We start from the raw sequence: 522,335 nt of genomic DNA, 5'->3' as shown, positions 1-522,335 counted from the left end.
GAGACTGCTCTGTCGGCACAGCGATTGATGAAACAGCAGGTAGGTCTCCTGTCTCAGTGAACACAGCAGGGTGGCAGTCTGTTGTCTCCAGCTGAGTGGTCACAGGTGAGCTGGGTGGTCAAAGGTGAGTGCAGCAATCAGTTCCTAGCCTAAGGAAAGATGCTTATGCCTAAGAAAATGCCAATGTGGGGGGAAGTCGCACCTTTTATCTCAAGGGCCTTTGTTCTGGCCATAGGAAATGTCTAAGCAGATGTACAATGCGTGCTCAACAGCCACAGTCAGGCCCTTTTGGAAAAAACAAAGTCAGGCCGAATTAGGCTTATACCAAATGGCTTCCTCATATACTCCAATATATCTTAGTGCTTGCCATTTTTATTTGTCACAGAGAAGATTTTTGAAATATGTTTTGTTCTGACTTTCCATGCATACACAGCCTTTATCTAAGTAAAGAGGCCCCTTTTCTGATCCCAGGAGACAATTGAGATCCCTCGAAACCTGAAGAAGTTACTAGAGTTCCTGATTACCATTGTGGAAACACTTGGTTTCCCCATCAGCACAACTATGACTTTGCTCTTGCAATCATACACAAAGCTCAGTACTTGCAGCAGTCTGGGCTAAGCCACTAAGAATTAGTTTGTACTCCTACACAGGAAGGCACACAGGAACACCCCATTTCAGGAGCAGTCACACTTTTATCAGCCTCAGGTACCTGACACACAACCACAAATCTTGAAATAAGTGAGGCAAGTTGCTGTCACTTCAAGCACTTGCTTTAGTCATCAAATTGTGAATAAAATGAAGGCACTAGCAATAAGCACAGCTATCTGTTTTCCCCCAATCAATTCTTTCTTCTTCGCCATTCACTACTCTTGTTACCATATTTGCTCGCTTCAAAACTTACTAGGTCTGGCCTGTAGATTCCTTGTCAAGAAGGAGGAATAATAACCTACTACAGGGTTCTTATGAGGATTTAATTGATTAATACATGTAAAGGGTTTAAGACAGTGTCAGGCACCCAGTAAGCACTAAAATAATGTTTGCTATTATGATTACAGGAGCCAAAAAAGTAAATCCCTCCAGATACGTAAAATGAGTGAAAAAGTCTAGATGAAGATTATGTCTGGAGAGCAGGCTATATAAAGAGAATAGCTGGTAATTCAGCTTCAGAGACTATAAGGAAGTGTGAATCCAGTGTTGAAAGCTCTTCTATTTTTCAAATAGGGGATAGAAATCTTGATTTTTGTGAAAATTTCTGACCACTAAAAATGCAAATGCATTCATGACAAAAAACATTCAACAAACTGGGAACAGAAGGAAACTGTCTCAACGTAATAAAGGCCATATACGAAAAACCCACAATTAACATTATACTCAATGGTGAAAGACTAAAACCTTTTCCTCAGGAATAGACAAGGATGCCCGCTCTCACAACTTTTATTCAACATAGTACTTCAAATTCTAGCCAGAGCAATTAGACAAGAAAAAGAAATAAATAGCATCCAAATTGGAAAGGAAGAAGTAAAATGATCTCTGTTCACAGACAACATGAGTTTTACGTAGAAAACCCTAAATACTCCACAAAAAAAGTGCTACAACTAATAAACGAATTCAGCAAAAATTGAAGGATACAAAACCAATGCTGAAAAATCAGTTGCATTTCTATACACTAACAATGAACAATCTAAAAAGGAAATTAAGAAAACAGTTCCATTTAAAATAGCATGAATAAGAATAAAATACTAAGGAGTAAACTTAACCAAGGAGATGAAAGACTTGTACACCAAAAACTACAAAACATTGCTGAAAGAAATTAAGAACATAAATACATGGAAAGATATCCCATGTTCATGGACTGTAAGATTTAACATTATTTAAGATGTCAATACAACCAAAGTGATCTAGAAATTCAATGCAATCCCTATCAAAATCCCAAAGACATTTTTACAGAAATAGAAAAATCCATCCTAAAATTCATACGGAAACTTAAGGGACTCTGAATAACCAAAACAATCTTGAAAATGAAGAAGAAAGTTGGAGGTCTCACACATCTGACTTCAAAACTTACTACAAAGCTACAAGAATCAAATAGTGTGGTACTAGCATAAAGACAGACATATAGACCAATAGAAAAGAATAGAAAGCCCAGAAATAAACCCTCACATATATGGTCAAATGATTTTCGACAAAGGTGCAATGAGGAAAGGACAGTCTTCTTAACAAATGATGTTGGGAAAACTAGATATCCATATGCAAAAGAATAAAGTTGGATCTTACACCATATGCAAAAATTAATTTGAAATTGATCAAAGACCTAAATGTAAGAGCTAAAACTATAAAACTCCTAGAAGAAAACATAGGGCAAAGCTTCAAGACATTGGATTTGGCACTGATTTCTTGGATGTGACACCAAAGGAACAGGCAACAAAAGAAAAGATAGATAAGTCGGACTGTATCAAAATTAAGTGTCTTTTGTACATCAAAAGACACTATCAACAGAGTGAACCAAGGCAACTCATGAAATGGGAGAAAATATTTGCAAATCGTGTATCTGATGAGGGATTGATATCTAAAATATATAAAGAACTCTTAAAACTCAACAACAACAACAACAACAAAACTGCTTAAAAAATTATCAAAAGATTGAATAGACTTTTTCTTCAAAGAAGATATACAAATGGCCAATAAGCACATGAAAAGATGCTCAATATCACTAATCATTAAGGAAATGCAAATCAAAGCCACAGTGAGATACCACTTCACACCTATCAGGAAAATTATTATTTAAAAAAATGCAGAAAATAACAAATATTAGCGAGAATGTGGAGAAATTGGAACACTTGTGCTTCGCTGGTAGGAATGTAAAATGGAGCAGCCACTGTGGAAAACAGTGTGGCCATTCCTCAAAAAATTAAAAATACATCCCTCATATGATCCAGCAGTTCTACCTCAAATATTTGTACACCCACATTCATAGCAGCATTATTCACAATAGCCAAAAGGTGAAAGAATCCGTGTTCATTGACAGATGACTGGATAAACAAAGTATGCCATATACATACAATGGAATATTGGTCAGCCTTCAAAAGGAAGGAATTTCTGACACATGGTACAACATGGATGAACTCTAAGGACATTAGGCTAAGCAAAATAAGCCTGTCACAAAAGGACAAATATTGTGTGATACCACTTACATGAGGTACCTGGAGTAGTCAAGTTCATAGAGACTGAAAGTAGAATGGTGGTACCAGGGGGAGGGGTGGAGGGATGGGAGAATGCGGCCTTCACGTTTAACGGGTACAAAATTTCAGTTGAGGAAGATGAAAAGTTCTGGAAATGGATGGTGGTGATGGTTGCAAAACAAAGTGAAGATACTTAATGCCATATAACTGTACACTTAAAAATGGTTAAAATGATAAATGTTATGTATATTTTCGGTAATAAAAAAAATGTTGATTTAAAAAAATGCAATGCAGGGGCTGGCCCCATGGCCCAGTGGTTAAGTTTGCGCACTCTGCTTCGGCAGCCCAGGGTTTCACCCCGTGGGATCCTGGGCATGGACAGGGCACTGCTCATCAAGCCATGCTGAGGCACCATCCCACATGCCACAACTAGAAGGACCCACAACTAAAAATATGCAACTATGTACCAGGGGGCTTGGGGAGAAAAAGGAAAAATAAAATCTTTAAAAAAAAAATACAAATGCAGGAGGCCAGCCCAGTGGTGCAGCGGTTAAGTTCACACATTCCGCTTTGGTGGCCCAGGGTTCGCCAGTTGGGATCCCAGGTGTGGACATGGCACCACTTGTCAAGCCATGCTGTGGTAGGCATCCCACATATAAAGTAGAGTAAGATGGGCACAGATGTTAGTTCAGGGGCAGTCTTCCTCAGCAAAAAAAGGAGGATTGGCAGCAGTTAGCTCAGGGCTAAACTTCCTCAAAAAAACCCCAAAAACAAAACACAACAAATGCAAATGCATAAACACTCTGTCATCGCATCCACAACTCACCAAATGTAGTACTCCCAGATAAAAATATGGGCTTACAAAAAAAAATGAAAAATCACATGAAGAATCACCCATAGGGAGAGTGACACATGCAACAGGGAAGACTCTCTCTGGCCCTGCTTGGTTCTCACTGGCCCTACTTGAGTCTATGGATCCCTTGATGTCTGGTTGTGACTCCTAGAGAATTGCCAACCCAGGTAATTTGTCTTCCCCTTTCGGCTACAAAGGTCACTTTACTGCCACCGTGGCAACCCTCTGGCCACACCAACTCACACCATCAGCTACTTTCTATATCCCTCATAGTGCACGCAGGAAACTCTGGATCCTTTCATCCCATACAGGAGTATGAGTGGAGTCAGGAGTGTCAACTCAGCTCTCACTCTGCCTTGTCTGTGCCACCCTGCACTTCACTCTGCTGCAGCCTTCCTATGCGGGAGCAGAGCCACCCTGTGAGGCTTTCTCCTCCCACTTTTCCAAACAGAGAGTAGACCCTAAACCCTCTCTACTTAAAGTCTTCTCCACCGTCTATTTAACAGCCCAACTGGAATTTCCGCCTGGAAAATTAAAGTCACAGTACAGAGTCTGCCTCCTTACTCCCACTCTCTCTCTCTCTTTTTTCTCCTTTCTGCTCTCAAGTAGAAAATTGAACTTTGACTCCTTTTTTGCTCATTAAATTGCTTTCTTAAGGAGTCCTAATCCTCCCCACCCTCATGGTCAGTAGATAGCTCTGGTTGACTAGAGAAAAGGTCATATACATAGGAATGCCAAAGCGAAGAGCAGGTTGATAGATACTTTCAAATTAAATAAGATGGATTGATTTGGGCAAGAAGGGGATATAATTGCTCATGTAACGGAACAGTCCAGAGTTTCAGGCCAGACTTTATCCAAATGCTGGAATGATGGGATCAGGACTCAGTTTCTCTCTGCTTCTTAAATCCACTTCTTCACTGTTGGCTCCATTTTTGGCAGGCTTCTCCCCTGGTGGTTTCAAGATGACTGCTAGAGGCTCCAGGACCCACAAGCTTCCTTGTTCACATGAAAGGAAGAAGAGCACTTTTTCTCTCCCACTTGTTGAACCAAAGTCCTGAGCTCAGCATGGCTGGCCTTGCCCTTCCCTGATCTAATCATTGTGGTGACTGGGATGGCGTTATTAGCTTAAGATAAACATCATATCCCATATCACATATCCCATTCCTAAAGCAGAATAGGCATAACGTCACATTCCCCCAAAGCCCATGGACCTTGGGAATAAACATTAGATACCATTGCCAAGAAAAGGAGAAATGTGTGTTGCCCACTGCCTCCCTTGTCTACCAGATCTGATTTGACTTGCTGCTCAACAAGCATTTATTGAACGAAATACTGGAAAAAAAAAAGAAGAAGAAGAAGCAGAAACACCTTAATCTCAGCAACGCTTCTCCGCAGCACAGATTCCTTCTGACTCCTGATTCTCGCTCCGGGAAGTTTCTCTTTACATAACACCCTCGTGTCACCCTAGTGAGCAGGCTACAGTCTGCACATCCACATCTCCCTAAAGATCGTTAAAGGGGTTCATAAACCACCTTACAGCTGAAGCAGAATTCACTCTAATTTTTATCGCTTTGATTATTATCACATATAATGTATGTAATAGAGGGGTCTCTGCTTAGATTTGACTGTGAAATTACTCACAAGCAGAAGGAGGAAGGGATCTGCTAGGAGGGAGGCATCACCAGGGTTAGGCCCACTGGAAGTGCTGGGGTAGAGGTGGTTCACACCGGCTTCCTGCCTTTGCCCCTCTGCCGTTTGGCTTTGTCACCCCTCTGCACTCTCTTTAAACACACATGAAGAGCAACAGCCAGCCTGCGCCAGATTTCCTACATGCAAAATAACTTCTCTCTTCTTTTTCCGTTAATCCTCAAAGACTTTTTTATTTTAAAGATTTTTTTTTTTCTTTTTCTGCCCAAAGCCCCCTGGTACACAGTTGTATATTTTTAGTTGTGGGTCCTTCTAGTTGTGGCATGTGGGATGCCACCTCAGCATGGCTTGATGAGCAGTGCCGTGCCTGTGCCCAGGATCCCAACAGGCGAAACCCTGGGCCACCGCAGCAGAGCACGCGAACTTAACCACTCAGCCACAGGGCCAGCCCCAGACGTTTTTATTTTAAAACTTGAGATGTGATTGCTCACACTCGGTATTTAATATTATATGTAATAATAATCAGTGTGATAGAAATTAGAGAAAACTCTGCTTCAGCTGTAAGGAGCTTTATGAACCACTTTAATGATCTTTAAGGAGATGTGGACATGCAGACTGTAGCCTGCTCACATGGCAGGTGGTGGTGGGCACAGGCTCCTGACTGGAGCTGGAAAGCCTGAGTTCTATTGTTAGCTCTGCTGCTCTACAGCTGTGTGACCTTGAGCAAATCAGTTAACCCCTCTGGACCTACCAATTCCTCAACTCTAAAATAACAGTTAAACTCAATGTTCTCTAAGCTCTTTTCACCTTCAGCATTCTAAAATTTTCTACAAAATCTATTTTGCTTTTAAGAGTTCACAAATGAGAAGTTATCAGTAAAGAGTTAACTTTTCGAGAGCAGGAAAGATTGCCAGGGACACTCATTCAGGCTGAATGGGGTAAAGGAAGAGGCATCGTACAGACAAGAGGCTGCAGAGTGATCAGGATCTTAGACAACAAGATCCTGCGGTGGGTCCTGACACTCCTCTGTAGGGTCTCCAAGGAGCCTTAAATGGCACAGGTATAGCCTCAGGAGGCTGGTGGATTGAATTGCAAGAATCCCCGTGCTCTTTGCCCTGGGGAGAGGTTAAATCTTCTAGGTTCACAAGATTCCCTTCTGAAGCTCCTCCAAGGACCGAGAGCTCTCCCCCGCTACCTCTGTTTCTCAGATGAGGGCCCTAACGAGGGTGGAGCTCCCAATGTTTTGTCCCATGACACTCCAATTAAGATGACAAATAGAAAGTATGAAGTAACCCCCACTCTTTCTCAAAATCTCACTAAAACAACCAGGAAGGGATATATATATATATATTTTTTTAAGACATAAATCCACAAGGACAAAGAGAAAAGAAGAGGAGACACAACAACTAAATTTTGGAAGTTAGAAGCTGCGTGGACTGGTAGCTAGCCTAGCAGACTCTAGTAAACTGAATCCAAGGGCAGTGGTGGCGAAAGATGTGAAGCAGTTTGGTTTACACTGCAGGACCCGAAGGGCTCGTGAGTTGGCAGTACCAGGTACCTCTCAAAGTGGGGTTGAAGTAAGGGCTTAAGATAAAAGAAACTGATTGGAAATTCTTTTAAGAAGCTGCCAGGTCCCCCGATGCCCTTCCCAATCCATCCAACTGGGAAGCTCCCTCTCCGCAGCCCTACTGGGAGATAGAGACCTTTCCTCTGAGCGTGGACAGGAGAGAGCTCTCTGAAGAAGGAAAATCTGAGAGCCTCTGTGCTGGGGGACATCAGGCCCAGCCAAGGATAGGGAGATCCAAACAGAAGACAGGAAGATGTGGTTATTTACATAGGGAATGTTGGAACCACCAGCCCGCTTCTCCCTTTCTGCTCCCAGAACACTCGCAGCCAGGCCTGCACTGACCAGGAGACTGGAGGATCCTTCCCTGAGCATCCTGTCAAGCGCGAGAGAAAGACGTCAAAATTCTGACAGAGGTTTTCTACCTGATCGGCCCCACTGGACCACTGAACAGTGAAATCCGTAACGACAAGCCTCAATCCAGGCTCTCAGAGCTTCCAGTCATCTTTTTATGCCCCATCCTTAAATATGAGCAGAGGCCAAAGATCGCCACACATCTGAGGAAAGCCTCAGAGAGACCAAAACACACAAACAGATAAAGATAACTTTGAGGAAACAGAGCCTATCCAGGGAGAAAAAAACATTTTTAAAAATCACCAAAATTCTTAGACATAAATATTAGATCAACGAAAGACAAAATGGACATATTTATAAAAAGGAATATTCAGAGAACACAAAGGGAGCCTTGAAAATTTAAAACATGATAGTAGAAATTTTTTTAAAAAGTCAGAAGATTGAGACAGTCTCCCATGATATGAAGCAAAAGCACAAAAAGAACATCTTCAAGCTTCTAGAAAGAAAATAAACAAAAGCAAAAAAGATTTTTTTAAAATAGGCCAAATAAAAATTTCAGGAATCAGAATTCCTGGGGCTTCTTGGGCTGTCCTTAGAGCTTCCAACCAAATCTTCAGTGTTCCACTCTTAAATATGAGTTAAAGATAAAGTCCAAAGGAAATTTGTAAACGATGATTGTGAAAGACTGAGCCCGGTATAAAGATCTAAAGCTCCCGCCCCTCTCCACTATTCCCTGAAGAGCAGTGGGATGGACAAGCCAGAGCCAAGGACCTACCTGCCCAGCCATCCCTTTACTCTTCCCTTAGGCGCCACCTCCACCAGCCCACCCTTCCCTATTCACTGCCATCATCCTCTCTCTCTCTCTCACACACACACACACACACACACCCACACACCCACACACCCACACACATACACACACAGAGGCTTGATTTGGAGGCATGCATCATGCTGTTTTTCTTGATAACAAACATTGTTAATTATGGCTCTGCCCAGGAAATAGGCAAAGATCCCAAGAGCTCAGGCCTTGACAGTAGGGAGCTGCACTTCTTTCTGGACAGTGTCAGACTAGATTTAGTGACAAATTCTAAATTGGCATGAGCCTTTCCCGTTTCCTTGAAGCACAATGCTCCATTGATTGCAAGCTGAGTCATATATTGAGTCTGCTTCTCACACTGTCAGCGGGAGGTGTAATTCCTGAATGACTCCCAGCAGACATTTATAGATTTTTCAATCTGTTGAGTTATAAAAGATACCCATCTTTTTTTTCCTGAGGACCTTTAAATAAATCTTGATCTCAACAGCTAACTCATTAAACATAATCATATACAACACATTGAAGTAATCTGCATAGAAGCAACAGTTGAAGTAATGAGGATAGAAAAAAAATCAAGTAAGTGTGTAAAGAAATAAGAACAGAGGACTGAAGACCTGAGTCCCACCTTCCAGTTTGCTCTTGTTTAAGAGGTAAAAGAAAGAAAAATAACTCTTCAAGGAGACCGAGAAGGCAAAGATGGGAATAAGAACCCAGTTAGGGTACCAGGACAGAAATCATAGAAAGAGAGTACTTCAAGAAAGGGTGATGGGCAGAGTAAAATATGTTGGGGAGACCAAGAAGGCATGTGGCAGACCCAGTCAGTGCCCCATCCTTATCCTCTCAGGTCTTACAGTTACAAGGCAGGACTCCTAACTCCAACTATCTAAGGGTCTTTGGCTGCTAGAGCCCGCTCTGCCCCAGCAGTGGCAAGCCAGAAATGCTGGACAATTAATGCTTCCCCATCCTCACTCCAATGCAGCAGCCCTCAACCAGTGACTGACTAGAGTTGGCATATAAATACCCCAGATTCCATACTCCTTAGGTAGGATAACTCTGAGCCCGTGCTCTACACTATGCCCCTACTGTCTGTCTACCCTATGTTTCCCAGAGTTCCTCAGCAGAATTAAGTTCTGGTTACTCCCAGTGGTAACTGACTCAATAGGACACCATTTATTGACTTTCTTCCTTTTTCTTTCTCACTTCCCTACACCACTACGGGTGCTTCCTGACATCATCTCCAAAAGAGTGGGATGATAAAAGGCCCTTGATCAGATAGCCTGAAGATCCTTGAGAGGTCAAGGTCAGTAGAATGGAAAAGACAGAAGCCATGCTGCTGGATTGTAAGGGGAAGTGGAGAATCAAAGACAGAAACGGAAAACAATTCCAGAAGTTTAGCATTTAGAGAAAGGAAAGAATGGGGGAGTTATTACTGGGGCAATGGAATTGAGCAAAAAAATTTTGTTTGCATCTATCTAGGGGAGATCCAAAGCATATTTTTAATTTTTTAAAAAATATTTCATTTTTATTTTTCCTTCTTCTCCCCAAAGCCTCCAGTACGTAGTTGTGTATTTTAGTTCTGGCTCCTTCTAACTGTGACATATGGGATGCTACCTTGGCATGGCTTGATGAGCGGTGCCATGTCTGCCCCCAAGGTGCTAACTGGTGAAACCCTGGGCCACTGAAGCAGAGCACACAAACTTAACGACTGGGCCACAGGGCCGGCCCCCCAATGCATATTTTTAGACATTTGACTCTAGGACTGTTTAGGTCTTCCTGGGAGCTCCCCTGTCACTCTAGGTCCACCTTCTACCTCTCCTCTGTTTTTATCATCTCTTTGGCTAGCTTCTCTTGTTTGTCCAGTCTTAAGTATTTGTTTTTCTGAGGGTTCTGCATTTGGTACTCTTCTCATCTTTTTCTACAGTCTCCCTCTGGGTAATCTAACCCAAGCATGGCTTGAACTTCCACTTATACACTGACAATTCCTAAATTTGTATCTTTAACCCAGGACCCTTTCCTGAGCTCCAGACCCATGTACTCAACTGCCTACTTTATAATTATTCCTGTCTACCCAGCAGGCACCTCAAATTAATCATGAAAAAAACTGAACTTGCCATCTTCTCCTCAAATTCATTTTTTCTTTATATTTGATTGGTGAATGATACTACCATTCATCTAGTTACCCATATCAGGAAAGTGGGACTCATCCTGAACCCTAGCCTCTCTCTCATCACCTTCATCCATTCAGGCGTTAAGCCGAATAAGTCCTTTCCTTTCCTTTAACATCTCCCTAGTCCATCCATTCTTTTCATTCTCTGTTCCTGCCTGAGTTCAGGCCATTGTCTTCTGTTGCATGGACCATATAGTTCTCTTAAGTGATCTCTCTGCTTTTAGTCTTGGCCCCTTCAATACGTTCTTCACACTCCTGTCAGATAGATTTCCTGCCACTTAAAACATTTCCAGGCCTTAGAGAGAGTGTGTGTGTGTGCACATGTGTGTCACTTTAGAGGGATGTTCACGGTCAGAGTTGAGGAAAATTGTGCCTAGGACCCAGCTTGAAGAACATCGGACTTCCGGGTCCATTCCCATTTCCCTTTCTGTAGGTTCAAAACAAGAATCTGCCCACCACCACCAAAGATAATGACTCCCTTGGAATCTTTTCCTGGGGTCAGCCTCTGTGAATCAGGGTAGAGACAGGAAAGTCATCCCCTATTGATGACAGCCACCAATGGAGGGCCCAAGGTTACGAAGTAGAGCTGAAGGAGGGTCATGATACAGAGACAGAAAGCTCAAGGTGCAGGAGCCCTCCTAAGGCAAGCATCTTCAAGGTTAAGTCAAAGGCCAGCAAGGCAAGACACAAGAAAGGGATTTCTTTCTCCTCAGAAGAGCCTTGTTTAGAAAGTTCATTCTGGACCTTGGAGAGAGACATTCCGTCCTAGCTCCCACTCAGGACAGCAATAACGTCTCCTAAGACAGTGGTCTACAACCTGAGGTGCGTGCAGCCCTCGAGGTACATGAAGACTTTCCAAGCCGTTCAAGGGCGAGATGGTTCTAAGAGAATCAATTTTCAGATCCTTAACTTCCTTATTTCTTTTTTTTATGAATGATTGATGTGGGTTTGTGACCTTCAGGTTCTCCTTTCCTACCTACAATTTTGCAATTATCCTTCTTCCTCTTCACAAAAGAAAGGTACACCCCTCACCTGTCCTGAATCTCACTGTGATGCACCAAAAAAGAAAGTGAACGTGTTAGGGGCGTTTGGTATTTTGATGTTGATGCTGAGAAGGTGAATCACTGAAGAACAAAACTTTTTGTAAGCCAGGTGTTTCCTATTCTTTCTTCAATGAAATTGAAGGAGGCTCTAATTCAGTTATCAGCTGATAGCTCAACAAAAACAATTTTTTATAATACATCAGTCTGTTAATTTTGGGGAAGCATTGAGCAACATTTGTTTATGACAAAATGCCTTCCATTTCTATCATCTTACTTCTTTTTTTCAAATGTTTTTATTTTTATTTATTTATTTACTTATTTATTTTTTGAGGAAGATTAGCCCTGAGCTAACTACTGCCAATCCTCCTATTTTCACTGAGGAAGACTGGCTCTGAGCTAACATCCGTGCCCATCTTCCTCTACTTTCTATGTGGGACGCCTACCACAGCATGGCTTTTTGCCAAGCAGTGCCATGTCTGCACCCAGGATCCAAACCTGCGAACCCTGGGCTGACGAGAAGCGGAAGGTTCGAACTTAACCTCTGTGCCACCGGGCCGGCCCCTCTATCATCTTATTTACATAGATAAGATTTCTCAGGGCTTACATATATATAAACAAACTAACAAAAAATATGATTGATGTTGAAAGCTGTCTCATTCCAGCAATAAATAATTTCCATCCATGTATTCATGGACCAATTTTAAAAAATAGCCATCCGCCTCATTAATAAACTTATTTCCAATAAATTTTAATTTTTGTTTAATATTACTTATCAAAGTTTGAGATATATTTATGTTGTTTTGATCAAATATGCACTTATATTAATTGCAATGATAACCCAGAAGAAACGTTTAAATAATTACAGTCCAATAGTCATAGCAAATGTTTTAAAATTCCATTTCAATTTATATATATAATTTTTATCACAAAGAATTATGCTGGTTTGATAAATAAAAGACTTTCAAACATAAAAACATATTAGGATAAGATTTTGTGGAAGAAGTGGAATGGAAATATGAATTCAAGGAGAAAAAAGAATGATATAAAATTTTCTACTTAAAAAGAAATTGTGTGGGGCTGGCCCCATTGCCGAGTGGTTAAGTTCATGCGCTCCGCAGCAGGCGGCCCAGTGTTTCGTCGGTTCGAATCCTGGGCGTGGACATAGCACTGCTCATCAAACCACGCTGAGGGAGCGTCCCACATGCCACAACTAGAAGGACCCACAACGAAGAATATACAACTATGTACCAGGGGGCTTTGGGGAGAAAAAGGAAAAAAATAAAATCTTTAAAACAAAAAAAAGAAATTGTGTACTTTTTAAATGGATATTGGTTGGAGGACAGTATTGAATTGCTTTGGTATTTAGATTCCACTGGATTCATTTAAAAGAGTGATATTACAGTTTATTTTAAATGTCAGTATTTATAAAGTGCCAGAAAGTATATCCTTTGCAATGATTAAACTTATGGTAAACATTTTAAAGATCAGCTTAGAAATATGCAAAAGGATACATAGTTTTCAAATTATTTTAGGGAACATAGGAGCAAAAATGTTTGAACAAAACTGAGTTAACAATTTTGCAAGTCAAGCCAGTTTTTGTTTTGTTTTAAGTTAACCAAGACCCAGAAGGACCACCATCACCATAAAAGGGCTCCTGGTCCTCATGACTGCTCCTTAGCCCTGCAGATAAACTTCTTAACATAGAGCCGAGTTCATAAAGCTCTCTCAGCACGCTTCAGAGTCCATCGGCTTCATATTTGACCAGCCACCCCGCTTCCCCTGACTTTCCACTCTGCCTTCTCTCCCATCTCCAAACGAGCCATACAGCATCCTTGCAACTCCCCCAAACCACCACAATATTTCATGCCTCAGGCCTTTGCTCAAGCTGCTCCTTCTACCTGGAATGCCCTTCACCTCTCCCCTCAGTTCCCCTTCTCCCTCTAATAGGGAATTTCTCCTACAAATTGTCGCTCATACCTGGCCCTTAATTTAGGGTGACCAACCATCCCAGTTTGCCCAGGTCTGAGGGCTTCCTTTGGGATGAGGGACTTTCAGTGCTAACACCAAGACAGTCCCAGGCCAATCAGGATGGTTGGTCACTCTACTATTGTATGTCCAAGGGACTCACAATTTGTCCTGCGAAAAGTGACCCTAACATTCAGGTGTTAAGTTATGTCTTCTCCCTACTGACAGATCTCTCACCTGGGGAAGAAAATCACTCTTCCAAATTCCAAGAGCACTTTCTTAGGATAATGCTATTCAAATCCTTCAAGCATTGAAGTTACTATAGTCCCAATTACCAGCTCATACTTCAAATAGTAGTTATTTTGTGATCTTAAAAGAAACCCTCTCTGATAATTCATTAAACTCATTAAGCTTGCATATTTGATTTCTGCCAGTGCATGCTTTAGATCATCCGCTTCGAAAACATTCATCTTAAAGATCAGGGCTCCTAATCTCCTAAAAATAATGGGTTTTTAAAAAAGATTTTATTTTTTAATTTTTATTTCTTCTTCTTCTCCCCAAAGTCCCCCAGTACATAGTTGTATATTTTGGTTGTGGCATGTGAGACGCCACCTCAGCACGGCCTGATGAGTGGTGCTAGGTCCACGCCCAGACCCGAACAGGCAAAACCCTGTGTCGCCAAAGCAGAGCATGTGAGCTTAACCACTCAGCCACGGGGCCGGCCCCTCCCAAAGATAATTTTGAAAGAAGCATTTTAAATTTCCTATGAATGTATAAATGTGTGTTTGGGGAGGTGGAAGATGGTTCTAACCCTTAGGAGAGTTTTCCAGAATTTCCCCAGGTCACAATGTGGTCAGGAACAGAGAGGCCATAAGACATGTTACCTGACTGAGCCTCAGTATCCAAACTGAACAGTAAGCACAGCACCTATTGTGTTGAATTATTGAGAGGATTAAAAGAGACAGTGTAGCAACTTGGTTAGGAGCACAGATTCTGGAGCTAGGCAGACTGGGTTTGCTTTTTTGTCTCTATAGCTTACTAGCTGTGTGAGCTTGGGCAGGTCACTTAGCATCTCTGTACCTCAATTTCCTCATCTGTAAAAAGGGGATAACAATAGAAGCTGCCTCGTAGGCTTATCATGAGGATTAAATGAATTAATATGTGCAAAGTGCTTAGAACAGTCCTGGCACATAGTAAGTGATATATAAATGGTTGTCAGATAAGTGCCTGTCAAGTGCCTGGGGCACTAATAGGTGTGTAGGAAATGGAAGCTATTACTGTATTAATAGGCATTCTTTCTTATTTGGAATCTCTAAACTTTCAGAGAATAACTGGATTCAACAGAAGCTCAACAAATTACTGAACCGTGAGAATAGATTTTCCAACTCTCCACTGAGAGTCCTTTGTTCAAATTATTCAGGGCTTGCTGAGAAAAGACTTTGAGAGGACAGGTTTTTTTTTGCATCGATAAGAAAATCTGACAATTGACCACAGAATTATTTTAAATAAATTGTTTTATATTAGCCAGGGTGTCTCTGAGGTTGTCATGGCAGGTGTTTTATTTCCGTTACTGTTCTGCTTGCCCAGAAGGAGGCCAGCACATGCAGCGTGGTCAGAGTCCAGGTCAGCAGGCAGCCTTCCTCAGCAGGGCTCCCCTTGGTATACAGGACTGTGAAACCAATTTTGGGTTACCATGGTAACGAAGGGAGCTTCTAGAAAATTTTCCAAATGAAACATTCATTCAGGACGTGAACAGGCATGGCTTGGGGGGAGGGGGAAGTGGGGAAGAGGATAAAATGTCCTGTCCCTGACCCTCTCAAGCTCACAAGTCTGTTGGAGAGAAAGAGTGTAAAAAAAATCATTGCCTTAATTTCCTCGATTTAAAGATGTCTTTTTTTTTTTTTTCATTTTAGATCTTCTGAAATCAGATGTGTCAATGGATGAGTTCATTTAACAATGGGTCCCCCTGACCCAGATATCTATTACTAAGTTACTGGGTTAAAAGATGTCTTACAATCTACAACTTTTTGGAACTGAAGAAATTTGGTATACTAGTGTGCCATGTGCTATGACAGAAGGACGTACAAAGGACAGACGGGGCCGAGCAATGGGGGGGCAGGGAGAAGCAGCACGAGTGTAGTCGAGCTCCCTAGAAGCTTTTTGCAAGCTTCTGCCTTGGTTCTGAACATTTGGATACAGAAAAAGATACAAGACTCTATTAGCAGAAAGCAAATCAAATTGCCTTCTTTCTCCCTCCATCTGACTGTCTTTTTTTTTTTAAGATTTTATTTTTCCTTTTTCTCCCAAAGGCCCCCGGTACATAGTCATACATTCTAGTTGTAGGTCCTTCTAGTTGTGGCATGTGGGATGCCGCCTCAGCATGGCCTGACGAGCAGTGCCACGTCCACCCTCAGGATTCAAACTGGCAAAACCCTGGGCCGCCAAAGTGGAGAGCGCAAACTTAACCACTTGGCTGCAGGGCTGGCCTCTGTCTCTTAAGTAAACAAGGCACACCAGTCTGACCTTATGACACACAGGCGACAGAGAAACGAGTGGAACAGGACTTGGTGGTGGCAAGGCTTGTGCCCTCTGATAGCCAGCCCATGAGCACTGAGTCCTGGCTCTTCCAGTTACAAGCCCAGGCAGCAAGGAGCAGACGTGGTTGCGGAGACTCTGCCTGTAGCCCTGGCTTTAGCCTGGCTGCTCTCAGGGGCGCCTCCAGCCGAACTGATCAGGAACTCTGCAATTGGGGCCATACACCAACCGAGTAGCGCTAGCGCTATGCTCCTTCTTGAGGACTGGAGGGATAGGACTGTCCAAAACCAAGAATAGCAGACACTTACACAGCCCTTCTTATTGAGAAACTCTTAGCCTGTTCTAAGAGCCTTCCACAGTTAATTCACCTAAGCCGTGCAACACCTTTATAATTAAATACTGCGTCTTACTACCCCCATGTTACCCATGAGGAAATTAAGGCTTAGAGAGAGAAAATAACCTGCTCAAAGCCCCACATTCCTTAAGGAGCTGAGATGTGAACGTGCTCTGACTTAGAGTCCATGTTCTCTACCTTCTGCTGCCTCTCGGCCTCACTGTTAGTAAGACAAGTGAGTCCAGGAACACAAACACACTGCTCTTTACTTTGACTTTAAGGGTATATTTCCACCCTCAGAGAGTGGGGGGCAAGGAGAGAGGTGAAGAGTGGGAAAGCGTATTAAATTTCAACATCTAGCCACCCACAGGTATGGGATCAGGCAGAACCAGGGTGCCTGACTCTCAGGCCACCCAATGTGGCCAACTGCTTGAAGACAAAAAACAAACCTCTCCCCTTTGCACCCTTTCCAGTTCTCCACCCACAGGCCCTTCAACCATTTACCCAGAGGCCTTCAGGGGGCTGGAATGTAACATAAATAGAGGAATAAAGAACAGATGCTGCAATTCAAAAAAATTAAAACCTATGCCTGACAAAGAAAACACTGGAGACAGAATGAGGACTGTGGAAGTTGCCCGTTTACGACTCTCGGTCTATTCTCTTGTTCCCCACTCATGGCATGGGCCTCACCTCTTTTTGGTGCTCAGCCTCCAGGGAATTGGCACCTAGTCATTCTCACCCCATCCTAATCCCTTGTGGGGTATACCAAAGGAGGCTTTGTTGATCTGAGTCTTGAAGGATGAGTAGGAGTTTGCCAAGGAGGACAAGTGGGTTCCAGGTAGAAAGAGATAGCAAGACCAAAGGCTGAGACATGGAAAGCATAAGAGACCTCTTGAGGATCTGTGGGTAATTTTATGTGGCTGAAGAGTATGGGCACCAGATGTGGCTGGGGAGAGTGGCAGAGCCAGGTGTCAGAGGATTTCAGGATCCAGTGAAGAAACTTAGTTTTTACCTTGGAGTCGGTGAGAAGCCCTCAGAGATTTTAAGCTGGAAAGTAAGATGCTGTGATTTGTATTTAGAACCTTCATCCTGACAGCTGCCAAGAGATGGCCAGAGCCAGTGGCGGGGAGTGGTGAGCAGGCCAGGCTGCTTGAACCAAAGCAGAGGCTCTGGGGATAGACGGCAGAGGTCCCAGGGATATTGAGTTGTAGAAATGATAGTGTTCAGGGACTGGGGAGGGGAGAGGGAGAGAAAATTACAGAGTGGATAATGTTAGAACTGGTTCAGGAAAACAATCTCAAACATGATACTGATCTTGAATTTCTTCTTTCTAGTTCTATATCATTTTGACTTAAATTTATCCTTGAATTGTTTCAACCTACTATGAACAAAACTCCGTAGAATCATTTAAAAAGCTAGTTCTGTTCTAGTCCAGTCGTAACTGAGATGTCTAGTATAGGAAATACAGAACCCACTATGAGGAAATGTGGAGGTAACTCAGGCAGTAACATGACGTGGCAGGTGGGTACACAGCCTGTGTTACCTCCTGGTTCCTGGTTCCCATGTTCTCTTGGTTTCTCTCTTTCTCCCTTTCTCTCTCTCTCTCTCCCTCCCTCTGTCTCCCCCTCTCTCTTTCTCTTTCTCTCTCTTTCTGAAAGCTTCCAGCTAGCACTTCCCCTCTTCAGTCCTCCAGCCTAATTAATTAATTGATTTGATCCTCATAGGCAAGCACCTCTGGACTCTCTAATCAATGCCCTGAAAAGGCAGAACAGCATCTTGTCCAGGGGACTCTGTAGCTCCAGATATAGGACAATCACCAGGAGAGAGAGGGGGCAGACAAGTGACAGGGAAAACTTCCCTTTGAATCAGGTTCACCCTGAGGAGATGTGTTGTGGGTGACTCAGTGCTCAGAGGTTTTGTTCAGATTGAACCACAAGGTGATGGATTGGGAAGCCTGAAGTTCAGCTTCAAGCCAGTTCACAACGGACAGCACCTGGGCACTGGAGAGATGACATTCAGCAAGTAAGAAAAAGCTGCAGCCTTTAACCGCAGGGTTAGCAAGTCTAACTGTCCACAGGGACAACGTGAGAGTGAAATGGGTTGGGGAAGGCTGTGCGCCCTGGAGCATGCATGCCTCGTCTAAAACGGGCAGCTCCAACTCGCCTCCACCCCAGACCGTGTGGGAACACGGGACCAAGGAGGGAGAGCCGCCAACCTTTCAAGAGACGGCAGAAGTTCAGAGTTTTATGAGCCATCTTCTGATTTTGGGGTGTTGGCAATTAATTCAAAGTTTAAAAACATTGAGCAGGCCAAACAAAGCTCACTTCTGGCCAGATTTGGCCCACCAGCTACCAATTTGCAACCTTTGCTCTGAAACTTGGACATTAACCTCTGAATCCCAAAATCGAGAGCTAGAGCAGGAAAAACACAGAGCTATTAGGAAGCTGGAAATAGGTAAATGGTTCCTTGGAGCTTAGGGGTCATTAGTCCAATTCCTAATTGCATAGATGGGGAAACTGAGGCTTGAAAGGAGAAGAAGTGCCCAAGGGCACACAGTTTCAGGCAACAGATGGCACTTGCAGCGAGAACAAGGATACTCAGGTCAGGCTCTTGAAAAGTAGCACTCAGCAGCCTGGCTGGCATTCGCTCCTCTCCCCGCCGTCTCCCAGTTGCATATGTGTTTCTGTTCTCCAGTTTGCCACTGTGACGGATACATATGTCCTCTACTGAACTCTAGATTCTCCCCATTGGACCCCTGGGGACTGTCCTGGGCTTCATCTGGAGTCTCTGCCCTGACCTCTTGGCCTCGAGCTGGTGCTATTTCTGAGTCTGCTGGCACTGCCCTCCTCGGGCTCCTTGCTGGGCCTGACTGAGCCCCATCTATGCTGGCTGTAATCCAGCCAGTCAGGGGCAAAAATAGGGCTTGATCTCGGTCTGCCTGAGTCCTGTGTTCTGTGCACTCAGGCACACTGCTTCCCAGGACTAATATCTCCCTGCAGAAACGAAAGGCAAGTTTGAATGTCGTTCTGTGTGTGTGGACTACGAAGTGAATTTGGGTGCATTTCAATTTTGCTTTCTTGCCCTTTTTGGCCATCTAATAGTCAGGGCCAACTTATCCATTAGGCACAGCAAGCATAGTGTCTGCGTCCATGATACTTTTAAGGGCCCACAAAAGTGTTTTAATTTTAATTTCTTTTAAAATAAGAATAAAAATAAGTAAATATAACAGTAGTGAATATACAAAAATAAATCCAGGGGCCAGCCCCATGATGTAGTAGTTAGGTTCAGCGTGCTTTGCTTTGGCAGCCCGGGTTTGTGAGTTTGGATCCCAGGCATGGATTTACACCACTGGTCTGCCATGCTGTGGCAGTGACCCACATACAAAATAGAGGAAGACTGACACAGATGTTAGCTCAGGGATAATCTTCCTTGAGCCAAAAATTAAAATTAAAAAAAGGAAGATTGGCAACGGATGTTAGCTCAGGGTGAATTTTCCTCAGCCAAAACAAATAAATCCAATGTAGTTAATACCATTGAATTGTGCACCTAAAAATAGCTAAAATGGTAAATTTTATGTTATGTACATTTTACCACAATAAAAAAAGTGAATTCAGCCTGGATTATATTCATCGTTATAGCAACACAGTAGCAAAATATAATTTTTAATATTTTTTATGGAGGAAAGTGCCTACAAATTCAAAAGTGCCTGGGGCCCATGAAAGTCATAATTCAGCCCTGCTAGTAATGAGTAGTTGGCTAATTCATGTCAATGATAAGTTTTATATCTATGGGCCAGATCATATGGATGGCACCTCTCTCATCTGTCCATGGCTTCAAGGGCCTGCCTGTGAAGGTTACACACCATGACCCAGGTTCCTAATATCTGCTACCTGGTGATATCTACAGAGATTGTTCAGGTGAGATGCTGAGAACAGTGGCTCTGAGAGCCTTGTTAGTTTCAGTCTCCACAGTATGGGTCCCCTCTTGGCTCAGTGAAGCCAGACACTTGGAGGTGGTCAATTTTACTCCAAAGGGCATTTTGATGCCTTTTTTTTTAATTAACAAATCTTTTTCTTGGACTACCAAAACAGCCTTCTGGTGGCTCTCTCTGACTTGACTTTTGCTTCCATCCAACCCAGTGAGATCTTTGTAAACATGCATCTCCCTGGAATAAGATTATTCTGTGACTCCCAATATTTTCATTATTTCAAAAGCTTGATGGAAATTCCACTTTTATTCATGGCAAATAAAAGAAACTACAAGTTGCTTTAGTTTGAGATGGAGTTGTATGAACATGCTTGGTACAATTAATAAATATTGAGAAAACAAATGGATTTTTCTTCCAGATGCATAGTTTGTGTTGCAGTGAGGTCTTGTGCACATGGGCCCTTGAGGGAGAGATCCTGAATGGATCCTTGCAAGCGAAAAGGCATGGGAATCCCTGGAAGCGTCTCAGCAGAGTTTGCCTGACCCTTCCGGGAGGGCAGTGTCACTCCAGCCACAGAGAAATTCCTTACTAGCTGACTATGGAAGAGAGTGTGGGGAAGATGAAAAAACATCACATCGAAATTCAATGCAAAGTGAAAGCTTGACTTGAGCAAGGGTGAGTGACTCAGCAAGAAACCTGTCTCCAGGATTTTAGTTACTGCTTTCTGTGATTCCTATATTAAATAAAAGAACAGATTCTCATTATCTACTTGAAGTAATTCCACTACTCACCAAATGACAAATAAGCAACAAACACATTTCTTAGAATATTTTTTAAATCCTAAAGTAAAAACAGTACTTAGGGTCACAAATGCTTGGCACATCTGGTCATTGAGAGGAGCTTGGCCTTTCGCAGAGTGAAAGAGGTTTCAGGTTTTAAGTCCAGTTCTGCTTGTTTGTTCGTCTCTATTGTGCATAGTTATCATTTCACACACCTACACCAATCCCTTTTCTTCTGGTAACAGTCACCTCCATTTTCTTGGGAAATAATAAATACATGCACACTCAGTCCATTCTTTCTTTAATTTATTTAAGTAATATTTACGAATGCCTACTTTGTGCTATCCTGGACATAGGAGCTACAGCAGTGAACAAATAGAAGTCGTTGATGAAACACATTCAGGAATTCAGCTCTATGTGGTATAGGTGGGGATGTGACCTGGATTATCCTTAGCATAATCTCTCCCCTTAACCATTCATTCAGCAACTGATTCCAAAATGTGCATGTGTCTTACATGGGGTTCTCCAGAAGCAGAGCCTGAGGCAAGGATTCAGATGTAAGAAAGACAGAGAGGGCTCTTAGCACAAACATGTAAGGAAGTGAGGGAAGCAAGATAGAGAAGAGGAAGGAGCCAAGCAGAGAGCTAATGTCAGGTAAAGTCCAGATTTGACCTGATTTTCAATGTGGAAGAAGAAGCTTGCCTATGGAACACAAAGTGCACTACAAAGTTGTTTCTGCCTTGAGGCAAGGGGGCTGGTCTTTTTAACTCTTTGTCAGTCATTGGTCTAGACATATAGGCAGTGTAACCTCCTAGGCATCCCTGGGCTAGGAGGTTCTTATCAACCAAGGGCAACACTCATAATTCAGGGTCACAGGTCTAAGCTGCTAGCCACAGCCTCAAAACAGCAGTGGGTGGTAGGAGAAGGGGTAAGGAAGGAAAGGAGTGCACTGTCTGATTTAGGCGATCCGAGTGGAGCATCAAAAGCATCTACCACTGCATGTGTCCCAACCAGGCTAATCTTAGACAGCAAGAATCAATTCTGGAACTTCTGTTGGAACCACTGGGAAAATAATCTCTCCTTTTGCTCATTGTGAAATTAGTAGGATGCCTTCCTGCAGCTTCTTAGGCCCAGGAAGAGTCAACTGAGAGCAAACAAGTGTAGAGAAATGTAAAGAGACAGAGTCCTCATGACATTGTTTGGGCCTCACAACCAGCTGTACAAACAGGCCTTTGGCCTTGGCCGCAGGTGATGTCCAGTTGGGCAGAGTGTGAAAGCTGATGAGTTCCAGCGTCACAAATATTTAAAGAGAGAACTGAAGAAGAAGCACTCAGGAGGATGCTGGGAGGTTGGAGAAGAGGGAGTCAAAACTGAAGAATAGGTTTTGAGCCTGTGTCAGTAAGATTTTGCACAAATTTCTTTGGGGAAGTAGCTTTGTGGAATATTTCCAGGTGACACATTCTTTGTTTTTCTGGATCTCCTGAGACCCTGAAATGGACATGTTCATTTTTGCCTCCAAGCCAACATGGCCTTCCTGGAGATTCTGACCCCTTGCACAGCTCCTGCTCACCCTGTGATCCCACCTCCCCTAGTCACATTTTATTAGAACCAATGGAAACCAAGCCAAAGGCAACCAAATTCTCTGGATAATCTAAGCCGAGAAGCCCAGTGATTGTCTCTGATGGACCTTTTAGTTAAAAAGCCATAGAATGTGGACTTAATCAGCACAGGGACAAGCCAGCGCCACAGCCAGTAGGAAGCTAAAATAATGGGAGAAGAGGCATCTTGGGAAGACAGAGGAGACTGGTCTTCACAGAGAAACAGGTTAATAAATCAATTATAAAAGAAGCAGAAACCAAGAGTCATGCAACTTTGTGAGAACTGGAGGGGTAGCTTCACACCCTGACTTTTTAGTTTCAGTTCTGTATCACTAGCACAGCCTCATTTGCTGTCCTCAGATGCTTAAGACATTGTCCATTGACCTTTTACAATAATGCACCTTTCACATAAGCTAAGGCAAGTGGCCTTCTGCTCTATTACCAGTCCTATCTGAAATACAAGACAAAATGCCTTATCACATCTATGTGGCCCATTAAATGGATGTGTATTACATCTAGACAGTATGGTAAATCAATTTATTGGCACCAATTCTTCACCCTTGCCTGAATCCACACCCTTTGCCATGTGACTTTGCAGTTCTCATTAGAGGCAGAATGTATTTCTCCTTACTGGGTGCAAAGCCTTATAACTTGCTTTGGTCAAAGGATGTTAGCAGACATTATGCAAGCAAAAGCTTGAAATCGGCTTGTGCAATTGGGCTTGCCCTCTTACGCCTCTGCCATTGCCATGAGAACTGTCCTCATGCCATGAGAACTGTCCTCAGAGAGCTAGGGCCCCATCAGCCTGAGCCCCAGATTGAATACATACAGAGCATTTATGAGGCTATTCTTAAAGAGGAGCTAGGCACAGGTAAACCCACAGCTTGAAGCAGAGCCAGCCAGCCAAAGCCAGCCTAGATCAGCCAACCCCCAGACACATAAGCAAGAATAAATGAGTTTGGGGTGATTTGCTACACAGAATTATTGTGACTATAGCTCACTGATATGTACACTGATAATTCCTGGAAATCCAGTCTAGCAATCTTATTGCACTCTTCCTACACTTACTGAAACTTCCTTGGCTTTGCCCTCAGTTCAGAGGGGGACCTGTGTGGTGGGCTCAGCTTTGTGCATCAGGCCTCCTAGTAGCCCAGCTGTCATGAGGCTCCACCGGACACATGGACTTTGGTTCTCTTCAGGGCCCACTCTAAAAACATCATTCTTCAAGGTTATGGCTCAACCCTAGCAAGGCCGGTGGAGCTTATCTACAGCAGGTGCTGAATTTTGGAGCCTAATAGCAAAGCAGTGCCAACCCCCCTCTTTCTGCCACAGCTAGACCAAGACATAAATAAGAAAGCCACCAGGCACTGGTAGGTAATTTACCTAAATTATCTCATTTAAGCCTAATAGTAAGTCTTGAAGTATGTATTGTAAAATGTTATATTATCTCCATTTTCCACTGGAGATTGAGAGACTTTAAGTGATATTCCCAAGGTTATCTAGCTGGTTAATGGAAGAATGAACCAGAACTCAGGTCTCATAAATCCTAGTTGGTATTCTTTCCTTTGCGTACCCGTGTGTCCTCCATCCCAATGTATCTAGTTCCCTTTGGCACACATCAGCTTCACCCAGCTGGGAGGGAACTCAGTAGCCATGGAGTCCAATTCTCTTACTTCAGAAGGGAGATTAAGGTGGCAGAAGATTGGGGATTAGAATCGAAACCTTGTGACTAAAACAGAGGGCATGTTCAGGGCACCAGGTTGCCCCAACTCTTGGAAAGGACTAAAATTCCTTTGCCAGGGAAAAGAGTATTTATTTTATAAGGTCAGCCACACTGTCAGAGAAACACAAACAGAAACTCTGCCTGGTGACTGTCCAGTGTATCCCAGTTTATGGAGCATTTTCACATCCAAGATATCCCTCGAGACTTCCAGCAGTCCTGGAGGTCACCAAGTCCTGTTCCCTCTGCCACTTCTCCCTGAAGACTCAAAGTGGTTGAGTTTTCCATTCAAAACAGAACTGGGACAGGATGAGGGCCAGCTTCTGTCCCCACCTGTCAGTTCTACCTCCTGGCTACATACAAGCCAAGAAAGCCCCTTCCCAGAGGACGCAGCTGAACTCTGATTGCAGGCTGGGCTGCACTCACTCCACTGGCTCTGTATTTCTTGCATTTCAAGGAGCCAGAAGGCTGAAGATCAGAAGATCCCATTAAGGAAGATGAAAGATATGCTTCACTGCTTCTTTGTTGCTGTCAAGAAGACTGAAGAATTCACCATCAATAAATTTCTGGGAGTGAATGAGGATAGCGTCAGAATCAAAAGTGCAAGAGAAAACACCAATCTAAAAGAAAATTACAAAATTCAAGTTTGAAGAGACTGTAAAGTTTCAAGCTGTTGGCCAGCTGGCTAGCTTGGAGTGACTCCTCTCTTCCTTCTTCATACCTCAAAGTTTGAAAATGTTATTTTGAGACATATCTTCCAAGTGTTTATAATATTTTTGTGTGACTAGTCAGTGATGCATCAGAAATTAGAATCGAACTTTAAAATTTTGAAGTTAGTATTTTCCAACTGTATTTTTACTTTTCTTAAATACAATGTCAAAGTCTACACCCTTCCATCTGGACAGCTGGGCCATCTAGCTCGGGGAATTTCTCCTTTGTGAATGCCATGGACAGGGTGATATGCCACTCAGATCCCCTTCAAGGCAGGATTGCTGCCCCAGCTGCTGGGACTGCTGTTGGCAGACAGCCTTCAGCCATCAGCCCCTCACGGATTGTCTCATCTGTAGAGATGGCCCTTACCCAAGGCCAGCCTTCAGGGCTGGCCATATCCAATGAATAAAGATGCAGGAAATAAAGACCTGGCAGCCGTAGCCTAACTTGGAAAGACTCTGAAGAGCTGTTCTCTCGCTGAAACTCCCTCTGGAGGAGCCACGGCCACTGTTGGGCTTGCATCTCAGTTTGATTTCTCCCTCTGTCAACTCCCGCTTCCTCGCCCTTCATTCAGCCGAAGTTGATCCAAAAGGCTCTTTCCAATAAACATCCTGCACACTAAACTCATCTCAGATCAGCTTTCTGGAGCAGATATAACAATATTTAATAATTTGAGATATAAACTCTTCCCATATTTTTTCAACTTTTAAGTAGATAATTTTTTAGAGAAGGTTTAGATTCACAGCAAAATTGGGCAGAAAGTACAGAGATTTCCCACACACTCCCTGCCCACCAGGCACACAGCTTATCAAAATTCCACACTACAGTGATTCATTTGTTACGATTGATAACCTACATTGGCACATCTTGATCACCCGAACTTCATAGTTTATATTAGTGTTCTATAGGTTTTGACAAATGTGTAAGGACATGTGTCCACCATTACCATGTCATACAGAGTAGTTTCATTGTCCTAAAAATCCTCTGTGCTCTGCCTGTTCCTCCCTCTCTTTGTCATTTATCCCTGGTAACCATTGATCCTTTTACTGCCTCCACAGTTTTGCCTTCTCCAGAATGTCATATAGTTGGAATCATACAGCATTTAGCTTTTTCACGGGTAGTTGTACATTTATTGTGTCCACGGGAGGAGGTGAGTTCAGAGTCCTCCTATGCTGCCATCTTCCCAGCAATCCTTCCAGTATGTGGCCTTTCATATTGGCTTCTTTCACTTAGTAATATGCTTTTAAACTTCCTCCACATCTTTTCATGGCTTGATAGGTCACTTCTTTTTAGTGCTGAATAATAATCCATTGTCCGGATGTGCCACAGTTTGTTTATCCATTCACCTACTGAGGAGACATCTTTGTTGCTTCCAAGTTTTGGCAATTACAAATAAAGCTGCTATAAACATTCCTATGCATGTTTTTGTGTGGACATAAGTTTTCAAATTCTTTAGGTAAATATCAGGTATTGTGATTGCTGGATCACATGATGAGAGTATGTTTAGTTTTGTAAGAAATTGTCAAATTGTCTTCCAAAATGGCTGTATCATTTTGCATTTCCACCAGCAATGTAAAAGATTTCCTGTTGCTCCACCTCCTCACCAGCATTTGGTGTTGTCAGTCTTCCAAATTTTGGCCATTTTAATAAGCGTGTAGTGGTACCTCACTGTTGTTTTAATTTGTATTTTGCTGATGACATATGATGTAGGACATCCTTTCCTATGCTTATTTGCCATCGATACATCTTCTTTGGTGAGATATCTGTGAAGGTCTTTGGCCCATTTTTTATTTGAATTGTTTGTTTTCTTACTGTTGAGTTTTGAGTTCTTTGTATATTTTGGATAACAGTCCTTTATCAGATGTGTCTTCTGCAAATATTTTCTCCTAGTCTGTGGCTTGTCTCCTGATTCTCTTGACATTCTATTTTGCAGAGCAGAGTTTTTAATTTTAATAAAGTCCAGCTTATCGATTACTTTTTTCATGGATTGTGTCTTTGGTTTTGTATCTAAGAAAATATCACCATACCCAAGGTCATCTAGGTTTTCTCCTTTGTGATCTTCTAGGATTTTTATAGTTTTGCAATTTACATTTAGGTCTATGATCCATTTTGAGTTAATTTTTGTGAAGCATGTAAGATCTGTGTCTAGACTCTTTTTTGTTTTTTTGCATGTAGATGTTCAGTTGTTCCAGCACCATTTGTTGAAAAGAGTATCTTTTTTCCGTTGTATCACCTTTGTTCTTTGATTATATTTCTAGGGGTCTATGTCTGGGCTTTCTATTCTGTTCCATTGATCTGTTTGTCTAGTCTTTTGCAATTATCACACCATCTTGATTACTGTCGCTTTATAGTAAGCCTTGAAGTTGGGTAATGTCAGTCCTCTCACTTTGTTCTATTCCTTCAATGTTGTATTGGCCACTCTGAATTTTTTGCTTTTCCATATACACTTTATTTAAAATTTAAAATTCTTAATTTTATTTTTTCCAGTTTTACTGAGATATAATTGACATAAAACATTACGTAAGTTTAAGGTGTACAGTGTGATGATTTTATATACATATATACATAATTACCTTTTTTTGTTTTTGTTTTCTTATGGTGAGGACATTTAAGACCTCCTTTCACAGCAACTTTCAGGTATAAATACAGTATTGTTAACTATAGTCACCCTGCTGTACTTTAGATCCCTGGAACTTACTCATTTTATAACTGAAAGTTTGTACCCTTGGCCAACATCTCCCCATTCCCCGCCCCCCCCATCCCCCTGGTAACCATCAATCTACTCTCTATTTCTATGATGCCACTGTTTTTAGATTTCACCTGTGAGTGAGATCATGCAGTATTTGTCTTTCTCTGACTTATTTCACTTAGCATAATGCCCTCAAGATTCATCCAGGTTGTTGTAAATGGCAGGAATTTTTTTATGGTTGAACTAATATTCCATACAGTTATATTATATATATGAAATCACATTTTCTTTATCCATCCAAACTTTGACGGACACTTAGGTTGTTTCCATGTCTTGGCTACTGTGAATAATGCTGCAATGAACATGAAAGTGCAGCTATCTCTTCAAGATAGTGATTTCATTTCCTTTGGATATATGCCCAAAAGTGGGAATGCTGGATCATACATACCTATATTTTTAATTTTTTGAGGAACCTTCATACTGTTTTCCATTGTGGCTGCGCTAATTCACATTCGCCAACAGTACGCCGGAGTTCTCTTTTCTTCACATCCTTGCCAGCATTTGTTATCACTTCTCTTTTTGATAATAGCCATTCTAACAGGTGTGAGGTGATATCACATTGTGGTTTTGATTTTCATTTCCCTGATGATTAGTGACGTTGAACGCCTTTTCATGTACCTCAAATGTCTGTTGAGGTTTTTTCCCTTTTTTAAAAAATTTTTATTAGGATTATGATAGTTTACAACTTTTTCCCATTTTTTTTAAATTGAATTATTTGGTTTTTTTCTATTGAGTTGTATGAGTTCCTTATGTATTTTGGATATTAACCCTTTATCAGGTATATTTTTTTTGCCAATATTTTCTCCCATTCCTTAGGTTATCTTTTCATTTTGTCGATTGATTCTTTTGCTGTACAGAAGCTTTTTAGTTTGAGGTAGTCTCACTGTTTAGTTTTGCTTTTATTGCTTGTGTTTTTGGTGTCATATCCAAAAAATCACTGCCAAAAACAAAGCAAAGAAGCTTTTTCTCTATGTTTTCTTCTAGGAGCTTTACTTTAAATGTTTCAAGTCTTATGTTTAGGTCTTTAATTCATCGCAAGTTAGTTTTTGTGAGTGGTGTAAGATAGGGGTCAAATGTCATTCTTTTTTAATGTAATAGCCAGTTTTCCCAACACCACTTGTTGAAGAGATTATCCGTTTCCCATTGTATATTCTTGGCTCCCTTGTCAAATATTAGTTGACCATATATGCATGGATTTATTTCTGAGTTTTTGATTCTGTCCCTCTGGCCTATGTGTCTGTTTCTATGCTAGTACCATATTGTTTTGATTACTATAGCTTTGTATTATAGTTTGAAATCAGGAAGTGTGATGTTTCAAATGTTGTTTTTTCTCAGGATTGCTTTGGCTATTTGGAGTCTTTTGTGATTCCAAATTAATTTTAGTATTATTTTTTCTATTTCTGTGAAAAATGCCATTGGAATTTTTATAGGGATTCCTTTTAATCTATAGATGGCTTTGGATAGTATGGACGTTTTAACAATATTAACTCTTCTGATCCATGAACAAGAGAGAGCTTTCCATTTATTTGTATATTCTTCAATTTCTTTCACAAATATCTTATAGTGTTTGGTTTATATACCGTTTACTTCCTTGGTTAAATTTCTTCATAAGTAATCTATTGTTTTTGATGCTATTGTAGATGGGACTGTTTTCTTTATTTTTCAGATAGTTCATTGTTAGTACATAGAAATGCAACTGATTTTTGTATGTTGATTTTTGAGGTTCTACTGAATTAGTTTCTTAGTTCTAACAGTTTTTTGTGGAATATTTAGGGTTTTCTATATATAAGATCATGTCATCAGCAAAAAGACAAATTTAATTCTTTCTTTCTGATTTCGTTGCCTTTTATTTCTTTTTCTTGCCTGATTGCTCTGGCTAGGACTTCCAGTATTACATTAAATAGGAGTAGTGAGAGTGAGAACCCTTCTCTTATTCCAGATCTTAGAGAGAGAGCTCAACCTTTTACCATTGTATATGATGTTAGCTGTGGGTTTTTAATATATGGCCTTCATTATGTTGAGATATGTTCAATCTAAACCCAGTTTTCTGAGAATTTTTATCATAAAAGTATGTTGAATTTTGTCAAGTGATTTTTCTGTATCTATTGAGATGATTATAAGATTTTTTTCTTTCATTCTCTTAATATGGTGTATCACATTTATTGATTTGTGCATGTTGAACCATTCCTGTAACCAGGCATAAGTCTCACTTGATCATAGTGTGTAATCCTTCTAATGTGCTGCTGAATTTAGTTTGATAATATTTTGTTGAAAATTTTTACATCTATATTCATCAAGGATATTGGCCTGTAGTTTTCTTTTCCTGTAGTATCCTTATTTAGCTGTGGTGTTACAGTAATGCTGGCTTTGAAAAATGAATTTAAGAGTGTTCCTTCTTCTTCAATTTTTGGGAAGAATTTAAGAAAGATTGGCATTAATTCTTCTTTAAATGTTTGCTTTATTCACCCACGAAGCCATCTGCTCCTGGGCTTTTCTTTTTTGGGAAGACTTGATTACTGATTCAATTTCCTTATTTTTTATTGTTTTGTTCAGATTTCCTATTCATGAGTCAGTCTTGGTAAGGTGAATATTTCTAGGAATTTATCCATTTGTCCTGGGTTGTCCAATTTGTTGACATATAATTGTTCATAGTATCTCTTATGATCTTTTGTATTTCTGTGATATCAGTTGTAATCTCTCCTCTTTCATTTATAATTTTATTTATTTGAGTCCTTTCTCTTTTTTCTTGATAAATCTAACTAAAGTTTGTCAGTTTTGGTAATCTTTTCAAAAACCTACTCTTAGTTTCACCGATCTTTTCTATTGTTTTTCTATTCCCTATTTCATTTATTTCTGTTCTGATTTCTGTTATCCCTCTCTTTCTGCTAAATTTAGGGTTTAGTTCTTCTTTTTCTAGTTCCTTGAGGTGTAACACTAGGTGGTTTATTTGAGATTTGCTACAAACTTCCCTCTTATCACAGCTTTTGCTGCATCCCATAAGTTTTGGTATGTTGTGTTTCTATTTTTGTTTGTCTCAAGATGTTTTTTGATTTACCTTCCAATTTCTTCTTTGACCTATTAGTTGTTTAGTATTGTGTTGTTTAATTTTCATGTTTGTGAATTTTCCTGTCTTCCGCTTGCATTAATTTCTACTTTCATACCATTCTGGTTGAAAAAAGATATTTGGTATGACTTCAATCTTTGTAAATTTGCTAAAACTTGTTTTATGACCTAACATATAATCTGTCCTGGAAAATGTTCCATGTGCTATTGAGAAGAATGTGTCTTCTTCCACTGTTGGATGGAATATCTGTCAGATCCATTTGGTCTAAAGTATAGTTCAAGTCCAATGTTTCCTTATTAATTTTCCATCTGGATGATCTTCCCATTGTTGAAAAGGGGGTATTGAAGTCCCCTACTACTACTGTATTGTTGTCTATTTCTCCCTTTAGATATGTTAGCATTTGCTTAATATGTTTAGGTGCTTCAATGTTGGGTGCATATATATTTATAATTGTTATATCTTCTTGATGAATTGATTCTTTTATTGTTATATAATTATCTTCTTTGTCTCTTACAGTTTTTGACTTGAAATCTATTTTGCCTGATGTAAGTATAGCTACTGCTGCTCTCTTTTGGTTTCCATTTGCATGGAATATCTTTTTCTATCCCTTCACTTTAATCTTATAACTTGAAACTGAAGTGAGTCTCTTATAGACAGCATATAGTTGAGTTTTTTTTTTTATGTATTCAGCCATTCTATGCTTTTTGATTGGAGAATTTAATCTATTTACAATTAAAGTAGTGATAGGTAAGGACTTACTATTCCCATCTTGTAAATGTTTTCTGGGCTGTTTTGTAGTTCCTTTGTTCTTTTATTCTCTCTTGCTGACTTCCTTTGCGAACTGATGATTTTCCTTAATAATATGCTTTGATTCCCTTGTCTTTATCTTTTGTGTATCTATGTATGTTTTTGCTTTGTGGTTATCCTGAGGCTTACTTGAAACATATTATATCTATAACAATCTATTTTAAGCAGATAACAACTTAATTTAAATCGCATACAAATACTCTTTTTTTACTACCCTCCTCCATTTTATGTTTTTGATGAACAATTTACATCTTTTTATATTGTGTATCCATTAACAAATTATTGTAACTATAGGTATTTTTAGTACTTTTGTCTTTTAACCCTATTCTAGATTTAAATGGTACACACCACCATATTAAGGTATTAGAGTATTCTGAATCTGACTATATACTTATCTTTTCCAATATGTTACGTATTTCCTATATTTTCATGTTACTAATTAGTATCCTTTTGTTTCAGTTTGAAGAACTCCTTTCATCATTTCCTATAAGGCATTTCTAGTGGTGATGAACTCCCTCAGTTTCTGTTTGTTTGGGAAAGCCGCTATCTTGCCTTCACTTCTGAAGGATAACTTTGCCTGGTAAAGTATTCTTGTTGGCAGTTTTTTTCTTTCACCACTTTGAATATATCATCGTGCTCTCTCTGGCCTGCAAGATTTCTGCTGAGAAATCCACTGATAGCCTTATGGGGATTCTCTTATATAAAAGAATTTTTTTTCTCTTGCTGCTTTAAAAATTCTCTTGTCTTTCATTTTAGTCAGTTTTATTATAATGTGTCCTGGAGAGGGTTGTTTTAGATTGAAATTTTGTGGTGACCTATTATCTTCATGAACTTGGTTATCCAAATCTCTCCTCAGATTTGGGAAGTTCTCAGCCAATATTTCTTTAAAGAAGCTTTTTACCCCTTTCTCCCTCTCTTCTCCTTCTGGGACTCTAATGATGCATAGATTGTTTATCTTAATGGTGTCCCATAGGCTTTCTCCCTTCCATTTTATTATTTTTTCTTTTTGCTCCTCTGACTGGATAATTTCAAATGAACTATCTTTGAGTTCACTGCTTTTTTTCTTCTGCTTGGTCCAGTGTGCTATTGAAGCTCTGTATTGAATTCCTCAGTTCAGTCATTGTATTCTTCAACTCCAAAATTTCTGTTTGGTTCTTTTTTATATTTTCTATCTCTTTGTTGAACTTCTCATTTTGTTCTTGTATTGTTTTCCTGATTTCATTAGATTATCTCTGTTCTCTTGTAGCTCTCTGAGCATCTTTAGAACAATTATTTTGAATTCTTTGTCAGGTAATTCAAATATCTCCATTGCTTTGTGGTCAGTTATTGAAAGTTTACTGTGTTCTTTTGCTGGTGTCATATTTGCCTGCTTCTTTATGATCCTCCTAGTCTTGTGTAGGTGTGTGTACATTTGAAGAAATGACTGCTTCTTCCAGACTTTATGGGCTGACTTTTTGGTAAGGAAAGATCTCTACCTGTGGGTGGGGGACACACTGAAGCATACTCTGAACCCAGGTCTAGTGGGTGTTACATACAAGGGCATGTGGTGGCTCCACGTCCAGCGGGGCATGATGACAATGGCTCAAGCTGCTGGGGTCCATAACATCAACAACTGTGTGGTCTTTGGTGGGTGCCATGGGGAGTCCACAATGGCTACACATCTGTTGGGTGCCTCCAGGTCCAGCAGCTAGAGACCAGGGCAGGCATCAGTAGTGGGTGGAGTGGGTAGTGTGCACACACAGCTGTGGGAGCCAGCTACAGGTGCCTCTGTAGTGGCAGGGACTGGTTGCAGAAACAACTGTGTTGGCAAAGGCCAGAGCCAGCAGCAAAGACCAGGGCCAACATCAGGCACACTAGCAGCTGTGGGAGCCCTGGCTGTCGGTGTGCACTTCTGTGGCCACAGGGTCTCACCACAGTCATGCAAAGCATGTGGAGGCTGATCACAGGAGTTGGGCCAGAGTGTGTAGTTGCACAGCAGTAGAGGCTAGCTGCAAGTGAACTGAGCGTTGCAGGTCAGTGACAGGAAACAGGGCCTGTTCTTTGCTGACAAGCAGCTGTAGCAGCTCTGGATGATGGCCTGGGCTCCTGCAGCTGTGGAGTCTTGCCACAGGCATATGGCAGTGGAAGCTGATGACAGGACATAGAGAAGTTGGGTATAGGTGGATAGCTGGAGGGGCTAGCTGCAGGTAAGCCCAGCAGTACAGGCCAGTGACAAGAGACAGGGCCGGATCTGAGTCCACAAGCAACTGTGGAGGCTCCGGCTGTCGGCATGCACTCCTCTGGCTGCAGAGTCTCACCACAGGCACATACACAGCTGTGGAGGTCAGCTCTGGGGGCTAGGCTAGCATCTTGCACTGACACAGGTACAGAGGCGGGGACTGGCTGCTGGTGCAGATCCTGGGCTGAGAAGGAGAGGAAGCAGGGGAAGAATTGGGAAGAGATTCAGGCAGCTGGCATCTTTGAATGTGAAAACCTGCAAGGTGAAAACCACTGAAATCTGTAGGGGGTCCTTGGGGGTTGGACTGGCCATTGATTTCTTCAGTGACAAAAGCTGCTGTGGTCTTCTGCAGAGTAGGTCACTGGGAACCTCAGTGGTTCCCACTGTGTGGCTGATATTGGTAGCCCCTGCTCTTCTTCCTTGTTCCTATTCATCTCTATGCACCTCAGCTTTGCTGGTCTTTAGGTGGGGTGAAACAAAAGCACGTCCTTCATGTATTGCCCCAAAGGCTGGGGATGCTGATTGGTCATCCCACTCTCCCTTTGCTCCTGAGGGGAACTCTCTCTTGATGGGGATTTCTCTCTTGGCACTGTGCTTGCCTGTGAGGCAGGATAATGCAGGCAGAATGAAGCTCTTCTTTCTTTCCTTTTTGTGCAGTTAGTCTCAGATTTTTTGTCCCACTGTGTTGCTGAAGTTTCTCAAGTGGATGCTTGAGCTCTCCCAGAGCTGTTTTTGTTTGTGGATACCCATCTAACTGTTGATTTTTATGCGGGCATGGAGGCTGAGGTTTCCCACATTGTCAGTTTGGTGACATCACCCCGTGTAAAATTTAGAATTGGTTTGTCACTAAATCTAAACTGCATGTTCCCCCAACTCAATGTCCCCTTAACCGGATCCCCCCAAAATAGCTACTCTAACACTACACAACTCAAGAAGTGTGACACGGGAGAATTAAAAATGGAAAATCAGTCTCTTATTTTTGCAAGGTTCACAAAAACATATCACTATAAAAACATGCTGCTAGGGTCCTTCCTGGAGCTCTGGAAGAGTCCTGTGTGTGTCCCTTCAGAGTCCCTGAAGCTTAAGTTCTAATGATTTCACAATAAACCGTGAGGACCTCAACCCTAATGTCAATCAGGAACTCATCACATGATCCTCTGACCTGCTTGCTCCTACTTTCTCCTTCATTTGCTGGTCTTTTCTCTCTCAGATGGATGTAAAATTCCACCATAACAATATCAAAATCAGTGGATACTTCAAGAATTTCTGCCTTATGTCCCTGACCACAGCCCTGTTCTGATTAGGTTTATCATGATCTTCTTCCTGAGTCTCTATAGTTTGCATTCTGATCATCCCTCACTATTGTCACAATAGGAACCGACACCTTTGTCCATCACCTCAGACACTTGAATAGACTCCAAAAGAGGCAGAATCACAGAGGAGGCAGAGTCTAGGTGACCTGGAATAAGGAACCATAACCAGAAACACAACCAGTGAAGTCAGGAGGCAGAGTTGCTGGGTTTAAATTATGATCTTTTTATTTATTTTATTTTTATATAAAATGTGGTCCTAGTGAAAAGTGAAAAATAGAATAGACAAGTTTAACATAAAAAGCAAGAATCTCGGGGCTGGCCCCGTGGCCAAGCGGTTAAGTTCGTGCGCTCCGCTGCAGGCAGCCCAGTGTTTCGTTGGTTCGAATCCTGGGCGCAGACATGGCACTGCTCATCAAACCACGCTGAGGCAGCGTCCCACATGCCACAACTAGAAGGACCCACAACGAAGAATATACAACTCTGTACTTGGGGGGCTTTGGGGAGAAAAAGGAAAAAAATAAAATCTTAAAAATATATATATATTTAAAAAGCAAGAATCTCTCCCACTCAGAAACCCTAATCTCTTACCCCATAGTTAATCAGTGACTGTGTTTAACAATATCCTCAGTGTGTGCATTTGAAGGATTGGTTTTAAGGGAGAGATGATGACTCTGGCTTGAGACACATTAAGTTGAGGATTATGATGTTACATCCTGGTGGCAATGTTCCAAGAAACAGCTGGATATTTTAAATAGGCAGCTGGAGAAGTGAGAACTAATGAAGTAGATCTGGAATTTTTTCTGCATTGTTAACTACGTGAGAGAGAAGGAACAGTGAGGGAGAGAAAGGAGAGGTAGGAAAAAAAACAGATCACAATTCTCAACACTAGGCAACACCCACATTTCAAAGGTGGCCAAGGAAAGTGCGGCCCTTGGAGGGGACAAAAGCAATGGTCAATGAGGCAAGAAAAGTTAAGAAATGCTTCTGTGTTTGAGTGACACGTAAACTCCACTTCCCTGTGAAAATGCAATATAAATATACTTGGCACCCAATATTTCTACTGACAAGAAAACTTACAGCAAACATAAGTAGATTTTTGCGATGTATTTTACTGTAAAAGTTTCCGCTGCTTACTTTTGTTCACCAGTCTCCTACTCTGTGTTTCTATATGCTGGATTTTGGGCCTCCTGTCTACCTAGACATGGGGGGACCACAATCTCTCCCCCTGTCTCAGCTTTCTTTTCAGTTCTGCTCCCCGGCTGTGTGAAAACCTCCCTTCTCTCTCACTGTGGTAGGCAGACTTCTAATATGGCCCCCAAAGATTCCCAACTCTTGGTATACATACCCTTGCATACTTCCCTCCTCTTGAGTGTGGACTGGACCCACTGAGTTCATTCCATGGCATAGGTGATGGGATGTCACTTCCATGATTAAGTTATAAAGATGTAACTGCTATCTTGCTAGGAGACCCTCTCTATTGCCTCTGAGCTTGAATATTTTCAGGAATTAAGCAGCCCTGTAGTGGAGGCCCCTGTAGCAAGGAACTGAAGGGAGCTTCTAGCTAACAGCCAGCAGGGAATTGAAGCCCTTAGTCCAACAGCCCATGAGTAACTGAATGTTGCTAATAAACACTGAGTGAGCTTGGAAGATGATCCTCCTCCAGTTGAGCCTTCAGATAAGATCATAGACCTTGGGCCAACACCATGATTGAAACCTTGTGAGAGACTGTGAAGCAGAGGACCCAACACAGCTGTGCCCAGATTCTTGACCTATAGAAACTATAAGATGATGTATGTGTGTTGTTTGAAGCCACTAAGTTTTGGGGTAATTTTTACACAGCAGTAAATAACTAATAAACACACCAACACTAGGGATTATGACAACCCCTAGTGCTGGTTGTCAGAAGTGTCCCAAATCTCAAATGTCAATTTCTAGGGGTGCAGGAAGGCTAGTCCAGGAGATCCTGAACCAGGACAGTGACCGGGGGTACAGAGAGGAGTACTGTATAGGAAGCAGGACCAGCTGGACTTGATCAACTGGATGGTGGGGGATTAAGGAGAGGAGTCGACCTGGGCTCCCAGGTGGAGAAAGGGATTGTTCACTGAGAAAATGGAATTAACCTATAGTGACAGAAAGCAGACCAGTGGTTGCCTGGGGATGGGATGAATAAAGGGGCAGGGGGAGTAGATTACAAAGGGCTATGAAAAAAAAACCCGAACAAAAAAACACAAGTATCTGCCATATATACTAGTAGGTGCTCAATGCATGTCTACCTAGGTGTCATTGACAGAAGATATTTGTACTGAGTTTTCAGTCATTGACTGCTTACATTGGTTCAGAAAGAAAAATATGCAATTCTGATCCTGGTAACTTGTGATTAAATGCTTATCCCTAGAGATGTCATGATACTAAGATTAAAGAAAAGTCTAAAAGCTTCTGGAAATGGAAATGGAAAATGGAAATAACAGTGGCTGCCTCTGGAGAAGAGAACTAAGACGCCAAAGGAAAAGGATAGGCAAGTAAGCCCATCATGCATTCTCCTGGGAAAAAGGCAGTGTTTTCTTCTCAGAAAGCTGATGGACCTTGCAAAAGTAAAGTGAACGTCGCTTACCAAACCCAGAGATATGCTCAATTCCACCACTGCCCTCACTAACTCTCCTCTCAGGTGCAGAGAGTATCTACTGCCCTGCGGCTGAGTCCTTGCACTGGCAAAATATACTAATAGCAGTGGCATGTTGGTAAATATTTAACAACTGGCTCTCAAGGTCTGGAGTGGGGGATAATCACTGTAGCACTTGCCAGTATCTGTGGTGTAAATCCCAATTTCAAGTTGATGTCACAGAACACAATTGGGAAGACGTGTTCAAGTAGCTCTTGCAAGCAACCCATCCTCTTCAGATCTCAGCTAAAGCATCATTTCTTTGAAGTTGTCTTTCTGAGAATCCTCATGCCAGTCAGGTGCTCCTGCTACGTGGCTTCATAGAATCCGGTGCTTTTTCATTGCACTTATAACAATTAGAATAGTTATTATATACCTAGTTGTTTGTTATCCAAGTAGTTATTATATAATTAGTGGTTTAATGCTTTTATCCTCTGCTAGAATGTAAATCTCTAAGGGGGCAGGGACTGTGTCTTGTTCATCATTGTCTCCCCAACACCCTACATGGTGCTTTCCATATAACAGGCACTCAAATGCATTTGTTAAATAAATGAAAGCAGGGCTTGTGGGAACTACTCCATTCTCAGGTCCTCCCAGCCTTCTGTCAGAAGGGAAATCTCTTTTTCAGGACTTGCAATCCATCTTGGTCTCAGCTTCTGGGAGGAACGTGCAGAAGGGGCCTCACTCTCTAGTCGGAAGCCTTATGGACTTTGGTCTCAGGGTCTCTTTCTAGTTCTAGCTGTCAACTTATAGCACATGTGCTAGAGACTATTCATTTAAAAGAATCTTTCAGTGCTTTAGCTCTAAGTTAAAAGAATCTTTTTGGTAGTGAAAATTAAATGCAACTATTTTTAATAGCTCTTTAATTATTTAAATATTAATATTAACATTTTAATAAGTCATCTCCCTTTATGGTATGCTGTAATAAATTAAATGTAATTATTTTATAGCCTTGGAGGTAAAATACAAAATGATGTTTGCAACATTATTTAGTTTCTAGAAACAAATACATCAAAATGTATAATACAGTGAATATTGTTTAGTTTTAAAAATATGTTTATTTTTTCTCGGATTATAATAGTCTATGTTTACTACAGAAAATTTGGAATATGAACAAAAAATATAGTAAGAAAATAAATATCACTTATAATATTAATACCTTGAGAAATCTAGTGTTAACATTTTTGTATAGTTTCTTCTATTTATGTTATCCATATCATATAGTTTAATTTTTAGGAAAAATGAAATCATAGGCATTTTTAATTTTGTATCCTCCTTGGGTTTTTTGTAGCTTGCAGATATAAGTTGGTGTTCTCTCTTTGAAGGGCAATTAAAAATGATACAAATTTAACATTCACGTACTCTTTGACTAGCAATTCTATTTATCTTCCATGTATACCCCATGTACATGAAATATACCCCACGTGCATGAAATATGATGGATATATAAGAATGTTTTAACAGCAAAAGACTAAAAACAACCTAAATGTGCACATGGTATAGCCATACAATGAAATACTATTCAGCCATTAGAAAGAAAGTGATACATATAGATAAATAATCCTCAAGCTCAACTGTTAGAGAAAAAGGAAGAGGAAGGACAATGTTGATAGTATACTCTCTTCTGTGTACAAAATTAAAAGTGTAAAAGGGAGATTATGTACCTTTATGCTAATATAGGCATAGAATATTTCTGGAATCAGATGTAAAAATAATCCTCTGGGGAGGGATCTTGGCATCTGGAATGTGAGGAAGGGTTAGTTTCCCTTGCACATACCCTTTTGCAAGGTAATTTTCTTCTTTTTTTTAAGATTGGCACCTGAGCTAACATCTGTTGCCAGTCTTTTTGTTTTCCTTCTTTCCCAAACCCCCCCATTACATAGTTGTATATGCTAGTTGTAGGTCCTTCTAGTTGTGCTATATGGGATCTTGCCGCAGCATGGCCTGATGAGTGGTGCGAGGTCCACGTCCGGGACCCGAACCAGCGAAACCCTGGGCTGCCAAAGCTTGAGCATGTGAACTTAACCACTAGGCCACGGGGCTGGCACCTGTAATTTTCTTTTTTATAGCTATGTGCATGCATATTACTTTTTTTAATTAGAAAAAGTTAAAGATTTTTAAAAGGACTTGCTATTCTAATATTCAGAAATATCTACTGCCAATGTTTTGATGTATTTTCTCCCAGTCTTTTTCTTTGTGTGAGTATATGTATGTGTGTTTGTGGATACATATATAACTGTGTATATAAACTGATAGGAAACAGTCTCCAAGATAATGTCAAAATTGATAGCAAACTGTATATATAATCTTATATATTAATTTCTACCATTTACTGTTATTATATTGTGATATTTTTTCATGTCAATGAATATTCTTTGAAAACAAAGAATATTTTGAATGGCTATAAAAATTTATATACACATATATCTGTGTATGTGTATGCATTGTTTATTTTTTCCTTTTGATTAATGTAAGCAACGCTGTAATAAATATCTTTGTACATATTCAATTCCATTAATTTATTTAATTCAATTTTAAATTATTTTCTTAGGATAAATTCCTCAAAGTAGAATAACTGGGAATTAAGGGTCTGTATATATGGTTAAATTATTTTACAGAATGTCTATACCAATTTACTGTCCCACGTATAGAAGAGATTATCTATTAACTATAATGTTGATTTTCCAAAATTAAAATAGCTTTGTTGCACTTTTTAATTATAAAATTAATATGTACTAAATATGCTAATTCAGAAAATATATGAAAGTTGTAAAAAGGAAAATAAAAATCATTACCCAGAGATACTCACCATTAACACTAACATATACATCCAAATTTTTCCTAATATATATTAACCTGATTTTGTTTAACTTCATGTTTCTTTCCAAGTCAATAGATTATATGGAGGTACCAGTACCTTTTTAGTAGGTACATAGTAATCTGTTCTTATAAGGATATACTGTAAATGGCTGTCTCAGATTGGGTTCCCTGGGAAACAGACTCTGAGATGAATTTTAACAGGCAGGATATTTATTAAGGAGTGCCCTTGGTATCAATATCTTTGAAAGGGAGGGGAAAGACAGAATTGAACAGAGCAAGAAGTTAAACTGGGATGCAAGCCCAAAGAGAGCCTGAGCTGACCTCACAAGGAGCTCTGGTGCTGGAATGGCTCCTCAGAGTTATCCCAAATTGGACTGAGATGGCCAGGCCTTTTTATACCCTGGCACCGATCAGTCATTGGGTATGGGCCATCCCGGAAAGGGCATGCCTCTCTGCAGGTGAGGCAATCCCCGAAGGAGCTAACAGCATTCCCAGAAGTTGGGGTAACAAATCCTTCACTGAAGAGGGATTTGGGTAGCATATCTCAGTGTCCACTGCAGTCTACTGTTGTTTTGTTTGGATATACTTCTTCATATATGTTCTGGGAGCAGCAACACCAGGATTAAGGTAGGCCTCCTTTTCTGTGGGAAACTCTAAAAAGGAAGGTTAATGGAACAATCTACAACCCCTGGCTCTGCAGCTGGTCTCAGGGCTACAATTGATACTCATCATCTCCCTCTTCTTCTATTCACGCTAGATTCCCCTTACCCTCAGCTATCACTCCTGCAGATCTCAGTGGCTTACCTGGTGGCATGACCCAGACATTCATCCTTGAGGGTATGAACCCCCTGTCACTATGTCCTACTTGGACTAAGATTGCTACACTTCTCCATTTATGCTCAAAATTGGGCAAAGGTGCACCAAGAAGTGTCCAGTTGGATCAGCTGGATGCCAAACATATTCCTCCATGCCTCTGTTGTGTAACCTTTTTTTTTTTTGAGGAAGATTAGCCCTGAGCTAACATCTACTGCCAATCCTCCACCTTTTGCTGAGGAAGACTGGCCCTGAGCTAACATCCATGCCCATCTTCCTCTACTTTATACGTGGGACACTCGTCACAGCATGGTTTGACAAGCAGTACGTAGGTCCACACCAGGGATCTGAACCAGCAAACCCCAGGCTGCCAAAGCAGAACATGCAAACTTAACCGCGGCGCCACCAGGCTGGCTCCCATCTGTCGTGTAACCTTTTGATGCCAGAACAGTGAATCCTCTTTTTGCCTGCTAGTCTCTGGACTCAAAGAACACAAAGAACTTAGGTTGGCAGCCACAGCTTGTAGCTCAAAGGGAGTCTTGCTGTGTTCCCTGGTAAAATTGTGTTCCCTTTGGAGACCTGGACCAGCCCTGCAGAGCTCAGAGTTGGGAACTAATTTCCCATGGATCTCTTGTGTTTCTGCACTTCTTGCAAGCACACACCAACAGCTTTTGTTCTGAACGATCTTTCCAAGGATGTTTGTAGAGTGAACAGCTGTAGAGGATAAAGATGGGGTCTCTCTTCAGAACAAAAGACAGCTTTGTTTACTGTCCAGTATAATAAAGATAATGATTCCCTCTGGGGAAAAGTTTGGGCAGATTGTGTGATAAAATATTTGGGTTCTCTAGACTCAGTGTCCCTCAGCCATGATGCAATCCTACTGCACGAACAGCATCTATCTAGACCACATTACATCTTCCTCATGGTATTTGGGGAACAAGGGAAATCAAGACAAACATAAGCCTCATGCTGCTTGCTTTGCTACGAACAACAAAGTCTTTTGCCTCTGACCTAGGAGTCTCATGTCTTCTGCTAGCATCCATAAAAGTGGCAGGCTAATTTGTGAACTTGTAAATAGGGTAAAATCTCAGACCCTTCATAGTTCTTGACAACTATGTTATTACCAAGGGTGGGAGAATTAACACAGCCTGGGGCAGAAATTTAAATGTATATTGTTATCCATCCCATGTAAACGAGAACTGTTTCTGGTTCTCTTGTCTGAGAGAGATGGAAAAGAACATATTTGTCAGATTAATGGTCACATATCTTGTACCCGTGTCTGTGTTACTCGCCTCTAGCAGACACCACATCTTGTATCTCTTTCCAGAATGAGTCTGGTTTTTCTAGGGACCAAATTGGTGAATAAAATGGAGGCATGATGGGGATCACCACTCCTGCATCCTTTAGATCTTTAGGAGTGGCACTAATTTCCATCATTCCTTCCAGCAATACTGTTTTTTATTTATATCTTGGCTAGCGGAGAGGGCAGTTTCAAAGGCTTCCAGTTGGCCTTCTGCATCATGATAGCTGTTATTTCATAGGCCAAGGATCCAATGTGAAGCTGGTACTAGGAAGTATATCTATCCTGATTATATATTTGAGGACTGAGGAAATGACTAACGTGTGGGTCTGTAGATCAGTGGACTCAGTATGACCTGGACCTTGGGTAAGACTTCATTTATTACTTGGCCCCCATAGGCACCTACTCTAACAAGGGTACTATGACAATTCTTTGTGTCTCTGAATATCAATGTCAATTCAGACTCTGTGATCAACAAACCTTGAAATGTTTACATATTCCCATTTTCCAAGTGCACAGTTATCTGAGTAAATGGCCTTAGGTCCAAAGGTTCTGGAATGACTTTTGGGGAAGGACTGAGGAAGTCATTACCATGTACATTTGCCTTTGTGTTGCAGGTTCCTTCCTCATGCGGACCTCATCCCTTCTTGGGCTTCTAATGGTCTCCAGGTCTAAAAACAGATTCATGTTCTGAATCTTGGCAAAGAATTGTGTTTTTAATTGAAGTGACTGCCTTAGTCTCCGACTATATATCTTTGAATTCATCTAATGATACAAACTGAGTAGTACTCTCATTGGCTGCCCATCTATTTTTCCCCCAGGGACACCATATTCTATTAATTATATCCATAATTCTCTGTGGGTCACTTCCCCTTGCTGCTTTCCTGACTTTATAGTACAATAATTGTTTAACTTGGCTTCTGAACCTTAAACACCAAAACCTGGCTTCTATCATTTTGGGGTCCTATTATCCCTATTGCTACCAGTAAATTTAGTTCTTTAGTGGCTTCCTTTACCATCAGCTCTGGCTTATAGAAAGTCACCAATGAGCCTCGTAATGAGACTGGTGCCCCTCACAAGAGTACATTTCTTGTGTCCTTGACATATGGTGTAGTCTCCTGGCCTTCTGTAAACTAATCATCTTGTGGGTTTTCCATCTCTACATAGTATATGGTCTCCAGCATAATCAACTGTCTGATCCTTTAAATTCTTTCTTCCTCTCTCTGCCATGGCAAATATGGCACTTTAACCTCACTTTGTATGGGCCATAATTTTTTCCATGCTTCTAGAAACCATCCTAGTAACAAATTCACACTGTGTCTTGAGTTTCTTATTATGATGTTAATACTGGAGTACAGGGAGAGTATTCCCAAATCTAACTTCTTCCTTATCCATCCTCACGTTCCCTGTCTTTTCATCAAGCACTCTCAAAACTCAATCCCACACATACTCTCTCTGTTCATGATGGTTAGATATTGAAGCTCCTGTCGGTATAGTTCCTTTCCTCCATTATCAGATCCAGCACATTGACACTTAACATCGAAAAAAAAAAGCCTACTGCACAGGAGACAACCTGAGAGCAATCTTAAGAGGAGGGCACTTGTTGTCTTGGGAAGAGGTCTCTGCACCATCTCTGAACAATGCGGAAGGGATAAGTCTTAATAGGGAAAGATGGGCCTCTTCTGGGAATATCCTCCTCTAATATGTCAAGCCTCATTCTTTCTCTACCAGGGCCTGACCTTGGCTTAGTATATCTGTCTTGATTGGAAGTTTAATCTTTGGAGATAGCCGCTCTGACAGAGTTTATTCTTTAGTTTACTCTAGTCTCTCACTGCAGGAGATGAGAGCCACTTTGTATGCTATCAAGGAGACCTTGTAGTCTTCACTTTTGGCTTTCAATTGGTGATTAATCCCTCTTAGGTTTTCATTATCTTTTCCCAGTGCAACAATCTGGCTAAGGAATAGCCACCTGTCATAGTCAGCTGGAACTGCTGTAATAAAATACCATAGACTGGGTGGCTTATACAACAGAAATATATTTCTCACAGTTCTGGGAAGTCTGAGATCAAGTTGCATGCCTTCTGATTTGATTCCCAGTAAGAGCTCTCTTCCTGGCTTGCAGACAGCTGCTTTTCACTATGTCCTCACATGGCCTTTCCTTCAGTGTGTATGAGCAGAGAGGAGGAGGAGAGAGATGCCTTCTTTTTCTTATAAGACCACCAATCCTGTTAGATCAGGGTCCTACCATATGACTTCATTTAACCTTAATTACCTCCTAAAAGCCCTATCTCCAAATACAGTCACATTAGGGCTTAGAACCTCAACCTAAGGATTTTGGGGGAACACAATTCAGTCCATAGCACCACTCAATTTCATTGTTCTTATAGTTATTATTTTCCCCATATTTCTTTAGTATCTGATACTTCATACCAGTTAATACATACCCTTCCACTGGTATACCAGCCTGATTCACCACTCATGAAAGTTAATAACTGGATGGTAATCTTATGATAGAGGTCCTCATTGTCAGGTGGGCAGCTAATGATCAAGCTCCAAAACCCTATCTTAGTGCCTGCTTCCTCAGACCTCACTCTTGGTGCCAACTGTCACAGGTTGGGTTTTTGGGAAGCAGACTATGAGATAGAATTTAACAGGCAGGACGTTTATTAAGGAGTTCCCTTGGAATGAGCACTTGTAGAAGGGAGGGGGAGGAAGCAGGATTGAGCAGAGGGAGAAATTGAGCTGTATGCAGGTCCCATAAGGAGCTAGGGAGATAAAGTTGACCTTCAGAGTGGTCCTGAGTTGGCTAAGATGGTCAGGCTCTTATACACCAACTTTGCTCAGGAATTGAATGTGGGACATCCTGGGAATGGGCCTAACCCCAAGCAGTGTAGTTTTCTGCAAATGTAGCAATCCTGAAGGTACCAAAGACTGCCGACAGCATTCCAGTACCTGGGACAAGTCCTTATTGTAGGGGGATCTGGGCAGCGCATCACAATGTCCACCAGTGGGGGGAAGTATTTGAATCTCTCACTTCTTTTGCTTTCACAGAGGGGAGAGAATTTCCACACCCCTAAGATAAAAAAGAATGAGAAGTCTTCCCTTTTCCTCAGTCTCCCTCCCCAGGGCAGTAGGAATGATTTCTCTGATAGATGAGATTAGAGAAGGAATCAAGCTTGAAAGGCTAAACACTTTCTGGGCTTTTTCTCTTTCTGTCTCTGTCTCATTCCTTTTCTCTGTCTCTTTTTATCCCCAGTCTTGTCAGTAGGATTCAACAAATTCTCTCCTCCTCGATGTTATAAGCTTATGGAGCAGACCTGAATCCCACAGGACAGCCTGAGAATGTCCAGTTTTGCCTATGACTGGGTGATGTATTCAGTGATGGGTTTGGATGAGGGCATCATTAGCAAGCCCATTTGTCAAACCAAGCCCCTTTCTCTAATTGCCTTTATCCAAGCTAATTTTTATAAATTGTATTTATTATGAAAATTTCAAACATGACCAAAAGGAGAGAGGATGCTAGTACAATGAATGAACATATATTCAGTACCCAACTAAACAAATGTCAGGATTTTTATTCAAGCCAATATTTTGATTTCCTCCTGTCTGATTCCTGAATCTTATTTTTCATTTGTTTCCATACTTAGGAAGGGAAGAAAATAGTGTCATTTTAAAGATTCTTTTCAAAAATCAAGAAATTTAACATAAAATCTGGATTTGTGACTGCCCTTGGGGAAAATAAAAAGGAAAAAGAAAAACTGGCAACACTGGACAGCTTGGCAATAACCAGCTGGCTCTGAGAAGCAGCTACCTGCTTTAGACCAGGTGTGAGCACTCCTGTTTGTCATGATCTCCTCCCCTCCCAACAGAGAGGCCAAGTGTGAGTTTGTCATTCACCATAAGGCTTAAACTGTTCCTTTTACGCATCGAGTTTCCCTCCTTCCCTCTACTTACTTACGTTGTCTGTCTGGCTCCTGCAGGCATTTGAATTTTTGGCCCTTGCTCTACAGACAGCCTCTTTAAGTCTACCGAAGGACCAAATCCAGTGAGACATACTCACAATGTCTGAGTGTTCATAACAGCTTTACTATAAGACAAAAACCATGTGCAAAATGTCCATCAGCAGGTAAACAGACAAATTGTAGAATAATCATACAATGGAATACTATAGCAGCACTAAAAAGGAATGAATAATTGATATACACAGCAACATGGATGAATCTCAAAATAATTATGCCGAGTAAAAAAATAAGACAAAAAAGAGTACATAATCTATTATTCCATTTATATAAAATTCTAGAAAGTGCAATTAACCTATAGTGACAGAAAGCAGACCCGTGGTTACCTGGGGATAGGATGAACAAAGAGAGGGGATGGATTACAAAGGGCTACGAGGCAACTTTTGGAGTTGATGGATATATTTATCTTGATTATGGTGATGGTTCCATGGATTTATATATATGTCCCATTTCATCAAACCATTCACCTTAAATATGTGCAGTTTATTATATGTCAATCAAACCTCAATAAAGCTGTAACAATAACAACAAGAAATAAAACTCAAAACAAACAAAAGACCACACCAGGTACCTGCCATACATACTAGTAGGTGCTCAATGCATGTCTATGCAAGTGTCATCAACAGACGATATTTATATTCATTTTTTATTCACTGATTGCTTACATTGATTCAGAAAGAAAAATCTGCAGTTCTGATCCTGATAACTTGTTATTAAATACTTATCCCTAGAGATGTCATAATACTAAGATTAAAGAGAAAGTCTAGGGGCCAGTCTGGTGGCTCAGTGGTTAAGTTTGCACGTTCTGCTTTGGCAGCCCAGGGTTCGCCAGTTCGGATCCTGGGTGAGGACATGGCACCGCTAGGCAAGCCATGCTGTGGCAGGTGTCCCACATATAAAGTAGAGGAAAATGGGCACAGATGTTAGCTCAGGGCCAGTCTTCCTCAGCAAAAAAGAGGAGGATTGGCAGCAGATGTTAGCTCAGGGCTAATCTTCCTAAAAAATAAAAGAAAGTCTAAATGCTTCTGGAAATGGATAACAGTGGCTGCCTCTGGAGAAAAGAACTAAGATGCAAGGTGAAAAGGATAGGCAAGTAACTTTTTACTGTTTGAATTAGTCACATGTATGTAATAAGTTCTATTTAAAAAGTTCCTTTTTTAGAAATAACTTGATTACAAAAACATGCAGTAAAAGATCATAGGAAGTGATTTGAATATGGTTCCATAAAACATTTTAACCCAGAGATAATTTATAGCTAACAAAATTAATTAAACATATGTAAGCTTTTGGTGGTGATGAGAGAATTAAGGAACTAGTCATCTATTAAGAATAAGACCACATTTCCAGCCAACTTATCAGTACCACTGAATACTAGAATACACTAGACAATGCCTTGAGAGTTCTGAGGGAAAGTAAATTCAGCTATACTGACCCAAAGAATAAAGAGCCTTTCAAATATTCAAAAACTGAAAATTTGCCTTCCATTCTTTCAGAACTAGTTATCAAGGATGTTCTCCCACAAAACAAGAAGATAAACCAAGGAAGTAGATATGAATTCTAAAAGAGTGGCTCCAACGTTGGAGCACAGTAAAGGGAAGTTCTCAGCAGTACAGCAGAGTTAAAGAACAATTAGGCTAAGTGAAGGCAGAAGGTCAAAGTTTCCTGATGGGCAATCACCAGGGTGCAAAAGAAAGAAAGCATCTCTGTAAAAGGAGAGAAAACGGAAAAAGTTGATATGATAAATTAAGTAAAATAAGCAAGGAAAAAAATGCAATTTGAAATTCCAGGAAAAGTAAAGCCATACAAGAAGTGTGTGATCCAAATATGAAGCACAAATATTTGGGCAATTGTTAATAAGGGAAGAGAATCCATTTGATCCTGATGCTCTGCACATTTTCCTTTGAGTAGCTTTCTAGTGGTTGTGACAGAGGTCTTGTAGAGAAGAAAATGTAATTCTGGACTCTACTTAGTCTGGAAGTTGGTTGTTAATTTTGAGTCAGCCTATGGACAAAACACAAAAGACTTACTTGACTGTGTTTAAGGGAGGTGAGTAGAAGGTGAGAAGGAAGAATAGTGGTATTGGTATTGGAGAGTTGAAATACCAAATAAGGTTGAAATATTATCTAGAGTTTCACAACAAAATAATTTTTAAATTATTAAAAGTTACAAAAATAAACAACAAAAGAGCTAAAATTAATGTAATAGTTAAATATTGGAGGAGTGGATGTTAGCATAATCCTTCTTTTTCTTTTCTTTTTTTTTTTTTGAGGAAGATTAGCCCTGTGCTAACATCTGCTGCCAATCCTCTTCTTTTTTTTTGCTGAGGAAGACTGGCCCCAAGCTAACATCTGTGCCCATCTTCATCTACTTTATATGTGGGATGCCTACCACAGCATGGCCTGTCAAGCGTTGCCATGTCTGTACTCGGGATCTGAACCAGAGAACCCCAGGCCACTGAAGCAGAATGTGTGAACTTAACTGCTGTGCCACCAGGCCGGCCCCTATTTTTCATAGCAGATAGACATTAGATATTGTCTAAAGCTGATGTGAACATATTTAGAAATACTGAAGGAATTACAAACAAACAAAAACATGTAAAAGAGGCTGTCCCTGGGGTTTAGTCCTAGAGGTAGAAAGGGTTAGGATGAGATTCGTTGCTTTTCATCATAAATTCTTTTGTGCTGTTTAATTTGTTTCCTTTTATCTGTTGCTAGGTGTGCATTTCTTTGACTGAAAAAAAAATTAGAGGCTGGCTTCTCTGTTTACATGGAAACAATATTTTAGACATCTACCCTATCAAGGATGACTCCCTAAAGCGAGTCCGGCCTCATCCCAGATCTTTCAGAACAAGCAAGGAGGAGGAAATTCCAAGGACACCAAGAACCTTGGACTAAGCAAATGGTTCTTCTCCTCATACTTTATTCTCTACCCTAAATGATATTTAAGAACCCTCAGTTCCTCTTACACTAGTTTCAACCCTCTACTTGTGAAATTTCTTTTTTTAAAGTGTCTGAGTAGTTCTGGTGCTCCATTTTTTTGGGGGGATAGGGTTTTGCCTGCAACAAGGTTACTGATTCTGAAAGGGGAGGTATTCTGTCTTCCTCTTATTACCAACTTTGGGACAGAATTGATTGCTCATGTTTAGAAAAAATTGTGTTTTTAGTATTGAAAAAGGAATGAGAAAATCATGGTTTAATCTAGTAGGTAGGACACCATTACTACCACCAGTTAGCAACACACCTTAATTGTAAAAATAGAAAAAAATGGAAAACCATTTCTGGTTTTTGAAAAGCTCTAGCAATATAAGCAATAGCAAGTATCCTATAACCAAGTGAAAAATGCAAAGGAAGAATACTTAATTTTGGGAGAGTAAAATGAGACAGTTGTCTTGATCCCTAAAATACTATGCTACAGATATTCATGGGGTTTGTAGAGGTAGTGAAAGTAAAGAATAAGAAAGCAAAATCAGCAAATCTCTCTTTGGTCTAAATTTCCAGTTGCTGCACCTGGAACTCTGTAGAAGGGGTGGGGAAGGGAAGAATCATGAATCAAATGTTACTGAGAAGTCTTTCTTACAAGATCTATATGAGGAAAACTACAAAACTGATGAACAAAATCAGAGAAGAATTAAATAAATGGAGAGATATTCCATGTTCATGGATAGGAAGACTCAATATCATCTAGATGTCAGTTCTTCCCAACTTGATCTAAGGATTCAATGCAATACAAATCAAAATTCCAGCAAGTTATTTTATGGATATCAACAAACTGATTCTAAAGTTTATAGGGAGAGGCAAATGACCCAGAATAACCAGCACAAAACTGACAGAGAAGAACAAAGTTGGAAGACTGATGATACCCAACTTCAAGACTTACTATAAAGCTACAATAATTAAGACAGTGTGATATTGGTGAAAGAATAGACAAATAGATCAATGGAACAGAATAGAAAGCCCAGAACTAGACTCCCATAAACATAGCCAAGTGATCTTTGACAAAAGAGCAAAGGCAATACAATGGAGTAAAGATATTAACAAATGGTGCTGGCGCAATTGGACATGCACATGCAAAAAAAAGGAATCTAGATACAGATCTTACATCCTTCACAAAAATTAACTCAAAATGGGTCATAGACCTAAATATAAAACACAAAACTATAAAACTCCTAGAAGATAACAGGAGAAAACCTAGATGATCCTGGGTATGGTTATATATTTTCAGATACAACACCAAAGACATAATCCATGATATAAATAATTGATAAGCTGCAATTCATTGAAATTAAAAACTTTTGCTCTGCAAAAGACAATGTCAAGAGAATCAGAAGACAAGCCACAGATCGGGAGAAAATATTTGCAAAAGACACATCTGATAAAGGACTGTTATCCAAAATATACAAAGAACTCTTAAAACTCAACAGTAAGAAAACAAAGAACCCAAATAAAAAATGGGCCAAAGATCTTTTTCTTTTTTGATTGATTTATTTTTTTGCTGAGGAAGATTCGCCCTGAGCTAACATCTGTGTCAATCTTCCTTCATTTTGTACGTGGATCACCGCCACAGCATGGCCACTGATCAGTGGTATACGTCTGCGCCCAGGAACCAAACCCATGCTGCTGAAGTGGAGCATGCCAAAGTTAACCACTAGGCTATGAACCTGGCCCCTGGGCCAAAGATCTTAACAGATCACACCAAAGAAGATATACAAATGCAAATAAGCACATGAAAAGATGTTCTACATCATATATCATCAGGGAAATGCAAATAAAAACAACGAGATAATACTATACATATTAGAATGGCCAAAATCTGGAACACTGACAACACCAAATGCTGACAAGGATATGGAGCAACAGGAATTCTCTTACATTGCTGGTAGGAATGCAAAATGGTACAGCCACTTTCGAAGATAATTTGGCAGTTTCTTAGAAAACTAAACATAATTTTACCATATGATCCAGCAATCACACTCCTTGGTATTTATCCAAAGGAGTTGAAAACTTATGTCCACACAAAAACCTGCACAGGAATGTTTATAGCAGCTTTATTCATAATTGTCAAAACTTGGAAGCAATTAAGATATTACTCAGTAGGTGAATGGATAAATAAACTGTGGTACATCTGGACAATGGATTATTATTTAGCACTAAAAAGGCATGGCAAGACATGAAAAGACATGGAGGAAGCTCAAACGCATATTACTAAGTGAAAGAAACCAATTAGAAAAGGCTACATTCTACAGTTTACACAGTATGCTTTATATAGTATGATTACACAGTATTACATAGTATATTTACATAGTATGACTCCAATTATATGACATTCTGGAAAAGGCAAAACTATGGAGACAATAAAAAGATCAGTGGTTGCCAGGGTGAGGTAGGAGGGAGGAATAGGTAGAGCACAGAGGATTTTTAGGACAATGAAAATACTAGTATGATATTATAACGAGGGATATATGTCATTACACATTTGTCCAAATCCGTAGAACGCACAACACCAAGAGTGAACCCTAAGGTAAACTATGGACTTTGGGTGATTATGATGTGTCAATATAGGTTCATCCTTGGTAACAAATGTATCATTCTGGTGAGTGATGTTGATAAAGGGGGAGAGGCATGCCTGTGTGTGGGCAGGGGGTATATGGGAAATCTCAGTACCTTTGTCTCAATTTTGTTGTGAACCTAGAAAAAACTAAACTAAACTAAAACTGCTCTAAAAAATGAAGTCATTAAATGAGGGCAGCCAGGTGGTGCAGCAGTTAAGGTCGCATATTCTGCTTTGTTGGCCCAGGGTTGGCCAGTTTGGATCCCGTGTATGGACCCACACACCACTGCTCAAACCATGCTGTGGCAGGCGTTCCACATATAAAGTGGAGGAAGATGGGCACGGATGTTAGCTCAGGGCCAGTCTTCCTCAGCAAAAAGAGGAGGATTGGTGGCAGATGTTAGCTCACGGCTAATCTTCCTCAAAAAAAAATAAAATAAAATAAAGTCATTAAAAAAAGTCTTCTGTAAAAGAAACAGCATCATTATTGTCATGAAAACAAGTTGGCTGAACATATCTTACTCTAAGCAGAAGTCTAAGGTCAATGGAATAACTTTGAAATCTTCTTCATTCTAAAATTATCCAGAGAGGAAAAAAACACAAGTTTAACAAAATTTTTAAAGAAGGTCTGTCATCTAAATAGTCACAAACTAGCTCTGTGAGTTATAAGGCAAAATTCTTCATGTTGTTGGTTAATAAATGTGTAACTGTAGGCCATCCAAGACCAGTTCAACTGACCTTATCTTTTCAACAGAGTAATTAAGAGTGGTTTTTCAGGAACTGAGACCCTTGTCCAGTTCAGGTTGGTTCAGACCACAAATCCATCAACTGGGCCCAAGCAAATACTCTACAAGTGACCCTCTTGACGTCAAGGAGCTCCACCTGCAGATCATGGTAATGCTGCCATTTTGTGAACACGCCTTCTATGAAGAGGCATGAAGCTTGACTATGCTTGTGCAGATCATCAATTACCTCACTTCTCCTTACTTCCAATCATCTATCTCCACACTTCAGACCACCTTGCCCTGCTACCCTGTAAATATCCTTGAGTCCCCATTTTCGGGAAGGCGGATTTGAGACTTGTTCTCTTGCTTCCTCACTTTGCTGCCTTGTGATTAAACCCTCTCTTTGCTGCAATTTCATTGTCTCAGTGATTGGCTTTCTGATCGATAGGCAAAAATGAACCTGGTTTGGTTACAAATGTTAACCATTTATTCTGTAATGTATTTATATTACATTTATATTACATTAATATGTAATTCTATAAATGCAAGTTTTATATTTGTAATATTAAATATCTACTTTTGGACCAGGTTGGCTAAGAGATTGAGTTGAAATAATAGTCTAAAGGGCATGTGTCTTCTTCTTTAGACACCTAACCTATTGAGGATGAATCCCCAAAGTGGGCTAGGCCACATTTCAGATCATTTGAAATGAGCAATGAGGTAGCAATTCCAAGGATACCAAGAAACTTGGACTACACACAGCTGTTCTACTGATACTTTATTCCCTATCCTAAACAATATTTAGGACCTTTAGCTTGTACCTACACTAGTTCCAGATACATTTTTTGATATTTTGTTCACACCTATGACTTGAATCTATTCATGAAAACTGCGGTGTTTGAAAATCTTTGCCAAGAGATATGGAATCTTGATTAAGAATCTCATGAAAGCAGAGGCTCCTGGGAAATATGATCCTGTAACAGAGTCAATACATTATGGGACATATTACTTGATCTTACCAAATAGCTAAAGGTTGACTGTATCTGCAATTTGCTTACATTTATGATTTATCAGAGTAGATCAACTAATGTGAAGAATTTGTGACAAAATAGAATCTGGAAAAGAATCAAGGCATATTTTGAATGTCATTAAGTATTTTAGATTATATTTTGTAAACCATAGGAACCACAGAAAACTTTTGTGCCTTTTTAAAGGGAGGTGAATGAAAGACAAGGACTTTTCAGAAGGCTGTTATAATTTTTCTCATGTAAGGCAATGGGAATCGGGGAGGGAAGGGCTTAAATGAGAATAGAGCAGAAAAAGCAAGGGATTTGAATGAGGATATGGTAGGACTTAGGCTTTTTTGAAGGAAAAGAGTCAAGTCTACAATGTAGACCCTAGGGAACTAGGTAATTATTTGCAAACACCAGCTCAACTATTGATTAAGTGAGAGGGCAAAATAAAGACAATTTTAAATCTCTATAAACTCAGAAAGTTGACTACCCAAGCCCTTGAATATTTTTAAAACATTGCTAAAAAGTTCTAAGCAAGATAAAAACAACAATGTAACTAATACCAATGGCATTTCTATAAAAGTCTTAATTCATTTAACATTCATATCAACTCTATGAGATAGGTACTATTGTTATTTTCATCTTACAGTTGAGAAAACTGAGGCACAAAGAGATTTTCCCAAGGTCACATATCTTTCCAGAGCAGTCTGATTCCAGAGTCGATGCTGTTAATTACTACACTATGCTGAAATTACAAGGCTGTTAAGAGAAATCAGGAAATTCGAATAAGAAAGATGCCTTATTTTAAGTGTTGAATTTTGAGCTGGAGCTTTCCGGCAAGTAAGCTGAACATGAGGAATTACAGTTAAGGAAAAATCAGGAAACACAGTAATTTCGGGAGACTCTTGAAGAGAAAGAACGTAGCAGAGAACAACAGAGAGCTAGGAGTTTAACCATGGGATGGAAGAAAGAGGAGCTAGCAAAGGAATCAGAAGACCAGTAAACCAGGTAGGTTTAGATCCCAGGAATTGTCTTAAAAGAAAGGGAAATAGGGTTTCAAAGAAGAGAGAGAAACTGAGTGTGCCAAGAAAATGAAGACTGAGAAAATGATTGGAAATTAGAATTCTGATAACCTTAAAGTGTAATATCATTTTGCTGTTATGGAGTCAAATTGATAAAAGCTAAGAAATGATAAACAACCAGCAATAGGATATATTGAAGTATCTGAGGAAGCCATTTTGTGTAAAATTAACTAGGCCTGAACTTGTTTTTCCAAAAGAGCCTGATGTGGTCATTGAGCATGCCTTGTATATCTGCTTTAAGTATTTACTATGTCCCAAAGACAAGAACAATGTCCTTAAAAATGAGGATGAAACATCCTCCACATGGGCATATCCTTAAGGATAAGCATCTCTCCCTAAACTAAGGATTGATTGCTGACCTGCTGTGCTCACCTTGTGACCACCCACCTCAAGACCACAGACCTGCTGTGTTCACTGAATTGCTGTGCCAGCAAAGCAATCTCATGACTATTGTAAAAGGGATATTCCTGTCATATGTGATGTATGTTCCAAGACACCCCACTTCTTTGGTGCCCTTCCTTCCTTAAGGAAGGAAGGCAAGGCCCCAGGCTAGTCCTGGGATCTGGCTCATAATAAACTCACACCAATTTTGATTTATAGATTATGGATTATTTGCGTTGACAGGAATAAGGTGGAAATGAAGGAAGTGACTGCTTCTTTTGAGAAATGTGAGTGAAAGGAAGGTTGGTAGTACAGTAACTGGAGAGACTAGCAGCACTCAGTTTTTTTAAAAGAACAATGGAATCTGTTGAAAATAGAAAGGAAGAAGCCAGTGGATAAGAAGATATTGAAGATAAGAAGACCCTGTGAATGTAGTGGTAGAAGGAGGAAGTGGGAAGGGAAAGCATATTTAGGCAAAATTACTGGCTTTGGAGAGAAGGGGAGAATGGGTTAATTTGGTGAAAATTTTTGAGATCATGAACAGGATGTAACTACAGATATTTTAAGATGGAGAGAATATCAAACCAGAATTGGAGTCCCACTGCTTTGGTCCCAGGAAACCAGATGAAGTTATCTATTAGTATGGATTGGGACTGGCACCTTTTATAACAAGGAAACATAGGAATAGTCTTTGCGGAGAACATGATAGGAATTCAGCCAGAGATCAGTAAAACAAATTATATTCCAGACACGAATTTATAACCCAACCAGGTCGGTTGTGACTTCCTCCAGTGAAAAGCTATAAGCCTTGTGACTTTTGGGAGGGAAACCAGAAATACGGGTGAACTAGTGGAGATTGGCCCTGAAGACTATTTAGAAGTTGGGCGATGCTAAGGCAATACTGAAACAGAGCTGGCTATAGCAACAGAGAATTTAGTCATAAACGGGGTTGATGACCTGGGGCATTAAGGATTCTCCTTTGTATTGACAAGTTGTGAGCAGGTGAAAGCTAAGAGCCACGGCCACGGACAGGCTGATGGTTAGGGAAGAGGCCACATTCAACGGGATATTTTGGTCACGATCTCACGTTAGTCAATTATTTCTTTTTTGGAAGCTACAAGGCTAGGATTCTCACGTCCGTTTCAGAGCCACTGAGAGAGTCCTAGGCTGTGGGAGGAGAAAGCTAATTCCAAAGCTGAGGCTGTATTTTCCTAGTCTAACTACATTGCTTTCTCACTAACTAGCCAATGCTGCCGCCTTATGCAAAGCCGGCACCACGGAGAGGATGCTGCTTTAGAGAGGCAGGGACGACGCCAATCGGCCCGGGGCGGGCACTGTAGCGTCCAGATCGGCGGCGAGGGAGGTCCCAAACAGCTCTCGCAACCTTTTCACCCTCGCCGGGAAAGTGCCTCGTCAACAGTCAACAATAAATCGCTAATACAATGCTAAACTCTGAGGCCCTCGTTAACCCCTGGAGAGGCAGGATCAAGGTTTTGTGTCTCTACTCCCTCCCGTTTCCGCGGCGCCCGTCCTGGGCGGGGGTTGGGGGCACCAGGAGCACGGTGGGACTGCAAAGACGCGCCAGTCGCGCGACGTGGGGAGGAGCCTCCGCGAAGGAGCCGAAGGCGGGTTTCCCTCCCAGGTCTAGAAAAAGCTCCAAAAATGGCGGGCGGCAACTCGGTTAGCCGGGCGCGCAGGCGCCGCGTTGGCCGTCCTTCCGCCCGCCTTGTGAGGCCCTCGAACTGTCCACAGCGCCCTCATCGAGAAGTACCCGCCGCTCGCGATTGGCTGAGCTGGGCTAGCGCTCCGTGCGGGGGCGGGGCCGCCACGCAGCGGCCACGTTTCCCGCGCCGCTGGTGCGCGTGCGCGCAATCCCCACAGGAAAGCGTTTGCGCGCGTCCCCGCTGCGGCCCCCAGCTCGCGCCTCAGCTCCCTCCCTTTTCCGGGCAGGCCCGTCCCGTCAGCGAGGCAGTAAGCACCGCGGCCAGCAGAGGGCGGTCCGGACCCAAGTCTGCAGCGGCGCCATTGGCGTGTGGAAAATGCCACCAGATGGCGGGTTAGGATTGCAGCTCCGTTGAAGGCGCGGCCCCCGCTCCCGAACCCCCGGCGACCACCCCGTAACAACCCCCCCACATCGGGAATAACACACCGGAGACTTTTGGGGGGAAACTAGGTCGACGGCCGGCGGCGCCCGGATGGGCAGCTGAGGTGAGTGCGGGCGGCGGCGACGGCGGCGGGGGGCGGGAAAGAGGGGGAATGCGGCGGCAGCGGCGCGGGGGTTGGAAGCGCCGATCCAAGATGGAGGCCGGGCGAGAGCGAGGGAGCGCGAGCGGGGAGCGGGCGGGCCGGGCGCGGGCCCCGCGCGGGGGAGGGAGGTAGCGCGGGCCTGTGCGGGGCGCGGCGGTCGCCGGCCGTTCGGGCGCCCGGGGGGGCGGCTGTGGGCGCGGCGGGCACCCCGGAGCCCTCGTCGTTCCCCACCCCTCCCGCGGGCCCGAAAATTGTGCCCCCGCCCGCTCGGGCACTACGGCGACGGGCGCGGAAGCCTTTGTGGCGCGCTCGGGCCCGCCGCCAAGCCCGCCCTCCGCCCCCCCGCCCGGACTCTCGGGACTCGCCCGCGCCCGGCGGGGCCGGGCCGAGGCGGGCTGCTGCGAATGCCTTCCGCCGCCCGCCGCCCTGCGTTTCTGCGGTGTTTTAGCGGTAGCGTCGTCACATGACGACGAGCTCGCCTCGGCGCAGAGGCCTGGGGGTGGCTGGCCGTGGCGGCCGGCCCAGGCCTGTTGGTGGGGTGGGGCAGGGGGTTGGCGGCCGGGGCAGAGGGGGCGTCGGGGCCGGGCCTCCCCGCTATCTGCCCTCCCCGCCCCCGACGGAGGCCTCCTTGTGAAACGTGTCCAGAGGCCCGAGCGCTGGCCCGCTAGTTTGCCAGTCCCCCGGGAGACGAGGCCAATAAAAGTTGTTTTCCCTCCTTTCTTGGGGTGGGGGCGGGGTGAAGAGCTGGGAAACTGGAGTGCCTGGAGTTGGACCAGGGCGTCGATTGGAGAGTCCGAACCGGCTGCTTCTGCGTGCTGTAGGGACGAAGAAATTTTCGAGTGTTAGGATTGTCACGTCACCCCTTCTACCCACATTTGAAATGATATCGATTCTCTTCACATTGCAAAGAATCGTGCCCCGGGTATATAAATCATGAGGTGGTTTTGGAAGCTGATAGACTCAAAACAATGCTATTTGTATGGGACGATAGCGAATTATTTGCTGTTAAAGTTGGTGTTAAGATGATGAGTATAGTTTGTTCCTTCTTGTAGTTGTGACTAGAAAAGACTATATTTTGCATCTTAGCAAATGTAGTTAGTGTTTGTGAAAGTATTTGAATTGGCATAAAGAAAGTTGCGTGATTTGTAACTCATGTGGAATTTGAATATGACTCCACCTTTTAGTTTTCTGTGTTTTTTAAAAGAAAATTGCAAATTCTGATGGTGAAGCACTTAGGGAAATATGCACAACGCTGAAAATAAAAACGACTTGTTTATTGTATGGTGTATTATTGTACCGCGTTCTCATATTTATGATGTATAAAGAATTCAGACTAGAAGAAATTTGCCCGACGGGGGAAATATTGAAAGATCCGGAAAGGTTGTTTACTTGCTTTTGATTTTTGAGAATGCTTATAAACACAAATTGTTTGCTATCTAAATAAAGTTGTAAAAAACCTACAGGTGTTTTTGTTAAATTTTTTTTTTTACGTTTTCAGAATGTACTTTAAATTGATTCGAGTGGTCTACCAATGGTCATTTTTACATCCAAACTGCTTTTGAGTAGAAATTTCATCCACTTTAGTTTTGAAGTTCTGACATTCTAAAGATGTTTGAAGGGATGTGAAGTATGGAAAATTGTTACACTACTAGGATTGCTTCCTTTGAAGACAGTAATAAAATTACTGTTGATTTGCATGGCTCTGTTAAAGCCTTAAGGCGGCTGTGGTGTAGGGGAAAGAGAGCCCTGGCCTGAAGTTACTTTAAACATTTCCTAGATTTGTGATCTTTGGGATGTCGCTCTTTGAGCCTTACTTTCCTCATCACTAAAATGAAAGCAATAAATTATATGGTAGTTGTTTAAGAAGATGTGTGTGGAAAAGACACACATCTTTTTTACCTAAGACCTTAAATACATACGCAAACACACACATCTTTAATTGTTAAAACTTTAAAAATTTATGCAGTTTTATACAGTTTTAGTCTTTTTTTCCTCGATTCTGGATCTGTGTATCTTCATAATCAATGCTGTAAGGAGATATAATGCACTTTGGAAAAAAAGATACATTTCTCTTCCTCCTTTTTTTCCTTTGCTGCTTTGTCCTATGTTGAGAGAGTGTATTAGTTTTCCTTTGATGTATAGCAAAGTACTACACATTTAGCAGCTTAAACAGCACCCATTTATTATATCACAGTTTCTGTAGGTCAGAAATCTGGGTACTGTGTAGCTGGGCCTTTCTGTTCACCATCTCACGAGGCTGAAATCAAGATGTCAGCTGTGGCTGCATTCCTCATCTAAGGCGCAGGGTCGTCTTCTATGCTCACTACTTGTTGGTACAGTTAATTTCCTTGTGGCTGTATGACTGAAGTCACCATCCTGCTCGCTGTTGGCCAGGGACCATTCTCAGCTCCTGATGAGGTGTCCACATAGACACTTTACAACATGGCTATTTACTTTCATCCAGGTAGGCAGGAGCCTGTCTCTGACTTCCTTTGTCTCTAACCCTTAGATTTCCTTTTAAGACCCCTTTTTAAAGCTCATCTGATTAGGTCATACCCACCCAGGATAATCTCTTTTTTGGTGAACTCAACTGATTAGGGACCTTAAATACATATGCAAAAAATGTATTTGCCATATAATAATCACAGCAGTGATATTTTAATTAATTAATTAATTAATTTTGAGGAAGATTAGCTGTGAGCTAACTGCTGCCAATCCTCCTCTTTTTGCTGAGGATGACTGGCCCTGAGCTAATATCCATGCCCATCTTCCTCTACTTTATACATAGGACGCCTACCACAGCATGGCTTTTTGCCAAGTGGTGCCGTGTCCGCACCCAGGATCCGAACCGGGCTAACCCTGGGCTGCCAAGAAGCGGAACATGTGAACTTAACCCGAACTTAACCGCTGCACCACCAGGCCGACCCCAGTGATATTTTATTGTATCTACAGGTCTCTCCCACACTCAAGGGAGGGGATTATACAAGGGTGTGGGTCATTGAGGGTTCTTAGAATTTTGCCTGCTGTGGGGAGAGAAATATCTTTACATTTTCCTCTTTACAATCGGGACATACAAGGAGAGCACATAGGAAGAGTAATAATCTCACTTGATAAGTTTACTTGTACTTATTCTGTCTTTTCTTCATGCTTTTTCCTTTCCCGTATTTCCTGGTACTTCAGTTTAAGTGCCTCCTTGTATAAAAGTATTTTGTTTCACTTAGAGGAAATTAAAAATAAAAACTAAAATAAAACTTGGGTAAAAAGAAGGAAGGCAATAGGAGAGATTATGTAGTTCTCACTGTTCTTTGATACCTGTTGTTTTGCCCATTTTAGAGATGAGATTGAATTTCAGAGAAGTTAAGGAATTTAAACTCTTAACATCACACTCCTGTTAAGTCACAGGTTCACACACTCATTGCACCAGACAGCTGCTTTGGTGCGATTGGTCCAGCAGCTTGTGAGGAGGGAATTCTTATGAAAAAGAATATTTATTTGAAAGTGGCAGAGTAGGGAAGTTATTGATGGAAGGAAGAAGGTAGCAGAAGTTTGGTCATGCTATGTGGGATGCTTTAACAGTCCAAGAAGCAAAATATTTTCAAGAGGAGGCAGTTAGGACAGTTTTAGTTAAGGATATTAAGCTTTAAAGAATATAACCAGGAATTAAAATTGTTAGGGAGATATAGCTCAATTTCTTAATAGAGAGGTGATATATTAGGGCCTTGGTAAATCTTTATCAGCTGAATAGAAATATGAATCATTAGAATTTAGATGATTCTTGCTACTGTGACGCTCTGTAGGCAAAAGTAGGGAGCAGAGACCTAAAAGAAAGCTGTTGCATAAGCCCTAGAATGAAATGATTCTTGAGGAAGGGTTTAGGGTTGTGTCTACAGAGGAGGAGGGATCAATTTTCTGTCGTTTTGATAGTTAGGAGTATAGGATCCTAGCTTCCTGTCTTTTAGTGCTGAGTGAAACCTTGTCTTATTGAGAAATGTGATTCTTTTTAAGTGAGCTTTAAGTAGGTCATAGTTAGACCAGTTGGTTTTATAGAATCTTTTCTCCATATAATACACGTCTTATTGCTTCCATTAGGTTTTTTTCCCTTTCTCTTCTAGTTCTCTGTTCTTGTCAGTTGGTGCTTGAAGGATATGGCAAGTCCTACCTTCTTTATATAATGCGTTCCTTTGTGCTGTGGGCCTAATTGATGCACCAGTTAGTTGCCCAAATGTCTCTAAGGAGTTTTGCTGTCATTAAACAAATATCATAATGGCTTGTAACTTCTTAGAAGCTCACAGTTAGAAAAACATTTTACAATTTGATCTAGTACAAACACACAATGGAAATAAGGGTTTCATGAAATCGCAATTGACCTTTATGCAGCGCACTCTTGATATATTCTGATTTTTTAAAAAAATTAAGACTGCTCTTTGCAATTCACCTGTAGGATATCATGACTCACAGTAACCTACAGTTGGAAAAGCGCTGAATTACAATCTCATTGGTAATCAGGAGAGTGCAAAGTAAAACCATAAGAAGAAACCATTTCACTTCCATCAGATTGGCAAACATTAAAAATTCTGCTGATATCAAGTGTTAGTGAGAATGTAGAGAAATTACACTCCCACTCTTGGCGGGAGTGTAAATTGACACAGTCATTTTGCAAAGGAATTTATTTTATGTAGTAAATTGAAGATACATGTCCCTTAAACCTAGCAGTTGTACTTCTGTCTTTACATTCCTGATGAGAAGAATGCTTGTATACCAGGATATGTGAACAAAAATGTTCACAGTAGCCCTGTTTGCAGTAGCCAAAATTTAGAAACAAAGTATCCATCAGTGGTAGAATGGATAAATAAATGGTAGTTTTCAAAAATTAAAATAATCTTGATTCCTAGGATAACCTCACTTAACAGTGTATTGTCTTTTTTATATTTAATGTTTTGTTAGGGGCTTGGGAGTATTCTTCATGAGGGATATTGCTTTGTAGTTTTCTTTGGTTGTAATGTCATTGTCAGGTTTCAGTATTAAGATTATGATGGCCTCATAAAATAAGTTGAGAGGTGTTCCCTCTGTTTACTGAAAGAGTTTGTGTAATATTGATGTTAATCTTCCTTGAGTATTTGTAAAAGTTCATCAGTGATACTATCTGGACTTGGAATTTTCTGTGTGGGAAGGTTTTTGGTAACAAATTTAAATTCAGTTTTTTTTAGTAGACATAGGGCTATTCAGATTTTGTTTCCTCTTATGTCAGTTTTGCTAAGTTTTATTTTTAAAGAAATTTGTTTGTTTCATTTCATTTGTTGACATAAGTTGTAAGGTTCTGTTGTTATCCTTCAAATGTCTGTAGGGTCTGTGGTGATAACTCCTCTTTAATTTCTGGTGTTGTTAATTTTTTTTTTCTTGATCAGTCTGATTCCTGGTTTAATCAATTTAGATATCTTTTTGAATAATAACACTGCTACTTTTCTCTGTCTTTTCCATCTCATTTGTTTCTGTTCTTTATGATTTTCTTTCTTGCATGTATTTTGCTCTCCTTTTTCTAGGTCATAGATTCCAGACATTTCTTTTTTTCTAATATAAGCATTCAAAGCTATAGATTTTCGTCTGAGAACTGTATCCCACAGATTTTGGTATGTTATATTTTTATTATCGTTCACTTTGAAATAATTTCCCATTTGCTTTGATTTCTTCTTTGACCTTTGAATTACTTAAGAATGTTTAATTTCAAAATATTTGGGATTATTTTAGATATCTTATTGTTATTGATTTCTAACTTAATTTCACTTTGATGTCAGAGAATATAATATACTCTTATGATTTTAATCCTTTTAAATTTATTGAACCTTGTTTTATGGTCCAGCATATGGCCTATCTTGGTAAATGTACCTTTCACACTTGAAAACAATGTGTATTCTGCAGTTGTTGGGTATAGTATTCTGTAATAGTCAATTAGATAAAAGGTTTTTTTGTGTGTGTGGTGAGAAAGATTGTCACCGAGCTAACATCTGTGCCAGTCTTCCTCTATTTTGTATGTGGGACGCCACTACAGCATGGCTTGATAAGTGGTGTGTAGGTCCACGCCTGGGATCCGAACCTGGGAACTCTGGGTCGCCAAAGCGGAGGGCGTTAACTTAACCACTACACTGCTGGGCCGGCCCCTAAATAAAGGTGTTTTGATGGTATTTTTCAAATCATTTATGTCTTTACTGTTTTTTGGTGGGAGAGGGGGTCTAGTTCTATCAGTTGCTGAGAGAGATGTCAAAATATCCAACTATGACTGTGGAATTGTCTGTCCCTTAATCCTGTCAATTTGTGCCTCGTGTTCTGAAGGTTTGTTATTAGACACATAAAATTTAGGGTTATTATGTCTTCCTGATGAATTGACCATTTCATCATCATGAAATGTTCTTCTTTATCCCTGGTGATAGTCTTTGTCTTGAAGTCTACTTTATTTGATATTAATATAGCCACTCTGACTTTTTTGTTTTATTGAGGTTGTATTGGCTTATAACATTGTGTAAGTTTCAGGTGTATGATGTTATATTTCATTTTCTGTATAGACTGCATTGTGTTCACCATCAACGGTGTAGTTTTTCTTCATCATCATACATATGTGCCCCTTTACCCCTTTCAACCTCTCTCCTCCCACTCCCTCCCCTCTGGTAACCACTAATCTGTTCTCCTTATCCATGTGTTTATCTGCCACCTATGAGTGAAATCATATGGTATTTGTCTTTCTCTGACTTATTTCACTTAGCATAATACCCTCAAGGTCCATCCATGTTGTTGCAAATGGCACAATTTTGTCATTTTTTATGGCTGAGTAGTATTTCATTGTATATGTGTACCACATCTTTATCCGTTCATCTGTTGATGGGCGCTTGGGTTGCTTCCCTGTCTTGGCTATTGTGAATAATGTTGCGATGAGCAGAGGGATGCATAGATCTCTTTGAATTTTTGATTTAATGTTCTTTGGATAAATACCCAGTAGTGAGATAGCTGGATCGTATAATTCTATTTTTAAGTTTTTGAGAAATCTCCATAGTCCTTTCTGTCTTGGCTGTACCAGATTGCATTTCCACCAGCAGTGTATGTAGGTTGCCTTTTCTCCACATCCTCTCCAACACTTGTTATTTCTTATCTTGTTAACTATAGCCATTCTGACAGTATGAGGTGATATTTTACTATAATTTTGATTTGCATTTCCCTGATGATTAGTGATGTTGAACATATTTTCATGTGCCTCTTGGCCATCTGTATATCTTCTTTGGAAAAATGTCTGTTCATATCGTCTGCCCATTTTTTGATTGGGTTGTTTTTTTTTTGTTGTTGAGTTGTGTGAGTTCTTTATATATTTTGGAAATTAACCCCTTGTCAGATATGTGATTTGCAAATATTTTCTCCCACTTGCTGGATTATCTTTTCATTTTGTTGATGGTGTGCTTTGCTGTGCAGTAGCTTGTTAATCTGATGTAGTCCCATTTATTTATTTTTTCTTTTGTTTCCCTTGCCTGAGTTGATACGGTGTTTGAAAAGATGCCACCAAGACTGATGTCAGAGAGTGTACTGCCTATATTTTCTTTTAGGAGTTTTATAGTTTCGTCTTACATTCAAGTCTTTAATCCATTTTCAGTTAATTTTTGTGTACAGTGTAAGATAATGGTGTACTTTCATTCTTTTGCATGTGGTTGTCCAGTTTTCCCAGCATCACTTATTGAAGAGACTTTTCTTTTTTGATTTTATGTTCTTAGTTCCTCTGTCAAAGATTAGCTGTCCATGTTTGTGTGGTTTACTTCGGAGCCCCCAGTTCTGTTCCGTTGATCTGTGTATGTGTTTTTCTACCAGTACCATGCAGTTTTGATTACTATAACTTTGTAGTATAGCTTGAATTCAGGGAATGTGATACCTCCAACTTTTACTTTTTTCTCAGAATTGTTTTGGCTATTTGGAGTCTTTTGTTGTTCCATATAAATTTTAGGATTTTGTTCTATTTCCGTGAAGAATGTTATTGGGATTCTGATTGGGATTGCACTGAATCTGTAGATTGCTTTAGGTAATATGGACATTTTAACCATGTTTATTCTTCCACGCCATAAGCATGGAATATTTTTCCATTTCTTTATGTCTTCTTCTATTTCTTTCAATAATGTCTTATAGTTTTCAGTGTATAAGTGTTTCCCCTCCTTGGTTAAATTTATTTCTAGGCATTTTATCTTTTTTGTTGCAACTGTAAATGGGATTGTACTCTTGACCTCTCTTTTAACTAGTTCATTATTAGTGTAATGAAATGCATCTGACTTATTTTGCAGGGAAAGATGTGCCCTGAGCTAACTTCTGTTGCCTATCTTTTTTTCTCCCCCTCCCAAAGCCCCAGCGCACAGTTGTATGTTCTAGTTTAAGTCCTTCTAGTTCTTCTAAGTGCGCTGCCACCACACTGTGGTAACTGACAGATGGGAGGTGTGGTTCTGTAATCGGGAAATGAACCTGGGTCATTAAAGTGGTGAGAGTGCTGACCTTTAACCACTAGGTCGTCAGGGCTGTCTCACAACTGATTTTCGTATGTTGATTTTGTACCCTTCAGCTTTGTTTTAGTTATTGATTATTTTTGATAGTTTTCTAGTGGATTCTTTAGGGTTTTCTACGTATAGAATCATGTCATCCACAAACAGTGAGAGTTTTACTTCTTCCTTTCGAGTTTGGATCTCTTTTATTTCTTTTTCTTGCCTAATTGCTCTGGCTAGAACTTCCAGTCCTGTGTTGAATGAGAGTGGTGGGAATAAGCCCTTTTGTCTTTTTCCTATTCCCAGAGGAATGGCTTTCAGTTTTTCAGCATTAAGGATGACACTGACTGTGGGTTTGTCATATGTGGCCTTTATCATGTTGAGGAACTTTCCTTGTATACCTATTTTATTGAGAGTTTTTATCATAAATGGATGTTGGATCTTGTCAAATGCTTTCTCTGCGTCATTTGAGATGGTAATGTGATTTTTATTCCTCGTTTTGTTAATGTGGTCTATCACATTGATTTGCTGATGGTGAACCATTCCTGTATCCCTGGAATAAATCTCACTTGATCATGGTGTATGATCCTTTTAATGTGTATGTTGTATTCAATTTGCTACTATTTTGTTGAGGATTTTTGCATCTATGTTCATCAGTAATATATGGCCTGTAATATTCCTTTTCTTTGTTGTCCTTGTCTGGTTTTGGTATCAGGGTAATGTTGGCCTTGTAACATGAGTTAGGAAGTATTCCATCCTCTTCAGTTTTTCAGAATAATTTGAGAAGGATAGGAATTAAATCTTTGAATGTTTGATAGAATTCACCAGAGAAGCTGTCTGGTCCTGGACTTTCGATTTTCAGGAGGTTTTTGATTACTGTTTCAATCTCTTTGCTTGTGATTGATCTATTCACATTCTCTATTTCTTTTTGATTCAGTTTTGGGAGGTTGTATAATTCTAAGAATTTATTTCTTCGAGATTAGTAAGTTTGTTGGTGTATTGCTTTTCATAGTATTCTCCTATAATCCTTTGTATTTCTGTGGTGTCTGTTGTAGTTTCTCCCCTTTCATTTCTAATTTTATTTACTCGAGTCTTCTCTTTTTTTCTTAGTTAGTTTGGGTAAGGGCTTATAAATTTTGTTTATCCACTCCAACTTTTCTTGAGCTTAATGTTTCCATAGTATATTTTTTTCAATCTGGTTACTTAAAACTCTTTAATTTACATTCAAAATGTACCTGTTGAACACAGCATATAATTGAGTTTTGCTTTTTCAGCCTTCTTGACAATATGGAAGTGAAATCTCTTTTTCAATTGTAATAAACATTGGTTATATGTTAATGCCTGTCAAGAACTGTGGAGGATCTGAGATTTTACCCTTACTTGTAGGCTTCATAAGTTAACCTGCCACAGTTTAATGGATGCTGATAGGAACCATGAGCCTCCTTGGTCAGAGATTAAGAACAATGCATTATAGCAATAGGAGTAGGCACAGAATCATCATTTGCGTCAGATCTCTGAACCCATTTGCACAGGGTAGTGTGAAGATCTGATACCTGCATGTCGAGTGGATTGTGTTACAGAAGAGGAATTCAAAGCTTAGAGAAACAGCTCTTTATAATGGGTAGTGAGGATGCCTCTCCTTTTCTGTGATGGAGAGGTTATGTCTCTTTTCCAAGACTGTTCGCTATATAAATATCCTTGAAAAGATTGGAACAAAGGCAATTGGTGCTTCTGTTTTCAAGACATGCAGAAAAGTGAGAGACCCATGGAGATTAGTTTCCCAAAACTGCCCATTGAATTTTCTCAATTTTGTATGTGTTATTTACTTTTTAAGTTTTTCTTCTTTTTCTTACATGGCCCCAGCCTAGCTTTCCAGCTCCATCTCTGCACTGTGCTTCACTATGGGTTTTAGGCTCTCACCAAATTGGATTACATACTTGTATGTGTTCTTCCCCCCATGTCTGTGTTCTGGTGTATATGTGTGTAAGAAAAAACTCATTGAGCATTTACTGTGTATCAATAAACACTTTACAATATCTTTGAGAGGTAGTTATTGTTACATTGATAACATCTGTGTTACAAGTTAAATTTATTTAATCTCAAATTAATTAAATTTATTAGATTAAACTTTCCAAGTTTGTGATGAGGGAGGGGCACATTGTAGAGAAGCTTTTGCAGCATTCTATTTCTTGACCTTTGTGTAGTTACATGGAGATTTTGCTTTATGATTCTTTAGACTGTTATCTAGGTTTTATGTGTTGTACTGTATAATATAATTCATAAAGAAAGGAAAAGCAGAAAAAGCCAATAAATACTGAGTTGCAGGATCTGTGTAAAATCTTTCTTGATAACTTCACCCAGCATTTATCACCCTCTGTGTATTTTCATTTATTGCAAATGCACTATTGCATTTATTGTTGGCACCATAAGATTTGGTAAGTAGTGGTTTTCATAAGGCATAGTATCCTATATAATGTTGTAGACTAATCATCCAAAGGCCACACAGCCAATAAATGATAGATCCAGGATTTAAACCCAGGTTTACTCTCAGAACCCAGACTCTAAATCTCTTAAAAGGCCATTTTTCTTTCAGCCTCATTTCTGCATGTTGAAATCCATTGCACTTTGAAGTTTATTTTACAGAGATTTGGTTTTCTTCCTTGTTCCATATAATTGTTGTGTGATCTTTGGTGGGACATTTAATTTCTGGAGCCTCAGTTGTCTCAACTCCATCTTGGGAACCAGTTAAGGTTCTTTCAACAAATACCTGTATGGGTGCCTACTCCCTGGCTAGTGTACAAAGTTGATAAATACATAGGTTTTGCTTCTATTCTGTTGAGAGAAGTTAAAAACCAAAACAAAAACTCCAGAGCAACAAAACAAACTAACAGGAATAATACATGAAATGTTGTGGAGGGGGTTAGGTTCGGGTTACTTTGGAAGCATAAAGTGCAAAGGTAAGAGGAGATGCCCCTTTCCCTATCAGGTCAAATAATTTTTATATGTCAGGAGGTAACAAAAATGAATCAGAATTTTTCTGCAGCGTTCTTTTATTTTCTGATCAAGATAATATTAATAACTAAATATTAACTGCACTGTTATTAGGCCCTCTGGCAAGATGTCTCTTCATAGTTGTTGAACTGGTTTAGAGATCCAGGTAGAGACAACACTCACCATCTCCTCAGTCTTAGAGAGGCAGAAAAAAAGTATTTTATACATAGTCAAGTGTGAGTATGACCTGGTTGTCTCTTTTGAGGTACCGATTCCCTCTTTTATCCTAAAGTTCTGTTGACCCTGATTATATCGGGTTATTATTTTTCCTACCTCATTTACAGCACTGAGAGGCAGGCCGCTTTTGTTCTCCACTAGAACAAAGATACTACAAAGTAGTACAAAGAGATCGTACAAGGTAGGAAATGTGCACAAATTCTTATGACATAATGCAAGATATAAAAGCTAAACAACATCTTAAGCTGTGTTCTACTTTATTGTTACAGCCTAAATTAACTTTTGGGAAGAAAATGCTTTATTGTTTACCTTGTACTGCTAGGGATAGTTAAAAAGTTTGTATGTTCATGGATTCTGGAAGCGCTGTCACATGATAATTGGCTAAGAAAGCCATTGTCCATTGTCCAAGAGAATTCCTAGCACCTGAGTCACACTGCTTGTGTCAAATTCTAACTCAGCCCCTTCCTAGGCCGTGTTAACTTAGGGAAATTCTTTAACCTCTCTAAACCTCGGTTTTCTCATATGTAACATGGGAATAATAAAAACATGCCTCTGGATGGGTTGCTGTAGAGGTTAAAAAGTTAGCTTTTTTAACTATTAGACTATATTGCATTGTACATAAATACAGGGGACATTGATCTTAAATTTAAAAGGTGGATAAGATTATAATCTAGATAAATGATGAGGTTACTTTCCATAAGCAAAGAATTTTAATTAGTTGGTTCTTATCAGCACTTAGAGCTAGCAATAGATTAAAAGTTTATTAATGAGAATGGCCAGAGGATGAGGTACTCTGGTTAACTGAGAGATGAGGGTTATAGCCAGAGTTTTCTGCTTATTGTTAAACATATTTAAAAAATGAGGCTCTTTTTCTTTCTTTAGGAAGTGCTACATCCTGGAAAGGCATTGTAATGCTTTCTTGTTAGTTGAGAAATTTTGATGGCTGTATCAAGCTTATTATTTATGAATATTAGCTTTGCATGTATAATTTTCAAATAGAGAGACTAGGAATGAATCTTTATCAAGAGCAAAACATATCCTGAAAATGACCTCTTTGAGTAGGTTCCTAGACAAAATAAGATGATAGATTACTGCTTTTTCCTCTCATAAAAATGGGGTACAGAGAACAAAACTCTGGTTAGTATGAGAGTTTTTAAGTTATGGATATTTACGATTTTATTTTATAAATGTAAAAACAGTGTGGTGTAGGAGAGAGAAAAGTAATATAGGGCCAGAGACCTGAGTTTTAATTACAGCTCTACCACTAAGTAGCTGTGTGTCTTTTGAGTCATTATCGCTCTGAGCCTCAGTTTCTTCATTGTAAAATTAGTGTCTTGGACCTGGTTACTAAGATTCCTGTAAATTTTTTAGTCCATGTTGAAAAAATCAAGAAATCAACTCTGAATCAAGTAATGGAGAGTTTTTGATTCGAAAGTCATTTTTTTTTTTGAGGAAGATTAGCCCTGAGCTAACCACTGCCAATTCTCCTCCTTTTTCCTGGGGAAGCCTGGTCCTGAGCTAACATCCGTGCCCATCTTCCTCTACTTTTTATATGTGGGACGCCTACCACAGCATGGTGTGCAAGCGGTGCCATGTCCGCACCGGGATCCGAACCAGTGAACCCCAGGCCTCTGAAGTGGAACATGCGCACTTAACCGCTGTGCCACTGGGCCTGCCCCTCGAAAGTCTTTAGTTTTGAAAAACGTAAGTGTGTCATCAGCAGGTTTCTTTTGCCTCATCTCTCAACTGATTATTAGGATAATTCGTGCTTTCCCCTAGCTGATGAGTTTACAGATCAAATACGTTGATATTTAGATAGTATTTATAGTTTTTGGTGCCAGCTATGGGTGCATGTTTGCTTCTTTGGTGAGAAACAGATAGATTGGCAAGTGTTTTCATATAATTTTATTCATTGTGAATCATTCAAACTTTTATTGAATATCTACAGTGAGTCATACAATATGGGTATAAAGACATTAAAGCACAGTTCTTGTCTTCCTGATGTACAGAGAGGCGATTCATGACTCAGAACTTAGGTGATGCCTTTTCCAGAAATCCTTTCCTGATAGGCTTATTCCCCCTTCCTCCTTCTCTCCCTCCCTTCCTCAAATCCAGGGTTGGTCTAAGTGCTCTTTCTTTGTGTTTTAGAGGTATTCTGTGCCAGAGCTGCCCTGGCTAATTGCAGAATTGGTGCTCTGCACAAAGGTACCTGCCCAAGGGCATAGGTAGGGGCTAAAATCCAAGTTTTATTCTGCTTGATAAATGGTTCATTTGCCTTTTTCACATTTTTCTAATTCACCTGCCTAAAGGAGGCCTTTTTTCTGAATTCTTACAAAAGAATCTGAATATGCTAATAGATATCTACCCTGTGCATCAGTATACCATTAAGAACATTCTGTAGTGTGTTTTTTTTGTAGCCAAGTTTTATAGTAGGTAATAAATGCCTTGGGATGGTTTGTTGAAGCGAGCAAATGCTTCCTGTAGGTGAAGTCTAATGTAAGTTTTGAAAGAAAAGTGAAAGTTAGCCAGGGAGGAGTGGGATGATGGAGATGGGAATGGCATTCCAGGTGAATGGAAAGGGACAGGGTTATGATCTAGTCTTGTCCAGTGGTTCTCAGAGTATGGTCCCTGCACCAGCAGTGTCAATATTACCTGGGAACTTGTTAGAAATGCAAGTTCTTGGACCTTACCCCAGTGATCAGAAATCATGGAGATAAGAGACCAGCAGTTTGGGTTGTAACAGGTTCTTCAGGTGATTCTGATTCAAGCTGAAGTTTGAGAACCACAGGTATAGTCCACTTCTTTTAAAAAAAAATTATTTATTTTTCTTTTATGTTTTTGGTGAGGAAGATTGGCCCTGAGCTAACACCTGTTGCCAGTCTTCCTCTTTTTGCTTGAGGAAGAGTGGCCCTGAGCTAACATCTGTGCCAGTCTTCCTCCATTTTGTATGTGGGATGCTGCCACAGCATGGCTTGATAAGCAGTGTTAGGTCTGTGCCTGGGATCTGAACCCATGAACCCCACGCTGCCAAAGCGGAGAGCACAAACTTAACCACTACGCCACCAGGCTGGCCCCTATAGTCTGATTCTTGAGGAAGCGTTAGTTGAGTGTGTTTCAGAGCATGGGGTAGCTGTAGAGGAGTGATTAAAATATAGAGCTGTAAGCATTGACCAGAGTGCCTGGTGTGCAAAGGAAAGGGTTTCAACTTCGTCCTTAGGCCACTGGCTGCACTTTAGAATCACCTGGGAGCTTTAAAAATATGTGATATATACACAATGGAATATTAGCCATAAAAAAGAATGGAATCTTACGTTTGCAGCAACATGGATGGGCCTAGAGGGTATTATGTTAAGTGAAATAAGTCAGATACAGAAAGGCAAATATCATATGATTTCACTTATATGTGGAGTCTAATAAACAAAACAAACTAACAAAATAACAGAAACAGACTCATAGATACAGAGAACAAACTGGTGGTTGCTAGAGAGGAGGGAGTGGAGGGGTTAAGAGAAATAGGTTAAGGGGATAAAATTTCCAGTTGTAAAATAAATAAGGGGCGGGGATGTAATATACGGCATAGGAAATATAGTTAGTAATATTGTAATAGCTGTGTATAGTCACAGATGGTTACTAGACTTAACTGTGGTGTTCATTTCATAACATATATGTGTCGAATCACTATGTTGTACACCTGAAACTAACATAATATTGTATGTCAAGTATACTTCAATTAAAAAAAATGTGTACCAGTGGTTGGGATACCAGTGGTTGGGATCTATCTCAGACCAGCTGACACCAAATCTCTGAGTTTCTGATGCACAGTGAGGGTTGTGAACTATATAATCTACAGAACTTGGTTACTGATTATAATAGCATTCACATTTATTGAGTGTCAAATACTGTATCAAGTAGTGTGGTAGTAATTAAATAACACAGCAATCTTATAAAGGTGGTATTCCCATTTCACGGATGAGGTAGAGAAGTTAAGTACCTTTTTCCAGTATTACCTAGGTAGGAAGGTGGTGGTTTTGAGTCCAGCTTTTTGTGACACTAAAGTCTAATGTCTTAAGCAGTCTTTTTTTTTAACCTGGGTTTCATGAACTTAGATGGGAAAATAATCACATCTTTATTTTCACTAACCTCTAAGTGAGATTTAGCATTTTCTTTGACTTTGAATGTAGGCAGCAAATCACAGTTGTATTAGCAAAGCCTGTGTCTTTGTTACCAATAGAAATTGGAACTATTTTCATATTAAATTACAAATGTTGCAGATATCTCAAGGTATTATTTATCCTAATCAGTACTTTAAATTTAGGCTAATTGTTAGACCCACCTCTAGATCTTTTATTTGTTGCATTAAAGAAACAAATATATTTCTTTATCACAAATTTGCTTTTTTAATATGTTGATAATTGTATTTGAATATAATTAATATTTCCTTTTCTAAACATGGTACCATTTGCTGAGAGAGAGTTTAGTGGACAAATTGATGTAGGATAGACAGGGAATAAAAAATCCACTTATTTGGTTATCTCTCAGAATAGAGATCCTTTTAAAAGAGAGAGTCTCTCTTTCTTTCCCCACTCCTCTTTTATTTGCCTTGTTAAATAGGACTGAAACCCAAGTTGTTAATGTTAAATGTCAGAGTCATTAGATTAAAAAATACTTTGGGTTTAAAATACTTTTTTCTAAGCACTTCCTAAAAAATTAGAGAAGAAGATGATATGCATTATCTCACTAGCCATTCTAACTATCCTGTAGTCTGATACGGTGCTGTTCAATAGAATTTTCTGCAGTGGTGGAAACATTTTGTATATGTGCTGTCTGGTGTGGTAGCTATTAACCACAGTGATGCAAAGAAACAAAAGAATGTAACAGTTAATGGCAATATAATATTATATAATAGTATATATAATAACATTATATAATAATAACAGTACTTGTTATATACCAGGCACTGTTCTAAGAATTTTACATATATTCACTTATGTAATCCTTACAACAATCCTATGAAGTGGGTACTATTAAGTCTCAGTTTACAGATGAGGAAACTGAGGCACAGAGAAGTTAAGTGATTTTCCAAAGGTCATGTAGCTAGTAATTAACAGAACTGGGATTTAGACCCTGGCATTCTGATTTTCTTTATGTTCCCTTTATAATATTGTCCTTTATCACTTTCCTCAAACCCCCAAATGTATACACAGAATTCTGTTAGAAACAGTACATTAAAAGGAATTTAAGATAAATCATTTTGTTCTAATTATTAACTAAGAATTGTACAGTACTTTATAGTACTTTGTCCTTTGTTATTATTTGAGTGTAATCATGGACTCAATTTACTATTTTATTTCCTGTAAGTAAACTTGTGTTAGATGTAGTAGGTATTTTTAGTAACTAGCACTGATATTGTTAAACAGTAATTTAGACTTTTTTCCCCCAAGATTAATTTAAAGCTGGATTCAGAAATTGAATATTAATATGGTTATTTTGTTTACTGAAACTAATTGAAGTGTAATTGTGAGGTTATTTTGTGATGAATTGGCTTTGGTTAATGGATATTTGACTTTCCATAGTCAACATATATGAATAACTAACCTACGTTACACCTAGTGTGTTATTTTCCTGGAGGCTCAGAAGGGGAAAAGTCTCTCTTAGGTACAGAGTTCGATTCTTATCATATTCAGGGCAAGCTGGTGGTAGAGTGAGATTAAAAGGGGCAGGAAAACTGTCATTTTTCACTAATCAGTTATAGGCATTGTGCTTGGTGCTTTACATATGTAGCCGTCATTTATTGAATACAGGCTGTTTATCACACCCTTCCGGTGCTTTAAATTCATTACATATGTCTTTTAGTCTGCACACAGCCGTTTAGACATCGTGATGATGGCAAAGATATTTTACAGATGAGGGCTTTGTTAGACTCTTCCTCTTCCTTCTACTCTCCTCCCTTCCACTTCAAGGGGAAATGATCATAAATATAGGTGGGGGTGAGGTTATCATTGATGCCAGCCCATCTAGTACTTAAGGTTCTCCAGTTATAAATTTGTTCATTTCATTTTGGCTAGATGCTGGAAATAAGGTAAACAGGTATTTGTTTTCATGTGAGAGCAGTCAATAATCAGGCAAACAAAATAATCATAGACTGTGATAAATGCTATAAAGGGAATAAATGAGGCACTGTGATGGGTAGTAACAGGATACATACGTAAATAGGGTGAGTCAGGGAAGGCAGCTTTGAGGATGTGAAATTTAAGCTGTGACACACACAGAACCTGGGCAAGAATGGTCCAGGGACAAGGAAGAGCAAAGGCAAAATCTCCATAGCAGAAATGGCTGTGGTATTTTAGGAAATGAGAGAAGGTCATAGTCACTGGAGGGAGCATATGCAGGAAGAGTGTCGCGGCATGACATGAGATTAGAGAGGTGGGCCAGAGTCTGGATTATGTAGGGGTATGTTTGGGTTAGTAAGGCCTCTAAGGAGTGCAGATTTTATTATAAGTAAAATGAGAAACCATTGGAGAGTTTTAAGCAGAGGAACATTTTAAAAACATCCCTCTAGCTCAGTAGTGATTTTCCGAGTGATTTTGCTCCCCAGGGGACATTTGGCAATGTCTGCACTTTTGATTGTCACAACTAGGGGTGATGGTATATGCTACTGGCTTTAGTGGGTAGAGGCCAGGGATGCTGCTAAACCTTCTACGATAAACAGGACACTCCCCTGCAACAAGGAATTATGGACTCAAAATGTCAGTAGTGCCAAGGTTGAGAACTACTACTCTAGCTGCTGTGTGACTATTGGATTGTGGTGGGGGTAGAGTGGAAGAGGGGAAGGTTAGGTTGTTGTAGTGTCCAGGTGACACTTGATAGTGCCTTGGACCGTGGTTGTAATAAAGGTAATAATGAGAAGTGTTTTGATTCTGTATGTGTTTTGGAGATAGAGTAGACAGTGAGGGAAAGGGGTGAGTCAAGGATAATCTCTAGGTTTCTGACTTTAATAATTGAGTGATGGTGGAGGGGAAGACTAGAGAGAAGACCAAGGATAAAGTGTTTTGATTTTTAAAATGTTATTTCATGGAACTTGAGTTGCTGTTAATAGAAGACACACCTGTAATTTATGTACCGTAAGAAGGAAACAAATGCCATATGCCTGTACAGTCTATAATTGGTCACACCAGCCACTTACTGCTTTGAACTCTTTTATCTATTCCCAGAGATTTGGCGATTTCTTCTGCCTTCCTTTGCGTTGCTGGTCCCGTAAATCACTTTATTGTTACTTTGCAAGAAAACATGAAGTTGGAATTATTACTAGCAATAACAAATATTTGATTTGCTAATTTCAATTTTTGTACCTTTGTATGCAATAACTTCACTTTAATGCCAAATTATAGAATAATATTTTAGAAGACGTTTTAAAGGTAAACCTAACATACATGAAACTAACAATGCAGATAACTCAGTTGATGACAAAGTGAACAGCTATGACTGAGTTCATGGATGAACAATGACAGCTATGTTTGATTACTGTATGTCCATTTGTAGTTATAAGTTATGTTGTAAAATGCCAGTTATAAAATGCTGTTGATTGTGAGATGCATCTTTACTTCAGAAGTGTTAAAATAAGGAGAAAAAATGTACATGTTAGTGTGGGTGAAATACAGTAGTTGGTGAGAAGCTTCCCATAGCAGCCCATTTAACATGATATGGGTAGAAATGGATGAATAACACTACTGATGGTACTTGTGTATGGTACAGTATAGTATGAATGCTTTCTGTGTTATGGAAGCTCACCTTTTAAAGGAGACCGCTGGCAGGTGAAAATATGCATTTGCAATGAGCTATTCAGACAGTGGTAGAATTTGTTGAAAGAATGAGTAAAATGGGTGACAAGTAAGACATAGTTCTTAGGCGATATTGTGTAACCTAAGTGATGAAATTGAAGCAACGAAACTCTGAGTATATGTGTGTTTTGAGGGTTTGTGTGTATGCCAGTACTAGCAGTACTATTAGTACAGAGTAAAGTTAGAGGCATGTGTATCTTAATTTTGGCCAGTTAAAGAACCTAATTGCCATTTTTTCACATTGCACTATAAGTTCTAGTTTAATTTACATAGCTTTGGAAAACGGTTTGCCAGTAGTTTTGCTGCATTATATTAAAAGGACAGTAACCATAACCTAAAACAGATACTGAAATTTTATTAACCAAAACAAAGTTCCCGTGTGTTTAATGGTGTCCTCGTGTGTGTGTGATTATAATTTCTTTGACATAAAAACCCCAAATCTTTTACCACAACCACCCTTCAGCGGGAATGCAGCTGTGGCTCTTTAGTCTAAGCCATAGCCAGATATCCCAGAAACATCAGGTACTCCTTTCAGATCTGATAGTGATTTTTTTTTGTGGCTAATTGATTTCCCCAAATGATCATTTCTTTCTGAGATTACCTTAACAAAGTAAAATAGTCACGTTGGTTAAGTTGCAAATACTCTGCGATGGTTTTGTTTTACTTGTTTGGGACTTAATTAAATACTACTTGTATTGTGATAAACTGTGAAAATTCAGATGTGGCTTTCTTTTCTATAGTATTCAATGTCGTTAGGGCAGGGACATGTTGCTTTTGTGTGCTCTGTAGCAGCAGAGCACAGTGCTGGGCAAAATAATAGGCACTCAGTAAAATGGTACTTAAATTCAGCCAAATTGAATAATTTAGATTTGTACTATAGACTAAACTTAATTGTTATACTTTAAGACTTTTTATTAGAGATTATTTCATTATAGCTTCAGGTATGCTGATAACATTATTCTTTACTTTAATTTCTTTATTGTGCTATTTGTTCCTAAATCTTTTCAGCCACATTTTTACTGTCTCATTTATTATTACTTCATTCATTCATTACATGTTGTTATTGACCACTTTCATTCTAAGGTTCAAGCTAGACAGAGCTTGCAAATAGGAAGTAGTTCTTTTGTCATACAACCTCACTTTAAGCAGATACACACAAATGCACATTAAAAAAAATCTTGTCTATTAAAGGGTGATATATTGATGTGTGGGGTGACTGATTTGCTTACAGTAAGATTTTTGGTAAAGGTTCACTGATTCACTAAGATACGTGGAAGCTTCCTTAGTTGATTCAAAATACCATTGGAAAAAATATCATTGGATTTACGTAGAAATGTTAAGGAACATATTGATTGGCACTTATAATACTTTAAATGTTTGACCTTTTCCATTGGAACCTCCCTAGTTCCCTTAAAAAAGGGAATTTGAATTGTTAGGCAGGAGCATTCCATTTTCTAAAAAAGAAGAAATGATACTTCACTATAAAAGACCTATTCATGAATTCGTGCATATGTTGTTGAACTTTTTGATTTTTTTTTTTTTGAGGAAGATTATCCCTGAGCTAACATCTGTGCTGGTACTCCTCTATTTTTTTACATATGTGGGATGCTGCCACAGCATGGTTTGATGAGTGGTATGTGGATTTGCTCCCTGGATCCAAACCCGTGGACCCAGGCCGCCAAAGCGGAGTGCACAAACTTAACCACTATGCTACTGGGCCAGCCCTGGATTTTTTTTTGAACATCAACATTGACAGTTTTTTTTTTTCATTTGAATATAGACATTGGCAGTTCTTTTCTATCTTGTAGAGCCCTCTAGTCTTACGACACCTCTTTTGTTGCTCTCCTGCCTTAATTTTCTTATCTAGCCTCAAGCCTTATTTAACTTTTGAAATAGGTTGAGCTGCTTTGCACTTTTGCCTCTTCATCTCATCTGTCTAACCAGTACCCACCACAGATGAGTTAATTTTTCTGATTTCAGTGTACCTGGCTCTGAGCTGCTGCGCACATCTGGAGAAAATCACAATTTTGCAGACTGGAGTCACTAAATATTCATGCTTTCCAATCTTAATTGGACCCTCAGCATTACCCATTAATCCTTCCTTGTTCCTAGTTAGTTCTTTCTCATTTCTGATACCAGTTATTTAAAAGTTTCTACTCTGTTGAACACACCTCACCTCGCCAGTTCTTCTCTTTCTCAGTAGATGACCGTATTTATTCATTGAGAAACTTGGATTTAATTATTATTTTACTTCTAGAAGATGTTGAAATGATTAAAATGAGGCTACATAGAGATTACCCTGACTTTTGCTATGCCTAACCCTTGGAGGCCTACAGCAAACTAAGATATAAATTTTAGAACAAAATTTGAAAAATGTATTTTTGTAATAATTTTGGTTGAATCTACTTTGGGCTAATTTTAGTATAAAATCACTTTTTTCAATTATAGTTACGTTTTTGGAGTAGTTTTGTGTTTTGAAATTTAAGATTAACGGAACTTCTGTGTTGTGTAAAAGATTCCAAATAAATATCTTTTGCCAACTTTTTTTTATTGTAGTATAACATATTAACGTGTAAGTACACTACTCATAAATTTGATGGATTTTTACCCATATAACCACCTCCCAGATCAAGGTATGAAACATTTCCAGCACCCCAGAAGGTTCTCTATATCTCTTTTCCGTTCTCTCTCCCTTCCTCCCTTCCCCCCTTCCAACTTTTGTAGACATCAGTTAATTTTATACTTTATTGCCTGGCTTCTTTTGCTTAACATGATGTCTGTGAGATTCATCCATGTTGTAACATGTATTAGCAGTTCTTTTTTATTGCTATGCAGTGTTCTGCTGTATGAATATACCGGAACATATTAATGCATTCTTTTGCGCATGGACATTTGGGTGGTATTCAGTTTTTGGCTGTTAGGATAAAGCTGCTGTGAACATTCTTCTACAAGTCTCTTAGTGAACATCTGCCCTCGTTTCTTTTGGATATATATACCTAGAGTGGAATTGCTGAATCATAGTATACTTATTAATACCAATTTTGTAATGGAACCAAATGATTAACTTTACCTCTACCTATCTGTAAGCAATTTTATTCCTTTTGATAAAGAATACAAAAAGAGCATTGCTTTTTCTAACAATATTCTAAAAGAAGGCACTTCTTTGTTTTCGTTTATGTATAAAATTAAAATTCATTTGGTTTTAAATTGAAGTGTTTGGTCCTGTTAGTACTTCCTTCAGTATTCTTTATAAATCTTTTATTTCCCTCCTTTATTCAAATTTGACCATTTCTTTCTGTGATAGTCTGTGTTGATCTCTGTAAGATTATCTTTCTTATTTATTAGAGAATTTCTCTGACTGCTCCTAGACTGTGGAAAATAATCATTGGTTTTCCTGGCAGAAACATAGGCTTCTTAATTTTATTCAGTTGGCCTTTTAGATACTTGCACTGTCTAAAGTAGAAGGAGCTACTGGGTTTGGAGACCAAAGACTTAGATTCTAATCCAGGTTTGTTGATTTATTAGCAGCATGTCCTTTTGTAAATTACTTTTACTTTACTGCCTCATTTGTGTTCGTAATAAGCACGTATGTACTGGTCTTCTCAGAGGATGTTGGCTAGTAAATGAGCTAATGTAACAGTACTCTGTAAAGTATGAAATATGGATATAAGTAGTTGTCTTTTGGAGGGGACGTTTTGTACATTTGCAGATTTCTAAACAGCATTCATCCAGTTTGTAAAACAAAATACAAGTTGCAGTTTTCAGAGGCATGCAGCAGGGCCGAAGAGTGTCTCTAGGGAAGGCTGACTGCCTGATGAGTCAGTTTTTAAGTGTGGCAGAAACTGATGAACTGTGTACCAGATCGGGTTCTCAGAATTGCTATGTTTAGAAGTTTAATTTATTATTTACATCTAGGAATAACTTAGGTTTAAGGTGATTTTGAGTCTCAAGTATAACTAGGGTGTCAGATTATTGATACACGCTGAGAAGTGTAACTTTCAAGTGAAATGGACTGTCTGTGCTCACCAATCAGTGCATTCTCCTCCTGTAGGAAGATCTATATCAGACACAGATTATAATCTGGAGATTGACCTGGAATGAACCCAAAGTGAGTCGAATCATCTTAGTTGTCAGTATTATGGAGCTGTGATAGACTGATAAATCTGTCTGCACTACAGCAGATCTGGGTTAGGACAGTCTATCTAGGGAGTGTTGGAGGCAAACTGCCAAGTTTAATTTGTTTGAACACACTTTACTATTCACTTAATTTGGTTTCAGCTTTCAGTAGTCGTGGACAAGATCTGTGTCCTGCATCCAAAGCCACGTTGTTTGGATTTTGTGTTTTTACTTTCTTCATTATACAGATGATTTATCTTTTTTTGTTTGATTCTTCCTAATTTAATTCTCACCATAACTTTACCTCAGTTTTAAAGGAACCGTTTCTGTGTGTCCAGTGTACTGCTTCATTAGTGGATTGAATTAATCCTTGCAAAATTGAGTAAGATAAATATTGCTTCTTGTGCTTTTGGTGCACTCTTCTGGGTGTAGGAAGAACGTGGCTTTTGACATCAAGCCTAGATTTCAGTACTGACTTTGCTATCTATTTGAGACTTTGGTTAAGTTCTTTAAGATCCATTTATCCATTTATCCATTCATCCATCATCCCAGAGGCACTATAATCCTCCTGCTCCTCCTTGCCTCCTTCCCCTTCTCTTTCACAGTCATATTGAGGTATAATTTACATAACGTAAAGTACTCTCTTTTTTAAGTGTATAATTCAGTGATTTTTAGTTAATTTGCACAATGGTGCAACCATTACCACCGTCTAATTTTAGAATCTTTCCATCACCCTAAAAAGAAACTGTGTGACTATTTGCAGTCACTTCCCATTTCCACCCCAACCCTAGATAACTACTAATCTGTTTTCTATAATATCTATAAATTTGCCCTTTTTGGACATTTTGTATAAATGGAAACATATAATATGTGGTCTTGTGTGTTTGTCTTCTTTCATTTAACAGTGTTTTTGAGGATGGTCCATGTTATAGCATGTTTCAGTACTTACCCTTTTATTGCTGAAGGGTATTCCATTTTGTTTATCTGTTCACCAATTAATGGTCATTTGGGTTGTTTCCACTTTTTGGCTGTTGTGAATAATGCTGCTATGAACATTCGTGTACAAATCTTGGTGTAGACATTTTAATTTCTCTTCTGTTTGATACCTGGGAGTGGAATTGCTGGGTCATATAGTAAATTTATGTTTAACGTTTTAAGAAATTGCCTAATTTCTAAAATGGTTATACCACTTTACATTTCTCCTTATCAATGTATGAAGGTTTCATCTTGCCTCTTCTTTTTATCTGAATGTTTAGGATATCTATTTGATTAGATTTCAGTGTCACACATGACATTAGCTGCTATCAGCTAATAAGAATCATAACATCACAGGTTTTACTACTCCAGGTAGAAAAAAACACTACAATTCTGCTTATGTCAAATGAAAAAATATAATGCTTAATGTTTTACAAACCTAGATTTCTACTTGGTGAATATGATTACGTGAAAAATTTCAATACAGCAAGATGAAGCACTCCATAGAACAGTGGTCAAAATTTATTGCTTTATTAAAAGTAACTTTTAATTATGGAAAACTGAAAACATGCAGATGAAGACAGAATAGTTCAGTGAATCCTCACATTTTCATCACTCAGCTTCACAATTATTGTCATGTCCAGTCTTGTTTCATCTATACCCTACCCATATTTCTCTTATTTTGAAGCAAATGCTAGACATCTTAAACATATTACTATTTTCTTACTTAAACCATTAGTAATAATTCTTTACTAAGAATTTATTACTTTTGAAGAGTGAGATGCAGAAAGAAAAATTTAAATATGTCTACCTTTATTTAAAAATGGGAACACTTAAAAATAGGTATCCATTCTCAGGTATTGAAGTGCTTTTATATAAATACATGAGTTAGTGTGTCTATGTGTGTGTTTTTAAAGAAATGTCTCCTTTTTAGGGATTTTAGGTTGAATGTCTGCCTTTCCTCCCCACTAGAAAAAAAAATCATAACAAAGTTTTGAGGATGTGTAAGCTGAGGTTATGTTTTAATTTGATCCATTTACTTGCAAATAAATATCTTTGGAATATGGGGTGACGTTAGAAGGAATTTGCCACTTCTTATTGGAATTCACTTTATTGCTGCTTTAAGGAAATTATTTTTATCATTTACATTCAAAGTTCAATTGCTTTAAAAATTAAATTCCTAAGTTTTACTTTCTATAACATGTTTACTGATTTGGATTGTAGATCCACTGGATGCTCTCAGATCCATGGTCATTTTTTTGTTCTGTTTTTGGAAAACACTACAATTTTTCTTTTCCTGATACGTAGAATTGATTTCTTACTAGTGTTAAAATGCCTGTAACATCGAAGTCAATGATAGCTATTTATGGTGAATGTGGGCTTTAATTTTAGTTCCACCACTGATTTATATGGACTACTTTGTTTTTTTGAGCCTCTGTCCACATGTGGAATGAAGATATTATAATAGCTGTTCTTTATTCGCTTATGATTGTCCAAAGGATAAAATGAGAAGGTTAAGTAAGTTCACGTGGATTTTTTTAGGGATGTGGATGTTGGGGCAAGGGTAGCAATACTGTATAGCTATATGCTCCATGCATTTACAAAGAAGAATAAACAGAAATGGAGAAACAGAGGGCAACTATTTATTAAGTGCCTATTATGTACAATTCATTGTGATAATCAGTTTACATAAATTCCCACTTAATCCTTAACAACAACGCTGGAAAGGATATATTATTATCTTCATTCTAAATGGAGACTTGCAAATGTGAAGTAATTTGGAGAAGGTATATATTGTTATCCTCACTATATGTATGAGGAAACTAAGGCTTAGAAAAGTGTAGTAATTTGCAGAAAGTCTTGCAACTAGTTAGTGTTGTTGAGCCCAGGGCAGCTTTAATTCGAAAGTTTATGCTTCTTTCTGCTATGGGCAGTTGTATACTGGGGAGAGAATGCACAAATGTTTCTACTCTTTTTTTTTTTCTTTTAAACATTGAGATGTTAAAAGCTGCTTTGGTCAGAAATCTAACTAGAATATTGTTGTAATATAGCCATGTTTGTGGGTTTGGTCAGTAATTTTATTTAGGCTTTACAGAACAGTAGAAGTTGTTTGAGTTAGATTCTGTTGTGTACATGGCTAAATTGGATTTGTAGGATAAGCATCCCAGAAGCACCTGATCAAAGCTATGGGGCATAGCAGTGTTTTCAGAACTTCAGTTATTCAGGTATAAACGTCAACAATTTTGCCATATGTATTTACCACCTTTACTATTATTTGCTGGGTTTTTTTTTTTTTAATTAAAACATTTTTAAATGTCATTTTCCTCCAGAATTCTTGTGGAAGGAACTAGAATATTATGGCAAGTGGGAAACTGTCACTTGCCATAAAAAAAAGTAACTGTTAAAATCATTAAACAAGTCTTAGATTAAAACCTTTTGGTTAGTGTACCACCTGAAACTATTCCTTAGCCACTAGTAGTGTGTATATCACTCATTGGAAAACTCAGATTTGGAAGATTTAACCTGGAGAGTTTTATCTTTTTCCAAGATAAAACAAGCTGATAGAGCATGATTGAGTGAAGGAAGATGCAGGCATTCATACTAGGCAACAGTAAGACCAAAACAGAAACCATTTGTGATCAGACCAAAAGTGACTTGTTTATCTAAGTAATGTGAACTATTAGAAGTGATTCTTATCAATTTATATATACTGTTTATATATACCTTTTTTAGCTACAGTAATTGTCTAAAATATCTAGTAGATTTTTCCCATTTATTTGCCTTTTGAAAAGAACTTTCAATTGTGATATAAAACACATAAAAGTGCATCAAGCATAAATTACTGTTTAAATAATTATTATAAAGTAAACACTGTAAAACTGTAATTTGGTCAAGAACCAGAACATTGTTAGCACCATAGAAACTCCTCCACTGCATGCCCATTTGTCTTACAGCCCCATCCCTTTCCCCAAATGAACCATCATCCTGACTTTTTTTTTTGAGGAATATTAGCCCTGAGCTAACATCTGCTGCCAATCCTCCTCTTTTTGCTGAGGAAGACTGGCCCTGAGCTAACATCTGTGCCCATCTTCCTCCACTTTATATGTGGGATGCCTACCACAGCATGGCTTACCAAGTGGTGCCATGTCCCCACCCAGGATCAGAACCAGCGAACCCCGGGCTGCCAAAGCTGAACGTGTACACCCAACCACTGCGCCACCGGGCTGGCCCCTATCCTGACTTTTATGGTTATAATTTTCTTGTTTTTAAAAAATATTTCTACCTTCTAAGTCTGTATCCCTAAATGCTGTAGTTTGGCTTTTCTGTTTTTGAGTTTCACATAGACAGAATCACCCTCTATTTTTTGTGTCTTTCTTTCTTTTCTCAGTGGTGCATTTTTGAGATTCATCCATGTTATGTGGACCTGTAGTTTATTTTTGTTACTTTAATATTCAATTATGTGATTATGCCACAATTTATCCATTCTACTGTTGATGTACATTAGATTATTTTCAGTTTGGGGCCATTACAAATAATGCTTCTAAGAACATTCCTGTATATGTTTTTAATGCGTATGTGCAGCTGCTTCTGTTGGATCTATATTCCAGGAGTGAAATCTCCTGCTCCTAAGATACGTCATCAATAGAAAATACCAAGTTGTTTTCCAAAGTCATTTCAACAAAATTTACTTCTGCCAGTAGTATGTGAGAATTCTCTTCCCTTCATATTCTCCCCTGCACGTATTGCCAGTTTTTAAAATTTTTATCTCTTTTTGAGGATTTTAATTTGCATCTTCACTGGCTACTAATGATGTTGAGCACCTCAACTTTGGCCGTTTAATATCCTGTTTTGTGAAGTGATTGTTCTTATGACTTGTCCATTTTTCTACTGGATTGTCTATATTTTGATTCATAGGAGCTCTTTTATATATTCTGGATATGTCTTTTGTCATTTTGAATAGATTACTAATATCTTCCATTCTGTAATTGCCTAAAGGTGCCTTTTTAAGTGGTATCTTTTGGTGCAGAGAAGTTCTTATATAGTTACATTTATCCGTCTTTTTCTTTATGCTTAGTGCTTTTTGTGCCTTGTTTAAAAAAATCTTGCCTTACTTGGAGATCATGAAGTTACTCTCCTGTATCATGTAGAAGCTTTATTTACCTTTCCCATTTAGGTATGTACTTCACCTGGAAATGATTTTTGTGTGTCTGTAGTGTTAGGTCAAGTTTTAACTTTTTTTCATATGGATATCCTGTTGTCCCAGCATCATTTATCAAACGAAAAATCAAAAACCTTTCCCATTGTTCTGCAGTGTCATCTTTTGATATAATTCATGTCCATATATGCTTAGTCTGTCTCTGTCTCTCCATCCTGTTACATTAGTCTGTCTGACTATCCTAGCACTAATACTATTGCCTTATTTATTGAGCTTAATGATAACTCTGAATATCCTGTAAAGCAAGTCTTCTTACCTTGTTCTTTTCCAAGACTTCCTAGTCTATTTATTCTTTTGCATTTCCATGTGCATTTTAGAATCACCCTGTCAGGTTTCCCCCACCAAACAAACAAACAAACTGATAAAACTCCCAGCCAAATCAGAGAACCTGTTGGGATTTTGACTAGAATTGCGTTGTTACTTTAGGTCAGTTTCTGGGTGGGGAGAAATGACATGCATTATAGCCTTCAGGATAGAAGTCATGCATATCTTTTGTGAGTCTTTTTCTTACATATTTGATTTTTTTTAGTGCCATTGTAAGTGCTATGATTAATTTTTTATTTAAATGGACTCGCAGAAATTGGGATACTTTAATCAGGAGTTTTATAGCTAATTTTTTGTTAACAAAATGTCATTCTAGCTCTAAGTCATATTGTCCAAAGCATTCCAAGCCTGAAAGAATAAAGCCTGAGAGAGTCCAAGAGGCTACATAAAATAATTGCTTCTGATGATGTTATTTTCAGTTTGTTTTCAAAGAAGCTGGACAAAGGGATTTTTGTGTCTTGTAATAAAAACATCCTTCATATGACCGTTGGACTTATCTCAGCTTGGTTGAATAGATTGTATTTTTCTGTAGTTGGCTTTTAGGTGCATTTATGATTTTAAGCTACTAATAAAAATAGTTGCTTAAATAAAGTGATTTATTTACTGTTTTTTAGTTTCAGATTTTTCTTTTTGGCAAACTACTTTGCATTAAATAGCAACTTCTTGTACATGGTTGCAGTGTGGGTAGGAGCTATGACCTAAATAAACATTAAAGTGAAGTACATTTTGCAAATTGCAAATTTGTCGCAATGGATATGAAGTGTAAAAATACTTTTTGAAATTCTAGGACTGGGGAAAGGAAACAAAATTCACTACAGGCTTAATTCTGCATACTAGTGTGTGTGTGAGAGAGAAAAAAAGTAGACAGGAGCCCTGGAGTTAGAGCACTGGAATAGAGGGTAAGGGAGAAAAGAAACAGAATAAAGGGAAAATGAAATATTTTGGAGAAGGGAATGATAAAATAATATTTGAACAGCTTAGGTGTTCTTGGAATAGTATTATGAATTTAGATTTCAATAATGTGAGAAAATTGATGTTCAGAAATAAGCATTTTAATAAGAGCTTACGTTGGAATTTTGTGTGGGTGAATTTTTCTAGGCCTTAAAAGCAAAATATCCAGAAAGGGAGGAAAAAGAACAAAAACCAGCATATTTCTGGGGATATATAGGCCAAGAAAATGTTACATTATGTTTTATGAATAAATTCTGTTATAATTATCTGGAGTTCTCAAATCCTTGTTTAATTAGGGAAAAGTCCATTTAAAAGGAAAGAAATAGTCACAGTTCATCTGTGTGAATTATACTGTAATCTGACTTTCCTAGATCATAAATTCTCTATCAGGGTTGGTTATAAAGTAGGCATATGCTTATAATTGTAAGGATTTATCACACACACACGTTTCAAAGATTCCGTGACACTCTACTACACATTCTTTTTTGGGGTGTTGGAGGAGTAAACTAAGTACCTAGGAATAGTAAAAATACCAATATGGTAAGCAGTGAAACTGTTGCCTATTAGTGTTTGATAGTTTATATTGGTTCCCCAACATTAACCTTTACTTTTATTTTTAAATTGAGGTGAAATTCACATAACATACAACTGACTACTGTAAAGTGTACAAATTCAGTGGCATTTAGTACATTCATACTCTTGTGCAACCACCACCTCTGTTTAGTTTCAAAATGTTTTCATCATACCAGAATAACACCCCATATCCATTAAGTAATCACTCCCCATTCCTCCCTGGACCCCTCAAAAATCAATCCTCTGGCAACCACCTGTCTGCTTTCTTTCTCTGTGGGTTTGCTTATTGTTGATATTTCGTATATATGGAATCATTTAATATGTGTCTGGCTTCTTTCATTTAGTATAATGTGTTCCAGGTTCATCCAAGTTGTAGCTTATATCAGTACTTATTCCTTTTTATGGCTGAGTAATGCTCCGTTGTATGCATATACCACAATTTGTTTATCCATTCATCTGATGAACATTTTGGCTGTTGTCAATAATGTTGCCATAAATATTTGTGTACAAATTTCTGTGTGAACGTGTTTTCATTTCTTTTGGGTATTTACCTAGGAGTGGAATTGGCTGGACCATATGTTTAATTCCTTGTTTAGCCTTTTGAGAAATTGCCAAACTGTTGTCAGCAGTGCCTGTGCCATTTTACATTTCCACCAGCAACGCAGGATTCTTACTGCTCCACGTCCTCACCAACACCTGTTATTTTTATTTTTTATGGTTTTGGTTAGGAAAAAAATGACTCTCTATTACCATAGCTTTGAAGTAAGTTTTGAAATTGGGATGTGTGAGCCCTCCACCTTTTTCTTTTTCAGTATTGTTTTGACTTTTGGGGCTGCTTGCAATTCCATATGAATTTGAGGATTGACTTTTCCATTTCCATACCCTAGTGGGTGTGAAGTAGCATCTTATTGTGGTTTTGCCTTGAATTTTCTTAATGACCAATGAAGTTGAATATTTTTCATGTGCTTGTTGGCCAATTGTATATCATCTTTGGAAAAATGTCTTTTCAAGGCCACTGCTCATTTTAAAAAATTGAATTTTTGGTCTTTTTTTTGTTGAGTTGAAATAATTCTTTCTATATTCTGAGTACTAGATCCTTATCAGATATATAACTTGCAGATATTTTCTCCCATTTTGTGAGTTGTCTTTTAACTCACTTGATAGTGTCCAAAGTTTTTACGTGTGATGAGGTACCATTAATCTATTTTTTCCTTTAAGTACTTGTGCTTTTGGTGTCACATCTAAGAGACCATTCCCAATTCCAAGATCATAGGTTACCCTCTGTTTTCTTCTAAGAGTTTTATAGTTTTAGCCCTTTTATTTAGGTCTTTGGTCTGTTTTGAATTGTTTTGTTATGGTGTGAGGTAAGAGACTAGATTCCTTCTGTTTCATGTGGATGTCAAATTATCCCCGCATCTTTTGTTGAAGAGACTGTTCCTTCCCCCGTTGAATTGTCTTGCACCCTTGTCAAAAATCAATTGACTGTAGATATATGGGTTTATTTCTGGACTCTCAGTTCTTTTCCATTGGTTTATATATCTGTCCTTATCCCAGTACCACAGTGTTTTGATTACAGTAGCTTTGTAGTAAGTTTTGAAATCAGAAAGTGTGAGCCCTCCACCTTTTTCTTTTTCAGTATTGTTTTGACTGTTTGCAGCCCCTTGCAATTCTAGATGAATTTGGGATTGATTTTTCCATTTCTCCTAAAAAGGCCATTGGAATTCTGATAAGGATTGCATTGAATCTGAAGATCGCTTTGGGGAGTATTGCTACCTAAGCAGTATTAAATAGTCTTCCAATCCATGAGCATGAATGCCTTTCCATTTAATTAAGTCGTCTTAATGTCTTTCACCAGTGTTTTGTGGTTTTCAGTTTACAAGTCTTTCACCCCCTTGCTTAAATTTATTCGTAAGTATTTTGTTTTTTTGATGTTATTGTAAATGGAATTCTTTTCTTAATTTCTTTTTCGGATTGTTTATTATGAATAGAAACAACTGATTTTTGTATGTTGATCTTGTACCGTGCATCTTGGCTCAGTTTGTTTATTAGCTTAGTGTTTTTGTGGATTCTTTGGGATAGTCTGTGTTATATAGGATAATGTCATGTGTAACTGCAGGTAGTTATACATCTTCCTTTCCAATATGGATGCCTTTTAATTCTTTTTCTTGCCTAATTGTTCAGGCTCAGACTTCCAGTACAATGTTAAATAGCAGTGGGTCTACTTGTCTTGTTCTTGATCCTAGGGAGAAAGCTTTTATTTTAGTTTTTCACAACTGAGTGTGATATTAGCTGTTGGTTTTTCATGAATTCCTTTTATCATGTTAAGGAAGCTCCCTTCTATTCCTAGTTTTCTGAAAGTTGTTTTTAGCATGAAAGGGTGTTGAACTTTGTCAGATGGTTTTTTTATGTGCCTGTTGAAATGATCACGTGGTGTTCTTTGCCTTTGTTCTGTTAATGTGGCTTATTACATTGATGATATTATGTTGAGCCATCCCTGCATTCCTGGGATAAATCTCACTTGGTCACGGTGTATAATCCTTTTAAAGTACTGTTGTATTTGGCTTGCTAATATCTTGTTGAGGATTTTTGCATGTATATTCATAAAGAATATTGGCCTATAGTTTTTTTTCTTTGTATCTTTGTCTGGCATTGGTATCAGGATAATGTTGCTCTCATAAAGTGTGATAGGAAATATTCCTTCCTCTTGGTAATTTTTGGAAGAATTTGATAGACTTGGTGTTAATTCTTTTTAAAATGTTTGGTAGAATTCACCAGTGAAGCCGTCTGGACCTGGGTTTTTCTTTGTTAGGAGGTTTTTGATTACTGATTCTCTTGTTATAAGTGTGTCGAGATTTTCTTTCTCTTCTTGAATTAGTTTTGGTAATTTCTCTGTTTTTAGGAGTTGTCCTTTTCATTTGGATTGTTTAATTTGTTGATGTACAGTTGTTCATGGTGTTCTCTTATAGTCCTTTTATTTTCTGTGGGATTGGTAGTAAGGTCCTCACTTTTATTTCTGATTTTAGTTATTTACATTTTGTCCATTTTGTCTTAATCTAGCTAAAGGTTTGTCAATTTTGTTGACCTTTTAAAGAACTATTGGTTTCATTGATTCTGTTGTTTTTCTAGTCTCTATTTTCTTTATCTCTGCTCTGTTCTTTATTATTTCCTTCTTTTTACTGGGTTTGGGTTTAGTTTACTCTTCTTTTTCTAGGTCCTTAAGGTATAAAATTAGGTTACTGATTTGAGATGGTTGTTCTTTTTGTTTTTTTTTTAAAGATTGGCTCTGAGCTAACATGTGTTGCCAATCTCCTCCCCTCCCTTTTTCTTCTTATTCTCCCCAAAGCCGCCCAGTACATAGTTGATTATTCTAGTTGTAGGTCCTTCTGGTTCTGCTATGTGGGATGCCATCTCAGCATGGCTTGATGAATGGTGCTAGGTCCATGCCCAGGATCCAAACTGGTGAAACCCTGGGTCGCTGAAGCAAAGCGCACGAACTTAACCACTCAGCCACGAGGCCAGCCCCAAGTTCTTTTTTAATGTAGACATTTACAGCTGTGAATTGTCTTCTGAGCACTGCTTTTGCCCTGTCCCAAGGTTTTGGTAAGTTGTGTTTTCATTTTCATTAGTCTCAAGTTATTTTCTAGTTTTCCTTGTGATTGATTCTTTCACATATTTCATGTTTAACGGAGGGTTTATGTTGCTAATTTCCCAGTTTTCTTTCTGTTATTGATTTCTAATTTCATTCCATTGTAGTCAGAGAAGAAACATTATGGATTTCATTCTGTTTAAGTTTATTGAGGATTGTTTTGTTGCCTAACATATGGTGTATACTGGACAATGTTCCATGTGTACTTGAGAAGAGTGTGTGTTCTACTCCTGTTGGATCGAGTGTCCTGCATATATCTCATGTCTAGTTGGTTTATAGTGGTGTTCGGGTCCTCTGTTTCCTTATTGATCTTCTGTCTAGCTGTTACAGCCATTATTGAAAGCGAGGTTTTAGAATTTCCAACTATTATTACACAACTGTCTATTTTCCTTGTCAGTTCTCAATGTTTGCATGTGTATTTTGAGAATTTTTGCTTGCTTATAATTATCTTCTTGACAAATCAACCCTTTTATCAATATACAGTGTCCTTCTTTGTCTTTTGTAACAATTTTTGACTTAAAATCTATTTTGTTTGCTGTTAGTATTGCTACTCCAGCTCTCTTTCAGTTACTATTTGCATGAAATATCTTTTGCCATCCTTTCGATTTCAAGCTATTTGTGTCTTTGAGTCTATAGTGAATCTCTTGTAAGAAGCATATAGTTGAATCATATTTTTTAAAATCAGTTTTACCAATCTATGTCTTTTAATTGGTGAGTTTAAACCTTTTACATTTAAAGTCATTATTGATAAGAATGTCTGCTGTTTTGCTGTTTGTATATGGTCACTGAAGTCTGTTAACTTCATGGTCAGCCAGTGACCTGATGGGTCGTTTAGTGCCTGGATCCAATAAAGAAAGGCAAAAGAAAAAAAGTGTTCTGTGTCTTAATTTCTCTGATAGATACTGCCAGGAAGCCACTTTAGCCCAATGGGGTTGTCCAGGCTCTGTGTTAGTCTCTCAATGATCTACCAGGCAGATCAAAATACACAATCCCACTTTTGGAGAGGCTAGGTCCTTATTGCTTACCTTGGCACCAGTAAGCTGCACCAGGAACACAGGGTGCTATACCTACGGGTTCCTGCCTCTAGGCTAGTGGGTGGGAGATGGTAACTCCTACAAAACTGCAGAACTTCACCAAAGTTTACCAGCTTTTTTCTTCATTAGGCACTCTTGTGGATACTGCAAGTGTTCGACTAGACTGTAGAGTTCTGGAATATTTGATTCTAATAGTTCTTGCCAGTTTAGTATTGTTTCAGTTGGAGGGACTGATTCTTGGAGATTTTTTCTTTGCCATCTTTTTTTTTCTTTTTCTGAGGATGATTTGCCCTGAGCTAACATCCATTATCAATCCTCCTCTTTTTTTGCTTAAGGAAGATTAGCCCTTAGCTAACATTCATGCCAGTCTTCCTCTCTTCACCATCTTTTATGATGTCACCTCAGCCTATACTTCTATATATTGATGTTTTATCTGAACACTTTGCTGGCCTAAAATCTGTGAAAGAACCTGAATAATTGAAGTGAATTTATAAGTTTAATTATAAGTGAATTTATAAGGTTATATTGCTGATTTAATTTAATAATCTAAATTAATTTGATATTGGTCAATATTGGTCAAATAATTTTAACAAGTAGTGATTTTTATTTTAAAAAATAAATGAAAAAGAATAACCAAATTAGTTTTGAATCAGTAATTAAAATCTAGTTTAATTTGTATAGTAAAACTGAGGGAAAGAAATAGCTCTTGATATTTTATGCTGTTAATTAGCAGACTTCATTTGAAGTTTCAGTGGGTAAAAAGAATGAATTTCTAAAATGATTCTCCCAACAGTAATAGCTACCTTTTAGTGAGTGGTTTCTGTATTTCTGGAACACTAGAAGATGCATTAGATGTTCTGTTTTAATCCTCAGAGCATCCCTGCTAGATAGATGTTTTCTTTATCTTTTTACTTGAGGAGATTGATGCTCAGAGAAGTTAACTGTATTTACATGGGCAAGGCAGGCATACCAGCTGTTAAGTGACAGAGATAGGAAGCAAGTTCAGGTCTTTCCAGCTCTTTGTACTTCAGTGAGCTCCTTTTGATTATGGGATACAATGCTGAAAAGGTAGGATGAACGCTACTTATTCTGTAGTGACACTTTTCCTATAATGAGATATTGTGTACTTATGTTTTCATTGAAGTAGAGGTTCTTTCTTAATAAGATTTTTTCTTTTTTTGGTGTGGAAGATTGGCCCTCAGCTAACGTCTGTGCCAGTCTTCCTCTATTTTGTATGTCGGATGCCACCACAGCATGGCTTGATGAGCAGCATGTAGGTCTGCGCCCAGGATCCGAACTTGTGAACCCTGTGCTGCCAAAGTGGAGTGCGCAAACTTAACCACCACGCCTCTGGGCCAGCCCAAGATGTTTTATGTATGTATACAGACATAGACGTTTGAAGATGGAATGGTGGTGGTGGTATGTCAGCTAGGGTTTAAATTTTAATCAGGAACCAAAAAGTTCAAGGATAAGAATCAGATTTTGCAAAAAGTCTATTTTAATATAATATTTTCCAGACTAATTAGACATTTTTAAAATAAAATATATTTAAAAGCTTTTGAAGATATGGTAACTCAAGATAAGGATTGTTATGTCTACTTAAAATATTTGAGATAGCACATTTGTGTCCTTTTAAATTGTTCTTGAGAGACCTGTGTTGATTTCTTGGTAGTAATTCTATTATAGATAACAGAATCATTGGCTCTTATATTCTGTGACTGGAAGGAATTTTTTTTCTCTTTTTAAAAAATTTGCACCTGAGCTAACATCTGTTGCCAATCTTCATTTTATTTTTCCCCTTTCTTCTTCGCCCCGAGTCCCCCAGTACATAATTGTATATTCTAGTTGTAGGTCCTTCTGGTTGTGCTATGTGGGATGCCGCCTCAGCATGGCCTGATGAGTGGTGCCATGTCTGCATCCAGGATCCGAACTGGCAAAACCAATATCAATTCTAGGCAGAGTTTTCTAGATGGAGAGGAAGAAACAACTTGGGAGGTATGACAAAAAGCAGAGGAGCTGATGGGACATTGTTACATTATAGGCATGTAGGGACTACATAGCACATCAGAGAAAGGGAAGAATAAGCTCTTCCTTTTCAACAATAGGGCAGTTTTGAATATTCTTAGTGAATTTATAGGCATTACCAGGCAAGGGAAAGAATAGAGGGCTGTAACATGGTAACAAGCATAGAATTTTGAAGGTGGTCATATGTAGGCATGACATGGCTACTTGGTGACCCTTTCTATTTCTTAGGATTAATCAAACCTATTTGCTATTAACTTCTTACCTTTTCCTCAGAATATACTTTTTTTTTTTTAAGAAAAATCTGGATGTAAAAACTTAGATTATGAGTCACAAGCTGTAGTAGTCATTTTGTATATTTTAATTCAGTGGTTGTTAATCTAGCGATTGGGGTTGTATTACATCAGAATTGTCTTGGGAGGCTTTTTGGAAAGCATATATCCATTTATGTTTCCCTCTGGTAAATCAGACTGTGAAAATATAGGGTCAGAGTAGAGAGGAAGATACTATATTTTCGAAAAAACTATCCAGGTGATTATTCTGCATCAGCTCCCTACCTACTCCCCCATAAAGGGATTGAAAAAAGAAAAGAAAAAAAGTCAAACTAAAATCTTTTGTCAAAGCCAGGAATTTTGGCAGGAGTCTGCTTGATCAAGAGAGCTTTAAAATAAGGATGAGTTTTAAAACATGTTTACTTAAAACTGAAACTGGATTGATGCTTTGGATAGGAGATTTGACACAGAATGATGTGTCTCAGAGGAGAACTTATACAATTATCTTTAGAAAAAAAATAGAAGGGGTCAGAGGTGAGTCATATAGCTAGACAGACAGAAGTCAAATTTGGGTAGCAAATGAACTACAAATGTTAGCAGAATGAGGAATGGCCTTTTTATTTAAAATCTTTTTAAGTTAAAGAATAAATTAAGCAAATATATGAGTGTCTACCGCCTGACAGGCTCTATTCTAGGTAAATCAGTGAACAAAGAAGGCAAAGATCCCTGTCCTAACGGAAATTACTTTTGAGTTTGGGGAGGAGGCCACAGTGTAAACAATAGGTAAACATAAGTAAGTAAATTGATGATAGGTGATAAGTAATCTTGTAAAAGAAAAAAGTAGAGCGCGGTAAGACAATTGAGAGTATTCGGAGGCAGGAGGTTGCAATTTTTATTAGAATGGTAAGAATAAACTTACTGAGAACCAAATACCTCTAAAAGGAGTAAATATCTGATGTAGATGTCTGGTGGTGAGCAAAGTTAGTTTTGCAGGTATTTGGTGGTGATGTCAGTGTGGGAAGTTGCTTAATACAAACCTGGAATTTGGGAAAGATTTCTAGGCTAGAGATACAAAATTGAGATCATCAGTTTAGATGATCTTTAAAGTTGTAAGACTAGATGGGATCATCTGCAGGGACTGAATATAGATATAGAAGGGCACTATGGGTTATTTTGTGCTAGGGTATGTACTCCAATCCTGAGTAGTTGGGGAGGAGAGGAGGATCCAGTAAAGTTGGTACCAGCAAAGGAGGACAGCTAGAAAGTAAGGTATTCTGGAAGCCAACAAATATTTTCAATTTTGGCTATGCTGCTGATAGATCAAGTGAAGATGAGGACTGAGTATTGACCATTGGGTTTAGCAACAAGGAGTTAATGATGATCTTGATTAGCTGTTTTGGTGGCATAGTGGGGAAAATGCCCTAAATGGGTTTAGGAGTGAATGGGATGAGAGTATGTTGGAAATAGCAAGTATAGACAGTACTTTTGAGCCACTTTGTTGCAAATGAGAGCAAAAAAAATAGGGTAGTATCTGGAGTAGGAAATGGGCTCTAGAGAAGGTTTTGAAGAGAAATTGAAAATGTGTTTCTCTACTGAGGTGGATGATCAAGTAGTGAGTGAAAAATTGATGTAGGAAAGATTGAGGAATTGTGGGATCACTTCTTTGACAAGGTAACTGGAGGGGAGGCACAGTATGTTGGGCTAGATGCTGGTGGGTGGGTAGATGTGAGGTTTTTAGTTTGTGGAAGTTTTTTGATGCTTTCAGTTTTCTCAGTGAAATGAGAAGCTCTGAGCAAAGATGGGAGATTTATTGTGGGATCGAAGAGAGATTTAATGTGGGTGAAATGATTGTCTGGGACAGTGGGAAAGTAAATACACATTTAATTTTTTTTTCAGAAGTATATAAAATAGAATTTGAGACTTCCCCATTCACTTTATTATCTGCCTCCCTTCCTAACAGGTAATACTGTTAATGGTTTTCTCTGTATCCTTCCCTATCCTTTTTTCTGGCTTACAAATGTTTGCTCATACATATATGTAATTAAAAACAAAATTTAACTGGGCTGTGTAAGGTTGAATAGTGGCCTCCCCCAAATATGTCCAAGTGCTCACCTCTGGAACCTGTGAATGTGAGTTCTGGAGAAAGGGTCTTTGCAGATATAATTAAGGATCTCAAGATAAGATTGTCTTAGTTTAGGGTGGGCACTAAATCTGATGACAAGTCTCCTTACAAGAGAAGATGCAGAGAAGCAGATCACTGAAGACAGCAGACACGGGAGAAGGTGACTGAAGATGGAGGCAAACATTGAATTAAGCAAGCCCCAAGCCAAGGAACACTTGGAACCTGCAGAAACCGGAAGAAGCAAGGAAGGATTTTCCTCTAGAGCCTTTGGAGGGAGCAGGGCCCTGCCTACACCTTGATTTTGGTTTTCTGGCCTCCAGATCTGTGAATAAGTTTCTGTTTTAAGTCAGCAAATTTGTGGTAATTTGTTATGGCAGTCCAAAGAAACTAATATAGGCTCATATTATGCATCTTGCTCTACAGCTTTTAACTTTTTATTGTGAGCATCTTTGATGTTACTGTGTATGGATAGATTCTTTCTTATATAGCAACTGCCTTGTATTTCCATAAGATGGATCTCTTATGCATGGCATGTCCATGCATGGTGTGGTATGGACGTTTAGCTGATTTCTAATTCCTAATCCTTCAGTAAACAATTTTGTTTTTAGATCTTTGTTGCTCAAGTATATTTCTATTAAATTCCTAGAAGAAATATGCCCTTCTAAAAAACTTTTGATTTATATTCCCACCTTCAGTGAGTGTTGTCAACACTGAATGTTAGAAATCTTTAATTTCTCTTATCTGATACATAAAGAATAGTATATTTCTGTTTTGTTTTGCTTTTTTCTAATTGCTAGTAAAATTAAATATTTTGTCATGCTTGACCATTTGTAAAGCTTCCTAAAAATGAAACTTATTGTTTAAAGGAAAATATGAAAGTTTAATAAACTTTAAGTGTATTTTTAAGAGACAAATGTATGATTTTCTTTTCTTTGCAAGGGATATTCATCTTCCTGTATTAGTTTAATCAAATTTAAGAATAAGCCTACTCAAACATAAAACGTTTAATAAAAAAAGGGCTTTGTAACCTTTGAAGACAAAAGTGAAACCTTGTGAGTGTAGTTTGACAGGTTGAATTTAAAATATCAGGTAGTCTTGCATAAATATTAACTTACGGAAAACTGGTACTTTGTGACCATTAGAAAACTGCTTTTGTCATAAAGTGCACCTCTTACCACTTAAAAATCATGAACTCTAGATACACCTTCTCACATCACTCTTCTTTGAACCATATTCCTAGATTTCTCATTTGCTTTTCTGTATTTCAAACTCAACTCTTGTATGTATGTAGATTTAATACCTGTAAGATACCTTTGTCTTTTGCTCACAACTTTGGGAAATAATCCTTTATATTTTCTTCAGGAAAATTATGGCTTAGTTTATCAATGGAAGTAGAGATACAAACCACGACATGAACCTTTCCTAATAAAAATCCTGTATCTTGTGAAAATCAAAGAAATCATCATAATGGTCTTAATTATCGAAATAAAATATATTCAGGGCATCTTAGATTGTTTTAAATGAAGAGAAATAAAGAAGAAGCACTTATTGCTCCTATAATAATAGATTTAACAGAAAATAAGGTTAGTGAATCAAATTGCCACATGATCCCCACTCTGAAATTAAGTAATGAATTACTTAATCAAGAAACTCCTATATAAACTACCCCTTCCAACACTGAGGATTTGATTCATCCCATGACTTTTCCTTTGACTAAGTCTCCTACTGTTATGATAGACTGATGGCTCTTGATTCATAGGTCTGTGAAAGATGGCCCAGATTCAGTATGCTCTGTCTGAACTTACTATTCTAATCGTTTAATTTAGAATACTCTGTAAGTTTTATGAGTTTTTTCAAATTTTGAATTTTTTTTCTTCCTGAGGAAGATTCACCCTGAGCTAACATCTGTTGTCAGTCTTCCTCTTTCTTTTTTGCTTGAGAAAGATTAACCCTAAGCTAACATCTGTGCCAGTCTTCCTCTATTTTTTGTATGTGGGTTTCTGCCACAGCATGGCTGACAAGTGGTGTGTAGATCCATGCCTGGGATCCGAACCCACAAACCCAGCTGCCAAAGTGCAGTGCGCAGAATTTTAACCACTACGCCATGGGGCCAGCCCCTTGAAAAATTTTTATATCTTCATTTGTATTTGCTTTTTCTTTCTTTCTTTACCAGAGGAAATAGGTGAAAAATGACAAATTGTCATAAAGTTAAGAAAGGCTAAACAACACTTTAGAAATGTGCATGATGAGGAAAGTCAACAGTATTCAGGAATGAAAGTGAATGAAAGAGTTTGCCTTTAAAGTTCTTGTCTTGTGGGATGTGAGCAGGGTTATGAAAGACACTGAAAAACATCGAAGGAAGTGAAGAGCATCAGGCCAATATAGTCAAGTGATGATGAGAAAATACTGTTGACTGATCTACATAGGAGCAATTTTTGATTAAGTGCATGAATAGGAAAAACTCTCCTGTACTTTTCCTCTGCTACAATGCTGAACACTCTGTGACCGGAGTGTGGCGTTTTCCCCTCATCAAGCAATTCCACGACACCAGCTGGGTATCCTATAATTTTAATCAATTGTGACAGTGTTTACCTGGAGTTAGCATCAGATCCCACAAGTTAAGGACTCAGTCCTGCAAGAGACCCCCCTCCCCCTGCCCCCAACCTGAATGCCTTCAGACACCAATAGCAAGTCTGGCTTGTTACTTGTGTTTCTAACCAATGGCTATAAATTGGAGGATCCCACGACTCCTTCCTTGGATTTGATTAATTAGCTAGAGTGGCTCATGGAACTCCAGAAAACAGTTTACTTCTTAGATTACGGGCTTATTATAAAATGATACAACTCAGGAGCAGACAAATGGAAGAGATTCGTAGGGCAAGGTATGGAGGAAGGGGTATGGTGCCCTCCCAGTACCTCCACATGTTCACCAACTCAGAAGCTCTCTGAACTTCGTCTTTTTGGGCTTTAATGGAGGCTTCATTAGGTAGGCATGATCGATTAAATTGTTGCCCATTGGTGATTAAGTCAATGTCCAGTCCCTCTCCTCTCCTCTCCTTAGAGGTCAGGGGATGGGGCTGAAAGGTCTAACCCTCTAATCACATGGTTGGTTCTCCTGGCAACCAGCCCCCATCCTTAGAGGCTTTCCAAAAATCACCTCAATAACATACACTCAGATGTGGCCTGAAAGAGGTTTGTTATGAATAACAAAAGACGCCTTTATTACTCTGGTCACTTAGGAAATTACAAGAGTTTTAGGAGCTTTGTGCCATGAAGACCAAATGTATATATTTCATATTATAAGTTTCATAATCACAGTGGATAAACAATCAGACAGAATCATTAAGTACTTGAATAAAGCAGTGATCTCAGCAAAGACATTATCTCCCTATAAAATGAAATAGGCTAGTAAGACATTAAAGGAAGACATTTATCTTTTTTAGTTTATTAAGATTTTATTTTTCCTCTTTCTCTCCAAAGCTCCCCCGGTACATAGTTGTATATTTTTAGTTGTTGGTCCTTCTAGTTGTGGCATGTGGAATGCCCCCTCAACTTGGCCTGATGAGTGGTGCCATGTCTGCGCGCAGGATCCCAACCGGCGAAACCCTGGGCTGCCAAAGCAGAGCATGCGAACTTAACCACTTGGCCATGGGGCTGGCCCTAAAGGAAGACGTTTTTAATAGGAGCAAAAGATGGTTTGATCTCTCCAGTAAGAACTGGTTAGGAAGTCTAAAGGCTATGAAAACTGTAAGCACCAGTGCACAAAATATTTTCTAAAATAGCTCAGTTCTGTTCACATGTTTAATGTGAACAAAATAGGAAACAATTTCTTGATTCTTGACTATAAAGCAGGTGTGGTTCAGTTGTTAGATACAGAAGCTCAGGAATAAAGATTTTTGCCTAAGAGTCTCCATGTGAACAGTATCTCTGCCAGCTTTTATTATTCTCAAACCTTCTAAAATGATCCCTCACAACAGGGGATTTTTACAAAGAGGGACCCCAGTTTTACAGGAAATTACATTTCCTGAAGCAGTGATTTTCTGTGCTTTACATAAGTTAAAATAAGAAGAAAACAAGAAAGTCTGTTCTCCACAAACTTGTTTACTATTTTGTGATATGAAACAGGATTCCAGGAGGTTGGAAAATTATACTTTTAGGAAATAAGGAATCATCTTAAGAAGAATTTGCGACTATTATTCCAGGAACCAGTGAGTCTTAAGGTGGAGGTCAGTCGCTGGTCTTTAAGATTACTCTAATAAAATAGCATTGAGAGGCAGGAGACTATAGGTTTAAGTCTTGGCTTTGTCACTTCTTTGATTTTTGGGCAAATCTATGTCACAGTGTCCTTCTTCTTTAAATTGGTAATGATGCCTGTTAACGTGGCTGAGAGAATTGTATCTGAAAGTGGTTAGTAAACTGTCAAATGATGTATACGTAAGGATGTTTTGTATATTCTACTTCTAAACATTGTAAATGGAGGGGCCCGCCGTGTGGCCGAATGGTTAAATTCGTGTGCTCTGCTTTGGTGGCCTAGGGTTTCGCCGGTTTGGATCCTGGGCGTGGACATGGCACCACTCATGAGGCCATGCTGAGGTGGCGTTCCACATACCACAACTAGAAGGACCCACAACTAAAAGAAAAAAATACACAGCTATGTACTGGGGGACTTTGGGGAGAAAAAGGAAAAAATAAAATCTTTAAAAAAGATTGTAAATGGAAAGCCAGGGAAAAAAGGAAAAAAAAATGTTTTAAAGTGGAGTCTTATAGTATTAAAATTTTAAACACAATTTTACTTCAGTTTTTAAGTTTTACAAAGAGTATTTAATGCTAAGATGAATTATGGCAAAAGTTGACAATTGGCTCAACTATCATTTGCTTTTCTTCAACAAATATGTTAAAAAATCTGAAACAGGACCTGTGTTAGTGCTAAATGTTTGATAATCATGGGGTTTTCTATAGTTATAATGTCTATTTCATTAAAAAAAAAATGACCCTGATGGGGCTGGCCCCGTGGCCGAGTGGTTAAGTTCGCACGCTTCGCTTTGGTGGCCTGGGGTTTCACTGGTTTGGATCCTGGGCGCAGACATGGCACTGCTCATCAGGCCATGCTGAGGCAGCGTCCCACATGCCACGACTAGAAGGACCCACAACTAAAATATACAACTATGTACTGGGGGTATTCGGGGAGAAAAAGCAGAAAAAAAAAAAAAAAGAAGATTGGCAACAGTTGTTAGCTCAGGTGCCAGTCTTTAGGGGAAAAAAAATGACCATGGGGTATCTGACTTGTGCTAAATGTATCTCATGTTTATCTATGTAAACACTTGTTGTTTAGGCCAGTTTCTATAAGTATATGTTTTAACTCCTCTATTAAACAAGATACACATGCAGGGAATGCACTCAGGCTGAGGTAATTTTGGTTTCTTCATTTTCTATTCCTCTTAGTTGCTTAACTCCAGATTTTAAAATGTCTGGGTTGTCTAGTTTCACAGAGTTCAAGTAGATGAAATTTATCAGTAATAAAAAAGTACAGTGCATTTTGGTAGTAGATGGTAGTTACTATTTGTGATTAAAAGTTTTGTTTTTTTCCCTCAACCAGAGGTCCTTAGGCTACTGACATTAGAAATGACTGGAGTGCTTGCTAAAAATCTGACTTCTGAGGCCCACCCAAGACTAATTGAGTCAAAAATCAGCCTTGGTTACACGTTGGAATTATCTGGAGAGTTGAGAAAATACTGGTGGCAGGACCCTACCTCCAGAGAATCTGATTTAATTGGTCTTGACTAATTGGCTAATGATTCTTCAACTGTATCAAAATGGAGATCGTTGGGCCCCAAACTGAGAGTTTGTGATTCAGTTGGTCAAGGTTAGGGCCTGAGATTTTGCAGTTCTAAAAAGTTCTCAGGTGACGCTGATGGTAGTCAAGGGATCACATTTTGAGAACTGTACTTTGACTGAACCACCTGTTTAATTTGTAGCATGTGTAATATTAAATGAGGAAACTCAAGTAGTTTACATACATTAAAATTTACCCTTTCATGAGTTTTGACAAATGCATCAGTTGTGCAACCGTCAACAGAATCAGAATATGGAAGAGTTCTAACAGTTCTCTCATGCCCCTCTGTGGTCGACCAACCCTTCATCCAACCCCAGCTCCTGGCAACCACTGATCTTTTTTCTCATATTATAGTTCTGCCTTTTGCAGAATGTCATATAAATGGAGTCATCCAGTATGTAACCTTTTGATTCTGGCTTCTTTTACTAAGTATAGTGCATTTGAGATTCATCCATGTTATTGCATTTATCAATACTTCTTTTCATTTCATTTTTTTGGTAAGAACAATTTAGGTTCACAGCAAAGTTGAGCTAAAAGTGCAGAGAGTTCACATATAGCCCCTAGTCCTATACATGCACAGCCTCCTTCACTAGCAACAGAGTAGTTCATTGGTTATAATCAATGAACCTATGTTGACATGTCATCATCACTCAAAGTCCATAGTTTACATTAGGGTTCATTCTTATTGTACATCCTCTGAGTTTTAACTAAAGTATAATGGCATGTATCCAGCATTATAATATCATACAGAAGTTTTGCTTCCGTAGAAATCTGTATTTTGCCTCTTTGTCCCTCCCAGCCCCCCAAACCCTGGCAACCACTGATCTTTTTACTGTCCTCCATAGTTTTGCCTTTTCCAGAATGCCATATAGTTGGAATCATATAGTATGTAGTGTTTTTATTTTGGCTTTTTTAACTTAGTAATGTGCATGTAAGCTTCCTCCATGTCTTTTCGTGACTTTATAGCTTATTTCTCTGTATTGCTGAGTAATACCACAGTTTATCACGTTCACCTGCTGAAGGACATCTTGGTTGCTTCCAAGTTTTAGCAGTTATGAATAAAGCTGCTATAAGCATCTGTGTGTAGGTTTTTATGAGCACATAAGTTTTCAGTTCAGTTGGATAACTTTCAAGGAGTGCTGTTGCTGGATTGTTTGGTAAGAGTATGTTTAGTTTTGTAAGAAACTGCAAAACTGTCTTCCAAGTGGCTGTACCATTTTGCCTTCCCGCCAGCAATATTAGAGAGTTTCTGTTACTCTACATTTTTGCCAGAATTTGATATTGTCACTGTTCTAGATTTTGGCCATTCTAATCTGTAGTGGTATATTGCTGTTTTGTATGATGTTGAATCTCTTTTCATATGCTTCTATGCCATCTTTGTATCTTTTTTGGTGAGGTGTCTGTTCAGCTCTTTTGCCCATTTTTTAATTGGATTGTTCATTTTTCCTCATGTTGAGTTTTGAGAGTTCTTTTTGGGGCCAGCCTGTTGGTGTAGTGGTTAAGTTTACCCGCTGTGCTTCCGTGGCCCAGGGTTCGCGGGTTTGGGTCCTGGGTGTGGACCTACACAGTGCTCATCAAGCCATGCTGTGGCAGCATCCCACATAAAATAGAGGAAGATTGGCACAGATGTTAGCTCAGCACCAGTCTTTCTCAAGCAAAAAGAGGAAGATTGGCAACAGATGTTAGCTTAGCAACAGTCTTCCTCAAGCAAAAAGAAGATTGGCGACAGATGTTAGCTCAGGGCCAATCTTCCTCAACAACAACAACAACAAAAAACAAGAAAAAGGAAAAAAGTTCTTTGTGTATTTTAGATAACAATCCTTTATCAGATATATTGTTTGAAAATATTTTCTCCCAGTCTGTGGCTTTGCTTATTCTCTTGATAGTTTCTTTTGCAGAGAAGTTTTTAATTTAAGTAAGTCCATCTTATCAAATGTTTCTTTCACAGATTGTGGTTTTGGTATTGTATCCAAAAAGCCAATCCCAAACCCAAGGTAACCTAGATTTTCTCCCGTGTTATCTTCTAAGAGTTGTATACTTTTTCAGTTTACATTAGGCCTGTGATCTACTTCGAGTTAATTTTTGTGTAGGGTGTAAGATCTGTGTCCAGATTAGTTTTTTTTTGCATGTGGATGTCCATTTGTTTCAGTACCATTTGTTGAAAAGACTTATCTTTTCTTCATTGTGTCGCCTTTGCTCTTTGGTCAAAGATAAGTTGACTATATGTGGGTCTGTTTCTGGGCTCTCTATACTGTTTTGTTAATCTAGTTGTCTATTCTTTTGCCAATGTCACACCATCTTGATTGCTGTAGATTCATAGTAAGTCTGAAAGTTGGGTAGTGTCAGTCTCCTGATTTTGTTCTTCTCTTTTAATATTGTGTGGTGGACACTTGGATTGCTTTGACATTTTGCTATTGTGAGTAATGCTGCTCTGAACTTGGGTGTACAGATACCTCTTCAGTACCCTGCTTTCAATTCTTTTGGGTATATACTCAGAAGAGGAATTGCTGGATCATTCATGTCTTCTTTAATTTCAGCAAAGTTTTGTAATTTTTAGTGTGCAAGGCTTTGCTTTCTGTGTTACACATTTTCTTATGTTTTTTATTCTTTTTGATAATATTAAAAGGAATTGTTTTCTTTTATTTTCAAATTGTTCATATTTAGTGTATGGAAACACAACTGATATTTGTGTGTCAATTTTTATATTATGCAGCTTTGCTAAATTTTTTTGTTAGTGCTGAAGTTTTTCTGTGTGAAATCTTTAGGATTTTCTACATATAATATCATGTCATCTACAAACAGAGAGAGTTTTACTTCTTTTCCAACTTGGATTCTGTTTATTGCTTTTTCTTGCCTAAGTGCTGTGGCTTCTAGTAGTTAGGACTTTTAGTAGTGTGTTGAATAGGAGTGGTGAGAGTAGGCATCCTTAACTCCCTCCAGATTTTAGAGAAAAGCTGTAAGGTTTTCACTGTTGAATATGATGTTAGCTATAGATTTTTCATATATGACCTTTATTATGTTGAGGTGGTTTCCTTCTATTTCAAGTTTGTTGAGTGTTTTTAAACATGAAAGGGTATTGAATTTTGTTAAATGATTTTTCTGCTTGGTTGGGATGATCATGTAATTTTTTTTGTCTTCATTCCTTTAATGCGGTATATAACATTGATATTCATGTGTTGAACCATCCTTGCTTTCTAGGAATTAATCTCATTTGGTTATGGTGTATAGTTCTTTTAATATGCTACTGAGTTCAATTTGCTAGTCTTTAGTTGAATCTTGGAACATTAAAAAAATTAATTTATTATTCTTTATATAATGCCAACCTTAATAAATGGCAGGGACTATGTTCATTTTTTAGGCAGAGTTTGTATGGCCTGGTATTTCAGTTCTTATTTATGACCTCATGCTTATAAAATGCCTTGTTTGGACGGTTACTGAGTTGAGTGAGTATATTGCTCCCCTAAGGCTACAGGCAGATCCATAATATAACAAGGATTTAATTTCACATATGAAAGCTGCTCATTTAAATCATACAATTAAATGTTGGTGGATTTGGTACAGTTTTCAGTTCTAGTATAAAAGATGCTATTCTGCAACTAGGGCAAAGGCAAGTTGTCACTTGTAGCATTCTAAATTATAATTCTCAGTTTAATATAATTTTACAAAGAGGTCGCAACTTTCAGTGATTTTGTTTTCCTCAGTATAATTCAATTGATATTTCACATTCCATATTTATATATTTTTATCACTATTTAAACGTTGTGTTAGAACAGCCATTGCTTGGTTTAGTTTATATATGTAATTCTTTTATCTTTATATTGAAAATTTATATCTTGATGTATCTGTTTAAAATTAAAAAATGTTTAGTGTATAATTTTATATAAAGACATAAATGAAGATTTATTCCTCTGTGCCATTCTTTTTGGCTTGGCTCTCAACTTTTCCTTCCCACTGCATCAGAGCTACCTTCACGCCATCCTAAATCTGTATAGATAGCATGGTATTATATATTACTCTCTATTTATCTCTCTGTTCATAGAATCTTATACAGATATTTGTATGCCCAATTACATATATAGGCTTGTTGTGATGATGAGTTAAAAAAAATGAGATTTATGCAACTATTTTCAATAATACCTCAGAGAAATCCCACATCTAGAGTGTAACTCTGCTGTCGGTCTAAGACATGACTAATTCTTATTTTTATGACTTCATATTGAATGCTTCATGGTGTGTTGTATAAAGTTTATTTAATCATTCTCACATTTATGGGAATATTCTGTTTCCAGTTCTTTGCCATTTTAAATATTGTTACATCCATGAATATATGTTCTTAGTTCCTGATGCTTTTATTTCTGTGGGATAGATTTCTGGAAGTAGAAATGCTGGGTTGAAGGGTTTTTATAATTTTTATTATAGTAGATTTGCCAAATTGCTTTCCACAAAAATTTTCTGCTGGTAATTTGTGAGAATATTCTTTCTCCTACATCTCTGCCAGAAATTTGGCTATAGCTTTTTAAGTATTTGCCAGTCTAATAGGTGTAATATTAGATCTCATTGTTAATTTTAATTTGAATTTCCCTGAGTACTAATGAGTTTAAGCATCTTTTCTTATATTTGTGAACATTTGGTTTTGCTCTTTTGTGAATTGTTCTTTTGATAATCCTACACTCAAATTCTATTTGAGTTGTTTGTCTTTTTCAAATTGTAAGAGCTCACTGTGTGTTAAAACATTAATATTTTGCTACCTGAATTGCAAATGTTTTTAATCTTTCCCCAATACAAAAAACTTTTAATTTTTGTATGATCTCTTTTTTTAGTTTTAAGTTGTGAATAAGATGTTGCCCAGACTCTTTTCTCATAAGATTTTTATTTTTTACAATTCACATTCATCTTGAGTTTGTTTTTGTACGTCTTATGACATTAGGGCATCCAATTTTTCTTCTAGAAGATTACCCACACTTTAAAAAAAATTTAAGCCCTCAGTTTCACATTAACTTGAGTTATTGACCTTATTTTATTCAAAATTTTCATTTTTATGATGCTTTTTCCCTCAGTTGTCTACTATTTTATTGATTTTTTTTCCTTCTATATCAATATTGTGTTAAGTTTTCTTTGACCATCCATGTTCTGATATTTGAGGGAGGTTCTAACTTACCCTTCTTTTTCATCTTTGGCTGGTTTTGCAGTGTTAGTTTTTTATGTATAATCATGATCATTTCTTCCTTAAAAATATAATAAAATAAAAGCCCTTAGGATTCTAATTTGAATTACATGAAATTTATTAATTAATATAGGGACAGCTGATACTTCTGATAGTGCTTTCCAAATAAGTTTCCAAATAAGGTAGCCTCTTAATAAGAATGTATAGTTTCTTTGTATTAGAGCCAAGTTATTTAATTTATTCAAAAGTATTAGATAGGTCTTTGTTCTCTGTTGTAATGAGAACATTTTAACCTCACTTCCATTTCTATGATTATTGTTTCTCCAGCATAAAAACGTGATTTTTCTATATTGCTCTTTTCTCCATCAACAGGTGAATGGATAAACAAGGTGTGGCATATTCATACAATGTAATATTATTTAGTTATAAAAAGAAATGAAGTGCTGATTCATGCTATAACATGGATGAACCTTAAAAAGATTATGCTAATTGAAAGAAGCCAGACTCCAAAGTTCATAGAATGTATGATTCCGTTTATATGAAATGTTCAGAATAGGCAAATACAGAGAGAGGAGCAGTAGGTTAGTGACTGTCAGAGGCTACAGATAGGGAGAATGAGGAGTTACTGCTAATGGGTATGGGATATCTTTTGGGGATGATGAAATGTTCTGGAATTAATAGTGGTGAAAATTATACAACCTTGTGAATAAACTAAAAACTACTGAATTGTGTATTTTAAAAGGGTGAATTTTATGGTATCTAAATTGTATCTCAATTTTAAAAAAAGAAATGGTGACTGTAATTGTATCAGTTAGGGTTGATTTGGTGTCAGATAACAGAAAACCAGACTGCACTGGCTTGATAAAATAGGACTTTATTTTTATTACAAAATTGCTAGTGTTGATTCACTTATACAGTGATAGCAGAAATAGGTGTCTCCATGATTAAATCTTGGCCTCTCTTTCATGTTTGCATGGCTCTTATGGCTCTAAGCGCTGGAAGATAGGGGAAGGGGAGGCAGCAATGACTGTACCAGGAACTCTAGAACAGTCTTCATGTCTCAATGGCTGGACTATGTTAAATGGTCACTCTTGGCCAGAAGTTGGTTGCAGGAAAAGATGGTGGTGGGGAAAACAAGTTGGGTCAGAAAGTTTCTGCCAGAGTGAGCTTTCTGGTCTAGCTCCTTATTTTGACTGTCATTTAATGTTTCATAGTTTAAAAGGATGTTTCTTGTTAGTTTCATAGTCTCAGTTGTATTTAAGTAGTTTTCCCAGTTTATTCAGTTTTTCCTTTTAAAATTCTCTACATTTTTAGGGGTTGTCTGTAGCATTCTGTTTATCTATATAAAGGCGAAGAGGGACCTAATTATTCAAGACTTAGCTTTTTTTTTAAGATTTTATTTTTTCCTCTTTCTCCCCAAAGCCCCCCGGTACACAGTTGTATATTTTTCGTTGTGGGTCCTTCTAGTTGTGGCATGTGGGACGCTGCCTCAGCGTGGTTTGATGAGCTGTGCCATGTCCACATCCAGGATCCGAACCAACGAAACACTGGGCCGCCTGCAGCAGAGCACGCGAACTTAACCACTCAGCCACGGGGCCAGCCCCGACTTAGCTTTGTTTTTAACAGCTTTATTGAATTAGAATGGACATACAGTAAAGTTACATATTTAAAATGTATAACTTATTAAATTTTGACATAGGTGTACACCTGTGAAAATATCAATCACCACAATCAAGATACTTTTTTAAAATGTCCTCTTTTTTTAAAAATTGAGATATAATTGAAATATAACATTATACCAGTTTAAGGTGTGCAGCATAATGATTCAGTAAATTTCTTGTGAAGTGCTCGCCACACATAGTTACAAATATTTTTTGTCTTATAAGAAATTTTAAGATTTACTCTTAGCAACTTTCAAATATACATACAGTATTATTAACTATAGTCACCATAACTGTACATTACATCCCCAGGACTTATTTGTAACTGAAAGTTTGCCCCTTTTGACCACCTTCATCCATTTCTCCCTCCCTGAACCCCTCCCTTGGGCAGCCACCAGTTTGGTCTCTGTATTTATGAGATCAGGTTTTTTGGTTTGTTTTTTTAGATTCTACATGTAAGTGAGATCAGGCACTATTTATCTTTCGCCGACTTATTTCACTTAACGTAATCCCCTCAGGGTCCATCCATGTTGTCACAGATGGCAAGATTTCCTTCTTTTTTTTATGGCTGAATAATGTTCCATTGTGTGTGTGTACACCGGATTTTCTTTATCCATTTATCCATCACTGTAGACTTAGTTTGCTTCCATGTCTTGGCTGTTGTGAATAATACTGCAGTGAACGTGGGAGTACGGATATCTCTTTGACATAGTCTTTTCCTTTTCTTCAGATAAATACCTAGAAGTGGAATTGCTGGATCATTTGGTAGTTGTATTGTAATTTTTTCAGGAACCTCTATACTGTTTTCCATAGTGGTTGCACAAATTTACGTTTCTGCCAACAGTGCACAAGAGTTCCCTTTTCTCCACATCCTTGCCAGCACTTATTTCTCGTCTTTTTGATAATAGTCTTTCTAACAGATGTGAGATGATATCTCATTGTGGTTTTGATTTGCATTTCCTGATGATTAATGATGGTGAGCATCTTTTCATGTACCTGTTGGCCATCTGTATGTCTTCTTTGGGAAAATGTCTACTCAGATCCTCTGTCCGTCTTTTAATTGGATTGTGGTTTTCTTGCTGTTGAGTTCTATGAGTTCTTCGTGTATTTTGGATGTTAACCCCTTGTCAGATATGTGATTTGCAAATATTTTCTCCCATTCCGTAGTAGGTTGCCTTTTCATTTTGTTGATCGATTCCTTTGTTGTGCAGAAGCTTTTTAGTTTGTTGTAGTCCTACTTGTTTATTTTCGCTTTTGTTCTCAAATCCAAAAAATCATTGCCAAGACAGAAGTCAAGGAGCTTACTGCCTATGTTTTCTTCTAGGAGTTTTATGGTTTCAAGTCTTATGTTCAAATCTTTAATCCATTTTGAGTTAATTTTTGTGTATGGTGTAAGATAGTGGCCCAGTTTTGTTCTTTTACATGTGGCTGTCTTGTTTTCCCAACACTGTTTATTGAAGAGACTGTCCTTTCTCCATTGTATATTCTTGCCTCCTTTGCCATACATTAATTGATCGTATATGTGTGGATTTATTTCTGGGCTCTATTCTGTTCCATTGATCCAAGTGTTCTGTTTTTATGCCAATACCATACTGTTTTGATTACTATAGTTTTGTAATATAGTTTGAAATCACGAAGCGTGATGCCTCCAGCTTTGCTCTTTCTCAAAATTGCTTTGGCTATTTGGGGTCTTTTGGAGTTCCATACAAATTTGAGAATTGTTTGTTCTGTTTCTCTGAAAAATGCCATTGGAATTATGATAGAGATTGCATTGAATCTATAGATTGCTATGAGTAGTATGATGTTTTAACAATATTAATTCTTCCAATCCACAAACACGGAATATCTTTACATTTATTTGTGTCTTCAGTTTCTTTCATCAGTGTGTTATAGTTTACACTGGACAGGTCTTTACCTCCTTGGTTAAATTTATTCCTAGATATTTTATTGTTTTTTTTTTTTTTGAGGAAGATTAGCCCTGAGCTAACATCTGCTGCCAATCCTCCTCTTTTTGTTGAGGAAGAATGGCCCTGAGCTAACATCCGCCCATCTTCCTCTACTTTGTATGTGGGACGCCTGCCACAGCATGGTTTGCCAAGCGGTGCCACATCTGCACCTGGGATCTGAACCCATGGACCCCGGGTTGCTGAAGCAAAATGTGCGCACTTAACTGCTGTACCCCTGGGCCAACCTCAACTTTTTGATACATTTGTGAATGGGATTGTTTTCCTGATACTTATTTCTTAAAATCAACTTTATTGAGGAATAGTGTTCATACAATGTGTGAATTTTAAGTGTATGGTTTTAGTTTTGACAAATGTATACATTTCTGTAACCACCACTGTAGTCCAGATGAAAAACATTTCTTAGGACTCCAGAAAGTTCCTTTATGTCCCTTCCCAGTCATTTACCCCACCACCACTCTTATCTCAGGCAACCACAGTTCTGCTTTCTGTCACTATATGTGACAGAGTTTTTAAATAGAATTTCATGTAGATAGAATCATGCAGTGTGTACTGTTTTGCTTTTAGCTTCTTTTGATGAGGCATTGTCTTTTAAGAGTCATGCATGTTGCATGTATAAATAGTACTTTTTCTTTAATTGCTGCATGGCGTTTTGTTGTATGATATATTCAGTTTATTTATCCATTCACTTGTTGGACCTTTAGGTTGTTACCAACTTTGGGCTATTACGAATACGTCTCTTTTTGAACATTTGTGTACAAGTCTTTGTGTGGACATAAATTTTCCTATCTGTAAATACTATAGTCTACATTGCCTTAAAAATATCATTTCTCTATGATTACCATTATTATGTCTAAGGAAAATAACAGTAATTTTTGGCGCTATAATAAAATATTTAGTTTGTATTCAAACTTGCCCAATTGATTCCAAAAGTCTTTCATAGTGGCTTCCCTTCCTTGTCTGTGGGGGTAATGGACCACATCAAGACCCTTGGTTGTTATGTCTTTGTTGTCTTTTAACCTAGAGTGACTTCCTCCCTTTTCCCTCTAAGATACTGACTTTTTAAATGGACAAGTCTACTTATCTTTAAAATGTCCCAACTTGTTTTTTTCCTCTAATTGTTTTAGAGGTGTTTTTTAACTTGTATCTCTATCTTTTGTATTTCTTGTCAACTGAAAATTGTCTAAATGCTTAATTAACATATGGTTAAACATTTTTTTTGTGCTAATAGTTCATAGGTGATGTTATGTAGTTTATATTGCATCACTTCAGAGGGAACATAAAGTCAGTTCTTTTCCACCATTAGTGATGATGAATCTGATCATTTAGTTAATAAAATGGTAAGATTTGCCGGGTCTTTTCCTTTGCAATTTGTGGTTGATATTGTTATCCAGAATATCTTTCATGTAACGGTATTAGAATCCGTTGATGATCCTTGCCCTGAATCAGGTATTTCATTAGAGATTGCAAAATGGTAATTTTTAAATTCTTTTATTTCCTCTGCATTTATTCGCTGGCATTTTTCTGTTAACAAGAACTTTCTCTCTGTAACCAGGGGATGAACTATAGCTCTGAATACAAGTACTTAATTCTTTACCTTTTAATCAACAATTCTTTCAGAATAAGGAATTTCTGTTATGTACATTCTTATGGTAGCAAGTCAGTTTCTTTCTCTTTTTTGAGTACCCTTGTGGATTCATGATTTTTACTTTTCCTGTAATCAATTGCATTTATTCTTTTTGATATTTAAATTGTTCCAAATTAAGCCAGTGGGTTTCTTTCATGCACAGAGTCAACAAAATTGGAGATCAAGAATCTGTGTCATCTAATGGGCAGGCTTTCAAATGAAAAATTTCCCCTCTTTCTCCTCAGATGTTGGTTATGAAAACAGATTGAAATATTGAGGTAGTGACATTATATAGTATTTACGTATAACATAATAGGGCTTTTAGGCCCAGTTATAGTAGTTTTCTAAACTCTACATGAAGCAGTCATTTCTGATGACCTAAATTTATCTTTGTTTAACCTTCAACGCGGTTTAGATCTTACCACTCATGTGTTCTATTATATATATTATTATTACCTTTTTTTCCTCCCCAAAATATGATAAGGAGTGAAATCTCTGTTCATTCTAGGCTCAATACAGACAGTCATTCCTCGGTATCTGCCAGAAATTGGTTCCAGGACTCCCTGTAGATACCAGAAATCTGTGGATGTTCAAGTGCCTTATATAAAATGGTGTAATATTTCCATACAACCTATGTACATTCTCCCATATAATTTAAATCATTTCTAGATTACTTATAATACCTAATATAGTGTAAATGCTATGTAAATAGTTGTTATACTGTATTGATTAGGGAATAATGACAAGAAAAAAAAAAGTCTACATGTTCAATAGAGAGACAACCATCATAGGTTGGTTGAATCTGTGGATTCGGAGGGCTGACTGTACTCAACTTTATCACAGGGTGAAGAGATTTTAAGGTACAAACTAGTTATAACTAAGAATTGTCAGCAAACTGAGTCATCCAGTATGTTTTAAAGCTAATACTAGCTGTGTCTTTATTGCATAACCCTGTGCTACCTTACTCACTCTTGAGATTTTCTTCCTCATTTCTGATAACCCAGTTATGCAGGTTTAAGTGGCCTAAATCCAGCATTGCTATTTCTAAAAATTTGAAAGTAAACAGGTTCACTCTCTGTCTTTTATGTCACCCGCTAGCTGTTATCTTCCTTATTCCCCTGCCCAATTTTTTGGAAAATAACTTCTCTCTTTATTGGGATGTACCATCTATTAGGATATAATACTCACTTTTACCACAAAGAGTAGGTAATATCAAGTTTTGATTTGGGGAGTAGTGTTCTTCTATCTTCTTTCTTCTGGGATGGTGAGCTTGAATACTCCATGTTGTTATACTCTGCAGAGTCTATTATTTTTTCTTCTGTGTGGATTACTAGTGTAGATAACCTCTTTACTGTGGCCTTGTCTGACAATACTCTTGTATTTCAAAATCTGAAGTTTACCCGCTATGCTAATACTCTTTGTATCTTCCTTTGACTAGCTTGTGTGTGTGTGTGTTGGGGGAGTGGAGTGGAGTGGGTTGGTACATTTGCTAAATGCTTACCTTGTTCCAAGTTCTCCAGTTGTTGGTTTTTACATCTTGATGACAAAGTTTTGTTAAGTTTTTGTGTTTTGTAGTAAACTTTTAATGGAAATGTGTGGAAAAAGGAAATCAAGAGTTTTTTAGTTTCTAAAAGTGAATGTACTTTTTTCTGGTAAATTAGGATCCTGGTGGAATGTGTGAGTTCTGCAGTAGCCTTACCAGTGTAATCTAAAAATCACTTAATTATGAATCAGTGTTTTTTCCTGGCATTGCCACTTATTCGCTTGGTGACCTTGGCCTCATACACCAAATTCTGCATTTATTATATGGGAATACTAGAAGCTTTCTTGGCTACCGGGTTGGGTAAACCAAGAGAATAATATGCAAATTATATCTTTTTTATTACAGACACTGCTAATACTTGAATGATCCTACAAAATTGTAATGATGAGTGAATAATTTGACTGTAAATTGCTGCTGACATTTATATATTGAAGTTCTTGAAAATTTCCTGGAAAGTATATATGTTTTAGTTATTTTTGTGCTACTAGTAAATGCCATGATTTCATTAGTTGAATGTAGAGATGTTACATGAAATAATTAAATGCATATATTGGACCTTAACAGGCAGAGTGCTCTTTGAAGTGAATGTTAAAATTTGTAAATGTGATTTTTTTCTTACTAGTTAATAAGAGGCCAAATAATTTTCTGTAGTAATATAGCTACAAAGTTATGAGAAGTGTCAGTTTGTCACTTCAGGGCTGTTTTTTTGAACATAAATTTTTAGGATTTACTTTTTCTTATTACCAAAATCTTGTAATGTGAATTGTAAAAAGTATAGAAAATGCAAGTAAGTGAAAAGCAAAAAAGTTATAATCTCACCACCCAGTAGGTAACCACTGTTCAAACATTTTGATATTTATCCTTACAGTCTTTCTTGTCTGTGTTGCAGGCTCAGGCTTACAGGGCAAGCACAAAAGTTTAATTCTGAACACCTTTGTTACTTTCTTCAATTAAAAGTTACTTTTTGTGACAGAGATGATTTTGGAATTCTTTTTACCATTGCAGTCCTTTATTCAAACAGATCTTAGGGAGAAATGCAGTAAATAAAACATAAAAGTGGAGCTGTTGTGGTTGAAGGTGAGATGGCAATACAAAGCCTCAGTGTTTAGCTTTCTTCACTAGCCTGAATAGTCTGCCTTGGATTTACCTCTGAAGAACTCTAGGGCTTCCTATGGGAAGCACAGTTGAAAATAACTGCTATCTAACATTTTTAATGGCTGCAGTGTGTTCCCTTATATGGCATCTGTGAGAGCCCTGTAGGTGTTCTTAGATCTCCCTTGAAAGTAACTTGCCTTGAGGAATGTTTTTAGGTGACAGCCTCCAGCTTTTGGGATTTGCTGCAGTGTTGAACCATGGCCACATTCTCCCTAGGCAGCTCCCTGCAAGTAACTGAGCACAGCTGTATACTAGGGTCTAACCATTTCTTCCCAAGGAGCTCCCTCTTGGGCTGGCACAGCAGACGTACACTGGTCAGAGGTTCACACAGTTGTCAAATCTGCATCACAGCCGGAAGGCTTTCTCAACTCCTGCTCCTCCTCCCCTTCATTCTTTGTAAGCATTTCTCATGATGAATTTCTTACACTTCTAACTCCATCTTGGGTCTGCTTCCTAGGGAGCCTGACACACATCCAGGTGTGTGTGTGTTTTAATAAATATTTTTGAGCGTTGTAGATATAGTATGTCCATGGTTTTAAAAAAGAGAGAAATGCACAAAATGAAAAGTAAAATATCCACCCCTTCTCCAAACCCTCAGAAAACCATTTTCACATGTTCATTTTTATACCTATGCCATATTCTCACTTATGTCATTATTTTTTGATTTATCAACTTAAAGTATCTATTATCTTACTTTTCTGAAAGATAAAGGAATTAGTGTATCTAACATTCCTTTTATCTTTGCTCTCCCATCTTTTAATTTTTGTTAACTAGTGATATTATTTTTACCGTTTCAAGGCTTTGTTTATACTTAGTTATATATATATATCTATTATTTGGACTGTGCTTTGACTGTAAATTGATTTTAAAAATTGAGAATCAATAATAGCATTTGCTATATTACAATAAATGTAATTTAGTCCTGAACCAAGTGGTTTGCTTTAAACTATAAAGAAGGAATATAATTCCGTGTAATTTAGCTCTGTCAAGGAAAGTCTCCAAGTTTCATTCTAGATGCTCAGCTGTTTCTGTTCCTTGTTGCTCATGTTGTCTTTTTCAGTGGTTAGGAGCACAAGCCATACTACTTGGGATTGAATCCCAGCATCAGCAGTTACTGGTAATGTGATGTTAAGCAAGTTATTTAAAACCTCTGTGCTTAAGACTTCTGATCTGCAAAATTGGTGTAACAGTTCTTTTATTAGTTTTCTATTGCTGTTGTAACAAATAGGTCAGAAATTCAGTGGGCCAGGCTGAATCTCTGTGTAGAGTCTCACAAAGTGAAAATCTCTTGGCAGGGCTGGTTCTTTTGTGGAGGCTTTGGAAGAGAAACCATTTCTTTGATCATTCAGATTGTTGGCAGAATTGGTCTTCATTCAAATGGTTGTAGGACTGAGGTCCCATTTCCTTCTGGCTTTTGACTTGGGAGGGGAGGGGAATTATTCTCAGTTTAGACACTCACATTCCTTAGTTTATGGTCCCCTTCATCTTAGAGCCAGCAATAGAGGGTTGAGTTCCTCTCAAGCTTCAAATCTTTCCTGCCTCTTTTGCTGATCCTTGATCTTCTACCTTCCTCTTTCACTTTTAAGGACCTATGTGATTACCTGTGGGCCTACCTGTATAATCTGTGATAATCTCCCCTTTTTAAGGTTGTTAACTCTTTTGCAATGTAGTGAGATGTAGACAGGAGTAACAGCAGGGAGTGAAGATCCAGGCGGGCCAAAATCTTGCCTACCATAGTCCTCCCTCTGGCCTCTGTGATCCATATCCATCTCACATACAAAATACATTCACTCCATCACAAGGTCCCCAAAGGTCTCATCCTATTACAGTATCAATTCAAAGTTCAAAATTTCATCAACTTAGAAGTCCAAAATCTCATATCTAAATCATGTAAATCAGCTATGGGTGAAGCTCTCTATCTGTGGACCTGTAAACTAAAGAAATGTTATCTCCTCCAAAAGTACAGTGGTGGAACAGCCTTAGGATGACAGCTATAGACGTTTTTGTTCAAAAAGGAAGAAAATAGAAAGAATAAAGGAGTCATAAGTGTCAGGTAATTTAAAAAACCAGCTGAGGAAGCATCACTGCATTTCAAGGCCTGGGATTATTTTCCGTGGTTTGCAGCTTTACCCTCTGGGCTTGCATCTCTACCTTCCATTTGACTATTTTTGTTGTTTGTTTCTTCATCTTTTGTTTTTCCTCAGATTTGGTAATTCTTGGTTGTCTATCTGTACTCACAAAAGAAAGATTAAGTTGGTCGGTTTAATTAACTGGAGTGAGATTCTCTGCTGCAGCTTTGTTTCATTCATAGTTCTCTTCATAGATTGAGGTGTAGGCTTCTTCATTTACTTCAAGGTATGCATTCTCAAAGGGGTAAAAATTGGTTATGGGGGTAAGAGAAAAGTTGCCCGTTTTATATATAAACCACAGAGATACATAGAGTATACAAACAGATATACAGTTTGTCTGTGGTACTAAAATTTCATGGAGGGGATGACTGGGGGAAAATATGTAAAAAAGCTCCTTAGGGAGTTGATAATGGAAAAAAAAAAAGGTGGGGAAATGGTGTTCTGGGGTATACGGTGGAGGAGGAGGCAGGCTGTTAGGTACCCACAATTGCCAGACTATTCATGGCTTATGTGGGGAGTGGAATGCTTTGGTGTCTCAGATGCTGCTCTGCTTTTCTTTCAGGCCTCAACACCCACCCTAAGAGCCCTCCACAGACCTACACACTATATTTAGAACAGTAGCTTTCTAACTTTCAGAACTGTGATCCATAGTATAAAATGTTTTGCATTGCAACTTGGTACCACACATATGTATGAATTTATAAATATATAACTGAGCAAATGTTCCATGAAACAGTACATACCTTCACTTTGTATTTTCTGTGCTATTCATTCTAGACCATTAAAAATTGCTAGGTGTAACCCACCAAAATGATTTCAAACCTGTAGTTTGAAGAACACTTTAGACTAGTACCTGGGCTTAATCCTGAGGCTGACAGCCATTGCTCTCAGCTCTCTCTCTTTAAGCAGGGAGAGGAGGAGAGGGCTAGTTGACTAAGTCATTTGGAATGCAATTCTTTAATTACTGATTTACTGATTTATATCCTTGATGATATCCCACCCCACTTCCTGTTCTTCGTATTTTAAGCTTGGAGGCTGCCTTTGGTTCTTGGGAAGACCCAAACTGCTCTTTTGTTTTCAATTTCCTTTGCTCACTTTTTCTTAATCTGAACTCATTTGTTTTGTATTTTCCAGGTGTCACCCAAAATTTCTAATCTAGTGATGGAGTGCTTTTTCTCCCCTACATTTATGATTTGATGTATTTTCTTTTTTTGAGTTGTTTAAAAACATAGCAAAACAACTTTTGGTCATTACCTGAAGATCAGGAGTGGGAGAAAAGGCACATTTGTGTGCTCAGTCCACCATCTTGAACTGGGAGTCCTATAGTTTATTGAACAGTCCTCAAGTGTTATATTTTGGTGTTTTCCAATTTTTCTAAAAGTTTATTATTGATAAATCTGTATGCATAGCCATGATTATTTTTAGGAATGATTATCATGTTGATGGCCTGTGTGACATCTACTTACTTATAAAATCTTTAATTCCTCTTTACACTGGTGCTAATTGGTTGGGTAATGGTTAAGAGTGAGGTTGTCTCTGGTGAAGCCGTCAGAGGTGTTTGAATTCCACTTGAGGCACTTATTAGCTGTGTGCCTTTGGGCAAATTGCCTCACTTCTCTGTACCAGTTTGCTTATTCTAAAGCAGAGATAGTAGTATCTATTTCATAGGGTTGTTGTGAGAATTAAATGTTAGGCCACGTAAAGAAAGCTCTTAGGACGGTGCTTAGCATGTAGGAAACATTTAAATGGTTGTATCATCATCACACCCATACATATATATCCTTTTGCTTAAAAGGAAAGAAATCACATATATTTTTATCCTCTTGAGCACTTTTTATCTGGGCTTCATAGTTGAACCAGTTGCTGCTTCTTTTGTTTGTTTTCAACCTACTTGATTTTTATTAAAAAAAAAAAAAAATCTAGGGGCCGGCCCTGTGGCCGAGGTTAAGTTGGCACACTCTGCTTTGATGGCCCGTGGTTTTGTCGGTTCGGATCTGGGGCATGGACTTGGCGCTACTCATCACGGCCATAGTGAGGTGGCGTCCCACATAGCACAACCAGAGGCACTCACAACTAGAATATACAACTATGTACTGGGAGTGCTTTGGGGAGAAGAAAAAAAAAAGATTGGCAACAGAGCTCAGGTGCCAATCTTTAAAAAAAAAAATCTAATTCTGTTTTGCTTTGTTGGAATTATTAAGGTGAGAAATTGGCATAGTTAAGGATGAGTTAAACTAAGGAGAGAAAGGGTGAATGGTGAGTAGAGAAATATCAGTTTGTTAGGATGAAGGGTTGAAGATTACAAACCATATTCACTTACATGGGCTTTGTGGTTAATAGTTAAGGGTAAAGGATATAGAGTCAGACTCTCTGGGTAGAACATTCTACAACTTACTGGCTATTTGATTTTGGGTAAGTTACTTAACTTTTCTGTGCCTGAGTTTCATCATCCGTAAAGTGGAGATAATAAGGGATATTGTGAAGATCCCATGAATTAATACATACAAATTGCTTAGAAGTACTTAACTGTTAGTAGTATTAATAATCTGCCAGGATTTTAAATTCAGTGTTTGACTGTGTTTAGAGTTTGTATAAGGAATACAGGTTGAAATAAAGGGTGAGATTTTTATATTTAAAGGAGGAGTGTACTATGTTTTCCACTATTTAGAGATGGAATAGCATTTGGGAAAAAGGAATATCTAGATTAATACAATAATACTTCAATTGTGGGGTCCTCTGGGTTGTTTTGAGGTATTTGGGGGCCACACTTACTCATTGCTATGGTGACATGTTGCTAGTTCTCTCACTTAACCACCATTAGAACAATTTCTCTCTTTCATTCTTGTTATACCTTATTTTCTGAATATTTTCTTTAGTAGTTAACAGGAGTTAGTCCTCAGCTTTTTTAAATCCCTCCTTTGAAGTTGTACAAAATTTAAAGGTAAAATATGTACAAAACAGAATCTCATGTCACATTATAGTTTGTTTTTAGAGTATGTTACGCAAGATACTTTTCAGTTTTTGGATATTAGAGTATGATTATTAGTCATTTAAGTATGTTTTATCTAGTTATCCTATTTGTAGCAACTTTTTCCTGATAAAAAACTTGTAGTAATACTTTTTATGCCTTCTGTTTATTTACATGCGTTAGATGTTTGAGTATAGTTTCAGAGATAGATTTTTCAAGACTGCTAAGCTTTGTTTACTATTTTTTCTTTTAATCATGGACGTTCATTAAGTATCACTTTTGAAGTTATTTTGCAGAGACAAGTTTGTTTTTGAAAGTTTGTTTTTTGCAGAATTGCACACTGTTCAAATGACTTTGATTAAACTTGGCTAGCTGTATATATCTTTATGAGAAGAAATTTCCCCAAGATAGTCTTTGAAGAAGAAAGGTCTATCTCTGGTGAATTGCCAAAAGGATGATTTTTCTTGAAAACAGTAGAGTGTCTTTTGTATTTAATAGTTGCCTGTACATCTTTTTGTCATCTAAGTTTGTGTGTGACATACACACACACGCACACACACACGCCATATGTATGTTGAAAAACATTTTGGTTTACCATATTTAGGGCCAACTTTTTCATTAGTAGAATTGCATGAAAATTTGGCAGTTTATCATAGTATATGTTCATTCATTACTCTTGATGGTCCATTGCTAAATGTGGTCCTGGTTATTCTTCTTTCCTTTACTGTATCAGTTTTGTGAATTACTAAACATGGTATTCAACTATTCTGTGTTATTAATTATAGGCTTGATTTTGAAATTTACAAATTACAATAGCATTTGGTTTAAGAATATCAAATATCCTTTTGTTAAGAAGTAGTTGCCCTGTTAAAGTAGTTGAGTTTTTTTTGTTTCATTTGGGTAATGTTCTATGTTGAGCTTTGGTTGTTAATTGATAGATGTGGTATCCTCTCTGTGAGAGCTTTTAAAATGCATAACACGTATTTCAGAAAGCAGCTGTTGCTATGGCAACTCTCGGGTCACTTGCAGCTCAGCTTACATGATTGGCTGTTAATGGAGTCTAATATGCTTGAGAAGAGAACTGAGCAAATGTGAAAGAGGGTTTCGAAGGAATCCTCTTAAACCTCTTGAAGTTTAACAGAACGGCACACAAAAATTTAACACTTATGTTACTGTTACACAATTTTACTGAAAGTAGTTTTATAAATAATGAGTGAGATGGGACAAATTTTTGGAAAAAATTATTTTCTGAAACCTTTTAGAAATGTTGGAAGCTTGTGTTGTCACTTTTCCTTGTTTTACTGTCTTTTAAAGAAATAACCACACTTATCAGTTACATTCTGTATTCTACCCTTTGTAGCACCTACCTCAGAAGAGTTAATTAGATTGAGGCGTGGAAAAGTTGTTAATTGTGCAGGGTTGGAAAGAATGGTAAAACCAGAAATAATGTCTAGATTTATTCTGGTTACGTGAGTTAGAGTCTGCTCTCTCTTGGATTCTTAAGGTAGTCCCATGAACCTGCCTCTCTTAGTGGTATGTGAATGATGTGAAAAAGGAGGTGGTGGTGTTTACTTTGGATTTTGAGGTTTGTAAAGTAAGTAAAGTCAAGTCTAAATAAGAACTGCCATAATAAAAATTAATAGAGCCATCCATGCAAAATGGTACAGTAGTATCTGTCTTGTTAAATGTTGGAGTTTTCATCAGTATCTACCTGCCACCTCATTTGTAACTGTGGTACTAGAATGAAGGCAGTTTTACTAATTTTGGCAGTTAAATAATACCAAATGTAATTAAACTATAATTATGGAATTTAAAATTCAGGTAAAATATATTAAAATACTAAGTTAACATCACCTTAGAAGTGATTTCACTTTGTAAAACCAGCATCAGCTAGGTTAGTTCAGCAAGGGTAGGAAATAGGACTAAGACATATAGTTTAAGTGTCTACTGTTTTTACTTTATGTTATGGTTTAAAAAAATTATTGATTATGGTGGTAGTGTTGAAATAGATACACAGAATAAGTTATAGCTATGTTGGTATGTATACATATATTAGATTTTCTCATTTAGCAAGCAAAAATAACTAGTGATAAAAAATTTCTTAGCACTTAACTAACGCTCTACTTACCTTTGATTTATTATTTCCTTTATTAAGGAAATAATTTGGGATATTAAATAAAAGCGTTTCATAACAGATCACATAGAAATATAGGGTATGCCCATTACTTTTTTGACAAAACACTTTAGAAATTCAATAAATAACTTCTAAATGCTAAAGTCTAAGTCCATCATAAGTATGGCCTTTGGAAATATATTTTTTAATCATTTTGTTTTTAAATGATAGTATCTCTGTGATCCGGTGACCATAGATCCTGGTCTGCCTGGGGCAGTTCTGGTAGTACTGGATTATGCTGTTACCTAATGTAATTGTTACTAATGCTTCCATTTTGTATTTAATACTAGGAAATATAAAGAAAAGTACAGGAAGTCACATATAAATCCATAACTCATAGATGGCTACTATTAACATTTTAGTGCGTTTCCTTTTCAGTCTTTTTTTGTGCATGTGAGTGTATATAAAACCTGTATAGTAGAGATCATCCTTTACGTTTTCCTTCTATATTATATCATAAGCATTTCGTGTTTAGTTTTTCACAAACATTGTTTTTAATGGTATATAAAAGTATTTCACAAGTAATTGGTCTCTATTTTGTAGGACATTAAGTTGTTTTCAGTTATTGTCTTTCAATAGTATTTATTTATTTATTTATTTAATTTATTTATTTGGTAAGGAGGATTGGCCCTGAGCTAACATCTGCTGCCAGTCTTCCTCTTTTTTTTTTTTTTTTTTTGCTTGAGGAACATTAGCCCTGAACTAACATCTGTGCCAGTCTTTCTCTACTTTGCATGTGGGATGCCTCCACAGCATGGCTGATGCGTGGAGTAGGTCCATGCCTGGGATCCAAACCTGTGAACCTGGGCCACTGAAGCAGAGCGTGTGGAACTTTAACCACTTGGCCACGGGGCTGGCCCCTAGTCTTTTTTATTTTTTGCTATTATTAGTAGTTCAGGACAGGTGAACACCTTTACATGTAAATGTATTTACGTTTATTTTTATTTCATGGATTCATAGCATAGGAATTACTAAATCAAAGATTATTAACATTTTAAAGGTCTTGATATGTATTAGTTGCTTTCTAGAAGAACTTTTACTTTTTTGATCTTGAAATTATTTTAAATTCACTTTTTGGACCTCACATGCAGAGGGTTGAATTAATCCTGTCCTCAGTTCATGGCACACTGTAATTATTGACTCATTCAAAGTCTTGCTTTCATTTTACTTATTTCCTTTTGTCTGCATTATCCACCTTTTTTCCTTTCCTCCCATAGGCATTTGTTTAATATGCTTGATATGTGTAGATTTATTTGTGTATGTTCTTGTAAAATGTATATTGTTGTCTTATGTGGATTTTTTCAAATCAAACATAAAGTAGAATTGGCATCGTTTTGTTCTTTACCTTTTTTCCCCCTTCAGCATTGTTTTTTAAAGATCTGTTCACATTGCTCTATGCCTGTCTTGTCCATTGACTCTAATGGCTTCTTAATATTCTGTACTGTGCATCTGCCATGTTTCACTAATCATTATCCCAGTGCAATTATGGACACTGTGATTCCTCCAATTTTCTGCTAATCACAAACAGTGCTGAAAAAGAGCATCCTCATACATGTTCCCTTAAGGATATATATTCAAGAGTTGGATTCTTGAGTTAGGTATGTGTATACCCAATTTCACTAAATACTACCAGATTACTCTTCCAAATACTTGTACCGTTCTGTTCTTCTGCCAGGAGTACATGAAGATTTATTTCCACTACAGATAAAGCCCTATACTGGTGTGGTCAGTCCATCAAAATTAGGGAAGGTAGCCAGAACTCTTTTCATCTAGCTGCCTACCTCCAGGTTCCAGGAGTATAATTGTCTTCTAGACACTTCTCTTCAGTCTTTCCAGGGTTATATCTTTGCCGTGTTTTGCCAGATAGGACAGTGAAGGGGTTAAGAGCCTGTACTCTGGATTCAGTCAGCTTGGGGCTGAATCTTGGCTCTGTTGTTTACTAATTGTGTGACCCTAGGCTTGCTTAACCACTGGATACTTGAGTTTTGTAATTTGTAAAATGAAGTTGAGAAGTTTCCTGCTCTTGTTATGAGGATTAAATTTGTGAATATGTGAATAGTGTTAGAATAGTGGCTGGCACACAGTAAATATTATATAAGTAGGTTACTGTTACCAAAGTAAAAATTTTAAAAATCCAGCTGGACTGTAGAATAGAATTACATTGAATTGATACATTTGAGGGAGAAATCACATCATAAGTTGCACCATCCAAGAGCATGGAATGACTCTCCATTGATCAAAACTTTTAATGTATTTTAATAAAATTAGATTTTCTTTTGTTTCTCCATAGTACTCATTATCCTTGATCACTGATTCTTAATCAGGGTCAATTTTGTCCCCCTAGAGACCATTTGACATTGTCTGAAGGTATTTTTGGTTGTCACAACTTGGGAGATGCTACCGCATCTAGTGGGTGGAGTCCAGAGATGCTGGTAAACATTCTACAATGCACAGGCTAGCCCCCACAATGAAGAATTATCCAGCTCAATATGTCAGTAATGCTGAGATTGAGAAACCCCTGTTTAGATATATGGTTTTTGTTGCCGTTCTTAATGGCGTTTATTTTATTTTCTAATTGGTTATTGCTATTGGAGGGAAATGGTACGGATTTTTCTGATGTCTTATATCTGGCTTTCCTGCTGAACTCTTTAGTTCTCAGTGTGTCTGTGGATTCTGATTTTTTTCTAAGTAGATGATCTGGTTTCTTCCCTTCTAATTTCTCTCTCTCTCTCTCCCTCCTCTCCTTCCTCCCTCTCCTCTTCTTTTTTTCTTTTCCTATAGCATTGGCCAAGACTTTTACTATTATGTTAAATGGTAGCAGCGATAGTCACATCTTTGTAGTGTTGTCAACTTTATCAAACGAGTTTAAACTTTCTTAACATTAAGTAACGCCAGAAATATAAGAGAATTTCAATCTCATTTTCCCTTGCCATTATTGAGTATTACCACTTAAAATATGTTGTTGAAGGAAGAATGCTTAACTTCACTATTGATCAAAGGAATGCAATTTAAAGCAATGATGAAATGATGTTTTATATTTCACTAGTGATATCAAGAATTTTCCTACAAGTGAATTAGCCATTTTTCCACTGTATCTATTATCTTTACCAGTTTTTTGGTTTTTTAAATTAAGTTACGACTTTTCAAATGTTAATATTAACTCTGTGGCTGTTATTTGTGGTAGCTTCATTAGCTTGTTTGTTTTGATGTGTAGAATTTTAATTTTTATAAAGTCAAATCTACTTATCCTTAGTAAGATCTTTTATTGCTTTTTTGTACAAGAAGACCCTTAATTTCTTGAAACTTTCCTGTGATCTTTCAACTTCTGTCTGTGACATTTTCTGGTCAAACAAGGGTATTCTTATCAATCCTTTTTCCTTTGTTCTGAATCACTCACCTGACTTCAGGTGTTCCTTCTTCCCCTAACGTGATAGAATTGAAGATGATCATAAATACTTATCTACTTTGGGGCCGGCCTGTGGCCGAGTGGTTAAGTTCATGTGCTCCACTTAGGTGGCCCAGAATTTCGCCAGTTCGGATCCTGGGCATGGACATGGCACCACTCATCAAGCCATACTGAGGCGGCATCCCACATGCCACAACTAGAAGGACCCGCAGCTAAAAATATACAACTACGTACTGGGGGGCTTTGGGGAGAAGAAGTAAAAATAGAATCTTAAAAAAAAATTATCTACTCTGTTTCCCTCCCATGCCCATTGGTTTCCATAGACCTCAGGATTTTATGGAGATTTCTCAGGGGTCATTGGAGACATAGTGCTGAGATGTGGGTTTGATAAATGGGCAGGGTGCCAGGCTTCCTACCAGATTTAGGTTCAACTCTTTTCTGTTGGATGTCAGTATATGATTATCTGTATATAGGTGGTCTGCATAAGATTACTGTTTGTAAAAAGGTCATTCTGCCATAAAGAGAGAGAAAGCAAAGTTTGAAAAATATACTGATCTAGCATGAGGAATCAGAGTTTAATTGCCAGGTCACAAGTTAGTAAATATCAAAGCCAAGGTTAGAGTCTTATGTTTTTTGAATCCGAAGTTCAGTTTCCTAGTTTCCTATACATTACATATTTCTATCTTTGTGTTGAACATTTCTGACTGACTGGTCTGTCGTCACCTCACACTTCTAAGACCAATCCCCTTATCTTCACCCTTTTTTCCCTGGGGAGTGCTTCCTTCCCTAATTCTTCTTCTTTTTTTTAAGGTTGGTTTATGTCTACCATTGTATTATTATTATTCATTTTTATTTTTATTTGTTTTATTTTTTTCTTCTCCTCACCAAGACCCCCAGTGGATACTTGTATCTTCTAGTTGTAGGTCCCTCTAGTTCTGCTGTATGGGACGCTGCCTCAGAATGGCTTGATGAGCGGTGCTAGGTCCATGCCCAGGATCTGAACCAGTGAAACCCTGGGCCACCAAAGCAAAGCATGCGAACTTAACCACTCAGCCACGGGCCAGCACCCCTAATTCTTTATCCTTAATTACTTCTTTGTTTTTTTCTGTTCTATCACCATTTTCTCACATGTGGAGTTTGAAATATATCACTTTCAATGCCTCTGTCTTTTTTTATTTTATTTTATTGTGGTCATAATAGTTTACAGAATTGTGAAATTTCAGTTGTACATTATTATTTGTCCATCACCATAAAAGTGTTCCCCTTCACCCTTTGTGCCCACCCCCAGCTCTCTTCCCCCTGGTAACCACTGAACTGTTCTCTTTGTCCGTGTGTTTCTTGTCCACATATGAGTGAAATCAAGTGTTATTTGTCTTTTTCTGTCTGGCTTGTTTTGCTTAACATAATACCCTCAAGGTCCATCCATGTCGTTGTGAGTGGGACGATTTTGTCTTTTTTCATGGTGAATAGTATTCCATTTATATATCCCAAATCCTCTTTATCCAATCATCAGTCGATGGGCACATGGGTTGCTTCCATGTCTTGGCTATTGCAGATAATGCTGCATGAACGTAGGGTGAGGCATAAGTCTCTTTGAATTGTTGATTTCTGGTTCTTTGGATAAATAACCAGTAGTGGGATAGCTGGGTCATATGATATTTCTATTTTTGTTTTTTTGAGAAATCTCCATACTGTTTTCCATAGTTGCTGTACCAGTTTGCATTCCCACCAGCAGTGTATGAGGGTTCCCTTTTCTCCATATCCTCTCCAACATTTGTTACTTTTTGTCTTGGTGATTATAGCCATTTTAACAGGTGTAAGGGGATATCTTAGTGTAGTTTTGATTTGCATTTCCCTGATGATTAGTTGAACATCTTTTCATGTGCCTGTTGGCCATCTCTATATCTTCTTTGGAGAAATGTGTGTTCATATCCCCTGCCCATTTTTCGATTGGGTTGTTTGTTTTTTTTGTTGTTGAGTTTTGTGAGTTCTTTATATATTATGGAGATCAACCCCTTGTTGGATATATGATTTGCAAACATTTTTTTCCCAATTGATGGGTTGTCTTTTTGTTTTGATTCTGGTTTCCTTTGCCTTGCAGAAGCTCTTTAGTCTGATGAACTCCCACTTGTTTATTTTTTCTTTTGTTTTCTGTGTCCGAGAAGACATGGCATTCAAAAAAATCCTTTTAAGACCCATGTCAAAGAATGTACTACTGTATTTTCTTCTAGAAGTTTTATGGTTTCAGGTCTTACCTTCAAGCCTTTAATCCATTTTGAGTTTATTTTTCTGTATGGCGAAAGAAAGATAATGGTCTACTTTCATTTTTTTGCATGTGACTGTCCAGTTTTCCCAATACCATTTATTGAAGAGAGTTTCTTTTCTCCATTCTATGTTCTTAGCACTTTTGTTGAAGATTAGCTGTCTGTAGATGTGTGGTTTTATTTCTGGGCTTTAGGTCTGTTCCATTGATCTCTGTACCTGTTTTTGTACCAGTAGCATGCTGTTTTGATTACTATAGCTTTGTAGTACATTTTGAAGTCAGGGAGTGTGATACCTCCAGCTTTGTTCTTTTTTCTCAGGATTGCTTTAGCTATTCGGGGTCTTTTCTTACCCCATATGAATTTTAGGATTCCTTGTTCTATTTCTGTGAAGAATATCATTGGGATTCTGATTGGGATTGCATTGAATCTGTAGATTGCTTTGGGTCATATGGACATTTTAACTGTTTATTCTTCTGATCCATATGCATGGAATATCTTTCCATTTCTTTATGTCATCATTGATTTCTTTCAGTAATTTCTTGTAGTTTCCATTGTATAGGTCTTTCACCTTCTTGGTTAAATTTATTCCTAGATATTTTATTCTTTTGGTTGTGATTGTAGATGGGATTATATTCTTGAGTTCTCTTTCTATTAGTTTGTTATTATAGAAATGCAACTGATTTTTGTAAGTTGATCTTATATCCTGCAACTTTACGGTAGTTGTTGATTATTTCTAGTAGTTTTCTGATGTATTCTTTAGGGTTTTCTATATATAAAATCATGTCGTCTCCAAACACTTCTTTATTGCTTGTTTGGATTCCTTTTATTCCTTTTTCTTGCCTAATTGCTCTGGCCAAAACCTCCAGTACAGTGTTGAATAAGAGTGGTGAGAGTGGGCACCCTTGTCTTGTTCCTGTTCTCACAGGGATGGTGTTCGGTTTTTCCCCATTGAGTATGGTGTTTGGCTGTGAGTTTGTCATATATGGCCTTTATTATGTTGAGGTAATTTCCTTGTATCCCCATTTTGTTAAGAGTTTTTATCATAAATGGCTGTTGGATCTTGTCAGATGCTTTTTCTGCATCTATTGAGATGATCATGTGGTTTTTATTCCTCATTTTGTTAATGTGGTGTGTCACATTGATTGATTTGTGGATGTTGAAGCATCCCTGTATCCCTGGTATAAATCCCACTTGATCATTGTCTAGATCTTTTGGATCTGTTACTGAATTTGTGTTGCCAATATTTTGTTGAGGGTTTCTGCATCTATGTTCATCAGCGATATTGGCCTGTAGTTTTCCTTTTTTGTGTTGTCCTTGTCAGCCTTTGATATTAGGGTGATGTTGGCTTCATAGAAGGTGTTAGGAAGTGTTATGTCTTCTCTAATTTTTTAGAATAGTTTGAGCAGGATGGGCATTAAATCTTCTTTGAATATTAAGTAGAATTCTCCAGGGAAGCTGTCTGGTCCTGAACTTGTACTTTTGAGGAGGTTTTTGAGTACTGTTTCAGTCTCTTTACTTGTGATTGATCTATTCAGATTATCTATTTCTTATTGATTCAGCTTTAGGAGGTTGTAAGAGCCTAAGAATTTATTTCTAGATTTATTTATCTAGATTTATTCTAGATTGTCCAATTTGTTGGCGTATGGTTTTTCATCGTATTCTTTTATAATCTTTTGTATTTCTGTAATATCCATTGTAATTTCTCCTCTTTCATTTCTGATTGGATTTATTTGAGCTTTCTTTCTTTTTTTCTTTGCATAACCAGCTATGGGTTTGTCAGTTTTATCTTCTCAAAGAACCAGCTGTTTGTTTCATCGATTCTTTCTACCATCTTTTTCAATCTCATTTATTTATGCTGTGATTTTTATTTCTTCCCTCCTTCTGCTGACTTTGGGCTTTGTTTTTTCTTTTTCTAATTCTGTCAGGTAGTAGTTTGAGAGTTTGAGTAGTTTGTAGTTTGAGATTGCTTATTTGGGATTTTTCTTGTTTTTTTTTTTTTAAGATTTTATTTTTTTCCTTTTTGTCCCCAAAGCCCCCCAGTACATAGTTGTATATTCTTCGTTGTGGGTCCTTCTAGTTGTGGCATGTGGGACGCTGCCTCAGCGTAGTTTGATGAGCAGTGCCATGTCCGCACCCAGGATTCGAACCAACGAAACACTGGGTTGCCTGCAGCGGAGTGCGTGAACTTAACCACTCAGCCACAGGGCCAGCCCTGGGATTTTTCTTGTTTTTTAAGGTAAGCGTATATTGTGATAAATTTCCTCTTAGGACCACTTTTGCTGCATCCCATATGAGTTGGTGTGGTATGTTTTCATTTTCATTTGTCACCAGATATTTTCTTATTTCTCCTTTAATTTCTTCAGTGACCCATTGGTTGTCCAGTAGCATGTTGTTTAGTCTCCACATCTTTGTCCCTTTGTCAGCTTTTTTTTGGTAGTTAATTTCTAGTTTCATGGCATTATGGTCGGAAAAGATGCTTGTTAATATTTCAATCTTCTTAGATTTATTGAAGCTTGCCTTGTTTCCCAACAGATGGTCTATCCTTGAGAATGTTCCATGTGCACTTGAGAAGAATGTATATTCTGCTGTTTTTAGATGGAATGTTCTATATACATATCTATTAAGTCCATCTAGTATAGCTTTTCATTTAATTCCACTATTTCTGTTGACTTTCTGTCTGGATGACCTATCCATTGGTATAAGTGGGGTGTTGAGGTCCCCTACTATTATTGTGTTGTTGTTAATAGCTCCTTTTAGGTTTGTTAATAGTTGCCCTATGTACTTTGGTGGTCCTGTGTTGGATGTATAAATATTTCTATGTCTTCTTGGTGAAGTGTCCCTTTTATCATTATATACTTCCCCTCTTTCTCTCTCTTTATGTGTCTTATCTTGAAGTCTACTTTCTCTGATATAAGTATGATAACACCTGCTTTCTTTTGTTTGCCATTAGCCTGGAATATTGTCTTCCATCCCTTCACTCTGAGCCTGTATTTGTCTTTAGAGCTGAGATGTGTTTCCTGGAGGCAGCATATTGTTGGGGCTTGTTTTTTAATCCATCCAGTCACTCTGTGTCCTTTGATTGGAGAATTCAATCCATTTACATTTAGAGTGATTGTTTATATATATGGTCTTGATGCTGCCATTTTACCACTTGTTGTCTTGTTCTCCTGCTTTTCCTTTGTTTCTGATCCAATTCGGTTTGGTTATTTCGGTTATTATTTATTTATAATAACATTTATTCTTTGTGTCTCTGTTCTACTTATCTGTTTAGTGGTTAGCGTCAGGTTTGTATGAAAAATTTGTAGATGAGATAGTCCATATTCTGATAAACTCTTATTTCTTTAGACTAAGCTGATTCAATCCCTTTCCTCATTCCCTCGTAAGTTGTTTTTGTCACATCTCATTCCATCTTGTGTTGTGAGTTTGTGGTTAACATGAGATTATATTTATTTTTGGTGTTTTCCTTCCCTTTATCTTTAATGTTATACTTGAGTGTTTGCCAACCTGTTCTGATGGATAGCTAGAATTTTCTGATTTTGTCTAACTGTTTGTCTCCTTATTCAGAGCTTTGTAACCCCTTTTTTTTTTTTTCAGTTATGAGTGTCTTCTTGAGGATTTCTTGGGGGGTCTTGTGGCAATGAACTCCCTTAGCTTTTGTTTCTCTGGGACAGTCTTTGTTTCTCCATCATATCTGAAGGATATTTTCTCTGGGTAGAGTATTCTTGGCTGAAATTTTTTATCTTTCAAAGATTTGAATGTATCATTCCACTCTCTCCTAGCCTGTAAGGTTTATGCTAAGAAATCTGCTGAAAGCCTGATAGGGCTTCCTTTGTAAGTTGTTTTCTTCTGCCTTGCTGCCCTTAGTATTTTTCTCTGTCCTTGGCTTTTGCCAGCTTTGCCACTGTATACTTTGCCCTAGGTCTTTTTCCATTGATATAGTTAGGAGAGCTCTTTGACCCTTTCACTTGCATTTCCAGCTTTTCCCCCAGCTTTGGGAAGTTCTCTGCTATTAATTCTTTAAAGAAGCTTTCTGCTCTATTCTTCCTCTCTTCTCCCTTTGCAATACTTATAATCCTTATATAATCCTTTATAATGCTTACGTTGCATTTCCTAATTGAGTCAAATAGTTCTCTGAGAATTTCTTCATTTCTTTTTAGTCTTAGTTGTCTCTCCTCCTCCATCTGAAGCATTTCTGTATTTCTGTCTTCAGTATTGCCAATTCGTTCCTCCACAATATCAGCTCTATTCTTCAGGAAAACCATATTCTACTTTATCTCACCCATTGTATTTTTCATCTACAATATTTCTGATTGTGGTTCTCTTTTTAATGCTTTCAATCTCTTTTGTGCAGTAGGTCCTGAATTCATTGAACCGTCTATCTGCATTTTATTGTAGCTCATTGAGGTTTTTTATGACAGCTATTTTGAATTCTTTGTCAGAGTATAGATTCCCATGCCTTCAGGATTTATTTCTGCGTTCTTGTCATTTTCTTTTTGGTTTGGAGATTTAATATAACTTTTTCATACTGCTATACAGTGTAAATTTGTGCTTCCACATTGTCTTAGTATTTGATTGCCGCTTCCACTGGGTGAGTATCAAGAGCTGTGTCTTCTGAGCCCACTGCGATCTGTGGTACAACTCCTAGGTGATGAACTGGGGTGTGGGTGGAGGGGCAGAGTGCTTTCTTTCTCCTGTGCCATCTTGGGGACTTCCTGCTCTTCCCTTCTTGTCTGCTTTCCTGGAGCATTTGTTTGATGAAGACACCCCTGTGATAGCCAGACATCTCTGTGTGGGGCTTTCCCCTGCCCTGTGAGGGACCTTGGAGAGTGATGGTGTTCCTGCAGAGGGCTGCCCCCTCCACTTTTCCTTTCAGAGATGCACATAGTCCCTGGGTTGCTGCCCTTCAGGGATGAAGCAAAGATTTCTCTTACCTCTTACCTCTCGGCGGGTGGGGGTCCAGCACCTCCACCTTCTGACATATGGCTGTGTGGGTCTCTCAGACGTCTTTTGTGTTATGTGGATGTCCTCTGTTGGAATATGAATGTCCTTTTTGTTGTATCTTAGAGCAGAGAGTTTACAGGGAGAGCTCAGTCTGCCATGACACTGACCTCATTCCCAATCCCTCTGTCTTTTTATTCCATTACATACAATTCACTGCTAAGAGCTGCCAGTTCGGTCTTTATATTATTTTCTTGAACTTATCTCTTCTGTTGTTTACCTGCCACTAGCACCATGGTTGAGTTTCTTAACATCTCTTGCCAGTACTATTTTAATAGCTTTATAATTGCTTTCCTTATATCTAGGCTTTAATTCCTCTAGTCTTTCCTACACCCTGCCTAAAATTAGTATTTATAAAATATAGCTTCATGGACAAAATAGTCTCAAGTTTCCTGAACTGACATTGAAAGCCTTTCACAATTTGGCTAGTCTCTAGGAGGTGTGTATGTGTAGGTATATGTATATGTAACTTTATAGTAATGTATTCCTATCTAACAAGTTATATCCAGGCCTATACAAATCTTAAAAAAAAAACCTTACAATTCTCTCTTGTGGCATATGTAATGCTTATTTATAGTAAGTACAGAGAAACAAAAGCAAGCAATAAAAGTGTTCCGTAGTCTCAACTATTCAGCGATAATCATTAGCCACGCCTTTTTTTTCTTTTTAGGGAGATTAGGCCTGAGCCAACATTTGCCACCAATCCTCCTCTTTTTTGCTGAGGAAGACCAGTCCTGAGCTAACATCCATGCCCATCTTCCTCTACTTTATATGTAGGACACCTGCTACAGCATGGCTTGGCAAGCAGTGCATAGGTCTGCACCCAGGATCTGAATCTGTGAACCCTGGGCCGCCAAAGTGGAATGTGCAAACTTAACCACTGTGCCACCAGGCCAGCCCAGTCAAGCCTTTTCAGATGAACTTTAGGGGGCCAGTAGAGGAAGATCGGCATGGATGTTAGCTAAGGGCCAATCTTCCTCAGCACAAGAGGAGGATTGGTGGCAGATGTTAGCTCAGGGCTAGTCTTCCTTGAAAAAAAAATATAGAAGAGTCGACTGTTTATTTTCATATATATCCTGCATGTGTTTTCATAAGTTTATACATAACTTTTTATTTTTACATTGTTATTATGAACTTTGGAGTCTTTAATTTCTGTTATTTGTATTGTCATTTTTGGATATAAAAGCAAGTTATTTTTCTGTGTTTATTTTAAAGTCTTTATTAATTCTAACTGGACTCTTTCAATCTAACAAACAAACAAAATGGTGAATAGAATGTTTCAAGGAGGAAATAGTATGAACAAAGGCATGAACATGTGGAACAAAAGGGTGTTTTCAGTGAACCTGAAGTACTTTGGTATTACCAGAGACATAAATTAAAATGTCAGGGAAAGATTGGAGATGAGGCTAGAGAGGAGCCACACCATTAAGATTTTTGCTTGCTGTGCTTAGGAACTTGGATTTTACCCTAGAAATGATAGGGAGCTTTTTGCAAGATTTTAAACAGGGATGTGGTGTGATTAAATTAATATTTCAAATAAAGCAGTCTGGCTATAGAATGGAGGATTGAATTGAGTGAAGCAAGAAGACTAGGAAACTATGGAGATATTCATGGGGTTAGAGGGGACCTTTATTAGAGCAGTGCAAGTAGGATTAGAGAAGAAGGGGTGGATTTAAGGTAGATTTTACTGGTAAAATGGGCAAGACTTCAAGATTTTATTGGGAGTCAAGGCTGATCTCTGGATTTCTGATTTTCCAGCTTGGGTGAGAAGGTGATTCCATTAGATGAGTTGAATAATTTGGGGGAAAACATAGTTTTAAAATTTAATTTTATTAAATTAATTTCTTATTTGAAAGACAGGGAGGGTGGGGTACTATTCAGAAGAGAAGCTCAGTTCATGGAACGTTGTGAGAAAAGTCACAATTTTGCAGTTTAGAAAATGTATACAGTAAGCAATAGTAAAATTAGATCTGAAATAAAGATATTGGAGTCATCAGGTACTTTAAAAATTAGCATTAACCACCTTTTTAATTGCCTAGCGTAGTTAAAGGATGCATCACATCCCATAGGTTAAAGCAGGTTACTATTGCATCAGGGCAAGGGTTGGGGAATATTTTGGGAGGTTGTGGGAGGGGAATACTTTCACGTGACTCAGTGACTTCTGTACTGGTTAAAAATCATGCTCTAGGGGCCTGCCCCGTGGCCGAGTGGTTAAGTTTGCATGCTCTGCTTCAGCGACCCAGGGTTTTGCCAGTTCAAATCCTGGGTGCGGACATTGGCGACGTTCATTGGGCCATGCCGAGGCGGCGTCCCACGTGCCACAACTAGAAGGACCCACAACTACAATACACTGAGTACTTGGGGGCTTTGGAAAGAAAAAGGAAAAATAAAATCTTGAAAAAAATTAAAAAGAAAAAACAAAAAAAACTCATGCTCTAGTTGAAAGGGATACTATAATGTAGAGATCTGTGTTTTTTATTATTATGAAGTTTTTTATTAAGGAAAATTTCAAACATATACAAACATAGATGGAATTGTATGGTGAACCCCTATACAGCTATTGCCCAGCTTCAACAGTTATAAACTCATGGCTAATATTGTTTCATCTGTACACCTCTGGTCCTATGTTTATTTGAAGCAAATCCCTGACATCATATCATTTCATCTGTAAATATTTTAGTATGTATCTGTGACAGATAATAACTTTAAGAAATATTAAAAACATCAATAATAATGTTTCCTAGTGATTTTCTTGAGGAATAATTTCTGCAGAGAATTAGGGCTAAAGTAAGATTTTTTCTTTTTTTAAAATAGAGGAAGGAATGAGAAGCCAGGAGATGGAAACAGTGAATATAAGCTGCTTTTCTAGGAAGGAAGATGAAGTGTGGTACTTGGTGAGGATGGAGAGCTACAGTTTTTATGTTTGAAGTGTTATAGAACACTTGAGTGGTTTGTAGGCTTAGGGAAAGAGATAGTAGAGAATGAAATATTGACATGGGAGGATCGAGGAAGAACAAGAGGAAGGATATCTTTATTGAAAGACAAATAATGAGTGAGGGTGAGTCAAAAAATAGAGGAGATAGTTCATAAAAAATGACCTGTTTTTTTTTTGAACTTCAGGGAGGGTGGCAGTTGGCCATAGGAAAGAGTTTTAAGATTAGTGAAAATTCAGAATAATTTTTCAAGAGAATAGGATAGGGAACCCACCATGGACAAATAAAAAGATTGCTTTAGTAGGATTAAGATTCCACTTGAAACTGGAGACCGAAATTTAGAGTGGTATCAATTTTCATGTCTCTGTGATCCTTTTTCCTCAATAGTTTGCTCAATAGTTTGGATGTTTAAGAAAAGATAGTTTGTGGGATTATTTTAAGTTGAGACTTTGCGTGACAGGTACTCTAGAAGGACCAGGAATAAAAAGTGTTGGTGAGGAAGTGGTTTAGAAGATCGTTCTTGTGTATGTATAGGTGTACTAAAGGAAAGGAGATGACAAAGGGACAGGTAGACAATGTAAGGAGTAAGTGCTAGGTTGTGTGTATGAAATTGAGCAGATATAAGGATAGTGTGGTCACGAGAGAGCTGTGAATCTCAGAAGATTGGGTCAGATTGGTTAAGTGTTTGGCTGTGAAAGTTGGTAGATGAAGTCCAAAGGCTTTGTGTGAAGGTCTTTGCAATTGAGAAGGTTCAGGAATCTTGAGACTCCGGTTTTAGATAGGCATTGCCCATGATGGTAAGACATATAGTAGGGAAGAAATCTGACCAAGATACAAACATCTTCAGTGCATGTGAAGAGCAGCTATAAGTGGTCAGGCAGTGAATAGATGATACCAATGAGGAAGATTAGAACATAATATACATGTGGAGGGTGGTAGCAGTAACGGTTTAGGAGAGAGAGTGGGTAACTAAGAGAATTCAGAGTGTGGAAGAATACTTGTTCTAGTTTCCAGCTGTGTTCCAGATAAGATGTTTCTTATAGAAGATATCTGAGAGTTTGACCTTACCATAAAGTTCAAAATAGTCATGTATAAATATAAAACAAGACAGTTGTGTAAATAGGTGCCATGAATGGTATGGCCAGTGATATTCTGGGAAACTTCTGAAGAAGAGATTTATCTCTTCATTCTGTGAATGTAACGTTTGAAATGTTGAAAGGTATGGAAATTTGAGAAAAGAGGGATGGTTATGGTGTAGGTGAAATGGCGGTGGGGAATGGTATGAGCATAGGCAGTTGGGACTGAAGACAGTAAAACTTAGCATTTTGCCTATAATAGAGCATGGGGGAAGGGGTAGTTGGAGAAGAAAAGTAGTAGATTTAGCACCAAAAACCTCACCTTCATGTGTTTAGCCTTTTTGCTAGATTCTTCCAACTGAAACCTAGCTCTCCGGTAAGAATATCACTTATAGCCCTTTTGTGGATGGGAGATAAAAGGTGTAACTCTGAGCAGTGAAATCAAAGGAGACTTTAGTATAATTTAGGTTTGCCATTCAATATGCTTAAGTGTTTTGGGGCTTAATGCAAAATATCAGTTATTCCAGACACATGTGAACTCATTCACACTCTACATATTCTAGTTAGTAGAGGTTTTGCTGTGGTCTTTAGAGTACCTAATGTTTAATGAGAGCACATGATAGAAATACTGCATGGTTGTAAGAACTAAGACCTAAGAAATGAGTCTAGAAAACTGGTAATTAAATATAACAGCCTGCATTAAACCTGATCATTGTGTTAAACTATGTTAAGCTACAACAATGATATCCTAGAATTTTGTACTTAGTACAATAGTTTTTGCACCTTCACTAATTCCCTGAATCACTACCATTGAAGGTAGTGAGCTTGGCAGTGGGAAAAGCTAGAGAAATAAGAGGAGAAACCTGATCAGAGGCATCCCTGGAGTATGTTTAATCAAGATGATTGCCTGGGGCAGCTGGCAGGCATGGTGCTCCAGTGAGCAGTGATGAAAGGGTTTGGTTATGATTGTTCTGAGACTTTTATATGTATATTTCATCTAACTTTCTGCTTTACCCCCAATTTCACAGTCAGTGGGATTCTGAACAGCCTTCTATTCGGGGAATACTCTGAATTCTGTTCTTCAATCTCTGCTAAAGTATTTACCCCTCAAGTTAATTTTCTCTTAATTGTGGAGCACAGTATTTATTTAATGGTAAATATACAACTGTATAATCTACCAATTTGTATTATAGCAACACATTGTCTTGACTTAGCCTGCAATTACTAAGTTAATGTCCCTTGTAACTCATGGTTTTTGATCAGCAAACTCTCATGGTGTGATTATGGGTTATACAAATTTAAATTATCCAGAATTGAAATAGCATAATAGAAAAAGTTGTGTCTAACATTTTGATGTGCAAAATTTGGTAAAGACTCTTTAAAGTAAAAAGAAAACTCTTTAAGAATCACATAATTTCAAAGTTGGTGTGCCTAATAAATTATAAACTGTCTGCACCATTGCCACATGGTCATATCACTTAAGTAAACAAATGCCTTCCCTCCAGTGTCAAGGATAGTCACTCTGCTCCAATCTCCTCTGCTCCAGCCTCCCTTGGCCTTTACACTTGCACATCATTCAAGTCTTAGCTCAAATAGTACCCCCTTGGAAGGTCTTTCTAAGACCATCCTTTAAAAGTACTTTATCACCTCATATCACTTCTCACAATCTGAAATTATCATGTTTATCTCTTTGTTTTTATTGTTTGATTCTATGAACTAGAAATACCAGCTTGTTAAAGACAGGGATTTCATCTAATTTATTTACCACTCTGTTCAGCACTTATTCACAACGTGGCATAGTATATAGGAGTTGCACAGTAAACATTTCTTAAAATGATGTTGAATAAGTAACTTCTAAGCAATACTTTTATGTGATAGAGGGGTATTGTGGGCTGATTTGTGTCTCCCAAAAAGATATGTTGATGTCCTAACTCCTGTACCTACAAATGACCTTATTTGGAAATAGAATCTTTGCAATGTAGTTAAGATAAGTGAGGTCATACTCTGTTAGGGTGGGCCTTTATCCAATATGACTGGTGTCGTTATGAGAAGAAAAAACAGACACAAGGAGGAGAATGCCATGTGAAGACACAGAGATACCGGGACACAGGAAAGACAGTCATGTCAAGATGGAGGCAGAGATTGGAGTTAATGCTGCAACAAGCTAGCATACTTTTAGCCTCGGGCTATCAGACTCTGGAAGAAGCAAGGAAGGATCCTCCCTTAGAGGCTTCAGAAGGGAGCTTGACCCTGCCAACGTCTTGATTTTGTAATTCTAGCCTCCAGAACTATGAGAGAATAAATTTCTGTTGTTTAGAGGCACTCAGTTTATGGTACTTTGTCACAGCAGCCCTAGGAAACTAATATGAGGGAAGAGGCTTGGAAATGCAAAATATAAGCATAAAGGATAAAAGAACAACTTACTCTCGTTGTAGCTTCTGGCTTTTCTTTAGTTAGTAATTTTCTTAATGAGATTAAACATTTATGAGATTTTGAGGCATGTAAAAATATCATTGGTTTTATCAGATGGTTTCTTTTTTTCCTTGCAAGGATTTATTGAAATTCTGTTTGTTGCACAGTACAGTCCCATGGAACACTATAGGATATACAAATAGTTTAAGTGCAATTTGATTATAATGAATTAGAATAGTTATCATAGTCTCAATCTATTCTCAATAGACCATCTATTGTGTAGGGGGAGGGGAGAGGAAACCTACATAGCTCTGATGCCCATCATTTATAAGTGAATTACTAAGAATAAAGAAATACTTTGAACCTTGGGGAGAAAGTGGGAAGATTGTTTGATAAAATACCTCACTTGCTTTTTCCTTCATGTTGTTGGATCTTTTAATGAGTTGTATTTTAGTGTACGGTTTGGGAGTTAATTTTGATTCTTCTCTTTCCCCCGAAATAATTTTAGTTTTAATTAAGTTGCAAAAATAATACAAAGGTTTCTCCTCTGTACCCTTCACTTAGCTTCCCCAAATGCCAGTGTCTTACGTAACCACAACACAATTATCAAAATTAGGAAATTAACAGATACCATACTGTTAAATAATATGCAGACTATATTCAGATTTCATCAGTTATCCCTGTAATGTCTATTTCCTGATCCAGGATCCAGTCTAGGATCACACATTACATTTAGTTGTCATGTCTCTTCTCTAATGTGGCACAGTTCTTCAGCTTTTCTAAGTCTTTCATGACCTTGACACTTTTGAAGAATATTGGCCAGTTATTTTGTAGAATATCCCTCAGTTTGGATTTATGTCATTATCCTTGTGATTAAATTCAGCTTTTTCTTGGCAAGAATACTACAGAACTGAACTTGTACCCTTCCTTGTTCATTATATCAGGAGGCCCCTGTTGATATGTCTCATTTTTAGTGGTGGTGATCCCTTGGTTAAGGAGGGATCTGCCAAGTTTCTCCACTGTAATATTACTATTTTCCTCTTTGTAATTATTTAGTATTTTGTAGGGAAATACTTTGAGACTATGCATAAGTTTCTTATTATACTTTGCCTGTCAGTTTTAATATCTATTAATAATTCCTGCCTCAAAAAATTATTGAGATGTTTATCAAGTAGTGATTTTTCTGTTTCTATCACTTTCTACATTTATTTATTCTATTGTAAGGAAAAGCTTTCTCTTTCACCCCATTTAATTTTTAAAGATTTTTTATTTTTTCCTTTTTCTCCCCAAAGCCCCCCGGTACATAGTTGTGTATTCTTTGTTGTGGGTCCTTCTAGTTCTGGCATGTGGGACGCTGCCTCAGCGTGGTCTGATGAGCAGTGCCATGTCCGCGCCCAGGATTCGAACTAACGAAACACTGGGCCGCCTGCAGCGGAGCGCGCGAACTTAACCACTCGGCCACGGGGCCAGCCCCTCACCCCATTTAATTTTTCATTCAACTTTTTATTTATATCTTTATGGGCTCCTAGATAATTGTCCTGTTCTGTGGGTTATAATCCATTATGGTTCAGGTTTTTCTAATTATATCTGTGTTCAAGATGTGAAGGGTTTTTCAGAATTTAAGGTAAAATGTTACTTGATGGTGAAACAATAGATTTGAGGAGAATTCACACATAGCACTCTCTCTGGATTTAAAGTAACAACACAAAATTAGATACTTTAATTATTGTTCAATAAATAATAATTGTTGAGAATTTCCAGTTACAAAGGAACCTTTCCTAAACTAATCCACAAAGTAATGAACCATTACAATTTTCTATCTTTTATCTGGTTTGGATCTCAGTTTTTAAAGTTCATTTAGTCAGAAGAATTTATTAAGAACCCATTTCTTCCTAATCATGGTCCCATAGAATTTGTTTTTTCACTGCTTCATCAAACTTAATAAGCACATATTCTTCCCCCAAGAAACTTAGATTCTATTTATCATGGACTCTGTGTGTTTTTTCTGTCTTAATGAGTTTTAAGTTTCTTAAGAGCAGGAACCATAATTTAAACATTTTTGGATACCAGCATTGTCTAACATTGCCTTGCATTTAGTAGATTTTAAATACCAGTAGGGGTGTGAAATGAAGGGCACCAAAAGAAGATGGTCTTGGCTTTTTAAGTTTGTGGGGTTTTTTTCCCTGTGAAACTAAGCATGTAGAATCTTTCAGAATGTCTCTTGGAGCCTACAGATTCATCTCTAGCCCAGAGAACAGAAATGTGCATGCTGTAGTGAGAAAGGTTTATTATGTTGTTGTTGCAAAATTAGAATTAGTGTTATAGAGCCAGTTTTGCAAGTTGATAGTCTATAAATTGAGTTAATAAAAGATGGAGATAGTGATTATGTGGAAAGAGAGTTGATAAATAAGGCTTCAAACTTAAACTATAAATTATGGGTGAAATTTTAATTTTTTATGGAAATTTTTATTTAATCAATTAATGTACTCACACATATATTAAGGGGAATGGAAAAAAAGAGATTGGCCTTTAGTGATGTTTTCTTCACTAGATTAAAAAAGATTCACCATATGTGTTTTCATTAAATTTCATAGTTTTTTCTTAGGATTGTGGTGATGGTTTCCACATTTTTGAAATAATCCTTGTATGAAAATCAGGATTATACAAACTTAATTATCATCATAAGTTTTTTTGGGAAGACATTTTCCCATAAGTATCTTATTTTTTCAGAAACTCTTTAACAGTAGCTGTTTATTTGCTTTAGCCAAAGGACATATTTGCATATTTTTACTGTTCCTCTTGTGCAGTCACTAAACTGGTGATATGTTTTTCTTAATGAACCTGTTGTCAGATAATTCTTTTGTATGAGTAGGTATATCCATTAGGGAAATATTTAAAAGGATGTTATTTTTAGCTGGGGAGAAGTTAAGTAGTGGTAGTATTTGAAGTTTGGAAAAACTATGATTTTAAAAAGTCACAATGCAGTTTTCATATAAAGCACATAGAGACGTAAATTCCTGTAATTTCTTTTTTTTTTCCCCCAGTGGGGAAAATTGGCCCTGACGTAATATCTGTTGCCAATCTTCCTCTTTTTGCTTGAGGAAGATTGTCCCTGAGCTAACATCTCTGCCAGTTATCCTCTATTTTGTATGTGGTACGCCACTGCAGCACGGCCTAATGAGCGATGTTTAGGTCTGTTCCCAGGACCTAAACTCATGAACCCCGGGGCCACCCAGGTGGAGCACACAAACTTAACCACTACACCACCAGGCTTGGCCCCTAAATTCCTGTAATTTTGACAGACTGGTCTGTCAATTTTCTATATGCAAGGATTCTTTCTTTTCTTTTCTTTTCCTTTTTTTTTTTTTTTTTGTGAGGAAGATTGGCACTGAGCTAACATCTGTTGCCAATCTTCCTCTTTTTTTCACCCCAAAGCCCCACTACATAGTTGTATATCCTAGTTGTAGGTCATTCTACTACTTCTATGTGGGATGCTGGCACAGCATGGCTTAATGAGTGGCACATAGGTCTGTGCCCAGGATCTGAACTGGCAAACCCTGTGGGCCCGTGAAGTGGAGGGTGTGAACTTAACAACTCAGCCATGGGACCGGCCCTAGCATTCTTTATTATATATTTAGTGCAAGGTGATTTAGTATAAGACAACTTAATTTCCTTGGGGTTCATTTTTATTTGTTAGCTATTTTAAAGGCTGATGGCATTTTTAATGCTCTTTAAATTTAGAACTGGCCTATGAATAACATACTTATTTGTGATCACTTTGTTGTATGATTTAATATTTTAATAAGATAATTTTGGAGGGCTTTATATTTAAATAAATTTATTTAAATTTGTTTTTCTCTTAAAAATGATAATGAACACACATCTGTAATGCCTTCTTAAATTTTGATTAAGTTGGATTAATGATAGAGATATGAGTGAATGTCTTCACTCTGCCGCAAATCCACATATTAAATCTCTGCAGTCTTTGAACTTTCCTTGTTTGTCTCCAACCTGCTCTGGTTTTGATATAATACTTTATATGTGATTCTTTTCTCTTGGTTCCATGTTGTTTTTATAATTTTACTCCTGTTTTTTAGATTTGTTATTTTGCATCTGAGTTCTGATTCTGATCTCTCATTGAAACTCTGGTTTGGATCTGTCCAGTTAATGCTCTTAGATTTTTTTTTAATCTTTTTCACATAGTATACCTGCCCTAGTTAGACTTCTGAAACTCAACTCATTACTTTGGCCAGGAGGCAGTATTCTTCTCCATAGAAGAACCATGAACCGTGGGTGGAGCTTGCTGTAATCTGACTTTTTTTTGTAGCTCCAGCTTTTTGCAGATTTCCAAAAGTGAGAAATTTCGGTTAAGTTAAAAGGTAAATTATGTAATAGCTATGCAACTCGTTAGAAATTATAATGAGAAAAAGATCCCATGCATATTAGCATTAAAAACAAACTTACTAATGAATTAGCTGTTTATTTACCACTTTATTGATATTACATCCTAGTGGCATGATATATCTTTAGTTTTACACTTGCTAATTGTTGTCTCTTTTCTGGATGCCAGGTCCTAGACAATTCCTTAGGAACAGAAAGAGAAGACAATTCTCCCTAAAAGATCATACAATCTCCTGAAGATCTAGATATATGAATGAATAGCTAAAAATATTTGACAAATTGCTGTGAACCTAAAACTACTCCAAAAGTAAAGTTTATTAATTAAAAAAAAAACCAACATAGGAGTGACCTGATAAAAGTAAGAACCTGAGTGAAATTTCTAACACTATTTACAAAATAATACATATGCAGGTGCCCGTGTGCACATACAGATTATGTAGCAAAAAGTATTCTGAGTGGTATGTACAAGGTGGTGTGAAAGCTTATAAGTGTGAGACCTAACTTTGCCTAGATTTCAAGAAGGTTAGAACTTTCCACTTTGCTTCAGGAAGAGTGGGGAATGGGGCATGAAGTAATATATGCACATACACAAAAGGAGAAGAGAGTTAGTTTTGTAAGAGAAATAACAAGCACTTTGGAATTAAGAGTAAGAGTAATGGGAGAGCAGCAATGAAAGTTGAGATTGTAGGAGAGCCTTAAGTTTGCTGGTGCTGTTTCATGGTGTTGGAGTGTAAGAAGATAGTTATGAGAGTACTAAAAGTAAACGAAAAATGTCACTAGATGTGGAGGAGATGTGGAAGCAGCACTTTGGGGAAGAAGTTGAGTATCTTTACCATGGAGTTTCATTTTCAGATGTTAGTATGTAAAGCTTTGGGAGAGATTGGTCAACACAGAAAAAATTCAAAGTTCTCTGGATGTGAGCGAGTCTTATTTTGGGTTGTCATTTTCCTTTAGTTGACGGATATTCATCTGTGTTGTGTGATTGTAAGTGTGTATAAGATCATTTGTGTGGGCTTTTTCAAACTTAACTTTTCTTCATTCTGATATACCTTACTCCTGGGTCTCATCCCCTAATCCCTGGTTAGCCTCCCACCTTCCACCTTCACCAGCTTTAAATGTCACTGCTAAATGAGTCACAGTTAGTGAAAACTCTCAACTGTTTCTGTTTTTTCTTTCAAAGAAAGAGGTGCTATTTTGGTTAGTTTGTTTACTTGGGGAGTTCTCCTCAGGTTCGATTTTGCATCCTCTGCTTTAAAATATATATATATTTTACATACATTTTATATACATACATTGTTAATTCAACAAATGTTTACTAGGTTTCAGGCATTAAGAATGTAGCAATGAACAAAGAGGACAAAAAAAATACCTACCCTCACAGAGCTGACATTCCTTTGTATTTTTATCTGCTCCTTCCTCCTGTAGCTAGGAGTTAATATTTATTAGAGTTACACTCATTCTTCCAATTACTCCTCTCAACAACCATATGAAGTATGGCTTCTCTTATTATTCTTTGAGAGATGGGAATACTGAGGCATAGTTAGTTACAGAGTTAGAAAGCATATCTGTTCTAAGAGCCCAGACAATTTGTCTCTAAAGCCCAAACTCTTAAACTACTCTGCTGTATTTCCTTGTGATTTTAAGATTATGTTACCCAGAAATGCTAAGAAGAAGGATAGCTTTTTAGAATACATTATTAGAAGAGAAAGAGCAGAGTAATGAGCCAACTTGTTGATAACCATAAACTTTTTTTCTCTGTCTCATTGAGCATGTAATTTGATTTTGGTGTAAATGATCCTTTTGTTTTTAATATTTGAGATTTTCTAGATTGCTGTTTTCAAAAGTTTACTGCTTCCCCGTTTCTTGGGTCTTAATGTTGCCTATGTACTATTTTGGGCCATCGTGTAGTGTGAATTGATGGGTAACTTGGAGGATCTAATTCTATTTTGGCATTCTTTTTATTCACTAAAAGAGCTAGAAAATCTTTCATTTATAGGCTAAATTTTACAGGGAAGAGAGATTAGAGCTTTGTTTTCTTAATTGAATGCTACTTAAATTCTCTGTAATATGAAGTATATATCCATATATGTTATATTGAACAAAAACTTTTCTCTTTATTCTTAATTTGATACCATAAAACATAGGTAACGGAATCATAATTCTAATAAAAATAGTAAGTGAGTATATTACTTCCATGTAGTTACAGAGTAGTACTTAATCAAAATTGATGAAAGCATTGTTAGAAATAATATCATTGTCATTTTAATCATTGCTTTGCTTCACAAATCATGTGACATAACACCACTGCCTACCTGTGTGTATGCACGCACGTGTGTACACATTCACTGCTAAGAGTTTCATTAAGACAACTCAGGTAAAATTTTAGGAATGACAAAAGAGGTGCCTGAATTAATGAGATGTATCATATGTCTTTACCTAGAGAGCGAATTCCTCTGATTAAAAAATAGGACCTTTTACTTCGCAGATGAAGCTACATGTAATTGGAAATACAGTATGCTTCAGCTGTTGTTCTTTAACCCTTGTTCTTGATTCAGTTAAGAATTTATAAAACAGAGTGTTAAGCTAGGAAATGAATAGGCTAGCAGTTATATTCTGCCAATTTGTTTTTCTTCCTCTCATCATTTGTGGCACAGTGCATGGCAAACAGATGGGGGTACTGCATGTTTAAGTAGATGGGGCATTGTGCCCCTCTATCTGTGTGTACACATCTAGTCTTACATATGCATGCTTAAATCCACATGAAATCATAAAATTGTCCAGAAAAGAAGAAATGTTATAAGGACATAAAGTAGCATCTGCTGAAAACCTTAATCTGATGATACATTATTTACTGTTTTTTTTTTTTCTTACTTTATTTTTAAGAGCAGTTTTAGGATCACAGCGAAATTGGGCAGAAGATTCAGGCTTCCCTTATATCCTTTGCCCCACATACCTACAGCCTCCCTCATTATCAACATCTTGCACCAGAGTGGTACACTTGTTCAGTCGATGAACCTACAATGATATGTCATTATCACCCAAAGTCTGTAGTTTACTTTAGGTTTCACTCTTGGTGTTGTATATTCTATGGGTTTTGATAAATGGGTAATGACATGTGTCGATCATTATAGTATCATACAGAAAAGTTTCACTGCCCTAAAAATCCTCTGTGTTCTGCCTCTTCATCCCTTCTGCCCCCTAACTCCTGGCAACCACTGATGTTTTTTACTGTTTCCATAGTTTTGCCTTTTCTAGAGTGCTCTGTAGTTGAAATCATATTGTATGTAGCAGTTTCAGATTGGCTTTCATGTAGTAATGTGCATTTAATCTTGTTCCATTCCTTTTCATGGCTTGATAGTCATTTATTTTTTATTGCCTAGTAATCCTCCATTGTCAGCTTGTACCACGGTTTATCCCTTCACTTCCTGTAGGACGTCTTAGTTGTTTCCATGTTTTGGCGATTATGAATAAAGCTGTTGTAAACATCTGTATGCAGCTTTTTGTGTGGAGGTAAGTGTTACCTTCTTTGGATAAATACCTAGGAGCATGATTGCTGGATCATATGGTTAAGAGTATGTTTAGGTGTAAGAAATTGCAAAACTGTCTTCCAAAATTTCTGTACTGTTTTGCATTCCTGCCAGCAATGAATGAGTTCCTGTTGCTCCATATTCTTGTCAGCACTTGGTTTTGTCAGTGTTCTGGATCTTTGCCATTCTAATAGGTGTGTAAAGGTATCCCGTTGTTTTTTAAATTTGCAGTTCCCTCACATATGATATTGAGTGTCTTTTCATAGGCTCATCTGCCATCTGTGTGTTTTGTTTGGTGAGGTTTTGGTTTAGGTCTTTTGTGCATATTTTAAGCAGTTTGTTTTCTTATTGTTGAGTTTTAAGAATTCTTTATTTTGGATAACACTTTGAATATTAGAAAGATCAAAATGTCTTTGCAAATATTGTTTCCCAGTCTGTGGCTTGTCTTCTCATTCTCTTGACAGTGTCTTTTGCAGAGCAGAAGTTTTAAATTCTAATGAAGTCCACTTTATCAATTGTTTTTTTCACAGCTTATGCCTTTGATGTTGTATTAAAACCATACCCAAGGTCATCTAGATTTTGTCCTATATTGTCTTCTAAGAGTTTTACACTGTTGAGTTTACATTTAGGTCCATTTTGAGTTAATCTTGTGAAGAGTGTAAGATCAGTGTCTAGATTCAGTTTTTTTTTGCTTGTGAATATCTGCTTCTAGCACCATATGCTGGAAAGACTATCTTTTCTACATTGTATCACCTTTGCTCCTTTGTCAAAGATCAGCTGACTGTATTTGTGTGAGTCTATTTCTGGGCTTTCTGTTCTGTTCCAGTGATCTATTTGTCTGGTGCTTTGCCAATATCACACTGTCTTGATTACCATAGCTTTATAGTAACTCTTCAAGTTGGATAGTGTCGGTCTTCTAACTTTGTTCTTCTTCTTTAATGTTGAGTTGACTATTCTGGGTCTCTTGTTTTCCATATTAACTTTAGCATCAGTTTGTGATATACACAAAATAACTTGCTGGGATTTTGATTGAGATTGTTTTGAAACTCTTGGTCAAGTTGGTAAGGATTGACATCTTTACAATATTGAGTCTTCCTACCTTGACAATATTGAGTCTTCCTATCCGTGAACATGGAATAGCTATCCATTTATTTAGTTCTCGGATTTATTTCATCAGAGTTTTGTAGTTTTCCTTATATAGATCTTGTCCATATTTTGTTGGATTTATACCTAAGTATTTATTTATTTTTGGTGTTAATGTAAATGGTATTTTTTTAATTTCAAATTTCATGTGTTCATTGCTTGTGCATTTGAAAGTTATTGACTTTTATATACCTTATATCCTGCAACCTTACTGTAATTGCTTATTAGGTCCAGGTTTTTTTTGGTCTGTTCTTTCAGATTTTCTATGTAGATGATCGTGAAATCTGCATATAAAGAAAGTTTGATTTCTCCTTTCCCAGTCTGTATAACTTCATTTTTTTTCTTGTCTTATTGTACTAGCTTGGACTTCCAGTGCAATGTTGAAAAGAACTGGTGAGAGGAGGTATGCTTGCTTTGTTCCTGATCTTAGTGGGAAACCTTCTGGTTTCTCTCTATTATATATGTTGTTAGCTGTAGGATTTTTGTAGATGTGCTTTATTGAGTTGAAGAAGTTCTCCTCTATTTTAGCTTGCTGAGAATTTTTCTTTCTTTTTTTTCTTTTTAATTTTTTATTGAGTTAATGATGGGTTACAATCTTGTGAAATTTCAGTTGTATATTATTGTCTGTCAGTTGTGTTGTAGGTGCAACCCTTCACCCTTTGTGCCCACCCCCATCCCCCCTTTCCCCTGGTAGCCACTAATCTGTTCTCTTTGTCCACAGGTTTAAGGTCCTTATATGAATGGAGTCATACAGTGATTGTCCTTTTCTATCTGGCTTATTTCACTTAACATAATTCCCTCAAGGTCCATCCCCATATTGTTGCAAATGGGATGATTTTGTTCTTTTATTTATGGCTGAGTAGTATTCCATTGTATATATATACCACATCTTCTTTGTCCAGTCATCTGTTGATGGGCAGTTAGGTTGCTTCCACATCTTGGCGATTGTAAATAATGCTGCAGTGAACATTGGGGTGCATAGGACTTTTGGAATTGCTCACTTCAAGCTCTCTGGATAGATACCCAGTAGTGGAATAGCTGGATCATATGGTAGTTCTATTTTTAAGTTTTTGAGGAATCTCCATACTGTTTTCCATAGTGGCTGCACCAGTTTGCATTCCCACCAGCAGTGTATGAGGGTTCCTTTTTCTCCACAACCTCTCCAACATTTGCTACTATTTGTTTTAGTTATTTTTGTCATTCTAATGGGTGTAAGGTGATATCTTAGTGTAGTTTTGATTTGCATTTCCCTCATGATCAACGATGATGAACATCTTTTCATGTGCCTAGTGGCCATCCATATATCTTCTTTGGAGAAATGTATGTTCATGTCTCCTGCCCATTCTTTGATCGGGTTGTTTAAATTTTTGTTGTTGAGCTGTGTGAGTTCTTTATATATTATGGATATTAAGCCTTTGTCGGATGTATTACTTGCAAATATTTTTTCCCAGTTAGTGGGTTGTTTTTTTGTTTCAATCCTGTTTTCCCTTGCCTTGAAGAAGCTCTTTAATCTGATGAAGTCCCATTTGTTTATTCTTTCTATTGTTTCCCTTGTCTGAGAAGACATGGTGTCTGAAAAGATCCTTTTAATACTGATGTCAAAGAGTGTACTGCCTACGTTTTCTTCCAGAAGCCTTATGGTTTCAGGTCTCAGCTTTAGGTCTTCGATCCATTTTGAGTTTATTTTGGTGAATGGTGAAAAACAATGGTCAATTTTCATTCTTCACATATGGCTTTCCAGTTTTCCCAGCACCATTTGTTGAAAAGACTTTCCTTTCTCCATTGTATGCCCTCAGCTCCTTTGTCGAAGATTAGTTGTCCATAGATGTGTGGTTTTATTTCTGGGCTTTCAATTCTGTTCCATTGATCTCTGCACTTGTTTTTGTACCAGTACCATCCTGTTTTGATTACTGGAATTTTTCTTTTTTAAATCATAGGTGAGTGTTGGATTTTGTCAAGTGCTTTTCCTGCATCTATTGATATGTCCATGTGATTTTTCCTCTTTGCCTCTTAGATGTGATGGGTTACATTATTTGGTTTTCAGATGTAAACCAGCCTTACATAAATCCCAGTTGGTTGTGGTGTGTAATTCTTTTAATACATTTTTAAATTTGATTTGCTAATGTTTTGTTAAGAATTTTTATATCGATGTTCCTGAGAGATAATGATCTGCAGTTTTCTTACAATGTCTTTGGTTTTGGTAGTAGGGCAATACTATGCTCATAGAATGAATTAGGAAGTATTCCCTCTACTTCTATCTTCTGGAAGTCATTGTAGAGAATTGGTATAACTTTTCTTTAAATGTTTGGTAGAATGCACTAGTGAACCCATCTGTGTCTGGTGCTTTGTGTCTTCAAAGGTTGTTTACTTTTGATTCAATTTCTTTAATAGATATAGGCTTATTCAGATTGTCATTTCTTCTTGTGTGAGTTTTGGCAAGTTGTGTCTTTCAAGGAATTGGTCCATTTCATCTAGGTTATCAAGTTTGTGGGCGTAGTTTGTAATATTTCTTGATTATCCTTTTAATGTTGTGGGATTCTGTACTGATATTCCCTCTTTCATTCTTGTATTAGTAATTTGTGTCATCTCTCTATTGTTTTTTTTCTTTTTAGTTAGGCTAGCTAGAGGTTTATTGATTTTATTGATCTTTTCAAAGAACTAGCTTTTGGTTTCGTTTTCTTTGTTGATTTGCTGTTTTTAACTTCTTTGATTTCTGCTCTAATTTTTATTTTTTTCTGCTTACTTTTGATTTAATTTGTTCCCTTTTTTTAGAAGTTTGATCTTAGATTTTTTTCTCTTGTGATAATATGCATTCAATCCTATGAATTTTTCTTTAAGTACTGCTTTTGCTGCATTCTGTAAATTTTGGTAAGTTGTACTTTCATATGCATTTAGTTAAAAGTATTTTAAAGTTTCTATTGAGATTTCTTCTTTGACTCATGTGTTATTTAGAAGTGTGTTTAATCTCCAGATATTTTGGAATTTTCCAGCTCTCTTTCTGTTAGTGATTTCTAGTTCAATTCCCTTATAGTCTGAGAGCATACATCTTATAATTTCTCTTCTTCAGATTTGTTAAGGTATATTTTATGGCCCAGAATCTGGTCTGTCTTGATCAATGTTCCATGTATGCTTGAGAAGAGTGTGAATTCTGGTGCTGTGGATGAAGTAGTCTATAGATATCAATTAATTATATCTGGTTGACTGATGGTTGTTATTGAGTTCACCTGTTTCCTTACTGATTTTCTGCGTATTTACTACTTTTGTTGTTGACATTTTTTATCCTCAGAAGTTTGATAAAATGAGAGAAGCAACTCTTTTGCGTTTTGAGTATGAGAACTGCTTGGAGGTCAGGAACCCTGAGAAGAAATAATCAGTTCAGCTTAGATGACAACATTGGTGATCATGAGAAGTATACCTTAGATATTAGAAAAACTTTCAGAGAGAGACATATCTATGTCCTTTTAGGTGGAGTATTTTCAAAACCAAGGTAACCCAGAACAAATGGGAAATTTTCATTCTTGAAGGTGAAAATTAGCACAATGCCTAGCATATAGGCAGTACTCAGTAGATAACTTTAGTGAACGTTAGATGTTCTCGATAAAGAAGAAGAAAGCAAAAGCAAGTGGTTACAGAGCAATACCAGTTGAAGGAATATTGCCTATAAAAATGGAATAGATGAGTATGTGACCAAGGATTAATTATGTGAGTGCCAGAACTATAGGAATAAGATTAGGATGACGTGTGAAAACTATACTAAATACAAACAAGACTTTTAAAGCTATGATTAGACCAAAAATAAAGATTAAAGGATGGTATAATGTTTAGTAAAAGATTGGAACTCATCACTTATTTATATCTTCTCCACCAAGGGAAAGATTTTTAAAGCTATAGATAGTACACAGGGCAAAATATACAGGTTTGTAAGACAAAGTCTGACGTGCTTAATAAAATACGAGACTCGATTAAAAGGATGAGTAAAGAATAAGAATGCGCCACATTATTTTATGTAAGTAAAATATCCATTAATTGAGATTCTTAAAATCTTGGAAATGTCCTGAAACCATTATTAGAAGGCTTGGTGTATGATCTCACAGGCTGGCAGTGGAGTTTATTTTCCAAGCAAGAGGGTTAGAGGCAAGAACAGGAAGGCTGAACTGATGTGGTCTACATTTTAAAGTTGTATTGTTATAAAACTAAAACTGTACTAGTTGGAGTAAGTTTAAATATATAAGTATATTTTTATATTTGACTAATACAACATATACTGGTAAAAGGAGTGGAAATTAGTACAGTATTTTTAGAGGGAAATTTGGCAGTAAAAAATTGCATGAATGTTTTATAAATGTTCATTACAAGGAATGTGTTCTACAAATGTAGTTGTACAATTTAGGAAGGATTCATGATAGCATTGTTTATAGTAGCAAAAAATTAGAGACAGGCTAAATTTTCACCAAGGAATAGTTTAAATACATTTATGACACATAAGTATTAAGAAATAATAATTAAAACAAATGAGATAGAATATCCAGAATACTTTTCTGAGTGAAAGTGCAAATTGCATATGAATATGTGAAATATTCCACTTTTGTGTTTCTTATGTAAACGTGTAAGTTTGTATGTTTATAGGAATCAGGTAATAGGAGTTTTCTGACTTTGGTCTTTTTAAAAATTGTTTTGGTTATTCTAGCTCTTTTTCCTTGCCATGTTTATTTGAGAATTATCTCAAAAATTTCTGCAAAAGATTCTGCTTGGATTTAAAAGAAAAGTTTTAATTTGCATACACTGTTCACCCCCAAAATTGTATTTTCCTGTCTCTTTGTAGTCATTTCTCTTCTATTCTAATCTCTAATGACCACTCAACTCTTCTTTGTAGTCTTGCAGAATATAGTCATGCATTGCTTAACGGCGAGGATATGTTTCTGAGAAATGCCTCGTTAGGCAGTTTCATTGTTGTGCGAAAATCATAGAGTGTACTGAAGAGGAACAAAATTTGCCACCCCAAAATGTGTCTCTTTAACATGAGGGTTATTTTAGGCTGATTGTTTTTAAGAAACAAAGGACTCAGAAAGTTTTTCCCTGTTACCTCTCCATTAACTACCTTAAAGAATTAGACCAAAAAACCTGTCTCAGGAAGTGAGCTATCACCTTAGCATAACATGAACTAGCTGGTAGACAGAGAGGACCCTAGAAAAGCCTGTATGTTGGACTCCCTTCTATGTTCTTCTCTTTTTCTGTGGCCAAACACTTGTTTTCTGAACGTTTGCTCCTTTTCACCTACCTGTGAATTGCCTTCCTTGCAAGTCCCTGACTCTCCCCATCTCCAACGTCTTCTTTTGCCATCTTTAGCTGAGGATGGTATTTAAGGTGAGGGCTGTGGCCATTTTAGGCGAGTTACTCAGTTTCTTTGGATTTCTCCCTTAACTAGTGGGTTTTATTTGTTTTTCTCATGTTAATCTGACTCATGTCGATTTAATTCTTAGGCCAGCCAGAAGAAGGTAGAATGATAGAAGAGAATTTCTTCTTCCCCTACAGTACTTAAACAAACCTAAATGGTATAGGCGACTACACACCTAGGCTATATAGTACTAATCTTATGGGACCACCATTGTATTTGCAGTCTGTCATTGACCGAAATGTTATGTAGCACGTGGCTGTATCTCATACATGCAATTAAACAGTATATATGTAATCCATGCACTTGAGATTCATCACTATTGTGGCATATATCAGTAGTCCATGCCTTTAAATTATTGAATTGTAGTCCATTATATGGATGTACCATAATATATTTATCTAGTCATTTGCTTAAGAACATTTTGGGGGATATTTCCAGTTTTTGGCAATTATGAATAAAGCTTCTGTAAACATTCGAGTACATGTTTTTGTGTGAATGAAAGCTTTCTTTTCACTTGGATTAATACCTAGGAGTGGCATTGTTTCGGCATATGGTTAGTGTGTGTTTAACTTTCTAAGGAAATGCCAAATTTTTTTTCTGTTTTGCATTCCCTCTAGCCATGTAGGAGGTTTTCCAGTTGTTCTGACTCCTCACCAACCCTTGAAATGATCTTTTAAATTTCTGTCATTCTAATATGTATATGGTAGTATCTTATTGTGGTTCTAATTTTCATTTCCCTAATGATAAAGAGCATCCATTGGAATAGTTGTCACCCATTTATCTTCTTTGGTGAAGTGTATTTTCAGATCTTTTACCCATTAAAAAAACCTGAATTGTTTTCTTTACTATTTTTGAGTTTTGAGAGGTCCTTATATAGTCTTCTTACAAGTCCTTTGTCAGATGATTTGCAAGTATTTTTCCCTGTCTATGACTTGTTTTTTTATTCTTTTAACATTGTCTTTTGCAGAGAAAAAAGGCGAAGTCCAATTAATCTTTTTTTGTTTTTCTTTTGTGGACAATGATAAGAACTCTTTGCCTAACCGAAGATGACAAAGATTTTCTTACACTTGTGATCTTCCATTTTTGTGGCTATAGCTGTCCTTATGAGTGTAAACTTTTATCATATTGTGATTTCAGTTTGCATTTCTCTAATGACTAATGATGTTGAGCATCTTTTTATGCTCAATTATGTATCTTCTTGTTCGTCAATTATGTATTTTCTTTGGAAAAGTTTCTATTCAAATCCCTTGACTATTTTTTACTGAATTTTTTTTGTCTGTTGTTGGGTTATAAGGATATATGTTTTTGATATTGGATTCTTATCAGGTATGTGATTTGCAGATATTTCTTCCCATTCCTTGAGTTGCCTTTTCACTCTGTTGATAGTGTCCTTGGATGCACAAAAGTTTTGATTTTAATGAAGTCCAACTTAATATGTTTTCTGTTGTTGTCATGTCCAAGAAATTATTCCCAAATCTAGTGTCATGAAGCTATTGCTCTGTGTTTTCTTCTAAGAGTTTTATAGTTTTGACTCTTAAACTCATGTGTTTGATCCATTTTGAGTTAATTTTTGTATACAGTTTAAGGTCAGGGTCCAACTTCATTCTTTTGAATGTGAATATCTGCTTTTCATAGCACTGTTTCCTGAAAATCTGTCCTTTCCTTGTTGCATGGTCTTGGCACCCTTGTCAAAATTTATTTGATCATATATGTGAGGGTTTATTTCTGAGCTCTGTAGTCCATTGGTCTACAATGCCACACTCTTTTGATTACTCTTGCTTTGTGGTAAGTTTTTTTTTTAAGATTTTACTTTTTTGCTTTTTCTCCCCAAAGCCCCCCGGTACATAGTTGTATATTCTTCATTGTGGGTCCTTCTAATTGTGGCATGTGGGACGCTGTCTCAGTGTGGTTTGATGAGCAGTGCCCTGTCTGTGCCCAGGATTCGAACCAACGAAACACTGGGCCGCCTGCAGCGGAGCGTGCGAACTTAACCACTCGGCCACGGGGCCAGCCCCTGTGGTAAGTTTTGAAATCAGGAAACGTGAGACCTCCAACTTTGGTCTTCTTTTTCAAGATTGTTTTTGCTTTTAAGGATCTATTCAGGGTCGGCCCACTGGCTGAGTGGTTAAGTTCATGCGCTCAGCTTTGGTGGCCTGGGGTTTCGCTGGTTCAGATTCTGGGTGTGGACCATGCTGAGGTGGTGTCCCACATGGCACAACCAGAGGCTCTCACAACTAGAGTATACAACTATGTACTGGGGGGCTTTGGGAAGAAGAAGAAGAAGAAAACAAAAGATTGGCACCTGAGCTAACTACTGTTGCCAATCTTCAAAAAAAAAAAAAGAATCTCTTCTTTTAGATTCATTAGAATTTTGGATGAAATTTTCTATTTCTGCAAAAAAAAATTGGGTTTTTGATAGTGATTTCATTGAATCTGTAGATCATTTTGGATAATACTGAGAAAACAATATTAAGTCCTCCAGTCCGTGAACATTGGCTGTCTTTCCATTTATTGGCATCTTTCATTACTTTCAGTAAGGTTTTGCAGTTTTTGGTGTACAAATTTTTTACCTTAAGTTTATTTTTAAGTATTTTATTCTTTTGATGCTATTATAAAGGGAATTTTTTTCCTTCATTTCCTTTTTGATTTGTTCATTGTTAGTGTACAAAAACACAACTGAGTTTTGTGTGTTGATTTTGTATTCTGCAACATAGATATATTTATTAGTTCTAATAAAGAAATACAGTTTACTTTTGTATGTTATCTTGTACACTGCAACTTTAAAAAAAAATGTGTATTTTACCTTTTTTGGTGAGGAAGGTTATCCTTGAGCTAACATCTGTTGCCAATCTTCATTTTTTTTTCCCTCCCCAAAGCCCCAGTACATAGTGGTATATCCTAGTTGTAAGTTGTTCTAAGTTCTTCTACATGAGACACTGCCACAGCATTGCTTGGATGAGTGGTGTGTAGGTCCACACCCACAGTCCAGTCTGGTGAACCCGGGGCCACTGAAGCATCGTGCGTGAACTTAATCACTCAGCTATGGGGTTGGCCCCACTGCACCTTTCCTTACTAATATTTTGTTGTTGATTGTTTGAGATTTTTCTATATATAAAATTTTATGTACTTTTACTTCTTTTCCTATTTGGGTGCAATTTATGTCGCTCTCTTGCCTAATTGCTCTGGCTAGAACATAGGGTACTTTGTTGAAAGCTCTGGTGAAAATTGACATAGTTGTCTTCTTTCTGATTTTAGGAAGAAAGTTTTTAATTTAGTCTTTCACCATTGAGTATGAAGTTACCTGTGTGTTTTTCATAATTGCCCTTTAAGAAAGTTCCCTTCTCTACCTAGTTTTTTGATGTTTTTATCATGAGAGTGTTTTGGCTCTTTGGTATCCCTTGAGATTTTGTCAAATGTTTTTTGTCATAATTTGAGATGATCATGTGATTCTTTTTTCCTTCTTTCTATTAATGTATTACATTGATTGATTTTCTGATGCTGAACCACTGTTGCATTCCTGGGATAAATCCCACTTGCCCATGGTATATGTTGCATTTGATATGTAGTTGGGTTCTGTTTGCTAGTATTTTTTTTTTTTGAGGATTTTTGTATCTATATTTATAAGGGAAATTGGTCTGTAGTTTTACTGTGGTGTCTTTGACTGGCTTTTGCATAAAAGAAATGCTGCCCTTACAGATTGAGTTAGGAAATCTTTCCTCGTGTATGTTTTGGAAGAATTTGAGAAGGATTGATGTTATTTCTTTAAATGTTTGTGGAATTACATCGGTGAAGCTGTCTGGTTCTGGACTTTTTCGTTGGGAGATTTTTGATAACTGATTTAATCTCTTTACATGTTACAGGTCTATTCAGGTTTTCTATTTTTTCTTGAGGCAGTTTTGGCAGTTTGTGTGTTTCTAGGAATTTGTCCATTTAATATGGCTTATGTAATTCTTTGGCATACACTTGTTTATCCTATTCTCTTAGAATCTTTTTATTTCTATAAGATGGATAGTAATATTCCCACCTTCATTTGTGATTATAGTTATTTGCATCTTCTCTCTTTTTTTGTTCAGTCTATCTAAAAGTTTGTCAGTTTTGTTGATCTTTTCAAATAACTAATTTGGGTACTGTCAAGTCTGTTGCTTTTCCAGTCTCTGTTTATTTCTGCTCTCATTTGTATTATTTCTTTCCTTTTGCTGCTTTTAGGTTTCGTTTGTTTTTCTTTTTTTATTCCTTAAGTGTAGAGTTAGGTTATTGAATTGAGATCTTTGTTGCTTTTAAATATAGATGTTTACAGCTATATTTTCCTCTGAGCACTGCTTTTGCTGCATCTCATAAATTTTTGGCATACAGTGTTTTCATTTTCACTTGTCTCAAAATAGTTGTGATTTCTTCTTTGACCGACTAGTTATTTAATTTCCACTTTTTTGTGCACTTTTCAGTTTTCCTCCTGTGATTCTACCTGCTTTTCATTATCTTGAAAGAAGTCACTTTCTGTGATTTCAGTTTTTCACAATTTATTGAGACTTTTTGTGGCCTCATCAGCTATTCTGGATCATGTTGTATGTGTACTTGAGAAGAATATTCTGGGGTCGGCCCAGTGGTGTAGTGGCTAAGTTCACACGCTCCGTGTTGGTGCCTCTGAGTTTGCAAGTTCGGATCCCGGGTGCAGACCTACACACCACTCATCAAGCCATGCTGTGGTGGTGTCCCACATACAAAGTAGAGGTAGATTGGCACAGATGTTAGTGTAGCAACATGTTAGCTTAGCGACAGTCTTCCTCAAGAAGAAAGAGGAGGATTAGCAAGAGACATTAGCTGAGGGCCAGTCTTCCTCAGAAAAAAACAAAAAGACAAGAAAGAAAGAGAGTATTCTACTGTTAAGTGGAGTTTTCTATATATGTCTTTTAGTTGATTTATGTCCTCTGTTTCCTTATTGATCTTCTGTCTGCATCTTCTGTGTTTTATTGAAAGTAGTGTATTGAAATTGCCACTGTTATTGTAGCACTGTCTACTTCTCTCTTCAATTCTGTCAGTGTTTGTTTCATATATTTTGAACTATGCTGTTTGGTGTATATGTCTTCATGATTGCTATATCTTTGTGATGAATTGACCATCTTTACCCAATATATTCTGTTCCTCTTTGTCTCTCATAACTTTTGACTTAAAATTTATTTTGTCTCATATTAGCATAGCCACTCTAGCTTTCTTTTTGTTGCAATTTTTTATTTTTTAATGGGATGAGAGATGCAGGTTTTTGGTTTTTTTTTTAAAGATTGGCACCTGAGCTAACATCTGTTTCCGGTCCTTTATTTTTTTCCTTTTCTCCAAAGCCCCCCAGTACATAGTTGTATATTCTAGTTATGAGTGTCTCTGGTTGTGCTGTGTGGGACGCTGCCTCAGCATGGCCTGATGAGTGGTGCCACGTCCGCGCCCAGGATCTGAACCAGTGAAACCCAGGGCCACAGAAGCAGAGCGTGTGAACTTAACCACTTGGCCACAGGGCCAACCCCTGGTTGCTATTTGCATGGAATATCTTTTTGCATGTTTTTGTTTTCAGTCTTATTTGTTTATTTAAACTTAAAATGACTTTCTTGTAGACAGCATGTAATTGGGTCAGTTTTTTAAATCCATTGGGCCAATCTGTCTGTCTCTCTTTTTAAAAATTTTTATTTATTCATTCATTCATTCTTTTTTCTGCTTTTCTCATCAGCTGTCTCTTGCTCCAGGCAGCTACTTGTAGTGTCTGTCTTTAAATCTTTTTGAAAAATGACACCCAGGAAGTCCTTTAAAACATTACAGCCACAATTTTTGAGAATAAGATCCATATTATTCTCTTTGGCACCAGCAAGCTGCACTAGGAACTTGGTCTGCTGTCCCTATGGGCACCATTGATCTGGGAGAGGGAAGATTAGTAGACAGGTAAGCAAAATGCTGCAGTGCTTTCTTACCAAATTTAGCAGACTCTTTCTTTGTTAAGTGTTAATCTCTGTTTTATAAGTTTTTATTAGATTCCAAATGTTTGTAAAAGTTGATTTTGTCAGTTTTTGCTAATCTAGGAGTTGCTTCACTAAAGGGGCTGATTCTTGGAGTTTCCTACTCTTCCATTTTCTATGACATCACTCCTTTCATTTCTGAAAGATTTTTGTCACTGAGTATCTAATTTGGGGTGCACGTTTTCCCTCTCAGCACTTTAAAGATATTATTCCATTGTCTTTGAGCTTACATAATTTCCAACAAAAGGTCTTTTCAAATTCTTGTTTTGTTTTTCTGTATGTGAGGAATCCTATTTCTTTAGCTTCTTTTTGAGTTTTCTCCTTAACTTTCTTTCTTAGTAGTACTTATATTTTAGAGTATTTATTCTCCTTGGGAATTCTCTGATCTTCCCTCTGTGTTTTAATGTTTTAAATTAGTTTTTAAAAGTTCTCTGTTATCTCTTAAGATATTATTCTGCCCTGTAGTTTTTCTTTCTGGAAGTCTCATTATACCTATGTTACGCTATTTGATATTGTGTCATGACCTGTCTTAGATGCTCTGTCTTGTCCTACTTCTGCTACTTTTTTTTTAACAGAATTTATTTTTTAGAAAAGTTTTAGGTTCACAACACAAATGAACAGAAGGTAGAGAGATTCCCCCTCTACTTGTTTCCCACATATACACAGCTTCCCCCACTGTCAAAATTCCACAGTAGATTGGTACATTTGTTACCATGGACCTACATTGACATGTCATTATCACCCAAAGTCCATAGTTTACATTAGGGTTCACTCTTGGTGTGGTACATCCTGTGGGTTTTGATAAATGTTTAATGACATGTGTCTGCCATTATTGTCTCATACAAAATAGTTTCAGTGCCCTAAAAATCCTCTTTTTTCTGTCTGTTCATTCTTCCTCCCCCCAGTCCCTGGCAACCACTTGTCCTTTTGCTGTCTCCATAATTGTGTCTTTTCCAGAATGCCATGTACTTCAAATCACGCAATTTGTAGTGGTTTCAGATTGGCTTCTTTCAGTTAGTAATATGCATTTGAGCTTCCTTTATGTCTTTTCATGGCTTGACAGATCATTTCTTTTTATTGCCCCGAGTAATGGTTTATTGTCTGCATGTACCAGAGTTTTATTTATCCCTTCACCTCCTGGAGGACATCTTGGTTGCTTCCATGTTTTGTCAACTCTTAATAAAGCTGCTGTAAACATGTTTATGCAGGCTATAAGTTTACAGTTCATTTGGGCAAATACCAAGGAATGTAGCTGCTGGTAGTACTGATTGATTGTAGTCTTTATATTCTGGCATATTCATTTTATTTTAAAATAATTTCCAAAGGACCTAAATAGATGTTCTTTCCAAGAAGACATACCAATGACCAATGGGTATATGAAAAGATACCGAACATCACTAATCATCAGGGAAATGCAAATCAAAACCACAGTGAGAAATCACCTCACACCTGTTCAGATGTCTTGTCAAAAAGACAAGATAAATTCTGGTGAGGATGTGGAGGAAAGGGAACCGTTGTACACTGTTGGTGGGAATGTAAAGAGGTACAGCCTCTGTGGAAAACAGTATAGAGGTTCCTCAGATAATTAAAAATAAAACTATCATATGATCCAGCTATCCCACTTCTGGGAATATATCCAAAGGAAATGAAGTTATTTTTCCAAAGAGATATCTCTACTCCTATGTTCATAGCAGTATCATTCACAATAGCCAAGTTTTGGAAAGAATCTGTGTCAACATATCAATCAGTAAAGAAAACCTAGTGTGTGTGTGTGTGTGTGTGTGTATACCTATATATATATATATAAATAGCATATAGTTTATAAATATATATAAATATAATTTATATGTATAAATATAATTAAATATACATATAAAATGAAGTATATATAAAATGAAATACTATTCAGTCTTTGAAAAAAAGAAGTTGTTGTCATTTGACAATATGGGTGAACCTGGAGGGCATTATGCTAAGTGAAATAAGCCAGACAGAGAAAGACAAATACCACATGGATAGGGAGAGGTTGGTGAAAGGGTACAAACTTTCAGGTATAGATGAATAAGGTTTGAGGATAGTATGGTATGCTGACTATAGTTATAAGACTGTATCCTGTAATTGAAATTTGTTAAGATAGTAGAACTTAAATGTTCTCATCAGAAAAAGGGTAAATATGTGAGGTGATGGATGTGTTAATTAATTCTATGGGGGAAAGTCCTTCACAATGTATATGTATATTAAATTATCACGTTGTATACCTTCATTATCTTACAATTTTATTTGTCAATTATACCTTAATAAAGCTGGAAAGAAATAATTTTCTTTTTCTTTATTAACAGGATTGCCTTTGAGGTTATTTTAAAAGTTTGGGTTGTACAGCACTTGATTCTTTTGCTCCATTGTGGAAAGTGCTCTCCAGCAATGATTACTTCAGAGTTACCAGTGTTACAGTAAGTATTGTAGTTTTTTTTTTTTTCTAAAGAATATAACATTTTTCTGTATAAAAGTATTCTCTTTAATGAGACTCATCAAATATATTCTCTGATGGTCAGGCAGTATGTTTGAAAGAACTATTGGAAGTGTATGATTACTATGTCCATCCATGGCCCTTGCTATTTAATGTCAGTATGTTCTGTGCATTGAACAAAAAGATGTTACTGTCATATTAGGGGTCAGCAAACTGTGACCCGTGGGTCAAATCTGGCATGGTGCCTATTTTTGTAAATAAAGTGTTAGTAGAACAGAACTACACTCATTCTTTTACAGATTGTTTCTGACTGCTTTTGTGCTACAAGTTGTGATAGAAAATGAATTGCCCGCCAAGCATAAATTTTCTTTTTTTTGGCGATTTACAGAAAAAGTTTGTAGACTGCTGTCTTATATCGTACTATTTCTCTAACCTGCCTGTGTGTGCACCCCCCGCCCCGGTTTCTTTTCCCTGAGTTTGAGATGGGTCTTATTTTGTATTCTCTGGTTCTCTGGGAAATGCTTTCAGTGTAATGGCATATACTTTGCCTTTTATTGGTTTCATCAAGATGCTATTAGGAACCTGCATACTGTGATCTTATACCAGTGGTTTGGATATAATGAAAATGTTTAACAGTTTATGCAATTATTTATATGTTTTTACTACCTCAGTTCATTTATATATCTCTTTTCCAAGAGACTTTTGTTGCCTTGTAATTAATTGGTCACTTGGCCTTCCGTTTTTTCCTCCAGTACTCTAAGACAAAAAGAACTGTCCAAATTACCTTACCTGCTTAAAAACCATCAATACGTACCTTCCCTCTTTTCCCCATATATAGGAGATACAATTTAATCTCTTCCTAGTTACTTACAGCAAGCTTCATTAGTTCTTAACTTGAATATGATGTCTGGAGGTCTCCATATAGTATTTTCTTTCTTTTCTTTGTATTTTAGTTTATCTTCATCCTGTCTGCCTTGCCTATGTACCTTTGCCCTTAACTGGCCAATTCACTAGTCCTTTAGGTCTTAGCTGAGGTATCGTGTCTCCAGCAAAGCTCCTCTGATTTCTGAAAGTTCGGGTAGATTCCCCCCTGTGCTCCTGTAATACTCTCTGGTTTTTTTCTAGCACCGTACCTGACATGATGTTTTATAACCCTTTCTTATTGTTTCTGCCTAAATTATGTGCCTTTGTGCCTTATTTTTTTAAGGCCATTTCCAGCACACTGCTGGGTATTAGGCTAGGCCCTTAGTAAATATCTCTTTGATTAACTATGAAACAGAAGTTATATTAAAATAGTTGTATTTAAAGAGAGGTTGTATCACCATGATAGTATTTAACATCATATATTTTATAGCTGATTTTGTTTGTACAAAAATGTAAACCTGTAATATGAGCATGGGTCATGGATAGTGTTGATCTGTGAGGTGAATAATGAACTTTGCTTTCAATCTGTCAGCTGGAGATGGTACTCTTGGTCAAGTTAAGATCTAAGAAGCATTTATTGAGGACATAGAATTTTCTGAGCATTTTGCCAGATGCATTAGCAGCATATATTATCTTGCTTAATCCATCCATCTAGCAGTACTATATCTGCATTGTAGAGGAAAGGAAACATGGCAGGTGTCTTAGTATTTGTAAACTTGAGTTTCCATCGTGTGTAAATTGAAAATAATGTATTAGAAATTAATCTCTAAGTTCTTCTCAAAAACAAACAAGAAAAGCTTTTAATTTAACGATTCTTAATGTTCAATTTAATAATGATTTTTCTAATGTAGACATTAGAAAGGTCACTCTAGTGAGTTACCTTTTTATTTCTTGGCTTACTTAGGTAATAAAATCACCAATGAATTTGTCACCTTGGTGCTATTTTACTATTAGGTATTATCAGTTACCACGTATTTCACCACATAGTGCACTACCAGGAAGTATGCCAGGTTCTTGGAAAAAAGATCATGTAGAAGAGACTCAGTCCTTGTTGCCATGAAACTTAACTTACATAGGTAGATATTAATCAAATAATCACAAGTATATCGATCTAAACTCCCATTGGCGCTATGAAGGAAAATTAGAGGATTTTATGGGAATTTTAACACATGCCTTGATTTGGTCTACTTTTCTAAGGAAGAGACAGATGAACTTAGGTCTGAAGTGGAGGGAGGGTTTGAGGGAAAAAGAAGGGATCAGTGTATTAGTTCCCGACTGAAGGAATGGCATGTGCAAAGACTAAGGTAGGAGGAATCATGATACGTTTGAGGGACTTTTTTCTTTTTTCAGGGATGGGAATGGAAAAGTGGCATGAGATAAGGCTTATGAATATGGTGGGTCTATATCATACAGGGACCTGCTAAATCATATTAAGAATTTTGAGTTTTTCTCCCTAGGAAGTAGGAAACCACTGTAGCGTTTTAAGCATGGGGGAGACATAGTAAGATATATACTCAGAGAACCACGCTTAGTGCAATATAGTGATTAGATTGAGGAGCCACAGTAGAAGCAAAGAGACCTAGTAGGAGGAAAATTTACAAGTCTCCAGGCCAGAGATGATGGCATCTTGAACTAAAGTAATTACAGTGGAAATGGGGAGAGGTAGACAGAATTTAGAGAGTTTTAGGGATCAAAAAAATCATTTTTATAAGATTTGACCTGAGTCTTCTATTGTCTTAATTTATGTCCAGTGATCTTATAAATGCAAACGTTAGTCATTTACAGGGTTTTTGTAGAGCAGTTGTTTGAAGTTTGAATCTGCTTACCCCTTGACCCAGCATTCTACTGTGTCTGTCATAGAGTGATATTTGTTGATGTGTAATAAGAATTAATGTACAAGGACATTTGTTTCAGTTCTGTTTGTAATAGTGCAAAACTAGAGACAATCTAAGTTCTCATTGATAAAGAAGTAGTTAAATAGATTTCATCCATATTATGAAGAACCATTCAGGAATCTTATGTATTTGTATGGAACGTTCCTGTTAATTTACAATTTTAAAAATTGACGTATACTGTTTTATATATACATATGTGTGCAAAAACAAATATTTATGGAAGGGTCTTGATCTAACTGTTAACAATGTTATTCTGCAGATTGGAATTCAGAGTTAGGTGTGGTGAAGTGAAACTCTTTATTCTTATATCTTCTCTATTGCTTGAAATTAAAAAAGATTTATGTATCATATATTCTAGTAAACATGCATACATACATACATTAATTGGAATGTATTAGTTATTTGTTGGTAATAGCTGTCACTTTTTAAGCTGGCTGCAGTTGGTAGAATGAGAAGTACTTTTCTCTTTTGTCAGTAAACTGTATTGCTTAGGGATAAATTAGTTTCCCTAATGGGTCACATGTTATATGTTGGAACCACCCTACTCCCATAGTTGCCTGGAGATTTGTATAAGCGTCAAAAGCACTATTGGACTCTGTCCACACGGGAAATATAAAACATCATATTTGCATTCTAGTATCCTGACATGGAGGTAGAGAAATCAAGTTTACCTTGATATCTAGGTGAACTCTGCCACTTACTAGGTATGTGACTATGGACAAGATGATCAGATTTTCAAATATTTTGTTTCCTTGTCTGTAAAATTGAGACAATAATATGTTTTCTTGCAAGGTTTTGTGTGCAGATTTATTCTAGATAATGTGTGTAAACTGGCACACAGTATGTGCTAGACATAGTCTATTTGGACTGTAGTAAGGAGGAAAAGCAGTATGATGTTTATTGGTCTTTAGTAGAGATGAATAAGATTAACTCGATCAGGGATAGACAAACTACTGCTAGTGGCTCTGACGCCTGTTTTTATAAAGATTATTGGACTACAGCCACATCCATTCATTTACTTATTGTCTGTGGCCACATTCATGCTATGGTGCCAAGAGTTGAGTGGTAGATACAGAGACTTTAAGAACCTCCCCCCACCCTTAAGAAAATGTTTGCTGACCCCTGGACTAGATAAACATATTTACAATTTTAAATACTAGATTACCTTTGACGATTTGCAAGCAGGGAAGTAACACGATATAAGAATGTTACTGGCAGGAGCCGGCCCCAGGGCTGAGTGGTTAAGTTGGTGTGCTTTGCTTCAGCAGCCCGGGGTTTTGCCTGTTTGGATCCTGGGTGCGGACCCAGCACCACTCATCAAGCCATACTGAGGCGGCGTCCCACGTAGTAGAACCAGAAGGACCTACAACTAGAATATACAGCTATGTACTGGGAGGCCTTTGGGGAGAAGAAGAAAAAAGAAAAAAAAAAAAAGATTGGCAACAGATATTAGCTCAGGTGCCAGTCTTTAAAAAAAAAAAAAAAGAATATTACTGACAGCAGTGTGTAGAATGACTTGGACATGGGAAATAATAAAAGTAGGGAGATAAGTTGAAATCAATTCAGGGACTAGTGATTTTGGTAATAATCGTGCAAAGAATGAGAGACAGAATTATTAAACTGATGACAACTCAGGAGGACTTAGCTGATGGCACAAGAGGAAGACTGATGTGATTCTAAGCATTTGAGTAAGACAGGATAATAACAATAATAAATTTGTCTAACAACTTAAAGCACACTCATGCATTCACTTAATAAATCAGTTAAGGATGTTGCTATGAGCAGAGAGCTAGAAATAAGTCAGTATTGGACTTAATTTTATATGTGGTATTTGGTGAATTTGAGGTGGCATTCTAAGGAGCATGTTACATATGCAGTTAAAAATCTTGAATTACAGATGGTCAGGTCTATTGATAATATACTGGAGTCGTTTGCGTAGAAGTTATACATCAAGTGCATGAGATCTCCAAGAGAGTATAGTATAAAGGGAGAAGAGCAGACACTGAAGAATTGAGCTTTAAGGAATCAGCACAAAGAGGGAATAGAACTAAAAGCACTCAATGAAGTAGATTGAGCAATAGTAGATTGTAAGTTGGGCTTATCATTTGCTCTGTACTCTTCCTGCTATCTGCAGTTTTATGCAGATTCTTTACACAGTTAGTATTGTAGAATTTAATGAAGAAGTTATCATTCATACTGTCTATACTTTTTCAGTGCTGTGCTGGAGCCAGCCTGTACTTGCCTGGAGAGCTGAATATTAAATTTCCAGGAATTTTGTGACCCAATTAATATAACATATAGATTATAAAAAGTTAAATTATATAAACTTTAAATAAATCATATTAAGTATAAAGGTAATAAATACTCAAAACTCACCACTTTCTAATTGTTTTACATATTACTGTTTTCTTTGCTCCTGTGGTCTTTATTTGCACCTATTGTATCTTTATGGTGGAAAAATCTTTTAGTGGTATACTACTACTGTTCATTACTGCCAAACTGTTGTTTGGTGGCGTCACTTTGGTAGTTTGAAAATGGCTTTAGACTTAATAAAATGATGGAGAAATTATTAATAATGCAGATTAAACTTAAAGGTGTATCAGGTGTATGGCTATTACATTATGATAGCACAAAAAATTGAGTAAATGTCCTTCCAGTATTTGAGAAATACTGTCTGATTCAGTAAAGAAGTTGCTCACATGATTGCTGAATGAGTGAAGTTCCAACATATATCTTTGTCATTTTACTTGCCTCCTGTTCATTAAAGTGAACAAGGGTATCAACCGTCTTTCATGTCAAAACCCTATTTCATCATCAGTTGCAACGAAAGGTTAGCTATGGATACAGGAGTTTGGCAAAATTGTCAGAATTATTTATGTGAATCAATTAGCTATATGAAATTTGCAATAAAGAATACTGTGTATTTTATTGTTGTTTGTAAATTGTGTGCTATGCATCCTTTATATTGGTAACATTTCTAATAACCCATGTGCATATTTTTTTGAAGAGCCAGTTGTTAAACATTTACCAGCACACCACTTTTATGATTTTTTTATGAAGTGAATAAAATTCCTCCTAAGCCTTTATCTTTTTATATTGAAGAATTAGTTTTTTTGCAATTGTATTTTGCATTTATATTTTGTATAGCAGGTGCCATTTCCACAGTCATTTCCTCCTCTTTATTTCTCGGTTTAGGGGATTCATTTCACTCAATGTTATATGATATTAGGCAGGGAGGATAACATTTTCAGTTTGCTAAAGAGTTTTTCTAAAAGTATAAACCACTTCTAATCAGCCTTATAGCAGGAGGTAAGGAAAGTAGTGGGACAGAACTGCATTATATTTATGAATTAATTTGTTCACTAAAATAATATATCACATTTTCTAGGGATTCAACTAATGAAACTACTGCCCATTCCGATGCTGGCAGTGAACTTGAAGAAACAGAGATCAAAGGAAAAAGAAAAAGGGGTCGTCCTGGCCGGCCTCCAGTATGTATTATGCTTGTCTTCTTTATTCTTATAATAGTTATCAAGCAGAGGGGCTTGATATGAGCTGTTGATTCTAGTACTGTTAATACTTTTTTTTATTTTAGTTATAAATTAGAGATTCTTGTAAACTTTGCTTCATAAATTGGCTTGGTAGTGATCAGAAAAAGGAAATTGATTATAGTATCTTTTTTCCTCTTCATACTTTTCTTGTAAATAAATGGTGGTCCATGTGAAGTCGTAAAGAAGATAATTAACATGGAATGAGTTGTAGTTAGTTATGACTTCCCTGCTTTTTAGATGTAACTGTGATTTCTTGTGAGCTCTTAAGTGTGCATTTTGGTAGTACTAGTTTGGGATTTGGGGCTGGTCTCAGGATATATTCTCATTGATACTTGATTGAGAAGTTTAGAAGAGCTCTAGGTATCCTTACTTTGAGGAATATCTTTATGTATTCTGAATACAACAGTGATTATTTAACTTAAGGCAGCATAAGCTCTCAGACGGTAGTATCAGTGGGTCAAGAGGTTAAGGCTTAGATTGTTTTCTGCTTATTTTTATGATGTGATTTTTCTGTTAGCAATTTTTTAAATAAAAGTTCTTATTATGGAAAATTTCAACCTCCTTTTATAGCCCTGTACTACTGTATGATTTTTCTGAGACTATAGGCAAGTTAACATTGGTTTCTCTAAGATTCATGGGTTATAGGTGCAAAAAGTCTTAGAGGAAGTAAGACTAAACTTAGGAAATTTAGCTTGAAGATAGGAGAATGAACTGCCTACATGATTGCTCATTTGAATTTGTCTCCTCCAATTGAAATTCTTCACTTATAAGATTTAGATTAAGTGCTGTCTCCTTCAAGAAAGCCTTTATTTTTTTCCCTAAGGAGAATTTATCACCCCTTCAGCAGGCTATTGTATTATTCTTTAGAAATTATTTAATTCTGATGTGTCTACAGCTGCATCTCTGTAATATTTTGCTTTCCTTGATGATGAGGAGTTTGTGTATTCAAATGCTTGTCTCTTTTGGGGTTGGAAATATGATTTCATTTTTAGTGAAATTGCTACTACATAATCTAATAGGTAAATAGTACATGTTCATCTCTGTTTATGGAATTGAAAAAATATTGACCAGGATAGGATAGTAGCATTCTAGAGAGTTGTGTTAGACTTTGGTCCGTATTTTCACCCTCATTATTTCCCATGGCTGTCTACACTTCCGCCTGACTCAGGCCCACTTCTTGATCTTGGAACCAACACACCTTCTTGAGTTTCTACTCTGGACTTTGCAGTGAGCTGGTGCTTTTTATGTCATTTAATCCTCACACCAATACTATGAAATAAGTCTTATACGCAATTTGTAGGGTAGGAAAAAAAATAGGAAGTGGTAATTTACCTAAGGTCACACACACTGTGTCAGTGGTAAAGCTAGGATTTGAATTGTTATCCTAACTTCCAAATTCTTTCTCTTAAATTAAAATGCCAGAATGCCAAGCCATTAGTTAATATGGAGAGGTATAATTGTCAGAACGATCAAATTTGAGTTATGCCACAGTACCCATTCTGAAGATTGCTTGCACATTTTCTGTCAACTGGCTCCATTTTGAACAATTCCAAGTTTCACTTGATACACTCTTTGTTTAGCTATTCTAATACTATTCATACTTTTTAAAAGGACTTCATGGATCTCTGGTTTTATTCATTTACTCAGTGAAATGAAAATAAATAGTATAAGGACTTTTTATTATGAGCAGTGTTGTTTTCCTTATTTCTGAATTCTTACGGGGCATCTTATTTTTGGTATTTCTTTTCAGTGTACTATTATCAGATACTTTTGTTTCTTATTAAACAACCATTATTTTGCAGTTGTCTTAATTCATATTTGTTATTATTGTAGCTCTCTACCCAAATAATTAATGATCTCTAAACAAACATTATATAGTATCACATTTATGTCTGACCTGTGATTGTATTAACAAATAATGAACATCATTTTCTCTATCTACACACACTATTTGCTTGGTGATCACATCTGATCTCATGACTTTAAATACCATCTCTAAGCTTATGTCACCCAGATTTCTGTCTCCAGCCTGGACTTTACCCCTAGACTCCAGACTCAGATACCTGTTGAGCATCTTCATTTAGATATTTAATGAACCCAAGATGTTTAAAAAAACCAAATTCCCAAGCTTCCTATCCCCTGCCCGCCTTTCTTCTCTAATAGCAACTTCATTCCTCTGATTATTCAGGCTCTAAACCGTGTAATCATCTTTGACTCTTTTTTGTCAGCCTGTATCCAATCTATCAGCAAATCCTGTCTAATCTATTTGTAAATTGCATCAATCATTTTTACCTACAAAACTGATTAAGCCACCGTCATATGCTTTTGCTCAAGCTTAGGCTTGCTCCTTGTCTGAGGGCCCTGTCTCATCTAATTGAGGCCTCCCCTAAAGATGAAATGGCAAATCCTCAGTTCTACCCAGGGAGACTTACTATTCCCTTTGTGTGTGTGTTTCCACCTCTTTCTATAGCACTTATTGCTATCTAACATAGTATGCATTTTACTTATTTACTTATTGTCGGTCTCCCTTACTAGAAGGTAACATGCATGAAGGAAGGGGTTTTTATCTAATTTATTTACTGCTGTGTACTAGCGTCTGACTTTCAGTAAGTTTTTATTGAATGAATGAATGATGTTTAATTTTGTTAAATCGTCACTTTTTCCCCCTGGTGTTTAAAATTCTTTTTATTTTGAAATAATTTCAGACACAGAAGAGTTCCAAGAATTCTACAGAGAATTTCTGTTTAGACTCTTCATGCAGATTGTCCAAATGTTAGCATTTTACTACATTTGCTCTATCATATTTTTTTCTCTCTCTCTCTATACAGACACATATATATGTAAATATATATTTGTATATATAAATCTGTATTATATACCAGTTATGATTTTTCAACTATTTGAGAATAAGTTGCAGACATGATGCTACTTTATATTCTTAATGAATATAAAGTATGAATTTCCTTAAAATCAAGGGCATTCTTCTACACAACTATAGTGCAATTATGAAAATCAGGAAAATAATATTTATATAATACTGACCTTATCTATACACTTCATTCAGATTTTGCCAGTTGTCCTAACAATGTCCTAAGCAAAAGAAAAAAACGTTTTTTTCTTCTTGGTTTAGGTGCCAATCAGGATTTTATGTTGCTTTTAGTTGTCATGTAAATCAGCACATCTGTAACCTAACCTATCTTTAGTCTTTGATTTAGTATTTTATTAAGGACTTTGTTCTCTTAATTCTGTTTAAGTAAGAACCAGCTCTTCTATTCTCAGCACTGTTTAACTTTTTAATTTGTTTAAACTAAGTAGGATAGGTAAATAAAAAGAGGTACAGTTTTTACTTTTATGTCTATATATTCATACACATAAAAAGAAGATGGAGAATACAGAACAAAGTGTTAACAGTGAGTACCAGAAGGATAGGTTAACAGCTGAATTTATTTATAAAAATTTATAAAAATCTTCTAAATTATTTGGTATTTTTATTTAGAATATTGTGAATTCATGATATTTATATATTTCACATAATTTTTAATGGCTACATAATATTCTGTACCAAGTTATTTAATTAATCCTCTGTTGCTGAACATTTATGGTAAAAAATATTCACTAATCTAAACCATGCTGACATAAACTATCTCGTAAATATGTTTTCCTCTAGAGCCATTTTTTTGGGGGGAGGTCCTAAATTCTTAAAACTGGAGTTGGTTAGTCAAAACGTATGCCAAATGTTTTGAAAGCTTTTGATGTATATTATCGGTTTGCCTTTCACACAGCAAAATATACGGCATTACCTGTCTTACCTTTACTTATACTGATTGTTAAATCTTTGCTAATTTTTAAGTGGTATAAAATTCTATCAGTATGTTCTGCCATATTGATCGTTTGTGTTTCTTTTCTGAATTGTCTATTTATCATGACTGTATCACTTTTTCTATTTTTATTTTTCTAAGAAACAAAAATCTCTTTACAAAATAATTTTTGTAGCTTATGCCTATGTACTTTGATGATCACTTTTGGAAATGTATTTATCAGTTGGACTTGTATTTCCTCTTCTTTCCCAAACTAGCCTTCTTATTTTTTTAATTTTTTGTTTAGCGTTTCTTTTGTAGACTAGTTTTTAGTTCTGACTTTAATTTTGTTAAAATGTGCCATAATTCTTCCAAGAACCCAGAATTAAAATGTAAGTTGCCATTAAATTTCCTCATCCCAAGTGCCTTCCCTTCTCTCCTACATCTAATGAGATTCTAGATCTGATGAATTTTTATTTCACAGCGTCTTCTCTGTTTCTCCCTTCTTTTAGGTTTCCCAAGTTCTTTTCTTTAGGCCTCACTTTATAGGAGTCTGTACTGTTACCTTCCTACCTTTAGTCTTTTCTCTTTTCTCTTTTATCCTTTTTAATACTGACAGGTTGACCTTTTTTTAACCTGTTCAAATAGCAAGAAGTGCCTCTTTGTTGTGGGATATGTTCTTCTAACTTACCTTTCAACCTAATATTTTATTGTGTTTCCCTACTCATAACCTTTCATTCAGTCAGGTACATCTCTTTTGTTCTTCTGTATGTGGCTTGTGCTTTCTCACTTCTACATTTTAGCCATGGTGTTTTTTCTTTCTGTAATCCTTGTTTCCTAAGTTCTGTTTATACTAATCTTACTAATTTTACTCATCCATTAAGTCCCAGCTTGCAGCTCATCTCTTCTGTGAAACTTTCCTTGATTACCTGTCATGGAAATAATTTTTCCCTTCATAGAACCTTACCACAGTTATCTTAAACCAAACTTCCATGAAAAATATTTTTTATATACTATAGTTTGATATATTATATTGCAGTTATTTGTCTTGCTGTTTTTCTTTTAACTATATATATAGAGAGATTTTGCATTGAGCTATCCCAAATATGTTTATGTACATTATTTGTGAAAGGGTAGGGGTTATTTCACGTTTATAGTTTATAAATAAATTCAAATAAGGCACAAAAGTAAAAAAAAAGTTGGTGTATCTGTATCTCTTAGAGCTTCTAGAAAAGTCATTGTGCATTCAGGCTGCAACTTATTCTATATACAGCTTTTGGGATAGAGTAATTTTAGATAGTTAATTTTCCTACACAGCAGTGCTAACTTTTACTTAACACAGTTTACCAGAAGTTTAGGTACACATTTAAATTAAATAGTATTAGAGTTGTAGTAAAACATTTGTCCTAAAAAGTATTCTACACTCTGACATTAGATTGCATCATTTTCACAAAGATGCAGTGAAGGATGTATAGCTTTGTGACTTCCTGAGCCTGTTTTCTACAAAATTCATTGCTTTTTATGTTGAGGCAGGCTTTGTTTCAGATAGTTTCATTTTCCTACAGATATTCATTAGCATTTTTTCCCCACTGTGTCCCTTTAATTAGCTGCAGCAATGAACGCATGACCCTAGTTTTCTGTATTACTAACCTTAAGACCATAGACATCTCACTTACACTGTTTATGGGATTTGAAGCATAAGTGTTTTTCCTCCACCACCAATTGACAAATTTGTATTGGGATATTGAAAAATACATCTTAAATACTATAAGTTCTTTGAAAACTGTGTGTGGTGTTACGTGGAAGTATCAACTTTTTTATGTGTCTGGTACCTGGTAACTGCATGACGAATGAAGAAATAATTGTTTTGAATGAGTGAAAAAAAATCTGTTTTCTAATACCTTGTATTCTTTAGATTGAATCAATTTGAGTTTGTTTCCTCATGATTAGATCCAGGTTATGCATAATTGGCAATAATACCATATGTGTCACTTAGACTCTTAAGCATGAATTCTGAAAGGTAGAATACTTGAGACTTCATGAGACAAGGCATAGAAAGTAGATGTGCCCACTAGATTGAGGCAGATATTTGGGAAGAGATCCATTTGCTATTAGTAGAAGAAAGATTTCCTAGGCAGGTAACACTTGGGGTAGATGGAGTAAGCTGATCATGTTCCATCAGGGAGGTTATGTCTCTAGGAAAAGTAAACGTTTATAGATCTGTGCTGAGCTGGATCTATGCTAGAACTAGTGTCTTTGTGGTCTGACAGCCTGTCGTGGCGGGGGGATTCCATCTAACGGCCTGGTATTCAAGGATAGGACTTCAGTCCCTAGAGTAAACTGATAATGGTAGGACAGGACTCTAGCTTCAGAGGAACTGGGTTAGTTGCTAGGTTACTACTGCATTAGTAACCTCAGAATTAAGGCAAGGACACAGTTCTTAAGACAGTGCAACCTCTGAACTGGACCAGCCAAGCGAGTTTGACATAGAACATCGTCCATTTCTTTCATTTGAGATCACTTTGGATCCTTGTCCAGGAATAGGACTACATCTACAGGTGGCCTTATCTGTGTTGCCACAAATTTTTAGGGAAGGGAGCCTGGTAAGTCAAAGTACTTGAAGGGTTATTTGTGTATTTTTAGAATCTCCCCTATACCCCCAACCACAAACAAACATGTGATTTGAGTGGGATAAGTATAGCTGTATGTCTGAGAGAGGAATTACTCTCAGGACTGCAGTTGTATCCCTTGAGTCTAAGTTAAAGATTGTGTGTATCCTGTTTTACTATGATCTTCCCTCTTCCTTACTCTTCTTTTTTTATTAGGGACATCCTTTCTGAACAACAGTTTTTTGATTTGTCTTTCTGAATCTTTACTGTTTATTACTGTCTGGATCTGTAATAGGAAAGTCACTCTTGTGATAATGGGGATAAAATATAGATAGACCCTAGATAAGATCAAATGGAGTTTTAGGTTCTTAATTTTTTTTTCCCCTTTATAACCAATGCTAAAAGTCTCCCAGGTGTGAGAATTATGGTTTGTTTCCTCTTTATTCATGGAGTTTAGTTCATACTACATATGTGCTATGTATGTATAATGGTGTATGTGTGTGTGACACACAGAAACTTTCCTACACATACATAGGCTTATTTGTTGCAGTATTATTTGTCATAGTAAAAGATTTAAAACAAAATAAATGTCCATCAATAGGTTAATGGCTAAATAAATTAACGTACAGTCATGCGTCACTTAATGACAGGGATATGTCCTGATAGTGCATCATTAGGTGATTTCATCGTTGTTTGAACATCATGGAGTGTACTTACACAAACTTACATGGTATAGCCTACTATACACCTAGGCTATATGGTACTAATCTTATGGGACCACTGTCCTATATGTGGTCTATCATTGACCAGAATGTTGTTATGCAGTGCATGACCATACATCTGTGCAGTGCAGCACTGTAGCTTTCAGAAAAGAATCAAGACATTCCGTAGGTCTTGTTATATAGATTGACTACAGAATATGTTGATAGTGAAAATAGAATGGTATAGAACTGTGCATAAGTAACATAAAATATCATAGATACATGGAAATATATATGCATTAGGTTTTATCCAATTTTTTTTTTATTCTGGTGAAATGCACACAAGATTTGCCAACTTAACCATTTTTAAGTATGCAGGTCAGTGGTATTAAATACATTCATAATGTTGTGCAGTCATCACTACCATCCATTTCCAGAAGTTTCTTCATATTTTAAAACTGAAACTTTATACGCATTAAACAGTAACTACCTCCTCTCCCCAGCCCCTGGCAACCACCATTCTACTTTCTGTTTTTATGATTTTGACTAAGTACCTCATATAAATGGAATCATAGAGCATTTGTCTTTTTGTGACTAGCTTATTTCACTTAGCACAATGTCTTCACGGTTCTTCCATGTTGTAGCATATGTCAGAATTTCCTTCCTTTCTAAGGCTGAATAATATTCCATTGTATGTATATACCACATTTGCTTATCTGTTGATGGATACTTGGGTTGCTTCCAAGTTTTAGCTATTGTGAATGATGTTGCTGGGAACGTGAGTTTATAAATATCTTTTGAGACTCTGCTTTGAGTTTTTTTGGGTGTATACCAGATGTGTAATTGCTGGATCATATGGTAATTGTTTTTAATTTTTTGAGGAACTGCCGTACTGTTTTCCACAATGGCTGTACTGTTGTACATTCCCATCAGCAGTACACAAGAGTTTCAGTTTTTCCACATCCTTCCCAAGACTTGTTTTCTCTTTTTGTGATAGTAGCCATCCTATCATACTTACTATAGGTGTGAGGTGGTGTCTTATTGTAGTTTTGATTTGCATGTCCCTAGTTATTAGTGATGTTGAGCATCTTTTCATGTGCTTATTGGCCATTTTTGTATCTTTGGAGAAATGTCTGTTCAAGTCCTTCACCCGTTTTCCATTTGGGTGGTTTGTTTTGTTGTTGAGTTTTAGGAGTTCTCTCTATATTCTGGATATTAATCTCTTATCAGATATATGATTTGCAAATATTTTCTCCCATTCTCTGGTTGCCTTTTTACTCATTCCCCATTGCATGGTCTGAGCACCCTTGTCAAAAATTACTTAATGATATATATGAGGGTTTATTTCTAGGTTCTATATTCTCCCATTGGTCTATATGTTTGCCTTTATGCCAGCACCACACTGTTTTCATTGCTGTAGCTTTATACGAAGTTTTGAAATCAAGAAGTGTGAGTCCTCCAGCCTTGTTCTTTTTCAAGATTGTTTTGGCTTTTTGGGGTCGTTTGAGATTCCCTGTGAATTTTAGAATGGTTTTTTCTGTTTCTGCAAAAAAGGTCATTGGAATTTTGATAGGGATTGCATTGAACCTGTAGATCACTTTGGGTAGTATTGACATCTTAATGATGTTAAGTCTTCCAATTCATGAACATGGAATTAGTTTCCATTTATTTATATCTTCTTGAATTTCTTTCATATGCATTTTTTATATGTTTAAATGTCTCTGGAAGGACATTTCAGGAATGAATGATGTTGATTGCCTCTTAGGAGAGAAGATTGTGGCTTGATGACAGAGGTGGGCAAGTTTCCATTGTATAACTTTAATCACCTTTTGAGTTTTGAGCCATGTGAATGCATTACCTGTTCAGTAAAGAAAAGTAACATTTTCCCTCTCCTCTCTTCATACGAACACGTGTATGTGCTCATATACACACACACGTGCAAGCACAGTACTGAGAAGATAACCTATTATTCTTAATAGTGTGAGCACAGAAACAAGACTTGTTAGGAGGAGACAGGATGTAGAGTCGAACTATAAACAAGATGAATATGTGAAATAATGTTTTCAGACAACTTTAAATTGATCAATATGGCATGATTGTAGCCTATAAAGAGGACTCTGGTGTTGTAGATAACTGAACGGATTGTAATTGATAGCCTTACATGCCATGCTGAGGAGTTTGAACTTTAACTTGATGATTATGAGCATCAGAGATTAAATAAACAAGGAAGTGATGGGATTAGGTTTGTATTTATAAGGATTATTGTGGTTGTTGTATTAGGATAGAGTGGCATTGTCAATGGAAATATAATGTGAGGCACATCTGCAATTTAGTGTTTTCTAGTAAGTTACAAGAAATGGGGGAAATTAACTTTAATAATATAATTTATTTAACCTAATATATCTACAATATTGTCATTTCATCATGGAATCAGCATAAAATTAACGAGATTTTTTTTTTAATTTTTCCTCTTTCTCCCTAAAGCCCCCCAGTACATAGTTGTGTATTTTTAGTTGTGGGTCCTTCTAGTTGTGGCATGTGGGATGCTGCCTCAGCATGGCTTGATGAGCAGTGCCATGTCTACGCCCAGGATTTGAACTGGTGAAATTCTAGGCTGCCAAAGCGGAGCGCACAAACTTAACCACTCGGCCACGGGGCTGGCCCCTAATGAGATATTTTATGTGCTATTTTTCATAATAAATCTTCACAATCTTGTGGATGTTTTACACTTACCGCACATCTCAGTTTTGAGTAGCTGAATTTCAAGTGCTCAAGTGCTTGGATAGTGCAAGTATAGAGAATCAGTCAGGGTCTAGTCAGGAGACGAAATCCTTGCCAGTAATTTGAACAGAAAAGCTTAGTGTGAAGAATTATTAATTATTAAAAAGTCCTTAATAACTTCTCATCCAGGAATTGCAAATTAAGACAACAATGAGATACCACTATATACCTATTAGACTGGCTGAAATCCAAAAACCTGACAGTACCAATTTTCTGGCAAGGATGCAAAGTAGCAGGAACTCTCATTCATTGCTGGTGGGAATGCAAAATAGTACAGCCACTTTGGAAGACAGTTTGGCAGTTTCATACAAAGCTAAACATAGTTTTACCATATGATCCAGTAATCATCGTCCTAGGTGTACACAATTGATTTGAAAATTATGTCCACACGAAACCCTACATGTGAATGCATATAGCAGCTTTATTCCTAATTGCCAAAAATGGTGACCAAGATGTGCATCATTAGATAGATAGATGACAAAATGTGGTACATCCATACAATGGGATGTTATTTAGAAATAAAAAGAAATTAGCTATTCAGCATCTAAACGACATGGATGAATCTTAAATACATGTTGTTAAAGTAAAAGATGCCAGTCTGAAGAGGCTACATACTCTATGATTCCCATTATATGACTGTAAAAGACAAAACTATGTAGTGATGATAAAAAATTTAGTGTTTGCCAGGGGGAAGTAGCAGGGTTGATTGGGTGAAAAACGGGATTTTTTTTAAGGTGGATTTTTTTTAAGGTGGTGAAACGCTTCTCTGTGATACTGTAACTGTGCATACATGCCACTATGCATTTGTCAAAACCCATCCAATTTTACAGAAAAAGAGTGAATTTCATGAATACAGATTTTTAAAAATTCGTTTAGGAGGTTGGGGGATAGCAGAGTGAAATGTAGAATGAAATACAGCAATCTAAGCAAATGTTTGAAACAGTGTCACTGAAGGGAGTGGAGGAGGAGTTGGTCACTTAAGTAACTTTGGAAATGAGTCTGTAAGACCAAAGTCAACAGAACAGTACAGAGTATATATAAGCACTCTAATCTAGTTCATAAAGTTGTTTTCTATGGGGTATGGTGTAACAATTCTAATACTGCCATGCGTGTATACTAGTGGGAGCCAAGTTTCTCACTGTTGGAATGGGAGTTTATTGATAAGGAAAGGGAAGAGTTGTCCATGTGGGAATGGATTAAAGTTGGAGATACCAGTATGAATTTATGTTGATCTTAATATAGATAACAGATCATTACATACAGAAATATTTATCGTTAGATGTATACATACGGAACATATATTTCTTTGTCTGCTTCAGGGCCTAGAAGCAAGGACACTCAGTATCGAGGAGCAAGACCTCGTGCCCAGATCTTTATCTCTAATATCATTCTCCAGTAAAAGGAACCGAGGCTCCTTGGAGTATTGGCTGATTCTAAAATTGGAGAAGGGAATATGCAAGATGAGTCTAGATTAAATGTTATGCTGCCAGAAAGTAACCAAGTGCTAAACATAACATGCACTCTCTCCTTCTCTCTCTGATGGGAATATGTCAAATGGACACAGGAGCCTGCTGAAAGATCTCCCAGTGGCCAAAGGTGAAATAAGTTGAACAACAAAATACAATAATGTTGAATTACAATTGAAAGTGTAAGATAAATGTCGATAAGCCCACATTAGTATAAATGAATGAGTAGGTAAGAATAGACAAATCTCCCATACTGAAGAATTCCCATTACTATGTGTAAATGCTCACCCTTCAAAGAGGTGGAGCATAACTCCCCACCCCTTGAACATGGGATGCACGTAGTCACTTTCTTCCAGAGGATACCGCTTGGAAAGGGGAGGAAAAGTAACTTTACAGTGGAGAAATCTGGCAAACACTACCTCAGCCAGCTGATTAAGGTCAATATTAACAGTGATTAATCATGTTAACGTGATAACACATACCCTTGATATGAGATGATAAAAATGACACTTTATCTATCATATCGTCCTTCTGAAAGCTGTAATCCCAGTCTACTCTTGAGAAAACCATCAGACAGACCCCAGTTGAGGAATGTTGTACAAAATACCTGACAACTATTCCTCAAAACTATCAAAGTCACCATAAACCAGGGAAACCTGAAAAACTGTCACAGCCAAGAGGAGCTTAGGGAAACGTGATGTAAATGTAATAAGGTAATCTCGATGGAGTCCTGGAAGAGAAAAAGATCATTAGGCAAAAACTAAGAAAATCTGAATTAAGTATGAACTTTGTTAATATATCAATTTTGGTTGATTAATTGTAACAATGTCCCATACAAATGGTAAGATAATAATAGGAGTAACTAGATGTGATGCATGTGGGAATTCTCTGTACTGTCTTCACAATTTTTTTGTAAATCTAAAACTGTTATAAAAATAATTTATTTAAGAATAAGCAGTAAACTGTGTATTAATCCACACACAAAAATAGTTGTAAGGCTCCAAACTACTAAAAGGAGTGAAAGAGTACTATGAAGAACACAGAAATAGAAAATGAAGGGAGCAGATACCGTAAAGCAGGGAGACAAGCCTCTCCATGCTGTGCTTTTGTAGTGTTCCTTTGGTGCCCTCTGTTTACATAACCTAACACTGCAGCAGATGACAAAAGAGAAATGTTTACAGGGTCCAGCTCCAGCATGACAAAGTCAACTAAGAGTGGATTTGGAGATGAGGGGCAATAAATTGATGATTGAAACAGGCTATTATGAGAGTGAATTAAGTCTCTCAAAGAGAATATAAAGATTAAGAAGGAAAGATGCTCAGGAGAGAACTAAGGTAATGCTAGCAGGTAAGGAATACAGGGAGGGAAAAGATACCTGAAAGGAAAGGAAGAAATCACATGGCCTGTTGAGAGAGTTTCAAGAAATGTTATTACATTCAGCAACATTAATTGCATTGCTGAGTTTGGTGAAGCAGCAACTATGATGAGTTTATATATGAATGAAATTTATGGGAATAATAACAGCAACTACAAGCAGTTCTATCAAGTTACCTTTCACTCTAAAAGTGAAGCATAGATAAGATGGTAGCCACTGTTCACTTTTTTAAAAAATTGGGGACATGGGGTGAGATGTTAATTGAAGACTAAACTCCATCAAGGTAGGAGTGTTTGTTTTGTTTATTGCTGTATTTGTAGTACCTAGGATGGTTCCAAATATGTCCAGTGTATATTTGTTGCATGACTGGATGAGAAATACTTGAGCACTTTAGTAGAGGGAGAAATTAAATATATAGCATTTCCAAGTAAGATTTCTGAGGAAGTAGGAGAGTATTGAGGAAAGTATGAGGAAGGAAATGTCAAGAGGGAGCGTGGTTAAAGTGTTCAGTATTGGCATTATTGTTTTACAAAATTCTGAAGTTTTTTTTTTACTTTGTTTTCATGCCTCATGTAAATTAACTTCTGCTTTGCTGTTTGTGCTTTTTTTTTAACCACTGAAAGCAAGTTGTAAAACTTCCTTTGGTCAGGGATTATGTCTCTTATCTGTAGTAGTGCTAGCTGCCTTTCACAGGATCAAACATAATTTGAGATCATTCTGCATAAAGCATAATATGCCTGCATTTAATTAAATTTTTCCTCATCTTTTTATTCAGTCTACAAATAAGAAACCTCGAAAATCTCCAGGAGAGAAGAGTAGAATTGAAGCTGGAGTTAGAGGGACAGGCCGTGGAAGAGCTAATGGGCACCCTCAGCAGAATGGGGAAGGGGAGCCTGTCACATTATTTGAAGTGGTGAAACTGGGGAAAAGTGCAATGCAGGTAAATTTTCAGTGTTTTAATTTTATTTATAAAACAATACAGTCAATAATCTATCTGGAACCTGTTAGCGTATACATTCACATTTTATGTACTCTTGTTGGTTATGTAATCAAGAAATTTACAGGTTTTTCTTTGATTGTTTTGTAAAGAGTGTCAGGAAAGGCATTTTGTTTAATAGTAAGGTACACTTCAGGTTACATTGTGGCTGTGTAAAATGACTTGCATGTAATAGGAGCTGCATAGAATTTTTATTGCCTTATTAATTTTTTTTTTAGAATCTGACTTTATAAGTACCATATATGTACTGAAGAATATTTGAGAGGAGAGAGGGTATAAAAAAGCATTTCAAGTAGTGGATTAAGAATAACCACAATTAATATTTCATGGTTACTTTGTGTGTGTATACAATCTTTTATAACCTTACTCTCTTTTCTCTTTTCTCATTGACTCAACAAATATCATTAAATATTCTGCAATAGCACATTTTTATTGGCTTCTTACTAATTCATTGTAAGGGTAAATCATAATTATTTTACCGTTCTTTTAGTACGTCTTTATGGTTTTTCATTAGTATAAAGTTTATTCATTATTTATGTTTACATTGATACATCTTTTTTCATGTAAGAATACTAGAGGTGAAATTATTTAGTTTAAGGGAATTTCTTAACTGTGTGATATATAAATACCATTTTATTCTTCAAAAAATTAGGCTAGTTTATCTTCCACCAGAAATGTAGCTAACAATTAGTTGTTTTATATTTAAGAATTATTTGATAACATAGGTGAAAATTCATTATTTTAATGTTCATTTCTTTGCTCACTAATGATAATATGTTAAATTTTTTTATTTGATATTCCTTTGCTCATTTTTGATACTTCATTTTCGATTTAAGCTTGAAATTTAGGTAATTTATGAAATAGATTTATTTTTAGGACTAAAATCAGGCAACTTTTCATTAGTATACTTGCTATTTTTCATTTGTATTTCCTTTTGAATTCCTTAAGGGAGTGTAACGTTAATGCTTTTTATGTATGTTACAAGATATATTGAAGGGTCTTGTAATTTGCGTGGGAAGGGAGGGAGGTGGAGTAGTGAGATGACGCTAACTGGTAAAAGAAATATTGAATTCCCAGTTATCCAAAGTAATGGACAACCTATAAATTGCAAAAGTGTAATTTAAAATTAAGTGGCCTTTAGCATTAAGCTTGACAGTTTCTTGTTTTTTCCCCCTGAAGAAGATTGGTCCTGAGCTAACATTTGTGCCAGTCTTCCTCCACTTTGTATGTGGGTCGCTGCCTCAGCATGGCTGACAAGTGGTATAGGTCCGTGCCTGGGATCCAAAACTATAAACCCAGGCTGCCAAAGCAGAGTGCACCAAACTTAACCAGTATGTCACGGGGCTGGCCCCTTGACAGTTTCTTTATTACATTTTAATAGAAAAGTTGTTAACAAGGTACAGAAGTTGACTTTTGAGATCTACTTTATTGCTTCCCACCTTAAAGTGGAAATACAAGCAGAAAAATGAAGGAAGTTTATGTAAAAATTTTGAAATTTCATTTCAGTATTTTGCTTTCATTTTTTCATGTAAAACTGTATTTTGTAAGATATTTCTGTATGTAAAGATAATTTTAATGCATATTTTATTAAATCTCAATACTAGCTTTTATTTAATATGAACAAAATCTTTAATATTCAATTTTTAATATGAACAAAACCTAGTCATCTATATTTGAAACAAAATAATGACTAGTATAAGTTTTTTTTTCATCTGCTGTGTTCTATATTTTTAATCTACACTACTCTTCCATGACACTGCTTTATACTATTACTTTCTGCTTAAGTTCTTTTGCATCCACATTTTATGAAAGGTAAAGATTAGGAGTCAGGACCCTAGTGCTTTCCATAATTTGGTTTTAACCACCTTTTCAACTTTTTCTCACTATTGCTCTTTTGAAATCTGCCCCAAACATTTTTTACTTTGGTGTGATTTTTTATTATTCATATTTTATTTTTCCTTCCTATTTATATTCAAATTAATCTACAAAGTTGTGTAATTTTTTTTCACTCAAAATTCTGTTGTGGGCACTTTTCTGTGAATTTGCCTTATAGTTTTTAATATTTGTATACTATTCCCTAACATGGCTGTGCCATGATTTATTTATTTAACCAATTTTTACCTGGTCTGCTTTATTCTTAAAAAAAGAAATAAGTATATTTAAGATAACCATTTAAGAATAGTTTTATTCTATTAAAAATAGTACTACTTTCAATATCCTTATATATCCTTCTGAAATGTACACATGGAAGTATTTTTGTAACATAAGTTCCTGAAAGTGGTTGTTGAGCAAAGGGAATGCATGTTTAAAAATTTGGTAAGGGTCTTCTGTTGAAAGTGGCACACTCATTTCACTGTTATTTCCTAACTTCAAACATAAAATAATGATAGATAAAATATTAAAAAGAGAACACAGAAATTACTGAGTTTAGAAACTAAATGTTGCTGTGGTTTACATAGAAGAAAAACTATGAAGTGATGAACGGGATTCAGCTTAGGATGGAGAAGCAGATACTTGTAGCTAAGAGTTTGGCTTTTGTGTGTTAAAAGGACTGAGTGTTTCATGAAGAAAAGAGAAATAGAGTCAGGCTTATTACATGAAGCCAGAGCCTAACCTGAGTCTCCATACTTGTAAAGGAGACTGAAGAAAGCCACTGATAACTGCTGCATAGGCTAAGGCTTATGTTAGGGTGATCATATATCTCAGGTTACCCTTGATACTCCTACTTTATGCTTATCATCCATGTAGTTATAAACAGACATTCCTTTAATACTCAAGAGGGTCCTAGTTTGAATAATAACTTATACTGAAACCTCAATTATGGGAAATCAAGGGCTCAGGGAAGGGAGAATACAGATATAGTTCTTATAACCAGGACCTGAATTGGAATTTCTGCTTACTTGGTTGGTGACTGGGTCTGTAGAAATCACCAATATTATTTTAGAACAGTAAGTTGTAAGCTCACATTGTATGATCTAGTTCTACAGTGGAATGACCAGGATGAACAGAAGTAATCGGAAAAACATTAGATTGTGAGGGATGAATAGTAAAAGAAATAAATAAGCATATTTAACATGTTAGAGAAATGAAAGAAGAAATTCTGTCTAATACAGAAAGGGGCAAACTTAGTAAATTAGTTTTACTGAGGGAAGAAATAGCTGCATTACATGCCATCAAAGGGAGAATTTAGGAATTGGCATTCATTAGGCATTCATTTAGAATGTAGCCTAGAGAAATAAGTGAATATGAAAGAGCCGTTGAGTGATTTTTGTATGGATTGAAGGGTTCCAGAATATGCTAGGGGAAGAAATCGCAAGGAATAGAAGACAGAGAGTTTTTAAATAGATAATTTTGGAGAAATTTCCAGACACATTAACTCATATCCAGAGTTTGTTCTCAGAAGTGAGCAAGATAAGTGAAAATAATTACATAGCTATTAGTAGTTTGGTACAACTGCAGAATACTGAGGTTTAAAAGAAGATCTTGAGGGGCCAGACTGGTGGCATAGTGGTTAACTTTGCGTGCTCCACTTTCGTGGCCCGGGTTTCACAGTTTCAGATCCCGGGCATGGACCTACACCTGTTCATCAAGCTGTGCTGTGGTGTCATCAACATACAAAATAGAGGAAGATTGGCGTAGATGTTAGCTTGGGGCCAATCTTCCTCACCAAAAAAAAAAATAATAATAATAATCTTGAAATATGTCATCAAGGAATGCCTGACTTTGTCATCTGACTACAGTGTTGAGGTACACAAAATAAATTCCCTGTCTAAATTACATTATACTCAAAAGAGTGAAAAAGCACTTTTAAATAATTCATGTGATGAAGAGGAAATATACAAAGTTGAAATGTGAATGTTAGTGAAAGTAATGTTAGTGAAAATATTGGGGCTAGCTAAAGCACTACTTGGATAAATATACAGTGTTAATGTATTAATATTAGCAAAAAGTAGTAGAAACTAGGAAAAGGAAAACAGCAAGCCTAAAATAATTAGAGGAAAGGAATACAGGCATACCTCAGAAATACTGTAGATTCAGTTCCAGACTACCACAATAAAGCAAATATTACAATAAAAGGAGTCACACGAATTTTTTGGTTTCCCAGTACATATAAAACTTATGTTTACTGTATACTGTTATCTATTAAGTGTGCAATAGCATTATGTCTAAAGAAAGTGTATACCTTAATTAAAAAATACCTTATAGTTAAAAATTGCTAACTATCATGTGAGCTTTCAGCAAGTTGTATTCTTTTCGCTGGTGGAGGGTCTTGTAAAAAACAGAGTATCTATGAAGCTCAATAAAATAAGGCACACCTATATTAAAAGTAGAAATGGAAATTTAAAAAGTGGTAGAAAAAGTCAACTAAAAATATTAGCAGTTTGAGTTCAATACTTTTTTTTTCTCAGTTATTTTATTGAGGTTGTATTGGCTTATAACATTGTGTATTTTCAGGTGTACATTATTATATATCAGTTTCTGTATAGACTGCATCGTGGTCACCACCAGTAGTTTAATTTTTATCCGTCAACATACATTTGTGCCCCTTTACCACTTTTGCCCACCCCCCACACCCTTTCCCTCTGGTAACCACTAATCTCTTCTCTTTATCCATGTGTTTGCTTATCTTCCACATATGAGTGAAATTGTATGGTGTTTGTCTTTCTCTTTCTGGCTTATTTTGCTTAACATCTTACCCTCAGGGTCTATGCATGTTGTTGCAAATGGGATGATTTTGTCCTTTTTTATGGCTGAGTAGTATTCTGTTGTATATACACATCTTCTTTTTTTCCTTTATGAGGAAGACTGGCCCTGAGCTAACATCTGTTGCCAATCTACCTCTTTTTGCTTGAGGAAAATTGTCACTGAGCTAGAATCTCCGCTAATCTTCCTCTATTTTATGTGGGATGCTGCCACACTGTAGCTTGATGAGTGGTGCTGGGTCTGCACCCAGAATCCGAACCCATGAACCCCAGGCCACTGAAGCGGAGTGCAGACTTAACCACTATGCCGCCCTGCTGGCCTCAACCACATCTTTATCCATTCATCTGTTGATTGGCGCTTGGGTTGCTTCACTGGCTTGACAATTGTGAATATTGCTGCAGTGAACATAGGGGTGCATAAATCTCTTTGAATTGTTGATTTCAAGTTCTTTGGATAAATACCCAGTAGTGGGATAGCTGGTTCGTATGGTATTTCTGTTTTTAGTTTTTTGAGAAATCTCCATACTGTTTTCCATAGCTGCGCCAGTTTGCATTCCTGTGAGGAGTGTATGAGGGTTTCCTTTTCTCCACAACCTCTCCAACGTTTGTTATTTTTTTGTCTTGGTAATTATAGCCATTCTGACAGGTATAAGGGGATATCTCATTGTAGTTTTGGTTTGCATTTCCCTAATAATTAGTGATGTTGAACATCTTTTCCTGTGTCTGTTGGCCATCTGTCTATCTTTGTAAAAACGTCTGTTGATATCCTCTGCCCATTTTTGATTGGGTTGTTTGCTATTTTATTGTTGAATTGTATGCAATCTCTATCTGTTTTGGAAATTAACCCCTTGTCAGACACATGATATGCAAATATTTTCTTCCAGTTGGGGGGTTATCTTTTCATTTTGTTGATGGTTTCCTTTGCCTTGCAGAAGCTTTTTAGTCTGATGTAGTCCCGTTTTTGTTTAATTTTTCTTTTGTTTCCCTTGCCCGAATAGACATGGTATTCAAAAAGATGCTGCTAAGACTAATGTCAAAGAGTATACTGCTTACACTTTCTTCTAGGAGTTTTATGGTTTCAGGTCTTACGTTTGTCTTTAATCCATTTTTAGTTAATTTTGTGTATGGTGTAAGATAATGATGTACTTTCATTCTTTTGCATGTGGGTGTCCAGTTTTCCCAGCACCGTTTATTGAAGAGACTTTCCTTTCTCCATTGTATGTTCTTGGCTCCTTTGTCAAAGATTAGCTGTCCATAGATGTGTGGTTTTTATTTCTGGTCTCTCAATTTATTCCTAGATACTTTATTCTTTTTGTTGCGATTGTAAATGGGATTATATTCTTGACTTCTATTTCTACTAGTTCATTATTAGTGTATAGAAATGCAATGATTTTTCTGAGTTGATTTTGTTCCCTGCTACTTTGCTGCAGTTGTTGATTATTTCTAATAGTTTTCTGGTGGATTCTTTAGGGTTTTCTATGTATAGAATCATGTTGTCTGCAAACAGTGAGAGTTTCACTGCTTCCTTTCCAATTTGGATACCTTTTCTTTATTTTTCTTGCCTAATTGCTCTAGCCAAAACCTCCAGTACTGTGTTTAGTAGCAGTGGTGAGAGTGGGCACACTTGTCTTGTTCCTATTCTCACAGGGATGGCTTTTAGTTTTTCATCGTTAAGTATGATGTTGGCTGTGGATCTGTCATATATAGTCTTTATTACACTGAGGTGCTTTCCTTCTGTAACCGTTTTATTGAGAATTTTTGTCATAAATGGATGTTGGATCTTGTCAGATGCTTTCTCTTCATCTCTTAAGATGATCATGTGATTTTATTCCTCATTTTGTTAATGTGGTGTATCAAATTGATTGATTTGTGGATGTTGAAGCATCCCTGAGTCTCTGGTATAAATCCCACTTGATTGTGGTGTGTGATCCTCTTAATGTATTGCTGTATTTGGTTTGCCAGTATTTTGTTGATAAATTTTGCAACCATGTCATCAGCAGTATGGGCCTGTAATTTTCCTTTTTTGTGTTGTCTTTTTCTGGTTTGAGTGTCAGGATAATGTTGGCCTCATAGAATGAGTTAGAAAGCATTCTGTCTTCAATTTTTTTGGAATAGTTTGAGAGGGCTAGGTATTAAATCTCCTTTGAATGTTTGGTAGAATTCTCCAGGGAAGCTGTCTGGTCCTGGACTTTTGTTTTTTGGGAGGATTTTTGATTCCTGTTTCCTTGTGATTGATCTATTCAATTCTCTATTTCTTCTTGATTCCATTTTGGCAGGTTGTATAAGTGTAATAATTTATCCATTTATTCTAGGTTATCCAGTTTGTTAGCATATAGTCTTTCATAGTATTCTCTTATAATCCTTTGTATTTCTGTGGTATCCCTTATAATTTCTTCTCCTTCATTCCTAATTTTATTTATTTGAGTCTTCTCTCTTTTTTTTCTTAGTGAGTCTGGCTAAGGGTTTGTCAATTTTCTTTATCTTCTCAAAGACCAGCTCTTAGTTTCAGTCATCCTTTCTATTGTTTTATTAGCCTCTTTTTCATTTATTTCTACTCTAATTTTTATTATTTCCTTCCTTCTGCTGACTTTGGGCTTTGTTTATTCTTCTTTTGCTAGTTCTGTTAGGTGTAGTTTAAGATTTCTTATTTGGGTTTTTTTTGTTGTTTGCTGAAGCAGGCCTGTACTGCTATAAATTTTCCTCTTAGAACAGCTTTGCTGCATCCCATAATGTTGTATGTTGTATTTTCATTTTCATTTGTCCCTGGTTATTTTTTTATTTCTCCTTTGATTTCCTTATGGATCCAATGTTTGTTTAGTAGCATGTTGTTTAGTCTCCACATATTTTTGACTTTCCCAGCTTTTTTCTTGTTTATTTCTAGCTTCATGACATTGTGGTTGGAAAAGATTCTGGATATGAATTCAGTCTTCTTAAAGTTATTGAGGATTGTCTTTTTTCCCAAAATATGATCTATCTTTGAGACTGTTATGTGTGCACTTGAAAAGAATGTGTGTTCTGTAGTTTTTGGATAGAATGTTCTATATATAGCTATTAGGTCCTTCTGGTCTAGTGTTTCATTTAAATCTGCTAGTTCCTTGTTGAGTTTCTGTCTGGATGATCTATCCATTGATGCAAGTGGGGTGTTGAGGTCCCCTACTGTTACTGTGTTGAGGTTAATTTTTCCCTTTGGGTCTTGTAGTACATGCTTTATTTACTTTGGTACTCCTGTGTTAGATGCATATATATTCATAAGTGTTATTTCATCTTGATAGAATGTCCCTTTTACCATTATATACTGCCTTTCTTTTTCTCTCATTGTCTTTTTATCTTGAAGTCTGCTATGTCTGATATAAGTATGGCAACACCTACTTTCTTTTACTTGCCATTTGCTTGGAGTATCATCTTCCATCCTTTCACTCCGAGCCTACGTTTGTCTTTAAAGCTGAAGTAGGGTCTTGTTTTTTAATCCATCCAGCCACTCTGTGTCTTTTGATTGGAGAATTCAATCCATTTACATTTAGAGTGATTGTTGATCTATGAAGCCTTAATACTTCCGTTTTATCTCTTGTTTCTCAGTTGTTCTATATTTCCATTGTTTTTCTTCCTTTGTATTTCTGACTGCCATTTCAGTTTGGTGGTTTTCTGTGATGGTTTTCTCTTTATCTATGATTTGTGGTTCTGCTCTGACTTTTTTTACTGGTTGCTGTGAGGTTTGTATAAAAGATCTCATATGAGAGTCCATTTCCTGATAGCCTATCATCTCCATTAGTCTAGGTCGGTTCCATTCCAGTACTTCTGAGTTACTGAGGTTTTGGCATTAGAAATTCTTCTTTGTTATGAGGTTGTGACTAAATAGAAGTGTTTATAGCTACTTTTTTTTTTTACAGCTTTTATTTTTCCTCCTCCCCAAAGCCCCAGGGTACATAACTGTGTATTTTTAGTTGTGGGTCCTTCTAGTTGTGGCATGTGGGACGCTACCTCAGCATGGCTTGATGAGTGGTGCTAGGTCCACACCCAGGATCCGAGCCGGCGAAACCCTGGACCACCAAGGCGGAGCATGTGAACTTAACCACTGGGCCACTTTATAGCTACTTTTGATGCTTTCCTTTCCTTTATCTTTTATGTTATAATGAACTATTTGCCAGTTTGTTCTAATAGAGAGCTGCAATTTTCTGATTTTGTCTGTCTGTTTATCTCCTTGCTCAAAGCTTTGTAAACCTTTTCCTCTTTATTTCAGGTATCTGGGCTTCCTTCATCATTTCTTGTAAGGCAAGTCTAGTGGCGATGAACTCCCTCTGCTTTTGTTCATCTGGGAAAGCTTTTATTTCTCCATTGTATCTGAAGGATAGTTTCACTGGATAGAGTATTTTTGCCTGAACGTTTTTGTCTTTCAGTATTTTGAATATATCATTCCATTCTCTCCTAGCCTGTAAGGTTTCTGCTGAGAAATCCGCTGAAAACCTGATAGGGGTTCCTCTGTCAGTTGTTATCTTCTGCCTTGCTGCTCTTGATATTTTTTCTTTGACTTTTGTCAGTTTTACTAGTATGTCCCTTGGAAAACATTTTTTGCATTGATAAATTAGGAGTTCTCTTGGCTTCATGTACTTTAAGTCTAGTTCCTTCCCCAGGTTTGGGAAGCTCTCAGCTATTACTTCTTTGGGCGAACTCTCTGCTCCTCTCTCTTTCTGTTCTCCCTCTTGAATATGTATAATCCTTATATTGTTTTTCCTAATTGAGTTGGATATTTCTTGAAGAATTTCCTCATTTAAAAAAAACATCTTAGTTCTCCCTCCTCTCCACCTAAAGCATCTCTAGCTTCTTGTCCTCGAATTCACTAATTCTGTCCTCCATAATGTCAGCTCTATTTGTTATGGTTTCTAGATTATTTTTTTTATTGCATACATTGTGTTCTTCACATCCAGAATAACTGTAAATTTTTTTTAAGAGCTTTAGTCTGTTGAAATGTTCTTTCTGCTCATTAATTTTAATTTGTGAGCTCATTGAACTGTCTTTCTGAGTTTTCTTGTAACTCACTGAGTTTTGTTATGACCTCTATCATATTTTAAATTCTCTGTCACTTAAATTATAAATTTCTTTGACTTCACGATTAGTTTCTGGAGAGTTGTCCTGTGGTGCTGTTTGGGTATCCTCGGTTGGTTAGTGAATGTCCGTTTAGTTTTAATTTAGAGGGGAGAAACAAAAGGAACAGCTCACTCTGCCATGTTGCTCACATCACCTCCTCAATACATTTTTAAGACCTAGAGATTTTTTCTTAGGAATACAAAGATGATTTAATATTAGAAAATCTTTTAATATACCAAATAATCATGTTATGGGGGAAAAAACCTTACCTTTCTCTGAATTAATATAGAATGTTTAGAAAAGTCATAGCTGATATTCATGATGAATGATAATTCTTGATGAACTAGGAATAAGAAGGAAGTTCCTTAGCTTTGTAAAGGTTATCTCCCAAAAACCTGTAGCTCACATCACATCATTTTTAACAGATAGTTAGATGTATTCACAGGACCAATCAGTAGAGTATTGACTACTGTTCAATACATTATACAGTAAAATAAGAAATACAAGTGTAATCATTGAAAAGGAGCATACAAAATTGTGTTTTTACAGAGTATACAATTGTTTATGTGGAAATTTCAAGAGAAACTATAGTCTATTAGAAGTAACAAGAGTGTTGAGCAAAATTCCCAGAGAGAAAATTCACATTAAAAAAACCAGTACCCTACTGTATAGCAGTAATAACCAATTAGAACATGTAATAGGAATCAAGAGCCCTTTCAGTAAAGTATAAAAAAACTAAATAAAATTTTGTGTGGAACAGAATAAAATACTATTTCATGCTCATCATATTGAGTAACATAGAAAAGGCTGGAAGATTCTAAGAATCATTAAGGGTGTAGACTACCAACTAGTACAAATCTGTATAACCCTTTTGGAGAAAAATTTGGCAGTATCAAGAAAAGTTGAATGACCTATCTGTTTTTCATTCATTCAGTAAATATTTAATGAGTGCCTACACTGTGGCAACCACACTTTTTTCTTTTTCTTTTCTTTTAACTGAGGGTACTTTGAAGAAAAGCAATTCAATTCCTAGATCTAACCTGTAGAGAAATTTTTGTGTATGCTTATAAGTGAGGCAAGTACAGGAGTTTTTATTGCTGCTTTGTTAGTAATAGCAGAAAGAAAAAAGAGACAAAACCTAAATGTCTATAAACAGACAATTGATAAGTAAAATGTGGTATATTCAAATACTTAAATACTTTATGACAGTTAAAATTAATGAACTAGAGCTCTGGGCACCATGATGGGTAACGTATAAACACATACATAAGATTATATAACATCAAGTTACTTACTGAAAGAGGATAGGAGAAAGAATGGGGCTCGACCGGTGTGTATGGGATGCTGCAGCTGTAATTGAAAAGAAGCAAAAAGAAACAAATATGACAGTAAAATATTGTGTTGTTGAATCTGAATGTTCCATACCTTCTTGTCTATCTTGTTTATTTTCTTATTTGAAATAAAAGTAGATAGGTGTTTCTGAAATGCTTCCTAAAAGAATGGCTTCTGTAGTCATTATGTTTGAAAAATGACTATATCCCTTCCCCTTTTGGAGAGTTTTAAAATGTGAAGGCTTTCATAAGATTTGTATTAAAGAACCTGGTTTCTTTTGTTTATCCAGCAGTCAACAAACCCTTGATTCTTACAACTATTTATGCCCATTCTGTCTTTTTAGTCATTTCTCCCTATGAGAATTGTACAGAATCAATTCCACTAGCTTAACAGACACTTATTACGCACTTCTTATATTCAGAGGCTGTGTTAGATAGTGCCTGCAAGTACAGAAATAAAATCACAGTTCTGTCCTCATGGAATATAATCTCATGAGAAATAGATATTAGAGAATACTTTAGTAAGAGAGATACACATGGTCACTTGAAAACACTGAAAATTCACTTAGGCCTATCTAGATGACAGCATCATGGAAGGCTTACCTGGATAGATAAAACTTGAAATCAAGACTTGAAACATGAATGGGAGTTAGCTAGGTAGTAGCAGAGGGCATTTCTTATAGTAGAAACAGGACTTGCAAATATGAAATCTATACTCTAACCATTGAGGGCATAAGATGCTCTAGTAAAAGTGGAGCTAAGAGAGAGGCTAGATTCTGAACATTGAATGTTTTGACTTTTTGTGAAATTGATGAGACTTTAGAAAGAAAATGATCATATTAGCTTTTTTTAGAGGAAGTGACAGATTTTACAAATATTAATGATTCTGAAAGTTGAGAAATAGGAAGGAATCTAAGGTTATTTTTAGTTGTTTGACTTCTTGGTGTTCACTGAAAGAAAATTTGCAAGAGTATAGGTGTTGAAGGATGGGTATGGGAATAGTTTGGTTTGGACATTTTGACTTTTAGATGCATGACACCGAATACATGCTGAATTTCAGAACATTCAAGCTATTTATTTACTCTAACTGATATTTGTTGCTTTAGTAGTTACAAGTTTAGTAGCATTTAAATGCATTTCTATACTCCATTGGCATTTTCATTTTGTACCTCTAGATGTCAGCTGAAAAAGTTGGACTACAGGTTATTTATTCAAGAAAAATTCATTGAGATCTGATTGTTTCAGGCATTGGGTTAGGTGCAATATGAACTAAACTTGTCTGACCCATGCCCTCATAAGCTTTCTAATCATAAAAGGGAAAGGAAATCTTACATACCACTTAGATGATCTGTTAATATATCATTACAAAACTGTTGATTAATGCTTAAAAAAACCTCCCTTTGGATTTAGGGTACTGATGATAACTTATGTGAATAAGGAATTGGAGTCAGCCTATAAATGAAGTATACTTAATGACACAACTTGATCTTCTATTTGCTTTGGACAGATGACTCCAAGGGTAAAACTGATTGTGTCCATTTAAGTATTATTGGGAAGGACATAGGTGTCTTACTGGATAGTCTGTAATCAGTCATTCTCTCTCTCTTTTAGGGAGGAAGCTTTGTACTAATGTTAAAGAAAGCTATGAACTTTTGTAGGACATTGATTTCTTCTAGTCCCCAACTTACAAATGAGTTTGATGCCAAATCTCAAGATATCATATGCAGAAGTATTCTCCTGTAAGATTTAGCTGGGCAAGTTTTAGTCTGTGACTACACCAAGGAAAGCTTATTAAAATCTCACCTGTTAGCTTGTGTTTGAACTGACACTTGGATAGTGGCTATACAGGAATTGTATGCATTTCTGAGCTATTAATAGAATGAATAAAAGTGTTTATAATTGTTGAATTTCTGAATGTTCACTGAAAAGATTAAAAGTTTCAAGAAGTATTAAAATGGCTTAAGAATATCTAAGAAGTATGAGTGATTATAAAAGAAATGCTGATGAGATGTTAGAGGGGAGAACAAAATACACTATTGACTGAAATGAAACTTTAACTTTGTTTAATGAAACGAAGATGACCAGAAAATATTGAAGGAAGGGAATACTGCAGTGAAGATGAGGAGTCAAACCTTATAGAAGTAAGCACGTGTAAGTATTTGAATAGAATCAATATATGAGTGTAATACAGGAAATATATTTATAGCTGCGACCACTACAATCTAAGATATTGGGTACAGGATTTAAAATCATATAATAAAATGTTAAAACTTTCTTTCTGATTTTTAACATCATAATAAAATAATTTAAATTTGATATAAAAATCGTTTTTGTTAATTTTACCTGAAGGTGGAAATAGAACACTGAAAATAACAGGTGTTTAAACAAGATAGTTTATTTCTCTCATGCGTAAAGGACCATAGATAGGTGGTCTTTTCCATGGCAGCAGGTAGATTGTCAAATAATTGAATTTTTTAATACTGTAATAGTCACTACAGTATACATGATCATAACTTAAGCACCTGTACATTTTGATGTTTTTCAAAAATGAATTTTACATATAAAAAAAGGAAGAAGCTGTGAGGGCAACACAATTGTAGACTCTCATGCAGCCAGCGGGCATTGGGTCCTGTTCTAAACCCGATGAATATCTTTCTATCATGTTCGATTTTCATACCTCTGTCCGGACCCTGGTGGGGAGTCTGGGCCTAATGTTCGTACTAATGGTGACAGCCAGCCACATCACACTTCATGTGTCCCATGAATAAGTTGATGTTTTAGGAGTTGGGGTGGAGGGTGAGAGTGCTGGTTGTGCCAGGTGCTGGGCTCTTAAAGTGAACTGCTCCATTTTAGGCTTGTTAGTTCCTGCAGATAAAGGCGTACGTGAGGGGCCACAAGAATGGCCAGAGCCTGGTGAAGACTAACAAGCATACCTTTGTGGATGTTGATTACCTATACAACCTCAAATGTGACAGAAATGGTGTTTGAAGGCCCACCAGTGCAACCAGATATCATTGTGCTGGTGGGTGAGCCTGATGGGCATCCATGGTTTGGAAAAGGAAGACCTGAGCCTACAAGACCAATATCCTTCTTGCAAAAGCCTTGCTGCCAGAATGCCTGTGTCTTTAAACTGAGACTGCGAAGCTGAGCTGCAGTGGCGCTTTTGTGATTGCTGTTGGCTACATTCCAAGTACGTACTGGTTGTACACTACAAGCAGCCCACTGTCTATTAAGCAGCAGCAGACCTCTCAGAAGACCCTCGATGAGATGGACATTGCTGGCTCTGCCTATTGTGAGAGGAGAGTTAGGGATGAATGATTCTTTCTGGGTGATAGCATTGTCACTATTCACTTCTGTGGAGGTTCCCTGCTGGTAATCTCTACATGGATAAGAGATCCACCCCTCCAGTCCCCTACCCCCCCAACCCCCATGAAACATTTGGCAACTACTGCCAGTGTTGTCATTGTAGTGGTCCTGGTGGCCATTTGCAATCCTGTGAGCACCATCAGGAGGAAGTTGAGGAAATACAAGAAGGTAGGGATCAAGGACTGGGGGAGTTGACTGTATAATCCAGGATGAGTCCATAGTGGGGAGGGTAAAGGGACCACTTCAGGATGATACTTGATTCTTGGCCCAAAACAGGTACTTCCTCTACCACCATCTCTTCCTTCCTTCCCTCCTAACAGTTCTGGTCCCAGGGCTACCTCTCTTTCTGGCTTTATGTCCCAACCTCTCTTGAACAATTATTTCTAATAGCACTCCTTCTTTCTCTCCATCCAGGGATGAGAAATCTAACTTTGTAAAGTAAAGGTAGACACAAGAGGTCTCCATTGAATGATATCTTTGATTATGTTTAAAAGAGCGGGTTAAGATAATGTCTCAGGATCATTTAAAATGATGGAATACCTTTTGAAGGCTTAAATGATTTTAAGTGAGAAATAGTGCTTTTCTTTCTTGAGTTTGTTACTTTGATTAGCTCTATCTCATTACGAAGGAAAGATTAGCGTTTCATCCTGAATTATCTACTAGTTTACTGTAGTCTTCCTGATGAGAAGAAAATCTGGCTTTATTTGGACTTGTATAATAGCCATATAATTCTTGTTATACCACCATCACATATGCTGCTCGCTTAAGAGAATCATAGTGCATAAACACATTTCTTTTGGAGAAGAGACTCTGTCCAGAAACTGCCACTGTTTATTCTGCAGCTCACCTTTATTACAGCTGATATTAGTAATGTTGTATTATATAAAAATGTTTGTACAAATTTTGTCTTTGGTAATTTTTGTGACTGTCTTAATATAACAAATTTAATAGAATTTATGAAGGAGACATAAAGCAAAAGATAGAGTTTGAACTTGTATCAGATTATGCCCCCCAAAACAACCTTGTTTTTGTTTTTTTTTTTTTTTGATCATGGGGGAGGTTGTACATAAGAGGCAGATGAAATGAATGGAACTTCACAAATACTAATTGGATGAATGAAGTAGTTACATCCGCCAAGGTATTATCAAACAAGGCACGTATCTTAGAATCACAGTATCTTAATTTGATCTTCAGAAATGTTCAATTTTTATAGCCCATGGTTTTCCCCACCAATGATTATGTTTTTATACAGTCATTTTTGTTGATCTCTTTTAGAGATTCAGCTGGATTACCTTTAAATGCCTTCATTGTTTAAGCTCCACGGTCACATCTCATCTTGTGCATATCTTAAACTCACATTTGGAACTGGTCCAGGATATTTCACAGGCAATTTAGTACCTTAAAACTCTTAGGTTATTTAAGAGCAAGAGTAAGAAAGTTCTAAACATAAAGTGCATTTCTCCCATTTTTTTGTGTTTAGTTATACAGTATTTTAATTGTTGTTTTTTGTTTCTCAAAGATATGTGTAACTTGCATATATCTACTGATTACCAACCTCAGTAGAAAAATGAGCAAGTGAAGAGAGAATTGTTTTGCTGTTTGAGAAATATGTTAATATTTTTATGAGAAAAGATTTGACATAAAAATTATTTAACAAATATCTGATTCTCCCTGAGTTTAATTATCTTTAACTCTTGCTTTAACCTAATAACATGCATGATTAACTGTAGGCTAATTTTTTTTTAAGCACTTTAGTCCTGATTTCTCCCACTTTTCTAGAATGAAAAGTAATATATAGACTATACACAATGTTTTAGGGCAGAAGATGTAACCTGCTTATTTTCATTTAATAGCTATTTGAAAATCCTCAAATGGTAGGTTAATATTTACTTTTCTTTTTTTCCCCCCCTGTAATTAGAATGTCTCTCTGAAATTAACTTTGTGGCTATTTTAACCTGTTCCCAACAATTCTAGCAGCTACATAAGTTAGAGTAATAGTACATGCTGTAAAAAATAAACACGAGATATTGGTGGCTTATCTCGATAGACATTAATTTCTCATTTATGTAACTGTCCAAATACCAGAATTAGTGGTAGACATCTTTCCTTCATATGGTGATTCAGGGATCCATGCTCCTTCCATTTTTCTGGCTCCTCTTTCCTCTAGAGCCTCAGTCTTGTTTGCATTCATTGGGTGGAAGAGGAGAGAGAAAGGAGCAGTACCTACTTCTTAGAAGCTTTTGGCCCCTCTGTTTACATTCCACTGATGGAAACTTACCACATACTAAGGTGAGCTGGGTAATGTAGTCCATGGCTGGGTAATTGCTTCCCCACTTTAGGACATACTGTGGAAGGGAGAACACAAATTTGCCACACTACAGTTACTTTTAGATAATTAGTGGGAAGGTATGCATAAATATTTTGATTTTGTTTCATGTCCCCAAAACTCAGTAAATTATAGTGCTAGCATAAGAGCATTAACTACCTGTAAATTATTTAGAACTAAAGTTCTAAAGGAAATTAGGAACTCTAGGAATTTTCACAGCCCTATTCAGTTATATCCAAGGTATCTACTATTTTTCACGTTTAGCTTTAATGAATACATTGCTGCTGTTATTTTTTGTGTACTTGCTGATGTCAAGCTTGTGGCTTTAAATTAACTTGGGTGTTTCAGATATTATTAATTCCCTTCATGATATATCCCCTAAATAATCTTCCAAAGGCATCATCCACAGATATATCACATTTTATACAGACGGTCTAGGGCATATCAAGTAAATAAACATATGATTGTTGTTGTGTTTGTGATTATGATAAATATATATTTTTATATATATTCATGATACAATTCAGAATGCATCTTTTAGTGGGCTTAATGTTACTATTCTGTAGAATACTCTATTTTGTATTTGTAGATACTGTATTGAGTATATATGTGTATAGTGGTTTTATTTTATTGAGTCCTTTTTAGAAAAATGGCCTTTATGTACATATTTATATGTATTTATATTATTGTTTATAGATGTTTAAATATATTAAATATTGTGCTTTCTACTATTTTTATTTTAAAAGAGGGACCTAACTTATTTTAATGCTTCTGGCCAAAATACCTTGCTTATACTGTAAGAAAGAATTAAATACAACAAACACATGAATAAAGATATATCAAGTTATAAATGAGATTTCTTAAGATTTCTTCTGTTGTCCACCTCAGCATATTTGGATTGAGTGTGCTTATGCTGTTTCTTACTCTATACGTTAACTTTAATCATGTATAAAGCAGAGCCCTTCCCCCCAAATTTTCACAATTTGTTTCCAGAGTGCTGAAGAAAGTTATATATATGTTGATATAATTCCTCATTATTTGCTAGGCTTTGGTCCTGAGCCTTTGAGATAAGAAAACAAAAGAGATTTATTTTCTCCTGGTGAGAACCTTGATCTAGTACAGAATTTCTTAACCTGGAGTCAATGCTAGAATTTTTGGCAGGCAGGAACATAGATGAGGAGAATGGTAAAAAATTTGGAATTGATTTTAAAGAAATAAGTCAAGAGAGAAAGCTGATCTAAGATATTTAAAAAGATTGTTAATGGCATTGAAGGCTAAATTTGTAGCAGTGCCACTTCATATAAATTGTTCGATTTTCCTCCTCCCGCTCTGTAACCAAATATTAAAAATGTGAATTTACTGTTCTGTAAAAAGAAGAAAAATTTAAGTTGTGATTGGTGCCAGGAACTCCTTTTCAGTAGTTGTGCTCCCTTGAGGCTTCTGAATTACTTGAAATAAGACAAAGACTGATCTGGCATGCATAGTCTTAGGAAGTTTTTGTAGATGTTCTGTTTGCAGCATCATTGAGTTAGGATGTGAATGTCTCCTAACTGACTGTAGAAAGGACCACCTGAACATATATCCTCCAGAAAGTTGAAAATTCCATATTTCCTATTAAAACCCCAGCCATCACACATCACTCAGTTACGTTTGCCATATTGTGTTCCTTGCTAGCTTCTTCTTATGGACTCTGTCATCTTGTGACATTATACTTGATTGTGCTTAGGTCTTTGCTTCCTATCCATTTTAAATAAATCTGACAAATATTCTATATTTGTACTAAGATCCTGTATTTCAACTAAGAAAAGTATGATTAACACGACTGGACAGAGTTAAATTTGTTTATGAATATACTAGGATTTCATGATTTAGGTATCTTGATCTCAGAAGACACATTAAAAACAAATATTCAATGCTTTGAAAAAATCGTTGCCAACTTTATGATGACAACTCATGCATTAACAGCAAGACGGGTATATTTTCACTAAAATTCTGTCGTACTAATCCATGCCATCATGTCAACCCATATATTTTAGATTTGTCTGCTATGATATCACTTCCTGATCATACAGAGCCAGCCATTTCACACCTTTTTCTCACACTAATAGCAGATTATTCTTCAGTTATTAAACACTGGCAGGTTTTTCTCTAAAGAAGTTATTTTTAAAATCCTTTCAGAACCACTTGGCTTATAAAATTTTTCTGATATTTAGTCTCTTTGTAAATTCCAGAAAGAATTGATCAATCTGGAGTAAAATGGAGGAGAAGAAAAAAACTAGGATAACTTTAACTCTAAGTTTTCACTGCTTGAGCAGAGATTCTAGAATAACCACCAATATATTGGTGGTTGAAGTCAGCCTCAACATAAGGCAGTTGACTAGCAAGAGATTGAAATGATGTACTGTAGGATTTAGGACAGACTTTTTCTAGCGTAATTATTAAAGCACTGTCTTTCACCGTATAAGTCTTCTGGTTTGTATGATAAATTGTAATGACATCCCAAGAATAGGTAAGGAAATGAACTCAAGATAAAGGAAGAGGTTAGAGGACTAAAGTTCTTGATGAGACTTGAAAAGCATAGTGTAGGTATAAGGGGTCACGTGCCAAATGGACAGGGACTTGAGATCATACTAGATAGTAGAGAAATTTAATGATTTCAGAGGAAAGTTCTAGATGTCTTGGATGTGAATGGAGAGTTTGAAGTAAAAATATTGATGATTTTCAGACCTACAGAAGTAAAAACTATGGATCTTAAGGTATTGGATATATCTTCAATAAGGATGATGAAATGCCTCAGGATGATGGCTCTATTAGGGAAGAGAGGAAGACTATGAACCAGGATACAAAGGTTTAGTGACTGGGATGGAGGGAGAGAAGACTCAAGAGGCTAATAATATATCACAAAAGGGAGGAGTGGTAATAGGAAGGTAAGCCACCTGGCAAGGGTCTTAAAGGCTGATCAGTTTTGAATGCTGTTAGAAATAGGGTGGCTTATAAATGACAGTAGCTAGGAGACAGCAGTTATTATACAGCACAAAAAGGAAGTATGGTAGTATTCTGAGGCCGCAGGGAGAACAGCCAAGTTTCAGATTGGGCCAAGGTGGTAGAGGCAGATTTTGTGAACTGGTTGAATGTGTAGAGGGGTTTTACAGTGAACTGCTAGTTCCAGATGCTTTCAGAGGAAATAGCTGGGAAGGAAGATCAGTGGAAGAGTGAAGAGAAAGAAAGCAAGAGCTGTCTGGTATTTTAGAGAAGAGGAAAAAACCAGGATAACTTTGTGTTTTTAATGGTTATAGATGATACAGATTACATAGTTACTTTAGAAGATGTATTGGCTTCATGATTCAGAATAAATTTGACTTAAAATTTTTTGAACATTCACTGCAGGCTCTAGGTGTTTTTCGCTTTGATTGACCCATAATTGACCCCCAGTATTCTATAGTGGGAAAAATACCACACTGTTAGAAGGCAAAAGTAGAAGGTTGTCATTATCTGGCTGGAATGGTCTTGGGCACGTCACTAAACATCTTCCACTGATAAGTTTCCTTATCAGTAATTGACAGCTTGCTTTATTAAGCTTCTTGTGGGAATCAAATGAGGCTGATTTGTATCACTATATTGGGATACAAACTGTTTTACTTGGGTTTATGATAAAATTCAGAGCTCACATTTCAGTGGGCTTAGTCTGGTTCTGTTTCTGCAGAATATCGTATTTTGTATTTGTAGATATTGTATTGAGTTCTAGAATACATTATGTTAAAATTTAGGTTAAGGCTGGAAAAAAGTTAGAAGGAGAAGGATCGCAAGAAGTCATGTTTTGAGCCAGGAAAGACCTTGCCAAGCATGTGTAATGTCCCTTAACCCAAATTAATCATATTCTTTTTAAATGTGTATTAGAAAATTTACCTAAGAAACTGCTGCTTAGAATAAGATGCTTAGGTTAATAAAAACAACTCATTTGGACATTTTTAGTTCGTTTCTTTTGATACCATTATCTCTCATAGTGAGGAAGTGATGTGGCTATACAAAGAAGCATAGCAATTCAGAATGGTACCACAAATTCTTTGACACTAATTCACACAAAAGAGAAAAATAAAGGCATGTAATGAGTGTCTCTTCCTCCTTTTTTGGGTTTATTCCTTTACTAAATGTTGACAACCCTTTGCTTATCTCTCAAATTATATTTTGACATTTTCTGGTTTATGAAATGACAAACATCTTGAATCACTAATTTATCGAATCCAAACTTAAAGTCTGACATCATACCATTAACAACTAGCAGAGGACATTTTCTCTTCAGTTTTCCATTATCAGCTCCTGCTGATGGCTTACTGAAAAACAGGTGGTCAGAGTTAACTGTTATTTGAAAAGCATCTGTTCAATGTGAGGCAAACTCCCTCAGCTTTCCTCTTCAAATCAAGTTTAATACACAGACTTCTCTCATACCAGATACTAGCTATCTGCTTATGATAGGCTTGTGTCCCCCTTAACCCCCCCAAAAAGAACAAGATTAAATGTTTTGGGGTATCAGAAACTATGGCAAGCACTTTTTGTATCCACTGTACCACCTTCCACAGTAAAATGCATATAGTCAGCACTTAGTAAATAGTTGGAAAGTGATCACCTTTTGGATGTATAATTTTTAAAAGATTTATTGCTTTTTGATTTAGCTCATATAAACTCTAGTCAGAAATTTAGAAAAATTTTTAAAGGAGGACAGAAAAGTATCACCCATAATCATAGTTTTTAATATTTTGGTGTATTTCTGTTTGGAGTTTGTTCTAGGCTTATATTAAAATTACACCTGTTTTATAAAAGTAGAATGATTAATTTTTTCCATTGTTGGTATTCCTTGAATACAGGACATTTTAATGCATAGTTTTTCGTAATTTGGAGCATTTACATTTCCCTTTTGATTACTTTCATTTTGATTGTTTTATAATTGTTCATTATCATAAATAAAATTAAACATTTAGAAAATCTTGATGCTCATATCGTTTTCTTAGGATTTATGTAACTAGGGCTACTGGGTCAAAATACATTATTTTAAAGGCTTTGTATAAATATTACCAAATAGCTCTCTATTCCTATCAGCTTTGAAAATAACTACTTTGCAAACCCTTGGGAACACTGAGACTCATTTAAAAATAGTGTTTGTCATTTTGAAGACCAAAATGGTAGCATTTTGAATTCCCAGGAATGTGTGTTTCTTTGATTAGAAGAAAGTCACGTTACATTTTTCCAGAAATATTTATTGTCCATTTATGTTTCCTTTAAAAACCTTTAAAAATTCATTGCATATAGTAGAACACTAATCAAAATCTTAGAGATTGTCTTTGAAATTGCTGAAGCGAGTGAGAAGAACAAATTATGCCTAAGTGGCCAAGAAAATTCTGAAAATGAAGAATAGCGAGGGACTCAGTCTGCCAATTAGTAGACTGTATCATAAAGCAACAGAAAATATTATTATTGACGCGGCACCTGGCAGATGGATCAGCTGAACACAGACCTAAGTGTATATGATAATAATTTAACGTTAAAAATTATGTCCTTGCCTATTCCTTTCTCTTTTATAGTTGACAATTGATTAACAGCTTGGAAAAAAACAGATCTTTACCTCATACCATACACCAAAGTCTAGATGTAGTAAAAAATTAAATATTAGCAATAACATAATAAAATAATTAGAAAAAAATTTAGATGAAAAATTATTGGATTTGAGAATTCTGAAATTATAAAAGCAAATGTTTTACTCATTTAAATACCTTGCATATTTAACCTTTATCATCATAGAATATCTATTTCCTATTTAGTGCTTCTGATATTGAACGCCAGTTTGATGTTAATATTGCCACTTCAGCATTTCCTTTTTTGGTTTATTCACCTAGTGTTTCTTGATCCATATCTTTATTTTCTTCTTTTTAAAAACTGAACTTTAGTTTTATCTAGGTAATAGATGTATATGATTTAAAAAAAAAATCAAATGGTACAGTAACCAAAATAGCAGTCCCCTGTCTTTCCCTACCCACCCCCAGTCCTGCTCCTCAGAGTAATGTTTTCATTTCTTTTAGCTTTTTCTTCTGATATTTATGCTACATAATTAGTTACTGTTATTTTTGACAGCGTTGTGCTAGTTGGATATGATGAGTGGGAAGTAGCAAGTACATCCAAAATCTTAGTAAGACAAATGCAAAATAGAGGGTGGGAGATAACCCCCTAAAAAATTTAGGAGTCCCTGGCCACCTCAGTGAAGTGTCTGCGCATTCACTGGTGTGGGGTATGTCATCCAAATAGTGAACTAGTGTGATGTTTTGTGAAACATAAAGATGATCAAGTTATCTATGGACTGTTGTGGTGGACAGACTCAAGTGTGACCACTCATCATTCTCACCTCCTAGTATTCATGTTCTTGAGCCATCCCTTTGAGTGTGTTGAGACCTGTGACTTGCTTCTAACCACTAATTATAGCAAGGGTGATGGGAGGCAATTCTGTGATTAATTATATTATATGGGATGCTCTCTTACTATAGACTTGCTCTAGGGAGTCTCCTTGTTGGCTTGACAGAGTTGGTGACCATGTTGGGGAACCCCACGTGGCAAGGAACTGTAGGCATCTTCTTGGCCCTGAGAATTGTCTCCAGCCAATAGCCAACGAGGAGGTCAGGATTTCTGTTCTACAACCAGCCACAAGGAAATAAATTCTTTCAACAATGCTTGGAAGTGGGTTCTTCCCGACTTGAGTCTCCAAATGAGAATGCAGCACAGCAAACACCTTGATTGCAGCCCTGTGAGATCCTAAGCAGAAGATTCAGCTGAGATGTGTCTAAACTCCTGAATCAGAAATTGTGGGATAAGAGATAACCAAGACAATTATATTGTGGCAGAGAGCAGGAAAATTAGCAGTGCTGAAGCCACAATGTGAAGGTATACTTTTGTCTATTCCGGGTAAAAACAACTTAGTATGAGTGGTCCTTATTAATTTGAGAAAAGTCATTAGCCAGGTCAGTAGCTTCATATCAATTGCCAGGGGCTTCAGCAACAGTAAAAGCCACCACCTGATTAAGTTGATGATAATCCATAGTTGTTCTGCAGGACCCATCTGACTTCCCTGTTGGCCAAACTGATGAGTTTAGGGAATGTAATAGGTTTTACCACGTCTGGTTCTTTCAAGTCTTTGATTAAACTCTGCATTTCCCCCAGGGATGTAGTATTGCTTCTAGTTTATCTTGGTAAGGAGAGGAAGTTCCATGAACTTCCATTTAGATATTCCTACCATAAGGCCCCTTATCCCATGGGTCAGAAAGTCAATGTGAGATTCTTCCAGTTGCCGAGTATCTCTATTCCAAGTATATATTCAGGAACCAGGAAAATAACCTGAGCATAGGTCCCTGGACTCTTTGGGCTCACTCTCAGTCAGATTTAAGTTACAATCCCATGTATCAGCTGAACACTGAAGCCCCTAATTTAACTAGTGGACTGCAGTAGCATTTTGAATCCCCAGGAATTAGTCACTTCAGAGACAGTGCCAATTAATGCATGAACGGTCTGGATATTTTCTTTTAACAATGCACAGTACCTCTAATTAATGGCTGCAAGTCTTTGGGGAAGGAGAAGGGGAAGATGTATAGTGTGTACTTGTAGTGGTTTTTCAGGGTCCTTCTAGAGACCTGATCTCTACTTTCTTTATTCACTGGACTCTGGATCTGTGAACTAACCCAGGTTTGGCAACTGGTGAGACGGCTATAACTCTCCACTGTGTTGATGCAAGTTAGACTTCTGGCTACCAGACCTGGAGTTTTCCCTGTTATATATATCAGACAGTAGTCTAGTTGACTGCCCACCTATTTCTTTCCTAGGGACACTGTATTCAATTAGCTACTGCTAAAGATCTCTACAGGCCAAGACATTCTGATTACCAGTATGTCCCTGCTGTCCATAACAGATAATGTACCCACCTTGTCTTTAATGAGTAAGTATGGCCACTTGGGCTGTGTTACCTTGAATCCTGTCATCTCCATTGAAACCTGGGAACTCTTCTTATTTATTTTTAAAGTTTTTGGGGTTTTTTTGAGGAAGATTAACCCTGAGCTAACTGCCGCCAATCCTCCTCTTTTTGCTGAAGAAGACTGGCCCTGAGCTAACATCTGTGCCCATCTTCCTCTGCTTTATATGTGGGATGCCTACCACAACATGTCCGCACCTGGGATCCAAACCGGCGAACCCCGGGCTGCCGAAGCGGAATGTGCGCACTTAGCCGCTGCACCACCAGGCCGGCCCCTGGGAACTCTTAATGGCCACAGCCCTTACTCATACCTGGCTTATAAAGGAGAGTAACCACAGACTTTTATAAGGATATGTATATAGTTCCTCTCTTCACTAGTGTGGTTCTCATTGCCTTCTGGGCCCTCTTGTGGAGCACAGTTGAGGAGTTAGGGGTATGACATTCTCAATCTGATAAATCCAGTCCAACATTCTGAACTGTCTAATCGTTGGATTCTTTCCTCCTCCATCCATATCAATTCTAGGGAAGCTCTGGCATCTCAACCTTTAAATCCAGCTTTCAGTGCATCACCCGGATAAGCTGTTATAGCCATTTCCAGCTACATGAAGTAATGCATTAACTCTGGAATCTCTAGTAAGTGCGCCCATCCATATCAATTAATTTGGCCTGATGTAGCATTATATTCCATCCTCCTTGGTCAAATACTTCTAGAATCTATTGCCACACATGGTCCTCGGGTATGTAAGCTATTTCCTCCTGGGTCATAGTATGTCCCTATACCCCCGGAACATGCTGAGATTTGACCCTAGTTATGGATCTAGTGGCAACAGGGGCTGGTTGTGCTGGATCTTCAGGAGAATGAGCATCACCCTTCAAGCCGTCTGCCCGTATGAGATTATCAGAGGATTTTCAAGCCAAGGAAGGCTAGTGTTCTCAGACACTGGAAAACACTTCCAGTGATGCGAGGCTTCCAATTACTAGCAGGGGTTGGGGCGGGAGGAGGAAAATTCAAAAATGTTAATTTTATCCAGGACTACCAGATGTCTCTGTTCCAGGTTTCAGGATCCCATTCTTTCCTGATCAAGGTCCTGACTTTCAAATGAGAAACTAGATGAGACTGAATTCAACTGTTGTAATTCAGCAACTTGCACATCTAAATTTTAGGCTTGATTTTCAGCAATATCAACCTCACTCCTACAAGAAAAAAGAGATTCTTCTAGGGGAATCCTGGAAGCTCTCTGGTTTTCGCACTGTGACTTACCTTAAGCTGAGAGTTAATGGACTTGTGCTTGTCATTTTCTCTTTAAGTACCCAAGTGTACACAAAAGAATCTGTCTTACACTGCTATCCGTATAGTCATGATTACTGCCTTTGTGGCAAATATGGCAGCCACTTAAGCTCTCAAGACACGTGCTTAAGTTGATGCTTCATCACAATGAGCCACAGGTGACAACTTGATAGATTTTTTTGAAACTTCTGCATGCCATAGATTACTAGCATCTCATTTCCTTGGCAAGGAGACCAGCCTTGTGCTTAATCACAAGGGCATGACCAAACCAGTCCCAAAATCTCATCTTCATTGGTTTATCTTCTGGAACCACTCCTGGGACCAATTCTGTACCAATCTGGATTCAATCAGGAGTCAGAAACCACACAGTAATTAGAAATTGGTAAAATTTATTTAAAATAATTAGTAAACTATGATAGAGGAATAACTATAAAGATTCAAAGATAATTCTTAGGGGAACCCTAAGACTGAAGGACATTTCTCAAGGAAAGACAGACTTGGAACTGAGGCTCAGACCTTGTTGGATAAGGTGAGATTGCAGCCCATTGAATGACAGAAGTTAACAGGATTGTCTCAGCCAGAGCTGATTCACAGTTGCTGGGCAGCAGGAAACAACACTGTCTGAGTTGCAGTCGTGTTGAGTATGGTAGACAGTTGTTCAGTGGAAGATGAGGCACTGCTGTTGGCATGAGACCTGAAACTTGCCAGTATCCACATCAGGAGGGCTGTATCAGGAGGATAATCATCCATCCCAGGCTGGAACACAAGGTTGCCAAAGGAACTGCACACTCTTGGCATGAGGCTGGGACAGACCACCACTGGATTTCCTTATATACACTCACTGCTGATGGACTATGCAGCAAGAGCAAGAAAAGCTAACCTTAACATACCTAAACCAAGAAGAGCAGCCCCCTCCCCCCTGCAGTGTCATTCCAGAGGTGTATGCTAATAAAGCTTAACATAGTGCTTATTGCAAAGGAGAAATGCTTATAAAGTCTTGTCTATTATCATAGAGCAGATACTAAAGGGTAACTTGGGAGCTGAGGCACAATAAATTGATAATTGACACAGAGGCTTTCCTCACTGTCTGGTGTTGGCAGGTATTTGCTTATCTCAAGAGAGAGGCATTGAATGCAGATTCGATACTCTGTATGTGGAGATAGAGTTTGTATATCTTGTCTGTCTTTAAGTATTGGTCCTGATATTTATAAGATTTTCTCTTTCTCCTTGGAATATGTGAATTTTACCTGGATATGCTTATATGTAGCATTTTCCCATTAATTCTGGGAGCAACTAGATAAGCCATGTTAATGTTCAGATTTTAATCTTTTATTGATCAGTGAGTTTTCCTGTTAAAATGATCAGTTTAATTGTCTGTCTTCCTTTTTTTTTCCTTCTTCTCAAACGTATGTGCCTGTTAGATCTACTATGTATATCTATCAAATCTTTTGCTCCTTTCCTCATGAATTCAATTTCTGTATTTTTGTTTCGTGTTGAGATTTTTCCCCCGACTCAACTTCCAGGACATTAAATTCACTGTCCATAGTGATTATTCTTTCATTCATCCAATGAATATTTTAATTTGAAAGTCTTTTTTTTTTTTTTTAACTTCCAGAAAGTCCTTTCCATGCTTTAAATTTCCCATCTGTTTCATATGCACCCAATTTACTGTTTCTTTCTCCTTGATTGCTGAGTCTTGTAGGCATATTATTTTGCTTTGACTTCTTAAGCCTCTTTTCAGTTTCGCTGGTCAAGTCAAATTTCCATTCATGTGCTGCATGATGATGTTTTGGTCAACAACAGACTGCATATATGATGGTGGTCCTATAAGATCAGTACCATATAGCTTAGGTGTGTAGTAGGCTGTACCATTTAGGTTTGTGTAAGTACACTCTGTGATGTTCGCACAGTGACAAAATTGCCTAATGACACATTTTTTAGAACATATCCCTGTCGTTAAGCAACACATGACTATATTAGGATCCCTCCATTGGCACAAATTTATGTGTAACAAGTATTGCCATGGTCTCCATTCCTGTGAGTATCACACTAACCAACAGTTCTGTTAATTGACTAGTGCTTTCCCAGCCGTAGGAGTAGGAGGCAACTCAGCTTATCTTGGTGGTCCCCTGCAGTTCCTTTGAGGCCAAGAATTTGCAGCACGCCCTGCTGGGACCCACACCTGAGGGCTTCTACTAAGAAGATTCAATAATCTTTGAAGCCTTCAGTTTTTTGAAGAACAGGAAGTACTAGTCTTTCTAAGCTTTTTTGCCAGTATCTATCCACCTCATGCTTAGCTCAGAAGAAAACTTAATTTTGTGCTGTTTCTCTTCTCTAGCAACCCCTACAGAACCCATAGCCTTGCTTGAATCCTGGGCTTTCCTCTCTTGCTTGTTTAGTCCTGAATGGGAGTGTGTTGGAGAGTGCATTAAGAATCCATATTCAGACTGTCATTTGCCAAAAGTCTTCTGATGAGAGCTTCTGCAAGATAACTATTGCAAATGTAAAGACATCTTACAAACTGGAGAGAACTGTTACAAAAATTTGAGATTAAGAAGATTGATATTTAAAATATTTTAATTTATTGGTACCATTTCTGTACCATTTTATTTATATATCACTATCTTGCAGTGCTCAGCTCTAAACCTGCTTAGGTTACCAGGTTAAATTGCAAAGTCTACTTGTTGATAATGGCTTTCTACTTCAAAAGCAGAATAATACAAAACCAGAAAAAACAAAACTGAGATTTAGTATCAAGTGAGAGTATGAAATATGCTATGCATAATATTTATTTTTCTGAAAAATGGTGTTGAAATGATACCGTGATCTGTGATTCCATTCTTAGCTATGGAATAAAATTTGGTCTGTCATGTGAAGGGTCATACCATTTATCTGAGCTTAAAAACAAATATCTCTGAGTTTAGGCCATAATATAATTGTGTAAAAGGACAATGATGTGATCACATTGTCCAGAAACTACAGTTTAGTTAGTATGGTAGGAATGGAAATAGAAATGAAAGAGTGTTGTATGTGTAGGATCAGTTTTTCTCCCCAAGCCGTTGAAGAGTTACATTAAAAAAAAAATCAACAACAAGGGGAAAAAAGGCTTTGGAGAGCTCTGAAAATCAAGAACGTTTTAGCTTATACCTGAGGGTAAAATAACAGCCTCGTCTCATGAGTAATAAGGAACTTTCAGTCTACCTATGTAGTATTTACATTTGTAGTCACAGAAAACATATATGATATTGCTAAAAGCTATGCTGAAAAAAATCATCTAACTATTAATTTGTTATACAGTGATTCTCAGTTTGGAAGAGAGAGGGCCCTTCATTCATTTAAGCTTCCTAGTTAGGGTCTTTAGTTGACAAATAGTCTGTTATCTTTGCCATCTGCTTGTCTTTCTCCAAAGCAAATGAATCTACTCCTAAGCAACAGTACAGAATACTAATTCTCTATGCCCTTGTCTGTTTAACCAAGGTCCTATCAAATAGCCTGCCAAAAGGAGTATATTTATTTAATAGAATTTCAAGAGTATGCACTCAGTGTATAGTGTAGATATCCAGATTGAACTGATTGGTGTCTCTTTACGTTTAGCTTATAAGAAGCTTAGAGGCAGATTTAAAACTCATTTTTAACTATGACATTAACTGTTCTGTTCTACATATTTGTATTTCCTCTTGTAGCCTTGACTTTTTTTTTGTTTTCTCTTTAGTTTTTCTTTCTCAATTTTTAAAATGTTATTTTTCTAACTACTGCAAATTCCTTATTATCCTGTCCTCTGTTACAGTATGATAAAATCATTATTATAGCAGATGTCATAATTTTTGTCATTTGACTGTAATCTGTGATTCACATGGTGTTTGTTATGGTTTTCTCATTGAGGATCTGTGGCTAAGTTCTTAGATATTTTCTTTGTAGTAAAGTCTTAGATTTAAACTTTTTTGGAATGGATTCAGGGCAAATCTATCAGTGTCGCAATTTATATTTTTCCATGCTACTATATATGTGTGTACATGATATCATTTATTTTAAAAGTAGAGTCATATTATACACTTTTCTCTTTTCACTTAGTATGTTATGAACAACCTGTATCATTAGTACTAATATATAAATATAGCTCATTTGTGTTAATAGTTACATATCATTCTACTGTATGTAACTTAATGAAATGTTTCTTTGTAGACATTTAGGTTGCTTAGTTTTTTTGCCCCAGTAAACAGTACTACAATATCCATGCAGGTGAGTATTTTTTCTGTGTAGGAACAAGACTGCATATAAATATTTGTAGCCAGAAGGGCAGATCTTGGCAGAGAGATGACTTGCCACTTACTAAAAATTTATTTTTCCTTTTTCACAGTAAAGGAAGTTCAAGGAGGGTACTGGCAAACAGAGACTCCATGTCTTCACTCCCCTTGCTATTAGATGTGGTTAGTTAAGTTCTTGCCAGTGAAATATTAGCCAAAGTGGTATACCACTTCCAAACCTGAATTATGAAAATTGGCCATGCTTTTCTATGTTTTTCTCTTCTGTCAGCGGGATATTAATTTCTGAGGGTCAACCTTGGAAGCTTCTTACAGAGAGTAGTGGAGCCTTTGTCAGCCTAGCTTACAGAATGATTGTGTGGCTATAACTTGTGATCCAGATATTCTAAAGTTTCTTTTTGATTGACTGTGGATATGTTATCAGAAATGTTCTTTCTGGGGGGCTGGCCCTGTGGTCCAGTGGTTAAGTCCGCACTCTCCGCTTCGGTGGCTCAGGGTTCGGATCCTGGGTGCAGACATGGCACCACTCATTAGGCCATGTTGAGGCGGCGTCCCACATGCCACAACTAGAAGGACCCACAACTAAAATATACAACTATGTGCTGGGGGGATTTGGGGAGAAAAAGCAGGAGGAAAAAAAAAAATGTTCGTTCTGGTAATCTTGGAGTTATACTGCTTGTCTTTCCCTATTCCCTAAATGAGGACAACCTGTGTTGAAATGTGAGTTTCTTGAGGTGAATGCTTGAGCCATTATTTAGAGCTTTCTTTTATAAAGATTTGCAGTTATAAATTTCCCTGTAAGCACTGTTTTACCTGTTTTCTACAAAGTTTGATATGTTGTATTTTCATTGTCATTCAGTTCAAAATATTTTCTAATTACCAAACATTTGGGGGATATTTAAGGTAATGTTTTTGTTACTCATATCTAATTTAAATCCATTATGGCCAGAGAATGTGTTCTGTATTTTTTCAGTCCTTAAAAACTGATAGAGACTTACTTTTTGGTCTTTTGGTGAACGTTCAATGGATACTTAAAAAGAATGTGTATTTTATAATTGTTGGTGGTTATGTTTTATACATGTTAATTAGGTCACGTTTATTAGTAGTGCTATTTCACATCTTATGTGTACTTATTATTTTTTGTTTGTGTGTTACTTCTTCTATCAGTTACCAATAGAGATGTGTTAAAAATCTCAACATGATTATGAATTTGCATATTTCTTCTTTGATTTAAATTTTTGCTTTATGTATTTTGAGACTTGTTATTTGGTATATAAAAATTTAGAGTTGTTATATCTTACTGATGAGTTTACCACTTTTTTTTTTTTTTTGAGGAAGATTAGCCCTGAGCTAACATCTGCTGCCAATCCTCCTCTTTTTTGTGAGGAAGATTGGCCCTGAGCTAACATCTGTGCCCATCTTCCTCTATTTTAAATGTAGGACACCTGCCACAGCATGGCTTGATAAGCAGTGCGTAGGTCCGCACCCAGAATTCAAACTGGTGAGCCCCAGGCCGCCAAAGTGGAGCTGTGAACTTAACTGCTATGCCACTGGGCCAGCCCCACCATTTTATTATTATAAAATATATCTTCATATGTTTGTAATACTCCTTTTGTCTTGATTTCTATTTTGTCTGATATAAACATAGTCATGACAGCTTTTTTTTATAGTTAATGTTTGCATAGTATGTATTTTGTCATGGTAGTGCTGGCCAGTGACAGAAGGCAGGGCCTAATCTATGTCCACAGGCAGCTGTGGGGTGCCTTGGCTCTTGCTGCCCTCACAGGTGGCTGCATATTCCCTCCTCCATGTCCCCCATGCATGCTGCAGTGGAGGTCAGTGATGGGTGTCAGGCCAGTGGTGCACAGCTGGAGGGGCTAGTCCTGAGCATGGGCACAGTGGTAGATGTCAGGGGTAGGGAAGTGCTAGACTGGTGTCTTGCACTCACACAGCTGCAGAAGCCTGAGTTGGCTGTGAGTGTGGCTTCTGGGCTCCAGTGGGGATGTGGAGGGACTCTGGTCGCTGGTGTCTTGCACTTGTGCAGCTGCAGGGATCTTGGATGGTTGTGGTATGGGTTACGTGGTGGCGAGGAGAGAGTCAGGCAGCTAGGCTAGCATCAGCGAACGCAAGTACCTGTGGGAGGAAAGCTGGCGAGATCTGCGCAAGTCCACAGTGGCTGTGTTGGCCTTGGGCTTTGTCAGAAATCTGCAGTTTGTCCGCAGAGCTGGTCTCTGTGAACTGTGATTACTCCCACTGCTTGTCTGCTAATAATAGCTTCTGCTTTTTTCCCTTGTTCCTAGCTGGCTCGGTACCTCTCAGTTTTGCTGTCTGGGCAGGGTGAAACTGAAGCAGGGCCTTTGCGCAGTGCACTTCCAGGCTGGCGAAGCTTGGTTGCTTATCTCACTTTTCCTTTCCTTGCAAGAGGAAATCTTTCTACCTGAGAAGTACCTTCTTAAGCACTGAACAATGCCAGTTTTGGAGGATAGGATAAGGCAGGCAAAATGAATTGGCTTTCATTTTCTTCTTGTGTGATTATTCTCAGTTTTGTTTTGTTAAAACTTATAAGTGGACTCTAGAGGTCTCCAGAGCTGCTTTTGTTTGTAGATAAGTGTCCAATTGTTGATCTTTGTGGGGCAACCAGGAAATGGTTTTTTCTTCCAACTGATAGGCAGTTTTTTCTTCCTTTCAGTACTTTAAATGTGTTGTTTCGTTATTCACTGGCTTTCATTGTTTTTGATGAAAAGTGTGCCATATTTCTTATTCTTTGGTCCCCTGTACATACCCTATAGCTGCTTTAAAATTTTTTCTCTTTATTGAAGATACTCAGTAATTTGATTTTGATGTGGCTCCTGTAGTTTTCTGTTTTATCCTGTCCCTCAGCCAAGACCCTATATGTTATTCACCTACTTATGCCTATACTTGGCAATGCCTCTAACAGTCACCAGTCTCTGCCAATTCAAAAGGGCTTATCTTTCTGGAGTTTAGTTCCTTAGATTCCTTTGCCTCCACATCTCTCTGATAGCTTTTAAAAGATATAACTGTGTTTTTTCCAGATGAATAACCAATTACTTCAGTGTCATTTATTATATAAACCACCCTTTTCCCTCTAAAATTGAAATATCTCCTTTGTCATAGCTTAAGTTCTACATTATACCTGGATCTATTTCTAAGCTCTATTCTCTTTATATTACTTTTGTAGTCCTATATTATTTTTAAACTATTTTGTTTTCAGTATGTTTGTCTTAAGTTTTAATATTTCTAATGCAAGTCCCTGCTTAGTCTTATTCAGAATGTTTTGGGCTCTTTGTATCTAACTGGTGGGATTACACATTGATACTAATCACTTTGGGAATTAAAGAAAATTTTGGTCACCATCCTAAGAGTGCCCTCACAGTGTTGGGCCCCATGTAGAACTAGGGTAATGGCTTTCTCCTCAGCTTTGTGCCACACTTTATTACCTGGATCACAAAGCATTTCTGCTTGGGCCCTGACTCTCAAAGTCACTCTTGACTGGGTGCATCCATTCTTAGTCCTCACCACCATTCTTAGCCAACAAGGGCTGACACATTGTTCAGTAGAGCTGAACCTTGAACAGATACCATGCCATTCTTTATTTTTCTTTTTACTCTTTCCTACAACTGTAATATTCTAAATTTCTATTTACTTTTCAAACAAAACCTCCAAGATGTTAATGTGATGAGACAGAGAAAAACAGAGTGTTATGTATATCAGAAGTTAACTAAAAGTTTTCTCTGTTGCATGGAAGAAGGGAATGTGGTTGTTCCTCAATAGAAGAGGTGATTAAAGAAGAAGTATATTCATTCAGAATGGGTCAAATTAAAAGGACTGATAATACCTAGTATTGGTGAGGATGTGGAGTATTCGATCTTACACATTGCTGGATCCTCATCCATTGCTGGTGGAAGTATAATTTAATAAACCTGTTTTGGAAAATTGTTTGGCATTGTATACTAACCCTCAACATACAGGTATTATGTGTGTTAACAAGTCTGTTACTAGGTATATATACAACAGAGAAAAATGTTTATGTCCATTAAAAGATGTATACAGTTATAGTTATAACAGTTTTATTTGTGACAGCCCTAAAATGGAAACCACACAGTAAAATGGGTAATAAATTACAGTATATAAATATAATGAATACTACCCAGCAGTGCAAAAAAGGAATTACTGATATATATAACAATGTGACTGACACTCACTGATAAAACTTTGATTGAGAGAAATCAATCAAAAGATGATGCTATTTATATGAATTTCAAAAACATGTCAACTATTAAGGAATAATAGTGAAATAATCTGGCCATTATTATGGACTGGAAGGGAACATGAGGGAGCCTGTTTCAGTTATGAAAATGTTTTATATTTTCATCTTGGTTATGGTTACACAGGTGTTATGTATTTGTAATATTTTATCAAGGTGGTAAGTTAAGATTTTTGCATCTTACTGTATATAATTATACCTCAGTATAGAGATAAAAGTGAATTTAAAAAATTTTTTTTAATTATTTTTATGCATTTCCTCTGATTCCCTACCTCCACCCAAGAAAACCCCAAACAATTCTGCTCACTGGAATCACATTAAATTTGCCTAATAATCTGGAAATACTTTACTGATACAACACTAAGCCTTTTTTTAAAAAAAATCAGTGGTATAATACTTATTTAGGTAGTTTTCTATATCTTGTAATTTTTTATAATTTTCTTCATTGACATTTATACCTTTCTTGAATTTATTCTTAGATATTTTTAGTTGTGAACAGGCTCCTCATTTATGTTTCTTATATATTGCCAGTATTAAAAAGTTATTTTGTACTTTTGTCTTTTGTCAGCTGTTTTGTCAAATCTTTCCATTATTAATCTACTTTAGTAGAGACTCTTAGATTTTCTTATCAACTGTAGGAAAGGAGAATTGTCTTTACCAATATTTTACTAGATTTTCCGTTAACTAAAGATGAAAACCCGTGTTGAATGGTTTGGCATGTGTTCTTGTCTTGTTTCCTTTTTGAGTTGAAATGTCTTAAGCATTTCAATAACAAATATATTTTAGTCTTTGTTTTTATCTTGTTTACGTACATTTCATCTAACCCTAGTTTTTCTAGAAATTTTTTTTAAAGCTTGGCTGCAGAATTTTATCAGATACCTTTTGGAGATCCAGTAATGTAATCATTTAATTTATTTTTCTCCTTTTTTGATAAATTGAATTATTTGATTTCCCAATATTGAGCCATCCTTGCATTCCTGGAAAAAATGCATTTTTAAATATGTGATGTGTACTCTTTTTATGCACTACTAGGAGATTAGGTTTTCTGATGCTTTGAAAGTTTGTATTTATGTGTAAGTGAAATTAGTTTTTGTCATTTTTGTAATATGGTTTGAATATTAGTATCTATAGTTGCTTAATAATTATTACACTTAATGGAATTGGTAAAGTCAGGTTTGTATTGTGTGGATTTTGAACACATTTTGGAAACCTAGTTACTCACATTTTAATTGCCTTTAAAAATAAGAGAATCTTGGGCTGGCCTGGTGACACAGTAGTTAGGTTCGTGTGCTCCACTGCAGTGGCCCAGCATTCACTGGTTCAGATCTCAGGTGCCAACCTACACATTGCTTGTCAAGCTGTGCTGCGGCAGGCATCCCACATATAAAATAGAGGAAGCTGGGCACAGATGTTACCTCAGGGCCAATCTTCCTCAGCAAAAAGAGGAGGATTGGAGGCAGATGTTAGCTCAGGGCTAATCTTCCTTCAGAAAAAACAAAGAGGGAATCTCTACTTTTATATGGCTGCAGAGAAATAATTTCAGGTAAGTAGTGTTCTTGGTTCAAATAGAGACACACAGAGAAAACCACAGACTTTTTTGGAAATTTATTTGCTATAAATATCAATTTTTTTGAAGTTTCATTTTTCTTTTTCTTTTCCACAGTCCGTTGTGGATGACTGGATTGAATCATATAAACAAGACAGGGACATCGCACTTCTGGATTTAATCAACTTTTTTATCCAGTGTTCAGGATGTCGAGGTACAGAATGTTGGAATAAATGATGTACATTGAGCCTGTCAGTCCATCAGTCTTAAATTTACTTCACCTTCAATTAGTTATTTATACTTCATCCTCGATTTATGTGCTAATCTTTTTCTGATAAAGAAAGTTATTGTTAAGTTATTTAAGGATATTTCATTTTGTTCTGGTCCATTTTGTTCCTAAAAACTAACTGACTTCTGAATTTTTTAAAATTTGGAAGGAAATGTAAAATTCATTTAATGAATTTATTAATTCAGTTTTTAGATCATAAGCTTTTATGCTTAATATTTTACTGATATTATTTTACTTATGCTTCATCTTAGGAACTGTAGTAGTTGTTAACATTCATTATTTTGTATCCTTGTCAGTATTTTGGTCCTCATTTTATGGATGAAGTACTTGAAACTCAAATACTTTGCTTAAGGTAACCTAAGTATCACAATCAGGTTTCTTAAGTTTACAATCTGTTGGAAATCCATAGACAGTTTGTTAAAATAGAAATTTATTTTTATTATATTAATAGATAACTGAGAGATTCTCTGGAATAGATAAGTCTTAATAATAGATTAGATTCTGCTACATGGGGTAAATCAGTTGGTAAATAACCATTCTTTGCCTTCCAATACAGAAAGAACAGTGATCTTTTATTGAGACCACTGATCAAATTGGTTTCTTAAAGGCTTTCTTATTTCTGTCTACCTTATCACCATATTGACATAAGTAGTTTATCAAATATTTACAGAGCACCTCCCTTGTGCTGAGCACTATTCCAGATTGTGCAAATGTTATCAAGACAGCCTCTGCTCCAGGAAGTATTAGAGTATGTGTAATTTTTAAAGGAGGCTTTATGGCAAGGAACAAAGAAGGAAATACACCAATAGTTCAATCAAGTGCTCTGTGCCATTATAAGAATAATAAACTGATGACTATTTAATGGCTATCTAGTATATGCTTTATGTACATTAGCTTATTTTATATTGGTTAACAGTCCTATCAGGCAGGTGTGATCTTTATTTTATAGATCAGGAAATGGAGAATAAAAGGCTTAGGTAAGTTTTTGGACTTCAAACAGTTTGCAAGTGCCAAACTCATGTATCAGAGTCAGGCTTGTCTCAGTCTGGATTCTATATTCCTAACCACAGGATGCCATGGGAGTAACAAGAAGGGGCTTCTGATCCGTCCCAGGCTGTGTGTTTCTGTGTATGTGTGATGTGTAGATGTTTGTAAGAACGTGCATCCCAGAGGAGGAAACTCTGTGGTGAGACTGAGACTGAGTTAAAGAAAGTTAAGAGAGAGGGGAAAGACCAAAGTTAACACATTGTGCAAAAATGCGTGAAGGTAAGAAAGCATGGAACACACTAGTACAGAGAGTTTATGGGTGAATCCTAGAACATGGAAACTGGTGAGGCAAGAGATTAGGCTGTTGAAGGAAAGCAAGTTTAATTTTACAGCCTTAAAATGGGCAAGGCAAGTACTGAGTGATGTGCTTTACATATATTATTTCATCTAATCTATGTAAGTGTCTTGTTGGACTGGGTTTTAATTTTAAAATAACTGGTAGTCTTTAAAATTTTTCCTTTTGTAATTCATTCCCATGGTTCAAAAAACCGAAAAAAAATTGGAAATACAAAGCAAAAAGTCTTTACCACTTTCAGCCTTCCCGTCTATCTCCAGAGTTAACTGTTAACTACTTTGTTGTATATCCATCTATCTATCTAATTTCCATATGTATAAGTAGGAACATACTCTTTCCTTCTCCACTCTTACAGGGAAGATACTGGTGTATAAAGAGCTTTCTCAGGTTTTTTTCCTTTTTCTTTTAATGCAGCGTCATAGCATTCCCTTGAGTATGTGTATAATAATTTACCTAACTAGTCTTCTATTAACAAACCATTGCATTATTTTTAGTCTTTTGCTATTACAAACAGTATATTTTGTGTATACCTTATTTGCTCTTTGTGGAAGAATGTCTGTAGGTAAGTGTATTTGTAATTGTATTAGATAATGCCAAATTTCTTGCTATAGAAATTGCACTCATTTTTACTCCCATCAGTAATATATGAGAATGCTTGTTTCTTCTCAATCTATTCAACAAAGTGTTTTCATCCAATTTTTGGAATTGGTTTTATGAGCAATTTAAAAATTACACATCAGTGAGATTTCTTTAAAATTGACGTGAAATTCACTTGACAGACAACCATTTTAAAGTGTATAATTCAGTAGCATTTGCTGCATTTACAGTGTTGTGCAACCACCTCTCTGTAGTATTAAAACTTTTTCATCAACCCAGAATACCTCATATTCATTAAGTAGTCATTCCCCATTCCCCTCTCCCACCCAACCCTTGGCAACCACTAATCTACTTTCTGCTTGTATTGATTTGCCTGTTCTGGTCATTTTATATAAAAGGAGTTGTATAATATGTGACCTTTTGTGTTTTATTTCTTTCACATAGCATAATTTCTTCAAGGTTTATCCGAGTGGTAGTATATAAGAATAATTCATCCTTTTTTATGGCTGAATAACATTCTATTGTATGTATATATCACAATTTGTGTATCTGTTCATCTGCTGATGGACATTTGGGTTGTTTCTAGCTTTTGGTAACTATGAATACTGCTGCTATGAAAATTCATGAACAAATTTTTGTTTGAGTACTTGTTTTTAAATTCTTCAGGGTAAGTGCCAAGGAGTGGAATTGCTGGAGCATATGGTAATTCTACTTTAACTTTTTGAAGAACTTCCAAACAGTTTTCCATAGTGGCTGCAGCATTTTACCTTCCTACCAGAAATGTATGAGGATTTTTATTATTCCATATCCTTTCCAACACTTTTATTTTTCAGTTGAACTGTCCTAGTTCTTGTGGTTTTGATATGCACTTTCTTAATGACCAATGAAATTGAAACTTTTTTTTTTCCTGAGGAAGATTTGCCCTGTTGGCAGTCTTCCTCTATTTTGTATGTGAGCCACCACTACTGCATGGCCAGTGACAGACAAATGGTATGTGTCCACGCCTGGGAGTTGAACCCAGGCTACCAAAGCTGAGCACACCTAACTTAATCACTAGGCCGCTGGGGCTTGTCCCTGAACATCTTTTTCATGTGCATTTTGGCCATCTGTATATCTTCTTTGAAAATGTGTATTCAAGTCTGTGCTCATTTTTAAATTTGATGATTTTGATTTTGTTGTGAGTTGTAAGAGTTCTGTATATATTCTGGATACTGAACCCTTATCAGGTATGTAACTTACAACTATTTTTTTCCCATTGTGTGAGTTATCTTTTCACTTTCTTAAAGATGTCCTTTGATGCACAAAGGTTTTAAATTTTTATGAAGTCCAATTTATTTAAATTTTTCGCTCATATATGTGGTGTCAAATCTGAGAATCCATTGCCAAATCCAAGGGCATGAAGGATTATCCCTCTGTTTTCTTCTAAGAGTTTTATAGTTTTAGCTCTTATATTTAGGTCATTGATTCATGGTTAATTTTTGTATATGGATAATTTTAATTTGTATTTCTCTCACAAGTGAGGGTTGAGAGCCATGTGCATTTCTTTTTCTGTGAATTCTCTTGTTCCTATCAGTTGTCAAGTTTTCCTTTTGGCTGTCTTCATTGTTCTTGAAAAGGCACTTGACAAAATGGATTTTAAAACATTTTGATAAAAGAGACATAGATGCATATTTTCTTAATATGATTAACAAAGAGAGCACACTTGTCTCTTGCTCGGTGGAATATAATAAAAATCCAGAAATAGACCCAGTTACCTATGAAACTTTAAGCAGATATGAAAGAAGTGAATTGGAAATTATAACTACACCGAGATACCATTTTTCACTCATTAGATCGATAAAAATTAAAAATTACAAGAACACTCTTGCTTAAGCTGTGAGGAAACAGAGACTGTTACATTGTTTGTTGGAGTACAAATTAGTACATCTCTCATGGAAGGAGATTTGGCAGTATCTCCCAAAACGACATGTTTTTATGTTTTGACCCAGACATGCTACTTCTGGAATTTTGCCATGAAGATATACCTCCAGCATTAGGAAAATAAGTGCACAGAGTTATGCAATACAATGTTATTTGTAATTGCACAATATTGGAAACAACCTAAATGCTCATATATAGGACAGTGATTGAGTAAACTGTGGTACAGTTCCACAGTGGAGTTTTTTGGCACTGTTAAAACGAAAAAGAAAGATCTCTGATGCAGGGAGATTTTCAGAATACATTTTTAAGGGTAAAATGCACAGTGGAAAAGAGTATCTAAAGTATGCAGCTTTTTTTGGAAGAAAGAAGGGGGAATAATGGAATATACACATACACAATATTTACCTAATCTCTAAATGTCTCCTTACCAAATATCTTTTATTTACAATGGATAAAATAATAACTTTATCATGTACAAACTTGGTAGACACTGCTGTAACCAAATGTTGAAAACAGACATGCCAGTTATAGAACCAGTCGATAGCATGTGCTTCCTTGTATGCAGTTAGAAGAAGAACTCAACCTCACTTCCATAGCATTCTTGCCTGAAGTGCAGAGCCTGAATCTACTCTTGAGGAAACATCAAACTTAGACTGAGATATATTCTTCAAAATAACAATCCTGTACTCTTTAAAACCGTCAAGGTCCTGAAATACTGAGAAATGACTAAGGAACTGGTCCAGATTAGAGACTAAGGAAACATTACAATGGACTACATGATCTTAGATTTTTCTTTTGACATAAAGGACATTATTGAGACAAATAATGAAATCTGAATCACTTCTGTGGATTAGAACATATGTATTGTCTCATTGTTAATTTCATGGCTCATGTTAATTTCGTGATCCTTGTACTGTTGTTGTTGTATGTGATTTTTTGTTTTAGGGTACTGTGCAGTGAAGTATTACAGAGTAAAGGGATATTGGAAGAGTGAAAGAAGGGTGGAACAAATGTAAAATGCTTACACCTGGGAATTTGGTGATGAGTATTAGAAATTCTTTGTACTTTTCTTACACGTTTTCTGTGAAGTCTGAAATTATGTCAAAGTAAAAACTGAAAGGAGAGGGAAAACCCTTTTAATTCTAAAGCCAGTATCATACTCAAGGGAAACCAGTAGAGTCATTTTCACTAAAGTCAAACAAGGCATGGATGCCCAGTCTTACAACTCCTATGTTTCATAAGAAATTCTTCTTTGCACATGAAGATAATCTATTTTCTAATAAAAGCTTTCTAGTTTATATATAGTTTAGTTAGTTATATATAGTTTAGCCATTCAAATTTAGGTCTTCATCTGGAATGGAATATTTTAAGTCTGAAAAGTCCTTCAATTCTTCACTGTTGTACAGTAACACCACTGGCAAATATCAAGCATCTATTTACAGGGTAGAGTTTTTCTGGCCTCTCTAGTCTAATATTTAGTCTGTTTAGAGTTTCTTGAGTAGAAATTTCTTGGCCTTTTTGTATTTTCATACATATTTTAGTATTAGTTTGTCGAGTTCCATCAAAAAACTTGTTGGAGTTTTGGACCAGCCCTGGTGGCCTAACGGTTAAGTTAGGCATGCTTCACTTCAATGGCCCAGGTTCGGTTCCCAGGTGCGGACCTACACACTCATCTGTCATGCTGTGGCAGTGGCTCACCTAGAAAAAGAGGAAGATTGGCAACAGATATTAGCTCAGGGTGAATCTTCCTCAACTCCGCCCCCACCCCACCCCAAAAAAAAACAAGGAAAAAACTTGCTGAAGTTTTGAATGGAATTATATTGAATTTATATGTCAGATTTCTCAACCTCAACACTATTGACAGTTTGGGCTGGATAATTCTTTGTTGTGGGGAGCTTTCCTGCATTGTAGAATATATAGCAACATCCCTGGCTCCTACCCACTAAATGCAAGTAGCACACTACCCCAACCTTCATTGTTTGTAACTGAGGTGAGGTTGGGACAGGACACACACACAAAGGTTGAGAACTACTGCTATACATTAGTGGAGGGAGGAATTTACATCTTTATAAAATTGAGTCTCCCAATTCATGATCATTGTATATTTTTCTCCATTTATTTAAATATTTATTTTCTTTCAATGTTTCAGAGAGTATTTTTGTATATGAATGAAAAGGTCTTATACATCTGTTACTAAATTTTTCTGGACTTTAGGCATTTAAAAAATTCATAATAAGTAATGTCTTTTTTTTAGGTTTACAAAAAAATTAAGCCAAAATTATAGAGTTCCCATATACCCTCCTCTCCTCCCCACAGTATCCCTATTAACGTCTTAGCATTAGTGTAGTACATTTGTTACAGTTGATGAACCAATATTGATAAATTATTGTTAACTAAAATCCATAGTTTACATTAGGGTTCACTCTTTGTTCTGTGAAGTTCTGTGGGTTTTGACAAATGCCTGGTATGTGTCCACCATTGTAGTATCAAAAAGAGTAATTTCAGTGCCCTAAACATCCCCCCTGTGCTCCTCCTTTCAATCCTCCCCCTCAACTTTCCACCCCTCATACCTGGCTACATTGATCTTTTAATGTTAAATCTAGTATGCTTTCCTGAAGTGAATTCAACTTGACCATGATATATATATTTATATATATATATATTTTTTAAGTTTTTATTTTTTTCCTCCCAAAGCCCCCTGGTACATAGTTGTATATTCTTCATTGTGGGTCCTTCTAGTTGTGGCATGTGGGACACTGCCTCAGCATGGTTTGATGAGCAGTGCCATGTCCGCGCCCAGGATTCGAACCAACGAAACACTGGGCTGCCTGCAGCGGAGCGCGCAAACTTAACCACTCGGCCACGGGGCCAGCCCCGATCATGATATATTTTTAAAATTATTGCTACATTTGGTTTGCTGATATTTTGTTTAGGATTTTTTACGTTTGTATTTATCAATGAGATTGGCCTACAGTTTTCCCTTTTCATTCTTTTCCATTTCAGATTTTATCAAGGCTTTGCTAACTTCATAAAATGAATTGTGAAGACTATCCTCTTTTTCTGTTTTCTGGAAGAGTATATGGGATTGGAATTATTTGTTTCCAGAACACTTGGTAAAATTTGCTATTGAAACCATGTGGGTCTGAGATCTTTTTTGTTGGAAGGTTTTAAACTACTGATTGAATTTCTTTAACTGATTTAGCACTATTCAGGTGTTTTATTATTTTGACAAGCCATATTTTTCTAGGAACTTTTCCATTTCATCTAAATCTTCAAGTTTCTTTAATGAAGTTGTTTGCAATATCCTCTTATGTTTTTAATGTGTATAATTTTTTGTGGTGTTCCCTTTCATTAGTTTAATTCAAAATGTTTTCTCTCTTTTTTTTTTTTGGTCAGGAAGTTTGACCCTGAGCTAACAGCTGTTGCCAGTCTTCCTCTTTTTGCTTGAGGAAGATTGTCCCTGAGCTAACATCTGTGCCAGTCTTCCTCTGTTTTTTATGTGGGGTGCCACTGCAGCGTGGCTTGATGAGCATTGTGTAGGTCTGTACCCAGGATCCGAACCCACGAACCATGGGCTGCTGAAGCAGAGTGTACAAACTTAACCACTACACCACCAGGCCAGCCCCTTGAAATGTTTTCTAATTGTTTTTTCTTTGACTCATGGGTTACTTAAAAGCATGTTTCTTAATTTCCAAAGATGAGATTTTTCTGGTTAGCTTTTCATATTGACTTCTTCTTAGCCTAACTGAATTTGAGGCCAGAGAAAATAGTCTGTATTAAGTCCTTTCAAATTTGTGTAGACTTGTTTTAAGGTCATATGACCACTTTTTGAAATGTTACATGTGTGCTTAGAATCCGTGTGTCTTAGTGTCTTATGTATTTTCTAGGTGCAGTTGTGTGCGTTAGGTTAAGGTTGTTCAATAATTGTGTTAAAATATTTTATATCCTTCTTATCTATTGTTTGCTTTCTAGCACTTACTGAGGGCAATATATTAAATCTCACATCATGATTGTGGATTTATATATTTCTTCTTGATTTCTCTTGGAATGCCTCCTCCTGCCCTGCCCCCATGTTATTAGGTGCAAATATTCAGATATTTCTTATAACTCAAATATTTTATTTTTAATGTTCCTCTTTATCTCTCACAATACTTTTTTCTAAAAGTCTATTTATTTGAATATTAATGAAGCACACCACTTTTCCTAGTTTTCTGGCCCAACTTTTTCTTTTTTTCCCTTTCATTGTTCTTATGTCCCTACCTCTTAGATGCCTTTTGTAAACAACATATAGCTGCATTGTATTTTTTCTAATTCAGTCTGAAAATTGTTTTTCTTTTAAGTGTGTCACTTAATTCTTTTTACATTTAATGGTATCACTGGGTATTTGAGTTTATATTGAACCAATGCTTGTTCTTTGTCCTGTCTGCTTTATATTTTTTTTATTTTTCTCTTCTTTCTTGCCTTTAGATTGTTTGAATCCAAAAGAATTATTTTTCTTCCTCTCTACTTCTTTGACTGTTTTTATTCTCCTTAATTTAATGGTTACCCTAGAAATTATAGAAGCCATACTTAACATATCAAAATCTAAAGGCAATTAGTACTTTTACCCTTTTCCCAGCTATTACTAGGACCTAGAACACCGTAATTCCATTTACTTACTTCCTTGACTTGTAATTTAAATCTATCTAGTTTTCTCATAGTCACTATTATTATTTTTAGAAAATAAAATTATTATTTAGCTTTACTCATATTTATGCCACTTTATTTATTCTTTATTTTTTCTTCATGTCATATATATCTAGGATCACTTCTGCCTGAAGCGAGTATTTAGAAATTTCCTTGAGGTTCTCTTAGTGAGTGTACAGACTCTGTTGGACTTTGAAAATTTTTTTGTCTTCATTTCTTAAAAGGTATTTTAATGGGTATATAATTTAATATTGGCAGTTATTTTCTTTTAGCACACTGAAGATATTTCATTGTCTTCTGGCTTGTATTGTTGAGAACTTGGAATAATCATTTTTCTCTCTTTCATTACTTGTTTTTCCCAAAGTTTAAGATTTTTCTCTTTGTTTCTGGTATTTTGCAATTTGACTGTATTATGTTCTAGGTATAGAACATATTTCTCCAGATTGGTGTCTTTCATCAGTTATCTCTTTAAATATTGCTTCTTCTCATTTTAGTTCTCTTCTTCCTCAGTAGCTTTCCTTAAACTTTGCATACTGTCTTCTATGTACCTTTTTGTATTTGTTAATTTCTGTGCTGCTTTCTGTATAATTTTCCCTCTATCTTCCAGTTTACCACTTACTCTTTTTTTCACCTGTGCCAATCTATTTTAGTTACTATATTGTCCATTTCTAGAAATTTTAGCTAGTTGGTTCTTTTTTAAAGAAAAAGTCCATGGAATTGTTCCCCGTGGATATTCAGTCTTGTATTTTCTTTTTGTAACATGGTAAATTTCTTTCTTTTACAATCTGTATCTGATCATTCTAATACTTTAAGTCTTTGCGAGTCTGTTTCTGTGGGGGTGGTTTTTTGCTGATTTTTTGCGTATTGCCTTTCTTCTTGGTATGTTTAGTTACTTTTTATTCCAAGCTCCATGGTTTCTCTCAAATTTATTTAAAGTCCAGGGTAAAGGTACATTCCTCTGGAGAGCATTTATCCTTTGCTAGACAGATGCCCAGGGGTGCTACCAATGTAGGACCATTTGTAACTAAATACAGTTTGGAGTTTTCTGGATCAGATTATGTGATTTTAGGATATTTGCGAGCACCAGTTTTTATTACTACCTCTCAGGTACGTTTATCTCCTTTCACAGAGTACCAAAAGAACTTTCTTTGTAGTCTGCAGAGTATGAGATGTTAGATTTATTGCTGGTTTAACTTAACGTAGAGGTGAAATTCTTTGAGTCCCCACTTCATAGAAGAGTTGTTTCTTTTAGACCCTTCATCTCAGAACTCCCAACTTATGCATTGCAGGCTCATCAAGTGTTATCATAGAAAAAGTGATTTCAGTGTTCCTTGTATATTTTGGATTTCTGCTTTTATTTCGTTTTTATCCTAGTAATTTCAAAATTTTTCATATTAGCATTTCAGAAAGAGGATTTATATAAATAACATTGTTTACAATATTACCATAATCATAACTTGTATATATCAATGTATAGTGGCTTCTTCCCTTGGATAATGGTGTATGTGTGTAAATGTAACTCATAATTTTAAAACTTCCACACTTTGGACGTATTTTGCCTATGTATTTTTTATATTGTTGTAAGATAATTTCTACTTTCATGGACTTTGAATCTCATAGGACTAATTACAAGTCTTAATTTCTTATTATTCTCATGTTTTTGGGAGAGCTTTTGAATATAGACATATACAGGTACTGTTTTAGGTACAGTACAGTGAAAACCACAGATAATCCTTATGAGTTTGTCATTTAGTAAAAACTGTTGGATATACAGACAACAGGGTAAAAACTATTAAAATAAGCAGAGAATGGAACCTGAAATATTTTGGTAGATTTTATCCTCCTCTTTCCAGTGGATTTCTAAAGAGTTGTTGTATATATACATCAAATTTTTATACCCTAAATTATTCTTTAAAAAATATTACAGGAATCACACAAATATAATCTACTGATTTTACCCCTTTATTCAAAAGTTAACTCAAAATAGGTCATATAAAATGCAAAAGTATAAACTTCTAAAAGAAAACACCATATGACCTTGGGTTCAGTGATGAGATTTTTAGATATAATCACTAGGAGCACAATCCATGAAAGAAAAACTTGGCAAGTTAGACTTTACTGAAATTAAAAGTTTTTCTGTTCTGCAAGAAGTCACAGACTGGGAGAAAACATTTATGAAACATGTATGTTAAAGGAGTTATATTCAAAATATACAAAGAACTCTAAAAACTCAACAATAAGAAGATAAACAGTGCAATAAAAAGGTGGGCAAAGGATCTCAACAGACATCTCCCTGAAAAAGATAAACAGATGGCAAATAAGCATATGAAAAGATGCTTAACATCAGTTGTCATTACTGTAATGCAAATTAAAACAATAAGATATCACTTTGCAGCTATTAGAATGGCTAAAATCCAAAAAATTGGCAATACTAATTACTGTCAAGGATGTGCAGCAACAGGAATTCATTGTTGGTGGGAATGGAAAAATGGTATAGCCACCTTGGAAGAGAATCTGACAGTTTCTTAACAAAGCTTAACTATAGCCTCACTATAGAATCTACACTCTTAGGTATTTGCCCAACTGATTTGAAATTTATGTCCACACAAAAACCTGCATGTGAATGTTTATAGTAATTATATTCATAATTGCCCCAAACTGGAAGCAACCAAGATGTCCTTCAGTAAATGAAATGGATAAACTGTGTGGTACATTCATACTCTGGAATACTGTTTGGTGATACAAAGAAATGAGCTCTCAAACCATGCAAAAGTGTAGATGAATCTTAAGTGGATATTGCTGAGTGAAAGAAGCCAGTTTGAAAGGGTTCCATACTGTTTGATTCCACTTTATATGACATTCTGGAAAAGGCAAAACTGTAGAGATGGCAAACAGATCAGTGTTTGCCAGGATTTGGGGGAGGAGGGAGGGTTGAATAGGTGAATCACAGGATTAGGGTGTGGTGAAAGTGTTATGTATGATACTGTAGTGGTGGATACATGATATTATGCATTTCTCAAAACCCATAGACTTTACAGCACAAAGAATAAACATTGATGCATGCCAACTTTTAAAAAAAATCACTTATGATGAGGTCATCCCAAGATGGATATAGACTATGACAAAAGAATCTAAGTGTTTTAAAAATATACGAAATAAACTCACTGAAGGGATTTGGGGAAAAGATGTTCTCCTAAGTAAATGAAGAAGTGAGTAGAGACTATATGACTGAAGGCAAAAGGAACTGTATGTAAGTACTGTACTCTGGTTGGGAAAATTGTTTCCCATGGGTTTAAAGTTACCAGTTCTGAAGTCACTATACGTGTATACTGGAGTTGAAAAATTAGGTAAATATATGGTTGATGGTGGGAACCAGATTTTTTACTGTTGGAGTCAAAGATTATGGGTAAGCAAGAGGAGGACGCTAGAATGACTCATGTTGTAATGGAATTGAAGGCATTAGTATAACTCATATACAGCTTAATAGAGATATAGATGGCTACATATAGGAATATTTATAGATATGTTTGTATACACACTAGGAGACACAGACATATATATTTCCTTGTTCTTTCAGCTGAGAGGGCCTAAAAGAAATGACATCTCACTAGCAGTGAGCCAGCAGCAAGGAGCACATCTAGTACCTAGATGTTGGTTTCTAATTCCATTCTCCAATAAAAGAAACCAGGGCTCTCTGAAGAAATGTTAGGTTCTAGGACTGGGACAGGGAATATACAAGGTGAGCTTGGAGCATTTCATGGTGTCCAAAAGTAAACAAATGCTCAAAGAAAACAAAACAAATGATGAGGGTATGTCAAAAAGATACAGGAGCCAACTGAAAGAGCCCTCAATGGCTAAAGCTGGAACAATTTGAGCAACAAAATAAATATCGTAGAACTGGATTATAACCCGAATTATAAAACTTTCCTGAGTCCATACTGATATAAATAAATGATTGAATAATGAAACAAATGGGTGAGAATAGACACATCTTCTGTGTAGAAGAATTCAAAATAATTTATGTAGATACCTACATAAACCTCATGAAAATGAAGCAAAACCCCCCAGTCCTTATGTGTGGGCTGTACAGAGTAACTTCCTTCCAAAGAGGGCAGTATAGAAAAAGGGAAAAAGTGTAATTTGTACAGTGGAGAAACCTAACAAATACTACTTCAGCTAGATGATCATGATTAATAATCAATAGTGTTTAGTCATGTTGATAGCATATACCTTGTTTTGATGTGATTAGAAAGGCGCTTTATCTTTTTGATCTTCTCCTCAAAAACCCGTAAGCCATATCTAACCGTGAGAAGAACATCAGACAAACCCAAATTGAAAGACATTTTACAAAATACCTGACCGCTGCTCCTTAAAATCGTCACAGTCATCAAAAACAAAGTCTGAGAAAGTGTCACAGTGTATACAGGAGTCTAAGGAGACATGACAACTACCACTTTTTGTGGTTTTCTGGATGAGATTCTAGAACAGAAAAAGGATATTAGGTAGAAACTTAAGAAAATCCAAATACAGTATATGACTTTTAGTTAATGTTATCAGGGTTGGGGGAGGGGGAATTGGAGGAAGATAGCCAAAACGTAAAAAATTCCAGTTATAACATAAGTAAATATTAGGGATGTAATGTACATGATGACTATAGTTAATACTGCTGTATGATATATAGAAAAGTTGTTGAGAGTAGATCCTAAGAGTTCTCATCATAAGGAGAAATTTATTTATTTATTTATTTTTTTGTTTTGCTTGAAGAAGATTAGCCCTGAGCTAACACCTGTGCCAGTCACCCTCTATTTTGTATGTGGGTTGCTGCCACAGCATGGCTGATGAGTGGTGTAGGCCTGTGCCTGGGGTCTGAATCCATGATCCTGGGCCGCCAAAGCAGAGCACACTGAGCTTAACCACTATGCCATGGGGCCGGCCCCTTCCTTTTCTTTTTATTGTATCTATGTGAGATAACGGATATTAACTAAACCTATTGTGGTAATTATTTCACAGTATATGTAAATCAAACCATCATGCTATACATCTTAAACTTATACAGTGATGTATGTCAATTATTTTCCAATAAAACTGGGTGAAAATAATGTTATCAATTTGAGGTGTATCTGGGAACCTCTGTACTGTGTAACTTTTCTTTCAGTCTAAAACTATTCTAAAATAAAAAGTATATTTAAAAAAATGCCAGAGAATTCAATTTAATGAAATCTCTGAGGTTTTTTAATTAAACCCAACCAGTTAGCTTTTTTTTCCTCTTTAATCGCATACATAAAAGCTTGATAAGATAGGAAAAGAAGTATTCTAGACAAAAGATGAGTTGAGGAAGTCTTAGATTTAAAATTCTAAGAGGGACTTCACAAAAGTATGCTTGGGATTGTTTGAGACCTCTTAGTGATGTAACTTTGAAGCACAGGGTAAAGAAACAGGACTTGGTCATTTATATGCAGTTTGATAAGAAACTGTCAAATAATCTCAAATGTTTAAATCCTAAATTATCTTGCATATATTATTTGTAATTGGAGTCAAATATGTAGTGTTGGCTATAAACAAGATACTTGATAAATTAAAATTTTCACTCTGAGTATATGGATCCATATAATATTATGGGGAAGTTCCCTTGTACTTTTTTTCCTTCACCACTTAGAGATGAAACCTGGCTCTCCTTAAATGATACCATTTCACTCATTGCCTGATTTTTTAGAAGGGAAAAGAGTTCAGCCTTTTCTTTTCTCCATTTCCCCAGTCAAAAGTCTGCTTTTTCATACCATGCTATGAAGGTTGTCTTCTCTAGAACTTTTCTTTGCTGTCGACATTTTATTTCTCCCTTCAATTCTGTAAGACCAAAAATCTTTGGCTGATATTTTTCCTCTAATGCATAAGTTTTACTTTTTTGAGTCCTCAAATTCCTTAATGTCCTGAAAATTTTGGGCCTTTCTCTACAAAAGTGCATAGACTGAAATTTCCGTTCAGTTTCAAAGGTTTATAGATAGGAATCTATGTGCTACAGATTAAGGAGCCCTGCCTGTCTTGAATCATATTAATGTTAGTAATAGAGCCTGAGGTAGCCAACAGACATTTTAAAAAATAAGTTTATTTTCCTCACTGTCCTTCCTCTAAGTCTTGTCTTATGTGAACAGCACTAGCACTGAAGATGAAGTTATTTTAATAGTTGTTGAAGAGTTGATGAAAATAGTTTGAAAGGTTATAGCTCTAGGACAGTGCTTGCTTTTGGCCCTGGGCTGTACTAGCATGACTCAACTAAGTTCCAAAATTTGAAATTCTAATATTTAGGAAATTTATCTGTTCTTGACATGGCTGAAATGTACCCTATGCAGTCTTGAAAGACCATTAATTGGTACTCACAGTGCCAGTATGTGATTTTTCTTTTTGAGCATTTGGTTTGATGTTTCACCTACCTTTTGTATTTACAGAGGAAGAAGTATATTAGCTTTTTGCAAGGAATGTTACAAAGTGCAGGCTGCCATCTAGAGACAGACTCGTCACTGGAGATATAATCACAACAATTTTTATTTTTAAGACATTTTGAAATATTTATAAGTTTCCGAAAGTGTATCTTTATTTATAATAACCTGTCAGGTAGTTTTTTTTCCATTTTTATGCGTACTACCTAAACAGATCACATACATCCCAAGATATTTTTAATTAAGCTTGCAATGCTCGTTAAAAGGCAACCAAAGTATCTGTCTCTTTCTCTACCTTTCTCCACCTTTCTCCTACTCCCTCTCCTCAGATCTCGAAAAAGACTCTTACATAGTCAGTGCAATCGTAGGTTATGGTTAAGTCCTACATTTTGGTATGTAGATGTTTCTTTAGTGAATCCGTCACGATTTTAGTAGCCTTAGCATTTCTTGTGTCCTGACTCAGATTTTTGCTACTAATTTATTCATATTTATTTTCAGTCTTTCTCCATTTTATTTTGATTCATAACCTGCTGTATTATTATATAAAATAAAAAACGAGACTACCGAAAAATTGTATTGTCGTATGCTTGGATTATCTCTGGTCCATCACCGAATTAGATTTTATTTATGAAGACTCCATAATCCACTCTCTAAAAGAAAAGACTTAAAAAGCTGTTTCATACATAGAACAGTTACTTAGAAAGCTTTTGCTGTTTGGAAGGCTCTCTGCTAAGTGCTCTTAGGCAATATTAATGTATTTCCACCACACCCAAGTTCAGTAATTTTGAGTGAGCCATAATGTTACTGTGTCATAAAAACTGTAAACTTAAAAGCCTTTTGTTATATTTGGATAAATTGTTTTGCTGCTAAGTAAAGTTCTCTCTGCCTTCAGTCTTCTCTTCTGCCTGTCTGTACCAAGTTGGAAGGATACAAAGAAGGCTAGAGTTCCTGCTGTGGCTGGCATCATAGAATAGAGGAGGGGTAGAGTTGAAAATGGCTGAGCAAGATAAGGTGAGACAGTTCTCTAAGCCATGGGCTTATATATATGGGGATAAGACAGTTTTCTAGTTCCCCTTGACTTTTCAGACAATGACTTCTTTATTCCCTTAACTCCCTACAGTGGGTTCTAGGCATTTTGAACAGGGATATTAAGTGCTATTGTATCTGATTGTCTCCATTCTGGAGGTGGAGGCTACAGGTCTGGGTGATGGTAAAACTGCTGGAATGACTTTCCCTCGTTCTGGAATAAAAGAGGTGGCTGGTCTCATTCTCCAAACAGCATTAATGTGGCAGCATGCTCAAGTAGGAATTTGGCTTCCAGTCGACCTCAACTAAGGAACTAGAGCTTTTAGCTAGCCTTTAAAATGGGTACAATAATCTATGAACAAATGAATGCTCAAAGTGGGAGAGCCTAATACTAACTGAGTATCTTACATGCTACAGGTACAGTGCTAAATACTTTACATTTGTTATCTCATTTAGTTCTTATATCATCCTTAGTCATTTGTTCAACAAATATGTGTTGCATGCCTCCTTTGTGCTAAGCGGTATTCCAGGCACTGGAAATTACAGCTTTGAACAAAACATCCCTGGTCTGAAGTGGTATTTATCACCATTTTAAATTTGTTCATCTGAACAATTGACTTTTCTAGTGTCCCATAGCTTAGTAACTGGTGGAGCTGAGATTTAAACCCTACTGTGTTGGATTCCAAAGACTTTTTTTTTTTTAATGATTGTCGTCTGAACTAACAACTGTTGCCAATCTTTTTTTTTTTCCTGCCTTTTTCCCCCAAATCCCCCCAGTACATAGTCGTATATTTTTAGTTGTGGGTCCTTCTAGTTGTGGCATGTGGGATGCCACCTCAGTGTGGCCTGACGAGTGGTGCCATGTCCGCACCCAGGATCCGAACTGGCGAAACCCTGGGATGCCAAAGTGGAGTACACAAACTTAACTACTCAGCTACTGGGTCAGCCCCTGGATTCCAAAGACTTTAAACCACTTTAGGATGACTTCTTGGGGATTCTAGTATATGTTGTGATTGCTGTAACCACAATTACAGTCTCTTTATTGTTGTCTCTATTGCTAATTATTCAAGGGGATGTTCTCCAGCCCTATTTTCCTATTGCTTTTCAAATCCATCTTTTGTGTTGTATTATAGCTGGTAAAAAACATAAAATTTCACATTTTTGGGAAACTTACTTTGATCATTCTTTTTTTTTGGCTGATGAAGATTTGACCTGAGCTAACACCTGTTGCCAGTCCTCTTCTATTTTGTATGTGAGCCGCTGCCACAGCATGGCCACTGACAGACAAGTGGTGTAGGTCTGCACCCGGGCCACTGAAGCAGAGCATGCCAAACTTAACCACTAGGCCACCAGAGCTGGCTCATGTGTTGATCATTCTTATGCCTGCCCTCTAATGAATGTTTATTGATAGTGACTATAGAAATGCTCGATGGGCAAGATTTAAGAGCAGTCTTTCAGTTTAGTTTTTAACATATTTTTTATTGGAAATGTGTTCATTTTGTTTGAGTAATATATTCCTTTTGTTCAAATTTCAGGAAATGCAAAAGGTATGCAGTATAATGTCTCAAGTACGTCTCTAAACCTCAACCACATATTTATGTTTCCCAGAGGCAACCAGTTTTGCCAGATGTTTTCATATCTTTCCAGAAATATTTTAATGCATATACAGTCAAATACATATATATCCCTTCTTTTTTCATGTTTGAATATATCCTACAGATCTTTTCATATCAATCATAGGCAGGTTTATTGTTTTTGACAGCTCCATGACATCCATTGACCTTAAGTCAGTTAAGAGAAATGGTTAGTGATGGACTATGTAGCCAGACTATCCACATGTAGACCATGGATCTGCTACTAGGAAACCCCTCTTGTAAGTTGTGAAATCTCTACGTGCTTCAATTTTCTCATCTGTAAAATGGAAGAAAAATAGTAGATTCTTCAAAAGATGTTTGTGAAGATTAAATGTGTTAACTTCAAGGGCTTATTCAGCACAATGCCTGGCAGATAGTGAACACACAAATATTAGCTGCCACCACCATTGTTGTTATCATCAGCACTTTTACTTATTTAATCAAATTCTTATTTATGGGCATATGAGCTTTCTTCCTTTTTTGCTATTACAAACAGTGCTTCAGTGAATAAGCTTTACATTCATTATTTTGCACATCTGTGAGTTTATGGATGCTTTGCAACAAATACATCATCAAGGCCAAAGAGTATATAAATTTTGTAATTTTGGTAGACATTTGCCAAATTTCATACCATGAGAGTGTATCAAATTATGCTCTCACCAGCAGTTTGACATAATTTAAATGATCAAGAACTTGATGGTAGCTTTCTGATGTTACTTCTGTTTCTGGAATTATTCATAGTTAAAAATGACAATTTTGAAAGTTTGTTCATCTCCACCAGAAGTACAATCTTGTTAGGAGGGCCTGCTCAAAGAACCCTTAATTTTTTAATATAAAATGTGTATGTTGGTAGGTTATCCTTTCAGGATTCTCACAGAAACGTTGTTAGTGTTGAAGAGAGTGGAAGATAATCTTTTATTTTTTTCCCATTCTTTATTTTCAGATGTTTATGTTTCCATAAATCTGAATTATTTTGGATCTTTAATTTACCTTTCTTATCTGTAAACTTAAATAATCTTCTATTAGAAATATGCTTCTTTAAGATCCAAGGATGCAATGGTGAACTGAGATTAGCTTTTTAATTTATTTTGAGTACTAGTCTTGAATTACACCAAGACTTTTTCCTTTGTCAAAAAAAGCTTAATAGGAAGAAAGAAAAGCCTAAGATGTTGGGCATTTTTCAAAGAACTGGGGCGAATACAAAGATTAATAGAAGTGGTCTCTGCCCTATTTTCTCTTTTGGATGAGCTAGATGGAGGCCATTTCCAAGTTAGAAAATGTAAAAAGGGACCAAGAAGAATGTATTGGACAGAACTTTGAAATTGCCACTGAAAGTAAGTGAAAGAAATCAAAATAAGTCATCAGAGAATACAGTACAAGGATGTAGTGCTATAGAAACCAATATAACGAGCAAATGCTTTAAATAGAATAGATAGGATATTACTACGGAAAGACTGTTTGGTGTAGCAATTAGGAGATAATTGGTGTGAGGAAGCAGTTTTAGTAGAGTTATGGGACCCAACTGGAGAAGAATGAACAGTTGGAAAGTAAGTAAATAGGCTAATCTTTGGAATAATCATTGTGGCAGCAGAAGGATTTTCCTCTTTGAAAAAAAATCTCAGTAACAAGCTTCTGTTCATTTTCAAAATTATGGCTTCAAACGTCTGATTTTATTTTATTAGTAATTGTTTTTTGTATATGATAGTCCCCTTTAAAGATGCTAAGCATGAGGTTGTTTTTTCATATTGCTTTTAATGCTAGGTACTGTTTTGTTGCTTTTCATTTTATGACATTAAATTAATGTGATGAAACAGTCCCTTTATGAACTAACATAGCTAGTTATTGAAATGATAGTTAAGACTCCATTGTATCTGAAAACTGCCTTATCAATCATGAAAATAGAATTGAGCATTATTTACACTGAATGTATTTTAACAATGACAGTGTAACTTATTGCTAAAATAGTAGGATTAGTGTTGTTCTTTTAGAGTTTTTAAAAAGTCAACTTTAGCAAGATATAATTTTTTCTTTTTTTGAGGAAGGTTAGCTCTGAGCTAACATCTGCTGCCAATCCTCCCCTTTTTGCTGAGGAAGACTGGCCCTGAGCTAACATCCGTTGCCCATCTTCCTCTACTTTTTATGTGGGACGCCTACTACAGCATGGCTTGCTGAGCAGTGCCATGTCCGCACCCGGGATCCAAACTGGCAAACCCCGGGCCTCCGAAGCGGAACGTGTGCACTTAACCACTGCACCACCGGACCGTCCCCAAGATATAATTTCCATACATTAAAGTTTACACACCTTAAGTATACAGATTGATGACTTTTGACAATTGCATAAACCGTGTAAGGACACTCCAATCAAAATGTAAATTATTTCCATCTCCCCAAGAACGACTGTTACCATGTTTAATAACTTAAAAAAATCTAAGTTTACTTCTTTAGCTTGTTTAATAGTTATGAATGTAATTTTACTTATCAAGAGTACTGTGAAACAACCCCTGAAATTACATGCTTTTTTTCTACGGGAATCTTGTTTCAGATCGACAAAATAGTTCATGATCCAAACAAGGTTATATACACTTAAACAGTTTTGTTTAATTTGAGTGATTTTAAGAATGTCTGACAGAAAGTTACTTTTACTTGAGATAATTTATAATTAACAGCTTAATGTTTCCAGTTTAATTTTTAAAAATCCTCTGAAAAGAAAGACTATATTATAGTGCATAAACAACCTGTGTTCAGTACTATCTTAAATACTGTTGTTTGCGTAAAAAAATAAAATCACAATGTAAAAATTTCCCATGTTGTTTAGGAAATTGCATGTTGAGGAAGAACTCTGTAAAAATATTTTTCCCTTTCATCTACCTCCCAACCTAGACTCTCTCATCCCTAAAGCTGGATATAGGGGATACCTGTAGGTGGTACTACTTAATGAATTAAGCGTCCTAAAAAGGAATGAGAGAGCTATATATCACGTAACTAAAACCTGCTTAAAAAGTGGTTCTGACTAAAGATAGGACAGATATCCTTTTTCTCATTTTACAAATTAGTAAAAATTATGTGAAATTCAGTTTAATGTGCCAAATGTGCCGTTGTAGTTTTTGTTGGGACTCTAAGACTATTCTTTGATGACTTTTAGTGGCTGTTCTGCTTCATCCTCTTTCCTATAAGAGTACAGTACATTTCAGAGACTCTTCCTTCTTACACTCCTAAATGTGATTTGAATTGGAGCTTGTAATCACTGACAGGAAGCCTGTCAGAGGTTATAGGGTATTTTCTTACTGATTCGTTGAATCGTATTGTTGTGATTTTTAACTTGAATATTTTACATTTATACAGTTGGGACTGAACCTCATTTAATTATTAGGCCTGGATCCTCTGTACTCAAAATTCATTTTGAATCTTATTTCAGTTTCTTTAAATTACGTTAATTTTTAATGCAAGTGTTTGATATATACCACTCTTGTCATTCTTTTAAGTGATAATATTTACGTAATCATTTTGAGGTCTAAAAAAGTAGTATGAAAGAATGAGATGAGAAAGGGGTTAACTTTTTCTTTGATACTTATGTAGAAGTTATTGAGCAACTTTTCATGTTCAGAGAAAACAGATTTAAATGAAATGTGTTAACAGATTAAGGGACATTTAGGCATAATTTATAGAGGAATATTCTGATGATAAAGAATATCAGAAGGAACCATGAAGCAAGAAAATACTCTCTATACTTGGATGTTTTTCAGACCAAGGCAGGCAGCTATATGTCTGGATATTACTAGTATGTATTGAAGTCAATGCTTCGAGTCCTCCTTACAGTATAAATTCATTGTTTTATGTCTTTGTCTTTTCCTTCCCCGACACTCCTCTCAATATTTTTCCTTATACTTATCTAATTCGTATAACGTTCAGGGTTTTTTAATGTGTAAAGAACTTTGAAGTTCTTAAACAAGAGACTTTTTTAGAATAACCAGGAGTTTGAGAGAGGAAAAGAAAACCTCAAGACTTTCGTATAAACCTTTTCAAACAGTGGTCAGATTAAATTTAATGCTTAGCATGGAATAAAAAAAGGTTAACTGTAAAATCTGTTTTCCACAGGTACTGTGAGAATAGAGATGTTTCGAAATATGCAGAATGCAGAAATCATTAGAAAAATGACTGAAGAATTTGATGAGGTATAGTATTTCAATATTTATACAAATTGCCTACTTATACTTTCAAATGGTGAATATATTGATTATTTTAAGGTGTGTTTTGGTTTGGTGTTTAGTATAAGGGAAGATACATGATTTTCTCATTTATATGATTATCTATGCTACTAATTCCAAAATTAATGATCTTTTGGATTTGATTACATTGCATGGAGGTAGCACTGAATAAGGACTGATAAGGGTAAGAAAATTAGAGGTATGAGGTAGAAGTTGATTCTTGACATTCATTCTTGAAGACCACTTAAAATTCCTGAATTTATAAGTACATCTCCAACAATTTCTTGTTCTGTGGAATGCTAGTCCTATTAAATGCTTTAAAGTAAAAAGGATTTGGAGGTCAAAGAAGTGTGAGAGAGATGTTATACCTGCCCTAGAGATTGTTAAAGCACATTATTTATTATTTAGGGTTCTTAGAAATCCTGGTGGAGAAAAACCTGCTTAACTTTGTTTAATCCAGAATTCCCAAAATTATTTTACGTAGTTCTCCTCTTGCCACTCCGTTTGCTTGTGTATATTTAAACTTAAGCTTCTATTTGGGGCACTCTCCTGGAGAGCATTCTGATATCCATTTAGAATACATGTTTCTTTGCTAGTTTTTACAAATTAATTGTGCAGGAATCGTTTTTTCTGCATGATTTTTCCATTTTCCCTGAACTATTCTCTCAAGCAATTTTACACTGATTGTAAATGTTGAAACACTTTAACAGTTTTATTTCTGTATTGTATTTATGGTGAATTCAATTCATGTCATGCTTTAGGCCACCATTAATTCCAGTTTTAACATTCTGTCTTTTGATTTAAGTAGGACTTCTATTTTCTGGTAGACATTCCTTTTTGTCTTGACTTTCAACACTAACAACACACACTGCTTTTCTTCTGGGTCTACTCTTTCCCTGTGGTGGGCTCAGGCTTTTTATTATTATTATTATCAGTAGTAGTAGTATTTCCTTTTTTTTTTTTTCCTTTTTGGGGAAGATTAGCCCTGAGCTAACTACTGCCAATCCTCCTCTTTTTGCTGAGGAAGCCTGGCCCTGAGCTAACATCCGTACTCATCTTCCTCTACTTTATATGTGGGACGCCTACCACAGCATGGCATGCCAAGCAGTGCCATGTCTGCACCTGGGATCTGAACTGGCGAACCCTGGGCCGCCGAGAAGTGGAACATGTGAACTTAACCGCTGCGCCACCAGGCCGGCCCCAGTAGTATTTATTTCTAATTGCAAAAAAGTAGTACAAACACATGGTAAAACAAACACACATTGCACAATATATGTCTTTCTCATCAAGTGTTCACCTTTACTGTAGCAGAACATACCAAAACATTTTCACATGCATCTTTACAGAAACATTCTGTCAGTGACTTGAAGACTATTTAGTCATATTCCATGGGAGGTAGGGGAGACTTTACAGTGTAACCTGTGCATGTATATGTCCATAATTACTTGTCTTTATTTCTGTAATCCAAAAAAGCTCTGAAATTCTAAAGGACTATTTTGCAATTTAATTGGTGGCAAAACCTGGCCTCAACTAACATGAGGCTCTTTACAGTTTTTATTTATCCCAGTCAGTGTGAATATCTATATGTATTGCTGATGAAATATTAATGGTCTTGATTACAGGGGCCTGCTCCAGATTCTATTGGGGTGTGATGGAACATAAAGTATGTGCACTAGCTTCTTCCTTTTTTTTTTTTAATCAAAGATTGGCCCTGAGCTAACATCTGTTGCCAATCTTGTTTTCTTTCTTCTTCTCCTCCTCCTCCCCAAAACCCCCCAGTACATAGTTGCATATTCTAGTTGTAGGTCCTTCTAGTTCTGCTGTGTGGAATGTCACCTCAGCATGGCTTGATGAGTGGTGCTAGGTCTGCATTCAGGATCCGAATTGGTGACACCCTGGGCCGCCAAAGCAGGGCATGAGAACTTAAACAGTCTACCATGGGGCTGGCTCTGTATTAACTTCTATAATTATAAAAAACTTATGGATTCTTAAACTTTTCTGTGGGATTACTTTTCACTAAAGAATATTTTTTGTTGTTAAATTTGTGAGTTTATATGTGGCAAATAGAAGATGATAAAGCCAGTGCAAGTGGTAGTTTACTGACTGGCTCCTGTACTAGCCATTATGCCAGGCTTGAAATACAGGTGATTTGGGTCACAGATTAAAAAGTAGTGTGCATCTTGGACCTTCAGGGCACTAATACATGATAGAGTGATTATTAAGAGTTTAAGACAATAGTTGCCAAACTTTGCTGCACGTTAACATCATGTGGAGAGACTTAAAAACTACTGATGCCTGGTTCCCTCCAACATCACCCAGACACTGATTTAATTTGAAAGGCATGTGACCTAGGCATAGGGATTTTTAAAAGCTCATCAGGTGATTCTAATCTACAGCAAAGTTTGGGAACTACTCTTCTAAGGGAAATAAAAAGGAGAAAGCCAAGATTTAAGTTATAAAAACACTTCATATATGAGAATAGAATGAGGGCTAAACAAAAATAAATACACTGTGAAAATGCACAATAACAGGAAATCATTGGTTTAATAGTAAGATTTTGAGATAACTAGAAGAAGGTAAGGAATTAAGCAAAATGAAGGTCATGGTATACCTAAGAAAATATTCATGTGAATGTTGTCAAATATTCAGAATATAAGGAGAAATAGTAAACTGTTACCAAGACTGATAATGAGTTAAATATAGCAAATGTTCATTTAAATTTTTCAAAAGGCATTTATTTCATATCCTAAATATTTTTCCTCTCAATATTGGAGATTATGGACTTAATCAAGACTGTTTTAAAAGTCATCATTCTAATTTGTTTTCTGTTTGACAGTACAACTAACACAGTTTTGATTATGATTAGAATGTATTTACTTAAAACAGAATTATATATTAGATGTCTTCTGAGGCTATCCATTTTATCTTCAATCACTTTAGCAAGATATAGCTCCTTTTGCTACTCCATACACTAAATTGCTTTTAAATGCTTGCATATTATTAAGTATACGTATATTTTATTAAGCTTTTTTTCCTTCAAAATACTTTATAGGTTGCTTAGTCCCCTGGGAGTGGATTGAGATTAGTTTTGGTAAATTGTATTTTGTGATAAAATTCTGAAAGATCTCATGACAAGAACCATTGGATCCCAAGAGCCTAGAACATTGTCTGGTTCATAGGGAGTAGCCATTAAAATTTTGTTAAATGAATGACTAAATTGTGTTATAGCAAAGTAAGGTATAGGTGAGAGGAGTTAGAAGTAGCTGAGATTGAAGGTGTTTAAATTTGGAAAAGGTAGTCCAAGAGAATGTTGTGGCCTGGAAAGGTATGCTATAGCTTCTATTCCTTATTACAAACTGGTTATAACATTTGTTATTAGATATACTTTTTTTAAAGCCCTACAAACTTGCACACAGCCAAAAGTGCTCCGTAATTATATCAACCTAATTAAAAAATATATTAATTCCCGTAGCAGCCTATAGCTCTTTATAGTCAATAGATACACTACTATCCTGTGTATCTTTTGGAGAACCAACACAGGAGTCAGCTACTGTGAGATAAAGCAAAATGTAATAGTATTTCTTCCCTAGATCATTAGAATCACATCTTCATAGATAAATTCTAAGATATATTTCCTGAAAGTTGTGTAGTTTTCCTATATTTAAGTGTAGCATCTATGTAGAAAAGGTTTTGCAACACAACACATTTGATGTATTCACTTAGTGCCTTTAATTCTGGTCTGTGATATTTTGTATTGCATTGCTCACAATTATAGAGATTTTGTGTACTGTGCTCTTCTATAATGATTACACCTTATCCTGTAGCTTTTTTTCTCTTCTAATTGTATATACTTCTCTGAACTTGTTTATTTAAGCTTAAATGTAGAACTTTTTATTTATTTATCCATTTGAGCTTTATTAATCAAAGGTTTAAAGATGTGAAGAAATGTAAAAATGGTTAAATAGCATATAACCTAAGAAAATGTAAAGGAAATGCCAAAGATATGGTAAAGGAAGGCTCCTCAAATTATCTCCATTCCCAAATTAAAGTCTAAATTTTTTTGATTGTGCATTCCATCATTAAAACATTTTTCAGCCCATACTCTGAACAGTGAAAACCCATGGTAAGGCTAATTTTATATATAAAATTATTCTCTCCTCCTCTCCCTCTTCCCCACACTCCTTCTCAAAAGGCTAGTTAGAGTTCTTATCTTGTGGGGACAGTGCTTTAGAAGTAACTGCCTGATGATTGTTTCACACTTGTTAGTTCTGAACTAAGTCTATTTCCTAATTGTCTGATAAGTAAATATAAATAGATAAAGGTTTTTTTTCCTTCATTCCACCCTTGGTAATCAGAAGACTGAGTGTATAGTCTTCATTTATTATACTACACTGTAGTTTGCAGTGTATGTATATTTATTTATAGAACTAAATGCACATACTACTAAATCAGTTTCTTGTCCCATGTCATTAGATCGTCATGGCTTTAACTTTTATAGTGGTCTAAGAAGAGTTTGTGCAGAAAGTGTCAGTGCTGCCACATTTCGTATTACTCAGTTATGATTACATATTCAAATTTTTGTTTCTGTTTTCTCCAGAAATATGTTTTCATTTTGTGAAGAGTTAAAAATAAATAGTACAAATTATAAATTCGTTGCATTAATCATATGTAACTTTCAAAGTGAACGAACCACTGTGAAGAGTGCCATTTCTAATGTCAACCCCTTTGAGCATTGAACTCTTCTTACTCTTCTCCCAGGATTCCTCAAACACCATTTGTAACACAAAACAATCTGAAATATGGGCCAAATGAGGCCATACCAAGTTTATTCTATATATTAAATATTATTAGGAAGTTAATTTATTTCTTATCTTTAGGTAAAAGTAAGGAGAAGTATTAATTTTTTTGCAATATGCCACTCAGTTTGTGTTATACATACCACTTTTGCGACTGCTCCAAGTTGACAAAGGTAAACGGAATATTAAAGGAAGCAGAGTTGGAAATGAGAAATGGCAAAAGACAAAGAAATAGTCAAGTAGAAAAACTCATGAAGACTCAAGAAATTTTAATCAATTTGTAATGTGCAAAGGTGTAACACAGGAGAGAATATTATGACTCTGAACCTTGCAGTGAAAATATTGGAGACGAGAGGAAACATTGAATAATAATAATAGTAAATACTTAATAACATTTGTGTCACTGAGTACTAGACTAGATCCTTATCTGGATTAGTCATGATCAACTATATATTGAGATTATAATTACCCCTTAGTAAAACAAGATTTTTATTCAGTTTTAAAACGTATTCACAAAACATGATTTTACAGCAATATAAATGAATCACATTTATATTTTATGTATTTTAATAATTATTAAGACCTGTGATCTAGCTAAAGCTAGATATTACAAATTCTCTTTTTTATTTATTGTAGGTATAACTTTCTGTTTTAACAAATGTTAAATAAATGAACTGTTTATTTTCCAATTTGTTTCTTTAGGATTAATTTATTTTTGTTTGTTCAATAAACATTTATTGGATACTTAGTGTATGTCTAACTTTTAGTTAGGAACTGTATAGTTAGAGAGCAGCAAGATTATAGCTCTAAACAATGGGGAGAGAACTTTGTAAACTAATATCAGTAATACTTTGACAAGTTTGATGGTTGAGAAGTACAAGACCCAGTGAGAACCCAAAGGATGAGTTAATCATCTGAGGTGTGAGGGATTCACAAATTATTTAGCCCAAAAACTAGTGTTAAAGATGAATAGAAGTTCACCACAGGGTCCGGTGCCGTGGCTAAGTTTATGCTCTCGGCTTCAGTAGCCCAGGGTTTCACCAGTTCGGATTCTGGGTGTGGAGATGGCACCACTCATCAAGCCATGCTGAGGCAGCATCCCCACATGCCACAACTAGAAGGACCCACAACTAAAAATATACAACCATGTACCGGAGGCCTTTGGAGAGAAAAAGGAAAAAAAATTTTAAATCTTGAGAAAAGAAAGAAAAAAAGAAGTTCACCAGAAAAACCAGGAAAGAGCTTATAGGGAAGATGGAGGTTAGGATGAAGAGAAGGAAACGATGTGATACAAAGCTGGAGAGAGTGAATAATATTCTTGTAGACTAGACAGAGGTGATGGATTTAATACTAATAAATAAGCCATCCCCAAAACATTGTTGTGCTCCTAAGCATACTAGACACTGTCCTAGGTAAATATTAGAGATAGGGATGAGTAAGGTATAATTGAAAATTGTAATAAAATTTTTATAGCATTGACTTGTAGAGTTGTTCTTTCCAAATGTATTTTTACATATTCCTTAATTGGTATATATGTGTCTCTATGGGCCAGTTGAATTTTCTCATACTTTAAAAATCTGAGGTCTTTTCCAGAATCAGAGGAGTTAGCTTAGGCTTAATTAGCAGAGATCTGATAGTAAAGAGCAATTTCTCTTTAATTGCATTATGGCAGTCAGCCAAAATAATCTATCTAAATAATCTTTACGGTTATTTTTTGTTGTTAAATTCACTATAGGTGGCTGGCCTGGGTAGCGTAATGGTTGAGTCCCAGAGCTCTGCTTCGGCGGTGCAAAGTTCACAGGTTCGGGTCCTGGGCGCAGACCTAAGCACCACTCGTCAAGCCATGCTGTGGTGTTATCGCACATAGAAAAACTAAAAGGACTTAAAACTAGGTTATACAACTATGTACTAGGGCTTTGGGGAGAAAAAAAAAAAGAGGAAGTTCATTGGCAACAGATGTTAACCCAGGGCCAATCTTCCTCACCCCCCCCAAAAAGCCTGCCCCCCCCCACAAAATTTTAAAAAATGCACGATACAGCTTAAAAACAAAAATTCAAACAATATATTTAATAGTAAATTTTATTTAGGCCACTCAAAGTTTTGTTTGTAAAAATATTTTCCATTGTATTTTTCCCAGGATAAGTTGTGTATGCTTTTCTTTGTTCTCCTGACACACAGTTCTTATGCCTTTTGACCTTTTTGAGGAAAAATAAAAATGAAAACTCTGCCAATCACTGTGATATGCAAATTCACAGATATGATTTTACATCTTAAACGCTGACTCTAGCGTTGTGATAATTTAGATCATGGTACTCCAGAATTTGGAATTTCTTCTAGTGATCTTAGAAGTACCCTCATGGATGTTAATGTGGATAGTTTCAAACACTTTTTAATGTACTAATTTTTAAAAATTATATGTCATTTGATACATAGAAAAGAATATGTGTAACATATGTATAAGATAGGTAAATCTGCTACTCGTAACTTAAGAATTGAAATATTACTAATACTAGTGAAATATCTGTGTGCTCCTCCACTCTCCAGTTCCAGTGTTCTCCTCAGAGGTAATGAATATCTTAAACTTTGTAAACTTTTCTTTTTTCTTATAAACCCATTGATAGATCATTTACCATTCTTTATGAAATGTGTATGAAGATCCATGGATGAGAGTAGAGGCCAGACATTTGGTAGCACTTGATTTAACTAATTGATGCCAATTTTGAGCAGGACATATTTTAAAGGAGTGATCTTGGCAGTCCCATTGCTGGTTTGACTTTACCTATTTTCCTCATTTCTATCTGCAGTTAAGGAAACACGAATTGTCAAAATTTATGATTGATTAAGGAAAAAATATCTATAGGGATCTTTTAGGTATCCTTAGCATTATTTTAGATCCATTTTGACAGTGTTATTTTTGTGATGATTCATTCATTTGACCATGAAATATTTGTATCTAACATTCCAAACATGGAGGATATAGCACTGAATAAACCAAGCAAAAATCCTTGCCCTCATGGAATTCACATTTCAGTTGGGAGAGAAAGCCAATGAATAAGATACATAGGCAAAATATTATGGTATGACAATAAATGCTATGCACCAAAATAGAGAATCAGGAAGAGATTGGGAGGGGAAGGAATATTTTAAATAGGATGGTCAGGAAAGCCTGTCTACGAATGTAGTCTTAAATAAAGACCTGAAGGAGGTGATGGAGCAACCACACATGTATCTGGGGGAAGAGATGGGCGAACGGCCCCTAGGTAGAAGCATAGCTAGGGTACTGGAGGGACAACAAAGAAGCCAGTGTGGCTAAAGCACACTGATTTATTTAAGCATTTGATTGTTGTGTTGTCAGGACTTTTTCAAAGTATAAAACAGTTCCTCTGCTTTTTTTTCTTTGCATGACAATAAATTTCAGACAAAAACAACCTAGTTGTCTTGTAAAGTATCCCACGTTTTAATTTCTGTTTTTTCTCCTCAGGGTATCATTTAGCTTGTTCTATAACTCCTGTATTTTGTAACTGAAAGTTAGATCTAATGACTTCATTAGATCACATTACATATATTTTGCAAGAAAATTTCATAGATGATGCTGTGTACTTCATATTGTGTCACAGTAGATAGCAGATAATGTCAGGTTGTCCACTTATTAGTGATGTTAAGATTGATTACTTGTTTAAAGTGATGATAATTGAATCTTTTTGTAAAAGTACTTTTCTCTTTGCAGTTATGAAATAATTTGGTACTTTGTTAACATTCTGCTTATCTGCTTATGCCAGCTGGCCACTTAATGGTTTTAGTATCCATTGTTGATGCTCTTTTCCTGAAATTTTGGATTTATTTTGAATATAGAAGCCAGTGTGGCCTGAAGTCTGGAAATAGGATATTCTATACCAATCGTTTATGAATTAAAGGATGTTGGCCTCTTCTTTTGGGACATACTAATTAGGCATCCTAAACAGAAGCGTAATGCCTCCTATAGGAAGTCAAGTGCAGAGTTCTTTCTTTGTTTCCTGTTGTGAATAAACCCATCCAGTAAACCAAACCAGACACAACAGTTGCTTTTGTCCATCAGTTACTTACTTCAGATTTTGTTTCTTCAATATTTGAATATTTATCACATCCTTCCCATTTTGTCCATCATCATTGTTACTATTTTAGTTTACACTCTCTCTGCCTGTCCTCTCTTGTTTTGAGATCTGTTGCAGTGAGAAGGCTCCATGCTCTTTTTCTTCACCTTTACCTCTAACTATTCTCCACATTGGAATTAGAAATATTTTTTAAAGCTCACATCTGTTCATGATGCTTAAAGCTCGCAGTCCTTCAATGGCCATCCATTGCCTCCAGAATAAAGTTTGGTTTCCTTAGCCTTCATTACATAAAGGAGGCTCCCTGTGAGGTCCCATCTTTCTTTTTGGTTACCATGACAAAAATCTATCTTAGTTTGCCAAACTTAAAGCAGCTCTATAGTCCCATTGTTGTACCTTTGTATACAGGCCTTTGCTAATGTTATTGCCTAGGAGGCTATTGACCCTGTTTGCCTTGCCCAGTTGCCTCTGCAGAGAATTGACATTCCTTTCTAAGTACTATGTACCCTTATAAAATTCCTATCATTGTATTAATTCACTTATTCTGTGTGTCCATCTTCTCAAGTAGAAGTTCTTTGTGGAGTGAAGGAAATTAGGAGGAGTTTGTCGAAGAGTATAAACTTCCAGTTATAAGAAGTAGTTCTGGAATATAATGTACAGCATGGTGATTATAGTTAATAATATTGTATTATATCCTTGAAAGTTGCTAGGAGAGTAGATTTTAAATGTTCTTACCAAAAAGAAGAAATGGGTAATCTGAAGGGATGGGGATATTAGCTAATGCTATGGTGGTAATCATTCAGTATATTTGTATCAAAGCAACATGTTGTACATCTTAAATTTACACAATGTTAGGTATCAGTTATATCTCAAGCTGGAAGAAAAGTGGAAGTTCTTAGAAGAAGATCCTTGGTTTGCTCATCTGTGTATGCCAAGGGCCTAGTATAGAACCTGGAGCATGTTTGTTGCTCAATAAATACATGAATAGATGGTTGGGTGGATAGATAGTTTCTCCAAACGTGTTTTCAAATCACTCTTTTAAGGAATGGTGGTATATATCTTTGGGTAAGTCTGTTGAAATTAGGTAGCCAAAAGCGAATGTTACACCAAAAATAAGTGACATTTTTTGTGACATTGTCCATCAACTGGGTTAAAAATCAATTATCTTGGATTTACTCTCAGAGAGTGTTTTATATCTTTAAATACCTACAGTTTGTGACCAAATTGGGTTCTCAAATATCTGTGAGGGCCATTCATTGCTATGTCTCTTTTCTACAAATCATTCTTGGCTACTATTAAAATAAAATGCTTAGGGATTAGGTAGTTAGCCTTCTGTCTATGCTTGCTGCTTGAGCTCTGCCTTGCAGTGAACTTCTCATAAGATTGTTGTTCTCATCCCAGTCAGAGGCTCTAAATCTTTGAGTTTTTGATGCTGGTTCTTGTCTCTGAAGCTTGGCACCCTGTTCTTTTTTTTCCCATCAGTGCCTCCAGATTTCTGAAATACACTTTCTGTTAGTTGCTTGTCTCTTCATTTAGAAGCGAAAATCCAGTGTTCCTCCCTTAGAAGAGCAAGCACTAAACAGCCCTTCTGTCCTCCAAGGTTCCTGTAGTAAACCAAGTGAAGCTCCATCATAGAGTAGAAAATACATGAACTTTACAGTCCCAGAAGCAGAACCCTGTAGCTCTGAGATCTGGGACAGGTTCTTAAGATCTTATTTCTCTCATCTTTATACATACTAATAGTCACCACAGTATATGGATAATACAAGATTATGTATGTGAAAAGTACATACTATATAAATGCTAGATATGTTATATTTTGTTACATAGAGATTTCTCCCCTTGTCGTTGCCTGAACGTTTGTAGGAATTGCTTTCTTACTAGACCTTTAGGGTTTGCTCTGTAGTATCTTTCTTGCAGATTTCTGCCTGATATTGTTCCTACCTGAAGCTTCTTTCCGCCTGTCTACACCTGTTTCTTATTTGATGTGGTTTACATTGGTATTAGTTTATTCAATAAATTATTTGTGCAAAGCATCATAATAAGACTGCCCTCAAAGACCTTAAATATTAGTGGTGGATAAAGCATTAGGCTACTTGATTATTATCTTTATTTTATGATGATTATTTTGTCTTCTTAGTTCTCCTGAAAAAAGACATTACTGCTTTGTGAAGGAGGCGTTTTCAATACCCCAGTGCCTATCATTGACGAAACAATTCTTTTTACATGACATGTTTAAGTGTGTATAACAAGGAGAAATTTATAACTGGTATTAGAATAAAACAAGAAACTGCCTTTTGAAATGGATACAGGAGATTTTTCTTTCTTTTTCCAAAATGTTTATCCATTTAATCACAATATTTGCACATGATACAAAAATTAAAAGAGACAAAATAATTCACATAGTCTAGTTAGGAATTGAGCTAAGTTGGTGTTCGGTTGTTGCTATCATTATCTTTAGTGTACTACAGGCTTCAGATTCCTCTAGTGGTGCTCTGCTGTTCCTTGTGCTTAGGATACCAGAGGGTTCTTCTCAGTATTCATGCTGCGCCCTCAGCTTTCAGCAATCTCTGCACTCCTGTGCCACAGAATACTCCTGCTCCACACTCTTGCCCCTCCCTCTAGTGGTAGATTGGTGTGGCTTGTTGCCTAGTATTATGATGAGGGCATGGGGTTTCTCTGTTGTCCTAGTCCTGCTTAAGTCTTAAGCATGCCTTTTGTGCCTGGAGCCACTGAGGGACCGTTTCAGTCCCGCCTTCCTCTAGCAGCTGAACTCTGTCTTATGTCCGTGGTTTGCCTAGGGTGGGAGTTTCCTGTCCCTCTCCCAATGCTAGCAGAGGTCTGTTTGGTATTGGTATAGGATTCAGGGTCCAGGACAGTGTTTTGTCTTCCTCTCTCTCCGAAGTTGAGAATTTTTTCTTCTAGTCTTCTCCTAGTTTCAGTAGGTCTTTGCCTGTGCCAAATTGATGACTCAGTTTAATGACTCTCCCCAATCAGAGTTTAAGCCATCTGATTTGTAGGAGACAAAGGTCTGGAGAAGAGAGCAGGGCTTCTTACCTTTCCCCCAACAATGGAGGATCATTCCCTGGAGGCTTGCACCACCAAGAGAGGTGTTTCTTCTGCTCTGTCTCAGGCTTTGTTGTAAGTACTTTAGGGGAGGAGGACATTTCCTCTCCGCAAACGTGGCTTCGTCTGGCTGGAGAACGAATTAAATTCACATGAGACAGAATAGCAAGAGAAAATTAAACAAAGCTTTATGAGGAACCGTGGCCCGGGGCCTTTCTTCCCGAAGGAAGAAAGGGCACTGAAGTGGGGTGCACACAGTGGTTATATACCCCCCAAACAGGGTGCCCCACGTATGATTGAAATGTCCCTCCCACAATAGTCACAAGATTGCCCTGTCGGCACAGCGCTTGATGGACACAGCAGGTAGTGGTCTGCTGTCTCAGAGGGCGTAGCTGGAGGCAAGTCGATTGTCTGGAGCTGGGCGGTCACAGGTGAGCACTGCAATCAGTTCCTAGCCTAAAGAAAGATGCTTAATCCTTAAAGAAATGCCAAAGTTGGGAGGGGGAGGGAAGTCAGTTACAGGAGGTTACCAGACTACCACAATAACATGCAGATTTAAGTCCTTGCCTTTGGTATTGATTAAGAGTTTTTAGAGAGAAGGTCATCCGCTTTCTTCTGCCTGGTACAGAGAGGGAGGCACCTTTACAGATAGAGATTTACCTTACAAATGTAAATGTGTCCTAACGAAGGGCAAGTTCCATTCCTTCTTCCCTGTCCCAGTTTATCAAAAACAATCAGCCTCAAATAATCCTGATGCCAGAGACATATCTTGGGGTGGCCAATTTCAGGTCCCCACAGTACCCAGTGGGCACCTGTGGAAAACAGCTTTTGAATGAATGCGAACTCTGTTATTCCACGCTGACAAGCTAGCCCACACTTGGTCTCTGACAGTAAAGTTTTAACTGATTTCTTCTTATTCATTTTTATGCTGGCCGCCTTTTCTTCCTAGGCTCCTCCACAGATCATAGAGTTTGTGTGTTTCATCTCTTCTAGGATAGCTTATTCTATGGAATTCAGGTTACTTCAGCTCAAGTTGGACTCAAGAAAAGTTAGGATTTTTTTGTTGATTGAGCTTATTCTCATTGTAGCATTCTGCATCCTAAGTGGAAGCTAAACCTTGTTATTGATGCGGGGTCGGTGAGCCGAGGAGTCGAAAGAAAGATTTCTTAGACTCTTAAGATCTGGCAGTAGTGCTCTTTTATTTAGAGAATAGTGTAGCATGGGGACAGGACCCATGGGCAGTCAGAGCTTCTGCTGCCACCGCTTCTGCTCCCCCCGCTGGCATGGGGACAGGGCCCATGGGCAGGCAGAGCAGCTGCTGCTGCCCCCGCTGGCATGGGGACAGGACCCAGGGGCAGGCAGAGCTGGTGCGTGGGGACAGGACCCACGGGCAGTCAGAGCTCCTGCTGCTGCCCCGAGTTGAGGGTTAGGGCTAAATTTAAGGCATAGGTATATGATTCATCTCTTTACAAGACAAAGGAAAGAACATGAAAAAAAGTTAAAATGGTATCAGTGCAGGTGGGGTCTGGTCATTGGGTGATCCCATGACTTTTAGACAAGAATCAAATCGGATTAAGTAAAGGTTAGAAAGGTTAGACGCCACCACCCTAAACCAGTTACCTGAGATTGCCAGACAGCAACCAACTTAAGTTCTTGCCTTCCCCATTAAGAGCTTCTAGGGACAAGGTCATCTCTCCTCTTCTTCCTGGTACAGAGAGGGAGGCACCTTTTACAGATAGAGATTTACCTTACAAATGTAAATGTGTCCCAACAAGGGCAAGTTCCATTCCCCACAGCCTCCTTCCCTGTCCCAGTTTATTGAAAGCAATCAGCCCAAAACAATCCTGATGCCAGAGAGACATATCCTGGGGTGGCCAATTTCAGGTCCCTACAAGGTCATCCCCCCTTCCTTCACAAACGCAAATGTCTCAAAAGGGCAAGCAAAATTCCAGTCCTCGGAGCCTGCTTCTCATCTGCAGTTTTAAAAGTAACCAGCCTAAAAATCCTCATCACAAACCGTTTTAAAATTAAGCAGCCTAAAAGTCCTCATCAGTTATTACTCTTTTGACTTTGCTTTTTGTGTTGGTTTTTTTAATACAAAAATTACTTTTATGTGATTGAATTTGTTGGTCTTTTTTATGACTTTTGGCTTGTGTATTGTATTTAGAAAAAGACTTTCCCACTGTGAGAATATTCTCCCATGTTTTCTATTTCTTTTTTGGTTGAATTTTTCTAAGTGTTTTGATTCACTATGTCGACGAAAATAATCCATAACCAATCTGTAAATGAAAATTTGGGTGAGTTTATTCTGAGCTTAAATCTGAGGATTATAACCCGGGGCCTTTCTTCCCGAAGGAAGAAAGGGCACCAAAGAAGTGGGGTGCACAGACTGGTTATATACCCCCAGAGAGGATGTTTCACATAGGATTGAAATGTCCCTTTTACAATAGTCGCGAGACTGCTCTGTCGGCACAGCGATTGATGAAACAGCAGGTAGGTCTCCTGTCTCAGTGAACACAGCAGGGTGGCAGTCTGTTGTCTCCAGCTGAGTGGTCACAGGTGAGCTGGGTGGTAGAGTTGAGTGCAGCAATCAGTTCCTAGCCTAAGGACAAATGCTAATGTGGGGGGAAGTTGCGCCTTTATCTCAAGGGCCTTTGTTCTGGCCATAGGAAATGTCTAAGCAGATATGCAATGCGTGCCCAATGGCCACAGTTAGGCCGTTTTGGAAAAACAAAGTCAGGCCGAATTAGGTTTATACCAAATGGCTTCCTCATATGCTCCAGTATATCCAATTGCTTGCCATTTTTATTTGTCAACTAGCAATTTATTTTGATGTAAGATGCAATACATACTAATTTTTTTCTAATTAACAGCCAGTTGTACCAAAATCATTTACTAAATAATTCGTCTTTCCCCACTCTTCTTAATTCTACTATAACAGTAGGAATGCATTTGTCTGTGAGTTACAGAAAATCTGACCAACAGTGGGCTGAATTCACGGTTTGTTTCATGCAAAATAAATCTGGGAATAGATAGTGCATGGTTGGTACTGCACCCCAACAGAGCCAAGAGCTACACATTTTCCACCATTCTCTCTACCCCTTATCTTCTTACTTGTTCCTTCATGGTTGCAAAATGGCTCTTGAACATCCAGCACCACATATGAGCTCCAAATCAGTGAAAGAGAAAGGAACAAAGGACTGAAGAGGTCAAATTATCCTAGTCTGTCCATTTTAAAAGGCTTTTCCAGAAGCTCCATCTGGCAAATTACATGTTTTTTTTCCAGATATTTCTTGCACATTATTTTCTAGGCTACTAATGTATTTCCTGTCAGTGACCATTCTTTTCTTCAGTTCATCAACTGAATTGATGATTAAGAAATAAAGTATTTTAGACATCTGTACCCCCATGTTCATTGCAGCATTATTTACAATAGCCAAGATATGGAAATAACCTATGTGTCCATCGATTGATGAATAGATAAAGAAATGTGTGTGTGGGGGGTATGTATGATATATATACACAATGGAATATTATGGAGCCATAAAAAAGAATGAAATCTTGCCATTTGTGACAACATGGACGGACCTTGAGGGTATTAATGCTAAGTTGGACAGAGAAAGACAGATTCTGTATGATCTCACATATGTGGGAAATCAAAAACAAAACAAAAAAAGCACTGAACTCGTAGGTACAGAGAACAGATTGGTGGTTGCCAGAGGCAAGAGGTGAGGAGTAGGTGAAGTGAGTGAAGGGGATCAAAAGGTACACACAGTTATAAAATTAATAAGTCCTGGGGATGTAATGTACAGCATGGTGACTATAGTTAAAAATACTATGTTGCATATTTGAAAGTAGCTGAGAGAGTAGATCTTAAAAGTTCTCATCACAAGAAAGCCAAAATATTTTGTAACTATATATGATGACAGATTTTAACTAGACTTATTGTGGTTATCATTTCTCAATATATATAAATATCAGATCATTATGTTATACACCTGAAACTAATATAATGATTGTGAATTATACTTCAATTTTTTAAAAAAGTCTAAAAAAACATAATTGCCTAGAGATTTTTAAGTTTGTTTTTTGTTTTTTTTTGAGGACGGTTAGCCCTGAGCTAACATTTACTGCCAATCCTGCTCTTTCTGCTGAGAAAGATTGGCTCTGAGCTAATATCTGTGCCCATATTCTTCTATTTTATGTATGGAATGCCTGCCACAGTATGACTTGATAAGTAGTGCGTTAGGTCCCTGCCTGGGATCTGAACTGGTGAACCCCCTGCTGCTGAAGTGGAGCACATGAACTTAACTGGTGCGCCACTGGGCCAGTCCCAAGATTTTTGTTGTGTTTTTGTGCTACATTTGAATTTTTTGAGGCGTATCATTTTTTTATTTAAGTTTTCCTATGTGCTGATTTTTCTGCCAAGGAGATCTCTTGCTTGCTCTTGGGCCTGTATAGATGGGTTATATTCTTTCCAGTTTCCTTGGGGCCCAGGTCTTGTTGTTGTGGAACACTAAATGGCTGATTCTCACAGCTGGTATAAGCAAGAGCAGCTGTACCCTAGTTGGCTTTTGTGTTATAGAAGCAGTTGCCTGCTGAGACACCTCTCCCCTCTACTACCTTCTTCAGTCTTTCCACTGTACCTCCAGTCTCTAGGGCTGGGAAGATTCAGCCAGACCCTTCACTTCCTTTTTCATCTTATTAGGGCTTAGTAAACCCCATAAAACTCAGGTACCACCAACATTAAATTTCTTTTGAGATAGTTAACTGAAGGGCAAGCTCTTCCCATTCCCTGCTTTCTGTTCCTTGCTCTTGGGATTTCCTGCTGTTTTAAGTATCAATTAGTTCTCCTTCCTGGGCACCAGCAGAGCTCAAGCCCTCACTTAGAACCAGTTTTCCTAGCAACAATTGGGCCTAGAAAAGATAAACAGCAGCAAATTGAGAATATTCAGATAACCATGTTCACAAAATTTCTCACTCTCTGCCGTGTTAATTTCCGTTTCTCTACTAAAGTGTTTTAGACTAGAGAGGGAAACCTCTAACTAGGTAGGTGCAATTATCAGTTTCATGTTTTAAACAAGATGACACAATCTAGTGATACCGAGAGCCCATGTTAGATTTTTTCTTTGAAAAGTTAATAAACCCACTCTATAAAATGGAATTAATAGAAAGTTCATGGAAAAATTGGGAAAAATTGGGTTGTGGTTTCAGATGTGAAAAGTTAGTTTTGGACTTCTTAATGAAATTCTTATACTTCCAGATTCTTCTGAATTCTAAATTGAAATTCTAAATTCTTAAAAATTCTATTTAAGATAATTAAAAGAGGGTCTGGCCCCATGGCCTAGTGGTTAAATTCCATGCAGTCTGCTTTGGTGGGCCGGGTTCGCAGGTTCAAACCCCAGGTGCAACTTATACCACTTGTTAGCCATGCTGCGGCAGGTGACCTACATACCAAATAGAGGAAGATTGGCACAAGTGTTAGCTCAGGCTAATCTTATTCAAGCAAAAAAAGAGGAGGATTGGCAACGAATGTTAGCTCAGGGTGAATCTTCCTCAGCAAAAAAATAATAAATAAAATAATTAGAAGGTGCATTGTGTACAGGTATTGTGATTAGTTTGATCTGAATTCAACGGCAAATATCTGCTCTTAAAAATTTTCTTTTTGTTTTCTGCTCATTATCTCAACTAGGACCCAAGTACAGCAAAACTGGAACTATTATTTTGAATGAATGGCTTGGAATGATGAATTAAACAGTGGTTCTAAATAATTTTGAGCACTTTAAGAATTATTTAGTTGTAGAAGATCAAAGTAAAAAAGATAAAGCCATCAGTGTACTATGTAGGTCTCCTTCCATTTCTGTCCACATCTACTTTGAGAAAAAGTTTTGTTCCTTTGCAGGTAAGAGGGGGAAAAACTGATCAAACTGGTATCATATGTCACATCTAGTATGTTCTTTTTATCTTTTCTAGGACAGTGGTGATTATCCCCTTACCATGCCTGGACCTCAATGGAAAAAATTTCGTTCAAACTTTTGTGAATTTATTGGAGTCCTGATTCGACAGTGTCAGTATAGCATAATATATGATGAGTATATGATGGACACAGTAATCTCCCTTTTGACTGGTTTGTCAGACTCACAGGTCAGAGCTTTTAGGCATACAAGTACTCTTGCTGGTAAGTAACCAACATTTTATTTCCTTTGTATTTAGTTTTGTTAAAGATATTCTATTCTCATTAAACTTTATTTAGATTAAATATTAATTTAAATTAATTACTGAGCTCCTGAAAAATACCATTTTCCTCTCAAGTTCGTTTGAATGGTTTGTGTTATCTGTTTAGGTAAACCGTATGCCTTTTTGATAACTGGCATGTGATAGGCTTGAGAATGAAAATTGAAAATTTCTGGCAAACGTTAGCAAATCTCTGTCTGAATGTTTAAGTATTTTCCTACATCCTTATTTTATTACCAAAGAAATTTTAGGAGTGCCCTGGGCCATATCCTTTGATAAACCCAAATAGCAATACTGTAATACATCGCTTAATGACAGGGGGTATGTTTTAAGAAAGAAGTGTGTCATTAGGTGAATTTCATGGTTGTGCAAACATCATAGAGTGTACCTACACAAACCTAGATGGTATATCCTACTACATACATAGGCTATATGGTACTAATTTTATGGGACCACCATCATATATGAGTCTGTCATTGACTGAAATGTCATTATCCAGTTCATGACTGTAGTTAAAATTCCAAATTCATAGTATTTTTCCCCTTAATTATGTTGCTCTATTGCTCATTTTTATTAAATGTAAGTGTGTAAATACTTGATTTGTTTATATATTTGGAACAATTCCATCTAATTGTAATAGGTAATTGCTGCCTAGCTAGCATTCTTCCTATCCCTAGTGCTAATAACTTAAGTATATCTAAACATAATGTCTCTAAAATCAACTCATTTAGGTAGGCTGTAGATAATCTGAAGAACTGACAGATTACAGTTTTCAGCTTTATTTTCATTTTAGAATTATATGGATAGCTTCTTAGCCAAGTCTGTTAATTTTTCCCTTATTTTTCCATAACAAGGTAATTTTGTTAATTTAGCAATTGTTCTATTTTCCTTCAAGTCCTTTAACTGTTTTATCTAAAATTACTGTTCCTTTTCATCTGTGATATAGAGCGTGTGTCTATGTGTGTGTGTACGTACACATATAGTTAAATAAACCCAAATTACATCCTTTTTACTAGCAATAACTTTGTCTGTATTCATCTTACACATTACCATGACAAAAACCAGATTTAGTTTCATTAATTGCATTTCATCTTCCATGTACATTTAAATTTCTCATTTATCTAATTTATTTAAACCATTGGTTCACAAACTTGAGCATGCATCAGAATCAACAACTGGGTACAAGACTTCTTTTTCTTCCTAACAATGAGGAAGAGGATACTCTCAAAACACAGAATAAACTGTGTTTGCTGTTTGTTCTGTAGAAAAATCTTTCAACAATAAATTGTGTTTTTATTTTGCCTTTTTAAAAAAGATAAAACTGAGTAAAAGATCTTCCTCTTTTCCTACCAGTGAGGAAAAGGACACTCAGAAGTAAATAAACTGTATTTCATGTTTATTTCCTATAAAACTGTAACTAAGAGAATAATGGACATTAATATATGGATTAACTATGTTGAGTAAGGGGGAAAGAGGAGTGGAAAATATATGGATGACTCTATATAATATTAGCATATTGTACCTAGTTGTATTTTTTTTCAAAAGGTGTTGTAAATATACTATGTATTTTTTCTAATTTTAAGACTTTTAATGTCTTCTGCTTTTGGTGTTTCCTTTTTTCCTTTTTTTATAGTCTATATTTACTTTTCATCTTACTGTCTTCTACCTGTGTACAATAATGTCCATTTAGCTTGTTGTCAGATGCATAGTAAATTCAGTGATTTGAAATAAATAAAACTGAAACATAAAATATAAATTGCTTCTGAATAGCCAAGGTCTGTCACAGAAAGTTATTATCTGGTGTCCCAAGGCCAAGAGAAAAGGAGAAGCAACAAATGAATGGATGACAAACATTAGATGTTATCCTTCTGATAGAAGTGTGAAATAACTTGTAACCCAAAAAAAAGACGAATAGCAAGATAGCAATCTGGGGCTTCTCTTTAGGAATGAGCTACCTCTTCTTAATCTGGAAAGCTGTGTGCATTTTGTATAAAAGATTAAATATATGCCACATACTCTGTTTAAGAACACAAGAGGGGGCCGGCCCCGTGGCCAACTGGTTAAGTCCCTGTGCTCTGCTATGGCGGCCCAGGGTTTTGCCGATTCAGATCCTGGGCGCGGACGTGGCATTGCTCGTCAGGCCACGTTGAGGCGGTGTCCCACATGACACAACCAGAAGGACGTGCAACTGAGATATACAACTGTGTACTGGGGGGATTTGGGGAGATAAAGCAGAAAAAAAAAAAAAAAAAGATTGGCAACACTTGTTAGGTCAGGTGCTGATCTTTGGGGGAAAAAAAAAACAACACAAGAGTGGCTGGCCCAGTGGCAGTGTGGCTAAGTTAGCATACTCTACTTTGGTGGCCCAGGATTCACAGATTTGGATCCTGGGTGAGGACCTACACACCCCTCATCAATCCCTGCTGTGGTGGCGTCCCACGTACAAAATAGAGTAAGGTTGGCACAGATGTTAGCACAGGGACAACCTTCCTCACTCCCAAAAGAAAAACACACAAGAGAAGGAAAACTATATTGTAGAAATAAGCAGAATATTTTGACTTTTAAAACATTTCAATTTCCTTATTATGCGTAAATATATTTTAGTTATGGCTTTCCTCCTATTCATTTTGAGTTGAGTAGCTCCCTCCTCTTCCAGGGCCTTTCCATTTTTCTTTTCCAACAATTTACCTTTCATCATGATAGCTTTTAAAACTGCTTGATAATTGCCATTTTGTCTCTCTTAAGAACGTTTTATATCCTTGTTTAGCCTACTTAAATTTGAAATTACTTTTCAAAATCAGATATCAGGAAAAGCAGAGGAAGATCAACATTATGTTTATACTGATTTTCAAAAGTTAAAGCCTATTTTTCAAGTCATTCTCAATTTTACTTCAAAATATTCCCGTAATTCTTATGTGTCTACATTAATGATCATATCTTCCAAGGCTCAGTTTCATAGATTGTGAGACATAGCAGTCACCTACCCTTCAACAAAGCACACAGATCTTGCTGAGAGCTTAATTCCAGGCTGGATAATAATCATCAATCTTTTCAAGGACTTTTCTGTTCTCATCATTGCCCTCTTCTTTATTTTGTTTTGTTTTGTTTTTTTCATGATATGTGTAAGGGCTAGATGAAAAGTTAATCATTTTTATTCACTTTGCAGGAGGAGTCTTGGGGACTAGATAAAGTGGGCAGGAATATTTAATCCTCTGCTTCAGAGACTATGTGCATGGACAGTTACAAGGCAGTTATGGCCAGATATGCTTATCGGCTTTGGAATAAAGTGCTCCCTCACATTGCTTATATCTTAGCTGAGAAGAGAGACACTCAGGTTAGTTGTTTTGTAGGGTACAGATATGATGAGTTCCAGAGCTTCATAAGTCATCAAAGTGGTCTTATCAGTAGTACTTTTAATCTGTTTTCCCAATATCCCATTTCCTTGTTATCAGTTAAATAATGTCCTCCTGTTGTCAGTGTTTATGCATTGCATTTAATTCTATACTTCTGCCACATTTTAATTAAAAATTTTCAACATTCTGTAGTTCTTTAGTTCTGTTTATTATACAGTTATAAGTAGTCTCATTTTTCCATTGGAAGTAAACTGTGCTTTCCCTCTTTTTTTTTTTGTAAGGAAAATTGGACCTGAGCTAACAACTGTTGCCAATCTTCCTCTTTTTGCTTGAGGAAGAGTGGCCCTGAGCTGACATCTATGCCAGTCTTCCTCCATTTTGTATGTGGGATGTCACCACAGCATGGCTTGATGAGCAGTGTATAGGTCCATGCCCGGGGTCTGAACCCATGAGCCCTGGGCTGCTGAAGTGGAGCAGGTGAACTTACCCACTATGTCACTAGGCCGGCGCCTGCTTTCCCTCTTTTTGGAATTCTTTTTACCATTAAATTGAAACAGACTATTAGCAAATATTTTCTGTGTTTTCTTTTCTGTTCTCTTAATTGAAATTTTAACACATAGTGTCCTGTTTGTTTGACCCATCTTACAAAAGAAGCCTCACGTTGCACTACAGTTTTCATTTACTATTAATCTTCAGAATTAAGTCCCCTTATTTCTGTTCTAAATAGCTATCTCAGTTGGACTTATTAGAACATAGTTTGTGGATTTAATTTGTATAAGTAACATTTTGTCATTATTTTGGGGGATTTACAGTCTGACATTGAGCACATTTCTTTTTTCCAATTTGATGAAATTTTCATGAGAAAATAGTCTTCGTTTTTCCAAGGTCAAAATAGCATTCTTTTTGTTTTACCGCTTTGTTGTCGGTATTATGAAGATAATTCTGTACTCTCAAAGGATCAGTTTTTCAGATTTATAGTTATATTATTCTTAGGTATTTGCTTTTAAAATGTATGCCATTACTTCACAAGGTATTGACTTCAAGTTTTTGTTAGATGTCACTTTGCAGGATGATTAATGTTGGTTTAAATATTTTCTGTTTTCTCACATAATTTTCTATGATGTTACAAATAAATTGTTTTTGGCCGCTTCAGTTCTAAGGTGAAAATGCTAATTTGAACAAAGGGGAATTAAGAATACAAAATTTGTATTAATAATGGCATGATGATTAATTCTATTCTATTTTTTCTAAAATGAATTTTGGAAAAATTAGAAAATATGGTTAAGATCTTCATATGACATTCAATTGACCTCAGTATGATGGGAGGCCAGTCTTCACCTGTAGTTAACAAGGGCTCACTCCCAGACTCCTGAGGACTAAACATTTTTTTATACCTTATTATTTAACATTATTATGTTGACATATAGTTGATTTTATGTTGACATATGATTCATTATTGATTAACATTTCTTATCAAGTCTGTGTCTGTGGATTTTGACTCTGAGGAAAGATATGGTATATGAAATTGCGTTGTTCTCCAACAGTAGACTGAAATTTATTTTGCCTCAGCAAATTGATACATCTTTTCTTTGGCTTTCAGTTGCTGAAACTATGTAATATATTGGTTGATAGAATGGGTTCTGGGCCACGCTATCTGGATCCATATCCCTCTCTGCCTTTTATTCATTGGGTAACTCGGACCAGTCCTTAACTTATTTCTCTTCACTTTCTTCATATGCAAAGTGAGGAAGATAATAATAGCTACCTCACTCATTAAAAAAAATTAGGAGAGGTCAGACCAATGCCTGACGTTAAGTAAGCTGCTGCTCTCATTCTGTAGGACAGGAGGAGCTAATAGTGTTTACAGTGTTTCCCTTCATTTATGTTTTTACTCAGATTTTATTGAACATCTACTCTATTTTAGTAATAAAAGACATTGCAAATGGGGAAATCAGAAACAAACAAGTAAATAAACAAATTAGGTCTTTCAAAAATTGCTATTAGAAAAATGAACATCATGAAGATGGCCTGATGGTGTAGTGGTTAAGTTCATGCGCTCCGCTTCAGTGGTCCACGGTTCGTCGGTTCAGATCCCTGGCATGAACCTACACATTGCTCCTCAAGCTATGCTGTGGTGGGTCCCACAGACGAAATAAAGAAAGATTGGCACACACGTTAGCTCACGGCCAATCTTCCTCATTAAAAAAACAAACAGAAAACCAGCATGCCTTTTTATTTTACTTATCTTTTGATTCTCAGGTCCCAAATTCTATTTATTAAATTTAGTATTTTATAACTCTTAATCACATAGAATGTTTCTGGGTTTTCTGGTTAGGACCTGAAAAATTTAGGTCAGTCTGGCATCATCAAAGAGCCGACCATAGTGTATATGTAATTTCTCTCCCTTTCTTATATTTTATGTTCATTATATTCATTTTTTAAAATTCTTCTAGAGTCTTCACCTTCTCATTGCTTTGTCCTTTCATCAGTGCATTTTTAAAATTTTATCACCTTTGTTTTTCTTACCCCTCCTCTAGGTAGAACACTTTCTTTCAGTTTTCACTTTCTTTTCAGTTTCTTTCAGTTCAGTTTTCTTTTAGTAGGGTTTGTATATAGTAGGCTATTGGTGTTCTCATGTGATTGATGCCCAGTAATTGGCAAGATCTGCAAATGCCACTATATCTTGTAACTGTATCCATAAAATACAGTAAACTTTAAAAATGCAATTGCTCTTTCAAACCTGTAAATATGGGTGTGTAGAGTAATGTCTGAAGTTTTCTAAAGAACTGTCATTTTCTTAGATTTATCTCTTTCTATTATCAGGTATGAAAATTAGCTTTCTTTTAGGGGACAGTTTTTGTAAAGAAATCATGATTTTTAAAGTCACTTAACAAGCGTTGCGTATCTTCTATTTACTAATTTAGTGATGTTGTATAATTTACTTGTGTGCCTCACTTTCCTCATCTGTGTAATACTGATACTAATAGTCTCATCCCCTGGGAGTGTTGTGAGACTTAACTGAAATAATTCATGTTAAATATTTAACATATACAAATAGCTCAATAATTGTCTGATGTTATAACTATCATAGAATGATAAAACTTGGTTTAGTTCTGAAGAAGGCAGAGACATTAAGAAATTTCTTTGTAGATTTTTCATTAACATTTCCATATTGTACATTTAAATGTTTTCTGCACATATAAAATTACATATACTATTTATAGAGAATTCAGAAAAGGAGAAAAACACAAAAATAAAAATTAACCATAATGATAACTAAGTGTGCCATAACATGTTGATATTTCCTTTGTTTTCCTCTCACGTGTATATTTATTAAGATTCTTTGTTTTGTTTTTAAACAAATAATATTATAATCAATTTTGTGGTATACATTTTCTATACATTTAATTTTTTAAAATCGTGTTTAATATGGCTGCCTTATTATCTAAGATGTAGATATTCTTTAAGTTACTTAACTTTTCTGCCATTGTTTGAATGCTTTGTCTTTTGTTGGATCCTCTATCATCTTTTGCTTGCTTGTTTTCTTAATTTACTCTCCTTTTTGCGTAGCATATTTTTTGATAGTTTCTTGAGAAACAGGGTATTGGGGAAGTATATATTTGAAACTTTAAATATCTGAAAAGTATATTGTATTCTCACATTTAATTTTTTGGCCCAATGTAGAATTCACATTGAAAATTTTCTTCAGAATTTTTCCTCTAGCTTCCAGTATTGCTGTTGAGAAGTCCAATGCTGTTTCAATTCCTGATTCTGATCCTGTTTCTTGGTTTTGGAAGCTTTTAGACTTTTCTCTTTGTTTCTGGTTTTCTGGAATAACATGGTGAAGTACTCTGATGTGTATACATTTTTTTCCCATTCATTATGCTGGGCACCTGTTAAATACCTGTTGCTTACATGTTAATCTCATTAAGCACTCCTGAGTTTCTTTTTTCTCTTCTCTTTTCCATTTCTTAGTCTTTTTGTGTTTTCTTTTCTTGTATTTCTTCAACTTTATTGAATTTAATTTTGACTATCAATTTAAATTTTCCTGGGGTTGTTTCTCATTCTCCATATTTTTTTTTAAACATTGTTTTCTGGATGTAATATATTTTATCTCTTTGACAGTGTTAATTATTACTCTGAAGTTTTTTTTCTGCTCCATACATGGACCTCTTCTTTTCTGATTCTCTGCTTTTACCGCTGTCTTTCATGTTGGAAACTTTGCTCAAATATCTGTTACTTGGCTCTCTAGTTATTGCTGAGAGTGAGACACTAAAAAGCTGATTGCCAGAGAAGGGGGGTGTGTGTGTGTATGTGTTGTGTTTGACAGGGTAGGGCAGTGGCTCTAGCTTCTTTGGTGAGCATCTCTGTAGAGTAGTCCTGTGGTCAGCTAGCATTATCATTGTAGACCCTAAACTGTTGGTGTTAATAATTATTTTCCCTGGGGAAATTCAGTTTCTTTGCAAAAGGATCTTTCAATCTGCTTAAGTTTGATTGCTGTCTCCTATTTGGGAGTTGGGCACAGTAGAGGAGCATTCTGCACTTCACATATATCCCTCCTCTGTGTCTGATGATTCCAAGTCTCAGGTTTATTTTCTTCAGGGAATATACTTCTGGACTTCCAAGATGGGTATGTGGTGGAAGAATTGCCTGACTGCCTAGGTTGGAGTGGAGATTTGGGGATTTAGTTACTTAATATATAAACTTTGAAATAATACTCCTATTTTCAAATTTTACATCACTCCATCTTCTGTAGAACCTAATTCCTGAATGCTTCTGGGTTCTACAGAGCAAAACAGTACTTTTCCTTTACATGTAAGTTGTCATGCTTTTTCAAGACTTTCTGGTTTGATTTGTGTGCTCTCTGCTCATCTTTCTGCTTTCCACATTGATATATTAAGGTAATATATTGTGGTTTGGAGTGGTTTTGGAGAATCCTTTAAGGATTAAACCTATTTACCTAGGTTCAGCTGTACCCATATAGTCTGCTTTTTCTTTTATTACAGTGCCTTCTATCTAAGGTCAGTTCTTGCCCTTATGCAGTGGATCCCATCCCTGTTCACCACCTCAAGAACTTTGCTCTTCAAGTTGTTCTCTCTCTCCTAACTTCAGTTTCTTCCCTTTTGTGAGATAATCCTTGTCATTATACTAATATGCTATAACAGGTTTTATCTTTTAGAAACACTCTGTATCAGACAGGGCACTCCAGGGATATGGAACCAATAGGAGATATACTTACTTACATATATATATATATATATATAGGGGTTTTTTTCCCCACACACACACCATATATGCACACACATACAAGGATATATATGTATATTTGGGGGGAGGGAGATTTATTTTTAATTAACTGGCTCATGTGATTGTGGGACCTGGCAAATTTGAAATCTGTATGGCAAGCCAGCAGGTTAGAAATTCAGGTAGGAGTTCTGCAGTGTCGAGGCAGAAATTGCTTCTCTAGGAATCCTCAGTTTTTACTTTTGAGGTATTCAACTGATTGAATGAGGCCCACCACATGATTCAGGGTAACCTCCTTTGCTTAAAATCAACTGATTGTGGATGTTAACCATTTCTAGAAAATACTATCACAGTAACACCTGAATTAGTGTTTGATTAAATAACTGGACACTATAGCCTACCTAAGTTGACACATAAAACTGACCATCACACGCTCCCATGTTTCCTCACCCCGCTCTAACTACGATCTCATTTCTCTCCTTTTCTTTACAGCAAATCTCAAAGAATTACTTCTGTTCACTGTCTCTGCTCACTCCCCTCTTATTCTCTGCGAACCCACTCCAATCAGATTTCTGTCTCTACCTCTTCATTGCCTCTGCTCTTGTTGAGGTCAGCAATTACCTTCTTATTGTCCAAATCCCTCGGCAGCTCCCAGTTGTCATCTTTCTCTGTCTTGAAAGACATAGCTGCTTCTTCCTTCTTGAAGCACTATCTTTACTTGTTTTCTGGAATACTGTCCTGGTAGACCTTAGAAAGCTAGACTCTAAATATGTGAATTATCTCAGAACTGATCTTAAAACCTTTTTATCTTTTCTGTATTCACTCCTCAGTGAATAAGTGAAAATAAATTCCATGATTTTATTATTTCTATTAAAAAATGATAGTTGGGGACCGGCCCAGTGGTGCAGTAGTTAAGTTCGCACGTTCTGCTTCGGCGGCCCGGAGTTTGCTGGTTCAGATCCCAGGTGCGGACATGGCACCGCTTTGCAAGCCATGCTGTGGTAGGCGTCCTACATATAAAGTAGAGGAAGATGGGCACGAATGTTAGCTCAGGGCCAGTCTTCCTCAGCAAAAAGAGGGGGATTGGCTCCCAAATAAGCGACCTTAAAGCACACCTAACTGAACTAGAGAAAAAAGAACAAATGAAGCCCAAAGTCAGCAGAAGGAGAGAAATAATAAAAATCAGAGCAGAAATAAATACTATTGAAACGAAAAAGGCGGTAGAAAGGATCAATGAGACAAAGAGCTGGTTTTTTGAGAAGATAAATAAAATTGACAAACCACTAGCCAGACTTACAAAGAAAAAAAGAAAGCTCAAATAAACAAAATCAGAAATGAGTGAGGAGAAATAACAACAGACTCTGCAGAAATACAACACATTATAAGAGAATACTACAAAAAACTATATGCCAACAGAATGGATAACCTAGAGGAAATGGATAAATTCTTGGACTCCTACAATCTCCCAAAGCTCACTCAAGAAGAGGCAGGCAATTTGAACAGACCAATCACAAGGAAAGAGATTGAAACAGCAATCAAAAACATCCCAAAGAATAAAACCCCAGGACCAGATGGCTTTTCTGGGGAATTCTACCAAACTTTCAGAGAGGATTTAATACATATCCTTTTCAAGCTATTCCAAAAAATTAGGGAAGATGGAACACTTCCTTATGAGGCCAACATCACTCTGATACCAAAACCTGACAAGGAAACCACGAAAAAAGAGAACTACAGGCCAATATCACTGATGAACATAGATGCAAAAATTCTAAACAAAATTTTGGCAAACAGAATTCAGCAATTCATCAAAAGAATCATACATCTTGATCAGGTGGGATTCATATCAGGGACACAGGGATGGTTCAACATCCGCAAATCAATCAACGTGATACACCACATCAACAAACTGAGGAATAAAAACCACATGATCATCTCAATAGATGCAGCGAAGGCATTTGACAAGATCCAACAGCCATTTATGATGAAAACTCTGAACAAAATGGGCATAGAAGGAAACTACCTCAACATAATAAAGGCCATATACGACAAACCCATAGCCAACATCATACTCAATGGGCAAAAACTGAGCGCCATCCCCCTGAAAACAGGAACGAGACAAGGATGGCCTCTATCACCACTCTTATTTAACATAGTACTGGAGGTCCTGGCCAGAGCAATCAGGCAAGAAAAAGGAATAGAAGGAATCCAAATAGGGAGGGAAGAAGTGAAACTCTCGCTGTTTGCAGACGACATGATCTTATATATAGAAAACCCCAAAGAATCCATTGGAAAACTGTTAGAAGTAATCAACAACTACAGCAAAGTTGCAGGGTATAAAGTCAGTTTGCATAAATCAGTAGCATTTCTATACTCCAATAATGAACCAACAGAAAAAGAACTCAAGAATACAATACCATTCACAATCGCAACAAAAAGAATAAAATACCTTGGGGTAAATTTAACTAAGGAAGTGTAGGACCTGTATAATGAAAATTACAAGGCCTTTCTGAGAGAATTGGATGACGACATAAGGAGATGGAAAGACATTCCATGTACATGGATTGGAAGAATAAACATAGTTAAAATGTCCGTTCTACCTAAAGCAATCTACAGATTCAATGCCATCCCAATCAGAATCCCAATGACGTTCTTTACAGAATTAGAACCAAGAATCCTAAAATTCATATGGGGCAACAGAAGACCCCGAATTTCTAAAGCAATCCTGAGAAAAAAGAACAAAACGGGAGGTATCACAATCCCTGACTTCAAAACATACTACAAAGCTACAGTAATCAAAACAGCATGGTACTGGTACAAAAACAGGTGCACAGATCAATGGAACAGAATTGAAAGCCCAGAAATAAAACCACACATCTATGGACAGCTTATCTTTGACAAAGGAGCTGAGGGCATACAATGGAGAAAAGAAAGTCTTTTCAACAAATGGTGCTGGGAAAACTGGAAAGCCACATGTAAAGGAATGAAAATTGACCATTGTTTTTCACCATTCACCAAAATAAACTCAAAATGGATCAAAGACCTAAAGCTGAGACCTGAAACCATAAGGCTTCTGGAAGAAAACGTAGGCAGTACACTCTTTGACATCAGTATTAAAAGGATCTTTTCGGACACCATGCCTTCTCAGAGAAGGGAAACAACAGAAAGAATAAACAAATGGGACTTCATCAGATTAAAGAGCTTCTTCAAGGCAAATGAAAACAGGATTGAAACAAAAAAACAACCCACTAACTGGGAAAAAATATTTGCAAGTCATATATCTGACAAAGGCTTAATATCCATAATATATAAAGAACTCTCGCAACTCAACAACAAAACGTCAAACAACCCAATCAAAAAATGGGCTAGAGACATGAACAGACATTTCTCCAAAGAAGATATACTGATGGCCAATAGGCACATGAAAAGATGCTCATCATCGCTGATCATGAGGGAAATGCAAATCAAAACTACACTAAGATATCACATTACACCCGTTAAATGACAAAAATATCTAAAACTAATAGCAACAAATGTTGGAGAGGTTGCGGAGAAAAAGGAACCCTCATACACTGCTGGTGGGAATGCAAACTGGTGCAGCCACTATGGAAAATAGTATGGAGATTCCTCAAAAAATTAAAAATAGAACTACCATACGATCCAGCCATCCCACTACTGGGTATTTATCCAAAGAGCCTGAAGTCAGCAATCCCAAAAGTCCTATGCACCCCAATGTTTATTGCAGCACTGTTTACAATAGCGAAGACGTGGAAGCAACCTAAGTGTCCAGCAACAGACGAATGGATAAAGAAGATGTGGTACGTATGTACAATGGAATACTACTCACCTGCAAAACAGAACAAAATCATTCCATTTGCAGTAACATGGATGGACCTTGAGAGAATTATGTTAAGTGAAATAAGCCAGCGAGAGAAGGATAATCTATGTATGACTCCACTCATATGAGGAATTTAAAATTATGGACTAAGAACAGTTTAGTGGCTACCAGGGGAAAGGTGTGGTGGGGGGTGGGCACAAAGGGTGAAGTGGTGCACCTACAACATGACTGACAAATGTTAATGTACAACTGAAATTTCACAAGATTGTAACCTATCAATAACTCAATAAATAAAAAAAATTGGAAACCAAAAAAAAAAAGGGGGGGGGGATTGGCAGCAGATGTTAGCTCAGGGCTAATCTTTCTCAAAAAAAAATGATAGTGGGAGAGGTGATACAGTCATGTGGCTTAAAATTCAAAATAAAAAAGTTTTATAGTGAAATATTACTCTTCTGCCCATGCCTCTCAGGCATCACATATTCTTTCCTGAAGGCAACCAGGGTTGCCAGTTTCTTATATATCTTTACAGAAATATTTTATGAATATAAGAGCACATACATATTCAGTGGGAAGCAGTATAGTGTAGTGGTTAAGAAGTTGGCCTACGGAGCATGACTGCCTGTAGTCAAGTTCTGTCTTTGTTAGTTACTGGCTATGTAACTGGCAAGTCTCTTAGCCGATCTGTGCCTCAGTTTTCTCCTATGTAAAAAAAGACAATTATAGGGCCAGCCCCGTGGCCGAGTGGTTGAGTTTCTGCACCCTGCTTCGGCAGCCCAGGGTTTCATCAGTTTGGATCCTGGGCGCAGACATAGCGCCATTCATCAGGCCATGCTGAGGCAGCATCCTACATAGTACAACTAGAAGGACCTGCAACTGGAATATACAGCTGTGTCCTATGGGGCTTTGGGGAGAGGAAGAAGAAGAAAGAAAGATTGGCAACAGATGTTAGCTCAGGTGCCAATCTTAAAAAAAAAAAACACAACAATTATAATAGTATGTACTTGATAGAGTTGTGAGGTATAAATGAATATGTGTATAGAGTTTAGATGAATGACTTGCACATAAAAATAAACACGTTACTTTTTGCATAAATGATAGCATAATATATTTACACTGACAGGCATCTTCCTGTTTTTCCCATCAGCAAATATTTTGGCAGGTTTTTCTTTTCAGCACATGAATCATGCCTCATTTTTTCCAATGGCTGAATAGTTATCATTGGATGGATGTGTAGTTTTATGGCTCTAAATACCAGTATCTTTGATGATGACTCCTAAATGTATTATCTTCTAGACATTTCCACTTAGTACCTGATAAGCATGAAACTTTATAATTGCCCTCACCTTTTCTATTTCTCTCATTCCTACATTATAATCTATCATATTCTTTCAGCTCTACCTTCAAAATATACTTTACACCTAACCATTTGTCTCTACCTATTGCTACTACTTTAAGCCATCATTGCAAACTTCTGGCAAAATATTTTCAGCTCTCTTTCAGTGTTCTATTTGGTCTCCCTGCTTCCACTTTTACTCTTCTATAATGTGTTCACATGGCAGTTTAAAGTGTAAACCAGACTTTTTCTCACCCACAGCAAATTTTCCAGTGGGTCTTACCTCATTTAGATTTAATTCCTGAGTGCTGCTTAGATCCTAGTAGAACCCTTGTAACCTAGCCTCTTGATTTCCTCCTCAGCCTCATCTCCTGCCTCTGCCTATTTCTGTGCTTCAGCCACACTAAATACTTTGCTCTTTTATGAGTTCTCTCCTCATAACATTTTACCTCATAAACTTTTCGCTTTTTTTTCCCTCTCCCTGGAACATTGTTCCGTCATATAATCACATGCTCATTCCTTCACTTCATGCTCAAATGTCAGCTCTTCAGAGAAGCCTTTCTGCCTGACCACTCTCTTTACTCCCTAACCTTTTTACCATATATGTTTTTTACCATACTTTATTCTTCTTTATAGATTTTCCTTTAGCTGACTTTTTCTTTCATTTGTATATTATCTGTTTATTGTCTTCTGTGCCTCCTTGCTAGAGTGTGAAAATTGTGAGGACGGGTACTCTGTCTTGTTCACTTTTAAGCTTCTAGTATGTAGAATCAGTGCTAAGTATATGTTGGATTGGTCGATGAATGGAGAAGCACTAATTAAGTGCTTCTTGAACTCTCTGTAGTGAAAGACGAATTTTTTAATTACCAATCTGTCACAATCTAGTACTTTTTTAAAATGCAATAAGGTGGATTTCAAGAAAAATGAAATATGTATTTCTTAGTGTTATTTTATTATTAGATTCAACATAGTGTTACTCCGTCAGATTGTTATAAAAATTTCTAAAAACAACAAGATCCAACACCCATTTATGATAAAAACCCTCAGTAAAATGGGTATAGAAGGAAAGTACCTCAACATAATAAAGGCCATATATGACAGACCCACAGCCAACATCATACTCAATGGACAAAAACTGAAAGCCATCCCTCTGAGGACAGGAACAAGACAAGGGTGCCCACTTTCACCACTCCTATTCAACATAGTACTGGAGGTGCTGGCCGGAGCAATTCGGCAGGAAAAAGAAATAAAAGGAATCCAAATAGGTAACGAAGAAGTAAAACTCTTGCTGTTTGCAGACGACATGATCTTATATATAGAAAACCCCAAAGAATCCATAGAAAAACTATTAGAAATAATCAACAACTACAGCAAAGTAGCAGGGTATAAAATTAACGTGCATAAATCAGTAGCATTTCTATACACTAACAATGAACTAACAGAAAAAGAACTCAAGAACACAATCCCATTCACAATCGCAACGAAAAGAATAAAATACTTTGGGATAAACTTAACCAAGGAAGTGAAGGATCTATACAATGAAAACTACAAGACTCTCTTGAAAGAAATTGACGATGACATAAAGAGATGGAAAGACATTCCATGCACATGGATTGGAAGAATAAACATAGTTAAAATGTCCATACTACCTAAAGCAATCTACAGATTCAATGCTATCCCAATCAGAATCCCAAGAACATTCTTCACAGAAATTGAACAAACAATCCTAAAATTCATATGGGGCAATAAAAGACCGCGAATTGCTAAAGTAATCCTGAGCAAGAAAAACAAAGCCGGCGGAATCACAATCCCCAATTTCAAAACATACTACAAAACAGCATGGTACTGGTACAAAAACAGGTCCACAGATCAATGGAACAGAATTGAAAGCCCAGAGATAAAACCACACTTCTATGGACAGCTAATCTTCGACAAAGAAGCAGATGGCCTACAATGGAGAAAAGAAAGTCTCTTCAACAAATGGTGCTGGGAAAACTGGACAGCCACATGCAAAAGATTGAAAATTGACCATTCTTTTTCACCACACACCAAAATAAACTCAAAATGGATCAAAGACCTAAAGATTAGGCCTGAGACAATAAGTCTTTTGGAAGAGAATATAGGCAGTACACTCTTTGACATCAATTTCAAAAGAATCTTTTCGGACACTATAACTCCTCAGTTGAGGGAAACAATAGAAAGAATAAACAAATGGGACTTCATCAGACTAAAGAGCTTCTTCAAGGCAAGGGAAAACAGGATTGAAACAAAAAAACAGTTCACTAATTGGGAAAAAATATTTACAAGCCACTTATCCGACAAAGGGTTAATCTCCATAATATACAAAGAACTCAAACTGCTTAACAACAAAAAAACAAACAACCCGATCAAAAAATGGGCAGAGGACATGAACAGACATTTCTCAAAAGAAGATATGAATATGACCAATAGACACATGAAAAGATGTTCATCATCGCTAATCATCAGGGAAATGCAAATCAAAACTACACTAAGCTATCACCTTACACCTGTTAGATTGGCAAAAACATCCAAAACCAAGAGCGACAAATGTTGGAGAGGTTGTGGAGAAAAAGGAACCCTCATACACTGTTGGTGGGAATGCAAACTGGTACAGCCACTATGGAAAACAGTATGGAGATTTTTCAAAAAGTTAAAAATAGAAATACCCTATGACCCAGCCATCCCATTACTGGTTATCTATCCTAAGAACCTGAAATCAGAAATCTCAAGAGTCCGTTGCACCCCTATGTTCATCACAGCATTATTTACAATAGCCAAGACGTGGAACCAACCTACATGCGCAGAAACTGATGATTGGATAAAGAAGATGTGGTATATATGCACAATGGAATACTACTCAGCCATAAAAAAAGACAAAATTGGCCCATTCACAGCAACGTGGATGGACCTTGAGGGTATTATGTTAAGCGAAATAAGCCAGTCAGAGAAAGACGAACTCTATATGACTCCACTCATAGGTGGAAGTTAGTATATTGATAAGGAGATCTGATCGGTGGTTACCAGGGAAAAGGGGGGGTGTGGGGAGGGCACAAAGGGGGAAGTGGTGTACCCACAACATGACTAACAATAATGTACAACTGAAATCTCACAAGGTTGTAATCTATCATAACATTAATAAAAAAAAAATTCTAAAAACTTATTTTCAAATTTGTACTGTAATGAACTGATAAGAAGTTGTTTGTGGTCAGCACCTATTTGCAGACCACACTTCTGAGTAGCACAGCACCAGAACAAGTTTGTCATTCTGTAGCCAGCAGTTAAGATGTGAAGGCTAGAAGAAATATTCTTCTCTTTGGTTGTTAAGGAGAAGCCACTTCAAAGCTCATGTCACAGAATCCAGGCTGAATTCCTGTAGGATTATTAATTCATAAAACCGTTTTGTTGTTAATACCAGTAAAACTTAATTAGTGCTCACTTTGCAGGAATGAGCCTTTTTTCAGTGGACTCAACAAGACATCACAATCCCCGTGTTGTGTCTATGTCCTTAAATTAGAAGTCTCTCTTTAATAGCTGTTTATTTGCTTATATGTTGATATGTGAAATGAAAATTTCAGTGAAGTTTAAATTTTACAGATTCATAAACATTTTGTCTCAGTCAATACTGCTATATTGTATCTGATACTTTTATGAAAATGTATTGATCATTTTGCATTTTTCTTTGTTTTAGTACGTTGATTATTTTGTTGTTTATATATCTAGCATGGTAGGAGGGTCATTACAAATGACAACTGGAGTTTGGGATCTGGGTGCACAAGGAGATATAAAACTGAAAGCAAAAGCCATTAAATTCAAGAAAATCTGTCTCAGCTTCCACTGGTGAATTCTAGCCAGATTTGGTGTTAATTTTAATGCTTGCCAACACCTTGATCTTCAAGTCATTTTGTTTTAGAGATCTAGAAGTATATACTAAATTAAGCTCTGTTGGGTATGACTTTGTATGCTCAGGACAAGCTCTGTTAATCTGTTATCCCTGACTTGGGCAGTTTGAATGAGCCAGATCCCTCCTGTGTTTGAGCTAGTCTACTTTTTTATACAGATTAATTTAGGAAGTACTTTTAACCTTCATAGTATCACCAGATATTCTACTGACAATGTATAAAGTGCTAGAAAATCACTAGCCTGTATTTTGAAACACAAGAATATTTCTCAATTTACCATATTGAGATACTATCTCAGAAAAAGGGCAGCATTTTCATTAAATACATTTCTAAGTGGTTAATAATGTAAATTTCTTTTTCAGGATTTATGACTTATATTTTGGTTTAAGGGCAGCAGCAATCACTATTAACATGGAGTTAGCCAAAATGTAGAGAGTTTCAGAATAACAAATTGTGTGTGTGTGTCACAGTGTGTATATAGACAGAGATACAGCGTTATGCATGTATGTTTATAGATGTAATTAACAGGCAATAGTGAAGTTTTAAAAGAACTGCATGTTCATATTTCGTTATGGATATATTTGCAGATAAGTGGATCAGTCCTTCCAAAACACTGATCAGTTCATTTTTATAACTGAACGTTTGTATATATAGATGAATAACCTAAAAATAAAAGAAGAGGGAAGTTATTACCAGCACAAACTCTTATTCCTTTTCTAGTATTTCCTACACTCTCATCATATCAATAAAGAACATAAGCATAGACAAAAGTTTGTGTCATACCTGCTTTTCAGAGGACTGAAACAGAAGTTTGACAATATTTAAGATTTATAAGTACAAGTGAACATTTTAAAGTAGATTAACACTGTGACTAGGAAAAATAGGTCAATTAGAAGTTCAGAAAATACATTTTTACTGAATTTAGTGAGTTTGGTAGGATCAGTCTGTTTTTCAGGGGTTAGAGTTTATGCCATTCAGTGAGGTGAGGAACACAGACATAGGCCCATCTTTGGGGTAAAGATCATAAATTGATTGTGAACATTTAAGGCACCTTTGACACATCTAAGTAAAGGTATTAAGGAAGCAATTGCATATACAGAACTCGTGGTCAGAAGAGAGGTCTAGTAGACTCGATTCTCTGCCCTCACTAAAGTGTATTTGAGGATGGGGAGAGGGCTTGTTGAAGATACTGCTTAAATCTTTCCTGCTGGTGATTAGAATGGTGCTGTTTTTAAGTGGAGAACATTAATGAGCTAAGCTATAGGGATGCTGAGGCAGAGAAAGTTATGTTGCAGACTGAGAAGAAAACTTTATTTCTATAAAATAATTTCTCTCTTTCTTTTTAAGTTATGCCTGGATTGTCATACATAAATATTGACTAGTTTATTTCCTTCATCCGTTTCTCTTACCAATTTGTAATCTTATGGATAAAGGTCTGATTCATAGGTGAATGCTATAATCTTTCTTTATTTCATAGCCATGAAGCTCATGACTGCCCTGGTGAATGTTGCCTTAAACCTCAGTATTCATCAGGATAATACACAGAGACAATATGAAGCTGAGAGAAATAAAATGATTGGGAAGAGGGCCAATGAAAGGTTGGAGTTACTGCTTCAGAAACGCAAAGAAGTAAGTTTTATGGTAACTGATATTCTCACGTCCTGTAAATCTGTAGTAAATATATATAATATTAGTTTTTTTATTCTTTGTAAAAAGGTTTATGTATATTTTTAAAATTTATTTTTTCAGTTATATTATTTGATCTCAGAGTTTTCAAATGAAACTAGAATGTTCACCCAGAGATTATCTGAGTGCTGTCTGATGGCACAACAATCCTACTTTTGAAAGAAGGTGGTCTGGGAGTTAGGTAACTCAGAAAGATTATCAGGCTGTGGGCTCAAAAAGCATGACAAATAGTAATGTCAGAACTGGGGGCTAGCAAAGCTCCATTTCCAGGAGAAAGCCAGAGACTACTTATTAGTTGATAATAAGGCATTATTCTGAATAAGATTGATCCTAGTTTTATGATAAAATTTTCTTACATGTCTTGAAAGTGATTTTAAACTAGGTTTTTAGTAGGTAACATTTTTATTCACCCAATTGGAAATAAAGTTTTAGATCTGCCATATTAGTCTTGGAAAAAGAATTTTAACTTGGAAACAGAATAATATCGCATTGCTACAAGTAAATTGCTTTCAATGAATAATGTGTTATAACAGGCAACCAGAAGCAACATACTTATGATTAAATTATTACCCATACTATATTAGCATCCTAGGGCTGCTATAACAGATACCACAAACTGAGTAGCTTTAAGAACAGAAATTTACTATCTCATAGTTCTATAGGCTACAAGTCAAAGATAACTCCAGTCTTCACATGGCCTTCTCCGTGTGTGTGTGTGTGTGTGTGTGTGTGTGTGTGTGTGAGTCTATCTATAAATTTCTCCTTTTTTTCAATAAAGACACCAGTCATATTGGATTTGGGACCCACCCTACTTCAGTCTAACCATCTTAACTAATTCCATCTGCCACAACCTATTTCCAAATAAGGTTTGAGGTACTAGGGGTTAGGACTTCAGCATATGAATTTTTTTTTTTTTTAAAGATTTTATTTTTTCCTTTTTCTCCCCAAAGCCCCCCGGTACATAGTTGTGTATTCTTCGTTGTGGGTTCCTCTAGTTGTGGCATGTGGGACGCTGCCTCAGCGTGGTCTGACGAGCAGTGCCATGTCCGCGCCCAGGATTCGAACCAACGAAACACTGGGCCGCCTGCAGCGGAGCGCGCGAACTTAACCACTCGGCCACGGGGCCAGCCCCAGCATATGAATTTTTGAGGAGCACAGTTCAATTCATAACATATACTATATTTAAAATATTACAGAAGTAAATTTTGGAACTGTGCTTCATTAAGTACTGCTATCCAAACTGTATGCCTCTTATAAATTAGTTAATTTTTATATAATAAACTTAGCAAAAGTAATTTTTAAAACTTATAGTAAGTTGCAGTAATTTGAATGATTTACTATAGAGGTATTCCTGAATTTATTTCACTAAAACCTGAAACAAGGCATATAGCAAAAGAATAAATCTGAAGGAATTTTATTGTCACAATTGAGTATGCAGTAAAAGCAAATATTTCACTATTACTGCAGAGCAAATTAGAATAAGAAATATCACCTTGAATGCAATTTTTTTTTTTCTTTTTCTGCAGGGGAAGATTCTCCCTAAGCTAACGTCTGTTGCCAATCTTCCTCCTTTTTTCTTCCTTTTTCGCCCCCAAAGCCCCAGTACATAGTTATGTATGTAATTTTTTATCAGGGCTTTTATTCCTTTGGGGGCAGTGAATAAACTCAAAGTCAACTCTGGTCAGTAGTGTTGCCTGAAATTTGTATCTTTGCTATAGTATTTTATTTTGTTGCTGCATTCCACCACTAATGGATAGGATCCTTGCTATCTTCAGTTATGCCTCCTATGTTGGGAACTCGCCCTACTCTGTTATGGGCTAATCAGATGCAGAGCAATATTTGGATCCTTTAGGTGGAATAGGAAGTTTCTTGTATAGTGGCAAATATGATAAGCAAGAATGCTCTGTTACCAAGAAAGGCAAAACCAAGCCAGGGAACTGATGTGGATAGAAGAGGTATAGGAACTGAGGTCTATACCCAAAGCCAATGATATTTAGGAGATAGGAATTGGACCATACTTAGCCAGTACCCCTCCTTGTTAGACATTGTGTAGTTTGTGTCGAGAGAGACAGAAAGAAAAGTTCAAAAGCCACTGTAGTAAAACTTTAGAAATGATGCGAGAAAACTGGTTTCAGACATCTGCTGTATTACAGGTGAGAAAAAGGAGTGATAATTACCCAGAATGAGAATAGTGAGGAGTTAAAAACAGAACTGTTCATTCCGAATAAAATAATCGCTGTTTTAATTTATGTATTTTATTTTTTTTTCATTTCAGCTACAAGAAAATCAAGATGAAATTGAAAATATGATGAACTCTATTTTTAAGGGTATATTTGTTCATAGATACCGGTAAGGGATTTAAAAAATCACTTAGATGATTATTAACTTAAATAATTTATTGCTTGTTAATCGTATCTAATTATAAAGATATATGACTCTAATTTTTTGTTTTCTTTTCTGTAAAACGGCTTTGGCTATAAAAGCTTAATAAATATCATGCTATTACTATGGAGGAAATCATACCACTGCCACACTGTTCTAAATTCAGAACATATGCTGTTAGAAGCATCCAATGTACTTTGATTTGTACTGATGAAATATTAGTTAATAAGATATCATTAATTTAATGTGTCCTTAATAGGATGTGATTTTCTTGATATTTGAGAATATTAAAATGCCCTGCTTCCTGCCTTGTGGTACTTATCTTGTTCCACGGTTGAATTGACCAACTGTCTTTTTAAAACACCTCTGTGAAGATGGGAGAAAAATGGACAGAAAAGGGCACCTCTGCAGATAATGCAACAACTCTATAACATCATTTTTTTTACCTTCAACTGTGCACATGAAAGTAGAAGCAAAGTATTTCCAAAGTATTTTTGTCATACTCCATTGCAGATGAGTTTAGTGTTTCTGTGAAACCTGTGAACTTTTAAACTATTAACCACGTTATTAAAGAGCATATTTCACAGAGAATTAACGAGTCCTATACATACATTTGTTACCTTCTTTTAATCAGGCATGATATGGTATGTTTAGGTAGATAGTCACAGGTAATAGAAGCAATGTGTTTAGACATATTTGAGACTTTAGTTGTCCAGGTTATTCAAAAAGTTAGTGAAAACAGGGAAATCGTTTCAAAAGAGAAAATGCAACTTTGATGTTTTAACTTAAACATTTTGTTTTAATTCAAGGTAAAAAAGGTCTTTTGAAATAAAGCCAAGGTCTTTACTTTGAGTATGGACTGTCTAATTGGAGTTTCACATCCTCTTTCTTGCTTAAACTATACATATAAGGAATTATTGACAAGTTTGTTTGAAAAACAAGAACTTCCATATACCTGCCAAGCAGTCTTTTTTTAAATTGTAACTTTATGCGTGTATAATTAACATAAAATAAACTGTAAATTTAAATGCATAATTTGATGAGTTTTGACATATATACGCTAGTAGAACTACCACAGGCAAGATAATGAATATATCCATCATACTCAAAAATTTTCTCATGCCACTTTGTAATTCCTCCCTACCTGCATTCCTGCCACTGTCCTCCCTTGGGCAGTTATTAATCTGGTAACTGATTTGTTTACACTTTCTAGAATTTTAGAGAAATAGAATCATACAATATGTACTCCTGACTTTTGTTACTGTTGTTGTTTTGGTCTGGCTTCTTTCACTAAGCAAAATTAGGGTTTTTCATTATTAAGACTGTTAACCGTAAGTTTTTCATAGATACCTTTTTTCAGGTTGAGGAAGTGTTTCTTCTATTCCTAGTTTTCTGAGACTTTTTATTAGGCATAAATGTTGGATTTTGTCAGATGCTTTTCTACATCTATTGAGATCATTATGCTGTTTTTCTTTTATAAGACTGTTAATGTGGTGAATTCAGTTGGTTGATTCTCAAATGTTAAACTCAACCTTAAATTCTTTAGTTAAAACACAGACACAACATACTGTCTTTTTAGGTATTGTTGGACATGATTTGCTGAAATTTCTCTAAGAATTTTTGCGTCTGTGTTCAAGAGGGATATATATCTTTTTTTATTTTATTAAATGTCTCTGACTACTTTTTGGTACCAGGGTAATGCTGGCTTTGTAGAATGAGTTGCAATATATTCTTTCCTCTTTAATTTTCTGGAAAAGTTTAATAGAGTATTATTTCTTCTTGAGATATAAATTATACCATTGGGGCCTAGAGCTTTCTTTGTAGGGATGTTTTTAACTACAAGTTAAATTTCTTTAGTAGAGATAAGACTGATCAATTTATGTCTTGAAAGAAAATATCTTCATCTAAGTTGTTGTGAATTCTCTTCAACAAGTTCAGCATAAAGTTGTTCATCGCTATCTCTCTGTCATCAGTGTGTCTAGAGCTAATCAATTGTGTTTATTTTTCTTAAATGAAATTTTGGTTACATTGAACTTCTCTATTGTTTTTCTGCTTTGTTTCATTGATTTCTACTCTTTTCTTTATTATTTCCTTTCTTCTGCTTACTTTGGGTTTCACTTCCTCTCTTCTTTAGTTTCTCAAGGTGGAAACTGAGATAATTGATTTGAGGCCTTTCTTTTTTTCTAATATAGTAATTTATTTCTATAAATTTCTCTCATTATTGCTTTAGCTATATCCTCTAAATCTGGATATTTCCATTTTCATTAAATTTAAAATACTTTCTAATTTCCCTTTTGACTTGTTTCTGTGACCCATGGATTATTTAGATGTGTGATATTTAGTTTGTAAATATCTGAGAACTTTCCAGATAACTTTCTGTTACTGATTTATAATTTAATTCCATTGTAGTCACACAACATACTTTATATGATTTGAATGCTTATAAACTTAGTGAAATTTGTTTTATGGCCCACAGTATAGTCTATCTTGATAAATGTTCTATTTGCTCAGAGAAAGAATATGTATTCTACTTTTGTTTTTATGTTAGTTAGGTCAAAATTGGTTGATAGTGTTGTTCGAGTCTTTTCTATCCTTATTGATTTTCTGTCTGTTCTAACAATTATCGAGAGAGATTTTATAGGAGTACTTTTTGTATTCTTGATACAAGTCTATTATCACATAAATGATTTGCAGTTTTTTTCTGCAGCTTTCTATTAATTTTCTTATTGATGCCTTTTGAGGAACAAAAGTTTTCAATTTGAATGAAGTAATTTATCAGTTTTTCTTCTCTGGTCATGCCTTTGGTGTCTTGTCTGTGAACATTTTGCCTAACTCTAAATTTTCTTCTGTTTTATTCTAGAGGGTTTAATCATTTCATCTTTTCGATTAAGGTATATGAACCTATTTTTTCTTTTTGCTGAGGAAGACTGCCCCTGAGCTCACATCCATGCCCATCTTCCTCTACTTTATAGTGGGACGCCTGCCACAGCATGGCTTCCCAAGCGGTGCCATGTCCGCACCCAGGATCCTAACCGGCAAACCCTGGGCTACTGAAGCAGAACATACACACTTAACTGCTGCACCACCAGGCCTGCCCCATGAACGTTTTTTTTAAGGATTGGTACCTGAGCTAACATATATTGCCAGTAGTCTATTTTTTTTTTCCCTTCTTCTCTCCAAAGCCCCCCAGTACGTAGTTGTATATTTCTAGTTGTAGGTCCTTTTGACTCTGCTATGCGGATGCCCCCTCAGCATGGCTTCATGAGCGGTGCTAGGTCCATGCCCAGGATCTGAACTGGTGAAACACTGGGCTGCAGAAGCAGAGTGCTAACTTAACCACTCAGCCACGGGACTGGCCCCTATGAACCATTCTTTTAAGTTAATTTTTGTGTATGATACAGTATAAGGGTATAAGTCCACTTTTTGCATATAGGTATTCATTTGTCCAAGCACCATTTGGTGAAAGACTATCCTTCTCCAATCAAATTGCCTTGGCGCTTTTGTTGAAAATTAAATGACCATAAATGCAAAGTTTTATTTTTGGATTTTCTAGTCTATCTATTCTTACATTCATACCACTCATATTGATTACAATAGTTTTAGTGTTTTTTTTTTCAAGCTTTATTGAGATATAATTGACATAACATATGTAGGTATAAGATGTACAACGTGATGATTTGATATTGTGAGATGACTACCACAATAAAGTTAACACCTCCATCACCTTACGTAATTACCTTTTTGTGTCTGTGTGGTGCTAACATTTAAGATTTACTCTGTTAGCAGCTTTCAAGTATGTCATATGGTATTGTTAACTGTAGTCACCATGCTGTTATTATTAGATCTCCAGAACTTGTTCATCTTATAACTGGAGGTTTATACTCTTTGACCAGCATCTCCCCATTTCCCCTACCCTCCAGCCTCTGGCAACCACCATTCCACTCATTCTACTCTGTATTTTGGCTTTTTTAGATTCCACATATAAGTGCGAACAGACAGTATTTGTCTTTTAGAGTAAGTTCTTAAAAGTAGATAGTGTTAAGTCCTCCTACTTTATTCTTTTTCAAAGTTGTGATTATTACAAGTCCTTTGCATTTCTGTATAAATTCTAGGATCAGCTTGTCAATTTTTACACAAAAACTTGCTGGAATTTTGATGGAGAATATAATGAATCTGTAGACTAATTTGGAGAGAATTGCCCTCTTAACAATATTGAATCTTCCAGTCTATAAATATAGATTGTTTCTCTATTTATTTAGGTACTCTTTAATTTCTATTAGCAACTTTTTATGATTTACAGTATACAAGTCTTATACTACTTTTGTTAAATTTATTTCTAAGTGTTTTCATTTTTTATGCTGTTGTAAATGTAATTGTTTTCTTAATTTCTGTTCTAGACTATTCTTTATTAATATATGAAAACACAGTTTTTTGTTACTGCAGAATTACAAAATATTTTCATTAGTTCTATAGTTTTTGGGTTGTTGGTGTGTTTTTTTTGTAGATTCTTTGGATTTTCTACATACAGGATCATGTCATCTGTAAATAAAGACAGTTTTAATTCTTTCTATGTCTTTAATTTCTGGGGTTTTTTTTTTGCCGTATTGTACTGTCTAAAATCTCTAGTACAGTATTTAAAAAAGTGGTGAGAGAAGATAGCTTTGCTTTGTTCCTGATCTTAAGAGGAAAACAATCTGTCTTTAAGATTAAATAGGATGTCATTAGGCATAAATTGTATGTTCATACCCTGTAGTAGGATGAGGAAATTTCCCTCTAGCATAATTTGTTGGGTGTTTTTATGATGATTGATTGACTTTTTTTTTTTTTTTCGTTTTGGCTGAAATGATTATACAGGCTTTTTCCTTTATTCTATTAATATAGTGTATTAATTCATTGATTTTCAGGTATTAGACCAATCTTGCATTCTGAGAAAAATTTCACATAGTTATTTATAATCCTTTTTATATGCTGCTGGATTCAGTTTGCTAATATTTTGTTAAGGATTTTTGTATTTTACTTTTATAAGGGGTAATACCTAGGTACTTGGTTGTTAATGCCATCAAGTCAATTCTGATTCCTAGCAACCCTGTGTACAGCAGAGCTGAACCCTGCCGGATTTTTGTTTTTGTTTTTGTTTTGTGCCATCCTCTCATCTTCTGGCGCTATATGACAATGTTCCACAGCTTCTTAGGATTTTCATGGCCAATTTTTTCAGAAGTCGGTGGCCGGATCCTTCTTCCTAGTCTGTCTCAGTCTGGAAGCTCCAGTAAAACCTGTCCACTGTGAGTGAACCTGCTGGTATTTGAAGTACCAGTGGTGTAGCTTTCGACATCTCAGCAACACACAGCTGCCACAGTATTACAACTGAGAGACAGGTGGTGTGATTCCCTGTCCAGGAAACAAACCCAGGCCTCAGCCCAGAGAGCATCAAATCTTAACCACTAGACCACTAATCTGGTTACTAGCCTCATAGAGTACACTGGGAACTGTTCCGTCTTGCTCTGTTTTTTGAAAGAGTTTGTGGAAGATTGGTATTATTTCTTCTTTATTAATTTGGTAGACTTTACCAGGGAAGCCCTTAAAGCCTAGGTTTTTCTTTGTGTGAAGGTTTTTAATTACTAATTAATGTTCTTATTATAGATCTACCCCAATTTTGTGTTTCTTGTTGATTCATTATGGTAATTTGTGTCACTCAAAAATGTGTCCATTTCATGTATATTGCAAATTTAATGGCGTAATGTTGTTCATGATATTTCCTTACAATCTTTTTTGTAGGATTGGCAGTGATGTCTCCTTACTCATTTCTGATTTTGTAATTTGTGTCTTTTCTATTTTTTGTCTTGGTCAGTCTAGCTAAAGATTTATCAGTTGTGTTAATCTTTTCAAAGAACTAACTTTTGGTTTCATTGACGTTCTCTATTTATGTGGTTTTTTATTTTGTTGATTTTTGCCTCAGTCTTTATTATTCCCATTCATCTGATTGCTTTAGTTTTAATTTGCTCATCTTTTACTTGTTTTCTGAGGTTTGGAGACTCAGACTATTGATTTTATATCCTCTTTCTTTTCTTATCTAGCATTTTATAAATTTCCCTCAAAGCATTGATTTAGTGACATACCATGACTCTTGATATGTTGTATTTTTGTTCAGTACAAAATATTTCTCTACTTTACTTGTGATTTCTGTTTTGACTCATGGGTTATTCTTTTGTTTAATTTCCAAATATTTGGAGGTTTTCCAAATTAATTTCTGTTGTTAATTTCTAATTTAATTCCATTGTGGGTAGTAAACAAACTTTGAGGGATTTCAGTCATTTTACATTTAATGGGACTTGTTTCTCACCCCAACTAATTGTATTATCAAAAAACAGTATTCCATGTGCTTATAAAAAGAATATACTATGCTGTTTTGTTATATTTTCCTAAGTTGACCTTTTTATCGTTATGAAGTGTCCCTTTCTAATATGATGTTTTTATCTTAAAGACTTTTTTGTCTGAAAATACCTCTCTAGCTCTTTTATGGTTATTTTTTGCATGGTATATCTTTTATCATCCTTTCACTTCAACCTATTTGTGTTTCTGAATATGAAATATGTCTCTTAGGGACAGTCTATAATTGGATCTTGTGTTATTATCTAGTCTAACAATATTTTTTTATGGTGACTCTAGGTATTAAAATATGAAGAATAAGTTATTTGAAACTTCATCCCATTAAGATGACTCAATTTCACAAAGATATCACATCTTTGCTCTAGTATAGCTCCACTTTCTTGTCCTTCCTTTGTGCTGTTATTGTGGTATATATTTTATCTGTGTTTCTTATTAACCCAACAATACTATGTTAACCATTATCAGTATATACAGTCTTATGACTTTAATGAAACTAAGAGGAGAAAAGAAATTTTATGCCATCCTCTATATTTACCCTCTTGTTAATATTTCCAGGACTCTTCATTTTCTCTGAAGGGTTCGCTGAGTTATTGTATAGTGTTAACTCCTTTCAGTTTGAAGGACTTCCTTTACCCTTTTTAAAGGCAAGTTTACTAGCAGCAAATTCTCTCAGTCCTTTTTTTTTTATCTGGAAACGTCATTATTTCAACTTCATTTTTGGAAGGTAGTTTTGCTGGGTATAGAATTCTTGGTAGACAGTTTTATTTTTTGCTTACGACACTTTCAGTGTTATTTTACCACCTACTGGACTTCATTCTTTCTGATTAAAAACCAGTAGTTAATCCAGTTGTTCCCCTGTACACTGAGTCAGTTTTTATTTTTCACTTTCAGGAGTTGTTTTTTTTTCCCTTTTTCTTTGGCTTTCGACAGTTTCCTTATTAGTGTCTAGGTGTAGACTTCTTTGTGTTTGTCCTACCATGATTTTGTTGGCCTTTTTGGGTCTGTAGATTAATATTTTTCATCAAATTTCAGAAGCTTTTAACCACTGATTCTTCAAATATTTTTTACCCATTTCTCTTTGTTTAGACTCCTTTAATGCATATGCTGCTATATGTGATACTGTTCTACAGGTTTCTTGAGCTTTGTTTCTCTCTCTTCAATTTTTTTATCTCTATTTTGTAGATCATTTCTAGTTACCTATCTTCGCATTCAGTGTTTCTTCTTCCAAGTCAAATATGCTCCTGAAACATGAGTTTTTTTATTTCAGTTATTGTAGTTTTTAGTTGGTCCTATTTTTATAGTTTTTATTTCTTTATCAGGATATACTGTTGGTTGAGTTCTTTAAATATGGTTTCTTTTAATCCATTGATTATATTTATTGGATCTGATTTAAATATTTTGCTAAATTTAACAGCTGGGCCCACCCAAAGATAGTTTCTTTTGACTGTTTTAATTCCTGAGTATTGGCAATACTTTGTTTTACTGTGCATGTCTCATAATTTTTTTGTCAAAAACTACCCATTTAACGTAATATACTGTAGCAAATTTAATTCTTATTTCCTTGTCCCTGAAGTTTGTTGTGTTATTGGGTGTTTTGTTTTTTAATAATTTACTTGGATTTAATCTTAGGAATTTGTCTCTCCTGCTCTGTACGGTCACTGACGTCTCTGCTCAGTAGTTTTTGGGGGAATTTTTTTTTTTTGCATATTCCAAAGGGATTCCTGTTATGGCCACATGGTTTCATGGTCAACCAGTGACTGGTCAGAACTTTTAACAAAGCACCAATAAGGTTTCCACCCTCTGCAGATGGCTCTGAATGTGAATGAAGGAGAAGTACATTCAGAGTTCAAACAAATTTGAAGTCTGTCCTGGATTTTATTTTACATTGGCCCTGGCACTCTTGGGACTTTTTATTTGGTGCTTTCTGCACAGCCTCCCTGTCAGCCAGTGATGTGTGGAGAACATGATTCTGCTCAGGTTACTCTTGCATTTGCACACAACCTCCTAGCCAGCCATTTATCTGTGGGAAGCTTTGTCTAGTTACTCTATGACTCATTTCCAGGATCTCTCTGTTGTATTTTTGGCTAGTCCACCTATGTGCTTGGGCCAACCCAAGTGGGTCTGCAGCTTTCGGCCAGCAGGACTTTGGTCTTCCCCATTCATTTTGTTTAGAGTTTGCTCTTTTTTATTGGTATCTTCCCTGGATTTAGGTATTTAACACTGGGCTCCCAATCAAGTTAGCTCCTTCAGCATTAAAATTGGTGGTTTTCATGGGTGTCTCAGCTCTGTTAAGCCTACCACATCTGTTGCTCTGGGTTTTAGGATGTTTGAAGGGGTTAGTTTCATGCCAAAATGCCATAGGTTTCCACTGTTTCAACAAAAAGTTTAGCAGCTTTTTATGAATAGATGCATCTCACTTTTTTTGGTTGATTTTTCAGAAAACTGAAATGATCGTTTTTGTCTTTTTAGTTGTTTTGAGGGAAGAGAACTTTCCAACCAGTATAGTGTCCCATTGCCTCACCTTCATTTTTGAAAGGTATTTTCTCTTAGTTTGGAATTCTAAGTTGACATTCTTGTTTTTTTCAATACTTTAAAGGAATTGATCCACTACTTCTGGTTTGCCCTTGCTTCCAACTAAAAAGAAGTCTGCTGTCATTCTTATCGTGTATCCTTTGTAGTTAATTTATCTTTTTGTTCTGGTTGCATTTAAGATTTTTCTCTTTCCTACTAGTTTTGACCAATCTTGTTAGGATGTTCTTTGGTATTATTTTCTTCATGTTTCTTTTCTCTCTTCCGTGCTCTTCTTTAGCCTCTTGAACATACATATTTGCTATAACAACCGTTTTAATGTCCTAATTTACTAGTTTTATCATCTGTGTCATTTCTGGTTCTGTTTGTATTGATTGATTTTTCTCCTTACTATGGGTCATTTTCCTACTCCTTTGGATACCAAGCATTATGGGTTTTGCTTTGTTGGGTGTTAGGTAATTTTATATTCTTATAAATATTTGTCCAGTTTTTCTGGAACATAATTATGTGTGATCCTTTCAAGACTTGTTTTTAAGGTTTGTTAAGGGGACTAAAGCAACATTTAGTCTAAGGGTAATTTTCCTTCAGTACCAGGATAATACCATTCTTTGTACTCTACTTGATGCCCTGTGAATTACAAGCCTTTTCTGCTCTGGCTCATTGGGACATAGAGTATTCCCAGACCTTTGTTTACTCCAGAGATTGCTCTCTCTGCGTTTTCCATTTCTTCCCCAGCCTTGGTTGATTTGTTCATATGTATATGCTGTCTAGTACTGAGCTGAAGAGTAAATAGGGTCTTTCATCAGGTCTCCAGAGCTTGCTCACTCTGTGCGTCTCTTCACTCTGGTACTATGCCTTATAAAATCTAGCTATTTGTCCTCTGGAGTCCCAGATCTTTCCCCTCAACTCTGCCTAGGTTCCCCTGCCTATGCTGCTGCCTGGCAGGCAGCAATCTGGGGCAATCTTAAGGCTCACCTTATTTGTTATCCCTCTCTCACAGATTGTTGTCTTGCTCTGCCTAATATCCAACATCTAAAAAACATTATTTTATATATTTTGTGCAGTTTGTTTCAAGTGGGAGAATAAACCCTGTGCATCTTGGCTCAGCCACGCAAACTTGAGTGTAGAATCCATATTATTTTTTATGATTTTACCTTAATCTTCAACACCAAAATAATATAGCTTTTATTTTGGTGACTCACCTTCATCAAGTCTTGGCAAAGCTTTCAACCTATTAATCTCATAGAAACGACAATTCCTGAATTTCCTGCTGTTACCCTATTGATTTGTTTTCTGTTTAATCAGATCTTGCATAAACTAGTGTTAGATCTATCACACTTTACTTTCAATGCATTAAAATCTAACCTGGTCAAAACAGGTTTGCAAATATAGTTGAGTGTGTGACCAGCCTACCAAAGTGATCATGGATACCTATCGTTGAGTTTCCCGAAGTATCGCTTAATCCGCTTTATTAAGGGGAGATCTTACTGCATGTACATACTGGAAATAGAAGGTGCTATGCAGAGATGGCACTTCAGGTTGATGCTTTACATCTCACCTGCTCCCTCAGCTTCAAATAAAAATTGAATATTAATCTACACACTGCTAGATCTAGGTACTAGCTTATAGGAAATACGGAAAGAGAAGAGCATTTTGTCTGACTGAATCCTCTTGGTGTCATTTTAGTCCAGAATGTGGGAAATTGTACAGACCAAATGACCCAGTTCCTTCAAAAAATAAATGGCATATAGTAAGAACAAGTGGATATAAAAATGCAGTTTAAAATACTCTATATGAAAAAGATATACATAGATATGTATTTAGTGATCAAGATATACTTTAGACTGTTGAAGAGACAATTAGTGAATTAGAGTATAATACTGAGGAATTTATCCAGGTACAGTATAAAGGGTTAGAAGATATGGAACAACATTTCTGATACATGGGGGATAGTTTGAGAGGCTTCGTAAGTCCTTTATGTAGGATTTCAAAAGAAGAGAGAAATATTGGAAGGAAGTAGTGGTAATGAGAGAACTGCTATTTTTACAAAATTGGTTAAAAAAATATAATCTTCAGATTGGAAAGATTTATTGAGTGTTGAGTAGGTTAACAAAAATATTCTGCATCTAGATATAACCGTAGTCAAAATGCAAAAACGTCAAAGGTCAGTTCTGAGAAAGTCTTAAAAGCAGCTGAAATGAAACGACTGTTATTTTAGTGATGGTAAAAGAATTAAAAAATTATTAGGGCATAACAACAAATTTAATTAAAGAAGAGATAACAGAGGAAAGATTTCAGCAATTTTGAGGATGTGAAAAGTGGATGTCTTTTATTTTCTAGTTGAGTCTTTCATCTTTATACTACAGTGAAGCATTTCAGAATCACGTTTTCAAAGCTGTTTTTATATAATATCGTAATATGATTTGTTCTGAGCAAATTGTCTTTCTATTATTTTAATCTTCTTAGTTCCTAACATTTTATCTTTGACCTAACCTGTGGGTCAGGTTGATAGTTAATTAAAATATGAATATTAATTAAAGATATTTTTCTTCAAAAGTTAATGTATCCTTGACATTCAGCTTTTAATCTTATTTATGCCTAAAATTGTTAATAGTAAAATATCAAGCATAGTGCAGAGAGCCGTGTCACCTGCTCTATGTGAGACTCTTAGTGATGCAAGCCTGTCTATGTATTTTGTCACTATTTTCACAATGGATAATACAACAAAAATGAGATGAAAATATTTCCACTTTAATAAACTTATTACATTTCTAATATATTTTAAATAACTCTGGTCATCCTGAAACAATAAAATGAAAGATTTGGATTTAATTAGCAAACAGTGTTTCAGTTCTGTAGGTCTGCACTTAAACATTACCAGCTCTCAGAAGCCTTCCTTGCCCCCTTCTACACCCCTACATTATTTTACATACTTCTGTGTTTCCTATACTCCCCTTTACTAACATTTAACATGCTCTAAGATAATATGTGTTTTAATCATCTTTCTGAAAGTTATGATCTCTCTTCTCAAGTTCTTGTTCACAGTCTAATGAAGGATACAGTATGACTTTTCAGTAACTCGTTCAGCTGTTCCTTTCTCCCTTAGGCTATTTCAAAAAAAATTCTCTATAGTTCTGTTTTGAAAAACGTGATTTTTTTTTTAACCCTAATATTAGTGATAGAATTGGTTGCGATGTAAATTCATTGCATACTACAATTTAGACAGCAGACCTTCTTGGCACTCGTAATTTTTTCTCACTCCAGAGATCTCATCAGATTCCTTGTATGTGAGAGATAATTGTTAAGTGTTAAAACGTCCACATTAGCCAAGACTTATTCTCTGAAATTTATATTGCCGTCATTTTAATATAGTCAACTTCCTTACTGGGAAAGCATCTGTAAGGGTAGTGCAGGAAACATTTAATTAAAATTCACTAGAGTTAAATTTTATTTTGTTATAAGCAGAAAATAATTTTTAATTTTTACTGAAGTTTAATTGACATAAATATCCTGTTAGTTTCAGGTGGTTACCAGAGGGAGGAGAGTTGGGGTGGGGTGAAATAGCAGAAATAATTTGAGTTCTCTCTGCCAAGAAAGTAATCCTAAATGAAAACTTAAGTCCAGATATTAAATTTGTAAGGGTCCTGTCTCCTAAAAAAAAGATGTATTAACTGTGAAGATCAGTAAATTAGATAAGTTTTTCATAGAAATGAACATAATCATTCTTTTATACTGTAAAACAGAGTTAAAACAAAGGATTAATTTCCTGAGAATTATTCTTCTCTAGTTTTTCTTTTTCTTTCTTTGAGTTCGCAAGTAAAGAGTATCCTGACTTCATTTTTAGTTGTTCATGTCAAGGCCTCAATACCAGAATGTTATGAAAATTATTCCATCTTATAATTGTCTTATACCTTTCCTCTTGTCTTACTATTTTGTTCCCTGCTTTAATCTTTGCTGTGGAAACTTCCAAATACCTGAAGCTAAACATTACCTTTCTAAATGGAGGAGGCTATTGGAAATTGAGATTAAGAGTTTTAAAAGAAATTTAATATGAAAAGCAAGGATTGGAGGCCTCTTATGCACGAGAAAAATATCTGTATATCAAAAGATACATTGTGATCAAATCAGGGAATATTTAGAAACGCACTAATTTTTATTTTATACTTCATCTACTTAAATAGAAAGTAAGTTCCTAGAGGGGGCAAGAAAGCTGTATCTGGTAGTAAGAGCATGTGACAAGAATCATGAAAAAACTGAGACTTCACTGGAGCTTGAAAGAGTAATCAGGGTAGAATGAGGGCATTGCAGGCATAGGGGTGACCACAGACATAAAGATGCTGATGCACTCGAGCTGTTTGGACTAAAAAGAACTCATTTATGGATCAGGCTAGAAGAAGATTGGTTATGGCTAGATTGGTAGGGGCTTTTAATAATAATAAAAACTAATAATATTAGTTATCTTTTGCCAACAATTTACCCTAAACCTTGTCAGCGTAAAACAACAAACATATATTATCTCATAGTTTCAATGGGTCAGGAATTTGGGAGCGGCCTAGCTAGGTGGTTCTGGTCTAAGTTCTCTCATCAGATTTCAGTCAGGACTTTGGTTGATGCTGCAGTCATTTGAAGGCTTTACTGGAGTTGTAGTATCTGCTTCTAATATGGCTTACATGGCTGGTGGCAGAAGACCCCAGTGGAGTTCTCTATAGGGCCGCTAGAATGTCCTTGAGACATGGCAGTTGGCTCAGAGAGAGTGATCCAAGAAAGAGAACAAAGCAGAAGTCACAAGGTCTTCTGGACCTAGCCTTGGGAGTCAAAATTCATCATTTCGACCACAATATATTTGTTAGAAACAAGTTACTAAGTATACCCACATTCTAGAAAAGAGGAATTTTTCTCCACCAAAGGGAACTTTAACAAACAATTTGTGGACGTATTTTAATACCACCACATAGGAGCTCTAATTTTACTGTATAGTCTGTGATTACATGTTATAATTATGTGTAGAGAATAAATCTAGCAGGGTGGTATCAGCAGGCAAGTGGATTGGAGCTCTAGAACCCAAATAGGAGACAAATCACCTAGGAACTTTTAATAATAATAGAATAGGCTGTCTGACCACGCATAGTCAAATTGTAATTCTAGAAAGGATATTTGAATTTTTAAAGTTAAAGGGGGTGTGGTTAAACTGGCATCTGAAGTAAGAAAGGAATGGAATCCTAGGAACATAAGCTGTATCAAAATGTTAGTAGTGCATACTGAGAGGAGCTATGTTCCAAAAATGTACACTTTGAGGAATCTAATTGGCAAGACAAAAAGGCCTGAGAAATGAGGCTTAGACATAAAAATGATCATGAAAAAGATTTTGAACAAGGCTCTGTATTTTCTAGCCTTGGGAATTAGCCACCTATAATCTCAGTAACAGTAGTAATGGTTTGGTAATGGTGATACCTATGGTAGTGAATGGAAGAATGGTTGAGCTTTGTGTATATGTGAAGTTACCATATTTAGTAGTCATGATGGTTTTAATCAGCATACCATACCTATTCGTTTTTGTCCTCAGCCTGCTTTCCTGAGATTGTATAGTAAAACATTTAGCCTAGTTTCTGTTTCAGGATTGATTTTTGCAAGGGTAGTAATAGAGCAGAGAATGAGTATAATGGGTCTCTGGGGGATGACTACTTGCTAGGACTGAGAGAGCTAAAATGATAGGATTTGAGTGTTTTGTGGTTCTGTTTTGTTTTTGGAGGGGGACTGTTTTATTTTTACTATTATTATCTTTTGTTTTTATTTGGACAACCCAGTAGAAGACCAAGTATATGAACTTGCAGTTTATAGAGATGGAATCTTACAGTAAATAGTAGAACAATACCAAGTGTCCGGCAAGGATATGAAGCACTAATTTATGAGAAATTTGTTAATATTTCATAAAGCTGAAGATGTGTATTCCTTCTCACCCAGTAATTTCACTTCTAGGTATAAAAACTGTCTTACAGAGTTAGTTGACCATGTCTTACATCAGGTACACAGTAGTTGCAAGAAAAAATACTTACTTGCCTTACCACATGTGAAACCTTTTATTATTTCCAATCTTAAATGCTTTGTTTTTGTTGCCACTCACTAAATTTATTTCATAATGTGCTGATAGGTAGCAGTGCACTGTTTGAAAAACATTGCCCTAGGAAAACTCTCTCACATGTGCACAAGGAGACATGTACAGGAATGTTCATGGCATTCATTGTTAATAAAAGCAAAAACTTGGAAACAACCTAAATGTCTGCCAGTGAGAGAATGTATAAATAATTTGTAATATAACTATAGAAGGGAACAGTGAACATGAGTTGGAGTTGGAGCTATATGAATTAGTATGTATAAATTGCAAAATATAGTTTGTGGATAAAGCAAGGTGGAGAAGATACGTGCAGGATATTATTTATGTAAACTTTAAAATATGTAAAACAATACATATTTAACAAAGTTAAAGCATAAAGATACAGGTGGGAATGATAGTTATTGAATCAGGGATAGTCATTTACTTTGGGGGAGGGAATTCCAACAGAGGTACATAGAAAGTTTTAATTATAATATTTTATTTGTTAATTGAGCACTGGATACACAGATATTCATTATATTGTCCTCTATAACTTTGAAATTTTTTATATTTAGAAAAAAGAAAATATCCCTGAACCATTCATGTTCAAATATTATAAAGGTCTAAGAACATCCTTTCACAGCTCTAGTAAAGCTACTTTTATACTCTATTGCCTGTAAATATCTAGATTGATGATGCTTAATTAGTGAACATAATAGTAGCACAGCAGGTAAATAGGAGAGCCAGGGTTTGAACTCAGGATGTCTTGCTCTAGAGCCTGTACTATTAGCCTCTATGCTATAGAATCTCTCCATGAGGAAAAAATAGTAACAAAAAAGATAGGAAAGCTAAAGATTGTGATTGGTAGTATGGCTTTGAAAGAGAAAGTTTCTCACATTTTTATTTAATTAATTTATTTTCGGCTGTACATCATATTTCGAATTCTGTGTACATTACATCTTGTTCACCACCCGAAACCTAATTGTAGTCCATTTTTATTCTTAAGTAGTGACATGGTCTTAGAAGGAGCTGAGATTTATTAGAGCAGAGAATGAAATATTAGAATACTAGCACCCATTTTGTCACAAAAGTGCAAGTAAGAAAATTCCTTAATTAACATTAAGATTTCAGCTAAATTCTTACCAGATTAATTAATTAATTGACAGGTGATTGCCATGTGTAAATTGGAGAATTAAAAATTATATAAAATTTTAACTTATTCATGTATGGTAAATCAGAAACCTTGAAGATTAAGCTACAAAAGAAAGGGTTCACCTTATTATATTTAATATAATTTGTTAGGGTTTTTTTTAGCTAGAGCTAATAACCTGTTGAAAGATAAGGTAAAAATATTAACATTGTATTTGTTCCTGCCTCACAGATTTTAGAGTAGGAAAATCATTTCAGGAGGGTTGTATTGGATGCTTATGGTGAGGTGAAAAGGTTATCTTGGCATGGAAACCTGACTATTGGGGTTGGTTCTGCCACCACTTTGCAGTGTAGTCACCAAGATTGTTCCCATTGTGACTAAATGAATTATTCTTCTTCCCTGTGCAATTACTTCAAGATTTTGGATTTTGTAAACTGTCATACATTTTCAAATGATATTGGCTTTTCCAGTTTTGCCTCATAGATACTGACTTGTGTCTTGGTTATAAAAATTTTCTTTTAATTCATTAGATATATGCCAGCTTAGAAAGATTTACAGTTATTTAGAGAAACAATTTTTTGAGTTCTACATTATGGTATATTTGGTTGTTGGTACTCTGGTTTCCTCAGAAGATTTAACATGTTTGTTGACTCCATAATAGATGTGACACTTTCAGAAAGCTCCAAATGCCGTTAACTCGTCTTAATGAAAATAGAGCAATTGAGTCAAAATAAGATCATTTCCAGAAAGGTTTTTTTTTAAGCTTAGTATTATTAGTTTTTATTTTACAGAAGCCATATAAAAAACAGAAGATAGTCAAGTTGGAGGCCTTTGAGAGTGCAGATACAAATACAGTATTAGGAATGATATCAATATTTATTGCTTGCTGAAAATGAGTATAAAGTACATTCTAGCTTTGGATATTAATCAGAGGTTTGTCCCTCTCTCGTTTTTTTTCTTCCTTCTCTAGTGATGCTATTGCTGAGATTAGAGCCATTTGTATTGAAGAAATTGGAGTATGGATGAAAATGTATAGTGATGCCTTCCTAAATGACAGTTACCTAAAATACGTTGGCTGGACTCTTCATGACAGGGTAAGTTACTCTGTTCCAGGCTTTGATAGAAAATATGCTTGTCTCAATACTAGAATGCCAGGAATTAAGGTGGCAATAGTTGATTTTTAAAGAGTTGTAATATGAAAATTTAAGATGATACAGCTAAATAACTGTTCACTTAATGGCCATGATGAAACTTGAGACATTGGCCCATGTGTGAAAACCCCGTCTTACTTAGTTGTAATGCTGTCTTAAACCAAGATTGGCAACCTGGTACATCTAAAGTTTTAAGAGAATATAGTATCCCCAAAAGCTAATTATAATCTTTTTGTAGTTTGGAATCAAAAGAGATTCCTGTTTCTCTTAATATATAAAAATTAAATAAGCTTTCTTGTTTTGAACTCTCTAGGGTCATATCATAGTACAGTGTTTTATCAGAATTGGAAAGATTTGTTGGATTCTGGAATATTTGATCTAAAAATCTGTTTCTACTTCTACCCACTTAGAAAAGGCTCTGACTTTAAAAGGAATCCCACATTACTGAGTCCCGAATAAGTAATCCTCAAAATAACCAAGGGTGGGAATGATAAATTACTGAAACTTTTATATTGAGTGGCCTGACTTTCTTTAAGTTGATTGCCAGATGTTCACAAATATAGAAATAAGGCAAATTTGCTAATATTCTCAGACTTATTTTCTATATTTTACCATTATCGGCCTTTAGAGTATTTACTTTTTTAAATAGCACTATGCTGAGTATTATCAAAGATATTTTGAAAACCACAAAATTACATAAATTATAATAAAATGTCCCAAGGGAATTTTACAGGCCATTTTTGCTATAAGAGAGAGTTCAGAGTGTAGGAAGACCATCACAAGTTGGTTGCTCAACTTCACTATTACTAATTTTTAATTGATGATTAAAAGGAGCTCTTTCTCTTCCACTTCATTTGAAGGAACATCCAATTAGTACATAGTGAATTTTTGTTTTTAATATTTATCTTCCCTAACAATTAAAATCCTTTTCCTTTTCTCCACATTAATAAATCCCAAGCTTGTTTCTTTTTTTTTTTTTTTTTGGTCTAATCCTCATGTGAAATTGGGGACCTTCACATCTAAGCCTCATCTCAGGCTTATCCAATTAAATTTTACTACAGTGTGAGAGAATATAGAATTATACAATGAGCCCTCATGCATGCATAAACACACTGCTAAATCCAACAAGACAAACTTTTTAGTAGGAACAAATTTAAAGTCCTGCATTTTTATTCCCCATACTACCACACCAGTTTTTTTCCTCCCCCTACATTCCCAACAGAATATTCTACTGATTTTAAATAGCAATAACAATTACTAGTTTTAACAGAAGTTTTATATCATCACAGATTCTGAGAAAAATACCTATTTCATGTGGCTTACCAAAAGATAAACAACCATCATCTTAAAATAAATCATTAAAGTGTGTGTGTTTGTAGAAATCCTGTGTCCAGGTAAAGGGAATAGCAGATTTCTCTTGTACATTGTTGGTAAAATCATACAAGGAGTACTGTTTTCAGTAGAATAATTTTGTAAACCTCTCTACAATCTCCAATTACTTTATTTAGAAAAGAATGTAAATATTAAATAATACCTTCTAAACTTTCCTTTTTGTCACTCGCACTCTAATCTCCTTGTACTTTTTTCTCTGAGGACTGTAGTCATATGCTTTTTCTCATTTTAGTCATCTGGTTGAAACTGCTCATTCTATGGGCCGTGGCCTCTGCCTTCGGATTCATCCTGTACCTTTTCAAATGAGCTGATAAAATTCCTGTGTTTTTTTTTTTTTAAGATTACATTTTAATTATCAATTGCATTTTTCTTCCAGTTTCATTGAGATATAATTCACATATAACATTGTATTAGTTTGAGGTGTACAATTTTATGATTTGATATGCCTTCTGTCTTGATTTTAGAATTTTAGAGGTTATAACCTAGTCTACCATCCTAAAGAAGACAAACTTATTTTTATAATACTGCCAATTTATATATGTTTTATTTTATTGTGGTCAGTTGAAGATTAGTTCTGTCATTGAGGGTGACACAGAATAGGTCTGATTTAAATAGAGCTAAGGTAATTCCTGTGTTCTGAGCTAAATATTTTAATCTCTTTTTGTATTTATGCTCATGACATTAGATTGCCTTTCTCTGTCTTTTCCAGTTTGTCAGTATTGCTCTATACTGTTTTTGCTTTTAGCTTATGTGTACAATTATTCATCTACTTTCTTGCATACAGTTGATTCCTCATATCACAATCTCTGTAGTGCTTGGATGGGATCTGTTTTCGCTTAGTCCACCTCATGTCCCCTTCTTTGTGTTGACTCATCTTATATCTGTTTCTCTTCAGTTGAGCAAAAACCGTTTTAGCTCTGTATATGTCAAGCAAATGATGTCTCTTGCCTATGACCAGAAGTAGAAATTTGAACATTTTTGCCCACTGCATCTCAATATCAGAGTTGCCAAAGAAAACACAACACAGTCAAGCACTAGATGGAACAATGCTTTACTCACAGAGAGAAGGGACAGAGCAAGATCAGCTTCAGTAGTAGATGTGGGTCCCCCATGACCAGAAGGTCCCTCCCAGCAGTCAACAGAGGCAGTTGCCCTACATGCACCCTTCTGATGCCACAGAACTAATGACTCTGTACCCTCCCCTCAGGGAACAGATTTTGTAGTGGAGTTGGCCAGGTGATGACGCACATGCTTAAGCAGAACAAAAGAACACACATTAAGTCTGAAATAGAAAAGATATTCCCACACAAAGCAATAAATTCAGCATAGGCTGTGAGGGCACTTATCTCTTGATATGGAGGTGTTCCAAGCCCAAGGCCCATTCTTATGCATCCAAGTTGGGGGTCAAAAGAGTGCCTTTCTGGGCCAGCCCCAGTGATCTAGTAGTTAACTTTGGAGTGCTCCACTTCAGCAGCCGGGATTCAGTTCCCAAGCACAGACCTACACCACTCATCTGTTGGTGGCCATGCTGTGGTGGCAGCTCACATATGAAAAACAAAATAGAGGAAGATTGGCAGCGAATGTTGGTTCAGGGCGAATCTTCCTCAGCAAAAAGAGGAAGATTGACAACTGACATTAGCTCAGGGCAAATCTTCCTCAGCAGAAAAATAGAAGAAAGAAAAAAAAAGGCTACCTTTACTAACAGTCTACCCTCCAACCCTTCTCAGCCAATGAAGTGGCAGATAAAACATTTAAAATCCTGTAGGACCATCACCCACCCCAAACTTGGAGGTGGAACTGGGTCCAGCAGGGTTCCTGAACAACCTCTGTGTATGTGTATTGCTCATAGAGCCTCCTTGTTGTTTGGAGACAACACTTTACCAAGGTCATTGGAAGAGGCAGACCCAGGAGGACAATCAGGCCTCCCTGGAGGATGGTCTTCAACCAGGAACGCCAAGTATCTGGATTCAGCCAACTAAAGAGGTCAAAAAGTGAACCTGGGAGGACTGTGAATGTAAGCTGATAACCATCCCACCTAAGCGTGGATATTCACCAGCTCAGTTTTTAAATTCCCTAAATTGTTGATACATACACAGCAAGAAATGCTGGCAGTAACACAAACGCCACCCTTTCTGCCAGCAGATAATCAAGGGCTATTTGGTTATCTATTACCACCTTGACTAGTGAATTTAGTGAGTCTCGTTGCTTTTGGATGGCTTGGGCAGTAGCATTAGCTATTTCTGCCATGGTTAGAGACAGATTGTATACCATTTTTTTCTAGGGCCTATATACCTATGCCTGGTATTAGAATTTGGACCGCAGAATGAAACCAGTAGTTAGTTTTTCTCCCAGGAGGATACTCTGAGCCATTCTGTGATATGTTAGCAAAGTGGGTCCTTTCCAGCCCTCTGTGTGGTTGCTGACATGAACAGTGAGCCCTAGAACTCTGAGGCAACAAAATTCTTCCCCTGGAGGCAGATGTTCTGTGGCACGTTGGGGTCTACAGAGAAATACGTAAGCCAGAGGGTTGCAGGTGACACTTGTCAGGGTTTTGTTCTCACAATGCTGACTAGTTCAGTTATATTTAGTGTCAGCCTGCTTTGCCGCGTGGTTGCAGAGAGAGAAAAGTTATATGTGGGATGTCAAAATCTGAAATGTCAATATAGATCAGTAGTAACCATTCTTATATGGGGGTCTTTTTCTGTCACATTGTAGGTAATATTAAAGCAGGAGACTCCAGAGCATGCCTGCGTCTGGACCTATATGGAAGGAGTCACTTGGTGATTTGATCCATTGATAGCTTGAGGAAAGTCTGAGTAGTTGTGTATCAGCCAGACCATTACAATGGGAGTGTGGGACAAGAGGAACTTCATTCTGGGATGACAAATCCAGCATTGTTTGTTTGCCTCCTCTTACTATGGCTATACTGATTTTTATCAGGGTGGTATTGTACCAGGCACAGCAGAAGATTTTGTAGGAATGAGAAGAGGAAGGATTAATGTTCCTAACTCTGTCCCACTCCATGAACCTCCTGAGGCCAGAGAGGCTCTGGCCTCCTACTTGGGGTGCTGGCTGCCAAGGTATTGCAACCCAGACTGCCTGTCCCCATGCTGATGCTGCTACCTTTGTGGGCACCCAGTGCCCTTGTTGCTTGACCTAGACATTTTGGCCTTAGTTAGCCAGTCCAGGAAAGCAGGTCACATCCTGCACGAACTCAGCATATCTAATAATGTCACCCACCTGATTGGAAAGATCAGATGTTCCTTGGTACTCCTTGATTTCATCTCCCACCCTTGTGGTATCCCATAGGAGGGAGGTTCCCAGGGGAAGCATCACATCCAGAGTAGAGTCAGGGGGCCCTGTCCAGGGTGCTGTGGCAGCCGGAACCATAAACTACCCCAGAGATGTGTACTCCAAGGGGCAAAAAGAAAAAGAATGATTGGTATCCTGAGATTGGGATTTTGCAGGCACAGCCTAAACACATGACTGCCTAGTCCACTCCCATTCAAGCTTGATATTTCTGAACATGCACTGCAATGCTCTTTCCCTTGCACTGGAGTGCAGTGTTTAGTAGCTAATACAGCCCTAGTCAGATGGTGGTTCCAATCTACTAGCAGACTGTCTTGGTGTCCTTTCTTTAGTTTAGTCTTTTAGTTGTTGTGTAAGTTAGCCATTCATTTGTTTGATGGCTCCATTGGCATGCAGGCGATAGAGTGCAGAGAAAGTTCATCATATTTCATGAGAGCATTCCCATTGTTGTCTTCTCTGGGCAGTGAATGATGTTCCTTGGTCAGAGTGAAGTCCCGTGGGGTATCCAAAAATATGACATAAGTTTTGTTCAAGGGCCACTATGGTAGTTTCAGCATCCACATGCCAGACTAGCATAGCAATATCATAGCCTGAGTAGGTGTTAAGGGCAGTGAGGCATCATTTGTGCCACATCAGGAGTCTGCCAGACTCAAGCAGGTCCCCGCTCCTTAGTTAATGTGTCTCAATTCTCCTCTCTGGATGATTTGAGTACGTTGATAAGAATCACAAGAGTTCCATTTATGTTTTTATTTTAACAGGTCCTTTGCTGTTAGTATCCATATGAGTGATCTATTTTTTCTCCCCAGGCAGCAAGCTCCTGCAATAGTTCTTTTCCCCATACAGAGGTTCCCTTAATGGTCTAGTCTTTTTGTTTCCATTCTCCTGATCAGATGGCTAGGTCATTGGCAACAGCCCATGAGTTAGTGAATATGTATCAAGGCATAGTGGTAAGAGTTGCTGGTGTGGCCATCACCACATCTTGGAGCTTAGCCCATTGGTTGGAAGTCTACATCTAGTCTCCGTCAAAAGATGGCCATGCATTGTCTGGATGACATCTGCAACCCAGCAGACCCCATCTGCCTTTAGTTTCACAGAGATGTCAGTAAATTGTGAAATACTGTCAGCAGGCACATCTTTGAATCTTAGGCCCCAAGTTGCCCCAGGAGGGGCTAAAGCATCCCCTAATGGTTGTTTGGGCCTTATTTGGTAAGCTGGCTATTTCCTTATGGAGTCTACTGGTCCCTTGGGATTCTGGCCAGGCCTGATCTTGGATGCACCATTTCCATTTTATGATTGAGCTTTTTGAACCTTTCCAGTTTTTTTGGTAAGCTTTGTTATTACCCAAGTGAGAATGAGCAGTTGAGGTGGCACCATCACATGTGGCACTCCAGCCATAAGATGCTCCATCTCCACCAGTGCCCGATAGCAAGCAAGGAAATGTCATTCATAAGGGATGTCCTTGGCGGCAGCTTCTGGAAGTTTGTGGGTCTAGAATCCAAGAAGCCAATGCACACCAGTAGTAGTTTCCTTTTGCCACGGACTCTAATCAGTGTGTGGGAGGGTTGGGGAAACCTGCAGTTCCATCAGGCTTGCAGGCTTCGAAGGTCCCAAAAGCTGTGCCTGGACCACAGCTCATTGAACAACTTGCAAACCCTGCTGCTATATTAAAGGGCCCCACTTAAAATTGGCTGCTTTGCAGGTCTCCTTGATTAAAGGGACCAAGAGAGCACCCAGGTGGGACAGATGCTGTTTCCATTATGCAAAGAGGCCCACTAGCTGTTGGACCTCCTTTTTATTAGCGGTTGCTGCCAGGGCCTGTGGGTTTTATTTGATCGTCTCTGGAATACTTTTTGGCTTTTTGCCAAAGTAGCCCCTAGGAATTGCACCTGCTGTGCCAGGCTTGGACTTTATCTGGATTTATAGTCAAATTGGCACTAATCATTTTGTCAGTGACTTGTGTGCAGCACTGTAGCCATGTTTTTCCGTTGGCCCTGTTATTAGGATGTCATTAATGTAATGGATGACTAAAATTTCTTGTGGACTTGGGCTGTTAAGTATCAACCCCTTCCACAGTGGCATATTGCAGAGGAATTTAGATATCCCTGCAAAAGTACAGTAAAGTATATTCCAGGCTGTTCCATGTAAACACAAATTGGTCCTGATCCTCATTCTGCAAAGGGATTGAGTAAAAGGCATTAGCCAGCTCAGTAACTGTGTACTAGTTTCCCATATGGATTGCCACTGTCTCAGTGATGACGATAATATCAGGGACTGCTGGGGCCAAAGCTAGGGCTTCCACGTTTAACCTGTGGTAGTTGTCAACCCCCCAAGCTCTAGAGTCCTTCCTGACTGGCCAGACAGGGCTATTAAGTTGTGATAGGGTGGTTATCAGTACCTCTGCTTGTTTTGTCTTGAATTGACAAAATAATGTGTATCCATCACCCCACCCCACCCCCGCCCCGGCATAGATTCAGTATATTTGTTGAACACTGTTTCATGGTTTGGGCAACTCTAGAGTTCACCAAGACTGCACCTGGCCCATTAGGCTTCAGTTTATCCTTCTGCATACCCCTTGAGGTGATGATGGTGTTCTGCACTGCACTCAGCCAAAATGTTAATGCCTATTATGTACTCCATGGTGGGAACCACGATCATCGGCACCTGAATGGTCCAAAGGATCCCATCCCTAAACACATGTGAACTTGTCCCTCATGGGTAACTACATCCTCCCAAAAACCATCCAAAGCCACTGTTTTAATCCTACCCCTTTGGGGACCTGAGAGTATTATCATATGGGCATCAGTATCTAGGAGCTCCATAAAAGTCTGAATCCCCCCACCCCCACCCCCGCTGCTTTCCCTTCTATCCTGACAGGGACGTATGGCCTCTGGTCCCCAGTGGGGACCCAAAAACCTTCACCTCATCCCTAACTGTAGTAATTAACCCTATACATTTGAGTCTGCAATGCATCTTCATCAAACAGATGCCCCAACCATGCTGCATGAGATACACCTGGCAGATATCCATGTCTGTCCTTCAGTTTTCCTGTTTCACTTTCAGAAAGGACTTCATTTCAACAGTTTTGTTTTTATCAGTGGTTTTGCATTGGATGAAAACAGGTCTTATTTGAGGCCTGCAAGCAACTGGGTCAGGTGAATTTTCCTGCATGAAACCCCTTTACTTCTCTCAGATGTCATTTGTAACCCCTGAGACACCATGGGAGTTGGGGGTGGCATGGGAGCACAAAGGCATCCAAGAGGTAGAATATAGTTTCCCTGCTTTTTTTGGGACCCACTTCACGTTTCCACCCTCATCCATTGCACCAGTTCATCCCTGTAAATAAGGAGATTATCAATATCCTCTTTATTCCCCTGTGACCAGGGGGAGGCCAGCACCTCAGTCAGTCTCTCACCACCACCCATCCCTAGAGCTAGCACCACTCTCTCAATGGGGCTGACTAGTCCTTTTGTTTCCAGCATGCCATGGTCTATTCTGTTGGCTCCTCTGTATCTCTTGGTAAGGAAGTGTTCCAGGCCCAAGGCGCATTCTCATGAGGCCACGTGGAGGTTAGAAGACTGCATACACAAAACTGCCTTTCCCAGCAGTACATAACAATGTCCCTCAAGACCACTCCTTCTCTTCGTACCAAATAAAATAAAGAAAAGAAAAAGGGATACAAGGAAACTTTTGGAGGTGATGGATATGTTTATTGCCTTGACTGTAATAGTATCATGCATGAACACATATGTCCAAACTCATCAAATGTTTTTTTGTATATCAGTTATGTCTCAATAAAACTGTTAAAAAAATTTATTCGTTCTCTTATTCCCTTGACCCCTGCTACATACAGACACATCTACTCCTTGACAGGACACCTGAATTTGGTTAATTTTAAGTCTTTCACATTATTCCCATTGAAGCATTTATATTATATGTATGCGTTTTAATAACAATCAGTATTTTCTCCTAGAAACATGAATTATTGTCCCTTAAAAAATACAACTCTTTATTAAATCAGGCCACTGTGCTGCATAATACTGTTTATAGCTCTTAACATTTTTTTCCAAAAGTAATGTTGCAAAAATATTGATAGGTTAAAGAGTCTCTGACAAATATGCACAGCCCCTTCCCTTAACAAATTGTTTTATCTTTCTATGTTTCTTTTCTGTTTTCATGTATTTATATAGTTATTCATTCAAAAATTATTTATTGCAGTGATTATGTGTTAAGCACTGTGTTAAACAGTATTTAGATTTGAATAAGATTTTGTGTAATGGGAGAACAGTCAAGCATTTAGGTACGGTAATGGGAGTATCTTCAGAGTATAGTAGAGCAGTTATCAAAAAGGCAACTGGAGTCTTCCTCTAGCTAAGTTATTTTGCAGTTTTCTAAGTATTTTTATGGGTACGACTTTATTTAATTAAGTTCCTGTAATGTAGGCAGGGCATGTTATAGGTGAAGAACAAAGACTTGAAAGGAGAAGTAGTTGATTAGGAGGCCACTCTGGGCAAAATGAAGCTAAAGCTTGATTAGTGTCTTTGCTCTACCAATAATTTGCTGTGTGAACTTGGATAGATAGAGTAATTTCATCTTTTTTGGCCTTATTTTCAAATCTCTAGTTGGAGAGCAGTAAGGAAACTACTTTCATGCAATCTCTGGGATTGTGATTTTTACAATGGAACAGCTGTTCTTAGTCTTTTGCTCACCCATTGTTGATCTCTTGTAATTGTGTGATACTTGTTGGCTTTCCACTTGTCTTGCCTCCAGGAATACCATGTCCTGTGGGCCATCTCCATAGATCCCCTGGGCTGCCCTTCCACCTTGCTGCCCATTATAATTATTATGCCCCCCTTGCATCTCATAGGTAGGTGATGGTACCTTGTCTCTGCTATTCTGTTTGAGTATCTGCTACTGCCAATCCTAGCCTACAGAACGCAGTCACTCTGGAGCTTCTCAGTAATGCCTCTGCCCCTATCGCCAATCTTTTCCTGATTGCCATGGTAAACAGTATTCTCTGGACCCTCCTGAGGAACATACTCAGCTGAGAGGTCTTCTGAGCTTATGTAAGAGATCCTTTCTGGAATGCTTACACTTTCCTGTGTCTCTAATGTCTGCCACAATGATTCTGGCATCTGTTTCATTTAGTATGCACCATTGCTTTTTCCAAGAGCCATCCAGCAATGTGTTAGGCCATTTCCAGGGGCCCTCAACAAGGCCTTAAATCTTGAGTTAACAGAAAGTTCCCCATAGCCAAAAATTCTCCCATATTCTGTTTTATATTCCCACTCCCCTGTCCACTACTCTCAGAACCCACTCCCTAGCCTATCCTGGTTCTTTCTGGTTCAGATTGGCCCATCCTGCAGCACTTGTAACATGTAATCTGTCTCCTCCCTTAGCTGACCCAGTACTTCCCCATTTGGACCATGCTGAGATTTGACCTTGGTCTGGTGGCCACAAGGGAAGGTTGGTGTAGATCATGAGGAGGGCTACTAGCATTGTCAAGGCACTGCTTCACTTGAGGCTTCCATATAGTCTTGGGGGTGGGGGGACAGATGGGACATGCTATCCTCTAACGAGGGGACATGAGCCTTATTTTCAGGCCCATGAGTTCTTGGGAAACTTGGAGTTCAAGGTTCTCAACTGCATCCACCCAGATATTCTTTAGACTTGTACATTTTTCCTCTATGGTCCTGATTTTGACTTAGGAGACTTGCCTGGGATGCAGAGTCTCTTAAATTCTGCCACCCTTAAAATTGGGTCCTAGGCCTAGTCTTCAGTATGATCAGCTCTTTATCTACAAAAGATAAGGTTCTTTAAATGTTGCAAAAGAGGTAACACTTGCTTTAAACTGGTAATTAATTAGCCTGTCATTTTCTCTCTTTGGTATCTCAGTGACACTTAGTCACCCAGTTCCATAGTCCTTATAGTTACCATTCACCCTGCTCCTTCAAATGCTAGGCATTTTGTATAAGCTAAGTGTGTGTCCCCTTTTACCCACAGGTGAAATAGCAAATGGCTGCTATCCTATTTCAGAGACTATCAGTACTTCACCTACCACCAGTAATTGGGTCCTTCCTCATAGTAATCCATCCTTCAAATGATCCAACCCCAGAATCCCATCATTAAAGTCTTCTTTCTAGGACCATGCTTGGTACCAACTGTTTAGGTGACATTCCATAGAAGCCAAGCCTGAGTCAGATTTTTGTGCTAGTGATGCACTGAGGTTTATACTCTGAAGAGAAGCCTATAAGAAAATGAGGAAAATAGGATAAAGCAGGAAATACACTAACAGAAACATGGTTTCAGGAGAAGTCTTCTTTTAGCACGCTCTCACAAGGAACTTTGAAGAATAATTTGCACCTCAGAGGTTGTCCTACCCTGAGGCAAGGAGGTTGGGCTGTTTTACCCTATATCATTCCATGCTGGCCGTGGACCTCAGCCTGGAGGAAGGAAAGGATGTGCACAGGAGAGGCAAGGTAGAGCATGACCTCCCAGGACTCTCTATGCCAGGTGGAGCTATGAGACATTAGCTGTCAACACAGGAGTAAGTGGGAAGATTAATTAGCCTTTTCTGTTAGGATACGGGACCTGGACCTGGCATCAACAGCATCTGCTAAGGTATCTCACGTGCTAAAGACTTTACCAAGAAACATCATCTTATTCAGTGGTGTGCTAGAGCTACCTTGAATCAGCTTGCAAGAGAGTGATTGTGCACATCCCTTTGCAAATACAAGTTCAGTAACATCAATTGGTAGCTTGAAATTGGCCATGGAGGAAGTATTTATTTTCCAGAAATCTGCAAATGCAACATTTCAGGGCGCCATCCCCCAGAGCTGGTTAAAACTTTTCCCAGCATACCTCTGTATTTAATCCTTACAACAACCTTCTGAAGTTAGTATCACTATTTTATAAATGAGAAAACTGAGTATCAGAGTGATTAACATACTTGCTATCTCTCATGTAGCTAATAAGCTATAGAATTGGAAATAAAATTCAGTTTTGTCTGATTCCAGAACTTGAGCTTCTACTGTTACAGCACATTGCTTCTTTTTCGACATAGAAACTTCAGTCTGCTTTGAATCTTTTGAGAGAGTTGGCTAAATTTCTAGATGATCCTGAATGTACTTTGATCACCAACATCTTCTACTCCAAGTAATGACTTTATTAAAGATATTCCACGAGTAAATAGCAGCCCCAGGACACTTCACTCTATTATTTTGCCTTTGATTTAAACATTTGCTCGTTATCTGTTTTCCTAACTGCCCTTTTTGGAATGTTAAAGGCATCCAGTAAATATTTGTTAAATGAATAAACAATAACTTCAATATGAAATTAGGTTTTCCTGCAGGATTATTCAGTAACATGAAGGACATATTAGCATACCCTTCTCTATTTAAAATCATAGGTTAAAAATCCTCTCAAAGTGCTACAGTGTAACATGGGAAATACTCCATGTTGAATCAGAATTGATACATGTTTGAAAAGGTTGTAGCTTACTCTCAAGTAACTAAGGGGTTTTCACTGCGTTTTTAATCAAATATAAGTGCAACACAGACTACACAATTGCTCAGTTCCACCCTATGTTGAATTGCAGTATGAAGTAAATGGTTGAATGGTTAAACTGAAAATTACTTTAGTCTTCATATAGACTTGAAAATCTTTCCAACCTTTTTGACATGGAATTGATCACGTCTATTGTGTTTTTATTTGTATTTCTGCAGCAAGGAGAAGTCAGGCTGAAGTGTTTGAAAGCTCTACAGAGTTTATATACCAATAGAGAATTATTCCCCAAACTGGAGCTATTCACAAACCGATTCAAGGTAAGCATTAAGAATGCTTAGCTTATTTTATTTTTCACTTTAAAAATGCTAGTTATGGATAGTTTCACAAATGATATTAAGCCAAGTGTTTAGTTCATATTCTTTACTGCATATTCTTTAAACCCATATTAAATATATGAATGGATCTCTGCTTTACAAAAGTTATTACCAACATGAGTTCTTTATTGCCTTTAACAGAAGGTTCTCCTGCTTAAAAGATTTTATTTATATACAGCTTGTGATTATATTAATTTTGCAAGTTAAGATTTCTTTGTCTCAGTGTTAGAGAATGCCAATTGATGAGAAAGATTTTAGATTATGAATATTTATATTAATATCTCCTTTGTGTAAGTAAAGCTATGATGATACGATTTCAAGGGTAAAGCTTTTCATTTAATCTATTGTTAGTCTTGCATTTACTCGCCAAAGAACATTACTTTAGCTTTCTCCCAACTTATTTTCTGCTCCTGGTTGGTTTGATTTGTAACTTTTTTTCAGGATCGCATTGTATCAATGACACTTGATAAGGAATATGATGTTGCTGTGGAAGCTATTCGATTGGTTACTCTGATACTTCAGTAAGTATAATATTTGTTAATATTTTAATTTAATCTGTTGATATTTTAATGTCTTTTTCTCAGCATTATTGATATACTTCACATGTATAACCCTAATAAATATTCTCATCACTTTAGGTTCTGCTTTTACATTTTAAGGTTAGGTTTGAAATAAAATGTTTTGTTTTTCTCTCTGTTCGTTTTTTATTTTGACTATTGTGTTTCCACCAAATAAAAGTTCTTTTATGCAGTCCAGAAGAAATATCAGTTAAGAAACATACTTTTTGATTTAAGAAAAAGAGAGAGAGAAGGTTTCAAAGGGGATAGGTTTGTCAGATGGGCTTCCTTATAATTGTATAAAAGTAGGAGAAAGGAAATAAGGCATTTAAATTGTGTCAATATGATAGAGGTTTTTAAATAGTGATAGTAAGTTTTATCTGTAGAGCTTTGACTAAAAACTAGGAAGAATCTGTGTGAGAGAATGTAGATCTTAGCAAAGTCATTACAAATCCTCCCATCCCTACTTTGTGATGTCACATCCATCATGTACCAGATATCATCTTTGCCAGGGTCTTTTATGGTTTTGATGTCTTTTTACCTCTTTTTGCTCTGGTACTTTACTCTTTCTTATTATGGCTTTATAATATAGTATATGTTACATGTTATACATATGGCCTTCTCTTATTGGATGATTCCTTTTTCTTTACCTTTCTTTTTAAAATCCACTTAGCTCCTTGTGGATTTTTTTTCTTCTATATGAATTTTTAAAGTACATTTGTCTATTTCCTCAAAAACTTTGGCTGGGATTTTAAATATTAGAACTGCATTTAATTTTATGATAAAATTTAGGAGAGAATGGAATTCTTTACAGTTATATATTATTTATGCATGAAAATGATGCATTTCTTTATTAAAATCTCATTGGGTCTTTTATGTAAGGTTTAAATTTTTTCACAGAGGTGTTTACATTATTTATTAGGTTAATTCTTAATTACTTTATGGTTTTGTTGTCATGTGATTTGTATTTAGCATTTTTGTTGCTGAGGAAGAGAAACCTTTAATTTTTATGTTGGTCTTATATGTGCAACCTATTAGAACTCTTATGCATTCTGATGTTTTGTTGATTCTCTGGGTTTACTATGTAGCTTATATCGTCTGCAAACAATTTCAGTGTTGTCTCCTCTGTTCCTAACCTTAAAACTTTTGTTTCATTCTCTTGTCTAATTATGTTAACCAGTACTTTTAGCGCTATAAAAGTATCAATGATGGCACATTGTTTTTGTTTTTGTCTTTAGAAGGCATCTAAAGTTCTCTGTTTCTGTGATTTCTGAAATAGGTGTTTTTTTCTTTGATGAGGAAGATTGGCCCTGAGCTGATATCTGTTGCCAATCTTCCTCTTTTTGCTTGAAGATTGTCCCTGATCTAATGTCTGTGCCAGTCTTCCTCTGTTTTTTATGTGGGACACTCTCACAGCATGGCTTGATGAGTGGTGTGTAGGTCCACACCCGGGAGCCAAACCTGCAAACTCTGGGCAGCCAAAGTGCAGTGTGCAAACTTATATGCCACTGGGCCAGCCCCTGAGATAGGTTTTTGATACGTGATAAAAAGTTCCTTTGTTCTGAGTTTTCTGGGATTTTCTTTTCGTACATTGATGAGCCTGAATCAAATTGATAGATTTGTCTAATGTCAAACCACCCTTGCATTTCTAGAATAAATCCTATTTGAACATGATATATTTGGTTTTACTTTATTTTACTTAAATGCAATGTTATTTTTACTATCTTATTTAGGATTTTCACATGTGTGTTCATGTATAAATTTGACATTTTTTTCTTGTCTATTATCCAACGTTGAAATCAAAGTTATAGTCTCTTTATGAAATACCTTCTATAGTTTCTCACCTTTTTTCTTTACTGAGACAAATATTCTGTGACAGAGATTAGTTCTTCCTTGAAATCTTGGGAGAATTCTCTTGTTAAAACCGTATCAATTTTGAATTTCTCTTGAGGAAAAGGTCTTTACTATTTCTGCTTCCTTCGTGGTTATCTATCTAAATTAGCTTTTGTTTCTTATTGTGCTAATTTCGGCTTTTTGTAAATTTTTTTAGTATAGCAATTTCATCACAGTTTTCGAATTTATTATTTTATAGTGCATATTTTTATTACTTCAACATCTCAGCTGTTTCTTTTGTTAATTCCTATTTTTCATCTTCTATTTTATTTGTAAAAAAAAATTGTTTTTCTTGATCAGTCATGCTAGAAGTTTGTCCTTATTATTTTCAGAGAACGAGCTTGTTTTGGTTCCTTTTTTTGATGCTTTTTAATAGTCATATTTAAAGTAATAAAAATACCTTTAAGTACTACTTATTTTATTGGTCTCCTGAAAATTTGGACAGATAGTATTTTCATAAACAGTGATAAATATTTTTATTATGTTAATGATTTTCAGTTTAATTATAGGTTGTTCAATGGTATGTTTTTGTTCTCCCCAATTATATCAGGTTCTTTTAAACCATCCTTTCTATTTTATTGTATTATTTGAGAAGGTGTTCTGAGTGGTTGGGTCAATTTTCTAAATTTTCTAAGTATATGTAAAAACAAATGTAACTATGTTGTGTATATAGTTATGTGTTTAGATTCATTGTTTTGAGTTTATTTACTGTGTCATTCAAAATATCTATACCATTGCTTATTTTTTATCTACTTAAGAGGGATGTGTTAAAGTCTCCAAATACTGTTGTTGGTGTATCTTTCCTTATAAGTTGTTGCTTGGTATACTTCAGAGTATATAGATTGATAGATGTATTCCTGATGTCTTCATGAACACTTCTGATAGTGTTCATTTTATCCTTACATACCATTCTTTCTTGTTGTTTATGAAGAGATTTTTCCTTTTCAAATCTATTTTAAAATATTAGGCCCCTAGTTACATTTTTCTTGTAAATTTCACAAGCTTATTAATATGTTTCCCTTGAACAAAAAAGTACCCTGACATTCTCCCCACCCACCTGTTTCATTGGAATCATCTAGAGTTTAAGATCTGTGTTGTTAAGTATATACTTTTTTTTCTTGGTTCCTTTTTTTATTTAGTTTCAGTGCTTGCTCATTTAGATAGGAGTAAACTTTCCTTTGATATTTCCCTTATTTCCAGGGAAGACTAATTATCTCATAGACTCTCATAGAATCCATAGATTATCTTTTCCTGCTAGGAGAGTTTTCAAACTATCTGAGACCTTGTTTGGCAAAAATCCTATTTTCGTCATGAATTTAGAAGGTGGTTTGGCTGGTTTCAAAACTCTGTTCTTAAGGTTCTTTTCTGCATTTTGATTGGAGGAAATAAGAGCAGATCATGTCTTATTTAAGTGGTACAGTTATGGCCCTCCAGCTGTGTCAGATATCCTAATTCATTAGATACATTCATCCTCTCTGGATTTCTCAGAGAGCTCATCCCACTCTAGGTATTTGTGACTACACCTCCCAGAGTGGACAGTGCCTCCTCTGGCTATTTACTTTATGACGCAGCCCCTAGCTTTCAGGTTTCCTCTGTTGGAGTTGTTTGCCCTATGGGTAGTCTTGATGGGCAAAGTCCACTATTCAGGCTAGCTCCCTTTAAATATCCCATATTTGGCCTATAGGAAACAGACCATTTATGAACGAAGAAAGCATGGCTTACTCCCCTTATAGCCCTCTCTCAATCTACTACCATAGGTTGCTCTAGTCAGCTTTTCACATTAAGACTTTTTTAAGCCCTGCACCAAGAACCATTTCCTAAACCTCTTCATAATTGTAAGGAATGTTTATAAAGTTTTCATAGTGATTCTCTGAAACTTTGTGCTCCAGTTTGGCTTGGGGAGATGGTTTCAGAGTACCACAGTACTCTGACGTATTTCTTTTCTTTTTTTTTTTTCTTTTTTGCTGAAGAAGGTTTGCCCTGAGCTAACATCTCTTGCCAGTCTTCCCCTATTTTGTGTGTGGTCTGCAGCCACAGCATGACCACTCACAGATGAGTGGTATAGGCCTGCACCTGGGAACTGAACCCAGGCTGCTGAAGTGGACTGTACTGAACTTAACCAATAGGTAATTGGGGCTGACCCTCTGAATCTTTCTTTTGAAAGAAACCCTTTCTACCCATTGTATTGCTCAGTCTCCTAATTTCTGTTTACTTACTATTTTGGTGAGTAATGAGCTAAGGATCACAAAACTAGCTTTCCAGTTTCTTATAGCATTTGCATGAAATGATCTGGCCTTACTTTTCTTGGCTTGTGGGATCTCTACCAAAGCTTCCTGAAACAACAGATAAAGTCATATTTAACATCCTGTTACACTTCCTTTAAATCCTTTTTCTATCCATCTGGTAGTTCTCCTTTTGGTGTAGATTATTTACCTTTTACTTATGAGATGTCTTGTTAAATTTTTTTTCCTATAAGTTTAACTTTCTATTGAGGTTGTCAGCTAATTGAGCTAATGATATATAATTGGGTAAAGGGGTTAAAACTTAGGCGTTAGCCTTGTGCCCCTCCTCATAATTTTGGGGTATAAGTTGAGCATGAGCAGAGACATTTGTTCTTCAGGACAGAAAGCCTCTGTTTATTATAATTTGTAACTTTTCCCTGGCAGTCTTAAAAACTGTCTCCTTCATTTGTAATCTCATAACCCTCAGTATATGGAAGGGATATAGAGGGAGAGTTAGTTCATGAGCTAGCCAATTTGCCTATACCTATTGTTAATTTCCTGGTGCCTATTGGTTCCAGCACAACGCTGTTGTTAACCACTCACACTACCGCTGGCTACTGTTTTTGCTTCACAGAATTAGAACAGACATTGTTGAGAGGGAAAAGAAGTAATAGTTTAAAAAAATGCTTCTAGCCTATCTTCCATCTTTGATATCCAGCTCTTTTTCATTCACTGTGTTTCTCCCTTATACTGTGACGCAACCGCCTTCTGCAGCTGCAAACGTCACTCTAATTTTATGTTTATTTGACAGGTCCCTCAACCTCCTCCTAGCTTCTGAGGCATCTCCAGGATTGAAATTCTAGGGATTGAGTATATACCCCTACATCTTGTCAAGAACCTTTACAGCACAAGAATTCTATACTTCATTTAGTCATCATTAATCTATAATCATATCAGACATTTTTAAGCACGTTAATAGTCAGGAAATAGACTTCCCTTTTTTGGGAAAAAAAACTGCTTAAAGACACATTCCAACAAACTAAGAAAAGGCTCAAACTTTAATGCATGAATGGAAAGGTGGAAAAATTGTATTTAGTAAAGGAATAGTTGTGACTACTGAATCCATTTTATATAGAAAGAACGCTAAATAGTATTGTAAATGTAGTGATAAAATATAACTTAAAATAGACAATTCTAGAAAGAAGTTACATAGCATAATAATAATTTAACTGTCTGAAACAGGGACTAATATATTCCCAGTGCCTATCAACCACAATCTTACGCACATTTAAAGAACTTGAAATAATTTGAGCTATTATCTCAAGGTATTAATAGTCATTGTCTATGGGTGTATGTGGGAAAGATTGTGGACATTTTATTTTCTTGTTTTATTTGTATTTGCAGAGTTTTTTATAAGGGTTAGATGTCTCATAATTAAAGAGAAATATTACTTTCAAAGTAAGATTAAAAGGAGATGAAAATAAAGTCAATATGCCTTGAGCTTTTGTAATGAACTTTACAAAATATAAATAAAGGTAGAACTGAAAGTACTTGTTTTGGCTCAGATGTTACTTTCTGAATTTTTCAGTGGAAGTGAAGAAGCTCTTTCCAATGAAGACTGTGAAAATGTTTACCACTTGGTGTACTCAGCACATCGCCCTGTTGCTGTGGCAGCTGGAGAATTCCTTCACAAAAAGTGAGTGAATTATCTTTAAAACTAGGTTCCACTTCTGTGTTTTGTTTTGTTGTTTAAGCGTTAGTAGAAGAGAGTAATAGTGACTGAAAGCAGTGCTAGAAGTGGCCATTTCAAATTCTGTGGGCTGTAATATCCTCACAGCCTATGTGCACGTCATGAATCACAGCCCTGAGAATGATGTCCCCTGTGACATATCCTTTTCCCTGAAATCTAAAAGGATGGTTCTCAGCTAGGAGTGTGAGTGGAGATTGGGAGAGTGCATGAAGTTTATATAAGTTTCTCAAGATAAATTTGTAATCTAAAATCACCTTCAAAATGCCTTCCAACTTTTCATGTTCTTTTTCATTCTTTCTGTTGAGATGAAGATTATTTTAGTTGGTAATCCATAGTGATTCTGAAAATTATGTATACAGTTGTAGTTTAAATAAAGCAAAACTTCATCTGTTTTTTCAGACAAAGCATAGAGCTATTGAGAGTTTATGAATGTAATTAAACATACTTATGAAATATATTTTTGATCATGGTCTACTGTATATGTCCTATAATTTATTAGTAGATTAATTCTTTAATTAATTTATTTAATTAATTGGATTAGTAGGTTTAATTCTTAAAATGTAAACATATTCTTGTGTGTGATACCTTTTGCTTTGTTTTCAGTTTTTTGTTCATAGATTTAATTTAGTGACTTTGATCATTGGTGAGTGAACCCAGAAGTCCAGTACATGTAGTAATTTGTGATTATGCTATGCACAGATATAAATCATGCACTGGGCAACTGTTGTGCATGGATGATTAGCTTTAATAATGAGAAGGCCTGGCCCTTCATCCAACATCTGCATCAACAAACTGTTCTCTACTCAGTGGTACCTCTCAAAGTGGGAAAAGTTGTTTCTATGTAAAAATCTTTAAGAAGGAAGCTGGCTACTAGTGCATGCTGATAATGAAAGTGAGGCAGAAAGCCAAGATTTTCAAGCGTGACTTTTAAAATAATACATGGAATTTGCCAGTGACTCGGGCATCTATGGCTAATAGAATAGTGTTATTTCCATGTTTATCTTGAGGTGTCATAAATATCAAGAGTGTACTCTAGTCTTAACTTCCCTTACTTTTCCAGGACTATTATATTCTAATTAGTCTCTGTTCTCTACTTAACTTTTCAAAAAGCATTGTGTTTTTAGAAAGAATTGATTGCTTCCATAGTTTCAAAGAAAAAATAGACTAAAAAAGGTTGGTTCTCTACAGAATAGAGGCCATAAACTGGTAGCATTTGAGTCAGAAAGAGTCCTTGAATATATTTGATTTTATCCATATTGTATTTTTCTAAGTTTGAAATACTTGCCAATTCTTCTCTCTCTCTCTCTTTTTTTTTTTTTTTTTTTTTTTTTTTTTGTATGTTTTAAATGCTTACCTATTTTTCTCTCTCTCTTTTTTTTTTTTTTTTTTTTTTTTTTTTGAGGAAGATTGACCCTGAGCTAACGTCTGTTGCCAATCTTCCTCTTTTTGCTTGAGGAAGATTGTCACTGAGCTAACGTCTGTGCACATCTTCTCTGTTTTGTATTTGGGATGCCACCACAGCATGGCTTGATGAGCAGTGTGTAGGTCTACGCCCAGGATCCGAACCCGCACACCCCAGGCCACCAAAGTGGAGTGCATGAACTTGATCAATATGCCACTGGGCTATCCCCCCAAAATTTTTAAATTGTAATATTTTACATAAAAATCCACAAGTATAAGCCTCCATTATTTCTTATTTCTTTGTGAAAATGAAACCAATTCCTATACAAATGAAAGCTTCACTCAGTGAATTTGTTTTATGCCCCTGCCCTGGAGATATTCACAGTTTCAGAACTTTTGATTCTTAGTGGTATCTTTGAGCATTCCCCACCACTTAATATTGTGATCTTTTAAAATCTTAACAAGCTGTAGAGTAGCCCCAAGAATTCCATGATTAAGTTTTAAAAAAAAATGCATGTGTGTGCATACGTACATAGTCTGTTTTGTAGTCTAGTTTATGAGCTATACACAAGCTTAACCAAGCATCCAAAAAGTAGTAAAACATGTCTGAAATGAATATTTTAATGTTAGAAAAATTAAGCTAATTCCTTAGTACCTTATATTTATATTATATATAGTGAATGCAATTATCCAAATGTGTACATTTCAGTTATAAAGTAGCCGCATATTTTCCATTTGTTCCCCCCTCCAAAAGCCACCCGAATAAACACAGCTTTCTCTTAAACCAATCTGATAGCTATGCAGATGTAACTTTAAGATAATACTCTAGTCTTCTCCCTATGCCATATACTTTCCCTCACCCCCCCAAAAAAAATTTAACTTGTCTGTACTCATTTTCTGCTTGAGTTTGGTTTATTTTTATGTCGCATGAAATTATTCCTATTTTATTGTTATTTGGCCTCTTATCAGAGAATCCTACTGTGGCTTCTGTTTCTAAACTAGCACACTCTATATCCCCATCCCTAGTTGCTTGTTTTTCCTTATAACTCCTGAGAGAGTAATATTTATGTACTGTTTTTATCTTCATCTACTAGAGTGAGGGCTCAGTGAGAATAGAGATTTTCGTCTTTGTTTACTGTTACATCCCTTTTACCTGGAGCAATACTTGGGAATCAGACACCTTTAGCAGTCCTTAAATTTTGTTAGAATAAATCTTCTTGGCAAAGTAAAACTTTCAAGTCGTTTCTTTGCCATATTTTAGAAATTTTGTCACTAAGTGGTATTCTTGTAAACTTTATGTAATTTTACTCAATGTTCCTGGATTAGTAAGTACTATTTCTAGGTAATAGGCTAATATGCAGAAAAGTTGCAAGTATTGATTAAAAGTACATATTTCTATAATTTTTGATGAAACATTTGGTTCAATGCTATAATTATGTGACTATAAAGTCAATATTAAAGAAAATAGAACTCGGGGTCCGGCCCGGTGGCGCAGCGGTTAAGTTCACATGTTCCGCTTCAGTGGCCCGGGATTCACCAGTTTGGATCCTGGGTGCAGATATGGCACCGCTTGGCATGCCATGCTGTAGTAGGCGTCCCACATATAAAGTAGAGGAAGATGGGCATGGATGTTAGCTCAGGGCCGGACTTCCTCAGCTAAAAGAGGAGGATTGGCAGGAGTTAACTGAGGGCTAATCTTCCTCAAAAAAAAAAAAAGAAAAGAAAATAGAACTCTAAAATTATATGCTCTAGTATCTATCACATAGGATAAAAAGTATATTTTTCATAAATATTTGAACATTGATTAGTCATCAATTAAAGAAGTTTTCTTTTCCACTTTATATATGGTTGAACTATATGAAACTGTTCAGATATAACTATTTTTTTGACCTATAAAAACATCTGTTACATACTTCTATTGAAAAAACTCAGTAAGCTGCTCTCTGATATTGTTTCTTTTTTTTTTTTTAAACACTGAAATAATTTGTGTAGTGAAGGAAAAGACTACAATTCATATCCATGTAAGTTTGTAATGCTCTTGTTTTGTTACTTGTCTCCAGGCTGTTTAGCAGACATGACCCACAAGCAGAAGAAGCATTAGCAAAGAGGAGGGGAAGGAACAGTCCAAATGGGAACCTCATTAGGATGCTGGTTCTTTTCTTTCTTGAAAGTGAGGTAAATTTTTAACATAACTCTTTATTTTGTTTTTTGTATTAGATTATACGTTAAATAAAATCGTCATTTAATTCATTGTAATTAGGTGATATTTTTCAATCAAATGAAAACAAGCCAGTTCCTTACAAAACTGCCTTCATGGATTGCCTGCTTATGGAATCAGTATGCCTTTCGTGGGAGTATATATGCAGATGTGGATCAACACTGAATATAGACTAGCAATTTAAAAAATGTTACAGTATTGCAATACTGCATACTTTTTTTGTTGTTGCTTTTTATTTTTCTTGAATTTTGCCCATAGCTTTTAAATTATATTATTTAAACAGTTTGTGAAAAGTTGTCAAGCTGTTAAAACAATTAGTTCTCTCTTGTTTGAAAATTATGTAAGGAGGAAAAAATATATATAAATTTAAATGCTTTAATTAATAGTTGTACAAACTTCATAGCAGTAATTCCATGTGACATTTCCATGTCAGTTATCACTTAAACAATTTTGTAATTAACATTTATAATATATTCTCTCTCAGAATCTGTTTACGCAAGTGAACTTTGGTTTGCCCACTAAAATGCTCTTTGATATTAGAACTGTATTTCCTACTACTGGTATGACATTGGAGGAATGGTAAACTAATCCTGAAGAGCCCCTGCATGGAAAAGCTGCTTGGCTTAGAAATGAGTGGGAACAGAGTTGCAAAGAAAGTGGAGAAAATCTAGAGATTTAAGACTGTCAGTTTTACTTGGGAAAAAATATTTTTTGTTTGTGTTGAAGTTCTGGGAAGAAAAGAAACTTAAAAGAGTCTGTAACTACTCAAAGTTGAAAGTGCTGGAGAAACTGTAGGAATGAGACCTAAAGAGACAAACATGCAGTCTGTATGAAAATTAAAATCAGAAAGAAGTAAGAACTGAGTCAGTGGAATGAGTGGGGTTAGGGCAAAGTGGAACAGAAAAGTGGTGAAGGAGTTGCCCATATTTTTTAAGTGAATTGGCAATGAATAGAGAAGGAATAAAGTCAGAAACAAAACAAGCTGGAGAGTTGCATTTGAGTAAAGGATGTCTTTAAGAACAGTATTTTAAATATGTATACAAATTAAATGGGGATCTTGTTTAAAATGCCAGTTCTGATTCAGTAGCTCTGAGGTGGGGCCTGAGATGCTGCATTTTTCACAAGCTCTTTAGTGATGTTTATGCTTCTGGTCCAGGGACCACACTTTGCCTAGTGAGGTTTTAAATCATTATTTTCTTAACAAAGAAAGTGTGGATATATTATGGAGTAAAATATAAAATGCTTGTGAACGTTTAAGATAAAACACTAAATACTCAAATAAATATCACTCTTGGAATAGACCACTTCAAATTATACTCTTAGCTCCTTTAGGTTTTAAAGGAATGGGATTAAAAAGTATTATGCAACAATCAAGTACTATATGAAAATTTGACTTTAATAGCAACAACAATTCAGAAGTTGATAGGGATGAGAGACGCAAGTATTCTGAACTGCTGAAAAGTTTAGGGAATATGATGGTCTAGGCTGGTTGAACTTGATCATTAAGTGAAGGAAAACATTTTCGATCGCTGAAAACCCAAGGACTGACTGTTCTTTTTTGATAGAGTAAAAGGCACAAGTACTTAATTTTACCCAATTTCATCTTTTATTTAAAGCAGTAATTTGAAGTAATACACATTTGTGTTGCTGGGCTGTTTTCACATGGTATTACAGTAGTGCCCCCCATCCATGGTTTCACTTTTCTCAGTTACAGTTACCTGCAGTCAACCACAGTCCAGTAATACTAAATGGAAAATTTCAGAAATAAACAATTCATAGGTTTTTAATTTTGCAGTATTCTGATTAGCTTTATGAAATCTTGTGCCATCCCACCCAGGAGTTGAATCATCCCTTTGTCCTGTGTATCCATGCTGTATACCCTGCTTGCCCCTTAGTCACTTAGTAGCCATCTGGGTTATCAGATCAACTGTCTCTATATTGCAGTTCTTGTGTCAAGTAACTCTTATTTTACTTAATAATGGCCCCAAAGCACAAGAGTAGAGATGCTTGCAATTCAGATAAGCTGAAGAGAAGCTGTAAAGTGCTTCTTTTAAGTGAAAAGGGAAAAATTCACCACTTAATAAGGAAAGAAAAAAATCATATGCTGAGGTTGCTAAGATCTACAGTAACTTTTATTATAGTATAGTGTTATAGTTGTTCTATTTTATTATTAGTTATTGTTGTTAATCTCTTACTATGCCTAATTTATAAATTAAACTTTATTAGAGGTATATATGTATAGGAAAAAGCAGTATACATAGGATTCAGTAGTATCCGCAGTTTCAAGCATCCACTGGGGTCTTAGAGTGCATCCCCTGAGGATAAGGGGGGACTACTGTACTGTATTCCTTTGTTTGCTGCTGTTTACTAAAGTGTTACAAGACCATTAAAATATATTTCCTGGTTCTCTGTAGCATTCTTGTCAGCTGCAAAAGCAACTGCAAATCATGTTTAAAGATTTCTCGTTGATTCATGATCATAATATTGGCCTTTATGGTCTCTTGTGTTTCACAAGAAACATTCTTTGCTAAAATCTCTCTTCTCATCCTGTTACATTAATGTACACCCAGAGCTGAATGCTTATTAAAGCCATATTCTTATATTATGGTGGAATTCTAATTGTGTCTTGTTCTGAATTCCTCCTTGTTTTACTGTAACACATTAATTAGTAATATTTTAGTAATAGACTCATAAAAAGTTGAATTGAAAGAGACTTTAGAAATCATAAAGTAGAGTGAGTCCATCTTATAGATGAATTACCCACCAATTAACTAGGATCAACGGAACTGATTATCATACTTTCTTTGTTGTACTAGGATGTTAAATAGTTAACATTTTAGTAATAGAATTCTAAAGTGTTGACTTGAAAGAGGTTTACAGTCCATGGAGTAGTCCCCCTCTTTTATATATGAATTACAGGTGAAATAATGGAGATTAAATTAAGAGATCTGCCTAAACTAATTGTTAATTTTCTTTTCTTTTTGTACCAGAAAGTGACATTTTTAAGCCATCACAACCTTTATAGCAGTCATTGATTTCAGGTGACAAAATACCTAGTATATTTTAGATGCATCCCAAATGGTAGGATTAATGGTACTTGAATGCAGTGAGTCCAGATTTCCGTAAAGGTAGTGTGACCATAGAATTTACTGTACAAACTGTGATGCTTTTCAAAGTGACAAGAATGCTCTTAATAGTTCCTCCAAAGCAATAAGCATAACCCAGAACATTTCTGGACAATCTAGAGGTATGGCCACCCTCCTTCCAGGCATATGGAATGATGAGGCTAGATATGACAGTCAGTCATTTAGGACAGAAAATTAACACACATATTATTGATATATCCAGGAAATCTCAGGAATCTCATTCATTGTGCATGAATGATAACTTTGTTTGTTTTTATATGTTCTTCAAGATTCGCCAATGACTGGCTCTATTTCAGCAGAGAATAAAACCCAATATACAAGTATTTAGAAATTTTAGACTAACTTGGGTTGATAGCAATCATGCACCACATAATGGTGTTTCAGTCAACAACAGACCACATACATGACAGTATACACACACACACACACACACACACACATACATACATAAATGGTCCCATAAGATGAGTACGATATAGCCTAGGTGTGCAGTGTAGGGTATACCATCTAGGTTTGTGTAAGTGCACTCTTATGATGTTTGCACAATGACAAAACGTCTAATAATGCAGGTCTCAGAATGTATGTATCCCTGTTGTTAAGCAGCACATGACTGTATTTGCATTGTAAATAACTTTTCATAAAAAGAATCAATGTGCGGTTCCATTACGCAGTGAACTCCTTTAGTGTATTTAACTTTTTGACAGAGAAGTTAGCAGGCAGAGAAAACTTCAGGTAAAATATTATGAGCAACCTTGAAGCCAATTAAAAATGAATGAGAATGCACCCAGAAAATTATAATTAAACAAAACCAGGAAAATGAGATTAGTTTGTCTTACATACAAGCTTAGAGGAAATCCTATAAATAAATTGTATTGAATAAAGCAGGGTAAAATCCACCTGGATACAAATATAATTTTGTGTATAAGTTTAATTTATATTTGTTATATATAATTTATAAACAAATTTTAGTATAGTTTTAATTATCCGTTTTGCTATATAGCAGCTTTTTATCAATTAATGAGTTACCTTTTTTGTTCATCTAATTCCTGAAGAGTACAAAGAATGCTTGTAGATACCTGATTTTCAGGCTGTTTGTATAAAATTATGGTACTTCTGTTTTTAGAAAATTCATTTTTGTTTTACTTTTAGGGTTCCAGATCCTTTTTAAACCCAGAGTATTTTTATAGCTATTGAGGATGCCTCAAGACCTTCTTTCTTATAGTTTCATCTTTCACTACCAGTAGAAGGTCCCTTGGTATAAAGTGTCTGAGAAGGTTTTAACCTTTTACCCTTACTGGCCACGTTAGAATTTTTTTTTCTCAAACATGGATTTACCTGGTATTCTTGTAGAGATTTGAGCCTAACAAGTTATGAGGCCATAACAAATGCCCCAAGACAGAAAGACTGTATCATCGACATTATGTCAAGCCAGTTCCTGACTGACCATGTTAAATTGATTATTGTTGCTAATCTTGGTGATTTGAAACTTTTAATCAGAAAATGAGCCAACACATTTTCATGTCCTTCTGCTATACACATTGAGTTTGAAACAACAGATTATTGGTGTTAACAGAATGGAGACTACCAAGCCACTACCTTATAGTCAGAAAGACAAGGGAATGGTCAAAGGTTAGCATCTACATTGAGAATATTGGCTACCACACAGAATATTTCTGAAACAATGACAACATGCCTGTGCTAAAATTCAGTATGCCTTGGTTCAAGGCATGGAATAGAAGTACAGTCATCCCTCAGTATCCGTGGGGGATTGGTTCCAGGACCCCCTGCGGATACCAAAATCCACCGATGCTCAAGTCCCTCATATGAAATGGCATAGTATTCGCATATCACTTATGCACATCCTCCCATATACTTTGTCATCTCCAGATTACTTGTACTTGTAATACCTAATGTAACATAAATGCTATGTATATAGATGTTATATTGTATTGTTTAGGGAGTAAGACAAGGAAAAAGAAGTCTGTACATGATCAGTACAGACACAACCATTGTAGGCCTTTTGATCCATGGTTGGTTGAGTCCGTAGATGCAGAACACGCAGATACAGAGGGCCAACTGTATATTACCTTAAGCCTCAAAGTGTGCCAGCAATTCATCCAACTGAAAACCTCATGCTAAGTAAATTAAGATGAAAGAGATATTGCCAGTTCACCAGAACAGTGAGGAATTTGTGGAAGCCATAAAGTAATTGACTATGAATTCCATTATAGTTAAGTAACCCATAGCTCCATATGAGGCAAAAATAGGGGGGAAATAAGGTTTTATGGTAGAAATCTGAAATATATCAAAGATCAGCAGAGGCTGATGAAAAAAGTGAGCTATAGATAGTACTTAAGGGGCTGCTGTTTAGCTGAGTTTATTCCTCATGTTAGAAATGTTAGTTCAGGCATTTGGGTTGTGGACATTGGTCTGAGAGGCAAAGTGGTGAATGAATGCTCCAGATAATTTATGGTCACTAAGAGGAAAGGAAACTTTTGCATTCAAAAGACAAAGTGCATGCCTACACATTAAAGGAACAGCTTACCTGATTATAGATTTCCTTTTTCCACTTACTGAACAGCCAAGGAAGCCAGGACCTTGCAGTCAGACTCAAGAAAGGGATTCTAGCTATCGATATTCTTGAATCTAGACTCATTAAGATATATGAACTGGCAACCAAGAATCACTGAATATCAATATCAATACCATGAAAAAGAAGCACAGAACCCAACATATTGATGAAATTTTTTGATTAATACCCCCAGATATAGGAAGAAGCTACTCTGAGAGAGGAAGGAGGATTCTTAGAAGTTAAAAACATGATTTTCAAAATTTATGGGTGAAGCACATCATTAAATGGCCTGAATGGACACAACCAAAAGATTGCCTGTAGTTTGAACCAAGGGATATTTTCAGAAAATAGTACAAAAGAAGAAAGAAATGAAAAGTATGAGAGAGAAATTAAGAGACAAGGAGTACAGAATCAGAATTTTTATTATATCATCTAGTAGGAGCTCTGTAATGAAACAGAGAGAATGGAGGCAAGGAACTAATCAAAAGACGTGCAGTTAGAATGTTTACTACCCATGCACCCTATGTTCAGAGTACTACCTGAGGATGTTTTCTAGCAAAATGAAAAATGGATATAATATAAAAGGAAAATAAGGAATATAGTAAACATTGGTGAGCAAAAATATCTGTAAAAACTTGTTCTAAGCCTAAATAATATGGCCGTGAAGCTTAAAGGCGAATATCAAAAAATTATTTTCAAAATTTAGAGGTTATAATGTTCATTGAATGAAGTAAATAAATGTGAAGATCTTGGTGATGGAAAAATACAAGTTAGAAAATAAAACTCTAATGGAAGCACAGATAAAACAAGAAAATGTCATCAGTAGAGCTCAGGGAATCAGGTGCAAAGAATATTTCCAATATCAGTAATCCCAATAAATGTAAATGGGTTAACATGCTTTATTAAAACGCACACATTGTCATTTACGGTTGAATTAAAGAAATGAAAATGTTATTTACAAACACACTTTAATCAAAATAACATGAGAAGTTTACAAATAAAAACAAGAATTAAACTGGATAAAGGCTGGATATAATTAAATGCTTACAAAAAGCTAAAGGGACGATATCATATAAGATAAACCAGAATTGAGTACCAAAAGCATTAAGAGGGACAGAGAAAGGATATTTTATATGTATAGGAGATATAATCCACCAAAAATATAATCGTGAACCTCTTATACCTGTTCTATAAACACGCTTAAACATGGACACATAGATAGGCATAAAAGCAAGTTTGTTCAACATAGGTTTTTTTTTTATTATGGTAAAATATATACGTAATGAAATTTACCATTTTAACTATTTTTTAACTGTACAGTTCATTGACATTAAGTACGTTCACATAGCTGTGCAACCATCACTGTCATTCACTGTTGGAATGATGTTACTAATGGTCTAGTAATAGTTTCCTAGGACATGTAAATTTGGAAAGTTTAAAGATGACTTGCTGCAAGTCTTTGCCCATGTTTTTTCCAAGCAGAGATGCTAATCAATATTTTCCACTCTTGCTTTGACAAAAATCATTGGGAGACTGTTTTTGTGTGTGTCTCTGTGTGTGGTTTTCCTGAAGCATTTCAGGAGCCAGAATGTGAGATTTGAAATGCAGTGGAAATGAAGTATAGAATTAAGGAAGTCAAATGAGACACAGCTTTAAATAAGTCATCAAAAAACACATTGAAGTTAAGAATAATGATAGAATTCAGAGTGAGGAAGAAAACCAGCTCACATGCCAGATGTGCCAAGATATTGGCAGACAACCAGTAGGTCTGGAAAGGTAACTTTTATACATTTTTGAGCCACTACTCGTGATGAGAAAACCATTTTCTCTCACAAGTACAAGCATATATAACTGAAATATGAGTTATATGAAATAGTACTTAATTTTCTATGTGCTATACACTCTTTTCTTCTATGTTTCATTTTTTGAAACTTTGGTCTCAGTGCATTAAATTGGTTTAACAACCAGTGAATGGGTTGCAATCTGTAGTTTGAAAAACACCCATCTAGAAGGTGGTTTAGCTGGATGTCATGAACCGAAAAGGTGGAAGAACTTTTATACGAGAGTGGCGAAGTTAATTGTAAGTAGCAGAAACAAGAACAAGGCCCACACCTTCTCTACTTAATTTCCCCGAAGAGCTTATTGGAGTAATATTCTTCACAGTTTAATGACTAACAAGTGGTAGAGAGTTTGATGTGAAGTGTTTGATGAGGAACTTGAGAGCGTTTGTTTGCTGTGAGATCATGGGTTCCAAAGAAAATTGTCAATAGTAATGAATAGCAAAAAGTGGGGGTGGGGTGGGATGATTAATGCATTGAGTTAAATGGAAATAAGAGTAGAAAAGAGGAGAGATGGAATAACTTAACATTTTGACCTTGACAAGATGACCAGGATGTAAATTAAGTCAGTCTGGTACCAAAGTTTCAAATGGAATTCTGAGAAAAAGTATTGATTTCCTTAAAAAAAAAAAAAAAGATTGTTTCAAAGACACAAACCTAGAGTAATTAAAAGTGAACTAGATCTAGTTTATAATTTCAGGAATTCTGTTAACTAGTTATACTCTCAGTTTCGTAGGAGATCCTTAACGTTACTACTATAAAAAAATTTGATTCTACATATTGCATCCCATTATTGACAGTGGAATACAAATATATATATTGTTCTCTAGGTGGCTCTTGGAAACGTTGTGATCAAGCCATTTTAATTATGAAGACGTGGTTTATTGACTCAAAATATTAGTAGTTTCTTCTAAATATTCTTCAGTTACACTTGATTTGTTATTTTTAGTTACACGAACATGCAGCCTACTTGGTGGACAGTTTATGGGAGAGCTCTCAAGAACTGTTGAAAGACTGGGAATGTATGACAGAGTTGCTATTAGAAGAACCTGTTCAAGGAGAGGAAGGTATAGTATTTTGACAAGTTGATTTACATACCGTTTTGGGTTTCTATTAATAATCATACCATGCTGTATAGATCACTTTTTAAAAATGAATATACGCTAGCATACTGTATGTCTTTTTGTAAAGAGAACAATTTGTTTCCTGTAACAAGTAAGGATATCTCAATAGTTTATAACATCTTTCCAGATTGACTGCTGCCATGCTACACAAGTTTTTTGCCATCCATATAAGTGTCATGTAATATTCAAAAAAGTTTTCTTTATCCTGATTTGAGTCACATAATACTGAATTACTTAATGTGAAAAAAAGAAAAGTGTATCCAGAATCTTTTTGCTGTATTTATATGGGAACTTGGAAACGCCTTTGACACTAAAGAATTTAATTAGAGCACAACCATCCCTTCTTTTGTGATATTTTCTTAAATATTAAAGTCAGGAAATCAAAAATAAAGTCAAATATTTCTAGCTCTTCCAGAAATAGGGAGAAATAATTGCTATATGATAAGTGAAGTATGTGTCTTACTATACTTTGCATGATAACATAAAAAGTAAAATGGATATGTATACTTAATAAAGCATTTGAAGTCTAAAAGCTTATATGAGTATTAGCTCCTTAAAACTAGAAATGCTTTTTCCTATATATGGCTTGTTTTTCAAACTAGCCCACGATAGTGCTTTAAAGAACTACTGTATTTCATTTAATCTATACAGCAGTCCTGGAATGTAGATGATACCTTGATGTAAGTGAGACTTGTGGTGAACAAACATGAACTTCAGAATCAAAAGAAATAGATTCAGATTTTTAACTCTTACTTTTTGTGGCTAATGTTCTCATATTTTCTGATCCTTAGCTTCCTTTTCTTTATAATATAGACATTATTTTCCTTTTATACATTATATAGTTGTTGTGAGGATTAAATGAGATAGTATACTATTGATTCCCTGTTCTGCTTCCCCTACTCTTCTGTGTGGTTCAACCCTTTGGCATGTAAGAGCAGAATGAGCCATCTCCTGCGATAGACTACCCAAACAGGTCATCAGGAGAATGACCATCCCCCAGTGTTCTTTCTAAGCAGTGATGGTAATTGGTGTTATCTACTCCAGTTTTGACAAAATTCAGTGAGAGAGAAAACAACTATGCCTCGTACCCCGATACACTCCAGTAAACTGGCCCAAATTGCTTCTTTTAAACTCAAAATATTTGCCTCATAACCACATTCTTAATCTGTAACACAAATCCTTCCCAAACGTTTCTCACACCTTCTTTCAATGTGGAGGTTATTATAGTGTTTGAATTCACCTCTGATTATTATTTACTTTATTTGCATGTTTGTTTGTTTTTTCTCTCATATCCTTGGTAAGAAGGTGGCCCTATTACTAAGTTGACAGGGCCTTCAGCTCACTAGATCAAACTCTCAACTGTACTCTGACTCCTTTCACTTTTGTGATCACAGAAATATGAATGTACATTCTATATTTTCTCCTGTTTAACTTCCTCATACATGTTCCTGCTAAGTTCACTGACATCATACTTTTTATTTCTAAGTAGTCTTAATATTTTCTCTAATGAAATCAATTCCCCTTCTAATCATTACTGTCCAATTAACACTTGAGCTAAGTACCCAGCATAGTATTTATTAGTGTGTTGCATCCATTTTCCTTCCCTTGCTTGTGGCTATAGAATCAGCAAATTATCAGAGCTTCTTGTTTATGATGGCGAGCCATTTTTCTTTTTATCACCTCATGCTGTATAAGGTTATTTCCAAGGAGAAGGGAGGCAGAGGATATAAATTCAGGCAAGAAGAGCCAGTGTAATAATGCTTTGGTAATGTTAACTTTTTACTCTCCTTTAAATAAGATGTGTAAGTCAGTAAATGGTAAATACTAACTCTGTCAGTCATCAAGGTGTTTAGATGGATTTACCTTGTTAAAATAACTATACACTACAGTCATGTGTTGTTTATTGACGGGGATGTGTTCTGAGAAATGCATTGTTAGGTAATTTTGTCATTTATGAACATCAGAGAGTGTACTTACACACACCTAGATAGTATAGCCTACTGCACACCTAGGCTGTATGGTGTTAATCTTATGGGACCACCATTATGTATGTGGTCCATCACTGACTGAAACGTCATGCAGCACATGACTGTCTTAGGTGTTTCATTGTGGTTTAGATTTACTTGATGTTGGGTTTAACTTCCAGTCAAGAGGTTGGTTTGGTTTGGCTTGGGTTTGATTGGTTTGATTTTAGCTGGAAAAGTGAGTTATAAAATCTGAAACATTTTTGAAGTGAAGCACAGTTTTAGGGTATGATTGAATCTGGGAACGCAAGCCTGGGAAAATTATGGATAAACAAGTGCAGAATCATATCTACATTATGACACAACTTTTTTCATACGCTTGTCTATTTGCGTACTGTGCCACATATAAGCTCTGGCTTGGAATAGCATCCAAATCAATTTTCTGCACTAGTATTTTGCTATATTTTATGATAACAAAATGCTACTAGTAACTTTTTTATTTTTAAGACTAAGTAGAAATTGTTATATTTTAGGTAGATGGAGTGTGATAGATATTCCAGTGGATGAAAGTCTAATTAGCAGTTGGAAGTAGAGGTCTAGAATTTGAGAAGACAGACACATTGTCAAAGACTACCAGTAGTAATTTTTTTTTTTTTTTTGAGGAAGATTAGTCCTGAGCTAACTACTGCCAATCTTCCTCTTTTTGTTGAGGAAGACTGGCCCTGAGCTAACATCCATGCCCATCTTTCTCTACTTTATACATGGGACGCCTACCACAGCGTGGCTTTTGCCAAGCGGTGCCATGTCTGCACCCGGGATCCGAACTGGCAAACCCCAGGCCGCCAAGAAGTGGAATGTGTGAACTTAACCGCTGCGCCACCAGGCCAGCCCCATACCAGTAGCAATTTAAATCACAGTAGTCTTAAGACTGCCTTCCTTGTAGTGTTTTTAAGGGACCAGAGGGGTTGTGTGTGTGTGTGTGTGTATTCTACAGCAAAATCAAATTGTTAGATAAATTTTTAGTATAATATGAGGGTCTGAGTAACAGGTAAGCTGGTAACAGCAAGACCATAACTAAGTCATTTAACTTCACTGAGTCTCAGCTGCTTTTTCTTTCTTTTTTTTTTTTTTTTGGTGAGGAAGAGTCACTCAGAGCTAACATCTGTTGTCATTCATGCTCTTTCTTTTGTTTTTTATTTTTTTGCTTGAGGAAGATTAGCCCCAAGCCAACATCTGTGCCAGTCTTCCTCCATTTTATATGTGGGGTGTCTCCACAGCATGACTGAGTGGAGCAGGTCTGTGCCTGGATCTGAACCTGTGAACCAGGGCCACTGAAGTGGAGCACTTGGAGCTTTAACCATTCAGCCACAGGCTGGCCCCCTCAGTTTCTTTATCTGTACAAAAAGGACCTTTGATCAGTTGATGGATGAAGTAAATGTGGATAAATGGAATTATTCAAAGTAGAGGATCATTAATTCATTTATAATTTAAAAACATTTATTGACCACCTTCTGCGTGCTAACTATTATACTAAGCACTGAGATCAGCTCACTGCCCACATGGAGCTTACCTTCTAGTAGCAAAGGCAGACCAAACCAAGTAAACAGTCAGAATAATTTTAAGAGTTAATTAGTGTGATGAATGATAAGCAGGAGTCCATCTTTAGTCTGAATCTTAAAAGGAAGATCTCTCTGAGGAGGCCACCTGTGAACTAAGAATCTAAACGATGAGGGGGCTAGCCATGGGAAGTGTCAAAAAAGCCATCTAGAGTAAGGAAACAGCAATTGCAGAGTATCTGAAGCATGAATGGTATTGTTATGTTCCAGGAGCTGCAGTAACTAGAGCATAGTGAGCTGGGGCACCAGATGGGATAGAGGCAAAGGCCAGGTGATGTACCACATTTTAGTTCATAAGTGGATTTATGTAGTTCATTCTAAGTGTAATAGGGAGCCATTGAAGGATTTTAAACAAGGAAACCATGTGATCCAGTTCATATTTTAAGAAAAAGGTTTTTGTATACATTGTTTGGAATAGGCAGAAGACCAGTTAGGTTGACTGTTGGAGCGGGCTCTATGGGAAACGATAATAAAAATGTAGAAGAGGAAGATGGATTATAAAGAAGGAAAGAGCTCATGGCTGAGTTTTAAAGATTGTAGATAGAAGACAAAAGCAGAAAGAGAAAGAGAGAGTGAAAGCTCCTGAGGCAAGCTTTAAAAAGGCTAAGAAATAGTTATATTCTGTAGAACCCCAGTAAAGAGAGTCGTGGTTAATAACATCACATACTGCAGAGGAGAAACAGGACTATGCAAAAATCATTAGCTTTAGTGATGATTTAGGTCATTGGTGACTTGTAAGCATTTCTTTTCACTGGTAGTAAGGAGAGAAGTCAGAGTTCAAAGTGATAAGAATAAAATCAATAGTAAATAAATTATGTACAAAGATATTTCTGAAGACTTAGAAGGTTCTGTAGTTATCTGGTAATTCATAGTATGAACAGCTACCCATTGATTCACCTATTGTGACTATTTTGCTCTTCTATGCAGCTTAAGGTTTGCTTTGCTTTCAGTTTTATTATTTGGTTTTGCTGTCATATCCCAAAAGGGATCTCAATTAAACTTCAGCTGTTTTGAGTTTACCTTTTCTAAATGGATGGTTTCAAATTATAAAGTAAATAACAAAATTGATGGCATTGGACACTGTGTAAGGTTTGGTGGGTTGTTCTTCAACACTAATATGGGTTTTAGTATATAGTAGGAGAATGTTTCCGTACTTGAGATGTTCTCTCTCTCTCACTTTCCATAGAACTATATTCTCTTCCTAAACAAAGAAAATGAGTTTAGTTCATAAACAGCCTTGTCATTCCTTTATCCCTAGCCAAATGTGAAAAATTATGAAATTCTAGAGTCAGTCATAAAAATAGAAAGTTAGTTGTTTTATTGAGTGGGAAGCTTTTTCGTATTATTAGGCATTGGATCAGGGAGTATAAATGGAAAAGCTGAGACTGTTCCATGTGGTTTTCCTAAGACAAGCTGAAATTCATGTATTTTTCCTAAGACAAAATGTTAAAACAAAGAATGATTGAATTAAGATGTACATAATACATATTCCTTTACAGGATAATTTTGGTACAGATTAAAGGACAAGATACTATGTCTTTGTTTGCCTTTTCATTGCTGTTGCCCCCAATTTATTTTAAAATAATCAATATAAACTTGTCAAGCTTAATCTTTTTTAAAAAACGTATACCTAGTTTTGTCTCTAGTCTCCACATCTATTAGGCTTTAACATAAATAAGTATACAGAGAAAGGGAGAGAGGAGGGAGGGAGTCAGAAAGATAGAATTAAACTATTCAAATTAGTCTTAAAATCTATCTTTAAGGGGCTGGCCCCGTGGCGGAGTGGTTAAGTTCGCGCGCTCCGCTGCAGGCGGCCCAGTGTTTCGTTGGTTCGAATCCTGGGCGCGGACATGGCACTGCTCATCAGACCACGCTGAGGCAGCGTCTCACATGCTACAACTAGAAGGACCCACAACGAAGAATATATAACTATGTACCCGGGGGCTTTGGGGAGAAAAAGGAAAAAATAAAATCTTTAAAAAAAAAAAAAAAAAAAAATCTATCTTTAAAAATACTTGAAATGTATTGAATATATTTTTAAATACTTTAGAAATATTTTAAAATAGTAATTAATTCAACAAGGGAAAATACAGAATCAATGTAAAGAAAACCATAATGTTTTGTTAAATGATGTAAAATAAGATCTCATACATGAAGAGGACTATATCATGTTCCTGGCTGAAAAGATAATAAGAATGTCAGCTCTTCCCAGTGTGATTTATAATTTTCTTAAAATATCTTTCCAAATTCCAGGGGGTTTGAGAAAGTTCTGGGAGATGAGATGAGAAGAATAACTAAGCAAAATGACTTTAAAATTTATATAGAATTTTAAGCTTATGCAAAAAGGCAATATAGCATGCTACTTAAGAGCGTAGACCCTGGAGTCTGACTACCTGCATTCATCTTTTGTCTCTACTACTAGCTGAGTGCTTTGAAAAATTATTTAACCTCTCTGTGGCTCATTTTTCCCATCTATAAAGTGTGAAGATATTAGTTCCTATCTCTTGGAATTTTTTTGATGATAAAAAAAAGTTAATACATATAAAACACTTAGAACAGTGCCTTGTACATAGAAAATGCTTAATAAATTCTTTGCTTATTAGCGTCATAGAAATTAGAAAAATTTTAGAAAAAGGACTAGATAAGGGAAACTTCAACTAAATATTCAAATTAGTTGAATTAAGTTCATATTAAAGTATATTATAACATTATAAGGCAGCTATAATGAAGACAGTATGGCATTGTGATAGAAATAGACAAATAAATTAGTGAAACCAAAAGAATCTAGAAATACCATAAATCTAAGTATGAGAGCCTAAAACATGTTTAAAAATGACATTTAAATTCAGCAAGGACAGCTGGTTTATTTGACAATGGTCGAGGCATAACTGGCTGTTCATCTGGCAGGAATAAACAGGCCCATACTTCATACTATCAGCAGAAATAAATTCTAAACAAATGAACAAGAAAATACACTCCACTAATTAGTAGATAGGAAGGAGCAAAATAACAATGAAATACCATTTTTTAATAATTGGATTGTAAAAATTAAAAGGATTTATAATAACCAGTGCTGGCAGGGATATGAGGACCTAAACATTGGACCCAAACTGCTCGCTGCAGCAGTAAATAACCTTATGATTTGTCAGTATCAAGATTTTAACCTTTGACCCATTACTCCTTCTCTTGGGAATTTACAGAAATAAAAGTGTCAGTTACATAAATATATGTGTATTAATGATATTTATTGCTGTGTTATATATAGTTTCAAAAATTTGCAAACAATTTGGACTTTAGTAGGAGGTTGACTAAGTTGTGGAACACAAATTATATAAATTTTTATAATTATTTAAGGTAATTATTCATATGTATGACTTGTGTGTAGTGTATGTAGTGACTTGATAGATGTTCAAAATCTACTGTTAATTTTTAAAAATAGCATGATCTCTTTTAAACAGAAAAAAAGATGTCTCATATGAGCTTTGAAATGATGTAGAAGGAAATACAGTAAAATTTTGTCAATGCCTAACTTGGAAGTATGGTATTAGAAAAGAGCAGGTATTAGAAGAAACCAGTTTATCGTCTTTTTCTTTGTGTGTGTCTTTCTTATTTGACTTATGCAAGCACGTATTAGTTCTTAAAAAAAGAAAAAAACAAAATACAGAGTTTAACTTCAGTCTTTAATCAGTAACAGAATATGTTTGCAATTTTTCATAATCGTGTTCATTTTTAATACATTGTTATTATAAAACTATCTTCTCATACGAATGTGTTTTGTTTCACCTTAGCAATGTCTGACCGTCAAGAGAGTGCTCTTATAGAGCTAATGGTTTGTACAATTCGTCAAGCTGCTGAGGCACATCCTCCAGTGGGAAGGGGTACTGGCAAGAGAGTAAGTTATATTACTGTAGAGAAGTCTACAAAAAGGCTTTTAATGTAACTAGCTGTCTTAAATATTTGAAAATTTTACTGGTATATGTATACCTAAAAAACATGATATTTTTGTAAATGATACATGCTGTAATGTTTCATCTTTATATCCTGTCTCTCAGCTTCCAAAAATAGATAGTTTTCTTCCATGCCTCCATAGCACCTGTACCTGCTTCTGTTCTAGTACTTTAAGAGTGTTCATATTCATATCTGTTAAAAGTGCAGAAGGCTCTGAAGGCAAACTGTCTAGTTTGCAAGCTCTTCCATTTAGCAACTATGTAATCTTTGGATAGTTGATTATTTTCTTTGTCTCTTGTCTGTAATGTGGGGCTAATAATGCAGGTCTTATTGGATTAAAGATGAATTGAGATAATCACAGATGGAAAGACTGGCTCTGGTGATGTGACGAGGTAGGCAATTCCTCTCTGTAAAAGAACCAAGTATAAAACTTGAAAAATCGTAAGCAAAACGAAACAAAACAAAAACCTTATCAGGGCTCTGGAAATTCATCAAAGATAAAAAACAAATTGAGAAGCGTTTATTCTTGAAAAAAGCTAAAACTTCAAGTAGAAGCAGTGGGAGTCTATGGCCTTCTTGTCTCAGGATACAATACACACGTACCCCATAAGCTTGATTGGTGAGATAAGTAGATTTACCAGAGTAGCACTGTCTGCAAAAACCAGCAGCTTTGTTCTCAGAGGGGATAGACTCAATACGGGACAAGTGGCAAAATCCCACGGCTTTGTCAGCTGGAAATGGTAAACTTGGTAGAAATAACCAAGGAGAACCCACAGGTATGATATTCAAAGGTTGTGGTCCTAGTTGGTAAGAACAGTGGACCAGCCAAGAATCTAACTGAAAAATTCTGGAAATGAGAAAGCCATAGGATTAGGTAAGCTTTCCACACATTCCTGGCTGACTAGGATACCTGAGAGAATCCGACAGAAAATAAAAGTCAAGCCAAACTTAAGAACTGGCTGAACTTTGAATATGCACTCTACCCCACAAACAGATCAGATCTCAGAGTGGAGAAGCCTTATAGATGTCAAGTATTTGAGCACAACCTAAGCCCAAATCATTGGCTGACTAGTAATCTGTTGAAACACAGTAGAGACTCCTAGGAAGACAGACTAAAAAACAAAAATAAAAATAGGAATTTCAAGCAGAGGCAACACATCATGCATGGGAGATACAGATTACACAGTTAAAGGTTACTTCTTTTATTTAATGAAACTTAGAAAAGTGAGTTAAAAATCCATAGTTATGGGGCTGGCCCCGTGACCGAGTGGTTAAGTTCGCGCGCTCCGCTGCAGGCGGCCCAGTGTTTCGTTGGTTCGAATCCTGGGCACGGACATGACACTGCTCATCAAAACCACGCTGAGGTGGCGTCCCACACACCACAACTAGAAGGACCCACAACGAAGAATATACAACTATGTACCGGGGGTACTTTGGGGAGAAAAAGGAAAAAAGAAAATCTTAAAAAAAAAAAAAATCCACAGTTACTGTAATGTATTATCCAAAAATGTCCCAAAAAATTACAGCCATGGGAAGAAAGAGTAAAATATGACCACACTCAGGGAAAAAAGCAGACAATAGAAATGGCTTCTCAGTAGGCCCAGTTGTTGGGTTTAGCAAAGACTTCAGAGCGCTTTTTATAGATGTGTTCAAAGAAAAAAAGGAAAATGTGTTCAGAGAATTACAAGAAAATATGATAACAAGAAATATTGAATCTCAATAATGAAAAAACAAATGGAGATTCCAGAGTCAAAAAGTTCAGTGACAGAAATTTAAAATTTATTGGATGGGCTCAATAACAGATTTGAGATGAAAGAAGAAAGAAACAGTGAACGTGAAGATAGATTAATAAAAATTATCCAGTCTGAAGAACAGAGAGGAAAAAAGACTGAAGAAAAATGAACAGAGCCTCAGAAATGTGTGAAGCATCAAGTGCATCAAATCTGTATAATGGAGTCCCCAAAAGAAAGGAGTGAGAGAGAGAGAAGAAGGAAAAACATTTGAATAATTGCCAGGAACTTCCCAAATTTGATGGGAAACATTAATCCACAGATTCAAGAAGCTTAACAAAACCCAAGTAGGACAGACACAAGAGCCTCCACTTCTGGACACAGATAGTCACACTGTTAAAATCCAAAGACAAAATATCTTGAAAGCAACAAGAGAGAAACAACTCATGTACAGGACAACAGCTTTGTATTAACAGTTGACTTCTTATCAGAAACAGTGGAGGCCGTAAGACAGTAGAATGACATACTCATTGAAAGGCAACAAAATTGCCAACCAAGAACTCTAAATCCAGTAAAATTATCTTTCAAATATGAAGGCGAAATAAAAACATTCCCAGCTAAACAAATGTTGAGAGACATCTTACTAGAAGACCTGCCTTAGGAGAAATACTGAAAGAAGTCTTTCCGTGCTGTGAAGAATAATACCGGATGGTAACTCTGATCCACAAGAAGGAATGAAGGGTACCACAAATGGTAAATGTGTAGGGATATAAAAGGCTGTGTATATTATATATTTTTATTTTCCTCTCAATTTCTTTAAAGAGCTATGAGATTATTTAAAGCAATAATTTGGATATGTGTGACAATTGCACAAAGAAGCGTAAAGAAAGTGGAACTGTATTGGAACAAAATTGCTGTATTTTGCTGTAATTAATTCAATATTATCCTGAAGTTGATTGTAATGTTAAAGAAGTATATTGTAATCCCTAGAGCAACCATTCATACCTAAAAAAGGAAAACAAAATCAACAGAGAGATTATAATAGGATGCTAAAAAATGTTTAACGCCAAAGAAGGCAGTAAAGGAGGAACAGAGAAACAAACAAAAAAAGACATACAGTATACAGATAACAAACAGTAAAATGGCTGACATAAATTCAACCACATCAAAAATTAGATTAAGCAGCCGGCCCAGTGGTTCAGCGGTTAAGTGTGCACGTTCTGCTTCAGCAGCCTTTGGTTCGCCGGTTCAGGTCCCGGGTGCGGACATGGCATGGCTTGGCAAGCCATGCTGTGGCAGGTGTCCCACATATGAAGTAGAGGAAGATGGGCATGGATATTAGCTCAGGGCCAGTCTTCCTCAGGAAAAAACAAAAAAGGATTGGCAGCAGATGTTAGCTCAGGGCTCATCTTCCTCGAAAAAAAACAAAAGTTAGATTAAATATGAATATAGGAAAGACTCCAAAAAGCAGAGATTGAGAAAACTATGGAGTGGGAGTGAAATGATACTACTGAATTGCTGCTTAATTTTGTTGGAGATGGTAAGTTCTAGTATTCTTAAGTCTGTCTGTTAGAGACATATACTTGAATTTTTATAGGTGAAATGATATACCAAGAATTTGCCTTAAAATGCTACAGAAAAAGAAAAATTAGGGGATTTGTTGAAACAATGACGACAGAATGACTGGTTCTGAAATTTTCCAGAATAAAAGTTTTAAAGATATGTATTGTTCCAACTTTGACTGAGAACCTCTTCAGGCTAATTTCTTGTTCTTTTGACATGTCTTATCATCTTTTGAGCACTTTCTTGCTTTCTTTCAGAGCAAGATGCCCCAGACTCACTGTCTACTTTTACTGCCTACATTATCTATTGCTATGTAAAAAATTACTTCAAAACTTAGAGTCCTAAAACAATAAGCGTTCATTATCTCATAGTTTCTGTGGGTCAAAACTTGCGAGTGGCTTTTAGCTGTTCTTTTAGTTTAGGGTCTCTCATAGGGTTGCAGATAGTATGTTAGCCAGGGCCTCAGCCTCTGAAGGCTTGATGTTACTACTTCCATAATGGCTCACTCACATCAGTAGCAAGATAGTGTTGATTGTTGGTAGGAGGCCTTAGAGGCTCACCAGTGGAACTCTCAGTTAGGACTGTTTGAATGTTCTCATGACATGGCTACTGGCCTCTCCTAGAGTGGATGATCCAAGAGAAAGTAAGGTGGACACTTCTGCATGACCCTGCCCTCAAAAGTCATACAATATCATTTCTACAATATCCTGTTGGTTACACATGTCAGCCTTATTCGTTGTGGGAAGAGACCATAAGGCATGAATACTAGGAGGGAGAGGTCATTGGAAGTCATTTTGCTGGCTGGTTTTACACTGCCCTAGCACAGGAATCTCCAACAATCCCTGATTACTTTTAATAAAGAGTAGTATTTAAAGATCAAAATCTTGGCACTAAGAGCACTCATTGTCCGTTGGTTATCATTTCTACTAGGCACTTTTAGTTGACAGCTATGTATTTCTATATATACATATACATTGAAGTCACATTTATGTTGGTATCTCTGACTTGAATTTAACGGGATTTTTCTCTCTTTGATTTTATGTTTTTTCCCATTTTTATTTTATGGAAATACGTAAAACATTTACATAGTTAAAAAGTCAAAACCATGTAAAAATATATATTCAGAGAAGTCTTGCTAATATACCTCTCTATATACCCCATTCCTACCAGTGACCATGTTTATTTGTTTCTGGTTTATTTTTCCAGTATTTTATTTTGCAAGTATAGGTAAATACATTCACACATACAGATATATGCCTTCTTATTCTCCATCCTCCTCCCTGTCAATCTTCTACAATAGGTAACATACTTTATACAGTGTTCTGTACCTTACTTTTTTCATTTAACAGTATGTCCTGGCTATCTCTCTGTAACTTTAATTGGAGATCTTCATTTTCTTATGGCTGTATAGTATGCAGTACGTGGATATACTGTTGAGAGTCTTTTGGGTTGTTGCCAGGCTTTTGCTATTAGAAATAATGTGTAATGAATAATCTTGTGTCATTTATACTTATGCCAGGTGTGTTGGTGGGCGTAAAAGTGGGGTCACTAGGTCAAAGGAAGAATTTGTATACAATTTTGTTAGATATTGGTAAATTCCCCCTTCATATTATGCCATTTTTGCTATCCTGTCAGAGATAATATGAGGATAAAATGAGTTCATGTATATGGACTGGCTGACACAATGATCCTTTAATCAAAGATAGCTGTTTCCCTAAAATCAATATCCTTAGACCTTTCATACATTGTCAGTTGAATTTAAAGACTTCTCAATATGCTGAATACCTTCCTAGATATGTATTCCAGTTTATATGTAATCCCTTTAATTGTTTTGTACAGAACTAAACACAATACTTGGTAGATATTCCAAAGTGATTATTTTATATATTTAAGAGGTTGAAAAACGATAAAGCCCCTGGAAGAAGAATCAAGTAGGAAGCCCTATTACTTCTTTCACATAGTCTCAAACATTGAGGTTCATATTTATAAAGTGGCAATTTATTTTGGAATGTTTCTCTTTTATAAAACCATTCAACATTAGAATGGTAAATTTCTTCAAGATAATAACAAAATGCAGAATACTTTGGGGAAATGCTTATCTTAACTGAGCTTGTATTTTAATATTTTATTTTTGGAAGCACCTGTGGGTGAATACGGGCTAAGATAGTGGGCATCAACAGCTTGAATTTGTTCAATGACCACAGGATATACCCCTCTGTCTTGATTATTGCCTAACAGTTTATGAGCTTGGTTACAAGGAGAATCAAATATAAGTGAGTCCAGGGATATTGTTAGTATATGCTTAGAAAATAAGTGAAAATTTATTAGCCACTCGTAGTATTAAAAAAGCATTACTTTCTAATGTATTTTTAGAAAATTGTTTAACATAGGGGAGATCACTATTAACATATTGAGACTGAAACTCTAGAAAAATTATTTCTCCATTGGTTCCAGTATTTTTATATTAGTAACTATGGTTTTATAGAAGTGTTTATTTGTTTTTCTTTAATCTAAATAAGTAGTAATTTATCTAAACTTTAGTGATTCCTAAATAAGCAGCTATTTACTAAAGTAATACTGCATGTTAACTAGAAATTTGCATAAAACTAGATGTATTTATTTTAGTAATTAGTTTGATAAGCTCCTCTTAAAATTCTCAGTTACATTATCTGCCACTGCTACTTCCTTCTATGTAACATTCTAGATTTATAAATTAGTACATGACACTCTTTTTCTTTGCCCATTTAAATTTATTTCTAGGTGCTAACTGCCAAAGAAAGGAAAACTCAAATTGATGATAGAAACAAATTGACTGAGCATTTTATTATCACACTTCCTATGTTGCTATCAAAGGTATAGTTTCATTTACATTTTTTGTGATAATATGCCACTGAGTTTGCTTATTATACTGTATTATTAATTACTTCTTTTTTCTTTGCTTCTCCTTCTAGTATTCTGCAGATGCAGAGAAAGTAGCAAACTTGCTACAAATCCCACAGTATTTTGATCTAGAAATTTATAGCACAGGTCGAATGGAAAAGGTAAGACACTATGAAATTGAAATTCTGCTATTATAGTCAGTTTGTTAACTGAATTATTTTAATTTCATGTAATCATATAGGCTTATTATTTGACAGATGCTTACTTTTGTTTTTTGTTATTAATCTAAATATCATAGTTTTTCTCTTTTCCTTCCTCAGCATCTGGATGCTTTATTAAAACAGATTAAATTTGTTGTGGAGAAACATGTAGAATCAGATGTTTTAGAAGCCTGCAGTAAAACCTATAGCATCTTATGCAGTGAAGAGTATACCATCCAGAACAGAGTTGACATAGCTCGAAGCCAGCTGATTGATGAGTTTGTAGATCGGTTCAATCATTCTGTGGAAGATCTATTGCAAGAGGTCTGTTTTAAACTTAATATGTACATATAATTATTTTGGCTAATAATTATTCAAGGTAGCTGAGTGTGTAAATTGTGTCCATTTTAAAACAAAATCTAGTAGAATTCTCTAATTCTTTCAAAACTTAGCAGCACTGTTGCAGTCGTTCATCCTGTAAAGATCAGTCTTGGTTAGACTTTATTTTAAAAATCTGTTTTATTCTCTTTTAAGAAAAATCTTTTTAAGGTCTGGCATTTCTTAACTGATTTTTTCATTTTCTATTCTTGGGACCTAATTTGCATTTTAATATTACTGAATTATTATGATGTACTAATGAATAGAACATAAAAATTGTGTGCTTATAAGGCATGGCTGATTACCCGTGCTGTGCCCAAGATAGCAGCAAGCATCTCCAACTGGTTATTTTAATAATTTTATCCATGATTCCTATCTCTTATCCTCTTCCTCCAATCTATATAAGGAAATCTAGAACCCCCACAGCTTTCTGTGCTCTGATGGCCAGGCAGATAGGATTTTCTTTTTAATCCATGTAACCAATTTTTCCCTACTTTCAATTTTTAATTTTCTTAACTTTTGATTTTTTTTTAATTTTTATTTTTTTCGGATGTACATCATATTTCGAATTCTGTATACATTACATCATGTTCACCACCCGAACACTAATTATAGTGCATCCCTTCACATGTGACCCTAATCACCCCTTTTGCGCTTCCCCCTCCCCCCATAACTTTTGATTTTTTTTAACCACTTTTGACTTTCCATTGTGATTTTGAAGCTGCAAAAGTAACTGACAATGAATAAAATCTTTGAAATAGCCATTAAAATCTTTAAAGTACATTCCCTTTTACTCAGCAATTTCAAGAAATTTATCCTAAAATATTAATCATAAAAGTGTACAAAGTCATGTTTATGGCACTGTTTAAAATGCAGAAATTATTTGTCTCTGGGTGTTGGGATTATGGAAGTTTTTCATTTTTTGGTTTTTTGCTTATTTGTATTTTCCTTTTTACCAATAGTGAATATGTACTATTTCTATAATTAAAAAAGAATTTTTGGACAGTAAATATTAACATACTTTCATGTGAATTTGGGGATGAGTAAAGTTATGGTAATGAGGCGATGTCTACTTTTTACTTATAGGGAGAAGAAGCTGACGATGATGATATTTACAATGTTCTTTCTACGTTAAAGCGGTTAACCTCTTTTCACAAGTATGTCATTGTATTTAAAGTAGATTTAGTCAATAAGATATATTAGCCAGCATAAAACAGACTGTGTAATGCTTAACGTCCGTATAACAATGGGAGATTTTGGAGAAATATTGAGATGTTGTGGTGTTTTTTCTCTATTATTCAGATTTTCTCCAGATAAATTATAGGTTCTTATTATAATTTGGTTACTTAAAGTATAAGATTTATCATTCTATATAATGAATGTATACTGTAAAAGTTTGTTATTAAATGGGCTTATTATAAGCTAGAGTTTTATAGGTATAATTTTCAATTGGTAGCTTTTAGAAATCTTACTAAATAAGAAATAAAATTTGAGGGAAGGTCATGAAAGTTATTTCTATGAGCTTTTTTCTCTAAGTTGTTCTTGTTTATTATTGTATTCTTACTGTGTAGACAGAGCAGTTGGATTTGAATAAGGAAAAAAGGCTCATATCAGTGAAATAAGTTGTATTTTCAAATTGTATTTTCATGTTTCTTGTAATGAGGCATGCTCATCTTCTCTATAAAGAAAGGAAAATAGAGAACTTTGTTGTCAAAAGAATGCTTAGATGTAGCCCTTACATTAATGAATACTTCCGATTTCAAAGCAGTGTCTAAATCTAAGCCTTTTCTTTATGCATAAGTACATTGTTTGGAATTTCATGGAGAAACAAACTCTTACTTTAAAAAATATTTTGACATTTGAAAATAAAAGTTGACAACTAGTGGTGTACTATTTTTAGTAGTAGAACTCATGAGAATTTAAAAGGTAGCATTATTTCATTCAAAAGTCCTCCGCCCATGGAAATAGCTACACTAAAGTTTTTGATCTTTGCCGTATTTTCTTTCTCCTGGTTTTGTCTTTCTTTTTCCCTATCTTATGAATACAAATCTCTTTTTAAAAAAAACACATGTATTTATATTTTGAAATTGTGAATGGATTTATTTAAATCTATTTTACTGTGCTAGAAAGAAAGAAAGGTTACTCATCTATGAAATATCAGCTTATGTTGGCTATGTGGTCAACATTCACTTAAATGTGTGAAGTTTTATTGTTACTGATTTCTTTTTATGAATTCCTAATATCAGCTTGTGCCCTTTTTTCTCCCTCTCTTCTCGGCTCTCCCCTTCTCCTTCCTCTTACTCATTCCCTCTCTTCCTTCTTCCTTCTTTCTTTCCTTCCTTCCGTCCACAGTGAACATTTCCTTTATGGATCTTTTTCAATTAATAAGAAAATGAAGTTGTTTTGTTTTTCTACCCACTGAAACTGAGCTCAAATTTAAATTTTCTTTCACTCTAGAATAAAATTAATGCGTTTTTATTTATTCTAGCGCTCATGATCTCACAAAATGGGATCTGTTTGGTAATTGCTACAGATTATTGAAGACTGGAATTGAACATGGAGCTATGCCAGAACAGGTAGGAGTATATTGGTATTCCTTCTATATCATTTTAGAAAGCTAAGCTTTTGTGAGATCATATAGGATTATCAAAAGGCTTTCTTAGAAAGTAGTTGATAGTTCTTTAATGAAGCCACCTCCTTTGAGAATTATTGCCATAGTGATTGAATGTTACTCATAGGTGTGTTACATCTTCAGGTTTGAGCAGAAAAAAATAGAGAACCTTTTCTATAGTGTATCTCAAAAATTTAATATTAAGGTAAACATTGTGACTCTTTTAGGAAAAATACCATTAATTACTACAGTAGCAATTTTAAAACTTCATTAATTCATTATAATGAAAATTTCTGATCATGGCTGTATTTCAGTCACTATTCTAGCTATTGATAATAGTAAGCCTTAGGTATGACTTAACTTTTGTAATAGAACCATAGTTAAATAAGCTTGGGACCCTTTAGCAGATTTTAGAACTTTTTGCATTCTTATATAAGTTGGAGTGGAAAGGGCAGAAATTCAAAAAACTTTCTTTAGTCTGGAAGACACTTAGAATAGCCAACATAATTCTATATGAGAATTAAGTTGTTAATTAACAGTAACAATCGGTTGTTAAGAGTTAAGAATTTCTTTGTATACTGCAGACACTCATTCATATAGACCAAAATACCAACCCCAAAGTTACGTATAGGTGGTGTTTAGCGGTGATCTCATCCATTCCCATTTGATTTTATGGAATGTTTAGATGACACTTCATTTCACTAAAGCAATAAGAATTTCAACAGATAAAATTATAATTTCATATTAAAAGTTAATCACAGAAACAGTACTTTATTATTGCTATGATTAATTCTTTCAAGTTGCCAAATGTTATTCATGTTTTTTTATCTCTACTTAAAGTAACAACTACCCTTAATATCAAATGTCCCTGATTATGTTAGGTGTTTTTATTGTAATTTGTGGAAAGAGGCTAAATATTTCACCCTGTTGTTTTTCTTCGTTTATTGCTGACTTCAACTTCCGTCCTCTCTTCATCTCAAACTTTTCAATAGCCTACATATAATTTACTGATATTCTCAAGCTGTGCTTCAAAGTTGAAAGAGAATAATAGAGTTAAGATATTCCTTTTTTGGTTTCCTCATTTTCCTCAAGAAGAGAATAAGAATAGCACATCTCTGTTTCATTTGGGGATTGTAACTATATCTAAATTAATTTTTTAATTCACTATATCATGAATAATTGTCAGAACCGACTTGTGACCATCTCACAGTGTTGTCATCTATGGTTATTTTGGTTTTCTGTTACTTATTTTCACTGCATATGTATTATTTACCCCCATTTTATTTTAATTTCTTTGAATAAGAGGACATTTTTATGTGACATTTGCTTTAACTTTGTTAACTTCTTAGACACACATTCTTTTTTATTTTTTCATTGAAGTATAATTGACATACAATGTTATATTAGTTTCATATGTACACATAGTGATTTGATATTTTTATACATTACCAAATGATCATCACACTAAGTCTAGTTATCATCTGTCACCATACAGTCTTATTACAATAGTCTCAACTATATTCCTTATGCTGTACATTACATCCCCATGACTTATTTATTTTATAACTGGAAGTTTTTACTTCATGATCCACTTCACCTATTTCACCCATCCCCTCACTCCCCTCACCTCTTGCAACCACTGGTTTGTTCTCTCTATCTGTGAGTCTTTCTGTTCTGTTTGTTTTGTTTTTTAGATTCCACATAAAGTGAAATCATATGATATTTTTCTTTCTCTTTCTGACATTTCACTTAGTGTAATATACACTAGGTTCATCCCTGTTGTTGCAAATGGCAAGACTTCATTCTTTACAATGGCTGAGTAATATTCCATTGTATATGTATACACCACATCTTCTTTATCCATTCATCTATTGATGGATACTTGGGTTGCTTCCATATCTTAGCTATTGTAAATAATGCTGCGATGAAATGAGTGCACGTATTTCTTCAAATTAGTGTTTCTGTTTTCTTTCGATAAATACCCAGAAGCAGAATTGCTGGATCATATGGTAGTTCTATTTTTAATTTTTTGAGGAACCTCCATACTGTTTTCCATAGTGGTTGTACCAGTTTACATTCCCAAAAACAGTGCACAGGGGTTCCCTTTTCTCCACATCCTCACCAACATTTACCTCTTGTCTTTTTGATAATAGCCATTCTAACAGATGGGGAGTGGTATCTCATTGTGGTTTTGTTTTGGCTTTCCCTGATGATTAGTGATGTTGAGCATCTTTTCATGTACCTGTTGACCATCTGTATGTCTTCTTTGGAAAAATGTGTATTTAAGTCCTCTAACCAGTTTTGAATTGAATTGATTTTTGCTTTTAGGCTGTATGAGTTCATTATATGTTTTGGATATCCACCCGTTATCAGATATATCATTTGCAAATATCTTCTCCCATTCAGTAGGTTGCCTTTTCATTTTGTTGATGGTTTTTTTTGCTGTGCAGAAGCTTTTTCGTTTGACGTAGTCCACTTTATTTTTGCTTTTGTTGCCCTTGCCTAAGGAGACATATCTAAAAGAATATTGCTGAGACCCACATCAGAGAACTTACTGCCTATATTTTCTTCTGAGAGTTTTATGGTTTCAGGTCTTACATTTAAGTCTGTAATCCATTTTGAGTTTATTTTTGTATATGGGGTAAAAATGGTCCAGTTTCTTTCTTTTGCATGTAGTTGTCCAGTTTTCCCAATACCATTTATTAAACAGACTGTCTTTTTCCATTGTATATTCTTGCCTCATTTGTCATAGGTTAATTAACCATATTAGCATGGGTTTATTTCTGGACTGCTTATTCTGTTCTGTTGACCTGTGTGTCTGTTTTGTGCCAGTACTATACTGTTTTGATTATTATAGCTTTGTAGTGTGGTTTGAAATTAGGGAGTATGACACCTCCAGCTTTGTTCTTCTTTCTCAATAGCTTTGGTGTTAGATACATATTCTTAAACTTTAATCGTGTGTATGAAGTTTGAGGGCATCACTACTAGATTGTACTCTTGTTCGTTTTAGCAGTTAGGAATTATTTAACATTTAGCAGCTCTTAGAAACATCTCTTTAGATACCCAGGATTGAAAATCTAAAACCTATATTCAACCACTTCTTCATAGGATCATGAAAGCTCACTTTTTTAGATTCCAACTCTGTACTGTGAATTAGCATCCAAAGAAAATACCCTTTTAGAGCAAAGATATCAAAGAACTACCAAAATGTTTGCTATTGTTAACCCTCAGTTATACTTAACATTTTGAAAATAACTTAAAATTTACTGTCTGGCTATGTTGGGGAACTGTATTGTCCATATGCTTGACTATTTGTTTTCCATGGTAACCAATTCAACTAGAAGTTTCCCAGTCTTACTCTTCAGAGTTAACTAAATTTTTTTTTTTCCTTCTTCCAGTGATCTATCTTTTCTCATGCCGGTACTGTTTTAGCTATTATAGCTTTAGAATATATGTAAGACCAAAATTTAAAAGAATTTAACTATTCTTTTTTTATTACCTATTCATATAATAATTTTTAAAGTCAAATTACAGAAAAGTTATAATAGAAGAATGAACTCTCTTATTCCCTTCACCTGATTCATCATCAGTAGCTTTCAAGTTGTACACTTTCCAAGTTGTACACTTGAAAGCTTTCTTGCGGGGCCAGCCCAGTGGTACAGCGGTTACGTGCACACATTCCACTTCTCGGTGGCCCAGGGTTCACTGGTTCGGATCCCGGCTGCAGACATGGCACCGCTTGGCAAAAGCCATGCTGTGATAGGCGTCCCACATATAAAGTAGAGGAAGATGGGCACGGATGTTAGCTCAAGGCCAGTCTTCCTCAGCAAAAAGAGGAGGATTGGCAGTAGTTAGCTCAGGGCTGATTTCCTCCTCCCTCCCCCCAAAAAAGAAAGAAAGAAAGAAAACTTTCTTGCTCTCTCTTTCTCTCCTTCCCTCTCCCCGACTTCCCTCCCTCCCTCTTTGTGTGTATGTATAAAGCATATATTAATAATATTCTTTATAGCAGTTTTCCCCAGCCCAGGATACAAGCCATAATAGCACATTGCATTTTAGTTATGTCTTTTTTTGTCTCCTTTAATCTGGAATGGTTTCTGAGCCTTTGTCTTTCATGATAGTGACATTTTGAAGAGTACAGACCAGTTACTCTATAGAATGTTCTCAATTTAGTTTTGTCTGATCTACATATTTAGATTCAGATTATGCATTCGTGGCAAGAATGCTACATAAATGATACTCTGTCTTCAGTGTATCACATCAGGAGGCACATGATGCCAGTTTGTTCACTATTGGTGATATTAACTTAAATTATTTTAGTAAGGTGGGGTCTGCCAAGTTTCGCCTATATTTCATTTTCTTTTTTAATTAATAATAAATCTGTGAGAAGATTCTTTAAGCCTACATAAATAGTCCTGTTTCTTATCAAATTTTGATGTAAGAATTTTAGCATCCCTTCATGATTCTTACCTGACTTATTTTTTACTATCATGGTCACAAAATGGTAAATTAAATGGTGATTTTCTAATTCTGTCCTTTATATTTATTTGTTGATATTCTGTTATAAGGAAGAACTTTCCCCTTTCCCTTTATTTACTTATTCATTCATTCATTTTTTAGAAATGTAGTGTCAGTATGGACTCCTAGATTCCTATTTTATTCCTATTCAACTGGTTTAAATTGAATACTAATTTTTATTTACTTTGGTGCTCAAATTATTGCAGATTTCGCCAGAGGAAATTCCTTTCAAACCTTTTCCTGTGTGCTTTAGATACTTTTTTGAGTACTTTTATTCTTCTGGTGCAAGAATACTTTCCAGCCTTCCAGAATATGTTTACACCTTCCCCTATACTAATGAATTTTTAACCTCTGAAAAGTATTAAAAGTTATTGCAATTATATAACACAATAATTATCAGCTTATAAAGAACCCACACTTCAGAATATATTGTAGTATTTCTTCATACACTTTTTTGTAAAATAAAGGCAAGAAATATTTAAATTCTCCTTACCCCGTGTTGTGGCTTTGTGCCTGTTTCCTGTTGATATAGTTCTAAGTTTAAACCTTGTCTTAGATAACATCTAAGAAAAATAAAATAATAAATTTCTGCTTTAATATACAGTTTGCAGAATTGTCTGAGTTTATTCTAAGAATTGAAAACTATTAAGAACATTTGTAAATTATTTTTGTAAATATTTGCTATATAACAAAACAGTGTGATTTAACCCATAAAGGAGGAGATGTAATCATATGTCATTAACTTTGGACCTCTAAGAAAACTTTCATTTTGCATTTATTATGTACCTGGTACTTTGTTAAGTCTTTACGTGTATATATTTGTTTAAGCCTCTTAACAACCCTGTGGAATATGTATCATTATTCTAATTTTAATGATGATGAAATTGAAACAGAGAGATACTAAATAACTTGCCTAAGGTCACATAGCTATTGCACACCCACTCAAACCAAGCTTTTAAGTTTTTTTCAGTGTCTCTTCACATTTTCTGCTACTATTGTTTATGCTATCCTGTGCCTTCTGTTGTCTGCCCCACGTCAAACTTTTATTTTTTTGTATTTTTTACAAACATCTTTGGTATTGTTTTAGTGAAAGTTGTGAGGAGAGGTTAGATGCTCGTATTTAATCTGTCATAATGAACTGGAAATCAACATTTCTTTAGACTGAACATAATATAGAGATTGAGTTTAACTTTAGTCAGGTTATTGCTTTTGGATGGACTGTGGCTTATTTAAATAATGGAGTCACGCTTTCTTTAGAAGCAGGTTGGTGAAGTCATGCTCTCCTTAGAAGACTACACGCTTACTTCCTTAACTGGGCTTAGAAATTATTTCAGTTACCCACTTCTGACTACTCCTTGGGCATGCCATATCAAAACTTTTTGAGATTTCACCACCACCCACATACACATCCACTTCACCACCTACATAGTCATTATTGACCAGAAATGTGTTTGAGGAAATAAGGGTATATTAGAAGCAATTCTTAATCTCAAGAGACTTTTGATCTTTTATTAAATTCTACTTTCTGGATATCTCTTCTTGTCATCACTTTTCCAGTCCCACTACCATTTCCATAGTTGAATCTCTCCTGTTTTCTCTTGTGAATCACAGCAGTAGCTGCCTGTTTTGTCTCAGTAACCTCACCTTCACCCTCTCTCCAAACTAGGCTCTGTTCCATAATTCTCAACTGTATGTATGCATCAGGAAACCTTATGGAGTTGTGTTTTTTTTTTTAATACTGACATATTTTCAAATACTATTGTAACAATAAATTGGTATTTTAGAAGGTTATTTGTCAATCTCTGTCAAAATTAAAAGTGGATGTACCCTTTGTCTGAGCTTTTGTAGTTCTAGGAATGTAGACTACAGATATAAAATTGGACTTGTGTACAAGGAGGTAGGTACAAAGATGTTCATCACAGCATTATTTATAAAAATTCAAAACCTGAAATAATCTAAGTGTTCATCAACAGAGAAATGGTTAGATAGGGTAGAATAGTTTTTATTCTGTACAATGCTGTGCAGCTATAAAAAATAATAAGGCTGGTATTTATGCTATATCATTCTGTGTGAGAAGAAATTTAATGAAAAAGTCAAGGAGCAGAACAGTATGTAAATTGAAAAGAGTGATAAGAAGATTTATATATACACACACCTTTTAGTTGACAGATTATTTCTGGGATGATACATAAGAAATAGTTAACAGTAGACTTCTCAATGGAAAGCTAATGGTCAAGAAACTTAATTTGAATTGTACACCGTTGTACTGTTGGATATTTTACCATGTACATCTATTGCTTTTCAAATTTAAATGCTAGTTGTTTAGTAATGAACAACTGGAAATTGAAATTTTAAAAACATGTTCTATTTATAATAGCACAAAAAAACGTTAAATACTTAGGTATAAATCTAACAAGATATATACAAGGTCTGTATGCTGAGGACTGAAAATACTAATGAAAGACATCAAAAAATATCTTAATAAAGGAAGATGCATCATGTTCGTGAATTAGAAGACTCAGTATTGTTAAAATGTCATTTCTCCCCAAACTGATATTAGATTCAACACAATTCCAGTTAAAATCCGAAAAGAACTTTTTGTAGAAACCGAGAACTTGATTCTAAAATTTATATGGAAAGGCAAATGAAATAAAATAATAAAAAGAATTTTGAAAAAGAAAAACTAAGTTAGAAGATTCACACTACCTGATTTTAAGACTATAAACAGTAACTTAGTGTGGTACTGAATAAAGGATAGACATATAGATCAAAAGAACAGCATAGGGAATCCAGAAATAGACCCATGCATATATAGTCAGTTGATTTTTGACAAAGGTGCCAAGGCAGATCTTTGGAGAAAGGATAATCTTTTCAACAAATAGTACTGAAAAATTTGGGTATCCATACACACAAAAATGAATCTCAATCCATACTTCATACCATATCCAAAAAATTAAGTCAAGATAGGCCATAGACCTAAATGTAAAACCTGCAATTATAAAACATCTAGAAGAACACATAAGAAATTCTTTGCGACCTTTAATTAATCAAAGATTTCTTAGATACAACACCAAAAGCATGCTCCATAAGAGAAAAAATTCAGACATTGACATTCATCAAAATTAAGCACTTTTGCTCTTAAAAGACACTAAGAGATTTGAAAAGACAAGCTAATAGACTTCAAAGTATTTGCAAATCACATATCTGGTAACAAACTCGTACCCATAAATATAGAGCTCTCTCACCACAATGAGATACCACTACAAATCTTCTATGAAGGGGTTGGAACTCTTTGCTGGTAGGAATGCAAAATAGTACAACCATTTTGGAAAGCAGTTGGCAGTTTCCTACTAAATTAAATATATACTTATATGACCTAGTAATCACTCTCCTGGGTATTTATTCTAGTAAAATGAAAAGTTGAGTTCACATAAAAAGCTATATACCTGAATGTTTCTGGCAGCTATACTCATAATTGCCCCAAACTGCAAACAACTCAAATGTCCGTCAATTGGTGAATGTATGAAAAGAAATTGTATTGCCATCCATATAATAGAATACTTCTCAGCAATAAAATGAAACATGAAGGCAACAACATGGATAAATCTCAATAGCCAGATCATACAGAGTCACAGAAGCCAGATGCACAAAAGTGCATGCTGTATAATTTCATTATACATTCTGGAAAAGACAGAACTGTAGGAAGAGAAAACAGATTTCCAGGATGTGGTGAGGAGCTGACTACAAAAAGGGAGAGTTTGAGGGATGATGGAATTGTTCTATATCTTGATTATTTTGGTGGTTACATGACTATACATTTGTCAGAACTCACAGAACTATACATTAAAACAGTGCATTTCCCTTTATATATAAATTATATCTTAATATTTTGTAAATGAAAAGGATAAAAACAAAAAGAGAGGAGTAATTATTTTTCATCCTTAATAAAGACCATTTCAAAGCTTGGCCACTGTATATTTTGAGATTAGAAAGCCCCAGACCAAAACATGACCACAAGAGTAAAAGAAAGCATTTATAACGTGGTGGAAATTTCAGAGCCAAGTATCATAGGAAAATTTGATAGAGTCTTTATTCTTATATCTCAGTCCTCTTGGCCAAAGCCGAAAGTTATATAATGATTGCAAAAATCACTTAAATTAAAATAAACTGTAAAAAAAGTTGTTAAATTTTTTATAATGCACATACGTTATATTAGTTTCAGGTGTACAACATGATGCTTCGATATTTGTATATGTTGCGAAATGATCACCACAGTAAGTCTAGTTGACATCCATAACATTACATGATTACAGATTATTTTTTTCTTGTAATGAGAACTTTTAAGATCTACTCTCTGAGCATCTTTCAAACATGCCATACGATATTATTAACTATATCATCATGCTGTACATTACATCCCCATGACTTATTTACTTTAAACTGGAAGTTTGTACTTTTTGTCTCCCTTCACTCATTTTGCCCAACCCCCATCCCGCGCTTTCAGCAACCACCAGTCTATTCTCGGTATCTCTGAGTTTCGTTTGTTGGGGTTTTTATTTTTTTAGATTCCACATATAAGTGAGATCATACAGTATTTGTCTTTCTCCAGCTGAGTTATTTCACTAAGTATGATGTTCTCAAGATCCATCCATGTTGTCACAAATGGCACAATTTCGTTCTTTTTAATAGCTGAATAATATTCCATTGTATTTATATACCACATTTTCTTTATCCATTTATTCATTGATGAACATTTGGATTGTTTCCGTATCTCGGCTATTGTAAATAATACTGTGGTGAACATAGAGGTGCATGTATCTTTTCAAGTTAGTGTTTTCATTTTTTTCAGATAAATATCCAGAGGTAGAATTGCTGGATCATATGGTAGTTCTATTTTTAACTTTTTGCAGAACCTCCATACTGTTTTTTATAGTGGCTGCACCAATTTACATTCCCATCAACAGTGCACCAGGGTTCTCTTTTCTCCTCATCCTCACCAGCATTTGTTATCTCTTGTCATGTTGATGATAACCATTCTGACAGATGTGAGATGATATTTCATTGTGGTTTTGATTTGCATTTCCCTGATGTTGAGCATATTTTCACATACCTGTTGGCCATCTCAATGTCTTCTGTGAAAAAATGTCTATTTAGGTCCTCTGCCCATTTTTTAATTGGCTTGTTTTTTTACTCTTGAGTTGTATGCGTTCTTTATATATTTTGGATATTAACCTTTTATGAGATATATGATTTGCAAATATTTTCTCCCATTCCATAGGCTGCCTTTTCATTTGTTGATGATTTTCTTTGCTGTGCAAATGCTTTTTAGTTTGATGTAGTCCCACTTGTTTATATTTGCTTTTGTTGCCCTTGCTTTTGATGTGAAATCCAAAAAATCATCACCAGTCAAGGAGCTTACTGCCTATGTTTCTTCTAGGAGTTTTATGGTTTCAGGTCTTACATTCAAGTTTAATTCATTTTGAGTTAACTTTTGTGCATGGTGTAAGATAGTAGTCCGGTTTTATTCTTGTGAATGTGGCTATCCAGTTATCCCAACCATTTATTGAAGAGGCTGTCCTTTCCCCATTTGTCTATTCTTGGCTCCTTTAACCTAAATTAATTGACCATAAATGCTTGAGTTTATTCCGGCCTCTCTGTTCGGTTCCATTGATCCATGTGTATGTTTTTATGCCAGTACCATGCTGTTTTGATTACTATAGCTTAGTAATACAGTTTGAAATCAGGGAGTGTGATGCCTCCAGCTTTGTTCTTTTTTCTCAGGGTTGCTTTGGCTATTCAGAGGCTTTTGTGGTTAAATTATTGCTATTGACTCAATCTTCAGGGGTGGAGTATGAAAATTTGGTGTTTTGTTTGTTTGTTTTTGCTGAAGAAGATTCTCCCTGAACTAACATCTGTTGCTAATCTTCCTCTATTTTGTATGTGAGCCACTATCACAGCATGGCCACTGACTAGTGGTGTAGGTCTTTGCCTGGGAGCCAAACCCAGGCAACCAGGGCTAGCCCAAAATTCATATTTTTAAAAATCTTCATAGGTCCCTCAGAGGCATGGCTAGAGTGACTTACATCTGCTCTTTCAAAAGACTACATACAGTTTTATATTATTTTTGAAAAGCTCAAAACTAGCAAAATTAAATAGTGCATCATCTAATGATATGTGCATATGATGTATGTGATACAAATTGTGGGTTTTTTTAAGAGCCAGGGCATGATAGACATGAAATGTAGTGGAAGGATTTACCAACCCTAAGAAATAGGGGAAAAGCTCATAAGTAGATAAAAAGTTGTTGGTATCACACTAGTTCTTAAATTGGATACTCTGTTCATAGGTTAATTTTATTATTATGCTTTATAATACAACTATTTTTGAAGTATCAAATTTTACTTGTAAAAAGCTAACAAAGAACAAATAGGGTCACCTCTCTTTACTGTTGCTAGTGAGATATTTTTAAAGGTCTGGTCATGTTACTCTTCTGTTCAAATATCTCTTTGTGTATCACCTAGCATTTTTAGGAAAACAGCCAGATATCTTTCTCTTGGTAAGGTGACCATATTATTGTCCAAACAAATGTTGTTTTGAAAGTGAAAGGAGTATTATTAATCGTTACTCCAAGACACAGGCATAAGCCAGGAAGTATGGTCACCCTCATGTAAGGCCTCTAAGACTTGCTTTCTGAGGACCTAGCCTCAGTGTATGCTGACACTTAAGTTGTACCAACCTGTTAACAGTTTGTCAGTGAAGCATTCTTTGAAATTCCCCTTCTTTCCATTATATTGTCCCTTTGTTGCCAGATTGTCTTACATCTTTCTTTAAGATTTGGTATAGGTTTTTGTTTCTCTAAAAAATTTTTCCTAGTCATTATCACTCTTCCTTCCTGGCTAAGATGTGAATCTCCCCCTTTTTTGCCCCTCGTCATCTGACCCTGTTGGTGTATACTTTATCAGACCACTTATTAAATTGTTATAGTTGATATTTAGTTGTCTTCCCTTTAGATTCTTCTTTGAGGTCAGAGAATATATTTGTTTTTAAGCGCCTGTGTCTAACAGAAGACTTAGATACTGGGTAAACATCTGTTTCGAAAACAGAGTTCAGCTAGTGAACATTTTGTAAGTGTTATTTTTTTCAAATGGTTGCTATTTTACGTTTTCATACATATGTATATATCTGATTATTTATATACTTATGTAAAATTACCATTCTTTACGTTTCCCCAACTTTTTGTTGTATTAGTTTCATTGTTTTGTTGTTGTAGTAAAAAGCACATGACATGAGATCTACTCCCTTAAATTTTTAAGTGTACAATACAGGATTAACTATAAGCACGATGTTGTACAGCAGATCTCTAGCTTCATTTTAATTTATAAGGTTTTTTTCTGCATTAATGTTCTTAACCTTATGTCATTTGTTGCAATAATTACCAGTAGGAATTTTAATTATATATGTATTATGTTGTCTAGTATATAAGTGTTTTTCATTTTTATATAATCAAAATTATCAGTTGTTTTCTGTTATATTTTTTCTCCTTGATGTCTGTCTTAGAAAGCTTTTCCACACATTTCCAAGTCACTTAAATGTTCAGTTCTTTTTTTCCTTGTATTTGAATAGTCTTATTTTTTATATTTAAGTCTTTGGAATCTATTTGCCTGAATCATTCATTTCCCTTTGAATATGTCTAAGTGAGTATTCTTATCTTGAAATTATGGATGTTCCTCACTTCCAGTCTTTTACATGGACCATAATCCTGTCTCCACGAAGTATTATGTTATTGTTTCTTAATGGTTTAGATGTTGTATAGGTTGTTTTCACAGCTGTTTGCCTGTGTTACTCTAGAATTTCGAGGCCAATAGCAGAAATTGTTCATTTTCAGCAGGTCACTAATGTGGGAAGTGGCAAGATCTTTTTTGATGTTTTTGAGGAGAAAAGGCTAGTGCACATGAACTGTTTAAGAGCAGGCCTGAGGTTGTGTGATGTGAACTCCTGGTCCATTGTGTTTTCTACTATACACCACATCTCCTTTTGGAGAGCGGTATAAAGAGATACAGTCATGTACTGCATGACGACGTTTCAGTCAACAATGGACCACATATATGATGTTGGTCCCATAAGATTAGTACTGTAGAGCCTAGGTGTGTAGTAGGCTATACCATCTAGATTTGTGTAAGTACTGGGAAGGGAGGAAGAAATTATCCTCTACCTTTCTAGGTTCTTCTGGCTGGCCTAAGAATTAAATTGACATGAGACAGGTTACAGGAGAAAAACGAACAAAAGTTTAATAACACATATGCATGGGAGAAACCCAGGAAAACTGAGTGACTTGCCAAAATGGCCTAAGCTCTCATCTTAAATACCATCCTCAGCCAAAGACAAAAGGTGTTGGGAGCAGGGAGAGTCAGGGACTTCAAAGGGAAGGAAGGCAATTCATAGGTAAGTGAAAAGGAACCACCGTTTGGAAAACAAGTGTTTGTTTGGCTGCACGGAAACATAGAATACAGAGGGGAGCCCAACAAACAAGATTTTTTAGGTTCCTCTCTGCCTACCACCTAGTGAGATGATGTTACACTAAGATGATAGCTCACTTCCCAAGACAGATTTTTTAATCTGAATTCTTTTTGGCAGTTAAGAGGGAGGTACCAAGAAAACTTTTCTGAGTCTTTTGTTTCTTTTTTTTTTTTTTAAGATTTTATTTTTCCTTTTTTCCCCAGAGCCCCCCAGTACACAGTTGTATATTTTTAGTTGTGGGTCATTCTAGTTGTGACATGTGGGACACTGCTCAGCGTGGCTTGATGAGCAGTGCCATGTCCGCGCCCAGGATATGAACTGGCGAAACTTTGGGCCGTCAAAGTGGAGTGTGTGAACTTAACCACTTGGCCACAGGGCCCACCCCTCTTTTGTTTCTTAAAAATAATCAGCCTAAAATAATCCTCATGTTAAAGAAACACATTTTGGGATGGCAAATTTTATTCCTCTTCAGTATTGTCTTTGATGTTTGCATAACAGTGAAATTGCCTAAGGATACATTTCTGAGAACGTATTCCCATTGTTAAGTAACTCATGACTGAATTACAGAACAAGAATATAGTATTCCACATTGGACTTATTATTGACATGTCATATTTTTCTTCATGCTCTTCCTTGTTCTAGATACTTGATATTTATAAGAAAGCTTGACAGTGGTGTCCCAGGGTCCAGAACTGTCAAGGATTAATGTGCATTAGCCTCCTATGTAATCCAGTTCTTGGGAAGTCTTAATTTTTTAGTTACAGAAGTTAACCTTTTACTGTTTGAATTTTTTACCTAAGTTTTTTAATCTTCTGATGATTTTTCTTTTTAATAGTATAGTATGTCTTCTGGTAGTACAACACATTGAATGATCCTTCATTCCCAAAGCACATGTAGAACTTAGGAATCTTTCTCTGTATTAAAGAATTGCTTTTTACTTTATATCACTATGATTTTGCTTTGATGTTTGTGCTTTTTGTGTTGTGTGTGTGAAGAAGATAAGGAAAACTGGCCCTGAGCCAACATCTGTTGTCAGTCTTCCTCTTTTTGCTTGAGGAAGATTGTTGCTGAGTTAATGTCTGTGCCAGTCTTCATCTATTTTGTTTTTGGGATGCCACCACAGCATGGCTTGACAAGTGGTGTGTAGGTCTGTGCCTGGGATCCGAACCTGACAACCCCAGGTCACTGAAGTGGAGCACGAAAACTTAACCACTATGCCACCAGGCCAACCCCTGATGTTTGTACTTTCGTTCGCATTTCCTTGAGAAAAATATTACTGCAAACTCTACTCTTTGCCATACTGATTATTTTTTAAATTATTATACAGCAAAACTGACTTATTTTTTTATGTAAAGTTATGAATTTTAATATGCATATAGACTTATGTAGTCACCACCACAGTCGGGATACAGAACAGTTTCATCATCCCCAGAACTTCATATGATCCCTTTATAGGCTTACGCCCGCTCCACCTACAACTCCTGGAAACCAAGATCTGTTTTCTGTCACCATAGTTTTGTCTTTTTTTCTTCTTCTTCTTTTTCTCCCCAAATCACCCCAGTACATAGTTGCGTATCTTAGTTGTGGGTCCTTCTAGTTGTGGCATGTGGGACGACAACCCAGCATGGCCTGACGAGCAGCACCACATGCGCACCCAGGACCCAAACCGGCAAAACCCCAGGCTGTCGAAGCAGAGCGCGTGAACCCAACCACTCAGCCACGGGGCCGGCCCCAGTTTTGTCTTTTTGAGACTTCCAAATAAATGCAATCATACAATATGTAACCCTTTGGAGAATAGTCTTTGGCTGAGCATGATGCCTTTGAGATTAATCCAAGTTGTTGTGTGAATCAGTAATAGATTTGTTTTTACTGTTCAATTTGTATTTCATCCTGTGGATACACCACAGTTTGTTTTATCCGTTCACCTGTTGAAAGACATTTGAGTTGTTTCCACCTTTTGGCTATCACAACTAAAGCTGCTGTGGACATATGTGTACAGTCTTCTATTTGAACGTTAGTTTTCATTTCTCTAAATGCCCAGGAGTGCAATTGCTGTGTCTTGATAAGTGTGTGTTTAACTTTATTAGAAACTGCCAAGCCATTTTCCAGAGTGGCTGTACTATTCTGCATTCCTGCCAGCAATGTATGAGAGTTCCAGTTGTTCCACGTGCTTGTCAGCACTTGATATCATCAGTGTTTTTTACTTTTATTTTACATTCTAGTAGGTATGTAGTGGTATCTCATTGTGCTCTCAGTGTACATTTCCTTCATGCTAATGATGTTGAAAATCTTTTCATGTGCGTTTTTGCCAGCTTTATGTCTTTTTTAGTGAAGCTATGTTCATTATTAATTTGCATGTAAAGACTCTTTTTAGAAGAGGATATTGATACTTTTATTATCCCAGTCTAAATATGATAGAAAGACCAATGTTGGATATCAGAAGCAGACTAGTGTTGTTTAGTTCATTCTGTTTTCATGCACACGTCCACTAAAAAATTTTACCCTCCTCCCCTTAAAGTTTCTTACAAACAGAGTAGTGAAAGAGCCCAAATTTATCCCACAGTCATTATGTGGATTTTCAGAATTTTGAACATGTTATATATGTGTAATAATATATATCTACACATGCGTATATATTACATATACATAATCATTTTTACTTATTATTCTCTAGTCAGTTTATTTTCCATTCAAATTCAGTTTTTCTAAACTTAAACATTCTAGGAGCTTATCCCTTAGTCTTAGTTTACATGTAATAATACAGTTCATCTTCAAGATATGTGATATCATTACCCACAGGTTGAATGATTCTCATTGATTCAATCTTCTAATCAAAGATTAAGAGCTATAGTTCCTTTAAATAGATAAAAGTTAATTATTAAGGGAAAGGCTAATAAAGAATTTTTATGTTGGTTAAGGTAACGCAAACTGCTATAATAAATTAATCTCAATATCTCAGTGGCTTAACCCAATAGAAATTTATTTCTCACCCCTGTATCCATAAAATTAAGTAAAGTGGGGTGTCACTGCATCACCGAATCATTCAGTGGCCCCAGATCTCCTGGGGCATCAGTATCCTGCTGCCAGATAGGGGAGGAGATGGAAAAGGCAGCCCTGCTTCTTAACTGTTTTTGCCCAGAAGTGTGCAATACACTTTACTGTGTTCTCCCAGGAATAATGTCACTTTGTGGAAACACGAGGACAGAGAACTAGGGTTGGGAGAAGTTCTTAGTCATCAGACCAAGACTTGCTATTATTTGAAGATCTTCTCCAGAATCAGAGCAATGGTATTCAAGAAAAGGCAGAAGAGCAGTGGTGCTCATAGGTTGGAACAATCTTTTTTGGCTTTTTCAGTTTTTTATTGTTTGTGCTTGTTTCATCTGTACTAGAAAAAGATAAAGTTGCTGAACAAGTTAGGATAACATTGCTACTATGGAGGATAAAATATCAATGTGACTGATGTGAAACCTGGAAGGAAGAGTTCTGAATTTTCTTTTGAAGTGTGATCAGTTTTATTGTTATATAATTCTACCTGTGAGAAAGCAAAATGCTTCCCAGTCAATGAGAGTGAGCTTTTTATTTTAATAAAAGGTAATGGAGCCCTTTTAAAGTAGACTTATGATGAATACCAAATATGAAACAGATTAAAATGGGGATACTCTATTTGAAATAGGTATTGGAGTGACCAAGTGTCTCTCTTCCCTTATAACCACCTCTGAGAAACTTCCGCAAAACTTTGGAACACAGTTTGAATAATTTTAGTATAATAGGTCAATAGAAGTGTAGAAGAAAGGGAAATGTTTGCTATGATTATGATAAATGATGTCACCAAAATTAAGCAATTCTTCAGCATTACTTTTTTCCATGTCAGTTTCCTATTGATTACTGCTAATTTGTGTATCACTTTTCAAGTAATTTAACAATTCAATTTATTTCAAGTGAAAAATTTTTAATCTTTTCCTTCCACACAAACCACTTTACTTATATATTATAAATTAGAGGTTATCAAAAGGTGTCTTAGGACCAGTAGGTGTACCATATTGAGGATCTTCTAAGTATAGTAAGGTGATTTCTTTAGCATTGATGTTCATAACTTGACAGTGTTTTAGTAATCTTGTTTCTGGCATTCTGACATGAATCAATCATTTAATTATTATGTTTAACAAAATCCTGACATCATCTCATTAGTGTTGCATCAAAAGCAGCACCACTCATCTTTCTAATTCTGATGAGTTATTTTCAGTGCTGAGTAGGCGCATTGGAGATATCTTTTGCTTAAGTGATCTGTAACCTGAAATTTTTAAAGTGAAACCTGCTAAAACTCTCAACTACTTCCTGCAGCATTCCAGTTAATGATTTCTCTTTTGATTTATTCTCTACATATATTCATCCTTGCGGTTTTTAGTTTATCAAGTAGAGAAGATAATACACACACTCTAATAATGGAATATCATATTATTGGATATGCTTTAACGTAATAAAGATACACCATGTATTAAAACAAAAATGTAGTAAAAGACCTATCCAAAATGAAATTCTTTTTATGTTATGATTCTTAATTTTATTTTCCTGAATTCTGTTCTCTCTGAAAAATATGGACAACATTTTACAAAACAAGAATTCAGTACCAGTAAAAACTGAAAAGGTGCTCATCCCCACTGGTAATTAGAGAAGTGTAACTTACTGCCACATTAAGATATTAGTCATACATAAGAAAATCACCAAATTTAAAACATTTGATGATATTAAGTGTTGTTGAAGACATGGAGCCACAGGAACTGTCAAAGACTACCAGATACAGCCACTTTGGACAACAGTTTGGTACTATCTACTATAAATTTAAACATACATATACTATATTACCCAATAATTTTATTCCTAGAGCAGTGGTTCTCAAAGTATGATTCAGGAACCCCTGGGGATTTCCGGGGCGGGTCCATGAAGTCAAACTCTTTTCATAATTAGAGGAAGATGTTATTTGCTTTTTTCCTTCTCATTCTCTCACAAGTGTACATTGCTGTTTTGGTGTCATATTAAAAAATGACATTTAGTTATAAAGGCTATTAAAATTTACTTTCTTTTCCAACTAATCTGTGACACTGGATTTTCTTCATATGCTTCAATCAAAATAGCATATTGTCCCAAAGAATAAAACCCTGGGACCAGATGGCTTCCCTGGGGAATTCTACCAAACTTTCAGAGAGGATTTAATCCCTGTCCTTCTCAAGCTATTCCAAAAAATTAGGGAAGATGGAACCCTTCCTAACACATTCTCCGAGGCTAACATCACTCTGATACCAAAGCCTGACAAGGACAACACAAAAAAGGAAAACTAGAGGCCAGTATCACTGATGAACATAGATGCAAAAATCCTCAACAAAATTTTGGCAACCCGAATTCAGCAATACATCAAAAGGATCATACATCTTGATCTAGTGGGATTTATTCCAGGGACACAGGGATGGTTCAACATCTGCAAATCAATCAACATGATACACCACATCAACAAACTGAGGAATAAAAACCACATGATCATCTCAATAGATGCAGTCAAAGCATTTGACAAGATCCAACAGCCATTTATGATAAAAACTCTTACCAAAATGGTGACAGAAGGAAATTAGCTCAACATAATAAAGGCCATATATGACAAACCCACAGCCAACATCATACTCAATGGGCAAAAAGTGAACACCCTCCCCATGAGAACAGGAACAAGACAAGAATGCCCACTGTCACCACTCTTATTCAACGTAGTACTGGAGGTTTTGACCAGAGCAATTAGGCAAGAGAAAGGAATCAAAGGAATGCAAATAAGGAGGGAAGAAGTGAAACTCTCGCTGTTTGCAGACGACATGATCTTATATATAGAAAACTGCAAAGAGTCCATTGGAAAACTAGTAGAAATAATTAACAACTACAGTAAAGTTGCAGGGTACAAAATCAACTTACAAAAATCAGTTGCTTTTCTATAGTCTAATAATGACCTTACAGAAAGAGAACTCAAGAATACAGTTCCATTTGCAATCGCAACTAAAAGAATAAAGTACCCAGGAATAAATTTAACCAAGGAAGTGAAGGACTTATACAATGAAAATTATAAGACATTACTGAAAGAAATTGATAATGACATAAAGCAATGGAAAGAGATCCCATCACATGGATTGGAAGAATAAACGTAGTTAAAATGTCCATACTACCCAAAGCAATCTGCAGATTCAGTGCAATCCAAATCAGAATCCCAATGACATTCTTCATGGAAATAGAACAAAGAATCCTAAAATTCATATGGGGCAACCAAAGACCCTGAATTGCTAAGGCAGTCCTGAGAAAAAAGAACAAAGCTGGAAGTATCGCAATCCCTGATTTCAAAATGTACTACAAAGCCATAGTGATCAAAATGGCATGGTAGTGGTACAGAAACAGGCACACAGATCAATGGAACAGAACTGAAAGCCCAGAAATAAAACCACACATCTGTGGACAGCTAACTTCGACAAAGGTGCCAGGAACATACGATGGAGAAAAGATAGTCTTTTCAATAAATGGTGTTGGGAAAACTGGACAGCCACATGCAAAAGAATGAAGGTAGACCATTATCTCACGCCATACACAAAAATAAACTCAAAACGGATCAAAGACTTGAAGATAAGTCCTGAAAGCGTAAAACTAGAAGATAATATAGGGAGTACACTCTTTGACATGGAACTTAAAGAATCTTTTTGAACACGATGTCTTCTCAGACAAGGAAAACAAAAGAAAAAATAAACAATTGGGAGTTCATCAGACTAAAGAGCTTCTGCAAGGCAAAAGAAAGTAGGATCAAAACAAAGACAACTTACCAATTGAGAGAAAATATTTGCAAATCATATGTCTGACAAGGGGCTAATCTCCATAATATATAAGGAACTCACACAACAATAAAAAAAAGAAACAGCCCAATCAAAAAATGGGCAGAGGATATGAACAGACATTTTTGCAAAGAAGATATACAGATGGCCAATAAACACATGAAAAGATGTTCAGCATCACTAATCATCAGGGAAATGCAAATCAAAACTACACTAAGATACCACCTTACACCTGTTAAAAATGGCTATAATCACTAAGGCTGGAAATAAAAATGTTGGAGAGGATGTAGAGGAAAGCGAATGCTTATACACTGCTGGTGGGAATGCAGGCTGGTGCAGCCACTATGGAACCCAGTATGGAGGTTCCTCAAAAATCTAAAACTAGAACTACCATCTGACCCAGTTATCCCACTACTGGGTATCTACCCAAAGAACTTGAAATCAATAATCCAAAGTAATATATGCACCCCTACATTCATTGCAGCACTATTCACAATACCCAAGACATGGAAACAATCCAAGTGCCCATCGACTGATGATTGGATAAAGAAGCTATGGTACACATATATACTTTGGAATACTACTCAGCCATAAAAAAGACAAATTCGTCGCATCTGCAACAACATGGAAGGACCTGGAGGGAATTACGCTGAGCAAAATAAGCCAGGCCGAGAAAGACAAACACCGGATGATTTCACTCATATGTGTAATATGAACAAACACATGGACAAAGAAAACACTTCAGTGGTTACCAGGGGAAGGGGGGTGGGGGTGGGCATGGGGGGTCAAGGGGAGCACTTATGTGGTGACAGACACAAAATAATGTACAACTGAAATCTCACATTGATGTAAACTATTATGAACTCAATGAAAAATAAAAATAAATAAGTAAAAAGCAGCATATTGTAACAATGTAGAAGCAGATAAGAAACTCCAGTTTTCTATTAAGCCAGACATTAAAGAGATTTGCAAAAATGTAAACAGTGCCATTCTTCCTACTAAATCTTTTTCATTTTAGAAGTCTTAGTTGTTTTTCAGACATATTTATTATTAATGTTATGATATAATCAGTTTATTTTTATTTTTAAATGAGTTAATATTTTAAATATTTATTAGTTTTAATTTCTATCATCATAATCTATAGAGACATATCTCACATAAACAAAAGCTCTTTGCAGCCCTTAGTAATTTTTAAGAGTGCAAGGAAGTCCTGGAAACTAAAAACTTCTAGAACCTCTGCACTAGAGGAATGCCTACGTGGGTGCACCAGGAGACGTATATAGTAAGAATATTCATAGCAGCGGTATTCATAATGGCCTAAAATTGGAAACATTGTAAAAATTCAACAAGAGAATGGATAAATAAATAGGAGGATATCTTAAATCTGATAGAGGACCAAAAAATGATAAACTAGAACTACTTGCAACAACATGTATAAGTCTTAAACATAAATATTCAAATGAAAGAAGTCAGATTCAAAGTAATACATATTGCACGATTTCATTTATATAGTGTTCACAACTTGGCATAATAAACTCAGTATTTAGGAATGCAGACTTAGGTAGTTAAAATGTACTGACTGTCTGATAAAGTCAAAATAACTGTTACCCTTAGAGGGAAGGTAAAAGATTATATTGGGAGAAGGTACTGGCAGTGTTTTATTTCTTGACCTAGGTGGTGATTACATATTTTTATTTATATTAATTTTTATTTATATTAATCAAGTTTTTAATATATGTTTATGTTTTATGCACATTTCTATATGATTGTTATATTTCACATTAAAAATGTTTTGTAACAAATAATCAGTTATAAAATTTCTATAAATTTTTCAGGTATAAAATTTGCATAAAAATAATTTCTTCAACCTCCTTTTAAAAATGTAACTAAGCAGAGTATTCCTGATAGTACAGTTTTGTTCAAAGCATAGTGTTATTTGGGTCCGTATTTATCAAGATACGTTCTATCTTTAATCTCTCGATTGATCTGTTGATTTGTCTTTTTTTTAACTGTTTTATACATTCTCATCTACAAAAATTTGGACTTGAAACCTTATTATAAGATAAAAATTATGATAAATATTGTTCTCTTAATACTGTGCAAACATAAATTATGTCTCATTTGTTTGAATTTTTTTATTTGATACAGATAGTCGTACAGGCACTGCAGTGTTCCCATTACTCGATTCTTTGGCAGTTGGTGAAAATTACTGATGGTTCTCCTTCCAAAGTAAGTAAGAGTTTCTGTAGGCAGAAGAGTTATTACTAAAATAAAATAACCTTGCTTAACTCATTATTTAACAATTTATTGTTATCAGTTAGAATAAATTATAATTTTTAATAAAAGATATGATAATTATTGTTATCAGTTCCTGCTTTGTCCTATAAGTAAGTATATTTTACCTCTTTGGAAGATAACCAGTCTTTAAGCCATAGACACATAATCGTATATATACAAAGTTAAAATTCTTATAAGAAATAGCTGTAGTAGAAACCACAAGACCTCTGATGGGTGACATGCTATAAAAAAAAGGATAATATTGAAAGATAATAGATGTAGCTCTCGGTTCTGGCATTATGATGTCTTGGGGCCCAAAGTAAACAACACTCTTGTTAAAAACAACTTAAATTGTTTTTTAAAAAATTTTTAATCTATCCATGACCGTGCAAAACCAAGAAGAAAATATAAACGAGAGATTAAGTGAAACTAGGATTCAAAAGAGTCAAGCAGAGCACTGAAGCCTACTTAACCTTGAAGATCGTTTCTAATCTAGGCAAATCCCAAGACTCTTCCAAGGTAGAATGTCTAATAGGTAGCACATCTCCCCAGTAAAGCTGGGATTGTAGAGAGCTACTCCCAGCACAAGGGTAAATTAGGAATAAATCCACACCAGCTCTGTTCATGGGAGAATATAAGGAAAACAGGCTGTCTTAAAATTTGTCACTGATTAAAGGGGAGAAAATAGGTCTCCCATGAAAGTTTATAACCATGAGCTGGCTGTCAGATAGGTTTCCAGCCTAAGTTCATGCTACTTCAAGGTCCATTAAAAAAAAAAATTGAGATTTTGATTTAAATGTTGTGTAGTGATGGTATCTCCAAGCACCTAATAGAATCAAATATAAATTCCTTCTGAACGAATTTGCCTCAAAGAATTTTCCACAAGTAAAATTTAAGGAAAAATGAGATTATAGTAAAAAAAAACACTCAACTGAAAAGGAAACAAGAAACCATGAATAAACCATGAAGAGAATCAGACCAAAAACATAGTTTATAAATTGAAATTATCTGACACAAATATAAAATAAATATTTCAACTGTTTCATGAAATGAGAGACTTGAACATATGATTAAAGAGCAAACACTTGATAAAGAACCAAATAAATTGGATTGTAATTAGTCTTTGGGTGGTGAACATGATGTAATCTACACAAAAATCAAAATATAATTATATATACCTGGAATTTATATAATGTTATGAACCAATGTTATTGCAATAAGAAAGGAAAAAAAGAACCAAGTAAAAATATGAGGGGCCAGCCCAGTGACGTAGTGGTGAGGTTTGTGCGCTCTGCTTTGTCAGCCTGGGGTATGCGGGTTTGGATCCTGGGGGCAGACCTAGCAGCACTCATAAAGCCTTGCTGTGGCGGCATCCCACATAAAATAGAGGAAAATTGGCACAGATATTAGCTCAGCAACAACCTTCCTCAAGTAAAAAAGGAAAGAAAGAAAATTATGATGTTTACATATCCTCGTCTTAACAAAACAGAAGGTGTTTACCAGTGAAGAAGGTTAATAATACATTTCCACATAGAACCAACAGCTTGATATGGAGCATTCTTTTCTCAAGAGAAAGGATTTTTTTCTTTTTGTCCTTTTGATTAGTAATTTGAGGATTTCTCTGCCATTGGAAAGTAATTGGGGTTTTTGATTGTTTTAAATTAGAAAGATGGTAGTGTATTGGTTAGCCACCGTTTTTTTTTTATTTTATTGACAATTTCAGTCTTGAAAAGCAAAAATCAAAGTTAACCTTCTTTTATTAGTAACAAAAGCTACTTTAAAACAGCATTATGTTGTCATATTTTTCGAAATATTTTTAATATGGTAAAATTAAAGGAGATTGAATATATGTAAGTTAAAATTTGATAGCAAGAGTTTATATGTTACACACAATTACTTTTATTCTGATTTTTTTCAAACGGTTGATTTTTGTTTTCCATTTTTTTCAACTGTGATAATTTTGGTTAACTGAATTATTTGTATTTTGGCTGAATGTTGATAATTGCATTTTAGCAAATTTGGAATATATATTTGCCTAAATATTTAGAATAATTAATGGTTAATTTCCCCATCACGTTTAATTTAAATTTTGTTCTTATGCAACCATATTCTGTAATTGGAGTGAGAATCTCTCTTCTTGAACCCACTTCTTTGAACATTTTTTATTTTTTTCATTCTATTTTAATTCTCTTACAGCAGATTTTGAGATTCTTGGCCTTTCTGTTTAATTTTGAACTGACATATTCTCCAAATAAAAGATAACTTCATTTTTGTCATTAATCATAATACAGACTTTGTAATGGTCATTGCCACAGTGGCAGTGCAGATTTTGTGGCCAGCACTGATTTTTCTTTATGCCAGAAAGAACACTGCAGAATCTTAGGTGCTTTATTGTTGTTGATTTCTATTTATAGTTTTTTGTGCATTTATATCATATGTGAAATTCTCATTATTTAGCTTTCTCTTATCTCTTCTCACATTGAAGGTGTTGGTAATTTTCTTATCCAAAGTACATTCAGTAATCATTGTATATCATTTATGTCTATAGTTTAAAAGTGGTCCTCTGAGTGATAATTTTTAAAAAGCATGAATCTTCAAGACGTGCACACTTTAAAACTTAATCTTTCATTTCTAATAATAATAATTACTCCTTTTAAAACAATTACTTTAATGACTCATATATAATAATTACCAGATCAAGAATTGCCAAACTTTCTAATCTCCTATATGATGTAGTATATTTTTGAAAATTTAAGAGCCACATACATAAACTTTATATACAAATGATCTATGTTAAGATCCCACTTAATAAGATAATCAACTTTCTAACTATAGTTCCAGCCACATCAATGATTAACTTGTATAAATAACCTTGAGGTAAGTCACTAAAATAATTTTAAAGCAGATGATTTATGTTAAAGCATTTTATCAGTTGTAAAGTACTTTCCAGATAGTAACAACAGTTAAAAAATCACTTATCCGTAACTCAGGTTACTTATTTATAAAATTGAAAATTGGGTTGGGCCAATTTTTTCCAGCTCTAAAATTCTGCAATCTCTGGTAAGGTTAATAACTGCTGTACCGAAGATGTCTGGATAGATATACAGGAATCTTAACAGTGGTTACCTCTGGGAAACAGAGATTCTTTGGGGCAGGCATAGGAAGGAGAGAAATTTACCTTTCTCTTTACACTTTTTAATACTGTTTGAGGGATTGTTTTTGTTGTTAATGATATTTAATAGTGATAAGAATTTTATCACAAAAATTAATTTTTAAAAACTACTAGTGCAAAAACATCTTGATTCCTCATTCTAATCTTAGGTTTGGGGTTATATATAACTCACAGAGTTGTTGAGCTTGAATGAATACTAAAAAATGCTTAGTGTGTTCTATATCTTACTTGCTGTAGCAGTATTATTCTGATGTTTATAAATGTATATTAGAGCTATAAGGGAATTTGGAAATGATTTGACGAAAACTGTTCATTTTAGGTAAGGCCTAGAAAGGGACGTTGTTGTTGTTGTTATTATTACCTTGTTGATTTCTCTTACATCTTATAAATCACTTGAATATAAATGCTCTAATTTAATTGTCTTCTAATAATCCTATAAAGTGGATATTGTCATAATCCGGTTTTACAGATAAGGAACCTGATACAAAAATTGGGACTTGCCTACGATCACAGACTTAAAGCACAAGTCTTTTGAATCCCAATCTCGTGGTCTCTCTTTTGCCACTCTTTAAATTCTTGTATTATTAAGCTTTTTTTTTGGTGAGGAAGATTGGCCCTGAGCTAGCATCTATTTCCAATCTTCCTCTTTTTGCTTGAGGAAGATTGGCCCTGAGCTAACATATGTGACAGTCTTCCTCTATTTTGTATGTGGGATACCACCACAGTGTGGCTTGATGAGCGTTGTGTGGGTATGTGCCTGGGATCTGAATCTATGAACCCCTGGGCACCGAAGCAAGTGTGGAAACTTAACCAGTATGCCACGGGGCTGGCCCCTTATTAAGCTTTTAATACAACTGTTTCTAGAGAGTTTTGTGGGTATTTGAGGTTTTTTTAAATGAATTTTCTAAGGGCACATTGGTTGACTTTTCACTGAACACAAACCAGCAGTGTCTGTTAATCAGTTGGATAGTGAAAAGTTATGTCACATAGCCAGTTTTCTTTCATTGTTCTGTATCCCACAAACTATTTAAATGGGAAGTTACTGTGATTTTAACTGGTTCAGTTTGTAATGCCAATGGGTTACAGTTCAAGTATGGAAAAGACTTTGGTAATGATGCACCAAAAACTCTCTATCCATTTTTTTTCCTTTTAATTTGTTTCCTGAAATTTAAATGTAATTCGGTAGACCCTTGAGGTCTATATGTTTAACTCTTGTAATGTTGATCATTTAGAGACAATTGGAAAGTCTTATTACATGAGTTACTTTTGGGTTTTTGTTGAATAATTACGATGTTAATGTGGAATGAGCCATTTAGCTAGTGAGGGAGCTAGCCAGCCGACCACTGTTTGTTTTTCTCTACTCGTTACATTTATAAAAACTCATTTAAATCTCCGAAGAGGACACTTAGATTTTTAATTAATAAATTATACTTACTAGTTTTTGGTGTAAAATGTAAGGTAGAATGGTTTTCATAAACTTGGGCTCTCTTACTTGAGTGTGTGTTCATTGTAAAAAAATAAAATAAAATTTCCAAATTTTAGTAGATAACCACTGTTAATATTTTAGTGTATTTTCTTGTAGAAGTTTTTCTTACGTAGTTTTCAGTCTTATTGAGATCATAATGTATTTACAAGTTTTTGTCTCTTCAATTAACATAACATTTTCTTCAGTTATTAAAAATGTTTATAGATAATATTTTTAATGTAGTCCATCATGTAGCTAAACCATAATTTATTTTGCCACTCTCCTTTCTTAGATATTTAGGTCGTTCAAACATTTTACTAATAAAATTAATGCTGTGATGGGCATTCTGGTGCTAAAGCTTATTTGTGATTTACAGTGTTTCATCTGTATTGTATTCTTAGAAATGGAATTTCTGGGTCAAAGATTGTACATACTTTCAAAACTTGATGCATATTGCCAAATGGCTTTTTAGAGAATACTTTCTAAAATTTATTTTTCTTTATTGTCATGAACACTGTCATTCAGGAGATTATGAATGGTAGTTATATTTCAACTTTAAATTCAAGTTAAAATTTAACTCAATGGTAAACACTATTTTATAAAATGAAGTATATGAGAAGACTATCTCAAGAACAGGATTAGATCTTTATTTGAAATGGAAGTGCACTGGGTTTCACCAATGGGTATTTCCTCTGTTCCCCTAATTTCCAGAGTTGAAGCTCTTTGGCAGTCTCACAGGTCATGCTCAGTATAACTTTGCTCCGGTGCCCCCTAGTGCTGGTCCTGTAGAAGCAGCCTTCAGTTTCTCTTCTCTGTAGCAGAAAACATCCTTCTTCCTTCAGCTCCTTCTGGACATATACAAAGACATTTAAAGAGCCAGGTAAATAAGAGTTAGGGCTAAAATAATGCCCCTATTGCCTTTTTTGGCTTTGGGGATCTAGAATTTATCCTCAATTTTTTTTCTCCTGGGAGGAGCTGTCCTATTCTCTGTAGTCTTAAATTTGTAGTGCTCTCTGCCTTACCCTGCATGTTCCTATTCTAGACAGCACTAGGGAGGGTGTGGGGCAAACATCCCTGCCTTCTGGACCCTGGCCCTATTCCTAATCCTTTAAATTAAAGTCAGCATTCCTCAGGTAGCTACAAGTCAAATTATTATTGAGATGTTTAGATGTAAAATTTGTTCCTCCAATACCCTCTTGACTGAAGGTTCTCCTCTGCAAATTCCAACCTGTTTACCTCCAAACAGACTGGAGAAGGGAGGAGTTAGGGTGTAGGTGGGACTGGTGTTGGCCAAGCCCCATGAGGAGATACCTTTAACCTTGCTATTCTTCGTACAAACATACATTCCTAGAAATAGGCTCAAATGTATAAAAATCTACAGACTGCTTACTGTACCTCTTCCTTTCCTCTTCTCTTCCAACCCTTTTAGAATAGTGATGAATAAGGAGAGAGCTTAGTCAGCTCCTTGCCCCAAATTCCTGTAATAACAAAATACAGGTAGCACCTCTCCATCTGCAAAGTTAATTGGTCTCAGGAGGAAGGGAGTGAAACCGAGAGTGGGAAATAATAGCTCTCCCTCTAGGAACAAATTTTTAATAGTTTATAACCATTTTACTTCATTCTTTTCTTCTAGAATGTTTTCCCCCAACCTTTTATTTCTTGAGAATTCTATCCTCAATAACTAGTTAGTTTTAAGCCATTCCTTTTGATTGTTTCTTGACTTCAGAGTCATTCTTTGATAGTTGTACTCCTGTTAATATTATGTCCTATCTCAATGCCTGAATGGTGGGTCTGGGATAGTTAAGGGAGAAAGATCCAGGTCTTGTTTTATATCCCTTTCTTGTTCAGCTCTTAGAATATTCTTTTTTTAAAAAAACATCTGGAATACAGAAGTAGATGGTTGTTTATACCAAATTCTGAACTTCTCCAAAATTTTATCCAACTCCAGCATTCTAAAATCCTTTGGAGAGCCAGCCCTGATGGCCTAGTGGTTAAAGTTTGGTGTGCTCCACTTCTGTGGCTAGGGTTCAGTTCCCAGGTGAGGAGCCACACCACTTGTCTGTCAGTAGCCATGTTGTGGCAGCAGCTCAAATAAAACTAGAAGGACTTACAACTAGAATGTACAGCTACGTACTGGGGCTTTGGGAAGGGAAAAAAAAAATCCTTTGGAAACCAGAAGTAAATATGTTCAACTTAGAAAAGAACTTGAATTATCATTCCACCATTCCATTAAGAAGGCCATGCAGTGTTTGCAACCCTATTCCTGGGCCTCCAGTTTTGGAGCTTGATTTCTGATAGGGAATACCTTCCTACTATTCGAAGGACAGCAAAGGCTTCCTCAGCTTCACTAACCTGTCCAGTTGAATGCTGTTTTTACTTACACAGGGACAGTGGTCTTTAAAGCACCTAATTTAAAAATACTCCAACTCCTTAAGTTATTTAGTACCTCATTACCTAAGTAATGAGCCAGAACTGAGAAGATTTATTCTAAATAACAATTATTATAATGTAAAAATGTTTTAACTGAGTTTATCAGAGGCCTAAATAATAAGATTATTTAAACAAACAAAACACTTCTCACTTTCTAGTACAGAGATTGAAGATTTTCTCCACCAAAATTAATGATAAAAGATGTTTCCTTTCATGTCATTTATTTGAGTAGAAAGGAAATAGGTATCTTATCCTTCTTAATATCCCCTGAGTGATATAGGAATGCGTTTTTCCTTCCTACGGTAGGTTTTTTATTTGAAAAATGTTTTTTTCAGTGGCCATTCTATAATTGCTAGGTGTTTGTTAGGTGACTTCTTGTTGCTGACCCAATTTGTATAAATAAGAAGCTCCAGTTTATAAATGGGGTATATTTCCATCATTTTTTGTGTTGGAACATGGGCTTTGGAGTTAAATCCAAGTTCACATTTTAGGTCCATTTCTCACCACCTGTGACAAAGATAAGCAAATTTCAGTTTCCTAAAGTGTGATATTCACTGCTGGATACGGTTGTTGGGAAGATTAAATTGAAAGAAGTGTTTCAGGGGCTGGCCCAGTGGTGCAGCGGTTAAGTTCACACATTCGCTTCTCGGCAGCCCGAGGTTCGCCGGTTCGGATCCCAGGTGTGGACATGGCACCATTTGGCAAAAGCCAATATGGTAGGTGTCCCACATATAAAGCAGAGGAAGATGGGCATGGATGTTAGCTCAGGGCCAGTCTTCCCCAGCAAAAAGGGGAGGATTGGCAGTAGTTAGCTCAGGGCGAATCTTCCTCAAAAAAATAAAATAAAATAAAGAAAGAAGTGTTTCAGTAAACAATAACTGTTTTGATGGCATTAAATTGCAGTCCTGTTCTGTGCTTTCCTAATCTTCTGCCCTGCCAAAAGCAAGAATTGATACTAAATGAACTGTTATTTAAGGCTATGGGAGTATGTAAACATGCTCAGTACCTAGTGTAGGTTTGGGATACAGCCTGGTAGATTTTGTCCTCCATCTATATTTTGGAATAATTGGGGAATTCACATCTCTCACCTTGGTCCTAATAGTCACTCTTTTTCCCCTGTCCCTCTGACTCCTCCTCCTTTAGCTTCCTTCATCTTTGTACACTACAGGAAAGAGAAATCAGAAGATGTTTTGGAACTACAGTAGGCAGCGTAAGGGTGCCTGGATCATAAGTGAATTAGCCTTTGAGGCAATGGCAGGAGTCAGCAGGTGGGGATTCAAATCGCCATGAACAGCAACAACACTGAAAATTAGGTATTACATCTGGGGTTTAAATATCCAATAGTTATTTTATTATGTATTCACAGAAGTGGCATACTCCCTCCCTAACCCCCAAAGGAGAAGCTGGGAGCAGATATTCATACAAGAAAGCAATTTCAGAGGTGTGACATAGGGTTTATTTACCCCACCACAACGATGAGGCTTTTTGTCTCTGGCTCACTGATATGTCCCAAGTGAATATATTTAGTACCATCTGTTTATTCCATATTTTAGGATGGATATTGACTTAGTTGAGCTGAAAAATAATTTAATAAGCTTCATTATGTGTTAGTAACTGTTGTAAGTACAGGTGACCATAACATAATTTATGCCTCCAGAGAACTTTATAGCCCAGTACAGGCTGGTCAAACTATAGCCCATGGGCCAAATATGGCCTGACACCTGTTTTTATAAATAAAGTTTTAATAGAACACAGCCATGCTCATTCATTTGTGTACTGTCTAGGGCTGCTTTCATGCTACAATTGTAGAGTTAAGTAGTTGGGACAGGCTATATGACCCACAAAGCCTAAAAGATTTACTGTCCTACCCTTCACGAAAAATGTTTGCCAATTCCTGCCTGCTCTGGTAGGGTAACCCCTTGGTTTTGTTTACTAGACTTTGTCAATAACCCTATTTGCCTATTGTGGGTAGTTAGTTTAGTTTTGTGCCTCTTTTTATCATGAAAATTGACCACTGAATTAACAGACTTTATTTTCATATTGTGAGATCTTTGACCTGGTTTAGGTCCTTGGTAGAAAAAATTAAAGCCAAGATACTATAATTTATATTTCAGTATAATCTTATCATCTAACCCCCAGAAATTCCTTTCTATAGCTACTTTAGGAAAAAGTACCCTTGTTGCCAAGCTCCTTTCTGAAAATAAGAGAAAATGTTGGTTTCATGTAGGAAAAAACATTTGAAACGAAGTACCATATACTTAATCCATATGTAGTTTATGTGGACTAAGAGAGAGGAGTACTCTTCCATTCACTCTTATCTTCAGTTCTCACCCCTGTAATTCAAGTACTCTGGCCAGAAAGGTAATTTATTTAAGTAAAATTCCATTATGTTCAAAGTGGGAGGTACTCCCTGAATATTCTGGTTTCTTAAAATTGCAGTCTGATAATCAGCATATCTTGTTCTTGGATTGTTCTTTTTCAACATCTGTTGGATTGACTGGCTTTTCTGTTTGTGTATAAATATATTTGAGTAATCTGAGTTTCAAATTTCTTACCTCTTTAATGCTCCCTGTTTGTTCAACATGTTAATTTTCTTGTATTATACGAAAAGTCATTGTAGCAAAATGGTTAAGAACACAGACTCTGCAGGCAAACTGCTTTGGTTAATTCACTCCTCCACTTACTAGCTGCGTGTCTTTGGGCCTACATTTAACACCTCTGTGCCTGTTTCTTCATATGTAAAATAGAAGTGATAATAATATCAATACCCATTGCAGTTGTGAGAACTGGTTGACTTAATATGTCAAAAGCTTAGATTAGTCCCTGGTACAGAGTAAGCGCCAGTAAATGTTAATTTTATTATTGAATTCTAGACCCCCAAACAATGAAATACTGCATATAAAATGCTCCTATTCGAGGTAAGTTAAGCATATTGAATTTTTTTCATAATGACTTACAGATATTATAGCAGGAGAGATGAGAAGGAATTCTCTTCCAGAATATAAGGAATGTAATAAGTTTTCTCAAATTTGAAAACAGTCAATGATTTCTATTTTAAGGAGTTTGAAGTAAATGTACTAATTTTTGCTATTTAGACTAAGCTCTTATTATTTGCCCTATTCATAATCCTTTCATATTTCTTTTTCTTTTCTTATTTTTCTTTTCCTTTTGAATATCATCTATTCTTGTTTTTCAGAGGGCAGTAAAGAACAAAGTCCATTTATGAAACTTATTTGTTATCCCAGTACTGGAGTTTTGAACTGGCAAATCCTGAACCTCTTTTAAAACTTTGATTTAATGTCCTGAAAATTTCTGAAGATACTTACTACCACATGTCCTAGTAATGGTTGCCTGCCTTAACTTGAGTAAAATCACAGTCATGGGAATCATAATTTCAACTATTTAAATCAAATGAAATGTAAGATGCCAGCATAATGAAGTGGAAAATTGTGGAATGAATAAAAGCAGTGTGTTCTGAAGTCCACAAGAACCTAAATTTTATTCCCACCTGTTCAAAAGGATTTACCATATGAGATTAACTAACTCTATTAAATACACAGTATCTGTGCCCATTTTCCTAAACCTGTTGGTATTTATATTTCTCTCAATGGAATCTAACTGATTACAGTTAAATTAACTTTCTTGAGCACTCAGTATTTAGGTTGCATCCAAGTCTAGGCCAGGGCCAGCCCCGGTGGCCTAGTGGTTAAGTTCAGTGCATTCCACCTCAGCAGCCTGGGTTCAGTTCCCAGGCGTGGACCTACACCACTCATCTATCAGTGGCCATGCTATGGTGGCAGCTCACATACAAAAAGAGGAAGATTGATAGCGGATGTTAGCTCAGGACGAATCTTCTTGAGCAAAAAAAGAAAAAATTCTAGGCCGAACTACTGCTAAAGAAGGCCTTTAGCTTCTCTTTCCTTGGTTGTTTCCAATTTCCAGTTTCTTCTTAAAATACTACTACTGATTAGTCATCAGTAGATTGCTTACTTAGTCATCTTGTTAAATTTATAACTCTTCAGGTAACTTCGCAAGTAGTCACTTTACATAAGATACATTTGCTTTATAATTGACCGTTAAAGGAATCTTTTTGCCTCCAACTCCAAAAATATCTGATTCCCTAGACTGCTTCTTTGCACACTAATCAAGAAGTTTAAGGGAATAAAGGAACATTAATACCTCCTAGCATCATTATTTTTTAACTCTGTTTATTGTTTGATAAAATAAACGTTACGCTTTTGCTGCTAGGATTGTGGTATCATCTGTATTATGTATACTTGCGTTCATTCGGTAAATATTTATTAAACACCTGCCATGTGCCAAGCACTATTCTAGGTACTATCAATGGAACAGTGAACATTCATCCTTGAAATATTATGAGGTTTACCAGTTAACACCTCTCTGTTCTCATTTGAGTGCTTAGGGGTTAATTCAGTAGAATATCACAGAATGCCATAGAACCTCAGAGAACACATAGTTCAACCCTCTTGTTTATAGATTTTAAAAATCTGTAATCCTGAAATAAATAATTTCTCTAGGGTCACATGGTTAGGTAGTAGCACGGCTTTCTTTTTGTTTTTCTTTCCGTTAGTCATTCAGCAAACATTCTCAAATCTTTTCTATTAAAAAGGTCAACAAAGACAAGAAAAACTTCCTTCAATCCCAAAAGCCCTCTCTAGTAGCCATCCTGTCTTTCTCTGGCTCTTTACAGTCAAACTTTTTGAAAGAGTTTTCTTCCTTATCTTCCTTTCAATCCAACTTGTCTAACTTCAACCCTTGTAATTCCATTGGAAGTGTTCTACCCAGGGTCACTCACAACTTCATTGCTTTGTCCTTGGGATACTTTGTAATCCTTAGCTTGTCTTTTCTCTCTGGTATTTGTCATTGTTAAATTACTCCATTTTTTGAGGTGTTTTCTGTCCTGTCTTCTGGGATACCATATTCTTCTGGTTTTATTCCTACTTTACAGACCCTTTCTTAGATTTCTTTATAAGCTCTTCTTTTTCATCCATCTTCTAAACGTTCATATTTCCCAGGATACTTTTGTCAGCCTTTTCTACATATTCTCCGTGGACAATCTCATCTACTTCTATCGCTTCTGTTGCCATCTAAATTCTGAGGACCCCCAAATCTCTATTCTTGCTCAGATTTTTTCCCCTGGGCTTTAAACTCATATGTTCAGCTGCCTACTAGACATCTCCAATAGGATATCTTTCAGTGATCTCAGATCATCACCTCTAAAATTGAACTATTACCATAGCATTTATTTCTGGGTTCACTATGTCAGTGACTTATACTATAATCTGTCTAGTATACAACCACCTAGAAGTTTAGGCGTAATCATCAACAGCCCCTGTTCCGATTAGTTCCTAAATTCTATCATTTCTGCTGTTTTAATTTCTCCTCAATCTATTTTCATCTTTACTGCCAACATTTTATTTTCAGGCCCTCATTATAGCTTATTCCTATGGCCTTTGTGAATACATAAGGAAATACAGAATAATGATTAAGAGCATGGACTTTAGAGTCAGATAACCCTAGGTTTCAGTTCTTACTCTATCACTTAGAATGTATGGTGCTCTGAACTTCAGTTTCCTCATTTGTAAAACAGGAATGTTACCACTTAATAGGGTGATTGTGAAATTTAAATTTATGGCCCTTAAAACACAATGTTTGGTACATAATAAGCCTTCAACAGAAGACTGTTGCTACTATTAAGTAGCCTCCTTATTCCATATCATTCTCCATTTCTGCTCAGAATAGGACTCTTTAACACAATTTTAGCACTCTCATGATAAAAATTCTTCTTCAGTAGTTCTTTATTACAGTCAGGATAATCTCCAAATAATTTTAACATGGCATTTTAAATGGTCTTTCATTTAAATGGAAATGGGTTCTGTTTTCCTCTTCAGCTTTTGCCACTCCTCCCTGTTTATGTCCCAACTACAGTAAATTAACAGTCTCTGAAAAGCACCTCTAGGCTTTTGAACATTCTGTGCCCTTTGGAACACCTTTTCCTACAGCTCGATAATTTTTAGTTGTCGTTGAGAACTCAGCTTACATGTTATATTCTTTGGGAACCCTTCTGTGACTACTTTTGACTCTGGGTTAGGCTTTCCAACATAGCACTCCTTACATTCTGTTGTATTTGCCTGTTCCCTTATCTGTTTTCCCTAATGCATTGTGAATCTTTGAAATTAGGGGTTAAGGAATGTTGAAGTTTGGCTATTGGATGTTCATCTGCAAGAACATCAAAGGTTCTCAAGGCAGTGTGCTTTTTACTACTCTACAGAAGATGAGCTTGTTCCTTCTTCTTAATACTGTACTCAGGTTAGCAAAAGGAAACATGCATATAATTTTTTAAGTATCGTTGGGATATGAAGATTACCAAAAAGAATAAGTAGTGTCGTCTGTACAAGAGTAGCTAAAAGAATTTCTTTTTTAAAGTGATTCCTACAACAACCTTTGCTCATTTAGTTACTCTTTATTACTATTTTAAATATTGATTTAATACTGAATTATCTGCATACATCTTGCTCATTAGTCAGTGAGACTATGTATTCTGATATCAGACAGTCCTGGTTTCAAACCTTTGTTAATAATGACTACTACTTCTAATCAGTATAAATATTAAGTTGTATAACAGTAAGCCCTCAAACCAGTGCCTTGACACATTATATGTGCCTGAAAATTTAAATTTCCTTTTATACTTTTCAAATGTTTGATATCAAATGTTATATGGCCATCTATTTAATCCTAGTCAATCTTAACCTAACTAATCTTAAATTAAAGCCCATTCTCCTGGGAAGGTCCATCCAGCTCAGCTATCTCTGCTTACAGTTAGAGTTTATACAAAAAAATTTGAACACTTAAATTACCCTTAACTGATCTAACTCCATGCTAGGATGTTAACTCTTTGAGGGCATTGACAATGTCTTAAAGTTATCTTTCTTCCCTTGACAATTTGCAGAATGCTTAGAATGTGGGAGAAATTCAGCACACATTTATTGCTTAATTGATTTTTTCCAATGCACTGCTGTGCTCCCTCACCTTACTACCAGCCAGCGTGTGTTGTAGGAATGACTAATACTTTTAATATCAGCTTAGGTAAACCATATTTATAAAGGAAAATATGTTAGAGGACATCATACTGTGAGTATTCCATAGCTAAATAGAACTGAATGGGATTATCAGTTTTGCTGTCCCCCCACCCCCCCTTCCATTAGGATAACTAGGAAATACTGTATGTTTTGGTCCCCAATAATAAATTTGGTTTTGTGAATTTCCTTGATAATAAACCAATTTGGGTATTTTCCATTTATTATTTCTTCTGGATCAGTTTTCAAGGATATCGTAATTCATGCTTGCAAATTTGAATGTGTCTTACAGGAGGATTTGTTGGTATTGAGGAAAACGGTGAAATCCTTTTTGGCTGTTTGCCAACAGTGCCTATCTAATGTTAATACTCCAGTGAAGGAACAGGTAAGAAATTATCAGTTAAGAGCTCTCAATGAAACTAACTCAAAGGTATTGAAGAACGGTTGGAAGATGTAATTTTTTCTGGCAGTTCTTAGCATATAGGTCCATCCCTAACACTTATGGGACCTGGGACAAGAGTATAAATGTCTGAATATTTAAGTTACAAAGCAAGTTAATAAACCTGTTTATGTCTTTTTACTTTGACAAGTATATTGTCATAATGACCTGGAAGGCCAGTTTCAAATTTCAAATTCTTGACTCCTAAGAATTTAATGCCAGAACTTGGAGGGTTAGGGAACTGGCCTATGGTCTGTCCTCTTCTCTTCTCACCTTCAGTTCTTTCCCCCACCAGGAAGAACTTCTCACACATGCATGTGAACACTTCAGCCCACCTGTCCAAACTCTCAGCATCTACCCCCTCGAACAGCTGCTCCTTAACCACCTTGGGCCCTAGGAATATACACACTCAAGATGCATGTGCCTAGGGAAAAGGCCTGTGCAGGCTCTGGTAGCACTCAGGTCTGATGGGGCAAGGAAGCCCTGAGACCCAGTACCCAGACACTGGTGTAGAAGTTGGGCTACAGGTAGGCATATCCCAATGGTCCAACAGACTCTTCATTCCTGGAGAAGGGGCGCGGCCCAAAAAGGGTCAAAGTGGAGCCCAAGGCAGTACTGTTTCTATGAAGGGATTTTGTAAACTATATAATTACCTATTCTTCTATTAGGAAATACTTTTGTATAAAACAGAATGTACCTTTTCCATACTATTTTTTATTATGATGTTGGACTAGAAAGAGAATCTAGTTAAAGGGTATAGTAGTACTTATCCTTTGCTATCTCTTCTTACCAGATAGGTTATCACAGGTCTCTTCTCTATTGAGCTATCAGCATCTAACTTAAAATAGGAACAGAGATGATCTTTGCTAAACCTTAATCTCTAAACCTTCTGAACCCTACCAGTGCTGTCTAAAAGTACCTAGCTCTGGACATTTAAAGCAAAAATTCAGTGTTTCTACATTATCACCATTTGGTGATATCCAAAACTCTGGCCTCAGTAAAAAATGTATATATATTCCCCTGGATTCTCTTTATGTTTCCCTCTTTTCAAGTGGCTCTTTCTAAATATCTTTATGTATTTTATGGTTGTGCAGTCAGAGAATGAACTGCCATGGTTCTTGCTGGAGCTAGACAGCCAAGTCTATAACCGTCTCCAACTACATGCCAAAATTGTGTTTTCCCATAGAAATCAGTTTTTGGAGGAGGGTGATTGGATTGTTTTGAGGTGTCAGAGCCCTCAATTATCCCACAACAAAATCTTTCAGTTAAAATAAACTGATGACAGGGGCTGGCCCCGTGGCCGAGTGGTTAAGTTTGCGTGCTCCGCTGCAGGCGGCCCAGTGTTTCGTTAGCTCGAATCCTGGGCGCAGACGTGGCACTCACTGCTCATCAGACCACGCTGAGGCAGCGTCCCACATGCCACAACTAGAAGAACCCACAAGGAAGAATACACAACTATGTACCGGGGGGCTTTGGGGAGAAAAAGGAAAAAATAAAATCTTAAAAAAAAATAAAATAAAAATAAACTGATGACACATTTATTTCATACCATCCATTAAATAGGGCAAATTTGGTAACAAAACTATAAGTTTCTCTTTGGAGAAATGAATTGTAAGTTCGCTTATTTAATTAAATTTGTTGGGAAGCTTTTAGATACTGGTTTTTATGTGAATGGTCTTGAATTCAATTTCAAACCTACTGTTAGAGATCTGTTTTTTACATTAGATTTTTTAAAGAAGAATCCAAAATAGTAGCTTACAGATTTAGAATACTGCATTGTAATTTGTTGAATTGTGCAGTTTGTCTTAAGATTTATGCTTATTATTTGATTTAGCATTATATGATTGATTTCTAACCTCCATCATAAGTTATTCTATCAATTTCGTATTTCCAGAGTTGAATTTAACTCTTTTTTTTTTAAGTTCAAGTCAAAATCTCTTATCAGCTGTTTTGAGTTAATACAGCCAAGTAAGAGGAATAGATTATATTTGGGGAGAAAAGTCTTAAATATAACTAGTGTTTAATGAGAAAAAGTAATTTTGTTGTTTGGAAATTAAAACTAAGTAGTTGGAATTTAAATGCTCAAAATTTCTATTATGGTACTGTTATTGAACTGTATTTAATTTAGTATGTTTTCATTAACATTGATTTGTAGTTGTAACTGTATTTGTACAATATTTTACTGATGCATTCTCTTTGCTTTTTAGGCTTTCATGTTACTCTGTGATCTTTTGATGATTTTTAGCCACCAATTAATGACAGGTGGCAGGGAGGGCCTTCAGCCTTTGGTGTTTAATCCAGATACTGGGCTCCAGTCTGAACTCCTCAGTTTTGTGATGGATCATGTTTTCATTGACCAGGATGAGGAGAACCAGAGCATGGGTATTTGTAGCTATCATCTTGTCAATTTTGATCTTGTTTACCAACCCCAAAAGATAGAAGGAAAAATTCAAATTTAATCATTAAAAAATACTGGAATTTCTCTCTTTTAAGAAAAAAGTTAATAACAATACATTCATGTAGTGAAGAAACCAACACGAATAAAGATGTATACAGTTAAGTCTCCCTCCTTTAATACAGTCCTTAGACGGCTTTCCCTATCAGGAAGCACAGACTTCTTGATTCTTTTTCTAATGATTACGTAGTATTTCGTTGTTTAAATATAGCAGATTATAGATATTATCCATCCCCTACTGATTGATGTTTGGCTAGTTTCCAATCTTCTGCTATTATAAACTATGCTATAATGAATAATTATGTACATTTGTCATTTCCCACATGTGCAAAATGTATATGTAGGATAGATGTTGAAGTGCATTCAGGTTCACAGTTTTTCTAAAGGAAAGCATCTGAGTTGCTTTCTATTCCTGAATGATCATCATATATTACTTAAATTAATAAAATATAACTATGAGATGTTAAGTGCTACAAGACTGTTATCAAACCTCACCAGTCAAAATTGTGCTAAGCCTGCAGAATGATAACTTAGCAAAATTAGACTGAATATAAGTAATTGTAAATGAGTTTATCTAGAATGGGTTATTTGTGAAATAGATGACTTAAGCTCTCTAAAATAAGATTTGTGGTGTATCTGATCCCCAGTTCTGTTTTAGAAAACTTAGAACATTTTAGAAAATGCTAGACTGTGAAACAAAGTATTTTTAGAGTCATATTAATCTTAGAAGATAAAATTTACCTGCTACTTCTCTTAAGCAGAAAGAGTTCCAACGTCTCAAAGCACTGATGCTTCGCAGCAGGACCAGTTAGTAGAAAGGAAAGAGAGAAGTTGACAGTAAATTCTTTTATGAACATATACATGTGAAGAGGGGAAGAAAGAGCACTGTCTCCAAGTAAGGGCAGGCCAAGATGTGAGAGGATCACTATAGAGCCTGAAACAGATGTGTTAAGTTTTATCATCTGCAGCCTTATGGAGAAAATTTTCCTAAGATTAGAAATAGACAAGCCACTGGGATCTGAGAATTTAAAAATTGAGAAAGAAACACTACTTGTTTTGAAAGTATTTAATAGGGTTTTGTTTTAAAAAATGTATATGTGTATAACATGGTTTGCAAAATATATTTTATTTCTCAGCTGATAATGTAACCATGTTTAGGACAAGTCCTGAAACCTAACTCCCCCATATATTTCCATTGCTCCCCGTATATTTTTCTAGAAGAAAACTTTTTCCCTGTGTCTTAAAAATTTCCAGAAATTTCTTCTCTGTGGAAATATATTAGCAGATAAGGAATACTGAAATAAGAAAAGACAGCATTTTTAAGGTAAACAGAGAACAGTATTATTCTGACGAAACTTATCAGGAAAAAAAACTAATCCTTATATATGGTTTGCTTTATATATGATTATTTTACTCAGTCTTTGCTATGGCAATCTCCTAGAAGACAGGAACCTCAGTGCCTACCAAGTGTTAAATAAGTGTGTAACTAAATATAGCACCCTAAAATAATCAGTATGACTAACAGTTTTCATCCTATCTAAAACTGATTTGTACCTGTTTGTAAAGTTATAATATAAGGTTTTTTATTATGCATTGTTTTACGTTGATAAAGGGCCAAAGTTCATAACCAATTTATTTTCTGTGGTTAGAGGGTGATGAAGAAGATGAAGCTAATAAAATTGAGGCCTTACACAAAAGGAGGAATCTACTTGCTGCTTTCAGCAAACTTATCATTTATGATATTGTTGACATGCATGCAGCTGCAGACATCTTTAAACACTACATGAAGGTATAGTTTCATATTCTTATTCTCCTTCCATCTAAGTGGCAGAGAAATTTGAAATGAGAAATGAAAAGATGATGACGGAAGTTAAAATTGACAGCTTTTACCTGTGTATTGATGATCTGATATATTTAAAGTTTCTCTCTTTTATATAAGTATATGATTTTTTTTATCAATCTATATACTATTATATCAATTCCATAAAGTAGGAGTGCCTCACATTTATATGAAAGAACAGTTTTTATTTTCATGAGGCCATGGACTTTCTTGATGAACATGGATGATAGCTAATCTGTCTTCCTTATGACGTTTCTTCAGATTTTTTTTATAAGTATACCTACTGTGTGTACCCTGTCACCTGCCAGGCACTAAAGTTACAAAGATTTTTAAATTTCTGCTATAAAGTGGTCTAAAGCTGGAGGTGGTCGAGTAATTAGACAGTTGCATTATACAGTATAATAGAGGTATGTAGATGGGTTCCTGGAAATATAGAAAACAGATACCCAACTCTTAAGAAATATGAGGGTTAATGAAAACTGCTTAGAAGTGACTTCTGAACTAAGTCTGAGAGGATAAGCATAAATTAGTCAAGCAAAAAAGTAGTGGGAGGACTTTTAGGCAGATTGAACTTCATGTCCAAAGACACAAAGGAATAGGAGTTGTTTGGAGGAAATGCAAGTAATTTAATATAGCAACATGGATTGTTTATGAGAATGGAGCTAGAGATAAGATTCAAAGAAGGTGACAGGTTATACCTCACGTACTGTGTGACAAGTTTGGGTTTTTTTCCTGAGGGAAGTAAGGAGATGTGGAAGGTTTCTAAACCATTCTGCATATGACAGGATTTTGATAGGTACTCACCTTACTGGCTGCTCTCCTTTCTATAAGTTCCATTTTGTTCCTGACCCTTTAAAAAAACAGTGCTCAGAAATCTTTATAATACTGCCTGACAGGCACAGAGAAGAGGAAACACTTGTCAGTTTATGTGTTTTTGCCTTGTTCTCATGTCAGAGACAGTATTTTATTTTGTCCATGTTTAGAATATTTTGTGTGCCATTGATCCACTTGTGTCTTTATCCGTGTTTAGATATGGTCCAATTCTAGTTATGACATAGAAACTAATTTATGATATTTTGCTGAATAGCTGTAATATGATGATCACTGTGCTGGTAGCCGGAGATTTAAGTGAGACGTGATTTCTGCACTGAGAAGCTTACAGATAAACAAAGGAACTGAAATGTACACATAATATAATGTAACATGCTAATAATGAATAAATCCCTATGTTTTCTGTGACATTTATATTTGAGACACTGTTCAACTTTTATATTCATCGATTACAATAACCCTGTGAAGCGGAAAATACTATCATCATTTACAGATAAGGAAATTAAGGCTCAGAGGTTAAGTAACTTTCCAAGGTCACACAACTATTAAAGTAGCAAAAATGGGGATTTGATTTTAGGTTTGTGTAGCTTCAAAGCTTAGCTCTTTGCACTGGACCATAAAGCCTCAGCATGGTTATTGTAGTGATAGATGAACAAATTACGAAGCAAGCACAACGTGTAGAGAGAGACTTGAGTGAGAGGAATTAGAGAAAGCTTCCTAAAGTACTATAATGTCTAAACAGGGTTTGGATATATGAATATGAGCCAACCATGGTTTTTCCTTGTCATCACTTAACAATACTGCATTGGTTTCAAGAAGTGAGCCTTCTCCAAAGTTTTTATCATCCTTAGCAATTCTTGCATGCCTCTGCTGTTTATAGGCTTTAATCTTTTTGTGAGTATTCTAATAGGTATTTGCTACTCTTTGTTATATATCCTTGGCTGTTTGGCTTTTGCCCCACTTCTCTATGTGATCATTACAATTCTGAATTTATTAGAGATCTGCCTGCTGAACCACTTTAGTGTCTTAATATATATTGCTCTTTTTTTCTTCACTAGGATAATTTTTAGTTGCACTGAAAGGATGATTCTTTTGCGCTATTTTTCTTTTGCACCTCATATTGTGGAAGCACACCCATCTTTTTCAAAATTACAAAAACCCAACTGCCAAGCTAATATACTCACTTCTTCACATAGGTTTTAGGTTTTAGGCTTTGGCTTTGAAATAACATCTAGGTTTAATGGTTTCAAATAAAGCTTTTCCTAATTATGTACTCAGAAGGAAAATTCTTTAAATCCTGTGTGAAAAAAACTAAATTATAAAGAAATTAAATTTTTCTCGGTCACTATTGAAGATGTCAATATTTTTATTTTTCTTATTATAATAGTAAAATATAGACATGTTAGGGGAGAAAATGAAACAGTATACAAAACTATTAAATGAAAAGTCTGCTACCCTAATCTGCACATCCCCCTTATTTAGGCCCACTCCCAGAGGTAAGCAATTTTAACTGTTTTGGTTTTAGTTCTTCAGGAAGTTTCTACCAAAGTTCTGTTTCTTAATTTGTCACCCTTTAAATGATGTCTATGGAATCCATGTTATAAAGAATGAGGAATTTTGCTGACCTGTATCACTTCCTCTCCTCTTGGAACTCCTAGTTTTTTAAGTCTTACTATTATTATTTCATAATCTTAAATATAAAATGTGTATTCCTTTAACTTTAGACTATATCTTCTAACTCTTACTATATTTATGATGGAGAAATTAAACGCCTCTATACTCACCTTTCCATTTCTTTCACCAGCCCCTTCTCTATCTCATGAAATTTCAATAATTTTGAAGCTGTGTGTTCTTTCTTTTTCTCACAGTATTACAATGACTATGGTGATATTATTAAGGAAACACTGAGTAAAACCAGGCAGATTGATAAAATTCAGTGTGCCAAGACCCTCATTCTCAGTTTACAGCAGGTAAGAAATTTGAAAGAAAAGAGATAAAGAGTAGAATTAGTATTATTGAGCACTTCCATGTGCTTAATATCTGCTAGATACCTTACCTCATTTAAATTAGGTCATTATAACAGCACATTACTATGGATGCTTTCTGGTACAAAGATGTGTTTATGTGTCTTTTCTTTTGGAAGATAATCCTATAATTCACATTTCAAATAGATGAAATCCTAAGGTGATCTATTCTTGGACCAGATGAAATGCTCAATTGAATATTTAAAAAGTAATCATTTACAAAGAAAAACATCAGGGGCTGTTCCAGTGGAGCAGTGGTTAAGTTTGTGTGCTCCAGTTCAGTAGCCCAGCGCTCACAGGTTCAGATCCCTGCTGTGGACCTAGACACCCCTCATCAAGCCGTGCTGTGGCAGTGTCTCACATACAAAATAGAGGAAGATTGGCACAGATGTTAGCTCAGGGCCAATCTTCCTCACCAAAAAGAAAGAAAACATCAAAATACACTTTTAAAGTATTTAATGAGGAAGAGGCAACAGTAATATCCAAATAAGAAAATATGTCATATATATAGGATAAATAAGATTCCTAGTAAATGCCTAGTAAATTATTATAGAGATTGGAGTTAGGGGTGGGGGGGGCGTCAGCTGTAGGTATGTATGTATATATTTAGTCTATGATAAAAGTCTCATTTCAAATCAGTGGGGAATGATTGAGCCTATTCAATAAATGATGATGGGTCAGTTGACTGTGTATTTGGAAAAATAGCTGTTTATAGCCCTATCATGTACCCAAAATAACTACTAGGTAAATTATATATAAATATTAAAAATTAAAACTTTGAGGGCCAGCCCCATGGCATAGTGGTTGAGTTCGGTATGGTCTGCTTCAGCAGCCTGGGTTCACAGGTTTGGATCCCGGGCAGAGACCTACGCACTTGGCAGCCATGTTGTGGTGGCAACCCACGTACAATATAGAGGAAGACTGGCACAGATGTTAGCTCAGGATGAATCTTCCTCTGCAAAAAAAAAAAAAAAAAATTTAAGTTTATAAGAGAATATTTTTATATCCTGGAGTAGGGAAGTTCTTTCTGAGGAAAAAAGCCACAAAGTGAAAAAAAATGATGATATATATAAACTTAAATAGATCTGTACTTCACCCAGCACTCTGAACAAAGTTAAAAAATACATGACAGATAGGGGGAAGAAATTTTCAATCATACATAATAAATTCTACAAATCAATAAAAGACATAAATAAATTCCACATAAAATTAGGCAAAGAGTATGAAAAGTCACTCTTCAGAAAAGGAAATCTAGGGGCCAGGCCCATGGCCGAGTGGTTAAGTTCTCGCTCTCCGCTTCAGTGGCCCAGGGTTTCGCCAATTCGAATCCTGGGCGCAGACATGGCACCGCTCATCAAGCCACGCTGAGGCAGCATCCCTCATGCCAAAGCTAGAAGGACGCACAACTATGTACCGGGGGGCTTTGGGGAGACAAAGGAAAAATAAAAATAATTAATTAAAAGAAAAAGGAAAGGAAAGTTTAAAAACCAATAAACATGAAAAAAAGTATAACTTCATTAATAGCTAATGAAGTACAAATTGCAAGAAGATATTTATCGTTGCTGAACAGATTGGTGTGAATTAAAATGATTGATAATACCAATGATTGATAAAGATGGGGAGAAAAAAGTCTTGTGTGAAGGAAATTGCTCTTGCCTTCTTAGAATATAATTTTGTGCTGTATTTCAAAGTTTTAAGACAGATATTCCCCTTAAACTAGTATTTTTGCTATTAGGTATCTACAGTCATACATCACTTCACAAAGAGGATATATTCTGAGAAATGCATCGTTAGGCAATTTCATCGTTGTGCGAACTGCATAGAGTGCACTTACACAAACCTAGAAGGTATAGCCTACTACACACCTAGGCTATATGGTACTAATCTTCTGGGGCCACCGTCATATATGCGGTCCATTACTGACTGAAACATCATTATGTGGCGCATGACTATATAGATGCAGTGCAGATGTGCAAAAAGATATATGTGTGAAAGATACTTCCTTGTAGTAATCTCTGTATTATTGAAAAGTTGGAATTAATCTAAATGTCCATCAACAGAAAAATGGTTAAATAAACTGATACTCTGAAGTAGCTAAAAGATTTTTAAAACAAAATATTACGTGAAAAATAGCAAGTTTCAGGACAAATTATGTAGTACAATACCATTTATGTAAAAGTTAAAACTTTGTATATGTAATGTATTAATGTTTCTAAACTGGTCTAGAAAACTTTCAAACTTTAATATTGATCACCTTTAGAGAGAAGAATGATATTTAGTGGGAAAGATAAAGGAGAACTTTTACTTTGATCTTCCTTGAATTTTGTACAATGAAATACGTTCTTTGTATTGTAAATTTTAAGGCTATTGTGTACAGCTATCTGTGAAAACATTTTAAAGTTTAAGAATTTATAAACAATTATCTGCAAATAAATTTGAAAATCTCTGGAAAAACTGCTGTTTCCAGTCATGGCACAGTAAGTAGTTCAGGCCAGTCTATTGCTGAAGAAAACTAAAAAGATAGACAACATAATTAATAGAAGAAGACAAGAGCTATTTCAATTTAATGGTGTGATTAGAGTGAATTGAGAGAGTAGGGGGTGAGAAATTGAAGAAAACACATGTAAACAATACCGTGCAGGATTTTTGCCATAAAGAGACTCAGAAAAATGGGCTGGTAGCTGGCAGAGGAGATTGGAGTTAAGAAGTTAGGGGGTTTTGGGTTTTTTTAAGATGTATACATCTAAGTAGAGAGGGAACAGTTGACGCAGGAGAGAGCAGTAAGCTTGGGAGCAAAACCACTTAGTAGGTAAAAGGGAATGAGATCCAGTATGTAAGGAGTGGCTTTAAATGAAAGCCTGGCCTATTCGTCTCTCATAATAGTGGGAAAGGCAGATGTGTACCGATACAGTTAAGTTTCTAACTTGGGTGGTAAAATGATGATTGCTTTTATATTCTTTGGTACTCCAGGGTTTTCTTTTTATTGTTATTTTGATACAATATATATAAAATATATGTAATTTAGAAAGCCCCTCCACTCAGCTTAAGAACTTTTCATATATTTTGTTATTGGGTGGGAAAAATCATAGCCCCTACATCCAAATGGTCGTCTTGTATATAATGTTCTTGTCTTAGATATAATAAGTGAAAAAACAAAAGTTCTGAAGCCTATATTTCATATATTGCCATTCCTGTGAAAACAACAACAAAAAGAATAATAGATGTTTATAAATGTATAGTATATGTCTGTAAACATATTTCCTTTTCCCAACCCAAAATGCATTATTTTTTTATTAAAAATAAATTCCTGGGGCCATCCCAGTGGCATAGTGGTTAAGTTCACACACTCCACTTCGGTGGCCCAAGGTTCATGGGTTCAGATCCCAGGCTCAGACCTACACACCACTCATCAAGCCATGCTGTGGTGGCATCCCACATACAAAATAGAGGAAGATTGCCACAGGTGTTAGCTCAGGACTGATCTTTCTCACGAATCAATCAATTAATCAATCAGTAATCTTCCTCACCAATGAATGAGTAAATAGATAGATAGGCTGTTTGCATTTAATCATACAATTAGTATGAAAATGAGCTGAAGAAACTAGTAGATGATGTGAAGAAGGAGAACAGTGTGGCTACAGTTAAGTGCAAGGAGGGAAATATATATTTTTATCATATGCCTTTTAAATATTTTTAAATTATATTGCTTATTCAAAAAATAAATAAATATTTCTTAGCTGTAGGCTTTTTCCTCTTTTTTCTTTCTACCAGTTGTTTAATGAACTTGTTCAAGAGCAAGGTCCCAACCTAGATAGAACATCTGCCCATGTCAGTGGCATTAAAGAACTGGCACGTCGCTTTGCCCTTACATTTGGACTGGACCAAATCAAGACACGAGAAGCAGTTGCCACACTTCACAAGTGAGTGAGCTAAATAAACACTTTCTGTTATGCAGAATCTGGTTTACTGGAATAAATGAAATAATTGTTATTGGACCCATTTTTAAAGTGACAAATGGTAGAATTTTCAAGGCATAAGAACTTTAGAGATTGTCTAGTCTAATGATTCTCAACTAGGGGGGCATTTTTAATTTGAAAAAAATGTATTTAAGCTGCCCATTTTTTCATCTTATGAAGTATAAGAAAATAAAGTTTAATAAAATATTCTTGTCTGGTCTATCAGAGAGTGTGAAAATGTTGTAGGAGACATGAGTTTAAAAACTGTGTAGTACTGATTTGGTCAACCTCATTTCATAACTGAAAACTGAAGGACAGAAAACTTTAAGTACCTTACAAAAACTGATATAGCTACTTGATACCATGACCAACTCTAATAACCCAATTTTCTGGCAATCTAATTATCTTTCCAGGGTATTCTCTTACCCCTAAAAGACACACATAGGAATTTAATTCTGTAGCTGTTTATTTTTTTTATTATTTTTCACAACTTGCAGTTTTCTACTGTAAATAACAATTAAATATTATAATGCAAATATGTCATACCAATTGACATTATTTTACCATTTGAATTTGTCAGATTTTACTACCTTTAGTGATGATTTTGCTGTCTTCCCAACTGTTTTTGAAATTCTAGCCCATTGAGAGAACCACCATAGCTATCCGGAAAAATAAGATTATATTTTCTTTTACTTCAGGGATGGCATAGAATTTGCCTTTAAATACCAAAATCAGAAAGGGCAAGAATATCCACCTCCTAATCTGGCTTTCCTGGAAGTACTAAGTGAATTTTCTTCTAAACTTCTTCGACAGGACAAAAAGACTGTGTAAGTTGCACATTGCAAGAAATGTGGCTGTTATCATGACATCGTTGTAACTTTAAGTGTTTATTTTTTGAAGAAATTTTAATCACCTAGATATAATTACTGTTGATAACTTAAGCTCTGATTGTTTGTTTTAAGGAACTGTAGTTTTCTTTCAAGCTTTTATTTATAATTGTTCTTCCACTGCTTACCTTTCAGTACGCTAGAATTTGTAAGATTAAATTAAGCAAGTGGAAATGATTTCTTATTCTGCAAAGATTTATGAACGTTGGCTTGCCCATTGTATAACCCTTTTTTCTTTTTATATTAATTATATTTTAGTTTTACTTTTTAACTTGTTTCAAGAAGATTGATTTTTTTTCTATTTTCTAGTTTTTATGATAGTTTAAAGAAATAATATAGGCAATTTTCAAAAAGATTTTGATGGGATAAGTCTTATTTAGAACAAACTAAAAAACTTTTTAAGAGCATGATTCTCTAATGGATCCCAAATTTCATAGATTGATAGGAATGTGAGTCAATTAATAACGTAATAAATGAACAGAAAATTGGAGGGACAGTTAAAGCTTGTATGAATATGAGTGATAGTTCTAAGGAAAGATGTTGGCTTCATGTTGGTCAGAAAATATTTATTAAGCTCCTAATATGGCCAGGTACTGTTGTATAGCTTTTGTTCTGATATGGCCGGGCAGTGAACAATACAAAGTTTCTGCCCTTAGAAAGCTTATATTCTAATACAGGGAGACAAAACATAAACATACAAACAAACAAGAGTTTCAGGCACTGAAATAGGATAATATGATAGAGAATCAGTGGTGTTGGGTATTGGTGGGCATGGAGTGGTTTGAAAACCTTTTTTAATGTAGGCATTTTCAAGTATACCTTTTCCCTTAAGCACTACTTTAGCTGCATTTTGTAAGTTTTCATTTATCTCAAAGTATTTTGTCATTTCCCCATGTGATTTCTTCTTTAATCTGTTGTTTATTTAGGAGTACTTTAATTTCCACATATTTATAAATTTCCAAATTTCCCTTTTGTTGTTGTTTTCTAATTTCATTCCATTGTTGTTAGAGAACATGCTTTATATGTTTTTTTGAAACCGTTTAAATTTATTGAGGCTCGTTTTATCGACCAACATATGATCTATTGTGGAGAATGCTCCGTGTATACTTGAGGAGAATGTGTATTCTTCTGTTGTTATTGAGTGGAGTTTTGTTCTGTAGATGTCTGTTAGATCCAGTTGGCTTATAGATTTGTTTATAGTGTTGTTCCAGTCTTTTTTTTTTTATTTTTATTTTTTTGAGGAAGATTAGCCCTTAGCTAACACCTGCCACCAATCCTCCTCTTTGTTGCTGAGGAAGACTGTCCCTGAGCTAACATCCGTGCCTGTTTGCCCCTACTTTGTATGTGGGATGCCTGCCAAAGCATGGCTTGACAAGTAGTGCATAGGTCCACACCTGAGATCTGAACTGGCGAACCAAGGGCTGCCGAAGCTGAATGTACGAACCAACTGCTGCGCCACTGGGCTGGCCCTGTTCAAGTCTTCTATTTCCTTGTTGATCTTTTCTGTGGTTGTTCTGTCCTACTGAAAGTGGAATGTAGAAATCTCTATTATTCTTGAATTATTATTTCTCTTTTCCTTTTTTTTTTTTAAAGATTGGCACCTGAGCTAACAGCTGTTGCCAATCTTTTTTTTTTTTTTTTTCCTGCTTTACCTCCCCATATCCCCCTTGGTACATAGTTGCATATCCCACCTGCAGGTCCCTCTAGTTGTGGCATGCAGGATGCTGCCTCAAGGTGGCCTGACAAGCGGTGCCATGTCTGCCCAGGATCCGAACCGGCGAAACCCTGGGCCGCCACAGCAGAGTTCATGAACTTAACCACTCGGCCACAGAGCTGGCCCCTATTTCTCTTTTTATTTATTTTTTATTATTTTTATTTTTTTATTCAGTTAACGATAGGTTTCAATCTTGTGAAATTTCAGTTGTACATTATTGCCTGTCATTCGTATTGTAGGTGCAACCCTTCACCCTTTGTGCCCACCCCCCACCCCACATTTCCCCTGGTAGCCACTAACCTGTTCTCTTTGTCCACATGTTTAAATTCCTCATATGAGTGGAATCATACAGAGATTGTCCTTCTCTATCTGGCTTATTTCACTTAACATAATTCCCTCAAAGTCCATCCATGTTGTTGCAAATGAGACGATTTTTTTTCTTTTTTATGGCTAAGTAGTATTCCATTGTATGTATATACATCTTTTTTATCCAGTCATATGTTGCTGGGCACTTAGGTTGCTTCCATGTCTTGGCTATTGTAAATAATGCTGCAGTGAACGTAGAGGTGCATGGGACTTTTGGAATTGCTGATTTCAGGTTCTTTGGATGGATACCCAGTAGTGGGATAGCTGGATCGTATGGTAGTTCTATTTTTAATTTTTGAGGAATCTCCATACTGTTTTCCATACTGGCTGCACCAGTTTGCATTCCCACCAGCAGTGTATGAGGGTTCCTTTTTCTCCACAACCTCTCCAACATTTGTTACTATTTGTTTCAGTTATTTTTGTCATTCTAATGGGTGTAAGGTGATATCTTAGTGTAGTTTTGATTTGCATTTCCCTCATGCACAGCAATGATGAACATCTTTTCATGTGCCTAGTGGCCATCCATATATCTTCTTTGGAGAAATGTCTGTTCATTTCTCCCGCCCATTTTATGATCAAGTTGTGTGATTTTTTGTTGTTGAGTTGTGTGAGTTCTTTATATATTATGGATATTAAGCCTTTGTCGGATGTATTACTTACAAATATTTTTTCCCGGTTAGTGGGTTGTTTTTTTGTTTCAATCCTGTTTTCATTTGCCTTGAAGAAGCTCTTTAATCTGATGAAGTCCCATTTGTTTATTCTTTCCATTGTTTCCCTTCTCTGAGAAGACATGGTGTCCGAAAAGATCCTTTCAGTACTGATGTTGAAAAGTGTACTGCCTACATTTTCTTCTAGAAGCCTTATGGTTTCAGGTCTCAGCTTTAGATCTTTGATCCATTTTGAGTTTATTTTGGTGAATGGTGAAAAAGAATGGTCAATTTTCATTCTTTTACATGTGGCTTTCCAGTTTTCCCAGCACCATTTGTTGAAAAGACTTCCTTTTCTCCATTGTACACCCTCAGCTCCCTTGTTGAAGATTAGCTGTCCATAGATGTGTGGTTTTATTTCTGGGCTTTCAGTTCTGTTCCATTGATCTGTGCACCTGTTTTTGTACCAGTACCATGCTGTTTGATTACTGTTGCTTTGTAGTATGTTTTGAAGTCAGGGGTTGTGATGCCTCCAGCTGTGTTCTTTCTTCTCAGGATTGCTTTAGCAATTTGTGGTCTTTTGTTGCCCCATATGAATTTTAGGATTCTTTGTTCTAATTCTGTAAAGAATGTCATTGGGATTCTGATTGGGATGGTGTTGAATCTGTAGATTGCTTTAGGTAGAATGGACATTTTAACTATGTTTATTCTTCCAATCCATGTACGTGGAATATCTTTCCATCTCTTTATGTCGTCATCCATTTCTTTCAGAAAAGCCTTGTAATTTTCATTGTATAAGTCTTTCTCTTCCTTAGTTAAATTCACCCCGAGGTATTTTATTCTTTTTGTTGTGATTGTGAATGGTATTGTGTTCTTGAGTTGTTTTTCTGTTAGTTCGTTATCAGAGTATAGAAATGCTACTGATTTATGTAAATTGATTTTATACCCTGCAACTTTGCTGGAGTTGTTGATTACTTCTAAAGATTTTCCAATGGATTCTTTCGGGTTTTCTATATGTAAGATCATGTCATCTGCAAACAGCGAGAGTTTCACTTCTTCCCTCCTTATTTGGATTCCTTTGATTCCTTCTTCTTGCCTAATTGCTCTGGCCAGAACCTCCAGTACTGTGTTAAATAAGAGTGGTGGTAGAGGGCATCCTTGTCTCATTCCTGTTTTCAGGGGGATGGTGCTCATTTTTGCACATTGAGTATGATGTTGGCTGTGGGTGTGTCATATATGGCCTTTGTTATGTTGAGGTAGTTCCCTTCTATCCCCATTTTCTTCAGAGTTTTTATCATAAATGGCTGCATCTATTGAGATGATCATGTGGTTTTTATTCCTCTGTTTGTTGGTGTGGTGTATCATGTTGATTGATTTGTGGATGTTGAACCATCCCTGTGTCCCTGGTATGAATCCCACTTGATCATGATGTATGATCCTTTTGATGAGTTGCTGTGTTCGGGTTGCCAAAATTTTGTTGAGAAGTTTTGCATCTATGTTCCTCAGCGATATTGGCCTGTAGTTCTCCTTTTTCGTGCTGTCCATGTCAGGCTTTGGTATGAGCGTGATGTTGACCTTGTAGAATGTGTTAGGAAGTGTTCCATCCTCGCTAATATTTTGGAATTACTTGAAAAGGTTAGGTATTAAATCCTCTCTGAAAGTTTGGTAGAATTCCCAAGGCAAGCCATCTGGTCCTGGGGTTTTATTGTTTGGGATGCTTCTGATGGCTGTTTCAATCTCTTTCCTTGTGATTGGTCTGTTGGAATTGTCTGCTTCTTCTTGACTAAGCTTTGGGGGATTGTAGGAGTCCAAGAATTTATCCATTTCCTCTAGGTTATCCATTTTGCTGGCATATAGTTTTTCATAGTATTCTCTTATAATCCGTTGTATTTCTGCAGGGTCTGTTGTTATTTCTCCTCTTTCATTTCTGATTTTGTTTATTAGAGCTTTCTCTTTTTTTCTTTGTAAGTCTGGCTAGTGGTTTGTCAATTTTATTTATCTTCTCAAAGAACCAGCTCTTTGTTTCATTGATCCTTTCTACTGCCTTTTTAGTTTCAATAGCATTTATTTCTGCTCTGATTTTTATTATTTCTCTCCTTCTGCTGACTTTGGGCTTTGTTTCTTCTTCTTTCTCTAATTCAGTTAGGTGTAGTTTAAGATTGCTTATTTGGGATTTTTCTTGTTTGTTAAGATGTGCCGGTATTGTGATGAATTTCCCTCCTAGTACAGTTTTTGCTGTATCCCATATGAGTTGGTATGGCATGTTATCATTTTCATTGGTCTCCAGGTATTTTTTTATTTCTTCTTTAATTTCTTCAGTGATCCATTGCTTGTTCAATAGCATATTGTTTAGTCTTCGCATCCCTGTGCCTTTCTCAGCTTTTTTCTTGTAATTAATTTCTAGCTTTATAGCATTATGATCGGAGAAGATGCTTGTTATTATTTCAAGTTTTTTTACATTTGTAGAGGCTTGCCCTGTTTCCCAGCATATGGTCTGTCCTTGAGAATGTCCCATGAGCACTTGAGAAGAATGTGTATTGTGCTGTTTTTGGGTGAAGTGTTCTATATATGTTTATTAAGGCCAAGTGTTTTAGCTTTTCATTTAGCTCCACTGTTTCTTTGTTGATTTTCTGTCTGGATGATCTGTCCGTTGATGTGAGTGGGGTGTTGAGGTCCCCTACTATTATTGTGTTATTTTTGATATCTTGTTTTAGGTTTGTTAATAGTTGCTTTATGAACTTTGGTGCTCCTGTGTTGGTTGCATAGATATTTATAAGCCTTATTTCTTCTTGATGAAGTGTGTCTTTGGTCATTATATATTGGCCCTCTATGTCTCTCTTTATCTGCTTTATCTTGAAGTCTCTTTTGTCTCATATAAGTATTGCGACACCTGCTTTCTTCTGTTTGCTATTAGCTTGTAGTATTGTCTTCCACCCCTTCACTGTGAGCCTGTGTTTGTCCTTGGAGCTGAGGTGTGTTTCCTGGAGGCAGCAAATTGTTGGATCTCGTTCTTTAATCCATTTTGCCACTCTTTGTCTTTTTATTGGAGAGTTCAGTCTGTTTACATTGAGGGTGAGTATTGATGCATGAGGGCTTAATGCTGTCATTCTGTGGCTCGTTTTCCGGTTTTCCTGTTTCCTTTGTTTCTCGTCCTCTGTGTTTTAGCCTACCCATTGACTTCTGCAATTTCTTATACTGGGTTTCTTAGATTTTTCCTTATTTACGTTTTGTGTCTCTGTTCTGTTTTTTAGTTTAGTGGCTACCCTGAAGTTTGTATTCAGAATCTTGTGTATAACATAGTCCATTTTCTGGTGGTCTATTACTTCCTTGGCCTAGACTGTTTCAGTCCCTTTCCTCCTCCCCTCCTAAATTATTATTTTCATCTCTTATTCCAACTTGTGTTGTGACTTCGTGGTTAGAGTGGTAAGATTGTCTTTGCTTTGGTGATTTACTTCCCTTTATCCTAATGCTATAGTCGAGTATTTGCTATCCTATTCAGATTCTATCTATTTGTCTCCCTACTCTGTGTTTTGTGACCCATTTCTCCCTTTTTTTCTTATTTCAGGTATGAGAGCCTTCTTGAGGATTTCTTGTAGTGGTGGTCTTGTGACTACGAAGTGCCTTAGCTTTGCTTGTCTGGAAAAGATTTAATTTCTCCCTCATATCTGAAGGATATTTTTGCTGGATAGAGTATTCTTGGCTGAAGATTTTTATCCTTTAAAGTTTTGAATATGTCCCTCCAGTCTCTCCTAGCTTGTAAGGTTTCTGTAGAGAAATCCGCTGAAAGTCTGATAGGGGTTCCTTTTTTGATTATTTTTTTCTGCCTTGCTGCCCTCAGTAGTCTTTCTTTGTCTTTCATTTTTGCCATTTTTACTCCTATATGCCTTGCAGTATGTCCTTTTACATTGACAAATCTAGGAGATCTGAAAGCCTCTTCCCACACACATTTCTCTCTCAATCCCTAGATTTGGGAAGTTCTCTTCTATTATTTCGTTGAGTACACTTTCTGCTCCATTTTCCTTTTCCATGCCTTTAGGAATGACAATTATTCTTAAGTTGCATTTTCTCATTGAGTCAGCTATTTCTCGGAGATTTTCTTCAGTTTTTTTAAATTCTTAGTTCTCTTTCTTCCTCTGTCTGGAGCCATTCAGCCTTTGTGTCTTCGATTATGCTAATTTTCTCCTCTATGGTGTCTAAATAGGCATTTAGGGAATCCGTATTCTTTCTCATCTGATCCATTGTATTTTTCATCTCTAGTATTTCTGATCGATTCTTCTTTATAGTTTCTATCCCTTTTGTCAAGTAACTCCAGAACTCGTTGACCTGTTTCTCTATGTTTCCCTTTACCTCATTGAGTATTTTGATGATAGTTAGTTATTTTGAACTCATCTTCACTTAGTTTCCAAGTTCTCAGGACATACTTCTGTATTTTTACTGTTTTTCCTTTTGGACTGGAGCTTTTATAAATTGCTGGATGGTGGAGGAGCGGTTTTTGCGCATGATGCTATTATTCTGTTGCAGTTACAGCCTATCGCCACTGGATGGGGGTCAATAGCTGCGCATTCTGAGCTCTCCACCTTCCGCCGTGATGGCACCACGCAGCACGGGTTGGGGGAGGAGGGGCACTTTCTCCCGTGCCCCGACCTAGATTCAGATCAGCTCTGGCTCTCTGGTCTCCCAGGGCCCTGGCTTGCTGGGGTTCCCCCACGCAAAAGCTTTCCCCGGTTAGAGGGTTTCCACTGCAGGGCAGTGGGAGTCCTGCATGATCCCCAGATGCGTGGACCCTCCCCCACTCCTCCCCTCACCCGCGGCAGTGATCCCAGTCTCTAGGGGAGGGAGCGAAGTTCTCTCTTACCCCGTTCCAGCTCCTCCCAGCCGGCTCCAGCCTCTCTGCCCTCTGTGGTTTCGCTGCTGTAGGTCTCCAATGATTTCTGTTGTTAGGAATTTTTTTTGGTTAGAATGCAGTTGCTCTTTTTGGTTGTAATTTGGAGGGGAGAAAGTCCCGGGTGAACTCACGCTGCCATGTTGCTGACGTCTCTATCCCTGTTTCTCTTTTTAATTGTCAGTTTTTGCTTCGTGTGTTTTTGGACTCTGTTGTTACGTGTATATATGTTTATAATTATTATGTCTTCCAGGTGGATTGACTCTTACTTTTCATTATAAAATATCCTTCTCTGTCTCTAGGAATTTTTGTTTTAAAGTCCATTTTGTCTAATATCAGTGTAACCACTCCAGCTCTATTTTAGTTACCATTTCCATGGTATACCTTTTTTCCATCCTTTCACTTTCTGTGTTTTTGTCTTTGAATTCTAAAGTGTGTTTCTTCTAGACAGCATATGGTTGGATCATGGTATTTTTTTAATGCAATCCCTGCCATTACTTTTTGTTTTCTATATGTCTGTCTTTGTTTTTTCCTCCTTTATTGCCTTATTTATATTAAATGGGTATTTTTTAGTGTAACATTTTAATTTCTTCAAAAACTTTTAATTGTATTTTTTTAGTTATTAGTTTTTGTAAGCATTACAATATACATCTTAACTTAACGAAAATTTACTTCAGATTTATTCTAAGGAAATATAAAAACTTTACTCCTATATAGCTTCTTTCCTCCCTTTCTTTTTTGTGCTTTTATTGTTACACATACTGCATCTAAAGATGTTACAAACCCAACAATATATTGTTATAATTCTCACTTGATATAATTGTATTTCTTTTAAATAAGCTGAGAGAAGAAAGGGAGCCAAGTATATATTTATAGAGTTTGTTATATTAACCTTCTTATTTACCATTTCTGCTTCTCTTCTTTTCTTCCTATGGATTTGAAATACCATCTGGCGTCATTTCCTTACTCTTACCCACCTTTGCTCCCACTTACTTCTTTTGTGTTTCTTGTCAGATATAGTAACATTTCTATGTTATTGGCTCAACGATACCGTAATACAGTTTGTTTTATACAATTTTTTTAAATCAGTTAAAAGAATACAGGATAAGTGAATATGAAATTATATTGTCTTTTATAACTACTTAGTTATTACCTTTCGGCACTTTTTTTTCTGTGTAAATTCAGATTTCTCTGTGGTGTCATGGTTTTCAGCCTGAAGAAACTTCCTTTAGTATTTCTGGTAAAACAGGGCAGCCAGCAACAGATTTCACAGCTTTTGTTCATCTAAGAATGCCTTTATTTTATCTTTAGCTTTGAAATACAGTTTTGCTAGATAGAAGATTCTTGTTTGATAGTTTTTTACTTGTAGTGCACTGAATGTGTTATCCTGTTGCCTTCTGGCCTCCATTGTGTCTCATGAGAAGTCAGCTTTTAAACTTATTGGAGTTCCCTTGTGTGTAATGAGTTACTTTTCCCTTCTTACTTCTAAGAATTTTTCTTTATGTTTGGCTCTCAGTGTTTTACCTCTGATGCATCTGGGTGTGGATCTCTTTGCAGTTGTCTCGCTTGGACTTTGTTGAGCTTTGAAGATGTATAGATTAATGTTGTGCATCAAATTTGGAAGTAATTTGCCATTATTTCTTCAGATTTATTTCTGCTGCTTTCTTCTCCTGGTATTCCTATTACACTCATCAGTGCACTTAAGGGTTTCCTGGTTTCTCTCAAGCTCTGTTCATTTTTCTTCATTGCTTTTTTTCCTCTGTCTTCAGTTTGCATGATCTCTATTGATATATTCTTCAAGATTACTGCTTATTTCTTGTGCCAGCTCAAATCTGTTGAGCCCTTTTAGTTAATTTCCATTATTTTACTTTTCCACTGCAGAATTTACATTTGGTTCTTTTTTTATTATTTCTATATTTTTACTCATATTCTCTATTTAATGAGAGATAGTGTCATCACACTTTTCTTTCTTTCTTTCTTTCTTTTTTTTTTTTTTTGCTGAGGAAGATTCACCCTGAGCTAACACCCATTGCCAATCTTCCTCTTTTTGTTTGAGGAAGATTCACCCTGAGCTAACATCTAGGCCAGACTTCATCTATTTTATATGTGGGTCACCACCACAGCGTGGCCACTGACAAGTGATCTGGGTCCATGCCCAGGAACCAAACCTGGGCTGCCAAAGTGGAGCACACTGAACTTAACCACTAGGCCACAGAGCCAGCCCTATAGTTTTAATTCTTTAGACATGGTTTTCTTTAGTTCTTTGAACATATTTATAATAATTGCTTTGCAGTCTTTGTGGGCCAAGTTTCTATTGCTTGCTCTTTTTTTGTTTTTTTGTTTTTTTTTACTATATAGGTCACGTTTTCCTATTTCTTTCTGTCTCATAATTTTTTGTTGAAAATTGAACATTTAAGTAATATATTGCATATATGATACACTGTGAAACAATAATTTAGCTACTCTTGATAATGATTCTCTGTCCCCCCAGAAATTGATGTTGTTGTTTGCTTGGCCACTTTGTTTAGAGTCTTGGTTGAACAAACTCTGTGAAGTCTGTTTCTCTTGCACTGTGCAGCCTGTGCTATCCCTGCTCAGATCTTTTTTCCCTTATTTTTTATCATTTGATTTAGGTACCTAGGGGTTACCTCTATGCCAACGTAAACCTCTTGTTAATCAAGGTTGTGCTTAAACCTCTTCAGCCAGTTAGATTTTTACCTTTTACTGTTGGATGTGTATGTGGCTTGATGGTTGCTATCACGGTTCAGGGAATTTCCTTTTCCCCATGGTCAGTCAAGGGACTAGCAGCTTGGCAGTTCCCTCTCATGGCTCCTGAGAAGGGCATCCTTGGGCATGCACAGTCTTCCAGACTAACAGGGAAGCATGTGATTTAATTTAATTCAATTTATATATTTTAACTTTATTTTTTAGGACAGTTTTAGGTTCACAGGAAAACTGAGGGGAAGGTGCAGAGAATTCCCATATACCTCTGCCCCTACACATGCATAGCCTCCCCCATTATCAACATCTGCCAACCAGAGTGATACACTTGTTATAATTGACACTTCACACATCCTCATCACCTAAAGTTCATGGTGTACATTACAGTTCACTCTTGCAGTTGTACATTTGTGAGTGTAGACAAACGTATAATGATATGTATCCATCATTATGATATCATACAGAATATTTTCACTTCCCAAAAGATCCTGCATGTTCTGCCTGTTCATCCTTCCTCTCCTCCCCACAACCCCAGCAACCACTGATCCTTTTACTATTTCCATAGTTTTGCCTTTTCCAGAATGTCATATAGTTGGAATCATAGACTAGGTAGCCTTTTCAGATCAGCTTCTTTCACTTAGTTATATGCATGTAAAGTTCCTCCATGTCTTTTTGTAGCTTGATAGCTCATTTCTTTTTAGTGTTGAATAAATTCCATTGTCTGGATGTTCCACAGTTTATTTAGCCTTTCACCTACTGAAAGACATTTTGATTGCTTCCAAGTTTTAACAATTATGAATAAAGCTACCGCAGCTTTTTGTGAGGACATAAGTTTTCAGTTCCTTTAAGTAAATACCAAGGAGTGCTATTGCTGGATTGCGTCGTAAGAGTATGTTTAGTTTTGTAAGAAACCACCAAATTGTCTTCCAAAGTTGCTATACCATTTTGCATTCCCACTAGCAATGTATGAGAGTTCCTATTGTTCCACATCCTCACCAGCATTTGGTGTTAGTGTTCTGGCCAATCTAATAGGTGCATAGTGGTATCTTGTTATTTTAATTTGCATTTCCTTGATGACATATGATGTGGGGTATCTTTTCATGTGCTTATTTGCCATCCATATGTTTTCTTTGATGAGGTGTTTGTTCAGGTCTTTTGCCCATTTCTTAATTAGGTTTTTTTTTTCTTATTGGGTTTTAAGAGGTCTTTGTGTATTAGATAACAGTCCTTTACCAATTTTATTTGATCAATTTATAAAAATATTTTTTCTCCAGTCTATGGTTGTATTCTCATTCTCTAAACAGTGTTTTTTGCAGAGTAGAAATTTTTAATTTTAGTGAAGTCCAGCTTACCAATTGTTTCTTTCAGGGAGCTTGCCTTTGGTGTTGTATCTAAAAAGTCATTGCTGTATCCAAGGTCATGTAGGTTTTCTCCTGTGTTATTTTATAGGAGTTTTATATTTTTTCATTTTACATTTAGGTTTGTAATCCATTTTGAGTTAATTTTTGTGAAAGATGTAACGTCTGTGTCTAGATTAATTTTTTTGCTTGGGGATGTCAGGTTGTTCCAGCACTGTGTGTTGAAGAGACTATCTTTGCTCCATTTTATTGCCTTTGCTTCTATGTCAAAGATCAGTTGACTACATTTATGTGGGTCTATTTCTGGTCTCTCTATTCTGTTCCATTGATCTATGTGTTTATATATTGATTACTATAGCTTTTTTTCCCCTTTTTTCCCCAGCTTTATTGAGATATATTTAACATACAACATTGTGAAAGTTTAAGGTGTACGATGTGTGATAATTTGATATACATATATATTGCAAAATGATTATACTATAGCTTTATAGTAAGTCCTACAGTTGGATAGTGTCCATCCTCCAACTTTGTTCTTCTCCTTCAATATTGTATTGGCTATTCTTGGTCTTTTGCCTCTCCATATAAACCTTAGAATCAGTTTGTTCATATCCCCGAAATAACTTGCTGAGATTTTGATTGGAATTGCATTGAATCTATAAATCATGTCAAGTGACTTCTTAACAATATTGAGTCTTCCTACCTATACACATGGAATATCTCTCACTCTCTTTGGTTCTTCTTTCATTTTGTTCATGAGAGTTTTATAGTTTTCCTCATATAGATCTTGTATGTGTTTTGTTAGATTTGTCCCTCAATAATTATTTTTTGGGGGTGCTAATGTAAATGGCATTATTTTCTTCAAATTCCACTTGTTCATTGCTGATATATAGGAAATTGATTGACTTTTGTATTTTAACTTTGTATCCTGCAACCTTGCTGTAATTGCTTATTAGTTCCAGTCTGCTTGGTCAATTTTTGAGGATTTTCTACATAGACAATTACGTCATCTGCAAACAAGGACAGTTTGACTCCTTCCTTCCCAATCTGTATACTTTTCATTTACTTTTCTCGTCTTACTCCATTAACTAAAATTTCTAGTACAGTGTTGAAAAAGAGTAATAAGAGGAGACATTCTTCCCTTGTGATTTAGTGAGTTTCGAGTTTCTTACCATTAAAAATGATGTTAGCTGTATAGTTTTTTGTAAATATTCTTTATCAAGTTGAGTAAGTTCCCTCTACTCCTAGTTTACCAGAAGTTTTTATCATGAATGGATGTTGGATTTTGTCAAATGCTTTTTTTATATCTATTGATATGATCATCTGACTTTTCTTTTTTTAGCCTGTTGATGTGTGATGGATTACGTTAATTGATTTTCAAATGTTGAACCAGCCTTGCATACCTGGGTTACATCCCACTTGGTGATGGTGTATATAATTATTTTTATATATTGTTGGATTCAGTTTACTAATATTTTGTTGAGGATTTTTGCATTTATGTTCATGAAAATATTAGTCTGTAGTTTTCTTGTAATGTCTTTGTCTGGTTTTGGTATTGGGGTAGTGCTGGCCTCATAGAATGAGTTAGAAAGTATTCTCTCTGTTTCTATCTTCTGAAAGAGACTGTAGAGAATTGGTATATTTTCTTCCTTAAATGCTTGGTAGAATTCATCAGTGAACCCATTTGAGCCTGGTGCTTACTATTTTGGAAGGTTATTGGTTATTGATTCTATTTATTTAATAGGTATAGGCCTATTCAGATTGTCTGTTTCATCTAGTTTATCATTTGTGGACATAGAATTGTTCATGGTATTCCTTCATTTTCCTTTTAATGTCCATAGGATCTGTAGTGATGTGTCCTCTTTCATTTCTTTTTTTTTTTTTTAAAGATTGGCACCTGAGCTAACATCCATTGGCAATCTTTTTTCTTCTTCTTCTCCTTCCTACAGCCCCTCAGTACATAGTTGTATATTCTAGTTATGAGTGCCTCTGGTTGTGCTGTGTAAGACACTGCCTCAGCATGGCCTGATAAGCAGTACCATGTCTGTGCCCAGGATCCGAACTGGCAATACCCTGGGCTGCAGAAGGGGAGCACGTGAACTTAACCACTCAGCCATGGGGCCAGCCCAGCCCCCCTCTTTCATTTCTAATATTAGTAATTTGTGTCCTCTCTTTTTTTCTTAGCTAGCCTGACTAGAGGCTTATCAATTTTATTAATCTTTTCAAAGAACCAGCTTTAGATTTTGTCAATTTTCTCTATTGATTTCTTGTTTTCAGTTTCATTGATTATGCTCTGGTTTTTATTATTTCTTTCCTTCAACTTTGGATTTAATTTGGTCTTCTTTTTCTAGTTTCCTAAGGTAGAAGCTTAGATTATTGATTTTAGATCTTTCTTCTTTTTAATTGTGCATTCAGTGCCATAAATTTCCCCCTCAACACTGTTTCACTGAATCTTACAAATTTTGATAAATTATGTTTTCATTTTCTTTTAGTTCAAAATATTTTTAAATTTCTCTTGAGATTTCTTATTTGACCCACATGTTATTTAGAATTGTGTTGTTTAATCTCCATGAATCTTGGGATTTTCCGGCTATCTTTCTGATACTGATTTCTAGTTTAATTCCATTGTGGTCCTAGAGCAGGCATTGTATGATTTCTATTCTTTTAAATTCGTTAAGGTGTTTTATGGCCCAGAATGTGATCTCTTTTGGTGAATGTTCTAGGTGAGCCTAAGAAAAATGTGTATTCTGCTATCGTTGGATTCAAGTAGTCTGTAGATGTTAATTATGTCTAGTTGATAGATGGTATAGTTGAGTTCAGCTATGTCCTTTCTGGTCTTCTGCCTGCTCAATCTGTTTCTGATAGAAGGGTGTTGAAGTCTCCAGCTGAGATAGTGGATTCATCTATTTCTCTTTGCAGTTCTGTTAGTTTTTGCCTCATGTAGTTTGATGCTCTGTTGTTAGGCTCGTACACAATAAGGATTGTTATGTCTTCTTGAAGAATTGACCCCTTTATTCAGTATGTTATGCCCTTTTTATCCCTGATAACTTGCTTGGCTTTGAAGTCTGCTCTGTCTGAAATTAATATAGCTACTCCTTCTTTTGATTAGTGTTTGCATAATTTTTTCCATCCATTTACTTTTTTTTTTTTTAAGATTTTATTTTTCCTTTTTCTCCCCAAAGCCCCCTGGTACATAGTTGTATACATTTTCAGTTGTGGATCCTTCTAGTTGTGGCATGTGGGACGCCGCCTCAGCGTGGCTTGATGAGCAGTGCCATGTCTGTGCCCAAGATTCAAACCGACAAAACCCCAGGCCACTGAAGCAGAGTGCTTGAACTTAACCACTTGGCCACAGGGCCAGCCCCTCCATCCATTTACTTTTAATTTATATGTCTTTATATTTAAAGTGAGTTTCTTGTAGACAACTTATAGTTGGGTCTTGTGGGGAGATGTTTTGTTTTGTTTTGTTTTGTTTGAGGAAGATTAGCCCTGAGCTAACAACCTCCACCAAGCCTCCTCTTTGTGCTGAGGAAGACTGGCCCCAAGCAAACATCTCTGCCCATCTTCCTCTACTTTACATGTGGAATGCCGCCACAGCATGGGCTGATAAGCAGTGTGTAGGTCTGCGCCCAGGACCCAAACTGGCAAACCCCAGGCTGCTGAAGCAGAGCACAAGAACCTAACCACTACACTACCAGGCTGGAGTTGGGTCTTGTTTTTTGATCCCTCTTAGAATCTGTGTAAGGGAGGGCTCTTCTTGGCTGTCTTTTCCCTGATTCTCTCTGTTAAATTTTTGGCTGTCCTACTCTTTCATTTGTTGCCACTAGTATCAAAGAGCTACCAACAGCCTCTTATTTGCTTTTCATTAAGATCTCCATTGTTTTCAACAACATCCTTTGGCAAGGAATTTTCTGTACTCTAGTCAAAATAAAGTCTCAGTCTACCCAGACAGAGCTACAAAGTTTCATCCTATGGTCTGCCTCAGCCCCTGGGTAGAATTTTTATGCCACTCAACAGGAGCTGGGCACTGGGACAGCATCCCTCTTGACTCCCAGAATAATACCCCTGTTCTATGAACTGGGTCCAGGATAACCCCTGGTTCTTGGCTTGCCTATCCAGGTATGGAACCTCTGCTCTACAAGGAAGCTGAGGTGGGGCAGGGCATTCAGGGCCCCAGTATTCTCAGCTGTGCCTGGGGTAGTTACTACCCCACAAGTAGAGGATGGGAAGGTTAAAGGAGCCTTATTCCTCCTAGCTGCTGCCCAGAACAGAGCTTCTAGTTCTGGATGGGGGACTAGAGAGAGAGGGAACTCCCATCTTCTTTTCCGTGTCTGCCCAGAGTAGACCTCCTGGAATAGAGTTTCCATAACAAAGAGCTGTAGTGAGGGAAAAGAGACAAAGGAAGGGAGCAGCGGGTGGTTCACATGGTACTAACTCTCACCGTTCATACTGAGATTTAATAGACTTTCTTAAATAAATGTTCTCCATTTTCTCTATGCCCTTAGGACAATTTCTAAAGACTTTAAATGATTATATTTTATAATTTTTACCAGTTAAAAGGTGGTTTTGCTGGGAAGAGGATATGCCAGGCTTCTCCCTCCACCATTCCAGAAATTCTACCTTGATTTGCACACTTTAAAAGAAAATTCAATAACCTTTTTGAGCCAAACTTCTGATTTTTTCTTTAACATTGGTATGTAAAAGCAAAGGACAAAATATAGGAAGGACCACACACACGCGCACACACAAACACACATTCTTTCTCTCTCTTTTTCTCTCTTAGTAATACATTTGTTTTCCTAAAAATACTCCAGGAATATGGGAAGCAAAAATCTTAAATTGTCAGTCCCTCTCTTTTCAAAGGTAACCACTGTTACAGTCTAATATGTGTCCTTAGGGATTCTTCAGAATCTTCAGAGAGAGCCTCATGTTATGAAAAAATTAAATAAGTGATACATGAACTGCTTCCATGAAAATCACTGCTGCTTCTGTTGTGTTTCTAGTCATTCATACCTAGAAAAATTCCTTACGGAGCAAATGATGGAAAGGAGGGAAGATGTATGGCTCCCACTCATCTCATATAGAAATTCGTTAGTCACTGGAGGTGAAGATGATAGAATGTCTGTGAACAGTGGAAGTAGTAGCAGCAAAACCTCCTCAGTAAGGAATAAGAAAGGACGACCCCCACTTCACAAAAAACGAGTAGAAGGTAAGTCTGCCCTTACACTATGAGACAAACAGTTTGCCTGATATTATAGACTTAAAGTGGTAAACAATATTTTGTTTGAAGCAAGATAACACTGTTAAGCACATTATTTCCCTGTACATTTGATACACGCTGACAGGTTCACACAAAAAGTTTGCAATAGACAAAGTGGGACAGAAAAGGGTCAAGGAAAAAAGTTAAAAGAGCATGGAACATTGAGGAAAATAGGCATGGAGAAAAAGAGGAAACACTTATGAAGGTTAATAAAATTGATGCCATACCATAGTCCTCTAATACATTAAAATTTAAAACAAGGTAGTCACAATGTTATTCTATCAAAATTCATCTTAATATAGGAGAGATTCTGGTAAGTTGAGGGTAGTCCTCTGCAGCAAATTGAATATTTGAGAACAACTTTCCATTTCTACCACTCGGGTGGATAATTTATTTTTTAAATATTAAATAAATAATAAATAAATGATAAAATAAATTTAAACATTAAAATAATGGTGGCCAAATCTGGTTTTATAACCCTTAGGGACTGTAGGGAACAGGGAGTTTAATTGTCATGAAAATGTGATCAATAGTAGATATTCATATATCCAGAAAGACTAAAAATTGCTTTATTAAAATAAAGCACTACTTTTAAACTAAGAGAAAACTCAAAATCAAAATGCTTATTTCCTCAAACAGTCTTACCCCTTCTCCATGCTGCTTCTAATAAATTTTCTCCAAACTGAGAGAGGAAGGCAGTGATCTAAATCCTGCTCTTTCGCTCCTTTTTACAACCTTCTGTTATCTTTCAGCATCTCATCTCTGCTGCCTAAAAAATAGTGACTCATCAAAGATTTTGCTACAATCTGTGACAAAATTAATTAGAATTTAAATCTAATGTTTCTTTCATCATTGGGGAGGCCGTATTGACTATTTATGAAGACTAAAAACTCTAAAACTCAAAGTTTTAGAACTCAAACTTGGCTTTGTCATTTTTCAGCTGTGGACCCTTTGGGCATGTTACTTAACCTCTCTAAGCCTCAGTCACTGATCAAATGAAAGAAGATCAGAGCACCTATCCTGTCAGCTATTGTGAATATTAAATGAGATACTCCAAATAAAACACTTAGTACACAAAGTGCTTACTTAGCACAGTGCTTGGCACAGAGGTAGCATTTGATAAATGTTAGCTGCTGTTGTCAGAATGTCATCATCATCATTATCATCCTATAGTAATGCCTCTTATCTAGCATCAGTCCGTGGATTAGGCTGAGTGTCTATTTCAAAGAGAATAAAAGATTTGAAAATATTCACAGAATTAATGTTAAAGTTTAAGATTTCCTTTCAAGTTTCAACTATTGGACTTAAAATCTTTTTGGTCCAGAGAATTAAAATTCAAAACTCTGGGTGCTGGCCCCGTGGCCGAGTGGTTGGGTTCCCGTGCTCCGCTTCGGTGGCCCAGGGCTTCACCGGTTCAGATCCTGGGCGTGGACATGGCACCGCTCATCAAGCCATGCTGAGACGGCGTCCCACACAGCACAACCAGAGGCACTCACAACTAGAATATACAACTATGTACTGAGGGGCTTTGGGGAGAAGAAGAAGAAAAGAAGAAAAAATAAGACTGGCAACAGATGTTAGCTCAGGTGCCAATCTTTTAAAAAAAAACAACTTCAAAACTCTGTCTTTGTACCATAAGATCCTGAACTTTTCTCTAAAGAATGACTCCAGTTATTTCCTTTTGAAAAGGTCTTCTAGAACAGCCTCTATCAGGGTGCCCCACAAATATATATATATATTTTTTTCCTACTCAAAGCTTTTCATAGATGTAATATTCACATTAGCCAGCATTCATCAAATCCTTGCTATGTACCAGGAATATGTTTTATGCGCATTATATTGTTTAATCATTTACTTGACTAATATTTGTAAGCACTTAGGTCAATCTCTGGCATATACTAAATGCTTTATAAATCAACTCTGAGTTCAACACTAACATCCAGATTTTACACTGAAGAAACTAAGGCTTAGAGAATTTAAATAACAAAAATAATTCACTAATGAAGCAGTCAGTATTATCAACTTCAGGACTAAGAGAAGCATAGATGGACCAGATAACCTAATTTGGTAATGAAGTTGCAAAAAAGAAAATGTGTCTATGTTAGTTCAGAATTTACCAAGTGACTAAAACAGGTTATGTACCCAGAACCCTTAGAGAGCAGAGTTTCATCTGTTTGGGATAAAGATGAGAGAGCTTTACAAGAAGTGTTTTCTGAGGAATCTTTAGGGGTTAGGAGGAATCTCTTCAAGAAGAGTGACTTCTTCCTGAAGTTATTCGTTCATTCAGTAAGCCTTTACCAAGCAGCTTCCTAAGAACCCCAGCTAGATGCTGGAGATTCACATTAATAAAAGAGCTCATAGTGCAGATGGGGAGACAGAAGCAGACACTTCCAGGTCAGCATGATAAGTGCTCTGATGGGCCACAAAGGTTCTCTGGGAACATACAGGGAGTGACCAAACTTTTAATAAAGTGGGAAAGATTTTCTGGAAAAGATAATATGTAGTTAGTAGAGAGCTGAAAGATGAGTTGACCAGGTTAAGAACCTTTTGATACTATTATGGTCATAAAATTTTAAGTGTGGTAGAGAATAAAAGTTTTGAATTAGATGTTGAATTAAAAATAGAATGAATAAAAGAAGATGAAACATATCCTTGCTGATTAACTAAGAAGAGATTCAGTAGAAACTTCTGATCAGTGGAATGACCTTAATCAGACAATAGGTAGGTATTTCCAGAGACAGAAGCCAACAGATTGTATACATGTGTCTGACAAAATTTCAGAAACCTGAGAAATACTACACAGAGAGAGATGGAATGCTTGATGGCAAATGAGGAACCTAACATGTGTACATCTCTGAGTATTAATGAGGGAGGAAAACAACAGATTCACACTATATGTTGTGATTCAAATTCTTCAGAAGGAAAAAACATAGCAGTAATACTTTTTTTGGTCATCCCATATTAAGAAAATAATTTAGAATTTTTATAGATAGAAACTTTAGAATTATGTAATATTTTATCAGGCTATAGTTTAGGTATGCAAATAATGCTTTAATCTGCTCAGATGTTTATAAATGATCTTCAGAATAAGGATAAAACAGTTCCTGGTCCCTTGAAGAAACTTAATTACAGAAGTAACACATACACATGACAAATCACCTGCCGATGCAGGACAGTGTATAATTAAGTCCTAAGTGAGCAGTAATGATTCTATTTCTTCTATGAATTAAGAGAATAGTAAGTTAGGGCTGGGTGGGGTGCTCAGGGAAGGCCTCCTCAAAGAGGTAGAACTCAGAGGCATGAAAACAGCCTCTCAGCCCATCCCCACATGTATGACATGGCAAAGAGTTATTTCTCTAGTGACTAGTGTCCAATTGTGCAACAGGATTTGCTGATTTCTTAGTAAAGGCCAGCAAGACTTTAAGTGCTGCTGCCTCAGGCCCTTGTAAGGCTCAGTAAATAGGCCCTTTATTGCTTGAGCAAAGGAAGGTTAGAGGGGTCTCTGGCCTCATGCTTCCCATTATATAGTGAATTAATCCTTAGCGATTGAGGGACTTGGAAGAGATGACACTGTGTGGATAGCTAACATTTGATGGTTACATACGTTACCTCATTTAATCCTTACAAATCTATGAGGTTAGGTACTGATATTCTCATTTTGTATATGAGAAAACTGAACTTTGGAAGTTTAATGACTTAGACAAATCACACAAGTAAGTGGTATAACTGGGATTCAAACAAGGCAGTCTAACTCCAGAGCCATGCTCTTCAAGTCTATGCTCTAACTTCTCCCAGAGTTCACCCATGACATTCTGTGACTCTAACTGGAATTTTACAGATGAGAGTCTGGATAATACGTGGCTAAACAGGACTGACACCATGATTCAGACTCCTGGCCCCTTGCCGGCACCACAGCTCACTTCCACTGTACTTCGGGAGAATAGCCGGCCCGTGGGAGAACAGATTCAGGAACCCGAGTCTGAACATGGTTCTGAACCTGACTTTTTACACAAGTAAGTAGTAAAAATTCGTTTCCTTGGCATAAAACCTTTAAAGAAAGAAGAACTATGTTTGTTCATCAGAGCATATTACTGGTCAGTTCATGAGAAAAACACCACTACAAATAGAAGTTAAATAATTTATATTACAAGATATATAATAAGTGTGCAAAAACTTGTGTATATCAGTTCCTCAAAGTCCAGAGACCCTTAAATGCATGGTGTCTCACTAAGTGCTGATTTCTGTTGGAGTTTGCAGATTATTGGGCAAGTCTCTTTCTTCTCAGAGACTTGTCAAGAAGACATGCAGGTTACTTCCTTGGCAGGAGAGCAGATAAGTCTCTGCTAAGGTTGTTACTAGTCTGAACACCAAATAAATAGACTAGTTGTTACTTTTATCATCCATTTAATTAACAGTACTTTATCTTGGTTAATTTTATATTTTGAACTTAAACTTTGTGCATTAAGAATTAAAATATTTGATAAATCCTGAGAATGGTTACCCTTTTAGCTAAGAGTGAATCAAGGTCTTACCTTTTCCCACACTAGCAATTAAAATGTTTTCTAGTACCAGAGCTCTGAAAATTGTGGAAAAGGCAAGTGTGATGGCCTGACTTTTGCTATAAAAATCCTTAACTTTTTCTTTGTTGTTTTCCATCCAACCTTGAAATCTCTTAGCTCTTCACTTTTGTTTCTCTTTCTTTTGGGGTAATGCTATGAATTGCTCTGATGAATGAGAGAATTCTCACTTGCAGTCAACAAATTTAGCAGGTTGAAAATGGAAAGAGGCAGTGTTAGAAATATTCAGATCCTGGGTTTTCATAAGGCATCTTCGCTCCGAGGATCTGCCGTTCTTCAAAGCTGAAAGGATAATCCTTGTTAGCTGTTGCATCACTGGGCATTCTTAGAGGGTGCTTGGCCTTATGACCAGCATTCCCACTCCACTTCCTGTGGGGTGGGTTCCTTCTTAGAGCAGCCTGCCTTGCTTGCCTGACCTTCCCACTTCTCAGTCCCTCCTGGCTGTGATCTGTCTTCTCTTCCCTGCTACAGGTTTACAGGGTTAACCAAGGTGGTAGCCCCACACAGGACAGCTGCTTATAGAGAACTTCATGCAACAGATTTTGTCTACTAAGAATTATTAAAGTTTACATCCTATAAAATTCCCAAGGAAGCATGTTTATGCAAGTGTCCATGTGCCGATAGATATAGAGTGCAGGTGAAGATTTGGCCCAACATGCACCTGACCCCAAATCTCCTCAGAAGGACTGAGAAAAAATGTGTTATCCCCTTCTTTGTCCAACTCTGGAGAGCTCTGAGCCACCAGCCGGCAGCATTTCTGTCCCTTTGGGGACTAGCTGTGAGGAACACTTGTGAGTAGGGCAACAGCTGGTTACAGAGGTCTGAGAAGTGTCCTTGTTTGGCAAGGATTTGGGGAATGAAGTTGATAATTTAAGTACCTGTATGGAGGGGAAAGTTTTCCTCAATCTTCTTAGGATGCCTAGCTGGGTCTGAAAACTAAACTGACAAAGATAGGTTAACAGGAGAAAAGGATACAGACTTTCTTGAATTTTTACATGTACATGGGAGCTTTTACAAGAGAATGAAGACCTGAAGAAGTGACCAGAGCAGGAAGTGTTTATACCTTTTAGACAAAGAAACAATAAAATTGTGAAGAATTGATAAAACAAAGAGTTTTGGAGTAGGGATGGTCCGAGTAGGACTGGGTAGTCCTTATCTTCCTTAAGTAGGAAGGTAAAAGTTAGTTTTACAAGCTTTGCAGATTCCTGTGGTGCCATCTCTAGGCTGATAAGAGTCTGTCTCCAGTAGAAGGAGAATGTATTTCCTGCCTTTAGGCAGCAATAGGAGAACTTTTTCTGCATTTACTGCTTAATTGCCTTCAGCTCAAAATAACTTTTATCTCAGAAACCTATCTTGGGGCAACACATTCTGGTTTCCTTCACACCTAACAACTAGCCACAGCCAGCTTCTCTTAGAGACTTAGGGATCTCTTTGGGCAATTACTGCCACTTCTGCAAAGAGAGATCCTTTGATACAGTGATCTCACCCTTGGCCCTGGAATAAATCCAGCTAACTCCCCCTTGATGAGGATTAGGCCAGCCAGCTATGGCCTTCTTAGCATGGGACTGATTAGCTAAATTCATTATCTGCTGCCACAAAATGAATAATAGTACCCTCTCTTAGTCCTCAGATGCAGATCTCTTGGTTAGGCCAGCCGAAATTAGAAGACTTAAATCGGAAGGACAGAACAGGAATGAACTACATGAAAGTGAGAACTGGAGTAAGGCACGCCGTGTAAGTGTTAACAAGTATCACAAGAACATAAGGACTGTGTGATGCTGGTCATTTTGTGGAGTGACTTGGGTTTCTCTGATGTTTGATCTCAGGAGTTAAAATCCTAATTCAGGATACACTCTGCAGCGCAGGACAGGAATGGAGAGCACAGGCTCTCAAGCCCTTCAACGTTTAAAGTCTAGTGCTGCTACTTGCTAGCTTTGTGGCCCTGAGCAAACTCTAAAACCTCTGAGCCTCAGGTTCCTCATTTGTAAAGTTGGGATGACAGTACCAATCACTTAGAGTTTTGTGGGAGGTGACACATAGCTAAATAAATGTTAACTACCATTGTTATTGCATTTAAATTATACTTCCTTCTGATGAGTTGAGATAGAATCTTGAGTGAACCAAATGAATGATCCTTAATTACCTTAGAGGTCAGTATCATAATTTGTGCAGTCTATAGTTTGTAATTGGAAGGTATGCTTTCATTGGTTGGAAGACCTAATGTAAGAAAAAGCCAAGACTTGAAATTCCACAAATCTGAACAGCTTTCTGATTGTGCTTTTTTCTTATCAGTCGGGGCCTAATGGAGGAAGATGCTGAGCCCATCTTTGAAGATGTGATGATGTCATCCCGGAGCCAGTTAGAAGATATGAATGAAGAATTTGAAGACACCATGGTTATTGATCTGGTAAGGAAATTTCATACGTTTTTAAAATGTGAAGGTATGGTGTAAGATGATGCTTTTGTTTTCAGAACGCTGTGGGAGGAGGAGTAAGGTGAGGAGGAGGGGGTAACACTGACCAGCAGTGGGCAGGGCCTATGAAATGCTTGTGCACATTTAGATGAGCTTATGTGTTTTTTAAGCCTGCTTTCAAAGCAGTCAGATTTTGAGTTCTGGCTATACAGGAACTGGTCCCTTGAAAAAGAGCTACGGTAGATCTTGTCTTTCAGTATAGCATATGCATCTGGCCTCTTGTACTTTAAATTGGAGTCTGACAGTATACCCTGTACTCCAACATAACAACCAAATGCAGAAAATGGACCTTATTTGTTCGGTATGAAAGGGCATCTTTGAAGTAAGGAAATCTGAACATGGACTTATGTGTAGGTGAAAATTATTAACTTGGTCAGGAATAGTCATGCATGGTGGTTATGGTTTTTTGTTTTATTTATTGAGGTAACATTGGTTTATAACATTATATAAATTTCAAGTGTACATCATATTTCAACTCTGTATACCACCAAAAGTCTAGTTGCTAAAGTGGTTGTGTTTTTTTAAAAGTTTCCATCCATTAGAGATATATTTTGTAGTAGTTACAGGTGAAAGTACATGAAGAAAAAAGGGGATTCAGTGAAACAAGATTGGCCAAATATCTTGACTGTTGTTGAAGCCAGGTGAATGGCACATGGGAGTTGATCATAGTACTTTCTCTGTGTGTTAATTTGCTGTGGCTGCCATAACAAATACCACTGACTAGGTGGCTTAAACAACAAAAATTCATTGTCTCTTAGTTCTGGAGTCTAGAAATCTGAGATCAAAGTGTCAGCAAGGTTCATTTCATTCTGAGGCCTCTCTCCTTGACTTGTAGGTGGCCATCATCTCCCTTTGTCTCCACATGATCTTTCCTCTGTGCGTGTTTCCTCTTCTTATAAGGACACAAATCATATTGGATTAGAACCCACCCATATGACCTCCTTTTACCTTAATTACCTCTTTAAAGGCCCTATCTCCAAATAACAGTCACATTCTGAGGTACTGGGGTTAGGACTTCAACATATGAATTGGGGGGACATAAATTTAGCCCATAACATTCTGCTTTGTATGTTTTAAATTTTCCATGAGATCATGTCACTCCAATCTGTAACCTCCCTCTTCCCAGCCCATCAGTAGCTTTCCATCTACCTGCTTTGGGGAATTCAGTCAAGTTTTGTCACCTAGTATTTGATCAATTTTGTATGTAATTATTCCATGATTAAAAGATATGCTCTATGTTTATAGGCCCAAAAATTTATATGCATTTACATGTTCAATTTATTCATAATTTGAAAGCCTCTTTTTTTTGTCTAAGTGGTAATTAAAAGCCAAACGCACTCAATTTTTTTTTAAATGTATGCTCCATGTAAGAGCCAGAGTCTTTTCCTTTCAAAATTGACCCTTAACAGTTCCGTGTTATATCATCAGAAATATTAGAAGCTTATTATTACAGTTCATTGTCTTAATGTATCTCAGGAAAAAATTAACTGGCTTCTCTTTCCAGCCCCCATCAAGAAATCGGCGAGAGAGAGCTGAGCTGAGGCCAGATTTCTTTGATTCTGCAGCTATCATAGAAGACGATTCAGTAAGTGTTAAATTTATTATGCTTTTTATTTATGGTTCCTGGGTCTTGTTTTTGCATGAAGTTAATAATTGTGTTTCTCATTTTTCTAGGGATTTGGAATGCCTATGTTCTGAAGTCTGAAGAAAATTTACAAATCTGGAACTCTATTATTTAGAGCTAGAGGCCTATATACTGTGATAGCTTGTATGGGGAGAAAACACTTTTGATGTGATCTTATTTGTTTTTTAATCAAATGATTGCGGTCAACCCCTTTTTGCAGTGACAGAAGAGGAGCATGTAAATTACCCAAGGGAATGTTGGTGAATGTCACCTCAGAAAGACTGACCTGAAAAATCATTTGTGTCCTAATATTGGACTTATCCCAATACAGATGTGTGTGTTTTTCTGGAGGGAGGAAGAAATTTTAAATTTTTAAAACAGCTGTCAAGATAAACACTGTTATACACCTGTTTTATGAAAACTCAGCACTGAGTAAAAAAAAAAATATTTTTAACTTTATTTTCCTGTTGTACAATTTAAAAACCGTTTTAACATTTTGCCTTTTTATGTTTTAAAAGCTAACCATTTTTATTAAACCTATGAGTAAGCAGCTCATCCTAATTGCCGAAGAGTGTTTTGGAGCTCACTGGATTTGGTTGACCTTGTGGAATATAGAAATATGGTGGAGCAGAATATTGACAAGCTAAGATGAAATTCTGATCGTGCATCTCTGCCAAAAACCACACACCCTCTGTGGATATGGATATTAATTCCAGATTTTATATACTCTTGAATAAAAAGGTTTATTTTTATTTATAAGGGGGCATAAAATAAGAAATGTCCATGCAGCCATTTTTCCAACAGATGCTGTACACCGTTCATTTTATATAGAATAGGGAGATTCAGATACAGTACATTTTCTATTGGTATTTGTTCTGTGCATTTTTAGCAACTTCTACCAGCAAATAAAGTATTCTCAGTAAAACAAAAATGGTTCTCAAGTTATCAATCAGTTTGCTGTTTTTACCACTTATTTCATGCCCTGCCAAATTCAAGTTACATAGACTTCCATTTTCTTAAAAAGATAATCATGACGAACTCTTTTGCCATTCAAAAGTAATTTTAAGTGTAACATAACTGTGTCTACTTCCCATGCACTTAATACCCTTATGCGCTAATTTTGTGAATTAAGTTTACCGATTATAGAAGTATGTGCTGCATAGAAGTCTGTGCTTAGAGGGTGAAGTTCCCAAGCTTACCTTGAAATACAGCTACATTTCAGTGTTAAATGTGCATATTAAGAATTCTTTGGGGGAAAGAAATTATGAATATTCAGGACAGCCTTTGATGGTTTAGAGTTACAGTCTGCTTAGACCTTTTATGACTTGCTGCTATTGTTTTAAAAAGCCCACTTAGTTTCTTCCTTTCTGATTTTTAAAGTAAGCCTCAGAATTTCCAAACCAATCCATCCACAGCTCTTTCTGGGCTGGTTTTTAAAGTAGCTGCAACAGAATCATGAGGCTTTCCCTTTTTACCAAAAATGAAAAGCATTTTTTAAAAGAATCTGTGCACCTAATGATTATCTTTTGTGCGGGAAAGCAAAATGGATTATTTTATTCATCCTTTTAATAAATAGACACAAAACAGATATTTCTCAACATTTGTACAGTTCTGAAAAAACTTGGTCGCCAAAAATGTTTAATCTGCTAATTTAGCAATTCCTGGATTCCAGTTACGGGGGCTGGGGTCTCACTTTGTTCTAGAAATGTGGGCTTCACTGGAAGTGAAGGGGCAGGAATGACTGGACTGTCCACCACACCAGCCCTGCCTACCTGTGGTTCTGGCCAGGGAGCAAGCCAGGAGGTGACCTGGCACATGCACAGATTGATCCTTTGCCTGACAGTTTCATGTGGAAAACAGATGCTGACTTAGGATTGTGGACTACCATGCAACAAAAAAAGGCTTAATATCTACTCCAATAGGTTTCCAGTTCAGTTTGAAGTCAATCGAATTTTTGTATTTTCAGTGTCTCCTTGATTGGTTTTGCTAGTAATTCTGTAAATTGTACATTTGCAATATGAGGTTTTTTTCCTTTTGTACAATTTGAAACTGATGCTTCACCTTTCCTTTAATAAACTATTCAAAATCAGGCTTGTAGTAGTCATCCTATTGTTCCTACTAGGTAAAGCTTTAAAAAGGTGATTTGCTGCTCTTGAGAGGGGTTGCTCTTTCAGATAATTTGTTAAATAATGGCAAAGTTATTCTATCAGTCAGTGAGGTATGTGTTTTTGTCTTAAGCAGAAATTTAGGACTAGATCATTAGTTAATTTTCTCATTCCTTGGATTTCCCATGAGAGAATGGGTAGGCCACTTGTCTGTGGTTCAAGAGCAAGTCTCTTGCAGGCTGCTTTCGGGGAGACATTCAGGGACCATCCACTAGGCTCTCCCCTGGGTCCTCCCTCCTGCCTGAGATCTAGATCCTGGGCTTATGCACGGTTGCCCCCTAGCAGTGGCCCATTAAAGACCACTTGGATTCTACATGGCCACAGAAATGAGGGTTTTTCTTGATATTGGTGCCAGACATCACTCTTAAAAAACTCACGCCCTATACTTTATGGGCCAGGCCCTGTTCTTTGAGCTGTGTTCATTAGTTAGCCTAAAGAAGAAGTGTCTGTGCATAAAAGGCAGGGATGCAGGGGATAAATAAGCATGTGAGCTCTCCAGGCAGCTAGGGAGGGAAGGTGATGAGAATGGGTCTGTCTCCATAGCTGCTCATCTTGAAGGTTACAAGCTTATGAGACTAGACCAGGGCTTTCCCTGTGTGTGACTCCACCTTGGGTCAAGCGTGCATATCATCTCCCACCTATGACTTGAGTGTGACTCCTCTGTGTGGCCCTGTTCCCAGAAAAGTCCATCAAACGATGAAGAGTGCCTTCATGGAAACAAAGACTGACTGCCGCTCAGGCTTTCCATATCAGACCAAACTCAGGTAAGTTTCCACCCCTGTCCTCTTAAGTGTTTTGCCCTGTCAGGATCTCTATCAATCAGCCATCAATCATTTTTTGAAGAACAGCTTTCTGCGCCCAAGGATACATAAAGCAGGCATTTCTCACCCTCCAGGACAATAGGGACGTGGTCAGAACCTTCCTACTAAGGCTACCACATCTGCCCGGATGTGCTGGCTAGACTCCACAAAGGCCCCCGACTGAGCACTGCTCGTTAAGTGGCCACAGCTCCTGGGTGGGATGATGGAGGAGATCCCATGCTGACAGAGGTGCAAGAGTGTGAGGACCAGTAGTTCTCACTTAAAGAATAAAGCCACAGCTCTCCAGAAATCCTTTGGAACCAAAAAGACATAAAATACTCACATGTGTCAAATAGGTAAAGTCTAGGCTGGTTCAACAACTCCATCAAGAGTGTTAACTCAGTGTATGGGTGAGTGTTCTTCACAGGCTTCTCTGATTGGTGAGACCACATCTAAAGCACCACCATCAATGCATCCAGAGGCAAACAGTGTAGGGAGACCAAGACATGGTCAAAAGTGAAGCTGGAAGAACTTAGCATAAATATAAGCACTTTCGAACAAGCACCGGAAGGCTGCATTGTGGATGTCCTCCCCATAACTCGAGGAACTCAAAAGATGACTGACTGGCCATCACGCATGAGGTAGAAAAGCTTTCCAAGTTTACTAGCTCTGTGCGTTGAGACAATTCCAGTAAAGCAGACCACCACCTTCTCACCTCAACCCTTAGGAGCTCATCCCACCTGCCTCATCAGTTGAGAGGCAATATTCTGAACAGTTAGAAGACAGGTTTGGGATTCAAACAAACCTGCCTGGGTTCAAATCCCAGCTTTACCACTCAGCGTTCAGTAAACCCAAGTCCTCTCTAGTTACAAGATTCCACATTTTTCTTTTTCCCCTTAAGGCAAGAATACCAGTTGGGAAAGGCATTCCTACATAGCAACCAATGAGAATGCTGAAGCCTAAGCAGATAAGTACTTTGCCCTAAAAGCTTATTATCTCACCTATGGGGAAAAAAATAATTTTTGGGGGTGAAAAGGAAAACAATACACAGGTGTCAAACAAGGGTCAGTTCTAGGTGACAATACATACTGCTTTCTTGATTTTTCAGATTTCTACCATAAAAAAATGAAATTTATGCTCAAAAAATAGTTAAGATTTTTAATAAAGCAAATCATTTTACAGTAAGGGACAAGTGGAATCTTTCTGGAATTTAATAAACTTAGCCATTGCAAGTATTTGGATTCCCAGGTTTCCTGATTGCAGAAAGCGGGGATGACTGCAAACGGCCAGGCAGTAATTAGCTCTCGGTTTCTTTTCCTTTGATTCATTTACAATGGAATATTTGCATGTTTCCTCCAAGGACGCTGCACCTTCTTGCTGGCTAAGACATCCAGGTCAGAGCAGATTCGGGCACGTGTGGAGGCAGGCTGGATGATGTCGTCCACAAACCCTGGTGAAGCACAGAAACGGAAGTAGATCATCTGCATCCTCAGATGATGCCGCCCCCCAATCTCGTGCTCAGCTGGGCACCGTCTCTGGGCCAACAGTGTGAGTAGGGCCCAACTTGATGAAAGACAGGCTGGGCCCTGTGAACTCTCCCCTGTATCCCTTGTTCCTCTGGCAGATCCTCAACTTCCAGCCTTGGGACACTTGGCAAGAAAAGAAAAATCTGACTGCTCACTGCCAAGATGAATTCAATAGGAAATAAAATTAAGAAAATACACTTGTATTTTCCAAAACGGCTACAATTCCTCCCATCCCTGTACACACATCCTTCTGCAATGTGACTTTGCCACTTCTCCCAGCAAGAAGTGGGTTCTGTTCCTTTACCTGGACAACCGAATGTGGCAAAACTAACACTACGTAACTTCCAAATCTAGGCCTCAAACTTCCCCTCTCTCTTGCTGCCTTCAGGATGCCACGTAAAGAAGCATGGACTAGCCTCCTCAACAGCAAGAAACCAAGTGGAGAGGAAGTCTAGCTGATGGCCAGTACCAATCATGTACGTGAGGCCACTTTGGACTATCCAGCCCCAGTCAAGCCACCAGATGACTATAGTTGCATGACTGATCCCAGGGAAGACCAGCTGAGCCTAGATCAAATCACTGACTCCCAGCACCATAGGCAAAAAAAAAAAAAAATGTGGTTGTTTTAAGCCGCTGTTTTGGGGGTGGAGTTTTAAACAGTACTAGGTAACTGGAACAACACTAAGAAATTCAGCCATTTCAGCAATGTTGTTTTGATCCTGGTTACCAAAGCAGCCTATACAGGCCCCATTGTCCTTAAGTGATGACTGCCCAGGGACAACCCCAACCCTCACCAGTCTCCAGATTCAACTCTAAGGGCAAAAGGCAGTTATGTGAGACTTTTGGAAGTAAAAGAATGAGCAAGTAACCCAACAAACGAGTAAAGCACCATCCCCATCACAGTTCCTACCTCTCACTGCTGCAGGAAAAGGGTTGGCAAACTTCTTGATATACTCTGCTTGAGCAGCTTCCACATTCTCATGCCCTTTGAAGATGATCTCCACAGCACCCTGCCATGAGAGGAGTTCATGACCTTCCCTGGAGGTCCCAACTTGGGCAGACCTCCCTCAGCTCCTTACTGCTGTCTGTGGTTGTGAACTTCTTGGCAAATCAAAGTGTACTGGATAGAAGTGCCAGCTCTGGGGGCCAGAGCATAGAGGCGGGCACTGCCTGGAGTCAACCTTCGTGATTCCAGGGACTGTGTGATGATGGGACACAGCTGTGGCCCCAGTGACAGGCAGCCCAGGCAAAGCCAGTAGCTTGTCTCCCCAGATTCCAACCTACCCTCTTCCATTGCACTTATCCTTCGTTGCAGCCAAGATGTTTGGCCTATTTTCCACTGTTAGATCCATGTCCCCTGCATCAAGGGGAAGTAAAATGCTGTTTTCCTTTTTCATTATCCTGAGCCCTGAGTACATAAACTCAGTGGCCAGAGAAGGACAGACTGAACTGCAAATGTAGAAGTATGGGGGACTGAAAGATGGGCCTTCTCCTGACCCCTAAAAGTCAGCTCAGGAGGACCCAACAAGTTATCTGGTTCAACTCCAATAGCTATTCCAAAGCAGACAGGAGTAGCAAATAGGCTGGTCAATGGGAAAGTACCTTGCTCAAAGTCACTAGGGTCACAACTACAGTTCAGCTTCTATGGGCTGAAAGTAGCTCTGGGGCCCTCCCTGGGAGACGATGGGGTTGGGGGGATGTCCAATCCTCCCAAAAGCTAGTTCAGCTGATTCAACCCTTTCCCCTTTACTAACAATCTCAAAACCCAGTCTAGGCCCCTCCCACCCTGAGCATGAAGATACTAGCATGTGCCCAAAGTGAGAGTGCAGGACAGGAGGCAGAGCTGGCCCTGGAGCCCCAGAAGGGAGACTTGCCAAGGTCTAGGCCCTAATGCCCTGGAGTCCTGGCTCATCCCGAGGGCCCTGGCTCCTCTCCAACATTTCTCAGCTGTGCTTTGAGCTCCTGCTGGAAGAGTACTGGACCCAGGACAAAGAAAGCTGGAGGTCCTTACCTTTGCTCCCATAACTGCAATCTCTGCTGTGGGCCAGGCATAGTTAGTGTCACCACAAAGGTGCTTGGAGCTCATGACATCATACGCACCACCATAAGCCTAGAACAGACCCAAATGCTGAATGTTAGAGCCTGAGTCAACCAGATCATGTCCCTGAAAGACCCCAGCAAGCCAAATGAAATGAGGACAAAAAGCAAGAAGAGCCCTCTTGGGCTACTGAAAGCCCAGTGTCCGGGAAGCTAGGGAGCCAGAACAGAGAATACATGGGTGCAGCCCAGCAGCCTTTCAGTTAATGTCCATTGTCTTTCCCAGCTTTTTCCCAGCTGCTTTCAGTTCCCAGAGATGACCACGGACATCTCTGCAGCGTGCGTCTGCAGAGCTGTAAATGCCGTCCTCAAGAGATCTTTTTCAGCCCTCCAACAACAGCCATGCTGCTGGGAGTGAGTGGGCTCGCAGCCTCCAACGTGAGTTCCTCACCTTCCTGGTGATGACGGTGACTTTGGGCACAGTTGCCTCAGCAAATGCGTAGAGAAGCTTGGCGCCGTGCCGGATGATGCCCCCGTATTCCTGGGCTGTGCCTAGGTCATGAGGAAGAGTTACTAGATACCACAAAAGTCCTCACAAGGTTTGCCTGCCACTCTCAGCTGTGGGGTCTTCCCCTGCTCCCCAAAGGGCCAGGGGAGGGCCACCCCTCACACAGCCCCATCTTCTAGACCAGAACATGGAGAAATCACAAATCCTCAGGGAATTTTGCAAGATCTCCAAATAAAGTGTGTGCCTCACTGGGCAAAACCACTGCTCCTGGCTCCTACCTCTGTTGGTGACTTACCAGGCAGAAAGCCAGGGACGTCAACAAAAGTGATGAGTGGAATATTGAATGCATCACAGAATCGGACAAAACGAGCTCCTTTCACAGAGGAATTAATATCCAAGCATCCTAGAAAGAGAGATTATCCATGCTGAGCTTCTGGGCAATACCCAGTTCCACCCACAATGGAAATGTGTCCCCAGCAACCATCCAGAACTGGTATCTACAGAGGCACCAAGTCTCCTCATCAGAGAATGGTAAAGAAGAACCCTTGCACTCCAGCAAAGTCAGCGAAGACAGGAGAAGCCACCTGACACTGGCCAAAGAGGGCCCCGGAGTAGCCTCAGCCCCAGAGACTCTCTTGCTGGGAGCATAGGCAGTGCAGGCAACCAGGCTCTGCCACATAAACTGAAGGACTGCTGCCACCTAAGGCACAGCCTGGCTTACCCTGGTGGAACCAGTAGTGGGAAGTATCATTCAGAAGCTAGCCTTGGAGAGTTCCCATAGCTTAGAATCAGATTCTGGCTCCATCAGTTATAGCTATGTACCCCTGGGCAATGACTTCACCTTTCTGAGTCTGAGGTTCCTCACCTACAAAGTAGGGAGATTATCACCTCCTACCATAGTTGTAAGGATTAAGGGAGATGGTATCTGTAAAGTGACACAGAGTAAAGAGCTCAATTACTAGTAAATCTCCCTTCCTAAAACAGTTCCCAACATACATACTCTATGAGGTCAGCATTACCCTGATACCAGAATGAGATACGGACATTATAAGAGAAGAATGTAGACCAAACTCCCTCATGAACATACATGCAAAAATTCTTAGGATATTATCAAATCAAATCCAGCAATATATAAAACCACTCAAGCATCATGACCAAGTGGGATTTATCCCTAGAATTCAAGGCTGATTTAACATGTGAAAACTAACGAAATTATCAAATAAAGGAGAAAAACCCTATGGTCATCCCAATAGATATAGAGAAAACATCTGACAAAATTCAATATGTATTATTAATTAAAAACTAGTAGTAAACTAGTAGTATGATGGAACTTCAACTAGCTGATAAAGAGTATTTACAAAAAAACTTATATACACATGGATCAGAAGAATACATAAATCTCAAAAATGACCTGTTTCAGTGCTGTCCAAAAGAACTTTCTATGATGATGGAAATGTCCTCTGGCTGTGTTATTTGATGGCAGCCACTAGCCACATGTGGCTATTGACCACTTGAAATATGGCTAGTAAACTGAGAAACTAAGTTTCTAGTTGTATTTAATGGTATTTACTTATACTATTTTAGCTGTTTAATAGCTAGGTATACTAGACAGATCTATATTTTTAAGCAATTCCTATCAGCATCATAGGAGGTTCTTGTGTAGAAACTGATAAGCAGATTCTAAAATTCATATGGTAATACAAAGGAGAAAAACATAGTCAAAACAGTATAAAAAAAGAACAAAATTGGAAGACTCACACTACCTGACTCCAGACTGACTGACAAAGCGGGGTTCCGCAACCTTGGCGCTATCTACGTCTTGGACTGGATAATTCTTTGTTGTGGCAGTTTGTCTTGTGTGTATGGGATGTTTAGTAGCATCTCTGGCCCCCACCCACTAGATGCCAGCAGCACGCCCCCACCATCTCCACCTGTGACAACTAAAAATGTTTCCAACATTGCCAAATGTCCCCAGGATACCAAAATTTCCCTAGGTTGAGAACCAGTGCAAACTATAAAGCTAGAGCAATCAAGGCAGTATGGCACAAGTATAAAGGTAGATAAAAACAACAAGGAAACAGGATGGATTGTGAAGAAATATATCCACACAACTAATTTTAGACCAGGCACCAAAACAATTCAATGTGGAAAGGAAGTCTTTTTAATAAATGGTGATGGAACAATTAAATATCTGCATGGAAAAAAATGAATGTAGACTCCTGTTCACTCTATAAGCTGTACACAATGGATCATATATCTTAAAACTCAGACTACAGAGCTCCTAGAAAATAACATAGGACTATCTTTGCAATCTTTTAGTAAGCAAAGATTTCTTGGACAGGGCACAAAAAGCTCTAATCACATGTAAAAACATCAATAAATGGGACCATCAAATTTTTAAAATAATATGAGTCAAAAGACACCATTAATTAATCAAATAGGCAAGTCACAGACCAGGAAAAAATATCTGCAATACACATATCTGACAAAGGACTCATGTAAAATATATAAAGAAGCCTAGAAATCAAGAACAAAAATACAAATTCAAAAAACAAAAAAATAGGCAAAACTTCCCTCTTGACAAATGCATTTCTGAGATGATAGAAATGTCCTATATCTTGTATTGGTTGGTGATTACAAGGTTGTAGACAACCGTCAAATTGTCAAAACCCATCAAAATGAGCAGTTTTTAAAAGCTGTACATTCTATTGTGTGTAAATTATAACTCAACAAAAAAAAAATGTTTTAAATCCCCCCTCCTCCCTCTCTATTCAAAGTCTATGTTAATGACCTGACATAAAGAATCTGAGTGAGGAGGCCCAGAATGAAGACAATTCTCAAGTAAGAAACTGCAAAAAGTACAAAGAGCCTAGAATAAAAATCAAACAGAAAAAAAAGATGAGCAGTGACAACCAAAACAAAACGCAACCATTAGGGAAATGAACAGAGTCAGAATCGGAAAACCTGTGGCTCTGAGCTGCCGTGGAGTGGGCCCCAGGTCAGGGGCTTGGCCTTATCAGGCCGTCCTAGGCCTCTCAGAGCGCCTGGCACCCAGAGCGCCTGACGAGCCCAAGCTAATTCCTACAAGGAAAAGACGAGAACCAGAACGGAGGCCTCCTCTGTGAGCCTCTGAGCATGCCTTTTAGTAACAGGGAAAGAACAAGTCAATGAAATGAATGAGGCTTTCTTCAAAAAAGCAATGATCTACTGAACTTCCATACCTTGCCACTCCATAAACATCACAAGAATTACCGAGTCAAGAAAGAGGGAAATCAAGGAACCACAATGGAACCAAGTATTCAGACTCCAGCCGGCCCTGGGGTGGACCCCTGACAGAGACATCGTAGTATTTGTAGATAAAGTTCCCAGGACAAGCCAGCAGCTTCTTAAAAATTGGTGGGCTTGTGAAAGTTAACTTCTGCTGCAGGGCCCCAGAACCTGCAGACGCAGTCACGGGGCAAGAAAGATCTTCCAGCGACACAGCAATCACGTGAAGCCCTCCAGGAGGAGCTGAAGGGCTAAGTGGACGGCTGAGAATGGATGGTAGGAACAAAATGCATTTTCAGTACATGGAAATTACTAAACACTGTTTCTAAAAAACAAAATGGTGGAGGACACAGCTCCAAGCTCCTGTCTTCCAAAACAAGCATTAAAAACAAGCAGACACTGTCAGAACCAATTCTGTCAAAACTCTGGAAAAGGCAAAGGTTTTTAAACTGAAAGCTGAATCAAGAAAAAGGCAACTTAAAAACAGCATAAAATCTTTGTGGCATTTTTAGTGACACTTGCCCCACAGTCCCCCTGGTTCTAGAGGGAGCAAAGAGGACCTCAGTCACAAATTACCATGCAGGTCTGTTCTAACTTGTCTGGGAGCTACCTGAAAGATTGACTCAAGGCTTTCATCTCTGTTTCGCTTACCTTGGAACTCACCCAGGCCAGAAAAGTGGCAGGTATTGCTCAAAAACACCATAAGGCAAAGGAACAACCTGCAGACAGCTGGGGCAAAGGATTACAGCTGAGACCTAAGGCCCAGGAGGAAGAAAGCCAGGGAGAAAGTTTCTTTGGGAAATTAGGGCATTCAAGAGCACCTATGCACACAGGGGATTTTAGAAAGAAACAGGCATGCCTAGGACCAGATGAACGCTCAGAAAAGACCTGAGAGGGGGTTGAAATTAGAAAATACCTTGAGACGAATGAAAATGAAGACACAACATTACAAAACAAAAGACCTGAGAGATCTTAAGTTTTAACCGTGGGCTGATGGCTAAACTCAGTTTAAGTCAGGCTAAATGTTGAAGGAGAGCCCCAGCACAGAGCCAACTCACAAACACTAGGAGATGTATTTTCTTGTTTCTCTGCCTTAGCACCTGGTGTTTAAGGAAATCTGTCAAAACACTAGCTGGACACAAGCTAAGGAACAGACTTCAGTGACCACACAACAAGGAATACAGTCTCTGCAAAAATAGTTGGGCAAAGTCATTGACAAAAGGACTACTACAGCATTCAATAACCAAAAAAACAACAAATCCTGGAAAAAGGGGAGAATGATTCCAGAGTTACCACATTACAATATTCAAATATCCAGTTTTCAACAAAAAACAAGGCATACAAAGAAACCTGAAAGTATAGCCATTCAAATGAACAAAATAAATTGACAGAATCAGTCCATGAGGAAGCCCAGACATTGAACTTACTAGACAAAGATTTTAAAACAACCATCATAAATATGCTCAAAGAGGTAAAGGGAAACATGAACAAAGAACTAAAAAATCAGGAAAACAACATATGAACAAAATGAGATTATCAACAAAGAGAGAAATTATGAAAAGGAACCAAACAAAAATTCTGGGGCTGAAAAGTAGAATAACTAAAATGAAAAATTCACTTCAAGGGCTCAACAGCAGATTTGAGCACAGAAGAAAGGATCAGGAAACATGAAGATAAGATTCTTTAAATTAGCCGGTCTGAGGAACAGAAATAAAAGAAAAAATGAAGTGAATAGAGACTGAGGGCCGCATGGAATACCATCAAGTGAACCAGTATACACAGCACAGCAGCACCAGACGGAGAGAAGAGTGGGAGGGGGCATTTGAGACATGTGAAGAAACAATAACCAAAAATTTCCCAAATTTGATGTAAAACAGAAAACAACAAATTCAAGAAACTCTTAACTCCAAGTAGGATAAACTCAAACAGACTCACAATGAGACAAATTATAGTCAAACCATCAAAAAACAAAGACAGAATCTTGAAAGTAGCAAGAGAGAGGAGACTCATCACATCGCCAGGTTCTCAGTAAGTTTACCGACTGATTTCTCAGCAGAAACCGCGAAGGCCGGATGGGGCGACATATTCAAAGTGCTGAAAGAATACAACTGTCAACCATGAGCTCTATATTTGGCAAACTGTCCTTCAAAAACGAGAGACAACAAGACCTTCCTAGATAAATAAAAGCTGAGGAGCTCATTACCACTGGGCCTGCCCTACAAGAAATGGTCAAGGGAGTCTTTCCGGTTAAAATGAAAGGACACCAGACAGTATGGCAAAGCTGTATGAAGAATTAAAGATCTCCAAGAAAGGGAAGTACATGGGGAAATATAAAAGCCAGTACTATTTTATTTCTGGTTTGTAACACCACTTTTTACTTTTTACATGATTTAAAAAACAAATGCAGCCCAGAAAGGTTCACTGGTGAATTCTACAAAACATTTAAAAAAGAAATTATACCAAGTCTCTGCAGTCTCTTCCAGAAGCCGAGGGGACACTTCCTAACTCATTCTGAGGCCAGCATTACCCTAATATCAAACCCAGACAAAGACACTACAAGAAAAGAAAACTACAGACCAATGTCCCTCGTGAACACAGAGGTAAGAACCCTCAACAAGATATTAGCAAATTAAATCCAAGAATGTATAAAAATAATTAGACACCACTTTCAAGTGGAATTTATCCCAGGCATGCAAGGCTGATTCAACATTTGAAAACCAGTTCATGTAACCCATTACATCAACAGGCGAAATAAGAAAAATCACATGAACATATCAACAGACATAGAAAAAGCATTCACAAAATCCAACACCCACTCATGATAAAAACTCTCAGCAAACTAGGAATACAAAGGAACTTTCTCAACTTGATAAGAACATCTATACAAAACCTACAGCTAACATCACATGAAATTGTGAAAAACTAGAAGCTTTCCCACTAAGATCAGGCACAAGGCAAGACTGTCCTCTCTCACCACTGCTTTTCAAAACTGTACAGGAAGGAAGTCTTAGCTAATACAATAAAATAAGAAAAGAAAGTATACAAAAGGAAGAAAGAAATCAAACTGTCTTTGTTCACAGATGACATAACTACCTATTAGGAAATCCTGAAAATTGACCCAAAAAGCTGCTGGAACTAATAAGTAATTATAGCAAGGTTACAGGATACAAATACACAAAAGTTGACTCCTTTCCCACACACCAGCAACGAGTTTAAAACTAAAAACACAACACCATTCACACTAGCACACCTTCCAAAAAGAAGAAATATGTAGGCATAAATCTAACAAACACATGCAAGATCTGTATGAGGAAAACTACTAAACTCTGACGAAAGAAACTAAAGAACTAAATAAATGGAGAGATATTCCATGTTCATGGGGAGGAAGACTCAATATCATCAAGAGATCAGTTCCTTCCAGTTTGATCTTCAGATTTAATGCAACTCCAATAAAAATCCCAACAAGTTATTTTGTAGATATCAACAAACTGATTCCAAAGTTCACATGGTAAGGCAAAAGATCCAGAATAGCCAACACAATATTAAAGAAGAACAAAGTTGGAGGACTGACAATACCCTATTACAAGGCTTACCATAAAGCTACAGTAATCAAGACGGTGTGGTATTGGCAAAAGAACAAACAGATCAATGGAACAGAATACAGATCCCAGAAATAAGCCCACATAAATATAATTAACTGATCTTTGACATAGGAGCAAAGGCAATATAATGAAAGATAGCCTTTTCAACAAATAGTGCTGGAACAACTGGACATCCACAAGTAAAAAAGATCAGTTTAGACACAGACCCTACACCTTTCATAGAAATTAATTTAAAATGGATCCACAGGGCCAGCCCAGTGGCGCAGCCATTAAGTTCACACGTTCCACGTCAGCGGCCCAGGGTTCACCAGTTCAGATCCCCGCTGTGGACATGGCACTGCTTGGCAAGCCATGCTGTGGTAGGCATCCCACATATAAAGTAGAGGAAGATGGGCACAGATGTGAGCTCAGGGCCGGTCTTCCTCAGCAAAAAAAAAAAAAGAGGAGGATTGGCAGCAGATGTTAGCTCAGGGCTAATCTTCCTCCAAAAAAAAAAAAAAAGTAAAATGGATCCACAGATAACAGGAGAAAACCTAGGTGACCACGGGTATGGCAATAACTTTCTGGAAACACTACCAAAGGCATTATCCATGAAAGAAACGCCAGACTTCATTAAAATTAAAAACTTCTGCTCGGCGAAACACACTGTCTAGAGAATGAGAAGACGACCACAGACTGGTAGAAAATATTTGCAAAGTACACATCTGATAAAGGACTCCTATCTAACATAAAAAAAGAACTCTTAAAACTCAACAATAAGAAAACAAACAACCCAATTGAAAAATGGGCAAAAGACCTGAACAGATACCTCACCAAAGGAAACATACAGATGGCAAATAAGTATATGAAAAGAAGCTCCACATCATATGTCATCAGGGAGATGCAAATTAAAACAACCATGAGATACCATTATACACCTATTAGAATGGCCAAAATCAAGAACACTGACAACATCAAATGCTGACAAGGATATGGAGCAATAGGAACTCTCATTCATTGCTGTTGAGAATGCAAAACGGCACAGTCACCCTGGAAGACAGTTTGGTGGTTTCTTACAAACTAAACGTACTCTTACCGTGTGAGCCAGCAATCGCACTCCTCAGTATCTACCCAGATGAGTTGAAAACTTTTGTCCACACAAAAACCTGCACACAGACGTTTTTAGCAGCTTTATTCATAACTGCCAAAACTTGGAAGCAACCAAGGTGTCCTTCAGGAGGTGAACAAATAAATGAACTGTGGGCCACCCAGAAAATGTAATATTAATCAACGCTAAAAAGAAATGAGTTATCAAGCCATGAAAAGACACGGAGAAAACTTAACTGCATATTACTAAGTGGAAGAAGCTGATCTGAAAATGCTACTTACTCTGTGATTCCAAATATATGACATTCTGGAAAAGGTGAAACTACAGGAACAGTAAAAAGATCAGTGGTTGCCAGGGATTATCAGGGGTAAGACCCTGGAGGGAGGGATGAATACGTGGAGCACAAAGGATTTTTAGGGCAGTGAAACCATTTTGCATGATGCTGCAATGGTAGATACATATCATTGTATGTTTATGAAAACCCATAGAATATATAACATCAAGAGTGAACCCTAATGTAAACTTAGGGACTTTGGGTGAGAATGATGTGTCAATGTACATTCATCAATTGTAACAAATGTACTACTCTGGTTCAGGATACTGTCAGTGGAGTAGCTGTGCATGTGTGAGAGCAGGGTGTATATAAGAGTTCTCTGTAGTTTCCACTCAATTTTACTGTGAACCTAAAAATCTCTAAAAAATAAAGTTTATTTAAGGAAAAAAAAGGATTATATACCATGTTGTTGTTAGTGCCATCAAGTCAATTCCAACTCCTAGCAACCCCGTGCACAGCAGAAGGGAATCCTGCCCCATCTTTTTGCACCATCCTCTCACCTTCCGGTGCTCTATCAGAAAATGCTCCACTACTATTCACAGGGTTTTCATAGCCAATTTTTTTGGAAGTGGGAGGTCAGGTCCTTCTTCCCCATGTTAGTCTGGAAGCTCTGCTGAAACCTGTCCACCATGAGTGACCCAGCTGGGTTTGAAATACTGTTGGCACAGCTTTCAGCATCACAGCAACATGCAGCCTTCCACAGTACGACAATCAACAGATCAGTGGTCTGGTTCCCTGAGCAGAAAACAAACCTGGGCCTCAGCAGTGAGAGTGCTGAATCTTAACCACTAGACCACCAGGGCTGGCTTATATACCATGGCCAAGTGAGATACAGCCCAGGAATGCAAAGGTGGTTCAACATACAAAAATCAATCTGTGTAATAGAACACATTAATAGAACAAAGGACAAAAACTACACGATCATCTCAGATGATACAGAAAAAGCATTCAACAAAATCTATCACCCTTTCATGATAAAACAGTCAGAAAACTAGGAACAGAAGGAAATTTCCCCAATATAATGAAGGGCCTATGAAAAACCCACAGTGAACATCATACGCAATGGTAAAAGACAAAGTTTTCCCCCTAAGATCAAGAACAGGACAAGGATGCCCACTTTCACCGTTGCTATTCAACATTGTGCTGGAAGTTCTAGCCAGAGCAATTAGACAAGAAAAAAATAATAAAAGACACCCAAATTGGAAAGAAAGAAGTAAACCTATATTTGCAGAAAACATGATCCTATATATAGAAAATCCCAGAGAATCCATAAGAAAGCTACTAAAGCTAATAAATGAATTCAGCAAAAATGCAGGTTACAAGATCAACAGACAAACTCAGTTGCAGAGCTGTCTTCCTACACACTAATAATGAACGATCCAGAGAGGCAACTGAGAAAGCAATTCCATGTACAATAGTGTCTAAAAAAATAAAACTCTTAGGAGTAAATTTAACTAAGAGGTAGAAGACTCGTACACTAAAAAACTACAAAACACTGCTGAAAGAAATAGAAGAAGACCAAGATAAATGGAAAGACATCTGCGTCCAAGGGTTGGAAGACTTAATGTTGCTAAGATGTCAACTCTACCTAAAGTGACCTGCAGAGTCAGTGCAAGCCCTGCCAAGACTCCAACAGCAGGCTTCGGCATAAATAGAAAAGCCAATACTCAAATTCATGTGGAATTGCAAGGGGCCCCAAACAGCCAAAACAATCTCAAAAATGAAGAATATGAAAAAACTCAGATTTCCAAATATTAAAACTTACTACAAAGCAACAGTAATCAAAACAGTGTGGTACCAGCATATGGATAAACACATAGACCAAAGGAGTAGTACTGAGAGTCCAGAAATAAACATACACATCTGTAGCCCACTGATTTTCAACAAGGATGCCACTCCATTCAATCAGGAAAGCATATTCTATTCAACAAATGGTGCTGGGATAACTGAATTTCCACATACAAAAGAATTAAGTTGGATCCCTAACTCATACCGTATATAAAAATTAATTCAAAATTGAGCAAATCTAAATGCAAAAGCTAAAAGCAGGGGGGCCAGACCCATGGTCAAGGGGTTAAGTTCACGTGCTCTGCTCTGGCAGCCCAGGGTTTTGCCAGTTCGGATTCTGGACGCAGACATGGCACCGCTCATCAGGCCATGCTGAGGCAGCATCCCACATGCCACAACTAGAAGGACCCACAACTAAAATATACAACTATGTACCAGGGGGATTTGGGGAGAAAAAGCAGGGAAAAAAAAACAAAGAAGATTGGCAACAGTTGTTAGCTCAGGTGCCAATCAAAAACAAAAAGCTAAAAGCATAAAATTCCTAAAAGAAAACAAAGGGGGAAAGCTTCATGACATTGGATTTGGCAATATATTCTTAGATATGACTCCAAAAGCACAAGCAACTGAAAAAGAAAAAGGAGACAGAAATTGAACTTCAAATTTTAAAACTTCTGTGCGTCAAATGGCTTTATCAAGAAAGAGAAAAGACAATCCACAGAATGGAAGAAAATATTTGTAAATCATATATCTGATAAGAGTTTAACATCCTGAATATATAAAGAACTCCTACAACTAAACAACAAAAAACCCAAATAATTAAAAACAGGCAAAAGACTTGAAAAGACATTTCTCCAAAGATATACAAATGGCCAATAAGCACATGAAATGAAAAGATGCTCAACATCACTAATCATTAAGGAAATGTAAATAAAAACCACAATGAGACAATATTTCACACCCATTAGGATGGTTATTATCAAAACATATTAGAAAATAACAAGTGTTGGAGAGAATGTAAAGAAACTGGAACCCTTGTGCATTGCCAGTGGGAAAGTAAAATGCTGCAGCCGCTGTGGAAAACAGTAGTGTTTCCTCAAAAAATTGAACATAAAATTACCATATGACTCAGTAATTCCACTCCTAGGTATATAAACAAAAGAAGTGAAAACAAGGATTCAAACAGATACTTGTACACCAAAGTTCACTGCAGCATTATCACCAACAGCCAAAAAGTGGAAACAACCCGAGTGTCCATCGATGGATGAATGATTATACAAAATGTGGTATAGACATGCAATGGAACATTAATCAGCCATGAAAAAGTTAAAATGAAGTTCTGATACATGCCACACTATGGATGAACCTTGAAAACATTATTCTAAGTGAAATAAGCCAGACACAAAAGGACAAATATTCCACTTATATGGAATATCTAGAATAGGTAAATTCACAAAGACAGAGTAGATTTAGATTACCAAGGGCTGGGGGTAGGGGAGAAAGGGAGTCTCTATTTGGTTATTTGAAAAATTCTTGGAAACAGATAGTGGTAGTGGTTGCATACAGTGTGAATGTAATCAATGCCACTGAGTTATATACTTAAAAATGGTTAAAATGACAAATCTTATGTTACATATATTTTACCACAATAAAAAATATTTTTAACAAACTTTTTCTAGTAAAAGTTGCCACGGTAGAGATAAAAGATGAGGCTGGGTCAATAAGGGAGGGCATATTCATCCTACACAGGGATTCAAGACAAACCTAAGGAGGGAAGTAGTGAGGAGGCAAGCAGGGTCCACAGTCCCCACCCCATCCGGAGCACAGCCACAGAAGAGTTCCCACCCTGGCTGTGACTCGGAACGGTCAAATCAGCAGAAAGCTGTGGGGTGCAGACACAGCAAGACGCTGTCAACTTGTCACGCACCAACTATGTACCTGGCACCTTCAGAGGCACTGGAGATAAACTGTGAATAAGACACACATGGCTGTCCTCATGGAGCTTGAAGTTTGGTGGGCGAGTCATAAATCTTAACTGGGGGGACAGAAAGCAGACCTCTGAAAAGTGAAGACCTTATAAGATGAGGAGGAAAATTATCCATAAACTCTTAAAAAATAGGGAAGTACGAAAGAAGCATTTTGAAAAATTAACATTAAGAGACAAAGGAGCTTTTACAACAAGATCTATATGAGGGTCTTCTGCTGGCCTTGGAAGGCCACGTCTGAGAAAAAGGCAGAGGTGGACACCCTGGCCCAGGCCACAACCCGAGGTTCACAAGTAAGAGCTTCTCCCTCCTACCTGAAGCCACCTTAGGCTGGTTGCCAACAATTCCAACAGTCCTCCCGTTCATTCTTGCAAAGCCAACAACAATGTTCTTGGCATAATTGGGCATGATCTCAAAAAATTCTCGCTCATCAACAACCTGCAGGGATAAATTTAGTCCTGAGCTCAAAATGATAAAGAACAAGATACAACTATGTCACAGAATTACAGACATTTAGATTACAGAATTACAGGGCTGGACAGCCCCCGCTGCACCACAGCCTCTCCAAGGAAGCAAGACAGCCGGCAGCGAGGCAGCACCCCCTCCTTGCTGGAGGAGAAAACTCTCCTGCGCTCACCCAGAGGAGGACAAACCAGTGCTCCCTTGTTTAAAGGTTCTACTTGAATTTGACATTATTTATCACATTTTTCTACTTTATTTCAAATCATTTCAAATTTACATAAAAATTTCCCAAAAAGTCATACAAAAAAATGCATAGGGGGCCGGCCTGGGAGCATAGTGGTTAAGTTCACATGCTCCGCTTTGGGGCCTCAGGGTTCACAAGTTCGGATCCCAGACACGGACCTACAAACCGCTCACTAGGCCATGCTGTGGCAGCATCCCACATACAAAATAGAGGAAGACTGGCACGGATGTTAGCTCAGGGCCAATCCTCCTTACCAAAAATAAAATTTATATATCATTCACCCACATTCCCCATTTATTAACATTTTACCACATAAGCTTCATCATTCCCTCTCCTTCCTTCCCTCCCTGCCTAGCCCCCTTCTCACTCAATCTCTCTACAAATATGTGTGTATGTAAACATATATTCTTTCTCTCTACGTATATATATACACACACACACACAACTTTTTTCCTGAACCATTTGAGAGTGAGTTACAGACATGACACCTCTTTACCTCTAAGTTCCTTGGTGTGTATCTCCTGAGATCAAGGACATTCTCTTATATAACTGCAGTGACATTATCAAAATCAGGAAATTAACATTAATACTATTATCTATTATGAAACCTTATTTAATTATATAAGACCTTATTTATTATTTAGTCATTCTAATATCAGCCTTTATAGCAACACAGATCTGGTCCTAGACTCTGACCCAAGATCACCTGGTGTTTGTAATGGTCCAGTCTCATGAGCCTGCTTTAATTCTTTCCCCTCGGTCTTTGTCTTTCACAATCATCACATCTTTCTCCAGACGGGTTGTCTGCAATCTATTTGGGTTTGTTTCTTCATGTTTCATTTCAGGTTAAGCATTTTTGGCAGAGTATCACAGAGGAGACCCTCTCAGTGAATCACACCGAAAGGCACATGATGTCAATCTGTCCATTAATGGTGGTGATGCACGCCAGGCTTCTCCTCTGTAGATTTAGTATTTTTTTATTTGTAATTAATAAGTATTTTGTGGGGAAATATTTTGAAACTATATAAAAATCCTATTCTTCATGAAACTTTCACCCACTAGTTTAACATTCATTGATGATTCTTGCCTGACCCAATTACTGCCTCAATAGCTGCCAAATGGTGATTTCTCTAACTCCATGTTTCCTCCATTTACTAGTCACATTCTACCATCAGAAAGGTCTTTGCCGTTCTCATTTACTTATCTGTATCACCCATAAGTATAAACTTAGGGATTCTTGTTTGTAGATTGTAATTTTTTACCATCACTATTTATTTTATGTTTAAATTGTCCCATATTTGCCAGGGAGAGCTCATTCAAGGTGGCTCCTACACCTTTTTTATATTTCTCTGTCATTCTTTGAGCACTATCTCACACGCTGGAATTGCCTTACTTCCAGGTTCACTTTTTATTTTTTCCTGCCTCAAGACTAGAATCAGCCATTTCTCCAAGGGGCCCAGTTCCCTTTAGGGGTAATGGGTATGGGTATGGGTGTGGGTGGTTGTGGGTCAGCTTCTAAGAAGCCGTCCCAGAGGACAGAGCTAGGAAATCCAGACAGACACACACACACACTTATTTCTAAAAGTGGTATGAAAATCATGAGTTCATTCTGATAACTCCAATTCTAGTGAATTCAACTACAGGATACATTCTAGTTTTCTCCTTTTCCATATTCGTAACTCCTTTTTCCTACAGTGGACATCTGATTCCCATTATCGTCAAAATGTATTTATTTATTTATTCAATTCTCAAACACAGAGAAAACAGTTTCAGAATTGCTAACCCATATGAATGCAACAAAACAAATCTAACTAAAATTCAGTATTTCTTTACACTATTTGTGATTAGACTAAAGGTATATAGTCAAGATACTGTGTTCAAAAGTTATTCATTTGAGACACAGATTCGTTTCATTTCATTTTAAAGGTTTTCCCTCAGTCTTTTTCTTAATACGTATACTTATTAATACAGTTTAACACTGTCACTCCCCAACCCTTCCACTCATCTTGTTAATCTCATTATTTTCTGATTTATCTTTCTTGTGTGTGTTGAAGAAAGGAGCAGATACATTCATATCTTTTTAATCCCCCCTTCTATCTTAGATGGAAAGTAACATACTACGGATACTCTTTTGCACTTTGGGTTTCTTCACTTAACAATATCTCCTGGGAATCACTATGAATATCAGTTCACCGAGATCTCCCTCACTCTTTTCCCCTTCTGCATAGTACTCTACTGGAGGCACCAAAGTTTATTTAATAATCTGCTATATGTTATTTACATTATTTTAAAACTTACATTCAAGCTGTTTAGAATATTTTGTAATTGCAAATAACGACTTAACAGTAACCTTGTGCATCTACAATTTTATATGGTGGAAAGCGTATCTTCAGGGTAAATTCCTAGAAGTGGGACTGCTGGTTCAAAGTGTAAATGCTTATTCAGTCTTAGATATTACCATATTCTCTACCAGCTATTTATGAGAGCATCTGTTTCCCCACAAACTCACCAATGGAAAGTGTTTAAGCTTTTTATTTTTTTGCCAATCTGATAATTCAACGTAATTTTAATCTGCATTTCTACCATTATGAGTAAAACTGAGCAACTTTCCATATGTTTAAGGTCCATTTTATATTTTTGTGAGTTATCTCTTCATGTTTTTTGCCTACTTTTCTATCGTTTTGGTCTTTATTCCCTCAATTTTTAAGAATTCTTTATATATTAGAGATATTAGTTCTTTGTGATATGTTGCAAATATTTTCTCCCAGTTTGTTCGTTGTCTTTTGACTTTGTTTCGTTTTTTGCTATGCAGTGTGGAATTTTTTAATTTCTTACATAGTCAAATTTCTCTATTTTTTTTTTTGACTGAAACTGGGTTTTGAGCCATGTTCAAAGTCCTTTCTTTCCCTCCCCCTACAGTTACAGAGAAACTCGTCTGCTTCCTTTAAGGCTTACATGGATTCACTTATTATATTTAGCTCTCTGGTTGAGTTGTAGTTTATTTTTGTATATGGTATAAAGCAGAGATCTAATTTTACATTTTCCTAACCCAGCAATCCAGCTGTCCAGTACCATTTATTAAGAAGCTAATCTTTGCCCCTGGAATTTGAGATAATACCTTTATCACATGTACCTGAATTCTATATGTACTTGAATCTACGTCTAGCTTTTCTGTTCTATTCCACTGATCTACTCATGTGCCAGTGCCACGCTGTTTTAACTACAGTATGCTTTAATATATGGTATAGCCATAGCTTTTCTTTTGTGGTATATTCCTAGCTATTCTTGAACTTTTATTGTTCTATATGAATTTTTTTTTCACTTAAGAGAAACTTTTAGTCTTTTTTTTTTTAAGATTGGCACCTGAGCTAACAACTGTTGCCAATCTTCTTTTTTTTCTTCTGCTTTTTCTCCCCAAATCCCCCAAGTACATAGTTGTGTATTTTTAGTTGTGGGTCCTTCTAGTTGTGGCATGTGGGATGCCGCCTCAACGTGGCCTAATGAGTGATGCCATGTCCGTGCCCAGGATCGGAACCGGTGAAACCCTGGGCCACTGAAGCAGAGCGTGAGAACTTAACCACTCGGCCACAGGGCCGGCCCCCACTTTTAGTCTTTTTTAAAGCAATCTAGTTTAAAAACAAGTTAAGGTTAACCCACATAAACTTTTGTATAAGTCCGTCTAGTTCTACTTTTAAAATTTTGTGTGAGATCGCCTTAAATGTATAAACTAACTTAGGAAGAACTGATATTTTTCTGATGTTAACCCAATATTCAGGAACAAGGAATGTCTCTCCATTTATTCAAGTCTACTCTTGTGTTTTTCAGAAGTTTTTAAATGTGTCCCATAAGTTTATTACTTAGATATTTTATCTTCTTTGTTGCTATATAAAAGAAGTTCTTACGCTACCATATATAATTGGTTATTGTCTGTGCACATGAAGATTTTCTATGTATTAATTTCATATCTTGTTCCCTAATTATTCAGTTTTATCATGCATTCTCTAGCATTTTTAGCATACTACGTCATCTACAAACATAGCTTAACTTGGTTTCCAAGGCTTTTGCCTCCAGTTGATCCTCTTCTTGTCTAACTGCATTGGCTAACACCTCCAGTACAATGTTAAACAATAGTGGCGACAGTGGATATCCTTGCCTTGTTCCTGATCTTAAGTGGACTAAGTCTTTCCTTACTAAGATGCTGGGTTTTAAAAAGGTATATACTAAATTTTATCATGTTAAAGTATTCATCAATTCCTATTTTCTTGAGTGTTCCTATCAGGAATGGGTGTTGAACTTTTGTAAAACCTTTTGCAGGATCTACGAAAATAATCATATGATCTCACTTATATCTATTAATATAGTATACTACTAGATTTCCTAAAACAAACCTCACATTCCTACAATAGATTCCACTTGGTCATGTGTATAATTCTAACATGGTGGTGGAGTCTGTTAGCTAACATTTATTTGCATCAATATTGGTAAGCAATATTAATCTGAAATCTTTTTAAATTCTGTCTTTATCAGGTTCAGCTATCAATGTCATACTTGCTTCATAAAGAGAATTCGGAAGGGGGTTGTTTTGTTTGTTTTACTGTATATGCTCTGAAACATTTTATGTAGCATTATGATTCTTATGTCTCTGAAGGTTTCACAGAATTCCCACGTGAAACTATGTGGGCCTAGCGCTTTTTTGGTGAAGTAATTCCTTCTATGGAATTTGGTCCACTTAAGCTTATCTCTAACGTGGTCAATTTCTCGTAAAATGTCTTTTCCAAACAAATAATTCATTTCATCTGATCTTTTATGATTTTTAAATTTCTTCTTTTTCTATGGTTGTTCTCCCTTTTCACTTCATATTTGTATTTGTGATTCTTTTTTTTTTTTTAGTTAGCTACTGGTTACTCTATTTCATTAATTAAAGCTACTATTTTTCTATTGCCTAAATCATAAAATTTCTGTTCTTATCCTCATTAAATCCTTTCTTGTGATTTCTTTTAGAATATTTTTCTCCTGGCTTTCTGAGATGGGAATTTAGTTTACTTTCCTTCTCTCATTTTTATTAAGCACTTAATAAGGCTATAAATTTTTCCTCTGTTCATTGTTTTAAAGCATTCCATAGATTTTGATACGTAGGGTTTTCATTATCTTTTTTCTTTTAGAATTTTGTTATTATGGCTTATGTTTTCTCCTTTCATCCAAGAATTGTTTAATAGAAGATGTATTTCCAAGTGAGACATTGCTTTTGTTTTCGTTGTTGCTATAAATTTCTAGTTTTGATCAGTGTTGTTAGTAACATTTTTGCTTTATGGAATTTAACAACGCTTTCTTTCCTAATATATATGATCAACTTTTGTGAATGCTCTATGTATACTGGAGAGTAAGATTTAGTGCCTGTTACCAGGCTGTAAGGTCTGAAACAGATCCATAAGATTTCTACCTATCTACCTATTATGTGAGGTCTCTATATCTTATTTTGGTCCATCTGACTTTCCTTGTACTAATTATGGTTTGTTTAAGTCTATTATTTGTTTCTACCTGTGTCTCTGTGGATATCCTATAGTTTCTGCTTTATAAAAATGACAGTTGGATTATTTAAGGCATAGATCTTTTATTGTAATCTGTGGCTTTTAGCATTTGAAAATGTCTTTCCTTGTCACAATACTTGAATTTTACGTTGTCTAATATTAAGATCACAAATATTGCTATGCTATTTCCATTCTCCTGGTATACCTTTGCCCATCCCTTATGTTTAACCTTTCAGATTGATTTTAAGTGTCATATACCATATATAGTTGGTCTTGCTTCATGATGCAAACTGGACATCTTTTTCTTTGAATAAATGAGATAAGTGATTTTAATAAGTTAAGCCATTTGTATTCATTGGTGCAAGAGACATTTTTGGTTTTCCCTATTTTTTAATAATTACTTTATGTACCATGTTATATTTGGTATCTATGTGATGTGTTTTATACCGATATTTACGAAGGTTTATATTTTTGGTCTAGTGGCTACCTTTGTAATTATACCTTTTTAAAAATGCCCTTAGTCTGTTCCCTTATTTAACATCTTATTAACTGGGTTGTCTATTTTTATGATACCTGTAGGCTCACAACAATCAGTGAACTCCTGCTTTACTCTTTCCCTGTTCCTTCTCCTCTCATCTTTCAGTTGCATTTTTTCTGCAACTAAAATGGCATTTATACACTGTTCTCCAGCCTTGCTGTAGTCTTAGAATTATAATTAAATAAGCACCATCCATCCTTTTGCTGAAATTCCTCCAGTCATCTCTTGGTTGAATGAAGCTCATCCTCTAATAGATACAAGAAGAGCCTGGGAACACAGAATTCCCTCAGTTCTTGCATATTTAGAACTGTTTTCCTTAGTCTTAATACACGACTGAGTCTCCTGCAGTGCTTTTCCACTGTTGCCTTGTTCTGCATGTTGCTTTTGAGAAGTCTGATGCTACTCTAAGTCTCTTATCCTTGTAAGTAATTTAATCTTTTTGCTTCCAGGTCCCAAGGATTTTTCTTAATTTTAAAAATGTAATTGTTATATGTGGACATTTACTCCAGTTGGATCATTCTAGGTCAATTTTCCCAGGTGCTCAGTGGTCTCTTTCATTATGTAGATCTCGGCCTTAACTTTATTTCTGAAATGCTTTCTTGGATTAGTTTTAAATAGTCCGTTCCTGGTTTTTCTTCTTCAGACACTCCAATTATATGTACATTTGGTCTTCTTTGCCTGGCTTCCATTTTAGTCACTTTTTTCCAATATTTACCTTTTTCTTTATCTTCATTTTCTTGGTTATTTTCCCCATTTTCTTCAATGTTCCTTATTAAATTTGACTCAAATATATTCTCCTGAGTACTTTGTAATTTTGTCTTAATTTCTGACATGTGACTTTGTCGCCCCGCCACCATTTTAATTCAATCAGCTCTAAATTTACTTCTTCCTATTTTACTCCCCTTCTGTCACTGGTTTCTGAACTTTGGATTTTCATAACCTCAAATGCTTATTGGAGGCAACTGAACTCAGACTGCAGTGTCATCATCTGCTTCATGATTGACTTGCACAGTGAAGAGAATTTTGTCAACTGAAGTTTTTAATTCTCATTTTTGGTTTTCTTCCTTAGTAGTTATATATAAACTACTTGTATCTCGGCCCTTTGGATGGCGTGGCAGTCTGGGATGACAAACAAGAATGCCAGTTCGAGAGTGCCCTCTTCTGTCAGCAGAGCAAAGTGAAGTTTAGTTAACGGGTGTCTTGATTTTAGGGAGAGTGGTAGGGGACGTAGCACGTCCTTCAATTTTTTTGGTTTTTGTCTTACAGACAGATAAGTTTACCTCTTGCTTCATTTTTCCTTCACTTCACTATTTCCAAAGGTGCCTCTCCCTTCCATTTCACTCTTTTTTCTCCCCAGAAGCAATGCCTTTGCATGACTGCCTTCTTTATTCCTGGGCACTATTAAAAACTCCCTTCCCTGAGGTCACTGCTTTACCTAACAGGACTCTTTTCCAGTATTTTCACTCTTACAGTGAACGTTCTCTTCCTGAGAGTGATTTCGTCTAAATTTCCTTACGTTCCTTCTGTGCAGTTTCTCAACGCTCCCTCTAGCTCTCCACAGACTTGGAGCGAACTCAGCCCACCAGAAAGCGGTCTTTATTGTTCTACTTACTGTTATCTGAAGTTCGTAGTTTCCTGTCTTCCAGTTATGCCAAAGGCAAGGGAATGGTAGCTGTGTTCTTATCAACCTATACAGTTTTTGGAAGATGTGTACAGTTTTGGATTTAGGAGACCACCATTACCTTGACTACCCAGAAATCTTTTTTTACAATTTTAAATAGTCATACTGACCAAATTCCATTGCTGGGACCTGATCCAATGGATATGGTCGCAAAAATATACTAATATGCACACAGAGCTGTTTATCATGGCACTGCCTGTAAGAATAAAAACCATAAAGGATCTAAATGTCCATCATAAGGATAACGTTTAAATAACGTTCCATCCACACAGTGGAGTACTATACAGTCACTGCAATGAAGAAAGTAAACCCACATGCCATGATAGGAAAAGGAAAGTGAAAAAAGAGCAAGGTGCAAAAGTGTGTATAATACAATCTTTTTTGAGTTAAATTAACTCAAAATATCAATATATACATGGAAATACATTTGGCATATAAATAAATTTTTTTTTCTGGAAAGATACACAAGAAATTTAATAGTGGTTACCTCTAGGAAATAAGACTGATAGGAAGATAGAGAGATCTGCATTTTGCTTTATGTTTCTGTACTTAAAAAGTTCTTTCTTATGTACATATTAGTTGCTTTTATTTAAAAAGCATTAAGAGAGTGTAGCAGAGACTGCTAAGTATCCACCAAGAATCCAGCTTCCACTTCTACCACTGTAACAGAAATGATGGGCAAATGGCTACCATATTTCCTAGTCTACCCCCTGCAGTTAGATATGGCTATTTGACTACATTTCTACAATGGACTTAATTAAATACAATATTAAAAATGAAAGAGGGGCCGGCCCCATGGCCGAGTGGTTAAGTTCACATGCTCTGCTTCAGCAGCCCAGGGTTTCACACGGACATGGCACCACTCGTCAGGCCACACTGAGGCAGTGTCCCACATGCCACAACTAGAAGGACCCACAAATAAAATATACAACTATGTACTGGAGGGATCTGGGGAGAAAAAGCAGAAAAAAAAAAGAAGAAGATTGGCAACAGTTGTTAGCTCAGGTGCCAATCTTTAACAAAAAATAAATAAATAAAATATATGTATTAAACTTGTAGCTCAAAAGCTTGAGGGGGGAAAAAGGAAGAAAAACTGAAAGAAAGCAGAAAAGAAATTAATAAATATAAAAGCATAAAATACTGAACTTTAAAAAAATAAAGTGAAAAAGTTGACTCTGTGAAATACATCAATATAACCTATCAAGAAAACATAAAACAAGAAATGTCAGAGGAGAAAACCACAATAGACTTCACTAATCTAAGAGTACTGTGAACAACCCTATGCAGATAAAACAAAAGCCTGGAAGAAATAGATAATTTATAGGAAAAAAAATACATACTTTACCAAAACTGACTCCAGCAAAGATAAAGTTTAAAGAGATATATTAACATTAAAGAACAGAGGAAGTTGTCAAAAAGCCATTGCTCCCCACCTCCCAAAAAAGCAATAAGTCCTGACAAGTTCACAGGAGAATTTCTACCAAATCTTTAAAAAGCAGATAATCTCAGAGCTATATTAAATTGTTCCAGAGCACAGAAAAAGAAAGAAAACTTACAAATTCTCTTTATGGTACTTTATGAAGTGAATTGTGTCCCCGCCAAAATTCACAAGTTGAAGCTAGGCCAATGTGACTATATTTGGAGACAAAGCCTTTAAGGAGATAATTAAAGTTAAATGAGGTCACAAGGGTGGGGCCCTAATCTGATAGGACACATTGTCCTTATAAGAGGAAGAGACACCAGAGATGGCTCTTTCCTTGTGCACCCAAAAGAAAAGCCACATCAAGACACAGCAAGGAGGCAGCCGTCTGCAAAGCAGGGAGGGAGGTCTCAGCAGAAACAACCCCGCTGGCACCTTGATCCTGGATTTCTAGACTCCAGCACGATGAGAAAAATTAATTCCTGTTGTTTAATCCACGCAGTCTGTGGTATTGTGTTATGGCGGCCGAGCAGACTAATGCATGAAAGAAGCACAACGCTGATACCAAAATCCAATCTAAAAATACCCCTAAAAAAATTAGCCAATATCACACAATATTGATGCAAACATTCAAAATAAAACATTAAAAAAATATAACAAGTAGGCTTTACTTCAAGAATGTAAGACTAGTTCAATATTAGGAAATCTATTGAGACATTTATATATAGATCTAAGGAGAAAAATGATGTGATCATCTCCACAAATGCTGAAAGGGCATTTAACAATATTCAATATACATCCCTGATTTTAAAAAAAAGTATACAACAAAAATTAAAATAGCTTTCTTAACGTGAAAAAAGATGTGAAGTTAGAAAACAGTAATGGCAGTCTCTCTAAAGTTAGGAACGAGACAAAGATGCCCACTATCACAACCATTAGTCACTGCATTTGATAAAACACAGAGGTACAGACAACACAATTAGACAAGAGAAAGAAATGACATCAAATAATTGGAAAAGAAAAGATAAAGCTATATGTAGACAGTATATTAGTATACTTGAAAAACCCAAAAGAATTAACAGTAAAAAACTATTACAAATAAGAGAACTTAGATAACAGGATATAAAATCGATAAACAGTATTAATAGCTTTCACATATACCTAAAAAACCAGTTAGAAGATAGTAAAGACCCCATTTACAATAAAAAGATAAGACACACAGGAATAAACTTAAGAAATGTGAACAACCTATACAAGGAAAACTTTAAAACAATCCTCAAGGGGAAAAAAAAAGTATACTTTAACAAATCAAAGTATGAACTATGTTTTTAGATTTATTTCAGATTCATAAGGATGTCAATTCTCCCAAGTAAGTTCATAAATTTAACAGGATCTCAATAAAAACAAGAGGATTCCCTACTTCCACATCTGTCTACCCTAAAACAAGACAAACTGACTCAAAAGTTCATATGGAAAAATACACAGCACTAGCCAAGAACATTCTGCAAAAAGAATAATCACGAGGAACTATCCCTACCAGATGTGAAAGCATACCATAAAGTCAGTAACTAAAAGAGCATGGTGCTGGCCAAGTGCTGGCGAGAATGTGAAGGAACTGGAAGGCTCAAATGCTGCTGGTGGGAGTGCAAATGGCATAATTCCTTGGAAAAACCCATTGGCAGTATCTACTAACGCTGAATGTGTGCATAACCTATGACAGGGTACTTTCACTCCTAGGCATGAATCCAATTGGAATGTGTACTTTATTTACCAAAATCACATCCTAGAACGTTCATATCAGAACTATTTGTAATAGCCCTGGAGTGGAAAGTACCCAAATGCCCATAAACAATAGATAAACTGGTCTGTTCATACATAAGACTAAAGAGATGAACAAGACCAATATGGACATAGGTCACAAACATAATAATGGAAGAAGCCACATACGGAAGACATAGATGCTATGACTTACATAACACACAGAAACAAGAACAACTAATTCGTGCTGTTAAAACTCAGCACAGCGGTTTCCATCAGTGGTTTGGGGGGAACAGTGACCGGAAGAGAGCACCAAGGAGCCTTTTCTTTCTCTACATGATGCATTTTATTTGGTCTTTTCTATAATTTTTCCTATAACTTTTTGTTACTTAGGAAGGTGTTTTTGTTTTTTTTATAATGGTTACCTCTGTAACTATGCTTTTTTAATGACCTTAGTCCCTTGGATTTAGCAATAAGAGAGGTCATTTGGAGGTGTGTCATTCAACAGAGGCAGAAGACCAGAAGTCAGACTCTGGTGGAGAGAAAAGGAAGAAGAGACAAGAGGAGTTTGAATGAAAAGGAAGAAAAGAATTTGGACAACAGTTCAACAGAGTTATGGGTTAAGATTTTTTTTTTTAAGCAGACAAGAAATCTATACATGTTCACACACATTTATTGTGTAAAGTTATTTATTGTGTGAAGGAAGGAGTTAAGAGAGGGAGTAGTAGTTAGAGATTTATAAAAACCAATCAAGAAAGCAAGACCTGGGGCCGGCCCCGTGGCCGAGTGGTTAAGTTCGTGCGCTCTGCTTCGGTGGCCCAGGGTTTCCCTGGTTCGAATCCTGGGCGTGGACATGGCATCGCTTGTCAGGCCATGCTGAGGTGGTGTCCCACATGCCACAGCTAGAAGGACCCACAGCTAAAACATACAACTATGTACTGGGGGGACTTGGGGAGAAAAAGCAGGGAAAAAAAAGAAAGAAGAAGATTGGCAACAGTTGTTAGCTCAGGTGCCAATCTTTTAAAAAAAAAAAAGGAAGACAGAAAGACCTTCGATGGGGAGGAATGGAGTCAAGGGCCCAGGTTGAGGTACGTCATTCTTGGAGCCTGGGGAGACATGGGAGGACAGTGGAGATGATGAAATGGTCATCTCCAGGGAGGGAGAAACCTGATGGTCTCAGCATTCTCCATGAAGGAAACGCCCACATCATCTGATCAAAGTGGGGAGTGGAAAAGGAAGTAAGCGGTTGGATCAGGCCTGAGGAAAGGTGAAGAGGATAAGCACAGGTGCTGAGGGGAGGCCCCCAGCACATACTCAAGCCAGAGGCCAGAGGGGCTCACTGGGGGCCCAGCTAAGGTCGGAGATGGGCTCGTGGGGCTTTCTTCCAGCAGCTTCGGGCCCCACAGGCAGCATTTGCATGGAAAGCTGAAGCCCTGAACCAGGGACAGGGTTCTGTAGGACAAAAGGAGCATCAGGAGTGCAGACGATGGAGGCCCTACGTTGCCTTCTTTACAGCAGTTTTTGGACCTAAAACTACCCATGCCATGTATGCTTTCTTCTCTGTATCTCTCACCCAAATGTGAGGTCCCTGAGACAGGGATTTTGTCCATCATGCTGTCATATAGCGTCAGCACTGAGAACAGCGCCTGGCCATTAATACCTGGCAGAATGACAGAGTCCAAGGTGGGGCTGCCGGCTCCAGAGGAATGGGAAGACTGAGGGCTGGAGAGTCAAGGAGCAGAGGTGGTGAGAGAGGAACAGGGACAACTGTGAGGGTGTAAAGAGGACTGAAGGCTGAGGTCAGAGGAGGGCATGCTGGTAGAAGGGTCTAGTTTTCACAGCTCAAAAGGTGCTCATGAGGCTACAGAATCCAGCAATGAGGAGGAGCAGAGGCTGGTCATGACTGCTGACTCATGCTGGCTCCCCTGAGTACTGGAGGACAAGGAAAAGGTCACCGGGAGAGCCAGGGCTCTGGGAGAGGCTGTGCCCACGGAGCCACCTCTGTTCCATTAAGCAAAGGCTGCCGAGAGCAGAGTGTACATATGCAAGTGGAAGGGAGACAGTGGCCATCAACAGATGCCCCCAGGTTGCCCCAACACTGTCCTCCTCTTACTTAATGACCCAGGCATCTGCTACACCAAGAAAAAGGTACAAATGACTCCTGTCTTCCCCAACCCTAACCACACACACGCAGCCCTCGATTTTGTCGTAGGATACACCTTGTATACTCTCCTTTCTCTATAAAGACAAGATGCCCTCTGAGTACAAGCCTCCAAAGAAAGGTACCTAACAGTCAGCCTGGCCTCAATTCTAGACTCTGGGGACACGGGCCCTTCTCTATGCACCTCAAAGACCCCTGAGCTCTGCTGACCCAACTGGCTCTTCCCCGCTCCAGCCCTCAAGTCCATCTGAGCCACTAGAGTGGCTACAGCCACTAGCTCTTCCCAGAACACACTACTCGGTGGTCCCTGGTCCCGTGCCCACCCATGCTCTGCCTGTGTTGCCCGATGTTAAGGCCTGTGGGTCCAAGACGTCCTCACTAAACCAAAGCAGAGTGACCATGGACACGGCCAAGCAAGCACAGGCAAGATGCAGCACTTACAGAGTGTATGATGTCCACCATGTCGTAGGCTTTGGTAGATTCCAAAGGGACAATTGTGTCAAGCTCAGGAACCAGACGGTCACTTTGGACAGAAAAAGTAGAAATAATCAATACCAGAAGAGCCAGTTGCTTTCCATGGGTCGGGGGTGGGGGAGGAAATGGGGGAGACACATTATGGGGGCTGGGCTGATTCTGTCCCTGCTGGGCTTGCAAAGGAGTCCCCAAAGATGCATTCCTTTGTTACCACCATATTAAACTGAACTTGAGCTTGCTATTAACCCAAAAGATCTTTGTTTTCATTTAGAGGAGAAAATGAGCTTATTCCCTTGAATGTGATTCTTCATTTATCCTCTTTGAATACCTCCTACATTCTAGGTACTGTGTGGAGCACTAAAGAGCACTGCAGTGAACGAGACACTGTCCTGGGAGGTCCCAGTCTAACTTTTTTTTTTTTAAGATTGGCCCTGAGCTAACATCTGTTGCCAATCTTCTTTTTTTTCTTCTTCTTCTCCCCAAAGACCCCCAGTACATAGTTGTATATTCTAGTCGTAGGTCCTTCTAGTTGTGGCATGTGGGATGCCACCTCAGCATGGCCTGATGAGCGGTGCTAGGTCTGCGCCCAGGATTTGAACTGGCGAAACCCTGGGCCACCAAAGCAGAGCACATGTTAACCACTCGGCCACGGGGCCAGCCCCTAGTCTAACTTCTTGAGACATCAAAAATCAAAGAACAAGGAATAGGAAATGCAAAGTCAGAGGTCCGCTGAAACTGCTATGGGTTCACGTTCCCTGTTGGGAGGTAAACCCACTAGAGCTCCTTTCCAAGCAAAACTGCAGGCCCCTGGTAGGCAGAATCACTGAGCACTAGATCATCACACAGGCTCACGGCTCTCTGCTCCTCCTGTGTCTGTGTGGCTGAGGAGGAAGCCCAAGCCAGGGCCCACTCCCACACCACAGGAGGACTCAGCAACACGTCGTTCTCCAACAGGCTCTCAGCCCTTCCTGTCCATGTGGGCAGGCGGAGGTTTGGCCTTGGGTGGAGCCTCATGCCCCATCAAGCTCAGCTTCCCAGAGAGCTCTGCACTGGGGCACCTCACGTAATAATAAAATCCTTCCTTACTTTTCTTCTGCTGTCTACACATAAGCAGACAGCTCCCCTCGGATCATACAGAGAGGAGATACGACTGGGACAAAGCAGGCTATTCAGACATTTCTGGGCCCCTGGGCCATAACACTTTCAAATAATGTCCAAAACCTTTCAAGTACCCCAAATAGTATAGATGCTCAGAAAAGGAGGCTGTGACCACCCTCTTTCACGACTACATATTACGGGCCACTGGTTGTGTCCCCTGAGGAGTGGGGCAGAGGCAGACAGGATGGGGCCCTGGGTACACGACTCTTCAGAGCATCCCCCGCCCAAACAGGGCCCCATAGGTGGGAACCCAGGTCCACCCACAGGGCAATGTCTGAAAATGGCTTCTTCCCGAGGGTAAGAGTCCAAACCCCGTATGCAGAAGAAAGTCCAGGTCAACTGCTTCAAAATCTGAGGGGAAACAAAATGGAGAAGCAAGCAGCCAGACATCTGGAGCAAGAGTTCCCTGGCTGGGCCTCTCGCTCACCCAGAGGTACCCCCCACATCAGGCAGAGGCCCCAAGAGCAAGAAGGAAAGGAGGCCTTCACTAGGTGGCCAACAACACACCCTTCCCCAGACTACCCCAGCCTCTAGCTAGAGGCAGGTGTGCATAAGCATATTTCCTAAAGTGCATGCTGTCTGCACCGTTTCCTACTTATTTATTTCACATCATAACACAAAAAAGACTTCCATCTCCAATTCTGGACAAATCAACAGTCTCTTGGAAATCAACTTTTTTTGCCACTCTTTACTCCCAAGCTACCAATGAGATATTACAGAGAGGAAAAAAGTGAATAAAATCATCTTTCTTTGCTCCTGTACCCAGACGTGCCACCACCATGCCCGCATCTGGGAGCCACGTGAACTCCACTCCACAGTCTACTCGAAGCTGCCCAACAGGGCAGACCCTGGAGGTGCTGCAAGTGCAGGGGGACAGAGAGCAAGCCATCCTGTAAATGAAAGAAAGTGCTTTGACCTACAACTCACCTGGGATCTTGGCACTCGCGGATGGGAGCTGGGTCCTGACTGCTGAGGGGCAGGTAGTTGAAGAACTCCCGGAGATTACACAGGGCGTCAACATCATTTTCAAAAGCTCTGTGGGCCACGCCTGAGAAAACAGGGAGGATATAAAAGGCCAGGGCAAAGACTGCTAGCCCAAAGACGCTGCTTCATGCCCACCCGCCCTGCTGGGCCATGCTGCAGCAGACTGTGCCGACAGCTCTGTCCACCCCTCTCCTCCACTGAGGACTGGATACCACACACCACACACCACACACCTTCAGGCTCATCTGCAGTTCATGAAGCCTGTTCTCCCTGCTCTGTATCCACACCTCTGCAAAAGTCACTCCTTTCTTTATTCAGGTCCTTGCTCTAACGTCACCTACTCAGAAGGGTGCTTTCCCTGGCCCTTTTCTAGAAACACACTCTTCCCCACACCCCTCACTTGCCACCCCTGTACCATGTGGGAGTTCTCTTCACACACTTTTCCCTGCAGTACCTGTTTACGTCCCTGTTTACTGCCTGCATCTTCCCTAGAACATCAGCTCCAACAGGGTAGACCATGCATGTCTTACCACTGTCGTCCCCCATCAAGAATAATGCCTGATTATATGTCAGTTATCTCTCAATAAAGCTGGAGAAAAAAATTTTTAAATAAGCATAATGGCTGGCACATGTCATGGGACTCAGCAACAGTGGGAGGCAATGAGGGGAGCTACCTGGCCCTGGTGAGGAATCAAGCCATCATTCCTCAAGAACACTCTGAAATCACACAACAGCCAAACAAGGCCGTGGACATGACAGAAAAAGTAGGGCCAGAAACTCTCAGTTCACCCTACCAGACTATTCGCTTCTACCATCGCGCCTATGGTATGTTCACACAGCAGCCAAACAGAGCTTTGTAAGTCAGACAGTGTTATGTCTCTACTCCAACCATCCTCTTTGCTATTCACTGAGCACTCTCCTTCCTCAGGGCCTTTGCATAAGCTATTCCCTCTGCCTGCAATGCTTCTCCCCTAGACATCCATGCAATTAAACTCCTTCAATTGTTACCCTCATAGTGAGGCCTACCCTTACCACCCTATTTAAAATTGCAACAACCCAACCCCTTCACCCTGTTCTACTTTTTTCATGGTGTATATTATTACCTTCTAACATACTATATAACGTATTTACTTATAAAGGTTTATTGCTTACTATCTCTTCCACTAGAATATAAGCCCCACGTAGGCAGAGATCTTTGTCTCTTTCACAGATGTCTCCCTAGCACACGGAACAATGCTTGAGACACAGGCACACAATGAACATTTGTTCAATGAATAAAAAGCATGTTCAACACAACAGAATTCTTGCACTCAAGAAATATTTACAAATTGGTACAGCCACTTGATGACAGTCTGGCAGCTCCTCAAAAAGTTAGGCAGAGTTACTATTTGACCCAGAAATCCCCCTCCTAGATATATAACCAAGAGAAACGAAAACATACATCCACACAAAAACTCGTACACGAATGGTTATAGTTGCATATTCGTGTTGCCAAAAAGCAGAAACAACCTAAATGTTTATTAAACTATCAACAAACAAAATTATGTATACCCATACAGTGAAATGTTATCCAGTGATAAAAAGGAATAAAAGTACTGACTCATGCTACAACATGAACGAACCTTAAAAATATTATGCTAAGTAGAAGAAATATGTCAGAAAAGACCACATATTGTATGATTGCATTTATGTCCATTCCATATACATCCAGAATAGGCAAATCCATAGAAACAAAAAGTAAATTAGTGGGGGGCAGCCCAGTGGCATAGTGGTTAAGGTTGTGCGCTCCACTTCAGAGCCTAGGGTTTGCGGGTTGAGATGCCAGGCATGGACCTACACATCACTCATCAAGCTACGCTGTGGTGATGTCCCACATACAATATAGAGGAAAACTGGCAATGGAAGTTAGTTCACGGTCAATCTTCCTCACCAAAAAAAAAGGAAATTAGTGACTGCCTAGTGCTGAAGTATTTAGGGGGAAACAGGGAGCAAATGCTAATGGGTACAGGGTTTCTTTTTAGGTGATGGAAATTTTCTGAAAGTGACTGCAGTGATGACTGAACAATGCTAAGTATATTAAAACCACTGAATTGTGTATACTTTGAACAGGTATTTCTTGTGTATAGTATGTGAACTATATCTCAATGAAGTTGTTACCAAAAGAAAAAGAAAAGAAAAATATGTATAGAGCACCTTTTGGGTCTTGCTCTGAGGATCCAAAGCTAAGCACATCAGACACGGCCCATGCCAGAGCCTCAGGCCCAGAAAGAATGCCAAATGCTGCCCATAAAACTAAAATTATGCAGAATAAAATATAAGGTCATGGGCAGACATTCAATTCCTCTAAGGCGTTAAGTGAAAAAACAGGCTACAGAAAAGTCTTATGCGCCTATGTTTGAGTATACATGTGTGTACTCACATCCATCCACGTGAAAAGACTACAGAGGAATAACCCTAAAATGAGTGGTGATTATCTATGGATGATGGAATCCCTAGTGATTTTTATTCCTGTATCTTCTAAATTGTCTACCACAAACATGTAAATAATACTATTGATATCAGGAAAAATAAAGAGCATATTTCATCAAATCGAAAACACCAACAAAACACAACATTATTTTATGTCCCAGTAAGAAAGAAAAACTGCTGCAACTAAGCCCTGTGACAAGGGTGTGATGACAGGCTGCAGGGGAGTCCACAATGAGAGGTGTTCCGATTCTAGGTCTGTGTTGGAGATGAAGCTGAACAGAGCTGATGGGTGAAGGAAAGAAATGAGACAAAGCTGACGCCAACCTGAGATGAGGGAGGCACAATTTCTGTGAGCAGGAGGAGATCAAGACCTCTTTTTAAAAAAAAACAAAAAATATTATTTCAACAAATCCAAGACTTAACTGACAGTAAGACACACCTCTCTATGTGTGTCTCTATGTACACTAAGAAAAAAACACTGACAACTAAATGATGACCCAACGCCTCACAACATGTACAATATGGCACAGAAATCAGTCACATCAGCCTCTCACTGCTTGAAGTCTTTCAAAGAGGCAATTTCTTCCACCTTCAGTTACACTGATTGCTGTATGGTAGGAAATCCTTTCACAACATGGTGTCTTTTTCCAAAAAAATTTGGAATTCCAATCATTATTCCAATGACAATATGTCTTCATTAATATCAGATTCATGCCCTGCTCCCACTTTTTGTTTCAATGCCAAAGCACAGAATGAGCTTTATACATTTTAAACTCAGCATGTGTGGCATGTAACCTCAAAGAAGTGAAGAAGTATGACCGAGTTCATGAACATGTGGCCCACGACCATCTCAATACAACTGTACTTGACCACTGGCGACTGATGGGTAAAATACCATCTTCTCTAAGACATAGCCCAACTTTGAAGTAAAAAAAGCTCACAATAAATTTTTTTTAAAGGTTCAACTATACATATATAAATACATAATAACTCTCACAACATCATTCCAATTAGCTTAAGAATTTTAAAGAATATCAAAGCATTAGTTATTTGTCTTAAATTTGAGATACTAAATCCACCTTGATCACTATATCTATAGTCAATACACTATATACTACAGTCTTCTCAAATTCTGCCAATTAAGTCATACTTTTAAAAGACTGTCACCATTCTCTCTTGGCAAAGCCCTCTCCTCAGTGTTTGAAAACAGCAAGGTGAGCCTTGAGGCCTCTAACCTGACATGGTGGTGTGGGTCCTGGCACCACCAAGCTCCTCCTGGGTAACATCCTCATTGGTGACAGACTTCACAACATCAGGGCCAGTGATGAACAGGTAGGAGGTGTCCTGAAATCACAGAATTCCAGAAGAGTCAAGCTCAGAGCACCAGAGCTAGATGGAGCCTTAGAGTTCACAAGCTGAGAAGACAGATAAGGAAGTGATGCGGCAGCAGAACCAGATTACGCCACAGATCATAGAGGCCTATCCAAACCAATGACTCAAGTTTTTCCTTCCTCACTCATTCCATGGTTCTATCTCAGCAGAATGACTTGCAGTGTGGCTAACATTTCAGGTTTATTCATCCGTAGAACAGCATAACAGGTGGCCCCTATTCAGAGCTTGTTGTGCATCAAACATTTTTCTAAGCACTTCATGGAATTGTGTCATTAAAGCCTAGGTTCTATTACCACCCCCACATATGGACAAAGAAACCAAAGCACTGAAAGAATATGTAACTTCCTAAAATTAACTGGCCACTTTAAGTGAAGCCACTCAGAGACAAAAATAATCAATGCTTTGGTGTTGTGAAAGGGTGATATGCTTTTAATTTTTAGTTTCTAATTTAAAGATAACAAAGGCATATTATAAAAAATTTATACACAGCAGGCTGGCCCCATGGCCGAGTGGTTAAGTTCGTGTTCTCCGCTGCAGGCGGCCCAGTGTTTTGTTGGTTCGAATCCTGGGCGCAGACACGACACTGCTCATCAAACCACGCTGAGGCAGTGTCCCACATGCCACAACTAGAAGGACCCACAACTAAGAATATACAACTATGTACTGGGGGGCTTTGGGGAGAAGAAGGAAAAAAATTAAAATCTTTAAAAAAAAAAAATTTATACACAGGCCAGCCCCAGTGGCCCAGTGGTTAAGTTCAGCATGCTCCCCTTCAGTGGCCCGGGTTCAGTTTCTGGGCACAGACCCACACCACTCATCTGTCAGTGGCCATGCTGTGGCTGCAGCTCACATACAAAAACGAGGAAGACTGGCAGCAGATGTTAGCTCAAGGCAAAAAAAAAAAAAAAAAGAAAGAAAATTTACATGGAAGAATAGGGGATATGGTGGAAAGTAAGTCTCTAAATATGCCATCCCTTATTTCCAGTCCTCCAATTTCCCTCCCTAAAGGCAACCACTGTCAGTCTCGTCTCTTTGCAGCGATATCCCTGCATGTATGAGCATTAATATATACATTTGCCTTCTTATTTTCTTGCTAGCATAGTGTCCTATACACACTGTTCTGAAACTTCTTGAAGGTCATCCCATGTCAGTATAGGATATGTATCATAATAATTTAACTGTCACCTACTGATCGTCACTTAGGTTGCTTCCAGTATTTTGCTATAACAAGCAATTCTGAAATAAATATCTTCTTACAGTCAGCTCGGTTCATGTTCCATTCAACATTGTTCATGTTCTTTGCCCGTTTTTCTACTGGACAGTTGTTCTTTCAGACTAAGGAAATTTTTCATACAAAGGAAATCAGTCCTTAAACTATTATGTATATTGTATCAGTCTTTACTGATTTGCTCCTTGGTTTGGATTCTTGCTAGAAAGGTCTAGCTAGATAGACAGGTCTTTCTTCCCCACTCCACACAAAGACTCATAAACAAATGTTCATAATAGCATTATTTGTAACAGCCAAAAACTGGCAATAACTCAATGTCTATCAACAGCTAAATCTCAAAATAGTTATCCTAAGTGAAAGAAGCCAGCTATCCCCCAAAAAGTACATATCTTTTGTATGCATTGTGTACATACAAAATATCATTTTGTATGTTTCTATTCATATAATGTTCTAGAGAATTCAAATTAATCTATTGTGATAGAAAGCAGATGAATGGTTATCTAAAGACAGGGGTGAGAGTTAGGGAAGCATGGATTACAAACATACATGAGGAAACTCCTGGAGATGATAGCTATGTTTATTATCTTGACTGTGGTCATGGCTTCATGACGATATACATGTGTTAAAACTCAAATTATACAACTTAAATATGTGTGGTTCATCACACAATCATATCTCAATAAAGTTGTAAAAGAATGTGAAAATGCAAAGGGCCAAGAATACCCCATACCACTTGAAGAAGAATAAAGAGGGAAAACTTACTGTACCAGATATCAGCATTTGTCATAAAACCATTGTAACTGAGATAGCATTGTACTGGCACAGAGATAAAACAGACCAAAAGAGCTCAGTAAAAACTCTTGATATATGGACACTCAATACATGATACATGTGGCATTACAGAGCAAGAAAGGATGTTCTTTTCAATAAAAGGCTCTAGGTCAACTAGGTATCCATACTGAAAAAAATGAAACTACCTCTATTTCATATTATGAGCAAAAATCAATCCCAATGGGATTATAGATGTAAACGTAAAAGGCAAAATAATAAAGCTTTTAGAAAACAGAAACTATCTTCATGAGCTCGGGGTAGGAAAAAGTTCAAAAACTAAAACATACTATCCATAAAGTATACATTTGACATTGGTTCTTGTATCAACAGGGCACAGAAGCCAGGTTAAAGGGATTCCCACTGGCTAAGTTAAGGACAATTTGAGCATCAAAATAAAAAATGACAGTAATGGATTATAAACCATTGAGTAAAACAGGAAATCCATGAATCTATTATATGATTAATAATAAATCAATGAAATTAACAAATACCCAGGAAAGCAGGGTTCTTCCTTAGAGTAGAATGTCAACTGTTATGAAGCAGGTGGTGGAGTAGGAAAATAATTTTATAAACAATGGTTTGGACAAGAATCATCAATAGATGTTAAATTGAGAAAAAGTGTAATGCAGAGTAGCATGCTTGCATGGTCTCAAAGTATCTCCCCAATGAGTAGTTATCAGTTACAAAGGGAAAAACAGTAAATACATAGTGGAGAAACCAGACAACACCTTGACTACTGATCAAGTTAGTATTGCCAATGAGGGGCAAAGGAACATCGCTTGTCTCTAGATGTGATAATCTGAGCAGAATACAACATCACTTGTGTAGGAGACAGGCTAGGATATCTAATCTGAGACTAATCATGAGGAAATATCAGATAAACCTAAATTGAGGAAAAATCTATAAAATAATTCATTCCATAGCCTTCAAAAATGTCAATGTCATGACAAAGTAAGCCTGAGGAATTGTTCCGGATTAAGAGATGTGACAACTAAATGCAATATGTGATCCTGAAATGGATCCTGTACTGGAAAAAGAAAATGCTATAAAAGACATTAGTGAGACAACTGACCAAACTGGAATCTGGATGGTAGAGTAGACAAAAGTAATGAATAGAGGGGACAGCCCCATGGCCAAGTGGTTGGGTTCGCGCGCTCCACTTCAGTGCCCAGGGTTTCGCCAGTTCGAATCCTGGGCGTGGACATGGCACTGCTCATCAGGCCATGCTGACACGGCGTCCCACATGCCACAACTGGAAGGACCCACAACTAAAAAACATACAACTATGTACTTGGGGGCCTTTGGGAGAAAAAGGAAAAATAAAATCTTTAAAAAGAAAAGCAATGAAGAACAGCCTATATGTTAGGCATATGTAAAGCAAGTCTCCATAAATTTTAAAAGATTGGAATATACAAACTATCTGCTAGAATCACAATGGATTCAAACTAGAAGCAAACAGAAGGAAAACTGGAAAATTCACAAATATGTGGAAATTAAATATCGCACTCAAACAACGAATGGGACAAAGAAGTCAAGGGAAATGAGAAAATCTTGAAACAAACGAAAATGAGACAAAAACTTACGGGATGCAGTGAAAGCAGTGCTAAAAGGGAAATTTATAGCTGTAAACACTTAGACTAGGAAAGAATAAAGGTCTCAAATAACCTAACTTTACACTGTAAGGAACTAAAAAAATGAAGAAAGAACCAAACCCAAAGCTAGCAGGCAGAAGGAAAGAAAGATCAGAGCAGAGATAAATGAAAAAGAGAAATACAATAGAGAAAAATCAGTGACACCAAAAGTTGATTCTTCAAAAAGATCAACAAAATTGAAAAATCTTTAGCTAGATGGACTAATAAGACAGACTCAAATTACTAAAACCAAAAATGAAAATAAGGATATTGCTATCAACATTACGAAAATAAAAAGGATTATGAGTACTATGAACAATTCTACACCAACAAATTGGATAACCTAGATGAAATGGACAAATTCCTAGAAACACACAATCTACTAAGACTGAATCATGAAAAAATGGAAAATCTGAACAGACCTATAACTAGTAAGGAGACTGAATCAGTAGTCAAAAATCTCCCAAAGAAAAGCCCAAGATCAAAAGGCTTCACAGGTGAATTCTATCAAACATTTCAAGAATGACTAAACGCCAATCTTTCTCAAACTTACCAAAAAAATTTAAGAGGAATGAACACTTCCTAACTCATTTTATGAAGTCCATAATTATCTTAATACCAAAGCCAGACAAAGACACTACAAGAAAACTACAAGTCAATATCTCATATAAATATTGATGCAAAGATACTCAACAAAATACTAGCAAATCTAGTCAACAATATTTTAGAAGAATTATACACCAAGACCAAGTGAACTTTTCTCCTGAAACGCAAGGATGGTTCAACACACAAATATTGATGTAAAATGCCATATTAAAGGAACCACAGGGAAAAAAAAATCACATGATCATCTCAATTGATGCAGACAAAGCATTTGACAAAATGCAATACCATTTCATAATAATATTCAAAAAAATAGAAATAGAAGATCACCTCAACATGATAAAGATTATATTTGATAAACCCACAGCTAACATCATACTCAATGGTGAAAGACTGAAAGCTTTTCCTCTAAGATCAGGTACAAGACAAGGATGCCCGCTTCTGTCACTTCTATTCAACAGAGTACTGAAGTCCTGGACATAGCAATTAAGCAAGAAAAAGAAAAGGCATCTAAAATCAGAAAGGAAGAAGTACAATTATGTTTACAGATGACATGATCTTATATGCAGAAAACTCTAAAGATTCTACAAAAAAAGTTTAATAAAGGAATTCAGCAAAGTTTCAGGATACAAAATCAGGACACAAAAATCGGTTGCATTATTATACATTAACAATATACAATCTGAAAAGGATATTACAAAAACAATTCCATTTCCAATAGCTTCTAAAAGAATAAAGTACTTAGGAATAACTTAACCAAGGAAGTAAAAGACTTGCACATTGAAAATTATAAAACATCACTGAAAGAAATTAAGGAAGACACAGATAAATGGAAAGACATCTGTTCACGGATCAAAAGACAATACTGTTAAAATGTCAACACTACCAAAAGCAACATATGGATTCCATGTCGTCCCTATAAAAATCTCAAGGACGTTTTTTGCAAAAATAGAAAAATCCATTGTAAAATTGATATGGAATCTCAAGGGATTCTGTATAGCCAAGACAATCTTGAAAAAGAAGAACAAAATAGGAAGTCTCACACTTCCTGATCTCAAAACCTACTACAAAGCTGTAGAAATCAAAACACTTTGGTACTGGCATAAAGATAGACATATAGACCAATGGAAAATAATAGAAAGCCCAGTAATAAACCCTCACATATATGCTCAAATGATTTTCAACGACGATACCTAGACCATTCAGTGGAGAAAGAACAGTGTTTTCAACAAATGGTGCTAGGAAAACTACATATCACATGCAAAAACATGAAGTTGGACCTTACATTACACTGTATAGAAAAATTAACAAAATGGACCAAAGTTCTAAACATAAGAGCTTAACTCTTAGAAGAAAACGTAGGGGAAGTCTCATGACATTGAATTTGGCAAAATTTCTTGGAAATGACAACAAAAGCAGAGGCAAAAAAAGAAATACACTGGACTTCATCAAAATTAAAATCTTCTGTGCAAAGGACACCATGAACAGAATAAAAAGGCAGCCCACAGAATGAGAAAATATCTGCAAATCATATATAGGTGCACCTCAGAGATACTGCCATTTTGGTTCCAGATCACTGCAAGAAAATTAGTCACATGAATTTTTTTGGTTTCCCAGTGAATACAAAAGTTATGTTTACACTATACTGTAGTCTATTAAGTATGCAACATAGCAGTGTCCAAAAACACAATATACATTAAAAATACCTTATTGCTAAAAAATGTTAATCATCTGAGCCTTCAGTAAGTTGTAATACTTTTGCTCATGGAGGGTCTTGTAAAAAACACAATATCTGCAAAGCACAATACAATGAGGTATGCCTGTAACCAAGAAGTGGTTAATATACAGATTTTATAAACAACTCCTAGGAGAAAGGAGGTATTTCCCCTACCAGAAACCAGGAATCTTCCCCCAGCCTGCAGACAATCCTTCACACACAGATTCTGTTTGACTTGGAATCTTTGTTTTTTGACTCCACTCAATTGACTTAGCAGGGTTTCCAGAGCAGCATTTCTAAATTTCCAGAAATTTTTGCAGAGTGACATCAGCATCATGGCAGAGAGAGCTGTTCCCTTAGTCTCTCCTCTTAAGATACAACCAAAAGGACATTCATTAACTAACAAAGAATACTCACGCAGCACCACAGGACACAGCCATAGGTCTGAGGATGGGGATACTGGATCCCCAGGAAGTAGTGGAAACAGGTGAGCAGATCTCCTTTCCCTCCCCAGAAGCAGTGATCTAGGTCACAGGGCCACACGCAGCAGCTAGTGTGTGACTCTGGGAGTAGGTGGGGGAGCAGGTGGGCCTCCATGAGAACGCTTTTGCTTTCAGGGTTGCATCCTGGCCCGCAAAAGCACTCCACAATGAGGCAGGTCAGCCATCACGTGGGTGCCCTCACCAGGCTCAGCAGCCCAGGCAGGCCACCAGTGAGTGCACAGCAGGTTCACAAAGAAGAGGGTGCCCCTTCCCTCCCACCTGGCACACCAGCTCAGCTGGTTGGCCAAGGCAGCAGATCCATGCCAGAGTGCCTGCGCCTGCGTGTGTGACTCACCAGGCAGCAGCAGCCAGCGAGCAGATGCAGACGGGCCCTCTCAGAACAGCTTCCAGCGGACGGGTACAACTTTCAGCAGAAACGGTGCGTTCAGAAAACACAGCTCCCGCCCCTCGCCAAGGAGTGGCAGGCAGAATTTGTGACCAGATACTATCACTATGCACCAGCAAAGGTCTGCTTCAAACACCATGAAGAAATACATTAACACTCCACATCAGATGGAAAATGACAAGTCTCCAGAAACCAGACCTGAAGTCACAGAAATTTACAATCTAAATGACAGAGAATTCAAAATAGTTATCATAAAGAAACTAAATGAGTTACAAGAAAATTCAGAAAAACAGTTCAATGAATTTAGGAATGAAATTAATGAGCAGAAGGAATTCTTCACAAAAGAGATTGGAACTCCAAAAAAAAAAAAAAAACCAAACAGAAATGCTGGAGATGAAGAACACAATGAATGAGAAAAAAAACAATCTAGGAATCTTAAAAAGTAGAGCTGACATCATGGAGGAGAGAATTAGTAATTTAGAGGACAGAAATATAGAAATGCTTCATGTGAAGGAGGAAAGGGAAGTAAGATTTAAAGAAAATGAAGACATTCTCCAAGAAATATGCAATTCATTTAGGAAATGCAACATAAGCATTATACGTATTCCAGAGGGAAAAGAGGGAGAGAAAGGAGCAGAGAGCTTGTTCAAAGAAATAATAAGAATTACAGTTATGGAATTACAAGTAAATGAAGCCAAGAGAACTCCTAATTACATCAATGCAAAAAGACCTTCCCCAAGGCATATATTAGTAAAACTGGCAAAAATCAATGAAAAAGAAAAAACATTAAGGGCAGCAAGGCAAAAGGGAAAAATCTACAAAGGAATCTCTATGAGGCTTTCAGCAGACTTCTCAGCAGAAACTTCACAGGCTAGGAGTGAGCATAATGATATATTCCAAATACTGAAAGACAAAAACTTTCAGCCAAGAATACTCTATCCAGTGAAACTGTCCTTTGGATATAATGGAGAAATAAAAACTTCCCCAGATAAACAAAAGCTGAAGGACTTGATTCCAACAAGAAATGATCAAGAATACTCTCACACCTGAAACAAAAAGGAAAAGGTTTACAAAGCCTCGAGCAAGGAGATAGACAAAATCAGAGAAATTGCAGCTCTCTATCAGAGCAGATTAGCAAGCACTCAATTATAACATTAAAGGTAAAGGGAAGGAAAGCATAAGAAATAATTATAAACACAACTTTAATCACAAACTCACAACACAAAATGGAATAATTTGTGACAACAATAAGTTAGATGGGGAAGAGGAAAGGGATGGAACCTGCTTGGGCTAACAGAGAAGAGAGCTATCAGAAAATGGACTGTCTCGGGGCGGGACCTGTGGCCAAGTGGTTAAGTTCACTCACTCTGCTTCGGCAGCCCAGGGTTTCGATCCTGGGCGTGGACATGGCACCACTCATCAAGCCATGCTGAGGTGGCATCCCACATGCCACAACTAGAAGGACCCACAACTGAAAATACACAACTATGTACTGGGGGGCTTTGGGAGAAAAAGGAAAACAAAAAAAATCTAAAAAAAATGACTGTCTCATCTACAAGATCTTTTATACAAACCTCATGGTAACCACTAAACAAAAAGACAGAACAGAGATACAAATGATAAATAAAAAGAAAACTGAGAAAAGCATCATAGAAAATTACCAAACTGAAATGGCAGTCAGAAATACATGGGAGGAGAACAAAGAGAAATATAGAACAACCAGAAAATAAGAGACAAAATGGCACTATTAAGCCCTCATATATCAATAATCATTCTAAATGTAAATTGATTGAATTTTCCAATCAAAACACACAGAGTTGCCGGATGGATTAAAAAACAAGACCCAACAATATGGTGCCCCCAGAACACACATCTCAGCTCCAAAGACAAACAAAGCCTCAGAGCGAAGGGATGGAAGATGATACTCCAAGCTAATGGCAAACAAAAGAAAGCAGGTGTTGCCATACTTATATCAGACAAAGCAGACATCAAGATAAAAAACACAATGAGAGAAAAAGATATAATGATAAAAGGGACATTCCACCAAGAAGATATAACACTTATGAATATATATGCACCTAACACAGGAGCATCAAAGTATATAAAGCAACTATTAACAAATCTAAAAGGAAAAGTTAACAGCAATACAATACTACTGGGGGACCTCAACACACCACTTACATCACTGGATACATCAGACAGAAAGTCAACAAGGAAATAATGGAATTATATGAAAAACTAGACAAGAAGGACTTAATAAATATATATAAAGAGAGAACATTCCAACCAAAAACATCAGAATACACATTCTTCTCAAGTGCAGACGGAACACTCTCAAAGACAGACCAAATGTTGGGAAACACGGCAAGCCTCAATAAATTTAAGAAGACTGAAATCATGTCAAGCATCTCTTCCAACCACAATGCTATGAAACTAGAAATCAACTACAAGAAAAAAGCTGAGAAGGTTACAAATATTTGGAGACTAAACAAAACACTACAAAACAACCACCGGATAAATGAAGAAGTCAAAGGGAAATCAAAAAATACCTGGAGACAAATGAAAATGAAAATACATCATACCAATTCTGATGGATGCAGCAAAAGTGGTTCCAAGAGGGAAATTCATAGCAATACAGGCCCACCTCAACAAACAAGAAAAATCTCAAATAAGTAATCTTAAACTATACCTAACAGAACTAGAAAAAGAAGAACAAACAAAGCCCAAGTCAGCAGAAGGAGGGAAATAACAAAAATTAGAGCAGAAATAAATGAAATAGAAACCAAAAAAAAAAAAAACAGTAGAAAGGATCAGTGAAATTAAGAGCTGGTTCTTTGAGAAGATAAACAAAATTTACAAAGCCTCAGCCAGACTCACTAAGAAAAAAAGAGAGAAGGCTCAAACAAATTAGAAATGAAAGAGGAGAAATTACAATAGATACCACAGAAAAAAGAGAATTCTATGAAAAACTATATGTCAACAAAGTGGATAATCTAGAAGAAATGGATAAATTCTTAGACTCATACGACCTCCAAAAACTCAATCAAGAAGAAATAGAGAATCTGAATAGACCAATCACAAGTAAAGAGATTTAAACAGCAATCAAAAACCTTCCCAAAAACAAAAGTCCAGGATCAGATGGCTACTCTGGAGAATTCTACCAAATATTCAAAGAAGATTTAATACCTGTCCTTCTCAAACTATTATAAAAAACTGAGGAAGATGGAATGCTTCCTAGCTCTTTCTATGAGGCTAACATTACCCTGAACCCAAAACCAGACAAGGACAACACAAAGAATGAAAATTAAAGGCCGATATCACTGATGAACATAGATACAAAAATCCTCAACAAAATATTGGCAAATCGAATACAGCAATAAACATAGTTAAAATGTCCATATTACCTAAAGCAATCTACAGATTCAGTGCAATCCCAATCAGAATCCCAATGACATTCTTCATGGAAATAGAACAAAGAATCCTAAAATTTATATGGAACAACAAAAGACTCTGAATAGCCAAAGGAATCATGAGAAAAAAAGAAGAAAGCTGGAGGCATCACAATCCCTGACTTCAAAATATACTACAAAGCCAGAGAAATCAAAGCATCATGCTACTGGCACAAAAACAGGCACACAGGGACTGGCCCGGTGGCTTAGCAGTTAAGTGCGCACGTTCCACTTCAACAGCCCAGGGGTCGCCAGTTCAGATCCCGGGTGTGGACATGGCACCACTTGGCAAGCCATGCTGTGGTAGGCGTCCCACATATAAAGTAGAGGAAGATGAGCACGGATGTTAGCTCAGGGCCAGACTTCCTCAGCAAAAAGAGGAGGATTGGCAGCAGATGTTAGCTCAGGGCTAATCTTCCTCAAAAAAAAAAAACAGGCACACAGATCAATGGAATAGAACTGAAGGCCAAGAAATAAAACTACACATCTATGGACAGCTAATCTTCAACAAAGGAGCCAAGAACATACAATGGAGAAAGGAAAGTTTCTTTAACAAATGGTGCTGGGAAAACTGGACGGCCACATGCAAAACAATGAAAATACACCATTATCTTACACCACATATAAAAACTAACTCAAAATGGATCAAAGACTTGAAGGTAAGACCTGAAACTATAAAACTCCTAGAAGAAAATATAGGCAGTACACTCTTTGACATCAGCATTAGCAGCATCTTTTCAAATACCATGATCTACTCAGGCATGGAAAACAAAAGAAAAAATAAATGGGACTACATCAGACTAAAGAGCTCTGCAAGGCAAAAGAAACCAGGATCAAAACAAAAAGACAACCACCAACTGGGAGAAAATATTTGCAAATCATGTAGGGATTAATTCCCAAAATATATAAAGAACTCATACAACTCAACAACCAAAAAATAAACAACCCGATCAAAAAACAGGCAGAGGATATGAACAGACATTTTTCCAAAGAAGATGTACAGACGGCCAACAGGCACAAGAAAAGATGTTCAACATCACTAGTCATTAGGGAAATGCAAATCAAAACTACAATGAGGGGCCAGCCCCGTGGCTGAGTGGTTAAGTTCGCACGCTCCGCTGCGGTGGCCCAGGGTTTCACTGGTTCGAATCCTGGGCACAGACATGCCACCGCTCATCAGGCCATGCTGAGGCGTGGTCCCATATGCCACAACTAGAAGGACCCACAACTAAGAATATACAACTATGTACCGGGGGGCTTTGGGGAGAAAAAGAAAAAAAATAAAATCTTTTAAAAAAAACAAAACTACAATGAGATATCACCTTTTACCTGTCAGAATGGCTATAATTACCAAGAGAAAAAAATAAATGTTGGTGAGGATGTGGAGAAGACAGAACCCTCATATACTGCTGGTGGGAATGCTAACTGGTGTAGCCACTATGGAAAACAGTATGGAGAGTTCTCAAAAAATTAAAAATAAAAATACTGTATGATGTAGCCATCCCACTACTGGGTACTTATCCAAAGAACTTGAAGTCAACAATTCAAAGAGACTTATGCACCCTATGTTCATTGCAGCATTATTCACATTAGCCAAGATGTGGAAGCAACCCATGTGCCCATCAACTGATGAATGGATAAAGAAGATATGGTATATATCTACAATGGAATACTACCCAGCCATAAAAAGAGACAAAATCGTCCCATGTGCAACAACATGGATGGACTTTCAGGGTATTATGTTAAGCGAAATGAGCTAGACAGAGAAAGAGAAACATCGCATGATTTCACTCATATGTAGAAGATAAAAAAACACACAGACCAAGAGAACAGATTAGTGGTTGCCAGAGGGGAAGGGGGTTGGAGGGTGGACAAAAGGGGTAAAGGGGCACATATATACATATGGTGATGGATAAAAATTATACTGTTGGTGGTGAGCATGATGCCACCTATACAGAAACTGATAAATAATATACACCTAAAATTTCACAATATTATAAACCATTATGACCTCAATAAAATAATTTTTAAAAAACTCCTACAACTCAACAACAACAAAAAACAATTCAAAAACAGACAGAAGACTTGAATAGACATTTCTCCAAAGAGGATATACAAATGGCCCGTAAGAATATGAAAAGCACTCAATCATCAGTAATCAGAGAAATATAAATGCAAACCAAAATGAGATACCACTTCATACCCATTAGGATGGCTAGCACCAAAAAAATAGAAAATAAGTGCTGGCAAGGACAAAGAGTAATTGAACCTTTGTGCACTGCTAATGGGAATGTAAAGCGGTGCGACCACTGTGAAAAACAGTATGATGTTTCTTCAAAAAATTAAACAAAATTACTGTACGACCCAGTAATTCCACTCTTAGGTGTATGCCTGAAAGAACTGAAAACAGGGATTGAAACAGATCCTTGTGCACCAATGTTTACTCCAATATTATTCACAATAGCCAAAACATAAAAACCACCTTAAAAATGAAGCCTTAAAAATGAAGGCAATTCTGACACATGCTACAACATGGATGAACCTTGAAGACACTGTGCTAATTGAAATAAGCCAGTCACAAATGGACAAATATTGTATGAGTCCACAAATTCATAGAGACAGAAAGGGGCTGGAAGTAGGGGGAATGAAGAGTTAGTGTTTAATGAGCACAGAGCCATTTTAAAGAGTAATGAAAAGTCAGGGTAGCTGAAACATTGTGGAGATAGATGGTGATGGCAGTTCCACAAAAATGTGAATGTACCTAATGCCATAGAACTGTAACTTAAAAATGGTTAAAATGGTAAATTTTATGTATATTTTACCACAATTATTTAGAAAGTATTGTATCAGTGTTAACTCCTTGAATTTAATAACTGGTTATGTAAGAAAACATCCTAGTTCTTAAGAATTATATACTGAGGCATTAAAGAATAAAGGGATATGATACATACAACCCACTCTCAAATGGTTAAGAATTCTGTAAATTTTAAATTTCAAAATAAAAAGATTTTTTAAAAACTGTTCAAAGGATGGCATTAAGAGAAGGAAAAATGCAAGTCACAGAGTGGTAGAAGACAGGGGCAGCATATAGAATTGATAAAGAACTTATATCTAGAACATACAAATAACTCCTGAAAATTAGTAAGAAAAAACCCCCAAAACCTCGATTTTTTTTAAACGAGCAAAACAGATGAACAGGCATGGCACAAAAGAAGAAACATGAAAAGGTGCTCAACCTCAGTCATGGAAATGCAAATTAAACCCACAATGAGAGATGACACTACGTGCAAACTGGAATAATTACATTATGTTAATAAAAGTGCTGGCAAGGGGCAGGCCCCATGGCCGAGTGGTTAAGTTCATGCGCTCCGTTTCAGTAGCCCAGGGTTTTGCTGGTTCAGATCCTAGGCACGGACACGGCACCACTCATCAAGCCATGCTGGGGCGGCGTCCCACATAGCACAACCAGAGGCACTCACAACTAGAACATAAAACTGTACTAGAGGACTTTGGGGAGAAGAAAGAGGAGGGAAAAAAAAGAAGAAGATTGGCAACAGTTGTTAGCTCAGGTGCCAATCTTTAAAAAAAAATGTGCTGGCAAGGATGTGGAACAAGAGAAATTCTCACACACTGTTAGTAGAAGTGTAAATTGCTGCAACCTCTTTAGTCAATAGTTAGGCATTACCTAGAAAATCTGAAGATATGTATATCCTATGGCGTACCACTGCCCATACCTTGAGAAACCGAAACTTGTGTGCACCAAGATACATGTATAAGAATGCTTATATCAGCATCGTTTGCAATGGCAAAAATCTTGAAACACAAACGTCAATCAACAGCAAAATGGACGTGTACATTAAGATAATTTACTACACAGCTATTAAAATTAATGAACTACATTTATAAAGAACATGGACAAATCTTAAAAACATAAGTCCCAGCTATGCACAAAATAATGCACATTATATGATTTCACTTTACATTAAAGGTCAAAAGAGGTAACGCTAAACCACGTTGTTTAGTGAGGTATAATTAAACCTTTAAACTGTAAAGGAAAGCAAATGAAAAAATTACCATCAAAACTGAGATAATAATTCTAGGCAGAATGGAAGGAGGCAATAACGATCAGGAAAGTAATGGTGGCAGGGCTCCAGAAGGCCATTTCTTGATCTGGGTGTTATTTATATGGATTTGTATTTTATAACAATTGCTAAACTGTACACATTTTATGTACTCCCCTGAGGATGTATTACACTAAACAATTAAAAACATTAACAATTTAAAAATTCACAGGAAGGAGGCAGAAACAGAAGCAGAGAGCCCAGTTAGAATGATTCCGCAATAATCCAGGCAAGGTGCTTTAACCAAAATGATAGCAGTGTACAGCAGTATATAGCAATTTGATTATATTTTACATTACCTTCTGAAGCAGAGCACATATGACTTCTGACTGATTGAATTTGGGATGTGACAGAAAAAGCTGAGTCAAAACAGTGTCAATGTTTTTGACCTGAGCCACTGGACTTGCCATTTATTGAGATGTGGAAGACAGTAAAAGAGGCTTGGAAGAGATCAAGACTTATCAAGTTTGAGATACCCATAAAAGTCTAAACAGCAATGTTGGTAGGCAGTTGAACGTATAATCCTAGAGTTTAGGAGTGTTCGAACCTGAAGAAATAGATTTGACAGTTGTCCATATAGATGGATGTTTAAAGTCTTGAGACCATGGGATTGAGAGAAGAGCCACAAGAGAAAAAACAAGCGAGTCCGGTATCCTGATGTCCCAGAGAGGAGGGAGTGATCAGCCAGGTCAAATGCTGCCAAAAGGTCAGGTAAGATAAGGATTGAGAAACGTCAACTGGATTTAGCGACACAGGAGTCAGTGTCTTTGATACAAAAAATTGACATTATTGGTGATCCTAACAGAACAATAGTCTTTTCCTGATAAGCTACATGTGCAAATATATTTAGATCTATTTCTCAATTCTGTTCTGTTCCTTGGTCTTTCCATTTATTTACAAGTCGATTAAACAGTTTTAGTTGTTTCAGCTTCATAATGTATTTTATCACCTGGCAGGGCTAGCCCTTCATTATACCTCTTTCATGGACTGTTTATTCTTACACAGTGTTTTTTCCCCCCATACGAACTTTATATAGTTACTCTGTCTAGTCCTTTAAAAAAGAAACTTGGCATTTTTATTGCACTCTCATTAAACACATGGAATATTTAAGATGTAGAACGGTTAAGACTTGTTTAGCTGCAGAGGATAAGAAAGAGGAGGTGGCACCAATATGTAGATATTAACTAAAGTTCTGCAAGTGGAAGATGGGATTGCCTAGGATGAAAACAGAATTAAAAGAAAGCATACAAACATCAACATACAGAAATCTGTTGCATTTCTATACACTAACAACAAAATATCTGAAAAAGAAATAAAGAACACCAGTACATTCACAATAGTAAACATAATAAAATACTTAGGAGTAAATTTAACCAAGGAGGTAAAAGATCTGTACACTGAAAACTATAAGACTTTAATGAAAGACACTGAAGAAGACACAAATAAATGCAAAGAGATCCCATCTTCATGGATCAGAATTAATCTTGTTAAAATGTCCATACTACCCAAAGCCATCTACAGATTCAATGTAACTCCTATCAAAATTCCAATGTCATTTTTGACAGAAATAGAAAGAAAACCTAAGATTTGTATGAAATCACAAAAGACCCCAAATAGCCAAAGAAACCCTGAGAAAGAAGAACAAAGCTGGAGGCACCATACTTTCTGATTTCAAACTATACTACAAAGCTACAGTAATCAAAACAGTACGGCACTGGCATAAAAACAGACATACAGACCAATGGAACAGAATCAAGAGCCCAGAAATAAACACTTGCATATACAGTCAACTAATATTTGATAAGGGGGCCAAGAATATTCAATGGGGAAAAGATAGTCTCTTCAACAAATAGTGTTGGGAAAACTGGATAACCACATGCAGAAGAAAGAAATTGGACCCATATCTTCTACCACTCACAAAACTTGACTCAAAATGGATTAAAGATTTAAAGACCTAAAACCATAAAACTAGAAAAAAATATAGTGGAAATGCTCCTTGACAGTGGTCTTGGGAACAATTATATGGATATGACACCAAAAGCACACACAACAAAAGCAAAAATAAACAAGTGGGACTACATCAAACTAAAAAGCTTCTGCACAGCAACCTGATTTTAAAGAATAGGCAGAGGAACTGAACACACATTTCTGCAAAGTGGTGAGGATGTACAGAAAAGGGTACCTTGTGCACTGTTGGTAGGAATGTAAATTGATATGGCCACAATGGAAAATAGTACGGAGATTCCTCAAAAAACTAGAAATAGAACTACCATATGATCTAGCAATCCCACTTCTGGGTATATATCTGAAGGAAATGAATTCAGGACTTTGAAGAGATATCTGAACTCCCATGTTCATTGCAGCTTTAGCCACAATAGCTAAAATATGGAAACAACCTAAGTGTCCATCAATGGATGAATGGATAAAGAAAATGTGATATATACACACACAATGAAATACTATTCCATTGGAAATCCATATCCATATGGCTAAAGAAAATGTGACACATACATGAATACACACACATAACGGAATATATTATTCAGCCATGAGAAAGAAGGAAATCTTGCCATTTGCAATAACACAGATAGACCTTGAGGGAGTTAGGCTAAGTGAAAAAAGTCAGAGGAAGACAAATACTGTATGATCTCACTTATATATAGAATCTAAAAAAGCTGAACTCATAGAAACAGACAGTAGAATAGTGGTTACCAGGGGCTGGGACGTCAGGGAAGGGCAGAGACGTTGGTCAAAGGGTACAAACTTTCAGAATAAATTCTGGAGATATAACGTACAACATGGCGGTAATAGTTAACAACACTGTATTAAATACTTGAAAGTTGCTAAGAGTAGATCTTAAATGTTCCCATCACAATAAAGAAAATGTGACATGTTGGAGGGGTTAGCAACTAAGGCTATGGCGGTAATCATTTTGCAATATAAGTGTACCAAGTCGTTGATACACGTACACCTTAAACTTACAAATGTTATATGTCAATTATATCTCAACAGAGCTGGAAAATAAAAGAGAGAAAGCAGTTTAGAATCAACTAGACTAGCATCTAGAGTGAGTGGAACAGGATGAAATGGCAAAGGAAACCAAGAAAGTAAGGTCAGAGATGTGAGAGACAATGCCAGAGATGCCAGAGTGTGGCATCATGGAAGCCAAGAAAAGAGAAAGTTGCTCAAAGATTGAGGAAAATGAGACTTAAAGAGCGTTCATAGTGATATAGAAGTCACTGATGACCTTAGAAAGGGGTCTGAGAGGTCTCAGTGGAGAAGGTTTTGCCACCGAGAGGACGAAGCCAAATGAAACAAGAGCATGGGAAGATAGAAATAGGGAAAGAGCCACAGGGACATGCAGACTCGGGGCGGGGGGGGGCCGCTTTTTGAACACAGGGAAGACCTGAATATGGTTAAGTCCTGATGGGAAGATCCAGTACCAAGGGAGAGACTGAAAATAATACATAAAAGAGAACTGACAGCACAAAGCTACTGAAAAGGTGTGGAGAGCTGGTCAGCGATGGGCATGTATGTAAGGAGCGGGGGAAAGGATGGCCTTAGCCAGCTGAATTGATCCCATACCTCAAATCCTACCAGGCAGGAAGGAGAAGAGGACTGGGGTAGCACCAGGTAGGTACGGTATATATAGATTTAGGGGGCAAAGTTCAGGAAATTCTGCTTTGTTCAGGAAGCAAGAGACGTGGTCATCTTAATTTTTAAAACCCACCCCTGCTGTTGAACATTTAGGTTTCTTTCATTCTATCAATGAGAACAGAAGAGTTGGGTCAAAGGGTAAGCACTCTTCTAAACTTTTGAATTCCTACTGCCAAACTACCCCAGAAAAAAAGTGTTTCCTATTGACTCCCTCCAGCACTGTTCTCATGTTGGATGACTACTTCCCCCACCTCCAATCTTTCTGCTTGGCATTTATTGTTCATCATGGTTAAAAATATTTTAAGAGAAAAAGACTGATTTTTTTTAAAAGGTACTAGATTAGGAGTAATTACGCATGTATAAATTCAAGTAGGCATCATTTAAAAACCATTTTAAAATATCACTCCATCAAAATCATGTAATAAAGATAGGTACCTCTCAAAATGAAGTTGGAGATCAGATTTATCCATTATCAGTATAGACAAAATGTAATAAAATAGCAAAAAGCTGAAGAAATAAAGGTAGGACATAAGAAACAACTTCTCGATAAAGCAGACCACAGAAAAGCCTTTCATGAGAAACTTTCTGAATAGGATTCAGTAAACAATCATTTGTCTGGGCAGAGGATAGGATCCTTTGATTATTTGAAAATCATTTGCAATTCAGATCAACAAGCAAAATCACCCAGCAATAAAGCACATAACCACATTCTGCCACTGAACCCCTAACAAGGTACAGATTTCGTGCCAAAACGTCTCTCCACTAAGACCTTATCATCATTATGCTGAAAGCCAATGAGAACACAGATAACAACCCAGATCTGGGTCGAGAATTATTTTTATTGTAGGTGAGGTACTGCCCAAGTCTCAAAGGACAGGAGAGACAGGCCCTTCTTTCTTACCTTTACCATGAACGTGAAGTCTGTTAGGGCCGGGGAGTAGACAGCCCCACCAGCACACGGCCCCATGATCAGAGAAATCTGAGGGACGACTCCGGATGCCATGACATTCCTCTGCCAAAAGAGAAAGGCAAAGGCATCTGGTTACAGAGGTGTTCTAGGCATTATCTGCAGAAAAATAAAAGTAATAATAAAATTACATTTGGCTTATATTCACAGAAATTCTATCCTGGAGGCAAGAGATCTAATCAGTAAAGCTTCTTCTAGAATTATACATGTAATTTATTCCCATCACCAGTGAGATAGCTGGCATATTATTTTCTGGGGCTTATACCCTCTCCCCTCCTTGGCAGTAGTTCCCCAAACCTCCACCAGGACATGAGCTCAGAGAGAACTCCACCACTCTTACTCCAGCTCCAAACACACCTCAGGCCCAGCACCCCTGTCTGCATGAAGCTGGCTGGAAGAATGAATGAAAACCTTAGAATACATGGGGCCAAAACTTATCCTGGAGCCCCTTCACACCTTCCACAGAGGGTACCCAGCAGTTACAAGGCAAGGCTAAGAGACAGGTGATAGTTTACCCTGAGTTTTCTATGTCTGCCCCCTGAGACAGGGCATATGGGAAAGAGGGAGGTAGCAGAAGCCAGAAAGGCTCCACAGGGACAAAGGTGTTGTAAAGGGCCAATCCTCAGGCCTCCTTCTGGGAAAGACAAGATTGGGGCTGGAGGACTCAGGCAAGATAAGGGCCCAATGACTCCTTGCCCAACCCCCAACTTCTTTCCTTCCCCTGAACACCATCAGCTTAAGAGAAGTTATGTCCACTTTTAGCTCTGCCTTGGCTCTGAGCCCAATTTCTATAAATCATAGGACAAATCTCAGGACAGTACAAAAAGACATCTATAGATAGAGGACTTTAAGAACATGCTGGAGTAGGAAGCACCAAGAAGCTTCTCCCGACCTAGACAACAGCTGCACTGGCATAATCTGTCTGATGTAATTATTTTGTAACTCTGGAGTCTATTGAAGGCTTGCAACTTCCAGGGGAAGATCTGAAGGGTGAATTGTGGTTAATTTTGGTCAATTTCAGCTCTTAACACAGTAGCAGCTACCCATCCCCCAACCCAAGCCACAAGGGAGGCAGCTGTGCAGGAGCAGCTGTGCATGTGTGCCTGCAGCAGCTTACACAGAGCTTTCAGGAACCAGGGTAGGCAAACAGGACCTAGTGCTCCAAATATCAGGGATCTGTATTCTGACTGCTCACTGTGGATTCTGATCACAAAGGTGCAGTTAGAGATTGTTGTTGCACCTCCCCCTCCAGCGCAACATCACTAATTATGAGGACAACACAAATGAGATACCACACCACACACATTAGGATGGCTATCAAAAACCAGAAAACAAGGTGATAATGTAGAGAAATTGGAATCCTTGTGCACTGTTGATGGGAATGCAAAGTGGTACAGCTGCTCTGAAAAACAATGAAGTTCTTCAAAAAATTAAAAGCAGAATTATATGATCCATAAATTCCACTCCTGAAGACATACCCAAAAGAATGGAAAGCAGGGTCTCAAAGAGATATTTGTACACCCATGTTCATAGCAGCATTACTCATAACAGCTAAAAGGTGGTAGTAACCCAACTGCCTGTCAACAGATGAATGGCTAAACAAAATGTAGTATGTACATAAATGGAATATTTTTCAGCCTTAAAAAGGATGGAAATCCTGTCACATGCTACAACATGGATGAAGCTTGAAGACATTATGCTAAGTGAAATTAGCTAGTTATAAAACGATAAATAAATGTATGATTCCACTATATAGAATGTATGATTCCACTCAACTGAGATACTTAGTCAAAATCATACACAGAAAGCAGAATGGTGCTTGCCAGGGGCTGGGGACAGGGGGTAATGGGGAGGAACTGTCTAATGGGTATAGAATTCCAGTTTTGCCAGATGAAGAGTTACGGAGATGGATGCTAGTGATGGGTGTACAACGTCATAAATATATTTTATACCACTGAACTGTACATTTAAAAATGGTTAAGTTGATAAATTTTATATTATGTGTATTTAACCACAATAAAACAAAGTTGAAAAAAAGTTATCCATATTTTGCAAAAAATATCAAGCTGGGTGGACTTCCAGCTGCGGCAGAGTGGAGAGGTCAGAAAATACTCTCCTCGAAAAAGAACTAGAAAACTGGACAAAACTGTCAAAAACAAACATTTCAGGGTTCTGAAATCAGACCAAACATTAACAAATTGAGAATTTTTTATTAATGAAATGCCAAACTTGAGATAAGAACATGAGGAGTCTGTGGCATTCTCAACTAAGGTTGCTACTATTGCCCACATCCTTCAGGGTGAGAGAATAACACTAGACAGTAATTCAAATCCACAAGAAACAAGAGCACTAAAAATGGTAAATACGTGATTAAATATATAATACTGTTCTCTCTTCTTAATACTGTTCTCTCTTCTTAATACTTTTAAAAGACAAAGCTGTTATATAAAGCAATAATTATAACACCTTGTTGTTGGGCTTATCACCTAAGAATATAACAATAATGGCACAAAGAAAGAGAGATAAAACAGAGCTATAATGGAGCAAATTTTATATTTTACCAGAACTCAGTAACATTTTGAAGTAGATTACGATCAATTAACATACATATTGTAACCCTTAGAGCAACCACTAAAAAAAAAAAAACCAAAAAAAAGTTCAAAAAAAACAGTCAGAGAAATTAGAAAGGTACATTAAAATACGTGTTTAATATAAGAGTTGAGAGACATCACAAAAGATGATGAAATAGGAAGCTCTAAGAATTCATCCCTCTACCAAAACAACTATTGAGCTGGCAGGAACTGTCTCCAGCAACCATTTTGGAACTCTGGAGCGGAACTCTTGTAGCGTCCAGGGAAGAGTTTCAAGAAGAAGCAGGTAAATTTCAGTCAATTCCCGAATCTAGAATAGCACATACCATCACGCACCCTACAACCCTGTGGCAGGTAGCCACAGGGACAGGCAGCTTGTGTTCCTAGAGTGGCCAGCTCATGTCAGGGTGGCAATAAGGACACCGTCCTCCAAAAATCAGTGTTCTGTGTTTTAATTACTGATCATGGCTTTTGACCACTGAGGGGCCAGCACAGAGGCTGGCCATTGTTTCAAGCTTGAAAGACTCAAACAGCTTCTCAGCTGAAACGGGATTTAAAGAGACAGTTCATCTCTTCTGGGAGGCAGACATTTAAGAAAATCTTTGTCAGATCACTGGTTGACTGCAGAGACGTGGAACTAAAACTTCAGGGACAACACTCAACATGGAACATATTTTGCAAAATAGCTGGGAAAAGTCACAAGTGGACAGATTCAGGCCCCAACAAGCAAAAATCAGCAATCTCTGATGAGTCGGAGAGTTAAATTTCCAACATTACAAACACAGTACTCAGAATTTCCAGTACCCAACAGAAAATTACAAAACATGCAAAGAAACAGGCTAGCGCAGCCCATTCACAGGAAAAAGAATTTGACAGAAACCATATCTGAGGAAGCCCAGACAATGGACTTGTCAGTCAGAGATGTTATACAAACTCTTAAATATGTTCATTGAGCTAAAGGAAATCATGGGAAAAGAACTAAAGGGGGTTGGTGGCAGAGCAGTTAAGTTGGCACGTTGAACTTTGGTGGCCTAGGGTTTACAGGTTTGGATCCTGGGTGCGGACATGGCACTGCTTGGCAAGCCATGCTGTGGTAGGCATCCCACATATAAAGTAGAGGAAGATGGGCACAGATGTTAGCTCAGGGCCAGTCTTCCTCAGCAAAAAGAGAAGGAGTGGCAGCAGATGTTAGCTCAGGGCTAATCTTCCTCAAAAAAAAAAGAACTAAAGGGGGGCCAGCCCCATGACCAAGTGATTAAGTTTGCACGCTCCGCTTTGGTGGCCCAGGGTTTCGCCAGTTTGGATCCTGGGCACAGACATGGCGCCACTCATCAGGCTATGGCGAGGTGGCATCCCACATGCTACAACTAGAAGGACACACAACTAAAATATACAACTATGTATTGGGGGGATTTGGGAAGAAAAAGGAAAAAAAAAAAGAGAACTAAAGGAAATGAGGAAAAGAATGTCTGAACAAAATGAGAATGCCAATAAGGATAGAAATTATAACAAGAAATGAAGCAGAAATTTTGGAATTGAAAAGCACAATAACCAAACTGAAAAGCACACAAGAGGGGCTCAAGTACAGATTTCAGCAAGCAGAAGAAAGATTCAGAGAACTTGAAGACAACTGAAACTATCTAGTCTGGGGAACAGCTAAAAAAAAAAAAAAAAATGAAGAAAAATGAACAGAGCCTGAGGCACCTGTGGGAAAGCATCAAATGTACCAACATACACAGTATAAGAATCTCAGAAGAAAGAGGCAGATAAAATATTTGAAGAAATAATGGCCAAAAACTTCCCAGATTAGATGTAAGATGTGCATATTCACAACAAGGATCTCAGTGAACTCCACGCAGGATGAATGGAAAGAGATCCACACCAAGACATATTCTAGTCAAACTGCTGAAACTTAAACACAAAGAGAGGAATTTGAAAGCAACAACAGAGAAACAACTCATCACATACAAGAGATCCTCAATAAAATTAACAGCTGATTTCTCATGAGAAATCCCAGAGGCCAGAAAGTAGTGAGATATGTACAGTCTTGAAAGAAAAAACTCAAATATATTCAGCAAAACTATCCTTCAAGAATGAAGGAGAAATTAAGATATTTCCAGATAAACAAATGCTGAAGTTTGCTCGTTTGCAGCAGACATGCCATACGAGAAACGTGATAAGGAGTCTTTTAGTCTGAAATGAAAGGACACTAGGCAGTAACTTGAAACCATGAGAAAAAATAAAGAACACTGGAGTAAATGCAGCTTCCTAAGTAAATTTTAAAAAGACAGTATTACTGTACTTTAGTTTGGTTTTTAATGTCTCTCTTCCTCCTATATGATTTAAAAGGCAAATGCACAAAACAATTACAAATCCGTTAATGGGTATGTATAAAGATGTAATCTATGATGATAACAATATAGAGGAGGAGGGATGCAGATGTACACAAGCAGAGTGTTTAATACTGAAGCTGGAAAGGCACTATTCAAATCAGATTGCTGTAGATTTAGGGTGTTTATTGTAATCCTTATGGTAATCACTAAAGAAAAAAAATAAAAATGGAAGAAGTGAATCAAGATGGTACACTACCAAATAAAAAAAAAAATCAACTAAATACCTAAAAAAGCATTAATGGAGGAATTGAGGTAGATGTAACATATGGAAAAGAAATAGTTAAATGGCAGAAACACCGCCTTTATCAGTAATCACACTAAATGTAAATGGATGAAATTATTTTATTAATATAGATTGGTAGATTTGATTTAAAAAGAAAGAATCTATCAATATGCTATCTACGAGAAGCCTTACTTTATTTATTTATTTATTTTTTTCTGACGTGCCAACGTTTATTTGATGACTAGCAAAGCTTCTGAACTTGTCCTTCAGGCTTGTTATTCTGAAGGGTGTTTGACCTTCAGTCATGTAAACATTGCAAGGCATTATTACCAGACTTCTGGGTCTTGGCTCCATAGTGAGCACTGAAAGGGAAAAAATGAATGTAATAGAAACAGGAACTTTGGGCTTTTTTTCTGCTTGTTTCTTCTTAAAGCTATATGTGTTTTCTGGCTTCCTATACATCTGCAGGGCCTTCAGTGAATTATGGTACATCCACATAATGGAGTATTCGGCAGCCGTGAAAAAGAATGAGAGCTCTTTTGATGTAGTGATGCGAAATGATCTCCAGGATATATCATTGAGTGAAAGAAGCAAGAGTGGCTAGTATGCTCCCACTTGCATTTAAAAAAGAGGACAGTGAATGTGTGTGAGTACATTTGTGCAGGCATCAAACATTTCTAGACGGGTACACAAGAAAGCGACAATGTTAATTGCATTGAGAGAAGAAACAACTAAGGAGCCTCACTTTAAATATGAGGACACAAAAAAGTTGAAAGTAAAAGAGTGGAAAAAGATATTCTATACAAAGGTAACCAAAATAGAGCTGGGAGGCTATATTATTGTCAGAAAAAATAGACTTCAAAAAGTTACAAGAGACATAGACATACTGATAAAAAGTTCAACACACCAAGATATAACAATTATAAAAATATATGCACCTAACAACAAAGCCCCAAAAATATATGAAGCAAAAACTGACAGAATTGAAGGGAGAAACAGACAGGTGCATAATAATAGCTAGAGATTTCAACACCCTACTTCCAGTAATAGACAGAACAAACAGAAAGAGGATCAGTAAGGAAACAATGGACTTGAACACAACAAACCAGTATGCATAACAGACATATACAGAACACTCCCCCCAACAAGAGAATACACATTCTTTTCAATTGCACATGGAACATTCTCTAGGAGAGACCACATGTTAGGCCACAAAATAAGTCTCAATAAATTTAAAATTACTGAAATCATACAAAGTAACTTTTCCAATCACAATGGAATGAAACTAGAAAAAAACCTGGAAAATCAACAAATACATTAAAATTAATCATAATATTCCTAACTAACTAAAAGGTGAAAGAAGAAATTACAAAGGAAACTAGAAAATGCATTGAGATGAATGAAAATGTAACATGCCAAAACTTATGGGATGTAGCGAAAGCACTGCTAAGAGGGAAATTTATAGCTGTAAACGCATATATTAAAAGAAAGTATTAAATCAATACCTGACTTTCCAGCTTAAGAAACTGGGGAAAGTAAAAGAAAGCAAGCAGGAAGAAGGAAATAAAACTTGGAGCAGGAATAAATGAAATCGAATATAAAAATAGAGAAAAATCAATAAAACCAAAAGTTAATTCTTCAAAAAGATGAACAAAATTGACAAACTTTTAAATAGCATGACAAGAAAAATTCATACCACTAAAATCAGAAATGAGAGGAGACATCACTACAGAAATAAAGATTATAACAAAATAATATGAACAACTAACTGTATGGCAACAATTAGGTAACTGAGATGAAATGGACTAATTCCTATAAAAATACAAACTACTGAAACTGAGTTGAGATGAAACAGAAAATCTGATAAACCTGTAACAAAAAGATTGAAATCAGTAATCATAAAACTACCTACAAAGAAAAGTCAAGGCCCAGAGGGCTTCACTGGTGGATTTTACTGAACATTTAAAGAAGAATTAATGTGAATCCTTTACAAGTTCCTCCCAAAAACAGAAGAGGTGGCAACACTTCCAACTCATGTCATGAGGCTAGAATTATCATGATACCGAACCAGAAAAAGATGTCACAAGACTTAAGAAGGCTGAAAAAAAATTCAGAGCACCAAAAAATTAGAGAGAAAAAAAAGACAACACAAGAAAAGATAACTACAGACCAATCTCTTTTATTAAGAAAGATTCAGAAGTACTCAAAAAATAGTAGCAAACAGAACCCAGCAGCCTATAAAAAGGATTATACACCATGAACCAGTGAGATTTAGCAGAGGAATACAAGGTTGGTTTAACATCCAAAAAATCAACGAATGTAACACACCATATCAACAGAACAAAGGACAAAAATCAAATGATTATTTCAGATGCAGAAAAAGTATTTGACTAAATTAAACATCTATTCGTGATAAAAATACTCAAACAAGAAGTAAATGTGAACTTCCTCAACCTGATAAAGGGCATCTACAAAAAAAACCCAGTCAGTTAACATCATATTTAATGGTAAAAGAATGAATGATTTCTTCCTAAGTTCAAGAACCAGACAAGGATGTCCACTTTTACTACTTCTATTCAACATTGTACTGCATGTTCTAGCCAGAGCAATTAAGCAAAAAAAGAAATAAAGGGCATCCAAATTAGTAAGGAACAAGTAAAACCATCTCTATTTGCAGAAGACATGATCATGTATATAAAAACTCCTAAGGAATCCACACACAAAAACATTTACAGCTAATAAACAAGTTCAGCAAGCCTACAGGATACAAGATCAAATATATAAAAATCAATTGTATTTCTATACACTTGCAAAGAACAACTCAAAAGCAAATGAACAATTCCATTCACAAAAGCATCAAAAATAATACTTAGACAGAAAGAACAAAAGAAGTGCAAGACATGTATGCCGACAATTACAAAATATTACCGAGAGAAATTAAAGACGACCTAAAGAAATGGAGAAACATTCCATCTACATGGAGTGGAAGACTCAAGGTGTTAAGAAGTAAATTCTAGGGGCCGGCCCTGTGGCCAAGTGGTTGAGTTCGCGCGCTCTGCTGCAGGCGGCCCAGTGTTTTGTCAGTTCGAATCCTGGGTGCGGATATGGCACTGCTCATCAGGCCACGCTGAGGTGGCGTCCCACGTGCCACAACAGGAAGGACCCACAACTAAGAATATACAACTATGTACCGGGGGACTTTGGGGAGAAAAAGGAAAAAATAAAATCTTTTAAAAAACAAAAAAAAAAGAAGTAAATTCTAGCCAAATTGTCTGTAGGCTCAATACAGTTCCTATCAAATCTCAGCAGCCATTTTTGTAGAGTTGACAGCAGATGAAAAAATTTATATGGAAATGCAAGGGACCAGAATAGCTGAAACAATTTTTAAAAAGAACAAAGTTGGAGGACTTTATCCAACTTCAAAACTACCAGAAAACTATAGTAATCAAGACAGTGTGGTTCTGATGTAAGGTTAAGGACAAAGATCAACGGTAAGGATTCAGTCCAGAAATAAACCCTTACGTTTATGGTCACTTTTCCACCAAAGTGCCAAGACAATTCAATGGGGAAAGAATAGCGATGTCAACAAATTGTGATGAGACAAGGATGAATTTAGACCCTGACCTCACACCATACGAAAAATTAACTCAAAATGGATCACAGATTTAAGAGAGCCAAACCTATAAAACTACATAAAGAAAACATTGGTCAAAATCTTCATGACTTTGTATTGGGCAGAGTTCTTCAATATGACAATAAAAGCATGATCCATGAAAGAAAAAGTGAAAATTGGAATTCAAAATTTAAAACTTTGCACTTCAAATGCCACCATTAAGAAATAAAAAGGCAGGGCTGGCCCAGTGCCTGAGTGGTTGTTTGCACACTCTGCTTCAGTGGCCCAGGGTTTCACTGGTTCGGATCCTGGGTGCAGATGTGGCACGGCTCGTCAGGCCATGCTGAGGCAGCATCCCACACAGCACAACCAGAAGGACCTACAACTAAAATATACAACTATGTACTGGGGGGATTCTATGTACTGGGAGAAAAAGCAGGAAAAAAAAAAGAAAGAAAGAAAAAGGCAAGTCACAGACGGGGAGAAAATATTAGCAAATCATGTCTGATAAAGGACTTGTACCCAGAATATGTGAAGAACTATTCTTACAACTTAAAAGTCTAATTACAAAATGAAAAAATGATCTGAATATACATTTCAGCAAAGAAGATATACAAATGACTAACGTGCGTGAAAAGATGCTCAACATGATTAGTAAGCAGGGAAAGGCAAATTAAAACCACAGTGAGATACCACTATATACCACCAAAATAGCTTTAACAGAAAAAACTGACAATACTAAGTGTTGACAAGGATGTGAAGAACCTGAAACCCTCAATACGTTACTTGTGGTAATGTAAAATGGTACAGTCATTCTAGAAAAAATTCGGCAGTTTCTTAAAGTTATAAACTTGTCAGACTCAACAATTCCACCATTGGGTATCTACCCAAGGGTTGTGAAAACATGTCCACACAAAGAGTTATACACAAATGTTCACAGCAGTGTTATGATGGCCAAAAAGTGGAAACAACCCAAATGTCCATCAACTGGTGGATTGATAAACAAAATGTGATATATCCATATAATATATTATTCAGCAATAAAAAGGAATGAAGCACTGATACAAAATACAATATGAACAAACCTCAAAAAACATTACGCTAAGTGAAAAGAGTCAGATGAAAACACTGCAGACAAAAGGCTGATCAGCCGTTGCCTAGGGCTGGGTAGAGACTGAATGCATACAGGCAGGAGAGAGCTTTTTGGAGGGAAAGGTCGCAAAACTGCACTGTGGTGATTGCACAATTCTATAAATTTATTAAAAATCATTGAATTGTATGCTTACAATGGATGGATTTTATGCTTTATAAATTACACTTCAATAAAAAACTTCTTTAAAATGTCAGTCATGGAGGACCAAGAAAAATTGAAGAAATGCTCCAGATTAAAGGAGATTAAAGAGATATGACAACCAAAAGCAGTATTTACTCCTGGTTTAAATACTAGCCAGGAAAAAAAAAAAAAATAGCTGTAGAGGGGCTACATAGGGATCATTTGATAAAATCTGAATAAGGACCATGGATAAGAATAATATTGACGAATCAGTGTTAAATTTCCTGATTTTTATTACTGTGTACTCTGGTTATAAGAGAACGTCCTTGTTCTTAGGAAACACAACGAAGGATTTAAGAGAGAAAGAAGGCACAATCTCCAATTTACTCTCAAATGTTTCAGAAAAATATAACATGCAAATATGTATATACGGAGAGAGAATGATAGAGCAAATGGGCAAAACGTAAATAACTGGTGAATGAGGGTAAAGGACATATGGGAGGCTCATTGTACTATTTTTGCAGTTTTTCTATGAAGCTTGAAATTACATCAAAATAAAGTTACAAAGAGGGGCCGAACCAGTGGCGCAGCGGTTAAGTGTGCATGTTCCGCTTCTCAGTGGCCCAGGGTTCGCCGGTTGGGATCCCAGGTGTGGACATGGCACTGATTGGCAAGCCATGCTGTGGTAGGCGTCCCACATACAAAGTAGAGGAAGATGGGCATGGATGTTAGCTCAGGGCCAGTCTTCCTCAGCAAAAAGGAGGATTGGCAGCAGTTAGCTCAGGGCTAATCTTCCTCAAAAAAAAAAAAAGTTACAAAGAAACAAAAAATAATACAAGCAGGAAGAAGTGGGTGGAGGTATAGATATGACAAGCAGTATTAGTAAGCAAATAATTAACCAAAGCAGATCTTAAAATCACTAAAGCCTATGCCATGAAAATAAAACAAAATCCCACTGCCCCATAAAGATGTGTTAGACTACATGATATTCTAAAATCCCAACAAGCTCTAAAATGTGGTGGTTTACTGCCACTTCTCTTAGGGCCACCCTATCTTTTGTTTCTAACACAGGGATAACTTCCAGGCTAGGGGCCAAAGCAGACTTTCCAGGCCTAAGCCAAGCCACCCAAAGAACTAATTCTACCCAGTGGGTTATTCCTGGAGCGTAAGTTTAAAGATTCAAAAGTAGGTATAAGGCGGGGCCAGCCCAGTGGCTAAGTGGTTAAGTTTGTGCACTCTGCTTCAGTGGCCCAGGGTTCACAGGTTTGGATCCCAGGCATGGACCTATGCACTGCTCATCAAGCCATGCTGTGGTGGCATCCCACATACAAAATAGAGGAAGATGGGCACAGATGTTAGCTCAGGGACAATCTTCCTCACCAAAAAAAAAAAGGGTAGGTTTAAAGGGGCCAGCCCTATGGCCTAGAGGTTAAGTTCAGCACACTCTGCTTCCGCAGCCCCAGATCAGTTCCCCCGGCACAGACCAACATCACTCATCAGTGGCCATGCTGCGGCAGCAACCCACATACAAAACAGAGGAAGCTCAGGGCAATTCTTCCTCAAGCAAAAAGAGGAGGATTGGCAACAGATGCTAGCTCAGGGTGAATCTTCCGCAGCAAAAAAAAAAAGTAGGTTTAAGATCTACAAAGTGGCTTCTCAACTAACATAAGTACTTCCACAACTAGCAGAGTATCTTATACAAAGTAAATACACATTTTTCTGACTGATCATAAAGGGCAGTGGCCAGGGATAAAAACCCTGCAGGCCAGGGGATGACAAGAACAGCTGGCCTGATTATAAACAATGTCTGCCTGTCTCTTTCCTTCCTTCTCCCTCTCTTTCCTCCCCTCCCTGGAAATGCTGATCTGTCTCTTTTCTTGGGTTTCCATCCGGCAGTCTGTCTCTCTCACCCCAATCTCCCTTACTGTATCTCTCACAATATACTTTCTACTTCAAATAATACACTTATTTTTGTGTTTCTCCTCATTTCTCTTTCTTGAATTTTAGTCTGTAAGTAAGCAAAAAGATATCTGAAAGGATGTTCACCAAGTGTTTATGAATGGTGGCATTTGGGGTGATTTTTTCTTTGCTTGAACTATGTATAATGATCTTGTAGTGTTTCAACCAAAAAATAAAAAGCATTGCATTTTTCAATTCCCAATTCTAGCAAATCAGTTCATTTTAACCTTTTATATTCCCTCTCCCTTGCTTTTGAAACAAGAAGATAAATATTTAAGTGACTTTCCCTTATGAATGATATTTTTGTTTTCCTCTGAGTGGCCCTCTAGGAGAAAAAAAGAAAACCCTCCCATCTACTCTCTCTTGCTTTTCATCCACCCTTCATACCACCCCCAGTGACACAGGAAGGAGCCACAGAACAGACACAAAGGGGCAGAGAACAATGAGAAGAGATGGGAAGCTTTGACCAGCATGCTGTTCTTTTACTCTCTGTTCTCTACTGACAGGTTTCTCACCAGAAAGATGTCTGCATAGCCAGCCAATGACTCTACTCCCTCTTGGATCCGTGCTCCCCCAGAGTCATTCAGTCCAATCACTGGAGCCCCCACCGTCAGGGCCTGGTCCATGATCTGCGACAGCAGAGAAATCTTTGTGAGACAACTGATCCCGTTATCAAAAACAGCATTTACAAAGCACCACAGTGTTTTCTAGAAAATGTTCTGCATGCACTTTTCAGAACAGGAGGAACACTGGCTTCAATCCTGTGATGGCTGGGTACCTTCACGGAGGACAGAGAACCAGATACTTAAAGGGCTGATTAAACTCCCCCGCCCCGCCGGGGCCGGCCTGGTGGCGCAGCAGTTGAGTGCGCATGTTCCACTTCTCAGTGGCCCACGGTTTGCTGGTTTGGAGCCTGGGTGCGGACATGGCACCACTTGGCATGCTATGCTGTGGTAGGCGTCCCATGTATAAAGTAGAGGAAGAAGGGCATGGATGTTAGCTCAGGGCCAGTCTTTCTCAGCACAAAGAGGAGGATTGGCAGTAGTTAGCTCAGGGCTAATCTTCCTCAAAAAAAAAAATTAAAGCCCCCCCCAAACATCCAAAAGCCAAAGCACCTCCCATTAGCAGGGTATGAGACTGCTCGGAGTAACCCTTTCTAGAGCCACAGGCCCAAGCTATAATATTTTTTAGCAGTCAGTTTTGTTCCCAGTTACTCTTTTGAAAGAACTGATAGTAAACAGAATGGCAAAGTAGTACTTTTGTGAAAGTAAATGTGGACCCATCTGTTAATGTGAGGCCAGGCCCAGGCCTGCTTTCACTTCTAATGAGAGAGATTTTCCTTATGGGTCAGCAGTTCACAGCCTAATGAGCAACATTACTAATAGCCCTTGACAGTTTACAAAGCACTTTCACTTTCATTATCTCTTTTATCCATCATAAGAGGCAGTAAAAAGAGAAAAATTAGGAAGGTTTCAAAGTTAAGTGAATGGCCCAAGGTCTCAGGGGTAATATATAACAGGACGACATCTGGAATCCAGGTGTTCCATTATCGAGGGAAGCTCTGCCCAGCCACTACCAATCAGCTCACCTTTAATTCCAAAATTCTTCAGATATGATCTACACTTTTATTCATCTGCACACCATCCACCTCTGGCAGGGCTTTTTAAATACCACCATGTAATCCTTGCACTGCTCTTTACCTTTTTAGCACCTAGACTCTCCGCTGAGACCACGGGTTCTCTACCTGGGGTCCTCAGAACCCCAGGGGTCTGTGAATAGATTTCAGGGAGCTGATGAACTTGGATGGGAAAAAATTTACATCTTTACCTTTATTAACTCTAGCTGATCTATAGCATTTCCTTCAATAATGAATACAGGCAAAAAAAACCCACAATAGTATTAGATATATCTCTGACTTTGTCATTAATAGAAGCCACAGATATTTTTATGTCACATTAAAGTTGTTGCAGATATCTTGAAATATCACATTCACTCATGCCTACTTTGAAATTACAGCAATTTAGATCCACTGCTCAATCCTGTTAATTAACGCACTAATAAGGAAGCACATTACAAATGTGATTCTTTTTTAATATTTTTAATCCTTTGTAATCCTACATATTTTATTTTATGCATGTAAAAAAATGACAGTCCAGGCTTCACCAGTCTGCCAAAGGGATCCATGGTACAAAAATGCTAAGAAACTCCTACCCTGGACTGAAGATAGCGTCAGATCAGCAGCAAATCTTGCACACCTCTGCCCCATCCCACATACCCAGCTCAGTGTCTCGCACTCCAATGACACTCAACATGCACTATGTGCCTGATGAAAGTACCGGATTTGTTTTCAATATTAAATACTTACTTTGCAGATCTTTTGGGCATGTGCTCCTGACAGACTGCCTCCAAAAACTGTAAAATCCTAAAAAGGAAATAATTAAATCAACATAAAATATGGTGACCAGCCAGAGATAAAGAGCCAGTCGGAGGAGGAAATGGAAATTTCAGATAAAAGATCCTAAAAGATTGTCAGAAGTTTAAAAATTAAGAATAAAGTCTGACTTATAAATTATTCCATAGAATAGTGAATAAAATATCTTAGAGGGAGTTCATGTATTGTCAAGAGCAAAAGACCTAGCATTTGCTCTACAAAAATGATTTGTGATTCCGAGGAAAGGAAAACTGTTCATGCAGAATTAATCCGAAAAATCAGATTCAATGGATGTCAAACAGTCAGGCATTTCAACTACTAGGAAACATTTGCTGTTTTGACAAGGGAGGTGAAAAAAGTGAATGGGAGCCCTCATGCTTCCTCTTGCCTATGGATTACCTTCTGACGTAAAGGGCTTCTTGCAGGAATGACTTCCTTCCTAAAATCCCCTCAAAAAGACAGTGGGGAATTCAAAAGAGACTCAGCCTATGAGGACAAAAAAGGAAGAGGCAACACAGCAGAAGAGACTGAACAAATCTGAGGGAAACTGAAAGCACAAGAAGAATATCTGACTTGGAGGGAACAAATGGAAGCCCACACACCTGCAGGAGTAACCACAAGGAGGGGCAAACCAAGAACCATGGCAAGTCGGGGATGAGGAGGGGTGGAAAACAGATTGATACAAAGTTTGTGTTAGGAGCAGTTAGACCCCACAGGGCCTCTCCTTCACCTTGAGAGGAGATAGGTTTATTCTCTAAAGAAACTTAACCAGAAGGCTTCTGGACTCACAATCACCAGCCAAAAAGAAGGCAAAGGTGAGGCTGAAAAGAGGTGAGAATAGGGGCCTATACACTGAATGTTGAGGAGTGCTGGCCCCTCCCTTCCCCCTACCCGCTCCACCCCAGAACACCATACAGCCAATTATCAGGCAAGAGACTGAGGCTGCTTCTCTGGAAAAACTGAAGCGCCCCAGAAAAAATACCTATAGATATTAACATTTTGGGGAACATTACAAAAAGCTGGCTCATCACTCCCTACTCAGTATCCTTCGGGACCTATTTCAAACGCCCCACTTTCCCTAAAGCTTTCCTCAAGAGTGCATGTGATCTTCCTTTGTTCAGAGCCCAGAGCACTTGCTCGGAACCTCTCTCACCCTATCTGTACTTTAGTCACTCCTGTCCTGCCCTATTCTATCTACAAAATGATTAGCTTCTTCAGGGCAAGAACTCTGTCTCAGTTGTCATCTCCACCTCCCTCTCATCCCCACCCTACCCCGTGGGCATAAGTGCTCAAAAGAATCAATTCAATGAATTTTTGTATCTGCTTAATAGTTAGAATACTGTGTCCACAAATCACAATGACTTTCTTTGTTCTGGCTCTCTTATTAATGGTTCCTTCTGTACAAGTTTTTGCCTAGCTCTCATAAATTACAAAAAACAGAGATGACTCCTTCTAGTTAAGCATTTGGTAGACCCATTTATAACAGTTTTAAAATATTTCAAAGGTGATTTAATTAGCAAATGAGTATTATCTAAATACAAATTTAAAATTAACAAGCATAATGATTTTAATATCAAACCCAGAAAACATTTCAGGTTCCTAAACAAGCTCTATAACTTTAAGTCTGTAAAAGGAACTAAATATTCAGATTTATATACATATTTCCAAAACCTCTCAGAGGGGGAAAAAAACATTAAACCCAACATGTTCTTCGTGTTAGTTTTCTACTGCTGCTATCACAAATTCAGTGGCTTGAAACAACACAAATTTAACAGCTTACAGTTCTGTACTGCAGAAGTCCTACGTGGATCTCAATGGGCTAAAGGGCTCTGCTCCTTTCTGGAGCCTGTAGGCCTTTTCCAGCTTCTAAAGACCATCTGCATTCCTTCACTCGTGACCCTCTTCCTCCATCCTCTAAGCCAGCAACCTCAGGGCAAGTCCTTCCCACATCACAGCACTCTGACTTTCTCTTCTGCCTCTCTCTTCCACTTTTAAGGACCCTTGTGATTATACTGGGTCCACCTGGATAGCCCAGAATACTCTATTTTTAAGGTCAGCTGATTAGCAACATTAATTCTATCTACAAGCTTAATTACCCTTTGCCATGTAAAGTAACATATTCACAGGTTTCGGGGATGGGGACTTGGACATCTTTGGAGGCCATTATTCTGCCTACTATGTTCTCCTATGGTCTCAGTGTAAAGAAACTGTACCTGTGTTGATGAAACCTGACAAAACCTGTTTGAACACGTTCATGAAAGCCCAAAACTCAGCAGCCTGTGGTTCGGAGAGTCAAGTCCCCTCTCCTAGGCTGCATCTACCATGTTCTGTCAGGCCCACACACTGCCCAGAACATGGCTGCCCTCCAGGCACACACCCAACCTGCTAAGAGGAATCTCACTCACTTGGAATAAACTCCTGGGACTTCTTACATGACTACTGCCCTGTGATCCACCCCAATCAGACTAAGGATTCTTTCTCCCCCCAAAAAAACACACAGTATGATACTCTGGACATACGCACTGAAAAACAAAGTAAATCCTTTATCTGCCCCAAACTACAGGCAAGTTTTAATTCCCCCCAAGAATGTTTTCTTCCCACGTATTTTGCTCCTGGCTCTGCCCTCAAGGAATGCTCAGTCCACTGGAGTTATGAAATACCTGACTGAAGACATAAACCAATCTTCCATTGATTCGGCCCCGTCCAGTAACCACACTGTCTCCAGGAAACTACCAGAAAAATAGAAAAATGCAGGTTAAAAAACCAAAATACTTCTTTTGAATGAATTTGGCAATTATGCCCCAATGAAACACCCCCCCTCCCCCCGCCGCAAATCTACCCCAAATTCCTTAAAATTCAGCATGAAGAAAGAACATGAAGGAATCTCCCCTTCCCCCCTTCGGTCTGCAACAGCAAGCACTGGGCTACTGAGTCATCAACAGAAGTGAAGGCCACTGTAGTCTTAGGCCTCATCCTCCTTCCCAAAAGCAGAATAATCAAGAGACCCACTATGGTCACCACTACCAAATGCTCATGGGAAGGAGAAGGACATATGAAGAAACACGGTAACTTCTAAAATCCACATACCCACCCCAAAACTTAGAAAGGCAAAGCCACCATTTTGCTTGGAATCTTGGCAATTACTGTGTGGCCCATAATGGCTCAAATGCAGCCAGGCGGTTTGGTGCCAAGTTTACAAATCTTTGGTCACAAACAGCACATATGGAGACCTGAAGAAAACTGACCAAGAGTGAGTCCAAAGAACTCTGTGTACCCATGGAGAACACCCAATTAAAGGAAGAAGTGTTGGTGACTCTGACCTCAAAAACTCCAAGGCATAAAATTAAAGTGTGTCAAGAGGCAAGTGGTCAGCCTCTTGGGGTCTCTGGTGCCTAGACAGACCAGACCACAACTAAAAGACATTCTCACCCTTCCTTCCAAATTTGTCATTCTATACTGCGAGAACTCTGAGCCCACAACCAGAGCCCTGGGAACTGGGCCAGAGTCACAGTGCACCAGGTACAGGCAGTGTACTCGCATTCCTTCATGTGCAGAGAGAGTAAGCAGGGGAACCTGGGGACCCCAGCAGTGCTTCTCCAGGGGCACTCCTGCAATTCCAGGGCCCTAACTTGAACATTTTTCAAGTATCCTGAGTCCCAGAAGGACTTCATTAGTCTAGTGGGTAGGTCAGAGCAGGGCAACAGCAGGAACATGCAACTTGGAGGCTCACACCACCATTGTGAACAGATACCTTATTCTTATCAGCAGCCATTCCAAAATCTGCACATCTGTGTTCCACAAACATGTCGCTCTCGATAAAACTGCCAGGGTCCAACAAGAGACTGATCCGCTCTCTGGCTGTTAGCTTTCCCTAAAATGCAACCAAAACCACTCAGTGATGTCATCATAGATAATGTGAGTAAGCAAGGAGTGCTCGTGGGAGGGCCTGGAAGACAGGTTTCTTCCCCTCACCCCATGTGAAAGCCTCTATTCCGTCAACCTGCCCAAGAGACGGGTGTTAGCAGTAGACTTCAGCCAGTAAGGAAATCAGGGCAGACAGGTGCTCCAGGAGTCACCAACTGTGCAGGGCAAATAAGGAAGTAGGAGGAGGAAAATGTGGAGAGGAGAAGTGAGGCTAAGGAGAGCCCGACCCTGGAACAAGATAACTAGTTCCACAAACACTTACTGGAGACCTAAGGAAGAATGGAGAAGCAGGAGGTGGAAAACCAAAGCAAGCTTAGTGAAAGGTCTGAGGCTACACGCCCAGATTCACAGGCTTCTTCTAGGAAACCCCACAGAAGATCACCTCATAGGGCCCAGCCCCAAGGAGACTTCCAGGACTACCTGCTCCATGGGCTTCTCCTACTGCCCTACAGGGTCCCAAAGCAGGGCCCCCAACACATGACAATGATGCTATGATACAGAGACAACCCCACAACACAGAGGGCTGAGTAGACAAGGAACGGGACAGAGAGTGCTAAACAGCTCACTTGAGAGGAGTAAAAAAAATGCTTCTTGGAGGGGTTGAGATTGGAGCCCTCAACCTATCAAGAGCCTCCATTGCTTTGGCTCCCAAGCCCTGAAACCAAGCCAAACACCTGGGCCCACTGTCCTGCCCTCCTCCCCCTGAAAAAAACACCTCAAATTGGCTACACTTTTCCCTTAAGAAAGTAGCCACAGCCAGTGAGGTTATGTTAAAACAAACAGGTAATCCTATACACTGTTGTATAAAGTAGAATAAGTTTTCCAGAAAGCAATTTGGCAACATATATCAGAGTGTTAAAAATATTTATATCTTTTGACCCAGTAATTCCATTTCTGGGAATCTATCCTATGGAAGTAGTCCAAAAATTGTTTAAAAGAGGGTGGAGTGGGGGATTTACATCAAGTTGGCCTCCTGACTAAGTCAGCTTTGGCAAAAGAGAAACAGCTTCTGGAAGTTGCATCTAAACCCAGTAGGATCTGCCCCGGAAGGGGTGGGGTGATGTTCCAGGGAGGAATTGAGCAATGGGCCCCGACAGAAAGAGTGCACGGGAGCACTGATGGGCCTTTCCAAAGAATGATGTCAAGTTTCCCTCACCCCAGACACAGCCACCCCAGGGGAGGGAGGGAAAGCACGGCTGGCAACCACAGACCATCAACCAAAATTATTCCCCAGCGTCCAAAAGGAACTGTCACCTTCAGGCTGTTATCAAGTGGGAATTTACAACATCTAAATCAACACTCACTTTAGATTTAAATAAAGGGCTGGTTCAAATCTCCTCACTCAAGGCCCCAGTCCCCTTCCCCACGCTGTGAGCTGTGCCTCAGTGCCCTCCAGAGTTTCACTTCTGCACCTTCCGGGTTGGTTGTTTCATTCATCCAGCACATTGTCGAGACGCATACACATGTCAGGGACGCACTGAGCAAGCCGAGTGTCCAAGTTCCAGGTCACCGATCTGGACCTCAGTTTCTTCTGCGATTCAACCGCCCACCCAGGCCATCTCCGAAGGCCAGCTATGATTCTTACCTCTCGCCTCCCAACCCGGGCGGTGCTGGCAGTGCCTCAGCTGCTCAGCGCAGCCAAACATCTAGAGCAGCCCGCGCGCTCCCCAAAAAGCCACCTGCTTCCGACGCCCGCCTCTCCTACCCAGGAGGTCGATGCACGCGGAGACCCTAAGGGGTTCTGCTGGCATTCTGGGGGCGAGATTCCACAAGTTCCCTGCGCGCACCACACACCCCACCCAGGTAAATGTGAAAGTCTGCCCTTGTTACTTCCCCTGCCCTTAAGCCTCGATTTTCCTGCTTCCATAATGCAGCAATAACCTACCCCACTCTTTCATGGCGCATGAGAATAGGTAGACTTTTTAAAAATCAAGCGCCTATTAGTGCTTCACTATCTATTCTACAATAAGATTGTGAGGGGAGAATTATTACTATCTGCTTTTTAGAATAAATTGACTCCTAGAGATTTAAGTAACTTGTGGAAAAGTTTAGAGCTATTGAGTGGTGAGCCGGCTGGACCCGGGCCAGGTCTCTAAAATTCCAAAGAGAACGCAGAGAGTGATAAAGCACAAAGACACTGAACCTCGTTTTCGTAAACGGCAACAGGCTCTAAGGGGAACAGCCTCGCCCCCGCCCCTCCCGGGGTCGCGAGGATTGGCTGGGAGGCCTCGGGCGCTGCAAGCCGGGCACGCTGTGATAGGTGGCGAACGCTGGGGCGGGATGGCCTGAGCCGGCGCAGGACTCACTCGCTTATGCTGTGCGTCGATGCGGCGCTGGCCTCCTCCCAGCAGCGCGGTGCGGCGCTTGTCCTCGATGCGCTCGTTAACGGAGACGGGCTGGCTGCACAGGCTGCGCACCGCGGCGTGGAGACCGCTCACTACAACGCGCAGCCTTGCTCCAGCCGCCCGCAGGCGCACCGCCGCCGCCATTTTTCCCTTGCCGGCGCGCCCCCACCCGGCGCACCTGAGTACGCAAGTGCGTCGAGCGTGGCCACTGCAGGGTCTGCGCCTGCGCAGCGTCGGCAAGGCGTAGGGAGCCTGTGGGCTGGAATGCAGGGCGCTCTTGGGAGAAAGGCCTGAGAGTTCGAGACCCGAGACCTCGCTCGGTTTGGCTCCGAGAAGTATAGGGCTAGTTCCCAGATCTTGTGCCCGCCTGCCTGCACAGAAGATAGGCTTAGTCCTTGCTCTTCTCTAGCTACCCAGACCCCTAGTTTTGTTGTCCCACTTCCTCCAGAAAATGAATAGATAACCAACGTTTTGTGTGTGTGTGAGGAAGATTGGCCCTGAGCTAACGTCTGTTGCCAATCTTCCCCTTTTTGCCTGAGGAATATTGTCACTGAGCTAACATCTGTGCCAATCTTCTTCTATTTTATGTGGGATGCTGCACCAGGCCAGCCCCTAACCAACATTGTTTGAACACTGTGCTAGGTGTTGTGTTAGCCTGATTTCACAGATGAGGCAAAGGAAGCAGAGAGGTAGAGTGATTTGGTTAAGAGCCAGGCCTAAAGCTGTTGTGGAGCCAGGCTTCAAACAGAGAGACATACTATGTGCCACATACTGAGCACAGGGCTCTTAACTTCTAGTGAGTAATCCTCAAAGTAATACAGCAGCTTCAGCATCGCTTGGGAGTGAATTGGAAATGCAAACTTTCAAATTCTCAGATTCTACCCCACACCTACTGAACCAAATTCTAGGGGTGCAGCCAACAATCTGTTTCAACACATGATCTCTAGGTGATTTTGATGCTTGCTAGAGTCTGAGAACCACTGCTCTAGGAATTTAGAACTGAACTCTTGGAAGCTTCTCCATCTGTTTCCCCAGCTAACAGGCAGATCTTGGAGGCAAAGAGCAAGGTGTATATTTTGCATTCTTAACCACAGAAAACTGTTGATCATTAACCCCTCCAAGCTTCACCTCACAGCCAGGGTCTTCATAAAGTCCAAAGTCTGTCCTAGGACTTTAGTGTTAATACAATTCAATTCAGCAGACATTTTTGAGCACCTACTATGTGCTAAGAACTAAGTACTTACTACATTTCCTGGAGTAGGAATTGTTCAGCTAGTTAGGCAGAGAAGCTGAGGGTCCAAGGCCTGAAGTCATGTGGCTGGACAAAGCCCACCTGTATCTGTCTGACTCCAGAATGGATGCTCTTGGCCCTGCAATTGGGTCCCTGCTTTAAGGACCTCACCAACCTAGAGAGGTAGACAGACAAAGGACTGGCCTGGTAGCACAGAGGAGAATTTGGGCAAGTCTGGCTCTGTCAAGGAGAGTATCTCTGAGAAGGTAACTGCATGCCAGGGAACAGGAGTAGTAGCATGTTCAGATTCACACACACAATTGCTTCTCCAGCTTTTGGGAGAATGGTAGTAAATGACACTAGAAAGCAATAATGGAGTTAGAGTGTGAAGAATTTTGCTATGTTCAGAAATTGGGACTTGGTTTGGGATGGGAGCAGTGGGACTCCTTTCTCCCAAAGCGTTTTGCAGATCCCTCTCCTATGGCACATCTCACAATTTGTTAAGATTGTTTAGCTCTCTTCCCAAGCCAAAGGGCAGGGACTGTGGCTGCCTTGCTCACTGCTGTGGCCCCTGCACCTGGAAAAAGGCCCAACACATAAGAAGTCTTCAGAATCTATTTGTGGAATTGAATTGAGCTAGCAAACAGGCAATTGCATGTGGCTCCGGAGGTTTTTCTGCTACCCCTATGCATCCTTCCAGGCCCTGCTCAGGTGTTATCTCCTCGAGGCAGTCCACCCTGATCCTCCCTATGCCTCAGTTAGGGAAAGTATTGGTGCTTTGGGGAAGCAAGGAAGTTTTTCTTATTTAACTCTGAACAATTAGTGCTTAGCAGAAGGCCCAGTACAGGAGGGATCCGTAATTGACTGTTAGACTGAACCTAAGTGCTCCTTCCAGGTAGTTCTCTTTCCCTCCCCTTCTTCTTCCTTCTCCTCCCGTCCTTCCTCCTCGCTGTCCTAGTGCCCTACCCCTGAGTACTCCATACACAGTTCTATAGATCTGTAACGTTATTCCTCCTACTTCAGATGCAAGTCCCAGCCTAGGGTGAGTGGGGTAGGAGGAGTATTGGGTATTATTACCCAATAATGGCTCTCTAGAATCCTAGCATGTTCTGGGCTGTTTTCCTGTCCCTAGTCCCCCTTGCTGGGTTGCTGTGTTTGAGTTATTTCTCCATTTTGAGATAGGAGTCACCCTGATCTGCTCATTCTAGTCTAGTCAGAGACCTCTGTCAGCAAGGATGGATGGAAGAGAATGAAAGAGTTAGCTTGGAGGAGGTCACACGTATTTGGGAGAGTGTTAGTCTGGGTGTTCTCAGAAGCAGCACCCAGTGGGGAATTAAACATTCAAGAAACCAATTAGGGGAACCACCTCTGAGAGAAAATGGGACCACACGTGGGAGAAGCTGGAAGAACTATCAGATTGCAATGCAAGACTGACCCCCAGTCAAGGAGCAAGAGAAGGAAGAGAGCTGGCTGGCTGGGAGCTTCTTAGACTACTGTGCAGTTTTAAGGAAAATTCAGCAAGCCTGTCAAGGAGTCTTAGAGCCAAAGTATTCCTGACCTGTTTGGCTGGGAGAAAGAAGCCTGTGAGAGGTGTGGGCTCAGCACAAATTCAGTAATTAATTTTGGAACAACAGCTGGGACTCTCAGTCAATTATGCTTAGTGTCCTCTCACCTCACAGAATTTTGGGTGTTTAGGAGTAAGGGATGTGAGAGAGAAGAAATTTTGAAGAATAGTTGCCATCCATGTGGGGAGAGAGGACTTTTAAGATGTTTTTTGTGCTTTGTGAATGTACTTCTTTCCTTAGTGTTGTAAAAACTGAAGAAAAAAATGAATTACTTTATATTCACTTTTTTTTTCCTGGACTGTGTTTCCTTGACTCCTGAGACTGGGTTACAAGAGCCCTAGCTAGGGCCTGGCCTGGTGGTGCAGCAGTTAAGTGCACACGTTCCACTTCAGCAGCCCAGGGTTCACCGGTTCGGACCCCAGGGTGTGGACGTGGCACCGCTTGGCACGCCATGCTGTGGTAGGCGTCCCACATAGAAAGTAGAGGAAGATGGGCACAGATGTTAGCTCAGGGTCAGTCTTCCTCAGTGAAAAGAGGAGGATTGGCAGTAGTTAGCTCAGGACTAATCTTCCTCAAAAAACAAAAAACAAAAAAAACAAAAAGACAAGAGCCCTGGCTTAAATTCTAGTTAAAAGTGTTCTTAAGACCTGGAACCTGGTTTTCCCCAGACCATACACATTTTCCAAGCCATCTTTGAGATTCCTCATCTTTTCTGACTCCTTGGGCTCTGTGAGAAATGAGCAGAGCTGGCCTGTCCCCTTTTCCAGAGGCACTCCAAGACCATTCTTCCCCCCTTGCTACACTGCTCTTCCTTTGAAGTTTTTGCCATCTGTTGTACGACACTTTCTGCACTCTGACCTCCACGATACACCCATCTCTCCCTTGTCTTGTGATTTCCACATCAGGCTCACTTTTTCCCACTTCCCTGCTGTATTAGTCAGTGTTCTCCAGAGAAACCGAACCATTAGGATATATGTAGAGAGAGAGAGATTTATTACAAGAATTGGCTCATGAAGTTATGGAGGCTGAGAAGTCCCATAATGTGCTGTCTGCAAGATGGACCAAAGCCATTAGTGAAAAAAAAGAAATAAAAAGCATCCAAATTGAGAAGGAAGAAGTAAAACTGTCACTATTTGCAGATGACATGCTATTACATATAGAAAACTCTATATACTCCACCAAAAAAATGTTAGAACTAATAAAAAAAAATTCAGTAAAGTTGCAGAATACAAAATCAGTATACAGAAATCTGTGGCATTTCTATACACTAATAATTAACTATCAGAAATAGAAATTAAGAAAAAAAACCCATTTACAAGTACATCAAAAACAATAAAATACCTGGGAATAAATTTAACCAAGGAGGTGAAAGGCCTCTACACTGAAAACTATAAGAAATTAATGAAAGAAATTGTAGAATACACAAATAAATGGAAAGATATTCTGTGCTTATGGATTGGAAAAATTAATATTGTTAAAATGTCCATACTACCCAGAGCAATCTACAGATTCAATGCAATCGCTACTAAATTCCAATAGCATTTTTCACAGAAATAGAACAAATAATCCTAAAATTTGTATGGAACCACAAAAGACCCTGAATAGGCAAAGCAATCTTGAAAAGAAGAACAAAGCTGGAGGCATCACACTCCCTAATTTCAAGCTATATACAAAGCTACAGTAATTAAAACAGTATGGTATTGGCGTAAAAACAGACACATAGATCAACAGAACACTGTAGAGAGCCAGAAATAAGCACACATCCTAACCAGACTGTTCTTGTGGGATATGTGTTCAGAACTGTGATACACTAGGTACATCTAGCTAGAATGGTAGAGGATATGAAAAGGATTTGGATTCAAAGAAGTCCTTAAGTTTACAAGAGCACTTCCGGTATTGCCTTCTTATATACCGATTCTACTACTCTTGAGGATGCCCCTTCCCATTTCAACCAAAAGAGCCTTAGTGATTCTATTTCTGGATACTGGGTTGTATTTAAGCTAAAATGCAGCCATGACACAGGAAAGACTCTTTCTTTTTTCTCATCCTCCTTCTTCCTAGACCTCTTCCAAATGCTTACAAAGTTCTAAGACAAGAGTCACAGTACTAGATTAAGAAATGTTTCTTTTCATTAGTGGCTTCTTTTTCTAACATCTTTTACTTTTATAATTCCTGCTGCATTTCTAAAAGGCTATATGAATTATGATGATTTCACAATTGTTTCTATTATAATAATTTTAAGCATTTGGTATGAATTATGCTGTTCTGAAGCAAATAAGTTTAACATCTAGAAAGTGGAAAAAATTAACTATTCATATATGCCTCTCCACTAGATTGTAAGCTTGTTTAGGGTAAGGATTGTATAATTTTTATCTCTGTGTTTCTAGTGCCCAGTGGTTTCTGATGCATGGAAGGTATTCAATCACTGAATAAACTTTGTCTCTCTTTCCTCCAGTTTCTCTGGGAAAATGGAACTATCTGACCCTCGGCACCATCACTGGAGAGAGCTTCTTTCTCTTGGAGCGTGGGAAACCTATAGGGTTTCCCGAGGGTGTCGTTGACATTTGAGTTGTACTTATTGGGGAACATCAAAAGTAGTGAAGATAAGTAGGGTATAATTCACCCCATCCAACTCCCACAAATTTCAACCTTGTGATTGATGTAAGTGTGCCCCTGAGTGAATGAGAGAAAGAAGGACGGAAGGTTGGGGAGAAGCATCTTAGAATGTAGTGCTCTGTAAGGAAAGTCAGCAAGAGGACTGAATGAAGTGATGCCACCATGTACTCTCTGATATCACACAGGGTTCGTTATTTTGCCAAGAAAGAAGGAACAAAAGAAGAGGGAGGGAGGGTAAGAGAGAAAGATAGAGAAAAAGCAAGGAAGGAGGAAAAGGAAGGGAAGGACAAGAAAGGAAAAGAAAAGCACATAACTGTTTGAAGACTTAGAAAACAGCTGCAACAACAGAACTCTCTTTACAAACCCCTTCCTTTCTTTCTTTCTTTTTTTTGCTGAGGAAGATTCGCCCTGAGTTGACATCTGTGCCAATCTTCCTCTATTTTGCATGTGGGCCACTGCCACAGCATGCCACCAACAAGCGGCACAGCTCTGTGCCCAGGAACTGAACCTGGGCCACAGAAGCAGAGCACATTGAACTTAACCACTAGGCCACAGGGCCAGCCCCACTACAACCCCTTTTATATGTAGTATAAAATATTTTTATATGTAGGAAAGGATTAAGTAAATATGATATATTCTTCACTTCTAGAATCAGTCATAGGCTAGAAAAGGCCCTAAAAAGAAGCACTGCAGTAATTAGGAGTTGGTGAAGGGTTTCTGGTGCAATGGAAGAACATGTTTTGATGACATCAAAACTGAATTCAAAGTGACACTCCACAAGCAGTGTGACTGGGAAAATCAGTTAATCTCTTTCAGCTGCAATTTTCCATTTACAAATGGCAATAATAATGCTGACCCTGTACAATAGTTGGAAGGATTAAATTATGATAGCATAAGTAAAGTGCCTATCACAGTGCTCCCTGTGAGCATGTGCTTAATAAATGGTAATCCCATTGACTCTAGTTTTGGAGGGGAGTCCAGTGTATATGGGAAGGGTAGTGTAGATGGAAACTTATTCCAGATATCTAAAAAAGAAAATTAATTATTGGAAAGAAAGAATTGTCAAGAAGGCTGGAGAAGAGTCAAAAAGCAAGTGAATCTAGAAGCAGAAAAACAGAGCCAAGGTCATGCCACAAGAACAGTCTGGTTAGGACATTGACCTAAAAACCACTGTTGCCAGGCCTTGCTGCCACTGTCCCTGGATTCTCAAGGCCATACCACCACTGTGAATAGTTTCTATATTGTCATGTATCTTTGCATTACTCCCACATTCAGAGTCTTGAGTGGGAATGCATCAGATTGTCAGAGACTAAGTAACATCCCACACCCCAGCACAAGAAGGATCTAACCCTTCTGGCATCAGGAGTCCCATAATGGGAGACTCCCTCTAAATAAAAAGGAGTTAAGATGGTGAGTAGCCAAAAAAAGGACAAACGATTTCTTTATTATTTAGAATAATGCTAGCAACTGTAACAAACAACCCCCCAAATTTCAGTGACCTAACATAATAGAAGCTCATTGTTCACTCATATAACATTCCAGTGTAGGTGTTCCTCCACATAGTGGGCAGCTTTCCTCCACTTGGTGGTTCAGGGACCCAGGCCTCTTCCATCTTGCGGCCTTACCCACCCTAGCGTCCTCTGTACTCCACTGGAGAATGAGGAAGCAGACAAGTAAAAGAGGAGTCCTGCGTCTTAAAGACCCCAGCCACCCCTGGATACAGGGGCATGCTTGGCAATGTAGTTCCTGGTGGCCAGTCACTTTCTAGTAACAACTCCACACTACAGAAGAGGGAGTCACAAACTTTTGGTTGACAATTAGCTGTTTATGGCACACCCTCTACAGGGTCAATGCATGTGGTAAAATGTATGGGGAGTGGGGCGGGGAATTGAGGATTAAAGGACCCTGAGAGGATGGGGAACAGTTCTGAGTAGGGGATTTGTGGAGTGGGGAAAGGGATAGGGCACTAGGAAGTTGAAGTAAGTAGGGAACATCAATCCTGGGGTGCAGGATTGTCTGAACAACTCAGCACCCCAGAAAACTTCTTTCCTCCGATGGTTGACCGGAACTCCTTCTACATACAGGGCCTTTGGTGAAGTGCAGAGGTTGGCAATGGTGACTATCTCAAGAGACTTCTAAACTAATTGGGGAGATGTGTACATGGAAAGATACGTTTTTGGGGGCCGGCCCTATTGCCAAGTGGTTAAGTTCTCACGCTCTGCTTCAGCAGCCCGGGGTTCACTGGTTCAGATCCTGGGCACCTAAGCATCACTCATCAAGCCATGCTGTGACAGCATCCCACATGGAAGAACTAGAGTGACTTACAACTAGGATATACAACTAAGTACCAGGAGCTTTGGGGAGAAAAAAAAAGATACATTTTGTTTCCTAGGTAGCATTTGGGAAGTGTCAGGTGAGTGGTGGGGGGAGGTGCTATAAAAGTTTAAAGTAGGAAGTTCTCACTGATAGCTGTGGACTTAGGGCAGGAGTTTATTCAGATCCTCCAAAATAGGCTGATGCCAAGACAGAATTGAATGAGTAAGAAATGTATTAAGCGAATGAGTGTGAGATAAAATGGGGAGGGAGGCACGGGAGCCTGGAAGAGATCTTCAGACTGCAAATGTAAGGTAAATCTGACCCAGAGTGAAGGGAAGGGGAAGAATGGAAGGCAGGCTGGATGGAAGCATCTTAAACTGTAGGGCAGAGTAAGGAAAGTGGAGCAAGACCATCAGGGAGTCCTTGAGCAAAGTCACCTGCCACATAAGTCTCATATCTCAAGAATGGGCCACCTGTTTCCCTGTCATACTTAGTCATTGGCTGGGAGCAGCCTATAAAATGCATGGCCTGGGAGTGAATCCAGTCATGGATTTCAGAGGGCAGCAGCTGGGGCCTTTGGTCAATTACACTCCTTGCAATTGGAAATCTCAGAGGTATATTCTGATAACCACCACAATCTATCCTTTGCCCCACATAGACCTACCTCTTCCCACAGGTTTGGGAAGCAGTTCCTCGAAGGTTCCTGTGGGCCTTTCTTCCTGAGGGGAAGCTCAGAAGAGGGTGTTTAGTGGAATGAACTACAGCTTCTGTTGCTGCAGTTGATCTCAGGGCTTAACTGGTACTCACCCTCTCCCTCCTTCACCATCCATTTGTAAATCCCCTCACCCTCACTGATCACCTCAGCAGGTTTTGATGACTTACTTGGTGATATGACCCAAACTTTCATTCTGAAAGGGTCTGAATCATTGGTAATCATACCTTTCTCAGGCCAGGATTGCTTCATATGTCCATTCATGGTTACAACAAAGCAAGAGAGTGCCAGGAGGCAACCAGGTGGATTGCCTGGTTTCCACATGTGTTCCTCCTTGTCCCCATTGTGAAAAAGCAGCCCTCCTATTGATCGATGTCAATTACCTTTGCTGGATGGTGATTCTTCTTACTTGCTGGTTCCTGGATACCTGGAGTTCAAAGTGCCCTGACAGCAGGTGCAGCTTGTAATTCAATGGGATCCTTGCTATATCCTCTGGCAAATGTGTTCCCCCTCTGCGGTCTAGGACCTCTAAGCCTACAGAGTCAAGGGTTGTGGGGACAGGAAGCACAGAATCTCTCAGTGGAGCACTGGGTGTGTTAATAAGTGGGATCACTCCTGCTTCTACCTCTTGGTTCCCAGATCCATGTATCCTTCTGTTTGAGGATACTTCATCATACAGAGGTTTCTGATTTAATATTACACTGTGTCCTCAGGGAGGGCACTCCACCCATCCAGACTGCTGTGTCTATACTGTACTTCAGTGCTGTTGGAAGGCCATTCGAGACCTGCCTTGGCTGAGCGTTCTAATGTCTCTGGAGCTCTGCTACTCTAACAATTAGGTCTTCATCCTACTGCTCAGCTGTGTGTTCCCTGCCCCTGACAGAGAGAAAGGTCTCTTTGTAAGCTATCCCAAAAGCCCTATGGCTCTCTCATTTAACCAAAAACTGCTTGTTAATGGCCCTTAGTCTCTCATGATTTCTCTGTAGGGCATCAATACAACTTGGTAGTAACCACCCAATTTTACTATCTTTGTAAGCATTGTTTCCCCCCATGTTTTTCAAATGTCTGCATCATCACATCTGCTGCAGTATTTCCCTCCACTGGGATATTTCCTGACGTTAACGCTGGTGAAATCTTTATTAGCTAAGCTACTACCTTGTGCCAGGAACTACCTATGCTCCACCTACTAACCAGGATGGCATCCTCTTTGGCTGATGGGCAGTAGATGAGCCAGTCCAAATTCCTGTCTTACTTAAAGAAGATGTGGTACATGTATATACCATGGAATATTATTCAGCTGTGAGAAAGAAGGACACCCTCTGATTTGCAACAACATGCATGAACCTTGAGGACATTATGCTAAGTGAGATAAGTCAGAGAAAGACGAATACTGTATGATATCACTTGTATATGGAATCTAAAAAAGTCAAACTCATAAAAACAGTAAAATTGTGGTTACCATGGGATGGGGGTGGGGGGATAGGGCAGATGTTGTTTAAGGGTACAAACTTTCAGCAGGTAGTAAATAAGTCCTAGAGATGTAATGCACAGCATAGTGAATATAGACAACAATATTGCATTATAATCATCAAACTTCCTAAGAGACTAGATCTTTATTCCAACTGCCAAATAGAGATGATTATGTGATGTGATAGAGGTCCTAATTATCGCTACAATGGCACTCATATCACAATATAAAAATGTATCAAATCAGCATGCTGTACACTTTAAATTTACATAAGGTTATATGTCAATATATTTCAGTAAAAAAATCAAAGCTCAAATTCCTGTCTAACCATTTGTTTTCTTGGACAACTCCTCGTACCACTTCTGTTAGGTTAGGTTCTTGAGAAGTGGATGCAAGACAGAATTAACTATGTGAGAAATTTTTGAGAGGAAATGCCTATGAGAGAAAATGGGGAGGCAAATAAGGGAGGCTGGGAGAGCCATGAGACTACAATGCAAGTCTAACCCTGAGTGAAAGAATAAAGGAAGGAAGGAAGGAAGATTGGATAGAAGCATCTTACACTGTAGTGCAGTTCTAAGGAAAGTTTGACAAGGCTATTTGAGATTTCCCAAAGTCACCTGTAAGAGGCCCATCTCCCAGAATGGGCCTGTCTTAGTATCTCTGCCATGCTCAGTCATTGGCTGGGAGCAGTCTGTAGGAAGCAGAGCCTTGGTGCAAACACAGTGATGAATTTCAGAGGGCAGTAGCTGGGGCCCTCAGTCAATTATGCTCATTGCAGTCAGAGATCTGAGAGCTGCATTCTCATGGCCACCACAGCAATCTTCATAGAGGAGGTAAAATAAGATCAGGGCCTAGAATGTAAGTAGGATTTTGATAAGTCGTGATGGGCAGAGTGTACTGTGTGTTCTAGATAAAATAAACAGGGCAACTTATCTGAAGGGCACCTTATCTAAAAGTCTCATTTTAGAGGTGTCATGGGAAAAAATGATGGAAAGGTAGGTAAAGATAGAACTGTTGTGGGCCTTGAATACCAGGGTAAGAAATTTAGACTCTATTCTATAGGCATTGGGAAGCCATGGACATATTAAATCTACATTTTACCTAACCTCTCATAGCATTGAATACTAACGATTATTCTCTCTTTTTTATTTCTTCCTTTGTGAAAAATTCTCTTGGCTTCTTTGACATAACATTCTTCTTGTTTTCCTCCTATATCGTTGGCCACTCATTCTCAGTCTCTTTTATGCAGTTCCTTGTGACTTGAAAGTAGGTAATTTGCTGAGGAGAGAGTATAAATGGAGAAGAGCAGAAGTCTAAGGATAGAATTAGTTAGCTAATTAATCCATGCAGGGAAATATTTCATGATTATGCCACTTCAAACCTAAACTCTTTAATGACTTCTCAATGTTCATATGATAAAGACAAAATTTTTAACATGGCCTATAAGACCCTGCATAGCCTCGACTCCACCAGTCCCTGACTCTTCTAGTACCATCCTCCCAATCTCTCGGCTCCAGCCACACTGGCCTTCTGCTAACTCCTTAAAATCGCCAAATTTCTCCTTCTGCAGGGTCTTTGCCTTCACTGGGTGGAAGGTTCATCTCTCCCCTTTTCAGTGGTTAATATCTACTCGTTCTCATATTTCAGCTTGACACTTCCTTAGAGAAGGCTTCCCTGACTTCTTTAACTAAATCAAATCCTTTTCTTATATGTCTCCTAGTACCATGTTCCTTTTATTTGTAATCGTCAAAGTTGTCATTTTATATTTATTTGTGTGAATATTTGATTAATGTCAGTCTCGTCAATATCTCCAACTACACCGTAAAGGTACATGAGGGCTAGGACTGTATCTGTATTTTTATTTTTCTTATATCACTTAGGACAGTGACTGAAACATACTTGCCATAGTACCTTAAACAATGAATGCATGAATGAATGCAAGAACAGTAGTTCTTGACCAGAGGAACGTGGTAATATTTGTGCAAAATAGAGTTTTAGATAGCTTAATAAGTCAATACTGGGTAAGATGAATTATAGGTCTTGGAGACTTACATTAGAGGGTCTGGCTAGATGTCAACTGTAAGTTTGAGGGAAAGAAGATACATTAGGGTAAAGGCTAAGTTGCTGTATAAAAGAACCCCTGAATACAATGGCCTAAGTAAAATAGGATTTTATTTCCTTCCTATAGATGTCTTCAAAGTTTACCTGCAACAATATTCACTAGAGTGTTACTAAATAGTGAAAAATTAATAACCTTAGTTATTTTCCAATAATAATGTCCAACAGTAGCAGACTACTTAGGTAGCTTGCAGTATTGCTATTCAATGGAATACCATCACCTGTTAAACATTGCGGAACAGTGGCTCTCACACTTCTGTGTACATCAGAATTACCTGGAAGGCTTGTTAAGACACAGCCTGCTGGGCTCACCCCAAGTTTCTGATTCAGTGGGTCTGGGGTAGTAGTGCAAGAGTTTGCATTTACAAGTACTTATAATGCTGATGTTGCCAGGGACTACAATTTGAGAACCACTGTTGTGGAAGAAAATTTAACAACATGGAAAAATGCCTATGGCACAATGCCAAGTGAAAAAAAAGGTTCTAAAATAGAATTATATTCATGATCTCATTTTGGTAGAAAATATATATCTATTTGTGTACATATAAATAGAAGTCTGTAAAGACGTACAAATTGTTAACAGGTGGATTTATAGGTTGTCTTTTTTTTTTTCTTTTTCTCCCCAAATCCCCCCAGTACATAGTTGTATATTTTAGTTGTGGGTCCTTCTAGTTGTGGCATGTGGGACGCCACCTCACCATGGCCTGATGAGCTGTGCCATGTCCGCGCCCAGGATCCAAACCGGCGAAACCGTTGGCCGCCAAAGCGGAACATGCGAGCTTAACCACTTGGCCATGGGGCGGGCCCCTAGGTGGTCATTTTTGTTTGTTTTTGCAAATTATTTACAATTAACATTTGTAATAAGGCAGTTTGTTGTTTTACTTTTTCTATTATGGTAAAATATATATAAAATAACATTTACCATCTTAACCATTTTTAAATGGACAGTTTAGCGGTATTAAATACACTCACATTGTTGTGCAGCCATCACTACCATCCATCCCCATAACTCTTTTCATCTTATAAAACTTAAACTCTATAGCCATTAAACAATAACTCTCCATTATCCCCTCCCCCCAGTCCCTGGCAACCACCATTCTACCTTCAGTCTTTATGAGTTTGACTATTTCAAGTACATCTTGTAAGTGGAATCACAACACTCATCATAATAAAAACAATTGATAAGACTTGTTGGGGGGAGTGGTCAGGTCGTAACTCCAAGGTTATAAGTTTTAAGGAAAGAGAGTGATGACAGAACAGAGAAGAGCAAAGTGAGATCTGGTTATTGGGAAAATGATGATGAATTTTGTTTTGGGTATATAAATTTTAAGGTGATTGTAGGATATCTTGGTGAAGATGGAAGCATGAAGCTAGAGATGTGAATCTGAAGCTTAAAAGACATATTGACACAACACTTATTCAAGAAGATGGGTTAGTTTAATTCATTAGAGTGGATGAGTTGCCAGAGTGAGGATATGAAATAAGAAGGCCTAAGGACTGTGGCCTGAATTAATTCATTCAATCACTCATTCATTCATTCCAAAAATAAATGAGCCAATACCTCAGGCCCTCAAAAAACTTGGTCTAACAAGTGAGACAGAAATGTAAATAGCTGATTTCAATTTGGGAGTATCTTTAATATCACATTGAAATGGGAAGAAATAATCCACAAATGAGAAATAGAATGCACAGAAATAGGAAAACTCAGACAGTGCAAAATCACAGAACAATGAAGGAAAAAAAATGTTTTAGAAAGAAAAATGTAATGAATGATAAAATTTTTTCAGAGTGGTCAGGGAAAATAAGGGTTAAGATTTGGTAAAATAGGTTGATATTGCTGAATGGTACCTTTCCTTTTTTCCAGAATTGGGACTTAGGGCCCACAGCTGAGGACGATAAAGTTGAGGACCTCAATTGTTGCAGCCATCTTCCTCAGGACTAAGAGGCAACAAACCAGCTCTGCCACCACCAGCCACCACCCTAACCCTCTCTCTCTTCCCAGTTCATAGAAAAAGAGGGAAGAAATAGAGAGTCAGAATCCAGCCTTGTTGTGTGTTTACGGGAAGAGGCTTTTTGTTCTCCCAGGGAAGCTGTGCCTTTCCTCTATTCTCATTGCCAAGTAAGGTTGGGGTGGGAGTGGGTGGGAAGAGGAGCCTGACTTCTTGGTTGAATGTATTCTTAGGCAGGGGACTTGATCTGAGCAAATATAAAGGAATTGGAGAGAGATGTCAAATGGGAGTTTGGGGTGGGCTATGAAATATTCTAAACTCCCACCATTTTTCATTGCAAGGATGAGTATTTCCTGTTAAATAGGCCCCGTGGAAAATAGCTGGGATTGAGCCATTTTGGCAGTTCCCCTCTAAAGGAAGCCATCACCAGGCAAGAAGGTCCTAGCAGTAAGAGGATAGAGTGCCAGGAGTGTGACCTGAAGAGCCCTTGGAAGTAGCCAAGCCAGAGATACCTATATGAGGGCATATGTTAGTGGAAACCCAGAAGCAGTCCTAGAAAAATGCAAACACATATCTCAAGGGAGACCCTTCAGTTGGATGCCTGCCACTCAGAACTTCAGTTGTCAATCAATGTTAGGCAGAGAAGCAATGGCAACTATCAGAATGAGAACTGCAGTCCTTCCCAGTTGGGCAGACAGTTGTCCACGTCCACCCTGATCATTTGCAGGGCCCATGGCAAGAATACAAATGGCAGCCCACATACCATATGTCTAAATATTTACAAGTTGTAAATCAAACGAACAAACTTTTAAATAAAATATGTTTCATCCTCCTACTTTGACAAATATATTTTCAAAACAACATGGAAGGCCAGGTTTGAATTTAGAATTTCTGAAATCCTTGGAGTTTCACATCAAAATGTAGCAAAACTGGAAGAATTGGTCTTCCAACCACGGCTCCTGGCCCACTTCCCATCTTTTCCTACACTGACACTTTCTCGTTCTTCAAGGATCCCAACATGCTCGGCTTCAACTCAAACACCCAATCTGTATCATCAACTGCTGTCCCTTGGCCACTTCTTAGGCTCTTGAGCGAATCTCCTTGGCTCTGTGGACTCATCTACTTGACAGGAGGACAGGCATTGCCAGAGTTGCCCTTCTAGTCTTGGGTCTAAGAGCACTACTGCACCTCTCCCTTTTCCTCTCCTATTTGCACCAACACATCAGAGGAGCTAGATCTTCAAGAGTGAATGGAGAGGATGAGACAAGGTTTTAAAACATTTTGAGATTGTAGTTTCCAGCAGAAACTGCTAGCTACTATCCAAAGTCTATTCTCTCCTTTTTCCTTAATAATAGAACTTCCATTTTACTTGGCATGTCCATGCACCTACTAAAGGACTATATTTCCAGACTCCCTTCCAGCTGGGCATGGCAAAGTGACCAAGTTATGGCCAAATAAATGTAAGAGAAATGTTATGTGGGCTGCTTAAAATTGGAGGCTGCTTAAAAGGCACTGACTCAGCTGGAAGATGGGCCCTTTGTTCTCTCTTTCTCTTTCCTGTTGTCTGAAATGCTGAAGCTTCAGTAGCCTCTTGGACTATAAGATAACCTTGAAAGTAGATACATTTGAGTGGTAGAGCACAAAGACACAGCCTGGGACCATGATGACAGTGGATCTGCCATACCAACTGTGCATGGCCTACCTCTGGACTTCTTTTAACATGAAAGTAGTAAATTTCGATTTTGTTTAAGCATTGTTATTTTAGGTTTTCTGTGATTTCAGCCAAACACAATCCTGATTCAAAGTTTTAAACTAGACTGGACTTTATTAACTGGAAAGTTATGGAATCTACCCCAGATGTAACACAGAGATGAGAAAGGACAATTTAATATAGCATTGTTGAAAGTAGGGTCAAACAGTAGGGACCCTTTGGGGTTTTGAAGAATATAGTTTCAGCAGAGTGGTGGAGACATAAATCTGATTTCAAAAGATTAAGAAATTACTGGTTAATGAAAAAATTGGAATAAGGTTGAGTTCTTCTGAAAGTTTGACAGATTAAAGGAAGAGAGAGAAGATGTGGTCATAAAGATGGTTTTTGAAGCACATGGCATAGTTAGGCAGAACCGGGGAATATAGCAACAAGGGGTGGCAGGCTGAAGAAGTAAGATGGGAAAATCATGGAGCAAAGCTCTGGAGGAAGCCAGAAACAGAAGGAGAGAATGAGAAATGGAGAATTATGGAATATTTTGACGTAGAGAAGAAGGAGATTTTGATTTTCTCCTTAAAGTAGCGGTAAGGTCCTCTGCAAAGAATTGGAAGGCAGGGTAAGCTGGGGGTTTAGAGATGTGGGGATGTGAAAAAGGTTTGGAACAGCCCCTCTCCACAGCTAAGAAAGGACAAGACCTTTCAAATAAGACTTCCATAGTAAAAGAAGCTACCATTTGTGATGCCTATTATATGCTGGTTATTTTGCTAGATACATTATACACATTACCTTACTAAAAATGGAAAATCTTTGCAACTGCTGGCTACTTCTGTGACTACTCCTCAGTTTATTTTGTGGGATCCTCTTCCCTGCTCTTTTTTTAATTATTTGTGGTCCTCAGGGTTTAATTCTTAGCCTTCTTCTCTTCTTACTCCCTCTGGGTAATCTCTCTCTCTCCCATGATTTCTATTGCCATCTGTGTGCTGCTGACTCCCAAGTCTATACCTACAGTCTATATCCCTTCCCCCTATACGCAGAGAACCAGACCCATTTATCCAAGTGCTTACTGGCTGTTTCATTTGGATGTCCCACACCTCTTCAAACTGTACATGTTCAAAACCTGCTTTCATGATTTCCCTTCAAACCTATTTTTCCTGCTGAGTTTCCTGTGTCTGTGAATTTCTAGAATAGTGTTAGGAGCAGAGATTCTGGAACCAGACAGCATGGATTCAATTCTCATCTCACACTAGCTGTGTCATCTTGAACAAATGACTAGACCTCAACGCTTCGGTTTCCTCATATGTGAAATAGGGATGATAATAGTACCTACCTCATAGGGTTGCTGAGAAGATTAATGAGATAATATATTTAAAGGATTTAGATCAGTGCCTGGCACGTGGTGAGGCCATGCAAGTGTTTGTACTTATTGCCAGAGTTAGAGAACTTGGATATCATCTTTGTCCCTCATTCTCACATCCCACCATTCACCAAGTCTTATTGATTCAGTCTCCACAACATCTCTCATCCCTCACTGCCACCATCTTAGCTTGATGCCCAAGATCAAGGGTCAGCAGGTTTTTATGTAAAAAGCCAGATAGTAAATATTTAGGTTTTGTAACTTGCAACCACCCAAATCTGCTGTAGTTGTGCAAAAGAAACTCTAGATTGAGCATAACTGTGTTCTAATAAAACTTTATTTATGGACACTTAAATTTGAATTTCATATAATTTTCATGTGTTAAAAATATTGTTATTTTTTAAAACTATTTAAAAATGTAAAAAACATTCTTATCTCGTGTGCTATACACAAATACACAAGATGCCAGATTTGGCCTTTGGACCATAATTTGCCTGGGCAAGATCATCTTTCGATGAAATACTAGTAGCTTTTTAATTGGTCTCTCAGCTTCTAATCTTGCATTCCCCCCAAATCTATTTTCCATGATGCCCCATTATCCTCAGGATGACCCTTATAATGTCCATAAGGTTCTTCATAATCTGGTCTCTGTTTATTTCTCACCACTTTTCCCCTTGTACTACATTTGCTTTAGCCCTGCTCAACTACATGAAGTTTCCCAAATACACAAGCTTCTTCCTCTAGGCCTTTCTATATGCTCTTCCTGGGGCTGGCCTGGTGGCACAACAGTTAAATGCGCACTTTCTGCTTTGGCAGCCCGGGGTTCGCTGGTTCGGATCCTGGGTGTGGACACGGCACCAGCACTGCTTGGCAAGCCATGCTGTGGTAGCGTCCCACATAGAAAGTAGAGGAAGATGGGCATGGATGTTAGCTGAGGGCCAGCCTTCCTCAGCAAAAAGAGGAGGATTGGCAGCAGTTAGCTCAGGGCTGATCTTCCTCAAAAAAAAAAAAAAAGAGAGATATGCTCTTCCTTCTGTCTATAGACTCTTTCTGCCCTTCCCCAATTTCTCTTACTTATTTCTCAGGTCACATTTCATATAACACTTCTTCCATATTTTCTGGTTAGGTGTCCCTTCTCATGCTTTTATATTGAAGTACTTGTCTCATTGTGTCATAACTGTATATTCATTTCTGCCTTAGCCAGTAGATTGAAACTCCTTGAGACTATCATTTTTACTTGTATATCCATAGTGCCTGTGTTAGAAACACATTTGATGAAGATATGACTCCCCATGGTAATCCTTCAAGGAACATATTATCATCCCCATTTTACAGATGAGAAAACTAAGGTTCAGAGAGCTTGAATATTTTTTTCCAAATCTACATAGTAAGTACCAGAATAAAGCGTTGTTCATGCTCATTTCACTACCCCATGCTGCCTTCCAAAACTCAGGAATAACAAGAAGGATAGTTCTGCTCACAAAGTCTGGTTTTCTCAACTTCCAGTTAGAAATCTTCATTCCTAGTTCCTAGTCTGTCTTTGAGTTGCAAAGACCATTTTTAAATTAAATCTTTATTGTCCAGGAGTGAATACTTAGGTATTTTTAGGGATCTTATTTTATCCAAGAGATGTACCCTTTTTGAAATTATTCCTGAAATTCCTTTTCCTGTCCCTAAGCAACTCCCTCTCTCATTTCACATAGCAGCAATTCCAAACTCTCATCACTCACTTCATGGACTTTTCCTACTACCTTCCCTAATAGTAAAATGTTGAACAGTCATATTTAGGACTGAGGCTTCCATAGTCCTACCTGCTTTATTCAACCTGCTTGCCCAAAGGACTGTCTCAGTCATGTAGAGCTGAGCTTTAGAGAGTAAGTTGGTTGATTCTGAGACTATGCAACCCTCAGGTAGTACCATAGGCCATATGGAACAAGTGGGAGTTGCAAAGAGATATAGATTGTCCTAAGACAGATAGGGATCTTAGATAACGGAGAAATAGACAGCCCCCAGGGACAAACGGGCTGTGTTCCAAAAATTCAATTTTAAATTGACCATTTGGAATGCAGAACACATTTTCCCTTAGAAACAATGCTATGAATAATTGCAGTTATTTTCCCAGGAAAGTCCACACAAGCTTGTTTAACTCATAATGTAACAGAAATATCTGCTAAGATATTTTAGATTTGCACTGAGTGCATCCCTAAATCCTTACTACTCTAAATTATAAATTAGCTGTGTCCATAGCTGCCACCCCCAACTAGACTGTGAGCTCTTTGAGGGCTGGAAACTGTTGAATTATTCATTTTTGTATTCTGAATGCCTGGCAAATAACTGGCAATAAATGTTGGTTGCATAAATGAATGGACAAATTTAATAGGCATTTGAATAGTGTTGAAAGTGTCTTAGGGAATAAAAACAGTAACATTTAGTGGGTACCTTAATATGTGTCTGGCACTGTGCTAGGCAGATGACCAATAAAGCAAGCTGTTTTGTTTAGGATACAGTTAGGGATGAAGAAGCTGAAGGCAATCTTAGTATTTGAGATAGAAAATAAATGGCTGCTGGACTTGCTAAATAAATGTTTTTGGATAAAAAATTGGATAAATGTATTGATTTGAAAAATGTCATAGAAAAATATCAATAGGAATTAATATGCAAAGGGAAGTGGTGCCTTTGAGGGGCTTGAGGACTGAGGAGGGGAGAGGTATGATCACAGCTAAAGAACAGAAGATGGAAGAAGAAATTTGGTAACAGTCAGAGAAGAGTGGTAAGGAAAGAAGAGAAGGATTGGTCTGGATTAGGCTCTGGTTTAATTTCACCTGGTTTACTGCTTCCTGTAAAGAGGTGTTTGCTCTGGCCAGTTGTGAGTTTAGGTTAAGCTATTATCACTCTCTCAAAGATTGAAGTTAATTAGATTGATTTCTTTCCACAATGACAGTAGATTGAGCACTTGTTAAAATTTAGTAGGGATGGTGTCTTATTCAGCTTGGGCTGCTATAACACAATACTATAAACTGAGTGGTTGAAACAACAAACATTTATTTCTCACAGTTCTGGATGCTGGATGTCTGAGATCAGGGTGCCAGCATGGTTGCCTGGTGAAGGCCCTCTTCTAGGTTGAAGATGACTGACTTCTTGTTGTATCCTCACATGGCCGAGAGAGTGAGAGAGCTCTCTGGGGTCCCTTTTACAAGGGCACTAATCTCGTTTATGAGGGCTCCACCCTCACGATCTAATTATCTCCCAAAGGCCTCACCTTCTAATACCATCACATTGGGAGTTAGGATTTCAACATATGAATTTGAGAGGGACACAAACATTCAGTCCATAGCAGATGAATATAATGGTCAAGGCAGTGGAGTGGAGATATTAGGCAGTGAAGGAGATTGCAACCTGGGGATGTGGAAGAGGGAACACTATCTCTAGTTTTTAGTGGAGGCAGCAGAGGAAGGAGGGTGAAAGAGGAGGGGGAAGGAAAGCAAATAACTATTTCATAATTTTGTAAAGGGCCTAACCCCTCAGAAAGTCCCTCTGACTTACTGCCAGCCTGATCTTTGTTCTTTGGAAGCATAACTACAGCTGCTTCTGCATTTACTTCATTGTCCCCAAAGTGCTAGAGTGCAATCAATACATACTTGTTGATTGATTATTCTTAGTATTTCAAACCAATCCACACTTTGAGTTTTATTAAGGATCTTAGAATTGACATTGATCAAGCTGAAGTCAGAACTGTCTGTAAATTTGCAAGACATTTTATGCCACTCCCCAAAGAAAAGCGTACATTTGTCCATGCCTATTATGCACCACACAATGTACTGAGGGATTTACTTACATTATCGTATTTCTAATAATTCATCAT

At 37.2% G+C, this 522,335-nt stretch overlaps 2 protein-coding genes and 1 long non-coding RNA gene across 4 annotated transcripts; 1 reads left to right on the top strand and 2 right to left on the bottom strand.

Moving 5' to 3' along the window:
- Positions 1-57,697: 57,697 nt before the first annotated feature.
- STAG1 (stromal antigen 1) lies at positions 57,698-424,316 on the top strand. Of its 2 annotated transcripts, XM_046647396.1 has the most exons (34): positions 57,698-57,912; positions 163,871-163,981; positions 170,206-170,308; positions 183,873-184,037; positions 220,403-220,499; positions 242,309-242,385; positions 260,342-260,546; positions 279,765-279,916; positions 282,249-282,322; positions 299,483-299,606; positions 312,086-312,184; positions 312,683-312,762; positions 318,502-318,609; positions 322,125-322,239; positions 330,788-330,905; positions 338,331-338,434; positions 344,544-344,636; positions 344,735-344,824; positions 344,984-345,187; positions 346,328-346,398; positions 347,730-347,817; positions 369,884-369,964; positions 384,469-384,561; positions 386,823-386,997; positions 388,720-388,859; positions 391,610-391,711; positions 395,537-395,685; positions 396,420-396,548; positions 413,297-413,502; positions 417,392-417,566; positions 419,754-419,864; positions 420,423-420,537; positions 422,108-422,188; positions 422,278-424,316. In XM_046647396.1, exons 2-34 carry the CDS (start codon positions 163,953-163,955, stop codon positions 422,299-422,301), a joined length of 3,777 nt encoding a protein of 1,258 aa, XP_046503352.1. In that variant the 5' UTR covers positions 57,698-57,912; positions 163,871-163,952; the 3' UTR covers positions 422,302-424,316. The 2 variants fall into 2 exon arrangements, with proteins under 2 accessions (XP_046503352.1, XP_046503361.1); XM_046647405.1 differs by lacking the exons at positions 163,871-163,981; positions 170,206-170,308 and having other exon boundaries at positions 57,699-57,912.
- Positions 424,317-426,336: 2,020 nt separating this feature from the next.
- On the bottom strand, positions 426,337-501,620 carry PCCB (propionyl-CoA carboxylase subunit beta). The gene is made up of 15 exons (XM_046647419.1): positions 501,398-501,620; positions 498,919-499,038; positions 497,828-497,896; positions 495,102-495,158; positions 493,252-493,365; positions 480,619-480,729; positions 461,436-461,544; positions 457,675-457,795; positions 455,557-455,638; positions 441,638-441,761; positions 429,559-429,666; positions 429,207-429,307; positions 428,730-428,828; positions 427,629-427,728; positions 426,337-426,642 (listed from the first exon to the last, which is right to left on the bottom strand). The coding sequence occupies exons 1-15, from the start codon at positions 501,578-501,580 to the stop codon at positions 426,521-426,523; spliced, it is 1,620 nt and encodes a 539-aa protein (XP_046503375.1). The 5' UTR covers positions 501,581-501,620; the 3' UTR covers positions 426,337-426,520.
- LOC124230904 (uncharacterized) lies at positions 446,971-453,029 on the bottom strand. Its single transcript, XR_006886313.1, has 3 exons — positions 452,751-453,029; positions 449,887-449,972; positions 446,971-449,783 (listed from the first exon to the last, which is right to left on the bottom strand). It is a non-coding gene; the product is annotated as an uncharacterized LOC124230904 (long non-coding RNA).
- Positions 501,621-522,335: the final 20,715 nt, after the last annotated feature.

This window comes from Equus quagga, chromosome 1, assembly GCF_021613505.1.
Source record: "Equus quagga isolate Etosha38 chromosome 1, UCLA_HA_Equagga_1.0, whole genome shotgun sequence".
Lineage (NCBI taxonomy): Eukaryota > Metazoa > Chordata > Mammalia > Perissodactyla > Equidae > Equus > Equus quagga.
Note: the sequence above shows the minus strand (reverse complement) of the source record. Positions and strands in the feature narration are given on the sequence as shown.

Excerpts from the sequence above, each read along its gene's own strand:
- PCCB (XM_046647419.1), bottom strand. The coding sequence starts at position 501,580 with ATGGCGGCGGCGGTGCGCCTGCGGGCGGCTGGAGCAAGGCTGCGCGTT. Across the intron at positions 499,039-501,397 it reads TCGACGCACAGCATAAGCGA|GGAAAGCTAACAGCCAGAGA; the intron begins GTGAGTCCTGCG and ends GTTGCATTTTAG. Across the intron at positions 429,308-429,558 it reads CGTCCCTGGCTTTCTGCCTG|GCACAGCCCAGGAATACGGG; the intron begins GTAAGTCACCAA and ends CTCATGACCTAG.
- STAG1 (XM_046647396.1), top strand. The coding sequence starts at position 163,953 with ATGATTACTTCAGAGTTACCAGTGTTACA. Across the intron at positions 391,712-395,536 it reads TCATTCTCAGTTTACAGCAG|TTGTTTAATGAACTTGTTCA; the intron begins GTAAGAAATTTG and ends TCTTTCTACCAG. Across the intron at positions 422,189-422,277 it reads CTATCATAGAAGACGATTCA|GGATTTGGAATGCCTATGTT; the intron begins GTAAGTGTTAAA and ends TCATTTTTCTAG.